This window comes from Meriones unguiculatus, chromosome 12 (assembly GCF_030254825.1).
Source record: "Meriones unguiculatus strain TT.TT164.6M chromosome 12, Bangor_MerUng_6.1, whole genome shotgun sequence".
NCBI classification, from domain to species: domain Eukaryota; kingdom Metazoa; phylum Chordata; class Mammalia; order Rodentia; family Muridae; genus Meriones; species Meriones unguiculatus.
In genome coordinates, this window is record NC_083360.1 from 2,588,832 (window position 1) to 3,165,547 (window position 576,716).

Genomic DNA, 576,716 nt, shown 5'->3' on the forward strand with positions numbered 1-576,716 from the left:
CTCACTGGAGGAAAAACTTCACTAGGTTTCAAGGCCTCGCCGTTCCCACTTTGTTATCTCTGCCTCCTACTTGCCTTTCAAGTTACCAGGTCTCAGATTACTGCTCCAGCTGCTAGTCCTTCAGTCTGCCTTCATGGACTCTAACCCTTTAGAACCATCAGCTCAAATAAACAATTCTATCAGTTGCCTTGGTAATGGTGTTTTACTACAACAATAGAAACTAAATAAATTCCAACTTGTGAAAGAGGCTTAGGGTATTTTGTTATAGAAAACAACTGAAAAAAATGTGGCAAACATGATTTAGTAAGTTCTATTGCCAAGATAGAAGTTGAACTTGGCAGTATCAAACAGGTGGTGCTTGTTTTCAAGACAAGAAAGAAGTAAGAACAAAGGAGTGATGAGTTCTTCCTCTTCCCTTTTGAAAGGGCTCCTGGCTGGGCCTAGGAAGCCGGTGTCCCTGCATTTAGAAATTAGAGACTTTAAAAGAAAGTAAGAGACTTTAAAAAGTCTATTGTATGGAGCTATGAGAGTAATACTGGATTGCAGTAAACACAAGATGTTGAAGATGCTAGAACCGTGATATGTTTGTCATGAAAATCCATGCAGTGGAACCAACCCAAAAGAGAGACATATGTTTCAGAGACCAAAGCTGGGCATGTTGAGCCATGTAAGTCTTTTGAAACTCGAGTCTCAGATGTCAGACACAGAAGATTATTACAGGATTTGGTAATTTCCCTGCTGGGGTTTAGCCATGCTTTGACCAGGTATTTTCTGATTATACTCTTGTTCCTCCAATTTAAAATGGTAATGTATATTCTTTGGTTTGTTGTTTTCAATCTAGGATTTGTTGATGGTAAAAGTAGCTTTTTTATGGGACAGTTCTAATTTCTTTTCCTTTTCTTTTTTCCTCATTTTGTTGATTTCAGCACAAAACTTCAGCAGAAGTATTCTGTTTCCCACAGGCCATGCTGGTACTAAGGGCCCCAGAAGACTTCTGCTTTACTGGAGGCCACATTATACTAGGAACCCCCAGACCAAGCAGGCTGCAAAACCATTACTGGAGACACTCTACTGGACCAGAAAATCCTCTGTTTACTAGAACCCCAGGTCACTCAAGCCAGAACCAGAGAAGAAACAGAAATTCACAAAGATAAACTCAGAAATCAGCACCTAAACGAGTAATAACCCCAAACCTAGTTGGCTTGAGGCCAGTATAAGAACACAATGAACAGTCAGGGCAATATGGCACCATCAGAGTCCAGCTAGCCGACTACATCAAGCCCTGGATATTCCAATACAGCTGAAGCACAAAAAATGACCTTAAATCCAACCTTATGAAGATGATAGAGGTCCTTAAAGAGAAAATAAATACATCCCTTGAGGAAATCCATGAAAACACAAACAAATAGGACGTGAACAAAAGTCTTTATGAGCTGAAAATGGAAATAGAAGCAATAAATAAAATAATAAAATAAAGAAAACACAAACTGAGAAAAACTTGGAGATGGAAAGCCTAGGTAAGCAAACAGAAATTATAGATACAAACATCACCAAGAGAATCTACTAAAATAGACATTCAACCAAAATTAATCAAAAGAGATTGACAAGAACCCTTCATACTTGTCAAAGGAAAACTTTACCAAGATGACAATTCATTTCTGAGCATGTATGCCTTTAATACAAGGGCATTCAAATTTGTAACAGAAACATTACTAAAACTCGAATCACACATCAAACCCCATACATTAATAGTAGGATAACACTCCAATCTCACCAATGGGCAGGTCATTCAAGCAGAAACTAAATGGGGAAACAATGCAACAGACATTATGACTCAAATAGACCTAATAGATACATACAGAACATTTCACCCAAATAAAAAAGAATATACCTTTCTCGCAGCACCTCATGGAACCTTCTCCAAAACTGACTGTACATACTTGCTCACAAAGAAAGTCTCAACAGACACCGGAAAATTGAAATAGCCTCCTGTATCTTATGAGACCATCATGAATTAAAGCTAGATTTCAACAACAACGGAAACAACAAAAAGCCTACAAACTCATGGAAACTGAGAATTTTTCTGTTGAATGACCATTTGGTTAAGGAAGAAATAAGGAAATAAATTAAAGGCTTCCTAGAATTCAATAAAAATGAATGCACAACAGACCCAAACTTATGAGACACAATGAAAGCAGTGCTAAGAATAAAGTTTGTAGCCCTAAGTGCTTTCCTAAAGAAGTTAGACAGAGCTCATTGTAGTCACTAAGCTCAGAACAAAAGGAAGCCAACCCACCTAAGAGGAGTAGATGCCAGAAAACGATGAAATAGCTGAAATCAATAAAATAGAAACAAAGAGAACAATATAAAAAATCAGCAAAACAAGAATTAGTTCCTTTAGCTAAAAAAAAAAAAAAAACAGATAGACAAACCTTTAGCCAAACTAACTAAAAGGCAGAGAGAGAATACCCAAATTAACAAACTCAGAAATGCAAAGTGAGACATAACAATAGATATGGAGGAAATAAAAAAAATCATTAGGTCTTACTTTAAATACCTGTATTCCACAAAACTGAAGAATCTAAAAGAAATAAACAATTTTCTTGATAGATACCACTTACCAAAGTTAAATCAAGATCAGATAAATACTTTAAATAAAACTATAACTCCTAAGGAAATAGACACAGTCAATAAAAGTCTCCCAACTAACCCAAAACAAAAACAAAACAAAAACAAAAACAAAAAACTCTGGGCCAGAAGTTATTACTGCAGAATTCTTCCAGAGTTTCAAAGAAGAGCTAATACCAATACTCGTCAAACTATTCCACAAAATAGAAACAGAAGGAACATTGCCAAATTCATTTAATGAGGCCATAGTTACCCTAATACTCAAACCACACAGACTCAACAAAAAAGAGAATTTCAGACTAATTTCCCTTATGAACATTGATGTAAAAATATTCAATAAACTATTCACAAACCAAATCCAAGAATGCATAAAAAAAGCTCATTCACTATGGTTAAGGAGGCTTCATTCCAGAAATGTAGGGATGGTTTAACATAAGAAAATCTGTCAATGTAATCCACCTTATAAACAAACTAAAAGAAAGAAAACACACACACACATACACAAATGATTATATCTTTACATGAAGAAAGCCTTTGACAAAATCTAAGACCCTTTCATGATAAAAGTCTTGGAGAGACCATGGATATAAAGTACCTAAACATAGTAAAGGCAATAGAAAGCAAGCCAATAGCCAGCATCCAATCAAATGCAAAGAAACTTAACACAATTCCATTCAACTCAGGGACAAGGCAAAGCTGTCCAGGCTCTCCATATCTATTTAATATTGTACTTGAAGTTCTAGCTAGAGCAGTTAGACAATTAAAGGAGATGGAGGGGATACAAAAGGGAAAGGAAGAGGTTAAAGTGTCACCATTGACAGATGATATGGTAGTGTACATAAGTGACCCCAGAATTCTACCAGAGAACTCCTACAGCTGATAAATACCTTCAGCAAAGTGGCTGGATACAAAATTAACTTTAAAAAAATCATTATTCATCCTTTACTCAAGCTATAAAAGGGCTGAGAGAGAAATTAAATAAACAACAGCCTTTACAAAATCTACAAATAATATAAAATATCTTGTTGCATCTGTAACCAAACAAGTGAAAAACCTGTTTGACAAAAACTTCCAGTCTTTGAAAAAAGAAATCAGAGAAGGTATCAGAAAATGGAAAAACTTCCTATGTTCATGGATCAGTAAGACTAACATAAAAATGGCCATCTTACAAAAGCAATCTGTAGATTCAACAAAATTCCAACACAATTCTTTACTCACCTTGAAAGAACAATGCTCACTTTCACATGAAAAAACAAAAACAAAACAATAACAACAACAACAAAAAAAAACAAACAACCCAGGATACAGAAAAAATTTATATACAATAAATGAGCTTCCAGAGGTAATTCCATCTCTGATTTCAAGCTGTACTACAGAGGAATAGATAAAATCCACATGAAGTTGCTATAAAAATGTACAGGTTGTCAATGAAAATGAATCAAAGACACAGAAGTCTATACACATTTGCTTTTTTGACATAGAGGCCAAAATCATACAATGCATAAAAGAAAGCATCTTCAACACATCATACTGGTCTGACTGAATGTCTGCACGAAGAAGAATGTAAATAAATCCAAATCTATGACCCTCAAAAACTTCAAGTCCAAGGGCTCAAAGACCTCAACATAAAAACAGATACACTAAACCCGATAGGAGAGAAAGTAGGAAATTGCCTTTAATGCATTGGTACAGAAGACAACTTCCTGAACATTACACCAACCACACAGAATGAAGAACAAAGATTAATAAATGGAACCTCACAAAATTAAAAGTCTTCTATGTGGCAATGTACATACATATCAAGAGGACAAAACAGAAGCTTATAGAATGAGAAAGATCCACGTCTAACAAAGGGCTGATATACAAAGAACTTTAAAATCTGTACATCAGCAAACCAGATAATCCAACTAAAAATGGAGTAGAGACCTAAACAGAGAATTCTCAGCATAGAAATGCCCAAGAACCATGTGAAGAAATGTTTACCATCCTCATCCATCAAAGAAATGCAAATCAAAACAACTCTGAGAATCCTACACCTGTCATAATGGCTAAGATCAAAAGCACAAATGACAGCTTCTTTTGGGGAAGATGTGGAGGAAGGGAGCACTCTTCATTGTTGGTGGGAATTGCAAACTTGTGCATCCACCTTGGAAATCAATATGGCAGTTTCCCAGAATGAATAGTTCTACCTCAAGACCCAGCTACACCATTTCTCAGCATATATCTGAAGGATGCTCCACGATACTGCAAGGACACTTGCTCAACCATGTTCAAAGCAGCTTTATTTGTAGTAGCCAAAAACTGGAAACAACCTAGATGTCCCTCAGCCAAAAAAATGGATAAAGAAAATATGCAATGAGTCTCAACATCTGCTTCAATATCCTGCTGGGTAGAATGATAGCCAAACTTTGGGCAGTGTTTAGGGAATCTTATAGAAGAAGGGGGAGATAGAAAGACCTGGAGGGGGCAAGAGCTCCAGAAGGAGAGCATCAGATCCAAAAAATCTCGGCCCAGGGAAGCCAGTAGATACTAATGAGTCAACCAAAGACCATGCATGGAGAGGACCTAGACCCTTTGCTCAAATGTAGCCCATGGGCAGCTCATTCTCCTTGGGGGTACCCTAGTAAGGGGAACAGGGACAGTCACAGGCATGAACTTGGTTGCTTGTTCTTTAATCAACTCCCTCTGGCAAGGTGGCCTTACTAGGCCACAGAGAAATAGGATGCAGACAGCCCTGTTGAGATCTGATAGGGTCAGATAGTAGGGGAGGAGAACCTCCCCTATCAGTGGACTGGAGGAGGGACATGGGAGAAGAGGGAGGGAGGGTGAGATTGGAAGGCTATGCGGAAGGGGGCTACAGCTGGGATACAAAGGGAATAAATTGAAATAAATAAACTAACTAGCTAACTAACTAAGAATTTTTTTATTTTATTATTATTTTTTTTATCAGTTACATTTTTTTAACTCTGTATCCCAGCCGTGTCCCGATCCCTCATTCCCTCCCATTCCCTCCCTCCCTCCCTCATCTCCACCGTGCCCCTTTCCAAGTCCACTGATAGGGGGGAACTCCTCCCCATTCATCTGATCCTGTTTTATCAGGTGTCTTCAGGACTGGCTGCAAAGCCCTCCTCTGTGGCCTAACAGGACTGCTCCTCCCTTCGGGGGTGGGGAGACCAAAGAGCCAGTCATTGAGTTCCTGTTAGAAATAGTCCTTGTTCCCCTCACTTTGGGAATCCAATTGGTTACTGAGCTACCACAGGCTACATCTGAGTGGAGGTTCTAGGTTATATCCATACATGGTCCTTGGTTGAATGTCAGTCTCAGAAAAGACCCTGTGCCCAGATATATTTGGTCCTTGTGGAGCTCCTATCCTTTCCCCAACAGACTAACTCCCCTTCTTTCTTATGATTCCCTGTACTCTGCCAAAGGTTTGCTCATGAGTCTTTGCTTTGAAAACACTGCTAGTTAGAGTCTTTCAGATGCACTCAGTAGACTCCTGTCATACGTTCAATGCACATCCCATCTGTATTTCTAAACGAGGATTGATCATCTTACCCCATGTCCGCTCAATTGATTATCTTTTTTAGGTGTATAGATTTCATTATGTTTATCATATCTTATAGGTCTATATAAGTGAGTATATCCCATGTTTGTCTTTCTCCTTCTGGGATATTTCACTCAGAATGATCTTTTCTAGATCCCACCATTTGCCTGCAAATTTCATGATTTCCTCCTTTTTGATTGCTGAGTAGTATTCCATTGTGTAAAAATACCACAATTTCTGTACCCATTCCTTCATTGATGGACATCTGGGTTGTTTCCAGGTTCTGGCTATTACAAATAAAGCTTCTATAAACATGGTTGAGCAAGTATCCCTTTTGTGTACTTGAACGAACTTTGGGTATATACCTAGAGAATTTTTAACAATAATAATAAATGTTAAACCTAAGAGGACTTTAAAGTTGTGCTAAATAAATTTCTTATTATGACTTTACCACGAGGCTCTGGGAGCCTGGGAATGGAATGGAATGGAATGGTTTGAATGAGATTTTCTTCATAGGCTCAGGCATTTGAGCACTTGGTCCCCAGTTAGGTAATATATTAACTACTTAAAATGCAACTTATAGACAGGAGAATTTATTTAGGTTTACAGTTATAGACGGATGAGTCCATAAAGGTGGGAAAGCAGCAAGCTTGGTATCAGGAACAGAAAGCTGAGAGATCACATTTTTACTCATAAGCAAGACATAGGGAGAACAATCCAGAAATGGCATGAGATTTTGCCATGCTTTCCACCATGATGGACTTATACTTCTGGAATCATAAGCCCAAATAATCCCTTCCTTCTTTAGAGGACCTTGGTCAAGGTGTTTTTACACAGCAACAAAAAGGTAACCAGCACAGTATTACAAATTCACGTTCTTATGAACTATATTTGGACTGAAAGTCCTGCCCTTTGGAGTCAAGTTACTCAAGCCTCACCAGTGATCTCAGACTCAAACTCTACCAGATACCCAAATGCCATTATGGGGAGAAAGTCATTTATCATGATTTGATCTGTAGAGAGTTAGAAATATTCTGAATTAACATTTGTTCGCAATGTCTCTCATTAGAGGCTGATTTGGGTTGTGGTTAACTCCGATTGATTAAATAGCATGGATTTCAACAAACTAGTTTTTGCCTCACTGATTTTCAATCAATTGATATTCATAACCCTACTTATTAGATGTAATGAGTCATAAATGGCTAATTTTTATTCTAAATAAAAAGGTTTTTTGTATATTTGATTTCATTATTCTCTTCGCTTTCCATCTGTTCCGTTTAACATTTCCATGAATTAAGAAATACTGTAAGTCTGAGAAGTAGTACATTTACTGAAATTGCAACAATTTCTACTACACTAGAAATCAGTAGTGTCTCTAGGGAATGACTTGGTGTTCTGAAGTTGTGCATTTTAACCACAGTTTTCAAAGAATTCTACTGCCATGTACCTTTTATCTTTTTAATATGTTCATGTGCCAACATGCTAACCTTCGACATAACCACACCACATTCTCGACATTTAATGATACCCAGGCTGGTGTCCTGTGGAGAGTCATTAGTATTTACTAAAGGTCCACACGACCTATTCCTGTAATATATAAAATAATTGCTTGAACATCTTTTGAATATATGTCTAGGAGTGGTATACTTGGATCTTGAGGAATCACTATTCCTAATTGTCTGAGAAAGTGCCAGATTGATTTCCAGAGTGGTTGTACAAGTTTACATTCCCATCAGCAATGGAGGAGGGTTCCCCTTTCTCCAGAACCTCTCCAGCAGGTGTTGTCACTTGAGCTTTTGATCTTGGCCATTTTATGGGTGTAAGGTGAAATTTCAGGGTCATTTGGTTTGCATCTCTCTGATGGCTAAGGACTTTGAGTGTTTCTTTAAGTGTTTCTCTGACCTTCTATATTCCTCTACAGAAAATTCCCTGTTTAGCTCCGTACCCCATTTTTAATTGGATTGCTTGCTTTGTTGCTTTTTAACTTCTTGAGTTCTTTATATATTCTGGATATCAGCCCTCTGTCAGATATAGGGTACACAACAAGGACATTTGCTCACCAGTGTTTGTAGCAGCTTTATTCGTAATAGCCAGAATCTGAAAATAGCCCAGATGTCCCTCAAAGGTGGAATGGATACAGAAATTGTGGTACTTTTATACAATGGAATACCACTCAGCAATTAAAAACAAGGAAATCATGAAATTTGCCGGCAAATGGTGGGACCTATAAAAGATCATCCTGAGTGAGGTATCCCAGAACCAGAAAGATACACATGGTATATACTCACTTATAAGTAGATACTAGATCTATAAGGTTGGATAAACATACTAAAACCTGTACACCTAAAGAAGATAAACAAGAAAGATGATCCAGGATAAGATAATCAGTCTTCACTTAGAAAGACAAATTGGATGGACATGGGAACTAGGAAAAAATAAGAAACAGGACAGGAGCCTACTGCAGAGAGCCCCTGAAAGACTACCTAGCAATGTATCAAAGCAGATGCTGAGACTCATAACCAAACCTTGGGCAGAGTGCAGGGAATCATGAAAGAAGAGGGAGTTAGTGTGACCTGGGGAGTACAGGAGCTCCACATGGACTAAATATATCTGGGCACAGGGGTCTTTTTTGAGACTTTCTCCAACCAACGACCATGCGTGGATATAACTAGAACCCCTGCTCGTATCTAGTCCATGGCAGCTTAGTTTCCAAGTGGAAATATTCCAGGGAGGAATAGCCTTGCTAGGCCACAGAGGAGGACATTGCAGCCCATCCTGTAGAGACCTGATAGTCTAGGGTCAGATGGAAGGGGAGGAGGACCTCCCCCATCAGTGGACTTAGAGAGGGGCAGGAGGAGATGAGGGAGGGAGGGTGGGATTGGGGGGAATGAGAGAGGGGACTGCAGCTGGGATACAGAGTGAATAAACTGTAACTAATATAAAAAATAAAAAGTTAATTAAAAAAAGAATTGCTAGTGTTGTAGGAAGAAACTTTTAAAATAGAAACAGTCAGGATCTATTTTTAAAAATACCCACTTTTCGTTTCATTTGTACATTTCTCACCAATGTGAGAATTAGGACATTGAACAATATTTTCCAAAGAAAAAAGATTATATTACATAGAGATGAACTTGTATTGCTGCCTTTAAGAATTTCAATCAAAAATAAAAGACAGAATATCGGGTTAGCTTTTCACTGATTCCACCATAAAACAAACATGATTTATAGAATATCTTGACAGAATAAAACAAACATATTGTACAAAAAACAGTTTGCCAAACAATTTCTCAGTTCTTACTTTTTTATTATTATCTTTTTTTTTTGTCAACTATTACATTTCAGAGTAAGAAAACAAGAAAAATGTATACCAACTAAGCCTTTTTGGCAGAAGATGTTAGTGAATAAAGAGGACACTTAGCTGTAAATTCAGCAGGCGGGTATTCAGTTTCCAGTTCAGGGTGAGACGGTAGTAATAGAAACAACTTCAATCAGCTCCAACATGCTTTCTTTATAGATGCTTGTCACACTTGGGGTAAAGGTTGGATTCTAGCCAGCTGTGTATTTTAGATTAATTTCAAAACGTGAACAGTTATCTCTGCTATGGTCTCCCTTCCCCTCTTTGTGTCTTGTTATTGGTGACAGGATAGAATATTTGCATTTTGTCGTGCAATCTCCTTCTACCACTAGTTGTTGAGGTTTTACCCCGGGTACTCTCATGACTGAAAATACCAGTTGCTGTATAATATCCCGTGTCCCAGCCTCAAAGTCTCATGGTCCCGTTGGCTTTTTGCCTAAGAAACGTTTCCCTCCTTGATGCTTGTTACTACCTGAAGCTATTACTGTGACTGGCCAATCACAATGGGATCTGTTTCAACCTGTTTGTGTTCTACAACAAAATATCACAAAATGGTTAATTTATAAAGAACATAAATTTAATTTTTACATTCTGGACTCTTCACAGTTCGAGAACATGTCGCCAGAAGATTTGGAGTCTAGTGAGAGCCTTGATCTCTCCTTCCAATGAAACAGATTGATGCTGTGTGTTTACATGTTGGAAAGGACAGATGTGGAGAGGGAAAGGTTGTTATGATAACACAAAGTGCAAGAACAGAAGACAAGAGGCCCTCTTTGAGCATTTTAAGAGCCATGATGCCTTTCATGGGGGCTCAACTGTTGTAACTTAACCAACTCCTAAGGGTCCTATGTTTAAATATTGTCCTTTAACCTCAACAGAAAACTTTTGTAAAACACACCCAGACCATAGCAGAAATTCTCTAAATGTATTATTTTTTATAAATGAATGGTGCAGAGATAATCACGAAAAAAAGAAAAATGCCAGACTTAGGAAGGTAAATACCACATTTTCTCTCATACGTGGAATAAGACAGGGAAGAGGGATATTTGGGAGAGAAGGAACTGGCTGGAAGAGGGAGGGCGAACAAAATAAAGTCATAAAGAGGAAAGAACAACATAAAAAGTACTCAGGAACTTTTTATGTTTTATTTTTTATTTCACTTAGTTTAAAATTCTTTGTAAATCATATAAAACTTGGTGTTTGGCACAGTTAACTTTAGGTAATACCCACACACAATGAAATTATAGTTACATTTAAGCAAAATAATATTGACACTATCTCTTCATTTTTGTACCATGTGTTGGAAACATCTCAAATCAACATTTGTTACTGTTATAAAATACAATACTGTCAGCAGGATTCTGCCTGTTAGATCTTTAGGTTCACTCACACTGTATCACTGCAACTATGTAGTCTTGTGTCTTTTTATTCTTTCTTCCCAACTTACCTCCCTCAACTGTTCTCAGTGTTTCTTATGTTTGAATTTAGTTTTTAGATTCTTCCTCTATGAGATTGTGCCATATTTTCTTATAAATCTAACTTGTTTTATGTGTTGTAACTCCTCTTAGCTTATCCATATTATTAAAAATAATAGAATATATTTCTTCTCTTTCTTGCTTTCATTCTTTTAGCCTTGAGGTTTGAATGCAGGGTCATGCATTGACTAAGGTACTGTGCCACTGAGCTACACTTCTACTCAGATCTCATTTTTAAAGCTGAAAATATCTATTGATTGTATGAATATACATATATGTATACAGAATGTAACATTAGAATCGTATCACAATTTGTTGATTCACTCACTTGTTGGTAGAATGTTGAATTGTTTCCATAACTTGTTATGTCTATATTATTTTAGTCATTCAAACAAGATCATAATATAAGGAGGAATAAGTAACACTAAGATTTTTTGTGGTTTTCCATGTCTATACATATGAACAAAACCAATAGAAAGTTGTTTTCTTCCATTCTTTCTACTGTAGATAAAACAGTAGTTCTATGGTTATCATAATTCAGATATCCTAATTTCAAAAAAAGTAGGAAACTCCCCATGATTATGTACTCGATAGAACTTATTAGTGCACAAGAAAGCTTAGTACAAACATAAAACAATTTACTTTTCTATTGACCAGACACTTTATAGAAGAGCTTATAAGGGCTTAGTGCTCCCGATGGATAAGGGGTCATTGGCGTCATGTCACATGGCTGCAGGTAGGTATGAGGACAGCAATAGCAAGCTGAGAGTTCATGTCCTAAGCCAGAAGGAGAGAGCTGAGAGAGAAAGCTGGGAATGGGATGAGCCTTTGAACTCTCAAAGCCCATCTCTAAGAAAACACTGATTGCACCAGGGCCACACCTCCTAAGCCTCCCCAAATAGCACTTGCAACTAGGAAGCAAGTATTCAAATGCCATAAACAACAAGGGGAACCCTAGGGAAGAGGCTGAAACCTCACTCAGAAGGGCAAACAGGATAGGCATCACAAGTAGGAGAAGAAAAGGAACAGGACAGGAGCCTTCCACAGAGGGTCTCTGAAAGACACTACCCATCAGGGTATCGAAGGAGATACTGAGACTCAAAGCCAAACTTTGGGCAGAGTGGAGGAAACGTTATGGAACATGAGGTAGATAGAAAGACCTGGAGGGGACAGGAACTCCACCAGGGGAACAAAACAGCCAAAAAAACTTGGCCCAGGAGTGCCGCAGAAACCCATACTCCAAACAAGGACCATGCATGGAGAGGACCTAGACCCCTGTTCAGATGAAGCTCATAGGCTACTCAGTTTCCAAGTGGGTTCCCTAGTAAAGGGTAGAGGGGCTGACTCTGATATGAACTCAGTCGCCAGCTCTTTGATCACCTCCCCCTGGGCGGTGCAGCCTTGCCAGGCCACAGAGGAAAATGATGCAGCCAGCCCTGATGAGACCTGAGAAGCTAGGGTCAGATAGAAAGGGATGAGGTCTTTCCCTATCAGTGGACTAGGGAACAAGCTTAGGGGAGAAGAGCAAAGATAGTTGGGACTAGGAGGAGATGAGGGAGGGGGCTACAGCCAAGATACAAAGTAAATAAGTTGCAATTAATTAATTAAAATAAAACAAAATAGCACAGTATCCCCCCTTTTTTACTTTGATTATGCTTGTATTTTTTCTATCCTCTGTCCCCCAAAACTTCTACCACTATTGTTCCTATTTAATTTGTAAAAGTTTCAAACAAAGAAGTAAGTGAGGATGGAGTAATAGGTATCCACAGAAAACTTAGCCAAAATCAAAGGTGTTAATGCTGTGAAGAAACCCAAGAAATAAACCCAACTAGGGGGAAAAGTAAAAGATAGATAACATGAAAAGAAATGGAGGAAATACTATAGGTTAAGATTTCAAGGGAGAAAAAAGAGATTGGGAGAAAAGAGAGTAGGGACTGTGCTAGCCAAATCTAAGCATACCCAAGGAAGTTGAAATCCATTAGTTTGTAAGATAGTAACTACTATTTTATTACAATAATAATAATAGCAACTATAGGTATACAAATAATTGATAGATGATAGATAGATAGATAGATAGATAGATAGCAATTGAACAGAAATATCTGCATTGGTGGAAAATGATAGTTCCAGAAGACATGGGATATTAAATGAAAACAGTGCCAGGCATGGGATACCTCCTTCGCAGTTATTGGTCAGAAAGATCTCAAAAGCACCCAAAATACCACATTATTTCCATTGCTCTCCATTGCCCACCCATAATAACGAGACGATTAAACTGCCTACTTATGAGGCTACCACGTATTTTTAATGTGGGGCCTGAGGGAACCAACATTGAACTGACTGTGATAACCTCATCCTGCTAACACAGTACCAGAAATGTTCTAATAACCCCTCTGGGGGAGAAAAGATATCAGCCAGGTCCAGATGCAGCGCGCTTCAATACTGACCTGCTGCCGAGGTGTCTCTATTGGTGCAGTAGTAGCATGGCGGTCATGAGGGTAGCCAATCACTTTCTGATTGACTCTGAGGCCTGCTCTACAGGAGGGGTATTGTAAATCCATTTCAAAGCTTATAACTAGGAAGATCTCATGGGCCCCAAGGGTGACGGTGATGTTCCATTATTTTGCTAAGTCATCATGTTATCAGACTGCAACCTACATATTTGGTTGTAGAAATTAATTTTTGCTGATTTAAACTTTGGTCAGAAAAGTTTCTTTTTGCCATGGTTTTTGCATGGCAATTAATGGCAACATTATAAATTGCTCAAAATGTCCTGGGTAAGTAATGCTTAGTGCTAGTGCATAGATCAGGATAAGTCATGTATATTAACTTTCTACCAAGCAAAGCTCAAGAAATGCCTTAGAAGAGGGGGCAGAAAGAACAGAGAGCTGGTAGATGGGGAGGAGAACTGTGAAATGTTGACATCTGGACATGACATGGCTGTTACACACATCAGCTTACAGCAGCAGTGGTTGGCTGCGTAACACCTGAACAACATTAAGTCAGTTAAAATTCCAGGCTTGATGGGAGAGAGCCCAGTGTCATCAGAGGAGCTACTGTAACTGATGGATGCCTGAAGACTCAGAGTCATCTCCCTTAGGAACATGGCTACTGGCAGGCTGTCACGACTCAGGGGATAGCACATACCTTTACACACATGACAAACACCTATAGGAGGTATAGGGGCACTAGGGGAAGTGGAGATTAGTGGTAGATGAATATGATCAATATTGAGTAAGTATGAAATATTCAAAATATAAAACATTATTTTTTAAAATGTAAAGACAATCTTCACGTATCTCTAGCCTTGGCAGGATATGAGTGGGAAAGATCTAGATATGTCAGCATCAAACACTGTCTAATTAGATAAAAGATGTGAAAAATGATCATTCCGACTTTGGCTTGTGAATTTTGAAAGTTAGCATTTACACTTTCACTGATTTGTGGAATAAATGGCAAAGAATAACCCTCATCCAGAAAGAATTAAATACAAAAGCTTCCAGCCTCTAAACATGTGAAAATTTTTTGCCTTGGCAGCACTTCAGAAGATGGTTTTTTTTTGGGGGGGGGGCTGCAAACAAGTGATAAAAGACTATAAATGCAGAAAGAAGTATGCACAGTTCAACGCTTGAGTCAGTCTACGATAATCCTGGGCCTTCAGGAAACAACTCTATCTTGGTTCTTCTCCTTCAACGTAAAAGGTGATGGAAAGACTTGGAGATTAAAGAGATGAAATACGAGATATTATTCACAAAAGGTGTGGCAGCTATTTTTGGTCCTTTTGCTTGCACTTCAGTCTACTTTCTTTATTTCTTCTAATTTCTGCATACTATGGCCATTTCCCCCTGTTTAGTTGCTACCTACCTCTTATAAAACTAAAGGGAATCGTGGGGTTCTTTTTGCCTGTCTTCTCAATTACCAATTGTTTTAGAATAATTCATTTTTTAAATTAATAAGTTGTCTTCAAAGAGTTGAAAATAGTTTAAAGCCATCTAATTAATATAGAAGATACCTGTTAGTATGAAGGTGGCCAAATATTGTAAATTAAATCATCAGTTGAAATGTGTATTGCTTCTTAAATTCACTTTTTCAATTCAAAGAACATTGAGATAAAAGGTTCCAGAATACTGAAATCAGTATGTCTTTAGCTTGGAACCGATACTATTGGGTAGCAGAAATGCAGTTGCACAGAAGAGACCTCTGTGTTACTATTATTTATGAGTGCGTTTGTGAATGCAGGCTGCAGTCCTGCAGCTGAAATAAAACCTCAAGCATTAGGACTATTTGATAATCATCATACTGCTGACTGAAGAGATCTGTACTGTGTGAATTTACATTTCCTCATTTTTCTAGGTGGTTAATGCCACCCACCTCAGCAGACTATTGTAAAAGTAGGTGACAGGAGAGGCATATTGAACTCTAAGGGATCCTTTTAATATAAAGTGAATGAGATTTATCTTATCAAAAAACTCAAACTGTATCCCAATGGCCTATGACACCAATGTACTCTAAGCTGTAACTTACTGTCCATGTGGCTTCTTTGTGTTCATTTATAACGTGCTCATAAAATATGAGTAAGTTAAATACTATCTTTTAGAAGGTCAACTCAATTAAACTTGATTGCAAGTGTATCAATAGTTTTGTGTCATGATATCATCTTAGGTTAATCTCAAAGATTGTATCAAGATAATAAATATATCAAGATATTCAAAAGAGAATCAATTTAACATTTGCTGTTTCATTTTCTTAGCCTACTGTTAATTTAAACAGGTTGCTAACCTAGAAAACCTGACTTTCCATAAGCTGAAAAGGCTTGTGTTGACAGTTGTAACTAAAAGTGTTACTTTGGACTTTCCTATGAAGTTTGCGAATTTTCCATCACATGTACTATGTTTTGTGAAGGAAAGTGATGAAGTGATTATCCTCATACATAAAGACTAACCGATTCACACTAAAATTCTGTTAGCTGATTGCAAGTAGGCAAAGTCAAACAGATGAGAAAGGCCAATGTGAAATAGGAAGACAGATTCCCTTTCCTAGCTAATGTCACATTTGAGAATCTGGCCTTGAGCTTATGTCTGAGCAAAGTAAAAGAAACAGACTGTCTGGACAGGAAGTGTGAAGCCAGAGATCTCTGTGAAACTGTGAACCGTTGTGCGTGGTAGTGCTGACAGCTGAGGAGTAAAACTGAACTGTGGTACACAAACTCACCAACAGAATCCATACAAGAGAGTGTATTTCTACTTTATCCCTTAGATAGTTGCAGATACTGTTGGTGACAGTATGTGATCATGGAGATGTCATTAGTAAAGTTGTTAAGGAAGCAGAAAACTAACTTTTCAACATAGTGTATTTGCCTGGTATAGAGATTAGAAATAGTGGAAGACATATTGCAAGAGTACACTTGTGATACAACCTACCACACACTCAGCCAGTGTGGTGGCAAGTGGATAAATGTAGGAAATTGGGTAGCTAAATCTTAAGGGATGGGTGATTAGCTGGGAAAATGACAGAGGAAGGCCTTAAGGCAAGGGTGAGAGATTGACCATGTCAACTTGGAAGTACAAGTAGATGAAGACCAAATCCAAGACATATACTTGGATATGTGATATAGCAGCAGTGGTTTGCAGCAGGAAACAGATTTCCCTCTCTCAACGGGACGTTAATTCCTATAGTTCTTCATCTAGGTGTAAGGTCTTCTGACTTTTTTTTCCCATTCACACTGGCATTCCATTTGGTATTGTAAATTTGTAGGTATTCTTTAGGCAAGACAGAAAAAAATAAAAAAGAATTATAAAAGAAAAGGGATATAGGAGCCTCAGATATCGCTCAGTGGTGGAAAACTTACTGCTCTTTCAGAAGACCTAGGTAAAGATAAAGATAGAGCAGAGATGGCGGGAATGTCCAACCAGTTCCTTGCCCAACCTGAGACCCATCCCATGAGAGAGAGCCAACCCCTGACACTAAAAACAACACTCTGCTTTGTTTGTAGACAGGAGCCTAGAATAGCTCTCTTCTGAAAGGCTCCAGTCAGTAAGACTGAAACAGACGTTGAGATTCACAGCCAAAGATTGGGTGGTGTGCAGGGAGCCTCATGGAAGAGTTGGGGGAAGGATATAAGGACCCAGAGAGGACAGGAGCTTCATAAGAAGACCAACAGAGCCAACTAACCTGGGCCCAGGCAGGCCTGCAGAGACTGGAGCACCAACCAATGACCATGCATGGAATGGACCTAGGCAGCCTATACTTATGTACCCAATGGGCAACATGGTCTCCTTGTGGTTTCCCTAGTAAGGGGAGAGAGGGCTGTTTCTGACATGGACTCTGTTCTGTGCTTTTCCATCACTTCCCGCTGGTGAGGCTGCCGTGACTGTAGAAGACAATGTGCTCAGTCCTGATGCTACTTGAAGTGCTGGGGTGGGTCAGTGGCAGGGGCTGGGGAGAGGGTTTCATGAGGGGGAGGGTGGGAGAGGGAAGATGAGGAAAGCAGAGTATGACCAGGAGGAGAAGAGGATGGAAACTACGATTTGGATATAATGTAAACAACTAAATAAGTAAAGTTAAAAGTTAAAAAGGAAGAATACAAAACTATTCTGTGGGCTTTCTTGTGGTGCCCTTGACCCCTTTGGCTCCTACAATCAATTTGAATGTCCTGTTCTGCAGGATTCCCCTAGCTAAGCCTAATGTTTGTCTATGGGTCTCTGCATCTGTGCCGATTAGTAGCAGGATAAAGACTTCCTGATAGCAGTTATGCTAGCCTCCTTCTATGAGTATAGCAGAGTATCATTGGGAATTATTTCATTGTAAAACCCACAGAATCAACTAAGCAGGGCTCATAGAGGCTCATAGAGACTGAACTGACAATCAAGAAACCTTTTTTAGCCTGACCTAGGCCCTCCGCATATACGTTGTGGTTTGTGGGAATCCTAACAGTGGGAACAGGGGGCTGTCTCTTACCCTTTTGCCTGCTTTTGGACCTTTCCCCTCCCACTGGGTTGCCTCATCCAACTTTAAAATGAGGGCATGTGCTGAGACTTACTGTAACTTGCTATGCCACGTTTGGTAGATATCTCTGGGAGGCCTGTTCTTTTCTGAAGGGAAACAAGCAGAACTGAATCTTGGGGGCAGGTAGGTTGGGGTAGTGATTGAGAGGACACAAAGTAGGGAAAACAGCAGTTGGAAAGTACTCTATGAAAGAAGAATACTTTAAAAAAAATCATAGGAAAAATAATACAAAACCCATTGCTTTTCTAGTTCACCTCTGTCATGGCTTTTCCATTTTGTTGTTTGTTTTGATTTGCTTTTGTTTTTTTTTGTGATGTGTAAAAAAAAATAAAGATGTAATTGAAGATGAAAGTGTAAAATCTAAAGCAAAGTCCTACAGCTTTAAAATGACTCCTGTGGTGGGCAGAATGAAAATGGCTCCCATATGTTCGTATGTTTAAATATTTGAGCCCGGTGGCTGGATCTGTTTGGGAAGGATTAGGAGGCCTGGTTGGAGGAGTCAGTTGGGCACTGACTTTGCGGTTTCGATAGCCCATGCCATTCCCAGTTAATTCTATCTGCCCTGTGCTTACAGGCCAAGCTGTGACCTCTCAGCTACTGCCCCTGCACCACACTGGTTCCAATTCCAGTCTTCTGAAGCTGTCAGCTCCAACAAACATTCTCTTTTAAATTCACCTTGGTCGCGAAGCCTTATCAAACCAGTAAGAAAGTAACTAAAAGAGATATTATAAATGCATATTATTCCTTTACTGCTTTGTTTTAAGTTGTCATAGCCTCCTTTAAAAAATATCAGTACATGCACTCAGGGTCAGCCGCTTTGGACCCAGAGAAGAGCATGTCTGATTGCATGCGGGTTGATGCCCCAGGTCCCGCCTCTGAGAAAAAGGTATCAGACGGGTCTGATGCTCTTTGGGTGGATGACACCTAAATGAACATCAGTACAAAGTCCTAATTTATTTCTAATATCAGAGATCAGACCTCTACTCTTGCCTGATGCGAAAAGGGGGAAACAAAACAAAAAGGGGGAACTGTAGAGAGCTGCGTAATGCCGCGCCTGAAAGATGGAGCTGGTTTCCGCCTTCCACCTTCCCGATGGTGAGTGCTCTCTGTCACAAACAACTCCACATTTGGCTAAGGCTGAGGATCTGGCTTGCTTCCATGTATGTGGACCTATCTGCATTGCCCACGTGGCATGCTGGGGGCTGGCTTTCCCCAGGGTCAGATGATTGTTCAAGGTTCCTGAATAAATTGCATTGAAAAAAAAATATCAGTACATCCGTTTTGTTTAATTAATTGAGAGAGGGTTTCACTTTGTTGTTTATAAAAATATCTCTCCCTTCCTCGGTCGTTCTCTCTGAGATTGGGTCTGTGCTGCTGCATTTGTCCGGCCACCTAGCCCATGAGCTTTCAGGGCTTTTCCTATCTTCACTCACCGTGTGAGTGCTCAGATTGCAGAAGTGCTCTCTTGCATCTGGCTTTATATGAGTTCTTGGGATTTGAACCAAGGTCTTTGTGCTCATGTGCAAGCACTTTACCCACTGAGCTTTTCCACAGCCCATAACTTCTGACTGTTTATATACTCCAGCTGTCCTGGAACTTCTGACCTTCTTGCCTCAGCCTTTTGAGTGCAATGATTATATAGCACCACATGCACCTAATTCATCCGTTTCCTCAAGCACAACAGAGAACTCAAAATAACATCTGGCAACATCATCAGATTCTGTTCCCCATAAACACATAATACTCTTCCTTTATCTGTTTACAGATAAATTAAGCTTGTCTCTATAAATTTGTAAATATTTATTTATAGACACATGAATACACTGTGGACATTTAGATCATTAATAACATCATTATCGAGAAAAGCAAAGAAATTTTTAAATTTAATTACTAGAAGGTTCTGGCTAAAGAATGAAAGCTCCGAGTATGTATGGTAACTTACATCTGTAATTTCAGCTCTTAGGGAGTCGAGAGAGAGAAGGATTATGAATTTGAGATAAGCTTAGACTGAAAGGTAAGACTACTTATAAAAGATAAATAACAAAATAAATAAGATATTGTTGGTCGGGAAAACATTGACACAGATGTCATTTTGCTATGAGAATCGTCTAGAACAGTTGTTCTCAACCTGTGGTCATGGCCTCCAGAGGTATCAGATATCAGATATCCTGCATGTCAGATATTTACATTGTGATTCATAACAGTGGCAAAATTACAGTTATAAAGTAGCAATAAAAATAATTTTATTGTTGGGGGTCACCGCCACATGAGGGACAATATTAAAGGGTCACAGCATTAGGAAGGTTGAAAACCATTGTTCTAGAATAAAGCACATCTAAACTGTAGACATTACCACATAACATTTCTGTCCACAATGTCATACTCAGTAACCTGTAGAAAAGCATCAAAAATGTCACAAAACATTTCCTAATATATTACAGATGATTATGATTTTATTGTAGGCTACACTCATAGGTATTATGAGATTCATGTGACAAGGGATGGGAAAGAAAAGCTCCACCAAAGACATATGTCAAAGGCAATATTTGTTGTTCTTGTAATTATTGGATAACAGAATCAGTGCAAACGTGGGAAGGCTTGAGCACAGACGTGGGTCCTCTGTCCCTGAGCATGCTAAGGAAAGACGTGTTTGTAGCCCCGGCCCTTGGCCAGCACCTGAGAAGACCCTTAAGCCTAGTTTTCTGTGGAAGAGCACTGGTGAGTCTGCAGCCTTGCAGTAAGCATTTGCTTTGGCTCAAGTTGAAAAGGCACAAAGACAAGGACACCGCATGTAACCACACATATACTTGGCCCTTAGTCGCTGCTATGGACTCTTTCGTGGGCTTTATACTGTGTCATGATATTCGTGAAGAGACTGGACGGACACATCTTGCTGTCACAGAACTGGGAGAAGACACCTATTAGCTTGCACATGTTTATATCTGGACAGCATTAGTGTATGTTTTCTCTATGTTAATTAATATGTATCATATGTATCAATCATTCGCACAAAGCAATTTTAAATTCCATGTGTTCTTCTACAAATTATGGATACCTTGTTTCGAGAGAGCCTGACTTGATAAAGATCAAGAGTTCACAGTCATCTCTCTAAAGAAGCCAAATAGAGTTATCAATGAAAGCAGGAGCCACGAGAGAAACAATGTGAATTAACAAGAACCACAACAAAGAACTCGGGATCAGACATGGTAAAATGATAGTATTGAAAGAAAAAAAACCATGAAGTAAACTAAACTAAAAACATTTAAATTTTTCTGACTACATGTGAGAAAGTACAATATGAAACTACATCAATGGACAAGATATGACCTTCACTCCACAAATCTTCCAAAGGCTGCTATGTAGTTATTTTCAACACAGAAATATTATATATTTGGCATTATTGTCACAGGTTAATTCAAAATACCTGGATATAAATGGACAAGTGTCCTTTTTCTTTTATGGCCACCTTATTTGGTTCAGCAGGGCGGTTATAACGCTTGTCCACACTTTAGTCTGCATGGAAACTCCTTCTGCTTTCACGAATACAACTGTGTGTTAGACTAAGTTTCCTAAATGGTAACTGTGTCCTAACGTAGATATTGAAAACATTAGTTACGGCACATTCAAAGGAACTTTACCTTAAGGATTAAGTTAAGGATTCTTAAATGGGAGTCATTCTCCATTATCATTGCAAGTCTGATGAAACTGAAATGACTTTGTAAGGGAAATTGAGAGGTGAAAAGGAGAAACAGGAAGCAATATAATGATGGGAGAAAAGATTGCTATAAAAAGCTGAGGAAGCTGGAAGAAACAAGACATTGAATATTTCCCAGGCATCGCCACAGACAGAACCAGTAACAACTTGAGTTTAGCTCCCTAAAATTTAATTCAGGATTCTGCCTTGCAGGACAATAATATATATGTATATATATATTGATGTCACTTAATCACTGAGCTCATGGTACCTTTTATAAGAGTCTCTGATATGAACTCATGGGCTGGCTCTTTGATCACCTCCCCCTGAGGGAGGAGAAGCCTTAGGAGCCACAGAGGAAGACAATGCAATGCAACCACTCCCAATGAGACCTGATAGGCTAAGGTCAGAGGGGAGGGGAGGAGGACTTTTGCTATCAGTGGACTGGGGGAGGGGCATGGGAGAAGATGAGAAAGGAAGGGTGGGGTAGGGAGGGGACTAGGGATGGGGCTACAGCCAAGATACAAAGTGAATAAACTGTAATTATTTAAAAAAATGAAATAAAGGAAAAAGAGTATTTGGTACTAACACATATTTGCAGCTCTGTGGATGGCTATTTCTAGATTGGAGCAATTGCAAACAACATTTCTATACAGTGCTTGTTAAACGAAAAGCATTTACTTTGAAAAGATGTAAGAGTAAAACTTCTTAAACACAAATTTAGAAAGAATGTATTCCAAACCAAATTACTATTTTATACTCTCATTAGTTGCTTCATGCTTTCTATGAATACGTGTGTGTGTGGGGGGGGGGGGTGTATAATTTTCCAAATTCTGGTACATCTTAGTAATCTTCATTTTTATTTTCATAGATGTCTAATATTATTTTATGTACTTCCCACATACAAAGTGACCATTCACCTGTTACTTTGAACTTTTTATTAGATTTACAGGTTGCTTTTGAAAGAGTAGGTATGTATTAACCATCTTCCACAAGATTTGGGGGGAATTCAGAGAACCTTGATGCGTCTATGTCTTAAGGCTGTTGGCCAAGGCTTGATCCTACCAGCCTCCACCTTCTCCATTCTTCTTCCTGCCCATGTCCTGACTCCCACTTGCTATTCTAGGATACAGGAGCCCCTGCCCATAGTGTAGCTGACTATATCTTGTTTCCATGCATTTAACGTGTCCTCCTACCCACAGGGCCCAGTTTCGACTTTATACTTAACTCACAAAACTGCTTCTTTGGAAAGTTTCCTTAAGCAACAATTTCCCTCTTTTTATTTTCTAGTATCTCTTCACACTATTTCCTAGTGTCTCTGTTATCACATTCACCATGTTGATTCTCTGTGTGTTTCTTTCTACCTTGAATACCTTAAAGTCAGTAAGTTTACCTGACAATATCAAGAAAATAGTAAACTTTTACTTGAAACTTGAATTTGTATTAAAAAAAAATCAGTTCACTTAAACAATTTTGTATTCATTCGATACTATGCAAAGTAAATTTCTAGAAACCAATGACTAGTGTAGTTAGTGTAGCCTAAAAAGGAGAAGAATGCAGTGTCTCAGATAATACAGAGAGAAGCCATAGAGATTTGACTGTGCTTTGAATTTGATACTCCTATATTTTGTTAAAGTTCTTTCATGTTTGTACTATATTCTTAAACCTAAATTCTTAAAACACACAATTGCCCCTGGGTTGCATAAACTCCTTAGATCAGTTTACATGATTTTTAGAAGTGGTACAAAGTAGTTGCTCAATAAATTCTTGTTAACTTGGACTGCTTTTCCCTCCTTGCAAATGCCAAAGTCAGATCACTGGCCAAGCTCTAGCCTGACAAATGTCATAGTCTGACATTAGCAGTTGGGCTAGCTCTAGTTTGTTCACCGCAAAGAAAGCCAATAGAACAGCTAAAGGCAAAAGAATGCCAGGAACTAACGTTCTAAAGAGCATGGAGCAAGTCCACCACCAGCTGCTAAACTTGCATTTGTGCCAAGGGAAGAAAAGGTCATTCTTCCATTGTGGTGAATGTCATGTTCTCTTTCACCAGAGAATGCAGGCTCTACACCATGCAATATAAGCAAACACATTTCCTCTTTGAAAAGAACGTCCAGCTAGGTTCAAGCACAAGGCCTCCTCGGAGAAGGTTGGCGCTCCACCCCTCTCTGCATCAAGACACAGCATCCTCATGCACTTACTCACTCACTGAATTATATGTATTGAGGGTTCTAAGGCAAATCGTCTACTGAGCACTTTGTCTGAGGAAATTGAAAGAAGTGTACGGCCTTTTGAGCATATGCTAGTAGCTGTTACACAACTAACTGCTGTCAATTTCTCCTCTAGTCACATAAGCTTAATCTATTTATTTTCAATACATTTATATTGAGATTTAGTGAATGAGAAAGGTTTGAAATAAGAAAGCTCTAGACCTATCATTTACGTTTCCAAATATAACCTCTTTATTTTCCCCTGCAAGTGTCAGAACTTGGTTCGGTTTTCACACATTTGCTGCACAGCGATTCTTCTTGCCTTGTGTTTTCTGCAGTTTTGACCCATTACCTCCTTCAGCCTCTCCTTTCATTCTTTCTTCACTTTGCTCTGAAAGACTCCTTTCTCTCTTTATCCTACAACCTCAGAACCACTGAGCCAGCTATATCTGGAATAAAGGCCTTTAAATACTCATTTATTAAATCTATTTTCGCTGTTTGTAAATGACCATGACTGGGTTAAAGAACTGAAGGTGGGTCAGCCAACAGAATCCTCCTGATGTATGTCAATTTCCAAATACTTCTTGTGACAGAATGTCAATGGAAGATAAGTAGATAGACAAATAAATAAACAAAGTCCTCATTTTTATCCAGTGGTATGGCCACCAGCAGGTAACCCATGCTCCAGGTAAAGAGCATCACACTCAAAAGCACATAGACAGGCCTAACTGGACTCTGTGGACTATGCAAAAAGAAGAGAAGAAGGACAAGAAGGCCGCTGGAGTTCTTATCAGTGCTGTGAGGGAGTGAGAAGGAGGAGTTAGCTTAGGTGTTATCAAGATACATTGCATACATGTATAAAATTAACAATGAACAAATACAGTATTTTAAAAAATTAAAAGGGAAGCACAAAAGTATAAAAGTAAAAATAATTAAAATCAGAATTAAATAAAAATTTTCCTCACTGTTGGCAGAGCATGAGTGTTTACATAGGAAGTGAGAGATGATTTTTTTCATAGTTCTCTTATTCGTAGTTGCAAGCATGCGAGAATTAATTCTTCTTGTGGATGTATTTGTTTTTATATTACCTTGGAGTCTTCGGTAGGGTAGAATATTAATATATATTATGTTAATTTTTTCTGGACGTATGTAAACTAACGCCTATTTGTTGTGAATATAGCATCAACTAGAACTAAGAAAGTATTCTGCTCAAGTCTAGCTTGGTGAACCAGCACGTTTACTAGGGTTGCTTATGGCAGTGTGCATGAGCGGTAACTTCCAGAATGGGTGACTCTGGCAACTACGGGAAAGTCACCAGAGCACAGACAACCCCCAAAAGCTATGTCAATATGTCTCTCTGTAGTACCTGAAGACAAGTCCACTGAAAATTCTCTTATCTGACTGAGGTGAAGCAGGACCCATGGGAGATGATCATTTTCATAACCTAGCTTTTTCTCAGAACATAACACCTTCTTAACACATACAGGGGCTGTAGTGTGCCATGTACATGGGGTACTTATGGGTTTATACTATGCATTTCCACAATTTTTTGTCATGTTCTACTTTTATTTGTTATCTATTCTTGAAGAAAGGTTAAAATTTCCTAACACAGGGAAATTTTTATTTCTAAATACCCATAGAGTCTCACCAACATGACTACCCAAACATGAGATGAACAAGGACAAGAGCAATACAGCTGTTATTGGAGAGAGACAATCTCAGGAGGCCACAGCCCTCCACGAAGAACTACAGGCAGCTAAGGAATGCAAGAAAAAATGGTCTTTTCCAGGGAAGAGCAGGCCAATTGGTTATCCAGATGATCAGCTCTACACATACATATAAAGTTAACATCATGCAGACTGAGTAGGTTGTATGTATATGTTTAGGAATATAAATGTACATATATGTGTATGTATACATTGTGTATGTATGTAAAATGATTACTTTTTAAAAAGGTCATGAGTTTGAAATATAGAAAGAAAGAAGGGTAGCCTATACTCCGGCCTCCCCCTCAGGCTTAATTGTGTATTAATTATATGTAATCCTGGGATCAAATACAAGTACCTCTGTGAAAACAGTTGAGTGATCAACTGTGGCACAGGAACAGACCATTTCCTTTTGCTCTGCTCTGACCTACGTCTGCTCTGGGACACAAAAGTCCTTTTCTGTGGGACTAGGATAGACACACAGAACAGGTTAGACGTTCGGATCCTCTCAACTTGTCTAAAATGGTGTTGAATACTTGTCCTACGGAACTGTCCAACCCTACAGAGATAGTCACCTCACTGCATTGATCCTTCCTATTACTTCAGCCTAAGACCCCATTTTGTCCTATTCTTTCCTGCCACTGAAGAATGGATGACCACTAATGAGTTCATGCTTCATGCCAGTTGTACAGAGACTGTTCTCCAGTGTTCTTCATGGTAGAAGAAAGATTTTTGTTTCTACACTCTTCGACAAACAGCTTAGACGCATGTTCATCCCTAAAGCAATACTATGGACAACAACTAGGACAAAAGGACATCTTTGAGCCAGGAGTCAGTCAGCATACAGACTTGAGGAATGAAAAAGAAGAAGAGATGAATCTTCTGGAATTCCTGAGTAGGAGAGACAAAGCATGAACATTCTGCATTACAGTTGCAACGGGATAAATGAAGAAGGTGAGATCAATTGCCGATGAACAAAGTTTTCTTAGTCTGAATCTGATATTTACAGTTTTTGCTGATTTTGTTTTTTGAAAATATCAAACAAAATATAAAGTATATTCTGAATACTGTAACCCCACCTTCTCTAATTTTCCTTTCCTTTTTCCTTTTACAAGTCTGTTTCTTATATTTTTTCTCTGTCTCCATCTCTATCTGTCATCTCATTCTCTTCCCCCATCCCTCTTTCTCCACAGAGTTTTACTAGGATTCTGTGTGTAACCATGGGTTTAGACTATCCAGTGGATCCAGAGGTCCTCAGTGGGTGCATAACTGAAGACAAAGTTTGTCCTTCCCTCAGAATTCATAAGTAGCCAAGAGCAAATCGTGGAGAATTAGAGCCCTGTATGTCCTGACCGACTGACTGTTCGGCTTATGTAGACCTACTGACATGTCATGCTCAGAAGACAGCATATTTTACAGCTTTTCTTTCTTTCTTCTGGTTCTAGAATTCATTCCATATCATTGTCTCCAATGATCCCTGACCCTTGAATTGGGTGCTCTAAATTTAGTTCATTTAGGGCTGAACTCTCAACAGCTAGCTGAGGGAGAATCAGCCAGCAACCTTAGAATATGTGTCTTCGTATGCAGTACTTTTCAAAGTAGGGAGAAGTTTCTCTTGCTTTTTAGGTTTGGTCAAGGAGTGGGCACATAAATGAAAGTTGGAAAAAGACAGAGAAAACTCTCAAGCCATTCCTGATATGTCTCATTGACAAACTTGCCTGTATCCCATTTCAAATAACAGTTGCAACTCCAAGAAACAAAGAGAAAACAGTTCCAGTATTTCATAGTGAGGAGTGAGTCTTCCAGGTGAGAAAATGTGGCATTTTAAGCTTGTGATCTCAAAGGTACTCACTCTCTCTCACTATTCACTCTCTCCCACCTCTTATTTCCCCAGTATCATTTGTCATGTTGTGCTTTATGTCCTCATTATTGCTGATCCCCTAACTTTGTTGTGTGTGTCATTTTCTCTGCTAGACTATATCTGTGCTCTTGTTATGTATTTTTTAAATAGACTGAGAGAACGTATTCAGTTAGTGCTTCCTGTTCAAGAATAATCTGAGCACTGAGGAACCCCATTTATGCATTTCTGTACCTATGGATCTTCTTTCTATCATGTCCTTGTGCCAGGATAGACTCCACCTTATCAAACTGTAGGACAAAATAAAATCTTCTTCCTTAAATTGTCCTTTTCAGGTGTTCTCCCATAAATGTGAAAAAATAACTAACAGAATATGAAATTATTAGGTAGCTTAGCAAACCAAAGTGTGGTGATTTCATTAGAATGGTCCTCATAGGCTGGTGATTTCATTAGAATGGTCCTCATAGGCTGGTGACTTCATTAGAATGGTCCTCATAGGCTGGTGACTTCGTTAGAATGGTCCTCATAGGCTGGTGACTTCATTAGAATGGTCCTCATAGGCTGGTGACTTCATTAGAATGGTCCTCATAGGCTGGTGACTTCATTAGAATGGTCCTCATAGGCTCACATATTTTAACACTTGGTCTTTAGTTGGCCAAATCATTTTAGGGAGTATTGGGAAGTGTGGCCTTGTTGGAAAAGTGTGTTACTGCGGGTGGGCTTTGAGACTCACCAATGCCAGACCTTCTCTCTCTCCCTCTCTCTCACTAGGATGCGAGCTCCTAACCACTACCCCAGCACATGCCTATCTGCCTGCCACCACACTTCCCACCACGATGGCCATGTACTCACCTCTGAACTGAGAGCAAGTCCCCAACTGAAAGCTTTCTTCCATACGTTGTTTTGGTTGTGGTGTCTGTTCACATCAATAGAAAGGGAACTAAGACAGAAACCTAAGATTATTGATCTTTGAACTTATTTTCCTCTGGAGACAGCTTATAGCCATCTTCACACCTATAAACTTTTCTTCAAGCCCAGTGTATGGAATGGTTCTAAGCTTTCTCTTCATGTACACTTTGTTGTGCTTGGCAGAGCTTTGTATCTCAGTGATCTGAAGTTCTAGCAGAAGTAAGTCTACAGCCCAGAAAGCTGTTACTATTTGGATGCCTCACTGCAAGACTCCTGTTGAGATGTAATTGTCTTTGTAGGTAAATTAAGGAAAGAAACTTAGATGGGAAAGTGTTTGGGAACACAGAGTCAGGGATGAGGAGAGGTATTTCATATGCATATAGAAGAGCAGGTATGTTCCATTTTGACAGTTTGAATGAGATGGCCTGCATAGGATCATATGTTTGAATACTTGCTCCCTGTCTGGTGGAACTGTGAGGAGGATTGGGAGGTGGACCATGTTGGGAGAAGTGTGTCGTTGGGGTGGGTTCTGAGGTTTCCAAAAGCTGGTGCCCTTCTCAGGTTTCTCCCTGTCTGCCTCATGATTATGAACCAAGATGTGAATTCTCAGCTGTTCCTAGAATTATTTACTTTTACATCATGAAATGTAAGCTTCTGAAATTGTACCTCCAATTATTCTTTTTCAGAAGTTGCCTTCATCATAATATTTTGCAAGACTAATAGAAAAGTAACTAAGATAGTTAACTAAATTTGCTTTGAGATTTTTACATACTTCTTTACACATTTTCATCAAATGACATTAAGTTTCTACCTTATTACAATATGTTTGTTTTCTCTTGCCTAATTTGCATAAATTAAAACTGTTTTCTTTAAACAACAACTGCCAGGGACTAGCCTCAGCCAATTGTGAGTCTCAGGATTGGGAGGAATGGATTAGAACGAGAAAAAAAAATCACTTCACGTCCAGCTGGAAGACATTTCTTAATTAGTGATTGACAGGGAGGGCCCAGCCCATTGTGGGCGGGGCCAGGCCTTGGCTTTAGTCAACCAGCCATGGGAAGCAAGCAGTAAACAGTAACGTCCATGGCCTCGGCATCAGCTTCTGCTTCTAGGTTCCTGCCCTGCTCAAGTTCCTATCCTGACTTCCTTCAGTGATGGACTATGTGATATAACGTCTTTTGTAACAGGAGCGATCTTTCAGAGGGGTCTTCCTCATAAAGTATACAAAGCTCCTGTGATCTCCTTATCCTATCCCAAGGAGCCATGTCCAAGTCACCAAGTCTTTATAGACAAGGAAGTTAGTGTGACTCCAGTAGTCTCACTAGGGTCTAATTCCTTTCTGGCTGCAGCAATCTGGGGGTTGAGTGTGGAACTCAAACAGTTCTTGGTATCATTTCATATCCATGAGCTGACTAAAGTTTTTCAGGAAATAATTAGCACAAAAGACCTCTACAGATGCAACTTCTTTTTCCACTTTATTATTATTATTACTATTTATAAAAATGTATTCACTTTGCACCCCAGCTGTAGCCCCCTCCCTCATCTCCTCCCGGTCCCAACCTCCCTCCCTTCTCTTCTACTATCTGACCGTAGCCTATCAGGTTTCATCAGGACTGGCTGCATCATCTTCCTCTGAGGCCTACTAAGACCACTTTGCCAGGGGCAGTTAATCAAGGAACAGGCAACCAAGTCCTTGTCAGTGGCTGCCCCTGCTCCTCTTACTAGGAAACCCCTATGGAGACTGAGCCACACATCTGAACAAGGGTTCTAGGTTGGACCATGCATGGTCCTTGGTTGGAGTATCAGTCTCAGAAAAGACCCTTGTGTCCAGATTTTTTGGTTCTCTTTCTCTCCTTGTGGAGCTCCTGTCTCCTCCAGGTCTTTCTATCTCCCCCTTCTTTCATAAGATTCCCTGCACTCTGCACAAAGTTTGGCGATGAGTCTCAGCATCTGCTTCGATGCCTTGCTGGGTCTTGTTCATATAATTCAGGTTTCACTGCCTTTACAGCCAAGAGGTATGCTTCCTCCATAGTGGTTGTTTCCGAGTTATTTCCTTATCTCCCAGTCCCCTTAGAAAACTTACCAGTTGCATTTACTGGGGTTGAGGAAAAAGGTGGAGTCACAGTAAAATACAAAGCACGTAGGCATATAAGAAAAGCAACGCCATTGAGGACTGATAATCCAGAGATGTTTTCTCCATGACAACAGTGTCATGACAACAGCAACCAGAACTGTGTCATGTAGCTGCCTGCACAACCGTGTCACACCTGACAAACAGCAACAAAAAGAAGTGAATAAGACCGAATAACTCTCTACCTGAGGGGCCGGTTAGTTGCTAAGAGGTAGGCTCCTGACTAAAATCAGACGAGCCTGATTCCTCCTTGTATTTTGCATACTTCCCCTTTTGCTTTCTTGTGATGCAGCATGGAGGCTTTGCCAGAAGCCGGAGCTTTTCTACCTTTTGAACCCTGAGCCTGACAGGTATCATAACAACAGTTCCTAATAGTCTATTGTGTTACAGTGGGGGAAAGCATACTGAAACACCAGACTGAACTATTCTAGTCCCTAGAAACTGAGATAGGAAGAGATATCCAAGGGTTAGAGTTGAGTCACCTTATCCCAGACTGTCAATTCTCAGCTATACAACCTTGCAAGTCAATCTAGCTATTCTGAGTGGCCTTTCAGCTGACCTACTTGCTCAAAAAATTATATGCTTGTTGATATAAGCCACAAAATTTAAGAATGACCATTATGAGCCCTCTTTTGCAGTAAAAGTGTTTCCTCATATACACAACAAGAATGACCACACATACCTTACAGGGTTGTATTGAGGACAAAAGGAATTTTTCCAAGGCTTAGAAAAATGTGTGCTATGCCAAAAATTCAAAGTATTTGTTGTACTTATTAGCTTTAAAATGAAAGTAACCGGCTAAGAGTTAATGGCTAATAAATGACAGTAAAAGGTTGAAATGCTATTGTGCTTTTAGTACATAACATAAATAACTCAAATACTGATAGCTGAACATCTGGTTTGTAATATTCACAGTGCTGACTATTTTGGAGAAATGCAATAAGTGATGAGATACACAGCATGTACTTTTAACTAAGAATATGAACGAATGAGAGACCAAAAGATTAAAAATCAGCGGCTATTATTAAAGTTTAAGGCCTGATCTAAGGCTAGCAGGGTGGAGTCAAGTCCAGTAATGCCCTGAGGGGAGGAACTAGTCTTACTGCATTCTTTCTCCACCCACTAGAGATACAGTTGCTAGGAAACTGGCCCATCCCCCTAGGGAGGGACACCAGTCATTAATGGTCTGGGGACCTTCTTATTGCCAATCAATTAAAAATTCAGCATTTTGACCAATAGATGCTTGCCAGGCAGGAATTGCCCCTGCTTTGGGCTTGCTAGCACGGACCAGAATCTTTAAATTATCCAACTAACCTGAGCACAGGGTTCTCAGCTCTCACCACTTTGGCAGTGGGGGGTGTGAGCCCAAGCTGCAGCTTGTAATGATTTGTAATAAAAAGATCCTGAGGAAAGACCCCTGTGCTCAGATTTTTTGGTTCTGTTGTTCTCCTTGTGGAGTTCCTGTCCTCTCCAGATCTTATTGTTTCCCACTTCTTTCATAAGATTCCCTGCACTCTGCCCAAAGGTTGCCCATAAGTCTCAGCATCTGCATTGATAGTCTACAGGGCAGAGCTTTTCAGAGGTCCTCTGTGTCAGGCTCCTGACTTGTTCCCTCTTTTCTCCTTCTTCTGATGTCTATCCTCTTTGCCTTTCTGGACAGGAACTGAGCATTTTAGCAAGAGTCCTCCCTCTTGATTAGTTTCTTTAGGTGTACAGATTTTCCAAAAACTATCCATGGAGATAATCTAAGACCCCTGCACAGATGTAGCCCATGGCAGTTCAGTATCCAAGTAGGTTCCATTGTAATAGGAACAGGGACTGTCTCCAATATGGACTGATTGGCCTGCTCTTTAATTACCTCCCCCTGAGGGGGAAGCAGCATTACCAGGCCACAGAAGACAATGCAGCCACTCCTGATGACACCTAATAGACTAGGATCAGAAGGAAGGAAAAAAAGACCTCCCCTATCAGTGGACTTGGGGAGGGGCGTGCAAGCAGAGGGTGGAGGAAGGGAGGTGTTGGGAGGGGAGGAGGGAGAGAACCACAGAGGGGATACAAAGTGAATAAAGTGTAATTAGTAAATAATTAAAAAATAAATAAAAAAACAAAAAATAAATAAAATAAAATAAAATGATGATTATGTGTTTTGCAATGGACTCAGCTCCTGGTGGTGGTCTTTTGGGGTATCGTAATTCGGGCACAACACTAATTCACTAAATAAGTATATTAATGGCATCTGATAGGTGCTCACTACTGAGAGTGAGGGAACTGAACACAAAATGAAAAAGAGCAGATTAAGGTGGGGGCAGGGAGTAAATACAGTCCCTCTGTCATTATTAGTGTGATCTTGGGTAAAAGTATTTCTGATCCTCAGTTTCCTTATTGCATAACTGGGACAAAGCTACCTCATTTTAATAGAATTTTGTGAGTGTTAAAAGGAATGTTTGCTGCGATAAAGCTGATACACATTACAGGATAAGAAAATAATGTTTTTTTCTTCTTCCTTTTTTCATGGGCCTTTCTTTCTTATAAAGTCATCCCTAGAGCTCTTCATGTTCTTAACGACAGCTAAGGAAATTAAATTTCCTTACAACACCATATAGGAGAAGAGGATTAATTAAAATGATACTTTGAGAGAATTACCTAAGTACTCTCAATTGTAATTATGGAATTCAAGCCTCAAGTAAATAAAAACAATTTAATCAGGATTAAATTGTGTGATTGGGATCAGAAGTGGCCCATCAAGCTCTTGGGGAGTCATTTGGACTTCACACTGTCGCTCACTGGGTATTGTTACTCATACTGCCTTCCTTTCTAAATGACCTGAAATGAAGGTTTTTACCCATGAACTCACTTCAGTACTTTTACATGCTTTTCCAATTCTGCCACAGACATGAATGGCTAACTAGCTCAATATTCATGCTGAGTGTTTCTCTGTTCTAAAGAATAGGGAGAAATTCATGATCCTTCTGTAGCCTTCTGTCTAGTTTTTGAAGGCCTTGGGTCACAGTCATGTCAAGAAAGATAGACAGGAAGTCTGCTGAAGGATTGCTAAAAATTGTTCAGTGTTGGAAAATGAGACATTACTTCCTTTTCATTACCTGACTTCAAGGCACATGTCTAGAGTTTGTGTGACAATCTTACAGTAAATTAAATGAATAGAAAGAGTGACTGAAGTACAATTCAGTTCCTTTATGAGATTGAAGTACAATGTTGGAGTTGTATTTCAGAGCTAATCCCAGGTATCATCCATCAGCCATTCAGGAAAGAGATCAGATCAACTGAAATGGAACAAAACATAGCCAGTTTATCACAGCTTACAAAATCTGAACATGTGCCGTGGAGTCACTGATAGGTCATGACAAATGTGTACTGTATCGTTTCATTTCTTAAGCAACTCATAAATGATCAGGTTTATTGCAAAAAAAAATTATTCACAGAAAAAGATCTGTTCCCAGAATCCTCAAGTGGTATAATGATATGAAAGGATGTCTTTAAGTACTTTAAAGGCAGAAAATATTTTCAAAGCATCTCCTTTAACTAACAATTAATAATAAAAATTAAAGACTTCAGATGAGCCCATCCTCAGGAAAGGATAATTAAGTTGGTGTTTGGAATACCATTACTCAATAAAACATCTAAATGTTTGCAAAGTTATAAAAAGAAATAAGAGAAAGGACGTATTTACTTCCAGTTTTATTTGGAAGGGAAGTACCATATGTGTTTGTTTGGTATAATAAAAAAATAAAAGAGTTAATCTAAAACTGCATTTGTTTAAACTTTAAATTGTATTACCATAGTGATAAAAAAAATATGGCACTCGTGCAGTAACAGACATGTTGACCAATGAAACAAAATTAAAAATTCAATATGACTATGGATCTAATATTTGGGAAACATACCAAAAATATACACTGGAGGTGGCGGGGGAAGCATCTTCAACACATGGTGCTTGGGAAACTGAATGTCCAGATGTAGGAGAATGAAATTTGATCCATATCTATCACCTTGCACAAAACTAACTCCAAATGATTCAAACCTAAATGTGAAAACAGAAACTACTAGGAGAAAACACAAGAAGAGACTTCTCTCTCTCGCCTCCATCTCTTAGCTCCAAACCTTCAGATGTGACTAGATAGCAGGGTGTAAGCACAGAAGCAAAGGAAGCAAGGGCATCAAGATGGTGGAGACAGTAGCCGGGGGAGCATCAGCTTTGAAAGGTGAAATGAAAACAGTGAGTGGAGGTGTTAGTGAAGGAAGGGAAGGAAATTAATGTGAAAGAAGGGAGAGTGAATTGTAAGATAACAGTAAGGATGACTGAAATTTTTAAGAAAGCGTATTATCTGTTTACACCATCTAAGACTACATTTGATAAATATCCATATGCGTGTAAATGTACATATATAGTCTCCATGACATTCCTCATCAGTGCTGAAAAGACTGCCCCAAAGCCCCATAGATTAGCTAACAAAAATTTCAACATTAGGCATGAGAAACTGTTTTGTTTGTTTGTTTGTTTGTTTTTGAGACGTTGGTTAGGGCTGTCTAAGAGAGTTGCAAAACTATTGCTATTGCCTTTGGTTGTCTCCCAAAAGTTGAAGGAAGATCTCCATTGCTAAAGAAAAAATGTACTTCAGATCCAGGGCCCCAGAGGATCTAAGGTCATTCAGACAAAAAAAAAAAAAAAATGACTCCTCTTTGAGGCTCAGATTTCATGGTTAACAGAAGGAGCCGTGGAACCTTCCAAGTAAAGAAGGCAACCAATGGTCCTACCCATGGATCAGGGACCACAGAAGACAGGTGTTGTGGGATATTAAAATTTATTACTGATTTATCTTTTAGTTAAACAGCAGTTATTCCTAAACCAGCTGTATATCCAAATCACCACAGAGACTAGGATTTACTTAATTTATATAGAGCACCATGCTGGGCAATATTTACTCCATCCTAAATCTCCAAGCTTGCATAGTTTCCTCCATTCAGATTTTCCACCTTATGCTTGCTTTTAGTCATCTCTGCAGGTGGTTCCAACTCCTCTCCTGACAATCTCTGATCTCTCCTCTCTGACTCCTCCCACTCACTTCCTTCTCCTCCCCTCTGGACCAGGAGATGTCCCACCCTATTCTCTCCATTGCTCAGCGTTGGCTGGTTGTTGTATTGACAATGCACAGAACAAATGGTGGCATGTATTCACAAACTTGAGACAGGAGATGCTTAGAATAAACATCACAATGCAATGTTTGGATTGAAACCAGATAGTGGGGTAGAGAAATTAGTATTTGAATGAACAATGGTAAATTGTATACATTCCACAAGAACATTATACAAATAGAGGGATATAATTATTGGAAGAGCCTGAGGAACAGAAAGTTTTCTTGAGAGATTTCATGTCCTAGTAGTATCAGAAGCTACATACATTAAGTCTTACCAACAAGGATGCTCAAGTGAGACCTGAATAAGGACTCATGTAACAAGTTAGAGAAAAGGTCATGAGGCTTCATCCCTAAATAGAGACCTACAGGCTACTAAGATATGCTGATTCTGGGGAGAACAACTACCCCACAGCTGAAAGCCCCTAAATTGTTTTGGTTATCCAATACCAAGTGCCCAGGCCTGAAATCATGCATTATATGAACTGAGCAGGTTGTATTTGGGTGTGTGTGTGTGTGTGTATGTGTAAAACAACAATTAAAGAAATAGAGGCCTTGAAGAGAGAGCAAGGGAGGTGCATGGAAAGGTTACAGGGAGGAAAGATATGAGAACAGTATAATTATATCTTGATCTCAATATACATACATACATACATACATACATACATACATATGTACATACATACATATGTAGCAAAGTAGCACCAGTTGGAAAGTGGTTAGATCGAGTCACACAATTATCAAAGTCAAACAAGCTTATCAAAGTCAGCCACCAATTTGTTCCTCTCTCCAGCTCAGCCACCTTCCTTATAAAGACAGGGCTTCACCCAGCTCAGATCCACTCCTCACTACAGTATCCACCACCCCCTTTCTTTGCCCCAACCACGGTTTCTGCTTCTTCAAGAACTAAAATAAGGGTATCAAAATAGCACAACTTTGGGGGAGATAGACCTAGACTTAATCCCAATTTCTAGTTCTTCCTTTGATGCTTGTCTTGAATATCTTTTAAAGACCACTTCTCTGGTCTTTAAATTTTTTCACTTGGTAAAAGAGAATGACCACGTCAAGTAAAACTGCTTATTTTAAGGACAAAGGGTGCTGCCTGCCACATGGGAACAACTCTGCAAGTCTTCATTTTGCTGTGCTTTCCATTTGAATTCTCAGTAACTGTGTGTGAATTCTATGTAGTGGACACTTACAAATGAAAGCGCAGATCATGTCAACTTTTTCTCAGCATTTGGTCACAGCAGTCCCCAAATTATCTCTTCCGTCTTCTTAATGTGCTCATTGACTGTGCCATAGGCATGTAGACCAGATTGCATTGGGTAACACTTTTAGGGAGACGTCCTTTGTCAAAAAATAAGCTGTTTTCCCCCAGCTATTTGCCATCCTATATTCATAATCCTATTATTTCAAACTATGCTTTGTGCAGGAAGTTAAATATTTTTGACAAGACGCTCTTGGATGTAGAAACATACCTCAGAATTTTAAACATGTCAAAGTCACTTCTCTGTGTGTTTCAAGCAGAGTGGGTTTTCCTACATGTTAAACAAGTACACCCAAAGTCATAGGAGGAAGCACAGGGTGAGAAATGGGTAATCTAATTTTCTTATACGTATATATCTGTGTCCCTACCATGGTTTCAGTAATAAGGTTTCAGCAAGAATTCAATGATGAAGAATAACTGTCACCTAGGAAACAAATTGTAAATTTCTCAAAGGACTACAATTTTAAATTTCGGACAGCTATGAAGAAAGAAAGAAAGAAAGAAAGAAAGAAAGAAAGAAAGAAAGAAGGAAGGAAGGAAGGAAGGAAGGAAGGAAGGAAGGAAGGAAAGAAAGAAAGAAAGAAAGAAAGAAAGAAAGAAAGAAAGAAAGAAAGAAAGAAAGAAAGAAAGAAAGAAAAAACACTCTCAATACTCTTTTTACTGACCTGGAAAAAATTAATCAGATGAAAGGATGTTTATTTCTCTTTTTATTCTGACAGCTGTACACAGAACCTTCTATTCAATGGTTTTTGTTGTTGTTGTTTTGTTTTTGTTGTTGTTGTTTTTGGTCAATACATAACTTCCAATGTGACTTGGGATAAAATTTTCACAGCTCAATGTGAAAATATTTTAAATATTTTAAAAATATGTTTTTCTAGATATATAATGATCTAGCTGAAGCTGTATACTTATTTCTTCAAAAGTGCTCAAAATAAAGCAGCTTTTTGATGAAATAAGTGAACATGTGTAGCTAATTCTATTCCCTACTCTTTTCCAGAACTCACAGAATCACATGCTTGTGGATAGAATTCCCACGTGAAGCCACCATTGTCACATATAAGGCCACTCACATAGCTAAACTAGGATAAGAAAACCATGAGGCTAAAATCTCTCAGTTCAGAGTAGAATTCCCTTATACTTCAGGAAAAGGCCCCGAAACATGTTTATTTAACAGTTTCCAGTTTTATCTATAACTTTTTATTTTTCAGACATATGGCATATGGCTTCTCCGCTTGGATTTTTGCTCCAGGCCTTGCAAATGTTTACAAATCTGTACAAAAAGTTTCCTCTCACAGAAAATAAATTTTTGAATTTATCCTTTGCTCATACAATACATCATGACTGCAGGCTCCGTCCTCCCAGCCCCTCAACCTCTCCTCTCTTGCAGATTCGCTGCTCCCTCCATCTCTTCAGAAAAGAGCAGGCCTTCAGTGCTATCCACTGAACTGAGCGTAACAAGATGCAGCAAAACTAGGCATATGCCCTCAGGTTAAGGCTAGACTATGTAACCCAGTAGGAGGAAAAGGTCCCGTGAGCAGGCAGAAGAGTCGGAGACACTCCCACTCCCACTGTTAGAAGTCCAACAAAGGCCTCACGCTAAAGAAGTACAGCATGACTGCACAGGCCTGACCCACGCTGGCTCAGAAATCGCTGCTTCTGCTTAGCTGATTGTCCTGGCTGTGTTCTCCTAGTGTCTTCCACCCCTCTGGCTCCTCCAACCCTTCCTCCCCTCCTTCTGCCAGGACGCTGGGACTCCGTGTGATGTTTCGCCGCGGGTCTCTGTATCTGACGGGCGAGGCACTGAACTACTAGTACAGCAGGTTATCATGAGGAATAGTTCATCGATTTTTTCTGTCGGTAGTATTTAGTTCTCCCCTAGGTCTGTGAGCCCCCAGCTTCCTGTGCCGGTCCCCGCCCACCCGGCCTACTCCCCAAATCCATTCTATTCCCCGTTCCTTCCCAGTGAGGTTCTTGCACACCCTCAAAGACCCCTCTCTTTTCCTAGCGTCTCTGAATCTTTGAAGAAGGTGTGATTAGTCTTAACATCCAATACTATCCGTTTATGAGTGAGTACATTCCATGTTTGTCTTTCCGGGTGTGGTTGTTTTGCTTTTTTTCATTCTCAGCCTTTAAGTTTCAGCTATAGAGAGCATAAAGGACCCGAGATTTCTGGCTCTGAAGATAAAACCCACTATGGGGAACACGTGCGGGCTTCCCAGTCCTGCCAACAAACGGAGAGTGTAGTATGCTTTCCTTCTAAATATTAGTATGCTATTTCCTCTACAGCAGGACTCTTACTGTGCTCCAGGAGAGAGCACTGAGAGAATTACATTACCACATATTTATAGGCCCTTGATGATTTTCTGTCTTCAGAATCTTCCTAGAAATTTGGCCCTTAGTTTTGTACTACAGAGACTATATTTATAATGATTTGAGAAGCACAGACAATGTAAATACACATTTCCTCATCAGAATTCAAGATTTGGGACTGAGGCAAGAGTACCACCCATGAAAGAGAAAGCACCTTTGAAGGGGACTCACCTCCTGCTGTTTATTTATGATGGGTTCAAGTTTGATTCCTAGCATCAACTGGCTTAGTTTGGTGCATGCACTTAACAAGCAATAAATAAACCAAGTGTAAAAAGAATAAGCTGCATTCAGTTCTTTAAAATTCTACCGTCAATCTACATGCAATTAATATTTTAGTGGTTGTACTTGCAAATATATACCTGTTGAAACACACAATATGAAATATATGCTTTGTTTTCTGTATATTACTCTATTTTATCATTTCATTAAAATGTTACATCTATCATTTCCTATACATATAAATATGTATTATTCTTCCTTATTGCTACGTGTTATTAATTATGTATCTTTACGTGTAGCCTGATGTGTTTTTATAGCTGAGTTAGGAAATACAATTTCATGATCAAAGAAATATTTTTAAAAAGTTACAATCATCAAGAAAAATAAAGAAGCCGATGGTTAAAGGAAAAACAAAAACATAGTCTCCAGATGGTTCAGGATACAGATGGGCTACACCAAGGAAACCCTGTAGATGAACTTGAAAATGCTGTATTCAATACGGTGTGTGATACAGACGTTCTTTGGATACCCTGAAGTCTTCTCGCACCTTCCTGGTGGCACTCGGCCCTTGCTTTTCTCTGTGTCTTTCTTACAGCATGGCTGACACATGGCCAGCTTTGCACATGCTGCTGACCGCCACTATTCTCTGCCCCGTGACAGAGTGAAATGTAAAGCACCTGAGCTTGCCGGGATGACATCTTCTGATTTAATTCGGTGGCCACGTGCAGTTCCGCCCCCAGGCCGTACCTTTCCGTCCAGTGAGTGTCCAACCTCTACACTCACTCGTCTCACTGTGCAGCCTACTGACCTGAATTGCTTGCTTCTGCCTGTTCCCTTCCTTGTCGGTTCCTGGACTACTCACAGCTTAACCAAGGATCATGGCTTCCCCTTCCACATTCTGGATTCTGTGAGTCTCTGTTAATATCACAAAAGTTTAACACCGTCATACTTAAATCACTTCCTGTTAGAGACAGTATCTATCTAAGGAATGACCACATAACACTTCTCTATGTATTCTTGTATTCATCCGGTATTGTATGATACACATACATTTTCCCATTTTTTAATCACAAAAGTTAACATGAAGTTAATAATCATATGGGCAGTGTAGTTAGCAATTTAAATTCATTATAAATTTTATGATAACTTTATAGATTAGGTATTGCTTACTTAATGATTGAAAAGGGATGATCTTAGAGGCTCATATATTGTTCAATATCATGTGGCTAATAAGTAATAGAGTAGTTTTATCCAAATCTTTTTGTTCTAAACCTCAGTCACAATAAAATGGTCCAGATAAGTGCATTGATTTTTCAGCAAGAAGAGCTTCTAACCACCTCCTGTAAGTGTTCTTCTTTCCATGTTCATACTGTACCAGGTAAACTAGGGTAGAGTCTGAGAACACCTGCTGAGTGTTAGAAGTGACATGGGCGCTGGGGTGTCAGGGTCACAGGCGGCGAGGCCTCTGAGAGCCTACGGTCTGGAGAGATGTAAGAGTTCAGAAAGATGTTACAAATGGCTGCAGTTTCCTGCGCACATGGCACACGTGTAAAATCATGTGTATCTACTTTGTGCTAGAAGGTTCAACAGTACCATTGGCTATCACATACACAAGTAATATCTGAGTATGTTATAAAATCCTCATTACATTTTGTTGCTATCGAATATATAAAAATAATTTTGTACAGTGGGAACAAAATACAGCAAAAACAATTGAAAGGAAAAGACTGCATATAATAATCTGAAAGAATATTTTAATCAAAATAAAATTATGCCTTTTTCAGCTTTCCTCCTCCAATTCATTCCATGTACTCTCCTTCCTGTTTTCTCTCAAAATTGTGGTTTCTGACCTTTTTAATTAAAAAAAGAAATTACCATTAGTATCCTGAGAGAATGAAGAAAAGTGCCACATCTTTTTAAATGAAATATAATTTTTGAAAAAGCAGAGGAGGGAGCAAGATAAAAAAGGTAGAGAAGAAAAAAATATCATGGTAGGGAAAAAGACTTAACAGGATATTGAAAAATAAAGTTGAAGAAAGCTGTCAGAAAGTAGAGCCAAGGCTGATGAGATAAAAAGAGAAGATAATGAGAGAACAAATCCAGAAAAATCTTTCATAGGGGTGCCAGAAATAAAAAACAGGGGAGAAGAAAAAAATACAGAGAACACGAAGTCATCAAAAGAGTTTCAGGATTATTTCCAAGAACCAGAGAACATGAAATTTTAGTTTCACGGAGACCATAAAACATCCATAAAAATGGAAGAAAAACAGATCCAACACAAAGTGCCTATAAAAATAAAAGAAAATGGTTCTCAAGAGAAAGTTTTATAAGCTGAAACAAAGAGGAAGAAGGAGGGAGGGAAAGGGAGAAAGAAAGAGAGAAAGAGAAGAGAGAGCCTACTCAGAGACCTTAATACTTTGTAATGACATTTTCAGTTACATAACACATTCAAGGCTGACTCCCATGGAGCCACTCTTGAGAAGAGGAATGGAAACCTTCGTGCTCACAGAATGGAAGAGAAGATACTGAAAAGTTGGAAGAAGGCACAGAGAAAAAGGAAAATTTCCGGATGATGATGGATGGAAGCGCCCATGGTGTCAATGGCAATCCAAGCTGCCATGGCAGATGAATAAAGAGAAATAAATAGTCTTCTGAAGTGATACATAAGTTGCACCAAATACAAAGAACAGTTGTTGTATCTGAGTATATTTAAAATGTCTTGGAAAGCCGCAGGGGAGATGTGCTTTAGGATATTGATCTTTAAAATGATTGGAGGTGATGAGTTTGGATGAAAACTTAAAACCACTTTTTGTGTGACTTTATAAATCATGGTACAAGAAATAATACAGAAAGAAATTAGATACTAAGGATGGCATAGGAACTGGAAAAAATGGCAAAAAGCATGAGATGGCACAATCTATAGAAGCTGTTTACCATAGTTGATCCTGAGAGAAGGTAAAAACTTTCAAAAATTAAATTAATTTTGAGGGATGAATAAAGGTAGACGAGACTGACAGAAAAGGGAAGAAATTCGAATAGATGAAAACAATCAGTTTTCCTTAAGAGATGATGCCATTGTCATGACAGATTATAAAAATAATGAAATTCCAGAACTAGCATCCCGATCATCTCATGATTGAAACCATTATCCATGTCTTCTGTCATTCACTCCAAACTGAGGAAGACTCCTGTAAGAGTCTGAATTAAGACAGCCATCCTCTCATTTCTTTCATCTTCTTTCCCTTAAATCCAAAAGAAAAGAGGATCAAGGGTTAAGAGAAATCTATAAAGTATTTATACATATTTATATTAACATTGTTTATATTTGTATTTATACATGTAAATGTGTAGCCATATAAGTGGCTGGAGAGATGGCTCGGAGTGTGCACCTGTTGACTTACAGAAGGCCCAGGTTCCATTCCCAGCACCGTCTCGGGCAGCTCAGAACCACCTGTCACCCTTCTTATGCCTTCTGGCTTCCACTAGCCCTGCACACATGTGACTCAAACAGGCATGTTTTTCATACATAAATAAAAACAAATATTTTTAACCCAAAAGGTCAATGATATTGGGGCTGGAGAGATGACACAGTGGCTAAGAATGCTTACTGCTTTTCCAGAGAGTCCAGTTCAGGTTTCAGACCCATTACAGGCAGCTCATAACTATCTGTAGCTAATCATAGAGGATCCAACGCCCTCTTCTGCCTTCCACAGTCAACTGTACTAGCTTGGCATACACACACACAAAAAGAAAGAAAGAAAGAAAGAAAGAAAGAAAGAAAGAAAGAAAGAAAGAAAAAAAAACTAAATCTTCAAAAGGTTAGCTACAAAGCAGAACAGATTTTTCTATGATAGAAATCACAGTAGGTACTAATTATATACCAATTACCCATTAAAAAGAAAGTTCATAAAACTGATATTTTCCAATCAAAGATAATATAAAACAATGTTCTATAATTAATAAGATAATGATTTTTAAGGGAGATGATGCATGATAAATTGTTCCATATAATAGCAAAATTTGTGCATAGACAATTTAATGAAAAGAACTATCTAAGGTCATGTTTCTTTTTATAGAGACAACACACAGTTTTGCTAGCCTAAGAATAGTGTACCTTTTATGCTAACCCAAATCAGGGTTAGAGAAGTATCTATGATTGCCAAAAATGCACTAAAATTTCATCAGTGTCATTAAAAAAAAAAAAAAGGACTTTGAGGAGGAGAAGAGAGAGAGGGATGTGGGGTTAGGAGAGGACAAGGGAGGGAGCTACAGGTGGGATACAAAGTGAACAAACTGTAATAAATAAATAAATAAATAACATTTTTTTTTCAATGCAGTTTATTCAGAAACCTTGAACAATCCTCGGACCCTGGGGAAAGGCAGCCCACAGCTTAAATAGCCTCTGGGTAGCCAACCCAGGCGTGCCACGTGGGCAATGCAGATAGGTCCACATACATGGAAGCAAGCCAGATCCTCAGCCTTAGCCAAATGTGGAATTGTTCATGACAGAGAGCACTCACCATCGGGAAGGTGGAAGGCGGAAACCAGCTCCATCTTTAAGGCATAGCATTCCGCAGCTCTCTACAGTTCCCCCTTTTTGTTTTAGATGCATCAGGCAAGAGTAGAGGTCTGATCTCTGATATTAGAAATAAATTGGGACTTTGTACCGATGTTCATTTAGGTGTCATCCACCCAAAGAGCATCAGACCCGTCTGATACCTTTTTCTCAGAGGCGGGACCTGGGGCATCAACCCGCATGCAACCAGACATGCTCTTCTCTGGGTCCAAAGCGGCTGACCCTGAGTGCAGTGCTTAGCCTCGCATCCTGAGCGTAACATTTTAGCTTTTTATGGTATCCAACCATGCTTGGGGAGAATGTCCTGCTTCAATGGCTGTAAAGGCCTGAATGATCAAGGCTGCATCACACTGTTGTGAGACTCTAATCTTGCATATATACCACAGGCAAACCAAGGAGACCAACACCAGAAGGCCTGCTAACGCTCCCATGCCCGCCCATTCCTTCAGATGATTCATGGCTGCAGCAATCCATGATGATAATCCTGTGGCTAGTCCTGCGTCCACTCTGGTAGAATTTACTGTGACAATGGCCACTCTCAGCTGCTCCATTGTAGTATCGAATTCTTAAAAAAAGAAAAGAAAATCAAACCAACCAAACCAACCAACCAAACCAGCCAACCAAACAAACAAACAAAATGGACTTTCTGCTAAGAAAAACAGTGCGGATTATGGGGAAGTACAATGGTTTATATACATGTAAGCCTTTATGCTGGACTTCTAAGGTTTTTAAGAAGAACAAATGCCAAAAGGAAGAAAAACTGAACGCAAGCCAACTTGCTTCTTTCAATACTGCTTCTGGAGTTAAAAGAAAGACAAGGAAGATACACCATGTTTTCAATGATAGCATTTCTTCAAATTTGGGAAGTACTAATGTGTCGTTTTTAAAAGAGAAAACATTGAAACAACAACCACCATGATATCATCCACACTTTCTGTTCCAAAGTAACACCGAAATTTAGTCAAGTGCAGAAAACTTTTTCTGAGTTCTAGAGTGCCCCCATGTGGAAATAAGTAAGCATTACTCTTTTACAGTATGAGTCCATTTGCTTTGTCTCATACCTGCTGCCTAGAGGCTCAAAGATTGTTTGTGGGGAATTTCTTTTTATTGTTGATTGATGCAGAAGGGCTCAATCCAAAGTAGGTGGTTGCTGCTCTCTCCTGGGAGACATGACAGGGGAATCTAATGTGATCCTGAAAGCAAGTCAGAAAACAACTTCCTGTCTCGACTCCCGCCTCTGCTCCTCCCTGATGTTTCCCTTCATGATTAGCAGCCTGTAAGATGAAACAAACTCTTTTTTCTGCCCCCCCAAAAAATTTATTTCATATTCTTAAAATTTATTCTTCTCTAATATATTATATCCCAACCACAATTTCTCTCCCCCTCCCTGCCCTCTCCCCTAGATCTACTCATCCTCCTTTTCCCTTCATTAAAGTGCAGACCGCCCAGGCATATCAAACACACAGCACTTCAAGTTACAATAAGACTAAGCACATATTCTCATATTAAGACTGTATGCGGCAATCCAATAAGGGGGGAGGGAGGTTCCAAGAGCAGGCAAAAGGGTCAAAGGTAGCCCCCAACTCTCACTGGTAAGAATCCCCCAAGAACACCAACCCAGCCACACAACCATAGCGTATATGGACAGAACCTAGCTCAAACTGTCTTCTCTCTTTCCAGTCACCATCCTTCCTGTTCCCATAGTCACCCAGTCTACCTGCAAAATCTTGTATTTCCCTTTCCAGGGGAGACCTACGCAGCCTCCTCCAACCTAGAGCCCTCCTTGTTACTTTGCCTCTGTGGGTGTGTGGATTATAGCGTGATTATCCTTTACTTAAAATTGAATATGTGTCGCGTTTTTCTGTCTGGGTTACCTCACTCAGGATGATGCTTGGTGCACAATGTCTGTTGTATTTTTCATTGTCAACTTCATACACACAGGCAGAGCATTCTGATTTTTCTCACTCCCTCTTTGTCAAACCCCTCCCACAAGGACCTTCCACACACTCATGTCTCTTTGCCTTGTGACCCACAATGATTAACCAGAGTCATGTATGCAACTATGGGCTTGGACAATCCGTTAATGAATGCTGTCTAGATCAACACAGTAAAAAAAAAATTACAGTTTTTTATTTGATTTTTAAATTTGATTTGGTAAACATTTTTGAATTTATCTTATTTTGTCTTATTTGATTAAACTATTAATAGATGCCTGCTAACGATGAGAATAAAGTGGACAATCACCGTCTGCATCACTGTCTTCTAATGCTCACCAGAATTTCTATCACAAAGCAGGTATCTTGGCTTCTTTCTGGTTGCTGTGCTAAAGTAGCCCGACAAAATCAACTTAAAAGACAGAGAGTTTATTGAAGCTCATAGTTCTAGGTTATAGTCCATCATTGTAGGGAAGGTCACGACATCAGGAGCTAGTCGCATTGCACCCAGAGGGAAGAAGCAAAGAGCAACAAATGATTGCTTGCTTGCTGCTCAGCTCTCCTTCCTTACTGATACACTTTGAATCCAAACCAGGGACTGCTACCATCAATACTGATTGGTCATGCTAATCGAGCACGCATTGGTAGGAGAGCTCACCTAAGACAGAAAACCTACTAACATTTCTCCTCAAGAAATAGAAAGAGGGGCTGGGAGAGAGAGAGAGAGCAAGAGAGGGAGTACTATGGAGAAGTAGGATTTTTGGTTTGGTGGAATAGGAAGTTTGGTATATTCTCTTTCCCCTTCCCAAATAGGTGAAGTTGCACAAAATGCCAGACTGATGAGAATCAGTGAATCAATGAGAATCAGTGAGAGCTGAAATACCTTTTTCATGGCGGTCAGTGCCTCGTGCTTAAGTATTCATTCGGGTATGGATTCATAGAAACAACCAACAGTAACACCGGACCAAACTAAAATTTCAAACTAGTGTTCCAATTTTTAAACTTCCCTAATCCTAACATATTTTCTCATGTTTTCATCCAATATTACTTTGGCACTTTTAACACATAAATATTTTGATGATTTTAAGTCACTAAATACAATAAGAAACTAAAATTCTTTTCAGTAATAAAAATTAGGATCAGCAAAGTAAAGCTTTTGACTGCTTCTCAGGAGTCTACTGTCACTGAAACAAATTAAACCAAAGACAATTTTATCCAGAATCTCACAACACTTATTAAAATTATTCATGAAGAAAAGAAAGAAGCTAAGGTATTTAATATTGAGAATTCAAAGTACATGTCTCATGAGAAATTATGTTCTAAATGTCTTATTTTATCAAAGTTATGAATACTTTAAGCATATGTGGTACAGATTGAGAATTGAGTGAGAAGAACTCAATAACAATATGAATAAAGTGAGCAATGACTGCATTATTATATTACAATAATATAAAAATGAATTCTTCCAATTTTACTTTTTCTGTTCTATAATTTGTTTCCTAGTTAATTTACAATTATCATACAAATAATGAAATAAAATTATATCCAGCAAACTAGGGCTATAATCCATGCTACTATTAAAGAATTTAACAAAAATGAATTTTATACATTTTCATATTAATATAAAAATCCTACATTTTAGATGTACATAGTATGATATTAGCTGTGGTATTTTCTAATTGTTTCCACAGAAATAAAATCAAGTTGACTCTAAGTGTGTTCTCTGCTTTACAAATATAGAGAACTTCATTACCTACTAAATTACATTCTTTTTTGCCTTTACAGAAAACAATATTTGTTGATAATTAGAGACACATTTAGAAAACTATTTTACATGTGCATTTTTAAACATGCACTCCGTAAAATACTAGCTGGCATAGTCGAGCTAGGAAGCCAGTCCTTGTCCTACTATGTATATCTGGAAATGCAGGTCTGAGGAAGTTCACGTGTAGAATACATGAAGTTATTGGTTATTGCAAAAACAACCAATAACAATGAAAGAAAGCCTTAGATATTTCATTGCCCATACTCCCTTTGTATTGGCTCTGTTCCTCAATCTGGTGGCCACATTTTCGTCTTAGTTCACCACATCAATAGATAAACACAAACATCAAGATGTCATGCCTCCTCCACCACCACTGCCAAGGCCGCTTCTTCATTTCACAAGGTTCTACTGACTTTAGAAAATAGTTAGAGTTGATTTTCTTCTTTCTCTTGAGAAACGATTTTCCATTTCCTTTCTTATAAGTCTTGTCAGTGCTGAGTGATTCTTTCCAGTTACTGGGTTTCAGGCCTCGGTAACTCACGGTACTTCCTCTTCTTAACTTCTTTCTCTCAGTCTCATTGTACTCTCCTTTCACTATCCCTGGAAAATTAGTTTTTAGTAGATAGGCTCTTCCTGACAGATGTATACTTGCCCAATGTAGGAAGAACCCATCCTATACTACATAACTTGGGTCTTGCTCATGGTTCCATTACTTCTCTTGTATCTGATGCATCTGTTTATACTTCAGCATCCATTAAAAGGCAGCTATGAACCTACAGAGATAAGGAGCAACACAACCAACATTTAGCAAAGGTCCTGAGATTTGTTTGGTTCAAAAAAATAATATATTTCGTGAAAGAGAAAAAAATGCAGGACTTTGGAAACAGAGAATCCCACAGGGGTTTCCACATAGGAACTAAGCAGGACTCAGTCTTTGTGGAAATTGGGTCTGTGGTCAGCTGTCGAACCAGTGAGGGCAGAGTAATGTGAGGGAGGATAGACACCGAGTCCTCGAAACTCAGGAGGATGCATGCGTGTATTCAACATCGATCATTTCCCTTCCGTATTTTCAGTACTTTAGTCATAGTACTTTTAAATGCTTTTGACTAGCTTACATACTAGCTTACATATTTTCATAATGCATTGGCTTAAATTGACTCACATTTTTGTTACACTTACTGTAATAAGCACTTTGTATCATTACTATATACAGAAAATTCTGTATTGTGCCCCAAGAACACAAATTACACTTAAGTATAATGGGAGTTTGTTTTTAGTTAATGGCACAGTGGTTAATTAGGATCAATCCTCCCACCAAGAACAGCTAGGAGAGCTAGACGCAGTATTTTTAAATGCAGTTTTTAGCACGTTGGAGACACTCCGACAAGGCTAGAGGAAGTTAAAGAGCTCCATCTTGGAGAAGACAGGAAACCAATGAGTTGGCTCTTACACCATCGTGCCCCACGCCCTTTCCCTGCAAAGCCCAGTTTGGATTACAGATGTCTAACTTAAAAAATAAGGAAAAGAAACAAATTTCAAGCCTGCCATTTTGTTTCTATTGCTGTGATGGCCGAAAGCAACTTGTGGAGAAAAGAGTTTATTTCAACTCACATGTCCAGATGGTTGTGCGTTAAGGAAAGCAAGGGAATGATGGAGGCCGCCCTGCAGGCAGGAATGGAGAGTCGGGGAAGACTGCTGCTTACCGCCTTGCTCTTTCTGGCTTGCTCGATTGGCTTTCTTACGCTTTCTGAGACAGTGCCCAGGGTAGGCACAGCCTATAATCATTTGGACCCTCTGAAATCAATCAGTGATCAAGAAAACGCCTCACAGACTTGTCTACAAGCAATCGGATAGAGGCAGTCGTTGGGTTAAGGCTTCCTCTACCGGGTGACTCCAGTTTGTGTCAAGTTAAAAAATAAATGAATAAAAACACTGGACTTGATAAAGATGGAATCTGGGGCAACGACACCCTTTTACAATAAAAGTTCTGGCTATAGGGAAGTTTCTTATTGATTTTGCATTTATCTTTATTCACAGTGAGGAAGTAAGACCTAGATTCAGTCCTCTGCACGGAGAGATGCAGTTTTCCAGCGTCATCCGATAAAGACGCTGTTTTTCCCCCTAATATATGTTTTCTATATCTTCATTAAAAATTGGGTGTTCATAACCACGTAGACTTATTTCTATACACTGTTTTGTTCTAACGGTCTATACAACTGTTTTGTGCTGATCACATCCATTTTGTTAGAATAGGTCAGTAGTGTGGTTTGCAGTGACGTATGACAGCTCCATGTTGCTTTTCCTGTTTTGGTTTGCTTCGCTATTTTCAGTCATTTGTAAATCTGTACGTTTTTTTTTTTTTTTCTAGTTGTGTGAAGAATGCAATTGAAATTTTGGTAGGAAATGTTACAAATATGCAGATTGCTTTCAAATTATAGCTATATTTACAAAACCAGTTTTGTTAATCTATAAACATGGGAAGATATTTCCATATCCCAGTGTCTTCTTTCTAATAGAACACGCAATTTTATCTCCTTGGTGAGGGTTATTTCTAGATATTTTGTTATTTTGTAGCTATTGAGGATGAGATTTTTTTTTAACAATTTTTTTTTCTCTACAAGTTTCTTACCATTATATGGGATGGCCATTGATATTTTCATGTTAATTATATATCCTGCTACTATGGCAACAGTGTTCATTGGGTGTGATATTTTTCTGATGGAAATTTTTAGGCTTTTATGTAAATGATCATGTTCTCTAAATAGGAATAATTTAACTCCTTGCTTTCCTAATTGTATCTCTTTCACTTCTTCCTCTTACCCTATTATTCTAGCTAATACTTCAAGTACTATATGGAGTAGGATCAGAATGATAAGCAAGTGTTTTCTAAAGAGCAATCTGACAATACAAGAAAATAAAATCGTAAGATTAAATGAAATTGAAAAGCTTCTGCACAGTAAAAGAAATAACCTAAAATGGCCACCTCCTGCAACCAAGTAAGACTTCCAATAGAGGGATGGAGACACCAATTCACCCACAAAAGCTTCTACCCAAAATTTGTCTTGCTTACAAGATGCACGGGAATAAAGCTGGAGCGGAAATTTAGGGAATGGCCACCCAATGACTAAGTCAACTTGAGATCCATCCTATGAGAGAGAACTAACCCCTGACACTATTAATAACTGTCTTCTGTGAGGCTCCACCCATCAACTGATAGAAACAAATGGGGAGATCCACAGCCAAACATTAGGCTGAGCTGAGGGAATCTTCTCGAAGAGGGGTGCAAAGGATTGAAGGAGCCAGAGAGGTCAAGGACACCACAAGAAAACATATAGAATGGCCACAGAGGAGGTCAATGCAGCCAGTTCTAATGAGACCTGATAAGCTAGGGTCAGAGGGAAGAGGAGGAGGACCTCCCCTATCAGTGGACTTTGAGAAAGGCATAGGAGGAGATGAGAGAGAGGAGGAGGGAGAGTGAAGTTGGGAGGGGAGGAGAAAGGGGGATACTGCAGGGATACAAAGTGAATAAACTGTAATTAATTAAAAATAAAAATGTAATTAAAAAAAACCTATAGAATCAACTAAACTGGGTCCATAGGGGCTCACAGAGACTGAACCATTAACAAAAGAGCATGTATGGACAGACCTAGGCCTCCTACACATATGTAACAGATGTGCAGCTAGGTCTTCATGTAGGGTTTCCTAACAAGTGGAGCAGGCAAAGCTGTTTTTACCTCTGTAGATCCCTTTCCTTTAACTGGCTTGTTGTAGTCCTACTACATCTTGATACAGAAAGATCAGTTGATAGACAGGTGAGGCCTCCCCTTCTCTGAGAAGAAATGTTGGAGGAATGGGGTGGGAGGAGAAGAGAGAGAGGGAGCTTGGGATGTAAAGTATATGAATTAATTAATGAAAAAAATAATCACAAGTGAAGAGATAGGCTACAGAAGAAAAACTAATGCTAACTACACCTCTCATAGTGAATTAGTACCTACCATGCAAAGAATTGCAAAATCTTAATAGCAAACATAACCATGTAATTCAATCAATAAATGGGTCATATATTAAATAGTTCATGAGAAGAAATAAGCAAGGTCAATGATTGTTCCCAAAATTTTTCAATAGTTTTAATTATCAGGGAAATGAAAATTGAAACTGCTTTGAATTTCATTTATTTAGTACTAAGTATTTAAAATCTGTTTTATGAAAGAATATGCTCACTGTTTTTGAAGAAAGTGTTAATGTTTTGAAAATTTTTTAAGATTTGTATTCTGTTGTTGCTCTTTAGTAAGTTAATGATTTCGTATAGATCTCCAATTATGTAAATGAAAGTATGTGTTTTGCTTTACTTTTATTCACTGAAGTTTTGCAAATAATAATCCTTATAACTTCAGATAGTTTGTCAAGCTATATGAATAAAAGAGACTATCCTGTTCACATCATTCCTATGTATATATAAACACAGTAAGGTCCCAGAGACTAGAAAACATTAGAGGTGATTGAAATGCTCCTGGCAGCATTCCAGAACTAAATGGTAAGACATTTTTGCTGAAGACACCACATAATCGAGTCATAAAGTATGGAGAAATTAATCTTGTGCTGATCAGGAAGCTCCACTCATACTGGCTAGGTTTCAATAGTGCTCAATGGTGTTAGGCAGGCTGCTGCAGGTGAAACATAGCCATTACTCTTACCCAGTCATGAACACTTTGAGCTTCAACAATGACCTGTGTGGCAAGACACATCTAATGGTGTAATAGTGGACATCACAGGAAATAACTAACAGATTTCTGATTGGATTTACATCTTACTCCACAAATAAAACCTCTATTTGGTACCATTATTAGGCCAGGAACTTAAGAGGAGACAGGCCCTAGAGGACATAGTATTAAAACCTAATCATATATTGTTATAATTATTGTATGTTAATATATCAAGGCATCTCTCAAGCCTCTAGAGAAGTAAATGGTGATACAACACAGAGAACCCTAATGGCCAAAGTAAATAGAATAAGAGATTACAGAATTCTTAGCTCTAATTGAGATGTTTAATCACATTCCTCCTTGCAAAGACTCAGGAATAATCATTAAGGGGGGGTGCACAGAGCGCAAAAGCCAGATGGGCCGGATGACTTCAAGGAAACAGTGTCTTATGGACACAGTAGACATAATCTCACAGTTGTACAAGCCTACGCCAGACCAAGTCTCGGCACAGAGAAGGAAACTGAGCATAAAATCCCATCCATAGATGAAGAGCTTCTGAGAGAGGGAAGGGAGGTTTCCTCTTATAGTATAATCCTTGATAAATCAACCACAAGCCCCAAAACAGTTGGGGCTGCACAGATTGGTCTTGATGGCAATGCAAAACAGAAGCAAAGTTAAGTAGGTATTGAAGGAAGACTGAGTCTGTGAAGAGCTGGGAGAGGAAGACTGAATATGATCAAAACATGTCATGTAAAATACTCAAAGAACAGATATAAATGATATTTATATATTATTGAATATATTTATATACAATATATAATATTTCTATATTATATAACATATTAAATAATATTAATATTTATATCATATAATAATATAATACTTTGCATATACTTATTATTCTATATTTATATGCAAATGTAATATATTTCTATATATAACAATTGCTTTTCTTCTTTTCTTTATGGGATTTTTAATTTTAATTTAATTTAATTTTTTTATTTATTTTATTTTATTATTATTATTTTTTCAATGCAGTTTATTCAGGAACCTTGAACAATCATCTGACCCTGGGGAAAGCCAGCTCACAGCTTAAATAGCCTCTGGGTAGCCAACCCCAGCATGCCACATGGGCAATGCAGATAGGTCCACATACAGGGAAGCAAGCCAGATCCTCAGCCTTAGCCAAATGTGGAGTTGTTTGTGACAGAGAGCACTCACCATCGGGAAGGTGGAAGGCGGAAACCAGCTCCATCTTTAGGGCGTGGCATTACGCAGCTCTCTACAGTTCCCCCTTTTTGTTTTAGATGCATCAGGCAAGAGTAGAGGGCTGATCTCTGATATTAGAAATAAATTGGAACTTTGTACCGATGTTCATTTAGGTGTCATCCACCCAAAGAGCATCAGACCCGTCTGATACCTTTTTCTCAGAGGCGGGACCTGGGGTATCAACCCGCATGCAATCAGACATGCTCTTCTCTGGGTCCAAAGCGGCTGACCCTGAGTGCAGTGCTTAGCCTCGCATCCTGAGCATAACATTTTAGCTTTTTATGGTATCCAACCATGCTTGGGGAGACTGTCCTGCTTCAATGGCTGTAAAGGCCTGAATGGTCATGGCTGCATTACGCTAATTTAATTTTTTAATATTTTTAAATTTTTTATTTTATTTTTATTAATTACAGTTTGTTCACTTTGCATCCCAGCTGTAACCCCCTCCTTCATTCCCTGCAAATCCCTCCCTCCCTGTCTCATTTTCTACCATGACCCTCTCTAAGTCCACTGATAGGGGAGGTCTTCCTCCCCTTCCATCAGACCCTAGCCTATCAGGTCTCATCAGAACTGGATTCATTGTCTTCCTCTGTAGACTGGTAACGCTGCTCTCCCATATGGGGGGAGGTGATCAAAGAGCCAGCCCATGAGTTCATGTCAGAGACACCGCTATTCCTATTACTAAGGAACTGTCTTGGACACTGAGCTGCCAAGGGCTACATCTGTGCAGGAGTTCTAGGTAGTGTTTATCTTTATTGCAGAAGTGTGTTTCTTAGATGCAGCAGAATGTTGGATCCTGTTTCAATAACCATTCTGTTAGTTTGTGTCTTTTTATTGGAGAATTAAGTTTGTTGATGTAGATAGACAATAGTGACCAGCAAATGTTTGCTCCTTTGATTGTGGAGTTGGTGGTGCTACTGTGTTTCAATGCTTGTTTTCTTTTAATTTTTTGTTGTGGAGTTATTTATATCCTATGTTTTCTTGGGCATAGTTTCATTGGATTGAAATTTTCCTTCTACTATCTTCTGTAAGGCTGGGTTGTTGTGTAGATATTGTTTAAGTTTAGTTTTGTCATTGAATATTTTGTTTTCTCCATCTATGTTGATTGAAAGCTTTGCTAGGTATAGTGGTCTGGGTTGGCATCTGTGGACCCTTCAAGTCTACATGACATCCGCCCAGGCCCTTCTGGCTTTCATAGTTTCTGATGAGAAGTCTGGTGTGATTCTGATAGGTCTACCTTCATATGATACTTAGCCTTTTTCCCTTGCTGCTTTTAATATCTTTTCATTGTTCTGCAGATTTAGTGTTTTGACTATGATGTGACATGAGGAGTTTCTTTTCTGGTCTAGTCTATTTGGTGTTCTGTAGGCCTCTTGTATGTTTATGAACATCTCTTTCTTTAAGTTGGGAAAATTTTTCTTCTATGATTTTCTTGAAAATATTTTCTGGACCTTGGAGCCTGGAATCTTTTTCATCTATTCTTACTATTCTTAGATTTCATCTTTTCATGGTGTCCTTGATTTCTTGGATGTTTTGTGTTTGAAAGTTTTCTGATTTTATCTTTTCTTTGAGAGAAGTATCAATTTCTGCAAGTGTATCTTCAGCACTGAGATTCTCTCTTCCATCTCTTGTATTCTGTTTGTGATGCTTACCTTTGTGGTTCCTGATCTTTTCTCTAAGTTCTCCAGCTCCAGTGCTTTCTCTGTGTTTTCTTTCTTTATTCTAATTCTGTTTTCATCTTGCACCATTTCCTTCATCTGTTTGAACATAGATTCCTGTCTTTCAATGATAGCCTCTGTTTTTTTGTTTGTTTCATCTCTATATGCCACTAATTGTGCCTCTACTTGTGCCTCTATTTGACTCTTGTTGCCTGTAGTTTTTTGAGAGATTTGTTTGTTTCCTCTCTATATACCTCTACTTGTACATCTACCTGTGCTTCTTTTTTTTTTTTTTTTTGGCTATATTTGCCTGTATTTTTTTGAGAGCTTTGTTCATTTCCTCTTTATTTGTCTCCATTTGTGTGGCTATTTCTTTGAGAGATTTGTTTGTTTCCTCTTTATGTGTCTCTCATAACTAGATAAGCATAGCTTTAAATCATTTTCCTGTGTTTCCAATGAATTAAAATATCCGTTGATTTCTGGTGTTGCTGGTGAAGCTGTGATATCCCGATTTTTGTTGGATGTGTTCTTATGGCGACCTCTAGCCATCTGCTTATCTTTAACCTTTGCTGTTCATGGAGTCTGTACTTCAGATTGGGTCGGTCTTTCTCTGGCGTCTGGAGTTTTCTTCAGGAAGATGAGCGAGGTCCACCAGTTTGAGAGTGTGTGTTGGTGTTTCAGCTGTAGCTAAGGGAGGAAGGTCACAAGCAAAGGTAAACAAGCAGGCATGCGTGTGTGTGGAAGTGTGCCTTGAAGGATAGTTTGCAAAAGTGTGTAGATGCCTGGAATGTGGGGGTTAGCCGCAGGGGGTGGGTGCAGGTGCTGGTGCTGTTTGTGGACACAATGTGCATGCACAGGTGCCCTGAATGCCTCAGTGGCCTACAGGCCTGTCCTACTGTCCTCCTGGTATTCATATCTGTCTGAGATCCAGGAATTGTTTGCCTGGACTCCACTGTTAGACCCACAGAACAGGGGCTTCAATGTTGAGAAGCCCCTGTGGGATTCTCAAGGATCCCAAGGATCCCTGTGTTGCCCACATTGTGTGTGTGGGTGGGAGGGATCTGATGTCTGGCTGCTAGTGTAGAGGGACCCTGGATCTAGGATCTTGCATGCATTCACTTGAAGGTGCACTCGGTCACTTGCAGGCCAGTTTTGGAGTTTCGGTTCCTGTGCCCCTCAGATAAGGTGCATGCTGGTCGCAGCCATATTGGATCTCCCACAACTGATTTTCAATACATGGAAATCATTAGTGAATAATTTATATTATACATTATTATTCTGGAAATAATTTTATCTAGCACCCAAAGAACAACTATACAATGTTGTCATACCATTTCTTTAAAAAATTCTGTTCTTGTGTGTATAAAATATAAGGACATTTATATTATATTTTTCTGTGCATAAAGATATAGCTATGTCAATGAAGGCTAAATAAAAGTGATAGGTTAAAATTTACATGTCCATATTTTATATACAAACAAGTGAATTTTTTAATTAGATTATTTATTTTACATCCAAGTCTCAGCTTTCTCTCCCTCTTCTTCCCTCAGTTTCCTACTGCCCCAGCCCCATGCCCACCAATCCTTCCCTTTGCCTCAGAAAAGGAGAGCCCTCTCATGGATATCAACTAGCCTTGCCATATTAAGTTGCAGTAAGACTAGATGTATCTTCTTCTGTTGTGAATAGACAACACAGCCCAGTCACAGAAAAGAGATCCAAAAGCAGGCAATATAGTTAGAGACAGCCCCGGCTTCCACTTTTGAAGTCCCACATGAAGACCCAGTTGCAAAACTGTTACATATGGGTAGAGGTCCTAGTCCATCCCATGTATGATCTCATGCTATCTGGTTACAGTTCAGTCTCTATGAGCCCCTATGGGCCCAGATTAGTTGATTCTGTAGTTTTTCTGGTGGTATCCTTGATCCTTCTGGCTCCTTTAATCCTTCCTCCCCATCTTCAACAAGGTTCTCCAAGCTCCACTTAATGTTTGGCTGTGGGACTCCGCATCTGTTTCCATCAGGTGCTGGTGAAGCCTCTTTGATGACAGTTACACTACTCTCCTGGCTGCAAGTACAGCAAAATATAGTTAATAGTCACAGAGGTGAGCTCCTTCTCGTGATATGGGTCTCAAGTTGAGCCAGTCATTGGTTAGCCGTTCTCTCAAATCCCTCTTTATCTTTTACTCCTGGACATCTTGCAGGCAAGACAAATTTTGGGTTGAAGATTTTGTGGGTGGATTGGCGTCCCCATACTTCCATTGGAAGTCTTGTCTGGTGATAGGAGATGGTTCCATATCCCCCACTGCTAGGAATCTTAGCTAGGATTTCCTCACAGATTTCTGGGAGTCTCCATTGTCCTAAGTCTCTAGCTTGTCCCAGAGATGCAACCCCCTCTCATCCAAAATATATAAAGAACTCAAGAAACTGAACATCAACAATCCAAACACCCTAATTAAAAGAGGGGTACAGACCTAAACTGAGAATTCTCAACAGAGGAATCTCTAATAGTCTAGAAACACTTGAAATGTTCAACACAAGAAATGGTCAACATCCTTAGCCATCAGGGAAATACGAATAAAAAGTAACTCTGAGATCTGATATTACACCTATCAGAATGGCTGAGATAAAAACTCGAGACCACTCATGCTGGTGAAGATGTGGAACAAGGAAAAGCTCCTCCATTGCCGGTGGAAGTGCCAGCTTACACCGCCACTGTGGAAATCAATCCGGTACTTTCTCAAAAAATTTAGGAATAGAGCTACCTCAGGACACAGCTATACAACTCCTGGGCATATACCCAAATGATACTCCACAAGGACAATACCCAACTATGTTCATAGCAGCTTTATTTGTAATAGTCAGAAACTAGCAACAACCTAGATGTCCTTTAACCAAAGAATGGATGAAAAAAATGTGCTACATTTACACAATTACTCAGCTATGAAAAGCAATGACATCATGAATTTTGCAGGCAAATAGGTGGAACTAGAAAAGACCATCCCGAGTGAGGTAGTCCAGACCCAGAGAGACACACATGGTATGTGCTCACTTATAAGTGGACACTAGACTTGTAGTACAGGACAAACATACTAAATATAAGGCTCCTAGGTAGAGCATTCCTGGAGCCTACTTTATCCCATGGGTACTCTCTCAAGAACGTTGTTCAGAAGTTATATATTGTCACATAACTTATATATAATGTTGTCAGAAGTTATATATCTGCAGAATATTAGTAGACACTTTGCAGAAAAGATAGCAAATAGAAAAATAACTACGGAGTTTGGAAGTGCAGTACTCTTTCTTTTTCTATTTTTTTTTCAGATAATTTCAGATTAATTGTAGGTCTTGTGCGAAAGCCTGAGAGATTTGTGTTATTAATACATATGGGCCTGTTCTGTGTTCTGTTGGAAGATGCTTTGTCACTTAAATCTAATTTAAAACTTAAGTATTGCTTTACAGAGTTACCAAAATTCCATTGTATCACACATGTAATAAAACCTTCCTAAAGAGGACTAGCAGCCTCTCTTCAGACCCATGATTATCTAATTTAAGCATACAACTGCTGGTTCCAGGAGTCAGGAGCTAAGGAAAATAAAGAATGTTTGTGAGGTCTAATAAAACATAGAAAGATTTCATGAATTGTCACACTTGTTCCTGTAAGAATCCAAGTTGGGCACAACTCTGTGAGTGAGTTGGTTCCTCCTAACCTCATGAGTGGTGGCTCACTCTTCCCATCAAACATGCTGCTACTGAGCTGCCTGGCCCTTCTCCACTCTCAGTGGGGATTAGGTCAAGATATTCCTTCTGGCCCGACCAAGAGGAAGCGAGATTACACTCTGTCCTGCTGTGCCCATTGGCCAAATTGGTTCTGGAGGTAGTAACCACTATACTTCGCTTAGTCCTACCTGGCTGTGTAGAGGACTTGTGGTCAACAACAATTACCAGTTACTTTACACGTATTAACCTTACAGGCCTCTAAATTTATAAACTGTTCTAAGATATATAAAGTTCAGATACTGAGATATACTTCATAGATACATATGTTATGACTTTAAAATAGTTTCTTAAAAGCATATTTAAGTATATTTAAATGATATTAACACAAACAGGTACTTTGTTAAGGTAATTACTTGTTAAGGTAATTACTTGTTAAGGTAATTTTCTCAGTAGCTCAAACTCTGAACAGAAACAGCAGAAAATATCAAGCATTTTCTCCTAACAAAAAATAAAATCTTGTCTTTTAATTATTAAATGTTATGAGGATAATGATATCTTTACTCAAGTTTAAAATGTCAAACGATGGGATGCAGCTATGAACAGAGACTGCCTTCCATCTTCCCCAGGTTGCCAACAGGCAAATGCTCTCCAGAGCACAGAAATTATCCTGTAGGTAACCATCAATATCTAGCCACTTCCTGTTTTAGGAGTCAAGATATGAACAGTCAACTCTTTCAACACCCTTTGCTTCTGAATTTCTGATTTCAGCAGTTTCTGAGAGCTTCTAATCTTTCTTCCCTCTCTAGGGTAATGTTCCTGCAGATGACAGCATACCACAGAACGTGCTTTGTAATCCCCTTATGGACATCATGCTTATTTCAGGACTAGGATGATAGCCTTTACCCCAATAAGCCAGGTTCAGGCATTCATCATTAATACAATCAAAACTACTACAAAGGAATAGCATAAAGCAGAAAGAGGAGATTTACTCAATGTGGCCACATTGGGAGGGGAGAAAGGTATCATGACCTGCATGCACATCTTCTTCTGTAATGATTTTTAATAAATCCATCTTTCACTTTGTATGTATATTCCCAACAGAGGTCTCACATTGATTTTCATTTCCATGGTACAAGGAACTGGAAGCGCTGTCTCGAGTTGATTTTGATGAATGTGAACACCTGGCGTCTGACGTCCTTGTGAGCTATAAGAGGTTTTTTCTCAGAATTAGATGCAGCAGATGCAGTGCGAGATATATTTCGAGGAATTAGTTTATGTCACCATAAGCATCAAGTGGGAAAGACCAAACTTTGTTGGCCAGGTTATCAGAAGGAACAGGCTAGAGCAATTTGGCTCTTGCCAAAGTCACTGTCTACTGGGTATATCTTTTTTTATCATAAGTTTTCTAACGCCTCTCAGCAGATTGAATTAGGCCCACTCACATCATCTAAACTATCTCTATTACTTGAATTAAACTGATTATGAGAGCAATGACATACACAAAATATCCTTAAAGCAGTATCTGCATCTGTATTTGTAGTCTAGTCTCGCTGCGCTGCCAGTAAAGAGTAGTCTATACATCATGCTTTAAAGATTGAGCAGATAACATGCGTACAGCTGAGATAAAGCCAGTAGATACAGTACAGGATACTACAGCACGTTTGTCTAGAATACAGTCTGATCCAGTTTCCTCTTCTAATGGCCTTCATTCATGTTTGGTTCAGTCACTACCTGTTTGAACTGGCAAAGACTGGAGTGTAGTAGACCTAACAGTTCTTGGGGAGAAGCTAGAACTGATAAAGTTTCCATTTCCCTAAAATGATAGGTTGCACTTTCTGAATATTTTCTTTGAAGTTCCAGGAGTTCTGTCTTCTTTTACACATTAATGTAATCAGCCTTAATCTTAAGATTTGGGTGAGTAAACACTGTACCACAACTGATTATATAAAGACATTATTAAAAAAATAAAGTGATGTTCTTTCTACCTTTATGCCTGGAACAGTACAGAGATAACCCAATTCTTCATAGCATGATATTACAACAGTCTTTGCAATAAAGGAGACTATTTCCACAGCAAATTCAATTGTGCTAAAGGCAAAAATGCGAAGTCCCTTTAACATATTTTTTATCAATTCATTTTGCACTATAATCTTGTTTGGTTTCTGTCATGTTCCAAATAGTTCAACAAAAAGATTTTAAACCACTTTCTCCATTCACAGTGATTCATTTTTCCAGGAAATCTCTCTTCTGTCTCTTTTCATTATAAAAGAAATGACTAGCTATTCAACCAGCAATTTTCAGTGTCCTTGGAAATAAACTAGGGTGACTTCTTTTCAACAAAGAACCATGGAAAACTGCATGTGCTCTGAAAACAAATTTATCTAAATTATTTTTAAAGGGGAAAAATGCCAGTCTTCTAGTTTAATTATATTGTATAGAAACCTGTCAAGAATATAATAGAAACAAACCATATTTAAATGAATAAGTAACTTTATCCAGCCCAGCAAGTAAGACAGAGGACACACTTATATTTGTTCAGTAATTATTAAAGAGGAAATGTTTTCCAACTACTCCCAACATTGTAGGTTATTTCTGTATTATATTTTTCTTTAATATTATTGTCAAGAATTAAATGGAAAACCTTCTCTGTGTAAAATTGGTTCCTAAAATTTACTGGCTTAAATGGACATTCATATTCTTGACCTCAGAGTTCTTGTTGGAGGAAACTGTGTGTATTCAATTGGAGTGTTTGTCTTCTGTTTTTGAAAGCCCTGGGTGGAGTTTCCTGCCTCTGAAGGATACGATGAGATAGTAGCTAGAGTCAGTAAGGGGACACTCAACTTGTCTTTGTCTTTTAACTGATGATGCTTAGGATGGGTGAGGTTTACCAAGATGTTTTATAATTCCTTACAATCTGGTTATCTAAGACATTTATACAATTTTTATGGTCTACAAATCTCTTTCTCACTTTATTTTACTATTTAAATGCTTAAGCATGATTCTGATACTGCTGTACCTGATTATATAGTGGTTGAAGATTTTAAAATTTAAATCCAATGCCCTAGAGCATTTAGCTACATTTCTGACTCTAAATCACATAGGACTTTATATGAAGGAATTTGTATCTCAAATTATATGTCATAGTGCTTCATTCCAAAAAGATAATAATTTACATGTTTGGGGCAGATAGCTTGCAGTTGGAAAGTGACAGAGAAAGGAACTGCCCACAGCCAAAACACACTTTTTAAGGCCATGACCCTGGAACCACCTTCTTCTAGCTAGACCTCACCTCCGCTAACTTAAAAACCAAAGAACTCTTCAGTGAGTCAGACGTTGTAAAAGTCATAAATATCACATGTCAAAGACCTCTCAATGGTATCTTACCTCCCGGACACTGCTGTACCCATAGGTACTAACCATTAAGCACACCTGCTTCTGGGAGATAATATGGATTCAAAAAAAGGTCGTCAGACACTTATTCCAATGCCTTGGTCTCAGGCAGCCCAGACTTTAGATTATGAGAAATAAATTTTTATTATTTTTAATGTACACAGTTTAAAATATTTATTCTTCATTCAATAATATCCAAAACAAATTAAGATATGAATAAAATGCCTTTTAAAACAGTATTGCCAATTCCATTTGTTCTGTAAAAAAAAATTCTTTTTTTCCCTCTGGTAGACCCAGAGGTTCACAAATGTAGATTTCCAATTGCCACCCAGTGCTTAAATGAAGAAAACACAAGGAGTTGCAAGGCTTTCAAAGAAAATAACAGTAGAAATACAACTAACGTTAGGATTTAAGCATCCCAGGGGGACAAATATGCATGTCCTTTTAATGACAATAGGATAGACTATAGGAGCCAAAGCAGCATCAAGAGACATTACAGGATTGAAGGAAACTGGAGATGGCTCAAACCTAGAGCTCGGGACTGCCCTCTTGTCTAAAGCAGGCGAGTCGGTCCAGAGTAAAAACGAGGTCGAGAGCTGTCCAAACCCTGAAAAGCCTGTCCTGAGGCCCGCAGGAGCAGGAAGGCGTCCTCTGGGCCTGCATGTCCCAGCCCACATCCTTGAGGTAGTCTTGTAGCCCGGTGCTCAGGCCACAGGTGAAGCTTCCTCTCTCCTCATAAGGACATGCGCAGCAAGCACATGGATTCCTTTTCATGCAAATGAAGTATCCCCAGGACCTTGGCCCCGGACAGTAATGTACACTCACCCGAAAACGTCTACCCACTCCCCTAGGTTTGTATAATTCTTGTTCCCTGCGAAAAAGCAGAGCTCATTCACTGAAACTGTCTCCAGAGAAGGCAGTTTCTTCTGCCCTCACCACACCGTCATACCCCCGCCTCGGGCTAAGCTGCTGGTCCAGCCCGGTCTCAGCCTGCCTGGACACATTGAGAGGAGAGGTAACCTGAGCAGCTCTGTTGCACCTGAAGATCATCAGGCCCAGCCCACATCCATGGTCCTCACAGCGATGGAACAGGAAACAAAGCAGGCTGAGATGCTCTCCAGTCAGGGGGAGGGATCGGCAGGAACTGGTAAGAAATACAGTTTCAGGGCTTCATGCCATGCACAGGTACCTGGGCTCAATTTGAGAGTGAGAGAAAGTGTTAGGGCAAAGAGGAAAGGGAGAAAGAAGAGGAAGAGAACAAAGAGGGAGGAGGGAAAGAAGAAGAGAAGAGAGGAAGGCAGAAAGAAGAAGGAAGGAAGATTTAGATCCAAATTTGTAGACAACCTCTAGCAGGTAGAGTGAATTCATACTTCATGCTAACTCCTTTTTTATTTTCCTTACTTTTTTTTCTTAACTTTCCCAAATTTATTCCATTGTTTTATGGTTTGTTTGGTTGGTTGTTTTTTTTTTTTTTGCCTTAGACATGTAGAACTCTGAAAATTTAAATCAATTTATGTATGTATAGAATATAAATAAATAGAAAACCGCTATGTTACATTTACAATATATTTTATGTAACATACTATTTATTATTATATATACTAATAAAATATCATATTTTATAAGACTACATCATTATAACCTCTATACCATTATGAAGACTTTTTATCTTACAACCAAAGCTAGATAGTTTATGGAAAATATATTTTATACTATAGCCTTGTAGTCTACATAATTTTTACTCAATAAACTAACTGTATCTAAAATGTCTATAATAAGATGTTGCTATATTTGTGTCAATATGTTAATTGAATGTATCTAAGTGTATGTGTGTTGTATGTATACATATATATGTGGTAAGAAATATAACAAATTTTATAAATTGCTACTGTGATGAGAATATGAATCTGCTGTTTGTATTGTTTGTTCTAATTGGGCTAACACATGTCTTAACTTTCATTAAACAGAAAGTCACTTTGGAAATGACACTATCCTCATTAACAGTAATTCAGAGAAGAAATAATATTTAATAAACTTAGCTCCCAGATATTTCTAGGAAATATAAGCCATTATCCTATGGAATTTGTGTATACAAATATGTATACTTGGTTAATAAATATTTATAATTTAATATTTCTGTAGATTAGTAGCAAATGAAAACTTGTAAATGTGACCTGGACATGAACTGTTAACTAATGGGCTTTAATGAGAAATTACAGAAAAGCAAGAGAAGGCTAAACTCACCTACATAGAATTAGTGATAGCAATGGCAATGCTTGCTAACCTGTTAGAGATTCACTTAACGTTAACAATACGTACAGTTACGTTTATATACACAAAGGGAGCATACACAAATATAACTGCTTGCTTTGTCCACTGACAGAACCAAAAAGGCCAGAGGGCATGAGATCATGCTCAGATCTTGGATGTTAATATAATTCCCCAATAAAATGATTACTGAAGAAAATTGTTTGATTACGATATTGGTTAATATGTAAGATGTGCCAAGAATATCTTAGTGTCTACAGTAAGAAGTATCCGGTGGAAAAAAGGCAAAGGAAGCAATTATATTATGTGACTGTGCTGAAGAGACACAGAAGCCAACTGATAACTATAAATAGACAAAGCTGAAATAATTTGGGCTACAAAATTAATAAACAGAATTGAATTACAACCCCAAATATCTTTCTGACATACATAAATAACACATAAAAGTCAAGATAACCTGCATTGCTATTTTACCTTCAGGAGGATGATCATGTGTCCCCACTGATAAGTATGGAACTGCTTTGTAAATGTTATGAGTTACACTGAATCTTTCTAGTGTTTATACTTTGAAGTCTTAGCTGCCAACACCTCAGACTGTGGCTTGATTTGAAAATAGGGTCTTTGCAAGTTTAATTAGTTAAGGTGAGGTCATAGAAAGGTGAGCCTCTAAGGAAATCTGACTGATATGCACAGAACATAGACACAAAAATAAGGATGTTGTCATGTAAACATGAATGCAAAAACAGAAATAATTCATGTACTAGTTAATGCATTCCTAAAATTGGCAGCAAATTACTAGAAGTCAGATGAATATTCTAGAGTAGGTCCTTCTTCATTAATCTCACAAGACACTGGCACCACTGACACTTTGGTCCTGAGATCTTCAAGTCCAAGTGTGCATCTGAAGGACTCTCCAAAGGCTCATGGAATGAACAGTCATTGTCAGCTTGGTGGGTTGGGACAAGATGAAACTTTAGGAGCTGAGGCCTGGTAGGAGAAAGCGAGGTCATCAGGATCTTTCTATTAAAGGCCATGTAGGCATTTGACTTCTCTTCCTCTCTCAATTCTGAGATGGTATAGGTAAATAAATGGCTTTGCTCCTTCCCAGGCTCCCCCTAACTTATGTGCTGATTCACAGGCCATGAGCCAATCTACCATGCACTGAACCTAAGAGAGAAAATAAACTTAGAAGTAACAATCTCCTTAGAAGTAACAATGTCAGCTGTTTTGTCACAAGGCTGGGAAGTTGAATAATATCCCAGAAAGATGAGACAATATTTTTTGTAAGTCACATATCATGTGGTACTCTCTTATATCAGCTTTAACTAATATTTCACTTCCAAAATTTCCGGTATAAAAAGAGACAAAACCAACCAAATAAACAAACAAATAAACCCATTAAAAACAAACCTTCACGGTGGAGAAACCTAGCATAATGGTGTGAATAAGAATTGCTCCAATAAACTCATGTATTTGAATGACTGGTCAACAGGGAGTGGCACTGCTTGGAAGAATTAGGAGGTGTGGCCTTCTTAGAGGAAGTTGTCAGTGGAGGTGGGCTGTCAAGAGTCAGAAGCCCAAGCCAGGCCCAGTGGCTCTCTCTTCCTGCAGATCCTGAGGTAGAACTCTCAGCTACTTTTCCAGCATCGTGTTTGTCTGCATGCTGCCATGCTTCCAATCATTACTACAATGGGCAAAACCTCTGAAACCATAAGCAAGCTCCAATTAAATGCTTTCATTTACAATAGTTGGCGTAGTCCTCGTGTCTCCTAGCAGCAATAGACTACTGAGTAAGACACCTTAAAAACACTCCTCCGCTAGGATATCAGGGCAATTGCAGCAGGAATGTATCCAACAGTAAGCATGTACTCCTGATATGATGGTGACAAAAGAGTTTAACTGCAGTCTTCTGTGGATATTTCCAACTCAGAGGAGAGGAGAGTCATATAAGATTCCTAAAGCTAATGGAATTATAGGCTCTCGAAGCTTATGACATCACAAGATTAATAAGACCCTTCCCTTCAGTAATGATTGCTGAAAAGAGGAGATACCCACACTGAACTGAGTGTAATTACACAGACAGCTCCGGGTTTACTGCTTTTGAGGCTGACCTCACAAAAGCCACAATACAGGTTTATTTGGGAGAAATAAACACCAGACAAATCTCAGTTGAAGAACATTGTAGAAAGAATCTGATCAGTTTTTCCCACTACTGTCAAGTAATAAAAATGAAGATTAGTCTGGGTGATTATTGGGGTCATAGGAAGGAGATATGGTAACAGAATATAAGATTATATTCTAACTAGGATATGGGAATAAAAATAAACCTTCAGTTAAAAGTAATTAACTCTCAGTAAAGCACAAGATCCAGCTAATAATATGTCAATATTGATTAATTAATATATCATACTAATTAACACATTAATAATGGGAAAACTAGGTGTGGTATACATAGAAATTCTGTTTTATCTTCTCAACATTTTTGTAAACCTAATCTATTTTGTAATGACAGACTTATCTTAAAATACATTTATAATGTGTTGAACTGTACATGAATAATATATTTTAAATGCATAAAAAACTATGTCAAATATAAGCATATTTTGTATGAAATATAATTTGCAAAAACTCCTACATACTTATAAAAGTTAATCTGTATGTTAAATAAAAAATAATATGATCATAAATAACATACATAAATCATGATGTTTGGTGAAGCAGAATGTGTAGTTTTATTTTTTTTGAAAAAATAATGATTAACTTTTCTAGAAACATAACAATCTTTGACATATTATCCTTAGACAATGAAGTAAACAATTTGTGCTTCATTAATTTTAATTGAGCAATATTTTATGTTCTTCAATAACGACTAAAACCATAATGCATCAAAATTTCACCACTATGTTTATTGTCATCTGTACTAAGTGCAAAATTAAAGTTTCCTGAGAGTCTAACACTGCATTATCATACCCACTTTGATATGTCAGACTAGCACCTCTTAAATCAATTGAAGCCAATGTAGACCACTTACAAAAACATTTGAAGCATTAAAATTCCAACGTGTCACGTCTGTCATGGGTGTCTGTGCCACAGGTTTATCAGTAGGTGTGATGACTATTCTTGGTTGTCAGCTTGATGGCATCTAAAATTAACTACAACTTTGATGGCACACCAGTGAGGAAGCTTTGCTTAGTGTGAAGTAGGAAGATCTACTTCTAATCTGCATCTGTGAGGTAGGAAGTTCTATCTTTAGTCCAGATCTTGTGAGCTGGGAGTACATTTTAATCTGGATCCTTTGAAAGCACTTTCAGCAGAAGGAGTGGCCCTCATTAAAGGTGAGATTTACCAGCTCAATGAATACAATGCACACCATTCCACCAATTATTAGCATTCTTGTTTTGTTGATGAGTCAACCAAGGTCCAATCAGTAAAAATTTTCAGTTTGAATGTCAAAGAAGAACTTAGTACAGAAAATAGGCCTTGTATAATAGCAGGATATGAGGCCAGACAATAGGCTCCATTAGAGGTGGAGTTTCAAGGCAGATCGGCCTAAGGAGAAGCCAGTATCCCCAGGGAGATGTGGTGAGCATTTTCTTTTTTATTTTTTTCTTTTCTATTTTTTTTATTAATTACACTTTCTTCATTTTGTATCCCCCCATAAGCCCCTCCCTCCTCCCCTCCCGATCCCACCCTCCCTCCCCTTTCTGCATGCATGCCCCTCCCCAAGTCCACTGATAGGGGAGGTTCTCCTCTCCTTTCTGATCTTAGTCTATCAGTTCACATCAAAAGTGGCTGCATTGTCCTCTACTGTGGCCTGGTAAGGCTGCTCCCCCCATAGGGGGAGGTGATCAAAGAGCAGGCCAATCAGATTATGTCAGAGGCAGTCCCTCTTCCCATTACTATGTAACCCACTTGGACTCTGAACTGCCCTGGGCTACATCTGTGCAGGGGTTCTGGGTTATCTCCATGAATAGTCCTTGTTTGGAGTATGAGTCTCTGGGAAGTTCCCTGTGTTCAAATTTCCTTGTTCTGTTGCTCTCCTTGTGGAGACCCTGTCCTCTCCAGCTCTTACTATTTCCCACTTCTTACATAAAATTCCATTCACTCTGCCCGAGAGTTGGCCATCAGGCTCAACATCTGCTTTGATAGTTTGTAGGGCAGAGCCTTTCAGAGGCCCTCTGTGGTAGGTTCCTAGGTTGATTCCCATTTTCCTCTTCTGGCTTTCAGAAGCCCTCAAGCATTTTCAATAGCTGGAGAAAGAAGTGAAACCTTGGTGACCCTCTCCCTGCCGTATAAGTCGGAGAAAACATTTCACAGAATAATGTGCCTAACAGCAACCCCTTAGGCATTATTTCTAGAGACTTTTTAAAAATCATTTTGTTCCTTTTAAGTTTCAGCTCCTGACCTTGATTACTATAGCCTTTTTGAAAAATTAAATTATTAATTACTGGAAGGTAATTGTACTGTTGTATATATACATGCATATATGTGTGTGTATATATATATATATGTACACACACACATATATGTACACACACACATATATGTACACACACACACATATATGTACACACACACACATATATGTACACACACACACATATAAGAATAAAATTGTGCCCTGTATGATATCCATAACAGATATTATGACATTCAATAATTTGTTAATTCCACTGATCACCCACTAATCCTTACCTCAAAATATTTCAGGAACATAGCATTGCTGTTGATTTTCTAATACTCTAGAGTTCTCAACAGCTTGAGTGTAGCCTTGGGAATCCGTCTTCTCTAAGATGCTCTTTTCTCAGCAGAATTTTTGGCTACAAAACTCTTCCCATGGATGTCCTTTCAAAGGTTTTCAGTGATTTCTTTTGGCATTTATTTCTGGCTTTGGGCACTGTACATATCAAAATGCTGCAATTTTCCAGAATTACTTTGTAACACTAAAAGTCATATGTCATGTTGTATCTTATTTTTTTTTCTTCTTAGCTTCTAGGAGTAGCAAATGTCATTGTTGTTTCGTGTAACCTTTGCGGCATCTTGCATATAAAGTGGGGGTATAAAATGTGTTCTTTTAAAGGCTGAGCCGTCTCTAAATTTTAGGGTGAATGTCAACATTCTCTTCTCATTTCTACGGAACATTTGTGGTGACACTGTTTGCCATATAGACCTAATAAACTGGACAAATGAAAATGCACAGGCCTCAGACCAAGCCTTTGAGAATTGGATTTTATTATTTAATCACATAAGAGGTTCTATTGAGTGTTGGAATTGAGTTTGTCTTTGCAGAGATTATATTGTTAAATATATTGACTTCTGTAGCTGGGAATAGGTGATAAGGGTAAATAAGAAGAAGAAAAAATGACTTCATATCAAATATAGAATCAAGTCCCCAAAATAAGATAAAAGGTTAGAAGCTGTAATATGTGTGTGTGTGTGTCCTATGTTCAGAGACCTCAAATTACTGAGTATGTCTAGCATGTGAGAAATGGAAGAGTTATCACTCACTTTCAGGTTTTTCTTTTCTACATAATAATTATATTATCTAGTAGATATATACCTAATGATTAGAATGCTATTACTGAATAATTACCTACGAGTTACATGTCATTGGAGAGTTGATGTCATTTTTAACTCTTTACTGACACATCAATAAAATGTAGATGATTGTGCATTTATCAAAACAATCATATGGTAAATGAGTACACATGTCAGAAATCATATTATTGCATTTACTATGCATTAGTTACTTCTCTGTTGCTGTGATGAAAGAGAATGATCAAGGTGACATAGAAAAGAGAGGATATTTGTGCTCATAGTTTAAGATGGTTAGAGTTCATGATGGCAGAGTGAATACATGACAGCATGAGCAAGAAGCTGGGGTTTCACATCTTAAACAGCAAGCACAAAACAAAGAGCAAAAGGATGGAGTGAGTCCTTTCTTTTTTAAGATTTATTTATTTTATTCTGTATATAATGTTCTGCTTGCATATACACCTGAATACCAAAAGAGGGCACCAGATTTCATTATAGATGGTTGTGAGCCACTATGTGGTTGCTGGGAATTGAACTCAGGACCTCTGGAAGAACAAGCAGTGCTCTTAACCTCTGAGCTATCTCTCCAGCCCCAAGTCCTTAATCAAAGCCAACTCCCAGTAACATACTTCCTCCAAAGGCCATAGCTCTTAAGCCTACTCAAGCAGCACAACCAACTGAGGACCAAGTATTCAAAACTCAAGTCTTGGGAACTCCTACAAGAGGCTTTATGTTTATTTGTTTGTTTGTTTGTTTGTTTTCTGATGAGACTACTTGAAGTGAAAAGGTCCACTTGTAAATATGGGCTATGAAAGAAGGAAACTTGGCCTTTGCCTGCTTGCCTTCACTCTTACGGGAATGTTCATCTATCCTGTTGTTGCTTCTGCTGCATTCCTTCACAGGGATTGGAGCCAACTTCTTTGGGCTTCCTGATAAGGAGGATTAAGTAATGCCTTTACAAGAACTGTAAACTGTCCACCATCCCATCCCACAACCCCCAGGCTTTCAGTACCAGTTCCCAACTACTGAGGCATCCAACCTCATGTCCTGAGTGACTACACAAGAAAAGGGGAAGGTGGGGAGAACGAGGGAAGAGAGGAGAGGATAGAAGGAGATAGAAAAGAGAGGAGGAGATTTTTCTAAGTTCTTTATACTCTTTGCTGCAACTTGTCTTCTTCCATAGTCTTTAATCCAGCTCCTAAACAGACATAAGACCTACTATTCCATAGAATCTCCTCTTCAAAATGATCATTTATGACCTGTGAGTTGCTACATCCATTTTTCAATAGATCTATCAGAACCTTGGTCACTGGTTGTGGCAATCTCATTTGAGAAATCATTTCATTGCTGGCTTCCGGCATACTCCCTCTGCGAGTGTTCCTTCTCTTTTCTTGGATGCTTTTTCATCTCCTGATGGTTCTTCCCCAGCATCTTCATCCCTCAATTTAAATATCTACCGCATCTCTTTTCCACTCTAGATAATGTTACAGAGTTTCATGAATTTAAATTTATACTACAGTATGATGTATCTCAAATCCACAACTCCGTCTGAGACGTTTACTCTAAATTTCAGACTTAAAATACAACTGTCTAATGTCACCATATGTTCTGAAATTAACATGCTAAAGTCATAGTTCCTATTTCCTGTTCTTTACCCTATCAACAACAACAAAAAACTCCATTTCTATAAGTAGAACCATTACTATTTCAATCACTCACTATTTCCACTTCTGTCACAGTATATTAAATTTATGGAGAAGTTTAATGTGTTCCACTATGAAAGCATATTCATAGATTAACTACTTACGGCCTTCAGTGCAACTAGCCATCCTCAAAAAAGAACTGCCATTTTCCCTCATGCTTTCTCTCTTTTAGATTTTAATCCTCCTACATCAGTGTTTATCATAAACCATCAAATAGAAAATCATCATGTCACACATCTCCAACTTCTCATTAACTCTCTTTCAAAGTTGAAATACTGGCCAACATGTTTTGTTTTGTTTAGTTTTTTCTATATTTCATGGCCCTCTCATTATTTTGTTATCATCTCCAAATACTTATTTCTTATTCAACCTTGAACCATTCATAGTGGACCCATCATTCTAACATTCTATCCTCCTGCTACCTAGATGATCCTTCAATTGGACTCATAAGGCTAGTTCACAGATTTTCTATGGATCATCACCAACCTACAAATAGAAATCACACTGAGCATTTCACAGAACAAGATTCAATGTGGAACTGGCTGTTGAAGGGTGTTATAGGAGATGTTGAAGGACGGTAATAGTCCTAGGAAGAAGAAGAAGAAGAAGAAGGAGAAGAAGAAGAAGAAGAAGAAGAAGAAGAAGAAGAAGAAGAAGAAGAAGAAGAGCAAAACAAAACAAAACAAAACAAAACAAAACAAAAAACGACCATGAAATAGTTAACACAGAAAGCAGCTACCACCTTACTGGGGAAAACAGAAAGGGCAAGGGCTGTCAGAGATCATAGCTCAGAGAACTGTAACTCACTCATCTAAGCCTGCTCTGTGCTCAGCTGGTGGTCTAACTTGGGGAGCCCAGAGGAAAAGCCCCACAGGACTCATTGTTATGCCTGGAAGTCTATGTTGTGAAACCAATAGTGTCTCAAAATCCACATATTGGAGCCCCCAGTGTGACTCTATTTCAAGATGGGACACTTGAAAAGGCAACTAAGGATAAATTAAATAAACCATGAGGGTGGGTCCATGATGCACTATGACTGATATGAAGAGTGTGGCTATTGCGTGCTGACACAGGACAGTCTGACAAAGATTCCTTGGTTTTCAACTCTGGCTTCCAGAATTGTAATTCAAACCATCAAGCTTTGTTTTCTGTCTTGATAGCCAGAGCTCTTTAGTAAGATCTCCACCCACCAGTGCCAATGACCTGGGAAATCAAAGGAGGAGTTTGTAGGCACAAAATTCAGAGGAAGAATCCCACTAATTCAGAAGTACCAACACAAGCTGAAAGCTAAGGTCATCTCTTCCAGAATTAAAGGCCCATCTCTAGAGGCAACAGAGACAAAGAGCACACAGGGGCAGGGCCTTCTTAACTCCATTTACTCCTGGTGAATTCTACTCAATGCAATTTAACAGAACAAGGGAAAATTGAAGGAAAAAAACTTGAACACAAAATCTCAGAAATTAATAGGCGAAATACTTCATCAGAACCCCCTGATTCCTGGGCTCCTTGAGAGAAAAGTGAGTCTAGAGTGTCAGGGAGTACCAAGCATAGGTACTTTTAGGATGTTCAGCTGATCCTGTGGGTCCTCTGTGGGAAACCTCTGACCTAAAACAAAGGCCTCATTTTGTAAAACTGTCAAACGACTGATGTTCTCTAACTCTGAAGTTCTCGATAAATATAAAAAAACAACGTAATACTTAACATTAGACATTACGACTCCCATCTGATCAACAGGGCTCATCGGTTCTTCCATGACTTGTTGATTCACCAACTGTGTGAGTCAAACCATAGACGAACCATGTGTTTTGCAATAGACTTGTTGAAATCACCAGTATTAGATAAAATGATGCACCGTGCTTTGTCCAGACATTCTGGGTGGCTACAGATGGGAATCACAACAACCCAGCGCTGAGCCTGGTGATGTCTAGCAAGATGTTTGCGGCCTGCAAAGCACCTATGAAAGCACTGATAGAACATGTGGATGACATAAAGATTGAGAGTGATAGCACTGGCGAGCAAAGGGAAAGATCTTTTATTATTTACATAAAGTGAACAAAGTATGTTTCAATACAGGAAACACCTATCTCAATATAGCATAAAGTACGTTATTCAGTAAGATGTGAGCAGCGCCAAGGAAGACTGAGATTGTGGTTTCCTATGCAATTGAGGAAGAATTTCATTTTGTTTAATAATAAGGTTTATTGGTGAATAATAGTGATTTTTCAGACTAAGGTGTTGAATTATAAATGTTTATGAATTCTTTTAAAAAGCATGCTAAACAATTTATCAAAAGGACAAGGCCAGTGTCAGTGACGTAGACTCTGAATGAACCTGTCCTCTGCATTTAGGAATAACACAATTCTAAACAATGGGTGCTAGAACTCAGTGGGAAAAGAATCAGAGAATGTTGTATTTAATAATGTGGTACGGACTTAGTCGTGTCTACTTGGTTGCCTCAGTGTTAGAATATAAACTACCCTCTGGTAAGCTCATGATTTTCTCAGGATGACAAAGCTAGTCTTTGGTGGAGAGATCCTGTGAGAGTTTCCCCTTGACTTTCACACGTTGCTGCATTGACGACAAAACGCAGAACAGAAACCATGTACTGGGCTTCTCATGACATCTGGTGGTTAAACGTGTGCAGGTACAAAAGCTCCTTTTCCCAAGTCCACTGGTATAAGGGCAAGTTCTCAAAAGGTTCCTTTTATGCAAATTGCCCCACAGACCCATTCTTTAAACAAGATTTCATTTTGCACAAGGAAGCAATAACAAATTCTAGAAGGAAAGAAAATCCATTTGAGGCATTTGAGCCTTCTCGTGTCCTGTATCTGGTTAGCCCTGGAGATGTGGAGTGTGCCTCCGAACCACTTTAACTAGGTACATCTTGAAAAGGGAGCGGCTTAGTTTTTGATTGATGGAAATCAAGAGCACATTTTAATAATATGGAAGTTATATGTGCTAGGGTAGCTTATTACATGTCCATAGTGAACTTAGAGGAGAACAGCATCAGCCAAAGGTATATCCTAGCATTTTCTTTCTTTTTTTTTTTCAATGCAGTTTATTCAGGAACCTTGAACAATCATCTGACCCTGGGGAAAGCCAGCCCACAGCTTAAATAGCCTCTGGGTAGCCAACCCAGGCGTGCCATGTGGGCAATGCAGATAGGTCCACATACATGGAAGTAAGCCAGATCCTCAGCCTTAGCCAAATGTGGAATTGTTCGTGACAGCGAGCACTCACCATCGGGAAGGTGGAAGGCGGAAACCAGCTCCATCTTTAAGGCATAGCATTCCGCAGCTCTCTACAGTTCCCCCTTTTTGTTTTAGACGCATCAGGCAAGAGTAGCATTTTCTTAAAGTTCAATTTAGAAGACTATGCCTTAATTTAGATAGCTGCCCTTCTTAACGTTAATTAGTTAAGCGTATCCATCTAAAGCGTTATTTGAACATGTTTCATGTTGAAAACTTGGTGTGCACCTCCTATCTAGAGCTGCCTTCTGCTGTACTGACTCCAACGTTCACCTGGATCACCTAGCTCATCACTTTTGTGCTGTTTTCATGTGAGGCAACGTAGGAAGCAGGTGGCTGGAGTATTGAGATACAGTGTTGGTCTTGTTTATGTCTATATTGCTCAATGCCGTGTCTCTCAAAGGAGCCATAAAGTGTCTTTCTGACTAAAGTTCCTAACTAGACTCAAGGCCTAGCACTTCCTTCTGCTATAGAAGTTCCTCTATCAAGGTCTAGAACTTCTTTTTCCTCTGGAAGAATTCTGTGCTAGTTTTTAAGGGTTTCTGCAATCATTCATTTGCTGTAAAGTTTTTCCTGATGTCTCCTAAAAAATGGCTTCAAACACTGAATCTCATTTAAACCTGTTTACTTGGCAAGACTTTCGCAAATATCATTCTAGAGATGAGACTGTTTACATAAGAGGAAAACCATAAAAGGAGAAGCATGGAAAGGAAAAACAGTAAAAGGCCAGAAAGCTAACAGGCTGGGGATGCCATGTGTTTTAAAGAAACAACGACATTTTCAAAGCAACACATTTAGATGTAGGAAGCCTGCAAAATATTTGTCTTTCTAGAAGATGTTGTGTGTTGTTTCTTTAAAATTAGGCTTTATGAAAGAATGATGATTACTATGCTTTATAATTAACGTTCGGACTCATCACTATCCAAATGTCTAGAACTTAAAATGAAATCACTACCTAATAAGTTTGCTATCAAATTAAAGAGGTGTCCGAATCTTTATTTTAAGATAGCAGATTAATATATGATTGAGACAATGATTTAATTGATTTATGGATCGCTATATCGATGAACGGATAATCATCAACATATTTTATTTAAATAATCTTTGTATCATTTAATCTTTCTTTGGTTATTTTTTAGAAATATAGTAATGTATACTAAAAGAAACACAGTAGTTTAGGGGAAGAGGTATTCTATCATTGAGAGGGCTTCTCCTAAATATGCTGTATAGAAATTCTCTAAATTAGATTTATATTTCTGTGAGGAGGAAAGCATTAATTTCATCTTAGAGTTTGTGATCAATCATGATTGGAGTCGGGGAGGGAACTCAAGGCAGGACTCTGGAGACAGAAATTGAAGCCACAGAGAAAAAAGCCATGTACTGGCTTGCTCTGGGGCTTTCATTCAGCTCCCTTTATTACATCTCCCAGGCAAGCTGCACAGGAGTGACACTACCTACAGTGGGCCCGAGGCTCCCCTTCCAGTCATCAACACAGAATACACCCCACAGGCTCCCCCTCAGGTCAGTGTGATGGAGCCACCTTCTCCATGAAGTTCCCTCTTCCCAGATGACCCCCGCTTGTGTTAAGGTGACAGAACAGTATAACCAGAACAGTAATAAAGAAATTAAACTCCTTCGTCAATGCAAAGATAAAAAACATTTGTATGTATTAAATACCGCAAATATTTTTATGAAACAACTGAATTTTGTTTGATTCAACCTTTTTGTTAAGATATCCAAACTCTCCATATTTCTATTTTCACATGATTTTATTGGAAAATACCACAATGTAACGGTTACTAGTATGTGCTGGAATATACTAAACTGTCCCCAGTGTGTGTAGGGAAATACCTCATTTATCTCATTTGCTAATTTTGTGGCATAAATTCTACCACTACACTCATTCACTGTGAGATTGCTCAAATTGTAACTGTTTTTTTTTTTTTTTTTATTGCATCTCTCTGATCCTGCTCCTATTTTGACATTGCTTTCTTTGTCCATAGGTGGAAAAGGGTCTCGGTGGCTGAGGGCTCGGTATTTAGAAGGAGTCGACCTGCCTAAACCAGGACGCTTTACCCAGCTCAAGGCCCCTCGCTTCAAACTTCTCTGCCAGATGCAATAATTTACTTACAAGTTTTGAACGCTGAAACATGGATTTTCTTTTAATGAGAATTGATAACAGAGGCAATACATGTAATTATAAAATATAAGATGTCAATACAAGTTAACTACAGTTTTCAGGCCGAAATTATCTTTTAAACGTTTCTATGTCTGATATTAAAAGAATAAACATTTCTTTATACAACTAAGCTAAGCAGTAAATCCCGATACAAATAGTGAGCAAATAGTTAGGAAGCTCAAAGCTCATACTTCTCTCCAAGGCACATGTGATTTATGTTCGCGATAATTATCCTGTAGTGTAACAGTAGGGTCACAGGCTTTCTGAAACCTGAAACACTGACGCAATCCACCTGCTGTGTTACTGCTGCTTCTCTGTTCCAGACAATTTTCTATGCTCTGTAATTGGAATTTTCTAGTAAGCATAGTATCATTTTTAATAAAGAAAAATGAGTTAAAATTAAACAGTGAAGTGGCTTTGGATGCAAGAAAAATTACCACCCAGATGTTAGGAACATATTCTGCTCAATAGGAACATGAATAAAGCATAAGAACGAGAAAGGAGCCGGGCAAGAGAAGGTTGCTCAGAAGGATTCTGACAGGCCATTTTATCTTGAACAAAGTCCAAACCACGGCCCTTATATATTAAACACAGGAGTCGGAGAGGTTACTTGATGTTCCTCTGAAGTTCTCTAAACAAATGAAAAATTCCAAATATTTGTCCCATCTCAAGTACTTCCTGTCCTTGGAACTTCAGCACTTCACTTATCACTACTTGATTAACAAGGCTTAGTCTTGATCAAGAAATAATTTATGAATGTAAACTGTGGATATGTAAGGAGCCCCTGGGAGCTATGAGCTTGCTTTCTACTCTTCCTGTCTCCTGAATTCACTTGCTGCAAGCATGTGAAGTAATTCATTAGTCACTTAAGTTCACGAAGCAATAGAGATGGATTCTCTGGGTAATCCACATTGAAGGTTCCTCAAGTATGCAGAGACACAGATATGATCCCTAAGGGCCTGTGCTTAAAGGATATGCAAAAAGAGAATGATGTACCTGGAAAATGCAAATAACCAGTATATATATATATATTCATTCTGAAAGTTCTATTACTCTAGAGAACTTTGACTAATACACTAGCTTTTTATTTTAAAAACATTAAAAAGGAGCTATACAAATCATAGCACTTTTGTGTAAATTAGATTTACACAAAAATTTCTTTCTTGTGTGGCTTAATTAAAAATGTATTTATCTTCTTTCTAAGAAATGTTCTAGCTTCTATTAGCAGGTGTTATAAAAGAAAACTACATTTAAACCTTAGGGCCAGCTTTTCTAGGGATGCCAAATGTCAAGAAACAAAAGACTGACCGAGGGAGTGAGGGAGTGTTAAGAGAAAAAAAAAAAACAAACAAAAAACTGAGCTGATTGCCAGATTGTCCAGTATTCTATTTAATGTCTGAATTTCTACCAGTATTCTGATCTCTGAGCTCTCACTAGAATAATTAAGCAATTTCTGCTTACAACATTCTAGAATTCTTTAGCCTGCCTCTCCAAAATCTTCCAAGTTTTTTCATAAAAGCAGTTATAAAAGCCATGGGATTCGGTTTTAAAAAGCATTGGCTCTACTCAGTACTACTGTTACTGATTTTTCCTATTGCTCTGAGGAAAAAACTAACAGAACAATGTAAGGGAGAAAGAGATTCATTTTAGTACAGTGTTTCAAAGGGTCCATACAGTCCATGTGACTTAGTCAGATACATGAAAAAGTATGATGGACAAAATATGATGGCAGTCAAAACAAGTGACAGAGAACACCCACTCACGTCTTACTCAGGGAGACGTGGAGAGAGCAATACAGGAAGCAGCCAGGGATAACATCCCTAAGGCCCCTTTGACATAGTTCCTCTGGCATGGTCCCAGCTCAGTTCTACAACCTCAACAAAACAGTGCCCCTGCTTGGGAATGAAACTTCTTAACGTTAGTGTATCAAGACCATAATATTGGGGCTTTCTAAAGTCACCTGTCTTCTTTCACCAAGAAATACATATCATTTGTGCCTCAGAATCATCGAATAGATTTGTAAGGGATTTGAATTGTCCTATAAAATGATCCTTAGTTGTTTCTTTTTCTCCCAGCTCTACACAGATTTACTCAGCGTTAGTAGAGATCAAAGGATTCACCCTCGTTGATCTCCATATAAGGCAATGTGTATGATCATAGAAAAAGTCTCTCTGACAATTTTTTTTATTATCAATACTTAGAATGTTATAGTGTCTCAAAGAAAATGTCACCTTTCCTCCACATCCCTGACATCTGATCTTCCCTTTTGTCAACATCTTAATTTGATGTTGTATATTTTATTATCACAAATGAACCGAGACTGAAATAATGATAATCTATAATTCCTTAGGATCCTACAGAGACTCCACATAATGCATTTAGTCCTCATGTGGCACTAGACTTTTTTTTTCTAAGATGACTTCCCAGTTTCTTTTTTTTGACCTTGTCAGATGTCAAATAGTGAAGAATTTTCTTACTGTATTTCATACAATACCTCTTAAATTGGGATTTGATTAATGTTTTCATACTACTATACATGGTTCTGGGTTTTTCAAATAAAATGTCAAATGAATAATCCTTCTCATGACATCATATGTACACATGATCAAGGTGACATTTGTTTTATAATTAATGTTTATTTTTCTCTTCAACATCACAGTTCTAGTGTTTCCTTCCCTTTTGGTTTCAATGTGGTCAACACACGCTGACCTGGCCTCAGCTTTGCTTTCTCTTCCCTCTGTTACCTCAAGTCCTCTGAGAAGCAAATGTTATTTTTTGTCTGTATTACTGTCCTTTGACTTCTGTTTGACTTCTTTCTATAGTTTCCATTTCCACCGAAATTCTCCATTTTCCCATCCATATTGCCCAACTTTTCCGTAGCAAGCCTTAACCATATCACCAAGCAAATGTTCTCTGATACTTCCAATGTCCTGATCATACCCAAGTGCAGCTTTGTGTATTGCTCTCCATGGTCTGCAAGATTCTTCCCAGACAAAGCCTTTGGCCCTTGCTATTAATGCGTACTGTGGCAGTAAGAGGCCAAGGTAAGGGTTCTCAAGTGACCTGACATCGCTGTATCCTGGGACTTCGTATGTGACCTCTGCCCTACTCGCAGCAGATAGCTTGTAATCTGGCTCAGATGTGCAGCTCCTTCCACAGTGCGGACGCATTTCCTCTCCCGGCATCAGATGTGCGTTGGTCTATGTTCAGTGTTGGTGAGGTTGGTTGCAGATGCGGCTTCCTGACGCTTCTTCATGTGAGCTCGTCTTTTGTTCCAGGCACCGCCAGTGAAGAACATGCCCTGTCTTGTCACACCTGCCTCGGGCCTTTGCTGGGAGCTTCCGGTGCAGTGCTGAGCTCATCTCCCAAAGGGTGCAAGCTGCCATTTTGTCTTCAGGTGCCACAAGTTTTATATCATCACACTTTACCCCCTTCCACTACTTACCAATTTTCTTTCAATATTGACCTTAACTCTTGCCACAGACTCGCCATTGAGCATTTTGTCTAATCTGTGACATTCCATGCATACTGTTGGGTATGGCTTGTATCTTTTCCCATATAAATAACTTCCCTTTTTCAAGTTCAGCTCAGTCTATAACCTAAGATTTGTATTATTCAAGAAGATTTATACTTTCCTTCCAGCTCTTCAGATGTAAGCAATGCTTTTCCCCAGTTTTTATCTCTAAGCAGAAGCTGAAAGTACCAGTTGTTCTTTAAATGGATGAATAATAACGATTTAATGAACTTTCTTTTCCACCTAGGATCACTGGGTTTACTGTGAACATTCTGAATACTGGACTTATTGGGGGTGGGGAATGAACTTGATTCCAGGAAACCTGGATTGGTACCCTGTTAGTTGAGGATATAGACTGTTACTCAAACACTCTGAACTTTCTTATCTACAAAAGGAAGATATTCTACCCCCTTATCTTTCCAAGACTCTCCATCATTTTTTTCCCAGTGATAGTTCATAATTATGTTAGCAAAGCATATATTTTCACAGGCTTTTAACTGTACATCTTCACTTAATGTAATGGAAGGTTGAAATTAAGACCCAGAGACATAGATTATTCTGGTAATAAATTGGGGCTTGATCAATTACACAAGATAATATTACTTAGGAAGGGGTGGTGGAAGCCCTGAAGAGTGCCAGGGCTTTGTGGGATGAAGAACACATTAATTCAACAATTTATCAAGGCTCTGGGCAAAGTGTAGAACCAGCTGCTAGCTGGGATAACACAGATTGAAAAGCACAGGCTTTCTCTAAATAGCACCCATAGAATTAGACTCCCAACGCTTTCAATACGAAGTGGAATTTTTATTTCACCGGAAATTGTTTGAGTTTGTTTCTTCTCTAAAGAATGTTTTTAAATGAAATAGAATATCATGCCTCTAAGCTACCCTAACTGAACACAGCATGCTTCTCCAGTTCTCAAATTGATAGCCTCTTTTTTTAAAATTATTGTAACGTATATAAATATATATGCATACAACACAAATTCATCCTGCCAAGTCTATTTTTGCTGCTTGTGTGTATATGTTTTCAAAGCTGATCCCTCTCCATTGGACAACAAATAAGGAAGTTTATCCCTGGGAAAGGCTAATTCTTGTACCAATTATTAGTTGCCTGCAGCTCTTTGTCTGTGGTTGGGACACCACAAAATGTTCTCATTTTGACCTTAACGTGTCCATTGATTCTGACCTTTGTTCCAATCTTTTTTATGTAGGTGTTTCTAGGAGAGACTGTTTTATAGCAGACTTCCTGGTCTTCTGGCTCTTACAATCTTTCTGCCCTTTCTTCTTCAATGTTCCCTGAGCCATGGATATAGGAGCTGTTATGTGCATGTATCCATTGGTGCTGGACTCCTGGCAATCCATTGATTTCTGCTTTATGAACAGTTGAGGTTTACCTGTGATAGAGACCATGTGTTGTAAAGAAAAGTTTATTTGAGGAGGGGTGGTTCTATGCTTATTTGTGAGTATGAGGGTAAAATTTAAAATGTAGTAAGAAATTATGCTTGTCTAGCAAACTCAGCAGTGATTCTTTTCTAAGGCCCATGAACACACTAACCATGGGAAGCTGATGAGAATCCCAATACAGGGCTTTATTTCCAGCCTGTTTGGTGGGCAAGAGCAGGGTGGCCAGAGCAGAAGGCTGTTGCCAAACTCCGAGCCTTTGTCGTTGTACGGCTGGTGTCGCAGTGACATTTGAGTTGTCATCTCTCAGCAGCTGCACTCAGACATGGGCCATTCAGTGTCTTCTGTCTCAGGAAAGGTTCCTCCACGGATGTCTTCATGTTCCAACATTCTCCCACTTCTCCTGCTGAGACAAAGCATACGAAGATAACAAGTCACGGCCACCAGCATAGTCTGATTTTAGAGGCAGCTTTGCTATACAGCATAAACATGAAGTCCAGTATATTCACAGAGTAGAAATTACACAGAATTTGTGGCAAGAGGTTGGGAAATCTTAGAAATAATTTTATAAATCTGCCTACCACAGAACTTTTCGGAATCGGGGAAAAACAAGCCTTGGAATCTGAGATAGAAGAAGTCAAAATATAATTTCTCAATTTAGTTGAAAAGGCTATTTAATAAATATTTATTAAACTATTAATGAGTGGATAAATGAAAACATAAGAAAGGAAACAGGCAACTGAAAAAAGTGAACATTTCAAAATGTATTTTATCATGAAAAAAGATAAATAATAGCACCAAATTGAAGGCTGCTAAAAGAATGAAATGAGGTTATACACTACAAGATTATACACTAGCACTCAATTAATTGAAATGTATTGTTAATATTTTATAGTAAAACATATGGGCCTAGAACTCCAACAGCAATCTGTTTCTAGCCATGAGGAAGTTTTGAGCCTTTGCTTGTTCCTTCTATTTGTCTTACTTCTAAAGCCCGCATGTTTACTCCATTTTTTAACATTTCTCAAAACCCAGAGCCTTAACAGCCAACATACAATTTTCTTTCTCATGCTTGATAAATGATTCCAACTGAGTCCATGGGGATAATGACAGGCTGCTACAACAAAAGGCGTTTTCATACATTTTCCTACATATTTCCTGTGTATTGTACATGGGTAGTGAGTCCTTTATACCCCTCAACACTGAGGCCAGTGAAACGTCCCCTACAGACACGCTACTGTGATCAAAGCAGGGAGGAAAGGAACAGAAGAGACCCATTTAGTAGTCCTAAAATTCTCACTCAACTGTGATCTTGCGTGTCATTGTACACTTTGAAACTCTTATCGAAGAAGGACATTAGTTGGCAGGACCGTGTTATCCTGCACAGCAGGAGCAGCAAGCAGGCTGACCCACCGGAGTGTCGAGGCAGCCCTCAGACCTCCACCTGTTGTATTTCTGTTATTACGTTCTGTCTTTTCAAGTGTATCTGCCACCATAGCACTGGTTTACAATCATGAGAGGCATTGTGAAAAGAACACTAGTGCTCAGCTTTGCTTAGAATTTATCTCAGGAAATATAAAATCACAGCTGAAAATAGTATAGTAAAAACCACACAATCAAATAAAACTAATGTTATAATAAGAAATGTATTTTATTTTACAGATGTTAGTCAGTTTCATCAATGCCAAACCATAATAACAGAATATGCTCAGAATATTTTAAAAATTACAGATTAACTCTTGATTCCTAAGAACCAAGTCAGTTAGTAAACGTTTATTGGACATTAAATGGAGTTTGGTGTATATTTATTTCTTAGTGCCATCTATTAAAACTAAGGTAGGACGGACCCACCGGAATCTGTGCATCTAGAGAGGCTGAGCAGGTGAGAGGACCCTGGCTAGAGTGTTTGATCCCCATCCTGAGGGGCGGGGAGGATGGACATCAGAGGAAGAAGAAAACAGGAAACAACCTAGGAACCTGCTACAGAGGGCCTCTGAAAGCCAGAAGAAGAAATCAGGAAACAACCTAGGAACCTACTACAGAGGGCCTCTGAAAGCCTCTGCCCTGCAGACTATCAAAGCAGATGCTGAGCCTGATGGCCAACGCTCGGGCAGAGTGAATGGAATTTTGTGTAGGAAGTGGGAAATAGTAAGAGCTGCAGAGGACAGGAACTCCACAAGGAGAGCAACAGAACAAGAAAATTTGAACACAGGCAACTTCCCAGAGACTCATACTCCAACCAAGGACAATTTATGGAGATAACCTAGAACCCCTGTACAGATGTAGCCCACGGCAGGTCGGTGTCCAGGTGGGTTACATAGTAATGGGAAGAGGGACTGCCTCTGACATAATCTGATTGGCCTACTCTTTGATCACCTCCCCCTGAGGGGGAGCAGCCTTACCAGGCCATAGTAGAGGACAGTGCAGCCACTTTTGATGAAAACTGATAGACTAAGATCAGGAAGGAGAGGAGAACCTCCCCTATCAGTGGACTTGGGGAGGGGCATGCATGCAGAAAGGGGAGGGAGGGTGGGATCAGGAGGGGAGGAGGGAGAGGCTTATGGGGGAAAACAAAATTAATAAAGTGTAATTAATAAAAAAATAAAAAAACTTCCTTTGTTATTCCCAGAAATTTCAAAAAGTTGCACACTGTTCCAATAACAAATATATATATATATTTTTGGTGGAAATTTATATTTTATTCAATATACCATTGTTATTGAATATTAAGATCTGGTTTGACTAATAATAGTCATAAATTTTGATAGTAAATATCTAATATTCTCTGAAAGATAAAGTGGAAATGTCATCACTCCTGCTATTGGTCTAATTTCTTTTTTTAATTTTTTTTATTTTATTTTATTCTTATCAGTTACATTTTATTAACTCTGTATCCCAGCCGTGTCCCGATCCCTCATTCTTTCCCAGTCCCTCCCTCCCTCCCTCATCTCCACCGTGCCCCTTTCCAAGTCCACTGATAGGGGGGGACCTCCTCCCCATTCATCTGATCCTGTTTTATCAGGTATCTTCAGGACTGGCTGCAAAGTCCTCCTCTCTGGCCTAACAGGACTGCTCCTCCCTTGGGGGGTGGGGAGGCCAAAGAGCCAGTCATTGAGTTCCTGTTAGAAATAGTCCTTGTTCCCCTCACTTTGGGAATCCAATTGGTTACTGAGCTACCACAGGCTACATCTGAGTGGAGGTTCTAGGTCATATCCATACATGGTCCTTGGTTGAATGTCAGTCTCAGAAAAGACCCTGTGCCCAGATATATTTGGTCCTTGTGGAGCTCCTATCCTTTCTGTATCAGACTAACTCCCCTTCTTTCTTATGATTTCCTGTACTCTGCCAAAGGTTTGGTCATGAGTCTTTGTTTTGAAAACACTGCTAGGTAGAGTCTTTCAGATGCGCTCAGTAGACTCCTGTCATACGTTCAATGCACATCCCATCTGTCTTTCTAAATGAGGATTGATCATCTTACCCCATGTCCGCTCAATTGATTATCTTTTTTAGGTGTATAGATTTCATTATGCTTATCATATCTTATAGGTCTATATAAGTGAGTATATCCCATGTTTGTCTTTCTCCTTCTGGGATATTTCACTCAGAATGATCCTTTCTGGATCCCACCATTTGCCTGCAAATTTCATGATTTCCTCCTTTTTGATTGCTGAGTAGTATTCCATTGTGTAAAAATACCACAATTTCTATACCCATTCCTCCGTTGATGGACATCTGGGTTGTTTCCAGGTTCTGGCTATTACAAATAAAGCTGCTATAAACATGATTGAGCAAGTATCTCTTTTGTGTACTTGAGAAAGCTTTGGGTATATACCTAGCAGTGGTATAGCTGGGTCTTGAAGAAGCACTATTCCTATTTGTCTTAGGAAGCGCCAGATAGCTTTCCAGAGTGGTTGTACCAGTTTACATTCCCACCAGCAGTGGAGGAGGGTTCCCCTTTCTCCACAACCTCTCCAGAATGTGTTGTCATTTGAGTTTTTCATCTTGGCCATTCTGATGGGTGTAAGGTCCAATAACAAATATTACACTGCATCATCATTTAAATCACTCTGGTTAAAGAAACACAAGGTCCATTATATCAAAATTTCTGTATATTTTGTTTTGTAATAGCAAGTTAAAAAGTTAAAAAAGTTAAAAAGTTACACTTTTAAGACTACCATTATTATTAGATCTGAATTTAACTAAAATTAATATTACACTTATACTGACTATATGTCATATTCTTTCTTTTATTCTAAAAGGACCAGGCGAGATTTTTTTTCAGTACTTAAACCGATTTCTTTCTAAGGTCTTGGGATTATCCTCAATTTTGTGTGAGACATGGGTTCCCCCTTGTGGTTGTATCACACACTTACATTGACTGTTCCAAATGAAAGTTTCCAGATGTGGTACGGAGGTTTGGGTCACTTCATTGCGGAGACCCTCGGTATCTGTACAAATGTTTCCAAATGAATTTAAGAAAAGTCTGAAAACATTGTGCCATATTTTAAATCTTTTAGTAAGCACACAAACATTGGAGCACAATTTTATTTTTGAAAAATGAAGCAACTGATGTTCATTCGCTTTAGCTACGTAAAAACCAGCTTCCTGGGAGGTCAGCCCCTCTGCCTGAGCACAGCCAGCTCTTCCTTTAACACTGCAGACCTGTTTCTCTCTAGTTCCAGGACAGGGTGAGGAGTTCTTTCCCTGCTCCGCCGCCTTATCTCTACCCGGGCTCCTCTCTGCTCTGCCTTGTGAACCGATCCATCTTCTCAAATGACCTCTCCAAAGGAAAAAGTCTTTGTAGTCAGCATAGACAGAGCTTTCCCTGTCTCGTTTTTTCTCTCCTATGAATCTTGGCCCAGTGCTGAGCACAAAAATTAAAAGTTGAGAGCGTGCTCTGGGCAGGAAGTAGGATACAGTGGACAATGCCCTTCAGCTTCTGTAGGCACAAACATGACCCGGGGGACTGGATCATTACTACACTTAGTCCAAAACTGACCTAGAGGACCAAGTTTTCATCTTAGGAGACTGACTTTAATACCCGTTTCACGTTTGTATGAGTCTATTTGACTGTAAAAGAAAGATTCTTAACCTGGCTGCATGTGAGGGACATTGGCACTGTGCTTCCTAGTGCCCACGCAAGACAGATCAAGTAAAGTGTATCAGAATTATCTCCCAGACAGGCTGATTTGATACACGGCGAGTTTAAAAACTACTATGTGCAACGCAAGAGGATCATACAGGTGGCATACACTGGGAAGGATCACCAGGGGATCACCAGGAATACAACAAAATTGGGGTCACTGATTTATTTCAGTTAAAGAGGTCATATATCAAAGGGGTGATTGTGTCCTGTCACACAAAATCAGAGTTATTTTAGTACATGGGAGTTAGTTTATTATTTCAGCGGGCACAAATCAAAACAGAGCTCATGTGCAGAGGTCAGCGTCAGGTCTGCTGTGCAGAATGGACCTCTCCGGTAACATTAAACCTGTGATGGATGCACAGAATTATATCCAGAGGCTCTTATCTGGACAAAAGCCGGCACCTTGACTGTAAACGGAGAATGCTTTTCTCTCTCAAAGCTGTTTCAATCCTCCAGGCAAGAAAGAGATTTCTTCCTGACTGATACAATTTCAAGTGACAAATTTTCCTTCTATTGGATGACTTTGGAGAACAACGTTTCTCAGTGTGTAAGGCAGCAGCAGTCACTTTATGGGGGACACTTTCTGGCTATGATGTGTGGGGAGTATTGGCTCCTGTTAAATTTGTGGCTGGCTTTATCTGTGCCTTGCTGAATGGTGGGGATGACTGCTACAGTCTGAGCCCACTTTTCTCCTTTCAAACATGATGTCTGCCTCACAAAGTTGTCCTGAGGAGAAAGATAGATCAAAGTCCAGATGACCTGTCATGTTCATGTTACTTTCTTACTTTCTTTTTTTTTTTTTCATGTTACTTTCTCATTCATTAATCCGGAAAGAATTGAGTGCTTGTTATATGTCATGCTCTTTGCAAAACTGAGACCCACTGATGGACAAAACTCAAGGGGTTGCTCTCAAGAACACTACAACTTGACAGGGAGAAAATAGACACCAATAGATATTTGTAATTGAATAGAGACGTTATAGCTGTGCTTACCGATGGAGTTCACTGGACGTTAATTCTATTCGGGAATTCAGGAAACTAAAAAATAGTTTCAAAATTTCAGGGTCTAGCAGTCTGGTGAAGAGTTAAGGCAGTAGCTCAGGGTTGAAAAAAAAACTTTGAAAACAAAATCTTCTAGTGTTTTATGTGTCGTGTCTGTTTGGTTGGTTTTGAGGCAGGGTCTCCCTACATTACTAGGGCGGCCTTTAAACTGACCTTGTGCTGTAGCGGCCTCCAGGTTGCTGGTATGCAGCACAGTGCTGCCATGGACAGCTGAAATAGAATCTTCCGACACTGAACTTAAGCTGTGCCTCTAAGTATCAACTCAAGTTGCGATTTCCTTTGTCTTATAGAAGTAACACAGAGAGAAACAATCACAGTTGAGCATGCACCACAGGAGACAGAGCTCTGTGTGAGAGGAATACATCAGTGAGCAAGAGACGAGAAATTGGCCTTTGTGTATGACCCGAAAGAACACAGTGGTAGCCGGAGAGCAAACCACTTAATGCATTAGGTAATAAACTGGGGACGGGGCTGCCAGTGAGCTCTGGACTTATGGGAGAAGATTGGAAGAGGCTGTGAGTCAAGGATCAAATGACTGAGGATGCTGTGACTTTCTGAGAGGTTAAATTACAGAAGCAATGCATGGCCAAGCTACTGGGAATCCCCCTGCCCACGTCAGCCTTGACATTGACCTCACTGCTATTTCCTTCTTCCCCCATACAGCTGCCCTTTTAACGTGAGGGAGTACGACTCTGTACCTTCAGTAAACCTCACGCTGCATGGTACAGCTCTGGACTCCTCACTGACAATAAATCTTTCTGAACAAAAAAGATCAGTTTTTTGATCAACTCTCTCACTGGTAGAGAGTTGAATTTGGAGCCTTCAGAATGTAAGTGTTTTAGATTTCCATTCCCTCCCCCCATTCATACTCCACATCCAACAAAGGTTGATTCAGTCACCTGCTTCGTACCACATTCAGCTTCTTACCCCTCTTCTGTCTTCTTGGGGAGAACTCTGGAAACAACTTACTAGCCATCGACTCCAGAGGCACTTTGAGCAATGCTGTGAGAGGGAGAGATGTTTAATGGCCTGATTAAATGGCCTGAAATTCATGAGCCAGGTCAGATTACACTTAAAAATAACATAACATCCTTATGAGAAGTGCTAGTTTAGAAAACTAGACCTCTGTCCATAAAAGTTAACTCTTTTGAAAAATGAATTGACGTTCTCAAAGCATGCATTGCTTGTTTAAGATCTTTCTATCTCTCTGAAACGTTTCAGCATTCTCTACTTCAGACACAACCCATTATTCAAGATGACTCTGATTAAGCATCATAGGTTTTGTTAGTTTGAATAGGTTAATTTAATAAAGGTTAATTTTGTCTAATTTGTCAAACAAGGTGCTTAATAATTGGCAGAATAATGTTGATAATAGGTTTTTACACTGGTGAACTTGGTGATGAATGTAAATGATAGATCATTCTTAACCTGTTTGGTGTAAAATACATAAAAATTAATTATGCAAGCCTACCATTCTACTCTTAGGTAAAAGAATGAATGAATTATGTATATATAAATATGCTGAAAGTATACAGAGAACTTTTATTATAACCCTGCATATGGCAATCTGAAAGTTGAATTTATTTCATTGTCGATCTACAACAGGACATATAAATAATGTGTTAAATGGTGATAGTGTAAACCTTTAATCCCAGCAATTAAGAGGCAGAGGCAGAAGGATTTCTGTGAGTTTGGGGCTAGCCTGGTCTACAAAGTGAGTTCTGGGGCATCCAGGGCTACACAAAGAAACCCTGACTCAAACAAACAAACAAACAAAGACTCTATCGATAAATTTTTATAATAAAATATTGAGCAATAATGCAAAAATGAGCAAACTATGGACATATGCAGTAACATGAGTGCATTTCAACAACATAAAGTTATAATAAAAACTCAATGCCTGCTACATTTCTCTATTTAAACATTTTCTAAAATTAACTATGATATGAGATGAACTTTCTTGTAAAACATTTAAAGGAATTGAAAAATGCATGTAATTAAATAAGACATTAACTTCTGATACTATAAATTTCATACAGTATACATCACTCCCATTCTGGTAAAATATAGGTGGACAGGTTTCTCAAGTGTGAGGTGATGGTACAGAGATGCATTGTCTGAGATTTCAACAAAAAAAAGATGGTGTGATAGATTAGGAAGAATTAAAGGGTCCTTGTCTTAATAGAAGAAAGAACGCATGGGAGAAGGAAAAGGAATAGTGCAGCTGTTCCTGAAAGGAACTGGTCTCAGCTCCAGTCCTTTTTTTAATATAAAAAATTAAAAATTTAATTAAAAAATAATAACAAAAACGGTATCTGTGGGTATATTTGACTACTGTAATCAAATTTAACCAGTTTCTTCAAAGGATGAAAACAGACTTGAATACAGAGTCCAACCAGAACATCACATAAATTTAAAGTACAGCTTATAGACAGGTCAATTACGGTTTTTATTTGTTTCTACTCCATGTATATCCTGCTAAATATTTGCCTTAACAAAATTAATTTCTTCAATAAATCTCTATTTCATATCAGGAGTTATATTTCACTTGGAATAATAATATATACTATCCTAGTCACAGATCTAGGTTAACTTTATTACATACATTTTTATAAAGGAATTAAACAATTTAAAATAACTATCCATTGATTTATTATATATTTACAATGTTTGCCAAGAATACAAGAGTAAGTATCATATCCATTATTTTTCCTAAAGAAAGCATTCTTGGTATTTAAATAGTTTTAAAAATCTATTTTAATAAGGAGACTTAGGCAGCGAGACTCCATCCAAATCAACAAAATCAGAAATGAAAAGGGGGACATAACTACAGACACTGAGGAAATCCAAGCAAACATTAGGACTTACTTCAAAAGTCTATACGGAACAAAATTTGAAAATTTAAATGAAATGGACAATTTTCTTGATCGATTCTAAAGCTAAATCAGGACCAGGTAAATCAATTAAATAGTCCTATATCCCCCAAAGAAATAGAAGCGGTCATCGAAAGTCTCCCATCCAAAAAAAGCCCAGGACCTGATGGCTTCAGCGCAGAATTCTACCAGACATTCAAAAAAGAGCTAACTCCAATTCTCTTCAAACTATTCCACAAAATAGAAACAGAAGGAACATTACCAAACTCAGCTCCAGTCCTAAAGAAAGGAGAAAAGCCAATTATAAAACCCGGGGGAGTGTGGCTTCTTGGAGAGTTTAGATGAGGGTCACAGCTTTAGAAGCAGGACCACAGGAAGGAAGAGAAGAGTATGGTATAACCCACTCTCCTCTCCCCCTCCAGTCTTACTTCAGTGAGTAGCTGAAGTGGTTTCATACTTTGGATTTATTTTAAGAATTTCAGCTTCCTAAAACTGACTTGTCATTGCTTATCACGGCCCCTTCTCCAGGGTAAGGGGGCACGCCATGCGTGCGCACAGCTTCACTCGGCAGCCGCGTCAAACCAGGCCTGCGGCTCTGTGAACACCTTATGCTCCCACTTGAACTTGAGCTCTTGGGCGAGGTCAGCGCGGCCCATCTTGCGGAGATGGCGAGCCAGGAGGCGGATTTTGTCCGTGGAAGTCGGGAGCGCTCGTTTCCAGAAGCAAAGCAGCTCGTGGATCTGCTCTATCAGATCGTCAGGGTGCTTGAGTCTGATGAGCTGCACCGAGCTGCGGCGCAGAGGGAGGCACGCGCCGAGGACCTCCACGCCTTCTTCGGACAGCTCCTCAGCCAGCCAGTGAAGCAAGTTATCCCAAAGCGCCTCTGTGGGGGCACGGTCAGGCAGGTAGGGACAGCAGGTTAGGACGCTTGCCTAGGCACGTGCCCGTTTAACTCCCTCACCCGCTCGCAGTGAAATGTACCTGCTCTCAGGCGTAGCCTCTGAGAAAGCAAGCTACGAGACCACTCCCACGGGCTGCTGAATCTCTGCCAGTGAACACCGAGGGTCCTGTGAGGATACCAGCTACTAGGAGGCTCCGCATTCCTAATGTCCCCAGGCTTGTTAAGGTGATTTTATGTCCCGCTCACATAGTGTGACTGAGTGGTACTAGGGTAAGGACGGCACTTGGAATCTGCCGGAGTCTGGACCACTGTTTGAACAGCACTATGTTACAGGACCTTTTAAAGGTACCAAAAAGGTATTTCTCTTTATTGGTACTAATGGGATGGATAAATACACCAGCTAGTCAGTTTCCTCGGGACTGCAACTACATATATATCCACCAAGGCCACGGTAGCCGGGGTGCATTTCTATAAAAGGTCTTTTACAATAATATTCCACTGACCTTTGCACCATTTAGATCTGCAAGCATCTTGACTATATGGTCAACATAGGCCCCACCAGGCCTGGGAACCCCCTGTCCATCTCTTGTACTTCTGACTTCATTTTCCTGTCCTTGCTGGTCTGGGTGTGTAACTCAGACTATCATTCTGAGTAAAGTCCCTTTGCCCTACTCTCTTCCGTCACAGCCACTGTTTTCCCGTTTTGCAATCACTCTCACCATCTGCTACTTTCATAAATTGCACTCTGAAGATTACTTAGGAGAATGGGCTGATACATTCTCTCTGGTTTCCAAACAGCATCAGGTAACACACTCATTTTTATGTCCATGGGCCTTCATGGGCCTTCCTTTCTCCATGGCCCTCATCCTTCTCCTGAAATCAGCACGCTGCTAACTCACTGTTAACTATTAGATAGGAATCACTCCTCACCTTTCTTTTCTTTTCTTTGCTATTTGTTTGTCTATTTCTTTCTTTTTTCTTTCCTTGCATAGTGGAAGATCAAGACCAGGGCCAGACCCATGGTCAGGAGTCACTCTACCATGCTGTAGACCATCACTCCATTTACAGCCTGGGAAAACCTTGTTCTTCTCAGTCAACCCGACTGGCTCCTGCTCTGTGGCCCACGTTTCTCAACATTACACTTTCCTCTACATCCTAGCCCGTGGGAGTGGTCTTGGGTTTATCTGCTCCTCCCTAGTATACACCTCGACCCTTGACTAATAGCTATCCTCCTTAAGCCACACAGCCCTGCAGAGTTCTGCCTGCCTCTGCATCAGGCCTGCTTCTTAGGCTCGCTTCTCTACATCCATGATGGTCTTAGAACCAACTTAAAACGTGTTTCCTCTTTAGCTTCATTGTTTCCGGTTTTTCAGTTTTAATCCTGGGCTTTCGAGAGTCATGAAAACTGTGTTAGTTTACAAGGAAGCATGCTACTTCCTATCACTCATGCTATCTGAAATATTGACAAGTCCACTTAGAAATCTTTTTTTTTTTTTACTAAATTCTGTTCAAAATTTTCTCTACCAAGGACCAAAGAATCCTTTCTTCTTCCATTAAGCCACAACGTCACCCATCCCCAGCCAGTGTTTGCTTTTCTACGTCACCCAAACCTGCTTTTGTGGTTCTGGTCAACTCTTCTTTTCCATTTAGAAGTCACTTGCTCGCAGTCTCTTCCCTCGGTTGGATTTTGTCTCCCGCCTTGCTGTCATGCGTGTGCCCCTTTCACATCTGCCCCTCGTCTCTGTACCTTGCTTTGTTTCTACTCTTTTTCAAGCATTCTCAGAGCTCCACTCACCTTGATTTTGATGCTATGTCAAACTATGGTGCTCACTTTCTTTTTGATTATTTTCTTTGCTTCTCCTTTAAAAAATACACTATTGCATCTTTGCTTTGGGGCTCTGTTTAACATTCTAGGTAAGCAATTACTCAACTCATCCTCGAGGCATTTTGGTTGCTACTTACAGAAACTGGTTCTTAGTCTGTATCTTCTATGATACCCGTGGATCATATCATTGTTTATTATTACTATTAGTAGTAATAGTAGTATTTCATGGTTTCACAGTTTTCTTCTTTTCTCTCCTCCCTTTGTTAACTATCTCCCCATGTGACTCAGTGGAGCCTTCCCATGTCAGTTCTTTCAAAATTTGTCTTTTTCTAAATGTAATACTTCTTTAATATCTGTGTGTGGTGTACACGTGAGAATATAATTGTACACGTGATATTATATATATATATATATACATATAAAATATATACATATATATGCCTGTCAGACGGTAATGTTTGTGATTGGGAATTAATTCTCTCCCACACTTTGGTCCAGGAATTGAACTCAGGTTATTAGGCTTGTATGGAAAACTCTTTTACCTGTTAAACCATCTTGCCAACCCATTTTTTTTATATATTTCTTATGTCTCTCCTCAATAAATTATGCATTCTTATACATGCTTACTTACCTCTGTTCTTATGTAACATACTTCATAGCTTCTATAATTTTATCTTTATCTTTGTTTTTTCTTGAATGTACTATAATACATCTGAAATATTCATCTCTTTCTGAGAGATGAACTTATCTCTATGGCTATAAAACACGTAACTGAGATGTCATATTTATATAAATTTAAAACATCACCTTTGGCCTTTCCTTCTTTCCAGCTGTTTGGCCTTTGATCTATTTGGTTGCCTCTTTGTATTTCAATGTGGTAGTTTGGTTGAGTAAGCTAAAACACCAGATATTATTTAAATTTCCCAAAGCCTATTTACAAATGTTGTGCTTAGCTGTCTCAACTTTACAGATCATAAACATCTCTTCTGCTTTCCAGCCTTGTTGACTACTATAACCATTCTTGCCATAGATTGGATGTTGACTATTGTCCCCCAAATGCCCATGTCTCCTGGCCTATAGTACTATTTGAGGATGGTAGAATTTTTAGAAGGTGGAGCCTTGTGAGAAAAAAAATAGGTCACTGGGTCTAATTTCTTGTGTGTGGAGCACTGTAATTTTGTGGTCTTCCCTTTCCCTCCGTCTTTTCCTGATGGGGTGAGCTGAACAGGACTACTGTGCCAAAGCCTCCCACCAGGGTGTACTCTACTGCCAGAAAGTCATAGCAAAACTGAGCCAAAATACGTTCTGAATATTTCCCACGTCTTTATGCTGTGTTCTGTGCACTCGTGCTCTGCCTGTGTGTATGCGTGCACACCATGTGCACACCATGCCCAGAGAGACCAAAAAGGGTCAGATTCCCGCCACTGGCGTTACCGGTGCTTGGGAACAACGCTGTGGGTGCTGGCAGCTAAACCAAGCTCCTTTTGAAGAGCAGCGTGCTCTCTTCGGCACTGGGCCATTTCTCCAGGTCCCTTTGCCCAGCTTTAACCTGATTTCTTCAGTTTGTCCGAGCACTGGAAGAGTGACCACTACAATGGTCTATCTTCTTGCCCCAAATTAGGATTCTCACTCATAGTCTTGCTCTTAATTTTGGCTCATTTTTGTTTTTGACACAACTAATAAGAGATTGAGGTTTGATCTGATCTTATTAGTCCTTTTTCACAAGTCTCTCAAAAGGCTCTTCCATCATTTAAGCTCCCTAATTTGGCATTTTAAACATTCAAATGTTTTATTTGTAGTTTCTTACTAGGGGAAGCAGTGTAAGATGCAGTGAACTATGGATGGGGCACCCCGCAGAATGTTCCTCCCAGAAGGTAGCCTTCTCAAAAGAATTAATGTATTGAAAGCATGCATATGGAGGGAATGCCCTGGATTCCACGTGAATCCCTGAGAGAAAGGCAAAGGCATGGGAGGAATATTCTTGGTTCTTTTCACATGACCAAAAAGATGAGTTTTAGCACCTTACCTTGTATTTGCTTAAACTAGCTGTAAACATCACCCCATGTTTTACTTGCTTTAATAATAAAAGTGAGACGTGCTTTGTTTGCATTATTCCTGTGCTCAGGCCTGGAGTGCCCTGTGCGCCCCCACTCAGATCCCTCCATCTTCCAGACTTAGCCCTGCTGTCCATGGGGCAGGTCAACAACCCAAGTCTAACCCCACGGATGATCATTCTTCCATCTGAAGCACTGGTGATTCCAGAACTTCTTAACACACATAAGGAACAACCCTGGGCAACTCTACAATCCGATGGTCATTGACAACAGCAGCTGTTATGCTCTTATCTGAACACCAACTTCTTTAAAAGTTAACGTTGATAAACTCTGAGATGAGATTTTGCTTACTTCAGTTTTGTAAACTACACCTGCTCTCTTTTTAAAAGTGCGCACTTGATAAAGTGTATGTATACGCACACACACATGTGTACTTTATACATAAAGTACACACAATACTGAAGTTTATTCCTGCTCTCTCTCCAGCACAGCTCAAGAGTGCCTGCATTTTCTGTGCTAATCCATAAGGACTGCTCATCAGGATTCTCTTCCATTTCTGGTGGACCTGATAAAGTATGCAGAATAAATTGATGCCTTTGAAGAGCACATGTTATAGAATTAATAGACTTAACATCATCAAATAACATATTTAAAAGCTAAAATATAAGTGTCAAATCCTATCTGAAATTTGTACCTTTGTTAGGTAGCTACAAACTGATTAATATGCAAACTAACTAAGTATGAATAACCACAAACAAATCTTTACCTGGTGGGTTCAGCTCGTAAAGTGCTCAGCATTACCCTATGGAACCTACTCTCTTATTTTAAAGGAATATACACCTCATTTTCACATCTACTGACACCTAAGTGACACTTAACTGACAATACTAAGATATCAACAACCGAAGGTCAGAGTTGGAGTTGAACAATTTTGCAATAGTGCAAAACTACAGTGTACTTACAAAACTGGCCAATCTGACCAGAATACTTTGAAAAGCTCATATGTCTATGAATTTCAGGGTAAGTTTAATTACAGGTACATTTGGAAATGCTGTTTGGGGTTATATGTACATGAATTCCCAAATAAGTCTATCGGTAGGCTTTCAAGCAATGGGAGTGTCACTCTCTCATTTTTTGTTTTAAGTATAAAAGGACCCAGACATTCATTAACTATACAACAATAAAAAGTAGTTTGACAAGGACAAAGCCAAGATTCCTTACCTAGAGGGTCTGTAGATACTCTTTTGGTACTCTTTGGACGGCTGATTACTTTTTCATGCTGTTCAGAGAAAGGAGAAGCAGAATGAATGGAGAAAATTGCCCACTGATGCACAAGCTGGAGTTCACCCAAACCTCGCTCTTATTTACAAGATATGAACGTGCACCTTGCAAATGCAGACTTTGCGTGTGTGAATGTTCTCAGCTGTTTCCCCTGAAAGGGCAAAGAAGAGCAGACCCCGGTTTTCAGGAAATTTACACTTAGTAATACACATTTACATATCTCCATATAAATTACATGATCTTGATTTGACATTAAAATCGATGATCTCTGAAGCCAGCTAACATAAAGAACCACACCAACTGTATACCAAACCCAGAACATTTCAGAGAACCCATGTGGGCCAGGCCCTGTGCCTCAGCATTCAACTGCGGACTTGGTACCCAGCAGAGCAATGGTTTGTGTGAATGAATGAATGTGTGAATGATGTATACAAAGGATGCAAAACACCAGTTATCATGCATATATTTTTAAACTAATATTATTCCCAGAACTAATCACATACTAAGTCATTACTTATTGAATCAACCTGAAGAAAATTTGTACACGGTTAATGTGGAAGAGTGAAAAATGGCGTAAAACATGAAGCAAATGTGTCATGGTTTGGACGACTGAGTAGAGTATGAGAAGCAGGTTCCTATGGAGCGTTTTCCACCTAATCTCTGTGATACAGATTTATTAAAGCCCATATCACAAAATCTTTATCACAGAAGTTCACTACAGTTTCATTTGTAGTGACACAAAACTACAATTGACCAAGATATTCTTAAATAAGTGAAAACTGGATCCAAATTATAGAATATTTATAATATTATAAATATAAAATTATAATATTATAATAAAATATAAAAGAAAACTAATTGAAGGACAAAAAGGGTAAAAATTGAAACGTAACAGCATCTAAACAAAAGTGTCATAGGCTCTTATTCTAAGTGCAAAATTTTTGTTTCAAAAAGTTTCATATTCTGATGTATCTTAGATCACATTCTTGAAATAACAAAATTTTTTAATGTGGAAAGTATTATTGGCGATTGCTGTTAGGTAAGGATCAAGGATACGTGACTGTAAAGAGGTCTTTGTTGTAATGAACCAGTCCTGTACTGTGATGGTATGGTGGGCATGCAATGCATCAAGCCGTTAACTAGCATAAAGCATAGAGACAAGGATTGGTGTCGCCTTCCTGGCTTTGACAGCACACGCCGTCACAGATGATACGACTTGAGGAGAATTGGATGAAGAAGGTAAAAGTCTCTACTGTTTTCCAACTTCCTGCAAATCTACCAAAATTTTCTTCTCTCTGTGTATGTGTGTGTGTGTGTGCGCACGCGCGTGCGTGCGCGCACTGGAGTTGAACCAATGACCACATGCATGTTTCAAATGACCTAGCACCAAGGTAAAAGTACACTGCCATCACCCCAATTATTTATTTATTTATTAACATTTTTAAACTTTGTATCCCAGCTATGGCCCCCTCCCTTGTCTCTTCCCAGTCCCACCCTCTCTCCCTCTTCCCACCCCCCATATCCCTCCCCTAGTCCACTTTTAGGGGAGGTCCTCCTCCCCTTCCATCTAATCCCAGCCTATAAGGTCTCATCAGGACTGGCTGCATTGTCTTCCTCTGTGGCCTGCTAAAGCTGCTCCCCCACACCCACACCCACCCACCAGAGGGAGGTAATCAAAAAGCCAGCCACTGAGTTCATGTCAGAGACAGCCCCTCTTCCTCTTACTAGGGAACCCACATGGACACTGAGCTGCCATGGGCTACATCTGAGCAGGCATTGTAGGTTATATCCATGCATGGTCCTTCATTGGAGTATTGGTCTCTGCAGGGACCCATGGGCCCAGATATTTTTGGTTCTATTGTTCTCCTTGTGGAGCTCCTGTCCCCTCCAGGTCTTATTATCTCCACCTTCTATCATAAGATTCCTTGCACTCTGCCCAAAGTTTGGTTATGAGTAAGCATCAGCTTTGATACACTGATCAGTAGAGTCTTTCAGAGGCTCTCTGTGGAGGGCTCCTGTCCTGTTCCCTGTTCATGTGTATTGTACTGTAGTACTTCAAGCTAAGTCAGTTTGGATGTTTTTTTTTTTGTTTTTTTTTTTTTTTGACTATTTTTTTTTTATTTTTTTTTATCAGTTACATTTTATTAACTCTGTATCCCAGCCATGTCCCGATCCCTCATTCCCTCCCAGTCCCTCCCTCCCTCCCTCATCTCCACCGTGCCCCTTTCCAAGTCCACTGATAGGGGGGACCTCCTCCCCATTCATCTGATCCTGTTTTATCAGGTATCTTCAGGACTGGCTGCAAAGCCCTCCTCTGTGGCCTAACAGGACTGCTCCTCCCTTCGGGGGTGGGGAGACCAAAGAGCCAGTCATTGAGTTCCTGTTAGAAATAGTCCCTGTTCCCCTCACTTTGGGAAACCAATTGGTTACTGAGCTACCACAGGCTACATCTGAGTGGAGGTTCTAGGTTATATCCATACATGGTCCTTGGTTGAATGTCAGTCTCAGAAAAGACCCTGTGCCCAGATATATTTGGTCCTTGTGGAGCTCCTATCCTTTCCCCATCAGACTAACTCCCCTTCTTTCTTATGATTCCCTGTACTCTGCCAAAGGTTTGGTCATGAGTCTTTGCTTTGAAAACACTGCTAGTTAGAGTCTTTCAGATGCGCTCAGTAGACTCCTGTCATATGTTCAATGCACATCCCATCTGTCTTTCTAAATGAGGATTGATCATCTTACCCCATGTCCACTCAATTGATTATCTTTTTTAGGTGTATAGATTTCATTATGTTTATCATATCTTATAGGTCTATATAAGTGAGTATATCCCATGTTTGTCTTTCTCCTTCTGGGATATTTCACTCAGAATGATCTTTTCTAGATCCCACCATTTGCCTGCAAATTTCATGATTTCCTCCTTTTTGATTGCTGAGTAGTATTCCATTGTATAAAAATACCACAATTTCTGTACCCATTCCAGCGTTGATGGACATCTGGGTTGTTTCCAGGTTCTGGCTATTACAAATAGAGCTGCTATAAACATGATTGAGCAAGTGTCCTTTTTGTGTACTTGAACAAACTTTGGGTATATACCTAGCAGTGGTATAGCTGGGTCTGGAGGAAGCACTATTCCTATTTGTCTTAGAAAGCGCCAGATATCTTTCCAGAGTGGTTGTACCAGTTTACATTCCCACCAGCAGTGGAGGAGGGTTCCCCTTTCTCCACAACCTCTCCAGCATGTGTTATCGCTTGAGTTTTTCATCTTGGCCATTCTGATGGGTGTAAGGTGATATCTCAGGGTCGTTTTGATTTGCATTTCCCTGATGGCTAATGAGGATGAGCATTTCTTTAAGTGTTTTTCTGCCATTCGATATTCCTCTGTCGAGAATTCTCTGCTTAGCTCTGTTCCCCATTTTTTAATTGGATTACTTGGTTTGCTGCTTTTCAGCTTCTTTAGTTCTTTGTATATACTGGATATTAGTCCTCTGTCAGATAAAGGGTTAGTGAAGATTCTTTCCCAATCTGTAGGCAGTCGTTTTGTTTTGATGACAGTGTCCTTTGCTTTACAGAAACTTTTCAGTTTCATGAGGTCCCATTTATTGATTGTTGCTCTTAGAGCCTGTGCTGTTGGTGTTCTGTTCAGGAAGTTGTCTCCTGTGCCAATGAGTTCTAGGCTGTTCCCCACTTTTTTTTCCAATTAATTTAGGGTATCTGGTTTTATGTTGAGGTCCTTGATCCACTTTGACTTTAGTTTCGTGCAGGGTGATAAATATGGATCTATTTTCATTTTTCTGCATGTAGACATCCAGTTGGTCCAGCACCATTTGTTGAAGATGCTGTCTTTTTTCCATTGAATGGAATTGGCTTCTTTGTCGAATATCGAGTATTCATAGGTGTGTGGATTTAGTTCTGGGTCTTCTATGTGGTTCCATTGATCCTCCTTTCTGTTTCTATGCCAATACCATGCAGTTTTTATTACTGTTGCCCTGTAGTACAGCTTGAGATCAGGAATGGAGATACCTCCAGATGATCTGTTGTTGTACAGGATCGTTTTGGAGATTCTGGGTTTTTTGTTTCTCCATATGAAGCTGAGAATCTTTTTTTCAAGGTCTGTAAAGAATTGAGTTGGTATTTTGATGGGAATTGCATTGAATCTGTAGATTGCTTTTGGCAGTATGGCCATTTTCACAATGTTAATCCTACCAATCCATGAGCACGGGAGATCTTTCCATCTTCTGATATCTTCTTCGATTTCTTTCTTCAGAGACTTGAAGTTTTTCTCAAACAGGTCTTTCACTTGCTTGGTTAGAGTCACACCAAGGTACTTTATGTTATCAGTGGCTATTGTGAAGGGTGTTGTTTCCCTAATTTCTTTCTCAGCCTTTTTGTCTTTGGTATATAGGAGGGCTTCTGATTTTTTTGAGTTGATTTTGTATCCTGCCACTTTGCTGAAAGTGTTTATCAGCTGAAGGAGTTCTCTGGTTGAATTTTTGGGGTCGCTCATGTATACTATCATATCATCTGCAAATAGTGACACTTTGACCTCTTCCTTTCCGATTTGTATCCCCTTGATCTCCTTTAGTTGTCTTATTGCTCTGGCTAGGACTTCAAGTTGAAGAGATATGGGGACAATGGACAGCCTTGTCTTGTCCCTGATTTCAGTGGGATTGATTTAAGTTTCCATTGAGTTTGATGTTAGCTATAGGCTTGCTATATATTGCCTTTACTATGTTTAGGTATGTGCCTTGTATCCCTGATCTCTCCAAGACTTTAAACATGAATGGGTGTTGGACTTTGTCAAATGCTTTTTCGGCGTCTAAGGAGATGATCATGTGGTTTTTCTCCTTCAGTTTGTTTATGTAGTGGATTACATTGATGGATTTCCGTATGTTGAACCACCCTTGCATGCCTGGGATGAAGCCTACTTGGTCATGGTGGATGATATCTTTGATGTGTTCTTGGATTCGGTTTGCAAGTATTTTATTAAGTATTTTTGCGTCAATGTTCATAAGAGAGATAGGCCTAAAGTTCTCTTTTTTTGTTGGGTCTTTGTGTGGTTTAGGTATTAAGGTGACTGTTGCTTCATAGAATGAGTTTGGTAGTGTTCCTTCTGTTTCTATTTTGTGGAATAGCTTGAGGAGAATTGGAGTTAGCACTTCTTTGAAGGTCTTGTAGAATTCTGTGCTGAAGCCATCTGGTCCAGGGCTTTTTTTGGAGGGGAGACTGTTAATAACTGCTTCGATTTCCTTGGGAGATATAGGGCTATTCAGACTTTCTACCTGATCTTGACTTAGTTTTGGTAGATGGAATCTTTCAAGAAAATTATCCATTTCATTTAGATTCTCAAATTTTGTGGCATATAGGCTTTTGTAGTATGACCTATTAATTGTTTGGATTTCCTCAATGTCTGTGGTTATGTCCCCATTTTCATTTCTGATTTTGCTGATCTGGATAGTTTCTCTCTGCTTTTTAGTTAGTTTGGCTAAGGGTTTGTCTATCTTGTTGATTTTCTCAAAGAACCAGCTTTTTGTTTCATTGATTCTTTGGATAGTTTTATTTGTTTCTAGTTGATTGATTTCAGCCCTTAGTTTGATTATTTCCAGCCGTCTGCTCCTCTTGGGTGTATCTGCTTCTTTTTTTTTTCTAGGGTTTTCAGTTGGGCCATTAAGTTGTTTGTATGTGATGTTACAAATTTCTTCTTGCAGGCACTTAGTGCTATAAATTTTCCTCTGAGCACTGCTTTCAATGTGTCCCATAAATTTGGGTATGTTGTGCCTTCCTTTTCATTGAATTCTAGGAAGTCTTTAATTTCTTTCTTTATTTCTTCCTTAACCCAGCTGTCATTGAGTAGTAAGTTGTTCAGTTTCCATGTGCGTGTCGGCTTTTTGTTGTTTCTGTTGTTGTTGAGGTCGAGCTTTAGTCCATGGTGGTCAGATAGTATACAAGGGATTATTTCAATCCTTTTGTATCTGTTGAGGCTTGCTTTGTGGCTCACTATATGGTCTATTTTGGAAAAGGTTCCATGCGGTGCTGAAAAGAAGGTGTACTCTTTTGAGTTTGGGTGAAATGATCTGTAGACGTCTATTAGGTCCATTTGATTTAGGGATTCTGTGAGTGCTTTTATTTCCCTATTTGGTGTCTGTCTAGTTGATCTGTCCCTTGGTGAGAGTGGAGTGTTGAAGTCTCCCACTATTAAGGTATTAGGATCAATGTATGATTTAAGCTTTAATAGTGTTTCATTTACGAATGTCGGTGCTCTTGTATTTGGGGCATAGATATTCAAGATTGTGATGTCCTCTTGGTGGATTTTTCCTTTGATGAGAATATAGTGGCCCTCCTTATCTTTTTTGATTAACTTGGGTTGAAAGTCTATTTTATTAGATATTAGGATGGCTACTCCAGCTTGTTTTCTGGAACCGTTTGCTTGAAAAACAGTTTTCCAGCCCTTTACTCTGAGGTAGTGTTTGTCTTTGTTGCATAGGTGTGTTTCTTGGATGCAACAGAATGTTGGATCCTGTTTCCTTAACCATTCTGTTAGCCTGTGTCTTTTTATTGGTGAGTTGAGTCCATTGATATTGATAGATAATAGTGACCAATGCATGTTAGTTCCTTTTGTAATGGAGTCAATGATCTAACCCTGTTTCATTGCTTGTTTTCTTTTCATTTTTGTTGGGACATTATCTGTATGCCCTGTTTTCTTGGGTGAATTTGTTTTCATTGGATTGGAGTTTTCCTTCTAGTATCTTCTGTAGGGATGGTTTGCTGTGTAGATATTGTATAAATTTAGTTTTGTCATGGAATATTTTGTTTTCTCCATCTATGTTGATTGAAAGCTTTGCAGGGTATAGTAGTCTGGGTTGACATTTGTGATCTCTTAGAGTCTCCATGATACTTGCCCATGCCCTTCTGGCTTTCATAGTTTCTGATGAGAAGTTCGGCGTGATTCTGATAGGTCTACCTTCATATGTTACTTGGCCTTTTTCCCTTGCTGCTTTTAATATCTTTTCTTTGTTCTGTAGATTTAGTGTTTTGACTATGATGTGACGTGATGTGTTTCTTTTCTGGTCTAGTCTATTTGGTGTTCTGTAGGCCTCTTGTATATTTATGGACATCTCTTTCTTTAAGTTGGGAAAATTTTCTTCTATGATTTTCTTGAAAATATTTTCTGGACCTTGGAGTCTGGAGTCTTCTTTTTCGTGAATTCCTATTATTCTTAGATTTTGTCTTTTCATAGCATCCTTGATTTCTTGGATATTTTGTGATTGGAACTTTTCTGATTTTACTTTTTCTTTGAGAGAAGTATCCATTTCTTCAAGTGTGTCTTCAGCTCCAGAGATTCTCTCTTCCATCTCTTGTATTCTGTTGGTGATGCTTACTTTTGTTGTTCCTGATCTTTTCTCCAAGTTCTCCAGCTCAAGGGTTTTCTCATTTTGTGTTTTCTTTATTGATTCTAATTCTGTTTTCATGCCTTGCACCATTTCTTTCATGTGTTTGAATTTGGATTCCTGTCTCTCTACGATGGCCTCTATTTCTTTTTTCATTTCCTTCTTATATGCCACTAATTTTTCCTCTACTTGTGTATCTATTTGTTTGGCTATGTTTGCCTGTGTTTCTTTAAGGATATTGTCTATTTCTTCTTTCTTTGCCTCCAATTGACTGGCCATCTCTTTGAAAGATTTGTTCATTTCCTCCTTATGAGCCTCAAACAATTGGGCAAGCCTGGCTTTAAAATCATTTTCCTGTGCTTCTGCTGAATTGGTGTATCCACCGATTTTGGGGTTTGCTGGTGAAGTCATGATGTCCTGATTTATGTTGGAAGTGTTCTTTCGCCTACCTCTGGCCATTGGCTTATCTGAAACCTTCCCTGTTTGTTTTTGGATTCTGCAGATCAGACTGGTGCTGTCTCTCTCTGGTGTCTGGAGAGTTCTTCAGGAAGCTGAACACTCTCAGCGTGTGCTGAGGATTAGCTGTACCTGTGGGAGGAAAGTACACAGGCGCAAACGAGGCAAATGCAAGCGTGTGTGTGTGTGTGCGCGCGCGCGTGTGTGTCTGTGTGTGTAAGTGTGCGTGGATGAGTTTCTCGAGGGACAGAGTGATGGCTAATGTTGAACCCTTGAGTGTGTGGGAGGGGCTCTGCACTGTATATGTCGCAGGCGCTAATGATGATCGCAGCGCAATTTCTGGCATTAACTGTCTTAGCTCCTCAATCAGGCCCACAGGGCAGGAAGTTCAATGTCCCTAGTGCCCCTCTGTTTCCCAAAGTGGGTATGTGGGTGGGAGGGGGGTTCGATGCCTGGCTTCTGATTTAGAAGGACCCAGGATCTGGGGAACTGCAGATTCTCAAGGGTGCACTCACTTACAGGCAGGTCTCTTGGCCGAGATCGTGATATCCAGGGCTCTCTGCTCTCTGTTTTGGCCCTGCTTCTTTGATGTGTTCCACCAGTTCTGTGCTGCTGTCACTGCCAGGTTCTGAGGTCTTGCTGCAGCTGGAGATTTCAGGGTGGTCACTTCAGCAGGGATGGGGTAACCAGGCTCTCTGTTCTCTGGTTTGGCCCTGGTTAGTCTTAAACTGGAGGGCTGTGGTGCCCAGCCAGTTCAATGCTGCTCTGCTGCCTCGTCCCGCTGTAACTGGAGACTGGGTTGCTAGTCCCAAAGCTTTCTGGGAAGTCCTGGGATCTCTTCGTTGTGCTCTCCAAGCTTGCGAGGCCCAGTGCCTGGTGTGTCCAGGTTGTATGACGTTTCTGCCTGGTTTCGGTGAGTATATAGCGTATTCTCTGTCACTGTGGGATTGGGCGGGCCGCACCGTCAGTGATGGCGATCCTGCGGAGCTAGTATGGTGTCTAGCAGATTCGTGCCCTGGGAGGATGGTGCAGCCGCTGCGCGAATCTGGGAGTCCGGGGCACGTACTGCTGGCTTTTGTCTGCCGCTAAAGTGCTTGGGGCTCCGTCTCAGCGGCTGTATACCCCAGGCAGTTAGGTCTGCGCTGAGAAAGATGAGTCAGCTGTGCCGCTGTGCTGACGAGGGAGGAGGTCTGGGGGAAGGGAGTGCCGCAAGAACAAAGGATCGTTTCTCTCCCTCCCCAAGCAAGTCTCCGGGTACAGGAGGCCAAAGTTTTCACCTCCTGCGATGTTCTCTGGTGTTCAGAAAGCCTCGCTGTGGTTTTCCTGGGTTGGGGGTCCTTCCATTCTCCAACTCAGAAGATCAGGTATCCCACTGCTCAGAAACTATGTGTGCTAGTCGCCATCTTGGCTCCGCCCCCCAGTTTGGATGTTTTAACTATGTGATAGATCGTTAAAACTGAAATATAAATGTCAACCTATTTATATTTTTTACTTAACTTATATCTCTGCATGTGTCTGTGTGCACCTGTGAGAATGTGCGCACACACACATGTGCACACACCCTTGAGGCTCTGGTGTCAGATGCCATTGAGCTGGAGTTACAGCGGTCTGTGAACAAACCTAGGTAGGTTATGGGATCTGAACTGCGCTCCCGTTGATTAAGCAGCACATATCCGTTAAATGCTGCGCCATCTTGTCAGCTCCATAAATGCTGCAACAACTCTGCCTCCCATCCAAGAGTGTTGCATGGACTGAAGCTGTGGCAAGACGCAGGCATTCAATTGCTTTCCTTCTTTATGCATCGGTGACTGTTATTCTGCTCCCAGTTGTTTTTGGGCACAGACTTCTCATAATCTTGATACATGACAACATTTCTGATGGTTAAATACAGAGATTTTTTTCCACACTTATGCCACTCAGCCTTCTAATTAAGGATTTTATTTGTTTAATTTTTGAAATTATAATGATTACATTTCTCCCATCCTTCTCCTCCCTCCAAATCCTCCTGTATACTTCTTCCCATTCTCCTTCAAATTTGATGACATTTTGTTTTAATAATAGGCATTATATGCATATATTTATACACATATTCTTGACTAAAACCATCTCTGTATTGTATATGTCAGGTGGTCAGTCCTGAAATCATAAGGGAGTTTTAATGCGACCCCCCTTTGCCTTGTTTTCCCTTGCCTATGCTTCCCATCCATTCCCTGCATGCTTTCTGCTGGTGCACAGTTCTCGTCTGTGAGCTACTTTGCCTGGAGCATTGCCTTTGAAGCTTTCTGGACTCCAGAATTTCCCTCAAGCCAAGAGAGCTTCTGCATGTTTTCATTCAATCTTCCTTTCTAATGGTCCCAGTGTCCGTAGAGGGCTCCCCTTCCTCCCTTGCCTATTTCCCTATTTTCTATTTTTTTTTTCCTACTCCAATAGTGCCATTCGGTCATCTCAGCCATCTGCTAAAGGGAGGCTTTTTATTGTCACTAGTCACCTTTTTGTATATTATCATAGTACATTTTGAATACAATTTCTTCACCACTTTCAGCTTTCAAAAAGAGAATAGCAAGACTTATGACAGCTTTTACCTCACTATAATCCTCTTAAGGACATCCACATAAAATATAAATAATTTGGACATATTCAGGTGTTACATATTTATACTGCTATTTATAAACCTCCTCTCATAAAAAGTTCTTTAAAAGAACCGAAGCCAAAAACAGCCACTTAGGCTTGAAGCAAGTATGAGTTTTACAGCTTCGATTGTCAGAATTCCAACCCTTGCTTGCTGACTATTCCTTCCGTAACTATAATCCTCTTACTGAATTCTTAAAGTTACTAAAGAATTTAATTGAGTTCACTTTTGTGAGTTGAGTTGCATCTCTGTGCAATTTTCAACAAACTGACATAGAGAAATCTACAAATTTCTCTCCCATTATGTCCCCTAGCACCTCCCACGTCTCCCTTGTAGGTCTTTTGACTCTCCAAGATTGAGACATGACCAGTCTTGACTTTTCTTGTTACGCTAATTATCTCTGTATGTTGGCAATCACAAACTGTTCTATTTATAGTAATATATGTATAGATAGATAGATAATAAGTAAATGGACAGATAGATACATACATACATATATACATGCATTGATAATAGTAATCTTACTATTTTATAGCCCTCAGAATTAATTTTTCCTAATTTGTTCACTGCTACAATGGAGATGAAACACTTATAAGCAATAGAGATGAAGACAGAGGGAGAGTGTAATGCATTTTAAATGACATGCTCAGGTCAGTTCTTGGCACATAATGTATGCTTAGCAGAAGTCACTTGTTTTTTTTTATATACAAGTTTTAGAAGAACTAGGTGTCATTTTTGCATATATAAAGCATTTCTGCAGCACTAACATTCTAATATAGAAATGAGTGTCTGAAGTTCCATCTGTAATTATGATGTAAGTAGAGGCCTGGGTAGGCAGAAACTTTTGCTCAGTCAATGTCACTGCTGCACAGTAGCACCAGAAATGGTACTCTACCCCATTTCTTACAGCAGCCTTGAGCTAAGCTATTGCACAGCATGATTGCTGACAGTACATTAGTCTGGAAAAAAATTTAACATTTCAATATCAGGACTCACACCTATTGTAATATGTTTTCAGAGAGATTTTGATGGTGCATACATAGCCAAGCCAACATCACTATAGAAAACATGGGAAAGAACAAAGGGAAAAACAATGCAGAGGAAGCAAAAGTCACTGCAGGCTGGCTTCAGGGTAATTAACTTAGTGACATCATGTTGTCATTGTACCGTCCCAGCCCAAACAATTGAATATGGGTCACAGTTGAGTACACAGCAAAGATGGTGGGGCTAAAAATCTGTAAAACTCAAGGGTCCCGGGTCTACCATAATAACTGGTAAAACTCAATAGGAAGCTTTAAAAACAGAATTCAGAGAAGCAAAATCATTATTTCACATAGATTTCAAGTGTTTATGTAGAAACAATAAAATAAAAGTAAATCTCTCAACCAAGAAAAAAATCTATTTTAAATTACACTTTGAGTGGTAAGTCAGTTTCAAAGGCATCTTTGGTTACATGGACAGAACTTGGTAAATGTAATAAATGATACATCTGTCGTATTTAGTGTCAGCAGCATCCCAGTACATGGGGTTTCTAGAGAAGAATCAGTATTTTAGAATATCATAATGGACATTCTCTGCTCTTCTGAGCCTCCTTAAGAATTGATGCTGTATAGAAAAATGACTAACTAGCACTTTCATACTACCAAAAAACAGTAAAAAGGGTCATAATGTTTTTAAGTTGTATCTTGGGGCACTTGATCATGAAGATGTTTTGGCTGGTACCTGTATAATATCTTGTGGTAACAATTCCTTCATATGGTTCAACCTCACACTCCTCCCATTTCAACCACCTTGCCACATACTTTTCTCATGATTAGGCTATTCATTTTGTTATTAACATACATGCAAGTTGATGTGACATGACTAGCAGAAGACCAGGAGAAATTATCTAATTAATGTCTGTCTGATTATGTTTAGCGTGGGTTTTCTATAAGAATCATTTAAAACACCATTAGGCAGCTGTGGTAGCCTTGAATGTGAATGACCTCCGTAGGCTTGTGTGTTTGCATAGTTGGTCCCCCGAGATGGCTGTTTGGGGGGATTAGGAGACATGGTCGACTTTCCGAAAGTGTCATTATGGCCAGGTAACGAAAAAGCTTCACAAGCTTTCCCCTCTCCAGTGTTCTCCCTCTGTCTCCTAATTGTGAAGGGAGATATGTTCCAGTTGCACGCCTCTGTGCCTTCATTCTGCCATCACAAACTTTAAACCTCTAAAATCGTAAGTCCACTGATGGGGGAGGACCTCCTCCCCTTTCATCTGGCCCTAGTTTATCAGGTATCTTCAGGACTGGCTGCAATTTCCTCCTCTGTGGCCTAGCAGGGCTGCTCCTCCCGTGTGTGTGTGTGGGGGGGAGGTCAAAGAGCCAGCCATTGAGTTCCTGTCAGAAATAGTCCCTGTTCCCCCTTCAGTAGACTTGGAAAGGGTCAGGGAGGAGATGAGAGAGGGAGGGTGGGATTGGGAGGGAATGAGGGAGTGGGATACAGCTGGGATACAGAGTAAATAAAATGTAACTAATAATAATAAAAAATAAAAATGGATGAAAAAAATTATAAGTCCAATTAAACTTTCTATACATTGCTCATAGCACTTTACCACAGCAATAGAAAATTAGGTAATACAGCCTCTTACTATACTCTATCTTGTGTGGAAGATTCTTTAATAATAGTTATCATTTGCATTATGTGTATTTATTGTAACTAATAATTATAAACTTCTTAGTTTTATAACACATGGATTACATTAATTTTTTAATAGTTTTACATTTTAGTCAAGCTAGAGAGAATATTAATAAAAGAAGTAATCTGTTATAAAACTAATACTAATATGAATTCTTCAATATTTATAGGTTCATCATATTGTCAATCAAATAAGAGCTATCTCAGTATTGTGTTATTCTATATTTTATGGCATTATTTCATTCCAAAGATAAAACAATAGATTGATTAATTATCAAGCCTATTTCGCAAATGTAAATGTATCAAGGGAACATGGCTAGGATATTGCAACACTAGACTTAAAACCTGAATCTATTTAAAACTCTAATTTAGGAGATAATAATGTTCCCTAATAGCAATATTGGCCAGTAATTTTGATTAGTAATCCTGTACTAGGAGTTGCTCTAAAAAGCCATATCCTGTAATCTGCAGTAAAATACAGTTTTGTATCTCATAAAGTAGTAATTATGTATATGTTACAAATGAAGAGAATAGATTAAAAAAAGAAAACAATTTTACCAAAATATCTGTTCAGAATGACAAACATACCACTCTAGCTAGTATCTATGAGAAATTCAGATCCCATACTTACAAATGTAAGATAAAGCCTGTATATAAAATGAATCCATTGTACAGCTTTTCACTTAGTTATTCCAGGGTCTCCTACACTGAATTCACCATTCATGCACACCAGCTTTGCTTCTCTGAACTTTGAAGCAGTTTTAGATGCAGGAAAAGAACCCAACTCAAGTCCACAGTATTCAGAGTTGTGACCTTAAGCAAAATATTCCCTCTTTTTCTCTTTCTTCACTTAGCAAGCAAGAATAATAACACCTGACTTTCCATGAGTCATTGAATTATATCATGTCCCTTTCAAGCATGAAATAATGTACCACAGAGTGCTCAAAATATTAACAGCAATTACTTATGGTTTTTTAAATTACTACTGTTGTCTTTATCAAAGGAAGTTTGCTTATATAAACAAAAAGAAACTCTAAAAATAAGTGCAATTAAAATCAAACAGCATTTCTAAATTCTGCTGCTAGCCAAGATTTCTGAACCTGAGAGTAATTTTCAGCTAAGAAGGGAGTTTTGCAAGTGTTACAGCCTGAGTTCTATTCACAAGATCAGAGAAAGGGACTAAAAAGAGAACTACTGCCTCACCATGTGAATCTGTTTTTTTTTAATTTAAAGATAATTCATGTTTTAACTGGAGAAATAAATGAAAACACTACCCGCAACTTTAAAAGTTAAGGATAAACATTGTGTCAATAAAAATATCCTTTTTATTTTCTGGGAATGATATCATTCAGTATCAGCATGTACGGACAGTGTTTGTGTTCTAGAGAAAAGGTTTCAATGGCATGGGAGCGATAAGTCATCAAGGGAACCAGAATCATCTAAATCAGAGAAAGCCAGATCCAGCCTGGTAAAGGGATGGCTGCGCTGTCTGCTCAGCAGATATAAGAGCTGTGTTACATTTTCTTTTCTGTTGCTCTCCTTGTGGAGTTCCTGTCCTCTCCAGCTCTTACTATTTCCCATTTCTTACATAAAATTCCATTCACTCTGCCTGACAGTTGGCCATCAGGCTCAGCATCTGCTTTGATAGTCTGCAGGGCAGAGAGAGGCTTTCAGAGGCCCTCTGTGGCAGGTTCCTAGGTTGTTTCCTGTTTTCTTCTTCTTCTAATGTCCATCCTCTTTGCCTTTCAGGATGGGAATTGAGCATTTTAGTTAGGGTCCTCTCTCTTGCTTAGGTTGTTTAGTGGGTTTGTCCTATGTTGTATGTCTATATGAGTGAGTATATACCGTGTGTGTTTTTTGCTTCTGGGACAACTCACTCAGGATGATCCTTTCCAGGTCCCACCATTTACCTGCAAATTTCATGATTTCCTTATTTTTCATTGCTGAGTAATATTCCATTGTATAGATGTACCACAATTTCTGCATCCATTCTTCAGTTGAGGGGAATCTGGGCTGTTCCAGCTTCTGGCCATTATAAATAGAGCTGCTACAAACATGGTTGAGCAAATGTCCTTATTGTGTACTTGAGCCTCTTTTGGATATATGCCTAGGAGTGGTATGGCTGGATCTTGAGGAAGCGCTATTCCTAGTTGTCTGAGAAAGCGCCAGATTGATTTCCCAGAGTGGTTGTACAAGTTTACATTCTTACCAGCAGTGGAGGAGGGTTCCCCTTTCTCCACAACCTCTCCAGCATGTGTTGTCACTTGAGTTTTTGATCTTGGCCATTCTGATGGGTGTAAGGTGAAATCTCAGGGTTTTTTGATTTGCATTTCCCTAATGGCTAATGAGGTTGAGCATTTCTTTAAATGCTTCTCTGCCATTCGATATTCCTCTACAGAGAGTTCACTATTTAGCTCTGTTCCCCACTTTTTAAGTGGATTACTTGGTTTGCTGCTTTTCAGCTTATTTAGTTCTTTATAGATACAGGGAACTTCCCAGAGACTCATACTCCAACCAAGGACTATTCATGGAGATAACCTAGAACCCCTGCACAGATGTAACCCATGGCAGTTCAGTGTCCAAGTGGGTTGCATAGTAATGGGAAGATGGACTGCCTCTGACATAATCTTATTGGCCTGCTCTTTGATAACCTCCCCCTGAGGGAGATGCAGCCTTACCAGGCCACAGAAGATGACAATGCAGCCACTCCTGATGTGATCTGATAGACTAAGATCAGAAAGAAGGAGAGGAGGACCTCCCCTATCAGTGGACTTGGGGAGAGGCATGCAAGCAGAAGGGGAGGTAGGGTGGGATCAGGAGGGAAGAAGGGAGGGGCTTATGGGAGGTACAAAATGAATACAGTGTAATTAATAGTAATAAAAAAATAAAAATAAATAAATAAATATACAAAGGCACTTCATAAAGAAAGAAATTTTATGAGTGAGCACCTAGTAAGGTCAAATAGAAAAAGGAAAAATAGAGAATGGGACCATGAAGTCCTACCCCTTTCTGTACATGGCCAAGGCAATGTACAGAAAATTACCAGTGCTGCTTTTAAATGTTTGGGGAGAGTTTTCTTCAGGGAAACAGGCTCTGAGAAGCTATCCAGGTTCCAGCTGATGGTTGAGTACCCATGTACGGAGAGGCAGCACTAAATGAACTCAAGTTTTAAAAGGGGAGAGAGAACATGAAGGTTTTAGCATGATATGGAAATTAAGCAAAGAATAAATACTATGATCTTGAGCCTGGCACCACATAATCTACAACCAACTTTCACTGGCATGTGAGATACTGTGATGCTTATTTCAGAATATAAGGGTATAAGGATGAAATAAAGGGAATTGAGGGGGTGGTGTGATGAAAAAAAAAAGAGCTGTGTCACAATCTGAATAGAACGGAAAATGTTACCAGCATGTTCATAGGCGACTAAGCCTTTTAAAACAAGATCATTGTGGAAGGCTGCTTCAGGAAGCTTTGCAAGAGCTGGGAATTTTCCGGTGAACAGATAAAGCAAGTCTTCCATTCAAGACGGCATCCCAAAGCTGAGGTTCAACAAAGGAGTCCATGCAAGCATCCCAGCTGCTCTGGATTTATCGAGACTTTCAGGGGCAACTCGCCATGTTGTAGAAGTGGAAGGCACAGGTACAATCCTGGCTTATCCAGGACTGGGCGGAGACGATGAAGGTAAAAGTACAAGGCTTGGCTGTCTACCTGGGCTCCTGTGAAGTTGTGTTACTCGGGCACAACATCTCACAGAACTCTTCTTGAATCCCAAATGGGAAGCAAAAGTGGTGCATCCTCCTTCTGCATGGTGCTTAAACACAGACTAAAACTGTACATATGTCATAGTTACTAGCTTGATGTTTTGGTGAGACTCTTAACAGTGGGTGCAGGTGTGTCCTTAAATCTTTTGACCATCCTTGGTCCTCTTTTGCTCCTATTGGGTTGCCTTGTCCAGCTTCAATATGAGGGCTTTGGCCTTGTCTTATTTTATCTTCTTTTGTCATGTTTGGTTGTTGTCTCCAGGAGGCCTGCTCTTTTCTGAAGGGAAGGGAGGGGAAGTGTATTTGGGTGAAAAGGGACATAAGGGTGAGAGCTGGGAAGAATGGAGGTAGGAGAAACTGTAGTCATGATGAATGAAAGATGACTCTATTTTCAATTAAAAAAATTAAAAGTAAAATTGTTCATTTCCTTCTCAGAGGGTAGGGGGTCCTCGTTCCACCATGGGATACAGGGGATACGCATGAGGCTTGGTCTCTTCCTCAAGAGCTAAGGACTGTTAATACTTGCTAGAGAAGCGTGTGTCATTTTCTCTAAATCAAAAGTCCCTGGAAGAAGCCAAAGGCTCTGATTATATCCTATCAAGACCCTGTCTTTTATAAGTCAAAAGAGAAAGAAAAAAAAGTGCATCTCTCATTAAATATAAAACATAAGCTGGTGCTCATTATGGAGGCAGCCATGGCATTGTCCTTGCTCCTTAGAAATATATTTGAAAGTCTTTATTTGTAGATTAAAGGATATGATACATTTTATTTTCTTTAAAAATATTCCTATAGGAAGAAATAATACTACTGAATCAGGGCATAAAATGATGGGAGAAATTCCCATGAAAGTTTATTCCATGTTCTCTGTATTTTTTATATTAATTATACTTTATTCTCTTTGTATCCCAGCTGTAGCCCCCTTCCTTATCCCCTCCCAGTTCCACCCTCTCTCCCTCATCTCCTCCCATACCCTTCCCCAAGTCCACTGATAGGGGAGGTCCTCCTCCCCTTCTCTCTGACCCTACCCTATCAGGTCTCATCAGAAGTATCTGCATTGTCTTCCTCTGTGGCCTGGTAAGGCTGCCCCATACCCCAAGGGGAGGTGATCAAAGAGCCAGCCACTGAGTTCATGTCAGAGATAGTCTCTGTTCCCATTACTATCGAACCTACTTGGATACTGAACTGCCATGGGCTACATCTGTTCAAAGGTTCTAGGTTATCTCCATGCTCCTTGGTTGGAGTATCAGTCTCAGAAAAGACCCCTGTGCCCATATTGCTTGGTTCTGTTGATCTCCTTGTGGAGCTCCTGTCCCCTTCAGGTTTTCCTATCTCCTGTTCTTTCATAAGATTCCCTGCACTCTGCCCAAAGTTTGGCTATGAGTCTCAGCATCTGCTTTGATACGCTGCTGATTAAAGTCTTTGAGAGGCCTCTGTGAGAGGCTCCTGTCCTGTTGCTGTTTTCTCCCTCTTCTGATGCCCACCCTATTTTATTTTCTGAGTAAGGATTGATCATCTTACCCAGAGTCCTCCTTCTTGCTTAGCTTCCTGAGGTATGCAGATTTTAGTATGTTTATCTTACATTATATTGTCTAATATCCACTTATAAGGGAGTATATGCCCTGTGTGTCTTTCTGCTTCTGGGATACCTCACTCAGGATGATCTTTTCTTTAGAATTCATATTATTCCCAAAACCTTTTTTGGTTGGCTTCAGTTTGAGATTATACTTATTACAGATTGTGTCAATCAGAAGACCCACCAAAGCACCTAAATATAAGAATAATCATTCTTATATTCTAAATGATCTAATCAATTACTTCATTTGTTTTATTTTGTCATACCAGGAATAGACTTTCTGACAGCTGTGAAATGAAAGTTGGCCTCGACAGCCACAAACATAGTCCTAAGCTTTGTACAGTCTAAGAAATCCTCCAAATAACAACGGCTTTCTAAGCATCAAAGGCTTTCCTTAATTGTTCACTGAAAAACAGGTGGGTTAAACTTTTCTCATTTGGTAAGCCATACTTTGATTGTTCATGATTGCTATTAATTTATATTAGTTGAATAAATGATTGCTAATACATTCATTTATTCAGCAATGAGTTCAGCAAAATGTTACTGAAAGCTTCTTAGAAGAGAATATTAAATTGACTGAGGTCCCAAGCCCCAATATACTTAGTCATGTAAGGTAAAATAGGGTATCATGGGTAGGTGTGCTGGCACTGGAATCAGACCAACCTGGTCTGGTGTACTCTTAAACTAGATGTACTATTTCTCCAGAGGGAAAAAAGAAACGTCTCTGTCTTCAGCAATGTTCCTTTTCAGAAAATCATTTAAAATGGGTAAATGACTTATAAAATTTATGTCAGAATATGTAAATCAGTATTATTATTTAAGCCTTATAAAGAAAATCTACAGCAGACCATCTGTGAGTATATATGCCAATAATACCTTTTGCGGTTTCTGTTAGCATCACCAAATTTCCTAATTTTTGTTTGGTAAACACGAAGTTTCTCTAAGGAAGTGAAAACAGAGCCAAGTAGAAGGTCATTTCTGATGCAGCAGTTTGTGCTAAGATTCTCTGGAGTGGCCATGACTACAACGAGCAAGAGCAATGGGACAAAAGATATCAGTTGGGGCAAGGTAACATGCAAAGTCTGTAGGGTAGAAGGACGGGAGTTACGATGGGTTTTCTATGCCAACGCGACCCATGGGTACACACTGCCCATTGAAAAGTCTTTATAAGAATGATGGAAGTTGTTGATTTTTGAGACATCCATGCTTTCTATGGAAGCTGGCTTGGAGTAGAACAGGGAACTCATCACAGGTCTAAAGGGAAGAAGGTGTCCATGGGCCAATATTAAGAAGAATAGAGATAAATGTAGTTCTGAATAACATTTCCAAAGTAAGTCAATAAAACACCGCAGCGATCATAATAAGTCACACCAGCTCCCAAAAGCCCCCTTTCACAACTTCCTCTATTTCCCTGTGCACTGCTGACTCTGAGCTCCACGCACAAGTCTGCTTGACTTCATCCCTCAACCTCTGCATCTTTGCTCCCTTCTTACAAATGTCACCATCTTATCCATGAATTACTTAATTAGCTCTCTGATTTACTGATGGTAATTCATCTCCAGAATATACTTCCATAGTATATCATAATGATACTACTGCATGTAAGGGAAAAAATAGTTTTTTCAATAGAGTCTCACAGTGTATGCAAGCACATTAAAGGGCAGTCCCAATGTCCATCAGGAGAAGCCAGTACAAAATGAGGTCAGTGGTGGTTTGGGAGGGTTTTGTTTTGTTTTTACTTTTTTATTTTTGTTTGTTTGTTTTGTCTCATAATGTTTTGTGCAGACTTTCTTTTTCCTATAGGTCTTCTGCTTATATATGTTTTCAGATTTGTTTTTATAGGTTTGTACTCATGAAAATCTGTGTCTATGTGTGTTTCTTGTGCTTTTTTCTGTTTTCTAACAAGAGTAAACCAGAAAGGAGTGAATTTAGGTGCATGTGGAGGTGGAGGTATCTGGTAGGAGTTGGGAGTATAACACAATAATCAGAATATATTGTATAAAAAAAGAATCTATTCTCAATTTAAAAAAGTAAAAGTGTTTGAAACTTATTTTATATACTGAATTTGAAATTTTCTTAAAAGCCACGTCACTGACCTTCATTCTCAGAATATTTTAACCCTATAATATATCTTTTATTGTATTAGAATATTATGATTGACTTATATTTTGTTCAACTTGTCTATCTAAAGAATGGAAATGCACGTGGCCTCAGGGGATGAGGATGTGCTCAGTCCTGATGTGACTTGATGTGCTGAGGAAGGTTGATATGGGAGGACCCCCTTCTCTCTTCCTCCTTCTTTGGAGGAAAAGGGAAAAGAGAAAGGGGAAGGAGGAGAATGGGGTGGGGGATTGAGGATAAAAGAGGGAGGGGACACCCTTGGGATGTAAAGCAAGTAAACTGAAATATATTTTTAAAAAATGAAATACAAATCATGGTGAGAGTCACAAAAAAGATAACTGGTTAAATTAATAAACATTGTTTCTACTTATTAAATGAAGTATCCAGTATCTGACTTAGCTATTCAGCCTTCTGAGCAGAGAAATCTTCTGTGGGGACAGAAGTTAAAGAAGAAGTGATGGAAAATAGGAACATGAAGGGAAGAAGGGAAAAAAGAAAAGAAGGAAGGAAAGGCTAAAGAGAAAGAAGGCTGAAAAGAAGAAGGAAGGAAAAATCTCTTCTGATTAAATAAGTAGCAAAGTATTTTCCAAAGTGGAATATAGAATTCTTTGCTGATTACATCAGCATTTTTCTTCTCTCCTTTGTTAGTGGCTCAGATACAACTGTGTCTACGTTTGAAGATCATGCTGATAGGTTACAGGCAAGCAGGACCATAACAGGATCCCTGTCAAGGGAAAGTCAACTTGAATCAGAATTAGGAAGCTAAAAAGGTAAAGTTTAGCTTACAGCTAAAAAAAATTTTAAGTAATATTTATTTTTATTACTATATTCTTATTACTTAAAACAATTTGTCATAATCTACTTTTCCTAAAGTCCCTCCAGATCCTCCCCTTTCTACCCACCCAACTTTAAGTTCTTTCTCAAAAAACAAAAAACAAAAAGAAACAGAAGCAAAAAAGCCAAAACCCAGTACAACAAAACTTCCTAAAACCAAGGAAACATAAAACCACATCCAAAAATAGAAACAAAAAATACCACCAAACTGTAACCAAAGAAACGCACATACACAAAAAAGTGTAGTCAAATTATATGTTGGTCACCTACTCCCGAGCATGAGGCTTGTCCTGGCCTGGGTGATGCACCCAGAGTCACTCTATTGGAGAAATCTGACTTTCCTTTCCCAGAAGGTGTATGCAAAAGTTCAGTTGTTAACTTTTACCCTAGTGGCTAGGTTTTCATTCATTTCATTTCTTCTACCTCAGAACCCTCTAATTTATTTAATTGAGATTGCTTTAGTGGTTTAGGTTCTTAGAAAACAATATATTTTAAGTCATTCTTAGCAGGGTAAGGAGAAGGCAACGAAAGTCTAAAAATAAGAGGAAGAAAGTGATACTGCTGATAAGCCAACTTCCTTCCTCTAACACGGTGGTGGAAGGGCAAATACCATTTTCTTTTTTAAATTAGAAGGGACATGACAGTATGTCATGAGTTAGTTCGCATGGGGCTTTTTGTTGGTTTCTTTGTTTGTCTTAAGGAAGCTCTGTCTCAGCAGAACTTGGGTCAGCGTTGCTTACGTAAGTCTGCCATTGGGAACCCCAGCCTCAGGTAGACTCAGCCGTAAGACTGGAGTCCTTACCATATTCAAAGCAAAACCACCAAATAGGTGAGAGAGGTACAAGCAGTCACAGCCCAAACTGACGACAAAACCAAATGTCATGTAGCCGGCCATCTGTGTGATTTCAGAACACATGTTCTGACACCAAACATTCTAACCACTTCCTTCCACTTAAAACTCTATTTTTTTTAAAGGTGCTTTCCTTCTTCCAGCATACACATGCATGTAACATCAACAGACTTTTCTTGAACATTTCTGAAAAGAGCTGTTTAAGGCACAACTTAAAATGAGTTGTTGGAAAATGACTGTCTTTTGAGGCCATTTATTTTCACAGGTGTTGCTGACATGTCCACTGTCAGAAGGGTGTCTTGGTTGCCTAGTGCCACTGAGACCCTCCTGATGATTCTTCCAAACTGCATCTGTACTTCTTAGCCACTATATGAACATGATCCATGACGATTTCCTTCAAGGCATTAGAGAGACCAAGTATTCAGTGTTTTCCTTACTTCATCTGCTGCTCTTCTGGGAACACAGGCAGAGAGGCTTCCTGTCACATGTGGCTGCTCCTCAGCCCAGACTGGCTCACTGCTGATCTTCAGTGACCATCCTGCTTCAGCACATATGCCACCAATGTCGTTTCTTCCCTCCTTGACCTTCCTCACTTCTTCCTCTCACCTTTGTCGTCTACATTATAAGCTGTATTTATTAACACACTCGTGAAATAAGCATCGATTTACCATCTAACCTGTGCCAAGCACTGTCCTGCATCCTTGTTAGTGAATAAAGAAGGAAGAGAACAAAGCTCCTCAAAGGGGAGGAGCTTACCTACACTCTTGCTGTGGGAAGGGGGGTGTTCTGGCAACATACCTAAAACAAGACTCCAGAGCTTTAGAACTTTAGAGCTTCGACACTTTTCTTTAACTTTAAACAAAGTTAAAGCAGGTTAAGGAGGCTCTAGAGTGTTAGGTTGAGAGGAAAGAAATATATTTCCTGTTAAACAGATTCAGATGAGGCTTTAGAGAGAAAATGAAATTTGACCACCACCCCCAAAAAGGAAGATGGAGGTATTGACATGTAGTTAGATATATTTAAATGAGGAGACACTGAGGAGTACTGTAGAAGCTGGAACAGGACAGCTATGGAGCTGAACAAGTGAAGGGTATGATGCAAGGACCTAGAATCAATGGGAGTGCAGGTCATGTAGGTATGTTGTTGTTTCTATGAGTGGTTGTGTGCTTTCTGAACTCAGGATCCTTCAGTCTCCATGGTAACAGTTATGGTTAAAATATTAACTGGTAACAGTAGAGAACAATGCAGCCACTCCTGATGAGAACTGATAGACTAAGATCAGAAGGAAGGAGAGGAGGACCTCTCCTATCAGTGGACTTGGGGAGGGGCATGCATGCAGAAAGGAGAGGGAGGGTGGGGTCGGGAGGGGAGAAGGGAAGGGCTTATGGGGGGATACAAAATGAATAAAGTGTAATTAATAAAAAAATTAAAAAAGTTAAAAAATAAATTAAAAAAAGTGGAACTAGAAGCAATAAAGAAAAAAAATTAATTGGGAGTTTCCAGAAATACATAATTCATAAATCTTACAGAACTTTGTTAAAGTCACCAATTGCTCCATTTTATTGTTAAATGTGGTTATTACTATTTTACTCTGCCTGATTTATAAACTAAACTTTATCAAAGCTATGTGTACATTAAAAAATCGATTCCCTTGTGTTTGAGTATTTTCTAGCACCCACTGGGAATCTTGGAACACATTTCCTGCACATGAATGGAGCCCATGCTCTGATGGAAAGCAAAGTCATTGGAGGGTTTGGAGGAGACATGATCTGAATGATGGTTTAGAGATATCTCTGCCCTCTAAATCACTGATTATCAATCTTCCCAATGGTGTGATGCTTTAACACTTCCTCATGTTGTGGTGACTCTCAGCCATAAGATTATTTTCATTGCCACTTCATAACCAGAATTTTGCTACTGCTATGAGTTATAATGTCCTTACCTGATATGGAGGATATGTGACCTCTGTGAAAGGGTGTTCAATCCCCAAAGATGTCATAACCCACGGGTTGAGAACTGATGCTCTAAATGAAAGCTGGACCACAGAGAGGCAAGGAGAAGGTTTACACTGTGATCAGTATTCTTCTTTGTTATCTTGGATGAATTTGTGATTGCTTGGGAAACACACCTCTGGTATCTACAAGGGTGTGTACATTGAGTTAGAGTGGGGAGTTGGAAGGGAAGACTCACTTTGATTGTGAGCTGCAAAATTCCGTGCAACAGGGGGTCCAGATTGATTTAAAAGGTAAAAGGGAGAAGGAAAGCTGAGACCCAGCATTTGTTTTTCTCTGATGCCCGAAACACTTCAGTGTAAGAAGACTCCAGTGCTGTACCAGTAAACCACTATTGTCAGCAAGCCTTCCTGTTGTGATGAGCTCTGGCCTCTAACTGTGAACCAGAACAAGTCCTTTTCCTTAACTTGCTTCGCACAATTTATTTGGCTACAATAATAAGAAAAGTAAACATTATACTATCAATATGGGAGCACTATTGTATGTTAGGCCCTTAGCATACAAAATGTGCTTCTTGAAGGAGTTAATGTATGAAAGATCAAAATATGGAGGTTGAAGATATGAGATACTCTCACAAGCAGGGAGTAAACAAGTAGAAGCTTTCTCGCTTTCTGAGGAGCCTTACAGGGTATTGACTGCTTTCATTGACTACTTGTGTGAACATGTGTGACCACACACACAGCACATAGTCACTGCTTGGTGACACACTATGAATGTGAGATGCCTATTTTTCAAATATCCTCAAAGTTTTGAACTCATGAGTGTAAAATACGTGCAGAACATATTTACCCTGTAACAATCACCTATCCCTCTAGACCTTCCCAATGTGCTAGGGTGGACTTGCTTGCTCTGAATGTGTGTATGTTTTAATCTAGGACCATGTAGAAGGAGAAAATGTTCAAATTATTTGTTCCAAATGGCACTGAACATTTCAGCTCCTTGTACTTATGGAAATTAAGCCACAGCTTTTATTCTGTTAAGTGTTTACTATTTGCCTGCTGTGGGTCCTTCTATTTACTGGAAAGTGACACTGTAATACTGCTAAGCTGAGTTAGGGGTTTTTATTAATTCTAAACTTTGTGGAAGAAGTCTGTTATCACAAGATGAAGGTCATGGTTTCAGTTCCTGTTTAGGGATAACACTGGTTATAAAAGAGAAGAAAACCTTTCTCCGCTACAGATTCTTCCTCAGCCCTGAGGAAGTTATTTTCAAAGACTTCGTGTATAAGTTATGGCCAAGAGTGTGAATCTGGAAAGCCCTACACAAACCCATCTGGGAGGAAAGGAAAGTACAGATGGCATATTGATAGTCAATTCGTCTATGAAAAGCAATGGATATTTAAGACTTTCTATCTTTAACACGATGATGTAGTTTCAAGATGATAAGTTTAAAGGCTAGATAATATTAAGACTTGTAGGAATGACCTAATTGATCTAATCATGCATAAACATTATCTGAATTTGTGTATCTATCAGATACTGCACGGCAAAATTGAGTAGAAAACCTTACAAGTTTGTATTGTAAATCATGTCTTTCCAACAGGAGAAACGAAGTCTTTGAAGAAAGATATCTTCTCCTGAATGAGGCCAAAAAAGAGGGGGGGAGGAGGAAGGAGAAAAGATAGGTGGGGGAGAAGGAAGGATGAAAGAAAGAAAGAGAGAGGGGGAAGGACAGAAGGAGGAAGAGAAAGAAGGAGGGAGAGAGGGAGATTCAAAAATATTCAGAAGGCAATTTCCAACAGGTTTATGTTCATTTAGAGAATATTAGTATGCTCTTTGGTTGGAACTATGTCTTTTCCAGCCAAGTGCTTTCCACCAACTTTATAGTACCTGGTCTTTATTCCTTCCTATGGAGTGGGCTTCCCGTGACATCACATAGCCTTTGGTTGATTATCTCCAAAACAGTGGGAGTATTGGCACTACTGAACCAGTAGACACCTTGCCTGGCGGGTAAACGTGTGGCTGAGTGAGGCCATTGATGAGTTTACTTTTAAAGCAACCTGAATAACACCTTCCAGCACTGTGAATGCTAGCTGACAGAGAGAGAGAGAGAGAGAGAGAGAGAGAGAGAGAGAGAGAGAGAGAGAGACCTTTCTGGGTCTTAGAGGTATTTTGCATCTGATGGGGTTTTGCTTAAAAGTCCATGGCTTCTTGGAGCAGAATTTGCCACTCATATAGGAAAGGTACTTCAATTTCAAACTTTTAAAAACTTAGCATCTAAATGTATAAAGCAATCAAACTAGATGTCTCTCACCTGAAGAACAGAAATTCTGGTACATTTACACAATGGAATACTACTCAGCAATTATAAACAAGGAAATCATGAAATTTTCAGGCAAATGGTGGGAACTAGAAAAGATCATCCTGAGTGAGGTAACTTAGAAGCAGAAAGACACATATGGTATATACTCACTAATAAGAGGATAATAGCCACGTAATATAGTATAAACATTCTAAAATCTATAGTCCTAAAGAAGCTAAACAACAAGGAGGAAGAGGCTGAAACCTCACTCAGAAGGGCAAACAGGATAGACATCTGAAGTAGAAGAAAAGGAACAGGACAGGAGCCTTCCACAGGGGGCCTCTGAAAGACTCAACACATCAGGGTATGGAAGGAGATACTGCAACTCACTTTGAGCAGAGTGTGGGAAACCTTATGAAAGAGGACCTGGAGGGGACAGGAACTGCACAAGGAGACCAAAAGAGCCAAAAAAAAAAAAAAAAACACAAATAAACCTGGATTCAGGGGGGTTCTTGCAGAGATCAACACTCCAAGGACCATGCATGGAGAGGACCTATAGATCCTCTGCTCTATTTCCAAGTGGGTTCCCTAGTAAGGGGGGCGGGTGTTGCAGCCTTGCAATACCACAGAGGAAGATGATGCAGCCAACCCTGATAAGAATTGATAGGCTAGAGTCAGATAGAAGTGGAGGAGGTCTTCCCCTATCAGCGGACTAGGGAAGGGGCAAAGGGGAAGAAAAGGGAGGGTGGGTGGGACTGTGAGGAGATGGAGGGGGTTGCAACTGGGAAACACAAAGAAGAAAGAAAGAAAGAAAGAAAGAAAGAAAGAAAGAAAGAAAGAAAGAAAGAAAGAGAAAGAAAGAGACAGAGAAAGAGAGAGGGAGAAAGAAAGAAAAAAGAAAGAAAAGGGAAAATAATTCAAAACCTGTGGTATACAATAAATGTTTCAAAGCCATTTCGCTGATTTTTCTAGGTATTTTGATCAGTTTTCATGGCTTGGGCAGTTGCATGCTATTGAACGCCCTGTTATTCATTGATTTATAAATCGGGGACTTGTGCACTAAACTATGTTTTACACATTAAGAAATTAAACAAAAAAATTAATGTATAAGGTGTTTATATGCTTTTACTTGTATTTTTAGTTTGGGGTTGCCCTCCAAATTCCATGATTTCCCAAATCCCATTTAAGTTTTTTCATGCCGAAGCTGTGCATACTTTGCTATTTCTTATTTATTTTATATTTATTGTTTCTCTGCCTTAGAGCTTTCTTCCCACTGCGCCTTTCTTGCTTCCTAGCAGATAATTATATTTATACCCATAACTAGTTCTGTTTTCAGCATGCAGCAGAGATGTGCCTTTTTGAAGAGAGTGGCAATTAATGCAGAGACTCATATTTGTTCAAAATGCTGAGAATAAATGACAGATGGGTACTTGGCCTTAAACGAGACATTTGCACACACACATGCACATCAGAAGGCTCAGAGCATTCTACAGAGGAAGGTAAAGTGTAATTGAAGAGACAGAGGATGGGGAAGGGCGTCATGAAATGCTGACAGAGGATGGGGAAGGGCGTCATGAAATGCTGCCGTCCAGACCTGACGTTGCAGTTGCAGGCATGAGGAGGGGCCATTTACACGAGCATGAGACTGGGCCCCTCAGCTTTCAACCATTGACACTGGGACACTCATGAGGCCTAATAACTACTAACTAACAGCTGCTGGAGGCGTGGCCACAAGGGGACTAAGTGGAAAGAAGGAGATTGGAGGAAAAAGAAGGTGGTAGCACAGGATAACAGGAAGTACGAAAATAAAAGCAATAAATGGTATATATGTTTAAAACGGTCAAAATTTAAAAAAAGAATTTACTCTTCACCTATTTAAGACACAAATGTCCAATATAAAGGACATAAACAAATATGCAATGTATCTGTATTAGAATTGCTGAGGGATTCAGTCAATAAAAAGTCAAAAAGAGCCCCTGGAAGGCCAAGAAAACAGCAAGGTTGAAAAGTATTTAAAATTTTCTGAGGAGAAACAATAAGCTAGGCCTCATAATGAAATATGGTAACCACAGCAACAAAGGAAGCACAGAGTCCGTGGCTGTTCATATCAGGGACGCCGAGCTTGGAAGAGACAGTGAAGTCAGGACAGCTTCCTGAGAGAGGTCACACTGGGGCAGAGATACAGGAGGTGGCCAACGGGAGCAGTCATATGTGTGAGAAGTGTGTGTCAGAGTCAAAGCAAGATAAGAGCTCAAGACAGGTTTACATTGATCATATAAACTTTCATGGAAGAAGTATACAGAAATTCCACAGAGGATAGCTAGATAAATTAGCTTGGCCAAGTAACCTAATTATTTTAGAATCATACAGGCCACAGAGGAAATATGAATAACTGGAAGTTGATTTTATGCCTTATGTTTGGTATTCAGTTTCGTTTTCTCTACATGAGATCTCCCTCTCATCGTCTGACACCGTGGAAATCAAGTCTGGACCCTTCCTGCTGGAAAGTCCGACTGAGCTCTGCTTTGCCTTGTGACCATTCCTTCGCTGCAGAACGGCAGCACAGCTTCTGGAAGAAATGTACGTGCAATTAAGCAGCCTCTAGAGCAGCCCTGAGGTGTTCTCTCTCCTCTACACTTTTAAATGCTCACTCAGATCAATTCCTCAGTGCGACAGGCAAAGACTTGCACAACTACGCTCTGAAATAAGCATCTGAGAAATTGTTTGATTCAGCCCACAGTTGTGACTCTCAGGGAAGCTAGTGAGGGCTGTCCCTAATGCCCCTCACATGCAGTCACACACATTTAGTCCCTGGTCTGAGTCTAGCTCTGTTCTCGTCATTTAGGACAGGACCTGGCACGGACGGACTAGGTCTAAACACAGCAAAACAAACCTAAAGAGGGTTCCAGGGTAAAAATTACTACTAGACAAGGGAATAAGGACAGCAAATAGCATGTGAGCAGACAGTTGAATGTTAATGAACCAACTGCAGAAGAGCATTCAAATTCTTCCTTTCTAGATACTCTGAAATAATTAATGTTTGAGGTTATGGCTATGCTAATTATCACAACTTGTTCACTACATGTATATATAATATTTAAGTATATTTATATACTATACATTGTATACATATATTTTAAAATATTTTTAAAGTGACTGGGGAAATTATAAACAAAAATGGAGACAAAGCTGCAGAGGCGTGAGTGGGAGTGCTCATTTAGAGGACTGTACTGTTCTGAACATATCACAGATTCTACCGTCCATTGTTTAACAGCATGTGCCTCTCTGTTCAACCCCCGGAGCCCCCTTCAAACCAGCATGAAAAAGGCTCACGTGGCTCCTGTGCACGAGGCTCCTCTGAGCTGGTGTCCGTGGCATGCTTTTTTTGTAACTCTTTATAATAGTTTGTCTGTACCCTTTTGACTTGTCCTACAACTTCTAGGGAGAATCTAGGTACCCACAACTTTATCCTGTTTTCTGGGCTGACAGAAGTTTTATCTGCTTAGGGAGTAATAGTGCAGAGGTTGCTGAAGGCCTGGGGAACAGACTTCCTGCATTGAAATCCTTCCTCCGCGATTAGCTCTAGCACCCTGGACCACGTGGCTGAACCTGCTCTGTCTCCACAACTGGTAACAGAAGAACAAAGGCGTCATGAGATTCTATGACTTAATGACACAAGGCCGCAAAAGCACTCAGAAGGATATTTGTATTTAGGAAATTATGGTACTGTCTTTATTGAAATGTGAGTTTCAGGGCTGGAGAGATGACTCAGTGGTTAAGAGAACTGTCTGCTCTTCCAAAGGTCATGAGTTCAATTCCCAGCAACCACAAGGTGGCTCACAACCATCTATAATGAGATCTGATTCCCTCTTCTGGCAGGTGTAAATGCAGATAGAACACTCATATACATAAAATAAATAAATTAAAAAATGTGAGTTTCTACTGAGATATTTCTGCCGTCCCAATCAAATGCATTTCATTTCCTTGCAGGAAACCAAGTTTTTTCTTTATGTCTAGTGTTTAAACTCCCACAACAGAAACAATTATGAAAACCTTTATTCTCTATAAAAGCTCTACCATTTTTAGCTTCCTGAGATGCTACATTCAACCTCTGAACGACTATTGATACACTAATCAATACCATCTAATCAGTTCCTAATTTTGAAAAACAGTTTCCTATAAACATTTTACATACCCCATTAGGTTTGTTCATTTAGGAAAGTACTTTCCCACAGACACAGAATTTGAAAAGCATATTATAATATAGCAGTTACTTAAAAACAAATAAAATCGATTTGCGTAACACATTATTTAATCCGATCTAATCAAAATATTAAAAATGAGCCACTCTATCTTTAGAAAAAATATGATTCATTAAGTTCTCTTAGCAACACAGGATGTCTCTTTTGTTTAAGGTTAACCATGTGAGGACAGTGGCCACCATGATTGACCTCACAGTTTCTGACCACACTTTGTTTCTGTAGTTTGATATTCATGGTAACACACAGTAAAACATATATTTTCCAGAAGTGCAATTGATATTTGTTACTTACGGACAGTATAAAGGCTGACTGTAATAGTTTACACCTGTAATCCTTGCCCTTGGGACTTTAAACAAGGAGACTTGGAATTTAAGGTCACCCTCAGCTACATAGTGAGTTTATTTATAGGCTGAGCTACATGACATCTAAAAATTATACAAAATTTGTATTTGCAACACATGTTGCTGAGATTCAAAACACAGAGGGTAAAAACATAAAAATAATTTAGCTTTCTGTAACACTAAGAATTGTCTTCTTGCAAGACAGTGGTAGTGTGATTTTTCATCATTATTTTCCACTAAAAATATAGGATAGGGGGAAGAGAGTGGGAGGGTAAGACCAGGAAGAGAGGAGGCAGAGGGCTATGATCCGGATGTAAAGTGAATAAATAAATAAACTTATAAAAATTCCATCCAGGAGGACATTTGAAAAAAGAGAATATAAGTTAGTTAAACTCATTCATGGACAGAAATTACTTATGCAATAATAAAATGGTTTTATGTGTTTGACTTTTCTGGAAAGTAATTTAATCTGATTTTCTACATGAGTCAGATTGTTAGATACGAATAACTTGTAAAATAAACATGCTGGAACTGATTAGTCTTACTGAAGCTATTTTGATGCTAATGCCATTTCAGAATGATCTGTCCTTCAAGTAAACTCTGATAGGCACTCAGAGTTTTCACAAATAATATCTCAGTTACTCAGCTGATGTTTCAGAAGATGAATGGCTTTGTTTCCATAATCATTAACAACAGGTGTGAGGAACCAATCAACTTTCACTGCTCTTGTTAGAAAAACTAACATCAGCCATAGCAGCAGCTCTGATTTGTGTTCTCCCACTCTAGACTTGCTGCTACCTGCCCCTTCTTTATCAAAGTTAATGTCTCTTAACCTTCTATATCTATTCACTTGCAGAACTCAGTTGTAATAGGGAATTACAAAGAAGCCATAAAAGTCTTTACATGGAAAGGGCAGTAACTTACCTTTGGCAATTTCAGTGGTAATTTGCAAACTGGCAACTGATAAAGATTTTCATGAAGAGATTGATCCATGTTATGGACAATCTTCTCTCTGGGAACTTTATAGACCACAATGGCGCCCTTATAATGAGGGCAGCTATAGTTCCCAAATTCATCCACCTCTTTGATGCGGAGTTCTAGTCTTGGTTTTCTTTGCAGATGAAAAATGAGTTTGTAGTCTTTCCCATAATCCTTCCCATTGCCTAAAAAGGAGATTCATGTGTCACCATAAAGATAACAAATTGGCCTTAATTTTACAATATCCAGTGGCCTTTCATGTATCAAATACAGTTAAAGTGTCTTGCCTGCTGTTAACCCATGTGAGGCTCTAACCTAACAGCAAGAGCAGGTTATTGCAGAGCAGAAGGAAGACTTCCTTATCTGTAATTGGACCAACTATATTCTGAAGGCTTTTATATCTAATAATTTTTGCCTTTCTTTTTCCTTTCCATGATTTTCTAGCTAGAAACTTATGGAAATATTTACACTTTCCAGTATTTAGAAAGTTAGCTTCATCTCCAAGGATTATCTTTCCCCTTTCTCTGTGTGCTTTGTATCATACTATACATTGCCACGACCTCACACTGAATATTTTAGTACTGCATTCTTGTGTGACATGTGGCTGTTCAAGTATAAATTAAAATTAAATTAAAGAACATTAAAAATTTCAACATCAGGTCCTCCTGGATGGCCAAGCAAATAAAGGTGCTTATCACTCTCTTGAATATTTGACTTTAATTCCCTCATCCCACATGGCAGGAGGAGAAAACAACCCCCTGCAAGTTGTCCTCTTTTCCCCACATTAGCTCTCACACACACAAACGTATGCTGAAAATAGACTTTAATAAGTCCGTGTCTTAGTCATTCTACCCATCTCACCATGCTCAATGGCTATCCCGTAAGTCTCTTGGTTCCCTTATTTTCTACTTGTGTGTTTCTTTGTTTTTGGTTTCTGGTTTTGTTTGGTTTGGTTGTTTGTTTGTTTGAGACAGGGTTTCTCTATGTAGCCCTGGGTGTCTTGGAATCGCTCTGTAGAACATGCGAGCCTAGACCTCACAGGGATCTGCCTGCTTCTGCCTCCCAGGTGCTAGGACTGCAGGCATGCACCACCACTTCCTGGGTAATGGCTTGCTTAGTAAAGAGCACAGAGATAAAGCACTCCCACAGTTACGGAAAAGGACAGCCCTCGTGCAGAGCGTCCAGGCGGAACAGCTGCATTTGTTGGAATCATTAGGAACACCTTGTGGTGCTCGTACACAAAGACACCGATAAGTCTTCTCCTTGGAAACAACAGAACTTTTGGGAACAGGGATTTTCACCTCTGCAGGTTTTAGGGACTCATATTGCAAGAGTAGAAGAGGTATCCTTGCTGCTCCCTTAGACGGGGCATGCCTGTACCACAGTAGCACATCTGTAGGAAGCTCTCATGAAGCAGTTAAGGTTGTACATCTGGGCTGTAAAAGTCTAGAGTCAAGTCTAGCGGCCACCATTTGTCTATATGCTAATAATTGTCCAGTGCTCTCACAACTAAGGAACTTTGAGGAACTTAAATTCCTCATCTCTAAAATAGGAGAAGTAACACTTGCCTTCAAGATTACCCTTAAAAATGACTTGCACAATATGAATAAAATAATTGTTCACAGACCTGGTACACATTAAATACTGAATTAGTGACTTTGTGATAGCAAATGAAGAGAGAACAAAAAAAGCAGGATTCCATTGTGCTGCGTCTGCACGCTAAGCAAAACAGTTAAACTTTTGCTGAAATGCCAAACTGAAGGAGTACTCTCTAGGAATCCACAAAGCTGATGACCCTTACTTATCTCTCACAGAATGAATGCCTTCTGTTTTGCCTGGAGGGAAAAATTCAGTAAAAGGAAGAAAAAAAAAACCATAAAAAATGTTGCTGTTTCCCTGCTGTGGCTGCTAAAAGGCATTTTGGCAAATTTCTAAACTACAGTTGAAAGCAGGAATCGACAAGTTCTCAGTTAAGGGCAAGAAAGAAGAGACCTTGGTGTAGTTGGCCATCTTGGTACAGCAAGTTGGATTTCTAAAAGCACGACTAAAGGATGGGATGGACCTGTCCTTAAAAATGTGTCACGCTATTAATGATGAATTATTTTGGGTGATTAAGATGCCATCCAAATTGTGAATTAAAATTTTCAGATCCCTTGAGTAATGCTTTGTTAAGGGCTCTGTTTCCCACACCAAGAACTATCAGAAAAAAGAAAGAAAGAAAGAAAGAAAGAAAGAAAGAAAGAAAGAAAAGCAAACAGTACTACTTTTATCAGAGTAGACTGTCACTGAAGAAGTTTCTTCTTTTATGCCTCAAAGACATTATTTTTCCTGAGAGAGTCACAGTTACTCACAGGAAGCGGGTAAATAGGCAGCACGCAAGGATTTGCAGGTGCTCCTACATTGGTAAAATTAGAGTTTAGAATTTGTAAACCTACCATTTCTAGTCAGCTGCTTTTAAAACTTAGTGATATCTGTAATGGGACCTTGAGGTCATGTCTGTAAATAAAATAGGAATCACTGAGGACTGACAGAGCTTAGAAACTGCTTGTTATGCCATTTTTTTTTAAGTTCGTTGCTAAAAGAGAGCTCCACGTTTCGAGGGTCATTATTCTCTGATAAAAAGGAACCAAAAGTTAAAAATCGTAAAAGAAATAACAGTGTTTTTCCTCTTTCTCTGACACATCTAAAGAAGAAGTAAAAATGACATTTCAAAGTCTGAGAAGGACAGCACTGGCTAGGTGACCTTTGGGGACTTTTTCCCCAGTCTCAGCATCTAAGACACAGAGTCCCTAGTAGATAACTGAGAAAACCACTATTTCACAAGTACTTTCCATGTTAAAAAATTATTTCTATTTTGTGAGTAACTGATGGTTTCTTACAGTAATACATGTTTTCTCAGAAATGTCTTTTATTGATATCATAGAAAGTACGCGTACACGAATAAGTGCGTTCACTAGAAAAGTCAGAAGAGGAAGCAAGAGTGCTAGCTACACAAGAAACCAAAATATCCTGAAACAGCGGGTCTGTGTGTTACTACGATTCTAACCTGCTAGCACAGCTTCTGCTCCCGAGGCCTGCCAAGTCCTTACAGAAATGGCTCATCGCCCTGTCTCTCCACTACCACCCGCACCTCGCCGGTTATTCCCAACAGAGCTGCATTCTCCCTTGAGCCGTGTTGCTCCTGTTTGGAACGCCCATCCCAAATGTAATCTCAGCCACAGTCTTTGTAATGGCCTGGGACTCATCAGTCTTCGTCGTCCCTTACCCCTCCTCCTGCCCGGTGACCCTGTTTTCTTAGTCTCTGATAATCCTCAGGCACACAATTTACACCGACGTGGAGCGCCTGTGCCTGGAAGGTGCTTCCTGAGATGGGCAGAGAATTATATAAATGTCACCTAATCAGCAGCTCTCCTGTGATTAGTATTTAAAATTGTAACTCTATCCTTTTTTTAATCATTTCCCTGTTCTTATTTTCTGCAGTGTGCTCTTTAGCCAGCATTACACTCACTCAGCCACTTATCATATCCAGTCTTCAGATAGCAGAGTGCATAAGAGTGGGTAAGTTTTACTGAACGAATAAAGGGATGATTAATTTAATATGGTACACATGGACACACACATCCCAGGACCAAAGGATATAGGACACTGAGAACATCTCTAAGGCATAGAGGCTTGGACAGAACATTTCTAGAAGTTAGGAGTGAGACAAAGGTGTCATTAGATAAAACCTTCTCAAAGACATTGCTAGCACTTTCTGAATTTTGTTGGCACTCGATGGGGTCTTCAGGGTCATTCAGCAAAATGTGTAAGTGTTGTAGTGGCATCTCTGTATATCTGTATATCTGTAGGTGGTATATCTGTAGGTGAGAGGATTTGGGATTTTTGAAAGACAGTGGTCTAAATTCAATAACTTATTAATGAATTTATTCAGCATTAACTCATTCAGTTATCACAATTACTACTACAATGCTAAAACCTTTGTTTTTTTAAATTTCTACTAATATTTCTCACAGAGCTCCTCCTATCTTTCCTGTGCCATCTAGATAAAGGCGGTTGTGTGGGTACCAAGACTAGCCACTTCCAAAGAGAGTCTTTATAGAGAAATGACTTAAGGGAGCAAATGAAAAGTTGTATCTGTGCCAAGGGACATACACAAACAAAAATAAAGTAAGGCCCTGAAACAAAGACCGCTGGACAAGGTCCAGTGAGGATTCTAATATGAACAAGAGTCTCCTGGAGTCAGACAGTAGAAAGAATTGGGCTTCTGGCCTGACTCGGTTTCTTTGAGCGAGGGAGAGATCATCTCTATCCCTCCTGGATAGTCCAGCACACATGTTGCCAGTGTTAGGCTGTGTTAATTTAGCATATGACCCTGGGCACTGGTCAAGGAACAGACCCACTGCCTGTGAGAACAGCAGCTCAGTCCTGTTTAGGATAATAGGTCAGCATCGCTGCCACTTTGCTATTACAGGAAAACCATTTGTATTATTAGTTTGGGTGGAGTATTTCCGAGTAGTGACTATCTCTCTTTAGAGAGCTTTCTTTGACTGTGCACTGTGGTTCTGCTTCAGAACTTAAGCATCTTTCCTACCCTTTTTTCCCCTACTCTTCCAATGACTGAGATGCTGTATGTAAGAGTGAAAGAGATACTTTAGGCTGGAAGATACTGGTTAATAATGGGTCTCAGGACTGACTTCAAACCTCGTTTCCTTTGTGAACCACAAAGACTGTATAAAGTCTTGGAGCCGTTTTCTGAATGAGACATAGTAGGCATCATGAAATTCAATGGAATGCATATTAGTCTACAAATATGCAGAGGGTGTTACAACACATCAAGTGCATAGCAAGGTTCCTGATTCAGAAACCCCATACAAATCCACCCTTTGGTTCTCCTTCACACTTTGCCACTATAGGTACACCTTGAGACTCTACTTTACTCAAGGAAGGAGTTGCAAATAGGAAGGAGTTGATGAAAACAATGCCCACATGGCAGTTCCTCCAAAGAACTTTAGTTCTCTTCTTTCACCTATGTCTTTACTCTTCTTCTGTTTTATTCTTCTCGCTTCCTCTTTCACTGTCTTGTATCTCCTTCACCTCCCCTAACCACTCACTTCTCCCTCCTCCCTAGCACTTCCCATTGCTATCATCTTGTCCATTCTCCTGAGTTTTACTGTATCTTCATTCATTCACTCTACAGTCATTGAAAGCTGAGTGCTGTTGGGGCCAGAGGATATTGAACAAGGAAGACATGACCATCGTCCATAAAATCCCATTCCAGTGAAGAGTGTCTCCTGAGAACATAAATAAAACTCAAACCTAGAGGTCAATAATTTCTCATTTTGATGTGATTTGATATGGGAACAAGAGAAAGACTGGATGAACGTATGAATGAGAAGACCGCAGAGTATGTTACCAAATCTACTATTCTTTAGCCTCTTTTGTACCCCAGACCATTTTCCAAATGTGGAATGTGAATGTGCTGAAAATATACCTTAAAATGTGCAAAGTAAAATGATGTGGTTTAAAATAAGGAGCTACATGTCGTATTTCTGATCATATCTCTCTTGAGTGTCCATTGACCCATGTTGGATTCTTTGCTGGTCACATTCAATAGTTTGGATCATTTTAGGTGCAATGGAGGGTAATATAGTTCTATCAGAAGAGTATCAGATGGATTCTCCTGGACTTGTAATGGGTTCACTTTCACATAAACATAACAAAATGAAAATATGTCAAAAACACATAGAACACACTTCACATACTTAATGCCATGATTTAGCTACCCAACATGGGGTACTAATTATTTCTTCTCGAGACTGGGTGGCCCACCAGGAGCTGCGGCAACACAGAAAGTATTAGTCCTGAAACAACTAAGCTGGAGAAAGATCAAAACTCAGAACACACAGTTTCTATCTGAATGTGCGCTGCTTTCGTAAACTATAAAGGCAGCATTTGTAAGTCAAATCATCATAAGGGCCACCTGTCACGTGACATGTTTCTCAACAGATTACGATTACTGTAAAACACATTCTTGCTGAGTGTAAGCAGGGTGTGTAAGCAGGATCTAAGGAGTTGTCACAAGGGAAAGTTTATGCTAACCTAAACTCAGGAGGCAGTCAGGGTGAAGACTAGTCCTAAGGGAATGCACTTAGAATTTGTCCATTAAACCCCACATGCCTCTGTGCAGAGAAAAGTGCCTAGAAAGACTAGAAGCATATAAATATTTCTACAAATTCTCTAAAGGGAAGTCTTTCTGAGTAACACAAATTTGGGGTTTTTGCATCTAAGGTTTTGTGGTTTATAGTCTGTAGAATATACAAGAATATTTCCTCATACTTACTTGAGCCAAATATGTTTCCAGTAAATCTTAAAAGAAGTTGTTCTCCTTCTTTTACTTGGAAATGTCTAGATGATTCTGGAAGTCCTCCAAACCCTTCCGAGCGCAAGTTCTTCAGAGCCGGATTTAACTCCTTAGAAGGCACCACTAAAATAACCACGCTGTGCGGATTGTCCTTCCGGTGTGACAGCACAATGCAGGCGGTGGTGCTGAGCGAGGCTTCCTCTAAAGACTTCACAAAAGAGACCAACTGGCTATTGTCCACTGAGGAAGACAGGTGGACTACAATGAACCTGTTCAAAAGGAGAGAGACAAGCCAGGAGGGAAATAAAGCACTGAAACACGTCAGACCCAAGAAAAACAGTTATTTTTCTTTACTTTCACTTAAAAGCAAAGCAAGGATTCTGATGATCGACTAACGACACTAAGGAAAGACTTTAGTGAAACCTGTCCATTAAGAAGCCTGTTCAGATCAGCTAAGCTCTTTGTTTCTATGTCTCTCGGTATGTTTGGCTGTGTGTTTTGCATGCGCATGTCTGACTGGGCGCATCCATCTGTATGTTTTGGCGAATGGGCACACGTATGTGCATGCATCTAGATCAATGTTAGATCTTAGCTACGTCTCTCCTTCCCTCTCCACCTTATTACTTGAGGCAGACTGGCAGTAGTGAGCTCAACTGGTCCCCTAGGCTATCTGGCCAATGAGTTCCAGAGGTCTGCCTGTCTCTGTTCTTCTCAATATTTTAGTTGCAGATGCAGGCTGTTATGCTAAGGTTTTTGAGTGCTGGGGTACATAACTGAGATCTTCCTGTTTGTAGGCCCTAGCTTTGTTCACTGGGACCTCTCCCTCTGTCTCAAGTTAGATTGTAAAACATGCTTTTGGTTATTGTTAGGTGGTTTGCTCTTGCTATGTAGCCCAGCCAGTCTTTCCTCAGCCAGTCACATCATAATATTACAAGTGTACACCAGCACATCCCCCTCTAAAACATATCCTTAAAGTAATCATCCTGTCTCAGGTGAGCTGTAAAGTACCCCAATGTTTTAATTACAGACGCATGTACGGCATAGCATTTCAATCAGCGACTACCTGCAAATACTTGGGTGGTCCTGTAAGAATACAACAGAATTGGGAAATCCTATCACTTAGTGACGCTACGGTCTTCGCGCCACAGTACAAGCACATTACCCGCACGTCTGTGGTGATGTTGGTTTGAGAAACCCATCACCCTGCCAAGGTATGAAGTTACGTACTTGATGATAGTAATGAACAGCTATGTTACTAGCTTTTGTTCTTACTATAATGTACTTTTGTCATTAGTTTAGAATGTACTCTGTTTACATAGTCATGACCTCCAGAAGGGGTCCAGAAGAAGACACTGCAATCACAGGAGATGACAGCTCCAGAAATGCTGTTGCTCCTGAAGACCTTCTAGTGGGACAAAGTATGGAGGTAGAAGGCAATATTTTGGTGATTCTGATGCTATGTGGACCTAGAAAAATGTGCATGGGTGTCTTGGGCTTTAACAACAATGACAAAATTCTTAAAAAAGAAAAAAAAAATGTAAGGGGAACAGTCTTACAAAGCCAAGCATTTTTTTTTTCTAATTGTTGCTACAATGACCCACAATTTGAATTTTTAGATGTATGAACAACTCAAACAATAGTAAGAAATATTTATGATTTTAAAAGCCACAATAACTGTAGTCTCACCAATGACGCCTGGTCTACAAAGCCTTCAGAAGCACACAGATTCAGTGTTCACTGACTCACCCAGAACCATGCTCGGTCTTACAAGTCCAGCTCGTTGTAAAAGAGCTACACGACCATGCTTTTACTGTAGCTTTACTATGCTGAGGTATGTTTTGCTAAACAATTTTTTGTTTGAATGCGTTGGCTCTAGTCTCATATGGTGCTCAGTACAGAAGCGCGCTGAAGAGTTTGGGTCTACATCCATCACATCTCGGGTGTCTGACGGGCTCTGCCCCCAGGGCCTATGTGGGTGTGCTGTGCTTTCTACGATGGTGCAGTTGCCAAGGTTTGCAATTTTCATGCTTCCATCATGAAAGTATGGCTCTAGAAAAGCATCCACTCAAAATAATCTGCTCACATAACACAAATATGAAGGACTGAAATACTCATGTCCACTTCTGCAATGGGACCTTTCCATGGTTCTTCTTTTGGTTTGAACTGATAAACCATATTCTCCAGCACTAATGCACAGAGTGTAACATTCCATGTCCCAGCAGGAGTATATAAGTTAAGGTGAGCTCACTAGGATGACCCTGTTTCAATATTACTGATGTTCTCCGAAAGAGAAATATTTAGCATAATAAGAAGTACACAGAGAACACTGTGTGAGGAGGCAGATGACTGTTTATAAGCCAAGTTCAGGCTTCCGGCAGGACTTCTTCCCTTGAAGTCCTCAAAGGGAATGAACCTTATCAACACTCTGATTGGACACACTGAGCCTCCAGAACTGTCAGATAATAAATTTGTGGCATTTTGTTACATCACACCTGGGAAACTGATACAGACTTAGATCCCAGAAGTAGACAAGTTAACCCTTGATTGTCCTCCAGAGAATAGAAGACCTAGTCCAGAGCAGCCTTTTCCCAGAGACAAGGACTGCCAGGTTGCACCATGAAAACCAACAGCTGTGGTATTCCATTGCTCCCCTGCAGCACCAGGCTGGAGAAAAATCAAGTCTAAACCCGTTTTCCTCCTGTCTTCCCTGGATCCCTTTGCTTCTTTCATCCCTGGCTGATCTTCCTGACCTGAGAGGCCCCATCCATCAGTCGCTTGCCCATCTCACACTGTGTTTCTGCAGAATTCAGCCTGGATAATAACAGAGGTAAAGTCATCATTACGAAATGAAACCTATCTTTAGACATGTGATTGTCTTTCTCTGTGAGTATTTACTTCTCATGTACCTTAAAACTGCCTGAAACACTCCTCTGATGGGCCGTCTAGAAAACATGGAAATGAGGGTGCTAAATGAAGGGACTGAATTCAGTTTATATCTGCATATTTATGAGGTGAGCATACTACGAGCAGTTAATTACTATAGTGCGGAATATAAGAACTGAGGGTGCTGTTTGGAAACTATTTTGGTGTTGAGAGAAACCTATACAAATAAAGCGATGTTGCAAGTAGTTTTGAAAGCCCTACCTAAGCTATCGTGAGCAAAACTGCAAACAGCATCCACGGCTAGTGGGGTGTGCACTTCCAAGTACGCCCTGAACGACAGCTTATGTTTCTACCTGAGCAATAAGAAGGTAATCTTGAGATTCCATTCCTACACATTAATGGCAGGCTGTAGGAGAGTGCCATTGGCCAATTCTCCCCTGTGGCCTCACCTCTCCAGGTGCTCGCTTAATTCAAATGATATCAAGCCGCTCTGGACAGTTCTCACCACAGTGTCATCAACAGCAAACCAACCACTGTCTCTGCTTCTGAGTCCTAGCAATTTCAAAGTTTCACAAGCGTTGTTAAGGGGTTTTCTGATGGATGCACTTTTGGTCCTATAAAATCATAACAGAAATAGGTAAACTTTACGTAACAAAAATCACATTTAACATATGAACTTCTCATGAAATGACTAACTTAATAACAATACATCCTATATATATTATGTATTATTACTTATCCCTATAATGGAGAGAAGGGGTGACTACAGCCTTTACTTTTAGAAGTATCTGCTCGGTATCATAGTATTGCCCATTTATAGCATGGGGTGGTCTGCTTGGTACTAAGAAAGAGCAAGGATAATACTCAAGGATCCTTGCAGAGTAAAAAATGTTAATGTAAAAGCATAGATTTAAGAATTGAGTACATTTCACTCCTGGCAAAAGAAGTTTAAGGTAACACTTAGAAAAATAATCTCATATTTAAACTCTGAGGACTCCATTGTCTCTTTCACATTGATTTTTTTCTCCCTTAATATTTAGATTTTCTTCTTAATAAGTGCCCCATTAATTAATTTCCATATTTCAGAGCTTTGCAATAAAAGGGAAGTGATGAGCCACAGTTTCTGAAATCCTACATAGACACATTACAAAGAAAGCAAACCATATTGGCTGCTTGCCAACTAGAGCTCATTCCACAGACCAGTTCTTCAGAACCAGCCAATATGGTTTTCTTTGCAAAGCTCTGGACTATGGAAATTAATTAATGGTGCACTTAGCCAGAAGAAAATCTAAATGTTAAGGGAAAAAGAAAAAATCAATATGAAAGGGGCAATGGACTCTTCAGGGATTGAATATGAGATCTTTCAGGAGATCTCCCCTTGGGTTCATTTAAGCAGCATCTGTTTGTCACTCCCAAGAGCAAAAAGCCTTTTACACCAAGCATCTGCGTGGGAAAACATCCTGCAGTTTTTTCCAGGGGACAGCAACAGTCTAGCTGCTACCAATCAGGATCTATTTTTGTCTCTGTCTGTCAGTCTGTCTATTTCTCTCTCTGTCCCTCTGTCTTTGTCTCTGTCTGTCTTTCTGTGTATGTGTCCCTCTCCATGAATTTGTGTAGTGTGAGTGTTATGCATGCATGTGTGTGTGTGTGTGTGTGTGTGTGTGTGTATAAGTGGAGTCATAAAAGTTATCTCAGTTTCACAGACTGATATGTCCTGTGATTTGAAAACAAAGAATTGGTATAAACCTAAAGTATTATTTAAAAACAAAAAACAAACAACACCCCGCCAAAAATTTTTTTACTGGGATTTCAGGGAGTCAGACAGAATAAAATAAGAAATTGGGGGAGGGGCGGAGCCAAGATGGCGACTAGCACACACAGTTTCTGAGCTGCGGGATACCTGATCTTCTGAGTTGGAGAATGGAAGGACCCCCAACCCAGGAAAACCACAGCGAGGCTTTCTGAACACCAGAGAACATCGCGGGAGGTGAAAACTTTGGCCTCCGGTCACCCGGAGACTTGCTTGGGGAAGGAGAGAAGCGATCCTTTGTTCTTGGGGCACTCCCTTCCCCCAGACCTCCTTCCTCCTCGGCACAGCAGCACAGCGGACTCATCTTTCTCAGCGCAGACCTAACTGCCTGGGGTATACAGCCGCTGAGACGGAGCCCCAAGCACTTTAGCGGCAGACAAAAGCCAGCAGTACGTGCCCCAGAGTCCCAGATTCACGCAGCAGCTGCACCATCCTCCCAGGGCTCGAATCTGCTAGACACCATACTAGCTCCGCAGGATCGCCATCACTGACGGTGCGGCCCGCCCAATCCCACAGTGACAGAGAATACGCTATATACTCACCGAAACCAGGCAGAAACGTCATACAACCTGGACACACCAGGCACTGGGCCTCCCAAGCTTGGAGAGCACAACGAAGAGATCCCAGGACTTCCCAGAAAGCATTGGGACTAGCAACCCAGTCTCCAGTTACAGCGGGACGTGGCGGCAGAGCAGCACTGAACTGGTGGGGCACCACAGCCCTCCAGTTTAAGACTAACCAGGACCAAACCAGAGAACAGAGAGCCTGGTTACCCCATCCCTGCTGAAGTGACCACCCTGAAATCTCCAGCTGCAGCAAGACCTCAGAACCTGGCAGTGACAGCAGCACAGAACTGGCGGAACACATCAAAGAAGAAGGGCCAAACCAGAGAGCAGAGAGCCCCGGATACCACGATCTCTGCCAAGAGACCTGCCTGTAAGTGAGTGCACCCTTGAGAATCTGCAGTTCCCCAGATCCTGGGTCCTTCTAAATCAGAAGCCAGGCATCGAACCCCCCTCCCACCCACATACCCACTTTGGGAAACAGAGGGGCACTAGGGACATTGAACTTCCTGCCCTGTGGGCCTGATTGAGGAGCTAAGACAGTTAATGCCAGAAATTGCGCTGCGATCATCATTAGCGCCTGCGACATATACAGTGCAGAGCCCCTCCCACACACTCAAGGGTTCAACATTAGCCATCACTCTGTCCCTCGAGAAACTCATCCACGCACACTTACACACACAGACACACGCGCGCGCGCACACACATGCTTGCATTTGCCCCGTTTGCGCCTGTGTACTTTCCTCCCACAGGTACAGCTAGTCCTCAGCACACGCTGAGAGTGCTCAGCTTCCTGAAGAACTCTCCAGACACCAGAGAGAGACAGCACCAGTCTGATCTGCAGAATCCAAAAACAAACAGGGAAGGTTTCAGATAAGCCAATAGCCAGAGGTAGGCGAAAGAACACTTCCAACATAAATCAGGACATCATGACTTCACCAGCAAACCCCAAAATCGATGGATACACCAATTCAGCAGAAGCACAGGAAAATGATTTTAAAGCCAGGCTTGCCCAATTATTTGAGGCTCATAAGGAGGAAATGAACAAGTCTTTCAAAGAGATGGCCAGTCAATTGGAGGCAAAGAAAGAAGAAATAGACAATATCCTTAAAGAAACACAAGCAAACATAGCCAAACAAATAGATACACAAGTAGAGGAAAAATTAGTGGCATATAAGAAGGAAATGAAAAAAGAAATAGAGGCCATCATAGAGAGACAGGAATCCAAATTCAAACACATGAAAGAAATGGTGCAAGGCATGAAAACAAAATTAGAATCAATAAAGAAAACACAAAATGAGAAAACCCTTGAGCTGGAGAACTTGGAGAAGAGATCAGGAACCACAAAAGTAAGCATCACCAACAGAATACAAGAGATGGAAGAGAGAATCTCTGGAGCTGAAGACACACTTGCAGAAATGGATACTTCTCTCAAAGAAAAAGTAAAATCAGAAAAGTTCCAATCACAAAATATCCAAGAAATCAAGGATGCTATGAAAAGACAAAATCTAAGAATAATAGGAATTCACGAAAAAGAAGACTCCAGACTCCAAGGTCCAGAAAATATTCTCAAGAAAATCATAGAAGAAAATTTTCCCAACTTAAAGAAAGAGATGTCCATAAATATACAAGAGGCCTACAGAACTCCAAATAGACTAGACCAGAAAAGAAACACATCACGTCACATCATAGTCAAAACACTAAATCTACAGAACAAAGAAAAGATATTAAAAGCAGCAAGGGAAAAAGGCCAAGTAACATATGAAGGTAGACCTATCAGAATCACACCGGACTTCTCATCAGAAACTATGAAAGCCAGAAGGGCCTGGGCAAGTATCATGGAGACTCTAAGAGATCACAAATGTCAACCCAGACTACTATACCTTGCAAAGCTTTCAATCAACATAGATGGAGAAAACAAAATATTCCATGACAAAACTAAATTTATACAATATCTACACAGCAAACCATCCCTACAGAAGATACTAGAAGGAAAACTCCAATCCAATGAAAACAAATTCACCCAAGAAAACAGGGCATACAGATAATGTCCCAACAAAAATGAAAAGAAAACAAGCAATGAAACAGGGTTAGATCATCGACTCCATTACAAAAGGAACTAACATGCATTGGTCACTATTATCTATCAATATCAATGGACTCAACTCACCAATAAAAAGCCACAGGCTAACAGAATGGTTAAGGAAACAGGATCCAACATTCTGTTGCATCCAAGAAACACACCTATGCAACAAAGACAAACACTACCTCAGAGTAAAGGGCTGGAAAACTGTTTTTCAAGCAAACGGTTCCAGAAAACAAGCTGGAGTAGCCATCCTAATATCTAATTAAAATAGACTTTCAACCCAAGTTAATCAAAAAAGATAAGAAGGGCCACTATATTCTCATCAAAGGAAAAATCCACCAAGAGGACATCACAATCTTGAATATCTATGCCCCAAATACAAGAGCACCGACATTCGTAAATGAAACACTATTAAAGCTTAAATCATACATTGATCCTAATACCTTAATAGTGGGAGAATTCAACACTCTACTCTCACCAAGGGACAGATCAACAAGACAGACACCAAATAGGGAAATAAAAGCACTCACAGAATCCCTAAATCAAATGGACCTAATAGACGTCTACAGATCATTTCACCCAAACTCAAAAGAGTACACCTTCTTTTCAGCACCGCATGGAACCCTTTCCAAAATAGACCATATAGTGGGCCACAAAGCAAGCCTCAACAGATACAAAAGGATTGAAATAATCCCTTGTATACTATCTGACCACCATGGACTAAAGCTCCACCTCAACAACAACAGAAACAACAAAAAGCCGACACGCACATGGAAACTGAATAACTTACTACTCAATGACAGCTGGGTTAAGGAAGAAATAAAGAAAGAAATTAAAGACTTCCTAGAATTCAATGAAAAGAAAGGCACAACATACCCAAATTTATGGGACACATTGAAAGCAGTGCTCAGAGGAAAATTTATAGCACTAAATGCCTGCAAGAAGAAATTTGTAACATCACATACAAACAACTTAATGGCCCAACTGAAAAAGCCTAGAAAAAAAAGAAGCAGATACACCCAAGAGGAGCAGACGGCTGGAAATAATCAAACTAAGGGCTGAAATCAACCAACTAGAAACAAATAAAACTATCCAAAGAATCAATGAAACAAAAAGCTGGTTCTTTGAGAAAATCAACAAGATAGACAAACCCTTAGCCAAACTAACTAAAAAGCAGAGAGAAACTATCCAGATCAGCAAAATCAGAAATGAAAATGGGGACATAACCACAGACATTGAGGAAATCCAAACAATTATTAGGTCATACTACAAAAGCCTATATGCCACAAAATTTGAGAATCTAAATGAAATGGATAATTTTCTTGAAAGATTCCATCTACCAAAACTAAGTCAAGATCAGGTAGAAAGACTGAATAGCCCTATATCTCCCAAGGAAATCGAAGCAGTCATTAACAGTCTCCCCTCCAAAAAAAGCCCTGGACCAGATGGCTTCAGCGCAGAATTCTACAAGACCTTCAAAGAAGTGCTAACTCCAATTCTCCTCAAGCTATTCCACAAAATAGAAACAGAAGGAACACTGCCAAACTCATTCTATGAAGCCACAGTCACCTTAATACCTAAACCACACAAAGACCCAACAAAAAAAGAGAACTTCAGGCCTATCTCTCTTATGAACATTGACGCAAAAATACTCAATAAAATACTTGCAAACCGAATCCAAGAACACATCAAAATATCATCCACCATGACCAAGTAGGCTTCATCCCAGGCATGCAAGGGTGGTTCAACATAAGGAAATCCATCAATGTAATCCACTACATAAACAAACTGAAGGACAAAAACCACATGATCATCTCCTTAGACACGGAAAAAGCGTTTGACAAAGTCCAACACCCATTCATGTTTAAAGTCTTGGAGAGATCAGGGATACAAGGCACATACCTAAACATAGTAAAGGCAATATATAGCAAGCCTATAGCTAACATCAAACTCAATGGAGAGAAACTTAAATCAATCCCTCTGAAATCAGGGACAAGACAAGGCTGTCCATTGTCCCCATATCTCTTCAACATAGTACTTGAAGTCCTAGCCAGAGCAATAAGACAACTAAAGGAGATCAAGGGGATACAAATCGGAAAGGAAGAGGTCAAAGTGTCACTATTTGCAGATGATATGATAGTATACATGAGCGACCCCAAAAATTCAACCAGAGAACTCCTTCAGCTGATAAACACCTTCAGCAAAGTGTCAGGATACAAAATCAACTCAAAAAAAATCAGAAGCCCTCCTATATACCAAAGACAAAAAGGCTGAGAAAGCAATTAGGGAAACAACACCCTTCACAATAGCCACTAATAACATAAAGTACCTTGGTGTGACTCTAACCAAGCAAGTGAAAGACCTGTTTGAGAAAAACTTCAAGTCCCTGAAGAAAGAAATCGAAGAAGATATCAGAAGATGGAAAGATCTCCCGTGCTCATGGATTGGTAGGATTAACATTGTGAAAATGGCCATACTGTCAAAAGCAATCTACAGATTCAATGCAATTCCCATCAAAATACCAACTCAATTCTTTACAGACCTTGAAAAAAAGATTCTCAGCTTCATATGGAGAAACAAAAAATCCAGAATCTCCAAAACGATCCTGTACGACAACAGATCATCTGGAGGTATCTCCATTCCTGATCTCAAGCTGTACTACAGGGCAACAGTAATAAAAACTGCATGGTATTGGCATAGAAACAGAAAGGAGGATCAATGGAACCGCATAGAAGACCCAGAAATAAATCCACACACCTATGAACACTCGATATTCGACAAAGAAGCCAATTCCATTCAATGGAAAAAAGACAGCATCTTCAACAAATGGTGCTGGACCAACTGGATGTCTACATGCAGAAAAATGAAAATAGATCCATATTTATCACCCTGCACAAAACTAAAGTCAAAGTGGATCAAGGACCTCAACATAAAACCAGATACCCTAAATCAATTGGAAAAAAAAGTGGGGAACAGCCTAGAACTCATTGGCACAGGAGACAACTTCCTGAACTGAACATCAACAGCACAGGCTCTAAGAGCAACAATCAATAAATGGGACCTCATGAAACTGAAAAGTTTCTGTAAAGCAAAGGATACCGTCATCAAAACAAAACGACTGCCTACAGATTGGGAAAGAATCTTCACTAACCCTTTATCTGACAGAGGACTAATATCAAGTATATACAAAGAACTAAAGAAGCTGAAAAGCAGCAATCCAAGTAATCCAATTAAAAAATGGGGAACAGAGCTAAACAGAGAATTCTCGACAGAGGAATATCGAATGGCAGAAAAACACTTAAAGAAATGCTCATCCTCATTAGCCATCAGGGAAATGCAAATCAAAACGACCCTGAGATATCACCTTACACCCATCAGAATGGCCAAGATGAAAAACTCAAGCGATAACACATGCTGGAGAGGTTGTGGAGAAAGGGGAACCCTCCTCCACTGCTGGTGGGAATGTAAACTGGTACAACCACTCTGGAAAGCTATCTGGCGCTTTCTAAGACAAATAGGAATAGTGCTTCCTCCAGACCCAGCTATACCACTGCTAGGCATATACCCTAAGTTTGTTCAAGTACACAAAAAGGACACTTGCTCAACCATGTTTATAGCAGCTCTATTTGTAATAGCCAGAACCTGGAAACAACCCAGATGTCCATCAACGGTGGAATGGGTACAGAAATTGTGGTATTTTTATACAATGGAATACTACTCAGCAACCAAAAAGAGGAAATCATGAAATTTGCAGGCAAATGGTGGGATCTAGAAAAGATCATTCTGAGTGAAATATCCCAGAAGGAGAAAGACAAACATGGGATATACTCACTTATATAGACCTATAAGATATGATAAACATAATGAAATCTATACACCTAAAAAAGATAATCAATTGAGCGGACATGGGGTAAGATGATCAATCCTCATTTAGAAAAACAGATGGGATGTGCATTGAATGTATGACAGGAGTCTACTGAGCGCATCTGAAAGAGTCTAACTAGCAGTGTTTTCAAAGCAAAGACTCATGACCAAACCTTTGGCAGAGTACAGGGAATCATAAGAAAGAAGGGGAGTTAGTCTGATGGGGAAAGGATAGGAGCTCCACAAGGACCAAATATATCTGGGCACAGGGTCTTTTCTGAGACTGACATTCAACCAAGGACCATGTATGGATATAACCTAGAACCTCCACTCAGATGTAGCCTGTGGTAGCTCAGTAACCAATTGGTTTCCCAAAGTGAGGGGAACAGGGACTATTTCTAACAGGAACTCAATGACTGGCTCTTTGGTCTCCCCACCCCCGAAGGGAGGAGCAGTCCTGTTAGGCCACAGAGGAGGGCTTTGCAGCCAGTCCTGAAGATACCTGATAAAACAGAATCAGATGAATGGGGAGGAGGTCCCCCCTATCAGTGGACTTGGAAAGGGGCACGGTGGAGATGAGGGAGGGAGGGAGGGACTGGGAGGGAATGAGGGATCAGGACACGGCTGGGATACAGAGTTAATAAAATGTAACTGATAAAAAAAATAAAAAAATGAAAAAAAAAAGAAATTGGGAAGTTAGCTTTTGTATGTTAAGATACAACCAAAGATGTGGTCATTTTTTTATTTTTAATTATACTTTATTTACTTTGTATACCCCCTCTAGTTCCCTCCCTCCTCCCCTCCCAACCCCTCCCTTCCTCCCCATACCTCCCTTCCTCCCCCTTCTCCACACACTCTCCTCCCCAAGTGATGTGGTCAATTTTTAATCCTTGAAGCTAAACATTAATTTACACAAGAGGATATGCTCAAACTGAGTCAGAACCTTGGTGACTTACCTAACACCAGCTTCACTAAATGCAATGCTGATCCTCTCCTAACCCCACCCACGGTAGTAACTACTTGCTTTGTTCTGCCAATGCTCTCAGTTTTCTGTGAGGTGTTGTGGAAGCCCATACTTCCCAAGTCAGGATAGACAATAACTTAATTCAGCCCAGTTATGCCTCTGGCATTCGTGGCCACTAAAAGAGTGGCTAAGCCTTGGTTCTTAGTGCACAGTGGGAACATGACTCTGTCACCATAGTTCAGTAGAACCATGGGATTCCTCCTTCCAGTTAACTAACTGGAAAGTAAAGAGAGATTCGTCACTTCAAAGTCATGAAGACTATTGCTAATGGACCTACCCTAGGTTTCTCTGCAGCCGTGATGTCAACCAGAAGGTGTTTGTTCTGTGCCTAAGTACAGGTATAGGAAATGAGAAGCAGCCCTTGGGAGCCACAGGGGGAGTTATGAAGACTTGCTAGGAAGCCTTCGGCTTTAAGAGTTTCATCACTTCTTAACACAGGCTGATCTGTACTGTGTATTCCTTCTGGGTCCTGTTATGAATTTCTGACAGATTTGGAGTCGTAATTCAGCTCTAGGCTTCCATTTATACAAATGAGAAAATATTTTTATTTTACTCTAAAATTTGGATTTATGAAGATGTAGTGGGTGTCACCTACTTTAGGTACAAACATGTCAGTGAACATAATGGCACAAGAAAGGACACAAAGGAGAGACTAAGCTTTATTCTCAGTTCAAGAAAATTAGAACAGTTAGACAGATGGATAGATAGATAGATAGATAGATAGATAGATAGATAGATAGATAGAATTGAAGCACTTTTTGCTTAAAGACTTTTTGTTTGCTTTTTTGTCGCCTTAGAAAGTGTCTTTAATTACCAAGATTAACGGCATGTGCCTATAATCGTAGCACTGGGGATACTGAGGCAGGAGGAAAGCTGAGAATGAGACCAGCATGGCTTAAGCAGGTACCAAAAGTATATATAACAAGAAGATGTCTCAAAACATGTGAAAAATAAAATCCTCAATTATCAAACAGAATGTGCAGTAATAGACACAACTTATCTTTAAGTCAAATAATCTCATGATTTGTCTATACCTTCTGGGATGAACAGATCTCTAACTAGACTATGCCCTACTTATGCACGATTAGCAAGCTTTGACAAAAGCTTTTCTTAGGTGTAGGGGAGGGAGGATGGAAGGAAGAGGGAGAGAGGGTGGGACCTGGAAGAGAGGAGAGAGGGAGCTATGATTGCAATGTGAATTGAATAGATAGATAGATAGATAGATAGATAGATAGATAGATAGATAGATAGATAGATAGATAGATGGATGGATGGATGGATGGATGGATGGATGGATGGATAGATAGATAGATAGATAGATAGATAGATAGATAATTTTTAAAATATTCACTTCTTCCCCCAAAGAGCATGAGATTCTTTGAAAATGATCACTAAAATAAACATGCTATTAGTGTCTAAGAAAAAAAAATGTGCTCAAGCAAAAACATCATCAACATTCTCGTAGCACATTTAAATTTCAGAACATTCCCTTTGTGGTATACATAATGCATAGGCCTTTAAGTGTGAATGTCATTAACATTTTAGGATTAACTTTTTCTGAGAAACCCAATTTAGTAATTCTTTATATTTCTTCTCTCAAAAAAACTTTAAACTAATTCTCATTATAAATTATGTACGAGAGCAGAGTGTGGTGGCTCAAGCCTATAATCCCAGGATTCTGAGAGGCAGAGACAGGTGGATCACTGTGAGTTAGAGGACAACCTGGTTTACGAAGTCCAGGACAGCCAAGTCTACACAGAGAAACCCTGTCTCAAACAAACAAACGAAGTATGTTGATAAAGCAGTTTTAAAACAGAAGTGTTTCCTCACTTCATTTTGTCAACTTGACACAAGAATTATTCAGGAAGAGACACCTCAGTTGCAAACCCGCTTCGTCATGCTGTCTGTAGGCATGCCTGCAGAGCATTTTTTGATTCGTGGTTGGTCTGAGACAGGCATGGTGAGTGGTGCCACACTTGCTGGTTCTGGGTTGGATAAAGAAAGCAGACAGAGCAGGCACCCTCCATGGTCTCTATTTCAGTCCCTGCTCAGACCCCGTTCCATGACGATAGACTGACATGTAAAAATGGAAGCCAGATACACCCTTTCCTCTCCAGGTTACGTTCAGTCAAAGCTGTCATCATAGAAATAGAAATCCTAAGACAGAAAGTAAGTGGACAAGGGGGGTATACATAATCCCGTGCTTAAGTGCATAGCTGACTGATGGATTTCAAGTATTCTGTTTTCTACGTAGCCTTTGGGATTTAGTTTCTAAATTGGTGACCATTTTCTGGGTCAAATTGTATACTCTTTGCTTAACATTTGTTACCAATATAATCACTTTGGGATATCAATTCAAACAACTGATACTGAAAGAAAAGTTTGTTATTGTTTTTTTTTTTTTATGTTGTTTTTGTGTTGTTTCCTGATTCACCTATCCTGTTCAAATTATCACGTCATAAACTTTGGGTCTTGTTTAATTTTCAATACCCACAGTCCCAGTTACATTCATCAGAGACTCCATTACCTAATCTGCTATGTGTTGTGGATGTGTGTCTGCTCCTGACAGCTGTCGTTCCTTTATGATCTATCAGCATTAGCATATCCTCCACACATGCCACTCTTCAAAAGTAATTGTTCAAAACATAAGAACACTCTTCATTGTTAAGCTTACGTGCAAGTCAGTTACTATGCCTTCAGGCTGTAGTCCCAGAGACACTGGGACCCAAACATGACTTAAGCACTATCACAATTTTTTTATATGAAAATATACACAATGCTAGAATTGCTCTGTATTTTATATATACCATGTCTTACTGAACAGCATAGGCCACACTTTCAAACTTCCTTTGTTGTGTTTTTTTCCCATCAGGTTTCAGAATGTCTAACTCAATAAAAAAAAGAAATATTTCCATTATGCTATAATTCATGAAAAGAAGGGTGATGGCTCCAATGAATTTTCACTCAGAAGGCTCTTGTTTCTTCACTGATTCCATATCTATCCATCCTCTAACACAATAAACTCCAGTACCAAGGAGCATAAAAATGAGATAACATTTGTTAATACTCTTTTGGGTAGAAGTAAGAGATAGTTAATAATAATGTATGTTTGTTAATGGAGCAAATAGACAAAGTGGAAAATCTATATATGGGAAATAAATATCATCTTTACCTAAGTATTTTTCTTTGCATCTTTATGTTCTTTTTCTATATTACTAGTACTTGCTAGTAGTAATATTTCTAAGCAACAGAAAACCCACTTTATGCCTTAAAATGTGAACAAACCATTAGCCTGCAAATTTCATGATTTCCTTGTTTTTAATTGCTGAGAAGTATTCCATTGTAGGATAAACATACTAAAATCTGTACACCTAATGAAGCTAAGCAAGAAGGAAGAGCCTGAGTAAGATGATCAGTCCTCACTCAGAAAGACAAACAGATGTAGATGGGAAAAGGGAGAAAACAGGGAACAGGACAGGAGCCTACCACAGAGGGCCTCTGAAAGCCTCTACCCAGCAGGATATCAAAGCAGATGCTGAGACTCATGCCCAAACTTTGGGCAGAATGCAGGGAATCTTATGAAAGAAAGGGGAGATAGAAAGATGGGGGGGGGGGCAGCAGCTCCACAAGGAGAGTAACAGAACCAAAAATCTGGGCCCAGGGGTCTTTTCTGAGACTGATACTCCAACCAAAGACCATTCATGGAGATAATCTAGAACCCCTGCACAGATGTAACTCATGGCAGCTCAGTATCCAAGTGGTTTCCCTAGTAATGGGAACAGGAAATGTCTCCGACATGAACTGATTGGCCTTCTCTTGGATCACCTGAAAGGGGAGCAGCCTTACCAGGCCACAGAGGAAGATGATGTAGCCAGTTCTGATGAGACCTGATAGGCTAGGGACAGAGGGAAGGGGAGGAGGACCTCCCTTATCAATGGACTAGGGAAAGGGCATGAGAGGAGATGAGAGAGGGAGGGTAGGGTTTGGAGGGAATGAGAGAGGGGGCTACAGCTGGGATACAAAGTGAATGAACTTAATTAATAAAAATTAAATTAAAAAAATAAAAAATAAATTAATTAGAAAAACAAATATATATATATAAACGTGAACAAACCAAGAAATTGAGGCAGCTATTTCAAGAGTTCAAAGCTCTTCTCATGTCAGACAGCCATGCTTTAGGAGGATAGAGTCAGCCCACTTGGGTTAAAATTTTCCTTATTGCAGTGACAGTGACAAATATGGAAATCTTCCATTGAGTATGCTTGGAGGGAAATGGCAGTCTCTACAAACTGTAGGTTAACTCCCCTCAGACAATCTGCCAAGGAGACAGGATGATAGCTCCACAGCCAGGCTCAAGTCTATCAGTAACCAATTGTTGCAACTTTGTCACCTTAATTCCCTCAATGCCACATAAATGGCATTCAGAAGAGTTTCCCTTGGTTAAAACAGACAAAACAAAAAGTACTTCTTGTCACTTCCTTTTTTTTTTTTTTTTCATGAGTAGAAAGATATACAGCTAGGGAGTATTCTAGAGGGGTTTCCTCTTGACTTTACAAAGCAAGCTTTTCAATTTGTCAGGAATTTGACACTCTTGAATACAGTAGTATATAATACATTTTAAGACTTTACAAAACACAAGCTTCAGGTTTAATGGGAAACATTTTATTTGCTACATAGTTCTCTGAACCTGTGTTACACTGAAGCTGTCTCATTATTCTGATAGCTTGGGGCCAGATAGTACTAGCACCTAAGGGCAATACACCCTGTGTGATGTTACTATCTATAACATTCCAATTACTTTCTTCAGCTGATTCTCTAAAAGATTATATATTTAATAATTTAAAAACCACAGGAATGTAAAAGAGTAAGTTGGGAATAAGTAATCTGAGATCCTTTCCTCCATAACACAAGACAGATGATGGTTACTACGATTTTTATTCATAATATTTTGGCTTGCATAAAGCAGAAGAATCTGGAAAGAATTCCCCAAACTTTTTGATAAAAATGTGTAAGGTCAGAGTTCAGCAGAAGGAGCAATCAGACTGGAATGAAGGGATTTCCGAGTGGACATACGCCCTTCCAGTAACCAAGAAGCAGGGGCTAGAGTGAGCGACAATCAAGTGAGCATACTAGGAGGCTGTCTTCAGGATCACAGGCATGCTGGAAAGTTAACCGGAAGGCTAGCACACTGAGACCGTTGAACGCAGTCCCTCAGACGTAGCATCTGATCTCAAGAGAGACAGAAACACATGCCATCTGAGGAAGTCAGCTCCAGTTCATGCCGAAAGAAATCTTATAGAACACGTGCAGGCATTAACGTTCCTAGATAAAGAAAGAGCCACAAGTGGCAGGTAATAGAAACATAGCTACAGACAGGAAAGACCAAGGATTTAGAATCAATAAAGGATGGAAATAACTATGTGTGAATTTTTTAAAAGGCAAAGACAGTGATACAAAAAATGAATAGACAGCAAGAGACTATCAAGAAAATTTTCATAGGAAATTTTCATAGGTGATGAATACAAAGAGAATTTAGAAGAAATATTAAAAACAATAATTCAAATACTGTCTTAAAGCATAGTTTTAGATGCCACAGTGTTTTAACACTGCGGTGTTCTGAACTGGAATGTGTGGAAACTACATGGCATCTTGCAGCAGACGTATTGTGATGGAGCTATCTAAGAGAAGGAAAGACTTGGGAAAGTAGGTTAGAAATCGGCTCAGCTGGTGACATTGAGGAGCAAAATTGTGACAAGTGGAAAGAGTCTCTTTCTATGTCCTCTATCATTTATCATACAGTGAAGACTGTTTGATTTCTCTTCTCAGCCACCAATCAAAGTGCTGCCCCAGGTTTCTTTAACTTCAAGAACAATAGGGAAGAGAATATAGCTATTAACCCAGATAAATGATAGCTGCTCGTTAGAGAGGAAGTGTGTAAATTCAGTTCATGACTGCATCACTCAGTGGTTAGCAGACTTGTGGAGGTTTGTAATGTCACTACACTCAAATCTTCACATTGATAGAATGATAATTCAGGCCACAGTGTACAAAGAAAGAGGACCTGCTACCGTGTTTTTCAAAAGAAGGCCTCTCGTGTTTAATGAACAGAAAGATCCCCCTTTGCTTCCTCTACTAGAAGAGAAAATTAATCTTAAATTAAGTGTTAGGAATTAAAATCAGGTGTAAGGTCCCGCAGTGTATTACATTTGTTTATTTTGGCTTTGAGTTGATGTGTAGTTTTGACTATATTTGTGAAGATGTTTGAGTATATAACTTGGTAGAAGAAATCCACTTACAGGTGAATATAAACTCAAATTTAATTTATTTTAAAAATCAAATTAGTCTTTTTCTTACATTAAATGAAGAAATTAAAATACTATGTTGCATTCTCATGATTAATCATATTATAAATTCTTGAGAAGATTAATATTATATCTATATTACTCGAAAGCACCGTTTTTCAAGCAGCACAGTTTGGGGCCCATTTCTATCCTGGGTCAACGTCATACTATTTTAACGGCTGATATTTAAACACAAGCCATCTGACTGCGGTTCAGCACAGAAGGTTCTTTTCCTCCCATTCAAGCACTGAGGACTAGCAGGGTCTGTGACTCACCTGTTGAATTGCAAGGGTGTTGGTATTCTCCTGTGCACGGTGGCACTCTCTGGTCTCCCATGATCTTTCTCAGACTCAGGGTTCTTTTTTTCAGGGAGAGGAGAACAAGGCAGGAATACAGTGACTGGCTTCTGAAAGGAATGAGTTGATGGGTGCTGGACGTGGATAAGGGGGCTCGTGGACAGTACTGAATATGAGGGATCTTGATGGGATTTTAAATGTAACAGCAGAGAAGGGTCAACTGGCTGTATCTAAACAAAGATGAAAAAATATGTCCATGTCCATTGATATGCACTCAAACACACATAAACACAAATACATTCAGAAGATACAAATATTACTACATCCCTATCAGAACAATTTCTGAAAATGTAGGGATGCATCTGTATATGATTCTCTGTAAATTCCTGCCTGTAAGTAAAATGGTCTCTATAAAATCATGTAACTGAGTAAAATCTCTTAAAACGCGGTTTCCTTCCCATACACACACTCACTCACACACACATGCACACATGCACACAAACATGTTGAAAAATAAGACTATATTTATATCAGTTCCTCTCACATAAGAATGGTTAATAACAAAATGTTCACATAATTAAAAATTTACAGAAAACATTTGTTAATGAAATATTATAATTAGTCTCTATTCCCAACCTCTCTCCTTGACTTTCTATTTGTGATAAGAACTGAAAGAAATAGAAAAGAGAGAATGGGAAAGACAACGATGGAAGGATAAGAAATATCATTGGAAAAATAAACCTTCTGGCATGTACGCTGACATAGTAATATACATTATTAAAACGATATTTGTGTATATTAAATCCTCATTCCAAGAAAGCTAATTTTTTTTTTTTTTTTTTTTAGTAAATAGAATCCAAAAGTCATGGCAATCAACATTTGAATTTACCATTAGCTTTTTATTTTTCCAACGCTTCATGTGGAAATCTGGATTTATATAAATGCCCCCAAATTTTTCAGTCATTGTCTTGTAGATATTCAACATATACTTGCAAGCAAATATAAACAAGTAATGAAAAAGACGATGTAGGAAATCCTTGCAAAGAAAAGCATCTATGTGTTTTTCAGAATGTGCTCAAAATGCTGACTAGATCATTCAACTCACTGGAGAAGATTCCAGGTACAAGACAGGAGTAGCTTTATGGCTACATGAAGACCTGCATCTCTGCACTTTAAGACCATGTGTGACCCACCAGACAGAAGGGTTAATCAACTTCCCTTTTTAATGTTTACCTTCAATTGTACAAGCACAGGTGAGCTGAAAACTCCCGCAGGGTAACTGAAGGATATCCGGGCATCCACGCTTGACTTCAGAGTGAGCCCCTTTTTTGTCACTGTGAAAGACTGTTTTTTCAAACAAGACACTACAGAAAACATTCCCAACTTGTAAACCTTCACTGCAGCACAAGTTCCCTGTGTGGGGTAACAGACACTGCAATGGAGCAAGCAGTCGCACTGCTCTGGAGAAGTACATTCACCATACATATTCTGCGGGCTATCAGAAACAAACAACGAAAAAGTGTGCATACCATCCGTAGCCACCCACAGCGTGGAGCACCACAGTCACAGAGCATGGATGGCTCCTTCCTGAAGCAAAGGTTCAGTAGACAGTTGAGATTTTCTAAAGCGTGGGCTTCCCAGCAGAGAAGTGAGAAATAAATTTTATTTTGTAACTTAACATGTAATCCTCACTCATGCATCATAGGTAGTCCTAGTATCTTCACAATTTTAATTGCTCCTGGGATCCTAGACAACTTTAGCTAAAATTATATTTTTTGGCTAGAATGAATTTTATATATAATTTTTTTCTAGAAGTTTCTCTGCTATTTTATGGAATTCCAAGGAATAGAATTTTATTAGTTGGGCATTTTGCTCTAACATTGTAGCGTATGTACTGTCAGAAAAACTCTTCCTTCAGACAGTTCACAACATCTTCAGATGCCACAATAAAGCCACTGTCTCTATTTCTTTCTGCAGCGGAAACATAATTGCAGAGCAATACACTGTTTCTTTCTTGAGCCTTTATATTCAAACAAATAATCATATATTCAGCCACATACTCAACAAGTTTTTATCTTGTAAAATGGGACCACGTCCATAAACGAAAGCAAAATGATCTATGGTGTACCATCACCATTGCTTCCAAGGAGGAGGTAGAGTAAGAAGCAGTTTGCTCTACACAGGCTTCCCTAAGTACCAGGTGGACTCCACCCAGCATGAGTGGCTAACAGCGCATGCACACACACAAGCATTTCAGGCTTATTCACAGTGGAAAATAAGCTATCATTTGAAAGCTGACTAAGGGAAACATTTCACAATATCACGGTTGGGAAAATTCTGAGCACAAAGATCCTTCTTCAGTGGCCAGAGGGAATGGAGTGAGAAGAAAAGGTCTCCTGGGAACAAGCCACAGTTGCTGGGCACTGAGGCCACACTTGGCAGATACTGGGGGAAACTAAAAAGGCTTTTGAGACTTAGAATACTTAAATGTCATAGAACCCGCATAAAACATGGGAATGCAGCCAGAACTCAAATGTTCTTGAGCTAAAATTAGAGATAAGTCTCATTAGCCTACAATGTAAAGAAAAGGACAGTTTTTTAGTGGACAATGACCCTCTTAATTTTCCTTGTGTCTTGATTATTCATTCACAAAACATCTTTCAAGCCTATCTGGGAAAGGCGCTTGCACTGTGAGCAGTTTCTAAAGTACTTGCTATAAAGGACACACAGACTTGCCAGGCTTCAGAAGCCTACTCTAGAGCAATGCTAATCAGAATTTCATATTTACAAGCAGCCAGTCTAAATCTAACAAATATTAGTTGCATGAATAGGGGTAAAAGGAATAGAGTTAGCTTTATTATCCAACTATATGAACTCACTTTGATTTGTAAACAAACCAAAAAGGCAGAATGTATTATGAAGATTTTAATATGTATTTAATATGTATCAAATAACAAATATTTGCATGTGAAAAGATGAACAGCTTAATTGGTTAAAAGTAAGTATAGTAGCCCACAGAAAACCCTTAACTTGAGTCCTCATCCGCTCGATAATCCTAAATTTTATTATTCTGTATTCTGTCTCAGCAACATTTGAATCTGTGAAATAGAGAGCTTGTATTATTATGACAATAAAGTCTGTTTCAAATAGTGATAACTCATTAACAACTCACTTATATAAAGGCTTTTTACCCACCTTCTTAAGTGGCTTGTCTATTTAATCTTTGCATTCTTATCAGGAAGACATTATTATGTTAATTTTTAAAAAAATTTTGTATCACAGAAGAGATTTTTTTTTTTAATTTTTTGAGTGGAGGCAGTTTAGACAATGATTCTCTGTGTAACACCTCTGGCTGTCCTGGAACTCTCTGTGTAGACCAGGCTGGCCTTCACGCACACAGAGATCAGCCTGCCTCAGCCTTCCAAGTGCTGGAATTAAAGGAATGTGACACCACACCCAACCAGAGAGATGTTTTGACCCACTCATTTTCACACTAAAGACAAATATGGGAGACAGATTTTTTTCCCTTCCTGTCCAAATCCTAACTATCAAAAGTGCAATCCTCAATGTTTAGACTAAATTCCATTGATAAAATTATGGAAACATGCAAATACACAGTTTTCATTTTATGTATTTTCCCAATCTATGAATAATAAAAAGTAAAACTGCAGCATGTGAAGATTCCAGAGCTTCAGTGTATGCAGCATTCCAATACATTATTTATCATGATGTTGGTCTAAACCATAAAGTTAATTATGTTATTATGTTGGTTGTTTTCCAGGAGTCCTAGGCCTGAGTCCTCTATTACTAACTTCAGCAAACAATTTTGAGTGTTTGAACTTTATAAATGTTTTTTTTAAATGTATCTGTTCTTGTACACAGAACAATTATTATTACAACATACTATTCTGAATTCTCGGAAGAAGAGACAAACAACAAATACGGTTGTACCCGGGTTTACTGACCGTGTAACTTCCCCTCATTCTTTCCAGCGTATGTGGGGTGAGGTAGCTGGACCGGAAGTTGGTGTCAGACATTTTCACCATGAGGTCTCTGTAATTTCCCTTGTAGCGTGCCTTGAATGGAATTGCAATGCATATTGGGAATGGGATTTTCATTTCCATATCTGAGCATTGAACAGTGATTACATTGCTGACCAATTCTTCACCATTGCTCACTATAAAGGAGCTCAGGTTGTTAATTATCTGGCAATCAATCTGCTGTAGGACATGCGATGGCGCTGTAATGTAACAAGAGACTTGAGGGTCAGTCCCATCGTGCAGCAAACCAAGGTACCTGCAGAAAAAAAAAAGGGGGGGAGGGGGGAGATTCAATATCCACCTCTTCTATCCACGTCCTTACAGCCAGATGCACAAAGGTACAACGTGAGGTATATTTCTTTGTTGTGAACCTTAGTTCTCACATTTATTAACTCCGTAATCAAAAAGTCTTTCAACCTCTGTGTTCCACAATTTCCTGTAATATGTAGTGAAAATAATACCTACATCACAGGAAAGCTTTGAGTTAAATATACAGTTCTACAGTTATTATAAGAAACTCTGCCTTCACATTGTAGGGAAGTTACCTATACTGTATTAAATATGTTAGCTAAGTACATAAGCTAGTTACAATCGTTTTGACTATCTTCATTATCAAAGTGATTGATTTATTTCTCACTTTTAATCAGCCTATTATAAAATTCAAAGATCAATGATGTTTATAAAATAAATTAAGTTTTGCTTAACTGTGAGGAGAGTGAGGCATTTAAGGTGAGGTCCTCTAGGATTGCAAGAATGGATTCTTTTTTCTGATGATTTAAAAGTGAAAAGTCAGGAAAAGGAAAGTTTAGCTAATCTTTGTTGAAAGGAAAAGCACACAAGCATGTGCTTGTGTTTCCCCTCCCCAGAGAGAGATAGACAGAGACAGAGAGAGACAAAGAGAGCAAGAGAAAGCCAGCAATTGACAGAGACAGAGAGAGAAGGAGAAAGAGAGAACAAAGAGACAGATTCTGCCAGTGCAGAAGATAATCAGACTCTATATGGTTAGGGGTAGAGTGGATTATATTTCTCCCTCAGAAATTGCTAGTTTGGGCTATTGCAGGGCAATGGAGAGCCTGACAACGAAGAAAAGCTAATTGCTTCCTTCCACAGATGCTCCAGAGCCACCCACCACCTCTCTTGGGAAACTTGAAAATTCTGAACAGTTCCTGCTGGGGAGAAAAAGGCCACTGAATCCTTGAGTTGGAGAGGAAGAAGAATGAGGAAATTGCCCATCTTAAATGTTCAAGTACAAAGTACATCAGTTTACCCAAAGCCCCTCATTCGCCTGTCTGCTTGCTTGCCTGCCAGGGATCTGGATGGCTCCTATTGCCTTAGGAGGAAGTGATGAAATGAGGCAAAAAATTGTCCAAGTCAACTAGTTAATAGCTGAATGGTTTCTGTGGGTTAGGTTTTAGATTATATCGTTTTCTTTAATTTGAGTAGCTTTCTTGTCAAGTACTACTATCTTTACTATTTCACAGAGAGGGAAACTGAGGCTGAGATTTGAACTTTCTACAGGCCTCATAGAAGTTCAGTTTTAGAACAGTTTACACCATGAATCTTTAATGTGGAAGAAAAAGATCTCAAAATATTGCCATGACTTCCTCAAATCTTCCCTGAGGAATGATCACTCCACCCATTACAATTTGAAAGTAATATTTTATCTATGATTATGGGAAGCTTGAATGAGAAATGATAGCTAAACCTTTTAATAGTGGACCCGAATAGACTGTATGTTCAATAATGATTTGATGCCTACACTAAAACCATTTACTTGGGGTTCTCCTTTGATGCTATTTATCTCTCAACAGGGAAGTAACGAAACAAAGGCAGTGTGGACAGTGAATGAGGGGGTCTATGCATAACACAGCATGATGTTTCTCAGTTATATGTTAAAGTTTTGGCTGTTTTCATTTACAATTTGGAGTATAATTTTATAAAGAAATGTAATAAAATGTTTGACTCGTAAAGATCACTTATTTAAGTATACAATCTTCAACTTAAAACGGTATCCAGCATGCTGATCTGATTAACTTTCTTGTTTATAAATACAGTAATAATTCAATAAAAGACAACGATTATTCAACAGGAAATTCAGTGAACCAGCTTCATATAACTTCAGGAATGCTCTCTTCTGTATCCTGGAAACCATCTCAATGCACCCGCCTCTATAAGGTGTGGTTCTGAAACTAAAAATAAAGTATAGAGGAGATTTGTGAACAGATATATTCTCCATAGTACTGATACAATATGATTAGTCTTAATAAACAGATCCCACTAATTTAGTCTCTTCCACCTTTGCGTATACAGCAGGACAGCTGCCCCAAAGGATGGGACTTTTAGAAAATTAACCTCAACAGTTTCTGAGCATGGTTTCCTTTATTATGTCTACTTGTATGTGGTGTGAAGGCTTCCTAGCCTGGGGGACTGCAAGGAAGAGTCATCTTCGTAAATGTGCAAGCCAAGCTGGTTCAATGCCGCAAAGAGGAAGTCACTAATCAGGCAACACCTAAAGGAGGTGTCGGAGGGAGTGGTGCATGTGGTGACTCACGGGCGGTTTGAGTAATTTCTGAATGGGAGGCTGTGAAGGGCCAATGTTTTTCTCAAATGAAATGGGAAACCACCCATTGACTACTTTAGAAGTTGTTTGTCAGGGGGTGGTAATTCTTTCAAACCATGGAGGTCTTCCAAGCATCGAGAGACTCATCGATAGAATTCATGAAATTCTCTTTGTTGTGGGTGCGTTACTTCCTTTTTTCATTTTTATAAAGTCCCATGGACAGTGTAAGTGAAAGCACTTGCTAAGGTACTTGCTAAAGACCGTCCTCTCCGTGATGCTTTCATAGGAATGACGTGTGCCTACGCAGCAGAGCATCAGCATGTCATGCAGATATGGATACTGGTGAAGAACAGCAGTGAGTAGGGGTGGGAGAGTGAGCGTAGCTGGTGATGACATCAGATAGTACACTAACATTTAGCTGAGTGTGCCCACTGGCGGAGAAGCCCCACACCAGGCCATTCTGTTATTGTCTCATTTGCTACCAAACACTCCAAAGAAGGAGATAACATTCTTACAAATGAATGACTGACACCAAAAATAAACACACAAATAAAAAGAAAGGAAAAAGAAAACTCGAGGCAAGTTACCCAGTGTAAAATTTTTTTACGAACTAGTCAATAAGAAGAGAGCAAATAAAAATTAATTTTGTCCCACTCCTCAAATATTTTCTCCACTATGTCACATTTGCTAAGGAAACGTTGCATTTACCTGGAAAAATATAGTTTGAAACTATCTAGACAAATCAAGAATTATTGCTACCTTTCAGAAGAGAGATAGTTCATAAAAATACATCAGTCTTTCTCCCTTCCTTATTTTGTGGGCTTTTAAAGAATCTGATAAAAATTCCTGAGAATTTTCTTTTCTTTCTTTTTTTATAATTTTTATTTTTTATATTAATCACAGGTTATTTACTTTGTATTCCAGCAATAGCCCCCTCCCTCATTCACTCCCAACCCCACCCTCCCTCCCTTATCTCCTCCCTGCCCTCTTCCAGGTTCACTGATGGGGGAGGTCCTCCTCCCCTTCCGTCTGACCCTGGTTTATCAGGTGTCTTCAGGACTGGCTGCCATGTCCTCCTCTGTGGCCTAGAAAGAGTTCAGTAGGTGTGAACAAGCACGTTTACCTTTAAAAATCCTGCAAAGCCTAAGTTCTGAAGACAAAGTTTAAAGACCGAACAATTATCTTAGAGATATGCATATGTATGTTGATGATATCACATATATTTATTATTTATATAATCATGTTAGCAAATTGTCTTTTAATGTTTAACATTCTGAAATCACTTTTTTCATTAAAATTTAATTTTGTTATTTATAAAAGTGTTTATGTACTGAACAATTGTTTTAACTATTACCATAACTAATTACTTTTCCTTTAAAGCACTACTTAATATTCATGTTTCCTAAAACTGTGAAGAACAAAATGATATTAGCAACAGCAACCATATACGTTTCTGTGGAGCAATTTTAAACTGAATTACTGATCTATGGTAACTTTTGGAGACCTAACGTGAAAATGTAAAACTTCATTGTATATTCCCTCATATGTTGAGATTTAAGCCCACAGGTGACTGTGTTAGGTGCTGGGGCCTTTGTGGAAGCTGATTAGGACATAACAGCACAGTCCTCACAAATGGGTTCGTGTTATTAATAAAGGGACAGGAAGCTGGTTTGCCCCGTATACCATCTGAGAATGCCGAAAGGATGTACCATTATGAACCATTATGAAGCTTTCAGTAAACAGTGATTCTCCTGTGCCTCGTTTGCTTTGCCTCCAGAACTGTGAGAAATCAGCTTCTCTCTCTCAGTCCAGTTTTTGGTAGTTTGTCACAGCAGCAGGATTATGACATTTAGTAACTACGGAGAATGCACAGATAAGTAGGCACAGACAGACACTTTCTCATGGTGTTTTTACTTACTCTTTTTCCATTATGTTATTCTTTTGTTTTAGACTCTCTGACTCATTATGAAGATTACTCCCGTCCTTACTGGAGACATCCCATGCTGATGGGGATGTGGTAATCTTTTCTCTGTGGCTTTCTGAGGTCTCTCGAGTTTCCCTGGCTGTTGTCTGGATTGCATCATGAATGTCTTCCTTGTTGCCATTTATGTTCTCAGCGGTCACGTGTTCTGTTTGTTTTTCATCTTCATCTTCTGCCTCATCTGGGGACACTGCGCTCTGCCACTCTTCTTGCCCTATTATGTTTCCGCTCAATGATGCATTGTTTTCTTTTGCCCCTAATTCAGAATTTATCTGTGTTTTATTTTCTTTTGACTGGCCCTTGTTTGTGTAATGACGCTCCTCTGCATTTTCAGGAGAAACAGTAGCTGTTTCCATGACATTTAGTTCCCTTCTTGGAGCAATGTCTGTTGCTTTGGTCTCTTGAATGGCTGACATTGTCTGCTGTGGAGTGTGGTCCTCATGCATGCTGAATAAATTACACATCTCCTTTTCTTCTTTCTTTAGAAGCATAGCAGTGTTCCCCAAATGTGCATTTATTTTCATGAGGCAATCTATGAAAGCAATAATTTCTGCACATGTACACACACAAAGAAGAAGTAAAAACTAAGTCAAATTATGCTTCTGCATAGATGAAGAAGGTATTTGCACAGTTTGCCCTCTTTAAACACTTTAAGTGTTAAAATGAAAGAAAGAAAACTCTACTTTTAACATAGTAGCCAATAAGTGAAAGTGATGCATTTTGCCCATGAGTATGCTTTAAACTTTATTGACCAATGTGACCATGCCTTCTTCCAAATAAGAATGGAGTCCACAAGTCCTCAATCATTTGGTATATTCTGCAGTTTGTTTGTTCTTTTTTTTTTTTTTTCTGTGCCTTAGGAGATACTATACTATGTCAGTTATCCATTTCTAATATCAGATATAAGATTATTTGAACACCCCAAGAGAGGTAAATAGCAAAAAGGCAACAGCTGTTATGATGACACAGACACTGTATTTTGGTGGAAAATGCAACCCCCCACACACACCCGATTAATGCGTGATCATTAAAATCTATCAAACTGCTCCTTCAAGGAGCAACTTTGACCATATCATTCTCTGACTGGTCATGCAGTGGCCAATCAATGACAAAAAACTGAGAAAGACTGCCCTGACTGCCCTGCCCTGCGGCTATAAGCGTCATCAACATCTGAGTTGATCCATTTCTCCCAGCATCCTGATTTCATCCCAAGCTCCTATCTGTGCTCTTTCTCAAGCTCCTTTCAGGATGAACCTTTCTCTATGCTCAGTTCCGAGCTAGGAGTCTGTATCCAGAGCCTCAGTGTCACCAAATCTTCCTTCACTGGTCTGGGCTTGCCTTTTCACTGCAGCTCTGACAATTTGCTCTTTGTCTTATGTCTGAGATCCCATGTTTATTTGGAATTCATCCTTTCTGGTAGCTGAGTACTTGCCTTGGCTTGTTATCTAGGACTGTTCAATCCCTCTCTGAGACTCACTGGTCCTGAGCTCCTGCTGGTGGTTCTGGGGTCGCACACCCTTGGGACAGGTTCTGGGGTCGCACACCCTTGGGACAGGTTCTGGGGTCACACACCCTTGGGACAGGTTCTGGGGTCGCACACCCTTGGGACAGGTTCTGGGGTCGCACACCCTTGGGACAGGTTCTGGGGTCGCACACCCTTGGGACAGGTTCTGGGGTCGCACACCCTTGGGACAGGTTCTGGGGTCGCACACCCTTGGGACAGGTTCTGGGGTCGCACACCCTTGGGACAGGTTCTGGGGTCGCACACCCTTGGGACAGGTTCTGGGGTCGCACACCCTTGGGACAGGTTCTGGGGTCGCACACCCTTGGGACAGGTTCTGGGGTCGCACACCCTTGGGACAGGTTCTGGGGTCGCACACCCTTGGGACAGGTTCTGGGGTCGCACACCCTTGGGACAGGTTCTGGGGTCGCACACCCTTGGGACAGGTTCTGGGGTCGCACACCCTTGGGACAGGTTCTGGGGTCGCACACCCTTGGGACAGGTTCTGGGGTCGCACACCCTTGGGACAGACTTCTTTGACGTTCACTCTTTGGGGTGCACAGCGCTGCCTGCTCTGGATTCCTGACTGATGAGGCCTGCACGTTCACCCTAACACTGTAAGTCTGGGAACTGGGTTTCATAAAACCACCTAGATTCTGAAAGCACTGCTGTTAAGATCATATTCTTTAGATACTTGCTGGACTTTTTAGCACACATACCTGGTCGTATTCCCAAGAATTTATGCCCTGCCTTCAGTGTGTTAGAGATCCAATTTCTTCTCCTAGCTCATCCAGTCTTTCCAGTGCTTTTGTAATTAATAGGACTAGGTTCAAATGACTCTAGAGTTAGAACACTCTCTTCCAACACAGAAAAACTGCTTGTTCTGCTTTAATTAGTCCTGTACTTTCCTACCTGCAAGGCTTTGATCATCCCCAGAGCAGACCAAGCACCCGAATTTCCAGTTGCTTGTCTCCAATTCATTGTTTAGGCATCAAGTGAAATGCCTCCTCTTTCCTAGCAGAGCTCTAAATTCCCTGTCTTCAGGTGTGACCCAGGCTACTGAGAACCCTGAAAGCCGTCTGTGCTCCAGTACTAGGGACATCTACCTTGTAAGAGATGTTGTCTCCCCGCTTTCCCTGTAATGATGCCAGTTTCTTAAAAAGAGATTCTGCATTCATTGTATTTCTGTACATATCCACTCTTAAACTCTGCCCAAATGAGTATTCCGCAAGAAAGTAAAGCCCAAGCAAACAAAACAAACTACTTGCCTTGTCTCCAGACACGCCGATTATCCTTGTCCAGTAGTATGTACAGCTGCTGGCAGGTGGCCTGCAGGGACCCTGCAGTGTGCTCCATCAACTGATAAAGGGCTTCACTGAGTCCTTGACCCAAAAAGATCACTGTGGATACCCAAGGGGCTTCCCCAGCCACTTCACAGAGATCATCACCCACGAGTGCCTGCTTTAACATTTGGTTGTGTCTCCAAATCTGCTTCAATATTTGCCCTAATTTACATGATCCTATGTCTTCTGTATCCATTTCTAAACTCCAATAATAATAATAATAATAATAATAATAATAATAATAATAATAATGTATCTGTGCCCTGCTAACAAAGCTTCAAGACTTAGCACATTAAAGCTTGGCAATAGTTATTTCTCCTAAAGTCGAGATGACCCGAGTCAGCTTGACGCTACCCTGCAACTCGAGTTTATTCAGCTTGCTGCTGACCAGCGAAAGGTTACTAGGCGACCAGGGGAAGGGCGTTCCCGAGCCCTGAGTGCTAATGTGTACATAGTAGATTAATCCCAGGGACAGTGTTAGCCTGCATAATGATGTGTCCAGGTAAGTTTACAGATTCAAAATGCTACAAACCCCCAAATGTTCTTTAAATTTTGCAGTAAGAAAATATGGATCCCAGGTAGAAGATGAACTTAATTGATGAAACTAGACTATTTTTTCAATTTTAATACAATACTACTAATAAAGATCCTGTGTACATACCTATAACTAATTATCAATGAAAAAATACAGTTTGCTTTAAAATAATTGGGGAGTACAGAAATAAGGCTTAGATAAATAAGATTGGCTATAAAAATAAGTTTTTGTTGGAACTGGATATAGTTACATGTTTGTTTGTTTGTTTCACTTACATACAAATAAAGTAAAAAGTAAGTACATACAAAGTAAAAAGTAAGAATTTAAAGTTAAAATAAAGAGTTAAAAGGGGTCCAGGGATGGTGGTTTCTGCGTCTTATGTCTCACAGCATTTGGGAGTTAGAGGCAGGTAGGTGATTGTTTCATGCACAAGACCAGTCAGAGCTGCAGAGTGAGAGCCAGTCACAAGCAACCACAGCAACAGTTCAAAGAAAAAGTCCGTCTGCTGGCGCGTAGCCCAATACCATTATGTAGTAAGTATGATTACTGCTTTCTTCCATGTAAGTGTACACGGAGAATGCGACAGGAACTTGCCCTCAGTTCTGCTGTTTGATAATTTCTCTCTGATTGAGTCTACTTCTTCGCTACAAAAAGAGGGCAAACCTGCAGAGTGGCTTCCGCTGGGCTCGCAGGAATATTTACACCACTATAATTAAAATTCAGACGCAGCGTGTTCTCACCGTGTTGCTTCCACAGTGGACACAGTTTACCTGGGATCATGGCAGTACAGAGCTTGACACAGGACGGCCCGAAGTACACCAAAGAGTAGACTATTCCTTCTCCTCCCACTTCCGCTTTGCTAAGAAGAGAGAACACGCTACAGAGGGAGAAGGAGCTGTACATTCACAAACAACTCCTACTCCCCAGAGAACCCGGAGGACATAAGAGCTTTCCCAAGGGAGCTAGAATGCTTCCCGCCCACCAGCGGCTTCATCACTTCATCTTCAGCACCGAGGTTCTTAGGGCTTCACTCAAGACGTGTAACCACTGGGGAAAACAATCCCAGGGAACGTAAAAGGTAGAGTGAAAGCACAAACCTGCAGCTTGCCCAGAGTTCTCTTGTTCATAGACTCCAAAGGACAAGGGAAAGAGTACAGGAGAGCAGAGGGCCTTTTCAGGTACCTAATAACTGCTGAAGACAGAGAAAATGCCTCTCCCCCTCAAGGATGAGCCCCTAATTGGCTATCCACTGCCAAATTGTCAACACTGAAATCATATACATACAGGCAACACTAAAGGGACTCAGCAAGTTGTATTTATATATTTATGTGTTTATGTGTGTAAACACACACATTCACACGAATGACAACAATAACTTGGGTTAAGTCCTGAAGTATATATATAATTTCCCAGATCATATACAAATGGCTTTTATTCAAGACTGATTCCGAAATCTTTCTCTAGTAGGTACTGTGAACCCTGATTTCTGGCCTTTCCTGCGTGGCAGATGCATGAGTAAATGATTACAATATAGCTTGGACTGTTGAGAGCTAGCACCAAATCATGAGAAGTAACTAATGGATACATTCAGGTTAGGAACCTAAGGATAAACTGTCTATAGATGACAGGAAAAACAATTTTATGTTAGAAATTATGTGATCAAAGGTATGGATATGAGAAGTCACATAGCAGGATGACCACGGAAAGGTGTGGCTTTAGGGAAAAGCACAGCTCATAAGTCAGGAGGAATGGGGAAGTTATATTTAATAACTGTGGCAAGATAAGTTGGTTGTGTGGATAGAACGGAGAGGTTACATATTTTGACCCAGTAACAAGAATGATAAAATCTGTGCTTCATGTCACATATGGTACTGATGTCAGAGTTTTAATTGTTGGGTCTACATTAAAGCAATTACAGCACAAGCAACAAAAGTAGATGTTTGGAAAGCAGATTGGATTTAGAATAGAGTATATAGATTTTGCTAAACCATCAGCTAGACTGAAAGAAATTAAAAGCATTGGATATACATCTATTCATGTATCAGTCACTGATAAAAATACCATTTTTGGCAATACAGTATAACGAAATCATTTCACCTATGCCTCTGCCTAGTTGGTAAATGCATTAAGAAAAGTAGGAGACACTTTAGGTTTGGTGGGATGGAATTCAATTGATTTTGCGTTTGTAGATTTCAAGTTAACAGAGAAATTATTGAGACTATATTAGAAACATAGCAGACAGGTCAGAATAATGCTGGGAAATGTTTAATCATTTGCTGTAAACAGGTGGTAAATAAATCTCTTGCAGTAGAAGACAATGAAGAACTTATTCAAGGCATATTTTAAATGTTGAATGAAACAATACTAAATGCAAGATCACTCGGTCTGTTTAGGGCTATTTCCTTTTAGATATATGGGAAACTCTTTTGGACAGGATAAGAAGAAACACCCAAAAGCCTTCCTCCTTAGTTGCAACACCATTTGCTCATTTCAAGTCTAAACTTGTTCTCTGTCTCGCTTCTAAAGAATAGGTAATGTTTGCAAACTAAACTCTAATGCAGGCCACACTGGACGCACTTGTTAAACAGGCATCTGAATGTTTCTACACTTTGTTTCCAATTAATTGATGTCACTGGCCACAGCAAAAACTGACATTTACAGCAGAGGGACCCAAATAAATCAACTGTAAAAGTTCAACTGGATGGTTTTTATACTGGTTTCGAGACTTTGTTGCTGATACTCACTAAGACTGCTTTTGCATTCCTACTAAGCAACCCGTACTTCACTCACATGAGATGAATTAACACACGGTCAAAAGACAATATAAAATATTAGATGATTAAAAAGATGACCGTTTTTGAAAGTATCCAATAGTATATAAAAACAGGTGATCAGGAGAGTTACTAGCATATTCTGTAAATAAATAAAACTGATACAGCTTAATAAATTGTTGATTTAAAGCAAGGAATCAGAACAATAAAGTTTTTAGTGTTTTAGTCTCCTATTTTCGTAGAAGTCTTGATGGCTACATAGTTTGGATGTCAGCAAAAGAACTTTAAAATAAAATTAAATGTAAATATTTTCAAGTGTATACCAGTGTTAAAATGTTTCAAAAGGTCACATCATGGGGGAAGGAGAGACCAGATGGAGGGCAGTGAAGGAGGAGCTTGAATGAGAACCAACTGTAATGATAGATGTTTATGAAAATATAAAGACGTCATCATGAATCCCATTATTGTATATGCTAAAATAAAGTAAGTAAATAAATCAAATAGTAACAGTGCAAGCCACCATTTCTGGTTTTAAAGATAGATTTGATGCTCCTCTTTTTTGTTTTTACTTCTGCTTCTTCCTAAAATCTCCAAAAAAGGAAAAAAGTATATGACTTTCACCATAAAAAAGAATAACTTATGATAGAAGAATGAAATCAACAAAGGCCAAGAAAGTTGAACGTAGCGAATGGTGTGGCGGTAGAGGAGAGCTGAAAGCCAACAACATCAGTGGTGAAGTGATGCGGCTGCTCACCAGAGATGTTTGCAGAGCCCCGCACTTAGAAAGGTCCACTCCTGAGCATGAGGACGAGCCTCACACAGTAAGTTAAATATTTTTGTGACTGGTTTGGAAGCAGGTAGATTCCTATGCCTCTGCCATTTGTTTCACATAGTCGGGTCAACTGCCTTTTCTCAACCTACCAAAGCTCGAGAGTCTTTTGATAAAGAAACATCAGTAGAAATGCTAATGGTCTTATTTTAGCAGTCTGAAGGGAGCTTCCATGCCAATCGGAGCTAAGTGAAAAATTAAAGTTTTCCTTTTCCTTTTCTGATATAAAAAAACAGATTTATGATATATTTTTATAAAATATATTCTGAGTATGGCTTCCCTACCCCCAACTCTGTCAACACCGATCCAAACCCTTTCATTAGAAAATGAACGGACATCTAAAGAAGTTTGAAATAATGAGAATCTTCTCTGTTGTTCTGCTCACCTCTGAGACTAAGGATGGGTGTTTATAACCTCCTTGACAAATGTAGAGCTATAAGAGATAAACAAATGGGGCAGAATCATTCCATTCCCCTCCCAAACTCCCAGCCCCTCAGAACCAGCTCAGACAGCACAGGATTATCCAAACAACAATGAGAGTAATCGTAAACCCTACCAATGAATGTTGAACTTGCAAACAGTGCATGTAGCGCCTCACTTTTAAATATTGGGAAATAGTCTGTGAGGTCAGGCATCTAGAAAAGCCTCTAACATAAAGCTAGGGACTAAAGTAAACAAACACCAATAAAGCATTTGAAAGAAATACAGGGAAGAGAAGAAAATACCAAACATAGATACTTAAATTCCTAGATTCTAGGATAAAACAAGAAAATGTACACCTCCTCTCATCAAGCCAAAAATGATTTTACTTACAAAAACTATAAATTTGCCAATTGAGAAGGAACTTAGAAACTAAAATATATTAACAGAAAAATTTTTAAGACCAGCTTATGGGCAGGAAGAAGCAACTAAGAAAACCTGCAGAGTTTTACAGTTGGGGTTAGGATGAAGGGAGGTTAGAAAAATTAAGATTTGCTGAAGTATTCTTACTATTACAGATTCTAGAAAGAGAAAACAGAACAAATATGAACACGTGTTTCCTAGTAATTATTGATAACCTCACATGTACTATAAAACTGATGAAGCCAGGGTAAACTTAACCTTTGAGGAGTCTACTGTGTAGGTTTACTGTGACTAATATTAATAAAAAGATCATTGTTTTAAAGGAAACATTTTAAGTATGTTATGGGTGCAAGAAGTGTATGTGTGACAACTACAGACAGTGAGCAACAGCATTTGTTACTCCAAGAAGAAGGCTTTTACTTTTGAGGTACATCTGTGAAAACACAAAAATTAAAGAATCTAAAGAGGGTTTTAAACGGTAAAAATGGCTCATAAGTTAAAGCGCTTGCCATGTGAGCATTAGAAGCGGAGGTAAGTCCCCCAGAATCCATGTACATGTGTGGGGGGGTGTCAGCATGCCTGTGAATTCAGAATTCAGAAAGCAAAGATGGAAACCTTCGGAGCAAGCTAAATAAGCAGCCTGCCTGAATCACCAGCCCAGAGTTTCCTGAGAGATTCTGCCTCAATGAACGAGGTGTAGAATGATCATGGGGTTAATCTTGGATCTCTGTGCTTGCAGAAACATGCACAGACACGCACACACCAACACACACTTTTGTTCATGAGCATACAAACATGCACTACACACAAATAAACATGCTTTTTAAAAAGGACTAACCCAGAACCCCTGCACAGATGTAGCCCACGACTGTTCAGCCTCCTAGTGGTTTCCATAGTAATGGGAACAGGGACTGTCTCTGACATGAACTGATTGGCCTGCTCTTTGATCACCTTTCCCTGAGGGGGAAGCAGCGTTACCAGGCCACAGAAGATGACAATGCAGCCACTCCTGATGAGACCTGATAGACTAGGATCAGAAGGAAGGAGAAGAGGACCTCCCCTATCTGTGGACTTGGGGAGGATCATGTGTGGAGAGTGGGGAAGAGAGGGATTGGAAGGGGAGGAGAGAGGGAACTACAGGGGGATACCAAGTAAATAAAGTGTAATTAATTTAAAAAAAAATAAAAGGACTCTTCAATGTGATTGCCTCTGGAGAGAAGGTCACAAAAAGTAAAGTAACTTCCAACTTCCTGAAATTGGTCTAGTATTGCCTTGGTGTTTGCCAGGAGCTGCCCCAGCCCACAGCTAGAAGTTGGCATGTTGAAAAATAACAATGATTATAAAACCTCAGTATAACGTAGTAAAAACAGAAAGTGAAGCTCACCATATGATCACGTGTAAACAGAGCTAAGGTGTGATAACTGTCTAAGCCATGAAGTAGCGCATGTACTCTTCTCTGTGCCAGCGGCTTACCAGATCTTCAGCCACATAAGAGTCTTCAGTCTGCACAGAGATTTGGTGAAGGCTGGGCATGCAGTTCAGTGCTTTCCCAGTACTTATCTAACATGCACAAAGCCTTGAGATACTGAAACATCCAGGAGAAGACAAGATTACCCCCAATTTTATATAGCATCCAGTTAAGATGGGACACAGGAGCTCCACAAGGAGAGTAGCAGAACCAAAAAAATCTGGGCACAGGGGTCTTTTCTGAGACTGATACTCCAAGCAAGGACCATTCCTGGAGATAACCTAGAACCCCTGCACAGATGTAGCCCATGGCAGCTCAGTATCCAAGTAGGTACCCTAGTAAGGGGAACAGAGACTGTCTCAGACATGAACTCAGTGACTGGGTCTTTGATTACCTCTCCCTGAGGATGGGAGGCAGCCTTACCAGGCCAAAGAGGAAGACAATGCAGCCAGTTCTAATGAGACCTAATAGGCTAGGGTCAGAGGGAAGGGGAGGAGGACCTCCCCTATCAGTGGACTGGGCAAGGGAGATGGGAGAAGTTGAGTGAGGGAAGGTGAGATTGAGAGGGAATGAGGGAAGGGACTACAGCTGGGATACGAAGTGAATAAACTGTAACTAATATAAAATATTAAAATTAAAATTAAAAAAGAGTGGGGCTTGTTCTCTAAGTCACCCAAAGCACAAATCAGTTCACCGGATGAGACACCTCGCAGCTCTCCATAGCAAGTTTTCCCTCACTGAAACATGGAACTGGTTCAGCAATCTCAGTTATGGTAGTCTTTAGCAGGAAGACACTGATAAATGTTTGGGAATTCGAGGTGAAAGGAGGATAATGTTGAGCGACCTACTGCTTTTCTTTAGAATTATTATACTCTATGACTCTTCTAAAACAATGTGGCTATCCTCACTTGTCACAATGTATAAGCAAATGTTACAGAAGTGTTGTCATCCCTACAGATCCCTTGCAATGATATTAAAGTTGACATAAAATATTGCATCTATAGAGTTAACATCAACTGATGACTTTACTAAAATTTATCATTTGAAAATGCTTAGAATCCAGTGTCAAGTGCTCAACAGAGAGCAGAAATCTAAAGCAGTAAAATTGCCTTGGCAAGACCTTCAGAGGCGAAGTGATCTCCAGCTGGCTGCAGCTCTGCATCAAGTCCTTGATCTGAACAGAGCTCCAGACACGGCCAAAGTCAACAATTGCGTGGTGACTCACACAGAGATGAAATGTCATAAACAGCCCACATATTCTTTTAAAATATTACCATACCTTTCATCCACCTCAAAAACAAAACAAAAAAATCTCTTTTAATGTCATGAATATTATCAAATATTTTGAATTTATTTAACAAATTTCAGAATCTTTTTACACAGTTTCTAAAATTATATTCTAAGGTGACTAACAACTTGATGTTAATTTTTAAAAGTAGTTAATACATTAAAAAACTCATTTTCACAAGTGTACATGCTGGAAGAAATGGTAATGGAACAGTTTAATGATAGGTTTCAAATATCTTTCGTTTTTGCCACTTTGCACACGCTCACAAGGCACAGGTGACCAGATTGGGAAAAATCACAGGAGATGTGTCAGCCGAGCTGTTTTTTCATGCCTTTGCATAGAAGCAAATCCTTCTATGGAGATATTTTGTGTTGAAATTTCATTCTTCTTGGGCAGTTTCCTACATCACAACAGAAAGCAAATGCTTTATTCTTTTCAACATGTCAAGAGCCGTCCTTGGCATGACAAGCAATTATATGTTCAATGATGTGACTGGCGCATCTTCTTTTCAAGCAGCATTAATGGCCTCCAAAGTGAATGCAGATTACAGCTTTGCAGCAACAGCTCTCTGATGAGTCATTGTTGTGTTTGTAATGATTCTGACCCTTTCTACACTCATGGCCTATCACATGAAACCAGTGAAATAACTTTCCAGTGAACTAAAAGCTAGATGATTTTCCTCTCTGCCAAAGTTTTCTGAAACAGATTTTTACAAGAGGGTGTGGCCAATACATTGTCACAACATACTTTGGTGTCTCAGTGTTTAGAGTGCTTGCTCAGCCTTCCTTGTAGCCTTAAGGTTGGTAGGGCACAATTGGAGGATGAAGCAACAGATCCAGGGAAAAAAATGGGTGAAAAAAAAAGAATATTTTACACAAAGGAGAGGAAGAAAATGTTTCGTATGTTTTAAATTGAGCACACTCCACTTATCCTAACAAATACCCTCAAGGTAGTGTTTGCCTCTGGTTTGGTCCTAGCTCTTATCTCAGCAAAAGTTCTCTTTTACCTGCTTCATGGCATATCCTACAGACCTTAATCCCACACATCTACAAAGACTCCTCCCTGGTAAGCTGAACTGTAGTCAGAAATCTGATTCCTTACATTGCAAAGCATAAACGTAACTTTTATTCCCACAACAACAACATCAAAAGCCTTTGCAACAATCTAAGCAAATGTGTAGTAACCATCACGAGCCTCCATCTTGAAGTAAGCGAGAAAGGACTGGGGTGTGGACTACCATGCTTGTCAGACATATTTGAACTTACTCAACTCCATTCGGATAAGCTGGGATCATATCAGCCCCCCATAATATTCATCATGTCCAGGAGAGTTACGCTGTACATACCTAAGTGCCTTTTGTTTTTTTTTTTTTTTTTAGAAATAAAATTCATTAAAGATGGGAAATCTTAGGCTGTCCGGAGCTCCAATTTATGATTTCTTAAACTGGTGTTAATCTGACATTTTTGGTAAATTAACCATTCTCTTATGCAGTCTGTATGCAATTATTGGCCATGTCCAAAGTCAGAAAAGAGCATGCTGTCGACCTTTGTTTGTATGTCTCTTTCCCTTTGTTCTCACTAGTATGTTCAGAACCACTGTGAAGATCTCAGTGAGGAGCAGTGTGGAGGAGGAGGAGTCACACTGACCTCCGGCAAGGCTTTTCTGACACAAACTTATCACTACTGCGTCCTTTCTGGCCCTGTTTCCTATTCACCTTTCCATTTCAACACACTTTCCATGTTGTTTCTTCCCCCACTGTCTAGCATCATCTGCCAAAATCACCTGCATAAACCCATTTGTATGAAATCTTGGCAGGTCTGAGATTCCTCAGGGCATTACTTGAATTTTTAAAGAATGACTCTGCAATGGCAGCTTGTGAGGCTTCTTTACTGTGCTTGTCTGGGTACCTGTCAGCCTGTGTGCTAAGTCTGCACAGTGACGTGCTAACGTGAGATGATGCTTTTCTTTCGTGTTAATTTTGAGCTCTGTCAGAAATAACATGATTACTTACCCACCCATCTCATATTTCAGAATTAGCTATAAAATTCCAAGGAAACTGCATTTAATTTAAATAATTTCTTTTTTAAATCCTCGGGATGAAAATGAGAACGAGAATGAATTAATTCTATTCTCTGGAAGAAATGACTTTTTGGGCACAGGCAATCCAGTTACTTTCTGATGATATGTTTGCATTTAACTGTAGACCCAGATAACAGCTCCGATCTAATCCCAGATTCCCATATTGAATTAAATCGGATCTGGGTTATTTGGGTCGCAGACTGAAGAATTGTCCTCTCTGTGTCATTCCTCTGTAAATAGTGGGAGTGCTTTAGATTATCTCTATAATGTGCATTTATTTTTGGAGCTCATTAAAGAGGTTAGTCAGTTTAAGTAGGTCTAGTCAGGAGATAGGAGCAGAAGCTGCAGTTTGAAATACTCTCTGTAGTATTATCTAACCACATAAGATAGGGTCGTTTTAAATTCCTATCTGCTATCTTCAAGAGACTCCTTGTTTGAAATTCAGGCCTTCAAATTAGGTCTACACTTCACATGGAAAAACATTTTTAATTTTTATTTTATTTTTATATTAATTACAGTTTATTTGCTTTGTATCCCAGCTGTAGCCCCCTCCCACATTCCCTCCGTATCCCACCCTCTTTCCCTCATCTTCTCCCATGCCCCTCCCCAAGTCCACTGATAAGGGTGGACCTTCTCCCCTTCTGTTTGACCCTAGCCTATCAGGTCTCATTTGGACTGGCTGCATTGTCTTCCTGGCAAGGCTGTTTCCCCCTCAGGGGGAGGTGATCAAAGGGCCAGCCACTGAGTTCATGTCAGAGACAGTCCCTGTTCCCCTTACTAGGGAAACCACTTGGACACTGAGCTGCCATGGACTACATCTGAGCAGGGGTTCTAGGTTATATCCTTGAATAGTCCTTAGTTGGATAATCAGTCTCAGAAAAGACCCCTGTGCCCAGATTTCTTGGTTCTGTTGCTCTCCTTATGGAGTTCCTGACCTCTCCAGGTCTTTCTCTCTTCCCCTTCTTTCATAAAATTCCCTGCACTTTGCCCAAAGTTTGGCTATGAGTCTCAACATCTGCTTTGTTACACTGCTGGGTAGAGTCTTTCAGAAGCCCTCTGTGATAGGCTCCTGTCCTGTTCCCTGTTTTCTCCCTCTTCCAATGTCCATCCTGTTTGTCTCTTTGTGTGAGGATTGATCATCTTACCTTTTTGTTTATTCTTATGCTATAACTTCTAAATGACAGCAAGTTTGTTTTAAAAGCAAACTCTCAAATGTGCTGTGAATTTTATAAGAGCTGTGTTGCCCAGATGTGATTGAGAGTACAGAAATTTACTTAAATCCTAGAGTCCAATCTGTTGTTTTCAGGTGTTTTTATTATTATTATTCCAATATCTAAAACCAACCCCAGAAAATTAGCGAACTTTTTGCGGATTACTGATTTATTGCATGTCAGTAATATTGGCCTAGTCTTTCAGGTCTACACAGTGGTACACAAGTTGGTGTCTGTGGACAGGAAGTGGCCTTCTTAAGTATTGGAGGACTTAATTACTCAAGTGCTTAATTTTTATCCTAAGAGGGACTGATGGTGCTAAGAAGTACATATATACATACATACACGCATACATATGTGCGTTTGTGTGCATGTGAGCATGAACGTGTGTGCGTATGCGTGTGTGCTCATGTGTGTGTGTATGCATGTGTGTGTGTGTATGTCTGTGTATGTGTGTGCAGGTGTGGGTGAGTCAGAGAGAGCATGAGTATTCTGCACTCTATTTTTTTATTTCAGTTCATTTACTTTACATCCCAAGGGTGACTCCTCCCTCCTCTCAGTCCCCTCTCCCCGTCTTCCCCCTTCCCCTCTCCCTTTCTCCTCAGAAAAGAAAGCTCCCCCTACCCCCATATCAACCCTCTCCAGCACATCAAGTCACATCAGAACTGAGCATATTCCTCACCCTGGAGGCCAAGCAAGTCAGCCCTGCCAGGGCGAGGTGAGCCGAAAGCAAGCATTAGAGTCCATGTCAGGAACGGTGCCCCGACCCCACCCCTCCACTCACTAGGCGACCCACATGAAGACCAAGCCACCCATCAGCCACATATGTGCAGGGGTCCTAAGTCCAGACCATGCATGCTCCTTAGTTGACGTCTCAGTAAGCTCCCATGGGCTGGGTTAGTTGTCTCTGTTGGCTTTCTTGTGAGGTTCCTCTCCCCTCCAGGTCTTTCCATCTTTCCCCAACACTTCTGCAGGACCCCCATGCTTGGCTGCGAGTCCCAGCATCTGGACCTGCTGCTGCGTGGAGCCTCCCAGAGGACAGTCACGTTAGGACTGTCAGAGCAGAGCATCATTAATAGTGTCAAGGGCTGGCTCTCTACCATGGGGTGGGTGGGTCTCAGGTTGACCCTTTATTTTTAATACTCTGAAGAAATGTTATGTTCACTCATGGGGAAAATTGTCTGCTCTGCTTGTATACTTTAAGAATCACAATTGAGTTCATTCATGTCTTCTGAATTTGAATGATACATCTTAACATTGTCCAAAGGAGTGATTTCTAAAGAATTGGTAATTACCAACCAATGAGTTGAAAAGTGCTATTGGATTTCAAAAGATACAGTTAACAAAATAAAAACTGAGGTCTTACGGGGGGTGGGGTGGGGACCCGATTTCCAAACTCGATGCACTTCCTATATTTTCACCTAAACAAGTTCTAAACGTATTACCTGGAAAGCAACTTTAACGTTCTTAAGGACACAGAGAGCGTGAAACACAAGGATGTAATATAAATGTAATGTAAAGCGTGTGCACTATAATGTCTGATGTCTTTCTAAGACTCGGTGGCCCATGGGCGAGATGCTCACAAATAGGAACACCTTAGGGGACTTTTAAATGGGAGTGGGAATCTTTATCACTGTCCAAAGAGCCATAGTGTGTTTCCATGGTCGAATACACGAACTTAAAGATATTACTTAATCCAACAGCTATGGCAATGCCCTTTTGTATTACACAAAGAAACAACACAGAGCCAGGCCAGTGAGCTCCGTGTGGCCGTGCGTGTCTTCAGTTTCCTGACACGATAGCCTCTTTGTTGTGACCACGGTGAGGACCAGGCTGCAAGTTTAGAGATCTGGGCCAATGACAGCTGTTATAAATCATTTGAGAACAACTAATCAGCCATCACCTGAGAGACACTAAGAGCACAATCGGCAGGACAAAATTACTGAGGATCAGCCACTCCAGGAACAGCCGCTGTTTAACTCCGAAGTTCTGCTGGCAAATGTTAAGGAAACGGCTTCGTGTACCTACACATTTACGGAAAACAGGACCTCTGAAGTGGAACTTTTTTTTCAGTCAGTTTAGACTATAGGTTTAATGATTGCTAGGCACTTTCCTGATTCTGTTGGTGCCTCAAAATAATGTGTTCTTGACCCTGAAGATCTTAACATTTGGAGAGACTAGAATTGCACTTCTTAAACAAAAGAAGAAACCAAATATTGGCATTCAGTTAAAGAAATTAGTCACATGTTAGCGTTTTGGATAAGAAAATACCTAGACTAGATTAGGCAAGGTCAGCAAAGGGAAGGGCACCCTGAGGGCCAGGGGCGACTGAGAACACCGGCAGGTGTTGAATGTCACAACCCGAGACAGCCTCACCTGCAGCTTCACCTGGTGGCAAAGTCCCGGACTTAAGGCAAGATCAGTGAGGCCACAGATGGAGCAACTACACCTGCTTCTGCTGTAGAAGGCCTCCAGTGAAACAGCCCAGAGCTGCAGGATGTATTAGGCATATCCCATTTCCATGGAAACCATGGTTGTGCCGCATTTCTAACTGAAGACATCAGCGTTCTCCAAGTCATCTGCTAAGTTCCTGTTTGTGAGGGTGTTTTTCTCCTTGGTCCTGGATCTCAGCTTGTTACATCATTCAGTGTGCTTGGTCAAGAAAAGGTTTAATGAACATGAGTTTGCACAAAATTCTAACCAACTACATTTTCCGTGGCATACAACATGCCAGACACCGAGAGGGTTCTGCTTACTCATGTCTGCTCCATCTGCACATTTTACTAGAATTTCTATTTTTACCATATGTTAAGTGACAATGCGACTTCTCTTCACATTTACTGTGTAGTGATTTGGGGCTATTCAAAACCAATATTATCAGACAATCACCTGCATAGCTTTTGAGACAAATGTTGAAACTTAAAGCATTGAAATGTCTTAGTAACCTCCAGCGAAGCATTGTGTTTGTTTCTGCTACATAAAATATCTTGTCCTTCACAGATGTTGAGGGGTATATCCCTTGGAAAACCTCACCATCAAGATATAACGTGCGGTATTGTACTTTGTAAATTCAGACACAATGGATTTCCCACAAGTAGAGAATTGCCTTCATAAGGTGTTACATGAAATATTAGTAACACATCAAACAGTTGTGCAATACGACAGAAAAAAGAAAACAATATTAGTGCACCCAAGTATGCCTGCATGTTTATATAACATTCTCACATGTACTCTAACTATTATGGCAAGTCATTCTACTTTGACGAGTGCTGGTAACTCCAATTTTTGATATGAAATTGAGCAAAAGAAATAACTAGGCAATTTTGTTCTTTTAACACATTTTACTAAGCATTAGTCTTTTGTTTAGTTTGACTTAATTATTAAGGCGCTGGCTGAAACCCCCTTCCTCACGCACACTCTGCCATACACATCACATATGCTGTTGGTATTAAGTTTAGCATAGAAAGAAGGGCTAGCTAGCCAGCTAACAATGCAAGCCTGAGTTAAATGGATCTCAAGTGTTATAAAGGCTGCCTGTGTAGTTACATTGTCTTTTAGAGTCCGTTTAGTACTATTGGCAAATGAGTAGTTCTTAACCTGTAGGGACATGTTTAAAGATAATCCCATATTTCACAATAAAGTTAATAGTGAATTCTTTCACATTGTAGTTGTTTTGTTTATCTTGACTGTTAGGAGGTTGCTTTTTATTGTTCTCAAGTTTAATGTTGGTTTTCTCCAGACACACCAACAAGCATGTTAAACTAATAATAGTGTTAAATTATTTTGATGATGAGAACTTGTAGATATTTTTGGTCACGTTCTCCTCTAATGAATTAGTTCTTTTGCTTGCTTAAGGATTTATTTTCTTTTTCTTTTTTATTTTTTTATTTTTTATTTAACTTTTATTAATTACGCTTTATTCATTTGTATCCACCCATAAGCCCCTCCCTCTTCCCCTCCCAATCCCACCCTCCCTCCCCTTTCTGCATGCATGCCCCTCCCCAAGTATACTGATAGGGGAGGTCCTCCTCTCCTTTCTGATCTTAGTCTATCAGTTCACATCAAAAGTGGCTGCATTGTCCTCTACTGTGACCTGGTAAGGCTGCTCCCCCCCCCAGGGGGAGGTGATCAAAGAGCAGGCCAATCAGATTATGTCAGAGCCAGTCCCTCTTCCCATTACTATGTAACCCACTTGGACACTGAACTGCCATGGGCTACATCTGTGCAGAGGTTCTAGGTTATCTTTATGAATAGTCCTTGGTTGGAGTATGAGTCTCTGGGAAGTTCCCTGTGTTCAAATTTTCTTGTTCTGTTGCTCTCCTTGTGGAGTTCCTGTCCTCTCCAGCTCTTGCTATTTCCCAGTTCTTACCTAAAATTCCATTCACTCTGCCTGACAGTTGGCCATTAGGCTCAGCATCTGCTTTGATAGTCTGCAGGGCAGAGGCTTTCGGAGGCCCTCTGTGGCAGGTTCCTAGGTTGTTTCCTGTTTTCTTCTTCTTCTGATGTCCATCCTCTTTGCCTTTCAGGATGGGGATTGGACATTTTAGTTAGGGTCCTCTCTCTTGCTTAGTTTCTTTAGATGTACCGATTTTAATGGGTTTATCCTATGTTGTATGTTTATATGAGTGAGTATATACCGTGTGTGTCTTTTTGCTTCTGGGACAACTCACTCAGGATGATCCTTTCCAAGTCCCACCATTTACCTGCAAATTTCATGATTTCCTTATTTTTCATTGCTGAGTAATATTCCATTGTGTAGATGTACCACAATTTCTGCATCCATTCTTCAGTTGAGGGGCATCTGCGTTGCTTCCAAGTTCTGGCTATTACAAATAAAGCTGCTACAAACATGGTTGAGCAAATGTCCTTTTTGTGTACTTGAGCCTCTTTTGGATATATGCCTAGGAGTGGTATGGCTGGATCTTGAGGAAGCACTATAATTTTGGGTTCTTGGAGCTCAAAAGCTTTGTTGTGCAAAATAATATTCTAATCTCTTTTGGAAGGAAATGCTTCAGTCCAGTGTATTTCCCAGGGATGTCTTTGTAAGTACATAAGACTTTGGAAACTCCCACACGGAAAGGTCATCTCCTATTGCCCTTCCTGGCTGTGTTCACCCAGGGAAATCAGGTGTTTAAATGAAAAGATTTTTTTTAAGCCTAAATTTGGAAGGAATCACACAGTTCTAAAACTAGAAACGATCCTGTCGGCCTCAGTAGCCAGACCCCTTGTTCAATAGCAGTGGTGCTGAAGAGAAAACCATCTGTCTTATCTCCTTGAGAACTGACCACAGACCTCATCTGCAGCCGGCCAGTTCCATGTCTCTGCTCTCGTCAGACAGGGGATATTCATTGTTTTTTGTTTTTGTGTGTTTTCTTTAAATCTGTGATATAAACTCACACAGTTTAACTGAAACTGTTGACTTATTTGCAGCTCCCTTGAGTTATTTCTGTTCATATGTTTGTTTCTTTATGGTGCTGAGAATAAAACTCCAGGCCTTATGGGTGTCAGCTAACAAGGTTGTACCAAGGAACTATAGTCTCAGACAAGAATTAGCTATTTGTAAAACATTTTTTAATGTATAATTGTGGTTTCCACAGAATAAAAATTATTATAATTCACACATGTGATTTACTTAAAAAGTTTAGAGCCTACCTATTGCCACATATTTATAAAAAGTCCAAAAACCTAAGTATACTTAAACACAACCAATTTGATTATTGCAAACAAAATGATAAAGATCTGAAATCATGCACAAAAAAAGGAAAAGATAATACTGGAATTGAAATAATAACATTTCCAGGCATGGAAATTAACCCTGAGTTTTTTTGATCACTAAGGGAAGGCAGGAGACATTAATTTTTTGATGGTGATAATTTTACCTTTTAGGTATTTATGTAAAAATATTAATATTTATAACAAGATCACCAAAAGAAGGTACAAAAAGGTATTACAACTTCATTTTCCTTGTACTGATTTAAATGAAAGCATTTGAATATTATAAATTATATTCCTTGGGGGGAGAATTTCAAAGCAACGGACTATTAATTGAGATATATTGTAGACAGTGTTAACTAATGCAGGAACTGGGCAGAACAAGTGAAGAATGAACAGTGACTGATTTAATACAGCCCTACTTAAATATTAAAAGGCCTACACCTGAAGCCAGACCAGATCGTGAGGTGAGGCAGAAGCATGTTTTTGACTAATTGGAATTTCTTGAACATTGTTAAAAGTTGACACCCTCCCCGACATTCTCCCAGTAATATTACTCCACAGATCCAGTGCAGTGGGGAAGCGTGAAGGGTTTTCACAGGGCTCCATCAGCGTGGGCTCAGCACGGCAGGATGTTCCTCTCTCAAGTATGGAACTCTAGCTAGACTGGCATGTGTGAGGGGGAGAAGGATGTGTGAACTGTAAGTGTAAACTGCATTTAAAAAAACCTTTAATTTAAATTCTGTGTAAAGAAGAAAGTCGACACTCAAGAATACATTGTTGGTAGTCTGAAGTAAACTTTTAATTAGTTTTATATTTATTAATTTCCACTTCAAACCTTTGTTTCTAGTCTTGGTTTCTGGTCCTTTTTGATTTTTCCATTTTAATGGGTTTTGTTTCTGAGATAAGATTTCAAGCAGCTCAGGCTGACTTCACTCTCTATGTAGCAGAGCCTGTCCTTGAACCCGTGATCCACTTGTCCTTACTGTTCTTATGCTAGAATTAGAGTTGCGCTCACTGCCTTTGTCCTATCTTACTTTCTTACGCAATGACAACTATCTTTGTGAATGTGTTTATCCGTACCCTCCAGGAAACAAACATCGATACCAGGTTAAACTTATTAGAATAACTACAAGTGGGAGAATGGGGAGCGCGTGGGAAGAGCCTCAGCCTGACCTTGGATAAAGGAAAGAGAAAGGTGGTGAAGGAACAAAGGGAGAGAATCATCCTCATTTCTTCCTGGGGAGGATTAGGCAGTCTTTACACCTCCTTTGAAGGTCCTAATGACAAACCAAAGTTAAGTTCCACCGAAATTCATCCGGAGGTTTTGGGCTGGCTTGCAGATATGGGTGACCCCAAAAGAGTCCCACTATTGTTCTATCCAGCATGGATGTGGCTCGTCCCTGACGGTATAGAACGAACCCTATTCTCGGTGACTCTTCCCGGCATATATCCTGCAGCACCTCCTGGAAACCGCGCGACAGCGTGTACTTAGGGCATGCTACTGTCTGGGAATGAACTCGGGTGAGAATCCAGTGACACTCCTTCATCAGGGAATATCAACATTCAAGAAGCCTAGCTGTGATCTTTCCAAATGGAAATAGCTGGTGCTCAGAGGAAGGCAGTCATTTGACTTGGAGGTTAGTGCTATACACTGGTAGGCCTTTTAGTCTTTAAAGAAATTTCCGCATGGCTATTTGGGCCTAGGAGCACACTTGCCTGAGTTTCAGAAGTATACCCAGACATTGGTGGGGGCCAAGTTGAAGAAACGGTTCTGACACAATTAAGGAAGTAGTGTCCAGAATTTAGGGACAGGGGCCATTGGTAAGTTTACTCTCAGCAGCAGAAACCTAAGAAGAAAGTCCTGGTACACTCAGCAATGTATAAACTATAGCCTTGATTTATCCCGAGGAGAATTAATCATAAGAATCTCACCCTTTAATATACGTATACACATATACAGACATCTGCACATAGACATCCACACGCATACGCACATACATCGTTTGAGTGCCCACAGTAAAAGCTTTACAAGGATTTTCTTATTTTTTTCTGTCACTCCCTCCATTATTATTGATATTTTTGAAATTACTTACTCTAACTTCTCACACAGTCTGTGACAGGCTTCTTAATTAGCCTTATGAAACTAAGAATGGTGGTCCTTTACCAGTGGTTAATAGAAAAGATGTCCAAAGGATTTGAAAGTTGGAAATTATATTAGTTATTTTTTGTTTGCCATGAAAAACATAGCTGACAAATGTGAAAGGGTTTATTTTGGGTTATGGTCCAAACGGAGCCCATCATGGCAAGGAAGAAATAGAAACTGTCAGGGAAAGCACAGCTTCAGGAACAAGAAGCTGGCTCATCACATTTTCATACACACACAGGAGACAACAAGAGAGAAAGCAGGAAGTTCAGAGGCAACCAAAAGTGGTGTACTTCCTGCATCAATGCTCTATCTTCTACAACCTCCCACACAGTACCGCCAACGGGAATCATGTATTCAAGTTCACGTAGCTGTGAGGGACATTTCTCATTCAAAGCACCCCAGAGGTGATACTGTAGATAGTCATACCTGACAGTTGATGGCAGGCAAGTGAAGTTATAGAAAGATGAAGCGTTAGTCAGTTGATTTCCACAGTAACTTCATTCTCCCTTCCTAGCATGTCAGGTTTTCTTCCATCAGTCTATTTGTTGTCATGGTCTATGGTAGTCCTCAGACTTACACCAGATACCTGCCTCTGCAGGGGGAACTGTATGACTTCCCCTTTATGGATCCAGTTTGGCACCTAGATTATTTTTTCTTCTCAAATTAACTCCTTTCTAACTTCTCTGCTCTTCCATGTCTCCTTTTGAAGCTGTCCTTTTCCACCTGTGATTCCTGTCTGTTCTGTTGTCTAAAGCATACAGTAACTCTTCTCTCCTGTTTAGTCCATGACTCAGTACACTGAGGATGTGGTGATGAAAAGATAATCCAAGCCAAACACAGGAACTGTCACCTTTTAGTTAGTTTTCAGAGATTAAAACCCTGGGCTTTTATTTATTTATTTATTTATCTATTTATTTATTTTTAATTAAACCAAGCACAAATAATTTGTATCAAATACCAAATATGAGAAGAAAATTTGGCCAGTGGTTATTGAAATTTCAGTCCCTCTTTTGATGTATAAAGTATCTTACTCATAGTTTCTTAACATGATTGTTCTGACATTTCATAGTTCATGATGCATACCAATGCATTGCTGTGAAGAAGATAAAGAATAAAAAGATCTTTAAATGGACTAGAACTCTGTTTTCCTGTACAAGAAACAAGAGATATCATTTTGTTCTTAGAAAATTTTATTAGGCAAGCAAAGTCCTTCTGGATTTTAAGTGGAGTTACTTCATATGTTGCTATATAAAACTGTGTATTGAAAACACTTGCTGGGAAAATGGAATGGCTATAGTTTGAATAATTATTTTTCTACGAGAGTAATTTTGTAACATATTTAAATCTTCTTTTTTCATGCTTTAAATTTTGAAAACTGATTAGGTAGAAAAATATTAGTAATGGCACATTGGTTAAAAAATATGCTGACAGTTACACGCATAGCTTTCCTGCAGCACTCACTGTATCGAGGTGTGAAGCCTCAGAGCCTTCCACTGTGCGCCCCAGTGTGGTATGCCTCAGCCATCCGCTGTCCCCTTGGGTCTGCAATAAGGACACCAAAGAGAGCATAGAGGAGAGAGGGCACAACACTCCTCTCCTGTCTGACCTGTACCACACGGAGATGTTTTCTTCTCATGCTTTGAAGATGCTGTGTGTGGGGGCAAGGTTGTTATCCTGTACTGCAGAGAAGTTACTCCGTAACCCCTAGTAATGGTAGTTATAATGCAGTGCTGTTAATCATCCCGAATACAGATGGTTAGCTTTAAACTGATTAACACTGTACTAAGTATTCCATAAACCATAAAGCAATTTGATTTTCAAGTTTGAAAAAAAAAAAAACCTAGATGTTTATTTAAGCCTGGTGTAAGCAGTGCTGAGAAGACAAATCTGAGTTAGCGTTCTGTAGCTGTAGGTAAGTTGTATCCATTGGGAGGTAAATGTCCCATCCCATTGTGTGCACAGGTTGGAAAGCCATGGACATACAAGCAAGCAGCAGGCAGGTAGGATGAGGCCTTCCGCCAGCCCCCAGGTGCTGTTCTGGAAATAGATGACAGCCTCTTACCTTTGGTTCTCACAGCCGTAGTGGTATCTGGTTATGCTCTTAGTCACGCCAGGTTTATTCAGCTTTCTCTCAGGGCCTCTAATACCTAGTTCACCATTTCTTACCTAAAATCGTCTCTGTCAAAGACCTCAAAAGGATAGTTTCCCTCTACACACTGTGTTTTAATACACTCAGCATTTTGTGATTTCTAGCATGTGAAAAAGGGTTTCAGATCTCTCCATACAACTTGTTTTCCCCTCCAAATACTTTGAGTGTTTCCTGTCAGCTGCCAAGACTCAAAAATTCACTAAACTTCTCTGTGTGTGGTTTCTTCCTGCTGGCCATGCAGGCACTGTTAGAACTTCCTGACACACACATCAAAGACGCTCCAGATGGGCCTGTTGCTTATTTTGCTGCTCTCACTTTGCTCCAAACGTACCCTCCATGATAGCATCTCTATGCCCTGGGCTGTTTTACTTGCTACACTTTGAAAATTACCTTTCTGTTGAGTTCCCAGCATCTTTTAGGCACACAGGGAACACATTTCTCCTTTGCAGTCTGTTTAATTGAAGGTCTTACTCTATCACCGGGAGCTGAGTCATGGGGATGACTTGAAGGCCAGTCTGTGATGGAGAGACCTTACTGTTTTATATTACTCACATTCTAGCACGAGAAGGGACCCCAGAATGACGGCCTCTACTTCTGTGAGATTATCAATTTGATTTCACTTTCATTTTTTTCTGAAGATTTCATTTGAATAAAAAAGTTTTATGACACAAAAACATTTTCAAAACCATTAGCATAGATTCCCCTCTACAAATGCATAGAATTTCTGTAAATATGCAGATAAATGTCTGCGTTTTACGGAGAGACCTTTGTTCTAATGTTTAAAATATTAGATGACCCGTAACTCAATTCCTTTCTCCAGGTGTTACCTTATTTAAAAAAATAGTTCCCCTTTTTATTAAAGAGTATTGCTGTTTACCTGTAAGCTACACAGAAATATAAAGCCTGCATTCCCTGAAATTGTACTAGTGGTTTCAAATAACTTATTAGAAAAGGTACATTCAGAGAAATTTCACAGGTCTAGAGCATGAGACAAGCTCTTAACTACAAAAATGATGTTTAATCCCCTGGATTTCATTAGACAAACAAGAATAAATTAAGAGACACATTGAACTCCCAAGATTCTAAGTCATTACACTCTACATTAATATGCATTAGTTCCAAGGAGCAAATGAAAATTATATATGAAAGGATTTGAAAGTTATAAAGTATTAAAGAGAATGAAATGCACATATTTGAAGTTCTCTTCTCAATAAAAGTGAATGCCTCGGAAAATATCTGAGAGGCAAAAGTGCAAGAAAGTAAATGACAGCGGAAACATTGGCACTGGCAGTGTAGGTGAGTGAAAGCCGTGTAGAAGCAAGATTCAGTTCATTTGCCTGTCTCCAAGTGGATGTTCACAATATCACCGCTTACAAATAAAATAAGCAAGATGTGAAAAGTATTACTCTTTAAGCACATTTTATTTGTAATAAATTCTGACAGTAATATATATATATGTTCCTTATTTCAAAAGTATAAATTTTCACAATATCCTTTTATGATAATTTATATATCCTTTGTTAATGTAACGTAAGTATGCACTGTTTTGATCATATCCACTCCCTCATACAGCCTTTAATTTCCCCTAGATTATCTAACCCCCTCAACTTGTCAACTCTCTTTGTTCTTAGTAATTCACTGAGGTCAGTTAGCACACGTGGATACGGACCGTCCACTGGACTGTGGGAACACACACCACTGAAGAAAAACGATTCTTACTCTCCAGCAGTGATCAGCTACCAATATCTCCTCAGCTGGGGGGGGGGTCTTACAAGATTCTCCCTGATCCTTGTTGGAATTCTGACTGAATTCATACTATTAGATGATTATAACAACGGCTGTTGTGAATTAATGAGTGAAATGCTCAAGTCATGTCCATAAGGCAGCGATTTCACAGCATTCCTCTTAATCCTACAGCTCTTGTGCTTTTTTGTTTTTTTCTTACTTTTCTGTACTGTTTCTCGAGGGAGTGGGGATAGATGCCCAATTTAGGATTAAGCAGTCAGCAGTCCCCAATTCTCAGCTTTTTGACTAGTTAGGAGTCTTTGCATTAACTACTTTCCACTGCAAAACAGAAGCTTCTCCAAGCAGGACTGAGAAAAGTAGACATATAGGGATAAAAGCATAAATTTAGATGGCAGTTTGGCAGCATCACTATTTGGCAAGACTATGATAGTAATCTTCTATCCTATGATAGTGCGTTCTGTCCTAGGGTGCATGAGTTCCCAGCCAGGGGCTTTTGAGCAGATTTCTAGGACCAATCTTGAATTCCTTCCTGTGGAGCAGGCCACATACCCCGTCAAAAGCTGTTTGTTACTCACCTCACAGGTGTGCCTCGTTTGCGCCAGATTGTACAACCTGCCTGGCCGGTCAGTTTTGTAGGATCCAGGGCCCAGTGCTGTGTAAGACCGTTCCCTTTCTCCCTCATCCAGCTGAACAGACTTCATGGTAATTAGAAAGCTACCAGCAGGAAGGAAGCTTCCCAATCAGTTCAAGGGTGATGTCTACTGTACCTTACATCCAATGTGACTGGTGTCTTCAAAAACAGAATCTTACTATCTAGCCATTTTGCTTAACTAAAAGCGATGTCAACAGATGTCCTGTTGGATGACTCTGGGCTCCCTTGACCAGTGAAGAATGGTGGACCATGCCTAACAATGATGTTTGTTCAACAAGCCATGTCTTCTAAAACCAGCATTTTAAAACCCGTGCAGGGCGCCTCCGTTCGAAGTTATTTCTCAATTTTAAGCAATATTAAACTTTATCTTTTGAATTTTTTCTATATGGCTTTTTTTTATATCTTAGTTTTAAGTAACCCACCTTTCAGCATCTCTTTTCCTCTCTCCCCTTGTTCCCATGCTCACTTAAACTGTTAATCTCTGGTTTGAAAGATCTGGATTTCCTATGGGTTCTTCACATTTGTATAATTTTTGTCAACCTTCCCTCCTGCCTCTTTTCCCCCGTCCTACATCCCCTATAGGCCCTGAATGTTCCCACTCTCTGTGTTTTACCTACACTCTACTCTCCTCCCTGCCTTAACGTACCACCACCAATGGCTCCTTTTTAGTTTGTGGCCTCCGTGCATACTCCACACTAAATACACAAAACAAAAGACTTGATCTGGGAAACACATATGATAGAAAAAAATGTGACTTTCTTTTTTAACCACTGAATGCAATTCCATTGTGGATAAGTAGCACCATTTTTCCTTATTCGTTCATTAGCTGGTAGTTATACAGGTTAATTTTATTTCCCTCAGTGTATGAACAAAGCATCGGTGAACATGGATGTACAAGTATTTAGTACAGAAACTTTTTGACGTGATGAATCTGCATGGGTTTAGGAATGAATTGCCCTAAGCCAGGTTCTTCTCACACATATGTTGTTCAAGTTGACAGGGCTACAACAAGTTCAGTGACAATTCTCTTACCTTTATAGATAGATAACACTGAATATATCTGAATGGGCCCAGCTTAGTGTAGATCTTTTGTGGTTAAATACAATTTATATGTTACGCTCAGGATGCGAGGCTAAGCACTGCACTCAGGGTCAGCCGCTTTCGACCCAGAGAAGAGCATGTCTGATTGCATCCGGGTTGATGCCCCAGGTCCTGCCTCTGAGAAAAAGGTATCGGACCGGTCTGATGCTCTTTGGGTGGATGACACCTAAATGAACATCGGTACAAAGTCCCAATTTATTTCTAATATCAGAGATCAGACCTCTACTCTTGCCTGATGCATCTAAAACAAAAAGGGGGAACTGTAGAGAGCTGCGGAATGCTATGCCTTAAAGATGGAGCTGGTTTCTGCCTTCCACCTTCCCGATGGTGAGTGCTCTCTGTCACGAACAATTCCACATTTGGCTAAGACTGAGGATCTGGCTTGCTTCCATGTATGTGGACCTATCTGCATTGCCCACGTGGCATACTGGGGTTGGCTACGCAGAGGCTATTTAAGCTGTGGGCTGGCTTTCCCCAGGGTCAGATGATTGTTCAAGGTTCCTGAATAAACTGCATTGAAAAAAAAATACAATTTATAATTTAATATCCCTTTAGTAATATCATGGATATCTGTGATCTTTATATGATCTTTAATACAGAGTTTCAAATCTCTCCCATCCTTAGAAAGAATGAACCTGTTTTGATAAAAAGTTCAGGCTGTTCCATCAAACTGGTATTGCTATAAAAATCTCTATATTAACTCCTCTGAATCTGAATTAAAATATTTGGTATAGATTTCTGCAACTAACCTGCAATTCATGAGTATGAAGCTAAAACTTCTAGTTGTTGCACATAGAAAACCTCTTGTGAGTATCAGAACCTGAGAAATGAACATAAAACACGAGGGCCCAGATTTAAGATCTCATTTTACAAAACATTTGAAGGTAGATGCAGCTGCTTGATGAAGTTCTAGTCTGAAGACTATGGTAAAAGTAAAAGGCCACTTCTTGGTTTGGCCTATGAACCCGTGGACTCTGCCATCTTTAATTTCCTTTTTACCAGTGAGGATGTAAATATGATGGTGGTGTGGATTTCCACACCAAATGTTTTAATTCAGATTCAGAGCAGTTAAGCTAGAGACTTAACAGCAATACCAGTTGGATGGAAGAGTATGAAGTTTGTATCAACACAAGTCCATTCTTTTTTAAAAAAAAAAACAACAAATATTTATTTATTCATTTCAATTTATTCACTTTGTATCCCAGCTTAGCTCCCTCACTCATCTCCTTCCAGTCTCACCCACCCTCCCTCTTCTCCTCCTATGCCCCTTCCTTAGTCCACTGATAGGGGAGGACCTCTTCCCCTTCTATCTGACACTAGCCTATCAGGTCTCATCGGAGACTGCCTGCATCATCTTTTTCTGTGGTCTGGCAAGGCTGCACCCATGGGGGGCGATGATCAAAGAGCCAACCACTGAGGTCATGTTAGAGTCAGCCCCTGTACCCTTACTAGGCAACCCACTTGGAAACTGAGCAACCTATGGGTTTCCTCTGAACAAGGGGTATAGGTCCTCTCCATACATGGTCCTTGGTGAAGTATTAGTCTCTGCAAGTCCCCCTGGGCCCAGGTTTTTTGGTTCTGTTATTCTCCTTGTGCAGTTCTTGTCCCCTCCAGGCCTTGCTATCTCCTTCCTCCTCCATAAGGTTTCCAGCATTCTGCCCAAAATTTGGCTATGAGTCTCAGTATCTCTTTCAATATCCTGGTGAACAATCTTTCAGAGGCCCCCTGTGAAATGATCCTGTCCTGTTCCTTGTATTCTCCTACTTCTGATGTCTAACCTGTTTGTCCTTCTCAATGAGGATTAAGCATCTTTCCTAGAATACTTCTTGTTGTTTAGCTTCTTTAGGACTAAAGATTTTAGTATGTTTATCCTATATTATATGGCTATTATCCACTTATAAGTGAGTATATACCATATGCGTCTTTCTGCTTACCTCACTCAGGATGATCTTTTCAGTTCATTCTTTTCTTTCTAAGGACGAGAGAGAATCAAGAGCAACCACATTTGTCCATGGTTGTACCCCATGTTGATAAAAACATTGCCTTTTTTTTGTTTGTTTGTTGGGCTGTTGTTACAAATTATCATAGATTGGGATTGGGGTTAGGTAAACAACAGAAATGTCATATAGTCTGGAGGTGGGAGTTGAAGCTCAGCATGGCAGCCAAGTTAAGATCTGGTGAGAAGGCGCCTCTCAATTACTCACACTTTCCCCATTTTCACTTCCCACATCCATCTTTTCAATGAGATATGACATTTGTTATTATCCATCTACAAATGGTTGAAGCTGAATTTCTCTCTATATAAAACGTTATAATCTTTATTACTTTTTGGATATAAGTAGTTTAGATGCAAATAGTTTTTATTCAAAATAAACCTTCACTTTATCTTTAGGGACTATCTACTTCCATTTCCATGAGGAGCTGGGTTGACGCATCCATGTGCAAGACTAAACACCATTTCCAGTTGCAAGTCTGTGAACCTTGAACAGATCTTTAAACTGCCTGCACATAGATAACATTTGAAAAATAAATTCTAGTCGGGCATGGTGGGCGATGTTTGTCATCTGTACTTGAGGGCAGGAGGATTGCAAGTTTGAGGCCAGCTTATTGAGCAATATCTTATCTTAAAAATATCTTATCTTATGTTAAAAATAATGGACATATAGATAGATAAATAGATAGATAGAGATAGATTATATATATAGATATAGATGATAGATAAATTCACATAATTTTCTATAAACTCCCCGTTGAAACAGTCTCAATAGTTTTGCTGCAAGAAAAATCTTCAATCATCTTCCTTGACTACCACCTCTTGGCTATGGGGTTCCATAATTATTCAGAGCCAGCCTTTCAGAAGTGATACTGCTATAGAGTCTCTCGAGCAAGTGCTGAAACAAACAAAACATGTTTATCTATTTTATTTGTGTGGGGGTTTTGCCTGCATGTAGGTATGCATGCCGGGTGCGTGGGGGGGGGGGGCAAAAGAGGGTGAGAGATCCCTTGGAACTGGAGATAAGCTGGTTGCGAGGCAGCATGTAGGGGTTTGAAATGAATCCTGGTCCTTTGCAAAGGCAATAAGTGTTTCTAACAGGGAGAATCAGCAGTTTTGAAAGTGTGATTCAGTGGCGTAAGTTTGGTGTCTTGATTAAATGAAACCAGGGAGTACTCAGTTAAATAGGATCAGATCAGGTTTGTTCTCTGCAGGACTCACTTGAGGACTTTGATAGGATGTGTGTCATTAATTCTTCAGGAGAGGGCATTAATTGATATGTTTTCCAGGGTTATTTAACCAAGTAGCCCCTCTCTTCTAAAGGCTCTCAGAGAGATCTGAAATGAGACTCTAGTTGAGAAATGCCACTTTTATGTTGCCAGCAGGGTCATGAGAAAGAGCTGTGGGAGCTTCTGTTGACATAGCCATCTTATTCACTTAAATCCTTAATAAAATGCTTTCATGATTCTGTCTCTCTTTCACCTTAAAGTTATCTCGATATTCTGCGTTAATAACAATCACTACCAGAGCTGTCCTCGAGCTGAGTCCTCTTTTCTCTGCTGTGGCCTGTGAGCCGAGAACATCCATGTGTTCAATGCTCTAACATGCTGTCTTGCTTACTTAGCAGGTATACATACTTTGAAGTTACGGTGATACTAATGTGGTTTGTGGATGACCTTCCCGGTAATGTGATTGCCTCATTCTACTTTCTTTCTCAGGAGTAATAATATTTCCAAAGCTCTCAGAAAGAGATATGTAAACTAGCATTCAAAATTGTAGCTTGACTCCTAGAGATCGTAGCTAAATAAAGCACGTTTTTATTCAACTATCAACAGAAGTTGCAGTCGGGACGTGTATGACGGTGTGCCTGAGGCAATATGTGAGAACGTGTGTAAAGTCCCGGCTAGAATTCTTCCAGAGGATACTTTGAAGACTTGCCTCTTGGTGTCTCATGCTGTTTAACAGGAAGATTAGAGCGGTGCACAGACCTGTACCCGGGACATGCCTCACTCAGTGGAACATTTCTTCAATACAGAGATGAAAGCTGCCGAGGTCTGTGCAGTGACTAGTTTAGGAGGGTGGGCTGCTGTGGCAATGGTAGTGAGCTAGCTTCTGTACCCACTGTGCTACCCAGATTCCCCTGCCACTGCACTGAACTCAGGCGACTTTGCACAAGCCGCGTACACTGCTCTACCTTTGGGGACCATCAGCTGGAAAATGAGGCTGAGAATATAGTACAAGCCCCAAAGCCGCGTGAAGATCAAAGAAGGAGCTTGTCTACCGGGTGGGACCGGGCAAGCTTTAGGAAATATGGCGCCCTATAAGAACACGTGCTACAGTCACGAAGGGAATCCATCTTGGCAGAATGCTTTACGGCTATTCTAATTCACATCTACCAAATAGTACACTCAGCTAAATATCTTATTTGTTACTCAATCATGGTATCTGTGGTGTCAATCGGAGGCTGAGTCTCAGCCCCACAGAAAGTAAGAGGGTCAGCACCAGCGTGTATGGAGAATTTTGCTCGCGCTGTGGAGAATGGAAGAGAAGTTTGGTGAAGCCACTGGAGACAGTGGGCTTATTAAAGAGAGAGTTCGTGGAAGGGCTTCAAAGGGTTGTATTCTCAGCATCCCCACACTAGAGCGGGAGGTAAAGGGTGTGTGGGAGAAGGGGTGGAGGCTTGAAAGTACCAGCGAATTACAATTAATCTCACAACCTAAAACAGCAGCTTGTTTGTCAGTCTCCTCCTCTGGCCTGACTCTTGAGGAGTAACAGCAGCTAGGAGTGGATCTGAGGGAAAGGAAATGTGTAGCCCTTCCTGCCCTACCCGTTAGCCCAGATCTGGCTTCAACCCTGAAACAGGCTTGTGGTAAAATGTGCTAAGAGAGGACCAATAAGGTTTACGCACAATTAACTGATGCTGCTCTCTCTGTTAGACCAGTCTAAATATTTCTATCACGTAGATGGCATTTTTTGCCATATAGATAAAATAGAAAGGCAGGGAGCACATATGTTCTTAGCAGGGGCCGGAGATAGTCCAAAATTAAATTGGGAATGGGAATGGATTAAATAACAATAAAGTGTGTACCCATCTGATGACATCTGAGGTGCACTGGTCCTTAGTGGCAAATGTCCTACGTACTGCGTGCTTCACGAGCACGAGCACATTAATTAAATTGGTGGTTTTTAAAACATATTGTTTAGTAAAAAGCTGTCTTTATCCAGAGCATAGAAAAGAGGAACTAGTGACAGTACTGTTTTATTTTCCTCTTTGAATCAATGGGAAAAAAAAATCTCTTTTGCTGATGCCCTAAAAGCTACATTGAAAAAAATCCAGGTGTTTACGGCTCAGGGAATGCAGGTGCAGAAGTTCCTTTGTGGGTAGAAGAAAAAGCAGCTCAATCAAGCCTGACTACCATGCTTTTCTTAAAAGGCTTGCAGAACCTACCGGGCAGACATTGTGTTTTGACTGCTAAACCAGACTGAAGCAACAGTAGTGGGGATGTGAGCACCGCCACAGGAAAAATAAATAAATAAAACCGTCACACCGGATGCTGCGGAGACCACGTGGAGCGGAGGAAGCGCAAGCCTGTGAGTTAGGTCTTTGAAGGGCTGCGGCTGCTGCTGGGCAGAACTGAGACGCTGCCAGACCCCACTCCACGGGAGTGGCACCACATGGTTTAGAGAGGACGACTGTCACCGCTCCAGATAGACATTCTTGCACGGGAATTTGGTTCCTCAAGGAAGAACACAGACAGGGCTGGTGTACGAGTGACAGCAACCGAAGCACTAAGCTGATGACAGAGACACTTTTCAGCCCACGTGCCAGTTTGTGGCACTCTTAGCTACAAAGAAATTAGCTGAGTCAGCATCTCGCTCCCAGATCAACCAAAACTTTCATGAATAGCTGGGACATTTTTATCCGTTTTTCTTTGCCTTTTAAACTACTTCTAGGGACTAGGTTTGAGGATAGCAGCTGAACTTATTTCTACACACACACACAAGGGCATCTGAGACTTAATAAAACACATAGATTCTTAAATATTCGAACTTTACTGCACAAACTGGAAGTGTACGCTTGCTGGAATCTATACAGGGGCATCACACACACACACACACACACATATTTAAAAAATATTTAAAGCTGAGTGCCACTGACTTGTTCATACATCCATCTTGTTGGTAAGGTACAACCTGGAAATTCACCAATGTCATTACATTTCTTCACAGATGAAGTAGCCACAGATTCATGTCCATGTTGTCACAATCACAATGTTTGCAATAGAACCTTGATGTGCTGAAATTCATCCAGCTCATATATTTTCTATTGGGGATTGAAAATGATATAAACCACCAAATAGGGTAACTACGATTTTTCCTCTTAAATCCCTGCAATAATTTCCTGTTTCTTTCTTATAAAATCCCACCCCTGTGCGTGGCCAGAAGACTCTACTTATTGTAACAACCTGCTCTTCCGACTTGTCCTATTCGCTATTTCACTGGAAGAGACCTTTTTTTTTTTTTCTCAGTTCCTCTAAGGTTTCTGCTTTTCACTTTCTCTAAGGTTTCCCAAATGTTCTTCTTTGCCTGAAAAACATCTTTGCCTCCCCCAAGCACACATAGCACAAATCTCACACCCACTTCCTCAATTCTCAATTTAAATGCCACTTGTTTAAAAAAGATGTTTTGGAGTTATAAATAAAAACTCTTCCTTTTCCTGACTATTTTCTAGCATAAAATATTGTTTGTTCCAATACCCTAAATGTGGTACTTGGTTTGAAATGAATGGACAGATTGATAGGACTCACACACATGATGACAAATACTACTTTCATTATTTTAGACAACACATCAGACTTGGGAAATTGTGGACAGATTGAGATTTCCCAGGGATTCTCAGCTAGGAAGAGCAGCACAGATTTCTTATTTCTGAATGGCAGCCCAATAAAGAGAAATCGGGGACTAAGGAGCAGGGTCCATGAGGCCAATGACTCCTTCCAAGTACACCAGGTAAGTTATTCCCTAGCACAAGGCAGATTGTGTGCTAAGGATGGGTGGGTGGGGGTAGGAAGGGCAAAATCTACTACCGCCTGAGTTACAAGACTGGGGGGCAGCAGATAAGCATTTTCTCCATTTCCAATTCAAATTTAATAATTTAAGCAATATACAATGAGCAGATCTTTTAGAGTTTGGAGATAAGTTATCATCAATTCCTGTTTTAAATATGATGATGCATACATGTGCTATAAACATCAACATATATGCGTAAACGTACTGGGAAGAAGTGCCATGTATTTATTTATAAATATGTATGCTATATACATAGTATATAGGCCATAGGTGAATATGAACAGTGCACATACTGACCACACACACACTCTCTCACACACATACACACCAGTATACATTTTAAATACTATTATTTGGTACTATCTTCCTCTGCAATCACATTTTAAGCTCTAAGAGTATATTAATTTTGTCTACTTTATTAAGTTCAGCATCTGGGGCTCATTACATCTCCCAAATACCTATTAAATAAGTTGAATGTTAAAAGTATTTACTGTGTGATTTGACTTAAGACTCAATAACAGCTGAAGTCGATGTTAGGACTATTTTCTTGCTGCTCATGATAAAGCAATCTTGCTATGGTTGGTATTATACCATCATCTGGCCTGTGTTTTCCTAAGATTTCTGTTTTAGAAATCCTCAAGCTTACCCCAAGGCAAACTTATCTGTCACTGATGACAATTTCAGGAAAACAAAAATTCACATATGCATGGCCGCCACTTCTGAGCATCAGCTCCAGGAGGAAAACAGCAAAAGAAACAGTGTCCTGACCAAACAACAGCAGCCATCTTCCCAAAGTCCACTTGCTTCTTGAGAAAGCAAAGTCATCAGGCTTTTTGATTCTTTAAGAGAAGTTTTAAAAAGTCTGTATTTTTAGTGTAATGCCTCTTTTGTGAACCAATTAAAATTTGCTGAACTCTGTGGCCCAATAAAACTGCAGACTTTCTGCTTCCACTCGATGCCCAGGCCACCATCTCGTGAGCTCAGTCTTCACTGAAGATGTCTTGAGGTGCACTCTCCTATCAGTTCTTCTCTTGCATTTCATTTACCACTCACATGGTAACATGAGAGCTTTCAAATGCCTTCTTGGCTGTGCAGTTTCTTGGTTCATAAGGAGTCTATTTCTGGCCGTGGATTTTGTGTTGCACCCTTATCCTTTGTTTTGCCAAAATCCCTACTTTATTTTATGCTTTCAAAGCCTTTATAAGGATACTATGTAGCAAAAAGAGGAAAGAACGGAGCCAAACATTATTTCCAAGCTCTCATACAGAAAAACAGATTTTAAAAAAATGTATCTTGTAAATTCAACTATGAAAACACAGAGAAAAGAACTGATACAACAAAATGATGTAAAAATTATCTGCCCAGTGAATGTATCTCATCCACAAATCCTTTGGGCAACAGTTCAGTTTTGTAAAATGTTTCTTAGCAATTATTTTTTTTCTTAAGAGAAGCTATATCAGAAAACATTAAAGTTAGATTCTATTTTTACCATTTAGAAATTAGAGCATGCTATCGATTTTAAAATGTGGTCTTTTTCCCCAATCTTCTACATATTTCTCAGAAAAAAAATTAGCATGTCCTAAACTGTGAGATGTTGTTTAATATTATTTAACCTTTTTATTATATATAGGAAGACAGGTTTTTAAGGTTTTTGAGACACAGATGTTTATCAGTATCTCACTGTTCTTTTTCCTCTTCTTTCAAGTGAAACCTTCTATAAACTGTCTGAAAATGTTAGCTGACATGCTCAGTATATGTAGAACTGTAGGTGTAAATAACCCACACGAAATGCTGACAGTATAAGCAGGAAGGCACTAGCAATTCCATTATGACTGTTGCCTGGCCAACAGCAATCCATTTTAATATGAAGTTCCTCTTAGGAAGAAGTCGAGCATAAAATATGCACATTAGTATGAGGCTCTGAGCTCCAGCGTCTAAATGAGTTTCTAAGTGGTAGTTTTTATAGGAGAACATACATTACCCATTTTCTTGATATTACTCCACAGTTCTCTCTAAAACATTTTAAAATATGTTGCTTCCACAATGCCGTCACAGTTTGGATGAGTTCTCAGAGCGTTTTCTTCAGCTGTCATGTCTACTGCAGTCCAGGCATGTGGACCACTTATGGGTTGTCACGGTGAGGACTTAAGTGATGCTTTCAAAGCATTTCTTCCAATAAGGAGTCAGGCTAAGGTGTCAAAGTCTTTCAGATTAACAAAGCAAACATTTTCCTAAAGCCCTCTGAGGGTACTTCAGGAGTTAGCAAACAGGAAGAAGAGGTGTGTCTCTGTAGTCGAAGTGCACAGCTGACCGAGAAGGATTTCCCACTCAGTTAAAACCACAGGGAGAACCCTGAGAGAACCTACCATTCAGCATCAGGAACAGCACTCCCTCCACCCCCACCCAGAAAAATCCTAGCCTCAGAAAATAAGTCTGTATGGTCAAACTATTTTTCTTTTTCAAATAAGCATACAAACCAATGGGTTTCACTGGGTGTTTTCACAATATTCTGCTTTTGCTGGTCATCCTCCATCGCCCTCCTTCTCTGCTCCGCCCCGTCTCCTTGCTTCCTTTCCTCTCAGAACTCCTCTTCAGAGTATATGTCACATTCATACTGTTCCCTTCTTTCTGTGTTTTTCTTTATAACCCCTCTTTAAAAGCCCCCTTTCCCCTATCCTGGTCTCTAGTTTCAGGATGTGTCATAACCACATACATATCTGCTCAAATATGATACAAAATCAAAATCTATGTTATACGTATGAAGTAGAGCACATTGCCTTTGGCTTTCTGAATTTAATATTCTTTTCTCAACATTTTTATTTTAATTTTTATTAATTATACTTTACTCACTTTGTATCCCCCTTCTAACCCCTCCCAATCCCACCCTCCCTCCCCCTTCTCCATCCATGCCCCTCCCCAACTCCACTGATAGGGGAGGTCCTCCTCTCCTTCCTTCTAATCCTAGACTATCAAGTCTCATCAGGACTGGGTGCATTGTCTTCCTCTGTGGCCTGGTAAGGATGCTCCCCCATCAGGGGGAGGTGATCGAAGAGCCAGCCACTGAGTTCATATCAGAGACAGTCCTGGTTCCCATTACTAGGGAACTCACTTGGACACTGAGCTGCCATGGGCTACATCTGTACAGGGGTTCTAGGTTATGTCCATCATGGTCCTTGGTTTTAGTATTAGTCTCAGAAAAGGTCCCTGTGCCCAGAATTTTGGTTCTGTTGCTCTCCTTGTGTAGCTCCTGTCCTCTTCAGGTCTTATTATTTTAAACTTCTTTCATAAGATTCCCTCCACTGTGCTCAAAGGTTGGCCATAAGTCTCAGCATCTCCTTTAATACCCTGCAGGATAGAGCCTTTCAAAGGCCTTCTGTGGCAGGCTCCTGTCCTGTTCCCTGTTTTCTCCCTCCTCCTATGCCCATCCTCTTTGCCTTTCTGAATGGGGATTGAGCATTTTAGCCAGAGTCCTCCCTCTTGATTAGTTTCTTTTTTTTTTTTTATTTCTACTGTATTTTCTTTTTTGTTTTTTTTGCATGTTTGTTTTTTAGTATTATTAATTACACTTTGTTCATTTTGTATCCCCCCATAAGCCCCTCCCTCCTCCCCTCCCGATCCCACCCTTCCTCCCCTTTCTGCATGCATGCTCCTCCCCAAGTCCACTGATTAGTTTCTTAGGTGTACAGATTTTAGTAGGTTTAGCTTATATTATATGTCTAATATCCACTTATGAGTATATACCCTTTGTGTCTTTCTGCTTCTGGGATACCTCACTCAGGATGATCTTTTCCAGTTCCCACCATTTACCTACAAATTTCATGCTTTATTTTTTATGCTGAGTAATATTCCATTGTGTAGATGTACCACAATTTCTGTATCCATTCCTCAGCTGAGGGGTATCTGGGTTGTTTCCAGGTTCTGGCTATTACTAATAAATCTGCTACAAACATGGTTGAGCAAATATCCTTATTGTGCATTTGAGCCTCTTTTGGATATATGTCTAGGAGTGGTATAGCTGGATCTTGAGGAAGCGCTATTCCTAATTGTCTGAGTAAGTGCCAGATTGCTTTCCAGAATGGTTGTACAAGTTTACATTCCCACCAGCAATGCAGGAAGGTTCCCCTTTCTCCACATCCTCTCCAGCATGTGTTGTCACTTGAGTTATTCATCTTAGCCATTCTGATGGTTGTAAGGTGAAATCTCAGGGTCATTTTGATTTGTATCTCTCTGATGGTTAAGTATGTTGAGCATTTCTTTAAGTTTAAGGATGTTAAGCATTTCTTTTTCAGCCATTTGATATTCCTCTATTGAGAATTCTCTCTTTAGCTCTGTACCTCATTTTTTAATTGGATTACTTGATTTGTTGTTGTTTAACTTCTTGAAATTCTTTATAGATACTGGATATTATCTCTCTGTCAGATATAGGGTTGGTGAAGATCCTACATCTGACACTTTATAATTTCCAGTTCTTCTCATTTTTCTGTCATGGTTTTACTTTTCTTTATGGCTGGTATTTTTAGAGAACTTTCTATGTCGTCATAGAATAGGCACAGGACTGAACCCGTATCACATGTTTTGGATCCTAGATCTCTCGTTTAAAGCTTGGACATTCTTAGCTGAGAGAACCTTCAGTCTCTATGGGGATTGTAGAGGAGATCGTGGCAGAACCTTATTCTCCGCATTTTGAGAGGACTAAAAAGTCTAATGAGTCTAAATGCCTAGTTCAAACACATAAATATCACAGCACCTCCTTGTTTCCTTCGGTTAATTAACTTTATTACTTCCAAGGACCAAGGTGGCAAGCACAGCCTGCAATATCTTCAGTCAGACTTCGCACACACTCAGAGGTTGATATGGTTTGAAAATACAACGTCGGTCAGAGATTCACTTGTTGACCAATTTGGCCCAGCTGATGGTTTTGGGAGGTGGTGGAGACTTTTGGCCATGGTCTTGATCAGAGAGGTAAAAAGCAAATCAGAACAATGTCTCGGTGTGTTTTACAGAATGGCCTTGAACTGTTGAGAGATACGGAGTAAAATAGCCTAAGTGCAGAGCAACAACACTGCACCATCTTTCCTCCACACAAAATCTAAAGAAGTTGTGACTAGTGATGATGCAGTGCCTGAAGAGTCTAAGAATCACCCTGACCAAAACCAACGCGAGAAAGAAAGGGCTTGTCTTCTGCCTCCTGATCACAGTCCATCATTGAAGGAAGCCAAGGCAGAGACTGGAGCAGAGGCCATGGAGGAATGTGCTTAGTGGCTTGCTCTCCATGGCTTGCTCTGCTCTATTTCTTATATAATCCAGGGCTATCTGCCCAGGGATGTCACCTCCTCACGTAGACTGGGCCTTCCCACATCAGTCTATAAAGAAAACAATCCACAGGGCCAACCAGAAGCCAGTCAGACTGAGACAACTGTAATTCATGGCCTCCTTCCCCAATGACTTCAGCTTATGTCAAATGGAAAACAGAAACAAACAGACAGACATGCAGACAAACAGACACACTCAACCAGCAGATATACCACTGAGAATGTGTGTGTGTGAGAGAGAGAGAGAGAGAGATCATAGAAGTGCAGTGCAGAACCGTGCTTACCAGAGAGGTAAGGGGGTAAGAAGGGTGTTGATATGCTAATCAAAGGACATAAAGTTTCAGTTAGATAAAATGAACAAATTGACTCATTGTACAATATATAAGTAAAGTTTATACCAGTTTGTAACAACAGAGCATCATGTGATGTAGTAATGAAAGAAGGGAGAACACAACATTATTTACATATGATTCTCCAGGTAAATTTTTACAGCAAATTGCATGGTTATTTATCTTAGTTCATAAACTATAAGTGGTACATAAAGTACAGTATTTGTAAATTGATATGTTATTTGCTTATTCACATCTACTTGCTTATTTAAATATTGTGAAGTATTTGCCTGTCTCATCTACAACCCTAACATTTTCTACCTGGGAAAATAATATTGGGCATTTTATACAAAATGAATGGTCACTTTAAATTTTATGGGTAAGCCATTCTGGCTATCAAAGATATTTTTAAAATATTGATAAGGAAGTGAAACTTGAACTTAGGTCTTGGAGAATCATGGGAGAAAAAAAATAGGACCAAGAGCACTGAGGGGTTACTAATTCCTAGGTCCTTAGATGTATAATCACAGTGCTCCGACGGACATTCTGTTAAAGGTACTCAAATGAACTGCCTCGGCCCATAGGGTGAGTTTGGCTCCATCCCGAGTGCAGCCTTTTGAGGCCCAGCACTTTCAAAGAGCTGCTGATGTCATCCCATGAGTTCCTACAGCTAAAGCTTTGGAGCAAAAACCGTCATGTAAGGAGTCAGTGAATGTTAGTGCTGCCCTAGGGTAAGAAACACAAGGGAGACTGAGAGAGAACGAGAGAGAAGAGAGGTGGAAGGAGGTTTCAGTCGTCACCTCTCTCATGCCGGCACATTACGGGTACTTAGGGAGGAGAGCAACAAAGGCAGATGTGTGGCTAAGCAGATCCGCTTGATCTGCTATCAAAAATCTAGGAGCTAGGGGTAGGGCAGGTCACCTTGGAGGAACTCCAACCTTGATGGAAAATCCTGGGAACAGGGAGCCACTCCAAGAACTTGGCAGTCGACGTATCCATATCTTAATGCTCATAGAAAGTCAATTTCTTTGTCTACTTTTTACCCTTAATGCCTCACTTAAATAATTTACGTTGCACCAATACAGCTTAGATGCGCTCAATTTACCTGCCATTTACCACTTAGCCACTTTCAACTTCAATTAAACCTGCATTTACAAAACTGGAAGAATTATTTCAACTCAGAGTTGTGGCGTACATATAAAATATGTATCAGGCATTTGGCTAGAGACTCGTGATTAACAAGCAATTAATAAAAGGTCGCTTTTATCATCTTTTCTGAGCCATCTTTTCCTTCCCTCCGTATATGAAGATCCATCAGGCCGAGATGGCACTCGTGAGCAGCTGATACGGTACGCGGTACGCGATGGAGTGGTATTTTATTGCCGTGGCTGCTGTTGAATCATTGGTGCACCTTGTACCACCTAAGTCCTTCCCCTGGGAGAGGACTGTTTCGCAGTTGTTACTGTTGTACCTTCAGTGTTATGTGTTCAAATTATCCAACTGAACAATTTTTGAAAACTCCAAATAAATAAATGACAAAATCAAGGAACTAAGAGATTGTAAGGAGCCACAAATCCTACTTATAATATAAAACCAAGCATGAAATGGAAATCGAAGACGAGTTAAAGCTCGCCCTCCCGAGACACCGTAACTGATGTAAGAACACAGCTTTCTAACCTTCTTGTTCAGAGAAGGACTTAAGAAGGCTAATGAACATGTGCTCAGTTTACCTGCCATCTACTAATGAGCCACTTTCAAGATCAATTAAACCCGCATTTACAAAACTGGAGGAATTATTTCAACTCAGAGTTGTGACGTACATATAAAATATGTGTCAGGCATTTGGCTGCCTCAGAGGGAAAACAAGAGTGTGAGAACTGTTAGGAAAGAAAGAAAAAGAAACCAAGAGGGTAGGACTAAGCTGAATCCAAAGAACCACATACAAAAAAAATTGTTATAAATGCCATGGAAAGTAAAAGTAAAAGCAAAACAAACAAAAACAATTCTGCAGGCTTTGGAAAAAAAAAAAAGGAAATTTGCCTAGAAAATGGGGCCTTCTGTGAAGCATTTAGCTTGCAAGGGAAGCTGTAGCTCAGGGCCCCCAGAAAGCCCTAGGAAGGATGGTGCTTGCGGACGGGCAGGAATCTGAGAACAGTTGATGGTGTGGACTCACAAACTCCTGGGCTCCTGGGAAGACTGTCTCCCTGTGAGCTTCACCCATTATCTTATTTTCATAATAAGGTCTTAGCTTCACTGTAATTGCTTCACTTTCGTCAACAGATACAGAGTAAAGATAAGTCCTTTCAAGTTTTAAGGGAGAGAGAGAGAGAAAGTCAGGTAGGTAATCTATTAAAAACAAAAACAAAAAACCGAAACACCAAACACTGAAAAGAAAAGGCTAGCGATTATCCTACTTGCTCTCAGGCAGTTTTCTGGGGCGGGATCCCCTCTTTTTCATCTTATCACGAAGATCAGACAAGGACTGGTTCAAAGCCAGAAAAGTCCTTCCAGACTGTAACAGCCCCCAGGGCCGGAGACCTGGTTACCCAGGGGGAAGCGTTTCTCTCCACACTGGTGTTTTGGTACTCCTCAGATTCACCCAGAAAAGGGGATCTTAGAATGTGGCCACAGCGGTGACGGGGAGAATTCTCAGGAAGGCTTGGTAGATGTGCCGACTCCCAGGACCTGGGAAAACCTGTGCCCTCCCTGAGTGAAGTTTGGGAAATGCTGAGGCCACGGGGAAAGTTCTCCGGTACTGAAACGCTTCTGCAATCAGGCGGCCAGGTTCCACCCCCAGCCACCAGCCCGACCCCGGGCAGCACGAACCGGGCCAGGGTCGCCGCGGGAGAGGGGCCGGGCCCTGCGCGGGTCCCCAGCGGGCGGACGCGCTCCAGGTGGCCCCGGCGGCAGGCGCGGCCAAGAGGCCGGTGACTCAGCCGCGCAGCAATGCTGCGGAACCGGGACGGCCCGCCCCGCCGCCCCCGCCGCTGAGCGCGCAGCCCCCGCGGGCCGCGGACCCGCCCCCGGGCCGGGAGGAAGCGCCGGGCGCGGCGCCGAGCACCTGGGCGGCGCGGCTTCCGGGGCTGCGCTCGCCGAGCCCGCGCCCGCCCGCCCAGGTGCGGCCGATCCACCGGGACCGGCCCGCGGGGACCCGCCGGCGCGGCGCTGCCGGGGCTGGGCGGCCGCGCTGCGCTCCCGGTGCCGGCGCGCTCCGCTCCGGGGCGCGCGTCGCTCGCACCGCGCTCCCCGCCGGTGGGCGTGGGGACGGACAGCCGAGCCGGCGAGCGATCCGCAGGCTGTGCTGGCCTCTGCGATCTGACCCGCCCGGTGACGATCCCGTCCGCCGCCGCGGCCGCGGCCCTCCCTCCGCCCCCGAGCAATCGCAGCCTGGGCGACTTCCAGGCACCCAGTTCTCTTCTCGGTAGAGGTAATGAATCGGGGCTCGGTGCTCCCCCGCGCGCTGCCGCTCACACATGTAAGAAGGCGGCCCTGTTAATTAACTTTAATTACAATCATTCGGCCTCCACCTGCCTGGACCCGGCGCTGCACCCCGGGACCTCTCCGGATTGCTCTTGCCAGGCAGCTCTTTTGCCTTTAGTGTGGGAAGCAGTTCTCGTGGGAGAATTGGTGTCCAGCTACTAATTCAAGTAAGTTTTTATTTTACTTCATGCTAAGTTTTTTTTTTTTTTTTTTTCAAACCAGTCTTGGATTCCTTTGTGGCGACCGGGGGTTTCTTGACTTGGAAGGTTCGTGAAATTATATTGTGAACGATAATCTTTGATGATTAGAGGAAAAAAAAAAACCACAAAAGAAGATGGACTAGGGGGGAAAACTGTCTCAGGCTCTTGTAAGTTAGTAGCCGGGTATCAGGTTTGTCCTTGAAGAATAGGGCACTTAGGATTCTTTTTTTAAGCGCTGAAACACGCTATTTTTGAAAGTACATTTAATCGGATGTCACTGTTATTACCAATAATAGCGTCGCGCTTACAAGGCCAGTATTGATCCTCCTTACTTAAGCACTGAGCACCAGGACGCGTGGAGCGCTGCCCGGAAGTGGAAGGTGGCTGTGGGTGCAGCAACTTTTTGAAGGAGAGGAGCATCTGTCAGTCTTCTTTACGACTTTTGTACACCCTCAAGAGAAATGTGGAGGGCAGGGGCGCTTGCCGTTCCACCATTTAACAGCGTTTAAAAGAGAGGGAAATAAAAGTGGGTCGTGCAAGTAGGCTACGTCCTAAAATGGAGACATCCCCCGGCTCCCCTCCGAGGAGAGAGGACTGCACATTCGAGGTGGTCCTCACGCCGGGAGGTGTTACACAGACCTGATGTGCCAGAGCCGCGGTGTTGCTTTTATCTTAATAAAGTGTACCCACAGGGTAAGTCAGACGGCTTGTTAAACTGACTTCCGTGGTCCGCTGTCTCCTTAGCCTGTCAGACGCATTTCTGGGTTGTCTGTGAAAGGAGACGCTGACAGTCCACCTAGAAACAAATTCTTGTTTTCCTGACATGTCAGGTGGCCGGTGGTGAGGGGCACTGGCTCTGTGAATGCTTTTCAGATTAAACTACTTGTAGTTACCATGGGTAAATAGCACGTGGGCTATCATGAACTGCAGGGTTTTTGTTGTTGGTTTGTTTCTTAATGTCAAAAACAGAAGTTTTAAAACTTTGCTTCTGAGAACTCTGGGCTATAGGAGTCCTAGAAGGAGACTTTGCCTTTTGTTTCATTACTTCCTAACACACTTCCTTGAAACTAACCAGCTCAGGGTGGTGAAAGTGAGCACACAGGTCAAAGTATGAAGACAGCCATTGCTTTAGCTGCTTCTCTTGTCACATGTCCACCCCTCTTCAGATGCGGTTATTGATTTTCTTCTTGGTCTTTGCCTTTGCATGTGCTCAGATTCTTTGTGAAACACTGTTACTTATCAGTGCTAGACACATTCTTCAACTTTTAGCTAAACACAGTGAACGTAAAAGTGAGGATGGGTATACAGCCTTGAATCATTTCTACGTTAGACTTTATTAGATTTAAAAAACATTGGTCAGAGCCTTGGTATGTGGCGGTATTTCCACCAAGCTAATGACATGAGCTTGATCCCAGGGCTCCATGGTATAAGGAGTCAAGTGACTTCAGCAAGTCGTCCTCTGACCTCTATGCAAATGCTGTGTTACCCCACCATACATGTGCAGGCACACACAATAAATAAATTTACAGAAAATATCACCCAAATCAAATATATAAGAGTAGTAAAGGCGTTTTGGCTTTTTTTTTTTTTTTTTTTTTTTTTTTTTTTTCCTGATTGAAGTGGTTTCCCGGTTGGTATAGACCTTTTCTTGAAGTTTTGACTCCGCATGAACAGACTTCTCTACCCAGGCTCAAGGCAGAAGACAGGTGTTCTGGCCTGGGCGAGGTTGGCATTTTGTTGAAAGCTGTCTGTGAGAGGTGGAGAGAATTCTTTTCTGATTTATGCTTAGGTGTATATCGGGGTAGGTAGCTAAGGGAATAAATGGCTTATCATTCCTGAAGGTTCTCAAAGCTCAAAAAAAGGAATACAAAACAAAAACAAAACCACAAAACAAACACTGACACCAGTGGTTATGCTGTGCAGCTAAGCATGAGGAGAGAAAGGCTCAGTCTGTCCAACAACAGGGAAGCTGGTCTGTCTTTCTGGCTTTAGGATGAGCTGGAAGATGGGTGGAGATGGTGAGAAGGGTTATGGAGGACTTCATTCTGAATAGGTGAAGACGCTTCGCTCTTCCAGTTCTGCAGCTGAGTCCAGCTGCTCTTCTGACATCACCACTTGTTGAACTCTGGGTCCACTGCACCTGCTCTGCCTCCTTGCTGTGGCCTGATCTTTATCTCCTCTCCTTGTACCTTCTTTGTGGCCTTTGCTCTACTTTCAGGGGCTGGTGTCTCCACCTGTGGCCCTTTTTTTTTTTTTTTCTTGAAACCCTATTCAGTGGCTCTTAAACCGGCAGCATTTGGAAAGCTCTGACTTTCTGAAGTCTTTAGATGCACTACTCAAGTTGATGGAGGACTTCAAGAGTCCCTGATCACTTCGAAAGGATGGTGTCCAATCTGTGAGATTTAAATAAAGCATTACATTGCAAACCTCATAAAATTGAAGGTCACAGATTTTAGCTTCTCTGTTGTTTCAGAGGAAGTGCTATTTTGCTTACATCATATTCTTCTGAGAATGTTGTTCTGTCTCGATGGTGCTTCTTCAGTTCTAGGGAGCAGTTTGTCTCAGGGCTGGTTGTTTGTACCCATGCCATTTCCTTTGCTTGTTTGTCATGTCTAAGCCTGCTCTTTTTTTAAACTACTAGAGGGAAGACATTGTATCTTCACTTTGTAGCACTGGACACTGTTCTCAAGAGAGATAAGTACTGTTATCTTGAAACAAAAATATTTCCCACTATTATCTTGGAGAGAGTAGCCCTTTCTTAAACATTTACTGAAGGAATAAATGTAAACAAAGAGGCATATAAGTTCAGAGACAGTTGAAGTACTTGTCTTTTCACAAGAACAAGAGACTTTAAGAATCACAGAATCAAGAGGAAGCTCTTGAATTCAGTTGGAAAAGAGGTCAGGGTGCTATTTATAAATGCAGAGAGGAAACATTCACAGTAGGCTATTTTGAAACATCTGGTTGTTGGTCTAAAAATGTGGCTCTTAAATCCAGAGAGATGGCGAATAGTTATTTGTACTGCAGCACTGAGATGTAGCGGCATGAAGAGTGTGTTTACATCGTGAGTCTCCATTTGAAGGTCTTTGTACTGAACCGTTGTTTCAGTTTTTGCCTGGATTAATCGACCATTAAGGCTGTGTGCACTTTATCACAAAGTGGAGCAGAATAAGGAAGAGTGTGTGCCTACGTGCTTCCCAGTTCAGGGTTTTGAAAGCGCTGGATTCAGCTACACATATGCTACAGGCTGTAGTTGGGGGCAGCAAAGGGCCTGTTCCCAGCGGAAGCAGATGCAGATAGGGAGCATGTGGGTGTTAGGGCAGTGATGGGGCCTCAGCTTGGCATTCTTTGTGGAAACTGTGGAAGGTAAAATCTTTCTTGGGTTGATCCCAGATCATGGCTATACTTGACATGACCTCTCCATTAGAATTTAAAAGAAATTTCAGCCCTCAACTCATTAACTTAAAATGTAGATGGGAACTTTGAGAGATGTCCTATGGCCAAGGAGATTATCTAGCACTTAACTATGATGCTATTATCTAAAACACACAAACATAGGCATTGGGTGTGGCACAGTGTAATAACTGCTCATACTGAGGCAAGGAATTGGCGTTCCTGGCCTTGACAGAGACACTAAATTCTAGATTGCATCCTTGTGTTTTTCTTTGCACAGTAAGTAAAAACAAAACAAAACAAAACAACAACAAAAAGACACACACACACACACACACACACACACAACTCTCAGATTCGAGATGAGATTCGTCTTGGTCCAAAAACCAAATGACTTTGCTTAGAATCTGGCTATTTTAAGATCAACTTTAACTTATTTTGTATCTGGCCGTTAGGGAGTAATTATTTGTTGTTTTCCAGAAACCGTTCAAAGGGCAGTGTGCATATTTAAACATCCCAATCCCCAAACAGCCTTGAGTGGTTTGCATTATCATCTTCCCTGCTTATCAGAAGACAATAGTGGGACTGTGGAGGGACACACACACACACACACACACACACACACACAGGGGGAGGGAGGGAGAAAGAAGATAAATGAAACAAATTAAAAACTGGAGAAGCCTGGATAAGAATTCTGGCATTCTGGGATCTAGTAGTGTGGGTGGATTTAGTGGAGGATTAAGGGCAGATGGAGTAGGGAAATCTCAAGCACTGACAGTCCCGAAGCTTCGAGATTGTACTATGGAAGGAGGGGAGTAAATGTACAAGGAGTTCATTCTGTTTCCTCTCTGCTTTATCAAATTGCCATCTCAACCACTTCGTCAGTGCACAGCTGAATAGAGTCACACATGTTTATCTGGAACAGATTTTCAGAACTTTTCCTCTTGCAAATCTGAATCGCTGTGGCCCCTTAGGCGGCTTCCCACCCCCCTGTTTCCCCTTGGTGCTCGCCAGTTCACGCGATGCCTATGGATTCGCTCCCTTAAGATAACTCTCACACGCGTATCTGTGTGGTGCTTTCCTCGCTCTGGCTGGCTTATTGCACTTACCAACAAGTCCTAGAAACTCCACGTTGTGGTTGAAGTTTCCTTCTCTGTGTGCATCCATACGCGTTACGCATCCAAGTGTGTACACGGCTGGTCTGTGTGGAGGAGCGTGTACTGTGGACCTCTGAGGGAAGAGCTCAGACCTTCTGCTAACCTAGGCTGATGTCAGGCTCCCCTGTCTTTTGTCTAGTGCTGAGATAGCAGGAAGGGCTGCCATGCCTACCTGGAGTTTACATGAGGACCAGAGACCAGAACTCAGCTCCTTATGCTTCCACAGCACATAAACAAACAAACAAACCCCAGCCCCTCCCATTGCGTGTGTAGACATTCTGATTATTCCCTGCATCTGCCCACATACACTGTGTTACCACTTTAGTTCTCATTGGAAGTTGAGTCGTTTTGTGAAAATCTGCTCCCTTGAGGTCCAGCTATATTCTTACTCTCACCCCAATCCTTGGCTATTTGATTTTAGTATTTTGCTAGGTAAATTATACCATAGTTACCCAGAGGCTTTCTTTCAGGAATGTTATGTGCAAAATAAATGTTGCTAAATTGTATATTACCGTTGCTATATAAAGTGATGTCAGGGATGTTTACCACTAACTAGTGATTGCCTGTTAAATCTCAGGCAATTAACATGTAAATGAACTGAGCCTTCTATATTTAACTATTTATATGGACACCCACACCCGTAATAAACCTATGAGCGATGTTAAACTTGGGCTTGCGAGGTATAGAATATAGTAATTCAACCAGCATTCTTTACTGTAGTGATTTTCACAGGTATGAAGGGGCAGTGAAATGATTTTATGGTTGGGGGTGGACCACAGCATGAAGAACTGTATTAAAAGAGTGACGCATTAGGAAGGTGGAGAACCACTGCTCCAGTGAATGTGAGTGCTCCTGCACAACAAACGAGAGAGGAAGAATATGACACCGTTACCGTTTTACCATTTGATTAGCTGAGCAGCTGTAAAGATGCATGGAGGCTAACAGTGGGACTCGCTTCCCAGGAGAACTGGGAGAATCACGGGAAACCCTACACAGATGATTCACAGCAATGTGCTGTTGTTAACTGCGTCAGTCCCAGTGAAAATGAAAGAGAGGGAATGTGTCTGGATAAATGGGGTTGGGCTGGTGATTTAAATTAAAAAACAAAACAAAACATTGGTGTGAGAAGATCAGAGTCTGTGGGTGACCTCTACGAGATCTGGCCAGGTGAGGGGCTTGTCTTCCCATTAGGAGGTTAACATTGCCACATAGTAAGTTAGGTAAGGAGATGGCGGTGAAGAGGGATGTCAAACTACCAAATTTTAGTCTTTGACGCAATATACAAGGCCATGACAGTGCGGGAGTTGGTGCAGACTTTCACCTCTCTGGTCGTCTTTACACTGTGACACTGAGTGAGATGATAGCACGTTTCTCAACGTCGCTCTCTCTTCTGCTCGAGTGTGGACATGGTGAGCATGTTGTCTTTATGGGTACTGGGAATTAATATCTCAGTGATAAACAGTGGCGTTTCTTTATGTGCAAATGACGCGATGCCTATCTCGTGTGAGGAGCGAACATCTCTGCTCTGTGGCCTGGACTAGTTGGTCACCAGGCTGTTGACATTACACCTCTCTATCTTCCAAGGAATAAGCTACGTGTCCTCTGAAAGTTCACCATCAGGCTGGGGGCAGAAACAATGCTCTTTCTCTTCAACCTCAGCGTATGGGGAACTGATATCTTCATTGTAGGGAGTGAGAATTGGTACCATGGTAGGGTGTATTGCATCACCTCTCTTGACTGTGCTACTCAGTCACTGAGACGAGAAGAAGCCGTTTCTAGTGTCCTTTGGCTCTAACCCCAGGAGACAGTACCAGTCTACTGGGAACTACTGTGCTGGAAGACAATCATCTTCCATTGTTATTAGACTCTGAGACGTGTATTGCAGGACCCTGAAGTTACATCATTCACATAGCGACTCACCTCCCTTTTGTAGCTGTTTTTGAAATCTTAATCGTGTGATCTTAGGATTATTAAGCCTATTTTTTTTCATGACAATTGCAGCTTCCAATTCATGTAAAGTTAAGATAAAAGTAAAGATAGGCTTCTTTAATGGATTAGACACATGATGAAATCCAGTTCTACGAATGCTTTTTTCCTCCCATAAGGGATAACAGCCGACAAGGTTGATTCCAAACTTGCCTGACTCGGCACTCAGCGCCCTTTATAGTTTAATGAAGGGGCTGAGGCAGAGACAAAGGTTTATCCTTATTTTCTTTCCTAGTTCAGAGATTCACCCAGCTACTCTGGGACAGGGTGGAAACAGGGGAGAAGTGAAGAGGGCTTCAGTGGCCTGGTTTTTCTTACATGGGGCAGGAGGAGAGGGGGTGGGTGCCCAGCCCACGCTTTGGAGTGACTCCATCTGACTCCTGCCATATTTGAATCCTAACCTAAAGATCTCTTAAAGTGAGGTGGGTTGGAGGGATTTGACTCTGTTCTATCTCTTCAACTTACTAGCTTACTAACTGAGAATGAATGTTTAAAATGATGAAGGCTCCCTACCTATCATCATGAATACATAGGAGGTGTTAGGTAGTGAAATAATGGACTGGGCACAGTTAAGGCATGAGTAAAGAGTGGTGAGTAGCAAGACATGCTTATCAGTGTAGCAGGTGGAGGAAGCCTTTCTGAGAAGGGATGTTTGCTGGAGTGAGATATGAGCACTGGGAATGTGAAATATACACTAGAGATGAAGAAGTGAGAGAGATAGAAGCAAAAGAGAGTTAGCATGTGGCTTGTGTTATAAAATTCACCATAATCTTTCATATCTTGGGAATCTGCTGTGTGCAGGGAGGAGTCCAAGAAAGAGTTAGGGATACTGGTTCAAGGATCTATTGTAGTAGTCTAAAGTAAATAATGTAGCAGCGTGGGTGATAGCAGCAGGGAAATGAGATGGAGCTGGATTCAGAGTAGAGCTCTGTGAGATGATAAAACTGTTTATAAAGTGACACATAGGCCAGGCTTGTATCACATGAGTTTAAGTGGTGTTCCCCTTCTGCTTGCTTCCTCGTTGAAGTACATCAGGTTAGTGAGATCTTGTGCAGTCGTGTTTGTAATGGCCAACGTTTGTTCCATCCTTCAACACATGCTGTGTGATGTTTATGAACAGATACTTTAACTGACATTTATTGGGAAGCTTCAGAAGGTTATTGTCATCTTGACAGAATGTATTATGGGATGGCAATAAAATAATAGTGAGAAGCCGTGACTTAGCATTTGTAAGCTGATGTTTTAAAGGCTTCAAATGTATTAACACATTCACTTTTCACAGCAGCCCTATGGGGGAAGTAAGGGAACTACTTATACCATTTTCCTGTTGAGGAGGCTGAAGTATAGGGACACTAAACCCCTAACTTCGGTGCACAAGGCTTGTAGGTGGTGACCTACTATGTGACCCAGGGCACTTTGATTCAGACTCTTTGCTTTTACACTGTAATAGCCAATGGAATGAGCAGAATATGACCAAGATTACGGGCTGAATGTGTTCATGCTCTCAGATCACATATGAAAACAGAACTCCTGGTCACAGTGTCGAAAGGTGTGAACCTTGGGAGTAGTTAGACCCAAAAACGATGGAGCAGCCGTGCATGAGATTAGTGAGGTTATAAGATGGGAAACACAAACTCATCCCATTTGCTCCTCTTCAAGATGTGAAACATGTGAGGGAGAAGCATGCCCTGCCCAGACACCAGATCTCCAGATGCCTTCCCCTTGGGTTGATTGTGCTTCTGGAACTGTGACCCATGCATCTTCATTGTTTGTCCATTATTCAGCTTAAGCTATTTTGTCATAACAACATAACTGGCACCAAACAACTCTATTGTCTTTGAGATCTAACTCAAATGTGATTTTCTTCCTTCTCCTCCTCCTCCTTCTTTCAACAGAATAAGAACAAATAAATACCTATTTCTATGTCGTTCAATCACTCTTTAGGGTATTAACAGATGAGGATAACCTCCAAACAGAGAATGAAACAGTCCTTTCTCCACATGCATCTGTATCTAGCATCCCAGGACATGAATTATGGGGCCTGTGGACAGAGGTTGGTGAGGATGGTAGAGATACTTTCAAAGCCAGAATAAAAAAGAAGTGTGTGTGTGTGTGTGTGTGTGTGTGAGAGAGAGAGAGAGAGAGTGTGCGTGTATGTGCGTGCGTGTGAGAGCATACATACACACGCACATGCACACTCACGCACACCTACACACACACGCACACATACACACACACGCACACGCAGTTTTGTTTTAATGCTGTGTTTCCCCTTTGTTTATCATATGCCTGTGTCCTTCTGGATGGCTTACTCAAGGACAGGAAGGTCAAATGCTGTGCTGGAAACGAATGAAAGCCTACCTAAACAGCCTGGTTCTTTTTCATAACACGAAGTAAGTGCTCCTCCCATGGACCCTAAACTCCTCTCTACACTTTAACTCTGTCTCTGTCCTTTCTCTAAGAATAGAAAGAATCAACGGTGCACAGTAGTGAACATAGATTGGAATTGAATGTGTAGCATGGCTGGGCGCTGCACAGCTTTTTGGTGGAATGCCGTCTGCCATTTGATCTGTACAAATGTTTGAGTACCTCCGAGTGTTCGCACTTTATAGGATGTGAATCTGAATCACCATGCTGGATGCGTTCTTGAGTTCAATCCTCGAGGGAGTGAAGGAGGCAAGACTTGAACATTGTTTGACCCAAGATTTGTGTGAAGCATATTAGGATTTTTAAGGTTTTCTAGTCAGGGGAAAGAGTGATAAGGTACAACTTGAGTGGTGGCTGCAGAGCAGGCTAGGGAACTGTAGGAGATTTGGAGCTCTATTTACCAAGTTTCAGTGCACAGCCTGGTTATGCGTGGTGGGTGTTAAGAGACATTTCTGGCCCTGTCTTCCATAGTTGTTACAGCCTAGCAGATTCCCACACAAGTCCGTGGAGAGTCACCGAGGCAGACCAGACCTTCTAAAAACCCCATGGCAAGCACAGAGGGCTGCTGCCGTCTCATTTTTAAGGGTGTTCCCATCCTTTGTGTCTCATTTCTTTCCTTGAAACAAAAGTCTCCCAGGATAAGACTAGACATGTGAACACCATTGGTTCCTCACCCCTTTAAGTAAGATAGTCAAAAAGTCAGGTGATTGAAAGACTGATTGAGTGTAAAAGTACAAAGAGTTGCAAAGCACAAGGGTGGAGAGCCTCTTCCAGGTGTCCAAAGTTATCCAGCTTTAGCTTGTTAAATAGCAGAGAGATGTGTCTATCCTCAACTTAGACACCCAGGAAGTAAATTGTATACTGTGAAAGGAAAGACTTGGCGTACGAAAACATAGACAAACACAAACCAGCAAATCTAGCAATATAAAACTTTCAACCACACCTCTCCCTGGTAGTCCATAATTCACATTCCAGGTGTTCATTACGGATACATATGGAGAAAAGGGCATGTCGTTCTAATTTAGGGGTCCAACTGTTACCTGCATAGAGGAGGTAATACCTGCCTCCTCAGAACTATTCGTGGTGAGCAGACAAGCAGATACAACATATGCTAGAGGAACAGAAATAACAAGCTTCCTGACTCAAAGGAGTAACAGTAATGAGGTAAAGTGAGTGAGGGATGCTGGTAGAGTGACTGAGGTGGTTTGAATTTTATGTAAAGCTCTTACCATAATTGACTTCCTACAGGAGATATTTACAATATCTGACTTCAGAGATATTCACAAGATCTGATGCTTGGCATATGTTTAATCTACACATCAGTAGACTATGCTGCTGCCGCCGCTATCATCATCATCATTATTGTTATGTTATTTTACTTTTAATTAAATGAAGGCTAGCAAGTGGCATGGCACTATAAGAAACTTCAACTTGACAATTTTGAGACTGATTTTTGATAACACTCTGATACAAGAGATGAAGGAAACAAGACTTATTCAGAAACAGTTTGGTGTTTCGTTTGTTTGTTTGTTTGTTTGTTTTGGCACAAGGTATGGTCCTGGAACAGCACAGACAGTAATAATGGAGGAGTATGAGTGAGACCAGTTGATATAACAGCGTACCACAGGCTGTCTGGCTTAAGCAACAGAAACACATTTTTCATCGTTCTAGAGGCCATGTCAAGTTGCTGGCTGGCGGATTATGATTCTGTTCTTGTGAGCACCCTCTTCTCGCTGTGTCCTCACTTGGGTGGGGTTGTTATGACCTGGACTGGGAAATAAGAGGCTCCTTGGCTTCTCTTACAAGGATCTAATCCCATTTTATCAGAACAGTATCAATCAAGTAATTAGCTCACAAAATCTCAGCTGAGCCTAAGGCCTTAGCATAGGAAGGAGGTGGAGGTCACAACTTAGTTATAGGGAGGAATAAAATCAGTAGTTTGTTTCTTGTATGTATTTGGTGAGACACGGATGGGCTTGGGGAATCCCTCTAGATGCCAGATTTGGTGACTGGAGAGCTGATGGACACCACTTAGAGAAAAATGTGAAATTTCCTTGGAGTATGCGTATGTTCTATCAAAGTTGTTTTTGTTCTAATAGGTTTTTGTGAAGGCTAATGACCCTGTGACATTTGGAGTTCAGTTTACCCCAAAGGACAGTGATTATGATCCTTTAACATTATTAACCAGTGCATTGTGCTTGTACTTTATAACGAGCTGAATTCTATATTCACTTATTTAATACACCATAGCAATTAGTTCCGGCCAGTGCCCTGGAAATGAAAAGGAACCATGCACAATCACCTACAAAGTAAAGTAAAGTAGTTGGCATTGGTAGTGCAAGCTAGCTCTGTGCCCTTTAAACCCCGCCCCCACACACATTTCCTGCTTTCCTTTCTTGCATGTTAACTTCTCTGCTTCTGTAGTAAGGCCTGATGACTATGGACGTTCTCTCCCAGAGCTCTTCCCTGTTTGATGGTGTCTGCTGATTTGTTCTTAATATTTAAGGGGATAGTTTATGAATATTTGTTCCCTCCTATATGCTGAGTCTATGGAGAACCATAGCAGATGTGATTTCCAGAGATATTGCAGAAAAGAAATTGCTTAGGGAATTTTACCTTATTTTTTTTTAATGTTATGTTAACTTTTATATGCTTATTTTCTTTTCCTTGAAGCATAAGATATAGAGATCTGCATATATCTAGAACTGTAATAAATTAGTTTTTTTAAAAACCTATGATGCTAGGGCTGGTGGCACCCATCTGTAATGACTAGCTACTGTAGCTTCAGAGAGTTGGACTTAGGACTAGTTCAAAGCCAGCATAGTCAACACAGTGAGATCCTTCAAGCTTTATTTAAAAGTAGAAAGGGCTGGGGGTGTAGCTTCATTACAGAGTGCTCATGTAGCATAGAGGAGGTCCTGGGCTCCAAGTTTACTACTAAAAAATGGAAAAAGAAGAAACATGTAAGGAAACAACAACAAAAAGCAAGAAGCTTTGTTTGGGAGAAAATTGAACCTGCTACTAGATTCTGCTATGAACACAGTGAGAGAAAACATTACCTTTAAACTTTGACATTTCACCCTCTTAGTACTGTTTTTCCTGTTAACTAAGATACTTAGAAATCACCTAATTATTATTCAGCTGGTCTTACCTTGAATGTTAATATTGACAACGCATACATAATGACAGCTGCTTTTTTGAAATGTAAGGAGCAATGGGGTCTGCCTGCTTTAAGGGTCAGAAACTGTAGTGGAAGTTGTTCATATTGAGCAACTATTATGCAAAATTACCAGGGGACAGGAGTCCCGCAAGGAGACCAACAAAGCTAAAAAATATCTGAGCCCAGGTGGTGCTGCAGAGACTGATGCACCAACCAAAGACCATGCATGGAGAGGACCTAGACCACCTGCTCAGATGTAGCCCATGGGCAGCTCAGTCTTCATGTGGGTACCGGAGTAAGGGGAGCTTGGGCTGCCTCTGTCATAAACTCAATTGCCTGCTTTTTGATCACTTGCCCCATGGCGATGTGGCCTTTCCAGGCCACAGAGGAAGAGGATCCAGGCAGTCCTGATGAGACTTGATCAAGGCAGATGGCAGAGGAGGAGAACTGCCCCTTTCAGTGCACTAAGAGAAGGGGATAAGGGGGAAGGGGGAAGGGAGGAAGGACAGGGAGGACAGGGAGGAGTTGAGGAAAGGGCTTCATTTGGAATATATGATGAATGAATAAGTTATAAAAATAAAAATAAAACAAGAAAAATTACCAGGAACTTAGACATCAAGAGTATAATCTGCCAGTGCCTTTGGGAGTGCTTGTTTAATACACCTACCAAGTGAATATTTAATATCAGTTCTAAAGTCTGTGTCTGACTGGTTGCTTACTATTTGACTAGAATGTATGACTTTGGAAGTTGACTGTAACACCTGTAGGTTTTTTTGTTTTTGTTTTTGTTTTTTTTCCAGAGAAGTAATACATTCAGATACTGTGTTGCCCTTTTATATAGACTGTTAACCAGGTCTTTATCCTGCCCAGCTGTGCTGCTCTATTTCTTGGAATGCTTATTAAGCTGTTTTGTTTGTTTGTTCGCTTGTTTTTGTTTTTTGTTTTGTTTTGTTTGGTGAACAGTATAAACTGTTCCATACTGCCTTGAGAACCAGAACCAGTCTTCGTTATTATTTTATTTGTGCTTTTATCAGTTAATGATATATTTGTGACATGTATATACTATATTTTTGAGACTCATTTTTTTTTCTTTAAAAATTTATTTTATCACAGTATTCGTGCCCTGAAACCAATTTCCAAGGCTGCCAAAGAGCCCAGTCTCAGCAGGTGCCAGCTGTTACCTTAGTCTCTGTTTTGTGAAATTAAGACCTGGCCTGGAAATGACACTTAGGGGAAAAGCGTTGGCTTGGCATGTCTCAAGATTTTGGTTTGGTTTCTATCACCACTAAAAGAAACTATATATATTGTTTATTTATATGTCTATGTTATTATATTTCATAATAATGAAAATATTCTAATTATTTTTCCCAGGCTTGAGTGCATGAACAGAAAATAACTTTGTTAAAAACTTCTGTCACAAGTGATAGAAGCAACGACCCATAAGAGTACATCCCTGTCTGTGCCTCATTGTGCTGCCTTTTAGCACTTGGGTAGTAATGAAGCGACCATTATGTCCTCAGTCAGTGAAGTAAATGTGGACATCAGAGATTTTCTAATGAGCATCAATTTGGAGCAGTACCTCTTACATTTCCGTGAATTTGGTTTTTACACTGTGAAGGACTGTGCATCGATAAATGATAGTGTGCTACACCAGATCGGAATATCGCCTACAGGACACCGTAGGAGGATACTTAAACAGTTACAAATGATCTTTTCAAAAATGCAAGACATCCCAATCTATGCAAATGTCCATAAAACAAAGAATGGTGGCTCCTCAAAAGAGCATCCCAGTGCGGCATCGTCCAGCAGCAACACCTGCACAGAATGTGCTGACTCCGTCAGCATCCCGAGACCTGGCCCGGCAGCCTTGGAGACCTTGGAGAGTTCCCTTAGTGATGGAAATCGCCAGTCTCCTAAGTCACATGATAAGCTCTCTCTTTCTTCACATGACCCATCCTTTCAAGACGAGCTACACCAGAATGTGGATTCTTCGCAAGATTCTTTATTTGGTAGTGTAAATGTTAAAATAGATTCTTTGATTACCAAGAAGGCTGTGGATTGCACAGCTGTGGCAGAACAAACGGAAAAAGACAACTTAATATCAGAAGATTCCAGCAACGCTCTTAGCACAAACCCTGAATGCCTTCCCGCTGTGGATTACCCAACATCGGAAACGCATTCTAGAAATGGAACTAATGGCTTATTAGAAAACTCCACACCGTCCCCGTTCTTCCAGTTTCAGGGAGAGATGGTTGTGAATGATCTGTACGTTCCATCCTCACCAGTCCACACACCCATGAGAAGCCGGAGCAAGCTGGTTTCCAGACCTTCTCGATCATTTCTGCTGAGACACCGGCCTGTACCAGAGATCCCAGGGTCAACAAAAGCAACTTCTGGGAGGTAAGGGTCGTGACAGAAACCTTGCATATTCAATAGGAGAGACTTTACTTATTTTTAGCAACAATATTTTCAGCATTCCTTTCTAAGACTGACCTCTGCATATTTCACTGTCCAACCAGCCTTTCCATTGCTTGTTTGTTGTTTTGTTTTTAAGACATTTTACCCCCAGCTTATTTGTACTGCATGTAGCTCCCAAGAGTCTATTTCTAGAACATACATAGCTATAGGAGACTGTTGGCTTCCCAGGTTTCACTGGGAGAACATGCATTTCTCATGATCCTCCTGGATAGTTCTTTCTTCAGCCTCTCTCCTATTGCGTTGTGGTCCGTTAGCACAGATCACAAGTTTGATCTGCCGACTGAATCTCTCCACCTCATTATTTATTCTTTGGCAGGGTATGTACTTTTAATGCCAGCCTATCGTTGCCTGGCACGGTGCTTGGCACCAATTAATAATTCAACACAAATCTGTTGAATTTGGAAGTGTTTGTGCTAGGCTGGAGGATATAGAAAAGGAAAAGCCTTTCAGTCTAATGCGGAAAAAAACAATTGTAAAAAGATGGTGGAAGTACAGTGTGAAGCCATGTCCATGGACCTCAGAACTCTGGAACCTCCAGGAGAGGGGCCGTCCAGATACTGGTGGGTTGCAGGTATTCTGAGGTAGCTAGACAGTGTCAGAGAGGCTTACAGCAGAGAGAACCTCCCACCATTTATCAGTTATACTTAAATGGTTGGGTTCTTCCCAGGGAAGGGTGGGGTGACCCACCCATGTTCCTGCTGGGAAGTGAGGTGTGATTCAGGCTTGATGGCTGCTGTAGGCTTTCTGCACACACCCCAGGCCGACAGCTCCAGAAGAGGCTTCTTCCCAGCCCAAATCCGGCTGCATGAGTTTTTGACCTGTCAGACCCTTGGCAATTGAAATTGTATTTGCAAGAGAAGAGGTAAGAAGACATCCTTGTGCAGTGTAGCACTTTACATCTTGGTTGAATTTAAGTATTTCACAGACCCTGATTAATTTCTCTCTCCTGTAATAGGCCCGAAACCAATAGCAAAGTCTGTTTTCTGAGAGTCAGCAGTAAAACTATCAGCTATAAAATGTGCGGGCCGTAGCCTGCTCTATAATTTTCAGTCTGTTGTCCATTCTTCACAGAGATCCTGGACATAGAGATGGCTCACTCTGTGTAACTCATTAGGTAGAATTCTTAGGTTCATTTCCTTAGGATCTCAGGGTCAGGGAATGAAGATTTCATTCCACAGAAGTGTCTATGCCATCAGACCCATGGAACCTGGTGCTAATAATGCCATTTAAGTGACATTATTATAAGTTTCTAGCTTGTTCTATAATGTCCAGAACCCAATCCCTTTTTTCCTTCTTTTTGCCATTCAGTGTTTATTTCTTTTTTTAGAAAGTCTAGGGGATACACCCAAAATAACTTGAGTTTAAAAATCACCGTAACTAAGTATCAGAGGGACATAACTACTGTAGAAGAAAGACAACAAACAGTACACCCCTTATGTCCAGTTATTGGAATATGTCGACTGAGAAGTGTGTCTTGAGATGATAAAGTAAGGTGTTCACATATGGATAGAAACCAGTCATGACCCTGGTATACTCAGTAGTCAACCAGGACCCTTAACATGTCCTTTATTGAAGTTATTGAATATTTCAATAATATAGCGCTTTTCCTTACAATTGCGTCATTCTTCCTCTCTCTTTCCCTTTTTAAAACTTTCCATAATCTCCTCCTTGCTCTCTTTCAAAATCATGGCCTCTTTTTCATTGACTGTTACATGTGCATATATGTATATGTGTTCCTAAGTACAACCTACTCAGCCTGTGTGTTACTTGTTCATACTGACTGTCTGGTATTGGAGAGCAGGTTGTGTGCTCCTCCCTGAGGCAGTCTGCCACTCACACCCTCAGCATGCCTCAGTTACCTGCATAGTTCTTGGTACAGGGCTCAGGCCTGTGGAGCCCCTCCACCCCCAGTCTGCTTTGTCATGTCTGTTGTTGTTACCCTTGCTCAGACCATGTTCAGCCCGTCAGATTAGTAAGACTTCATGGGTGTGGCTTCCGCAATTACCTGGAAGCACAGCCTCACATCAAACTCCCTGATCCTCTGCTCTTACAGTCTTTCTGACTCCTCTTCTTCAGTGTTGCGTAACCCTTAGGTATGGAGTTTATTTTGTAGATGTGTCCAGGGTTTGGGCTCCAGAGCTCTGTATTTCGATTGGCTATAGTTTTCTATAATAGTCTCTGTCTGTTGTGTTGAGAATTTTCTCTGATGAGGATGAGGACTGCACAGATCTGGGTTTAAGCACAAATACAGTAGTCGGCAGGGATTATGCCAGTATGGGACTTCTTAATACTGATTTTCCAAAAAGAACGTATAAGAATTTGACTCAAGTTTATATATCACTCATTATATAACCTTCTACCTTTCAAATGTTTGCTAAATTTGAACAGGTTTGGCATTAAATGGATGGAGGAATAGCAGGAGAAAGCATCACAAACAGTTTCAGGCACAGGAACCCTCATAGAGGAGAAAGGGATAAGACAGTGAGAATTCTTACAAATTAAATGGGGCAAAGGGCAAGCAGTTGATAGATAACTAACTCCATGTAAAGTGTAAGCAAAAGCTAAGGGTTCTTCATTCATGAAGTCTGGACCAATTACTCCGAGTCTAGTGGCATCTCCACGTCAGTCCTTGATGGTAAGGGTGCTGTTCCCTTCACTGGGAAATTTCATCTTCTGCTTTTAGGAAGTCATGCCCAGGTGAGAGCACTTCCTTCCCTCCCGACAGCTTTACAACATGGCCTTCAGTTAAAATTCTCCAAATGCCAGAGTGGTATCGTTTTGGCTCCTTTGGATAGAATGGATCTCTGCGTCATATGAAAGCCTCTTGATATTAAAAATTAGAAGTAGCCTAACATCGAGATTTGTTCTAAACTAATGTCCGTGTAGTGTTCACACTGTGGTTTCAGACTTGGTCATTGAAATCTCTGTTTTCTTCTCCTGTGGAGTAAAGAGAAATAGAGACACAATCAAGAGTGGGGAGCGCTGAGGTGAGGCCCATTTGGTGGTGTTTTCCTAGCATGCAAGAAGCGCTGGATTAGATGATCCTCAGCACGGAGTAAGCCAGATGCATGCCTGCTTTCTGGGCTGTTGGGATGTACTCAGCTCATAAAAGGAGCAACCAAATAAAAAGATTTCCCGAAGGCCACTGTTTTTCCTTGTGGTCCTCTGTATTATAGAGGCTCTCGTGCAGTTTCTCAGTGCTATAATATGACCTATCCACTACAGCTGTGGATTACAGAATGGCAGTTTCTCTTTGGCCAAATAATAATATTTATAAAAGATATTACATGCAAGTTTGGTGCCCGATAACAATATTTTTTCATCTCCTCCCTTTGTCCTCTCCTAACTTATCAGACACAGTTGACATTCTGGTTCAGTTTTTCTTTTCTTGCCTTGACTTGTTTCTGAATTCACACCTGTTCCTTTTCTCTGGAGGGTAGGTCTAGTGTGGGGGGAGCAGGGAATGCCTTGAGGCTTTCCTTCTTTTCTGTCTTGACTTGGAGTTGATGCTCAGAGCCTAGAGCAGACATCGTGGCTAGCCTCTTTTGGTTTCGCCTGGGAATTCTGGGAGTGTCCTCTGATCCCATGCAGGATTGTCCTGAGGAAAATAGAATATGTGTCTTAGAAACTGAAAGAAATGTGTTCTTTTTCTCTCCTTATGTTTAATGGTTTTTGTGCATAGTTCAGGAAACTGTTTGGTACTTGGCACAGCTGGCGGAAGCCCTTCTTTTGGATAAAGTATCTTTAGAGCATTTAAAGAAGGGGAAAAGGCAGATTTGGCAGTCATGGGAAAGAAAGGGGCGGTGTAGAGCTGAGAAGTGGTGGAGATCTATCTTTCCCAGAACAGATAAAATCCAGACTTGCCATTTCCGCAGCTTTTGAATGTCTAGCAGAGCATGGTGGTTCATGTGTATAAACCCAGCCCTCTGGAGGCAGAAGCTAGGAGGATTTTAGGTTCCAGATCAGGCTTGGCTACGTAGTGAGAGTCCATCTTAGATAAGGAAAACAACACAGACTTCTTCACTGCGTGGAAGATTATCTTATATACTTTAATAGCAAAATGCACAGAAAGCATAAAGGAGAGTAGTCACTGAATTGAGTAAAGAATTTTATAAACTCATTTGTATTTGAAGCAAAGTTAGAGTTTGTCGAGAAAAAGTTTTCATAAAGATTTACTTGATATGGGAAGAGTAAGAATCTGGCGGAAAGAAGGGATAGGCCGGAGCATGCACACACCCCGGAAGGAAAGTGTGCAGCCATTTTGAGAGGCAGAAATCCCGCTAATCCGTCATTGCAGAGCTTGGATAGCTCTCTTTGTGAGGTTTGGACTGATTTCGTGTATGTATGTGTGACTGTATGTGTATTGTTTCATTGGTGTTGAGGATAAGCCTAGTAGGGGCCACTGCATGCTAGACAAATGTTCTATCACAGAACCGTTTTATTTTTAACATTTTTATTTTGTGACAGGTGCTTACCAAGTTGCCCAGTCTGCTGTTAACTTTACTCTGTAGCCCAGGAGTCCTTGAGTTTAGTGTCATTCTGCCTCAACCTCCAGAGCAGCTGGGAACAAGGGAGACAAGGAATTGGGGAATCCTAGGAATGGGCCCAGACTTTCCCGGAACGGAGTTACTGCAATTCAGCCGTACTGTGCCAGCCTGCAGCCTCCTGTGCTTCGTGCTCCACCCACCCCTGCCCATCTCGATGCAGGGCACTCAGTTTCTACTCGGGGATTTTCATGTTAGGGAAATTGGAGAGGGCAGGACACCCATTTCCCATAAGTACTCCAGCTGACCCCGCTGTGCCTGGAAAAGCAGTCCGCCTGGCCTGGGGCCATCAGAGGTGCTGCCGGTGACCCTAACGTTAGGCTGTAGACATTGAGGTAGGATCTTTCCAGCATGGAGATGTTCAAGTCTGGAAAACACAAATTTAGAAGGTTAAAATGTAGGGATCAAATGCAAGTTTGTAGAGTAAGGGCTAGCAAGGGGTCCTAAGAATGGCGTAGGAATGTGATCGAGTGGGGAGAGTCACTCAGAGCATTCCAAGTGCTGTTTGTGCCCAGACAGTACTACCTTAAGGTAATGTAGACAGCTCTGGAGTGAGAAGAATCAGCATCGTATTTTGTGTTGAAGGAACATTTCACATTAGCAGAAGAATGGTAAGCAGTCGGAAATCAGCTTTTGTTCTTCCTAAATGCTTTCTCTAAAACAATGTATTCTTTCAAAATTATTTTAGTTTGTTTTATGTATAAAGAGAAGGGCAAACTTAGTAGAAAGGGGTTCTCTCCTTCCACCCTGTGGGGCCTGAGGCTCAAACTCGGGTCTTCAGGCTTGGCAGTTAGGAACGTTGCCTTCGGCGGACCCTAGCTGCCTTCCTTGTTAGCCCTACGGAAAATAAAATAAAATGAAACCCAACAAACACTGCAAGATCTGCACACTTCTGATTTGAGCATATAATTAAAATTTTAATAATGGGTTTATCGTTAGAGGGTAGGAATGTGTATCCATATGCGTAGGAATTTACATCAAATTTACATCAAAGGTCATTAACTCTCACTTTCTTGTAAACAAATAAAAAAAAGGACATATTAAATCTCAACTTGTGCTAGGAGATTTAAAATGTTTCCATGATAATGTGGTAGACTTGGTTGCTGCCGTCCTTTAATGACCACCTATTCTTAGTCTAAGCGCATTTCTGAGATGCTCACAGGTAGAGACAGACATGTGCATTAAAAATTTCCCATTAGATTGAGGTTGTTGTGGGTTGGTGATCTCCTCTGTCCACTAGGAGTCTTGTCTAGACAGAAGGTGTCCTCTTCAGTCTCCATGGCTCCTCCTACTAGGAGTCTTAGCTAGAGTCCCCCTCACATCCTCCTACAGGCCTGTTCTGATTTAGGTCAGCAGCTTGTCACAGAGATGCCCCCACTCACCATTTCTCTTTCTCTGCATTTCTTCTGCCCTCTTGCCCCTACTCTCTCCAGGTCTGATCCTCTCCCTCATTTCTCTCTGTGCTCCCTCTTCTACCTTGTTCCTGCTCTTCAACCACTACCTCTGTCTTTTCCATTTTCCTGTACAGGTCAGATTTACATGTCCTCCCTTGGGTCCTCCTTGTTGCTTCTCGTTTTTGGGGTCTGCGCATTGTGATATATCTATCGTGTCCTATACGGCTAAAATCTGCTTATAAGTGAGTGCCTGCCATGTGTGTCTTTCTTGGTGTGTGTTACCTCACTCAGGGTGTTCTTTTGTAGTTCAATACATTTGCCTACAAATTTCATGATTTTCTTGTTTTTAATGGCTGAGTAGTATTCTATTGTGTAAATGTGCCACAATTTCTGTGTCTATTTTTTTGTTGAGGTACACCTGGGTTGTTTTCAGTTTCTGGCAATTACAAGTAAATGTGGTTTATGAACGTGGTTACCCTACTTATAAGATCTGCATGGACAAAGATAGAACAGATAGAACAGAAATTGAGGAAATGCCCAGCCCTAAGACCCACGCCAGGGAAGAAAGCCAACCCCTGTCATTATTAAGGATACCCTGATGTGCTTGTAGACAGGAGCCCACCAGAGTTGTCCTCTTACAGGCTCCATCCAGCAATGGCTTGAAGCAGATACCGAGACTAACAAGCAAATATTGAACAAAGCATAGAGAGTCTACTTGAAAAGAGAGGGTAAGGATAAATGGGCCTAGAGGTGACAAGAGCTCAACAAGGCCATCAGAGCCCATCAACCAGGGCCCAGAGGAGCCTATGGAGCACCAACCAAAGATAGCGCATGGTCTGGACCTATACGTATCCTCTGGGCATCTTAGGCTCTGTGTGGCCCACTAGTTAGGGGCGTGGCGGATATCTCTGACACAGACTATGTTGCCTGCTTTTTCATTACTTCCCCCTGATGGGGCTGCCTTACCAGGCTACAGGGAAGGAAGATGGACTCAGTCCTCATGTGGATGGATGAGCAGAGGTGTCTGAGTAGATGGGCTCCCCTATTCTGATGGATAGGACAGGGGAGATGTGGGAGGAAGGGTGAGATTGGGAGGAGAGGAGAGAGGAGCCTATGACCGAGATGTAAATTGAATTAATTCATATAAAATTTTAAAAAAAAAATCACATTACTGGTCTATGCTATAGGTAGCTCACCCTTTGTTTTCTGAATGTAGGTCTACCTGTGTTAGATAGACATTATGAAACCTCAGGGCACTTTTAAATGGCTGCTTAAGGAATTTGGTTATTTCCCTTTTGCCTTCAAGTCTGTAATGATCATTCATTACCACTGCATTAACTGCAGTTTTAAAAACGTTCTTCAATGATTATCCATTCAGGGCACATGACTAACTATTTCTGGGGTTTGACTGCATTTCCTAAATACTAGATAATTGAAGTTTGTACAGGGAGCTATACAGTAATCTGTGTATCAGGTCTTTTCTGGGCAGTGTTAGTGATTAACAAAAATAGAAAAGGGACTAGAGAAATGGTTCTGGAGGTAAGAGCATTTGCTGTGCAGGCACTAGAACCTGAGTTTGAATTCCAACCCACGTAAAGTGTTACCAGGGCTTTATAGGCCTATAACCCCAGCTGAGATGGGTGGAACCAAGAGCGTGTTGGTCAGATGTTTAGCATATTAGCTGAAATGGGAGGCGGTGAAAGCCAGTGAAGCAGAGAGCAAAATGGAAAGCTACTTAATGCCATTCTTAAGTTCTTCTTCTTTTCTTTCTTTTTAATTTTCAGAGCAGAAAGTATTATTCATAAGTTGTAAAATACCGGGCATTTCAAAACTATATAAAATGTAAACTGTTAACACAAAAAGCCATGCAGACAAAACAAGCAAAACCTTGTCATGGGAGACCCAAACTCTAGGTGATTGAGGAGTCGCCCTGCCAGTTTGCTTGGCTCTTCCCAGTGTGTCTGAAGTCACCCGTTCCCTGTGTGTTCATGCTTCTCTGCATGGTTTTCAGCTTTTGCCACAGATGCACAGATTGGCCATACACGCCCTCTTCTTCTGTCTGAGGAAAGGCCCGCCCTGGGTAACACGGTCAGGCCTGAGACTCCCAGTACTCCTGCCATAGCTTCTGCACGTCTGGACATTACAGGCTGCTACCTCTACTGACTCATAGACATCTGAATATGTTATTCTAATGCAGCTTGGTATCTCAGCACTAAAATGAGGACCTTAACATGCTCGTACATATTTTATGCAATAACTGCTGTATAATACTATATTAAAACATTTATTCCTCTAGCTTATTGTTTTTTTAATTCACCATTTATTATTATTATTTACTAGTTATTTACTTTGTATCCTGATTGTAATCCCTCCCTCATCTCCTCCCAGTCCCACAATCTCTACCTCTCCTCCTGTCATCCCTCTCCCCTGGTCAACTGATAGTGGAAATCCTCTTTCCCTACTTTCTGACCCTAGCCTATCAGGTCCCATCAGGACTGCCAGGATCCTCTTCCTCTGTGGGCTGGCTAGGTCACCCAGCAGGGAGAAGTGATCAAGTTGTAGGCAACAGATTTCATGACAGAGACCATCTCTTCTCCCCTTACTATGGGATCCACATGGAGACTGAGCTGTTTATGGGCTACATCTGGGCAGGGGTCTATGTCCTCTGTATACATGGTCTCTAGTTGATGCACCAGTTTCTGCAGTCAGTTCTGGGACAGGATTTTTAGCATTGTTGGTCTACCTGTAGGGCTTCTGTCCCCTCCGAGTCCTTCTATACACAACTTTTTCATAAGACTCCCTGCACTCTCTCCAAAATTTGGCTGTGAGTCTCTGCATCTGCTTCGATCTCCTGCTGGGTGGAGTGTTTTAGAGGACATCTGTGGTAGGCTCCTATCATGTTCTGTCTATTCTACCACTTCCTGTGTCTATCCTGTTTTCCCTTCTGAATGAGAATGAAGCAGCTTCCCTCTTTGTTGTTTAGTTTCTTTAGGTCTGTAGATTTTAGTATGTTTATCCTATATTATATGGCTAATACCCAGTTATAAGTGAGCAGATACCATGAGTGTCTTTCTGCTTCTGGCTTACCTCACTCCGGATGATCTTTTCTATTGTTGAAATGTTTTTACTATTACAAATGATGAGAGTTCTTCACCAACACTACATCCGATAGGGCTAATAGCCAGAATAAACAAAGAACTCAAGAAATTAGACACTCAAGAATTTAACAAACCAAATAATACAATTAAAAAGTGGAGTACAGAGACATTTTTGTTTGTCAAAGCTGGTACCTAATAAATATAAGCCAAAGATTATAGGAAATGTGCATTGATCAGCTCCCTATAACATATGACTGTCTGGCTCACTAAAGTACAGTTTTCTGCATTAAGTATCCCAAATCCAGGCTGGAGTTTCTTGGCAAGAGAGGAAGAATGGCAACACAGAGAGAGGGAGGGAAGAAGGATATCTGGAAAAGCCATAGAGAAAGCATATCAACTTTTGTTTGCTTACTTTTATGTATACATACATATGTGTGTATAAATTTAATATATACACGTTTTCAAAATAAAGTTGTCACTTAGGATGAAAAAAAAAGTGGAGTACAGAGCTAAGCAGAGAATTCTCAACAAAGGAATATTGAATGGCAGAGAAACACTTAGAAATGCTCAACATCCTTAGTCATCAGGGAAATGCAAATCAAAACAACTCTGAAATTCCATCTTATGCTGATCAGAATGGCTAAGATAAAAAACTCAAGTGACAACACATGCTGGAGAGGATGTGGAGAAAGTGGAACCCTCCTCCATTGCTGGTAGGAGTGTAAACTTGTACAACTACTTTGAAAATCAATCTGGTGCTTTCTCAGATAATTGGGAATAGCGCTACCTCAAGATCCAGCTATATCACTCTTGGGCATATACCCAAAAGATGCCCCACCATTCAATAAGGACATTTGTTCATAGCAGCTGTATTTGTAATAGCCAGAATCTGGAAACGAGCTACATGTGGATTTGGAGTGGATACAGAAATTGTGGTGCTTTTACATAGTGGAGTACTACTCAGCTATTAGAAACAAGAAAATCATGAAGTTTGCAGGCACATGGATGGAACTAAAAAAGATCATCCTGAGTGAGGTAACCCAGAAACAGAAAGACAGTCATGGCATATACTCACTTATAATGGGATATTAGCTGTATAATATAGGATAAACATCTACAGACCTAAAGAAGCTAACACTGAGGAAGATCCTAGGGAGGGTGCTTAAATCTCATTCAGAATGACAAAAAGGATAGACACCAGAAGTGGTGGAAGAGAGGAAACAGGACGGGAGCCTACTATAGAGGGTCCTCTGCAAGGCTCCACCCAACAGGGGATTGAAGCAGATGCTGAGACTCACAGCCAAACTTTTGGCAGAGTTCAGGGAGCCTTATGGAAGAAGAAGGGTGTGAGGATAGAAGGAAATGGAGGGGACATCAGTCCTACAAGGAGACAAACGAAACTAAAAGATCTGAGCTCAGGGGGTCCTGCAGAGACTGATGCACCAACAGAGGAACATTCATGAAGAGGACCTAGATTCTCTGCTCAGATGTGGCCAGTTGGCAGCTCAGTCTACTTATGGGTCTGTGAGTGAGGGGAGCACAGGCTGCCTCTATCATGACCTTGGTTGACTGCTCTTTGATCACTTGCCCCTGGTGGTATGGCCTTGACAGGCTATGGAGGAAGAGGATCCAGACAATCCTGATGACACTTAACAAGCTTAACAGGGACCGTCTCTAACATGAACTCAGTGGCTGGCTCTTTGATCACCTCCCCCTGAGGGGGGAGATGCAGCCTTACCAGACCACAGAAGAGGACAATGCAACCACTCCTGATGAGACCTGATAGACTATGGTCAGATGGAAGGGGAGGAGGACCTCCCCTATCAGTGGACTTGGAGAGGGGGATGGAAGGAGATGAGGGAGGGAGGGTGGGATGGGAAGGGAATGAGGAAAGGGGCTACAGCTGGGATACAAAATGAATAAACTAATTGTTATATAAAAATAAAAATTTAACAAAAAACAAAACAAAACCCACTTTTGGGCAGATGGCAGTAGTGGAGAACTCCCTCGTTTAGTGGGTGAAAGGGTAGGAGGGAAGAGAGGGAACGTGAGACTGGGAGGAGTTGAAGGAGGGGGCTTCAATCAGGATGTAGAATGAATAAGTTGTGAAAAAGTTAAATTAAAAAAAAATGAAGATAGTTCCTTTAAAAGACTTTGCAAAGCAAATATACATCCTAGATTTACTGAAAGGACAAACCACTTTTCCCTTAATAGATATAAGGACAACTGACTCATTTTTTTCCCCTGAACTCTTACATAACCAAACACAATGGTGAATGGACTCATGAAGTAAGTATCTTTTAAAATTGCCTTTTTTTTTTCATTCTGACAAATAATTGAGGGCGGAGATGGGCAGTCAAGAGAGGGCCTGGCCCCTGGGACCAAGAACTTTCCCCTGAGATCTGACATAAACGAGTCCCACAGCTGACTGTACACATGCATGTATTTCCTTTCTTTATTGTATCTTTTCTATAAATTATAATACTATGTAGGGAAGAGGCTAACCTGCTAAGATAGAGCTTACTCCCCAGTTTTGGTTGAACTGTAAATACAGTCATCTTTTAATTTTATGTATTTATCAGTTTTCTTTTGAAATGAGCAGATAGCTGGGGGGGAGACAGGCAGAGCCAGGCTTGAGGCTGGGCCAGCAGCTCTGATAACTGAGTCACCCGTTGGTAATTGCAAAGCCAATAAGCCCATAGAAGTGAAAGGGCAAAAGAGGATTCAGTGAATATTGGGGATAACTCCCAATGTGCCCTCTCCCTGAGCCAGGAAAGCAAAAGGCTTTTGTTAGAGAGATCTCTTAGTTCTTAGCTTCCAGATGGAAAACATTTAGTTGAAAGACACAGTGAATAAAGCCAAAGTCTGCTTAGCAAGGCAAGAACTCCAGAGGATAGTGGGACTTTCCCAGAGAAGAGCTATGAGCCCAGTAGCATCTGTTTTGTGGATTTTACACATTTTTATGAACATCTATGAAGTGGCTGCAGTATTTGTGGGATAAGGTGACCATTTTTTTTCTGTCCAAGATTATGGTAGACCTGGTTTTTCTTGTAGGATGTTTCACCCTATGACCCTCTAGAGAAGCCCACCGAGGTGGTGAGGGTGATGGTGATGATGTTATGTAAAGGTGGGTTCTGAGGGTGCAGACCCAGCATTAGGACATATGCGCCGGGAGACGGCCTGGGATTTAGTGTCCTATGTCCTGTGAACAGCCTCCTGTTGGCCTCAAGGACGTTAACCATGAAGGGCTTTCCCTGACCATCAGGAGAGGAGGCAGCGCTAAGATAAGAGCTGCAGCTTTTGAGTTCCCTCCTATCATGCGTTACTCCTCTGTGAGACTGTGCATGTTGTGACGTTGAGCTTGAGAGAGTTGGTTAGGACATTCTCATGCTCCAAGAATAAGGCACTTTGTTATTTCTTTAAAACTGTGGGGTTGTGTCTTCCTGAAATACATTTTCAGTTTTTAAAATTAGCCTACAAAGCAATGTGCTTCCTCATGAAGTCTTCATATCTATCATACTTTGTTCTCCTCTCTTCCCTCCCCTAATGCCTTCTCCCTTGAACCTTCCCTATCGCCGGAAGAGTTGCCTTCACCTCTTTAGTTCTTCCTTCTGCTTCTTTTTATAAAAGATTTATTTTACTTTTAATTCTCTCTCTCTCTCTTTCTCTATCTCTCTCTGTGTGTGTGTGTGTGTGAGTGTATGGTGTGTGTTGGGCGTATGTCATGTGTGTTTGTTGGTTTGTGTGTTGGGTGTATATGTGTGTGAGTGCTGGTGTGCTCAGACACCAGAAGAGAATGCTGGATTTCAGGAGGTAGAGGCAGTTGTGACCCTCTTGTCTTGGTACTAGAAATGGAGGTCTTAGACCTCTGGAAATGCAGTAAGAGCTCTGAGCATTCCTCTGGGCCTCTTCTACTGTCATATCATATGTATTAAATTATTCGATTTTTCCTCTATGTAAAACAACCTGACTCACTTCATTATCTTACCTGCATGTATGTGTTTTCAGAAATGACCAGTTGGTGTTGGTTAACCAATCTGTGTGATCTTCCATGAAGAAGACTATTTCTCCTGCTCTCTGCATTGTTTAGTTGCCTGTAGCTCTTTGTATGGGCTTGGGGCTTCCTGAGTCTTCCTCCTTCATCATTAGCATGTTTACTGCTGCCTTCCTTGTTCAGGTCATCTTCAGACAGTCATGGCCTTGAAACTTGAAGGGTTTACTTTTCGTAGGAGATGCAGTCTCAGAGAAAGCTTCCTGTTCCTCTGGCTCTTATAGTCTTTACGTCCCCTCTTCTGCCATGATCCCTGAGTCTTATTTGCCAGAGTTGTTTTAGAGATGTATCATTTGGGACTGGATTCCACACTCTGTACTGTGATGAGTTGTGGTTGTTTGTGATGGTCTATTTCTGATGCTGAGAGTAGTTTCCTTGATGAGGGGAGAGAAGTCCAGATATCGGTGGGTGTAAGGACACATGTTTAGAATGTAGTTACGGGTTGTGCTGGTTGGTTCCGTAAGGTGAAGGTTGTAGATCCTTTTCCAGATCCATGACCTCCTTGCTTTGGGTAGTTGCTCAAGATTCCAGTATGAGACAAGATACCCTTCTTGTTGAGTTGGTCCTAAGTCCAATGAGAGAACTGGTGGCTCCTGCCAAGGTATGTGTGCCACTGCTGGGCCCTAAGATCAGTGCCACGTTGGTCACTGTTGCGGCTCATAGGTGCCCTAGCTGGGGAGGACTGTTGGTTAGTTCCTTCCTTTGAAAATGTACATAGCACTCCTTCTGGTACCAGGAAGCTAGTCCTCAGAATGGAGGCTTGCAGGTTAGTTCAGCCCAGATCCTCTGGGCCCTGCACAGAAGTGCATGGTGTCTTCAGCATAGGACTCACCTTCAGTCTGTGACAGTTCACTGAGAATAATAAGAATAATCTTTAATATTTTAGGAGTCTCTTGGACAACCATGACCAACAACTTTAAAGAGGGTTTCTCCTGCTTGGTGATATAATTTTTGTTAGTCTATGGCTCTTGGGGAAGCATTGGAAGCCCAGATGAGAAAGATTCATTTAAACTATATATATATTTATACACCAACTTAGGGGTTTTATAAGTAACTTTAGAAAATTTAGGTAATTAATAGTGTTATTATGACTTTTTCAGACATTCTTACTATTATTTTACCCTCCTCCCTCCTTCTTCTGTATTTATCTTTTGCTCCCAATTTAGAGCCCCCTTAGATTCCCTGTACCTGCCTCTCCCTCTTTTTATGTTAATGTTTTCTGTAGTTCCTCAGGGTTATCTGCTCACATCTGAGTATGTAAAGCTAGGAACCGCAGAGCACAGTGAGCCTGCAAGGCTTGCCTTGCCTTGCTCAGTAGAATGTGTTCTAGTCCCAACCATTTATCTGAAAAACTCAGGACTTCCTTCCTGTTTTCTGCTGATGGTAAGAATTGCTGTATATTTTAAACAAAAAGCTGGGGCATTCATGTTTTTATGTACTATTACAAGAAGAATTGAACTTTCAAGTTGTGTTTCCCAATTGTTCTTGGTTAGTGTGTGGAACTGCTAAAGTTATATTCACTCTTTCTCCTGCGACTGTGCCTTACTGGATTGCCTGAGAAGAACAGGTACCAGAACCCGCCTATTATCCCATACTCGGAAGCTCTGGAGTAGCATCATGACCACGAGCTTCAGGCCTGACAGGGCTAAAAAGTGAATGCAAGCCTGGCCTGAGCTATGGAATAAAGCCCTGCTTAAGCAGCAATGAAACCAAACATGCACAGGATTATTCCTTTCCCTTGGACATCTGCAGGCATTTAGTACTATTTTGCTCTCTTTTTTACGTAGGCTAAAACCACTGGACTGTTGGGAGCATAAATGATGGAAGTAGATATCCTTTCTTCAGGGGAAACATTTAGCCTTTAGTTTCTGCTTTTAGGATACCTTTCTCTCATAAAAGGCCTTCCTAGGTTAAACAGGCTTCCTTCCAGGTGGTGACAATTTTCATTATATATGGATATGTTTTGATAATTAAATTTTGTCAGTATATTGTTAATTTTTATGACATTGTTTTACTTGTAAAATAAATATTTATTTCTTAGATGTAAATTTTATTTGATGGCAGACTTGACATTGTGACTTTTGTGATTGGCAGACTTGACATTAATATTTTGTATTTAGGTCATGGCAATATTTATGTATTTGCTTTTAATTGGTTATCATTTATATTTTATTAACAAGATAAGTTGAGGGATAGATATTTATCATCCATTTTTCAGTACATTTTTTTAGGATTGATATTAATTTTTAATTGTATGTTCAAATTACTTTTGGAGGTTTTGTGGGAGTATTACTCATTACTGCGTTACACTTTTTTGGTAGAAATAGAGCTACTAAAATTTTATTTAATCTTTTCAGATGCAATTATTTGAATATATGCATAATGTCTAGTTCACCAATGCTTTGGACATAAGCTTTTTCATATTAATATATCTCTGCAATGTTCTCAGCTTTTGTAGAGAGGTCCCTTCTTTTCAGTTTTGATACTGTTCATTTTTATCTTCTATTTCTGCTGTCATTGCTATTTTCATGCTTATAGTCTCATATTCTCTTGTATACATATCATATCTGGCTCTCAAAGTTGTAAGGGATTTGAAGAAGAAGCATTTTTGTACTATGTTCTTAGAACATATTTTTGATAAAATGTGATAAAGTTAATGTCAAAATAACTTTATAAATACATCTATTCAATTAGGTTGTTTCTGACGTATGATAACAGTTTTGAAGATGAGTACATATGAATACTTGAAAGTATATATATATTTAAATTTTGCGTGTTGCGGGGAGGGGATTTAAATGACTTATAATGTCTGATGAAATCTCTCTCTTGAATGTTAAATGTTAAATACAAAAACAGATTGGTGGAATATGTCCTTTATAATTGAAGCCAGATCAACATTTGCATATTGGTGTTTCTTCTTAAGTTCTACATCTTAGAAGGATGCACATATCTCCATGCATCCTGTATCCAAGACAGTACAATGACCTGACTTTTCTTTTCTTTAAGCTATTTCCGTGACAGAAGAAGTGTTGCTACCTCAGCTGGAAAGTCTTCGACACTGATAAGTGAGTCTCTGCGTTAGTTTATCCCTGAGTGGTAATACAAGGGCATGGGGACTCCTAAAAATTTGCACATGCTTCAAGCAAATGATATTTTAAACACATCCCTCATTTATCATTAGCCAGAGGTATTCAACTAAATGCTTGTGGTAGTCCGAGCTAGAGAATAAGTGTGCATGAAAAATTACTTTGCTAGGGTGAAGAGTTTGACCCCCTTGTTTTGGTAAGCTGATCATTGGTTGGACCTTTCTCTTTGGTATTCCCAAATCTGCTTACACAGACTCCAGAACATTTTTCTTGACTATAAAGTGGCAAATGAATAGTTACTCTACGTTTTGAAAAAAAAAAAAAGTTTTTCTAGGAGAAATGCAAATGCTAAAGATGCTTTCCTGTAGATCAGAACAGTTCAAAGATAGAGGCTTTTCTCTTGAAATTACTCCTCTGCAGTAGTGTTAGTAGTGGAGAGGGTTTATGTCACAGGAGTTCTGAAGTTTTAGGTGATTCCCAGCCATTACATCAGTGGACTCTGCACAGTTGTTTGTTGAGCGTTAAAGTGTAGATCCTCCCTCTTAAAATCTTACTGGTTTTCTGAATTAGCCTGAAGTGCATCCTGGCGGTTCCTGAGGTACACAGGCAGTGTTCGTGGTTACCTTCCTGAGGACCTCGGAGGCTGCTAGGGCGATATGTGACTGGTTCTGACTTCAGAGTTAGTGACCTTAAGGTCAAGTGAGTGATAGGTATTATGAAGACTGGGAAGATTTGATTTAGGAGGTAGGAGTCAGCCGTTTCATTCTGGACTCATGTAGAATAATCTTTAAGTTGTGATATTGCTATAAAATAATTAAATAATGCTTTTATCTTTATTTTTGCACTATTCCACATTATTCATCTTTTCCATTCTCATTCTGTAATTCCTCCAAAAGATTCAAATGAGGATAATTCAACTTCCATCTTTCCTTATGGAGAGACATTTCTCTTCCAGAAACTAGAAAGTTCCAAGGTTAGTCTCATTCATTTTCTTTTATGTTTCCATAAGCAGTTATTTGTTCTATAGCTTCTCCATGCTTTTTTGTTTTCGTATAGGCCATTAAAATGATGCTGTACAACAAGATTTCCAGTAAAACCTTAGCTTGGTTAAATTATGATAATCTGTATCTTTAGCTATGAATCGTGTAGACACATTTTTACTTTGATCTCAGTAATACAGAACAGTGCACTGAAGAATTAAAAATCACTGTAGTGTGAATTTCCTTAGACTTTCTTTGGCCTCATATTTGGAGACAGTCTTCTCCAGCGCGGAAGTTTACGTCTGTGCATTTTATTTAGGTTAAGGCTTTAGCTTTGTTTGCGTTACTTCCCCTAATTCACTAGTCCATTCCTTTGACTTGATAAAAAAGAGAGAGAGAGAGAGAGAGAGAGAGAGATGGGAGAAAAATGCGTATTAGAAACAGCTAAGGAAGTAACAAATAGCAAAATACATGTGTGGCATGTACAAGGCCTTGGGTCTGGTCCTCCCCCTCCATAAGATAAAGCAGAAACAACTAAAACCCACAACTAAACAGCCATAGAGGGGAGTGAAAGCATGTGTGCTATGTTGTTAGCTAACATTGCTTATTCATAGTTAATGTAATGAATTAATTTAAATTTAATACTGAGGACATCAGAAATTGTTTGATTTTTTCCTTTAAAGTGTTTTTAACAGAAAAAAAATGATCTAAGATTAAGTTTGTTTAATAAAAATAAACTCAAATATCATAGGTCTTTGTGAAATATGGTTACACCATAAATAATTACCTAAATCAATAAGCAAAACAGTGAATGTGTTTTTATTTGTTTGTTTTTGTTTTTTTAAACAGAAGCGATCTGTAAAGAATGAGTTTTGGCCTCATGAGGACACTGTGAAAGAGGATGCAGCCACGACAAGTAACCCCATCTTAACCAAGTCAAGGTACGCTTCTCTGTGTCTGCCAATGAATAAAAGCCTTTAAAATGTAGACCTTTTACTTATTTACCCTAGTCATTTACCTGGGCAAGTCCGAGGTTTTTCTTTCCTTCCTGAATGTTTTCTGGACAGTATTCATTTTAGTTCCCGAGTTGTCACGGAAGTGGAGTACCGACTTTTGTTCTAGAAGTTGAGTGGTATTCTGTAGCAGGTTATTTTTGTCCCCTGTTAACTGTATCTGTTCATTCTTACCGAATTTGGTAAGTGTGCTGTGACTATGTTCACTTTTCCCCCCTAGAAAATCGATTTGATATTTATTAAACTTAGTTTCCAGGTGTGGTTGGACACTGTAAAAAAATCATAAAGCCAGAATAAGGTTAGAAAGATTTATATGAATTGAAATGGGATATCTGTGTCTTCAAGTATTTTAGCTGCCGTGATTTTGCTTAAAAATGCACATTAAATGCATATTTGAATTTAAAGTTTCTGTAACCTAAGTACCACCAAATATATAATCTATGTTTTGCAGATATTTTCGCCATTAGGTTATTGCTCTTGAGTTGGGCTGTATGCTAGTGCAAAGGAGAAGGACACTGAGCTTAGCACTTCGGAAACGTAACGTGTCCTTTGCATTAGACATTCGCCACTGGGAAGATTGCAGGGCTACTCATCTGTTTTGGTGACATGTGAGACAAAGACCCAAAGTTATATTTTTTATTTCTTTCTATTATAGTAGAACTTACTATGCTGAATTATTATCCATATCCATATTATTTTATACCTTCATATCCCAAAACTAATACTGTTGTGGATTTACTTGAGTGGAAAATAAATAATGCATCCTCATAAGTGATAATTACGATAGGAAATGAAAAAGAGCTATGTTACATGCGTCTCTAAGTTTCAGCTTTTAGAACACTGTACTCAGAGAGATGTATATGACCTGCATTCCATCTCATTGATTGGTAAAAACTTCTTTGTAATGGTGTTTAATAAAATGAGTAAACTTATTGTTTCATTCTTGAAATATATAGGAATCTGCCTAGCTGTTATGAGTGCATTCTAGGGAACATTACATTCAGCCCAGCTTTCAGCTTGTGAAATATGCTAACCTTTGCTTGGTTGTTGGCTGGCAATGTGCTTTTCCTCATTAGCACTGTAACACAGTACTGAGCTCTCAGCCTTGTTTTCTGCTGTCTTATGGTAAGGTGGACCCTGGAGCCCTTCAAATATGCTGGACAGGTAGGCCAGTATGAAATAAGGTCGTTAAGTAGTTCACTGTGTTGCCTGGAGACTAGAAATTGAGGAGGACATTAATTGTGTGCTCTTTATGATGTTTAAAGCTTGATGAAAAAAATTTTATTCATTGTTACTTGCACTTAACCTTTGTGAGGGCAGAATATGATTAAGTTACACATAGGGCTTTTTAAAGTGTCCACATAGGATGATAGAATGTTTCTACTGGAATTTTTTTTCTGGAGAAGATGTGTCATGCACACAATGCATCTGGACACAAGTAGTTTGTTTTCACCTGTGCGTGGGTCTGCATGGATTATAGAGACCAGAGGTCAAGGTTAGATGTCTTCCTCAGCTGTTCTACAGCTTAGCTTTGCACTGTTAGAGACGGCGATTGTCTAGACTGGCTGGCAGTAAGCCCCTGGGTTCCTTCAGTCACCGCCTCTCCAGTCCTGAGATGATGGACACACATCATCTTTATTCCTGGTTTTATATGGCTTAAGTGGCTTCTATATGGGTTAAATGGATCTAAACTCAGATTTTCATAGTTGGGTGGCAAGTCCCTGAGAAAGGTTTTAAAATTACAAGCTGGGTTAATTATGCAGTGAAGACCTTTTAGCCTCAACTTTTGTGGCTGGTTGGTTTATAAGTTTTAAAGATCTGACAAATTAAATTAACCATATCATTTTGAATTTGATTACCATTCTTTTCTATTTAGCATATATGATAACAGGAAGGAAGAAGTGAGTGAAGACAAAGTAGAAGACATTTGGATACTCCGAGAGGATAAAAATAACCTTCCCAAGGACTCAGCTTCTGAGTCAGAGTACTCAACAGTGGAGGAATGCTTCCAGAGCCTAAGAAGAAAAAATTCGAAAGCGTCTAAGTCTAGGACTCAAAAAGCCTTCTACCTGGACCCTTTTAATAGACACAGTTATCCTTTAAGCTCCACAAGTGGAAATACTGATTCATCAGCCATCTCAAATGCCATCTCTCCCTATGCCTGCTTCTATGGATCTTCTGCAGCAAAGGTTAAATCTGGATGGCTGGATAAACTCTCACCTCAAGGGTAAGGATTGATACATTTTACTTACTAAGTGTCTATTTGGGTAAATTCAAGCTTATGCATACTAAATCTGCCAGTTCATTTATTTATTTATTTTGTACCCACACCCAACTCCCAAGATACTTTTTTTTCTGAAAGGGATTTTCAGTACATTTGAATGCTGTACCCTAGGCGCATAGGTATAAGAACTGCAGTCCTGCAGCAAGGTTTGGAATTAAATTAATTCTTGTTGGAATTAAAACTTCCAGTTACACGTTCACTTCCGCCTTCTGAGTGTTAGTTTCTAACTTGACAATAACACAACCTTTCTGGTGTCCCACTCCATCAAAGCAGAGCCCGGCAGGCTGGGTTTTCAGGCAGCCCACACGGGCGGACACGCTCAGAGCAGTGTTCTGTTTGCGGGCACAGTGCCTGCTGTACTTAGGGAGGAGAGCATCATCAGTTAAGATTAAGCTCTTTGCTGCTATTGATCTATTATCCTGTTTTCTTTTTTGATGTGAGCAAACTCTGAGTCAGGGTTTTTTATTTTATGTGAAGCATTTTGATATCTATTTTATATTTTCAACACATGTTACTAATACAGCTTTTCTTTGACATTTTTATATTTTGATCATAAAGTTTTAATTTTTATGCTTCTCAGAAAGTCAGAGCCCTTAACTATGGTTTTGAAACAGATTTGTCATTTCAGGTATTTACATATAAAATTCTTTCTATTTTCCAATATACAGTACAATGAAATCTTTGGGGATAAATAACATTTTAATTAGAAAGTTTTTCTGCTCTCCAACGTTCTGATTTAAAAGTATTATTTGTATTGTTCTTTAAGAATTAATACATTTTTGGGGGAAATAGTCTCATGTTTAAGGAGCTAATGTGAGTCCTGGTGATGTGCTGTTTTTCTCTTCTATTCCCCTGTGACATTTCTGCAAAGCCTTGGTTTAATCCAAAATAATTTTAGGCCAAAGATTTATTAGAAGCAGATCTGATTCATAGTAAGAGTTTGAATAATATTTCTTAAAAATTAAAGCCAAACGTCATTTGAGTATTGGTTGTATAATTGCCAGCTATGGAACATGTGTCCTTAGAGAAGCAGGTTTTGAATAGAACGCCACGGTGCTCTCACCGATATTTATGTCCTTCCTTTCCTTTGACACTGTGATGACAAACTAGATTCCTTTGTGTAATTTTTTTTCTTTTTCTTGTCGGTCATCAGCATTATTGGTAAATGCATATTTAGATAACAAAACCAGGGCCCATACTCATGTATAAAAATGTATGTAATTTTTATACATGAGTAGAAAGAAGAAAAATAAGCTCGAATCTTTTCTAGCGTTTCCTGTCTGCAAAGTGTAAGTGGTCAGGGAGGGGCAGGTGTGATTGTGAAATGCCGGAGGATGAGTGGGAGGATTCCTGGTGTGTGGTGCTGCGTAGCCACGCTTCCTGCGTAGACTGCAGCAGTCTGTTGCACTTGGTGGACCTGATGTGCTTAAGCCCTGGGCACATGGAGAAAGCCTGACCCGTTTTGGCCACCTCTCGGATAATTAGAACATTTTCCATTTTCTTTCATCAAAACATTGATTTTTCCATTCCTAGAGAACCTGCCTAAGGGGAGAGACTATGATTTTAAATTTATAGTTTTCAACCTTGGGGAAAATCATTGTGGTTTTTGTGTTTTTTTTTTTTTTTTTCCTTGCTGAAACATTTTCTTCTGGGTAACAATATGAACAGAGCTAAGAAAGTAAACTTTTTTTTTTTCAGGCAATGCTTTAAAGACTCTTTTACGTGATGATATTTCTTTGACTTAAAAGATAGGTGGTAGACTCAAGGCGGAGCTAGAATTTGAAACCCTTCTCCTGGCCAGACTTCCGTGGGCATCTTGAGTTTGGTTAATGGTGCCTGGTAATCCAATAAGACGACCCTCCTTGTTCCTTATGCAGAGCTTTGACCCATGGCCAGCTGACGCAGGTTCAGGTTGTAGCAGCTGAGATGACATTCTGAATTCTGTAGCAGCAGCAAACTTTCCAAAAGGGCCAAATGGTAAATGTTTTAAAGCCCTACAGCTTGTATGCTCTCCGTTGTTAACAGTTCAACCCAGGTGCCATGGCGTGAATACAGATATCATTAAGATGTGATATCAGTACGTGAGGCTGTATTTCCAATAAAGCTTTATTTGCAAATTCATTCGGTCAGCTAGATTTCCTTCATGACATTTGAAGCATAGACCAGATAGATGGCTCATATCTAATACGACCATTGTACTTCACCGTAGTATATTCCAGATAGAAAAGAAGAATAAAAGTAGACTAGCAAAGTAAGCTACTTTCTAGTCTACTAGATATAGAAACATTAAAAAGTAGGAGTCTTCTTTGGGGGGGCCTCTGTGATAACTCTTTTCTCCCCAAAATGTTCTTGCAAAAAGCATCATAAGCACATCCCTCACCCACGTTCTTGCTTTGATGTCATGGTGTTTGACAACGGTATTTCTCCCCTAATGACCTGGCCTGGTTCTGAAGGGTTCATATACTGTGATCTCTTAATTCCACCTCACCTCCTTAGCAAACGTGTTTTCCCTTGCTTTGGCTTGCCACATTTCCGTCTTAGTGATCTTCTAACATACATAATTACCTAATTCCCACCACACACATGCTTAGACTCAATTTGTTGTTGAGTGAGCCTCTGAAAAGCTTAGTGTTAAACACTATTTTATTTTAATGTTTCTAGGACAGAAAAGTTTTAAGTCTCCAGGGATCTTGTAACTCAAGTAGATGAATTTAATGCCGTTATTGTATGAGACTATACAGGTGGCCTGAAAAGCAGTGGCTGTATATCAGCAGAGCAGAGGCCTTTGGTGCCTTTGTAATTGTTTTACCTTAAAGCCATGTATATGAGTGATAAAAACACAGAATTAAGAAGATACTAGTTAATACTTTTAACTAGTAGGGTTTGTTAGTGTCCTCATTCATTAGTGACCTTACATGATTGAATACATGTTTTCTTTCGGAGTGGAAACAGCAGTTCTGCAATCATGGTGTGAAAACCATCGGCAGCCTTATGAAGAAAATAGTTTATTGTCACCGTATAACAAGAGAAAGAACGAAACATCGCCAGCTGAATTTAAATTGCAGACAGTTGGGCGGGTATGGCAGTGTACATCTGTAGTCCTGGGAGGAGGCGGAGGAGAGTGGATAAATCCAAGTTGGAGGTCGGCTTTGTCTGTACAACAAGCTTTGGGTTTGAGTGGCCTAAATATAGTAGAGCGTAAGACTGTTGGTTTTGGAAATTCTGTAGCACATAAAGTGGGTTTGGGGATATATCTCAGTGGTAGAGTGTCTGCCTAACATACACAAAATCTTGGCTTCCCTCCCCCAACACAATAGGGAAAGAAGAAAAATAAACATGGGAGAAGCTTTCAAAACATAAATCCAAGAAAAAACAAAAAACAAAAAAAAGGCTATTGATGTTGCCCCTGGTTTTCTCCAGAACTTGAAGGCAAGTCCTTCTTGCTGAAGAGAGCACATACTTCAGACACAGGACTTGAAAGGATAGAGCCTGCATTGACTTGGAAGCTTCCTTTCTGAGGATTCGCCCTCATAGTATCTGAAGGTGCTTTGCAAGCTTTCAAGGAGGAAAAAAAAAAGTTCTACTCTGCTGTAAAGCCTGTGAACCATGTCAGTGACTGGCATGGCAAGATATCCCCAAGGGTACAATAATGCCATTTGTAATTTGGAGCTTGGCGCTGGTAACCAACGGCTGGCCAGTTGGACTTCCTGCCTGCTCAGTGAAAGGAAATTCTTCCCTTTACCCTATACCCAGCCAGCTGCCCGTGGTCGGAGGTCATGCACCCTGGAGGAGAACCTGCTAATGCTACATTTCTAGACCACTGTAATGCCTAACTGCATTCTAAAAGGGCAGCCTTATACCCCAGGTAATGCATCTCAGCCCTTATCGGAGAACCTTGATTTTAAGCATAAGGAGATGAGTACAGGAAGCCACGACTGGGTATAAGGAAGTGGGCCGATGTTAGGGTGCCAGCTAGCTCCACTGGATGCTTCTGTTAATGTAGCACTATGTGTGCGGCTCAGAGAACATTGGAAGAAAGGCGCTAGAAAGACTGTAACAGCAGCAAACCAGGATATCTGTTGTTGGCATCTTCCATATATGACAGGTGGGCTGCACCCAGGCATTTACAACGGTGTGGCTGTGATTTAGTCTTATAGATAAGACTAGCACACTGACCACGCCGTGGAAGAAGAGCTGCGTACTGCTGATGGCTGCTGAGAGAGGGGGAAGTCAATCCTGTCTACAGATAATCCCCTGATAGATTATCCAGTCTTAAATGCCATCCCTACACACATACATGCACACACACACACACACACACACACACACACACACACACGCACACATACACAGGCACACACTCATGTTCAATAATAATTAAAAAGAAAACAGACCACGAGTTTGAGAGGGAGAGGAGGAGGCAAAAGAAAACAAAACAAAACAAAAAACAAAACTTATTTGTCAATATTTGGTTAAAAATGTCTGATTGGACTGTGAGGACCAATTGCTCCCCACCAGTAATTAGTAACCCCAGTGTTCGTATATCAGTACAGGCACAGGTAGAAAAGACTGCATGCATTTTATTGTGGCATTTCCCCATATTTGATTTAGGGTAGGAATCCTGGGACTTGTAAAAGGACAGAGAAAGAGAACATGATTGAATGAACTGTGCCATTTTTGCATGCTGAAACCAATAATCCTGATATACTTTCTAACTTTTTACACACATTCGTTTATGAGTGTTTGTGTGTGTAGTGTAACAATTTGAGCATTATTTATAAAAACAAAGTTTAAGTATTAGGGAATTCACATTTCACTTGACAGGATCATTTAAGATTTTGTTTTTCTCTCTGTTGTGACTGTGTTTTGATAACTTTTTCTAACCGTGGGACTGCCTGATAAGGAAGCCAGAGCCTGGGGTGGTGGAGATAGAGATCTGAGGAGAGCACAGTGAGCAGATAGAAAGTAACATTGCTTGCAGTGAGTGGAGGGATGTGCACAGGAGCAAGATGCCGCCCTGGCCTTGAGGCAGGTGACGTCAGGAAGTACTGGAGTGTGGGACCAAGCAGGAGTAAGAGCAAACAGTGGTCGCTGACACCATTGCTTTATGGTAGGTGGGTAAAAAATGCTCCTGGCTCCAGTGGGGAGAGGCTGTCAGGGAAACTGATCTTCCAGTTCAGCAGGGAGAGCGCGGAAATGAGAACATCAGCAGTCAGATACTACGCAGAGGTCAGACCAAACAAGGTTTGGGGCAGGCCTGGTCGGCCTGTGACTGCTTGGCAAGTTAGAATTCGTGCTGTGAATGATCTCTTCAGCCACCAAGACTGCTTTAGTAGGTGTTCTCCGCCCTGGTACAGGAATGTGGGCATCTTAGGTGTCCCTCTAGTGCCTTCCATGGCAAGGCTGGCTGTGGAAGATGGGGATCTGGCACATTTATTTTTTGATCGAAATGTTAAGTAGCAATTACTTGGCTGAACTGGAGGTTGAATAAAAAAATCCTTGATTAAAGTTAACTTTGTTATACTGGTGAAATAGCTGTGCATTTTGCAAATCACATATCACCTGTAAAGGCAAGAAAACAAAACATTTTATTTCCAGTGTGAGGGGAAAAGAATATTAGTTTTGGTTTCCATTAAAGTGAACCAACTAATTCAGTCAGTCTGGCTGCAGAAAAATACGTAGGGTCATAGGAGTCAGGCAGGCTAAATTAGAACTGCCAAGACTTGGTTCCTTTAGAGCGTCGCTCAAACCTGCATCGCACTCAGCACCTGCGTCTCCCACACACTGGGATAAGGTCAAGATCAAGATCAGCTCTGTGGGGTCCTTGGAGCTGATTCCTAATTGGTCCTCCATGAACCTCAGTCTTTGGGCCCTTGAGAACACTTTGATTGCGGATGACCTTTGGCCCTGTTACTGTGAGGGAGTCCTAGTCATTTTCTTAGTGGCAGACTTAAAGAATTCATCAGTTCACCTTGAACTCTGAGGGCCCGGCACCTTAGACTGCACAAAAAGTGCATTATGTAAGTCAGAAAACTTTCCAAACAAGCAAAGGCACAGGCAGAAATGCTCGGCAGCTCTCTTCCTCTAAGCGGTTTGTTCACAAGCCACCTTCAGCTTGTTCCTTCATTTGTGTATGTGAGTAACTGTATGTATTGAATCGTCTTGGCACTGAAAAAAAAAAGTCTTCTGACTTTCATGAACGCAGGCCTTTGCCCATGCTCAATATGTGCTGATTTACAGTTACAACTGTAGCTATGGTTTGAACTGACGTACACAGTCAGGAAGGTTGAATTTGATGATAATATTCTATTTCCACACATGTGTACGTTCCGCAATGCCCCGATCAGGTTAAATATATCTGTCCTCTCAAACGTTGCTCAGCAAATTTCAGTACTTTGTTTTGATATTTTCTCTCCTCTGGTGCGAATGTTAACAGCACTGTGTTCTCATATGCTTGGGCTTTGCAGTATTAAGAGTCAATTTTTGGTGTGCTACTGAGGAAGATCTGTTTATTTTACCATGGTCATCTTCTCTAGCATAGACACACTTGCTACCATTCCTTGAAAAATAGTTACCTAAAAATTGTATCTGCAATTTTGTTGCATATTCTTGACTGTCAAAGATATTCATCTTTGAGTTTTGTAGTATAGTATCAGTAATTTTTATTTTATATAAAACTGCTATTATTTATTTGAAACTGGGTCTCATGTTTTCCAGGTTGTACTTGAACTTTCTTTGTAGCCAAAGATGACCTTAAATCTGTCTTTACCTCAAGTGTATGTTTTCTTTTTAAATTTTTATTATTAGTTACATTTTATTAACTCTGTATCCCAGCTGTATCCTGCTCCCTCATTCCCTCCCAATCCCACCCTCCCTCCTTCCCTCATCTCCTCCCTGCCCCTTTCCAAGTCCACTGATTGGGGAAGACCGCCTCCCCTTTCATCTGACCCTGTTTAATCAGGTATCTTCAGGACTGGCTGCAAAGTCCTTCTCTGTGGCCTAGCAGGACTGCTCCTCCCTTGGGGGGTGGGGAGGTCAAAGAGCCTGACCTTGAGTTCCTGTTAGAAATAGTCCCTGTTCCCCTCACTATGGGAATCCAATTGGTTACTGAGCTACCACGGGCTTCATCCGAGCAGAGGTTCTAGGTTATATCCATACATGGTCCTTGGTGGAATGTCAGTCTCAAAAAAGACCCTGTGCCCAGATATATATGGTCCTTGGACCTTCTGTCCTTTCCACGTTGTACTAACTCCCCCTTCTTTCATATGGTTGCCTGCACTCTGCCTATAAGGTATGATAAACAAAATGAAATCTACACACCTAAAGAAGATAAACGAGAAAGAGGACCCGGAGTAAGATGATCAAGCCTCACTTAGAAAGACAAATGGGATGTGCATTGGATGTAGGAGAAAACAGGGAACAGGACAGGAGCCTACCACAGAGGGCCTCTCAAAGACTCTCCCGGCAGGGTATTGAAGCAGATGCTGAGACTCATAATCAAGTTTATGTTTTAAACTGCCTGTGAACACACCCTCCATTCACAGTCTCATGCCCTCTCCTACCCAGCCACTTCTTAAGTTAGGATGATGGCCCTGCTTTCAGCCACTAAAGATACTGTGCTTCGTAGGGAATGCTTCAAACCACAGAAAGAACAGAACTGTAGGCATTCTGTATATCTTCCCTATAAATCCATTGGGTCTTCTAGAACCCGAATCACAGACAGTCATTAGCCTCCTTGTAGGTGCTGGGACTCAAACCTGCATCCTTTGTCAGTCCACACAGTGCTCTTAACCCCCAAGCAATAGCCTCAGTGCCATTGCATCTGCTGCGGTTTTATAAGGACGACTCTGGAAAATAATGTGGATTTTTAATATAGATGTTCAGATACTCATCCCATGACTACTAATCTCTGAAAATTCAAGGATCGTGGGGCTGGAAAAATCCCAGTTGGTGTTGTGTTTACTACACAAACCTAAGGACTTGACTTCAGTCCCGATCACCACATAAAAAGCTGCAGCAGTGCTGTGTGTCCGTGTCCCAGGGAAAACAGGGGGGAGCACTCCTGAGGCACTGTAGCCATTCAGTGTAGTCAAATCAATGGTCTGAGCTTCAGTGAGAGACTGTTTCTAAAAGTAAGACGGAGTGACACTTAGGAAGACCCCTGACTTTGACCTCTGGTCTACACAGGTGCAAACACGTGACTATGTACACATATGTGTACATACACATAAAACTCATTCTTCATAGGAAGTCAAGACATTTGTGTCAACATGGCTATACCTGGAAGATGCTGTGCGAAGTGAAATGGCCAACACATGGAGATATTATTTAGATGGGGAGTCAGAAATAGTTCCTGTAGAAGCTGAGGGTAGAGCAGTGGTTACTAGCAGGAAAGGTGGGAGAGGTTCGGTCAGGGCTCCTCAGCTGAAGTGAGGTCTGGTGTTCCGTGTCTCAGCAGTGGGAGTTAAGTCAGCAGTGATGTGTTATATAGTCTATATATTATAAAGAGTGATTTTGTGGCCTCCTCATAGAATTATGAATGTCTGAAATGATAGATATGCTAAATTACCTTGAGTTAGTCATAACAAAACATGCATGTGAATGAAAACATCAAATTTGTAACTTATATATATATACAAATAATAACATACTAATAAAACATAGTTAAAAAAGAGAATTTGGGCTTTCACCTTGACTTCTAAAACTCCTGAGTTCTTGGAATGTTTTTGCTAAGTACTTTTTTCCCCCTCCAGTCTAACTTAAAATATAAGACATAGAAACTGAGTCTGAAGTGAAGTCTGTGTGTTTATCTTGTTGCTCAAAGCATCTGGTAAGACAGTCTTAGAAACTAATGCTTGGGTTTGCTTAAATGTGAGGAAACGTACTTTGGAAAACTGCTGACATTTGTAGAAATACTGGAGAATCATTTTGTATGTACTTCTGTCAGAATTACTTCATTCTTAATACTGTATCATTTGGTAGTTTCATACTTTAGAGAGGAATTAGGGACATGAATAGAAGACTAAGATGAGTAATTAGGTAAATAAAAATGTAGATGTCTGGAGAGTGTCATGTTCTAGACAGACCGAGTCTGGTTAGTGTCAGGGCAGTGATTATAGAAAGGAAATCACTTTTTTTTAGGATTATGTAAAGAATGCAGGCAACCTCAGCAGCATGTGATGTCTTTTCTCCTTTTGAGATTTTTTAGAATGAATGAAAAATACATTCTGCGTATAAATACCGCGACTGGTAAAGGCTGCATATTTGACAAGATGGCTTCGGATGGTTCCTGTCGTGGATCTTAAAAGCAGTGCCTTCTCCACTTTCAGTTAGTGTGATTGCCCAGCATGCTATCTAGATCCAAACTCTTGAAGCTTAAAGATGTAATCTTCAAAAAGAAATCAAAACAAAGCTGGATGTGGCAGCTCATGCCCTTTGTCCCAGATCCTGGGAGTCAGGGGAAGGTGGGCCTCCATGAGTTCAAGGGCAGCTTGATCTATATAGTGAGTTCCAGAAAAGTGAGGTGTTGTTCAAAATCAAAACAAAACAAAATAACAAAACCTGTCTCAAGACCACCAGCACCATCAACAAAAAATCCCAAAGCCTATTGGCCCCTAAGAGTAAATTTAATAAACAAGAATGCCTCTGTGTGACTCCTTCATACACAGAGATTTAATTGCATGGATTTACACAGTTATGAAAGAAAGCTTTCCATGTTACCCATCTTGAGACAAATCCTGACAACAGGCGTTGAAGCTGTTTTTATGAAAGCAATTGAAACTTCAAAACACCTGCCGTACCAGAGCTCAAGGGAAGACTTTATAGAAAACTGTTCGGTGATACTTCACAAGCCTTATAAATTATTCCGAAAAAGCTTCTTAAAGAAATGTTTCCCTTCAGAATGCTAAAAAAATGAAAGAAGCTAAAACCCTGGCTAATATAACTCCTCTCTGTGTTACCTTCGTTCCTGAAGGGATTCTGAAACAGTCTGTGAAACTGAGCTTACATATAACCCACGTGAAGGTCAAACGCTAACGCTGAGTACTAACTAGTGGCGTGGCTTGGGCTGTGTGGCTCTAAGATACTCTGGGTGCCTGTTGAGAGTGCAGTCCTCAGGAAGAGAGAGTCTGTGCTGGCAGTGTGCTGGGAGGACTTACCTAACTACCCTGTGGCTCCCTGCCTGGGTCTGTGTGGTAAGGATGACATTACTTTCCTCCTTGGGTTGTTGGAGATTAGATGTGTTAATGTTTACAGGTGGCTTGGCACCGCGCCTGGAACTAAGCGTTATGTGCATTACTGAGTGGACTTTTACATTTCTTTTCTGTACCGCACTATTAGGTCCATTTAACTTGCATGAAATTGTACCAGGGACACTGGCTAACGTGGTACTGCTTTTCATGATTCCCTTTGATTGATTTCAGAATTTCAGGATGCAAATTAAGTTGTCGATCGCACAGTTTTGCTTGGGTGTGTGTGTGTATGTGTGTGTGTGTGGGGGGGGGGTGTTACACATGGGTAGTAGGCACACAAGCACACTTGGGGGCATTCACGTGGAGGCCAGAGACTGACTTTCAGAATCTCCCTTGATCACACTCTGACCCTTATATTGAGGAAGGGTTTCTCAAATGAACCCAGAGATCAGTGATTTAGCTAATCTGGCCATCCATCTTTGCTCTAGGAATCTTCCTGTCTCTACTTCCCAAAGGCTGGGATTACAGACAGGCTTCCACACCTGTGTGCCATGTGTGTGGGTACTGTGAACCTGACCCTGTATTCATGCTTGAATGCCAGACACTTTATCCACTGAGCCATCTCTCTAGCCTCTGTTAAATGAAGTTCAAAAGATAGATGTTACCACACAGGGAAACAAAGTACTTAAATTAAGAAATGAACAAACAGAGAGGTCTGTCTAACTAGGTTGTTCTTCAGCTGATAATTCTCCTGCCTCAGCATCCTAAGTGCTGACATGCCCTTTACCATGCACTGACATGCCCAGCCAAAATTAAATTAAATTTAAGATCTAAAAATTTTTATGGGAATTTAGAAGCAAGATCCTTCTCCAGGTCTTTCTTATTGTTCTTATTTGAGTTTGTAAGATTTATATTAAGTTCATGTTTGCTGTGAATTAGCGTAAAACTTCAAAAGATGCTGTAATTCTGTCTTATTATATTGTTAGAATTTAGTATTGATGTTCACATGCAGAAAAAAGCTCATTGGATGTTGACACATATAATCTGCAAAATAGATTATTCAGTGTTAATTTTAGATACATCCTATTGATTGTTTTAATTTAAAATGAAAACATCTATAAACATATCACATAACCACAATTATTTCTCCTTGCCTCTTAAAAGTATAATTGATAATTAACACATGCTATTTTAGCAGGATAAATAAGGCATAATATGTTTTAACAGGACAAGTTGCTCCATGTACACACTGTGAGCCAATCACCAAAAAGAGTTACTTACAGGACTCACCTGGAACAGTATTTTTGTGTGATGAAACCACTTAAGACTTATTCATTTAAAAAAACACATCATCAGCTATAATCACCAATTTGTATGGTAGGCACGGAGAATTCACCCTTCTTAAAATTGCGAGGTTGTCTGGTTAGGTGTGGAAACAAAAAGTTGAATTCATGGAAACAGGAAGTCGAATGGTGGTTATCACAGGCTGAAGAGAGGGGTGTGGCGAGATGTTGCTTAAAGAAGATATTTAATTCTAAGACTGTGCTTGTAATTACTTCAAATTAATTGTGAGTTTTTAAAGCTTACTGTAGGCTCTCAGTTTTTCCTTTCACGACAGGGTAGTTTTATCAAGATTTTTTTTTCATATAATCAAACTGATCACTAATATTAAAAAACACAAATATGGAAGTTAGGGAATCATGTTTCTGTACTTGTTTCTGCTTATAAAATGTAAATCTAAGTATACCCTTTAACAGCGCTGTACCCATTTACTCAGTAAACATGTGATGAGTTTGTCTTGGGTCCTCAGAAATTCAGTAATCTCTGGATTTACATAGACAAATGGAACATAAATGGTTTTCTATTTAAGGATCTCAAGTTTCATATGGGAGATGGATGATGCAAACATGTGTTTAAAGTTTTTGCTGAATGTCATTATTAGGAAACTGAGCAGGAGAACAAGCTGGGCTAGAGGAGCCCCTCTGTGGTGGGGCAGGTCCACGTTTGGATTGCGTGGCTTTCAAGCTGAGCACGAGGCTAGGAAGAGCGATCCGTGTGAGGGACCAGGTGGAAATCTCTACTCCTTGAATATGTCTTACAGAAAGGTCAAGAGGCAGGGAAGGTTCTAGGGATAGACAGAGGCAGTGTGACTCAGAAGGGACTGTCCACAGAGTAAGAACCCAAAGTCTTACTGCGTGACAGACGTGACGTTTTCGTAATAAGATGGCAAAATGCCTCATTTGTGCTCTAGAGGGGAGGTTCTTTTGGCTATATATCATAAGCTTCTCATTCTTTTATAGGCTGGGACTTAACTATAATTCTACATATTCTTAGGGAGATTTACCATTCTTTAAAAAAATAAACTTGTTTTAAAATTGGTGAGCACACGAAATAGTTACCTGCAGTTGAGAGTATTGTAGATCCTGGGAGACTCTTTCACACATTAAGGCTGTTACAAAACTAAAGTTTTCTTCGTCTTGTCTCAAAACTAAGCCCTTAACCTAGTGGGCCCTAAGCTTTCCATCTCCTAACAACGACCCTGCCGCCCTCCACTGTTTTCTCCATTGTGTTATATGTGATGCCTCTGGCACCTCACACAGGAAGGCAAGACTGGCATGAAGCACAGTGGAGGTCAGCTGTGAATACAGTCCAACGCAGAACCCTAAGCTGACTTTCAAATTAGGAAAGTTCTGCTGTTTTATTTCTCAACTCTTTGTAACCCAAGAGCATTGTTCTTGAGCTTGGATTTTATAGACAACAACATACACAGTCTTACAAACAGCTGGGCATGCCTTGATTTTGACAGAGTTCTGTGAGAGCTTATGAATTCGGGCAGGGAAGTGGCTTAGGCTGTGAAGAGCTTGCCTTTACAGTGCTAAGTGCTCATCAGCTCCCATGTTAAAAGGCGGACATGGCCACTCACATCTGTGAGCCCAGATCTGGGGGAGCAAACAGGCAGATCCCAGGCCTCTGTGGTCCACAGTCTATCACAAATGGCAGAATTGAGGCTCAGGAATAGACCCAGTCTGAAAACATGAGGTGCAGAGCAGTAGAAAACCCTTGAGATTGACCTCTGGCTTCTACGTGCGTGGACACATGTGTATGTATGCACACACACACATGCACACTCATGAGCAAACATACTACACACCTCCACAAGGGAGAAAAACAAAGAGTGGAAGCTTATGAAATGACTGAAAAAGCCATGAGTGGAAGCTGCGACTAAAGATCTCAGTTAAGGTATATTAACATATTTTCCTGTGCCTTTTCACGTGCTGTTCTTGCAGGCTGTGAACTTAACTCAGAGTTCTCAGGAATTTAACTGCCCTTCTGCAACTATTATTTTTAAGAAGGTGGTTGTATACAAGCCAGGGGTTGACTTTTTTCTCTCTTCCTCCAGGTTTTAAAAGGACTGTGCCTAGTCATATTGCTTGTTCATTCAACCATTTCGTGTATGTGTGTGGGAAGGTGGTTATTTGGGATTTAGTGTTCATACTTGATCATAAGTAGAGAATGAAACAGTTTTGGACTTTGTTCCTGTAAAGGAGGAAGGTGGGTGTGGGAGGTTGGCATTAAGGAAGTGAACAAACACATAGAGAGATTGCTGTGGGGAAAACAGAGGTCACCATAGGAAAGCTGGCTGTCTGTGTACTAGGTCATCAGGAAAGGAATAATCATGCAGGTGTTTCAGGGATAACACTTAAAGTTAGCAATGGGGGAAAGGAGGATGGAGAAGGGCTGTAAGGCCTCTAGTCTCTCTGTAGATACTGATTTTTATATTTTCAAATGGAAAATTGCGTGTTCGCCTGAACTGGTTTGTTGATTTTCAGCGTCAGGTGTGCGGGGCCATCACAGAGGTTCTCGAGTGCCCTGATTACTGTTGGAACTCTGAAGGAAGACGCTCAGTTGTTTCCCTTGTAGGAATGGGAGAGAGGAAGAAACAAAATGGCTTCAGAGAGGTTGGGCTATGTGAGAATGAAGGGATGTGGGTCTACTGGCTTTTGCCTTTTCTTCCAACTGCTAGCAATGTGGGCGCCGTGGATTGTTAGAAGTGAAAAGTCTGCAGAGTGTCGCTGTGAGAAAAGCTGGGACAATCCAGGAGAGGCCAGGAAGGAGTGGATGTGGGGAGATCAGAGGAAGGAGGCTGGTAGTCAGTGTGGTTGTATGAGGTTCTTATCAATCACTGATGCAGAGTTTGTATGTGAAACTGTTGTATGCACTGGTGAACTTCAATTTTTTTTCCTGTTTGATCATTGAGGTTGGCTGGCTCTCCAGGTGCACACATTTGTTAATGATTAATATAAGAATCTTTCTATATTTTATACAAGTCACAGACCTTTGGCTGGAAAGCAGTGAGAAAAAAAAACTCTCCCAGGGTCGGAAAGTTCTTTTTCTATCTTTCACTCTTCAGAAAGCCACAGGAAATTATACTAACTCCTTAAATGGAGAGAGAGATTTTTCATGTTGACCTATTTCACATTTTGAAAAAGGAAGTTAGTGTTGATATCTGCTAAAAGCAGAGGCTCTCCCGATGGCACCAGTCCAGGCCAATAGTGTATGGAGAAGAAGGTACTCAAAATCTATGGACTTTGTGTGTGTGTGTGTGTGCAGGTGTGTGTGCGCGCGCATGCACACACACACACACTCACACACACACGTGGGCAGGGGCTTGTGGCGAGAGGGACAGAATCAAAACGGAAACCAACTTTGTGTACAAAAAGCTGCTTCAGCCATCCCATGTAAAGCCAGAAAAAACCTCTCTTTTAAAGTCCAAACCTCAAAATGGGATTTATTTTATTTTACCTTTGATTTTTGTCTCAGAATTTTAAACCGCATTTGCCTTTTACACAATCCTATTTCAACTGTATGCTGTTTAAAGAGATTGTAAAGGACTGTCTGGTTTGGTAGGGATTTTCATAAAATCAATTATTTATATGTATGAATTGAATTAACAAGGTCATATTAGCTTAGCAACATAGTTTCCATTCACCCAAGATCAAAGCAGAATAAGATACACGCATAAGCATAAGGAAGGATGAGAGCATCATGTCTTATGTTCAGCGAGGGATTGTCCTCTCGATGGAGTGTGGGTTCAGTGGTGCTGCGTGGGTCCTCCTTTTGTTTTGCAGTGACCCTCACAGCTGCTCGTGAAAGCAACGTTGACACTGTTTTTCCTTATCTAACCAGAAACTTGTTCCGCACATTTTCTCTGTGTCCTGTGGCTAGAAATCCAGACCTGAGCATTGTTACAGCCTCTTGTTACCTCTCTTGTCTACAGCACAATAGAATGTGCTCAACATAGGGACGTTAAGACGCGTTTAAAATTCACACTCACAGTAATGGAATGTAAAATAATGGTTTCGTATATTTTACAGAAAACGCATGTTTCAGAAGAGATGGGTGAAATTTGATGGCCTTAGCATTTCTTACTACAATAATGAAAGAGTAAGTACAGTCTTCAAACATTATTTTGCGTACACTTCGTGCACTTAAGGAAACTTAACTGAACAGCTTGGCAATTTTTAGAATAGAAAATAGATTATCAATAGGAAAAGAACTGGAATATGACACCAGCACTTGTCACAATTTAACTTCATAGAAACGTACAATTAATATTTTAGCTTAAGCATCTAATAGTTTTTTGCAGAGCATCTTTTATAAACCGTAGGAGATGCTATAAGCTCTGCAAAGATGAATACAGAATTGCCTTCATCCAGAAAAGGCACCAAGGGATATATACAAACCACATTATAAGTAGAAAATTGAAAAGCAAAGAGGGTTTGTCTCATTCTCTCGGAGTGAGAAGGGTTTGTATGAGATTCTATTTGCTATGAGTTTGGAGGAAAATAAGTTTGTACATGAGGAAATGGGAGAAAATAAGAATTATTTACAGAAAGACTATGCAGGAAGCCTGGGAAAGTGTTGGCCAAATCGCAAAGCATGTTCTCTGGGTGCTCAGGGAGTGAGTCCTGGGAGGGGGTGCTGTCCGTGCGGCTGGTCCACTGGAAGTCTTGTCTCCTGGTGACAGTGGCAGAGAGACGTTCCCTGGGGAGGGGGGTGCTGATGCATGGCAGAATTCTAGGAATGTCTTCCTAAGCTTTGAGAATGCCCTTCATAAAAGATACGGGTGAAATATTTGTGAGAATCATTATTATTTCTGAAAATGGTTTAAAAAAAGTGACTTGTGTCTCCATTTATGTTTGCCAGTATGTGCTTGTGTCTGTGTGCATGCATAGTGAAATAGAGCCAATTCTGTATTTTATACAGTTCCATGGTACATGGCCAGCCCTCGTGTCCTAGCTTGTGCACTGGTGTGGACTGAGCCAGCTGATTCAGAAATACATAAAGGTTCCATCTTGACTGAACATCTACATAGTTTTTTCCTTTTTTTCTCTAAATGATACAATGTATTTACATAGAATTTCCATATAAGGTATTATAAGTAATCAGGAAGTGTTTGGGCATGCTGGAGGATATTTGTAGGTTATATGGAGGCACGAGAGCGTTATAATTAAGGGCTTGAGCTTTTGTGGGTGCTGGTATCTGAGGAGTTTCTGGAATCTGGCCCTCTGAGATGCTGAGGGATAGTGTTATCAGTTGTTAAACTTGGAAATGACATGGAAACCACTACATCACCTTTTTTTACTTCTGCTTGGCCATTTTCTTAGTGACTAGGTGGAAATGACAAATGTATCATGGTTTGAGTACTTAAAATGAGACCCTTTTCATTCTCATTATATACTTAAAGTTTTAATTTTATGACAAATCCACATTCTTCTATTCATATATTCAAATTCAGCATTGTCTTATCATTAGTTTATGCTGCATAATATTTGTGATGTTTTTGGCTTGAAGAGAGATGTGCTATTACTGCTGCAAGTGTGTATATGTTTACATATACATGTTTATATATGCTTATAGACAGAAGCTTCATAGCTGCACAGACACTTGCTATCATGGTGAGAACAGTAGACAGCTTCAGGTTGTTTGGTTTCATTTTTGCAGTGACCTAGATAGTTACAGGTTGGTTTAAATGAACATCCTCATGGGTGCATAGTGGTAGAAGGAGTGTTTTCAGTCATTACTTGCTATGTCAGCTATTTCTAGTTTGTTTATATGTTTGACCATCATGAGGTTTCACATGTGTCCATGATGTACACAGTAAACTCAGTGTCCTTCAACCTGAGAACATCATTTTTATTACCATTTTTCTCTTTTTTAAATTTTTCATAAAATATATGAGTTTCGGGTTTTTTTTTTTTGTCACTTTCCCACCTTCCTCCCCACCTAACTTTATGTTCCTTCTCTCTTAAAAAAAAAAGTTAAAGTGAACAAAAAGCCAAGTAGACTAGAACAGCATCAAAATGAAACAAAAACCCTCAAAAAAATTAGCTTCGCTCTTAAAGATTAGACTCATAACCAGAATGAACTGGGGGAAACTAATTGTCAGTTTCCTTCAGCATCTGGTCTTCTTGGTTTCATTGAAGTGCAGAGGAAATGTGTTCAGGAGTGGGAGGCCTCCTTGCCTGGTAGTTTTGCTCTACTCCTGGTTAAGAAGGAATTTCTACTTTGTGTTCAAGTGGACTATTTTTCTCCCCATCATCTCAGAGTGCATCATTCCTGCAGTGTAGGGAGCCTCTTTTCATTGCATTTCAAATATTCATGCAACAAAAATTTTCATTAAAAGTTTATGTTCATGTGATTTCCTAGAAATTATTTAACTGGGTGCCATTATTTAAAAATATTACAGTTATATATCTCTTCAGTCATTTCATTCACTTGCCTCCAGATGGTTGATTTCATCTTGTCAAAACATTCCACCATTGAGAAGTTGTTTCTTTTTTCTTCTTGTAATTAATTTGTATATTCAATTCGCATCTAGGTCATAGGCCCTTCTCTCCTCTCCTCCCATACCCACCATCCCTCCTTCATGCTCCTCCCCTGTCCCCACCACACCCCAGCTCATCTGTTCACATGCGGGCTGAGTTGTCTTCTTCACCTGTGTTCTGGTAGGGAAGTCCCATCAAGGGGGGAGGGGTGATCAGAAAGCAGGCAACATAGTCCATGTCAGAGACATAACTCGTGGCCCATGCGAGGCAAGGGCTGCACATGGCTTCATATGTTTAGAGACCGTAGGTCCAGCCATTAAAATCAACAAAATCATAAAATTTACATGCAAGCCATGGGGCTAGAAAAGACCGTCCTGACCCAGTCCCAGGAAGACACACAGTGGTATGTACTCACATATAAGTGGATTTTAGCCAGACAGTACAGGGAGTTGTTTCTTAAAAGAGGAAGTTGGTCCTGGGGCCCCTCTAAAAAGACATGCGCTTACCACTGGCAGCTAGAGCAGTTTATCAGGTGTGTGAGTGGAGCCTCTGAGTCATGAATGTCTCTCCATGTGCCCTAAGTGTGTGGTTGGGTATTGCGAGGAGGTGTGTTCCAGTTCGCTGGTTTTCTTCTGTGTTCCTCAGTGTTGTCCAGTGATGCCATAAAGACTTCTTCTAAAATAAGTAAAATTAAAATTAAAAATATCTTAAAAGAAATTTATTTTCAGTAAGAGTAAAAGATATAAATCTCTCCTCAAAAGTTAAATTAGATTGTTTATTGGGGAGCAGCCTTGCTAGGTCACAGAGGAGGATAATGCAGCCGCTCCTGATGAGACCTGATAGGCTGGGGTCAGATGGAAGGGGAGGAGGACCTCCCCATCAGTGGACTTGGTGATGGGAGGAGATGAGGGAGGGAGGGTGAGATTGGGAGGCAATGAAGGAGGGGCTACAGCTGGGATACAGAGTGAATAAACTAATTAATGTAAAAAATTAAAATTAAAAAAAGAAAAAATGAAAAACAAAACACTTCTTCATTTTATTACTGAAACAGTGTCATCCCCGCGTCCTTGATATGTGATCTCCTGCTAGAGATCTAACTCACTCCTGTTGCCACTCATCTGTGGGCAGAATTGCCCTGTGGTTGTTCCATGTCCGAAAGTAGCAGATAAATGACAGATTTGGCCTAGATATCCGTGTGGTAAAACCTTGAGGGACACTTTAAGTTTTTTTTAAGAAAAATTTCACACTTCAGAAAACAGGCATTTTTTTGAGCCTGTTATCCATGGAGGATTTTATTCTTTTTACTCTGTATTTCTTTATATTGTTGTTACAAGAAAAATATAAAATCAACCCTATGGTGCTGAAAAAGAAAATCTCAAGTTTTACCTGAGATCTCATAAGATAACCTCTGGCTTTGAGAGGCTGAGCTGACACAGTGTTTAGTTTGCAGAGTATATTTTGATCACTTCTTTGTTTAACACATTTCTCTACCGCAAGTCATTACCTGCTGAACATAATTTCACTGTTATTTATAGGCATATAGCTTTTTTTAATGAACTTCCTGCTAATCTCTTCTTGTATTTTTTTCTCCATTTAAATTTTTTTTCAGTCCTATTTGGATTTTCTTCACTGACAAATGGGTTAGAAGTAGCACAGAAAAAAATGTTAATTATCTCATTAGGGAGTTTTTTTCTAAGCTGTTATAATTCTTAGTAAACTAAAGTTTTGGAAAAGGCTACTAAGGTAACAGTGTGTAAATGTTTTTAGACATTTAAATGTTCCCACTGTCTTGTATCAGCCATGGCACATATATAACAAACGTACCCATTAGCTATCTTAAGATGCTGTGCTCCCTTTACCTCTGTATTTTCCTGACATTGTAAAGACATTCTCTCTCTTTCTCCTACAGTGTCTAAAGCATTTAGTGGTCTACATGGACCTCATATTTCCATTTTAACTTACTTTGATTTCCAGACTTTCTTTTGGCAAGCCAATCATGTTACATGTTTCTTTGTAATGACCTCTGTGGTTACATGCTTTGCACCATTTCCTTTCCATAGGTTCACTGTTTGCATGTTCTTTCTCTTCTGTTTGGACGTCTTTAGCCATTGAAACTGTTGTTAGCCATTGAAACTATTGTTAGCCATTGAAACTGTCATTAGTCATTGAAACTGTAGTTAGCCATTGAAACTGTTGTTAGCTATTGAAACCTACCTGAGGACCTCTAGGGTGGCTCACCAATTAAAGACAATTGCACCCAAATCTGTGGACCTGAGTTCAGTTCCTGGGTTCCACACAATAGAAAGAATCAACTCCAGCAAATTTTGCTCTGACCATCACATACATCGACATACACATACACAGAAATAATAAACACAGAAATAAATTTATATTTTTAAACCATGTATAAACTTCAGCCATCTTGGTTTTCTTCTCCATAAACTGCTTTATTTTTTCCAGCTGGATGACAGTTGGACTATTATGTGTCAGGAAGCCTATGAGGAAAACAAATTGAAACAAGGGAGGCCATTCAGAAGAGTGTTACACGGACAGGCCAAACATGGCAAAACAAACAAACAAACCAAAAAAACAAAACAAAGCAAAAACAACAAACAAAACATACAGAATACCTGTACATTTAATTGAATAACATCAGCAGTAAAAAATGAATCCTCTAAAATACTCCTTTCCTGTCCATACACACACACACACACACACACACACACACACACACACACACACACACCTTGCAAGAACAGTTTTGTGCTTTGAAGAAACTGAGGCCAGAAGACTTTTGTTCTGTTTTCTTGGCGCGTTCTCACAAGCACTCAGAGTTCTCCCCACTTGACTCTGTTCCTAGACCATGCTCTCACAGTGAGGATGAAAGTTGTGGAGAAAACTGTGAGAAGTTTAAACTTGCTCAGTAGTGTGTTTATGTGGAACCATGAAGGGTCATGATAAATATGGAGACCATTCAGAGATGAGGAGTAGCGGTGGGAGCAGATTGCCAGGGTGTGTGTGGTGAGAATCTACTCTTTGTGGGAAGGATCCACTCACGTCAAGGACTGGTCCACCCCATTTCAGAGTGGAGCACTGGAAAAGATGTATTTAATTTCCCTTTATTTGTTATTACCTGTGTACGGGTTTCTTGCATGTGTACACATCTCTGCACCAGATGCATGCAGTGCCCAATATATTTTCAACCAATAATGAATTAATTTTTAATGTTGGAGGGACTTAGGCAAAATTACACATACTACTGATGACCCAAATATGGGAGTCTAATTTAGAGAAATGTATAGATGATGAAGGGATGGAGGGAGGGAGGGAGGGAGGGATGGCAGGTCAAGTGAAAAAGAATGATTTTAAATCTGTGCACATAAAGTTGGAAGCTGAAATTTAAGACGGTATTTTCCTTCATACAAAAAAAGGATAGAAACAAGAAAGGAAAGCAAGAAGGAAAAAAACTCACTTATTTTGTGAGTGCTTTTTCTGTCATCCATCTCCCTGTGTGAGGTTGTCCATACGCTCCTAAATCATCAGTAAATGACATGCTCATTGTTGGCTACATGAGAGGATAGAGGAAAGGAAACCTGTGGGTTGTATGTATTTACAATGCTATTAAAGTTTCAGTATGATTTGGTAGACACATCAGTTCAGGGATGCCATGTTAAAGAGTGAAGGAGAGTTGTTAATGTAACTGAAGAAGGTACCAGGTCCATCTGGTGCATGTCGAGGACCATCCTTCCTGACGGCTGTTCCTCATCTGCCTGCGAGGGCAGAGGGTAGTGAGAGGAGTGCTCCCTGCACAGAATTATTCAGTATATTCTTCTTCTAAACTGTTTTTTTGCTTATACGTTTCTGCTCCTAACTGTAGTCTCTCTGGTGTGTTAGTTTAGAACAGTGCCTCTCAACCTTCCTGATGCTGTGACCCTTCAATACAGTTACTCATGTTGTGGTGACCCCCAACCATACAGTTATTTTCATTACTACCTCATAACTGTAAGTTTGCTACCATTATGAATCATAATGTATATATTTTTGGAGGTTTGCCAAAGGTGTCACAACCCACAGTTTGAGATCTGCTGGCTTGGACATTGTGATTATGTGACAGAATGCTTGACATAAGTTGGGAAGAAACTTATTTGGGGTCTTGGTTTCAAAGTATTCGGTGCCATCGATTCTGAGCCTATGCAGAACAACATGGTGGCAGGAATACAAAGCAGAACCCACTCCGTGGTGGCCAGCAAGCAGAGATCAAGAGGCTGGCGTAACCTTCAAAATACCCTCGTGATGACACCCATAATTCCCTACTTCTCTACTTCTTAAACTTCTACCACCTTCTAAAATACTGCTAACAGCTGGCTCCCACATGTTTGATATATGACCTTGAAGAAGACTTTCATATTCAGATCATAAAACGTAGCGACTGCCATGGGAGAGAATGAAGAATAAAAACATTAAGAATCTGTGGAAACTGCATACTCCTCTGATATACGGACATTTTAGATCTGAGAATGGTTTCACAGTGTCATCTTTCTTGACAACCCTGCATTCTTTATTATTTACTTTTTGGGGGTGGTCTATTTCTCATTTTTTGTTTCTCATTTTTTGTTTGTTTTTATGTTTTTATTCAGTCTGTCTGCCCAGAATTCTGTCTGCCAACCTAGCAATTTTATGAAAGTTAATTTTTTTTTTAAAAAAATCAGGATCAAATTTCACCACGTTTATAAAACACTTCTCAAACCTTTAAAAGGAATTGAGGGTTTACATCTTTTGACTTATGTATCCCAAACTTTGAATTCACTTCTGAACGTAAATTACCTGGTTTCTGACAGTGTGAGTCTTAAATTTCTTTTGAACACAGGACACAATAAATATTTCATTCTCAATAAACATTGAAATCACTGATGGTTATTCTACCCAATGGTTTGGGAGTTCTAAGAAAAATAAAGATTGAGAGAAAGCGGTCAGAGTCTTGCTGACCTCGGAAGCAGGAGTACATCTGGGCGATTGCTGCTTCTGGTAGCAGGAGCACTTTTCTTCATTTGTTGTTGTCCAGTGACATTGTCTCACTGTAGGGCAGGCTAGCCTCAAACTTGTACAGTCCTTCCATTTCAGCCTCCCAAATTTGGATATTAAAGGCATAAACTACCGTGCCTGTCTTTTTAAAAGTAACCCAGTATGAGATCAAAGTTTTCATGGTCAGAGCACTGAAGATGTGGCTAATTAAGGAAATCCAATCCGAGAGGCTCCTGAGGTCTGCCTCCTTCTCTGGTGCAGCCGTGTTTCCAGATCGTCCTGTGACAGTTCCCGTTGTGACCAGCAGATGCCTGCAGACACCATCGAATCACTGGGACCAGAGCGATTTAGAGAATGTGATTCTATGTTTAGGAAGCGTATATTGCTGATCTATTATGGTTATGTGTATTTGCTGCTTTGCCTTTTAAATCCAGATGACTAGAAGATTTAAAAGGTCATTTCTCTTAAAAGCACAGGACATTTCATAGTTCATATTTGCTTGTCATTTTAAATTTTTACATAGAAATCATGAAAGAAAAACAGTTGTGAATGCAGAGCCATTCTTAGATTATAATGTATCCAGAATTTCATGCTCATCTGTCCTCGTCCTTTCCTCTAACTGATACAGGAGATGTATTCAAAAGGAATAATTCCCCTCACTGCAATCTCCACAGTTCGAGCTCAAGGAGACAACAAATTCGAAATTGTTACAACACAAAGAACTTTCGTTTTCAGAGTAGAAAAAGAAGGTAAGATTGTTTTCCATGCCTTCCCCTTGCTTCTCTTCCCTCCTCCATCTCTCTTCTAAGACTCTGGCTGTGTTACCCAGGCTGGCATAGAACTCAGTATTTAGTTCACACTGGCCTTGTACTCTGCGCCCGCTGGCCTTATTTCCCCAAGCGCTGAGAATTCAGGCACACACCACCTGTGTCTAAGATCATTTTGTTATCACTATCAAGAGCCCTTCATTATTCACAAATCAGGTTAATAAAACAGATAAAGAAAAATATAAAGACTCTTTTAACTCTATTATACTCAAATAATTTATATTTTAAAAGGGGTGGGGTTTTTTGGAATACATAATATAAAAGCCTAAATAAATTGAGTTACTCCTTGGGTGGTTACTGTTACATACTAACATCATTTAGTCAGGAGGTATTAAGTAGGGGTATTTGTTTAAACTGTAGCTATATAACAGTGAAAATGAACAACAAAAAAATTCTCCTCATAGAGAGCATTTTAGTGTGAGATTTTAGATAATGCAAACTGGATATTTAATACAAAAACAAAAATGTCCTGATTATAAACAAGTTATTTTAGGGAGGCTTACATAGGAAGTTCTTAGCCAAATGAACCAGCACAGTAATCTTTGGGTTATAGGTTTTTTACACACTGTATTCCCTGCATTATTTTCATGGGAATCCTGTACTATGGGGTTCCTGATGCAGAGGTGACATGTAGGGCAGAGAGGTGGTTCAGCAGAGAGAAATGCTGGCTGCTGAGAAAGATGACTTGAGTTTATCCCTGGGAACCATATTGTGGAAGGAAAGAATTGCTTTCTGCCAGCTGTCTTCAGACTTCCACATGTACATGACACCAACTCCTAAGTGCATGTGAGCACACATGCACACACACACACACACACGCACACACACACATGAATACAACAGTAGAAATGTGACATTTGCTTTGCATTGTGTCTAAAGGGGTGCAGAGAGTCTTTCTGAATTTGGTTAGTACAGGAGGGAGAAGTAATGGGAAATGAAGGTTCTGCCTTGTGCATTTGCTTGAGTCTCATGATGTGCCATGACTATAAACCTCCCTATTTCACATAATACAGGTAAGGCTATATCCTTGACTACATAGTAAGAGATTTGCCTTATTTTAGGAACTATCTTGGTGTACCTTTATAACTGACCCAATTGCTGTCTTCATGTGCTCTAGTTCAATAATAATTGTACGAGGAGCTTGCCTAATACTGTATAGATTCCAGACAGAGTTGAGCATCACACAGCCTGGCAATGCACCTTGCGTGGTTATTGTCCCGTTCTTCCCATGCGAGCGTCTGGCAGCGACGGAGACTACTGAGATACTATTGCTTGAGCAGCAGCGTTGCCCTTAGGCTCCTCCAATCCCAGAACATGTGTTAGCATACGGAACAAAGAAAGCATTCAGTAAACATATATTTCTAGAGCGCTGCCTGCCAGGGAGCAGTGCTTTTCAGACCTTGATGATTTTTGAGCTCCAACTAGAAGCTTATGTTGCTGCTGAAAACAAAAGTACCACACCAGCCCCCACAACAGCATAAAAAATATCAAATAGCAGCGCTTGTAGGGCACGTGGGATAACAGTTCCGTGTAGATGTTGTGTGTGGATAACTGAAGACATTTCATCTCTCTCTGTGTGATTTTTAAATATATGTACTTTAATTTTAAATGCATTTTTAACTGAAGTATAATCACAGTGCTTCCTCACTTCTATTTCCTCCACCCAGGTACTCCCAAGCACCTGCCCAAACTCCTCTCATATTTCCGTGTTCCACCCTGAAGCTCAGGATATGCTTCTCTCCCCCGATGATTACTGTCACACACACACATGAACACACATGCATTCACAATTATATAAATACAGCCCGCTAGGTCAGTTTTTGTTGGTTCTGTGCGTATGGTTTTAGAGGGGACCAATTTGTATTGGATAGCCAGTTAGGACGCTCACCCCTGGAAGAGGCTAACTTTTTCTCTCTCTTGGTGGTCATCAGTTGCCTGTAGTCCTTGTCCGGGATATGGACCTGTTAGAATTGTATCCCTCCTCGGTAACATGTCTGTTGGTATTGCTGTTGTTCAGATCTTGTTTGTTTTTTTTCTTTTATATATTAATTACATTTTATTCGCTTTGTATCCCAGCTACAACCCCATCCCTCATCTCCTCCCAATCCTACCCTCTCTCCCTCATCTCCCATGCTCCTCCCCAAGTTCACTGATAGGGGAGGATCTCCTCCCCTTCCATCCTAGCTTTTCAGAGCTCATCAGGACTGGCTGCAATGTCCTCTATGGCCTGGAAGGACTCCTTCAGCCACTTCTTGGAGAGACAGTGTCACATCAGCAGACTTCCTGCCATTCTGGCTCTTAAATTTTTTCCTACGCCCTCTTCTACCTTGTTACCTAAACCATAGATTCAGGTTCTGTGTTTCTGTCCATCTGAGCACATTGCAGATTTTGTTATTCAACTCTAAGCATCAGACAGTCCCCCAAGGCAGTTCTGATTCTGATACCTGAGAGGGTTTTAATTAAACAGTTTATTAGACCTGGCATAAGAAATACACCCCAGTTGTTTGGAGAAGCAGTATTGTAAGTACAACATGGTCAGAAACAAATTATTAAATGTTTTCTAACTCTTTATTTTTTACTCTCTTTATTCTTGTTAATGGTGACTCTCTGCCCTGTTGGGTACCTTTACTATTATGGAAGTCTCTTAAAGATGGTTTAGGACTGTGCTAGGATTCCAAAGTTCTTTAAAAATATTATATTACAAATAACGTATTTTGAAAACATGAAACAAAGAAATGCAGAAGTGTGTATCTACTTTTCACCACAGCTGTGGTTGGACTTCCCAGTAATCTTAATAATATGCTGCTGGTCCTAGGGAAGTAGCTCAGAGATAAAGTAGTTGCTGTGCAAAGGTGAGAACCGAGTTCCATCCACCGTCTACAGCAAGGCAGGGCAGAAGCAAATGTCTGTAATTCCAGTGCTGCTGTGGCAGAATGGGAAACAGATAAAGGAGAATCAGAACCTTCACAGGCCAGCTACTCTGTCAGCAAACAAGAGCCTCTCACAAATAAGGTAGAAAGCAAATGCTAACACCCAGCATGACCTCCACAATGACACCATGGCAGGCATTCTTGTGTACACACACACACACACACACACACACACTAAAGGTGTCTACTAAGACATTTGCCCAGGTTCAAACTCTCTCTCTTTAAACTGTTCTGCAGTTTGAATGGCCAGTCTGAAACAGTCGGGCTGCTGCTTTTGCTGTGTGATGTTTTCTCTTCTGAATTAATCAGAACTAAGGATTTTATTTAAAACAAAAAAGTATTACAGGGGCACAGATTTGGTGTTGAAGAACTCATGGGTTAAGGTGACTGGATGTAAGCGTGCTGTAACGTGCACTGCCACCTGTGTCCTCCTGTGTCCTCCTGTGTTCTCCTGTGTCATCCTCCTGTGTCCTCCTGTGTCCTCCTCCTGTGTCCTCCTGTGTCCTCCTCCTGTGTCATCCTCCTGTGTCCTCCTGTGTCCTCCTGTGTTCTCCTGTGTCGTCCTCCTGTGTCCTCCTCCTGTGTCGTCCTCCTGTGTCCTCCTCCTGTGTCATCCTCCTGTGTCCTCCTCCTGTGTCCTCCTGTGTCCTCCTGTGTTCTCCTGTGTCATCCTCCTGTGTCCTCCTGTGTCCTCCTGTGTTCTCCTGTGTCGTCCTCCTGTGTCCTCCTCCTGTGTCGTCCTCCTGTGTCCTCCTCCTGTGTCATCCTCCTGTGTCCTCCTCCTGTGTCCTCCTGTGTCCTCCTCCTGTGTCCTCCTCCTGTGTCCTCCTCCTGTGTCCTCCTGTGTCATCCTCCTGTGTCTTCCTCCTGTGTCCTCCTCCTGTGTCATCCTCCTGTGTCATCCTCCTGTGTCCTCCTCCTGCGTCCTCCTGTGTCTTCCTCCTGTGTCCTCCTGTGTCCTCCTATGTCCTCCTCCTGTGTCCTCCTGTGTCGTCCTCCTGTGTCCTCCTGTGTCCTCCTCCTGTGTCCTCCTCCTGTGTCCTCCTGTGTCATCCTCCTGTGTCGTCTTCCTGTGTCCTCCTCCTGTGTCCTCCTCCTGTGTCCTCCTGTGTCCTCCTCCTGTGTCCTCCTCCTGTGTCATCCTCCTGTGTCCTCCTCCTGTGTCCTCCTGTGTCGTCCTCCTGTGTCATCCTCCTGTGTACTCCTGTGTCATCCTCCTGTGTCCTCCTGTGTCCTCCTCCTGTGTCCTCCTGTGTCATCCTCCTGTCTCCTCCTGTGTCCTCCTCCTGTGTCATCCTCCTGTGTCATCCTCCTGTGTCCTCCTGTGTCATCCTCCTGTCTCCTCCTGTGTCGTCCTCCTGTGTCATCCTCCTGTCTCCTCCTGTGTCATCCTCCTGTGTCCTCCTGTGTCATCCTCCTGTCTCCTCCTGTGTCGTCCTCCTGTGTCATCCTCCTGTGTCCTCCTGTGCCATCCTCCTGTCTCCTCCTGTGTCCTCCTGTGTCATCCTCCTGTGTCCTCCTGTGTCATCCTCCTGTCTCCTCCTGTGTCCTCCTCCTGTGTCATCCTCCTGTGTCATCCTCCTGTGTCATCCTCCTGTGTCCTCCTCCTGTGTCATCCTCCTGTGTCATCCTGTGTCATCCTCCTGTGTCCTCCTGTGTCCTCCTGCGTCATCCTCCTGTGTCCTCCTGTGTCCTCCTCCTGTGTCCTCCTCCTGTGTCCTCCTCCTGTGTCCTCCTCCTGTGTCCTCCTCCTGTGTCCTCCTCCTGTGTCATCCTCCTGTGTCCTCCTGTGTCCTCCTCCTGTGTCCTCCTCCTGTGTCCTCCTCCTGTGTCCTCCTGTGTCCTCCTCCTGTGTCCTCCTCCTGTGTCCTCCTCCTGTGTCATCCTCCTGTGTCCTCCTGTGTCCTCCTCCTGTGTCCTCCTGTGTCCTCCTGTGTCCTCCTGTGTCGTTCACCTGTATCCTCCCCCTGTGTCCTCCTCCTGTGTCCTCCTCCTGTGTCCTCCTCCTGTGTCCTCCCCCTGTGTCCTCCATCTGTATCCTCCCCCTGTGTCCTCCTGTGTCCTCCTGTATCCTCCCCCTGTGTCCTCCATCTGTATCCTCTTCCTGTGACCTCCTCCTGTGTCCCAGAATCACATCTTCAGCTTCTCACTTGACATCTCAGCTTCTTCAGTGGCATCTGAGATGTCAGATGTCCAAGTTCCTGTTTCTACCTTCTCCACCAAACCTTCACTTTTACCCTTCCTTGTCACCAGAAACAGAAGAGCACGTGTGCTCATGCCATGAGACTTACTAAGTCTTTTTCTTCTTGTATTGTATATCATCTAATCTGTTACTGAATCCTGTCACTCTGACTTTGAAATTGAGACTAGATGAAACCAGGTCCTAATCCCTGCCGTGTCACCACTTAGTGCAAAGAAATTACTTCTCTCTGGGTTAATGACCTCAATGATTCACTGCAATCATTTTGTCACTCCTATTGTCAGAACAACCATTCCATAGGGAACTCTGATCATATATAATCATTTCTAAGGTCCCGTTGTCTTTCTTTCCTGCCAAGAGCAAAGGACGATGTGTATGATGTCCCAGATGTCTAGACTCTTGGTCTGGTCTTGGTCTTCTTTCATTTCTTTCTTCCCTACCTTCCCTCATTTGCTGCATTTCAACCACAGGGGCTTCTTGTATCTGAATCTGTAAGTCTTGGTTGCCCTGGGCTGTGGCATGTTCTGGTCTCCATCTTACAGTGTTTTTCTCCCTTTTGCTTGTTCCATTGCGTCATTTCTTTAGGCTTTGCATGACCAGTCCCTTTCCTCTGAAGCTTTGTCTTCCTTTCAGAGGAGCATAACCTCTGGGGGAGAGTGGCCCTGGTCAGCCTCTGTAGCATTCTGCTCCTGGTATTCAGAACAAGCCCTGGCACATAGGCAGTAGTATGTGCTCGGGCATCAATTTCACAACACTTCTGGCTGGCAGCACTCTGGCTTCCATGTTCATGGCTGTTATATGGAAGGGTCTTTACTTAGATCAGATGGAAAGCAAACCTCCTGGCTGGGTGTGATGGATGCTTGAAATTCTAGCACTCAGGAGGCAGAGGCAGGTGACTTCCACAGGTCAGAGGTCAGCCTAGGCTACAGAGTAAAAGATCTCCTTAAAGAGAAAAAGGAGAAGAAACAAAACAAAAACAAGCCAAACAGGAAAGGTTGAGTTACAGAATAGGTAAGTTCAGTGTTACAGCTTGTGATTATGTTGGTGTTTGTGGTTGTTTGCTTGTCCCTGTGTGACATTCATGGTGTCCCTTGTAACTAATGAGTTACCTATGCTGAATTTTGTACTCATAGAATATGATCTTTTTGCTGACATTTTGAACTTTTCTGATTCTTTGATGTTTCTAGAAACTACAAAAACTAATTTAATATTGATTAAAGAGATTGTTATTTTATATTGTCTACATTATAGCCAAAGCAATTATTCTTTTCTTTTTCTCACTTTTTTTTTTCTGAATTCGGATTGCCATCCATGGAAAAAAGCCAAACAGAGAATATATTAGAAGCAGTGGCGCTTAGTAGAGTGCTAGCGTTAAGATACCGTCAGCTGTTTAATTTTGGAAGTAGTCAACCTGGTACTGTGTCATCTTAGCCGCCAGGGAGAAGTTCTTTCCCCAGTACTCAGGGGCATACATCAATCATGTGTCCAGAACTAAGTGCTATATGTGCTGCAGTCTTTCCATATACACATACATGTGATGAAGTTTAATTCTGAAATTAAACACAGTAAAAGATGACTGCCAATAGATTATGATAAAGCAGAGCAGTTATGGCAAAATATTTTAGTAAAAGTTACATGAATGGACTGGAGAGATGGCTGAGTGGTTTGCAGCCCTGACTGCCCTTTCAAAGGACATAGGCTCGATTTCCATCACCCACATGGCAGCCCACGACTGTCTGTAACTCCAGTTCCAGAGCTTCTGACATTCTCACACAGACAAACAGACATGCAGTCAAAACACCAATTGAACATGAAGTAAAACTAAATCATATGAAAATCTTGTATCATGTGATTGCTCTATCCAAATATATCTGAAAATATGTTTAGTTTTCTCGCTGGAAGCACTAGACAGATCTCCTTGTGCATCTTCTACGTTGCCCAGGATCGCTGTAATCATGCGTCAACACCTACGTAGCAGCGCAAAATCTTAGGTAGTGCAGGCACTGCAGGGCCGTGATAACTGAGGTGGCTACTTCGTGCCCAGCAGAAGAATGTACAATACAGAATGTCTCATATACACCGCAGTAGGAGATGACCTGAAGCAGGGCACAGTGTGCTGGTACAAGATTTTAGCATCCTCCTGAGAACAGCATCTAAGTTAAAACGTATAAATTGTTTATTTCTAGAATTTCTAGAATATATATTAAAAAATATACTTTTTTCCCCCTAGATCATGGTTTTCTAGCTGAGCTATAATAGCACCTAGCTTATCCAAAGCCATTTATCAAATGGAAAATTTTTCTTTGATTTGGAAATTATCAAAGCATGTTTCCCTCATCTTTGGATGCATGTATTACACAATCAAGGACAAATGACTCTTATAGTCTCTGTTATTCTGTTTTAATTATCTGTTCATCTTTTCTCTGTGTTTGTGAGCTGAATGTTCCTGTTATTTCTTAATTTATAAAATTTGTTGACCATTCCATATTCCATCGATAAAATTATACATATATATATTGCATTCTTTTTATTCTCACTCTCCACTTGTTATTTTCCTCCCTTCCCTTACCACCGTTTCCTCCTCAATGTTCCCTTTTCACATCCATCCCTTCTTAGTGCTGTTTTATGACCAATTTTACCCAGGGTCATCTCTGTGTCCATGTGTACAGGGTTATCCACTGAAGCCCAATGGCCTAACAGTTTGGTGAACAGAATCCAAGGTTTTAAAAATTCAGCAGTCAGAGGTGGGGCCCTGTGAGGCCATTCACAGTCTGTGATTGGCCAGTCTTCCTCAGGCCCAGTGCAGGTGACTGCACTGCAGTCATGTTTGTAATCCCTGTCCTGTGCTGAAGATGGCATTTCGGGTGCCGCCCCCCCCCTCTTGAATTCCTTCTTGACGCTTTTCTGAAACGTTCTCTGAGCCTTATCAAATTGAGGACTGCTGCATATTAAGGAATGCATGTGTGGTACTGCAAACCTGGTCATAGCCCCCCCCCCCCCACGTCTACTATAGAGTTAAGTTGCCTTGGCACCAAACTGTAGTCTCAATATTTGTGTTTATATCCATAGAAGCTACTTTTATCATTAGAGAAATGTGTCTTTCCAGTGAACTGTACTGAATGTGGAGCCAGTGAATGCACAAGGAATTTGGAATACATGACTATGGGTTCTCAGCCCCAAACTGGGCAGTCATTGCTTATTTCCTATTTATGGCCCATTACTATTGGAAGCCTCAGGAGCTAAATAATACTAGAGATTGATCCATTTATGGCAGTACTGCTCCCATATATATGCTTAAAAGATCCAGTTGCCTATTTCCTATTAACTATTGAGAAACTGAGATATATGCTAACTGCGATCTAAAAGCCACAAAGATGTGGTGTACTTCATTACATTATATTTGCATTTGAAACTTTTATGAACATTCAGCAAAGCAACAGTTCTTTGCATTACTTGGCAGAAATATCTCATCTGAAGCCAACTTTCACAAGTAACAAACGCAGGTGGAAACTCTTACCAAAAATGTAGCACATTTTTCTAGTACAGGCTGGACCTGTTGCTGAGGATGTCACCCTGTGGAGAAGTTGTTGCTTGTTGTCATTGACTCAAGATTACAGAATGATGTTTAACAGCTCTGGGGGCGTTTGAAGTGTACCTTATCCAGATATGTGAGAAAACACCCGTTTGTGGGGTTTACATAATGCCTGGAAAACAAGCTTTGCTTTGATCATTGATTTAGAAGTTGAACAGGAATGGTGATTGTTTAGAATTAAGACTGACTGTGAAGTAATTCTGCATTCTTAAGTAAATGTGAAAGTATCTCAGATGAAGACTTACTGTAATCCACAGTGAAGTTCCTGTGGGCAGGAATATCATAGACTCTGGCCTATATCCCAAGGTTTGTCCCTGTATTCTTTCTGTGAAAACTTTGCTACCTGAGACTCAGTCTGTTTTATTTTGCTCTGATAATCCCTCCCCTGTTTAGTTCCGGAGCCATTCGTATTCTTGTAAAGTTTTCTATTTGTTTATGCATTTCTTCTCTTTGTAAGTTTGGCATTCACCCACGTCTGGATCCTTTCTTCCAGTGTTGTCTCTGCTCACATGCTGTTAGTTTGCCGAGATATGCCAGTGTCCTGAAAATGGGTGGGGTCTGTGAACTGGATTGACCTGCCATTTTTCATGGCCAGTTCATGACACCAAACTTTCTCTTATTCTGCACTACTTCTACTTGGATTAACATTCGTAAGTTAGCTCTGCCTCACAGGCATTAACACACTTTCATTTTGTCCGAGTAAGCGCCAGATTGACTTCCAAAGTAGTTGTACCAGTTTACATTCCCACCAGCAGTGGAGGAGGGTTCCCCTTTCTCCACAACCTCTCCAGCATGTGTTGTCACTTGAGTTATTCATCTTAGCCATTCTGCTGGGTGTAAGGAGAAATCTCAGGGTCATTTTGATTTGTATCTCCCTGATGGCTAAGGATGTTGAACATCTCTTTAAGTGTTTCTCTGCAGAGAATTCTCTGTTTAGCTCCGTACTCCATTTTTTTTTAATTGGATTACTTGATTTATTACTTTTTAACTTCTGTAGTTCTTTATATATTTTGGATATCAGCCCTCTGTCAGATAAAGGGTTGGTGAAGATCCTTTCCCAATCTGTACATAGTCGTTTTGTTCTGACGACAGTGTCATTTGCTTTACAGAAGCTTTTCAGTTTTATGAGGTCCCATTTATTGATTGTTGATCTTAGAGTCTGTGCTGTTGGTGTTCTGTTCAGGAAGTTGTCTCCTGTGCCAATGAGTTCTAGGCTCTTCCCCACTTTTTCTTCTAACCGATTTAGAGTATCTGGTTTTATGTTGATGTCTTTGATTGACTTGGACTTTAGTTTTGTGCAGGGTGATAAATATGGATCTATTTTCATTTTTCTGCATATAGACATCTAGTTGGACCAGAACCATTTGTTGAAGATGCTCTTTTTTCCATTGAATGGTTTTGGCTTCTTTGTCAAAAATCAAGTATTCATAGGTGTGTGGATTTATTTCTGGGTCTTCTATTCGGTTACATTGATCCTCCTTTCTGTTTTTATGCCAATTGCATAGGATGGGAATTGCGTTGAATCTGTTGAATAGTCTTACATTTAATTTTTATTTTACTTTAGCTCTGTTGTCTTATTCCTGAACTCCTTGCTCACAGGTTGTCCTACCATCACAAACAAGCATCTCAATTTTGTCCCCTCTCCTCCATGCTAATTATCACGAAGTGGTTTTCTGCTGCTTCTGTAATTCAGAGTAATCAGTGGATGTTGTGTGTCCATATTTTTCATAATTTCCTTGTAAGTTTGAAAGTATCAACATTCTCCTCTTTAATTCTTAAGCGTTTGAACTGATGTTGGCTCCTGCTGCTTTTGTTCTTGTGTTGTGCTTACACAGCATCCTGCTCTGCCCTTCTCATATTGTTCTTCATTCTTAAGATCTATCACACATCTCCTCTTTTTATGGTGCCAAGTGCAGTTGTGTAGGAGTTGAACTAATTTTTGTTACAATTTTAGCACTACCTTTCTCAATGACCTTCAGCAAATCACTTCCCTCAGCTGAATGGACTCATTTATTATTTGATACCATTTGTATGACATTTATTCCAGTGTGTACTCCATTATCTGTTCAAATCTAGCTTGACTTATTGTCTTGGTTGCTCCTTGGAGACTATGTTATATTTCTGTGCCCCAGTGTGGTGTATGGTACATGGTTGAAGGTCACTTAGCTTTTATGGAAGGAATGTGAATATTGTGTTTTACTTTGCCAACTGAGTTACAAAGCATTATTTTAAGTTATAAAGAATTATTTCTGAGTATTTCTCGATTTAACTCACCAATTTGGTAGTGATGCTACTTTCTTCTGTACTCATCATTCTAATGGAGCTCTGATCAAGTACCCAGACAGACAACCAAAGAAAGGAAGGCCTTGTCTCAGGGTTTTAGAGAGGTCAGTACCTAGCAGCTTGGTCTCAAATATTTGGAAAGGTCTGGCTAGAGGTGTATGTAGAATAAAAGGTTCCTCACTCACAGAGAACAAGCAGAGAAAAAGAAAAGCATTTGTTGGAGTTTGTGTTCTTCAAAAGAAGTCCTCTTTGTGGAACTACTTTTTCTAACCCTGACCTTCCACTCGCTTTCCATAATCTCCCCAAGTATCATTAACAACTGGGGTTCACAGTTCAAAACAGGACCCAAATGGAAATATTTTATTATAAAATTGTGGCAAAGAAAATTCTCCTGAATCATCTAAAATTGTTTCTTAGGACTGAATAAGGTCAGAGGTCTCCTGGAGTTCTTTCTAAAGTGCAGTCTTCCTTGGGACTAGAATGGAGCCTGCAATTGGCATTTCTTGTGTGATCCTAGAAGAAGCTCATGTGCTGGGCCCAGTGCATCTACATAGTCTTCCTGTTTTGTTAAGTTTTGACTCTTGCCTCTACGGACAGTAGAATTTAGGCTGCAGTTGTGGTAAAGACTTTGTATGTTACTTGTTTCAAAGTAAGAGGATCTCAAGTTGATGTTCTATGGCATGTGTCTTACGTATTTTCTCCTCTAATTTCAGAAGACAGAAATGATTGGATCAGCATATTGTTAAGTGCACTGAAGTCACCATCCCTTACCGAACAGTTGCAAGCAGCTGTGGCACCTGAGAAATGTGGATATCTTGAATTGAGAGGATATAAAGCCAAAATTTTTACTGTATTAAGGGGAAACAGTGTGTGGCTTTGCAAAAATGAGCAGGTAAGCTTTGTAACATTAATTGTGAATCACTACTCTTTGATTATAGCAATTGTACTTAGCTTTTGAGAACTACGTGTATTTTTATTTATAGTCTTGCTTTTGTTTAAAATACTAACAGAAACAAAGAAAATCTGGTTAAATACTTTTGTTTCAAAAGATATCTCTTTCAGACAGGCTGCATGCCACCTTTCTGGTAGGCTGAGGAAGTAGAATGTATGCCTTAGTGTAAGAAACATATTGCTGTTAGAGAATAAAGAGTTTACAGAGGTTGTTGGATGAGGCTAATCTCGTATCTTTATAACAGAAAATTAGAAAAAAATAACAAGTAATCGGGTGTATTTCCTGTTGCTGATAGAACACCATTGCCAAGGCAACCTGTGGAAGAAGAACTTGGTATTGGCTAAGGTTCTAGAATAAATACAAGTCTACCCTGGCCGAGCAGCAGGGCAGTGAGAATGGGAAGCTGAGGTCACACATCTGGAGCCACAGCCGTGGGCACAAGTCAGAGAGAGTGGATGGGAATGACTAGGGTTAAAGCTCTCAGGCCCACCCCAGCAGCACCTTCTTTTAGCATGACATGCCTCTCATACCTCCCAAGTCAGTGTTACTGACCGAAGACCAAACATTCAAAAATCCGAGCCTATGGTGGACATTGAAACCACTCCACCAGGTTTTATTATCCTTGTTTTGTCTTTAAACAGATATTCTATTTGCCATGTAACTCCTTTGGTAACAGAGGCCCATTATAGAGAGGTGGGTATAGTGATATGTAGGTAGATATATTTACAACCATATCAAAACACATATCTACCTGTTTATACATCATTCGTATATACTATGTATAACAGTTAAAGCTCATATACATACATGTATATATATATTAAATTAACTGTTAGATTATTGAATTTGGTTAAATCACTGAAGAGAGAGTTTAAATGTTTTAGGAGACTTGCCGATAAAGTATTTATGTCTATGGGCTTTATACTTGATTTTGTAGTGCAGACTTCCTTTTCTCTACTAGTCTTTTGTATGTAAAAATAATTCTTTCTCATTAGATATTTAATTCTATTTGAGAATAAAATAGTGAAGTTTGAGTATCTAATCTAAGATGAATTTATTCTATAATGGATTATGGTAAGGTATAAATATTTTGACTCTTTTTCTATCAAAAATAGTGTTATCAACTCAAAACAAGCAGTAGCAAAAACTAAAATAAAATAAAAGGACAGCTCTCTAGCTAAGGCATCTTGCACTTCTGTGTGAATGTATTCATTATTATTTGTCTTTTTGATACGTTAGCCAATTAACTGTGGAAGACATCACTTAGTAACATCTGCAAACTAATAATGTGAATATTTAATATAGTCCGAAAAGAATAGCGACTTTCTGCTTAACAATATATGTGAACTGGATGCGAACATTGTTTCTGAAGCCTCTGAAGTTAGGTGATTAAAACTTTTCTCATTGGAATTCAGGGTAAAGACTAATAATTTGCATGTGTCTCTGCTGAAGTTACTCTGCCAAACTGAGGAATTCATTTTTTACTTGCACAGACCCAGTATAATTCCTAATATTCGTCTCATTGCTCACATTAGCTTGTGTTATTTTCTAGAAATAATATGTATTTCAGGTTTTGTTAACATTTTGAGAGAAAGAAAGTTTTACATGAAATCACTGCTTTAGTGACAGTTTCTGAATGCAAAGTCTAAAATGCTTGTCTCTGGGCGGGTGCCGAGTACTCTGCTCATCAATTTATAAATACTCCTTAATCTTTCCTAGGATCATCTGTGTATTAAAGATGAGCAGTGTGAGGTTTACAGAATTTGTATGGGGCTAATGGTTTCATCATGCCAAGTCTAGTTTAGGGAATCATATGAAAGAAGGGGAGTTTGATGTGGAAAGGATAGGAGCTCCACAAGGACCAAACATATCTGGGCACAGGGTCTTTTCTGAGATGGACACTCAACCAAAGTCCATGAGAGGATAAAACCTAGAACCTCTGCTCGGATGTGACCCGTGATAGCTCAGTAATCAATTGGTTTCCCATAGTAAGGGGAACAAGGACTATTTCTAACATGAACTCAATGACTGGCTCTTTGACCTCCCCACCTCCCAAGGGAGGAGCAGTACTGTTAGGCCACAGAGGAGGACTTTGCAGCCAGTCCGGAAAATACCTGACAAAAGCGAGTCATATGAAAGGGGAGGAGGTCCTCCCCTATTAGTGGACTTGGAAAGGGGCAGGGAGGAGATGAGGGAGGGAGGGTGGGATTGGGGAGGGAATGAGGGATACAGCTGGGATACAGAATTAACAAAATGTAACTAATGAGAAAAATAAAATTATGGAAAAAAAATAAAACTAGAGATTTTTTTTTTTTAACTATAAACTTGGCTTCTTACTAAAGGATTGGTTTAAATAGTTTTTGAGTCTCCACCTGTAAGAAACAAGCAGGAATAATGTGTGACTAGTTACATTTATGTAGGAATTTCAGGTCACGCGGTCAGTTACTGTTGGTCAGGCTGTGCACTCTCACGGGGCTCATTTAGCAGTTTTATCTGCAAGGGGGAAATGACAGAGAGCCCAGGGCAGGTGGTGAGCTCGGTACTTTTGTTGCCTGCTTGTTTGTTTTGCTTTTTCTGGACAGGTTTCCTGTAGCAGGTAACCTTGAACTCAAGGTCCTCCTGCCTCTTCCTTCCTCTTGTTGAGATTAAAGACTGTAGGGAGGTTCAAAACACAGGCATCAAGGGAGGTTGACAGAAATACTTCCACTTACACAAGTAATGAATAAATTATTTAAAAACTCAAAATAGTAAATCTGAAATAGCACCATCTTTATATATTTTTAAAGTAAACATTTCAATAGATGTGTAAGTTTTTTCTTACGCATTGAGGTACTTAAACATATTTGTGTGTGTGTGTGTGTGTGTGTGTGTGTGTGTGTGTGTAGTGTTTGCATCATTTTACATAGAATCCCGACTGGCGGACAAGTTGAGCAAACCACATGTGTTTTGGCTCCCACAGATTTTATTCTAGTTTTTTTATGTGTATTTGCCCCAAGAAAAGCTATCTGCTGTTGTTCTCATATGGGGAAGTCCCTGACAGGAAGACTGTCCTGTCCTGCTGAGATAGTACAGTCTTTCTCCTCAACACACACAGCTTCACCCAAAGTGAGGACATTGGCCAGCTTTAGGGAAGCACTGGGTGATGGTGATATTTTAATGTAAACTCTCTCTCTCTCTCTCTCTCTCTCTCACACACACACACACACACACACACACACAGACACACACACTCATTTACACCAGTATTTTTCAAAAGTTATGAAACAAATATATTCATTTAAAAGTATGAGATGCTTATATTTGGACTTTTGTATCTTAATTGTGTTGATGTATGTAATAGCTATATAACAAAACATAACTTTTATTGTTTGTAATCAGTGAATTAATTGCACATGTAATTTCCTATGTCTTAAAAAGAGACTGACCTTTACCACTGTAACCCAGCAATTATAGTCAGCTTTCTTTCCTTTAATGGATTCATAGTTTTATTAATTTGATGATTATTCCTGTGAGAGTGAACAGACAGTGGATGGAGGGCAGGGCTGGCCATTACAGAGAAATTGCATTCACTTAACCACGTGGATTAAGACAGTAAGGGCGCAGCTTGCTCTGTGATGACTATCTCAGGTCATGCTTTTCTTCCAGTTAACTAGCCTCATCGTGAAGGCAGGCAGATCACTCTCTCCAAAGCTGACATTACATTGTTAAGATTTCAGATTTCTTTTTTTTTTTTTCAATGCAGTTTATTCAGAAACCTTGAACAATCCTTGGACCCTGGGGAAAGCCAGCCCACAGCTTAAATAGCCTCTGGGTAGCCAACCCCAGCGTGCCACGTGGGCAATGCAGATAGGTCCACATACATGGAAGCAAGCCAGATCCTCGGCCTTAGCCAAATGTGGAGTTGTTCATGACAGAGAGCACTCACCATCGGGAAGGTGGAAGGCAGAAACCGGCTCCATCTTTAAGGCATAGCATTCTGCAGCTCTCTACAGTTCCCCCTTTTTGTTTTAGACGCATCAGGCAAGAGTAGAGGTCTGATCTCTGATATTAGAAATAAATTGGGACTTTGTACCGATGTTCGTTTAGGTGTCATCCACCCAAAGAGCATCAGACCCGTCTGATACCTTTTTCTCAGAGGCGGGACCTGGGGCATCAACCCGCATGCAACCAGACATGCTCTTCTCTGGGTCCAAAGCGGCTGACCCTGAGTGCAGTGCTTAGCCTCGCATCCTGATCATAACATTTTAGCTTTTTATGGTATCCAACCATGCTTGGGGAGAATGTCCTGCTTCAATGGCTGTAAAGGCCTGAATGATCAAGGCTGCATCACACTGTTGTGAGACTCTAATCTTGCATATATACCACAGGCAAACCAAGGAGACCAACACCAGAAGGCCTGCTAACGCTCCCATGCCCGCCCATTCCTTCAGATGATTCATGGCTGCAGCAATCCATGATGATAATCCTGTAGCTAGTCCTGCGTCCACTCCGGTAGAATTTACTGTGACGATGGCCACTCTCAGCTGCTCCATCGTAGTATCGAATTCTCCAGTCCAATTACCTAAAATATAGCTCGACAATTGTTTAGACAGATTTGCAGCACAGGAAAAATTCTCATGTTATATGCTAGTGACTCAAAGTCCAGCATATTTTCATTGACAGCCAAGTTGAGCGATTTGCCATAGGGTATCAATTTGCTCCTGCACGAGGTCAATCCTCTGATTGAACACCATCAAGCTTCCTTTTAGTTGAGCATTAATTCCTTTATGTACAACTAAGGCATGAGCTACATTGGCTAAATGATTGTTCAGGGTCTGAGCAGTCTGCATAGTATGACTCATGGCTAATGCCCCGGTGGTAGCTCCAACAGCCGCCAATGAGATGGTAGTAACAATGGTGGCTGTAGTTCCAAGATCCCTTTTCTGTCTGAAGAGAGTCATAGCGTGAGGGGCATCAACGGGCACAGGCACGCAGTGAGGCATGCGAGTACAGAAGAGGAAAATTTGAACACAGGGAACTTCCCAGAGACTCATACTCCAACCAAGGACTATTCATGGAGATAACCCAGAACCCCTGCACAGATGTAGCCCAGGGCAGTTCAGAGTCCAATTGGGTTACATAGTAACGTGAAGAGGGACTGCCTCTGACATAACCTGATTGACCTGCTCTTTGATCACCTCCCCCTGGGGGGGAGCAGCCTTACCAGGCCATAGTAGAGGACAATGCAGCCACTTTTGATGTGAACTGACAGACTAAGATCAGAAAGGAGAGGAGAACCTCCCCTATTAGTGGACTTGGGGAGTGGCATGCAAGCAGAGGGAGGAGGGAGGGTGGGATTGGGAGGGGAGGAGGGAGGGGCTTATGGGGGGATGCAGAATGAATAAAGTGTAATTGATGAAAAATTTTTAAAAAAAGGGAAAAAATAATTTAAGAACCTTAAATGACTTTCAAAAGTGGAGGAAAACATGGAGTTAGTCAATTGGCATGGAGCACGTCTCGCCCCTGGGGGCAATGGTCTCCTGAACCTACTCAGACCTCGGACACCACCCCTGCTAGTTCTAGAACTGACGCAGGATGTTCCAACGAGGGGGTTAAGGCTTCTCATAATATTTCCTATAAGCCCACACCTGTTTGTCTATATCCCCCATTTTTATTCATTATTAGCCAGATAGAGCCAAGTAATTGTGGTGATGATACTTGCTTTTTTGCCCAATGCTGGAATGCTAAGATTTCAGATTTCTGATCCTATTCCAGATTCGTTGACAGAACCTTTGGGATGTGTGGTAGATATATGTTTGTGAAAGTACCACATTTGGTTCAGTGGTACGTGAGTCCGAAACCACTCTATGAAGTGCTGTGCAGGCTTTTTCTTCCTCCTCTTCCTCCCTTCTTCTTCCTTCTTCTTTTTCTTTCTTCTTCCTCCTCCTCCTTTCTTCTTGTTCCTCCTCCTCCTCCTCCTTCTCCTCTTCCTTCTTCTTCTTCTTCTTCTTCTTCTTCTTCTTCTTCTTCTTCTTCTTCTTCTTCTTCTTTCTTCTTCTTCTTTCTTCTTCCTTCTTCTTCCTCTTCCTCCTCCTCCTTCTTCTTCTTCCAAAGTGATAGGCATCCAGCTAAAGGGAGGATGAAAGTCCTGGAGTTGGAAAGTGTACGAAACTTCCCTTCAGCAAGGCTAACAGCAGTGGGTCTTACATTCACTCCTGGGAGATAGACACATTTTTTTTTTTACTATTAATCTATTTAGAAGAATAACCTTTTCCGAGTTGAACATTTTTGCAACATTCATGCATGATCTGACACATATTTTATAAGAATTATGAAAATCATTGTTGTTGTCTGGTTTTAGATTCAGATGTATTGTTCGTGAGTCACTACACAGAATCCTGAAAGTGTCCAACTTGTGCTTTGTTATTTTTACACACGGACTGAAATGTCAGTGATGCACACTAGATTTAAAATGGTCAGCCTGCCTTGAAATTTTGCTTTACTGCATTCTTTTCCTTTAAATGTAGAGTCTTATTATCAGAGTGACTTCTTCCAAAGGTTTAAAAAACAAAACAAAACAAAGCTCCAATTGCATCATTAGAATTTAGGAAAAGGGAAAGCCATGAGAGAGTGTTCATATTTTTGATACCATGAGTTTTTTTGTTTTTGTTTTTGTTTTTTTTTTAATTCGGTATGGCCAGACTCTACTCTTTTTGGAATATGGCTGTGTATCTGTCCAGAGCCTTTCCTCTAGTCTCCAAAGATGCTCTCTCAGTGTCAGACTACCTACAGATACATCTTTAGTAACTTCTTTTATTGTGGCTGCTTTCTGAATATGTCTTTAGTACTAAGACAAGAACATGCATTCACTCACTTAAATCCACCAGGAACTCACTTTTGCTACCAACACTTTTATGGTTTTAAAAATTCCCTCTGTTTTTTTTTCTATGTTTTTATTTATTTTTTTATTAATTGCAGTTTATTCACTTTGTATCCCAGCTATAGCCCCCTCCCTCATCTCCACCCAATGCCACCCTCCCTCCCTCATCTCCCATGCCCCTCCCTAAGTCTACTGATAGGGGAGGTCATCCTCCCCTTCCTTCTGACCCTAGGCTATCAGGTCTCATCAGGACTGGCTGCATTGTCTTCCTCTGTGGCCTGGCAAAGCTATTCTCCCATCAGAGGGAGGTGATTAAAGAGCCAAGCCACTGATGTCAGAGATACTTGTCCTGAGCATCAGTATTCTAGTTTTTGTGTCAGGAGATGGGACATGAAGACAGGAGAACCCCCAGAAACCTACGAGCGAGTAGATGCTACAAAGACACTCTGTCTCAAACAACGTGGGACTAGAGGACTGACACCTGAGGCTGTCATTTCACCTCCACAACGTCACCGTGGCATGAGCAGGCCTGCACTCATGGTCACACATACATACAGATAGACAACACGTTACAAACACAGACTTCCTCTGACACTTTTCATGAAGGGCCATTTCATTTAAAATGCTATCTATTGTGGTGGAAAGATTGCTCAGCAGTTAAGAGCACGAACTGCTCTTCCAGAGGACCTGAGTTTGAGTCCCTGTGCTCCTTTAGAGAAAATGAGATGGATCCATTTTGGTAGCTCAAAACTACCTGTAATTACAGCTCCAGGGAGATTCAATGCCCTCTCTGGCCTGCATTCTTGTGACATATTCTCTCTTTCTTTCTCTCTCTTTCTCTCTCTCTCACTTTGTCCTTCCCTGTGTCCCTCCTTCCCTCCCTCCCTCATCTTTCTCACACACATACATAAAATAAATCTTTAAAAAAATCACTGATGTTTAATCCTTCAATTTTTAAAGATTTTCTTATTTTGTGTGTGTATTTAAATTTGCATAATTAAAATAATCAGGTGAAGAAGCCAGAAGAGTATGTTGTCTCTCCTGGAACTGGAGTTATAGGTAGTAATATTTTTGTTTGGTTGGAATTTGAGCACATGGATGTTAAGCAAATGTAAGAAAAGTAGCCTTGTCTTTTATTTGTTATGTTTCCCTGATAGTCTCCCATCTCTTCCTGATGAGTTTTTAAAATATCATGCTAATATTAGGCAGTTCATTACAACCAGATGTCTTCCTTGGTGGGACTGGGCATCCGTTTGATGCTGATTGTGGCACTGGAGCTTTAAGTGCATAAACTAGTTTGATTAAATATCCTCTAATCAGAGTATAACGAGAGGCTTTTTCTCCTCCATCCCTCCTGATGTAAAGTTCCCTTATGCTTAGACATGGGATGTGATACTAATAAAATTCAAATAGGCCCCCGAAGGCCTGGTTTGTGTGGCACAGGATGAAGCCACAGGGTGTAAGTGGTGACCTCACATTCTCTCGGTCCTAGTCTGACCAGGCATCTGGTGTTTCCCACAAGTCTGGTGCCAATGTGGTACAAGGCCACATCTGCTTTCCACGAATGTCTAGGCGCCGAGTTCTTAAATTCCTGGCAGGAAAACCGAGCATTCGCTATTTCTAAAAATAGGGTTAAGATTTCAGCAGATTTGGGGTTAACAGACTTTAAGTTCTCTCTTTGGGGATCAGCATTTTATTTTACTTTTGCACTGTATGGTTATATCAATTCAGAATGACTCTCGTTGGAATAAATTTGTTTAAATGACTCATTTCTGTATCTTGGTCAATATTTGTCATAAATTATTCCTGAATATTTAGTACAGAGTCACTCTGTGATTGTAGATGAAATGGAATATTTTATGAATAACAAATTCTGCCTGTATATGAAAGAGTTGTCTGGACGTATTAAGCTCTTAGCTGACATTATCTCATTTAATTCTTATGACTATACTTGAAGGTAGAATTAATCTATTTACAGATGATGTGACTGAGGTCTAGATAGGCCATGGACCTTGCTGATGTTCGTCTAGCCAGATTTCTTCCCCGAGTCTGTTCATGCCAGGTCATTTACACAGTTGCAGTATCTGGATCTGCTGAGCAACACCTGGGATCCTTGTTGTTAGTGGTGATCTCCTGCCTTCTGAAAGTACGTGCTGGACAAGGAAATTAAATAGAGAACATTGCTTGCCCTACAAGCCCTTCTTAGCTTCTTAAACTAAAGGCTTTGATTTAGCGTTCTGTTCTTTTTTTTTCCCATGGTGTTAATTCTCAGGATGGGAAAGAGAGATGGACACAGAAAACTGTGACAAACACCGAGGAATGGGATGTAGTCTGAACATGTTACCAAAGTATTCTTAATAAGCAATGCCATTGCTTCCCATTCGGTAGCTCTCGAGAGCACCGACATTGATTTTGTTACTTTGCTCTCTAGTTTACAGCCAGTTGATGCTAGTGAGCTGTGTGCACCTCTAATTACTTGGAGCCATATGGCCATGGCAGGCAGTTGATAGACGGTTACAGTTCTTCATGATAAGAAAACACCCTCTTTCCCTTGCTGGGGAGACCCTCACTTTACCAGGAAATGCAGCTTTACATGTAGAGATTTTATGGCTCGTGTATAGAGACGAGGACCCATCCATCCCGGTGCTATGATGAGACTCATCCATTCCCACAACAGGTTGTCATTGCCACCATCTGCTAGTCTGGTGGTCAAAGCTTTAGGAGTCTTTGCTCTTAGTTTTGTGCAGTATGTGCAGGTCAGACACCTCTCACTGTGGAGTGGAGATACCCATCTCTTGTCAAGAGCCTCATTGTGGAGAATTGTTAGAAGGCCGGCCGTTTGGTGAAGGCACATTGCTTCTGTAGAGTCTGTCCCTCTATTAAGGTTAGACAGGTACCTCATTTTGCTCTTCTGATCTTACTTTCTCATTTATAAAGCAGACTTGAGTTGCCAGGCACAACATTTGGGAGTTGAGCCAGCAGTTGTGTTATTCAGCAGGGGTTTTTCATGGATAATTGGGATTTGGCATTTTCCATTAACAAAGTAAAGTCAGTCCTGTGCTGATATGTGAAAACGTGTTAAAACTTGGCTGATTAGAATAGTTTGATGTGCCTTCTCATTTGGTATGCTGGTTGTCATCCTAGTCTATACCAAATGGAAATATATCACTCCCCTCCATTTTAATTATTTAACAGGAATCAGTGTTTTATTGTGCTTTTGCTTTTATTTTATTTTTTGAGATTATAATACAATTTTATAATCGTTATTCTCAAATCATGCCTTTCTACCGTAACAGTATGTGCCATTTATTATTCTATGAAAAAATGTAATATTCTATTGACTTTTTTAAATAAATAATTTTTCTGATTTTACCTAAACCTCCTTCACATTGAAAACTAATAAATAGGAGCTGGGGAGATGGCTCAGCATATAGGAGTACTTTCTGTCAAGCATGTAGACCTGAGTCAGGATTCTAGGACTAGGACTCGTATTATAGCCAGGCATGTCCTTATATACATGTAACTCTAGCCAGGCATGTCTACATGTGTACATGTAACTCTGGCCAGGCATGTCCACACGTGTGCATGTAACTCTGCCAGGCAGGTCCACACGTGTGCATGTAGCTCCAGAACTGTGAAGAATGGTAACAGGAAAACTGCTAGCGCATGATTGCTGCCAGCTTCTCCCCTGGTTCAGTGAGATATCCTGTCTCTCACCAAGGCAGAGAGTTACAGATGAGGTCGCCTGGTATCCTCCTCTGGTCTCCGTCCATGCTGAAGGTCATGCGTACCCCAGACCACAAACATGCACACAAACATGCAGAGTAAATAAATGATAATGTCAATAATAAATGCCTTTCTACGGTATGTGACCAGTCTCCCTGGGCACATGCAAACACACACGTGGAGGTTCAATTCTACACTTGTTTTTTTGTAGTTTCATCAAATAAGAGTTCATTAATTTAAGCCCAAAGGCCTACAGCAAAACTAAGAGACAGTGACTTCTTGTGGCTGAACCCGGGTGGGGAAGAGGAGCCACAAAGCTTGCAGGAGCAGGAGTCTTCACACTCATTTGCACACAGACTTTTCAAGGACTGCCGAACTCTCATGTGACCTCTGTGTTTCCAGATGACATTGCTAGACAGTATGGGAAGGAAGGCGGTGAGAGGTTTTCCACTTAGCAGAGGTATCAGCATTTCCTGACATGTGCTGTTTTACATCGCAGGTCAACAGTGGGACATACAGCCTCATGTGTAACAGAAATGCTCACACGGGGCTTACCACACTGTACTCTCCCTCGCCACACACCAGTTACAACAGCAGGTGGCATTTGAATTGTCTTCACTCTTACCAGTTTTTCTAAATTATCTTTGCTGAGGGTCCTTATTAAAAAATGGAGCATTATGTTTTTATTTCCATCAGTATGGATGTGTTTGTTTGTTTGTTTGTTTTTCGTCACACATTAGGAGCTCTGGAAACATTTAATCTGAATCTGTTCACCGAGAGCATTCTTTTTTTGAGGTTGTAATTTAGCAAAATATTTATTGTTAAGTTAGCAAGCTCCTGGGACTAGGCAGAATATTGCAAACACTGATGCTTTTAGAATGTGGTCTCCCAGTTTTTAATTTTCAGCAGGGCATAGTAAACTCTGTGGTTTCCAATGTTGAGTAAAGGGTTGTTTTCATACCCTGCTGGCACTGGAGGAGGTTTTTAGAAGTCTGATTGGAATATTGGGAATGGAAATTTGTCCAATTGATAAAACTGCTTTTGCATTTGAATGAAGAGCAGCACGTTCCCTTAGCAGGGACAGTGTAACAGGATTAAGGAAAAAAAAACAACAGCTACATATTTAGTTCCTTTCCATCACATAAGACGAAATATGCTTCATTTATAACCATCTTTTTGAGCCTCTGTTTGCCCACTTTTTCATATTAAGGGTATTTATGATAATTTCATAATGCCCTTTGGCTCTCCTATGAAATGAATATTGGGCACATGACAAAGCTGCTTTGTTAGTTTCCTCTGTTGATTGGATATAGGTGACTATAGTTCAAAGCAGAGCACAGGTGTCTGCAGCACAGGTTCTCAACCTGTGGGTTGCAGCCCCTTGGGGTTTTAGTGACCCTTTCACAGAGTCACTTATGAGATATCCTGCACATCAGATATTTACATCACAATTCAAACAGTAGCAAAATTACAATTATGAAGTAGCCATAGAAATACTTTTATGTGAAGTTGGTCATTACCACAACATGAGGAACTGTACGAAAGGGTTGTAGCATGAGGAAGGTTGAAAACCGCTGGTCTTTGGCCTTGTCAACTTACCTTTCATTGTGAAAGACATCAGCTTTCAGTGTAGCCTGGGCTGGTTCCATGTTATCGCACTGGACAGTTCCACCTACTGTGAGGACTGCTCTTTCCCTTTTCTAGGTGAGCCTGTACACACACACGTAGTAACATTTCTAGGAGTTTCCGGATAAGAAAGACACTGTGGTTGTGATTTTTGAAGTTGTTCTGATTTTTGCTCCATCCTAGGATTTTAAGAGTGGGCTTGGTATTACTGTAATTCCCATGAATGTTGCAAATGTAAAGCAAGTAGATCGAGCTGCGAAACCGTCTTTTGAGTTAATCACGCCATACAGGAGTTTCAGGTAAGCTGTTTGTAAACGTGTGTGTGTGTGTGTGTGTTTACGAGTACCGAGGGGCCTGGGCAGTTCATTCTGTAATGCTGGTCACGGGGTTACACTTTATTGGATTATTAGAATCGTGTAGGAAATCACTGTAAGTGGCCTGAATAGCTGCAACAGGCAGATACTTTCTTCATGTGTCTTGGGTTGCTTCTTTTTAGTACTTTGTTTATAGGCTGAGAATGGTGACTATGTTAATTCTCTCACATTTTACAAGGAATAAAAGAAGTCTGGTATTGTTTTCAGCTTCTCCTTTAGCCTAGTGGAGTGGATCCCACTTTAAGATGGGCTCTTAGTTACAGTTGCTGTGTGTGATTTTTTCCAGTGCCTCAGCTCAGAATCAGGCTGGCTCTAATGGATCACATGAAGTCATTGATTCAGATATTTAACGTCTTGATGTATGCATGAAATGTGTTCTATCTGAGTAATTGCAGCATGATGACAATAAACAATAGCTAATGTACATGACATTTTAATCACATGTAGTGATTCCATAGATTCAGTGTATGTTATAGACAGGGGCCAATTTGCTGAGTACAACTACATTGTTATACTTGTCCCAAATGACACTCATCAGGTTGTTTGTAAGTCAGAGGCAATTGCTTTAGACCTTTGAGTGACTTTTAATTATTTCTTATACTTATGAGTATCGCATACATTTTGTTTCTCAAATATGTAGATGGGTCCAATCTTGATTAAAATTATCAAATAAAGAATAAAGAACTTTAATTTCACACTTGCAGATATGGAGCTTGGGTTGTAGCTCAGTGGCACTGCACTTGCCTAACATACCAAGGCCTGTTTCCCCCCTCACTAAATGCACATCACACACACACGCACAGGTATACACACACACACACACACACACACACACACAAACACACACACACACAGAAATAGGTTCCAGTCTCAGCTGAATTCAAATGCTGGCTATAACTAACCTCTAGGAGAACTTAAAGCCAATAAGAACTTTGTGAATATTGGAGTAATGATGGAATCATAGAGTTCTTCAGAAAACATGATTTCCTCAAGCCACCCATTTTCTGGACTGTTGGGAATAGTCAGCCGCCAATTATTTTCCACCAATTATTTTCATAATGTGTCAGTTAATTACAGTTTATAGAACCAAAATTTTAAAGTGACAGATATTTTACAGTGGCTTTTGTTTTGAGTCATGGTGACATATTTAGATATTATCTATAGTAAACAATCAATAAATCTTTCTTTAAGGGTAGCATTTCTCTTTAATATTTTATCATTCAGTGAGATAACCCAACAATACCAAGAAATCAGACGGTGAGAGCTGGCTAAAATTGAGTTAGAAATCCTTTAAAATAGTAACCATTTAAAACATTTCTTGTTTCTCAATCTCTTAGTGCCATCTGGCCAGTCTTCTAATTTAAAGAATTCCATTTTTAAATCTGACAAAAATCACAATTTCTGGTGGGTGTTTTTTTTTTTTTTTATAATTTTACTTTTAGAATATGATGTCATACTTGCCTGGCAAAATATTCCAGCAGTCCTGAAACCATGCCAGTCTCTTTTTTGGTTATTATATAATCATTGCTTAAGAAACACAGCTCTCATTTGTTTTGATCTACCAAGGCAATTCCTGTATATTTTGATCAGATATAATAAGCGCATTAATTTTGGTTGAAGTTATGTGAACAAGGCCATAAGCATTATGGAAAATCAAAAGAAAAAGAAAATGATTTGTTAAATTAGATAATTTTTAATAGAAAAAGACAATCCAATACTGCCCAGCAGGCACAATTTTACTTGCTATTTAATTTGTGGCTGAAATGAATATGCAAACTGAACATCCTGCTTAATTGGCCTGTACAAGAGAGATCAATAATGCAGAAATGTTAATTGTTTCAGCTTCACAGCAGAGTCTGAGAAAGAGAAACAGGAGTGGATTGAAGCTGTGCAGCAGTCAATAGCAGAAACTCTCTCTGATTATGAAGTAGCTGAGAAGATTTGGTTCAATGAGTCCAACAGGAGCTGTGCAGACTGTAAAGCCCCCGACCCTGACTGGGCGTCCATCAATCTCTGTGTTGTCATCTGCAAGAAGTGTGCAGGTAATTAGTGATGAGCTGTGCTCGTCTCTGCTTCGTGGCAGATTGGCACTGGCTCATCTTTGTTATCAAACATAGTGTGTCCTAGGTAATGATTGTGAAAAGTGAAAGCAGGCAAACCTTATTAAATGTAAGTCCATTTAGAAACGTCTTGCAATTCTATCTTCAATTCTATGTGGATCTGATATAAAAATTTATTTTTAAGTATATAATAATATTTTGAGTTTACTGGTCCGTGTTTTTAAAATAACATGTTTAAATGTTTTCTTTTTTTTTTTTAAGTTTGGAATGCATCCAGAAGAGGTTTGGATATTTGCATGAATACTTTCAGTTATGGTCTAATCATTGCTTTAAGGTGGATTCTTTACATTGAATACCTTCTAGACACTATGCTTGTATGCCGGACCTGACATCTTCTATAGTATGAATTTGAAGTGAAGTATTTCACAGTTGAATTTATGCTTATGTGAAAAAGCTAGTGCTGCAAATGCCGTTCTTCTTGTGACCCTATGCCTGGCTCTCTGGCATCTTCAGTTCATCTGTGAGCCCTAATCTATATCCCGGAGTGTGGATAGAAATGGACCCTGGTTCACTGCAATGTCTTGTGAGGTTTAGGGAGGACTTGGAGAAATGTAGTCAGTTTCTATCTTCCAGCCGCTCCCCCCACCCTTCCTTGCCTCCTTGCCTTCTACAGATACCCCCAACTCAAACTCTCTCTCTCTCTTTCACTCATACACACACACATACACACACACACACACACACACGCCTGCACGGGTTTCACCTGGAATACCAGTTCTGATGCAGTTCTGCACAGGTAGGAAGCTGTATGACAAAGTTCTTTTAACAGATACAGAAATCGCTATTGCAAGGATGATCAGAGCAAAATTGAAGTTGGCTACCAGGCTGGGGACCATACAGGACAGGAGCTTCTGACTGCGCTTAAGCAGGGACAGTAGAGCTGCAGCAGCAGTCTAGAACCTAGGCATTTTCTGGACTTCTGTTGTGTTCCATTTCTAATGGCACTAAAGTAGCTTTTCTCACCACTAAATTAATGTTTCAGTGCCAGAAAAAAATCAGCCCTGCCATGATCCTCTGTTTAGCGTTGCCTCCCTTCTGCTTCCCTCTCCGATCTCACTGGGAGAGGGCTTTGTTTGCTCCTCGCTCCTCCTCTTGTGCTGCATTTATTTCTTTTCTCCTCAGGATCGGTTAATCACTTACCTAGTCTCTTGAGTATTTAAATTAGTGTTGGTTTCCTCATGTAAGCTTGCATCAGACTGTTTTGTTAACACTGAGCTTTAGTCCCTTCTTTGCATCACTGTCTGTTCATTTTCTCCTTTCGCGGTCAAGGTGCTCTCCTGACTCTGCTGGGCACAGGTTTTCTTCCTTTCTTTAACTTCGTTTTCCTTCATCCCTTTGTAATCTTCTTGTCCAACCAGTACAAGTGTTTACACTGCATTTGCCAGTGTATTTGGCCTTTCAGTCTCCATTTGTTCTGTGCTTATTTGTCTACTCTGTGATACTTGCGATCTGTGGCTAGTAAGTCTCTCTTTGGTGACAGTCCTCCTCAACTCCAGTAATCTCTGCTGCCTTGCTGTCTTTGTGGTTGTCATCCATGCTTAGGTAAACTCACCACTTCATGCTGCTGAAGTCCATGTGCGTCTTTGGCTCTGTTTTCAATTCTCATTTTGTCTCTCGACTGGGACCTAGCACTCACTTTTTAAAGATGATTTCCACTGCCTGTGAGAACTCGGATTAGTTTTTCCAGAGATTCTCAAAAACTCACGTGCCATTGCTGCCTCCAGCCCAGTGTATATCCCTGCACGTTTTCGACTTGGTTCTACATTGGGGAGACATTGCATTGCTGCCACGTACTCAGGCCTGGAATAATAGGGACCCTCGGCCCACGGCTTTCCGGAAAGCCCATGGCATCTCACTGCAGTTTCTATTTCTGTCCAGTCCTCTTGCCTCCAATTAAAGCTCAGATATTTTTATCAGTATTGTTATTTTGCCTGCATATATGTTCATGAATGTGTATATGCCTGGTGCCTGTGGAGGCCAGGAAAGGCCGTAGGGTTCTTTGAAACTAGATCTGCAGATGGCTGTGAGGCACTCGGTGGGTTCTGGAAATTGAACCCTGGTCCTCTAGAAGAGCAGCCAGTTTTCTTAAGTGCAGAGCTGACTCTCTGGTTCCCTGGGCTTATCTGTTCTTGCATAGGATGCTTTAGCCTCTCTGTCTGCAACTCACAGGTGTCTAATGCTGCCTTCCGGCCATAATTAAAAGTTTGTAGAATGCGAACTCCTGCTATGGGACTTTGTGCCCTAAAGTATTTTCATCTTTTCAATAAAGGAAGAAAAAGCCTCTGATTTAGTATAGTACACAATGAAGAGTCATTGCTGTTCCTAAACGAAGTGTCTCAAACTCAATAAAAGTTCTTATATAGATGGTTTTCATTTCAGCTTGGTTTTGACATATACTTGTGTATCAGTTGATTTATAGTGCACACCTGATAATGATATAATTCTCTCATCCCCTTCTTAAGAGGAAAGCAGTAGGACAGAAAATCCACGTCAGATTGTTATGCTCGTTTTTGTTAATTGTCAGTACTAGATTGTCTGGTATTGATTGCAGTGTTTACATGCATGAGATTTAACTGACCATAAAGTTTGACTTGTTTGTAGAACACCTCTAGCAGGTACGAAGGCCTAGGTTCATTCCCATACTGTCAAGAGGTGAAAAAACAGGTTTGGTGATCGAAAGGTGATCAAACAGGCACACACACATACACACACATACACACCACACCACCCATGAACACACATACAATATTCTTTCCAAAGTATAGTTTTATGGCGGTACATGATTGTAAAAAACCTAATTTTTTAAACAGTACATATTAACCCACTTTAGTTAGTTATGCCTTTTTTGCATAATCACCAGAAATATTCTTAATAGTTCTGGTATTTAGGAGAGTAGTTACTGGGACTCTGCAAATTGATGTTATACATGTATACGTATGAATAAATAGTGTGTGTGCATGTGTGTATTTAAGCAGGTACACACGTGTGTAGTGTGTATGACACATTTGTGTGTTCATCTGGAGTTTGAAGGACAGCCTTTCCGTGGTATTCCTCCAGTGCCGGCTGCATTAACCACTTACTTAGTTTGTCAGCCAGTTATTTCCGTGAGACAGTCCTCTCACTAACCTAGGCATTATGTGGCGGGGTAGGTTGGCTGGACACCAGGTCCAAGGGACCCTCTGCCTCCCCAGCGCTGGGGTGACAGACACATACCACCAGGCTGTTTCTGTGTGGTTTTCAGAGATGGAGTCCAGGGCTTTATGTGCAATGAAAATACCTTACTGACTGAACTATCTCTCCATCCCTCACCTACACAGGAATGTTTGGGGAGTGGTGAGGGAAGGGATTGCTGGGAAATGAATGTAAGGTCTTATACATATGGACAAGCCCTTCAGCTATAGTCCTAGCCCTCCTGTACATGTTTTTTAAATAAGGTAATATAAATTCACAGTCAAATTAAAATTGAAATATGCTTGTGTCGTTGTTCAGGACAGCATAGATCTCTGGGACCGAAAGACTCTAAAGTTAGAAGTCTGAAAATGGATGCCAGTATTTGGAGCAATGAGCTCATTGAGGTAAGACCTGTCCACTGGGCAGAGTGAACACAAGCTGGATGAGGTGGGCAGTGGCCGTCAGTTACTCTTGTAAACACATTCTTAGATGAAGTTCTCACTGTGCTATGAAAATGGCATATAGCTTCCCAAATTAGTTTTTTTTTTAAATAAACACTACAAAGAACTTTAATGATACTTAGAGATGTAAGCTCTGACAACTCTGATGAAAGTGAGAACCTGGTTTCTTATTTTAACCCGAATGGGAAAGTATTAGAAAGGGGAATGAAAAGAAAAAGCTGACAAAATAAGAAGAAGAAGAAGAAGGAGCTGAGGTAAGGTTGGTCATTCACCCACCAGGTCTACTCCCTGTCTCTTGTCTCCATTTCCTCCTTTTCTAGTTTTTCTCATTGAGACATACCATCTGCACACCTGTTTTAATGAGTGTGTTTGTTTCAGTGTGAGTTTGAAGAGTAAGGCTACTTTCCTTGCATTTGGTTTCCCAGCTGATGCCTCGAGAGTTCAGGCTTTCAAGCTTTCTTCTACATTTTATATTGAATTAGTTTAGTTTAGAATGTTAATCAATTTTGAAGCTTTAAGAACATATAATGAAATTACACATTTTTTTTCCTTTTCCATTTCAGCTATTTATTGTCATTGGAAACAAGAGAGCAAATGACTTTTGGGCTGGTAACCTTCAAAAGGATGAAGAGTTACAGATGGATGCACCAGTTGAAAAGAGAAAAAACTTTATTACCCAGAAATACAAAGAAGGAAAATTCAGAAAGACTCTTTTAGCATCTCTGACCAAAAAGGAGTTAAATAAGGTGAATGAAATATAGCACTAAGTGTGGATTGAAATGCTGTTTACTGATGTGCATCAGCGTAGATTGTTCAGTGGACCCTTCACTGTGGCATTTGAAATGTTTTAAACTTCTTAGCACTAGCTGTTATGTAATATTATCACAAGTGTTTTACAGCATCTATGGTGGATTGGAAGGGTCAGAAACAGAACATCATAGAACTGAGACCTTGAGGCTTTGACTTAAAACTTTACCCCATGCATAGTGGACCTTGGTACCTACTGCCTGATTCAAGTTATACCTTCTATTAGTATTGGAAAAAGGAAAGGTACACTTCCTGAGCACATTGTTGGACAAGCATTTCTGTGAGGAGCCGGACTCCCATTCACCTCCTGTAAATGCTGTATGTTCTGTCACTGGGCAGGCTCTGTGTGCTGCGGTAGTGAAGCCGGATGTGCTGGAGACGATGGCCCTGCTCTTCAGTGGAGCTGATGTCATGTGTGCCACAGGAGACCCTGTGCACAGTACCCCTTACCTGCTGGCCAAGAAGGCTGGGCAGACGCTGCAGATGGAATTCCTCTACCATAACAGGTTCTCAGGTTTGTCCATCACCTGTACCGCTCTCTTCAGATATAGCCCTGGAAAAAAAAAGTACAAATACAATAATTTTAGACCATGAAAAATGCAAAATTACTAAAGTACTGCTTTACAGTAAAAAAGATGTAGGATTCATATCTTTTATAGTCCTTTAATCTTATAAATGGAAGATTAAAATACTTAATCCTACATAATCATTTCTTCCAAAATTGAATCTGGTTTTCATATTTGAATAATAAGTATGGCTTGGGTGCTTCTTTGAAAACTTTATGCAAAGTGAAATCTCTATTTATTTGGTCATAAATCAGGACCTAGTTTTCTTCTAGTTCAAAACTTTGTCACAGTTCCTAAACAAAGGGGAACCTTATGATATTTTGTATTCATGTGTGAAATCGCTTTGACTTTCCAGATTTCCCTCGGCATGATGCTCATTCTGAGGGTGGGTCGAGTCAGGAGGCCTCCCAGTCCACCTTTCTCTGTGACTTCCTGTACCAGGCTCCTACCTCTGCTTCAAGAGTCTCTACAGAGAAACGGCTCCTTGAAGGTATCCTTTCTGCTATTTGTAGATTGTGTTTCTGGATAAAACGGCAGAGTGCAGGGAATCTTAGGAAAGAAGTGGGAAATAGTAAGACTTGGAGACGACAGGAGCTCCACAAGGACAGCCACAGATCCAAAAAGTCTGGGCACAGCGGTCTTTTCTGAAACTGATACTCCAGCCAAGGACCACTCATGGATATAGCCTGGAACCCCTGCACAGAGCAGTTCAGTATCCAAGTAGATTCCATAGTAATGGGAACAGGGACTATCTCTGACAGGAGCTGATTGGCCTGCTCTTTGATCACCTCCCCCTGAGGGGGAGCAGCCTTACTAGGCCACAGAAGAGGACAGTGCTCCTGCTGAGACCTGATAGACTAGGATCTGAGGGAAGGGGAGGAGGACCTCCCCTATCAGTGGACTGGGAGAGGGACACCTGTGGGCAAGAGGGAGGGAAGGATTGGGAGGGGAGGAAGGAGGGAGGTACAGGGCTACAAAGTGAATAAACTGTAATTAATAAAAATAACCCAACTTATGTTTATCTGTAGGGATTATTTTACTGTAAATTCTTTGTAGGATGCTTCAGACCGGAATTATTTCAGATTTCACTTTTTTTTTGTTTGTTTGTTTGTATTTGGTAATATTTTCATAGCCTTTAGCAATTAAATGTTCCTAATCCAAAACAATCTCAAATCTAAAATTCTAAATTTGGGGAACTTGAATCTAAACTGATTTTTTTTTTCAGATGTTTGTAACACCTTTAATTTCAGATATATTGATAAAGTATGTTTAAGCTTTATTTTATTAAATTTGCATAATACCACAAACAAAGTTAAGGTTAAACTGCATCATTAGATTTTTCTGGAAAAAAAAAATTATCGTGTCAGGCCCTGCTTTAAGGACTTTGTGCTCAGTAATTGGTGGCCACATAAAGAGACTAGACCAAAATAATGTTATGTAGTTTTCAAAGGAAGAAGGAAGGAGCCGTTCAGTATTTCAATTCCGTGTTGTAGCCATTTCATCCTGATAGCAATCTGAAGGGAGAGTAGAAAGGAATATCAATCTGCTTTAAACTTACATTGGTTTTTTTCCAATAATGCATTGATTCTCATTGTTATCTTTTCCTTGGCCTAAAGTGTAATAACTGACAAGCTTTTCAAAAGGTTTGCAGGAACAACCCATCAATCAATCATAACAATTACTAAACTTTTGCATAATACCAAAAACAAAGTACTTGCCAAAAATTTTTCTGATTTCTAGACTATTATAGAGCTCCTTTCAGTCTTTAATTTAGTACAACTATCAAGTCAAGAATTTGAAATAGAAAATTTTATGTTTTTCAATATAACAAACTATTGCCTGAACTAATAGTAGGCTTATCAGATCTCTTTAAGTCTTTGATTGTACGTGTGGTTTGATCATAAGCCAGTGATTCATTAGAGTTTGAATTATCAGTAGTCAACTAAGATTAAAAAATTAAATGAATAAAATCCTAGAAATGAATAAATTTATCTATATATTAATGTATTTCATAGTTGTATTATTAGATATTGTTCATTTTCTATAACAATTAATTTTTTATTTGAACTTCATATGCACATTAGAAAATAGGATATTCGGGTTTAAGTATTTCCTGAGTTTCAGGCAGTGAGAGTCTTGTCATTCATATCCCCACTACCAAGGAGAAATGGGGAAACTTCCCAATTAAAGGATACAGTTGCTGGCATAAAGTGTATTTTGTTAGGAAAGAGCTGCCCCAAGTAGCACAAGCTAAACTCAGAAGAATCGTGTTTCTGGGCCTGATTCTTAGCCCTCTCAAGATCCAGCAATACTGCTACTGTTGCTGAATGCCAGCTTTATAGGGAAAAAATGAATTGGAAAGATGTAGAGATTAAAATGTGCCTGTCACCTTTGCCTCTGAAAGGCAAGCACCGGACAGTTCCACTCCATCAGCCCTTGTCAGCACAGGACTGGAAACAAAATGATTAAAAACAAAGGGAGTCTAGGAATGAAATGCACGCATTCTCCAGAGTCTCGGAGTTTTCTCATTGTCTGTTCAGCTTTTGCCCATCTCAGGTCCATGGAGCTCTTGCTTATGAAGACAGATCTGTATTTTGCTTTTTCTTTTCTCGGTTTAGTGTTCATGAAAAGAAAGATTGATAGCCCTTGTTAAACCTCTCCACGGAGCTGAATAATAGCATCCTGGTCTTGTTTTCCATTCCCCTCCTCAGCCCAGTGTTTCCCCTAGCATCGGGCTTTGAGTAGTCCGTGCAGGCTTTGCTTTCTAAAAAGGAAGGGGTTAGCTGGAGGGTCCTCTGTTCATTCTGTTCATAATCAATTTCATACACTAACAAGGATTTTTTTTTCTAGGAAAAGCCTAAGTTGTTTATTTTAAAGATATGTTTTCAAGACCAAAGCATATTTTTTTTAAATGAAACAATTACTTATACATATTCCTATCACAAGCAGAAGCTGAGTATCGTCACTTTAGGAACTTTAAAAGATGACTTCATGGTTTTGGAAAATAATAGTGTTTCCATACCTCCTTCAGATTTATTGTGTGCACACAGAGTAGAATATGGGAACTCTCTGCTTCGATACACTGAAAGTGGTAGTTATATGGTGTAACTGGAATAAGCATGTAGGTATTTTGCTCAGGGGTTAAAGGGAACCTTCCAAAAGGAACCTGTTTGGATTCTTCCTCCCTCATATAATAACTATTCATGTGACTTGCAGAAGGTTGGTTAGCTTCTCTCTACCTATGAAAAGTGTTCGGGTCGGTGGTTAGGCACAGACATGCCTTTCTGCAGGTCAGTGGATCCATGCATGTAATTAGAACACGCATGGCATGTGGACATGGGAAGGCTGATGGAAATGGGGCTTCCGAGGGCTCACGGTGAGCACAGTGCCTTCGGGATCCCTGTAAGCCTCTGGTTCAGGTGCATTGACCTCCATGCGTCATTTGACAAGCCCAGTTCTAAATTAGAACACCGTATCATGCCGTGGGCTGCTGAGGTAGATTGCCTGTGGAATTATGCACAGGGTTTAGATAATTATGACATGAAGGTTTGTCTTCCTTGCCCCAAACATCACATCTGAAGAGAACTTAAAAACCCCTTCTTTCCACTCACATACCAACTCCTGTCTGTTAATCAAGCCACGTCCTCAGAGTTACCTGTTATACGGTCTTTCTTTCATCTTGGTGTACATCTTACAAAATCTGCTCTAATGGTATGGTTTCTGTAGCAGAGAGGGGCTCCCTGGGATAGACAGAATTTCACTATCTTTCATTGCTTCCCAAATCAACAGGGATGACAAGCTTTTCCCCTCAATGCCTAGCTTGTCTGACCTCTGGTCCATTTCTAAAGCAAGTGATGTAATACAGATGATCAAGCTACAGGACATGTTTTCTTCAAGCCCTCCTTTCTAATGTAAATAGAACTACCTTGTAATGGCAAATGAGCTGCAGGCCATCCACAAGAAACTAGTATCACCATGTACCAATAAAACTTTGTTTTTCCAGATGATGATGGTCTGTTTCGGCCTCTGTCCTTCATGTGCTGACCCCTGTATTAAAAGAACTTTAAAACTCCTAAAGAGGACACTATGGACATTGCAGTTTCTTCTTTTACATCCTTCTGAATCAATAGATTTGGTTTTATTTTTTGTTCTACTTTTGTTCTGCTCATTATACTCTGTGCAGACTTCAGTCTTTATGATTTCAGAGTTGTTTTTCATTTTTTTCACTTTATGAGTTTGTGTGCTTTTCTGGTCAGCAATGTCATATTCATTTTTGTCTGGAACATTCTTTATAGTTAGATGATAATTTTTTGAAAGCAAAAGTATGTATCAACTTTGTCTTATGAGGTAGTTTCATGTCCCTTATCTAAAATAGGGAATTTTGTCCATTTCTTTAGTTGAATGCAGTCATGATTTATTTTGAAAGGTTTATATATAACTCCATTTTCTATTTGCTTTGTTTTAAATTCTTAGAGACCAATAAAAAATGGTGTGTTTTGGAAGGTGGCTTCTTGAGTTACTATGAAAATGACAAGTGTACCACACCTAATGGCACCATTAACATCAGTGAAGTTATCTGCCTGGCTGTCCATAAAGAAGACTTCTATTTGAATACTGGGTAGGTCTACCCTATTTGGGAGATGAAAGGGATTAGTATTCACTGTAACAGGTGATGAGGATTTAGTTATCTTTCATGTTCTTCCATTGTTTCCTATTAAAAGGTTCTATGGTGTCATTAATCCAGTTTATTTTATTTGAAACCTCCGCAGGAAATTTTCTAAAACGTAGTTAATAGTATTACATTCCATTGTTGATCACTGAAGTGCTTTTGTTTCTATGATTAATTTAAATAGTGGGCTAAAAGCAAAAATGATATATATGTTTAAAGGGCATCATATATAAAACATGAAAAAGAAGGTTCTGTGATTATTGGCTCATATTAAAATAAACAAAATATCAAGTTCATTAGGTAAGCAGTCTCCCATTGAGCTACATCCACAGCCCTCAAACATATTAAATAGCATATTCAAAGAAAAATCTCAAGATACATTTGGGTACTTGCGTGGTCTGAAAATGTGGAAACAGTAAGAATCATTTATGTAATGTCTTTTACTTATTTAAAAACTAGAATGAGCCTCGGAGGGGATGAGCCTCGGAGGTTGTTTTAGAAACAACCTGAGAGATGCTGATGTGAATGTATCTTACTCTGTTTTATAGTACAGTTAATGAAAATGCATAAACATTAAAATCAAAGGTAGTCTCAGGAACAGAGATTTTAGTGATTTTTTGGAGAGAAGAGATTTGCAATGATGTTATTTATATTAAATAATGTAAACTCCATTTTCATTTTTACATCTAACCAGTATGTTCTACTACTTTAAAGTCATAATGGAAGGTGCTATTTTTTGATTAAATATTTATTGATGTTATATAAACTAATTATTAATTTGATTTTCCTTTGATTTTTTTAAACTTTCAAGGTGAATGATTCTTTTTTAATTTTTATTAGTTACAGTTTATTCACTTTACATCCCAGCTATAGCCCCCTCCTCTATCCCCTCCCAATACCACCTTCCCTCCCTCTTCTTCTCCTATGCTCCTCTCTGAGTCCACTGATAGGGGAGATCCTTTTCCCCTTCCATCTGACCCTAGTCTATCAGGTCTCATAAGGACTGGCTTCATTGTCTTTCTCTGTGGACTGGTAAGGCTGCTCCCCCATCAGGTGGAGGTGATGAAAGAGCCAGCCCCTGACAGATTTGCAGCACAAGAAAAATTCTCATGTTATATGCTAGTGACTCAAAGTCCAGCATATTTTCATTGACAGCCAAGTTGAGTGATTTGCCATAGGGTATCAATTTGCTCCTGCACGAGGTCAATCCTCTGATTGAACACCATCAAGCTTCCTTTTAGTTGAGCATTAATTCCTTTATGTACAACTAAGGCATGAGCTACATTGGCTAAATGATTGTTCAGGGTCTGAGCAGTCTGCATAGTATGACTCATGGCTAATGCCCCGGTGGTAGCTCCAACAGCCGCCAATGAGATGGCAGTAACAGTGGCGGCTGTAGTTCCAAGATCCCTTTTCTGTCTGAAGAGAGTCATAGCGTGAGGGGCATCAACGGGAACAGGCACCCAGTGAGGCATGCGAGTAACCAGGGCATACCTAAATTCACTAGCATTCCAGCATCGGGAAAAAAAGCAAGTATCATTACCACTATTACTTGGCTCTATCTGGCTAATAATGAATAAAAATGGGGGATATAAACAAACAGGTGTGGGCTTATAGGAAATATTATGAGAAGCCTTAACCCCCTCGTTGGAACATCCTGCATCAGTTCTAGAACTAGCAGTGGTGGTGTCCGAGGTCTGAGTAGGTTCAGGAGACCATAGCCCCCAGGGGCGAGAACAATTGTCGAGCTATATTTTAGGTAATTGGACTGGAGAATTCGATACTACGATGGAGCAGCTGAGAGTGGCCATTGTCACATTAAATTCTACCAGAGTAGACGCAGGACTAGCCACAGGATTATCATCATGGATTGCTGCAGCCATGAATCATCTGAAGGAATGGGCGGGCATGGGAGCGTTAGCAGGCCTTCTGGTGTTGGTCTCCTTGGTTTGCCTGTGGTATATATACAAGATTAGAGTCTCACAACAGTGTGATGCAGCCATGATCATTCAGGCCTTTACAGCCATTGAAGCAGGACATTCTCCCCAAGCATGGTTGGCTACCATAAAAAGCTAAAATGTTACGCTCAGGATGCGAGGCTAAGCACTGCACTCAGGGTCAGCCGCTTTGGACCCAGAGAAGAGCATGTCTGGTTGCATGTGGGTTGATGCCCCAGGTCCCACCTCTGAGAAAAAGGTATCAGACGGGTCTGATGCTCTTTGGGTGGATGACACCTAAATGAACATCGGTACAAAGTCCCAATTTATTTCTAATATCAGAGATCAGACCTCTACTCTTGCCTGATGCGTCTAAAACAAAAAGGGGGAACTGTAGAGAGCTGCGGAATGCTGTGCCTTAAAGATGGAGCTGGTTTCCGCCTTCCACCTTCCCGATGGTGAGTGCTCTCTGTCATGAACAATTCCACATTTGGCTAAGGCTGAGGATCTGGCTTGCTTCCATGTATGTGGACCTATCTGCATTGCCCACGTGGCACGCCTGGGTTGGCTACCCAGAGGCTATTTAAGCTGTGGGCTGGCTTTCCCCAGGGTCCGAGGATTGTTCAAGGTTCCTGAATAAACTGCATTGAAAAAAAAATTAAAAGTAAAAATGTTACTATCAAAAAAAAAAAAATAGGACTTCCTTAAATAAAAAAAAAAAAAAAAAGAGCCAGCCCCTGAGTTCATGTCAGAGACAGCTCCTATTCCCATTACTCAGCTCTTGTACACTGAGCTGCCATGGGCTACAACTGTGCAGGGGTTTTAGATTATCTCTATACATGGTCCTTGGTTGGAGTATCAGTCTCACAGAAGACCCATGTGCCCATATTTTTTGGTTCTGTTGCTCTCCTTGTGGAGCTCCTGTCTCCTCCAGGTCTTTCTGTCTCCCCATTATTTCATAAGATTTCCTGCACTCTGCCCAAAGTTTGGTTATGAGTCTCAGCATCTGCTTTGATACCCTGCTAGGTAAAGTCTTTCAGAGGTCCTCTATGGTAGGCTCCTGTCCTGTTCCCTGTTTTCTCCCTCTTCTGATTTCCTTCCACTTTGTGCCATTTTGCATGAAAATTGAGCATCTTACCCAGGGTCCTCCTTATTGATTAGCTTCTTTCTGTGTACAGATTTTAGTATCATTATCCTACATTATATGTCTAATATCCACTTATAAGTGAGTGTTATTCTTAGTGGTAGGTCTTTTGATTTTGGTTGCTGCAGGCCGATCTTTGTCTTTGAGATCTACTTACCTTTGGAACGTGTCTTTTTGTTTGGAGCTGAAACATCTCAGATTCAAAGAAAATGGACAGAAACTATAGCCAAGGTATTTAAATTTTATATTCTCTTAAGTCCAGGGAAGATATTTAACTTGTGTTCTGTAGTTGACTTTCAAAGGTTCATAAACATTTTAGTTATAATTTTAGGAAAAAAGTTTTTCAAGTTTTCAAAGTTGGCCATTACGAAAGGATAAAAGCAGACTTTCTACGGCCTGAAACAGACAAGAAATTTATGTAGAACTTTTTCAAAAATGGTTTTTACAAGCTAATTCCGTATTTATGATTATTGAGGTAGTCTTCATATTTTAAGGTCATTTTTTACTCCATGCCTTCTTACGGATATGTTACTTACCCTAATGTACACGAGGAAAGGATCAGACCCAGAGCTCACATGGGAGCCTGACCTTTCCAAAGATTTCACAAACTAAGAAGGAAAATTTCTTGCTTTCTGTGCATACTAAGAATAGAAAGCATATGGTGCTGGTGTTGAAAGACATACATTAACCATTTGCTTTAAATCTCATAGTTTTTAACTAATTTTTTGAGTTTGGTATTTACTTAGGAGTCTTTGGGAGGGTAGGATTGGGAGGGAAAGATTGAAGGGGCTACGGCTAGGATACAAGTGAATGACCTGTGATTAAAAACAAACAAACAAACAAATAAATAGATAAACAGATAAATAATTAGATGAATAAATAAATAAAAAGGAGTCTTTAAAATAGGTAAACAAAGGTGACTTTTCTAGTTTTCCTCTATCTGTAGATAGGGAAGGGCTTTCCTATTTTCACTGTCTTTCTTACTCTTCTGTATTTGTTTTAACAGCATTTTGTTCCCTTTGTTGCTGAAAACTTAACAGAAGCTGACTATGATTTGATTGGTCAACTCTTCTACAAAGACTGCCATGCCCTGGACCAGTGGAGAAAAGGCTGGTTTGCTATGGACAAGTCTAGTTTGTACTTTTGCCTTCAAACTCAAGAAGCTCAGGAAGACAGGATGCACCTTCGAAGACTGCAGGAGCTAAGTAAGGGGATCCCTGCCCCTCTTGGACAGCGCTCACCATTGCATGCGGTGATGCCGGCTTCACCGGGAGTTTGGAGGCTTCTCCCCAGACGTGTGTCTAGGTTATATTAAGTGTGTATCTGTGCATATTTGAACACTAAAGAGAAACATTCTTTTGTCTCTGCAGCAGTCAGCACGATGGTTCAAAATGGGGAAAAATTAGATGTGTTACTCTTGGTAGAGAAAGGGAGGTAAGTGCTTTTTTTGTCATTTCCCCCCATTTCTCAGTACTTAGGGAGCAGTATATTTTGGTTAAATTCTCAAGGGAGAAACCAGTAGTTTAAAATTTGAGAAAATCTTATTTATATAAACTGTGTTAGGCTTTCATCTAGACAGTTTACAGCAAAAAAAAAAAAAAAAAAAAAAGAAAGAAAGAAAAGAAAAAAGAAAAACAATTTTTTCATATGTCTTATAGTAAGGTATCATGATTGATGTTAACTCTGTAGACCTGGGGCATTGTTATTTAGGTATATGATAGGAGTTTGATGGCTGTAGTGGTATTTTTAGCGTCTACAAATGGCCTACACTACAAGTGGCCTTTGTATATGTCTATTTAATAACTATGACTTGACTTCTTGAAGATGTATAGTTTTAAATGAACTGTTAATTAAGCATCTACTAGGCATCAGGAAAGAATGGCTTGACCTGTTGAGGATAGAGTGATGCAAAAATAGACAAGCTCTCTACCCTCATATGGCATGTGTCCCAAAGTCTGTACTTTAGTGGAAGAAATTATAAAAATCAACAACAGAACCCCCAAACACACACACGCAAAAGAAGACATATGCTTTATCCTTGCCAATCGGTTATTAATCCTGTGAAGAAAAATAACCAAATTAATGAAAAAGAGTGAATAAGAATCGTGTTCTGTGCCAGTGAGGGTAAGAGCACCAAGGAATGGATGTGTGCATAAAGTGAAGAGGCCTGTGATCTAGAACATGAGACACTGTGTCCAGACACGCAGGCACTGATCGTTGAAGATCCCCTTAGAAGGCTGAGCTTGGTGTGCTAAAGGTGTGCTGTTTCACCGAGGCAGCGAGGCTGAGCGAGTGAGAGAATCCCTGGTAATACAGGGGCCTTGCAGGAATAGTATATGAAGAATATATATGTATACACACATACACACATTATTCTAAGCATGATGGTAAGTGACTCAAACTCCAAAATGGAGTGATCCCATTTATATTTTTATTTATTTATTATTTTTTTATTCAGTTTGCATCATGGTTGTAGCCTCATCGCTCCTCCCCTCACAGTCCCACCCTGTCTCTCTCCCTCCTCACTTCCCCCTCCCCCATGCCTATTCTTCAGAAAAGGGAGCTCCCTTTCCCATCCACCCCAGCTCATCCAGTTGCACCAGGACTGAGCTTGTCCTCTTTCCCTGTGGCCTGGCAAGGCCACCCCGCCAGGGGAAGTGATCAAAAGCTGCTGCGCAAGTTCTTGCCCGATGCAGCCCCACTTCTCTTACTAGAGGACCCACATGAGGCCTATGCTGCCCATCTGCTCCCTCTTTGAAGGGTGCCTAGGTCCATTTATGCATGGTGATTGGCCAATGCTTCAGTCTCAGCAAATCCTTCTGTCTCAGCAAATCCTTCTGGGCCCTGGTTAGTTGGCCCTGTTTAACTCTTCTTGTGGAGCTCCTGTCACCTCCAGATCCTGTTGTCTTTCCTCCCACTTTTCCACAAGACTCCCTAAGCATTGCCCGATGTTTGTCTAGAAGTCTTAGCATCTGTTTTGAGGCACTGCTGGGTAGAGTCTCTCAAAGGACAACTCTGACAGACTCCTGTCTGCAAGCTTAGCAGAGTATCGTTCATAGTGTCAGAGGTTGGCTCTCTCCCATCGGGTGGGTCTTTGGTTTGGGCCAGGCATTGTTTGGCCATTCCCTCAGTCTCTGCTCTTTCTGATATTTTTAAAGAAATCTTCCACTCTGACTCCTGATGAATGACTCTGGGGATAGGAGTAATGTTCAGTTAGAGTTTTGTCGCAGAGTTAAGCAAGCGATTGTTTACCTGAGAATCTAAGTGTTGGTGAGTGGTTAGATGGATCAAGAAAGAATATGACGTGCGCATAGTAGATTGGTGTTCTACTCAAGGATGGCTCCAGAGTTTTGACTGCAACAATGACTTGAATTACGGTGCTGTTTTTGAGATGGCAGTACATACAGAGTAGAGACTGCCGTAGTTGATTAGGAACTCATCTGAGGATGTAGTGACATGGAGGTGTCAGACAGACAGCAAGATGAAAAGTAACAAATAATGGAAGAATTAGAGTAAATGAAATATGGTGATGCATGCATGATAACTCCATTTTCCTTGACCCCTCTTGATGAGTTGCCATTTTAAACCACAGACCTTTTAAAAGTGAGTGCATTTAACATAGCTCAGAGATGTCTGGAGGATGATGAAATTAGAGAGTAGGATATTTTACATAGCAATGCAATATGTGAACAGTTTCATTTAGGATGCTCTGTACCAGTATAAATATGAGAAAAGACCAGAAGAGAGAGGGGTTAAAGACAGAAGGGGCAAGCATGGGGCAGTTATCCCCAGCTGAGACCCTATGAGGAGTGGTGATGAGTGAGGTGGGACACTGAGCCCATTCACCCTGGTAGTAGGATGTTCCTGTGTGAACGGGACATAAAGGTATTCTGGGCTTTTATCCTGGGTGTCTGCATGACAAGTGTGCACTTGTTCAGCTCTCTCATGGCTGGCTTGTTAATTATTGCCGTAACTATTGAAAAGCTGTTTTAATGCTATGCCAAAATAAGAGAATTTCATCACTTTATGTACGTTTTCATCTCCTTTGGTCTGCTATACCTTTGGTAAATAATGACTGTAAGCTAAGTTAAAGTTCACTTGCCTGATAAAATTGTTACTTTGGAAATAAAACAACTTCCAGTTACTCGTGTTGATTTTATGTGGAGATAATGTGACTACGCCAGGGTCAGTAAAACCAGCCAGCTACAAGTTCTAACCTTCAGGGTTTGTTGTTGTTATTAACAGTTTTAGTCAGAGAAATTAATCATTAAATAAAGCTTAATGAATTATTTCATATATTCCCTGTTCCTTCCTACCTTTGGTTACAAGGTGTATAAATTCTCTAATGTTTCTTAGTGGCACGGGGGGAAAATTATTTCCTCAACTGAAAAACTTCATAAATCGATAATCACCCACTACATATATTCCCTACTTAAATATATATTTTTGTCTTCCTGATAATTTTCTCTGTATGCATAGCATGAGTGTGTTTAGAGAGAAGAATATTGCAATAATATTTTCCACACACAGAACAAGTTTGCTCTAAAAGGCTCTAAGCAGAAGGTATACCAGATGGCCTCCCTTTAATGTGTATTCTTTGTGTTCTTTAAAAATTACTATTTTGGAAAATAAAGCTTTCGTGATCACACTTAAGGGTTTCTGCTGTGCTGGCTGGTGCTGTTACTGGGACATAAAATCTATGTCCTCTGCGGTGCCTTGTTGGAAGTTCTTTGTGTGTAAAGGTAATCGTGGTTTGATTAGACTTTGTAAGTTAGTGAATATACAGACTAAGAAGGCATAGGCATTTTCCTAGACAGTTGATCCTACCTCCACTTGACTGAAATACTCAGTGGATTACAACACCTTTTCCTCAAGGTTAGAAACCGTCTGGGCTCTCTAACCCACACTTTCTGTTCATGTCTTTCACATAAGCCACCTTCTTCACTGCCTCTTGTTCCAGCACTGCATGCATGCTTGTCAAATATACCTGTCACTGAGCCTTTGCTGAACGGCCTTCGGTTATATTAAACAAAGGAAGTATCTCAGCTGTGTTATTAGAAACGGGACTGACGGTGACATGTTTCCTGAGTTTTTGTTTCCAGTCCCCTGGCTGACTGGGAAAGCACATTGCACTTGGTGACTCCCAAGGCTGACTGCATTTTGGTTTTAATTGCAAACCCCAGACATAATGAATCTAACACTGGGGAAAAAAACACCATGTCAATATGTTCCACAAATTTGAAACTAAGTACTTTGCTCAGTTTGGGAGATTAGTACCCTAAATTCAAGATCCTTATTTTCTATTAAATTATTCTGTATGTTCTTCCTTTCCCAGTTGGAATTGTGCTTTATGGGAGAGGTTATGTTAGTGATCCTCCTGAGGCTAAATTATCTTAAAGTGGTTTCTAAATTGTGCATGTAATTGCAAATTAAACAGTAGCCCATTGCCCAAAATACCAGCTTGACTGCTTTTGCAAAATTTGTGATTTAATTCTTAGTAATGACTTCATCTGAATTTTGCACAAAAAAGCAAACAAACAAAAACAGAGATTCTTTTTCCTTCATCACACCTACAGATTTATTTTACTTAGAAAACGATTGCTCTGTTGTAAATTTAAATGCTTCATAGTAAAGAAAATTTAAATGGAGTATGGTATTATAAAAGATGGGTCTTGAGCATAAATTGTATTTGTTTCAACAGTTTGCTTTTATTTAGAAGCATCTCCATATACCAGCATGTAACGTTATGGAGAAAATATGGGTGTAATGGTTCAAGGCTGTACTCCCAATACTTGAAAAGCTGAGGCAGGAGGACTGTGGTGAATTTAAGGCCATCCTGGGCTACAGAGTGAGATTCTGTCTCAAAAAGCATAAATAAGTTATGAAGTCTATTAATAAATGAATGGTTGAAGAGAAAAGTGTAGAAAATAATGAGACTCTCTCTTTCCAGGGTGTAAGTGGGCAGGATGATCTCTCCTCCAAAGAAAAAGTACGTTGTACTAGAACTTGAATTCCAAGAGAGTACCATGGGGGAACTGAGATTCCAAGGCTTTGAAGAGTCAGATGCTGTGGGATTAGAGAACTTGTGTGAAATAGGAACATATGTGCTCCAAGTAGGATTTAACCTCAAGAACTTGAAGACAAAATCTGGTCCAGGACTTTGAAAAGATAGGAAAATGGCATATTGCATTTCCAGTTAAATTAATTTGTAAGAATTTCAGGACCTTTTCAAGAATGCAGAAAGCATCCTTAAAGAACATTTTAAAAGTTATTGTTAAATGTGAGGATGTGAATTCATTCTGCAGTCAGTGAAATATCAACAAAGCTTTGAGCAGACTTGTAACATTTTTTTTCTCATATTGCACATACAAGCATTTGTCTGATAGTGTGAGAGATGAGAGTGGAAAACGAGCTTTATTATCCTTAAGGAATCAGGTGGCTTGAGGCTGTTTACTGAGCTCTAGGCTTCAGCATAGGCAATCTATTTATAATAATCTTTCCTGCTTTATTATTCTTGATGTTGCCACCTCTACATCTGCATATTCTCTTAATAATTAGCAGTTTCGTTTTTCTTACTGAAATTCTATCTCTGTGTCCCAATTTCTTATCTAACTCAGGAGGGAAAAAAGTCTCTAAACTAAAATGAAGATGTGAGGGTCACACTGCTAAATGCAGTGTGCCAGACACCTGTTCTGTCATCATGGAATCACTCACATGGCCTGCACATGCTGTTCCTCTTTAAATAACTAGAAAAGTGGACAGAATAGAGAGAGCAACTGTTTTCAGATTTTGTAACAGTTGGTGTTTCTGGAAAATGATTGCAGAAAGAAAAGAATCAACTGAGGTGAGACTTTAGGTAGTCCTGGCTTTCTCAGACACTTATAGAACAAAGAAGGGGAAACCCAGACACAATGTGGCACATTTCCAAGATGGGAGTCCCACAAGCCTGGGTTCAGGTGAGTTTCAAAGCAGAAAGATAAATGTGAAGTTCTGAAGTCTTTGTAGGAGGGGTTTGTTGTTTTGTTTTGCTGCTCTTGTTGGGTTTGTTTATCTATGAAAGTGTGCATTTATTTTTGTATCCTTTCCTCAGGACCTGCTTGCAGGAGGAATGTCCAAGAGGTCAGGCAGAAACACCTCCAGGAGTATGACTAATCAAATAACCTTTGGGGCATATATAGTAGTGGAGCATGTTCCAATTCTTATCTGCCCTGGTTAGAACATGTGGTTACATATGCTGGACATTTAGTAAGGACCCATACAAGACAGTGTCCGAGTGTGAGGCCTAATTCAGCCTTAGACCTTAATGGATGTTTTGTTTTTACTTTAAGCCTAAAATAGATCCTCAAAAATCCAGTAGCTTAACAAATACTTTAGTTCTCTGGGTTGAACAGGATGTGATGGGAAGGCATCCCAATCTCACTCAGAGTGTTCATGCTGTTTAATGTTCAGGTCAAATCATGAGTGGTGTTTTAAAAAGTAATAACCAGTTCATAGATCTATCAAAAAAATAAAAGCTAGTATAATTAGCAAATACTGCAAAATTAATGTTTACACATTATAAATATATCCTGAGATGTCAGAGAACACATATACTATTATAAATGTTTAGTTGAGGGAAAATTGTAGCACAGTCCAGTCTGGAACTTATTCTTTTCATCCTCAGCTTCCTAAGTGTTGAGATTGCAGTATACGCTAGATGTATACACAGATGGGGCAAATGTAACTTCTAGAACTCAAAAAACACAGTATTTGAAAAGATATATTAAGTACAAATGTGGGTTCTTGGGCTGAGAATCTGTCTCAGTGATATAGCAATCGCTAACATGCCGGCAAGCCACGTGCTTGATCCACATACTGAAAAGGAAAAAAACATATAAATAAAGTCAAGAAAGTCATTTTTTTGCTTTCTCTAAGTAGAAGAAAGAACAGCAAATAAACATTACTATTGGCAATGGTGAGAAGAAACTTTACTGTGGGTCATTTTATTCTTTAAAATAAGATGGAATTTTATGGACAATTTTATACTAATTTTATACTTAAAATACAATTAAATAGTTCAGATAACATGAACTAGGCAATCATGTTCAGTATGAAAAACAAACTTGATAAAGTATAAATAATGGAATGACAATTGAAATACAGTTGCAAATCTTGGAACTATAGGTAAAAATAAAATCTGTAATACTTTTTTTCAAATTTACAATCTTAAATGTGGGCTTGATGATTCACCTCTGTTGTCTTTACATTTTGGGGCCAAAACAGGAAGATTATAAATTAGAGGCGAGCCTAGATTATATATTACATTCTACCCAATCCTTGTCTTGAACCTTTTCTATAGCTGGCAATTTAGAAATTTTGTTACTTAAACAAGCTTATTAAGGAAAAAGAAAAAAATATCAGTAAGGCAGTGGTGGTTCCTATCCTTATTCCCAGAACTTGGGAGTCAGAGGCAGGCAGTTCTCATGAGTTTGAGGCCAGCCTGGTCTACAGAGTAAGTTCTAGGACAGCCGGGGATACACAGAGAAACCGTTTCTGTGTCAAAAAACTGAAGGAATAAATGTTTGGTGAATGGAAAACTTAAGATTCTAAAACAGCAGTAAGAGGGTTGGTTAGGTATGATATATAAAATCAACACTCATTTTGGAGAGTAATTTAGCTCAATTATGTTTGTGTATGTATGTTTGGTGTACATATGTATTTGTGTGTATGCGAGCACACGTGTGTGCATGACACATGCATGGGTTTTCTGGTGTGTGTGGAGGACAGAACCTTGGATGTCTTTCTTTCTCCCTCTCCACTTTATTTGCTGAGGCAGGTTCTGAGGCTTAGCCTGGAACTGCAAGATTTGACTAGCCTATCGAACCAGTTTGCCGAGTGATCCTACACAGCTACTTCTTCAGTGTTAGGTGGGCCACCACCCTAACTGTCTTCTCATGGGTGCTAAACTTGCCACACCTGTGTGGCAAACACTGTGTTCACTGAGCCACTTCCCAAGGACAGATTAGTTTTTTAAATAAAGTAAATGTATACTTATTCTATATTCTAGTGAGTTAGCTTCAGCATGTTTACTCAAAAGAGATCACAACATATAGTCATAACAGCACAAAGGTTCAAATCACCGCAGGTTCTAAAATTAAAAAGTGAGAAGAGACTAGGTGTTCTCTAATGAGTGTATGTTCAAAGTGTGATGGACAGTTATACATAGAATACTAATTAATTAAATACTATTAATTAATTCTGAATATATCTGTATTAACAACATAACTGAACCTTAAGAATAGTTTGCTGAATAAATGAAAAAAGATGCAAAAGAGTAACAGCATTGCCTTTCATTTGTAGGAAATGATAGAACTAGTAGGATAATACATAGTGACAGAGAACTGACCAGATTTTCCTTAATGATGGATATAAGAAAGGATTCACTGCAAAGAATTATGCAGGAGTTTTTAAATGATGGAAATGTTTTATGTATTGGTCTTGGTAGCAGTCACATGGGAATAAGCATCCGTAAACCTGTTTTGAGCACACAATTAAAGTGAGTGCGTTATAAACTAATGAGCCAATGTCACTCACAGTAAAATGCCTCATCTTTTCCCATTAGAAACAAAAAGCCTGCAGTGGTGATTATCATATTCTTCCTTGAGCTTGTTTAAGAAGTAGGAAGGAAATCTCGGTGAGCATTACCAAAGATGTCTTAGAGCCATACCGACGGCAGATACAGAACACTCTCCAAGATAGGATACATGCTTCTCTCCGCTTCCTGTCTGCCCATCTCTGTGTCTCCCACTTGAAGGCAGGACATTTTCTCTGGAGAACCAGCCACCTTTGAACTCACAAGTCTGTCTGCTTCTGTTTCCTGAAAACTGGGATTAAAGGCTTACACAAGCACACCCAGTTTTGATTCTCCTTTCATAGGGAGAAATAGATCCCACTGTGTTCCAATAGACCAAGCTCCAGGTCCCTTCCAGTAAGGCCTTTGATCCAGCTTCTTCAAGAAACTATGTTTCCTGATCTTGTCATAAGACTAGGAAGCTACATTAATGTCACACCTACAACAAGCATGTACTAGAATTGAAGACCGAGAGTTTAGATTTTCGTTGCTCAAGTACAGGATCATGAACTAGGTTGTGGCTGGCAGTATTAGAAGTGAGTTATTGGCAGTTGGTGGTTGCTTCAGAAGAGTCAGTTCTCTTCAGAGACAGGGACCCTGACAGGCTGGCCATCTCCAGTAGATGGCCCTGTAGCCATGCTCGTATGGGCAGCCCTGAGTAGACTGGGTGAGTTTGAATAAAAGCACATATAGTTGGGAGGAAAAAGTGAGGGGAGGGGCAAGGGCAGGAGGGGGGTAGGTGGGAAATTGTGGGAGAGGACAAAGAGATGATTAGATTAAAGCAGATTATGTGATTTTGTGGAATTTTTAAAATTAAAAACCCAGAGGCTATTTAAGCTGTGGGCTGGCTTTCCCTAGGGTCCGAGGATTGTTCAAGGTTCCTGAATAAACTGCATTGAAAAAAAAAAAAAAAGTTAGATTCCCAGCCCTTCCTATCCTTGGGCCTCAGAAAAATATCTTCTGTGTTTTATTGTGCTTTTCATAAATGAAGAGCTTGGCAGGCAAGCTCTTTCTGGCTCAAAGCTCAGTGCAAAATGCAGGTGACAGGCTTCAGAAGTCTGTCCATGTGACTGGCCTTCAGGGATGAGTACATACTTTGATTTATATCATTTGTTTTTATAGCTTTTTAGAACAGAGATGTACAAGAAGAAAGAGACAAAATATTTATGAGTGTTTTAATTTATGTCAGTTTGATGTTCTGGAAAATATGATAGAATTTATATATGGATATAATGATATATTCTCTGTTCTATATATGCGTTATCCAGATGTATAGGATAATATATTCCAAGTCAGTTGACCTTTCCCAAATTAGGCATATCTAAGCCTATGTTTATGTTCAGATGCTCTAGCAAATGTGCTTACTGCTATGCACACACATGCATGATGGAAGGACAGAAACAGATTTTTCTTTTTTGCCTTCACTTCAGATTATATGCTTGTGACAGCGTTTTGTGCTTGGAAATCTTTGTATTTGTCAAACGTCTGTATTGCATGTTAAATTTCTTGGTACGTATCAATGTCACTTCAGAATATTTATGCACTTTATGAAATGCTGTATTTGTCTGGTTGCTTACACTTCATCCATGTCTTCAGTGTTTGAAGACATCTGACATTGCTGTTTGTATATCTGTACATGTACATGTGTAGATAGGTATGTTGTCTATATGTATATACACATCTATACATGTAGATCTATTTTGTTAGACTGGTTTATGCATAATGTCCCGGCATTATATGTTGTTTTTAATGATTGGTGAGCATATTTCTGCTGAGGAGCTGGGTTTTCACTTTTTGTAAATGCTTAGGCTAGTCTCTGTTTAAATCATATTTATGGTATATGGTATTAGCTTCTCAACTTTATTTATTTACAGATAAGTTTGTTTTCTATGCAGTCTGATTTACTGAGTGTCTGTCACAAGAGATTTTAGGTTCCTTTCAGTTGACAAGGCTCAACTGACTCTAAACACTAATTCATTTCTATATTGCAATTTTAAGAGAATTTTATGTATTTGTCCTGGGACTTAGCTTCTAGACTTTATTGAGCTGCCTTAATTAATAATAACAAATTAAACGTTTTTATATGACTGATTTATTTTTGGAAAATTGCCAATGATAATATATAAATCTGCTGTAGCTAGAGTTCATCAAAAGTAAGTTTTTCCTATATTGAATACAGAAGTGAATGTTTACTTGAAATTCTTTCAAAATATGAAACGATGTTTACTAACTGTGGAAAATACAAGGTTGGTCATCATTAGCACAGAAAATGTCTCAGGATATTTGGTGTGTTTAGAGTTTAAAAAGCATCAGAATGGAAGGCTGTTGAATGGATAGAATTAACTGTTAGCCATCCCTTGGGCTGCTGTAGACGATATGTTCTAAGATTCACTGTGTGACAAGTTGACACAGGAGGTAACTTGTCATTACTTGTTTTACCCCTCACTAGTTCACAGGCAGGCAGCTAACCTTCTAGTGTGGGGATTTCCTCTGACTAGAAGGAAGTTCAGAGTTTGAGGTACAGTTAGTGACGGGGTTATACTGGTCTTAAAGGACGACTACTACATTTTGGGTTTGTATCACTTGCTACTGGAATACACATCCATTGGGTTTTCCAGGGTTTTACGTTAGATTGTCAACTAAATTATGAAGTAAAAATCTATTTAAATAAAAATCAGAAAAAGTTACTATATTTATCTATATACATATTATAAATTTATTATATATATTTTTTCTGAGTTAAGAAAAACAGGATTTTAACTAGGAGCACATATGCAAGGGCTTGCTGTTTCTGAAAATAATGTGCTTTGATATTTCATGTAGACACACACTCAGAGGTAGGACGCTTTGGATGATATAAAATAAATGGAAAAGCTACAGCATTGCAGAACTATTGGACCATTTGTCAGAATTCTTCAAAGAGAAAATTATAAAATCTGTGGGTCTGGGCAGTTGTGGTAGAGTGGAAAATAAAAGCAATAGATGAAGGTGTCAGAAAGCAAGAGCCAAAGATTAAAAGCGCAAATGTTAGTAAAAAGTTCTAGCAACTTCAGCATTGTATTAGAGTGCTGTTGTTGGCTTTGTCTTCCAGGAAGAGCACTGCAAGGAGAGAAATAAAAAAATAAAAATAAATAAATAAAAAAGGAAAGGATAGTAGATTTTCTTTCTTTTTTTTTTTAAGTCACTGTCAGTGTTGTTCAGAAATGTGAAAGATTTCATTCCTCCTCACTGACTCCCTCAAGACTTCATCAGTTTGTTCTTCTGTTACTGTTGCTGAATCCGAAGTATCCAGCTCATATCTGAAAAACAAGACTGAGTAGTGCTCTGAGCAGTGGTTCTCAACCTTCGTAACACTGTGACCCATTAATATAGTTTCTCAGGTTGTGGTGGACCCCAGTCCTAAAATTATTCTTATTGCTACTTCACAACTGCAGTTTTGCTACTGTTGTGAATTGTAATGTAAATATCTGATTCACAGACGTTTGATCTGTGATCCTGTGAAGAAGGGTCAGGGTTACAGCCCACTGCTTTTTGGTAACAACTGCTTTTGGGTAAATGTACTTGGGGTATATTAGTATTTAATGTTTTAAATTTTGTTGTGAAGATAACATTTTTCCAAGTGTTATATGGAATGTTTACTGGTTTATGAAAACATATACCAGCTGATATGCGAAACAGGCCTTGGGCAGAGACCAAAGTACCTTTCTTGCTTGTCAGCGCAAAGGTCGGCATCTGACCAGTCAGTCGCACAGCAGATGGTAGAAGGAGAGGAAAAAGCGACTGTTGATTAAGGGGGACCGTGGTGCATAGTGGGGGTTACCAGAGAGCACCTGGGAGGCCCACCTGGGTTTAGTCATTCCACAGGAGTGGGCTTCCATGTGGCCAAAGATGAGATGTTACAAGGTTGCAGTGGAAAACTCAGGCCAAGTCAGAAAGACCCTTCATTTAGAAAACCAAAGTATTAAAAATGTGACCATTACCCAGAGCTAGTGTCATTAGCCTCATCTTGTTGAAGTAATACTCTGGTAACAGTGAGGAATAGAACCCTGAAAGAGGACATCAAAAAATAATTCTGTCAGGGGTTTTGATGACCTCAAAAGAAAAGAGGAAACTTCTGAAGTATCATAGAAGACCAATGGACAAAGTGAGTGTTTCAGATTATAGAAATCAAAAAACTATGAAACTTGTATGGAAGTGATTGGGAGGAAATATGAAGTAGAGTAATGAATTGAAGAGTCATTTTGGAGTAGGGTAAGTTGAGACTGAGTTCCCAGGACAGTTGGTTATGACAACAGTGAAAAGTTGCAGAGTCCCGCCCCAGTGTTGAAGGGCTCCAAATGCAGTGCTTCTTGGCAGCACGCTTTTGGGCATAAATAGAATATCTGCTGGGTGCTCAGTTGTGTGCTGTTACCATCAGTTCCCCGAGAAGCTGTAACAGGAAGCATAGTGCAGCTAAGTCTCAAGTTTGGAATACCTGTTTACAGTCCCGCCTTGTATTTAGTTCCGACTTCCTAGAGCCTCATCTTGCTATGTAATTGCTGCCAGCTGGGAACGCCCTGTTTACCATTAGCTTATCTTGAATTTGTGATCCTCCTGCCCGCCCCCTTCCTCTCCCAAGGGCTGGGGCTACAGACATGAGCCTCCAGATCTAGCTTTACAATTGCCCTTGATTTTAGCAAGGTCGCTCACTGAGGCCCGTTGTAGCCTGGAGATCGATCTGGAGTTAGGAGTCACTAGGGTGTGTGGGGATGATGAAAGCATTACCCTAATGACAGGACAGTGGACCATTCCTAGTCTATAGAGTCACTGAGGAAGTGAGATTGGGGGTAGATGTGACTGACCTCAATGAATGGAAATCTGAAAAGAAAAGGCAAGTCACATTTGTTTTGTTTCTTCCCGTTTCTTAAACACAATGAAATCAACAATTATAAAATATTTTTTCTTAGCCAGGGACATTTTTGAAGGCACTGATGATGTTTGCCACAGTTATTTAAAGATGGAACAGGAGAGCTAAGGAATTGGAAGAGAAAGACTGTAGAGCTTCCTCTGTGCTATGTGACCTTAACAGAGACCAGAGGGACAGAGAGAAACCCAGTGGGGTGGAAAGTAAAGGAAAAGTTTCTTGTTTTGTTTTCTTTTTTTTTTATGTATGAGATATGATCACATATATGTAGATTTTAGGGTAATCTATGTTGAAAATAATTTTAGGAAAAGAAAAATTATAATTTGAAGTGCTTTTTGAACTTCACAGAACGCTGTACATCCATGGGCATACCAAGTTGGATTTCACAGTCTGGCACACTGCAATTGAAAAAGCAGCAGGTACAGATGGTAACGCATTGCAAGATCAGCAGCTCTGCAAAAACGACGTCCCCATCATTGTGAACAGCTGCATAGCATTTGTTACACAGTATGGTAAGTCTTACAGAGGGTTTGTTCAACTCCTAGAATGCGGGGTATCATTCTTACAGCTTCTAAGTGGTACCTCCATTGGAACGAATTAGTGCCTTTCCCTTTGTAAGTACACCAGTGAAAACTGAAATCTCGGTCACTGCTCAGCTGTCCCCATTCCTTCTCCAGCAACACTCATGACACTGGTAAAACTTCCCCACCATTACCTTGCTTCATCCTGTCCATGAAAATGCTATGTAACCCGTTAAATAAAATAGTAAAAAATGTACATAAAATGGTATTTATTATCATTTATTACAGCTAATTCAGTTTGTATCCCAGCTGTGGCCCCTTTCTCAGCCCCTCCAAATCCCACCTCTGCTCCCTCTTCTACCCCTATGCCCCTGATAGGAGAGTCCACTAAGAGGGGAGGTCCTCCTCTCCTTCTGTTTGACCCTAGCTTATAAGGTCTCATCAGGACTGGCAGCATTATCTTCCTCTTTGGCCTGGCAAGGCTGTACCCACCTAGGGGTAGGTGGTTAGAAAGCCTGTCACTGAGTTCATGCCAGAGAAAGCCCCTGGTCGCCTGATTATGGAGCCCACTAGAGTGTATCGGCTACATCTGAGCCTGGGTTTTATGTCCTCTCCATGCATTGTCCTTGGTTGGGGTATCAGTCTCTGCAGGGGTCCCAAGGCTCAGGGTTTTTTTTTTTTTTTTTTTTTTTTTTGGCTCTGTTGGTCATCTTTTGGAGCTCCTTTCCCCTCCAGGTCTTTCTGTCTCCCCCTTCTTTCATAAGACTCCTGTACATGAAATTTGCAGGCAGATGGTGGGAACTAGAAAAGGTCATCTTGAGTGAGGTAATCCAGAATGCAGAAAGACACACTTGGGTATAAACTCACTTATAAGTGGATACAAGACAGACGTATAATATAGGATAAACATACTAAAATCTATAGTCCTGAAGAAAGCTAAACAACAAGGAGGACACTAGGGAAGATGCTCAATCCTCATTAGAAGGACAAATATGATAGACATTAGAAGCAGGAGAAGAGAGGGAGGAGGACAGAAGGTGACCTGAAAGGTGTACTGGGGAAGTATTAAAGCAGAGGCTGAGACTCACAGACAGACTTGGGCCAGCGTTTAAGGACTATTTTTAATGTTAAAAGTTCTAGAACAAAGCAAAGAGTAGCTGACCACGCATAAGTATGGTTTGTAGAAATGGTGAGCATGGGATAATATACAAAATCATGTACTTTCCGTTAGCAAGCACAACGTACCTGTGTGTTTAGTTCATTCATAAGGCCATTGGGCAGAAGTGCATATCACATAATTTTATGTGATTGGGTTGGTTTTCAAAATTTACCTGGAAAATAACCTTTATCTTCATATGTATTTTCAAATTATTGGGAATTTTCAATTACCTTTTAGTTCCATACATCAGTCATATTTCTAAAAGATAGAAAGTATTTAAATTATATGGTTCTGGGTTCACATCTAGAACCTTATGCACATTAGGCTAGTGCTCTACTGCTTGCATGTATATATACATAAACGTGTGTGTATATTTATATATGTATATAATTTATATATGTATGTGTATATACTTATACTCAGACTTGCATTTTGAATATAATGTATTTCCATCTTTCAAATGATGGAAAATCCCATTTATGTAAGAAAAAATGTGGAAAGGAATAAAACAATAGATCTAGTAATTCTGAAGTATTAACTTTTTAATTATCTTAATATTATAGGTGTTTGGAATGTTTTAAGTTGAAAAGGGGACATAAGTAGTGAGAAAGACATAGTAAAATATTGTGTTGTTAAGAAACAAGCAGACAGAGTGAACAGTTCACTGGGATCTCATATTCTACATATGAAGCTGACGAAATGATAGATGATGTTGTGTAGAAATAAGCACTCTGATAGAACATCGTTTTCAGAGGTTAAATTGGCAGTATGTGCACTTACTCTTTTGGTAAGAGTGTCGTGTTAAGTATTTTGCGTCAATTGTAGTCCAAGTATGCGTTTTTCATTATCTATTGTCTGTGCTGCATGCATACTGAGACCTTTCACATAATCATATATGCAGGCCTTGCTATAGGGATTTCTCTGCCACCGTGGTGCATGTACCTGTTTCTTATCACCTGTAGTCCTGTTTGAGTACTGGAAATGGTTGTCTCCATGTTCTGTGCTCATCCACGTTAGCGTGGCTGCATTTCACAGGGTTACGTGAGAGTGCATACGGCGTTAGCAAGGGCATAAACTCACAGGGAACGTTCACATCATGTTAGTTTCATAGTGGCCTCGCATCTTTTTAAGCTGACAAATAACTGCAATAACCTGGGTAGTTCCGGTGTAACCAATTGAATGTTTCTTTGGGAAGATCAGAAGTTTCCCTGTGGTGTTTCTTTGAATTTAAGATTATTAAGAAGTAGATTGTTTCAAATGTATCTCATATATGTGTGTGTGTTGTTTATTTATCACACTCTCAGCTTCTCCTCCCTTCTCTCCTCCTAGTCCCTTCATCTCCCATCCCCTAACCTCCATCCACCTTTTTCCCGTCTATCCCCAGAAAAGGGGAGGCCTTACATGGCCATTAACCAACTCCCGTATATGAAGTCACTGCAAGACTAGGCTCATCCTCTTCCACTGTGACTACACAGGGCAGCCCAGTTAGGGGAGAGGGATCCAAAGGCCACAGTCAGGGAGAACTCCCGCTTAGGAGTCCCACATGAAGACCTAGCTGCACATCTGCTACATGTGTGCAGAGGACCCACATCTGCCCAGTGCATTCTCTGGCTGGTGGTTCAGTCTCTGTGGGTCCCCATGGACACAGATTATTTGACGGTAGGTGTCCTTACCCCTCTGTCTCCCTCAGTCCTTTCTTCCCCTCTTCCACAGTCTCTCCAAGCTCCACTCAGTGTTTGGCTGTGGGTCTCTACATCAGCTTCCAACAGTTACTGGGTGGAGACACACTGACGACATTTATGCGGCCCCTGTCTGCCAGGTGTGGATGGCCAGGTCAGGCGCCGCATCCCCCACTGCTAGGAGTTTTCTCTAGGATGACCCGCGCAGATTCCCAGGAGTTTCCATCCCTAGCTCATCCCAGGGATGGTCCCCCGTCCAGTTGTCTGTCAGTTCTCTCGCCTTCTGTCTCCCCACCCCATCCTCCCTGTTCCTGTCCACACACCATGCCCCACCCAGTCCCCTTCTTCCATTCTCCCCACTCCCCAAGTCCTTGGCCCATGTCTAATCCATTTCTCCTGCTCAGTGAGATTGCACCGTGGCCCCTTGGTCCCTCCTTGTTATTTGGCTTCTTTGAGTCTGTGATTGAAGCCTGGTTAGCCTATACTTCATGAATAGTATCCACTTATAAGTTGATCCAGCCATACCACTCCTAGACATATATCCAAAAGATGTTCAAATACACAACAAGGACATTTGTTAGCATGTTTGTAGCAGATTTATTCGTAATAGCCAGAACCTGGAAACAACCCAAATGTGCCTCAATGGAGGAATGGATACAGAAATTGAGGTACATTTTCACAATGGAATACTACTCAGCAATTAAAACCCAGGAAATCATGAATTTTTCAGGCAAATGCTAACAAATAGAAAAGATCATCTTGAGTGAGGTAACCCTGAAGCAGAAAGACACAATTGGTATATACTCACTTATAAGTGGTTATTAGACATGTAATAAACAATAAACATACTAAAATCTGTACACCTAAAGAAGCTAAGCAAGAAGGAGGACCCTGGGTAAGATGCTTAATCCTCATTCAGAAAGACAAACAAGATAGACATCAGAAGAGGGAGAAAACAGGAAACAGGACAGGATCCTACCACAGAAGGCCTCTGAAAGACTCTACCCAGCAGGGTATCGAAGCAGATGTTGGTACTCATAGTCAAACTTTGGGCAGAATGCAGGGAATCTTATGAAAGAAGGGGGAGATAGAAAGACCTAAAGGGAACAGGAGCTCCACAAGGAGAGCAACAGCACCAAAAAATCTTGGCACAGGGGTCTTTTCTGAGACTGATACTCCAACCAAGGACCATGCATGGAGATAACCTAGAACCCTTGCAATGTTGTAGCCCATGGCAGCTCAGTATCCAAGAGAGTTCCCTAATAATGGGAACAGGGACTGTCTCTGACATGAGCTCAGTGGCTAGCTCTTTGATCACCTCCCCCTGAAGGGGGAGCAGCCTTATCAGGCCACAGAAGAAGACAATGCAACCAGTCCTGATGAGACTTGATAGTCTAGGGTCAGATGGAAGGGGAGGAGGACCTTCCCTGACAGTGGACTTGGGGAGGGGCTTGAGAACAGAAAAGGGAGGGAGGGTGGGATTTGGAGGAGTCGAGGGAGGGGGCTACAGTGGGGATACAAAGTGAATAAATTGCAATAAATAAAAAGTAAAATTAAAAAAAAAGAAAAATAAAAACACTGGTCATATTCATCCTATCTGGGACAATAACATAGAATGATTTTTCTTTTCCTGCAAAGATTTCCATTGGGCCAAAACGGGTCTGCACTGTGGCTCAGTTTCTTTCTATGTTGATCCTACCTGTCCCTATCTCTCATGAAGATTTATCTCCAACAAATATCTAATAAAAATACTGCATGAAAAATATAAAAAAGTAGTAAAAATGGTCATCTTACCAAAAGCAATCTACTGATTCAATGCAATACCCATCGAAATTCCAATAACTTATATGTAAGAACTTTATAATTAATGGAAAGTATATTAACTTCTGAATTAAAGTAAAAAAAAGCCAATAAAAATTATATTTTTAGCAGAATATGGGATAAAACCTTTATGTTCTACTCACTAACATAAAGATTTGATAGAAACTTAGAGTACTGCAGAGAACTCAAATATATGCCTCAATATCCATAGTAGCAATTACTTTAAATATTATAGATTTGGATTAACATATAAAGGGCAATTCTTTGAGCTCTTCATGTTAACTGTTTGAACTTTACCAAGTTCAAAATGTATCATGGATTTAATCTTTTAATTAAATATAATAGTTAATTCTTGAAGGAATTGTTTTCAATTTTTATAAAGTATATTCAATACTTTTAAACATGTGTGTGTGTGTGTGTACACGCCACATCGTGTGTGTAGGGTGTGTGTAGGCCAGAGGTTAGTTTGCAAGATTCAGCTCTCTTGTGCCTTGTGGTTCCTTGGGATCCAATCTAAGGTTGCAACCTGGGGAGCAAGAAGGTTTGCTCACTGTGACTTCTTGCCAGCTCTGTTTTCACAATTTCATGCAGTCTGCTAAAGTTGTTCAATTACTAGATATTAGAAAAACCCTCCGTGAGGAATCCTGTCTCCCAGGCACGTAGTTGAAATTACTTTGTAAGAAGTCATTCACCAAATGCCTTTTCAGTTCTCCTATGTACTGTTCCTGACAGTTGTAGAAAGAAAAAAAGACTTAATTCATGGCTCGTTGGCTTTGAGGGGCTTATAACTTTATGGTAGGGAAGCAAGCACATGGGCAAGGAGTTAGATCTTAGCCAGTAAGATTCTGTGATGAGAAGATGAAAAAGTACATACTAAAATTTTATATTGTCATTGCCAAGTAGGTAAGCTTGTTTTCTGAGAACATGGGGAAATCTCTCTCAAGGTAAAATTACCTTTCAAATGATAACATGAAGAACTGGATGTTGGCTGAGTATGGTTTGTTCATCAATTTCACATTTAAAATGGAGGGTGCAAGGCCTTTAGCCTAATGTCTGATGATAACTGTGTGCATCATACCTCAGAAGAACCTTTCTGCTCCTAGGATATCAAAGGAGATTATGACAAGGACGCTTCTTATATGACTTTCTAAATTCTTATCACAGGGTTAGGATGCAAATACATTTATCAAAAGAATGGCGATCCCTTGCGTATAAGTGAACTCCTGGAGAGTTTCAGAAAGGATGCAAGGAGTGTTAAGCTGCGAGCTGGAAAACATCAACTTGAAGATGTGACGGGCGTGCTGAAGCAGTTCTTGTCTGACATTGGGGATGCGCTTCTCACGAAGGAGCTCTATCCTTACTGGGTCTCCGCGTTAGGTAATGCCCTTGGGTCAGCACCTCACGCCTGCCTTCTAACTTTTCTTTTAAATCTCTGATCATCTGGAAAGTACTGGAAAGCTCTTCTTTCTCTTGGCATTTACCTCAACTCTTACTAATATAACTGACAAAAAATTATTAGTTTTCTAGGGATTCCACTTAATAAGGTAAAGTTGTGTTACCTCACATGGACTCTAGGACATAAACCTATTTATAGGTCAATGCTTTATTAAAGTCTCTATTGGGTTATGTTACTTTTATTAAACATTGTTTTACATACAGTAACTAAAACCAGCTCCTTTGCTGAAGCATTCCAACAATAAACATCTTAATTTTTTTTTATTTTTTTTACATTTTAATAGTACATTTGAAATTTTTACGTTTCATTATTTTATTGCTTTTATTCCACACTTATAAGAAGTATATTTTTTATTTTTTAGTAAACTACTTACATTTCTCATATGTCTAAAGTGGTCTCATAATTTCTTTTTTCAATCTTTGTATTTCCAGTTTTTAACTTTTAGATTTTTATATATTGTAATAATAATTATGACTTTTATATGTCATAATTACTATCATCATAATAAATATATTTCTTATATAATAATCTGTTTTGAAAAGTGGAAATTCGGCTAGGCTATCATGTATAATTTAAACTAAACTAATATTTTTGACGGTATTAATTTTGAAATTATATTACAAAATAATTGCAGTTTTAAAAAGTTTTCCTAAAATCCTTTAATAATATTACAAGAGAGAATAAAATTGTCACAAAAAACTGTAGTGTTTCGTAATTCAGAAGTTCATCTATGGCTTGCTTCCAAATATTTCTCTAATCAAGAGGATTAACTGTAATCCCAAGGAGAGATGTCAGTATAATTTCCCAGGTTGTAAACTATTTCGTTAGATAATATGTCTCCATGACAGTTCTCATTTTAAAGATAGTTTTAGTAGGAGTAACTGTGAAATTATAATAGATATAATTTTTGAAAAAATAAATTTTGTCTTCATGTAAAATTATTCATCAAAAACTAGACAGCCAATAAGTGTTTGCTAAAAATGTGAGTGAAGACAAATCTTCCCTGTAGTCAGCTGTGCTAAGCCTGTTCCAGAAAGTAGTTTTTGTCTTTGACCTGGGGATGAGTTATTTGAGAATTTTTTTCCTGGAGACACCTCTTTAAAGATCTTTTGTTTATAGAGCCAATATGTCTCAGGCATTCCTGAATGCATACTGTTGGACCTCACCCTAAACTATGATTTTGGGTGACCTTATAGGAGAACTTCTAGTGTCTGTCTCAATCGAAGCTAAGAATTCTTGTAGTAAATTAGGTATGATAGTGTACCATTAACTCTTGGACTGAGAAAGAAGAAGCAGGCAGGTCTCTGTGAGTTTGAAGCCAGCCTGGTCTATAAAGACAGTTCCAGGACAGCCAGGGCTGTTACACATAAAAACCCTGTCTTGAACATCCCCCAAAAGAAGATAAAAACTTGATTTTTCCAGGCAGTGGTGGCACATGCCTTTCAATCCAGCATACTGGAGGCAGAGGCAGGTGGATCTCTGATTTCAAGGCCAGATTGGTCTAGAGAGTGAAATCCAGAACAGCAGTGACTACACTGAGAAACCCTGTCTCAAAACAAAACAAACAAAATAGCAACAAATTCTTTTAGTGGCATGCCAGTTATTTATAGACTAAATGAATGTTCTAAGAACACTGTTGAATTATCTGAATTCTTTTTTATGCTTAATTATTCGTTTTATTTTCGTGATTTTTATCTACTTATGCAATAAAACTATTGGCCCAAAATTGTTCAATTAAAATATTGTATTTTACATGTTCAGTCCAGGCGAAAACAGTATAAAAATTGTAGTTTTAAGCACATTTTTAATGTGCATTTTATCTTGATTTCAATGTCAGGATCATCAAGATCGTCTGACACTTCCTTAGCATTCTGTCACTTCATAATCCATGAAGGCTGGCATTGTCTGCCTGGACTCAGTACTGCCCAAGGATTACAGTCTCAAGGTTTCCCTACTACTGTGTTGACAAATGATTTAGACAAGGTGTTTGGATCAAATTCTTTTCTCTTCCCTAAATCCTTCCAGGTCCTCCCACCTCTCTACCCACCCAACATTTTGTATTCTCTCTTTGGTTCTCTCTCTCTCTCTCTCTCAAAAAAGAAAAAAGCAAAACCCACAACATAACTGATACACAAAGGAACTTGTAGAGCCTGTCATAGCATGAGTAAGACATGCACAGGTGTAAGCTATGGTATATTTACACAATGAAATACTACTCAGCTATTAAAAACAAGGAAATCATGAAAACTACGGGCAAATGGATGGAACTAGAAAGCATCATCCTGAGTGAGGTAACCCAGAAGCAGAAAGACAGGCATGGTGTACACGCACTTATAAGCAGGTATTTGCCGGATAATATAGGACAACCATCTACAGACCTAGAGAAGCTAAACAACAAGGAGGACCCTAGGGAGGATGCTGATTCAGAATGGCAAACAGGGTAGATACCAGAAGAGGTGGAAGAGAGGGAACAGGATGGGACTACTATAGAGGGTTCTCTGAAAGGCTCCACCCAGCAGGGGGGTGAAGCAGGTGCTGAGAGACTCAGCCAAACCTTGGGCAGAGTTCAGCATATCTTATGGAAGAAGGGTAGGCTAGAAGGACACAAAGAGGACTGGAGCCCCACGATGAGACCAGCAAAGCTGAAAACTCTGAGCCCATGGGGTCCTGCAGAAATTGATGCACCAGCCAAGGACCGGGCGTGGAGAGGACCTAGACACCTGTGACTCCCTGTGGGTTTCCGAGTAAGGGAAGCAGGGGCCGGCTGTGTCGTAAACACGGTTGACCGCTCTTTGGTCACCTCTGCTGCTGAGACTCACAGCCAAACACTGGTCAGTGCCCAGGCAGTCTTGGAGAATAGTTAAGGACCCAGAAGTGACAGGAGCTGCAAAAGCAAAACAACAGCAAAACAACTAACTAGGGCCCGGAGGGGTTTGCTGAGACTGAGGCATCAACTGAGGACCGTGCATGAACTGCACTTAGACCGCCTACAAAGATGTAGCAGACGGGCAGCTGAGGCTTCAAGTGAGTCTTCTAGCAAGGGAAGTGGGGACTGCATGGGACACAACTTGCTATCTTTTTGGTCACTTTCCCCTGGTGTGACTACCTTGCCAGGCCACAAAAGAAGATATATTTGGGCCTGATGGGACTTACTTGAGCTGGGGTGGATGGGAAAGGAAGCTTCCCTTTTCTGAGAAAAAAAAAAAAAAAGTGAGGAGGGAGAGAAGATGAGACTGGGATGGGAGGAAGGAAGGGGCTACAAAGATGTAAAGAGAAAAAAATAAGCAGATGAGAAAAATAAAGCTGCTAAAGAAAGGAAAAAGAAAGGGATTCTTTGGAATGTCCCTGGCTTTTCCTGAGGAATGCCCAGGTAGGGCTAAATAGCAAATGAAAACTTGTAGCCTCCCAGTCACTGCGGGGTGAACCTGAACAGACGCAAAGTCAGCAGTAGTTGCTGCGCTGGGGGATGGCTGGTTCCAGTGTCAGCTTGTGGACTGGACCGCGCTGCCAGTCCACTTCACCCGAACTCTACAGTGTGCAGAGAGCCCAGTTCTCAGCTACAGCACAGGTTTGTCCTCTGGAGTTGAGAGAAGGCATTGCCATTTGTCTTTTGATGGACCAATTAAATTATTTTCATGACAGAGGCCAAAGGCCCATTATCTTCTAAATCTGAATCATGGTATCAAGACCTGCACATCAGCTTTTCCACATTGCTCTTTTACGTCTGAGATTTGAAGGCAGCCAGGCTGGCAATAGGCCCTTTATGTAAATCAAAGGAACATGAAGGCAGCCAGGCTGGCAATAGGCCCTTTATGTAAATAAAAGGAACAGTACAGTTCATAGATCTAGGGTGTCTCATAACTTTGGAAGGATATTTAGGATTTCATAAGCAAAGGGCGTCAGAATCTCATTTTCAAATACAGATGATAAAGCCCTTCTGTAGCCAGATGTAGTATACCTTTTGGCTCATCTTTTCAGTGTGTACTAACATTTGGAGAATTTGTTGAATGTTTTCCTGTTAAGATGTAGAAGTCCATAAAATGGGCTATATAGAAAATCCTTTTGCCCTCCCATGTTGAAAGTGCTGAATTTTAAATTACAAATTATAAGGACTAGATGATATGACCGTGTAGGCTTGTGTAAACAGGTTTGATTTTTCAGAATAACAGTCAATTGTGTTAAAAGTTTGAGTAGTTTCCTCTTGAAACTTGACTCTATCACTTATATACGTGTAACTGTTGAATAATATTGAAAGATAAATTTACAGTATGAATGATTAGTTTAAATGCAGAGAATTCTCTCCCTAGATATACAAGATGAAAAGGGAAGAACTGAAAAATACAGAGCGTTTATACGCACTCTTCCGGTGGTCAACAGGGTTACACTGGCAGCTATAATTGAACATCTTTACAGGTAGGTGGACTCCTGAAATTTCTGGGCATGTTTAAACATGACCACTGTAAATAATGGAGTTATTTTTAAATTTAAAGTTGTGTGGGTGACCTCCCACGTCTCACCGTAAACCCTTCACATCTTAAGAACTGTTGCTTTACCCTACATTTTTGTAATTAAGTATACTTAACAGTTGAATATGTTAGGGGTGTTTTTAAATAAATAAGAAATGCTTGCATGCAGCAGCACACTGCATTCAGTTAATAATCAGGAGATTAAAATCTTTTGAGTATGAAATTGGAAAAGGAATGATTTTCTTATTATACACTATAAATACAGCAACTGTTACACAGGCTTGTTTTTTTTCCTATAATATATGGGGACAGATGTTTAAATAGGAAATTTTATAGTGTGATGCATAGAACCATAGAGGAGAGACTAAGTGACTGGATTCTGAAGACCCTTGTTCTGTAGTAGGGAGATGTCTCGGGATACAGTGTTTTAATTTGTGAATTTTATAAACTTGTGGTATAGATGTTTATTAATAAAAGTAGCTGATTTAAAAATGCCTTAAAGATGGAGCTGGTTTCTGCCTTCCACCTTCCCGATGGTGAGTGCTCTCTGTCACAAACAACTCCACATTTGGCTAAGGCTGAGGATCTGGCTTGCTTCCATGTATGTGGACCTATCTGCATTGCCCACGTGGCACGCTGGGGTTGGCTACCCAGAGGCTATTTAAGCTGTGGGTTGGCTTTCCCCAGGGTCAGAAGATTGTTCAAGGTTCCTGAATAAACTGCATTGAGAAGAAAAAAAAATGACTTAGAAATATTCCACAATGTTCCTCTCTGGCAGCCAAACACAATAATTATTACTATAAAAATGTTTTTGTTTTTTTTTTAGCATTTTGTTTACCTTCATTTTTGTTTTGTCTTTGGGATTTTTTCTTTTTGGTGGTCAGGATTGTAAATGTTAAGCATGACTCCATACTGAAGTATAGCCCCATCCTATAAAACATATATCCACATTGCTTCATACAGATACATATATGGTATCCTAGGAAAAATTAATATATAATTTTAGAATTATAAAATGAAGGCGTCAATACGTGCTGAGGTCCGAGGAATGTCTGCAGTTCTGGGAAAGAGACTTATGAACTGGATTTATTACAAAGATGTATACAAGGTGTCACAGCTGCTCAGGAAGTTTTAAAGAATTTCTTGAGCCCAGGAGTTCAGGAACATCATGAAGGAGCTTGTCTAAAGGAGCAAGGAAGCAAGAGACTGAAGAAAAACCCAGTCCATGGGTGGAGTTGTCTCCTGAGATGTATGAGTCCCGGGTGACGAGAACATTTGTAGCTGCCCGGCAGGAGGCTGTGAAAGCCTTTGTGGTCATGTGTGGGCATTTGGATTATGAGAAATGACTACATCTGGCTTATCATTGTACCTCTTGTAAAGGAAACACTTGGGAAGAGGTAGGCGGACCTAATTAGCAAACACTTCCTTGGACTCTGATGAGAAGGCCGGAGTAAGACTACCGGAAGCCTCCTTATGAAATACTGGGGAATAGCAATATCTGGGTAGAAAAAAGAAAAAAATTCTGCACTGTAAGGTTTTTGTTGTTTCTTTTTTGTTTGTTTGTTTGTTTGTTCGTTTGTTTTCTGGAAATGAAGGTTCTCAGAGAAACTAAAAGTATTGAGAGCTAAGGAGGTCCATGGAGGGGTGGTTTTACTGAGTCAGTCTCAAGAAATTCAGGAATTGGGTGATGCCATCAACAGTGTGAGTCACCGTGGAGGCCATTAGAGTAATACAGCTTTTAATTCTTTTAATTCGTTGCCTCACCTGGATGACAGCTCACTTCTGCCGTCGGTGACAGCCACTTAATTCCACTCAGCTTGTGCTCATTGTGCACGACGGTGCGATGAAAGCAAGAGTCCCTGGCTGAGATCCGAGCAACAGGCAGACACACGGATAATTTCTTTAGATGTTTACAGTCTAGTGAGCTACGAGCGCAGCAGTGGTTTGGAGGGGCGCTTGCCATTGTTGCTTTCTCATAAATCGTGTAAAGTAATTGCAGCTTCTGTATCTAACCTCTGCTTTGTAACGTTGCCCTTTATTATGACATTGTCAAATATTTTACTATCATGCTTACTCCCTGTTGCAAAGCATCTTTTAGAGTCTATACTCAGGAGCACCTGTCAGGAAAAGTTTGTTGTCTCTTGGTGTGTGTGTGTGTGTGTGTGTGTGTGTGTGTGTGTGTTTCCACTATAATTAAGTCAAGAGTCAAGCAACGGCTCTATATTCAATTAGTGAAACTCAATGAGATCTCAACAGCGATCGTAAACAGGCATTTGAACTTGTATTTCTCTGTGGACATTTTTGTACTTGTACCCAGCCTCCTCATGGGGATGACTTGTTTTGAAGCAGCACGTTTAACTCATATGGGTGAATACATCAGGTGCTCTTTACAGTACCCGAAGGTGATAGCTTATTGATAAGGAGAATTAATTTACTTGTCAATATCTGTTCATTTTACAAGGGCATTCTTGGGGTTGCAGAGGTAGCTCAGCAGATAAGATCACTTATGATCATGCAGAGCACTGAGGTCCATTCTGTTGTCAGCACCCAATATGGCATCAAACTATAATCTGTAACTCCATATCCTGGAGAGTCAGCTCCTCTTCTGTTCTATGTGGACATTAGGCACACATAATGGTGTACATACATACTTGCAGGCAAAACACCCATAAAATTAAATAAAACACATTAATAAATGATAAAATACAGGTATTGTTAATGTAAGCTAAGTGTGACTTCATTTTTTAATTATACATTTGCTTTTTTTGAGATGTACTGATATCCTGTTTTGAGTAACTTGATTAAAACCTGTTATGAAAGGACTTAAGTCCTGTAAAACCACTGAACTTTGATTTGTTAAGGGAAAGTAGTTGTCTCATCGAGTCCGGTTTAATGTAGCAGCCGCTCTGATGAGATTGGCCGGATAATGACAGGTCAGCGACTAGGAAAGTGCCATTGGCTTTGCTGAAAGCGTGTGTGCATCGAGCTGAGGGTGCACTTTGTAGAGAGTGTAGCCTTGCGTGTAACCTGAAATCCCGCATGAGCGGTCAGACGAGCTCTGTCAAGGACTGTATCATTTTTACTTACTGCCCTCCCTCTTCTATGTGGGATGTAGCCACATGCACTGTTTCAAACCAGGACTTCTGCACTGGGCATAGGTTGTTCACTGGCTGCCATGTTTATATATTCTCCGAGTATCAGGTATTGCTTCTTTTAACAGTAGCTTTTCTTCTGTTCTTAACTAGACTATAAGTCTGTCTTTAAATCTCCACTTAAATTTTATTTTGGAGAGCTTCATACTCTGTGTATGTGTTGAAAATTATAACAGTATTTTAGTTTATATTTCTATGAAATTCTGGAATACAAGCATGTCATAATGAGAAATACTTTCCCTTAACAGGGTTCAGAAATGCTCAGAAATCAATCAGATGAATGCCCATAACTTGGCGTTGGTCTTTTCATCCTGTTTATTTCAAACCAAGGGACAGACTAGTGAAGAAGTCAATGTAATTGAAGATCTAATCAATAATTATGTGGAAATATTTGAGGTAAGAATTTTATGTCCTCCACTTGTTTCAGTGAATAATAAGCCTTGCACCTTGCAAAATGCAGTGATTATTTCAGAATGTTATCCAGGTCCATGTGGATATTTAAAAATAGGGACTTTAAAAGATAGTTAAATTTGAAGTTTTTAGATATAATTGCCGTTTAAAACAGTAACCATTTATTTAAATGAAGCAGCAGCTTTTAAATATTCTCACCATCTGTTGTCTGTTGGACAGCCTGCTATTTACAGGATCGTGTGTGTTTTCTCCTCTCTGTGTACATGCATTCAGTATGTCTACCAAGAGGTGTGACTTTATGAATTTAACAAAATCACCGATCAACAACAGCCTGTTAAATGCTGCAATTGAAATTACTCTTGAGGTTTTTTGTTTTTGTTTTTGTTTTTTCACTGTGCTTGAATTGGAGGAGAATTATGAAGCATTGTCTTATGGCTTTTACTGAATCCTCACTTGTGTTTATTTTTCAGTTTGCAGTTCTCTGAAGTGAGTATGTTTTATTAGTATACTATTAGAATAGGAGTGTTTCATAGTTTAAAGACAATAAAATATGGAAAATAAGGCTAGGCTTTGGTGGTTCTGGGAAAAAAGTCCCTTCCATCACGTAAACGACTTTCACACCACCTCTTTGGTCTAGGCCATTCAAAGCTTGCTTAGGTGATAGTTACTTGGTTTCTGTGGGTACAGATGTGTGAAATCAGATGAGTTGGCATTGCAGTTTAATAATCTTGAGATTTTTTTTTTTCGTTATAATTAATCACAGGATTCCTTAGTACAGGAAAATAAATGATTTAATCAACATAACAGTTTGTACTTTAATTTCTAGGAGAGTCCATACCAGAACTGCCTTTTCATTGCTCTTTGGTCTCTTCCTCATTTCTTCCTGTATTCCTGGGTTTGCTTGTTTGTTTGTTTGTTTTGTTTTTGATCAACAGCAGCTTCTTTGAAATGATCTAATGCTGAGATAAAAATAAATGTGGCTTTACATGCTCTCTTTATTATGTTAACATAGCTAAATGGTTACCTTCATGGTTTGGTTGAACTTACATTTTTATTAAATGTTTAGTAAGCCCTTAGGGAATATTTGGGTTTGAGTGACCTGTCTTGTTTCTCACCTGCAAGCACTTTCAGAAATTGTCCATGGGAACTTGTGCTTGTAAAGCTCAATGGTTTTCTGCGAGTAAACTCTGCAATCTGAAGGGATATCATCAAAGTATGTTCTGAGCCCTACTAGGCTCTGTCCAGCTGGCTTCTTGCTGCCCTCCTTGGGGGCTCCTGTGATCAAGATGATGCTAACTGTAGCCATCCTGGTCTGTTTGCAGTTTGTTGTTATTTACATTTCTGAGGATTGAGGTGAGAAAGAGCATCCTTGCTCTGTGTACACTACATTATTAGAATATTCCAAATTATATTTTGAACAGGTTAAAGAAGACCAAGTCAGACAAATGGACATAGAAAATAGCTTTATAACCAAGTGGAAGGACACCCAAGTGAGTAGTAACAGTTAGTCTCCAAGGACCTAAAAACAAAACGTCTGTAAATACATGTGTTGTGTGTGTTCAGATCTCTATTCAGAGCAAAGTGAAAGAGACTGATGAAGGAGTGGGGCAATGGAAACTTGATGCATATGTGCAGAACATGTTAATATAACATGTTAATACTAAGTAAGCAATGGTTAATATTTATTGAAAACAAAACACTGTTGGCTATGCCAGTGGTTTTCAAAGGAAGCATTTAAAGCCAAAGAAATACCAGAATAAATTGCAAAATCACGTAGCATAATGATTTTATCCCTTATCAATAGAGAATTATAAATGATTTCTTAAATGCTTCCACTCTGCATGCTCTCCGATGAGTGTAATGAGACCGTTTCTAAGGTGATCTGTGTAACACATACTAACTTTTATCTAAAGTCTGTTTTTTTAAAGCCCATCTTGCTTTCCTGGAAACATTACTTTGGCTTTCTATGTTTAGGATGCACCATGCTTTCCAGGGTTTGTTACTTTGTTTGATGAATTTACTGGAACAACTTAAGGTTGATCATTAATCATCTTCTGGTAACCGGGAATGATAATGGATTCCGGGCTTCACTGTAAATAATAGAAATGGGTCAAATGTACTCTGTTCACAATTACACTCAGATAATGAGGCAAATTCCTGCTTATTAGTGAGACCCAAAGTTTGCTTCAGTCCTGAAATGTCTGCTTCCAATTAAGGGAATCATTACAGCTCTCCTTCTACATGAAGCAGATGAACGCATGCTTAGATTCCCCTCAGACTAATACTGTGATATTAATTACTTAACAAATGAGTCCCTCCATTTTGACCAAAAGTAATTAATGCAGCTTTCAGAGGAGTTAGCTTTAACTAAACTAAAAATAATCTGCCTTATTATCAGTGCTTATAATTCTCAGTTGATATGGATGTTATTCAGTCCTGAAATGAATGATTGTGAGCCCGAGAGGAATCTTTGGCAGTCTAATCTATGTCATTATGGCCTGAGTACAGGCTTGTATTTTACAACAAGGATATGAGTCTAGGACATTAGACTCACATGTAAAACAATTACATGTTATATAATATTTGAGAAAGGCAGTAAGAGTAATGGAGGAACTTGAGTTCTTTCTGCTTGAGTCTTGCTTCAGTCCGTTTAAAGCTTGGTTTTGCAATGTTATCTTTACGCTGTTTTAATTCTTAGCTTGCTTTATTGCTTGGGTCACCCTGTGTGTTCTCCACATACATTTGCCTTTTATGCTTTCTGAAATGTTTTGTTCTTGATGTGAGGTTTAGACAAACAGTGAAAAGCAAAAAAGCTGGCTCTATCGTTCTCCTTAGAAATTGTATATAGAATCAAAACTGAGAAAAAAACATTAAAAAAAAACTTTTCTGTGTGTATAGTGACAAAATAAGAGGACTTCTTCAAAGTACATTTTAAATATTTCTCATTAGATTTACTCATTAAATTTTTAAATAGGGGAAATGTAACTTGAGAGTGATTATATCTCAAAATATTTTAAAATATTAGTGGTAGATAGATGTTTTAAGTAGTTAGAGTAGTTGTCTAATATAGATGGGGGGGCTAATATTCAGAATATATAAAGAACTAAAGAAGTTAAAAAATAACAAATCAAACAATCCAATTAAAAATGGGGTACAGAGCCAAACAGAGAATTCTCTGTAGAGGAATATTGAATGGCAGAGAAACACTTAAAGAAATGCTCAACGTCCTTAGCCATCAGGGAAATGCAAATCAAAATGACACTGAGATTTCACCTTACACCCATCAGAATAGCTAAAATCAAAAACTCAAATGACAATATATGCTGGAGAGGATGTGGAGAAAGGGGAACCCTCCTCCATTGCTGGTGGGAATGTAAACTTGTACAACCACTTTGGAAATCCATCTGGCGCTTTCTCAAACAATTAGGAATAGTGCTTCCTCAAGATCCAGCTATACCACTCCTAGGCATATATCCAAAAGATGCTCAAGTACACAACAAGCACATTTATTCAATTATGTTTGTAGCAGCTTTATTTGTAATAGCCAGAGTCTGGAAACAACCCAGGTGTCCCTCAGTGGAGGAATGGGTACAGAAATTGTGGTACATTTACACAATGGAATACCACTCAGCAATATAAACAAGGAAATCATAAAATATGCAGGCAAATGGTGGGATCTAGAAAAGATCATCCTGAGTGAGGTATCCCAGAAGTGGAAAGACACACACAGTATATACTCACTTATAAGTGGATATTAGCCATATAATATAGGATAAACATAGTAAAGTCTGTACACCTAAGGAAGCTAAGCAAGAAGGAGGATCATGGGTAAGATGATCAATCCTTACTCAGAAAGGGAAATGGGACGGAAATTGGAAGAGGGAGAAAACAGGAAACAGGACAGGAGCCTACCGCAGAGGGCCTCTGAAAGACTCTACCTAGCAGGGTATCAAAGCAGATAATCTGATTCTTTAGCCTCCATTTTATTTTCTTGCTCTATACTGTGCTGTCTTGTTCGTTTCCTTTCTACTTTTCAGTTTTTAACTTAAACTTTGGCATGTAATGGCTCAAATAAGCATTCCTAAATGCTTTAGGAAGGATAATTCAAACTAATTCTTATCTTGTTTGCCTACCTTATTCTGTTATTTTACTCTTACTGTCCTTGCTAAGTTACCTTCCCTGTTTATAACTTTAATTCAGCTCTGATGTGACTTACCTCTCCCAATTTCAGTATTTGAATGTGGCAGCTGCATGAAAATTTAACAAGGCTTATTTTGTCTTTCAAGATTATGTACAGATGGATTAAGAGCCTTATGTATTCTGTGGTTCTTAAACTCTCATTGACAATGGAGCCTTCTTCCATTCTAGAGTCATTGCATCAGTGTTTGAAGACACTAAGGCCTTGAGCATGGCATGAAAAAACAATCATACTGGGATTGCTTTTGCTATCAGTACCATTTGCTTAGAGTCTAAACTTTGGACCCTCTCTGTGTTGTACTTACCTGTGCTGTCTTCACACCTGCCTTTTCTAGGTGTCCCAGGCTGGGGACCTGCTCATTGAAGTGTATGTGGAAAGGAAGGAACCTGACTGTAGTATTATAATTCGGGTGAGTGCTGCTGTTGGAATCCTACGAGCCGGTGTTCGCTGACATGTTTTTCTAGCCTGTTTTATGGTTTAAGCTCTCCTCAGTTCAAACAGTGACTGAGAGAAATGTCGACTTCCCCTTGACGTATCTTCTAGGAATCTAGTAGTTCAGTTGTCTGGAAGAGAACATCGTCTTATATTAGTTAAGATTGCTCTATAGATCCAAGAAAGTGAACTGAGGGCCAAGATTGCTTCTCCTCTTCATGAAATTGTAACATGAAGCAAGTTATTTGCCCCACTTTTGCCTCCACTTTCTTACCTAAAAAATGACTTTCTAATCAAAATGTATGTAAACACATAGCAAATTATTTTCCAAACATCTGTTTCATAAGTCGCTATTATTACTAATAGTAGTAATGGTGACACCCCATCTCGTTTCTCACACTCCAACATTTAAACTTAAATATTAGGTAACTTTTTCTTTGAGGTGAGTTACAAATAGGTATTTTTCATATTATTGTATTTAATAATTGGTCTTCTGTAAGAATAGCAGCAGTGCTATTTCATAATCTTGCTTGGTAAGATGATTTTTCTGTGTAAGGAGTACACATTTTTCTGTGTAACAGAAATTCGCTTTATTGCCTGTTTTAAACTCTTTATGATGTTAAATATATTGTGACTGTTTGCTTAGGCAATCCCAGTTATTATGCATTGTGACTGTATGCCATTAGCTGCCTTGCTTAGGATGTGGAGCTGGAACATAGTCATGGCTTCTATGATCAGCTCTTACGGGAGGCATTTTCTATTAATTCGTCACATCATATGTGTTATTCTGAATGTGTGGCTGTGGTCCCAATGGATCCGAGAAGGTTTTACAATTCAAGTTACAGATGGAATCACTCAACAAAAGTCTAGTGTTGATGCTAGAAGATATAGAATACATGATGTAACTTTGTATGTAAACATATAAGTATATACTTATATATTTTAAAGTATATTTTATAGACTACATATGCATATACGTATTCTTTTAAAGCTTGTTTTAATTTTGTCTTTCTAATGAATTTGTACTAATTATTACAGTTTGGCAAAGTTCTCATATTTTCTCGCTATATTTAAATAAGAGACTGTCTGACTTCAGATGATCTTGAAAAGCCAAACAGCAGTAATACACTCTTCAGCAGTAGTCAGTGCCATGTGCATATAGCTTTAAGACTGAAGAACCATGATGTTGACTTTGATTTCATCCCCTGGAGGCAGGGCATAGACCAAGTTTGAGGAAAGGGAAACCGATGATTAAAGACATTAACGGCCCAGCACAAACCTGGATCATCATAACCCCAAACAGATATTCATTGCACCGCTGTTGGCATTCCTCAAGTGAATGCTTTCCCGAGTGTGGGGTTCAAGGCACTGCCTGTTACCTATTTCACATATTTCATTTCTCACTTGCTTGTAGCTCTTTTGAGCAGTGCTATATCTTTGTTTTTTTAAGAGAATCTTTCCAGGTCAGGAGAAAAGGCTCAGCAGTGAGCACTGGCTGCCCTTCTTTAAGACCCAAGTTTGATTCCCAGAAACCACATGGTGGCTCACACCATCTGTAAATCCAGTTCTAGGGAATCTGAATCTTTCTTCTTGTCTCAGTTGATATCAGGCATGGATGTGGTGCACAAACATACATGGAGGGGAAACATGCAAACACATGATAAAATTAAGTAAAAAATATTACAGCAATGCAGATTTGAGGCATCACAGAGTCACTCACCTGTGTTCCCACTGCTTCGTGTTTTCATGTTCTCCGTGCTGTCACTGGATACTGGGATCCTTTGTAGGCTTACAATTCTTCAAGCTTCTCTAAATAGGAAAGGATTACGTTAGGCCCTGAATTTCATGAAGACAAAATGAGTGAGTTACCTATAATGATGCTCGGGTGCACACGTGCACACACGCACACACACACACACACACACACACACACGCATGCACAAACACACGCACAAACACACACACATACACACACAGTACTATATGAGCAAATGTAAGGAATATTTAAGTTAGGCTATTCCTTCGCTAAAATCATGCAAACCTAAGTTACAGCTGTGATGTTCTAATTGTTAATATGCCTGTTGTTTAACACTATCAGTGAATTCTAGCTAAAGAAAAACCTCTTGTGTTTTAATAATATGCAATCAAAATTGTCAGGTTCTAAGCTAAAAAGAAACTGATGGAAACCCCAGAGTCCCTGAAAAGGTGGCATGTTTAGACAATGGCCACTGGCTTTGAGACACTTGTGGGTCGGAGCCCCAGAGTGGCACTGCAGAACAACTGAATCTGGAAACAGTAGCTTGAATGTGCTCTGTGTGTTGGAATGCCACCATCTGTCACTTGGCGTGGCAGGGAACACCACGGACACCGAAACCCTGGGGCTTCTTGGCAGGACAGATACTATCTAATCATCTTCCTGTTATTTAGAGTTCAGGTTGAGCAAACCAAGTAACTCTAAACTCTTGATTAGAAAGAGACAAGTGGAAAGTTTTGCTGTGAGAAAATTATCAGACTTGTCTGGGGAGGATTTGGGGTTAGATTGTTTTTTGTTGTTGTTTTTATTTGTTTTATTTATTTATTCATTCACTTTACATCCCAATTGTAGCCTCCTCCTCTCCTTTCCTCTCCTCCTGGCTCCACTCCATCCCTCTTCCCTCTTTTCTCCTCCCCTACTCCTCGGGAAAGGGGAGCCCCCTCCCCAGTCCACAAAACCAGTACAGTAGCATCACTGCCTGCATCCTCTTCCCATGTGGCCTGGCGAGGCAACGCTGCCAGGGGGAAGTGATCAAAAAGCAGGTTACAGAGTCCATGTCGGAGACAGAGCTCACTCCCCTTACTATGGAACCTGCATGGAGCCCAAGCTGCCCATCAGCTACATCTGTGTAGGGGGCCTATATCTGTCTAGTCCATGCATGGTCCTAGGATGGTGCTTCAGCCTTAGCATACCCTGGGCTCTGGTTAGTCTCTGTTGGTTTTCTTGTGGACTTCCTATCGCGATCCCTCCCTTCTATCTTCTTCCCCTTTATTTGAGCCTAGGTGCATCTCTTATGAGTGACCTAATTGCTTACTAAGAAAAATAGTTCTCCCAAAAGTGTCTATATTACAGTATCTCTTTACTTTGACATTACAGTGTATTTTGTGGAGAAAAATCTCATTGTGATGTTTTCTTTGTGCTTGAAGCATCATGAGATAGGGAACCTTATTGCCCTTGCCTTGCCTACTTCTGTATCAGACACTGAAAATGTATTCCTTCTCTTCCAGATCTCTCCTATGATGGAAGCTGAAGAGTTAACCAATGATATATTAGCAATAAAAAATATTGTTCCTACAAAAGGTGATATTTGGGCCACATTTGAAGTCATTGAAAATGAAGAGCTAGGTGAGTGGCTTTCATGCTAGAGAGTCTTAAATTCCTTATACAATGAAAGACATTTTGTGACAAGCCTTTACTAACATTTGCTATTTTCCTAAAGATCCTCATCTCATTATGAATTCCGTTGTATCTCTGTGCCCATCTTGACATATGTTATCACCACTTGAGGTTGGCTTCCTATGATGTTGCTCATCAGAATAATTAATTCTTTCATTAGCTATATAAATGTAGTATAAAGTGTTAGGTGTCTCTGTTGCTGCCTCATCAAATAATGTTTTTATCATAAGGACAAACAGTTTGACTTATACCAATATCCTTAATGTCTCCTTCCCATCACCTATGCCTATGTGCTCTTATTAGGTAGGAACAGAGGATGCATATTTAAAAGATTATGGCCCACAAATCAATAATTTTAGATATAGCATAAATTTTTCTTTTGGCAGCTTGATTTTCTTCTATCATCAACGAATCACCTTGTCATCTTTTCCCCCAAAGAAACTGAAGAATAAAGAGACCTTTTAAAACACCTTGACTACTCTGCTTGGCAAGTGCTGAATAAACTTAACATTCTAACAACAACGTTTGGTTTTAAAGACCTCCAGGAAAAAAAATAAGATGCAGAATTTCACTGTACCTTGACCATCTGTCTAGCTGATACCTACTAAGGTCTTGGGACCCTTTCAAGTATAGCTGTCAAACTGCCAAAAGGAAAACCTTGCCACCCACAAGCTCAGGCTAAAATTAAAATTCAATGTTAAACTACCCCAGGGTGCATTATTTGGAATATTAAAGTCGGCACTAGAATGGAAGGGATTAATATGCACTCCTTCATCACTCATCTTGGTATTTTTACTCATTTGCTTTTTTACATGCATTAATTCTTTAAAAATTAATGGGACACAATATGATATTGTCAGTATGTCTTATCAAACTACTGAATCCCTAGTGCTTGGGTGTCAGTGCTCAGTATCTCCTTGCAGTGCCCCTGGACAGACCTGCTCTGACAAGTGACTCTGTGACCCCCCACCTGGGAAACTCAGCAGACCTGCTTTCAGCTTCACTCTCCCTGGTGTTCTGTGCCATCGATTGTTAGTGACCTTTCTTTTCTGCTGTGGTGAGCTCCAGGCTATTCTCAGCACTGCGTCTACGTTCTTGATGAGACAGTCCTTCTATCAAATATATACTTTCTCTTCTGTCCATTGTTAAGTATTGTGTCTGTCCTTATGATTTTCCTTTTGTTATCTTCTCTGTTTTTAATGTATTATTTGGAATATCATAAATTCTTTGTGTTTGATTAGCACTGGGGGATGGTATTTCTCTTGTATACCTTTGTGTGTACCCACTGCAGACCCCACCTGCTCCTGCTCCTTTAAATTCTAGACCCAGAATGTCTCTGCCATGACCTGGACTGGTGTTCATACTACCTGGCTTAATAACAGTTTTTGGTAGAAGTTGGAAATATATCTTCTGTTCAGTTTGGTTTTGCCTCAAATTTCCAAAACAATACAACATAAATAATAGCTGTAAAGTTAAATTTTTACTAAATAAAGCAGAGTATAGATAGATAGATATTAATAGGTTCTAGATTATTTTGATTTTTTTCTTGAAGAAATGGGTTTGATTTTCACCCTCATCATATTTGTGGGTAAAAGATATCTATTGACAATATTGCCAAAATCTTGTTCCATCTTTAAAATCGTCTTTTCATTGCTTTCTCTATCCCTAATTAGTCCATCGTCTTGGCGTTGAGCAAAATTTCAAGACATGGATAAAATATGGACACGTTCTCTGCCAAGATGAAACACTAATAGTCTGTTGTAGTTGTCAACAGGGTCCTTGTTTCTGTACTGAGCTCACAGTCCTAACCTTTATCATCTGCATGTATCTGCAGTCTAGTCTTCTGTGGTAGAGACCAGAAAGTCTATTCATTTCTGCTTATTCCAAGCTAGATTGCTATTATGCTTCTTCAAACATTTCCAAACACCTCCCAAAGATCCATTTCACAGACCTCTGACCCATATGCCTGTGATCCATGCCCTCTGTTGGTCTTCTCTTCCTCAGCTTCCTGTCATTGTAACAAATATCTGTGATGAACCATCTAAGAAGAGAAGAGAGTTCTTCTGTCTTACCACTCAAATGATTCCGTGTGTGTGTGGTTGACCTTTGGTCCTGTGCTGGGGCAAAACGTTTTGGTGGGGTGAGAAGCGCAAGGAGGGCTTCTTATCATTTGATAGTGAGGAAGCAAAGAAACAAAGTCAGGGTCCCCATCTTGCCTTCAGGGGCATGCACAAGTGACCCAGCATCCTTCCCTTACAGAACACTTGACATGGGTTCCACCACATCCTAAGAGCACCATGAGCCTTGACCAAATCTTCTCCAACAAATGGCCTCTGGAGAACATTCAGAATTCAAGCTGCAGTAAAGATGGGCGTTGACGTACTTTTTTGAAAAACACTTATTTATGTTTCTTATATCTTCTCCCTACTCTACCCAAGTCCATTCCAACACCTCAACACCAGGTAGGAGAGAGAAAGGGTTAATGGGAGAGGGGGCACAGTTCTTTCTTAGCTGCTTCCTGCCTGTCAGGTTCATTGGGTTCCTTGGAGCCAGTTCCTTCCTCATTTCAGGAGATCTCCATCTTCTTGTCTCATAACAGCATCCAATAGCAGCAAGGAGAAAGCAGGAACAGCCTTCTTCTTTCTCCTCCCTCCACTCTCTGTGCTGTGACATTTATCCTCTCTACATAGTGCTCAGATTCAAATGGTCTGCAGCTGGCAAAGAGCCTCTCTCTGAGCCTGCATGAGGCTAATAGTCTGCTGCTGTGGACTATTTGAATCAGTCCCATATTCCACACCTGGGACCAAAACAAAACATCTTTATATCCACAACAGAGGTGTTATCTTTTTTTTTTCTTTCTTTCTTCATTAGCTTTTACTCTGTTCTAATACATGCTGTGGTTTTAGTACTTAACCCTCAAACTGATCTTACTTGCTCTCTGTGTCCTCTACCTCTCAAAAAATTTGTCTGCTTGAGGAACCTCATTTAAGGAGACTTCACTGGGGATTTTGGTTTCATGAAACATGCAATTCCTATGCAGCAATATGATAGCAAAATATTTCCTTTTCCCTTGTAGATACCATGCAATGGACGAGCTATACTTTTTATTGATATTTTTTATATTAATAAAATCTTCTCATCTATATGTAAAAATGTTACATATACCAGTTAAAAATACCAGATGGAATGAAGAAGGACTTTTGCTCTCCTGGGATTTTCACTAAGAATTAGGAGCGGAAATGCCATACTCATTTTTGGACGCCTGTGTCACCAGGGGCAGATATTTAAGGTTGGCTGTTGTTAGTGCTGGTGAACACTCCAGAGCTTTCCTATTGATCTGGGAAGATGGGACTCATCCTTTGCACACAGTTTTAAACAGTTATGGCATAGTGTTTTAGGAAGCTGTAGAACGTTCTTTTAACCTATTCTATACATAGTTAATTTTTATCAATATTCACAAAGTAGACAGTATTAAGTGCTGTCTCTAGAGACTACCCTGCTTCCACAGGATACATGTTCTATAATACATAATTTGACATGACACAGGCTTCAAGTATCAGCACCAACAAACATTTATAAGAATTTATACTCTAACATTGTTTGATAACTCAACCCATTCTTCATGCTTCTCACCCCTTCAATTTGAGATGTTTGACATTTTACAATTGTAGTATTTCACAGACTGTGTTAATGCTTATCTCTTAATTTTCAAGTCTATTCTTTATCTAGGAAATTGGGTCTGCAAGGTTTTCATCCTCCTTAATCATTTCATGTCGTGATCCTGATCAGAAAAAAAAAATACACTTAAATTTTGTGACAAGAATTAATTATCTCTTCATTAACAAGCCTCTGTATCTGCTGTAACACATTTCAGTACAGTCAGCTCAGCTCCATCAGCATGAACGCTGCTTATGAGTGTAATAGAGACCCTCTCTAGTACAAGTCTTCTGACAATTGGAATCTCCTTTTCTGTACCATAACACTTTTCCTAGTCTAGTACCAGTGTCACACCTGCCTTGCCTCACCCACTGCTCATTCATCATTTTCTTTGCTTGTAATGTTAAAACTATTGTTGTTATTTCTTTACCATCCTCCCCCAAAGGATAAGAAAGTGAAAGGAAGAAGACAAACTGTTTTGTTTGTTTGTTTGTTTTCTTTTCCCTCACATTGGCTTCTTTGGGAAACAAATAATATATCTTTCTTCTCCTTTTCCTCCCAAAAATTATATATGAAAAACCATCATAGGGACACTTACATAATTAATCATGATACACCTAAGAATTGAATTTAAAATATCAGGGCTTAAAGGCCAGTAGGGTTAGGAACCAAGTCTCTGGTTCTTATATTAACTTTTCATAATACTAGGAAAAAGTTAGAAGTTCTGTGAAATTTTTTTCATGTAAAGTAGGAAGCTTAATGGGTAATGATGAACATCATCGTAAGGATATGAGTGATGAGCGATAGACAGACAGATGCAGTATCTGACACAGCGGTTATTCTGGAAAAGACAGCTCACAGGATCAGTACCCACAGCCTGCATGTGATTCAGACATCAAGTGTGGAAAGGGTACTACTTACTGTGATTAGTTTCATATTTGGATGTGTATAATTCCAACTATATAAGGATTTGTGAGTTCATCTCTTTAATCATTAATTGAATTATGACTTAGAAAATTACTTATTAATTTTGATCTTTACATTTTTTTAGGAAGTAGTTGAAAGAAGTAAAAATAATATAACTCAGTCCTCTCTTTCTCACCCTTTGTCTGGTTTTACAAAGACAGATTTTTTTAATCTTAACAAATATATTCTACTAACCTATGGGCTGTGCAATAAACTCATGATAGACTTCAGACCTGGGATAGTTCCTAAGACTCTGCTGTGTAGTCAGTACTGTAGTGTATGCATGAGCATCCTTATGATGCATGGTGACTAGCCATTGTGATAACAAGAAAGTCTGCTCTAGTGGGCACAGAAGGAAGAATTGCATTTCTGTGTAATGGATAGGAAGACAAAATGTTAACCTCCCTTTTGATGACCTGGGCTTATGGATGGCTTCTGTCTTCTTAAATAATATAGTCATAGCTAGCAGGAGGTGACGTATTTGTTGCATAGTCCTCGTGATTCTGTCATCAGGTTTAAGTAGGGTAAGTCACAGAGGAGTGCCTCTGACAGGACTTTCCTTGTTAGTTGCTAGCATTTGTATTCTAACTACAAACATATTCCAGGGTGGTGAGTGCTGTACATTTGGGGACCGAAACAACTGGCTATTACACAGCTTCGGAGCTTAAAGGAGAAGTGACATCTTAACATTACAACTTCTGGTCTACCTGCTTCTGTATTCACTTCTAGTCCACTATGAAAAACTTTGCATATCCCCAGAATATGCTTTTTTGTATATATCTTTATCAATGCGTTGACATATTTTAATCCTTAAAGAGACTTTTCCTATGAATTATTTCTTTGTTGTTGAAAATGTTTTATAAAGCGATAGAGAGAGAGAGACAGACAGACTAAGAGTCTGCAAAGAGATTAGTTTAAGACATCATTTAATTGCTCATTTGTGGCTTCTTATATAGAGTGGATGTATAATGTCACACAAGGTTCATATATTTCTGCTAATAGTTAAATGTACATTGTGTACTAGCATTTATTATTGTCAGGTCTTCTCTGCAACCATATTTTATGATTTGATATTTATTCATGATAAAAGTACTACCTGTAAATTATTCACTGTTATTGACTAGAAATTATAAGATTGTAATCTTATTGAAATAAAGAAAGGATTGATTTGTATCTATTAATATTGGAAAAGATTAATCTACTAGGCCTTTTATAGTTATTTAGATGCATATGCTAATAGGAATTTTATCTAAATTAAAAACAGACTAGGACACATGGTCATTGTAGTTAATGATATTGTACTTCTTAATTTTAAAAGCTATTTGCATAGATTAACTTATATAGTAAGTTAGCTGAGTGTGTCGCCCGTGGGTCTCCTGTTTGCAATTCTAGCACTATTACAGTTTAGTGAAAATGATAACACAGTTGCACGCGTATGTTTGCACGGGCTGTTTTAAAACCTGTCATTATTAAATGCATTTCTACATTTGTTGCAGTAACTTGGATTTCTGTTTGCAGAGCGTCCTCTTCACTACACAGAGAATGTGTTGGAACAGGTGCTTCAGTGGAGTTCATTAGCTGAACCTGGTTCTGCTTATCTCGTGGTGAAGAGGTTCTTGACCATTGACACAATTAAACACTGCAGAGGTAGGTATGCCCCTGTCACTTTGCAGAGGTGTCTAAAGGTTCAAGTGGCTGGAGAGTGGTTATTAAAGGCACAAGTGGTGTCTGGAAATGAAGAGGAAGGAATAGCCAAATGCAGAATCTGATCCATAGTGTTGTACAGTTCAGTGTGTAGCACTGTGGTGGCGGCTGGCCCGTCTGATGCGCCATGTTGGTGTTCTGGAGAGAGTGCCTGTGTTCCCAGGGGTAGTTTATGCTTATGCATGTTCCATTCCAGATTTTATAGCATGGCGAGTCGTCTTTAATAATGTTGACATTTCTGCTCATGAGAATCTCACGCTCTCTGGCCTCTGAGACTGCATGTGTGGTATAAGCCTCGCTATTATTTTGATAACATTAGAAATCAAATAATCACAAATGCAAGGATACCTCGTTTAACTTGAAAGAACGGAAACACGCTACAAAGTTCAACAAGAAGTCAGCTAGCACAAAAATCCATGGACAATGATCTCTCAACATGGATGAGATTAAAAGCTTGATTTTGAAACTTTTCCTCTCTTGCGTTGTCATCCATTGACAACTTCACACAGCCTTTCAGCTGGGCTTATTCTCAGCAGTCCTCAGAACTAAGCATTCATGTCTGCTAATATAAAATCTTCTGTTACTTTGATAAGTAATGTCAATAATAGTCATTATTACTTATTATTCATTTACAATTAACTAAGCACTAGAGACACCAGAGTTCATTTACAGTTTTGAAAATATTTTATTTACTATTTAAACATGAATAGTAATATGTTTGGCTCAAGTCCATCTACTATTTCCTCCCCTTTAGTCTCTCCTCTTACTCGTTTACCACTTATGGTGGTTTGAGTAAGAATATGTTTGAATGCTTGGTCCCAGCTGGTGAACTGTTTGGAAAGGATTCAGATGATTGGCCTTGTTGCAGAGGTGTGTCACTGAGAGTAGGCTTTGAGGTTTCAAAATTCCAGGGCCAAGTGTCTTAGAGGATTTCATTGCTGTGAAGAGACACCATGACCAAGGCAACTCTTACAAAGGCAAACATTTCATTGGGGCTGGCTTATGGTTTTGGAGGTTCACTCCATCATCATCATGGCAGGAAGCATGGCAGCATGCAGGCAGACATGGTTCTGGAGGAGCCTAGAATTCTGCATCTTGAGCCACAGGAAGCCAGGAGGAGACTGTGATTCCACACTGGGCAGAGCCTAAGCATAGGGCACTTCAAAGCCCACCCCCACATTGATGCTTTTTCCGATAAGGCCACACCTCCTAATAGTGCCACTCCCTGCTGGACAAACATTCATACACTTGAGTCTATGAGTTCTATCTCTATTCAAAATACCACACCACTTCTCTTTCTCTCTGCCTGCTGCCTACATTTGAAAATGTTACTCTCAAGTACTTTGTCCAGCAACGTCCCTGTCATTATAATGTAATGGACTAACAAACCTTCTGAAGCCATAAACAAGCACCCTCATTTCTCTCCCCCTCTCTTATTCCTTCCATCCACTCATCTCTCCCTCTTCCCCCCACCCTCTGTCTATTAATACCGCTTAGTGCTGCTCGTATATATGTAGACGTGGGAGCATCTGCTACCTCATAGGCAGCCTGAAGAAAACCGACTCTCTCTCAACAGCCATGAATTGCCAATAGCTCCTTAGACAGAGGTGGGGCTTCATGAACTCCTCCCTTATCCACACATGAATTTTTGTCTGGTTTGATCTTGTGCAAGTCTGAGCATGCAGTCTTAACCATGAGTCTCTGTGTGCAAATTCATTGTCATGTCCAGGAAATACTGTTTTGCTTACAGCCTTTCGGTTCCATGCTGCTACTGATCCCTGAGCCTGGAAAGGAGGGAGTGTGGGATAGGAGTCTCATTTGGAACTACACGCTCCACAATGTCTTACTCTCTGCACAGTGACCTGTTGACAATCTCTATTAATTGGCATCTACTGCAAAAAGAAGCTCCTTTGATGAGACTTCAGAGCTGCACTGATCTATGCACATAAAGACAAGAACTTAAGTGTAATTTATTCCTGTGTCCAATTAACATCATAATAGTACTAGGTTCTTACCTTGGGCCTTTCAAAGAAGTCTGGGTCAATTTTCATTTTACAAGTGGAAATTAGAGAAAGTAACTTGTCCCACATTCCGCAGTTAGTAAATACTATTTTTTGACAACAAATTGATCTACTGTTTAAGAGTCTTAAAAATTGAAACTAGAAGGGTTGGTGGTGGGAAAAATCTTGTAGATGAGCTTAGTTTGATTGCAGACTTTTTTAAAATTAATTTTTATGTTTTAATATTAATCACAGGTTATTTACTTTGTATCCCAGCTGTAGCCCCCTTCCTCATTCCCTCCCAACCCCACCCTCCCTCATCTCCTCTCTGTTCCTTTCTAAGTCCACTGCTAGGGGAGGTCCTCATCTCCTTCCATCTGATTCTAGTTTTTCAGGTATCTTCAAGACTGGCTGCAGTGATTGCAGACTCTTAAATCCTCATCAGTCATTGAGTTCTTAATTTCACCAATGTTTAATACAATAGTTTCTCATTTTATAGCACCGTCTTTTTGCTTTATTCTATTGCAAATTATTCTTTTATCAAATGCATTCTTTATTTTCATTCCTCTAAATAAACTTAGCTTTCTGCAACATTCATCTTCCTTTAAATCTCTTTGCTGCATGCATGTTTCTTTGAGCTCTCGTTGTTCTCATACCTGATCGTATGGATGCAGCAAGCATCCATGTCACAGATCTCAACCCCTGAACTTCAGGATGTCTTTAGGTCTACAAGAGAGTCGCAATATGAGGGAATGTGAGGAGATTGTGCTATTTAGTTTCTGGATTCTTCTAATGAGGCTAAAAAGGACAGAGCAGGTCTGTATAATTTATTTTCTAGATTAAATGACACTGGTGTCAACCTAGACCATCTCTGGAGTATCTTTTAGCTGTTTGTCTGTTATTCTTCATAAAAGTAAAGAAAATATGTTAGGGAACGCTTAAGCTAGCTTTGTAGATCTAGCATTAAATACCTCCAGGAATTCGTAAGGCCATGGATTTTATTCCAGTTCTGCTGCCCTCAAATTTAAGTATCAAAGAAAAATTACTTTTCTTTATGAACTATCTATTTTTTATATCGTGACAGATATCTGATCACTTCCTCTTTTAAATAGAAATAAAGTTTTTCTTACATTCACTGTTATCCTTTCAGTGATAATATTCTTCCAATGTTGTCTAATTATCTGTATTTCTGGTTGTTTAAAGTTTACATGTAATATCTTAGCTGTTGATTGATTACCGTTATTTCGACCATGTGGTTATAAGACTACAAGGATTTAAAAGTTAGGATAGGAAGCAAGGTTTTGTGTGCACAATGGGATGGAGTTTCCCAAGCAGGAATACCCTTCCATGATTGTTCAAATGTACAGAAAATCAGGACGGTACAGATTTAGTTGACTGAGAGAAATGTGAGAAACTTTTCGTGTGTGACCTGCTTTTGTAGCAGGTAGCAAAGGGTACCACCACAGCGCCCCAGTGCTTCATTGTATCTTCTTGATAGGCTTGAGTCAGTGCTGTGTCTATGTCTCTGTAAACATCCCTCTTTAATCATTGCAGAACTCTAGCAGAGGAAAGAAAGCATTTCTAAGGTGGCATTAAATGATTTTTTAATTTTTGTAATGTTTTTGATCTGATTCTTCCCCTTCCCTAAGTCCTTCCGGTCCTCTCTCGTTTCCTACCCACCGAACTATATGTTCTTTCCCAAAAAGCAAACAAAAAACCAATACAAACACCAGAAAAGAAAATAAAACACCCCCCCCCCCAGAAAAAAACCCTCCAAACTGTAACCAAATAAAAGAACACACAGGCAGACACACACACACAAACACAAAACAAACAAAAAGCTGTGGACTCTGTTACATATTGGCCAATTACTTCTGAATGTAAGGCCTGCCCAGGAGTGGTTGGTATACTCAGTATCATTACATTTGAGAAAATAGATTTTCCCTCTGCCAGAGGATATAAATGACAGTTCAGTAGTTAACCTGTAGCCCAGTAGCTATGTTTTCATTAATTAATTCATTATTTTTTTCAGACAATTGGGTGAAGCATTCTTTCAAAATACAATGTTAGCCCATTATTTCCTGCATTCATGTTTCAAGTGTGGAAAAAGAAATCCTACTTCTAAATTGCGATTGCCCTTAATTCATGTGCAAGTATATTTGTAGCTGTGCATTTAATCTTTCAGGAATTAATATATATCCCACAAGTGAATGAGCTGCTAGAGAAATACCATAAGTAAATGTTTTGATTGAAGGACTTTCTGTTAGTAGCTGTCAGCTGGTCCCCAAATAGGAATAACAAACTGCTTAAAACATTTTACTCTCTATTCCATGAATTTTCCCATTAATGTTTTAAAAGAGTTTCATTGATACTTGGATTGTTAAAGCAAAATAACCTCTTTTGTTCCAGTTATGTTTACATGCATTACAAATTGGAATTGGCTTTTTAAATTTGCTATAGAATTTTTAACAAGTCAGTTTCTTAAATAACAATTTACACTAATGAATATGTCTTTAAGTAACCTTGACTTTCTTATATTTTGTGATAGATTTGGGATATCTTAGGTATTCAGTCTCCTCCGACTCTGTGTTGCCAAATGTCTCTTAAACCAGAGTGACTTCCTATCCTAGAATTATTATGCCATTTGTGATATTCACTGCAGCCTACAATTTGAATATAAAGAAAAATAATGTAAGCAAAGACAGTGTGGTTTCACTGACAATTTATTGGAAGAAGTCTTTCATTTAACAAGGAAATCATTCTTAAAAGCACTAAGAAGAGACATTAAAGATCTTTTTCTCATTCTTAAGATTTTAAAAATGCTTAGTGATCAAGTAGATATCAGTTCTTTGAGCACAAGATTAAGTAGATATAACCACATTTTCTTTCCCTGAGTAACAGATATCTGCTGTTTCAGCATCTTAATGAAACAAGTTGTCACAGACCATGTTCAGCAAGTGTGAGACCCTGGCTTCAATCTCTAGCAAGTTTCAGGAGTTTCACTAAAATGTCATTTGCTAAGTGTCTCTTCTTCCCTAAGTATCTGGTCTTAGATATCATTGTCACTGTCTGCCTGTTTAGTATTTGTCATTCGTTTGTAGATGTGTGTGTTTGCCTTGAATTTTATTGATTTTTGTGATTTTTTTTCTCATTTTCTGGAGTAAGCATATGAATCTGCTTGAAATCTTTCACTTCCCAACTTTAGAACTTTATTGTACAATGTTTGCTCTATTTTAAAGATTTTAGTTTCCTAAGTTGTCCTACTTTGCCCAAGATATTTAGAATGCAGTCATCAAGCTATGATCAAATGGAAGGAGAGGAGGACCTCCTCTATCAGTGGACTTGGAAAGGGGCAGGGATGATATGAGGGAGGGAGGATGGGATTGGGAGGGAATGAGGGAAGGGTCTATGGCTAGGATACAAAGTAAATAACCTGTGATTAATATAAATAATAAAAATTATTTAAATAATAAGTAGGAATAGATTTTAGAATCGTACAGCATTTTATTACTGCTCATTCATTTAAGATAATGAGATAATGTGGTTTACTTTTATGCAAGTACATGGAGTAAATATTTCTTGTCACTACGTAAAAGTCAACCTGTGTTTGTTCAAGAGCAGCATTTCATTCCTGAGAATCATTTAGTATCATGGGCATTATTGTTATGAGTTAATTAACTTGAAAAGAAAGATAATAATAGCCCTCTGGTTTAATTTCTCCCTTAAGGATTAAAAGTTGAAACATTTGAGATAAAGAGAGAAACTTTATTTAAGCCTCTATGTATATACTTCATCATAGCTATTATTCGAAGAATGTCTTTTCTTCCACTTTATTCATTCTAAGTTTCTGCTTCTCCATCACAAGTTTAAATTCAGCCTTATGTAAGCTTCCAGAATAAAAAAATTATATTGTTGAATCAATATAAATTTTATATTGTTGAATTTGTATATTTTAATACAAATTATTTTTAAATTACTCCTATAAAATTTCACTCATAAGAATCAAATCTTAATTATATGAATAGAAAAGAAATGCTTTAAACAATGTAAAATGTAGCTCAAATGCAAATCTATGTGTATTTATAGATTTATATTGTTGTATTTGACAGATGCCTTTAGATTCAATCCGTGTTAGAATTCAGCAGTCCAAACGTAGCAGCTTTTGGCCAAGTCATGCTAGAACACTTTAGACCTTTACTGTTAATAGGCTTAAGAAAATCACAGCAAAAATGGAACTATAAGTTATAATCTAGTTTAAATTATTAGTATTCCACTCTCCAAAGAGTCTTCCTAAATTCACATATATATACAAGTTTAGAGTTTCAACCTAAACCACTTCCAGGGAAAATACTACCTTGAAAGTGTTTGATAACGGTCCTTGGTAGTCACTGTCGACTGTGGATATACAGATATTTTCCAATAGACAAATTCTGTAGGAAGAAAACAAATTGGTAAGCTTTATTAGCTTTTTTGTTTTGTGCAGGACTCTACAGTAGGAAATTTAAAGAACTGTTAAGCATCATCTTTACCCAGAGAGAAGAAAAAAATCTCAATGTCCAAAATATATTTTGTATAAGACTACAAATACAAAGTGCAGTGAATGACTGTTGTGAGCCAAAACGTTAATGTGGTGCTTTCAAGAGCAAAGATGAGTCCCACCACATCACTGTTGACGTCCCTCTCAAGTGGGTTATCTTCCAGTCAGGGAAATGTCATTCTTCATTCACTCTTGTTTCCATACAGAAAATAGACTTCTATGTTAGAGACTAACATAACTAAAATCTAGTTGTATGATTTTTTTTTTTAACTTCTCAGATAACCATGGTAAGCCACAACTTTCACATTTATGGGTTTGATAACATTACATTTATTTTTTAAGCTGATTGAGACTCATAGGAGGTGCAATATAATAATAACACTTATGGAAAGAAACTCAAATCAATCCCACTGAAATCAGGGACAAGGCAAGGCTGCCTGCTCTTTCCATATCTCTTCAACATTGTATGTGAAGTCCTTGCTAGAGCAATAAGGCAACTGAAGGAGATCAAGGGGATACAAATTGGAAAGGAAGAAGTCAAAGTATCACTATTTGCAGATGATATGATAATATACATGAGTGACCCCAAAAATTCAACCAGAGAACCCCTTCAGCTGATAAACACTTTCAGCAAATTGGCTGGATACAAAATTAACTCACTTTCAGAATTCTAAAGGAGTATTTATACCTTCATGTTTATTGAGTGTGTTGAAAGCTATGCCCTGATTTCATATTAAAAAATACATCACTTGACATGCTAGATATATTTTGGAAACAATTTACTATGATTCTGTGTAATGAGAAGCACAGCATAGAAAAACTTTTTTTTCTTTCTGCAGTTATCACTGATAGTGTAGATTGAGGAAATCTCTTTGGTACAAATAGCCTAGCCAGTCATATCCCAGTATTCTTTTATTCATAATTTAGCTGTTTATAATCTAATTATAGAATGATACCATTTCCAAACAAGTAACAGGTAGGAGAATAGATTCTAGGCATGAAAGCAAGTGTCTGTAGTTTTAAGTCTTTAAGACTTGTGCAGAGAATTATAGGTTTGAGAACTCCCTGGAACAGTTGAGACCATGTGTCAAAAAAAATTCAAACCAGGGTGATATTTAGTATTGTAAAAATAGTTTGTTTTCTGTAATATCAAAATATTTTTATAAAGTAGGCTTAATTTTAAAATTATCCAGTATAGAATTAAGGGAGAAAAAAAAAGCCCTTTTTCTCATTTCTGGTGCTAAATAAATCCACACTGGTTAATGAAAAATGAAGGGGACGGAGTGAGAAATACGAACATATTTCATCATTTGGGTACTATTCCAGGTCAGCTGTCCCGTACTTATATAACTATGTTTAAAATGCACTTAGAAGGAATGTTAACACGATAAATGGAATAGATCACTAAGTCCAATTTCTCTACATCTTAACAATTAGACGTGTACTGTACAACTGATATGCAACAAAGGGAAATGAGTAATTTTGAAGTTGGAAGGTGTTTTGGATATTAGCCTGCAAATGTTGGCTCTTTGACTTGGCCATGACTCACATTCCACTGGGGATCACTCATAGGTTCTGCCGGTTGTGTCTTTCAGGGAAGCTTCAGCAAAGGATTTGTTTGTTTGTTTGTTTGTTTGTTTTAAATTATGTCCAGACTCGAGGAAACAGTCTTTGTCAAACAAGAACAGAGACATATGTAGACCATTAGTAAACTGATTGCTCAAAAATGGATAACCCAGTAAAACTGGGACTATACCAACGTGTTTCTTACCTCCCTGTTGTAAGGAATAGGTCTGTGTGTCACATATAGGATCATATGTATGAGACTGTGTGTCCTAGACCTGCATAATAGTGGGCTACATTCTTTCCATCCTTCCCTTTCTCCACCTACATTTGAGAATTAAATTCCTGTATGTAACATTTCATTTAGTCCTCCTACTGAGTTTCAGAGTTAGGCACTAGTAGTTACTAGGCTTTATCTATGGAGAGACTAGAGTATGAAGACCTGCTAGTAAGTGGAGGAGCAAGCATTAGAATAAAGACTTCTACTCCAGCCTACCTCCTTATCTGTCTTTAACTTTTACAGCCCTGAAATCAACAGTAAATCTGACACTAGGTTTTTTAGGCTCAGATACAATCTATAAATTATCATAATTACTTTCTCTCTCCTTACTAATCCTACCCCTCCATACAGAGACTATTTTATTAGTGTTAGGGAGTACCATTTGGGAGTTAGTATTTTTATATAAAAACATAAATCAAAGGATTTGTAAATCTGTGTTTGAGAGAAAGAAGACCCATTTTCATGATATGTCTGTTTGCCATGAGTATATTATCTACTGTTTTATTTTTATTTTTTTATGTGCACGAATTTGTTTTTGTTTTTGCAACAGTGAGCATTGAACTCTGCCTTCAGGGAAGAAGCTGTGCTCTGGCTTTTCCACCTTTGCTCCCTAATAGTTTTCCTAACTGATAGAATTAGAGAAAAGCATTTGGTTTTGTTTGTTTGTTTGTTTGTTTGTTTGTTTGTATCTCAAGAGGTCACTAAACGAGTTTCACTAAGCTGCAGGTAGCCACGCATGAATGGCAGGAAAGCTATTAGGGTGTTGGAATTTGATTAGAGGAAAACAGATATTAAATGAAGTAGCGCCTGCTTGTGTGTGCTCTGCATCACTCTCTGGGAGATTTAGTGCTTTAGAGAGTGCTTTCACTCCTCGACCTGTTCCCCTAACAAAGGTGAGTTCGATGATTTCCCCAAGCTGATCGCCTAGCAATTTCCTCCATTAGAGTAATTCTCTGAAATAGCTACTCTTTCCCAATTGAAAGTAGATTTGCACATGATACCATTTCTCACTTTTTCATGCTCTCTATACTTAGAAATTTACATAGCATCATGCTTTGTATATATAGATATATCCTGGACCACATTATATGTAAAACCCTACTTCTGATTAGGTAAATAGAACCCAATGAAAACTGAATGAGTGTCCACTGGGGGTTGTGGCTGCCCTGATCACTGATGTCATTCCAGACTGTAGTGCTCTGAAGTGATTGAGGGATATAAAGCGTCATTGTGCTAGGAAGGAATATAGGGATGATAGACTGCTAGAGAGCCACACTAAAAAGACTTTGAACACGTGGATTTACTGTTTTATTAGTAATTTTATTTAATATCATGTGTCCAAAATATGATCTTTCAACATCTAACCAATGTTTAGAAATATGATCTTGAGGCTACCGCAGTGGCTTGGGAAGTAAAGGCTCTTACCACCAAGGCTGACGGTCTGAGTTGATCTCTAGAACTGACTCTACAAGTTTCCCCTGACCTCCATCTACATCCATGACCCCACAATCAATAAATATGTCTGACATTTCAGAAAGGAATAATGGCATTTTACCTATTTTGATCTGGAGAGATGGCTCAATGGTTAAGAACACTTACTACTCTCTGATTCATTTCCTAGCACCACAGTGGGCAGTTGGTAGCCATCTGTAACTGTAGCTCCACTTTAATGCCCACTGCTGGCCTCCACGGACACCCACACTAATACTGCACACATTCAAGCAGACACATGCTCACGCAGGCTCACACAGGCATGCACACACACACGTAAATAAAAATAAATCTTTAAGATTGCAAAATACAGATGGTTTATACTGTGTTCCCAATCAGTGAAAATGAACCCAATTTTCCAGAAGTTGTGTTCTGTTTTACAGAGAAAAGCATCAAAGAAGGTGCCTTGAAGCTCAAAGAGGAACCATCTAAAATACTGTCTGGGAATAAGTTTCAAGACCGATACGTTGTTTTACGAGATGGACATCTCTTTATTTACAAGGATCCAAAGGTAACTGGATAGGCGGGATTGGGGCATGGGAATTACTATTTTGTGTGGATATTCTTATCTTCCTCTGACACTAGTCACCATCCTCTTTCTCAGAATCAGGCTTGCATTTAGCCAGTGACTACCTGCAGTATCTACCCCAATCATTCAGTAACTTCGCCTAGAATTTCCTGTGGCCTCTCTATGAACCTCAGGTTTTGATGTTGTTGTTTGAAAGAAAATTGCTTCATCACCAAAGAGACTTTCAGCGTGTTAACATAAACTATCATATACATCAGCCTCGTAGCCAATAGAGAGCATGTCATGTTTAAAGGCAAAAAAAAAAAAAAAAGAAGCTTTTTGTGAGGTAATTGAGATTTAGTGAAGAGTGGTGTTAAAAAGACAAAACCCAAAATCTGTAACAAAAGCTAACATCTTCCTTATACATTTGAACAAATCGTATTTACTGGCTTCTATAGATTATTCCCCGGAAGTGTTGAGTTTTATTAAAGAATGTGAAGTAGCAATAAGAACCAGAGCTTTAGAAAGTGGGGAGTTAGGTAACTGATGCAGCTATAAAATGCTGAATTTGGCATAAGAAATGCTCACCTCTGCTGAGTGTTATGAATAAGTAACTGAACATCTCTGCTCCTCTTAAGAATATGATGATTTTAGTGTGAGTTTTATAAACTGAATATATTCATATTTAAATAGAATATGTGTAAGAAGTTCTTTTGAAATGTGAAATATTTGTGAACTTATGTTATTATCAAAATCTACTTATACAGACACCCCTAAGAATAGGATAGGTAAGTTGCAGAATGAATAAATATATTAAAAATAACTATATCTGAAAAAACAAATGACTCATCTAGGATATTGCAAGCCATTCTAAATCAACAAGAGAGTCATCTCAGAAAACACTTGATCAAAGGATTGAGCAGATGCTGCATGAAGGAAGCTATAGAAAGGACTCATGAGCCACAAACCAAATGTGTCCACCATCATTAGTTATCATAAAGTTAATGCTAAAATATCGGTATACAATTTTACAGACTGTTTGTTTTCATGAAAATCATGAGCGGCAACTCCAGCTTGGACTGGAGTGTTTATGAACAGTTGGAGGAAGGGAAATATCCTAATATTATGTAGGACTCTTTCATAGAGTTATTCATACATCTGCCAGTAATAACCCCTGAGCACTTGCAAAGGTTATAAATGAAGCTGTTGGTTGGCAGCTTCATTCACAGAAGTGCCCATAACTAGGAGAATAATGTCTGCATATATTGAAGACTACTGATAAGATTTCTAGTGCATGTCACGACATGGGTGAACAGAAGAAGCACAGCAGTCAGTAGCCAACCATGTGTCACCATTCTGTTCAATCTATAGTTAAAGTACTTTTCAAGGGTTTGCTTGACCGGGGGAGAAAAACAGACATAGAGTTCCCAGGTCACAGACAGAGCAGTGTCTGGGGAGAAGATTCTCTGCCTCCCAGTTCCACCTGACACACCCAAAAGTGTCACACCATTGCTGTTTGGTGTTGCGATTCTGTTCTCTCTACAGAGGAAAACTAATTTTTTTTTGAAATAAGGCACTTTCCTACATGATTCGAGTTATATGAATGGATTTTAAGGTTCATGAAACTTAGATTTATATCTGTGAAAATCAAAGCTAGCCTTTACACTTGATTGTTTTAACACTGTACAGCATAGCCCGGTTAACCTTTTCTTGTTCTCGGGTACTTGCTCATTAATCTTCTATACTTGTAATGTGTTGGTGCAGGGTTGTGTTTTCAGTTGTATGTCACACTAGGGGCTTTAAAAATCAAGTTGCATATTTTAGTCCAGTCAAGTCCCCTACTCTTTTTACTGTACAGCAATGGAAGTCTGTAAAAACAACTCTTTTCAGGAGTGGAAAGAACTGCAGTGTGGCCACAGTATCCCCAAATAACAATAGTATGACTCTTGTATGAGAGCAGAATGTGTGGCATTGGCGAGCTTCACGCCATCTTTCTAAAAGCTCCTTGGAATCGGGACTTTTGCTATTCAATTTTTCATGTGTCATGAAAAGCCACAAAGACTTTACATAATTGGCCAGAGACCATATATAACCAATAAGCAATAAAGACAAAATCCATTTCCAGATGTCAGGTTTCAAAGGGTGTGTGAAAGGACTGCCTCAGGACAATACATTAATATCACTTTAGCCTCATATTTTGGCTGACAATTTATTTGAAGATAGTAGGACCATTTCATCCATATAGTACCAAGAATGTTTAAATGTGGCTATACAGGGCTTATTAGCAATGACCTCCTACAGAGGACCAAGGTTTGATTGCCAGCACCCAGACTGCATTCACAATCATCTCTTTCTCCAGTCCCAGGGCATTGTATGCCTTCATCTGTGGTAGGTGGGTGCTGGGCACTCACATGGGAGACAGACAGACACGTAGGCATGTCTGCACTGTCTCATGAGCACCCAAGATTTCAGATCATTGGGACCACAGTTGAAGAATTACAGTCCAGTTACTAAATACAAAGATTCAGCTCTGGGACAGTTTTACTGACATATGTGCCCTGTCTACATTTAGAAAATTATTTCCTGAGGAGGAAGTAGAAACTATAAACTGAGAAATATATTTAAAGCAACTGTTAATTAGAAATAATTTATGAATGTTCATTAACAACAAATTAGAGTAATACACAAGGGAAGATAGATTTTGTTTTCACAGGTTTTCCCTGCACAGAAAATGTTAATTAAAATATGTTCAGACCTGATTTACATAAAAGGTGAGAGGTTTAAAAGAATATTACCATTACACTCTTAATGGTGTGAAAATAGCAAATGAGTGTGAGGGTGGGAGAGGTATTCTTAACAGTTGCATGAACTAATAAGCAAACTCCTTTTAGCCCCAGGAATAATTTGAAGTTCACTTACTTAATTGACTTAGTTAATAACTTTACTTTGAAATTTAGTAACTCAAGCAACACGTTGTAAATTTCATAAAAGTATAGTTTGTTGAACTTTTGAAGACATTCACTAGAAATAAGACATACCAGAGAAGGGGGAGAGGTATTTTGCCAACTCAGATTTACTTTTCTGGAACTTTCCACTGGGACCTTTGCAGTTCCCTGTAATGGATGCTCAGTTTGAACATGGAAACATATGAGAGACTTATCTTCCTAGCTGCTGAGTTGCCAGTTATGACTTTAGTGTGGTGTAAAGTGATAACCTTCAGTGGCAGGAGGGCCGTGAGGAATTTCTTTATGCTCTGTAACACCTACAAGAAAGACTTTGAAGATACAAGCAGTCTTGGACCTACCAATGTCCTGGATAGGTTCTTTTTTTTTTTTTAATTTTTTTTATCAGTTACATTTTATTAACTCTGTATCCCAGCCGTGTCCCGATCCCTCATTCCCTCCCAGTCCCTCCCTCCCTCCCTCATCTCCACCGTGCCCCTTTCCAAGTCCACTGATAGGGGGGACCTCCTCCCCTTCATCTGATCCTGTTTTATCAGGTATCTTCAGGACTGGCTGCAAAGCCCTCCTCTGTGGCCTAACAGGACTGCTCCTCCCTTCGGGGGTGGGGAGACCAAAGAGCCAGTCATTGAGTTCCTGTTAGAAATAGTCCCTGTTCCCCTCACTTTGGGAAACCAATTGGTTACTGAGCTACCACAGGCTACATCTGAGTGGAGGTTCTAGGTTATATCCATACATGGTCCTTGGTTGAATGTCAGTCTCAGAAAAGACCCTGTGCCCAGATATATTTGGTCCTTGTGGAGCTCCTATCCTTTCCCCATCAGACTAACTCCCCTTCTTTCTTATGATTCCCTCTACTCTGCCAAAGGTTTGGTCATGAGTCTTTGCTTTGAAAACACTGGTTCTAAGGCATGCAAATGGCCGCCTTCACCGACTATTGGCCTTGCTGCCTTTCATTCTGCTCTGTAGCCAAGTCTGGTGCTGTGTGGCAGGGATTAACCTCCTGCACTGTTGAGGGGGATGTTGTCCTCAGTTGTAACATCCTCTGACGTAAGTGACAGCCACCTTACAGCATGTAGGCTGAATCAAATTACTAATCTGATTAGATTAGTAATTTTATTCCAATATTACAATATTACAATATTACATCTTCCTGGGCAGAGCCTACAGAGAGGTACCTCATGGCCATACCTCCTGATCACACAAAAGACATTCCTTTTTAAATGTTTGCTCCTTAAAATTCAAGAAGTTAGCGAGTCATAAGGTCAATATCAAAATCATTTTTCAGTTGTTCTTAGAAGAGAAAATGTCCTTAACAATAAATAGAAGCAAATCTGAAGGAAAGTATAGACCTTCACTGATAAAAATTGATTTAACCTTACTGATATTGGTTTCTAACTGTATTATAATTCTCAGTTATTTTTTAGAACTCTATGAAAATAATAGTTTACCTCAAAGTCAAATAGATAAAATAAAAAAGTCATGAAATATTTTTCCAACCATTAAGAATATGCAGTACCACAAGGAGAGGAACAGAATCAAAATATCTGGGCACAGGGGTCTTTTCTGAGACTAACACTCCAACCAAGGACCATTCATGGATATAGCCTAGAACCCCTGCACAGATGTAGCCCATGGCAGCTCAGTATCCAAGTGGGTTCCCTAGTAATGGGAACAGGGACTGTCTCTGACATGAACTCAGTGGCTGGCTCTTTGACCACCTCCCCCTGACGGGGGAGCAGCCTTGCCAGGCCACAGAGGAGGACAATGCAGACAGTCCTGATGAAACCTTATAGGATGGGAGTCTGATGAAGGGGAGGAGGACCTCCCCTCTCAGTGGATGGGGGGGGGTGCATAGGAGGAGAAGAGGGAGTAGGATGGGGTTGGGAGGGGATGAGGGAGAGGTGTACAGCTGGGATGCAAAGTGAATAAATTGTAATAAATGAAAAGAATATGTAATACATCAGAAAATCTTTAGGTAATACAACGGAATATAAAAGTGAACATGGAAGAATGATTCTATGGAGTCCAGTAAAAGAATCGTTAATCCAGACTTAATTTTTAAAACTATATCATAAGAATTATTAGCTATAGATATTTGTTAAATAAATTGGAGCAAACTAGTTGTCAAGAAAAATATTTAAATTTTCACTTATATTAAAACTTAGAATATTTCAGGATAATAAAATAATTAAATATTTTAAAGTAGCAGCCATCAAAATTCACAAGACCGTGAAAACAGGTTTCTGTCAACTGTATGGGAATATCTTGAATTAGCCGAAAGTTAAGAATGCGTGAGCCTGGTATTGTGGTACATTTCTGTAATTCTAGCCCTTGAGAAATGGGAGCAGAGGGATCAAGGCCATGCTCTGCACATAGTGAGTTTAGAGTTTGAGGCCACATGAGCACTTTCTCAAAAAATAGTTTTTGACTTTATAACAGAACAAAATTAAGTCAAATTTCAATTCAACTTTAAATTCAATTCAATTTCAACTTCAATTCAATTCAAATTCTATTCAAAAGACACCAGATTTCCACATTAATATATTAAATGCTAATATAAATACATAAGACATGGATATACGTTGTTGGAGATGGAAGCTTCTGTTTCCTTTAGTCATCCCTGCCTCTGGCTCTTATCATTCCCACTCCTCTTCTGCAAGCAACTTTTAACATGTATTGGCTACTTACTTAAGCACAGATACATATATATTCAAAGGGGTTGGGGAACATGTAAATGATCCAGAATAAGCACAAATGCCTTTTATAATGTTTTTAAACAAGTTCTCCCTGACAATTTTCCTCGGTGTAACTACTTGTAGTTTAATCTGTGTCCTTGCATGCACATGGACTGTTTTCCCTCGCTGTAAAAATCCATAATGTGTAAAATTCTCTTTCATTCCGTGATAAAATCTGACCTAAACCAATCCGACAGCTAGACCCTATATTCTATGTTATACATTATTCTATTCTATATTATACATTTTCTACTTCAATTTATTTATTTGCTCATGTTATAATCAAGGAAGTCTTTATTTGCCAAAACTTGTAGTATAATCATACACATGGGACAAAAAAAAAGAATTCTGAATGCAGTTATTACTATTCTACAATGTTAAGGAAATTAAAAATCTACTTAATTACAGGTTAAATTTTCTTCCCTTACAGAGCAGCAAACATGACAAAATGTTTCCTCTCAGTTTGATGAAGTTTTATCTTGGTGTGAAAAAGAAAATGAAGCCCCCAACCAGGTAAGTCTCAAAGGAAAGGGTTGTCTAGGGGGAGAAGGAAGGGGAAGAATTGTCTGTTGAAGGGCTTAGCACTAAGTGGTATTGTGTAAAACCTGTAAATCTTGAAGTCCTTCATCTGTGCCTGTGGTCCTGGGGTAGATTGAGTGGCTTTATGAGTATATGAGAGGGATAATATTCCCATGGAGCGAAGGTCAAGATCCTTAGTAACTGCTCTCTGCCCTGGATGTCTTGAGACATCCTTGAGAGACTTCAACAAATTCTAGGATGTGGTTCCTTGGCCTCCCATTCCTTGACAGTGTCTGGTTTCCAAGGTCACTAAATAAACACAAGAAATCAAACCTGCTCTTCAACTTTCTGATGCCTGGTGTATTTTGATCCTGGCTTTGCCAATTGCTTTTTATTTGCTGAGACAAATTTGGATGAATATCTCTAAGAACATGGACCCTCTTAAACATTATGTGTCTTTTTAATACTTGGTGAACCCAGCATTTTATTTATATCATAATTGGTTATCACACTCACTCTGATTAGATTAGTAATTTTATTACAATATTCCAGAAAACTCTTTAATGACCTGTGACTCTCAGATTCCATTAATGAAAATTTTCTTATTTTTGCTTCTGTATTTAATTTTAAGCTGAAGATGTATACACACGTAACACATGCACACATATATACGCCTGATTTTAGCCATTTCATAGATATTATTCATTAGTATCTTCATCCGTTATGTGTTGCTATTTAAAATACCTGTGACCGGCTATTTATGATAGCACAAGGTTTATTAGTATATCAAAGAAAAACACTAGTGATTAATTTTCACAGGCTCAAACATGTGGTGCCTTTATTGGGTGGGTTCCGTTAGGGGCCTTTTCTAGCTGTGTCACGTCATGACGTAGGAGCATGGTAGGACTGTGTTTAACTTTTTTGTGTTTCTCTGTGTGATACAGTTGGGGATTGACCGCATATTCGGAAAAACATCACTGGTAAGTTAGTAACGGTAGCCTTTTTATTTTATATAATATTTACAGTTTTGAGGAAATAATGACATCATGTCATAGGCAGAACTATAGGCAAGAAAAAGGAAATAAACTTGAATTAAGTTTGGTTAATTATAATCTTACATCCTTGCCAATGTCTCTTTCCAGAAACTATATCTGATTTCTTCCATAGATAGTAGATGCCTGTGGCATCCAGCTTTTAGGAAATGAATCAGCAAAATTAAGGGTTTTTTGTTTATTTATTTTTTAATATACCTAAGTTGACACTTGAAAAAAACAACACATATCCTGTTTTCAAACATGTTTTCCATTGACTCCCTTCTCCTGCCTGTCTCCCAGAATGCTCTGAAAGCCTGGTCCTCACTGGCCTCCTGTCCAGCCAGTCCCCAAGTTATATTAGGTTAGATATTTCCTCGTCCCTTCTTCACCCCAACCCTTGGGGCCTGTGCTTCTTGATCTGCCTGGTTTATGGAGAGTCTCTCTGCCTCTTACTTAAACTCCTGACTGCTTTTGTTTTCTACTCCGTTCTCAAGCACCACGGTCTTTTCTCCAGTGACCACTTTCTCTCCTGCTTAAAACCCCTTCTGTGAATTCGGTACAGAAAATCTTGTGGGATTTTGGCCTTCATCAGCCTCATTTCTTCCTAGTTTTTCTTTTGTACTTAAGGGGAGAATAGGCATCAGACTTTGGTTTGCTGCTTCTTGTACCTGTGAGTTACACATGATTCACCTTTAATCATATGGGCTGCTCCCTTCCTCCCAGCTTCCATCCACTTCCTGATGAACCAGCAAAATCAGGTGTCATTCCTTCAAACCATAGCCTTGGTAGATACCCTCTCCTACAATCATTATTAATTACTTTACATTTATTTTTTGTATACATAAGATAGTTTCACATTTGCCTGGAGATGAAAAATGACAGTGTCTTAGCAAGACTAATGAAAAACAAAACAAGTTTTAGAAATGCCATTTTCCTGTTTTTTTTTTCTCCATGTAAATTGTGTTTTTACTTATTATTTATAAGTTCAGGAATATAATATAATATAGTTCTGAGTATAATTTTATTGGCATGTCCATTATTTCATCCTAACAGCAGGTACAAAATCTGCCCCTTCAGAAAGCAGCTTCTTCTCAAGCCCTCTGGACTTGTAGTACCTACATCTGCTGGGTTTTTCATCGGATGCTCTTGGTCTCTCTTACTGTGCATTTGTTTGCATAGCCAGCTTCACTAACGTACTGCACAAGGCTTGAGAGCACAAGCTGCTTTATTTAGGGTTTTAGTAAAATATTATTGAGGGAATGCCAAGAGACACATAGTGATATTTGTCTGACGAGACCATGTCTAAGCCTTAAAAAAAAATAAAATAAAAAACTGCTGCTTCATGAATGCACACATATGTTCCACTCAGAGTGTCTGGAGGAAAGATGTTTTATGGCCATGTGCCTGAAGATACCAAATGACACTGACTTTGCTTTTCCAGAATATTGCTGATCTTGTGCAGCAAGGCAATTTGATGTTTGCTTCCCAGAAGACTGAAACCGCTCCTACTGACTTAGTCTGAGTTTGATTTCAGACTAAAACCAGAAGTTTGGAAGAGTTCAGACATAATTATTTTTTGTTTGTTTGTTTGCTTTTCAATACAGGGTTTCTCTGTGCAGCCCTGACTGTCCTGGACTCCCTTGTAGACCAGGCTGGCCTCGAACTCACAGATATCTGCCTGCCTCAGCCTCCCCGAGTGCTGGGATTACAGGCATGCACCACTGCACCCCCAGAGATAATTCTGACTATTCAGTTATTAACCACAGTATGGAAGAGCAGTTGTCTAAGTATTTATTATATAAACCTTGATTTTTAGGCACCTGTGTTGTGACAGCTTGCAATCGCAGATGGTGTGGATGGCCTGCATCTTCATTGCCCAGGTATGATATCTCTTACGGCCATCTGATCTACTCTAAGTTTCGTTTGAAGGAAATGCTGGTGCTTGTTATTTTCACTGAAGTTTTGTTTTTAATGCACGCAGTTGACACACTTTGACTTGCATGAGTTTTTGCATATACAAACATCTAAATTTTCCGTTGGCCTTTGAGGCTATTGTGACTGTCCAGCCTTCTTGTTCCTGCTCCCCACCCAGGATGGATGTGCTGGTTCAGGTGGTAGCCTGGACTGAGTGCTCACTGCTCTGCAGTGGAAGGAAGCTCTTCATACATAAACACACACTTTGCCTTTTCCTCCCATCCTTCCTCCTCTGTCACTGCAGAAGCGAGGATGGGAAACGGCATTTCTTGGATACCTATTGTAAGGTAAATACTTCCTAAGCACCAGGTTTTGTGTCCCTATGATGCACAGCAGAACTGGGTTTGCACAGAACTGTTCATTAAAATTGGGCACTGCTCTCAGTGCACCAAGACCCGCACTCAGCTTCACACTCCGCTTGAAGGAGAGCTGTGACAGAGGGCTACCGTTTCCAGTCGATCGAACTGCTTCCTTTCTCTGCCCTTTCCAGCTGGCTCAGAAGTACTACTTCTCACAGAGCATGGGAATTCATGGCTAATGAATAAGTTGTCACTATTACTGTTCAGATCATTTCATGTCTCTTACAATGAAAAAGTTAACTCACTTCCAAGTCTAGTTCTTACTGCTTTTGAAAAGTATTTCTCTATGATTTAATTTATTACATTTTCCAGGGATTAATAAAGATTCTACCTTGTCACCTATTTACTGCTTTGTTATGCATTTTTAGGGGGGAAAAAGGATGTATTCTTTTTTATATATTAATATAATTTTTATTTATAAATAATTTTATACATTCACTTGTATCCCAGCTGTGGCCCTCTCCTTTTTTCCCTCCCATTCCTCCCCTCCCTCCCTCATCTCCTCCCTGCCCCCTTCCCAGTCCACTGAGAGGGGGTGTCCTCCTCTCCTTCCATCTGGCCCTAGCTTATCAGGTATCTTCAGGATGGTTGCAATGTTCTTAGCTGTGGCCTAGCAAGGCTGCTCCTCCCTCAGTGGGGAGGGGAAGGTCATGAGTTCATGTCAGAAACAATTCCTGTCCCCCTTACTAGGGAACCCGCTTGGATCCTGAGCTACCATGGGCTATGTCTCAACAGGGGTTGTATGTTATATCCATGCATGGTCCTTGGTTGGATAAACAGTCTCATAGAAGACCCCTGTGCTCAGATATATTTGGACCTTGTGGGATATATTCTTAATTTTTGCATCTTTTCTTAATTTTGAAAAGTCAGCTATTCATACTATACTTAAAAACCAAAACTCTAAATGTGAAGTTATTTTGTTTAAAGTTGGAAGCATACAGTCAAAAGCTGTTACATTATCTGTTTACAGCACAATTAAACTGATGTTTTTGTTTTCATAATTGGAGTCAGTAGACCTTGGTGTTGACAGTCAAGGAATGAATAGTCCTTCTCCATTGTAGCACCAATTAAAAACATATGTGTAACTACTTGTTTCCTTCGTGCCTTTTCTGCTAAAATGTAAATTCAGTAAGAATGACTCTTTCTTTTTTGGCTCATGTGTGTATCTGCCTCATGAAGCCTATTGTGCTTTCCAAAATATGTACATAGTTTTTCCAGAATATGAAAACGGTAACTAAAATAAGCACTTGGATGAGATCTGAAACGGAAAGTGTGGTGAAATGAAGCCAATGTAATGAATTTGGAGAGGAGGTCCTATAAATGAGATACAGGAGGGCACAGGTTGAGAGTAGTTATCAGGGAGTGGATTTCTGAAAAAGTAAGAGGTGAACTGAGATCTCTGTAAAATGAAGAGTTGGGTGTTCTGGGCATTGGAAGTGTCATCCCATACTTGGGACTGACAGCTCCAAGACTGGAGGTGTCACCACAGGCCCTTCATTTCACAAGTGTCCTAAAGCTCTCACAGAGGCAAAATAGGGGAGCTTAAAACAAGGATATAACTGCATTATTTTTAGTTGGAAAAACCATTTTGAGACAGCTGTAGAGAGTCAGAGCTGGAAGTGGAAGAGCAGCTGTGTGGAGGAGGTGTCTGCGAGGCTGGTGTGGAGACTGTGCAGAACATCAGGACTGAGGAATGTTTGATATAAAATAAAAGTGTGTGTGTGTTTTTTTTTTAATTCATGAAGAATTTAGTTTGAAAGAAGTAGTGGAAATCTAAGAAGAACCCTAATTTATTTATTTTTGTTATATACCTATACATTTATTAACAAATTTTACAGTTAACAATGCAAATTTATTTTAGATTTTTTTGATATTTTTTAATTCTTTATTAATTACACTTTATTCACTTTGTATTCCCCCCTGTGGTTCCCTCCCTCCTCCCATCCCAATCCCTCCCTTCCTCCACCCTCTGCATGCATGACCCTCCCCAAGTCGACTGATAGGGGAGGTCTTCTTTTCCTTCCTTCTGATCCTAGTCAATTAGGTCTCATCAGGAGTGGCTGTGTTGTCTTCTTCTGTGGCCTGGTAATGCTGCTTCCCCCTCAGCGGGAGGTAATTAAAGAGCAGGACAATCAGTTCATGTCAGAGACAGTCCATGTTCCTATTACAATGGAACCCACTTGGATACTGAACTGCCATGGGCTACATCTGTGTAGAGGTCTTAGGTTATCTCCATGCATAGTCCTTGGTTGGAGTATCAGTCTCAGGAAAGACCCCTGTGCTCAGATTTTTTGGTTCTGTTGCTCTCCTTGTGAAGTTCCTGTCCTCTCCAGATCTTACTATTTCCCACTTCTCTCCTAAGAATAATTTATTTATTTTTATTAATTACAATTTATTTGCTTTGTATCCCAGCCGTAGCCCCCTCCCTCATCTCCTCCCATGCCCCTCCCCTAGTCTTCCTCCCCTCCCTCTGACCCTAGCCTATAAGGTCTCTCAGGCCTGGCTGCCATGTCCTCCTCTGTGGCCTGACTCGGCTGAAGAACCCTAATTTTATGTTTGTTTGGAACAAGGCTTTTATTTCTTCCTGTTGAAGTAGGCTTCATTTTTTTTTTCATTTTCAGTTGAATTTCTTTCTGAAGCATATATGTAAAGCAAAATTTTTTTTGTTTTCTGAGATGTCATGCTTTGTATTAAAAAATAAATACTGTGTAAAAGATACCATGCTTACACATTGGCATGTTCCTGCTCTGTGTACACAGTAAGCTCTCACTACCCTGTTTTCACTGAGTACATCACAGTGAGTCAGAATAGCTCAGTCTTTAAGTACAAAATGAGTAAGTTGTAATTTTATTATCCTTTGCAGTCTGAATATTTCATTGTTTCCATTTTCAATAATTTCAGAAATTTTGCCACATTTGGAGTAATGATTTTATAATAGGTTCATATTTTTAAGTAAGTGCAATTTTAACACTTCATATAAAACTTGAGGGTGGCAAAACACTCTCATAGAAGACCCCTGTGCCCTGATATATTTGGTCCTCGAACCCCTGCTCGGATGTAGCCCATGGTAGCTCAGTATCCAAGTGGGTATCCTAGTAAAGGGAACAAGGACTATTTCTGACATGAACTTAATGGCTGGCTGTTTGACCTCCCCCCCACCCGAGGTAGGAGCAGCCTTTCTGGGCCACAGAGGAGGACTTTACAGCCAGTCCTGAAGATACCTGATAAGGTAGGGTCAGATGGAAGGGAAGGAGGACCTCCCCTATCAGTGGACTTGGAAAGGGGCGGGGAGTAGATGAGAGAGGGAAGGTGAGATTGGGAGGGAATGAGGGAGGGGGCTACGGCTGGGATACAAGTAAATAACCTGTGATTAGTATTAAAAAAATAAAAATTATTTAAAAAAAAACTTGAGTGTAACCCAGGAATAGATGTGCCTCTTGCTGATAACCTGGTTTTCAGTTTTCTTCTTTCTTTAATTCAAAATTAAGAACCCCAAGTTTTAGAACATAGATAATTGCTGATTATATAGAGTATTATCTGAGATGTAGAAGGAAGCCAAGTTTCATTTGGACCAAGTGGAAGTTGAGACACCTGTGAGTTTTGAAGGGAACATGCTGAGCTGCAAAGCAGGTTAAAAATCCAGGTGAAAGTGTGAGGCTGCAGCGTGTGTGAGGACAGTGGGCATTTGGGCGCTGTGGACGTGGATGGTATGCTAAAACCAACCAACAGAGACAGAGAGAAACGGAAACTGTCCATTAAACCCTAGGTTGTTCCACATTTGGGAGGTCAAGCAGACTTGAAGGAAACAGATAGAAGATTTGGGGAGGAATGACAGAGAAAACACAGGTAGAGATAACGAGGTTGTGAACAGTGTCCTTAGTTAGAGATGTCAGGCCCACAGAGATTTGATGGTTTCAATCGGTTTGACTTTACGATTAGATAGTATGCATTTTTTTCTCGTGTGGTAACAGAGAGTCATGCTGGCCAAGGCCAGTCATGGAAGTACTGTTGTTCATAATTGTTCAAAGTCATATACATCACAGAGGGTTGTACATTTTTTTCCTCAGATGATAGGTTATAGAGCAGTTATATCTTGGCCTGCTGGGCAATTAAAGATATAATGGAGAAAGGCTACTTACAACCAGAACAATTGTTGACTACAAAGAAAAGAAAAACTTGGTTACATGGCTGTGGATGTAGGGGAATTAGTATATCTTACAATGAAAAGTTCTATATCCAAGAGATTAATGATCATTTTATGATTAAATCAGTGAGTTTAGCACTTGTGAGGCAGTAAAAGTTGCTTAAAGTGTCAGGGTGGAGGAGAAAGTGAAAAATAGTATGTAAATAGTGAGGAGACCAGTTGTCCTGTGGCAATGTTTGCTAATCACTATAAGTTTAAGGAAAACTTTAAAGTGAAATGAATCTAATACACAACAATCCTATGTATCTTTAATCCATCAATTCACGGACAGCACAGAAAAGAGGACATTATAATCAGGTCCAGGCCTTTGTAGAAGCAAATGTAACAGAAGGAAAAGTGTATTTCTTGAGGATAATTATAAGGAAGAGAATTTATTAATTCACCATGAAATGAAGTTTTCTCTTGGCATGACTATGATGGAATGGTGAGCTAGAATTCACAGTCAGTAATTTGAGGATAAATGTTCCACTCTCTCTGTTATAGAATGATTTTCACTATAAATGTTTGTGTAAAAGGGTAACATTTCTTTTAAATTCAATTAGAAGAAAAAGTAACATTTTTCAAAGGGTCATAAAATAAGGCTAATTTTTTAGATAGCCATGCCTTAGGTCAATTTGTAGTATATAAAATCAAGTTATTTTCACATTTAAAATCACCTTTGATATAGGCAGGAAATAAATGTTTAGTTACTTTTATTACAGAGGCTAGAAAATATAGACAAGTGCATTATTTTTGTTTTACAAAGAAACTTACCATTTTCCTCCAATATTTTCTACCATTTGGCTTGATAAGTAGTACGGAAGGCCTGTGTTTGAAACTCAGAAATTGAGCTGAGACCACAAAGCTCGGTTCACTTAAGTGTTTCACATCCTGGAGCCATGTGTCTGCCAGAGTCAATGTCGAAGTAATTACAAACGGCATCCTCACAGAAAGTAGATTATTTGGTGTGGATATGTGAGGGAGCCAGTGACTAATGTGCTGTAGCACGTAATGAAATCACATACCAATGGCACGAAACTCTGTTTCCACAGCATGAGAATGATATATGGCCGCCAGCTGGAAAGGAACGAAAACGTTCAATAACCAAAAATCCCAAGATTGGAGGTTTACCTCTGATTCCCATCCAACATGAGAGAAATGCAACCCAGGCCCGGAAGAATATTGAGGTTGGTTATGAGTCTGTTGTCTTTATTATAACCTCCGCTATTTATTTTATTATGACTTAACATGGCTGAGAGTATATAGATTACCTCATTGGCTTCAGAAGCTGAGCAGCAATCACTTTGCGAAACTCAGTAACATCCATAACACACTAAGAGAACCGTGTCAGTAACCCCCTGCCACTTTTTCTTGTACCAGTGGCCACTCGTGACGGATACATGACCCCACTGCTGTCTCTAAAGTAAGCAATCGTGCGTGTTTATCTAGACACCCGCTGGAAAGCCAGGCTCACGTCAGTGTCACAGGAGAAGTTTCACTTTCCTTGACTGTCTGTGGAGCACAAGGCGCCCAGATCATGACACAGATACCCAAATCTAGTGCCACAAGTCACAGCCCGGATTGTAAACCTGGGGCGTTATAAAGGAGCCACAGAGAACCTCCGAATATCAGTACAAATGATTCAACATCCCTCAGGAAATCAGTTTTGTTTTCTGTGCCGTCTTGTGGCATGGAAGAACATAGCATATTTCTTGACATGAAGTACGGTGTCTTGGAAGAAACATGCTGCTTCCTCTCCAAACTCACTTTGGAATGAACCTTGGCATCGAACCTTAGCTGGATTTCTCAAAATTAAGACAAAACAGCAAACAGCCAAACAACCTATGTAAAAAGAGATATAGACTATATTCTTTGGAAGTTGATGATTTAATTTGGACAAACTGTTAGAATCATTCTTTCTAAAGGTAAATAACTTTTGACAACCTTAATGCGCGGTAGTGGGCTCATCTTGTACATGTTTTTCTTATGCCACGCTGTACTTGAATCTTGGCCTACTTGATCTTGCCTAATTGATGTAATAAGAGGGAAAAAATAAGTCTCTAAGGAATTATGATTGCACCTCTGTCCATGCTGTACCTGCAGCCTTTGACTGTAATCCACTCTGCAGGGTTTAACCGATCAAGAATCTTATATTTCTAACAGTTTCATTTCACGTCCTTGGGCCCATGGAGCCACTGTGCAGTGGGTATTTGCCTTCTGTGATGCAGCCTCCTCTCCTTACACTGCCCTGGGACCAATAGATGATCAGAGAAGAGATGAAACCATTATCAGCAATATATAAACAAATCTTTAACTTACTCTCTAATCCCCAAACCACAATTTAAAGTTAGATTTTTAGCATGACTATGCTAAAATAAATTAAGTTGACTAGGAAGTCAGAGCAAGTGTTATATGGGGAAACTTGTGGTTAAACAAGGGAGAAACGTACAGCAGGAAAACAAGTTTAACAGATTTCTCTACAATCATACCACTTCTCAGTTCCTTTATGGACTGTGACCCTGAAGTCAGGAGATAACACTCTGAGACAACACACAAATCCAGATGGGCAAAGGTTAACATGGAAACTGCCATTTAGACCTGCTGGGAGAGGAAAAGTCATTTTCTCCAGTGAAATTACCTTGGGTAAACCATCCTCTCCAGATCTCATGGTTAGGGGCAGTTGACCAACAAAATAATGGACTCCACAGTTTGGGGGGGATTTTGTTGGTTGGTTTGGAGGGGATTGTTTTGGTTTTGGTGTTTGTGTGTAGGCTTTTATTTTAATACAGTTTGGTGCTTTATTGTTTTTTGGGGGGTGATGTATTGCGTTTTCTAGGTTTGGGGCATGTTGTTATATTGTGGTTTTGGTTTGCTTTTTGAAAAAGATTTTAAAACTGGATGTGTAAGGAGGAGGAGATCTGGGTGAACTTAAGGGAGGGGAAGAATATTATTAAGATATATTTAAATTTAAAAATTGTTTTACATTATAAAAGTTTTAAAAGAGTGTTAGGAAAAAATCAGTTATGCAGGCTGCTTATAGCAAAGTAAAATTAGAGCCTGCATCATAGAGATACAATGAACTATAGAAGGGGAAGCATCAACTGTTTACGTAATGTATTTTCTAGGTATCAATTGTCTCATATATTGTTTAATGTGTAATATTCTATTGTCCTGTCCTTTAAGGCTGCCAGAGCAGAGCTTGAAAGGCTGCGGCTGGGGGAGAAGCCTGATCGAGACTTCACAGACTCCAGCCTGAAAGACAGAGCCTCCATCATAGCCCACTGCTTGGAGCACAAAGATGATAGACTTCGAAATCGTGCCAGAAAGCATCGCAGTTTGAACTGCTTAGAGGACACAGAGGCAGAAGTTCCACACGGCCCACCAAAGGGCTCTAAAGGTCCAAAGACACTAAAGAAGACAGAGGACAGGAACAGCAAGGCGACTTTAGACCCGGACCATAAGCTGCCATCGAGAGTCATTGAGGAACTTAGTGTGGTTCTTCAGAGGTCAAGAACCCTTCCTAAAGAGTTACCGGATGAACAGACATTACAGAAAGAGATCAAATAAATCATTGCACACTTATTTTTTTAACATTGTGTACATGTGCAAAACAAAGATCAAACTGTACTTCTTGAGTTTCTGTATCTAGATAAATTTGTCTGTATTTAAGCAATTTGTTTATCTGTACCTAAGCATTTAAAGAACATTTTAAAATATGTATATATGTGGTTAAGTATAAGAGATCAAGTTTATTTTGGTCTGAAAAATTGTAAAGTTCAATTGTATTAACCTTAATAAGCCTTTGGGTTACTGTAAGTGGCCAGGTCTTTGAAAATAGATGTGTAAGTGAGATAATTTATGAACAGAAACTTGTACTGTACTGTGTAAAATGCTGCATGTACATGGAGCCTGTTGAAATTGTATATTTTGCACTTTGAGAAGGCTTGTATAGAAGTTGCCTTGTCTTTTTAGGTTTACATGGGGTCCATTTTACGGAAAAGAAAGGGAAGTCAGTTCAGAAGGGGAAAGGTACTGCAGTGGCTGCCTAACAAACATCGGGAGGAAAGGCAATAATTTAAAAACACTCTGCCGCCCACAGAGCTAGCCTAACATTCATTCCAATTCCACAAGAAACAAAGCTTGTTAAGAAGACACTGCTCTTTAAGAAAAAAAAAACATTGTCTTGGGTGCTTCAACAATAATGTCCAGCCAGCCGTGTCAGCAGTGGCACTGGCCGCTGTCATTCTTGGTGCCGGTGGAAGAGCCCCAGGACATGTTCACTGCACCAGAGCTGTCTGTCAGTGTCTGCTCCGAGGAGCTTACATTCCACTGAAGAGTGTGCGTGGGCCCGGCCGGATGTCAATTGCACTGTTGTTGCATGCAGGCAATGCTTTAGGGTTCCAGACTGTGTTTTTGGTACGAACAAAATTCATCACCACAAGGTCTTCTGCTGTTTTGGTTTTGCTTCTTTTGTGTGTGTGTGTGTGTGTGTGTGTGTGTGTGTGTGTGTGTGTGTGTGTGTGACAGTGCTTACTTTTGCATTGTCAATGTCAACTGGAAGTGTGTGATTTGTGGCCACTTTGAATGCAGAGATGGCTACTTACACAGCACATTTTTGGGCAGACAGTACACATTCCTCTTTTTTTTTTTTTTCCCTACCTGTGGAAATGAGAAAACCCTGTATTTTTGTTGCCACAAAATGATTGGGTACAAATTTGACAACTTTTATAAGTCAGACTACCTTAGCTTATAATAGTTCATTTCAAGGATGGCGTTTTTGATAACTTTCTTCCAAATTAAATTTGGTTGGTGACTCTTACAACTGGAAGTTATATGGGTGATCTTTGTCCTCTCTGCGTTGGGATTTTTTTTCTGCTTAAGACATGTCTGGTCTATGCTCTTAGAGTCTGTTTCACTCCTTCCCTCACAGCAAAACAGTATGCTATGCTATGAACTAATAGGTCTGTCTTCACTCAGATATGCTAACTACTTGTATTTGTTGAAGACAGCAGGATTACCAGGAGTATGGAGTATTTATTCTTTAAGTCCAGATAAATTGTAACTGAAATCATAAGTAAAACTGCAGGGCAGTTTTATGAGTTGTTGGCACTACTGAGGAAGCTTCCTTCAAAGCAAGATATCCTGTTGTTTGGAAAGAAAAGATTAATTTTAGAAAACGTATTTCTAATAAGTAATGATATTTATATTTTTATGAAATAAAGAGACAGGGAAATGATGGTTTGGCCTTGTTGGGAAGGTATCTGGCACTTTGATCTATCTTACTGGAATTTCTTCTGAAAGTTGAGTTTAAAAACCAATCACTTCTGTTTCTCTTTCATTCATGAACAATTGTCTCCATTTTTCATATGTAACATAAGGGCTAATGGTTACATCTCACATATTTTGAGTAAAAATTAAAATAGTTTTACAAGTCCACTGGAATATTACTCTTGTCTTTATTCATTACTCTCAGACGCTTAAGTTTATTTTGGTGCAATAAATGAATCAAGTGCCTTATTTATTTTTCTTTTCATTCCAATAGTTTATTTAATCACTTCATAGGCAGATCACAGCCCCCTCCTTACTCCCTTCCCAGTCCCAAACTCAAAGGAGAGGCCCACCATGGCTCCTAACCCACCCTGGCTCATCAAGTCACAGTTGGACTAAGCACATCCTCTCCCACTGAGGTCAGACAAGGCAGCCCAGCAAGGGGAAAGGGACCCAAAGACAGGCAGCAGAGTCCAATTGTTGGGGCCCCATATGATGACTTGTGCTGCACATCTGCTACATATGTGTTAGGGTCCCTAGGTCTAGCCATGTGTGCTCTTTGGTTGGTGGTTCAGTCTCTGTGAGCCCCCAGAGGGCCAGGTTAGTTATTCTGTAAGTCTTTTTGTTGGTGTCTTTGACTCATCAGGCTTCCTCAGTCCTTCCTCCCAGTCTTCCACAATAAATACTTCCTGAGCTTCTCCTGTTTAGCTGTGGATCTCTGCATCTGTTTCCATCAGCTGCTGGATTAAGCCTCTCAAAAGAAAGTTAAGCTAGTTGTCTGCAAGCATAACAATATCATTAGCAGTGTCAGGGGTTGGCTCTCTCCCATGGGATGGGTCTCAAGCTGGGCGAGTCTTTGGTTGGCCATTCCCTCAATCTCTGCTCCCCCTACACTTGTAGGCCAGACAAATTTTGAACCAAAGGTTTTATGAGTAGGTTGCTGTCTCCCTCTCTCCGCTGGAAGTCCCACCTGGCTATAGGAGGTGGCTACTTCAGGCTCCACATCCCATACTGCTGTGAGTCTCAGCTTGCGTCACCCTCACAGACTTCCAGAAGCCTACCATGTCCCAGAGATGGCCCCCTACCAATTTCCATCCTCTTTCCCAACCCCTCCCTGCACCTGATCCCCACTCCTGTTCCCTTCCACACCCCTCTCCCTCCTAGCTTCCTGCCTCCAACCACTTCAGATGTCTAGTTCACTGCCCCTTTTGAGTGAGATTCTAGCATCCTCCCTTGGACCCTCTTTGTTACTTGGCGTCTTTAGGTCTCTGGATTGTAGCCTGGTATCTTGTAATTTATGGCTAATATCCACTTATGAGTGAGTACATACCATGTGTGTCTTTTTGGTCCTGAGTACCTCACTCGGAGATATTTTCTAGTGCCATCCATTTCCCTGCAGATTGCAAGATGTCTTTGTTTTTAAAAGCTGTGTAGTATTCCATTGTGTAAGTGTCCCTCATTTTTGTTTGTTTGTTTGTTCCTTCTTCGGTTGAGGGACATCAAGTTGTTCCCAGGTTCTGGCTATTGCTAATAAAGCTGCTGTGAACATGGTTGAGCGAGTGTGCCTGTGGAGCATCTTTCGGATTTATGCCCAAGAGTGGTATAGCTGGGTCCTGAGGTAGACCTATTCCAAGATTGCAGAGAAAGCACCAGATTGAGTTCCAAAGTGCTTGTACAAGGTTATAAAAAAGATTACACCCCCACCAGCAATAGAGGTGTGTTCCCCTTGCTCCATATCCTTGCCAGCACATGATGTCACTTGAGTGTTTAATCTTTGTCATTCTGATGGGTGTAAGATGGAATCTCAGTCATTTTGATTTGCGTTTCCCTGCTGACTAAAGACATTGAAGATTTCTTTTTTTTTCTTTTTATTTTTTCTTATCAGTTACATTTTATTAACTCTGTATCCCAGCCATGTCCCGATCCCTCATTCCCTCCCAGCCCCTCCCTCCCTCCCTCCCTCAGCTCCTCCCTGCCCCTTTCCAAGTCCACTGATAGGGGGTGACCTCCTCCCCATTCATCTGATCCTGTTTTATCAGGTATCTTCAGGACTGGCTGCAAAGTCCTCCTCCGGACATTGAAGATTTCTTTAAGCGCTTTTTAGTCATTAGTGATTCCTCAGTTGAGAATTATCTGCTTATCTCTGAACCCCATTTTTAATTGGGTTATTTCATTTGTTGGTGTTTAATTTCTTGAGTTCTTTATATATTTTGAGTATTAGCCCTCTGTGTTATGAAGGGTTGGTGAAGATCTTCTCCCATTCACTTTTTAAAAATTGATATGATACATACTTCTAACTGTTCTTTCATTTTAAAGACAGATCAAAATAAATGTTATTTTATTGTAAAGTCTGAATATGTGGAGATATTGCCTTAAAGGACTGAGAGCTCTCATTCTCATTTCTGTTCCCCTAATGTCAGTTATCAGCCATGTTCTGTAACTACTTGATGTCTAGACATTACCTGATGGTTCATGAAAATGGCACTGAGATATGCAAGCAGAGACAGCAATGGCATAGTTCTGAATTGCGTACAGATGGGCTGCTGATTTACACTGCGCATGAGACAAATCTTAATTCTAAAGTACTAAAAAATTGCATATTACAGAAGGGGGTGCTTTAAAAACTGGGGGCTGCTATTTAACATCTCATTTACATGTACAGAGATGAGGAAGGCTCTCACCAGCTTATCAAGCTTATCAAAACGTCCGCCAAGACACATCACTCAACAGGAGTGAGACTTAGGTGGAAACTTTGCCATCATGTGTAGCTATATTTATCTCTAATTGGAAACCACACACTAATGAGTCCTGCAGATTACTAAAGTGCATCTTTTTAAAGCATGCAGTTATTTTGGTTTAGCAAATTTTAAAGTGTTCAAAACTACAGTGTCCTTACCTTCTCTACCACAGCTGCATATATAGAAAGTCAAACTTTAATGATTCACACCTTCCCCAAGTTAAGATTTTAAAATTATGTTATTAAAGTATCTTTGTTTAAGCCACAATCATAGCTACCCTGTGTAGTCACTTTGTGATTACTATTGTTTACTAGTAAAATTAGGCTTACACAGACATGCGTGATGGGTCAAACATATGAGGCTAATAAGTAAATAGTAAGAATAGAATGAGGATCAGTCAGTGTTAGTTGTTGATGCTTTTCTGGTTCCAGTTTATCTAAGCTAGCTTGCAAGCTGCTTCTACCAGTTTTCTTTTTCTTTTATGCTAAGTTGCATCCAGTTGAGTTGTTCCAACAGCTCACATTTAACTTTAACCTTCAAAATCTCAAAAAGTGACTTACTTTGATGTAGCTCCTTTCAGGAGGTGTTTAAGCAGGAGCCCATGAGAGTGAGCTCTGCTCTGCTCTGACAAGTACCCCAGGAAGCAGGTAGGGCATGCAGAGTCAAGTTCAGGCCCACCAGAGCACCATTGGGTCTCCCTCCCTTACCTGCTCCATCGGCAACTCCAATATATCTCAAATTCTTCATTCCCTGTCTTTCCATCCCCCCTCTTATTGTTTCTCTTTTCTTTTTTTTTTTTTTTTCAATGCAGTTTATTCAGGAACATTGAACAATCCTCGGACCCTGGGGAAAGCAGCCCACAGTTTAAATAGCCTCTGGGTAGCCAACCCAGGCGTGCCACGTGAGCAATGCAGATAGGTCCACATACATGGAAGCAAGCCAGATCCTCGGCCTTAGCTAAATGTGGAGTTGTTCATGACAGAGAGCACTCACCATCAGGAAGGTGGAAGGCGGAAACCAGCTCCATCTTTAAGGCACAGCATTCCGCAGCTCTCTACAGTTCCCCCTTTTTGTTTTAGACGCATCAGGCAAGAGTAGAGGTCTGATCTCTGATATTAGAAATAAATTGGGACTTTGTACCGATGTTCATTTAGGTGTCATCCACCCAAAGAGCATCAGACCCGTCCGATATCAGAGACTTAGAAGAAAAAGATCATGAGTGACAGACTGACTGTATTATTTCAGGGTGACACAAGAGTAGCATTAAAGTTTCGGAAGGTTCAAACATTAGCAGAGGAAAAAAAATGCAAGATTTGTAGGAAGCTGTCATAAAGGAGGAAATAATATTTTATCTCCAGGGCACCTACTTAAAGAAATAAAAATGCTTAAAAGCAAAATATATGTTATATTTATATATGTATGCGCATACATATATTTGAAGAAAATAAACAGTAAATACAGATGAAAGTGAGAAAAACAATAAGGTGTAGGTAAAAGGTCCAATATGTCACTAATCCCTTCAGCGCAACATAAACACCTCAATGCCTACGTTCTGCTCTCTGTTTAATGTAAGAACTTGAATATACACATGCTGTAGAGACACTAATTTTCAACAAAGTTGGAGTCTCCAAACTCCCATAAGGCAACCCTCTTTATGGCAGGAAGCTTTGTTTCAAATAAACATATATATATTTAAATGAGAGAGAGATCATTCCTCCGGGAATATATATGAAGCTATTCTACTTCCAGTACAACTAACTAAACATATATGTATTTAAATGAGAGAGAGATCATTCCTCCGGGAATATATATAAAGCTATTCTACTTCCAGTACAACTAACTAAACATATATGTATTTAAATGAGAGAGAGATCATTCCTCCGGGAATATATATGAAGCTATTCTACTTCCAGTACAACTAACTAAACATATATGTATTTAAATGAGAGAGAGATCATTCCTCCGGGAATATATATAAAGCTATTCTACTTCCAGTACAACTAACTAAACATATATGTATTTAAATGAGAGAGAGATCATTCCTCCGGGAATATATATAAAGCTATTCTACTTCCAGTACAACTAACTAAACATATATGTATTTAAATGAGAGAGAGATCATTCCTCCGGGAATATATATAAAGCTATTCTACTTCCAGTACAACTAACTAAACATATATGTATTTAAATGAGAGAGAGATCATTCCTCCGGGAATATATATAAAGCTATTCTACTTCCAGTACAACTAACTAAACATATATGTATTTAAATGAGAGAGAGATCATTCCTCCGGGAATATATATAAAGCTATTCTACTTCCAGTACAACTAACTAAACATATATGTATTTAAATGAGAGAGAGATCATTCCTCCGGGAATATATATAAAGCTATTCTACTTCCAGTACAACTAACTAAACATATATGTATTTAAATGAGAGAGAGATCATTCCTCCGGGAATATATATGAAGCTATTCTACTTCCAGTACAACTAACTAAACATATATGTATTTAAATGAGAGAGAGATCATTCCTCCGGGAATATATATGAAGCTATTCTACTTCCAGTACAACTAACTAAACATATATGTATTTAAATGAGAGAGAGATCATTCCTCCGGGAATATATATGAAGCTATTCTACTTCCAGTACAACTAACTAAACATATATGTATTTAAATGAGAGAGAGATCATTCCTCCGGGAATATATATGAAGCTATTCTACTTCCAGTACAACTAACTAAACATATATGTATTTAAATGAGAGAGAGATCATTCCTCCGGGAATATATATAAAGCTATTCTACTTCCAGTACAACTAACTAAACATATATGTATTTAAATGAGAGAGAGATCATTCCTCCGGGAATATATATAAAGCTATTCTACTTCCAGTACAACTAACTAAACATATATGTATTTAAATGAGAGAGAGATCATTCCTCCGGGAATATATATGAAGCTATTCTACTTCCAGTACAACTAACTAAACATATATGTATTTAAATGAGAGAGAGATCATTCCTCCGGGAATATATATGAAGCTATTCTACTTCCAGCACAACTAACTAAACATATATGTATTTAAATGAGAGAGAGATCATTCCTCCGGGAATATATATGAAGCTATTCTACTTCCAGTACAACTAACTAAACATATATGTATTTAAATGAGAGAGAGATCATTCCTCCGGGAATATATATGAAGCTATTCTACTTCCAGTACAACTAACTAAACATATATGTATTTAAATGAGAGAGAGATCATTCCTCCGGGAATATATATGAAGCTATTCTACTTCCAGTACAACTAACTAAACATATATGTATTTAAATGAGAGAGAGATCATTCCTCCGGGAATATATATGAAGCTATTCTACTTCCAGTACAACTAACTAAACATATATGTATTTAAATGAGAGAGAGATCATTCCTCCGGGAATATATATGAAGCTATTCTACTTCCAGTACAACTAACTAAACATATATGTATTTAAATGAGAGAGAGATCATTCCTCCGGGAATATATATGAAGCTATTCTACTTCCAGTACAACTAACTAAACATATATGTATTTAAATGAGAGAGAGATCATTCCTCCGGGAATATATATAAAGCTATTCTACTTCCAGTACAACTAACTAAACATATATGTATTTAAATGAGAGAGAGATCATTCCTCCGGGAATATATATAAAGCTATTCTACTTCCAGTACAACTAACTAAACATATATGTATTTAAATGAGAGAGAGATCATTCCTCCGGGAATATATATAAAGCTATTCTACTTCCAGTACAACTAACTAAACATATATGTATTTAAATGAGAGAGAGATCATTCCTCCGGGAATATATATAAAGCTATTCTACTTCCAGTACAACTAACTAAACATATATGTATTTAAATGAGAGAGAGATCATTCCTCCGGGAATATATATAAAGCTATTCTACTTCCAGTACAACTAACTAAACATATATGTATTTAAATGAGAGAGAGATCATTCCTCCGGGAATATATATAAAGCTATTCTACTTCCAGTACAACTAACTAAACATATATGTATTTAAATGAGAGAGAGATCATTCCTCCGGGAATATATATGAAGCTATTCTACTTCCAGTACAACTAACTAAACATATATGTATTTAAATGAGAGAGAGATCATTCCTCCGGGAATATATATAAAGCTATTCTACTTCCAGTACAACTAACTAAACATATATGTATTTAAATGAGAGAGAGATCATTCCTCCGGGAATATATATAAAGCTATTCTACTTCCAGTACAACTAACTAAACATATATGTATTTAAATGAGAGAGAGATCATTCCTCCGGGAATATATATGAAGCTATTCTACTTCCAGTACAACTAACTAAACATATATGTATTTAAATGAGAGAGAGATCATTCCTCCGGGAATATATATGAAGCTATTCTACTTCCAGTACAACTAACTAAACATATATGTATTTAAATGAGAGAGAGATCATTCCTCCGGGAATATATATGAAGCTATTCTACTTCCAGTACAACTAACTAAACATATATGTATTTAAATGAGAGAGAGATCATTCCTCCGGGAATATATATGAAGCTATTCTACTTCCAGTACAACTAACTAAACATATATGTATTTAAATGAGAGAGAGATCATTCCTCCGGGAATATATATAAAGCTATTCTACTTCCAGTACAACTAACTAAACATATATGTATTTAAATGAGAGAGAGATCATTCCTCCGGGAATATATATAAAGCTATTCTACTTCCAGTACAACTAACTAAACATATATGTATTTAAATGAGAGAGAGATCATTCCTCCGGGAATATATATGAAGCTATTCTACTTCCAGTACAACTAACTAAACATATATGTATTTAAATGAGAGAGAGATCATTCCTCCGGGAATATATATGAAGCTATTCTACTTCCAGTACAACTAACTAAACATATATGTATTTAAATGAGAGAGAGATCATTCCTCCGGGAATATATATAAAGCTATTCTACTTCCAGTACAACTAACTAAACATATATGTATTTAAATGAGAGAGAGATCATTCCTCCGGGAATATATATGAAGCTATTCTACTTCCAGTACAACTAACTAAACATATATGTATTTAAATGAGAGAGAGATCATTCCTCCGGGAATATATATAAAGCTATTCTACTTCCAGTACAACTAACTAAACATATATGTATTTAAATGAGAGAGAGATCATTCCTCCGGGAATATATATGAAGCTATTCTACTTCCAGTACAACTAACTAAACATATATGTATTTAAATGAGAGAGAGATCATTCCTCCGGGAATATATATGAAGCTATTCTACTTCCAGTACAACTAACTAAACATATATGTATTTAAATGAGAGAGAGATCATTCCTCCGGGAATATATATAAAGCTATTCTACTTCCAGTACAACTAACTAAACATATATGTATTTAAATGAGAGAGAGATCATTCCTCCGGGAATATATATGAAGCTATTCTACTTCCAGTACAACTAACTAAACATATATGTATTTAAATGAGAGAGAGATCATTCCTCCGGGAATATATATAAAGCTATTCTACTTCCAGTACAACTAACTAAACATATATGTATTTAAATGAGAGAGAGATCATTCCTCCGGGAATATATATGAAGCTATTCTACTTCCAGTACAACTAACTAAACATATATGTATTTAAATGAGAGAGAGATCATTCCTCCGGGAATATATATGAAGCTATTCTACTTCCAGTACAACTAACTAAACATATATGTATTTAAATGAGAGAGAGATCATTCCTCCGGGAATATATATGAAGCTATTCTACTTCCAGTACAACTAACTAAACATATATGTATTTAAATGAGAGAGAGATCATTCCTCCGGGAATATATATGAAGCTATTCTACTTCCAGTACAACTAACTAAACATATATGTATTTAAATGAGAGAGAGATCATTCCTCCGGGAATATATATGAAGCTATTCTACTTCCAGTACAACTAACTAAACATATATGTATTTAAATGAGAGAGAGATCATTCCTCCGGGAATATATATGAAGCTATTCTACTTCCAGTACAACTAACTAAACATATATGTATTTAAATGAGAGAGAGATCATTCCTCCGGGAATATATATGAAGCTATTCTACTTCCAGTACAACTAACTAAACATATATGTATTTAAATGAGAGAGAGATCATTCCTCCGGGAATATATATGAAGCTATTCTACTTCCAGTACAACTAACTAAACATATATGTATTTAAATGAGAGAGAGATCATTCCTCCGGGAATATATATGAAGCTATTCTACTTCCAGTACAACTAACTAAACATATATGTATTTAAATGAGAGAGAGATCATTCCTCCGGGAATATATATGAAGCTATTCTACTTCCAGTACAACTAACTAAACATATATGTATTTAAATGAGAGAGAGATCATTCCTCCGGGAATATATATAAAGCTATTCTACTTCCAGTACAACTAACTAAACATATATGTATTTAAATGAGAGAGAGATCATTCCTCCGGGAATATATATAAAGCTATTCTACTTCCAGTACAACTAACTAAACATATATGTATTTAAATGAGAGAGAGATCATTCCTCCGGGAATATATATAAAGCTATTCTACTTCCAGTACAACTAACTAAACATATATGTATTTAAATGAGAGAGAGATCATTCCTCCGGGAATATATATGAAGCTATTCTACTTCCAGTACAACTAACTAAACATATATGTATTTAAATGAGAGAGAGATCATTCCTCCGGGAATATATATGAAGCTATTCTACTTCCAGTACAACTAACTAAACATATATGTATTTAAATGAGAGAGAGATCATTCCTCCGGGAATATATATGAAGCTATTCTACTTCCAGTACAACTAACTATGAGCTCTGTAATGCAGACCCACGTTCACAATTGTGGGGAGGCTGCTACGCTGGACAGGTGGAGGTGCTGAAAAGCATAACTCAAATTTACAAATATGCCCCAAGTCACGCACCTTCACACACATTCTACAAATGATTGCACAGATGAACGACTTTTCTATACATAAATATACTGTTACTGGACCTAACAGAAATAATCAGTCTTCTTGAATAAGTTTGAATCAATTTTCTTTCTTAATGATTCGTTTCCAAGCTGCTCACTCTATTTCTGTATTAAAAATATTGAGCAGCCTTGAGAGCAATACCTCTTCTCTAATAAACAAACGTAGGCTCCGCTCCCAAGGAATGTTATGCTAATTTTGAAAATTTCCTCTTTCTCTAAAATAAAGTTATAACATTACAGATAGACAATTGGTTAATTACTCATTTCCCAATATGGAGAAATAAAGAATATTAAACATCTAAATAATATTTTAGAACACATAAGAAGTTACAAGTTGAATGTGATAATTTTATTAGTAGAGATGTGATGTTTCTGTAAGTATGATTTTGAAAAATGTGTTGCTATATTTCATATCTAACCACAAAATTATGCATAACAAAGTGTGCACGTCTGCCAGGCAAATAAATTATCCCATATTTTTAAGTCATTACATATCATCTATACTAGATCTTTACTGGAATAACCAAGTTTCAATCAGTGGTATATTCTGTGTCCATGTCTATAAAAGGCTTCAGTAGCATTAAAAACATTTTTAAATCATTCAACCAATATAATTCAAACACTAGAAATGCTTCAATATGTTTTAGTACTATAGACTGTTCAAATGACTATTAAAACTAGGAGTTGTTACATAAGTTAAAGATACCTACAATCACTTCATTAAACGGTAACAAATTTCTGTCAGTGCATATTTCAAATTACTTCTGCAATGCAATTCCTGTAACCAGTCACTTTTAATGTGTTATAGGTTACCTACAGACATTCAGATTGGGTTTTTGCTTTACTTTAGGATAATGTGCATTATAAATATTATTTCTGTAGCCTAATAGATATGAGCAGCTGCCAATTTTACACTTAGTGGGTTACTGCTTCCATAGTGGTCTGTGACTGTAGAATGATACTTTTTTTTAATGTTATATATATTCTTGTGTTCTTCATGTAACTTTTTCTTTGTCTGCTTTTTCCTATTATTAATATTTAAGTGGAAGGCTGGCAAAGTCTCTCTTATTTTTTCAATATAGCTATTGTTTTTTTCCTGGATTCCAGATCTGGTACCTTTCCATTAAGATTGGTATTTACTCTTCAGCTTGATTTTTGGAGATGTGTAGTCTTATAAATTGTATGTGTCCTTTACAAAATTGATTAAAATTTAAATGCCTTTAATAAGCAACACTAGAAACACCTATGTTTCTTTTAAGAGTACTGGTTGCCTTTCTATTTACCAATATGCTCATAGGAAAAATTATGAATAAAGTTAGAATATTTATGGTTGAGAACTTATTGGGCACTAACTGACCAACAAACAGCAATGTTGTGGAGTCATAAAGTACATTGTTATTTACTTAGTTCAAATTTTACTTTTTATTTTTTGCTTTTTTCATGTTTCTCCATTTAATGTCAATAAAGTTAGTGTAGTTTGGATATTTTTAGAAATTAATTTTTCCCACTTTCATAAAAGAACATATCACATTCTGATTATTCTCACCATCTCCTCTAAGTTTTATATATGAAACTGACTTAGCTATTAAGTGAGAAACTGTAACATAACAAGGAAAGAAATGTTTCTAAGCAGTGCTCGTCTTTAGAGAATCACTAGGTCCACACTAACGATAGAGACCACCAATTAGTAAAGCCACAGGTAAGGAACTGAGTAACTTTAGGAGAAACTTTCACACTTCCCCCAAGACACCCTGCATATACCTCCCTGATGATGTGAGACAGTAACTGGCTGTTTATACACTTAGGTATAAGTCCTCTAGTTATTGAGAAACATTAAAAAATTTGCAGGGAGGTGAATAAAGCTAGGAAATTTCATCCTGACTGAGGTAACCCAGACCCCAAAAGACAAATGTGGTGTGAATTTACTTATCTGTGATGTTAGCTGCTCAGTGTTCTATAAGCAGACCACAGTCCATAGAGCTACAGAGGTTAGATGTAAAGGACTAGCAGGGAGACAGGGATTTCCCTAGGAAGAGAAAATAGAGTAGTTATAGATGAAGTGAGTGAGGAACTGGAGTGGATTGATCAAATGAGGAGTGAGAGGGATGGGGGGAGAAAGGGAGAAATACAGAAAGGGACAGCCAAAACTAAGGGTCGTGTGAGGGGTCAGAAGCATCTTTAGATATATACATATATGAAATCTAAATAGAATCACCAAATAATGGAGCAGATGTATCTACAACTAAATATCCCTTGGAACCAAATGAAAACTTCACTGCTGGGCATGGGTTACATCTAATTGGGTTGTTTGCCAAAGGAGCCCCACGGAAATCCTCCAACAACCCAGGCTTTCTCCAGGCTATTAGTTGCTCCCCACAAACTTTTGGTTACATCTTATATATCTAAAGACAATACCTAATCAACTCACTGAACAGAGAGAAATTGCACTGGTGCCTCCATAGAGCCTTAACCCCTATAGACTTGTGTTCATGGTACTAAAGGGTACTCTTCATGCCACCAGAGGAGAAAGATAATAATAATTCAGCAACAAATCTTTGATATATGGTGGTGACCTGCCTGCAAGATACGCTGGTGCTATAAATGGCACAAAAGTTGTGAGACTAGCCAACCACTATCTTTTTAAGTTGAGGCCATTCCATGCGATGGAATTTGACACTGCCCAGATAGCTAAGAACCTGAGACTAGATAGGCCATATGCCCAGGGGAAACCAAACACGACTGCTCTGTTAAAGAAAGCAAGCTCAACACTTTGCTGTACTCATAGATAAGTGTCTTGCTGAGCCCTCATTAGAGAAGTTTATTCCTGTAGGAGATGGGAACAAACACAGACACCCACAACTGGACAGAGGCCAGAGGGTGTAGGCATAATGCTATCATGCACTCTGTAAAAATTCAAATGCTGATTTCTCTGCCCCCAAATCTGGCTGCAACCCTTGCTCTGAGAAACCCCTGCTGATCTCTCTGCCCCCAAATCTGGCTGCAACCCTTGCTCTGAGAAACCCCTGCTGATCTCTCTGCCCCCAAATCTGGTTGCAACCCTTGCTCTGAGAAACCCCTGCTGATCTCTCTGCCCCCAAATCTGGCTGCAACCCTTGCTCTGAGAAACCCCTGCTGATCTCTCTGCCCCCAAATCTGGCTGCAACCCTTGCTCTGAGAAACCCCTGCTGATCTCTCTGCCCCCAAATCTGGCTGCAACCCTTGCTCTGAGAAACCCCTGCTGATCTCTCTGCCCCCAAATCTGGCTGCAACCCTTGCTCTGAGAAAGCCCTGCTGATCTCTCTGCCCCCAAATCTGGCTGCAACCCTTGCTCTGAGAAAGCCCTGCTGATCTCTCTGCCCCCAAATCTGGCTGCAACCCTTGCTCTGAGAAAGCCCTGCTGATCTCTCTGCCCCCAAATCTGGCTGCAACCCTTGCTCTGAGAAAGCCCTGCTGATCTCTCTGCCCCCAAATCTGGCTGCAACCCTTGCTCTGAGAAAGCCCTGCTGATCTCTCTGCCCCCAAATCTGGCTGCAACCCTTGCTCTGAGAAAGCCCTGCTGATCTCTCTGCCCCCAAATCTGGCTGCAACCCTTGCTCTGAGAAAGCCCTGCTGATCTCTCTGCCCCCAAATCTGGCTGCAACCCTTGCTCTGAGAAAGCCCTGCTGATCTCTCTGCCCCCAAATCTGGCTGCAACCCTTGCTCTGAGAAACCCCTGCCTCAATGTTGTGCAGCATCATTCCCCGTTGCTCCCCTGTCAATAAGGGCTTGACAGTCAACAGCTAAGCAGAATAGGTCTGGACTTCCTGCCAGCAACAGGAGAAAGAGAAAGAAAGCAAGTGAGGATTCAGCCATGAGAAGAGGTTCAGAAAATATCAGGAGAGGACAGCTGGAACAGAGAAGGCCATAAAAGCAAGTATCTCAGGGATTTATGCTGGGAGGAAGCCAGATTAGTTTAGAGGGCTAAAATAAATACATACTACTCAGTTCTTGTTCCAAAGGTTGCCTAATAAAGACAGTAGTCCAGACTCAACTATTTGGGTTGTAACTGGGTTAGGAGAGAAACTGCAATAGAAATTTAAAAACTAACAAGTGAGTAGTCTTGGAACACTAGATCCTAAATGGGATGTCTCCATCAGTGTGCACCACCCCCAGCACTCTGGCCTCAGAGAACTGTGCAGAAGAGAAGGTGGAAATGTTCTAGAGAGACAATGATGATGGAAGCCACCAAGGAAACAAGGTCTTCTAGACACAACAGAGTCGATGAGCACATGGACTCAGAGACTGTGGCTGCATGCATGGGGTTCCAGCACTGAGAAAATAGACACAAGTTACTATCCCTAACCTGGAAGCTATCTCCAATTAATATCCAAGGAGAAATTAATTTCTCCAAAGAAATCTCACTGGGTAAATAAACCGCGCTTATCCAGCAGTAAATGGCCAAAAATAAACAAACCTAATGGTACTTTTGAAGTTTATTAATTTTGTTATCGTCATTTTTGGGTTTCATAATGCTTTGTTTTTAACTTACAGGTCTTTTGCTTAAATATCACGATTTCTAGGTTTTGTCTTTGTGGTATTTTGGTGTTTGAATGTGTCTCCTTCTGCATCTATATGTGTTTCTCAGGCTTTTTCTTTGGTTCTTTTTTGTTGCTGTTCATTTGTTTGTTTTTGTCTTATTCAGGCTTGCTTTTATTTTACTTTATTTTTTTTTGTACCTGTTTGTTTTCTATGAGAGCAAGGAAGAATGTGAATTTGGGTGGGAAAGAAAGATCTGGGACAAGCTGGAGAAAGGAAAACCTTAATCAAAATATATTGTATGAAGAAAAAAATGTCTATATTCAATAAAAAAGAAATATCAATGCCAGAGATGTGTCTCAGTTGATACAGTGCTTGCCTCAAATGTATGTGAGGGCCTGGATCCAATGCCCTGGAACCACAAATTCCAGGTGTACTGACTCATTTCTATATCTCAACACTCAAGAAGCAGAGGCAGATTAAGATATTCCTCAGCCACACAATGTGCCCAAAGCCCTCTCTCTCCATCTGCCTCCCTTCCTCTCTCTCTCTCTTTTTCTATCTCATGTGGGGTGTGTGTGTGTGTGTGTGTGTGTGTGTGTGTGTGTAAGAATAAGATGATTTGAGTTTCCTTAAACTATTCCTTTGTGGATTCAGCAGATACAACTTGGGGATGTAAAATGACTCAGCCTATTTCAAGTGCTTAAGCCAATCCTTGTTCTAACATGTTTGAAGATGAAGCTATTCAAGCTGTAACATACAGCTTTCTGCTAGTGCTGGGTCCTATGCACTTAGGACATGTTAATTTCCGTCTCTGCTCTATTGTTCTTTCATTGATACTTTATTCTGAGTGACACATCTTTTGTTGTTTGTATAGTCACTCTATAGGTGACATTGATCTACTATGATATTTCATAATTGGGTCTAAATTATCAACAATTCAAGGTAATGAACTTGGTTATTATTCATTCAAATTGTAAATAAGATATCTACATGAAGAAACAATTGGAAGTTTCATAATCCAGTGCCCAAGGAAATAGACCTCCCTTTAAATGATGATGGAAGCCAACAAGGAAATTGGACTAGAGGAGAGGGGCATGGGAGGAGAAGAGGAAGGAAGGCTAGGATTGGGAAGAGATGAGGAAGGGGGCCACAGCTGGGGTACAAATTGAGTAAATTGTAATAAATGATAATAAAATATTTTTTAGGTTTACAAAAAAAGAAAAGGGAAAAGAAAAAAGAAAGCAGGCTTAACCAGCCCTGGGGAGCAAGGCCATTAACAGCATCCTCCATGGTGTTTGTATCAGCTCCTCCCTCCAAGTTCCTGACTCGATCAACTGCTCTAACTTCTGTGATGGAATGTGATGTGGAAGTGTAAGTAAAATAATACCTTTCCTCCCTAAGCTGTTTATGGTTAGGATGTATGACAGCATTAGAAACCCTAACTAAGACAGAAATTGGCACTGGGAGTGTGTTATTGCTGTGACAGAACATGCCATGTTTTGTGAGGATTGTGAAAATACTTGAGGCTTTTGCAGGCTGGAAAATGCACAGAATGGCAAGAGATCAGCGATCTGTTCTGTGGGATCTTGGAAGATAACGCTGAGATCAGTACAAGCAATGTAGGTCGCGTTTGGAAGCACCAGAAAGAGCCCTTTGCTTTCTGCCTGGTTGCCCTCACTCTCACTGACAAGTTCATCCATGTTGCTGTGGAGCCATTACCCTACTACTTTGGCATTCCAGCATAGACAGAAGACCAGCTGAGACATCCATCTGCCTGGACTGAACAAGAACTGGGTTCTTGCCCCATCTGCCAGGAAACAGCTACTCTTGGACTAGCCAGGCCACAGTCTGTAAGACACTCTAATAAATCCATCTTAATGTATGTATATTCATCCTATCAGTTCTAATTCTATAGAAAAACCTGACTAATAAAGATTGTGGTACAATATACAATATATTACAGACTGCAAAAGTCCCATTTTCCAAATAGGTTCCCTAATAAGGGGAGCAGGGGCTGTCTCTGACATTAATTCAGAGGCAGCCTGACCAGGCCACAGAGGAAGACATTGCAGCCAGTCCTGATAAGACCTGATAAACTAGGGACAGATAGAAGGGGAGGAGGATCTCCCCTATCAGTGGACAGGGGAAGGGGCATGGAAGGAGAAGAGGGAGGGAGGGAGGGCAGGATTGGGGGGGGGGGGGACGAAGGTGTGGCTACAGCTGGGATACAAAGTGATTGTAATAAATAAAAAATGTACTAAAAAAAAGAAAAATAAAAAAATTCCAGCATCTCAAAACTGCAGTATCTTTAACTCTTTCAAGGCCTCTCTAAAATATCCAAAGTCTTTTAATTGTGGATTCCTGTAAAATAAAAAGTAATTAATGACATTTTTATTCCAAGAGGGGAAAACTGGGACACAGTTACAATCAAAACAAAGAAAAAGCAAATTCGAACAGTGTTAAGTAACTCAGTGTCCAATATCTAGGATTCATCCAAAACAGCCAGTCCTGAAGATACCTGATAAAACAGGGTCAGATGGAAGGGGAGGACGTCCTCCCCAATCAGTGGACTTGGAAAGGGGCAGGGAGGACATGAGGGAGGGAGGGAGGGTTTGGAAGGAAATGAGAGAGGGGGATATAGCTGGGACACAGAGTTAATAAAATTTAAAAAAAAAAAAGAGCATGGGTAATTATCCCAGTTTAAAAAAAAAAAAAGATTCTTCTAGACTCTGCCAAACAGCTTGGACAGCCGCCACAACAAACATGGCTTGTCTTCCAGGGTCACGCCGGATCTGCCCCACAGATGCCACTGCCGCTCATCACGTGGTTCCAGAATCTCCAACGTGATCAGGTTTCTACTGCATCTTGTCTGAACCTTCAGCCATCGTTTTTCTCTTGGGCTCCCTTCATTGACCCCAAAACGTGGTGACAAGGCTCAGCCTCTACCCACGATCCATTGAGCCTTGTGTTTTCACTGATACTGAGTCTGCATCTTCACCAATGGCCTGGCTGGGCCCCTCACAGCGATGGGCTGCGGTGTGGAAATAGAAGCGACATAAGCCTTTTCCTCCCCAACTATTTATGGTTCTAGGGTTTTAGCTCAGTAATAGAAACCCTAATAAAAACAAGGGAAGTACCTGGAAGGATAGTGACGTAGCTTTCTGGCGTGGCTAGTAGCACCTTATCAAATTTTATGCCACACAGACAGGAATGTCATAATTCATAACGTACACCAAGATATGTGTGTTCCATCTTGTGCAAATTTCATTTTAATAGCACTGCATTCTGGAAGGGAAGTGTGGGGAAGGCCTGGGAGGAGAGGAGAAACTGCAGTCAGGATATAATGTTAATTAATAATAATTAAAATTTTAAGAAGAACTTCATTCTAGAGAACTGGGGCATGGTTAGGATATTTGCATCGCACCTGAGCTGGGTGAAAACAAGGTAAACTCATGGGTAAAGAGACAGGACAGGAGAGAGTGTGGTGGAGCTACCACAGTAAAATGACAGTGCTAGAAAATGTGTAATGAATTTTGACTAAAAGTTTCATTCAGCTTGGCTGTATCTTGAATTGTTTGTGTAATAAAAATGGGGGAAAGAATGAAGCAGTAAGGACATATTAATTTATTCTATTTTATGTCAATAGTTGTTTTCAGCACTAAATCACATTATGTAATTTAAAGATGCCCTTTCATATGTACTCACTGTTCATAACAGGGCAAGTTGCTTATTACATGTGTTTCTTTTAGAATTCAATTAACATTGATTTGTCCACTGTTGCAAATTGCATTAACGGTAATAACTTTGAATAAATTAGTGTTTGCTCTTTATGAATAAGTTCAATAACTCGCTGCCTTCATTTTTATTTTCTTTTTGATGTGTTCTAATTAAAAGCTATTAATGTCTGTGTTTCCTGGCAATATTGTTTCTATATTCATATTCAAATTACTACAGTACTGATATGAATATTTTTCCTAATAAATGTCACATTTATTGTTTGTTATTTCTGTTTAACAGTTTAATGACTGTGTTTGGATGAATAACACATAACTTCCAAAAATGTTTTAATTATACTTCATATGTGTAACATGACTTGTTTTCAGTATTTTTATGGAAAATATCAGAGTACAGGTTCAGAAACTGCTCAAATTCAACAAAAATATTAGAATAAAATATACACTATCTGCACATATTCAATTTATAAATATTTAACATAGATTGATAAAACCATAATCTAATGGTCTGTATTAATCATATTTTACACAGACCATTGACTTTCCTGAAAAAAAAAATAGTGGTAGCTTTGCAATGGTACAGAAGTAACAACTATGCTATATTTTATTTTATATTATACTGTATTATGTTAAAATAAATATATTATTGATTAAGATTTAGAGATGTTTTAGGGTTTTAACTCTTAGAATATGAAACTACTTATTTTAGGTTTATGCTTCTAAATCCATATCATATTGATTTTAATTTACTCTCAAAAACGTAAATTTAAATAAATTCTAAATAAATTTAAAATTCATTTAAAAGACGCTTGAAAAATTATACAAGACAAGATAAAGATAGCAGAAAATTAAGGAAGAGGAGAAGAAAGAGAAAAAGAAAGACATAGAGAAAAATTAATCTGAAGGGTGTGCCCCAAGAAAAAAAGCAAATTACACAATGGAGTTTACTCCTGATCACAGAAGTTTAAAACCTTGAGCCTTGTCATCTCTTCAAAACAATGATGTTCTGAAATGATACTGTTAAAATGCTCACCTAAAACCAGACTCATCAAAATTACTTGAAATTATATTCATTAGCCTTAATGACAAGCGTAGCCCTAAAGAAATTTCTTGTCTCATGGTGTTGAAAATAAATTCTTCATGGTCAATGATAAACTTTAAAGGCATAGGGGAAATGAAGGCATATCTTCCATGTGAAATTAGGGCCTGAATCATATAGATAATAGGCCAATTTGTAAAATTTTGATGAAATAAAAAATGCTTAGAAAGTTATTTTTGAGTTACAGCCAGGAAACTAAAAAATAATTGTGCCAAGGCTTGCTCTCCCTTCAGCTGTGTGAGATAACTGGTTTCTCAGGCAGGCAGAGCTGGTTAGCAGGAGGCGACATACCCATCTTGACGAGACGGCCTTGCCGAGTTCCCATTTGTGATGTTTCCGTCTTCCACAGCAGGGTTATTGTGATATTTTGAACAGGTTCTTCAACAAAGCCCAGCATTTTCTTGAGACCTGTTTAGTTACAGCCGCTCTCACAGCCACTGGTTTTACAGAAAAGAGGGGGGAGCTCTAGTATAACAGCTCACTCAGAGCAAAGGTTTCTCTAGATTTGCTTCGTCTACGAAAGTCTTTCCTTCATGGGAGATATCAATGGCTTTACTGAAGAGTTTAACGTTGATTATATGCCTTTCCTGAGACTGAAAGACCAACACCACCAGTTGAGAGTCAGGAGATGAAGGTCTTGAGATGCTGGGTGCGGGCCTTTACCTGAATCGTGACTGTGGTCAGTAGGAGAACAGCAATTGTTCTGTTTAGAGTGCAAAGCCAATGGTTGGGTAAGTACATCGTACTGGTTGCAAGTTTATATGAAGAAGCTTTAAATACATCAAGTGTTCTTAGTATAAATAACTATAAGAGATCCTTCCTACGTCGATACGAGGTTTTCTTCCATAGCAGCTAGCAAATTTTCTATAAAGTCATTTGTAAAATATGCAATGAATACATTAAATTACTGCGCAAATGGTTCATAGATTCCAACACAAGCCCAATGTACTGTAATTTTCCTTCCACTAGGATTGTTTGGGGATGGCCATGCAACATCTGCGGGGAACAGCATATGAATTATTCACTGATGGGACTCCACAAGGCAAGGCCTTGGAAACTCCTTCCCACTTGGCAAGGACCTGTGGTGAAATTTGGTGGCCTCTATGCTTATTACTTATGTCATGTGTGCTATAAGCTTTCCTTGCTTTCTTATGCTGTTTATACTCACAGCCTTCTCACCTGAGAAGGCTTGTGACTGTATAAATAAATATGACTTGAGCTACTGGAGTGAGGTGGGGAGGCACTTGCTTGAACTGACAGGTGGTCAATGTCTCCATTCTCTCACTGATGCCACCTGTCTGTCCTCAGTGTCAGAACTCTGCTGGAGCACTGGTCGCTGACAATTGTTCTAATAAGGGATAATTCATTTTAACAAGAACAAAATAGACATGAAATACTTGAAATCAGAGTACTTGTTCATATATTTATATGCTCACCTGCTTATTTTATGACTCTTCTAGGAATTCATACGCATTTCTTAAGTTATTCTATCCAGTATAAAAACGTTAAATAACCAGGTGATGGTGGCACATGCCTTTAAACCCTGCACTTAGGAGGCAGAGGCAGGTGGATCTCTGAAATTGAGGCCAGTCTAGTCTGAAGAGCAAGTTCCAGGACAGCTGGAGTTGCACAGAGAAACCCTGCCTCAAAAAAACAAAGAAAAAAAAAACTTAAACATAACGCTTTTTTGCTTATTAGTCCATACATGTATCTCACATGTTTCTTCATCTTCAAATATAATATTTGAAGGACATTCATTGTAACATATCTACCAACATTTTAACTCAAATAAGATAGTTTCTATTCCAGTAAACTCAAAAGTCCAAGTGTGACAGCCTAATGGGCTTTCTGAGAGTATTGAGGCACAGGCTAGACAGTTTCAGTGAATGACTATGAATAACATGGATAAATGAAATGGGAGGAAAATGAAATTTTCTTAGTGTTCTTTACATTTTCCATATTAACAATAAGAAGTGGGTCACAATTATGACAATTTCATTGATATATGGAGATTCAAACTTTGGGACATGTCATCATAGTGGGGTTACATACTTATTAGTGTAGTTAGATTGCAAGATCGGACACGGATTTTCAGCGCATGGCAACCCACAGAACATTGTGATCAAAAGGATTCACTGAAGGCCAAGTGTCCAGGAATTCATACATGAATGACCAGTGCACTATAAGCCAAGATAAGTCAACATAAGTAGGTGTGTACTTAGTCATACTGGGAATGTATGTTAGCAAACAAAACTGTTCCATTTAATTTAAAGAATTCTTACCAAGCAGCTAAAAACAGAAAAAAATATAAGAAGTGATAATAAGACATTTCAAAGCATTTAAAAGGCAAAAGTGAACTTAAAGCAATTACAAAAACCTAATCTTTTAAGAAAATGAATGCAAGAGAATGAAGTATATTGGAGTAGTCCCATAATTGTGTTAAATCCCTTAAGGTTAATGTCCAGTACATTAAACACATTCTAATTGAACTGTTGAGAAACAAATTAAAATTTTAATGATCTTTCTCCCTTTGGAAGTAGATGTACTTCCCTATTATCAATGCTACTAGAACACCAAATATCATAGTCTAATCATCATTTAATTACCCACTTTTAGTGCAACCAGCTATACTTATTTAATATGCATGTAAGCAGGCCTTTTAAGTATTTTATTTCATATGCTACATGCTGAAAATATGAGCACAGTTACTTGGAATTAACCAAAATCTTATGAATGTTTTTTAATTGATATGGGCAACATATATGTTCTAATCTACATTGACAGGTTTTCATGTTCCAATTTTTTTCTCCTCTGTACCCTAATCACTACCTCTACCCTGTTGGTCATTTATACCATTAAAAGAAAAACAAAGGGGTACATACAGAGCTAAAAAGAAAATTCTCAATAGAGGAATATCAAATAGCAGAGAAACAGTTAAAGAAAAGCTCAACATCCTTAGTCATCAAGGAAATACAAATAAAAAAGACTCTGAGATTTTACCTTTCACCCATCAGAGTGGGCTAAGATCAAACATTCAAGTGACAATACATGCTGGAGAGGATGTGGAGAAAGAGGAACCCTCCTCCATTGATGGTGGGAATGTAAACTGGTACAACCACTTTGGAAATCAATCTGGCACTTTCTCAGACAATTAGGAATAGTGTTCCTCATGACCCAGCTATATCACTCCTAGGCATATATCCAAAATATGCTCAAGCACACAACAAAGACATTTGCTCAACCATGTTTGTAGCAGCTTTATTCGTAATAGCCAGAATCTGGAAACAATGGAGGAATGGTTACAGAAATTGTGGTACATTTTACACAATGGAATACTACTCAGCAATTAAAGACAAGGAAATCATGAAACTTTCAGACAAATGGTGGGAATTAGAAAAGATCATCCGGAATGAGGTATCCCAGAAGCAGAAAGACACACATGGTATATATTCACTTATAGGTAGATATTAGACATATAATATAGGACAAACACACTAAAATCTGTATACCTGAAGAAGCTAAACAAGAAAGAGGACCCTGGGAAAGATGATCAATCCTCACTTAGATAGGCAAATAAGACAGACACCAGAAGAGGAAGAAAACAGACAACAGGACAGGAGCCTACCACAGAGGGTATCAAAACATATGCTGAGACTCATAGGCAAACTTTGGGCAGAGTGCAGAGAATCTTATGAAAGAAAGGGGAGATAGAAAGACCTGGAGGAGTCAGTAGTTCCACAAGGACAGCAACAGAACAAGGAAATCTAGGCACAGGGTTGCTTTCTGACATTGTTACTCCAACCCAAGACTATGCATGGAGATAACCTAGAACCTCTGCACAGATGTAGCCCATGGCACCTCATGTCTAAGTAGGTACTCTAGTAATGGGAACAGGGACTGTCTCTGACATGAACTCAGTGGCTGGCTCTTAGATCACCTCCCTCTGAGAGGGGAGAAGCCTTACCAAGCTGCTTACAGAGGAAAACAATGCAGCCAGTCCTGATGAGACCTGATAGGTGAGGGTCAGAGGGAAGGGGAAGAGGACCTTCCCTATCAGTGGATTTAGAGAGGAGCATGGGAGGAGATGAGGGAGAAAGGGTGGGATTGGAGGGAATGAGGGAGGGGGCAACAGCTGGGATACAAAGTGAATAATCTGTAATTAGTAAAAAAATAAAAATTATATAGCAAAAAAAAGAAAAGATAAACAAAGTAAATAGAATAAAACCTAATATATGAGAATAATGTTTTTAAATTGAAAATGTTAAATCACCAGATTTAACTATAAAACATTTTTTCTTTATACTGGAGTAATCATGAAAATATAGCATAATATAATAAAATAATATAATATAATAAATATTTTCTTTCTTTCTTCACAAATAAAACCTCTCTGTCTATGATGTATAAGGTTTTTGAAATGGCTTTCTCTAATACCTTATGTAAACCGAGGAAGTCTACTACCTCCTTCATGTTTTAGTTTTCTCTCCTGGCTTTCATCTTCTAGCAGGATGCCTCTTACACAGACTTTACCTGTTAAACTAATGAATTAATGAGTTTTAGAATGTAATGTTCCTCCTCTGGTCAGGTACGTCCTTATCTGTGTTTGGACTCCTTGCTCATCATGAAGAAGATTCATCTTATGATTCTGTTAGTTTTCTTCATGCCACAAGCTGCCAAGTCAAAGCATGCGTGCAAAGAAGCTCTTCAATCCAAAGGCCCCAGGCATAGCTTCGTTGTACATTGGCTTAAGGACAGGGAACAAATGGTCATCATGAAGCATGGGAATGAACAGAAGTAGAGTGTAGTAAGTGTCCAGCTTGGAAACATGAGACAGATTTTTTTTCAGGCTCAGCTTTTAGGCCAGGGATGATTGCCAAAAGTTCAGGCCAAGCAGGCACACAAGCAGCAGCAGAGAAGGACTATGCAGATGACTATTTCATCAGCAGCCCAAGTGAAAATGAAATGCCAGGCAGGGGGTTGCCAATTCTGTGGGCATCGACCTGGTGTTAAAAATAAGCCTGCAAGGCAGGCAGATGTGTTACCCAGGTGACTGGGACAGATGTGGATTTCCACAAACTCCAGAGGACAGAAACTCTATAGCCCTAATTTACTTATTCTTGTCGTTACTATCAGTCTATTTTTAAGTGTGTGATGAAGACCTGGCAGGTACAGGACACTTCCAAGGGGAGGCAGGACTGTATGTGTAGGTGAGCTTTTTGTAACAGAGAGGGAAAACTTCAGATTTTTTTCCTTTCTTATTTCTCTGTCCTTGACAAATGTCTTGTATCCCTCTTTTACATCTTTATTTGATATTTCCTTTTCTGTATCTCCACTGATAAAAGACAGAGTGATAATTATTTAAATAACATGACTGTTTGTCAAAGGCATTTAGGCATAGTAATTTTCCCCTTTAATGAGGAAGGAGTGATATCAAGGAATTTTTACATTTAGTTGGCATAAATGTTCCCAGAAAATTAAAATAAATGCAAAAGATGACATTTTACAAGATTGCTTTCCATTCTTAACATAATGAACAATTCAGTCACTGTTGAATAGCCCAATCTACTTTATTTCTTTGAACAAATCCATTGTAAGAGCCAACACATCCCTGTACTTCCAAAGCAGAATGTAATTATCATCACAATTAGCTTTTAAAATGATACACATTTTCCTTATAGTGTTGCTTCTCATCTTCACCTTCCTCTCCAATTTGTATTCATCTCTTGAAAATGGCTACATTAAAAAAGATTCCTGCTTCTGTTTCTCTTTCTATTGTTCTGTCAAGAAAATCTGTAGAGACCTTACAATACACAGAGCTGTTGCCTGAGTGAGTCATGGAAGGTACAATTTAGCCAATATGTAAGGTCAAGCCATATTGTCATTTTTTTAAAAAAGATTCTGAAGAAATTTTAGAAATGTAGGTGTTATTTTACACCAAGGGAGAATGTTCAGAGGAACTCTTCTTTGAATATTTGTAGAAAACATGAGACTTTTAAAGTACTTCTTTGACTTCCGTTAATCCTTGCTCCTTCACAGTCTTCAGAGATAAATGCTTATAACTATAATGGGATATATCTTTGAAAAGATAGGAAGAAAACAGGGGGTTGGAGAGATGAGACCATTTGTCTTAGCTCTAAAGATTTGTAGGCAGGGAGGTTCCCCTCTGAGATCTCAGTGGCTCCTTATGGAATACCAGGTCAGTCAAAAGGTTAATGTAATCCACTTGAATCCTATTCTCCAAGTGTCTAAAATCTATCATGCTGTCCTTAAATGATGAAGAGAAAGAAGGAAGAACATTCACTGCAAGCAAGGAGCCTATGAATGGGAACACATTGTCATTGGCCACACAAATTCATGGAGTGGTCAGGGGCTTCCATCTTATAGGCTGGAAAACAGATTAGTACGATTATTCTCTAAAAGTGTAACTGTAGCAGCTACCTCTTCTTTAGAGCACACTATTTGTGAATCTAAACAGAATGGTTTGTAAGATTAAGAAACTGAGAATCATAGAAAAGAAAGTGGGAAAAACAAGCAAAGTTTATTAGGCAAACAATGGGAGTCTTTCTTTCCTCTGAACATTTCTGGGGGAAAAGCACATGCATTTGCAGAGAGATGCAACCTGCTTATTTCTTATGGCATATATATATATATATATATATATATATATATATATATATATATCCATTCTAATTGACAATGAATCTGTTTATTAAAATCCATATGGAATTAAATATTGAAATGCTGAACTAATTCTCCTTTTCTGAATTCTACGCCAACCATTCAATTTTATGAGGTTAATTTTAATTTTCTAGAATAAGCTTTCCTTCAGGGAAATCAAACCAGGTGGAGAGCATGTAGGGCTAATCTTCTCTTTCAAGCTTAGTTAGTCTGATTACACACCTCACATACAGGTCTCTATTGCTGCCAAAGCCAAGCCACAAAACTGGAAAAATTAAAGATTTACATTAGTAAAATCAACAAAAGTTTGAAAGCTGCTATCCTGTGTACCCAGCACAAAGATGGTTATCACTGACAGAGCACATCCTTTGTATTGATGAGCGTAGAAAAATAAATTCAACCTGTAACTGAAATGACAGGTAGCACTCAGATGAGTGTTAACTGTGTGTGAAAATCTTAGTGTGTATTCAGGAAAAGTGGTCTGCATGCTGAATGATCAAACCAGCTTTAATGGAACGTAGGAGTGAACCCAGAGACAAGAAGTAGAAACAAATAAAGACATAAGATCTGACTGTATGAGTCAAATAGTTATAATACAGAATAGGATAGAGATCAGTTTAATATGGGTATTAGCTTAAAATAAAAGCCAAAGCGTAAAAGTTATAAATAGAGGAATTTGTGAATCATTATTAATCCTTGATAAAGATTGTTTCCTTGTGGTCTGTACAAGCACAAATTGATTCTCTAGATTTTCACCATTTCAGCCAAGTTATGTTTCAACTTGTTAAGGATAGTGAAAATATTTTTTATTATCATTTATGACAATTTATTCAATTTGCATTATGGCTGTGGCCCCCTTCCTTGTCTCCTTCCAATCCCACCTTTCCTCACTCTTCTTCCCCTGTGCCCCTCCCCTTGTCACTGATGGGGAGGTCCTCCTCCCCTTCTATCAGGTCTCATCAGGACTTGCTACATTGTCTTCCTCTGTGAACTGGGAAGGCTCCACCTGCCCTCACCGGGATATGGTCAGAGAGCATGCTACTGAGTGCATGCCAGAGAAAGCCCCTGCTCCCCTTACTGGGGTACCTACTTGGAGACTGAGTCTATGGACTACATCTGAGCAGGGGTTTTGAGTCCTCTCCATGCATTGTCCTTGGTTGGGGTATCATTCTCTTCAGGGTCCCCAGCGATCAGTTATTTTGGCTCTGTTGGTCTCCTTTTGGGGTTCCTGTCCCCTCCAGGTCTTTCTATCTCCCTCTTCTTTCATAAAATTCCATGCATTCTGCCCAAGTTTGGCTATGAATATGAGCCTCTGCTTTGAGACCTGGATCAGTAGAGCCTTTCTGTCACATTTGTCCTTTTAAATGAGGACTGAGCATCTTCCCTAAGATCTTCCTTGTTGTTTAGCTTCTTAAGGAGTAGAGATTTTAGTAGATTTATCCCATATGTCTAATAACCACTTATGAGTGAGTATATACTATTTGTGTCTTTCTATTTCTGAGTTACGTCACTCACGATCTTTTCTAGTTCCCACCATTTGCCCGCAAATTTTGTGATTTCCTTACTTTTAATAGCTGAGTAGTATTTCATTGTGTAAATAGACCACAATTTCTGTATCCATTCCTCAGCTGAGGGACATCTAGGTTGTTTCCAGATTCTGGCTATTATGAATAAAGCTGCTGCGAACATGGTTGAGCAAATGCCCCTGTTGTATACTTCAGCATATTTTGGATATATGCCTAGGAGTGGTATAGCTGGGTCTTGAGGAAGTGCTATTACTAAATTTTTGAGAAAGTAACAGATTGATTTCCAAAGTAGTTGTACAAGTTTATTTTTATATCAAGCAATGGAGGAGGGTTCCCATTTCTCCACATCCTCTCCAGCATGTATTGTCACTTGAGTTTTTGATCTTAGCCATTCTGAGAGGATTAAGGTGAAATCTCAGGGTCATTTTGATTTGTATCTCCCTGATGAGTAAGGACATTGAACACTTCTCTTTTTTTAATATTTATTTTTTATTTAATCACAGGTTATTTACTTTGTATCCCAGCCATAGCTCCCTTCCTCATTCCCTCCCAATCACTCTCTCCCTCCCTCATCTCCTCCCTGCCTCTTTCCAAGTCCACTGATAGGGGAGGTCCTTCTCCCCATCCATCTGACCCTAGCTTATTAGGTTTCTTCAGGACTGGCTGCAATGTCCTCCTCTGTGGCCTAGCAAGGCTGCTCCTCCCTTGGGGGCAGGGCGAGGTCAAAGAGCCAGCCATTGAGTTCATGTCAGAAATAGTTCCTCTTTCCCTTACTAGGGTACCCACTTGGATACTGATCTACCATGGGCTACATCGGAACAGGGGTTCTAGGTTATATCCATGCATGGTCCTTGGTTGGAGAAACAGTCTCAGAAAAGACCCTTGTGCCCAGATATACTTGGTCCTTGTGGAGCTCCTGTCCTCTCCAGGTCTTACTAACTCCTCCTTCTTTCATCTGCCATTTGAGATTCCTGTATTGAGAATTCTCTGTTTAGCTTTGTACCCCAGTTTTTAATTGGATTGCTTGGTTTGCTGGTGTTTAACTTCTTTTTTTTTTTTTGAATGAAATGGTTTTTTTATTTTATTTTATTTTTTTTTATCAGTTACATTTTATTAACTCTGTATCCCAGTCATGTCCCGATCCCTCATTCCCTCCCAGTCCCTCCCTCCCTCCCTCATCTCCACCGTGCCCCTTTCCAAGTCCACTGATAGGGGGGACCTCCTCCCCATTCATCTGATCCTGTTTTATCAGGTATCTTCAGGACTGGCTGCAAAGCCCTCCTCTGTGGCCTAACAGGACTGCTCCTCCCTTTGGGGGTGGGGAGACCAAAGAGCCAGTCATTGAGTTCCTGTTAGAAATAGTCCTTGTTCCACTCACTTTGGGAAACCAATTGGTTACTGAGCTACCACAGGCTACATCTGAGTGGAGGTTCTAGGTTTTATCCATACATGGTCCTTGGTTGAATGTCAGTCTCAGAAAAGACCCTGTGCCCAGATATATTTGGTCCTTGTGGAGCTCCTATCCTTTCCCCATCAGACTAACTCCCCTTCTTTCTTATGATTCCCTGTACTCTGCCAAAGGTTTGGTTATGAGTCTTTGCTTTGAAAACACTGCTAGTTAGAGTCTTTCAGATGCGCTCAGTAGACTCCTGTCATACGTTCAATGCACATCCCATCTGTCTTTCTAAACGAGGATTGATCATCTTACCCCATGTCCACTCAATTGATTATCTTTTTTTAGGTGTATAGAAGCTGAAAAGCAGCAATCCAAGTAATCCAATTAAAAAATGGGGAACAGAGCTAAACAGAGAATTCTCGACAGAGGAATATCGAATGGCAGAAAAACACTTAAAGAAATGCTCATCCTCATTAGCCATCAGGGAAATGCAAATCAAAATGACCCTGAGATATCACCTTACACCCATCAGAATGGCCAAGATGAAAAACTCAAGCGATAACACATGCTGGAGAGGTTGTGGAGAAAGGGGAACCCTCCTCCACTGCTGGTGGGAATGTAAACTGGTACAACCACTCTGGAAAGCTATCTGGCACTTTCTAAGACAAATAGGAATAGTGCTTCCTCCAGACCCAGCTATACCACTGCTAGGTATATACCCAAAGTTTGTTCAAGTACACAAAAAGGACACTTGCTCATGTTTATAGCAGCTCTATTTGTAATAGCCAGAACCTGGAAACAACCCAGATGTCCATCAACGGTGGAATGGGTACAGAAATTGTGGTATTTTTATACAATGGAATACTACTCAGCAATCAAAAAGGAGGAAATCATGAAATTTGCAGGCAAATGGTGGGATCTAGAAAAGATCATTCTGAGTGAAATATCCCAGAAGGAGAAAGACAAACATGGGATATACTCACTTATATAGACCTATAAGACATGATAAACATAATGAAATCTATACACCTAAAAAAAGGTGTTTAACTTCTTAATTTCTTTATATGTTTTGGATATTAGCCCTCTATCAGATATAGGGTTGGTGAAGATCCTTTGCCAATCTGGGGCTGTTGTATTGTTCTGACGACAGTGTCCTTTGCTTTCCAGAAGCTTTTCAGTTTCATGAGGTCCTGTTTTTCAAAACAATACTATGGGAAAAAGATTGCAAATTCAACAAATTGTGCTGATCTAACTGGAAGTTTACATATAGAAAAATGCAAATAGATTCATTCATATTTATCACCCTGTACAAAACTAAAGTATAAGTGGATCAAAGACCTCAACATAAAACCAGACACAATAAATCTGTTAAAAGAAAAAGTTAGGAAGAACCTTGAACTCATTGGCACAGGAGACAACTTCCTGAACTGAAAGGTATTTTTAGGATATTTGGATACCTAAAATAAAGAATTTTCTTCTCACTTTAAAATTGTGTTTCATATAATCTCACAATTGCTCAATTTTACACTTATAAATATAGCTGATATATTAAATTTTAAATAATTAGATTATTTAATATATTATACATGAAATTAGTTTCATGCATATTTTATATGAATTGATGTATTTGGATAGGCTGCAACCATAACATAAAAATCACTAGATACCAGGGAATGAATCTGTGGGAAATATAACCATTCTACACTGAAAATAATGAACTCTAGTAAAATTAGTGAGGAGTGAAATAAGAAAAGAATATGTTAGTTTCATAGATTAAAAAAGTTAAAATAATATTCCCTGTACTCTGCCCAAAGTTTGGCTGCAGAGTAGAGCCTTTCAGGTGCCCTCTGTGGTAGACTCCTGTCTTGTTCCCTGTTTTCTCCCTCTTCAGATGTCCATCCTATTTGCCTTTCTGAATGGGGATTGAGCATCTTAGCCAGAGTCCTCCTTCCTGATTAGCTTCCTTAAGTGTACAGATTTTCTCTACCCTGTAGGGTATTGAGGAAGATGCTGAGACTCATAGCCAAACTTTGAGCAGAGTGCAGGGAATTTTTTTTATGCTTTTTAAAAAAAATTCTTTGATCCACTTGGACTTCAGTTTTGTGCAGGGTGACAAGTATGGATCTATTTTCATTTTTCTACATGTAGACATCCAGTTAGACCAGCACCATTTGTTGAAGATGCTATCTTTTTTCCATTGTATGGTTTTGGCATCTTTGTCAAAGATCAGGTGTCCATAAGTGTGTGGGTTTATTTCTGGGTCCTCTGTTCGGTTCCATTGATCCACCATTCTGTTTCTATGCCAGTACCATGCAGTTTTTAAAACTGTTGCTCTATAGTACAACTTAAGATCAGGGATGGAGATACCTCCAGAAGATCTTTTATTGTAGAGGATTGGTTTAGCAATTCTGGGTTTCTTGTTATTCCATATGAAGTTGAGAATTTTTCTTACCAGGTCTTTAAAGAATTGTGTTGGTAATTTGATGGGCATTGCATTGAATCTGTAGATTGCTTTTGGTAAGATGGCCATTTTTACTATGTTAATCCTACCAAGCCATGAGCATGGGAGATCTTTCGATCTTCTCATATCTTCTTCTAATTCTTTCTTCAGAGATTTGAAATTTTTTTCATACAAGTCTTTGACTTCCTTGGTTAGGGTTACTCCGAGGTACCTTATGTCATTTGTGGCTATTGTGAAGGGTGTTGTTTCCTTAATTTCTTTCTCAGCCCTTTTGTCTTTTGTATACAGGAGGGCTACTGATTTTTTTGAGTTAATTTTGTATCCGGCCACTTTGCTGAAGGTGTTTATCAGCTGTAGGAGTTCCCTGGTAGAGTTTTTGGGGTCACTCATGTATACTATCATATCATCTGCAAATAGTGATAATTTGACTTCTTCCTTTCCAATTTGTATCCCCTTGATCTCCTTCAGCTGTCTTATTGCTCTAGCAAGGACTTCCAGCACTATGTTGAAGAGATATGGAGAGAGTGGGCAGCCTTGTCTTGTCCCTGATTTCAGTGGGATTGCTTTAAGTTTCTCTCCGTTCAGTTTGATGTTGGCTATAGGCTTGCTGTATATCGCCTTTACTATGTTTAGATATGCGCCTTGTATCCCTGATCTCTCCAATACTTTGAACATGAATGGATGTTGGATTTTGTCGAAGGCTTTTTCAGCATCTAGGGAGATTATCATGTGGTTTTTTTTCTTTCAGTTTGTTAATATGGTGGATCACATTGATGGATTTCCGTATATTGAACCACCCCTGCATACCTGGGATGAAGCCTACTTGGTCATAGTGGATAATATCTTTGATGTGTTCTTGGATTCGGTTTGCAAGTATTTTATTAATTAGCCATGAGTCATACTAGGCAGACTGCTCAGACCCTGAATAATCATTTAGCCAATGTAGCTCATGCCTTAGTTGTACATAAAGGAATTAATGCTCAACTAAAAGGAAGCTTGATGGTGGTCAATCAGAGGATTGACCTCTTGCAGGAGCAAATTGATACCCTATGGCAAATCGCTCAACTTGGCTGTCAATGAAAGTATGCTGGACTTTGTGTCACTAGCATACAACATGAGAATTTTTCCTGTGCTGCAAATCTGTCTAAACAATTGTCGAGCTATATTTTAGGTAATTGGACTGGAGAATTCGATACTACGATGGAGCAGCTGAGAGTGGCCATTGTCACAGTAAATTCTACCAGAGTGGACGCAGGACTAGCCACAGGATTATCACCATGGATTGCTGCAGCCATGAATCATCTGAAGGAATGGGCGGGCATGGGAGCGTTAGCAGGCCTTCTGGTGTTGGTCTTCTTGGTTTGCCTGTGGTATATATGCAAGATTAGAGTCTCACAACAGTGTGATGCAGCCATGATTATTCAGGCCTTTACAGCCATTGAAGCAGGACATTCTCCCCAAGCATTGTTGGATACCATAAAAAGCTAAAATGATACGCTAAGGATGTGAGGCTAAGCACTGCACTCAGGGTCAGCCACTTTCGACCCAGAGAAGAGCATGTCTGATTGCATGCGGGTTGATGCCCCAGGTCCCGCCTCTGAGAAAAAGGTATCAGACGGGTCTGATGCTCTTTGGGTGGATGACACCTAAATGAACATCAGTACAAAGTCCCAATTTATTTCTAATATCAGAGATCAGACCTCTCCTCTTGCCTGATGCGTCTAAAACAAAAAGGGGGAACTGTAGAGAGCTGCGGAATGCTGTGCCTTAAAGATGGAGCTGGTTTCTGCCTTCCACCTTCCCGATGGTGAGTGCTCTCTGTCACGAACAATTCCACATTTGGCTAAGGCTGAGGATCTGGCTTGCTTCCATGTATGTGGACCTATCTGCATTGCCCACGTGGCACGCCTGGGTTGGCTACCCAGAGGCTATTTAAGCTGTGGGCTGGCTTTCCCCAGGGTCCGAGGATTGTTCAAGGTTCCTGAATAAACTGCATTGAAAAAAAAATTCTTTATTAATTACACTTTATTCACTTTGTATCTCCCCTGTGGTTCTCTCCCTCCTCCTGTCCCATTCCCTCCCTTCCTCCACCCTCTGAATGTATGCCCCTCCCCAAGTCCACTGATAGGGGAGGTCTTCTTTTCCTTCCTTCTGATCCTAGTCAATTATTGAGTAGGAGCAGGGAATCTTATGAAAAAAGTGGGAGATAGTAGACCTGGAAAGGACAGGAGCTCCACAAGGACAACAACAGATCCAAAAAGTCTGGGCACAGGGGTCTTTTCTGAAACTGATACTCCAGCCATGGACCACTCATGGAGATAACCTAGAACCCCTGAATGGAGGTAACCTGCGGCAGTTCAGTGTCCAAGTGGGTTACATAGTAATGGGAAGAGGGACTGCCTCTGGCATGAACTGATTATCCTGCTCTTTGATCACCTCCCCCTTAGAGGGGAGCAGCCTTAGCAGGCCACAGAAGAAGACAATGCAACCACTCCTGATGAGACCTGATAGACTAGGATTAGAGAGAAGGGGAGTAGGACCTCCCTTATCAGTGGACTGGGAGAGGGACATGGGTGGGGAGAAGGGAGGGTAGGATGAGGAAGGGGGAAGGGAGGGAGGTACAGGGGGGATACAAAGTGAATAAACTGTTAATTAATAAAAATAATTAATAATTTTTAAATCCATAATAGCATACCTGTGTGGGTTAAGTCAGGCTATTAAAAGTTTCCCTAGTGTGGGAAAAAAAGTCAAAATAGTTAATATACAAGTACAAGTCTTCCTTAAAATTACTGTTACCTGAACTACAGATTAACTCTTCTTATCTGAAAGTTACTTATGAACAAATATCTAAGTGTGTGTTGAGGGGGGTCAAGTTCATTCTTGAATATTTGGAAACTTAGAAAGCAAAATTTAATGGTTCAATTTTAAGGATAACCCTAAAGATAAAGGACTTATAAAGACAGTATGACTAAGATAATCTTTGTTACAACCTGAGAAGTGTAAGAAGCCAGTGGAGTGTAAATTTCAAAAACAGACTTACAAGCATTTGCCACCCGATTTGTTATAAAGTCAATATTATGTTGTCATTAGCAAAGGATGCTGATGGTTTGTGTCAATCTGTCCACCCATCCCGATAATTTCACTGAATCTCTGTAAATATTAGTGAGTGGCCAAACAACAGGAAAGATTTAGAACACTATTATCATACATTAAAGGAAAAGGCCTGGGAATTTAAAATTTATGCTAGAAAAAAAGAAAGGTGAGTTGAACTCAGTATGTATATAATGGAAACCTCTCAAAGTACCATGCCATGATTCATGAAGCAGAGGCTGGCGTTACTATGTGACAAGGCCAAACACATTTTATGTGACCTGATAAATAATTAAATAATGTGTTCATGATTATTGCCATGGTAATGGTAAATTGTAGAGTGTTTATTTGCTATGGTATTTGTGGAAGGGAGAATGTGGGGAAAGTCTGATTTCAACTGTTAGAGGTTGCCTTGTGAGGTAATAACATTTTCAGTGAAGTCCTGAATTCTGAGTCCAATTAACCACGAAGAAGTATGCTTAGGATGTGTTTAGGACATAGGAAATGACGGGTGAAGAGGCATACATCAAGACCTGGCATTGGCTTTGGATCTTCAGGAGCAAACATGGTGGCTAGAAGCACGATGGGCGTGGGTTAGAGACTCAGTGCCTCATGACTCCAAGTGTTACACTTCTTCTTTCTCTTCTTCTTCCTCTTTTTTCTTCTCCTCCCCCTCCCCTCCCTCCTGTTCTTCTTTTCATCTTTAAAAATTAGAAGTGACCTGAGGTGTAACTTGGTTGGTAGTATGCTTGGCTATCGTATGCAAAACTCTGTCTAATCCTGAAGAATGACTAATCAGGCATGGTAACCTCAGCATTCAGAAGTCAGAAACATGAAGATAAGAATTTTACGTCATCCATGGAAACATGGTAAGTTTGAGTCAGACCGGGATAGAGACCATGTATAAAAACAAAACCAAGCAACAAACACAACCACATTTACTAACACTTTAAAGAGTTTGTTTAAATATTTTAATTAATGTTTCAGATCTTATTTTTTTTTAAGATTTTGAAATATTTGCATATACATAATGCGCTATCTTGGGGATGGGATCTAAGTCTGGACCTGAAGCTCAGTTTTGTTCCATAGAGACATTAAACATGTAACATAAAAACAATTTTATAGCCATTGTGCACCTGTGTGTTCAATGCCACCCACCGCATGAGGTCACGCGAGAATTTTCTGTACATGGCGTCATCAGTGTTCATAGGGTTTGAATGTTTGAAGTTTTTGAGGCCGTTGGAGTTTACCATTAGGAAAGCACCAACTGTGCCTGCTTTGTGCATCGTTTCTTTCGTTGCAAAATAAGTTCATCTGCATAAAGGATATGGAAAACTATCTAACAAAATGTAAATGACAAATAAGTGATGCATTATTTTCCGTAGACCACTGTCAGATGGAGATTTAGAAAAAGTGGGCAATGTCAGTTCTCTGAAGGCTTATACAGCTATGGTGAAATTCCTGAACATGATGTTTTAGTCACTTGGAGAGCATGAAAATGTTCAAGCAAAATTGTGACATAATCTGGCCTGCCTTCTAGAAAATTGTTATGACAGCATTAGAGAAACATGAAAAATTGTAAAATAAGAGTTGACTCCCAGTCGCTGTCTCCTCTCCTGTGGCTCACCTGAGAAGACAATTTCAGTTTTTACTGTGAGCAATAGTCAGTGCAGAGCAGATAAGTTTTAGCTCAAGAAGGCTCTTCTGACCATGGCATCTCTCCAGAACTGTACTCTGGTGAAGGCCCAGGAATAATTTACAACATAGACAGGGCTGAGGCCCGTACCATGATTGGGCCTATACTCTAGACTGACACCTTTTATCATATCCTTTCCAAACAAACTCCGGTCTTGTGAAGCCACAGCTCGTCTCCCGCAGAAGGCTTTAACATTGAGGGCTCAGGATACTTATGATGATGCCTTATCCTTTCTGAGAGCTGCCAGGGCTTCTCTGGATGCAGGCTTGTCAGACTCATGGTCATTCACAGCAGATGTAATGACAACCAATCACCAATGTTTATTGAGCCCCTACTGTGCTGGGGCAGGACTAAGGCTGTGGTCACGGGCACACAAAGGGGAAGGAGAGCTGTGCCCTCCTCTCGTGTAGTGCCTGGGACTCCTGTCAACAGCGGCAGCTTTCCCAGGCACTAAGGATTACAGTACCACAAGACATGTGACAGTTTCCAGACTGTCTGAGAGACAAGGGTCCCTCAGCCACTGAACAATTCTAACAGAAGCTTTTGAAATTACCTTTACAAATCAAGCAATCTCTCAAATTTTCGTGAATGATCAGTTATCGCTAGATTGCAATTACGTTTATTTACTCATTGAAGTCAGTGTCAAGCTAACGCTAAACTACTTAAGAAATAGCTTCTCAAGCATTGTATTCATTTAGGAATCAATGCTTATTTAATATATTATTTTCTCCAGAAGTTTGAAATATTTTGCTGGTCTCCTCAAGGAATGCCATCTTGAATTCTTACAGAGAAAAGAATTATAACAACACACATAAAATAAAAGTACAGCTTGAAATTTTGTTTTATTTTATTAATAAAACCCTGCTTTCATCATTTAAGATATGTTTATAGAAAAAATAAATGTTCTAAACATTTAAAGCCTTCATCGTAAGTAGAAATATAATTATCTTTATTACAATTTTCCCTATGTATCTGAAAACCATTTCACGTATCATTTTCTCAGTGTCAGTTTCTAAATAATACTACTGAGCTGTTGTGGGTGGTTACCTTCTGCATTTTGACTTTTATTTTTTCTGAAAATACAATTCTCCATAGACATTTTGTAAGTATGTTTATAAAGATATATAAAGAATATGAAGAACTCTGCTAGAAATCTCAACCCCAACCAAGAAAAAAAAAGATTAAATAAGGTGTCCAATTTCCTGGCTTCTCAGAAAGAAAAACATTTTGGAGATTCAGTTTGTGTGACAACAAGATGCACTTAACAAAACAAAAAATAATCAGATCCATGCCAGTGACAGGAGGTGATTCAGTGAGCTGGCTGGCAGGAAAGGTTGCCTAACAGGTTTCATATTCCTAATTGGGTGTCTAGCTTGCTAAGTAGCAGCTGGTCTTTAATTAGTTGAAATATTATTACCACTAAGAGTTGCTTTAAAAAGAAAAAGAACAAAATAATTAAAATGTTAGAATCCATATGGTGAGAGCTTATCCTCACTTGTCAATAGCTGTTTTTCTAATAAGTTTTAAAATATTCCTATACCACTTACATTTAAAAATATAACATTACAAATGTAAAAAAAAATAATCTCAAAATATTCCCAGAAAGCAATAAGGAAAAACAAGAATCTACTTGCCATTTAATAATTCTTTTTGATTACGAAATGATCTCCTATACCCGCTCCAGACTGAATATGTGATTGCTAAGTCTTCCAACAGACCTCATCATTGAAGGGCTTACTGAATTCTCTGACTTCATTTGTCATAAATACAATGACACTACTGAAAATGTCAGTTACCTTACAGATGAAAAGAAAATAGTCTTTGCTACTCCTTTTAAAGAGTAGCAAGTTTTGTCTATAATTGCAGGAAACCCATTTTTGCCACTATTCAATAATTATAATTCAACTAAGTTTAAGATAAAGTTTTATAAACTTTTGAATCATATTATTGTGCTAAACAACTCTATACTTGAAAGAGGCTATGAAATTCTAAATAGGTAGATAAGATAGATAGATAGATGGATAGATAGATAGATAGATAGATAGATAGAGATAAACAGAAGATAGACGATAGATAGATTGATAGTATATAAATAGATAATAAATAGGTTACAGTAAACAAATGATAGAGGAATATACGTATCCATATAGACATATAGATAAATGGACATATAAGACATTGCTCTTACCTCCCGCATGAAAAAGGTAGTGCTTAATAGACTCAAGATTATGCTCAGAAAACTGACTTCTTCGTTCTATGTTTGGATTTGGGAGTGGTAGAAGGTGTCGGCGTTTTTGTGCTAACAAATGGATGACAACTAAAAGCTCATGGATTTACTAATTTTACGTTCTTCAACTCCTTTTTGGTCAACACTTTCTTTTATTAGATAATAACAATAAAATACGACTCATGAATTCTTTTGTGAATGCCGCAAAGCAACAAGTATCACTCCTTCGGTGTGTAACTCATTTAGCTTTTTTGTACCTTTTTCAGTAGATGCTCAGTAATGTAATTTGTCTCGGAAAAATCAAGTATTGGATAGACCTTATGTCCTTATAGCATTGTATCCTTAACGGGTGCTTTATTCTCTATTTTCTATCTCCACAGATTACGTGACTTCTTCAGGACAGCATGCCTTCTCTCCTAAAAAATTAGAAACATCTTTTATGTAAGTGTCCATATGATGTATATTCATGTGTATGAAGGTGTGACTGTGTGCTATTGGTCATGCATGTACATGTTTTTAGTGTGGGTGGAAGGCCTACTCACTGGGTGCTTTGCGCCTAGCCTTTTGGAATCCGGGACTGCTGAGCCCACCTACTGATTTAGCAGTGAGACTTCGGAGAATGTCTGCCTGTCTCCATTTCCTAAGCACTGAGATTCCAGCATGTGTAGCAAGATATTTGATTCCACTAGGAAGGCTGAAATTGTGAACTTTAAACCCTGTTTCTTGTTTGATGTGGTTGAGCCTTATGACACTCCTTCAGTTCAAGAATTTTCTGTTTATTGTAAACAGGTGGTTATGGTGTGGTTCACCCTGCCCTAGTACACACCTTTAATCCAAGAGCTTTTTGTACACAGGATTTAATAAAGTTAACCCTAGGTCAAGAGGTGGAGCACGAAAACAGCTGACAGGGATTAAGAGATTAAGAGTAGGAGGGACTATGAGTTGAGGGGTGTTTAAGGGAAAGTAGGGAAGAGGAAAGAGCTTTTATCTCAAGCTTTGGATTTAGTTTAGGCTTCATCTCCTCAGCTCCCTGGATATTTGGGCTTTGAGCTAGCAAGCCATGAGCCGTGGCCTTTTTTTTTTTTTTTTTTTTTTTTTTTTTTTTTTGCCTTTTGCCTTTTGCCTTTTGCCTTTTGCTCTGGGCTGTCAACTAAGGTAGTGAGCCTTTTGTCTTTTGTTTGTTTGTTCGTTTTCTTTCTGTTTTTTTCCTCCAGACCTCAGCTGAGAAGGAAGGTCAGCTGGGTGCTTTCTCTGCCTCTCTGAGCTAACAGGTTTTCTCCCCAGCATCTGGCTCCTGAGTCGTTACTGGTAAAATAGAATGGTTGGGATTCTCCTTCTTTTGAACAACATGCATGTGCCATCATGCATGGCTTTTTACATAGATTCTAAAGATTGAACCCAGGTGTGACTAGACCAACTCAGCCCTTACCCGTTAAACTTTAACTGCTTAATTTAAATATTGGTTCTGAAAATTTATTTTAGGCTAATAAAATAAACACCCTCTAATTAATTTCTACATATGCTCTTGTCATGCTGTGTTGCTTACTTCTGAACACTGAGGTCTCTGCTGGGGAACTCTCTACGTCATTATGTTTTGCACATTGTAACAGTTACTGTGACTATCCAGTAAATAGAAAATTATCCTGAACAAGCAATATCAGTTGAGAAAAACACTAACACGGGTAAGATGCAAATCAGATACCATGTATCCATAACAAACTTCAGTCAGCATCTCTCTTTCACCTGGGTGGAAACAATGCTGAGCTTGCCTGTGGTCTGCCTCATTGACAGCTGCCTTTGTACAGACATTTTCAACACCCGAGGAGCTACCTGAGCATCAGTCCCCCGCTGTGTAACACCAACAAGGTATTGATAATCACTTGATGGGATTTTGTTTTCGAAAGACCCAGCAGGTGATAGGACATGATAAAAATCTTCCTTGTTATGCATTGTTAAAAAACTCAGTGGTGGGCTCTTTGACCATCCCCCCTCCCCCCTCACAGGGGGGCAGCCTTGCAAGGCCACAGAGGAAGACAGTGAAGCCAGTCCTGATGAGACCTGATAGGGTAGGGCCAGTTGGAAGGGGAAGGAGGACCTTCCCTATCAGTGGACTTGGAGAGTAGCATGGGAGGAGATGAGGGAGGGAAGGAAAGATATGGATATGAGGGAGGGAAGGGAATGAGGGAGCGGGTTACAGCTGGGATACAAAAATTAATAAACTGTAATTAATATAAAAATGAAAATGTAATTAAAAACATATCTGTAATTACCACTGCTACCCAAATAAATGGTTCTGCTCACTCATTTCATCACACGGAAGGGTACTCCAACGTCATTTTATTTGTTTCTCAGAATTTTATGACTGATGAAAATCTTTTTGGCCTGACCATGGATGGGCTTACTAGGACATTTAGAGTTTTATTGCCTAGCTCAGTGAGTGACACTGTGTTTGAGCTGGTAAAAGATGAAATACAAATAATAAAGGGGAGGGCTATGGAAACCATCCTGGATGAACCGGGGAGTATGGGAACCCAAAGCACTGTGCTAGATACAGCTTGAAACAATTGTAGAAAAGAGTTCTGACCTAGATGCTGGTCTCTCTGCGTCCTCTGAAGACGATGCTTTCTGCGGCTTTCCTGAGAAATGACGTATTCCTGCAGTACATCTTGCGATGTTTAATAAGCGGCCGTGTGAGTCTCATATTTTTTAATTATTTTGTCTTTACTTTCTTGTGAGTATGTTTATTATTTTGAGTCCACCTTCAGGTCCATTTTATACACTTGTGTCTTTTGTTTCATGTTGTGCTCCTTTCACTATAACCAGAACAATCTGTGGACTGTGGGTTTGGAAATATCCATTAGAGTCTGGCAGGTTCATGATTTGGTCCAGTACTGAAATCAGTCCGTCAGTTGCCAATAGTTCAGCATGAGAATTGACTCCCATCATCCTGTCTGATCCACGATAGGCCGTTGACAGGCCCTGTCTTGCACAGGTTCAAAAGAAACAATTGCTGTTGATTTGGGATTATGTTTTCAAAGGGTGTGCCATGCCTTTGACAGAACATTTTATACCCTTTCTGTGTAGTTTCAGTTCCCTGGTTCTGGATAGCTCTCTGCAGTGTTCCTCAAGCATTAGGAGTGATTTTATAATTGTTTTGTTGAGGACTTAGCACTCACTAGTCTCTGAGCATCCACGAATCTTCGAATCTTCGCATTTACTACTTTTCACTGCAAAAAGAAACTCATTTAGTTAAGAATAAGTGTGGTTTTTATTTATGGGTGTAAAAATAAAGAGTTAACGGTTTGGTGTCATGTCAATTTAGCTAAACCACAGTAGTGACGGCCCTGCTAGGTTCTGTAAGCTTCCAGCCACAGGGTTTGACCAGGTTCACAGACCCAGGTGTGGATTCGATCAGACTTCAATTCCAAACATAGAGTAGTTTCCTCCATAACAGTCATGCCACTGTCGTACCCAAGGCCGCCCACTCTTGGCCTGGGAGATTAGCACGGAAGTTTCTAGGGTTCCACCTGGTTGAGGTTTTTGTTTTATCTCCCTCAGCAGCCTGTCTAGTACCTTTTGCCATCATAAAGCTAGTAGTGGAGAGATAGCTTCCTTCAAGTTCCAACTTTCATTCTCTGTGACTTGAAGGCAAGATGTGCGATGCCTGCAGAAATAAGAACCTTATCTAATTCATGTTGATAACCAAAAAGAAAATGGCAATAGGCTCTGTTGTTTGGAGGGCCTGTGGGGTTTCCCTTACCAAAAACTGACAAGTACTCAGGCACTGTGAATTTTGTTTGAAAAGCAACAGATTCTAGAAGTCCCATTATTCATCCATGTAGAATATCATCCTCCTATTTTTGAAACTTATATATTTTAGTGGGTTTATGAAATAATGGGTTTTCATGTAGCTTTCTAATATATCCTTCACTTTGGCTTACTTCTTCTTTTCCCCTTCACTTTCATCCCTTCTCTTCTCATCTCGCTTGAAATGCTCTATCACCAATATTCCTTTTTTCTACTTTTATTTAGCTATGTTCTGCTATATGCCCATCCCAAGATATCCCCCAGCAACGGCTCCTTTCTAGTGTCCTAGATTCTATAGGTGCTCCAAAGAAAACAAATAAAACCGAAGCTTTGAAAGTAGGCTTCACATTAGTGAGAGAATGTGCAGTGTTTGGCTCTCTGGGCCTGTGATATGTGTGTGTGTTATATGTTTGTGTCTGTCTGGCTGCAACTTAATAGAGATTTAACCTAGAACCCCTGCACAGATGTAGCCTACACTAGTAAGGGGAACAGGAACTCAATGGCTGGCTCTTTGATCACCTCCCCCAGAGCGGTGAGCAGCTTCACCAGGCCACAGAGGAAGAAAATGCAGCCAGTCCTCATGAGACCTGATAGGCTAGGGTCAGAAAGAAGGGGAGGAGGACCGCCTCCCCCCATTAGTGGATTGGGGGAGAGGCATGAGAGGAGATGAGGGAGGAGACTACAGCTGGGATACAAAGTGAATGAATTGTAATAAATAAATAAATTGTAAAAAAAGATAAATTCCCAACAAGGAGAGCAACAGAACCAGAAGATTTGAACACAGGGTCTTCCCAGAGAACCATGCTCCACCCAAGTACCAGGCATGGAGATAACCTAGAACCCGTGCGCAGATGTAATCCATGGCAGTTTAGTGTCTAAGTGGGTTACATAGTAATGGCAAGACACAATCTGATTGGCCTGCTCTTTGATCACCTCCCCCTGAGGGGGGAGCAGTCTTACCAGGCCACAGAAGATGACAATGCAGCCACTCCTGATGTGATCTGATAGACTAAGATCAGAAGGAAGGAGAGGAGGACCTCCCCTATCAGTGGACTTGGGGAGGGGCATATGTGAAGAAGGGGGAGGGAGGGTGGGATTGGGAGGGGAGGAGGGAGGGGCTTATGGGGGGATACAAAGTGAATAAAGTGTAAAAATAATAATAATAATAAAACAACAAAAAAAATACTTCCAAGCATTCAAATAAAAACAATATTTTTTATTTGAAAAAAAAAGGCAAAAAAAAAAGATAAATTAATTGTGGATAGACAGTTAAAAAAAAACTGATTGACATCCTTAGCCTTCCTCCAAATGCAAAGTAAAACTACTTTGAAACTCCATCTCACCAAGTCGGATTTGTTGTTATTAAAATAACAATGTAAAATAGATGCTTGCATGATTGTGGAAAAAGAGGAATCCTTACTCATTGTTAGTGAAGGTGTAAACTTGTACATCAATGTGGAGGTTTTCCAGAAAGCTGTACATAGGCTGGCTTACGGCTCAGCTGTATCACTAATGGGAATATAACCAAAGGACTCTGTATCTTACTACTTATCATACAGTTTGTTATTCCTTAGGTGCAGCAGGCATGTTTCCCCTGAGATCATCACACATATTGTTCTACCTGGAACACTAATTTTGTTACACTTTTTTTGTTTCTTAAACATACGTTTAAATGTAAGCACATAAGTTAGACTTTTCAAAAACTCTTTTCTGTAAGGAACTACACTTGCTAACTCCCTTTCTCTTCCCTATCCTGGTTTCACTTTCTCTGTATTGGTTAATCACAATCTCACACATCTCATGTGATTTTCTCTCATTAATAGTATACAAAATGCATTTAATTAAGAAAATACCTTTGTTTTGCTCATTCATGTCTCATAAAACCCAAGAAAAGTGCTTGGCAAAGAAGAGGTTCCTGAGGTATTTGTTAAATATGTAAATCAATAATTTATCCTATTTAAGATGCACCACTGATTTCATAAGAACTGGATATCAAGTTGTCATTTTAACTTCAACACTGCATTAAATAGATATTCGAGAATAAATTTTATAAAAATTATACATTTTTCCCTTCTAAGTTTCCAACTGTCTCATTCTGTCCTGGGCTTCAGGCATTTCAGACTTATGTGATTCTGAATAGCACATGGTAAAACAAATGAGCATGGCATTGACACAGCCTGACCTTTAAATGACAATGAGAGCGAAAGGGCAGAATGAATGTGCCCTTGTCAGACTCTTATGAGAATAGAAATTTCTAGCAGCCCCAGAGAAGGTCAAAAAAAGTGTACCATAAATGGAATGAAGAGCCAACTGAAAGTTCTTTTATTGAATGAGGGTGACAGGCAGAGGTCTCTCAAAGAATACATAATGAGGATTATCCAAGTCATTCAAACTGAACGATGACCAAGAGGTTATATGATTTACATCACATTTTTAAGCAAGGCACCATCATTAAGGAGAAATAATATATTTTAAAGGCAACAATGATCATGTTATAAAAATTCAAAACACTATCAAATGGCAGGAGTGCAGTCAAAATTCTTTGTTGTATAGTCTCCTTTATTCTGATTCCCTTTTTCAAAAATATCAAGTTAATACTAATTAGATTTTATACATTCGCAGAGATACCATCTGGCTAATAGTTCATTTAACTTTTTGTAATGGTGAAGGATTCCAAGTCAGTAAGAACTACAGTGGAACTGTGGAGGAAATGTATATATTTAATGAATATGATTAATACCTGAACAAAATTTCTTAGATGTATTTGGTTTGAATATGAAATGTCCTCCGTGGCCCATGTGTTTGAACACTTGGTCCCCAAATGGTGGCCCTGTTTTGTTGAGTGTTGTACCTTTGGGAGCTAGAACCCAACTGAAGGAAGCGGGTCACAGCATGGGACCTGAGGTCTCATGGTTTGGCACAACTGCCTGCCTTCTCTCCTTCCTTCCTGTGGATGTTACAGTTCAGCACAGGCACTTGCCACATCCTGCCTTCTCTACCATGATGGAGTCCTCCTTAATGGGTAAACGAGGATAATCCTCGACTCCCTGTATTGTTTCTGGTCAGATGTTGATCACAGCAAAATAATGTAATTAACACCATATATGCTGTGTTTCAAAAGGCTGCATGGAGAACTGTAGATAGTCTGTTTCCTCACGTCCTATTGCAATTTGGATTTTCGTTTGAGATTAAGAATTTGAAAATAAATACGTATGGATACATAAAGGTACCCTCACTTTTAATTGCAGAACAGTTTCCTATTTATATATTACTATGGCTTATAATATATGCTTATAATTATTGCAGATTAGTTTCTAATTTTTCTGTATTCAGTAAATAAATACTGCCATTTGAATCCTTACCTGCTCATTTCTTGGCAAATATGTAGAAATTCCCCTTAAATGACACATAGAAAAGAAATCACTTGCTCGAAAAATATATGTATGTATGACAAATATTGCCATACTCTTCTAAAATCAATCAAATTTCTTATGTCATAAAATAGGTTGTAACTATTTGCGCATATCATGAGTGGTGATTAAGAGCATAAACTTTGAAGCATCTTCTTTCAAGAGATGGACTATTTTTCCTACTCACAAAATTATAACCTACTTTATAGTTTAATTTTGAGCATTAGAATTTGGTGCAATTATATTGTGTCAGTTTCAAAATCTGTACAAATAATTTTCGGTTAAAATAATTTTCTGTCTCTTAGAATCTATTACTGGTAGGTAATTAAAATAATATGTTTTGAGGGAAGAAAGAGGAAAGAGAAATGATGTGATAATATAATCTCAAAAATTAAAAAAAAACAACTGATAATATCATCTATGGAGAAAGTAACATTAGACTTTAAATGTTTCTAATAAATAATACAAAATATAGGTACTGACACTCTTCAAGTCTAATATGTAAAAACATTTTGTTGCGTTAAAAGGCTTTATACTCATAAAACTATAGGATAGCTTTATTCTATTTTTGATTTTTAAATGAGATATTACATAAATTTTGGTAAAGTAAGACATTACTACAGTGTGTTACTGATTTATCCAGGTTGTTAAGTATACTGTGAGATTGTCAAAGCACTCTGTGACCACCACAAGACACTTCTAGGGTCATTACCAGGGAAAAAAATCCCCCCAAATCTGTGAGCGTCCATAACATGAGGTATTTGCCGCCTGTTCTGTTATGCAGCTTTGGAATCTCGGGGAACAGCATGAGGAAGCAGAGGATGCACGGGAGGGCATCCGTTGACATGGTCTCTGGTCTCTGGGCCTGGGTATTTTGAGAAAACATGAATTGGAGAGAACTTGGTATTTACTACCTGTTCTCCTACTGTACCTTTTATCAGATTATGTCAGCCTAATCAAGGTAGAGAGAAAAAACTAGGCAGAAAGAATGTCTGGCATCTTTATATCCAAACATATATATTTATATAGAAGACATTACTTTAATGTCACACACACACACACACACACACACACACACATGTATGTATATAAAGATGCCAGACAAACTTAAATGCATATAGGTAAAGCAAGATTTACTAAACACCAATAAAAGATGAAAATGGTCAGCTTTACAAAGACAGCAATGCAGACAGCTAGGCAAATGGTCTATTTGAGGCAAGCTTAGCTGTGGAGAAGTGGCAGGTTTTCAAAGGAAACAAGTATTGTAGCAGTCTAAGGCACATTTTCACCCGCTAAAAATGAAATTCCATGAGATCATAAGATTAATAACGTTTCACTTCTCAATCTGCAGAAATTTCTTGAATAAAAACTGTAATAGCAGTCGGGCGTGGTGGCACAAAACTTTAGCCCCGAACTCATGGAGGCAGAGGCAGGCAGATCACTGTGAGTTCAAGGGAGTCCAGGACAGCCAAGCCTACAGAGAGAAACCCTGTCTCTGAAAACAAAACAAAACAAGACAAACAAACAGGTAAACAAAGACAGTAATAGCATTTACTAAGAACAACATTAAATAAAATTTAATGTAAAATTTAAACCATAGTAATCTTAATCCTCAATTCTAAAATTGACAATTTATGCATGCTACATAAATTATTTAATAATAATAAGTATCTCAAAATTTTACTCTGGACATACTTCATATAGAATCACTCTGTCATCCTTTGGATATTTAAGAATGACTGAAACATCTAATACATAATTTCTACAAATCATAGATAATGTAGTATATTTGTGTAATTTATAAATTCTGTGGCATATTGAATTTCATTAGTTTAGTTTGTTTAGGGACATTCTAAACCTGATGCCCACGTCTTTTTACTTGGCAAGAAGAAATTCCTTATGTTTAATATGGTCCCAATTCCACTAATGCATCACAGTTATAATTTATGAAACTCTGAGATATGTCACTCAGTCTTAACAGTTTATATGATAAGGGATGGTTCAAAGTATGTTGCAGTAATACCCATTCACGTAGTTCCCAACATAAGACAAACAGTCACTGTGGGTTAGAAAATCCTGTCTTCTTCCTAATTATACTGCATTCCTTGCCTTCCCAAGATGAGTCCTGGTAGATTTAGATTCCATCAAGAGGAGGCTTGTGTTTAATTGTGTTCCACGTTAAGTCAGACTGGAAAACTCAATACGAAAACCAGATTTTGAGACAGAGGTTGCTTGCTGAGAGAATTCGCAGAGCCATGTTGTTCTAGCAGGCATCTAATTCTAATGCAATTTTATTTTCTATAGTCATATAATGGGACATATTTTAGAAATCTTGAGCTCGTATCAAACTTTTGCATAACTCATAATGAACCAAAAGTCTGATGAACACAGATATCGCTATAGGATATAAAGAATCTTTAATGTGGGCTGAATATAGGTGTATGAGCAAGTTAATGTCTTAGTAACAAAACAAATCTCAGTGGCAAATAAAAACATATATTTATTTTTACTTTAATGTGTCCATCAGGGTTGCTAAGTGGCTGTGATGGCTGCTCTTCTTTGTCAAAGTGGCTACATCTGGAATTAGCTAAAATCAGGGCTTCTGTATACACGTGTAAGGGATTTTTCTAAATTAAATTATTTGAAGTACGAAGACCCACCCTTAATCTAGATCTTTTGAGGTGGGAATATCTACCTTTTTTTCTGGGCCACATCTTCTGGGCAGTGCCATAAGTGAAAAACATGGAAAAAGGAAGGTTTTGCTCTTTTATTATTATTATTATTATTATCATTAATTATAATTTATTCAATTTGTATCCCAGCTGTGGCCCCCTCCCTCTTCTCCTTTTAATCCTACTCTCCCTCCCTCTTCTTCCCCTATGCTCCTCCCCTAGTCTACTGACAGGGAGGTCTTCACCCCCTTCTATCTTACTAGCCTATCAGGTCTCATCAGGATTGGTTGCATTGTCTTCCTCTGTAGCCTGGGAAGGCTGCACCTCCCATGGGGGAGGGGTGCCTGCCCTTACTCTCCCTGGTAAATATAATCCTTAACTTCTAAAGCCCACTTCCTCTGGACCCAGCATATTCTGAAGACTAACTGAACTTCCAGTCTTATGGACTGAACAACTACTGGATTCTTAGGGTTTTATTGGTAGGCAGCCATTGCTGGATTGTCTGGACTAGAGTGTAAGGCAATCTAATACATATCATATAGTGTATATTTTATATCATTTATGATAAAGAATACATATTCATTATATATATATATATATATACACACATATATTCATTCTATCAGTTTGTTCGTCTAGAGAATCCTCTAGGGCAGTGTTTCTCAACATTCCTAATGCTTCGACATTTTAATAAAGTTCCTCATGTTGTGGTGAGCCCAATCCATAAAATTATTATTGTTCCTGCTTTATAACTGCCATTTTGCCAATGTTATGAATTGTGATATAAGTATCTGGTATGCAGGATATCTGATACTTGACTCCTATGAAAGGATCTTCATCTCCTAAATGGGTCGTGATTCACAGGTTAAGAACCATTGCTCTAGAGCCTCCTGAGTAACCTTAGTCCTGAATAACCCTCACTCTGAGTCGTATCTCATATACACTTCCTATCTGGAGTCTGTTATAGTCAAGCTGCTTGGCAGAAATTGTGAAATGGTTCTGGCCTTACACACACACACACACACACACACACACACACACACACACACACACAAGCCATACTGTGTACCCTTGAAAGCAGCAAGCTGTAAAAATTTCGGGAACAGAATTGATTATTTTTAAAAGCTTAAAGGCAAGCTATTAGTCTATATATATGAGTGAGTTTACTTAAAATATAAATGCAATCATTACATCATCCAAATTGGAAAAGCCTGAAGACTCCCAAGAACAACGAGAGAGAGTCAAGATAGCAGCAGGGTGAGAGAAATATGTCTTTGAAACTTGCTGCCTCACTTCCAAGCACAATGAAGCTTCCGTATGATTCTGTGTCATTTTAGTTATTGAATTAAGCCTGGACAGGCAAATAAGGCCCTGGGAAAATCTATATAACATGGACTTCCAAATACTTGGAGGGTCCTTTACAGTTGTGTGAAATTGGGCAAGACCCTTGTGGAAGGAATTGTAAGTAGCAGCAAGGTGAGAGCACTGTAACATGAGCATTGTGATGATTTTTCTATGCAACTCCGTGATTTGTTTCTATGTCATGATTTCAACCATCTGCAACAAGATCATCCTCTTTAAGGCGATTATTCCCATTAATTCTGGACTGTCATTATTATGTCTTCAATTAGGTAATAGTAATATTGTATCCGTACGTTCTTATATACAAACGTTACTTTTTCTCATTTCAGTACTGCTTTACTCTTTTGTTCACTAATAGAACAGAATATTTCTGAGCACTAACACAATTTCATTTTTATTGAGAGTCGCTTGCAAGTTGAAATTGACCTTTTATCAGAATACTGAAATATCTATGTAGACAGGTACTGTGCTAGCCTTGGGCTGCTCAAAGAAATTAACCTTAGACTTGATAGCTTTAAACAACAGAAATTCTATCACGCTTCTGGAGGCCAGAGGCCCTAAATCAAGATTGGCAAGACTTTGCTCTCTCCAAGGAACCAAGGAGACATTTTTTATCGCTCTTCTCATTTTCTAATGGCTCAAGGGATTGGCTTGTGGGGGTGACAAAAATTGCTGATTTCTGCCCTCATTCTGTGGGAATATTTGTTTTGCCTCTCCTGTCTTTGCCTCTAAGGAGAACAATTAAAGGACCAACTATATAATCTGGGATGCTCTTGTCTCAAGTTACACAAAGTAAGTAATTCTAAAATTATATTCTCAAAATCTTTCTCCTGGAGTCAAGTCACATATAACTATATTCAACATGGACTATGCACTTGGAGCCAAAATCAAAGCCGCCGTTGATCCCAACTTTCTACATTGTATGTTAAAATTGTTCCTTTACATTTAGTCAGTTTGTTCAATTTCTGTTGATATAACACGAATTTTATGTTTATATTTTTCTGTCATTTAAAAATTTTGTGACCAAAATTTAATAATAAGCTTTATGATATACATGTAAAAATCAGTGTAGTTTGTCTGTACACTTACTATATTTTATTATTGTATAATAGTCAAGGCCACTTTCTTTTCTACTAGCTAAAGAGTTCTGTTTTCTTTTTGCAAGTAACGATTCATATGAGTGCCTGTTCTCCTCCATACAGGTCAGCTTTTCTCAAGCATGTAAAAACAATTCCAAATTATATTTTTCCTTTTTTTTTTTTTTTTTTGCAACTATACACATGCTAAGAAATGCTCCATAGTACTCCATTTTATATAGAGGAAGCTTCACTTTGAATTCTGTTCAGAATTTGCACCAGGAGTTGTGACTTCCATTGTTAGTCTCAGTATTTACTAACCTTACGACTTTGGGCATCTTTCTTTTTCTTTCTTGACAAGAATTCTCTTTATAGCCCTGGCTGGCCTAGGCCGTGTTATGTAGACGTGACTGGCCCAAATACACAGAGATCCATCTGCCTCTGCCTCTTGACTTCCAGGACTAACTGTGTGCAACACGATTCTTCGCCAATATCTTAAAATTTTACCTGTAAAATTTTATAACACTATCAAGACAAGAGTAAGGGCCCCTTATGTCTTCAGGGAAGTTCGGGCGTGCTAGCAGGTTCTCACTAAGATTTCCTCAGAATGAGCATCAGTTTCCTGAGAAGCAAGACAGCACACACTTCCTTTCTTTTCAAAAGCTTAAACTCTAAACAATGTGTTTTTCTGTTATTTAGATTCAGAGTTCTTTTGCAATGAACCTGAATCCCTGTGTAAGATAAGCATCTGACTTCCCTGTCAGATTGATGGGCACAGGTAATACCTTTAGATCATCTCCATGCTTGTGTTTCAGATGGTTAACCCTTCTGTAAGTTAACATTAGTCCTAATGGCCAGCAGGAGTGTTATATATATATATTTAATATTTCTTTTATTTATGTGTTTTATCTATGAAAGCTCTATTTGCACATATGCCTGCACAAGAGAAAAGAGCATCAGATCCCATTACAGATAGCTGTGAGCCATCCTGTGGTTGCTCGGAATTGGACTTAGGACCTCTGGAAGAACAGCCTTTGCCCTTAACTGCTGAACATCTCTCCAGTGTTGTATTTCTAAACTTTATACTTCTTGCCACATCTGATTTCTCAAATATCATCAAAGTGACTCGGCAAGCAGGTGAAAGTGTTACCTGTCCTAGGGAAGTCTGTTCTGCCAGTGTTGGTTGTTTTGTTCCTTTGCTGGTTTTTTGTTTTTTAAAATGTCCTTGTTTAACAGGAGAAAAGAATCCTGGAAGACTGAGTGTCCCCATTGTAACATACAAGCTTCTTTTCCCCTTGGAGATTCTTAGGAAACATTATTATGTTGCTGTTGTTTAAAGTTATTTTGATTTTCCTGGGTAGTTAGCTTGGTATCTATTTTAATGGAGATTTCAAATATAGATTGTCTGCAATTTCTATGCAGTCCATATTATGTTCAAACTGTGGCAAATGTGTATAACTCTATAGTGTATACTTTGATTTGCTTTAGTTTTTAGTCAATTTTTGTATCTTTTCTTGTATTTATACTTGTCTTATATATTTTCATTTTATTAAATTTATTTTATTTTATATGTTACTGTACTTTTTTAAAAATTCAAATTTTTTAGAGAGCAAAGTCATTTAGTAATTAATAAATATGTCTTATTTATAGGCAAGTATAAAGTCAGTTTTGTAAGTGTTGTATATTCATTAAAGACCATTGTACAAGATAGAAAAATAGTTAATGATTCAAATAAAAGTATTAAGCTGACAGGGGAGAGAGAGTTGTATTGGGAAACAATGCAATTCTAATTTATAAAGTTATATTATAAAACATAAACATACCAATTTTTGGTTATCAGTTTAAATGTGTGATAAAAATGTTGAAGGAAACATTAAACTGTTTTGAAGTGTAGAGAGAAAAAGAAAACATATTAATGACATTGGTATTTTATTTTGATTATTTTTTTTCTTCCAGGCTACATATACTTTAACCATATAGCTGAGCATGTTTTTTTTTTCTATAGTTTTCCTAGGAAAAATTCTAAATGTCAAAAGATAAAAATAGATAAGATAAATCAAACACCATCTCTTAGAAATTGCTCTTCTTTATGAAGTACATTTCTTTAATTACATTTTATGGTACAGGATTTTGGGTTAATATCAGGTGTAAGGTTAAAATTTCCATATTAATAGAGAGATTTTTATGGAAAAATTTGAGGCTATACAATTATATGGCATCTTCTTACCCATTTTGACAAAATGCTAAATTAAGAAATGCAAAGGTATATACCCTATTGACACAAAATGTATTTAAAGAGATACATAGCCTTTCTTTCTACATTAAAGGAAAGTATTAATTAAAAAATATGACAAGTATAATGAGAGAAAGAGGTGGTTTCTTGTGGTGACATATTTTTGTCAAAAGAAACTATCTCTCTTGTAGATCTTGACCTTTGAACTATTCAAAATGACAAACATTTGTTACCTGTGTTCAGCCGACAAGGAGGCTGCATAGTATAACAGACCAGTAGAAAAACTAGATTAATTCCGTTAGAAAGATATTTGCATTTTGCTGTTTCCAACATATCTTCTCGAGATTGATGAATAGGAAATGAGCTAAGAAAGCCCCTCCGAAGCCGCTATTGCTGAACATGGTAGAAAAATTGCTCGGGCTGAAAGATGGATCAAGTTCCTGTCAGGTAAAGCCAAGGAAAATTCTCTTGTGTTATCAACTAATCTTACCTGAGAGGGAATATTATACAAGATGCATAGCCTTTCTTTCTTTTTCTCCCGGAATCCAGGTCCCAGCACACTGCAGCAATCTAATGAGGTTTAGGCACCTTCATTTTATTAATTTACCACTTGAGCCACGAGTCTAAACACATGTTATCTGACCTACCTGAACACTGAATTTCTTCTGCAAAATATTTTCTCCATTTAAAATTAGTTAATTTTATAATGACACTAAAGCCCAATTAATAGAAATTACTTGGTTTGCTCTTCTCTCTTTTGAAAAATTCTTTACTAAATCTCTACTAGTAAGGAGAAAATAATCAATGCAAATTCAACGAATACACCTCTTCTAATTAATTAATTAATTAATTAGCTTTACATCCAGATCACAGCTTTCCCTCCCTCTTCTGCTCCCAGTTGCTTCCTCTTTCTTCCCTTCTCCCTATCCTACAGTCTTACTTTTCTCCTCAGAAAAGGGAAAGCCTCCCATGGATATCAACCAACCTTGGCATATCAAGTTGCTATAGGACTAAGCAGGTCATCTCTTCTTCTGGCTTTACAAGGCATCCCAGTTAGGGGAAAGGGATCCAAATGCAGGCAACAGAGTCAGAGACAGCCCCTTTTCTGCTGTTAGGAGTTCCCCATGAAGACCAAGCTGCACAAGGGTTGCATATGTGTAGGGGGCCAAGCTGTGTCCCACGCATGTTCTCTCTGTAGGTCCCTAAAGGCCCAGGTTAGTTGACTCTGTAGGTTTTCTTGTGGTGTCCTTAACCTCTCTGGCTCCTTCAGTCCTTCCTCATAGAGATATGAATGGCTGTGCTTGGCTTGCCTGTTTCTTTTGACAAAGTTCAGCCCATGTGGAATGGAGCTTTTCATATTTAAGGTGTGACTTCTCACCTTAATTTTAGTTAATTTAACCTAGCTAATTCTTCACAGATATTCCAGAGACATGGTTCCAAACAAGAGCTAACTCTAGCTCTTGTAAATTTGACAACCAATATTTTTAAGTAGTGTTTTAATATAATATTTTCAGTTTCTTTTTTTAAATATTTAAATATTTATTTATTTATTTATTTATTATGTATACAATGTTCTGCCTGCATGTAGTCCTGCATGCCAGAAGAGGGCATCAGGTCTCATGACTGATGGCTGTAAGCCACCATGCAGGTGCTGGGAATTGAACTCAGGACTTCTAGAAGAGCAGCCAGTGCTCTTAACCTCTGAGCCATCTCTCCATCCCCATGTTTTCAGTTTTTTTAAAGTGTATTTACTTTTCCTCTCATATTAACTGTCACATTTTCCTACTGCTCTTATGAAAATCTTAGCCCTTCATACTTAAAATATTTCACCCTCAACTTTTGCCCCACTTCTTACTCTGTCCTTTAGGCAGATAACAAGCTATATTTTGTTATTCTTTGAAATGTTTATTCATGTATACAAAGTATTTTGACCACATCTACCTCTACCTTCTCCTGCCAACATCCAGCAACTCTCCTCAAAACATCCCTTTTTCAACTTCATTTCCTCTTTTATTTTAAAACACACCTGCTTCAATTAGTATTGCCAATATGTATGTGGATGTGCAGTCATTACCTGGGCACTGGCAGCCACCAATGGCTACACCCCAGACCCAAAGTGACTCTCAAATCAACTTCCAGTAGAAGAAGGTAGTATTTAGTACAGAAACTCTTAACTGTTCAGAGCGCTGAGAAAAAGTGCTGAGAGTGCTCAGCCATGCTCAGCTCAGTACAACACACCCTCACATCTCTGAAAAGAGCAGAGAAAATAATTTAAGAGCTAGAGAACAGCTATGAAGTGCTATCCTCTAGATATGGCATGTCTGTTTCACACATGAACTCACAGTGGCTGTGGTTACCTGCATAGGACTTGCACAAGATCAAGCCAGCTAAAAACTCCAGCAAAAGTCCAGAAGGGTCTCCTGACAACTCAGCTCTATCCAAAAGCTTCACATTTTGAATTCATGCCATTTTGTCTTTTCTCTAGCATTTCCAGTCCTCCTTACCATTCCACCCTGTCTTCATTGAGTTATCAAATCTTCAACCTCAACTTCTTAAGTCTTAGTGTATGACTGACTGCTACGTACTACTACCTCTCCTAGACCCCAAGCCTCAGCTACTTAGTTAATCATTGCCTGAATCCCCCACTTGTCTCTTGTGTTCTAATCTTATTGAGAACTCCTTACCTTTGCAAGTTTACATTTGATGCCTGATCTTTTCAATGTGCATGAGAACTATGGCTGTGACCACATTGGTTTGTTGCAGGCTTCCTACTGTGTTAACATGTACATTGTCAATGCAGCATTTATCTCTCTCACTGAGTGCTCTGCACATTTTTCGAACTCACTAAATTCATTTTGATGAATTAATATAACCTCTAAATTATATCAAAGAGAAAGCAATCCTGATATTATATGCTTTGTATGTTAGGACTTTTATATGTCTCTTATTAGTAATGTTTCATTTCTAATTCTCTAATATATATATATGAGAATTATTGGTTGAAACATTATTTGTTAAGTTTTAAGAGACTTGAAGCAAGATTTACCATTCCTTGATGAAAACCTTGGCTACATTTACTAATTTTAGAAGTTTTCAGTTCTATTAGTGTTAAAAATTATGAGGCTGGTTAACTGATATTCTCTGCAAGAAGTTTATTAGGAGGGAGGGGGAGCAGGACATGGAGAGAGAGAGAGAGAAAAGGGAAGGGGTACCGAGAGAAAGAGAGAGAGAGAGAGTAAGAGAGGAGAGTAAGAGAAGAGAGTGTAAGAGTGAAAGAGAGAGACCACGTGTTGGGGCCGTCCCTTTAATGGGCAAGGTAACCATGCCTTCCATGTGTGGCCACCTGGCTGGCGACACATGATGATATCATAAGTTGCTGAGTAACCCAGGAGCAGGTTGTGTTCCAAAATACTAGCAATTAGTTTTTTCTTTTCCTTTCTGTGGTAGCTATTTCTTTGATGAGATGTTTTTATTTCACTTTATAAAGTGGTTAATGTTGTTTACATGTTGTAAGTAGAAATATCTCAGTAGAGAAGATGAAATGTAGTTTTTTAACTTTCTTGTAGTAAATTCATCTAAGTTTACTTTGCTGTGGTTGATCTGGAGCTAGTATTAATTCCTTGTCCTCTGAGATCTTATGAACACATTCTCATATCCCCCAAGTGATGCTGCATAAACTTGCCTCCCAAATTATCCTTGATGGGTCAATACAATTGCCTATACCTAGGCTGATCAGAAGAGAGGTGGGTGGATTTAAGGTGCACAGGCTTAGGAGTAGAGAAGGATGGGGAGAAAGAGGGAGAAAGGAGGAGGACAGAGGAGCAGTCTCTGTTTGTTAGTGTGAACAGGAAGCACGTGGCCGAGAGGCGCTTGCTCTGAGGAATGGCATGATGGAGACAAGCAGCCCAAATGGAGCATGTGCAAGTTCTTATGGGAATTTTGGATGGGATATGTGGCTGGAAGATAACAAGGTGGCTTAGGGGGTTTGATATCTGCCCACCCCCCACTGCTTTAGGGTTATTAAAAGTCTAGCAGGTATCTGTGTCTTTTATTTCCATAATAGTGAATTAAATAATAACCACTGCATTTAAAAATCATATGAATCAATAGTAAATAATAATCATTTTAACAACAATACATTACCCTGTCATCTGTTTGAGCATAGGCTTCCTATGTCAAAAACAAGGCTTGATCATTCTTAACATGATTTTCAGGACCATGCTTTCCCCTGGGTCCTCAGGGCAGTCAGCGTGGATGTCTATCTGCATTATAAACTTCCCTCCGTTCAGTGACACCCTCAGGAGCACATAAAGACAATGTCCTAGTGTCTTCATTAGCTTTCAAACACCTCAAATGGTTGTACAGATAAAGAAACATCTGACCACTTTTCATTCACAGTTACTCCAGGGAATATCTGCTTTCATTAAACCTATTAACTAGAACTTGCCATGGGAAATATGATTAGATGAAGCTTTGGATACTCCGAACACCCTCTGGCCAAAGGCTTACTGCTCTCTGGCTTTCTACTTGCTGGTTGAGCCTAATGCCCTTGATTTCCCTTTGGCTTTTGTCAATACCTCTCTTTCTTCCATCCTCTTTTCTTACAAACTGTTTTTTTTTTTAATTTATTGTTTATAATTTATTCACTTTAGATCTCTATTGTAGCCTCCTTGTTTTCTCCTCATCCCATCTTCCCTCTCTCTTCTTATCTTCCTCACCTAGTCCTCAGAAAGGGGGAGCCCTCCTCTTCTATCATCTGACCCCAGCCTATCAAGTTTCATGAGGACTGCCTGGATCCTCTTTCTCTATGGTCTGGCAAGGCTGCCCCACCAGGGGAAAGTGATCAAAGAAAAGGCAACAGAGTCCATGTCAGAGACAGCCCCCGCTTACCTTGTTTGGAGTTCCACATAAAGACTGAGCTACCTCTTGAGTAGGGGGTCTAAGTCCTCTTGATGCATGGTCCCTGGATGGTGCATTAGTCTCTGCAGACTCCCCTGGTCCCAGATTCCTTGGCTCTGTTGGTCTCCATGTGGAGCTCCTGTCCTCTCTGGTTCCTTCTATACCCCTGACTCTTTCATAAGAATTCCTGTGTTCTGCCCAAAGTTTGTCTGGGAGTCTCAGCATCTGCTTCAATCCCCTACTGGGTGGAGTCTTTCAGAATACATAACAGATTTATTCATAATAGCCAGAATCTGGAAACAACCCAGTGTCCCTCAACAGAGCAATAGATAAAGAAACTGTGGTACATTTATACAATGGAATACTATTCAGCTATTAAAAACAAAGAAATCATGAAATTTGCAGGCAAATAGATGGAACTGGAGAAGATCATCCTGAGTGAGTTAGCCCAAACCAGAAAGACACACATGGTAAATACTCACTTCTAAGCGGATATTAGCCATATAATACAGGATAACCATACTAAAATCCACAGACCTACAGAAGCTAAATAATAAGGAGGACTCTACAGAGGATGCTTAATTCTTTCAGAAGGGTAAATGGAACAGATACCGGAAGTGGTTGAAGAGAGGGAACAGGACAGATGCCTACAAACTGTTTTTGTTAACGTAATAAGTTTTTATTGTTTTCCCCCAGGGTGTCTGATCCAAACACTGTCCTTAAATTTTATTCTTTTTTTTTCATGCCACACAAAACACATCTATTTTGTGTTTTCTACATTCCTGAAACCCTTAGGTTTTTTTTTTTTTTTTTTTTAATGCAGTTTATTCAGGAACCTTGAACAATCATCTGACCCTGGGGAAAGCCAGCCCACAGCTTAAATAGCCTCTGGGTAGCCAACCCAGGCGTGCCACGGGGGCAATGCAGATAGGTCCACACACATGGAAGCAAGCCAGATCCTCAGCCTTAGCCAAATGTGGAATTGTTCATGACAGAGAGCACTCACCATCGGGAAGGTGGAAGGCGGAAACCAGCTCCATCTTTAAGGCACAGCATTCCGCAGCTCTCTACAGTTCCCCCTTTTTGTTTTAGACGCATCAGGCAAGAGGAGAGGTCTGATCTCTGATATTAGAAATAAATTGGGACTTTGTACTGATGTTCATTTAGGTGTCATCCACCCAAAGAGCATCAGACCCGTCCGATACCTTTTTCTCAGAGGCGGGACCTGGGGCATCAACCCGCATGCAATCAGACATGCTCTTCTCTGGGTCCAAAGCGGCTGACCCTGAGTGCAGTGCTTAGCCTCGCATCCTGAGCGTAACATTTTAGCTTTTTATGGTAGCCAACCATGCTTGGGGAGACTGTCCTGCTTCAATGGCTGTAAAGGCCTGAATGGTCATGGCTGCATTATGCTGTTGTGAGACTCTAATCTTGCATATATACCACAGGCAAACCAAGAAGACCAACACCAGAAGGCCTGCTAATGCTCCCATGCCTGTCCATTCCTTCAGATGATTCATGGCTGCAGCAATCCATGATGATAATCCTGTGGCTAGTCCTGCGTCCACTCTGGTAGAATTTACTGTGACAATGGCCACTCTCAGCTGCTCCATCGTAGTATCGAATTCTCCAGTCCAATTACCTAAAATATAGCTCGACAATTGTTTAGACAGATTTGCAGCACAGGAAAAATTCTCATGTTATATGCTAGTGACTCAAAGTCCAGCATATTTTCATTGACAGCCAAGTTGAGCGATTTGCCATAGGGTATCAATTTGCTCCTGCACGAGGTCAATCCTCTGATTGAACACCATCAAGCTTCCTTTTAGTTGAGCATTAATTCCTTTATGTACAACTAAGGCATGAGCTACATTGGCTAAATGATTATTCTTATTAATAATCTCTGGGTTGGTTGATAACGTTTGCTAACAAAATACTTGAGGATAGAAACTTCAGGAAGATAGGGATTATTTTAACTCTACATCTGAGGGGATATCAAGAGCATGAAAGAGTTGGCCAATTGTGTCCACCTGTAAGAAACAGAGGCTCTACTTGGCTTTTTCCTTTTATTCAGTCTGGGCCCCAGACCATGAAATAGCTCCACTCTCATTTAGGGAAGGGGGGAGCCTTTCCATATCAGTTTAGAGCTCTCTAAAAATATTTCTCACATACATGACCAGACATGTCTCTTTCAAGTGATTCTAAATATAGTCACGGTGACAATACAGAGAAAGCCTCATGAGTTTTTGGAATATAGCCACTTTATCATAAATAGCCTGAATATGACACAGAGAAAATCTACAACAGCGTGTTCCAATAGAAACAAATTCCTCAGCACAAGACTATCCGGTCACTGCCCAAACCCATTGAGAACTGGCCACCTAAGGAACAAAAGTACCCAGCAGCAAAAGCCTATTGTGAATACCAACTAAATTATCTCAAACTGTTAGAGAAGAGACATCACTTACAGCTACTCTCCGGAGAGAGAGCCCAGAACAACAGCAGCGACAGAAAGATTTAAAAAATGGAACAAAGGCCAAAACATCGCTTACAATGTATTTAAATTATGGTGGGTTAATCATTTTTTCTTATAACTTTGATGGCAGTATATACGAGAAGTTGTCTATGTATCATCTATACCAACGATATTGAACGCTAGGAGTCTGGGCATGAGTGCTAGTTTGGAGATGTTGATGACATGCTTACCCAGCAACAATACACCGTGATCCTACTAAGTGATACCCACTAGATTTAAACTCAGTGAGAAGGCAGGTACCACACTGAATAAAGTACTATTCAAATGAAGTCTAATTGGAAAATTAAGCTTGTAATCAGAAAACAATAAGTCAAATTTCTTAATGGAAAGATTATTGTAATGAAAATGCAAACCTCATAAAAAGAAAATCTAACCGAACAACGGAAAATCAGAGAACACCAGCTTTAATTTTTTTTTGTATCTAAAAATTCATGTTATTATCTAAAACTGTTATGATTCTCTTCACTCTTCTTGACATTTTCATCCATGAGATAGTTAGCATCAGGCTAATAGGCATCACTTAGTATCATAGAGAGGATGGCCTAATGAATATGAGAGAGCTCTTAAAGAGGGGTGGTCTGATTTTAGTTGAATATTAGTGAAGTCACGTGTGTCATGCTGGCAGTTGCTTTGCCCACAATGGCTTGAATCTGAAAACCCCCCACAAGCTCATATGCAAAATGGTTCTCCCCAAGCAGGGAGACTGTTGTGGGGAACAGTTGAAGGTTTGGAGGGTGGACGCAGCTGGAAGATAAGTGCCACTGGGGCAGGATCTTGAATGTTTGAGGCTGAGGATGGTTTATGCTTCAGTTTGTTCCTTCTGGGCCACTGTTTTTAAAAGAGTCTCTGCCCTATGCTTCTGCTACCATGAGTTACACAAGGCTTTCTTTGCCGTGATTGAGCAGAAACTTCAGAAACCATGAGACAAAGTGAACGCTCATTTCCTCAAGTTGTTTATTTCAGGCACTCTGTCAAAGCCAGTGGAAGTCAGAACTCATATCCAGGTTTCCCATCTTTTCTATTTCTTTATAGAAGAAGCTTAGAGCATCTCTTCAGGAATTTCTTTTTTATCAAAATCTAAGAATTGGAGATGTTTTAATATTTATCTGTTTCTTCCTTTCTCTTAAATGTTTGATTTACAAAAATGAGGTACACTAATTCCAACAGAATCTATGCAGTAACGCTAAGGTAAGCCACGAGGTGAAAGCTAGAGCAGCATGCCAGGGGCCTTGTGGAGTCACTGTTTGTTCCATTGAAGTAGCTCGCGAGGATGTTGATGTCCTTGTTGGAAGCTTTGGTGAGAGTAACGATCACCAATCTAACTTCGCTCTGGCTGTACTTGCTTATTACCTGTGACCTCTTTCCTATTAATGTCCTTCTAATTATTTTTCTTAACATAGCAACTTCTTCCCTGACCATGAGAAAACGCTTGGACTCCTACAAACAAGCATTTCAGTTTGTAAGCAACTGAAGCAGTTTGATTTTAAGAACTCTATAAAACAAAACAAAAAGCAACAACAACAAAAAAACAGTGGCTCATTATTTTTTCTACAGTGTGCACCATATATATATATATATATATGTATGTATGTATATATGTATGTATGTATATATGTATGTATGTATATATGTATGTATGTATATATGTATGTATATATGTATGTATATATGTATGTATGTATGTATATATGTATGTATATATGTATGTATGTATGTATATATGTATGTATATATGTATGTATATATGTATGTATACATATATATGCACCCCTTTCATCAGTGTTCTATATTTCATAGCATTAGATACTTAAAACGTAGAAAATAAAACACTAGTTTCCACGGAGTTGATAACACATCTTTCGCCCCAGTGTTGTGCTAATAAAATTAAATGTAACCAGATTCAGCATGTCATAAATGTGAAAAGTGATTTTTCTTATGGAAATTAGATGCCTAACATTTGACAGTGAATAAATTCAGCATTAGGTTGATAATATGGTTTTTTGTTTGTTTATTATTGTTTTAGCATTATAGCAAAAACAGAGTTTATAAAAAGTAGAGGTAATATTAAGTGAGAAAAACATAAAAATTATTTTGTTTTGTTCCACAGTGAGTAAGCAAATTAGGCAATCTTCTCCTGGCTGTGCATTTGTCTTTAATATGAGAGATAGCACAACAGTCATACCATTCTTTTCTTTCTGTAAGCTTTGACTGATATCTCAGACATATATAACAAATAATGGGATAGTATCAGTCTCCACATTCTTGTTAGACTATTGTGCTTGGCATGTTTTGTTAGGCTAAGACTGAATAGCTTCTAAGTGTTTTGGCCTAATATTTTATAATTTACAGTTATTATCTGTTTAAATATATCCTAAACCTTTAAACAAAGCAGAGGTTCCCATAATGTACTTATTCAAGAACTAATTTCAGTTTTATTGATCTGTCACAGTCACATTGCATCTGTAATGGTTTAAATGATAAGCAATTCTGTACAATATATCATTATGTGTAATGGTGATGAGATTATCATTTTTCCATATACAAAGTTAAATATTTTGAAAAACCTATGAATCAATATTTTATGTAAGCATCTAGGAAAGTGTGTCAGTGGCCTAGATAAGGAAGTAGTGAAAATGAGATCCCTGATACATTAGAAAATTGAGTTGATGGTTCATGAAGAACGACAGACTGATGGTCTGATGATGAATCTGTTGATTCATTCCTGAGCAGATGAAGCCTATATACTATTTTTTTATTTTTATAATTTTTTTATTTTATGTATATCAGTGTGAAGGTGTCAGATCCCTTGTAATGGAGACAGTTGTGAGCTGCCATGTGGGTGCTGGGAATTGAACCAGGGTCCTTTGGGAGAGCAGACAGTGCTCTTACCCACTGAGCCATCTTTCCAGCCCCAGCCTATATTCTACATGTGATCCTTTTATTTTGTTCTTCAGGCTTTAGTACCAAGTAAAGTGTAACTGTGGTTTGATAATGCCAAGGAGCCGGTCATAAAGTGATATTAACTTGAAGCAACTACAAGAGAAATTGTAAAACATAAATTTCACATTCAAATCACATGGACAGGATACTATTTATGTTATATGTCAGAAATGCAGTGTGCTGCCAAAATTTTAATCTTTTTCTAGCTAAAAATAGAAAACAGTTGATAGCATTTGTTGATTTCTTCAGAAAAGGAATAAAATGGTTTTCATGTGATGTTTGATAACAAAGAACGCAAATGACAAAGCAGATGATAAGGAATGAAATTCTATGTACACGAGTGACAGTGCACAGAGGAAGTCATTATATACAAGATGCAAGGCATCTGCAGAGACATAGGGAAGTTCCGGACTACTTAGAAAAACAGCAAAAACTGACAACCGAATATAGCAAGAGTTAAGGTAGAAGTATTTTCCAAAAATTAAATTTTTTTATTAATTATGTTATTAATTTTGTATCCCAGCTGCAGCCCTCTTCCTAGTCCTCTCCCACTCTCACCCTCCCTCCCTCTTCTCTTCCCATGCTTCTCCCCTAATCCAATGATAGGGACACTCTCTTCCCCTTCCCTCTGACCCTAGCAAATTCCATGATTTGTTTTTTTATTTTATTTTATTTTTTTATTATTAGTTACATTTTATTCACTTTGTATCCCAGCTGTATCCCACTCCCTCATTTCGTCCCAAACCCACCCTCCCTCCCTGGTCTTCTCCCTGCCCCTTTCCAAGTCCACTGATAGGGGAGGACCTCCTCCCCTTTCATCCGATCCTGTTTTATCAGGTATCTACAGGACTGGCTGCAAAGTCCTCTTCTGTGGCCTAGCAGGACTGCTCCTCCTTTGGGGGGTGGGGAGGTCAAAGAGCCTGCCATGGAAAGACACACATGATATATACTCACTCATAAAGTCCTATAAGATATGATAAACATAATGAAATCTATACACCTAAAGAAGATAAGCAAGAAAGAGAACCAGGGGTAAGATGATCAATCCTCACTTAGAAAGACAAATGGGAAATAACTACAGACACTGAGGAAATCCAAACAATCATTAGGACTTACTTCAAAAGTCTATATGCCACAAAATTTGAAAATCTAAATGAAATGGACAATTTTCTTGATCGATTTGACTGACCAAAGCTGAATCAGGACCAGGTAAATCAACTAAATAGTCTTATATCCCCCAAAGAAATAGAAGTGGTCATCAAAAGTCTCCCATCCAAAAAAAGCCCAGGACCAGATGGCTTCAGTGCAGAATTCTACCAGACCTTCAAAGAAGAGCTAACACCAATTCTCTTCAAACTATTCCACAAAATAGAAACAGAAGGAATATTACCAAATTCATTCTATGAAGCCACAGACACCTTGGTACCTAAACCTCACAAAGACTCAACAAAGAAAGAGAATTTCCGGCCAATCTCCCATATGAACATTGATGCAAAAATACTTAATAAAATACTTGCAAACCGAATCCAAGAACACATCAATGATATTATCCACTATGACCAAGTAGGCTTCATCCCAGGTATGCAGGGGTGGTTCAATATACGGAAATCTATCAATGTGATCCACCATATTAACAAACTGAAAGAAAAAAACCACATGATAATCTCCCTAGATGCTGAAAAAGCATTTGACAAAATCCAACATCCATTCATGTTCAAAGTATTGGAGAGATCAGGGATACAAGGCACATATCTAAACATAGTAAAGGCGATATACAGCAAGCCTATAGCCAACATCAAACTGAATGGAGAGAAACTTAAAGCAATCCCACTGACATCAGGGACAAGACAAGGCTGCCCACTCTCTCCATATCTCTTCAACATAGTGCTGGAAGTCCTTGCTAGAGCAATAAGAAAGTTGAAGGAGATCAAGGGGATACAAATTGGAAAGGAAGAAGTCAAATTATCACTATTTGCAGATGATATGATAGTATACGTGAGTGACCCCAAAAACTCTACCAGGGAACTCCTACAGCTGATAAACACCTTCAGCAAAGTGGCTGGATACAAAATTAACTCAAAAAATCAGTAGCCCTCCTGTATACAAAAGACAAAAGGGCTGAGAAAGAAAAGGGAAACAACACCCTTCACAATAGCCACAAATGACATAAGGTACCTTGGAGTAACCCTAACCAAGGGAGTCAAAGACTTGTATGAAAAAAATTTCAAATCTCTGAAGAAAGAATTAGAAGAAGATATGAGAAGATGGAAAGATCTCCCATGCTCATGGCTTGGAAAGATTAACATAGTAAAAATGGCCATCTTACCAAAAGCAATCTACAGATTCAATACAATGCCCATCAAATTACCAACACAATTCTTTACAGACCTGGAAAGAAAAATTCTCAACTTCATATGGAATAACAAGAAACCCAGAATTGCTAAAACAATCCTCTACAATAAAAGATCTTCTGGAGGTATCTCCATCCCTGATCTTAAGTTGTACTATAGAGCAACAGTTTTAAAAACTGCATGGTACTGGCATAGAAACAGAATGGTGGATCAATGGAACCGAACAGAGGACCCAGAAATAAACCCACACACTTATGGACACCTGATCTTTGACAAAGATGCCAAAACCATACAATGGAAAAAAGATAGCATCTTCAACAAATGGTGCTGGTCTAACTGGATGTCTACATGTAGAAAAATGAAAATATGTCCATACTTGTCACCCTGCACAAAACTGAAGTCCAAGTGGATCAAAGACCTCAACATAAAATCAGACACATTAAATCGGCTTGAAAAAAAAGTGGGAAATACCCTAGAACTCATTGGTACAGGGGAAAACTTCCTGAACAGAACACCAACAGCACAGGCTCTAAGAGCAACAATCAATAAATGGGACCTCATGAAACTGAAGAGCTTCTGCAAAGCAAAGGACACCGTCATCAAAACAAAGCGACCGCCTACAGATTGGGAAAGAATCTTCACCAACCCTTTATCTGACAGAGGACTCATATCCAGTATATATAAAGAACTAAAGAAGCTGAAAAGCAGCAAACCAAGTAATCCACTTAAAAAATGGGGAACAGAGCTAAACAGAGAATTCTCTGTAGAGGAATACCGAATGGCAGAGAAGCACTTAAAGAAATGCTCAACCTCACTAGCCATTAGGGAAATGCAAATCAAAACAACCCTGAGATTTCACCTTACACCCATGAGAATGGCCAAGATCAAACACTCAAGTGACAACACATGCTGGAGAGGTTGTGGAGAAAGGGGAACCCTTCTCCACTGCTGGTGGGAATGTAAACTTGTACAACCACTCTGGAAATCAATCTGGCGCTTTCTCAGACAACTAGGAATAGCGCTTCCTCAAGATCGAGCCATACCACTGCTGGACATATATCCAAAAGAGGCTCAAGTACACAAAAAAGACATTTGCTCAACCATGTTTGTAGCAGCTTTATTTGTAATAGCCAGAAGCTGGAAACAACCCAGATGCCCCTCAACTGAAGAATGGATGCAGAAATTGTGGTACATCTACACAATGGATTATTACTCAGCAATGAAAAATAAGGAAATCATGAAATTTGCAAGTAAATGGTGGGATCTGGAAAGTATCATCCTGAGTGAGTTGTCCCAGAAGCAAAAAGACACACATGGTATATACTCATATAGACATACAACATAGGACAAACCCACTAAAACCTGTGCATCTAAAGAAACTAAGCAAGAGAGAGGACCCTAACTAAAATTTCCAATCCCCATCCGGAAAGGCAAAGAGGATGGACATCAGAAGAAGAAGAAAACAGGAAACAACCTAGGAACCTACCACAGAGGGCCTTTGAAAGCCTCTGCCCTTCAGACTATCAAAGTAGATGCTGAGCCTGATGAGCAACTGTTGGGCAGAGTGAATGGAATTTTAGGTAAGAACTGGGAAATAGTAAGAGCTGGAGAGGACAGGGTCTCCACAAGGAGAGCAACAGAACAAGAAAATTTGAACACAGGGAACTTCCCAGAGACTCATACTCCAACCAAGGACTATTCATGGAGATAACCCAGAACCCATGCACAGATGTAGCCCAGGGCAGTTCAGAGTCCAATTGGGTTACATAGTAATGTGAAGAGGGACTGCCTCTGACATAATCTGATTGGCCTGCTCTTTGATCACCTCCCCCTGGCGGGGAGCAGCCTTACCAGGCCATAGTAGAGGACAATGCAGCCACTTTTGATGAGAACTGATAGAATAAGATCAGAAAGGAGAGGAGAACCTCCCCTATCAGTGGACTTGGGGAGTGGCATGCAAGCAGAGGGAGGAGGGAGGGTGGGATTGGGAGGGGAGGAGGGAGGGGTTTATGGGGGGATGCAGAATGAATAAAGTGTAATTGAGGAAAAATTTTTAAAAAAAGGGAAAAAAATAATTTAAAAACCTTAAATGACTTTCAAAAGTGGAGGAAAACATGGAGTTAGTCAATTTACATGGAGCACGTCTCGTCCCCGGGGGCAATGGTCTCCTGAACCTACTCAGACCTCGGACACCACCACTGCTAGTTCTAGAACTGATGCAGGATGTTCCAACGAGGGGTTAAGGCTTCTCATAATATTTCCTATAAGCCCACACCTGTTTGTCTATATCCCCCATTTTTATTCATTATTAGCCAGATAGAGCCAAGTCATTGTGGTAATGATACTTGCTTTTTTTCCCAATGCTGGAATGCTAGTAAATTTAGGTATGCCCTCGTTACTCGCATGCCTCGCTGGGTGCCTGTGCCCATTGATGCCCCTCACGCTATGACTCTCTTCAGACAGAAAAGGGATCTTGGAACTACAGCCACCATTTTTACTGCCATCTCATTGGCGGCTGTTGGAGCTACCACCGGGGCATTAGCCATGAGTCATACTGGGCAGACTGCTCAGACCCTGAATAATCATTTAGCCAATGTAGCTCATGCCTTAGTTGTACAAAAAGGAATTAATGCTCAACTAAAAGGAAGCTTGATGGTGTTCAATCAGAGGATTGACCTCGTGCAGGAGCAAATTGATACACTATGGCAAATCGCTTGGCCGTCAATGAAAATATGCTGGACTTTGAGTCTCTAGCATATAACATGAGAATTTTTCCTGTGCTGCAAATCTGTCTAAACAATTGTCGAGCTATATTTTAGGTAATTGCACTGGAGAATTCGATACTACGATGGAGCAGCTGAGAGTGGCCATTGTCACAGTAAATTTTACCAGAGTGGACGCAGGACTAGCCACAGGATTATCATCATGGATTGCTGCAGCCATGAATCATCTGAAGGAATGGGCGGGCATGGGAGTGTTAGCAGGCCTTCTGGTGTTGGTCTCCTTGGTTTGCCTGTGGTATATATGCAAGATTAGAGTCTCACAACAGCGTAATGCAGCCATGACCATTCAGGCCTTTACAGCCATTGAAGCAGGACAGTCTCCCCAAGCATGGTTGGCTACCATAAAAAGCTAAAATGTTACGCTCAGGATGCGAGGCTAAGCACTGCACTCAGGGTCAGCCGCTTTGGACCCAGAGAAGAGCATGTCTGATTGCATGCGGGTTGATGCCCCAGGTCCCGCCTCTTTTCTCAGGTCCCTGAGAAAAAGGTATCGGACGGGTCTGATGCTCTTTGGGTGGATGACACCTAAATGAACATCAGTACAAAGTCCCAATTTATTTCTAATATCAGAGATCAGACCTCTCCTCTTGCCTGATGCGTCTAAAACAAAAAGGGGGAACTGTAGAGAGTTGCGTAATGCCGCGCCTTAAAGATGGAGCTGGCTTCTGCCTTCCACCTTCCCGATGGTGAGTGCTCTCTGTCATGAACAATTCCACATTTGGCTAAGGCTGAGGATCTGGCTTGCTTCCATGTGTGTGGACCTATCTGCATTGCCCACGTGGCACGCTGGGGTTGGCTACCCAGAGGCTATTTAAGCTGTGGGCTGGCTTTCCCCAGGGTCAGATGATTGTTCAAGGTTCCTGAATAAACTGCATTGAAAAAAAAAAAAAAGACAAATGGGAGGTGCATTGGATGTAGGAGAAAACAAGTAACAGGACAGGAGCCTACCACAGAGGGTAGAAAGAAAGACTCTACTTAGTGTATCAAAGCAGATACTAAGACTCATAACCAAACCTTGGGCAGAGTGCAGGGAATCATATGAAAAAAGGGGAGTTAGTATGATATGGAAAGGATAGGAGCTCTACAAGGACCAAATATATCCGGGCACAGAGTCTTTTATGAGACTGACACTCCACCAAGGACCATATATGGATATAACCTAGAACCTTTGCTTGGATGAAGCCCATGGTAGCTATAACCTAGAACCTTTGCTCGGATGAAGCCCATGGTAGCTCAGTAACCAGTTGGTTTCCCATAGTAACGGGACTATTTCTGATTTCCTTGTTTTTAATTGCTGAGTAGTATTTCATTGTGTTAATGTATCCATTTCTCATTTGAGGGACATCTGGGTTGTTTCAAGATTCTGGCTATTATGAATAAAGCTGCTATGAATATGTTTGAGCAAATGCACTTGTTGTGTACTTGAGCATCTTTTGGATATATGCCTAGGAGTGGTTTTGCTGGATCTTGAGGAAGCACTATTCCTAATTGTCTGAGAAAGCACCAGATTGGTTTCCAAAGTGGTTGTACATGTTTTCATTCCCACCAGCAGTGGAGGAGGGTTCCCCTTTTTCCACATCCTCTCCATCATGTATTGTCACTTGAGTTTTTGATCTTAGCCATTCTGATGGGTGTAAGGTGGAATCTCAGGGTCATTTTGATTTGCCTTTCCCTGAAGACTAAGGCATTCGATATTTCTCTATTGAGAATTCTCTGTTTAGCTCTGTTCCCCATTTTTAAATTGGATTACTTGGTTTGTTGCTGTTTAACTTCTTGAGGTCATTATATATTTTAGATATTAGCCCTCTGTCAGATATCGGGTTGGTGAAGATCCTTTCCCAGTCGGTAGGCTGTCGTTTTGTTCTGATGATAGTGTCCTTTGCTTTACAGAAGCTTTTCAGTTTCATGAGGTCCCATTTATTAATTGTTGCTCTGAGCCTGTGCTGTTGGTGTTCTGTTCAGGAAGTTGTCTCCTGTGCCAATGAGTTCAAGGCTCTTCCCCACTTTTTCTTCTAACAGATTAAGTGTATCTGGTTATTTTCAAATTTTTAATTTCATTTTTTTTTTAAGAATTGAGAATTTAGGTCTTCTATCGCTGTAGAATATATTGTGATTTGAATGTGACTGCTCCCCATAAGCTCAGGTATTTAAGGTTTGTGAGAAAGTTTCTAGTATTTGTTCAACCGAGATTGTCCTGAAATCAGGCTCTATTCACATATCAGAAAGAGATAAGCCTGTCTTACAACCTGCCACTTAGCCTCTCCCCATATCAGAAGGAGGCGTGGTGCTGTCACAGCCATCATTTTTTTTTAAATTTAATCACTTTACATTTTGATCATAGTCCCCTCCTGGTCCAACCCACCGTCCCTCTTCTACCCTATGCCCTTCCCATAGTCCTCAGAAAGGCAGAGCCCTCCTTTTTTACCAACTGCCACAGATTATCAGGTCTCCTTAGGACTGCCTGAAACCTCTTCCTCTTTGGCCTGTCAAGGCTGCCTAGTAAGGGGACCAGGGGCTGTTGATGACATGGACTCTGATGCATGCTTCTAGTTCATCACCATCTTCAGTCCTGGTCTGCCGTTAGATGTGCTTCAGAAATAACTCTGGAGATACCATTGCAGGATTAATCTTCCATCTACCCAAGTGATCACGTGTGGAGTCTGCTGTCTCTGTTTAAATTGTTAATAGTGTAACCTGGGGCCAGGACCTGAGGGGATTTAAGGTGACAGGGTGTGTGGAATGCACAAGCATAAGGCACATGTAAGTTAGCAAAACCTACTCAGGGTGTGTCAGGGTGTGACAGATGCATGCTATTATTAAAGAGCTTTTACTTTATTAATTTCTAAGTGTGCAGTGTGATTTCTCACTGGGAAGTTATATTATTTCTTAGCAATATATCTTTATGTGAGTCTACTATTTCTCATATGCAATTCACTTTTTTTTTTTCTTTGAGACAGGGTTTTTTTCTGTGCAAGGTTGTCCTGGTCTTATTCCTTTCTTGTTGTTATGCTGAATGGTGTACCCCATTTCTTGAGCCACCTCAAACCCCCACCTCCTCTTACCTTCTTCTGAGCATTTCTTTTTTTTTTAATTCTTTATTAATTACACTTTATTCACTATGTATTCCCCCTGTGGTTCTCTCCCTCCTCCCATCCAAATTCCTTTCTTCCTCCACCCTCTGCATGCATGCCCCTCCCCAAGTCCACTGATAGGGGAGGTTTTATTTTCCTTCCTTCTGATCCTAGTCAATTAGGTCTCATCAGGAGTGGCTACCTTGTCCTCTTCTGTGGCCTGGTAAGGCTGCTTTCCCCTCAGAGGGAGGTAATTAAAGAGCAGGACAATCAGTTCATGTCAGAGACAGTCCTTGTTCCCATTACTATGGAAACCACTTGGATACTGAATTGCCATGGGCTACACCTGTGCAGAGGTCTTAGGTTATCTCCATGCATGGTCCTTAGTTGGAGTATCAGTCTCAGGAAAGACTCTGTGCTCAGATTTCTTTTGGTTCTGTTGCTCTCCTTGTGGAGTTCCTGTCCTCTCTAGATCTTACTGTTTCCTCTTTCTTTCATAAGATTCCCTGCACTCTGCCCAAAGGTTGCCCATAGGTCTCAGCATCTGCATTGATAGTCTGCAGGGCAGAGCTTTTCAGAGGTCCTCTGTGTCAGGCTCCTGACTTGTTCCCTCTTGAGCATTCCTTCTGCTACCTCAAAGGTACTGTTGAGGGCCAGTGAGCTGGCTCTGTGGATAAGAATGATAAGCCTGAAGACCTGAGTTCATTCCTGGAACCCACATAGAGAAAGGATAAACTGACCCCTCAGTCCAACCTCTGACGTCCTCATGCTCCTCATCACATGCGTATTGTCTCCATAAAAAATAAACAAGTGAATAAAGTAATAATAAAACCTATCATCGAGTCTCCTGTAATATATTTAAACGTTTTAATGTTATTATTTCCCTTTCTCACTGAAGAACCTTCATGAGGATGACTATGACTTAACAGAGAATACAAAAAATTTGTTCACACTAAGAAAACAATTTGCTTTTGTTAAAGACTAGATTTTTCTAGTATTAAATGTGTTGTGAATACAGGGCCTTGCACACCACAGGTAAGTCTCTGCCACTGTACCATATACTTGGCCCGGAAACCTGGTTTTTGTAAAAAGCATCTTAAATTATGCGTATAGAACTTGTATCAAGTTAAACAAAAGAATCTGAACTTATGAAACAACATGTTTCTATGTACCACCTTTACTTTGGTTTCCAGTCCACATTTTCATAAGATATATATATGTATATGTATATGTATGTATATAGTAGGTTATATATATAATTGTTTTGAAAATAGTTGGGTGTAGCAATTTCTGACTTTGATATAATGATAGAATGATAAAGAATAATTCAACATTAATAGACCTTTAAGTTGTTTTACCTTACTACAACTAAATCATGATACATACTTATTTCTGCCTAATATGTTAATATGACTTAGAAAAATTATGTGTCTTCTGTGATATTATTTTATCTTAAACATATGAAGATAAGGTTCATGCTATTTTAAATAGAATCACATAATACATACAAGTATACAATGAAATTTACTTATGGCTATTATCATAGGATTATTTACTTTAATCGTAGATTACTTTTATAACATTTAATAAAAATATAGGTATTTTATGCCAGCTATTTTAAGGATTATTTCCTGTTCTTACAAATATGCTATATAATGTTATGTAGGGTAGGAGGTATAGTAGTTGAAATATTACTTTTAAAAGGTTGATGTTATATAACTTTCGATTTGATTTGTCTCCTAATATCTAACGCTAACATATTCTGAAATTCCCACTGTTTCCAGTGGCACATAAAGCAAGGTAAATGTGATATTCAGCCATGCAAATAACCAATTGAATAATTTACAGTGGATTGTAACAATGACAAATATCCATATATTTAATACTTTCTTTGACATTTTCAGATATTGAAGATAGAAATTTTATACAAGTGCTTGCTTACTCTATGCCAAATCAAATTTCTTTTAGCTAAGAAAAAAGTCAGCTTTTCATATTTGTTTCTTACTATCTTTATCTCATGTTTATTCTTTAAAGTCATTTGAAATGAAGGAATCCAAATTAAATGTCTGTCAGCTGCTAACTCTCCAATGAATGTTGCACAATTGGCATAAATCCAAAAAGAATATTTTTGCTGTTCTTTTCCTCTAGGTCATATGATAGATTGTTAGTAGAATAAAACATAAACTCTTATCAGTTTGCTTTTCTGTTTTTAACCAGTAGTATCAGTATGACCTTGGAAATGAACAACATTCTAGAATGCTGTCATGTTCAGCTGCCAAATACAGGAGAGACATTGAGTTTTCAAGTTGTGATAGTATCTTCTAGACTCATATGTAAGTTTCTGTGACAATCTGTTCTCTGTGTGTGCATATGTCTCTATGTGCATGTCTTTCGATGCATATGTCTATTTTTATCTGAATAAAATGTTAAAGTAAAATCCTAGATTCCAGTGCAAAGCAGTTTACTTGAGTTTTATCTCATCATCTTTCTCTCTCTATAGGCACTGACTCTAATTTTATGATAAACTATTAAGTGGGAAAGGAAGATTTTAACTTTAAACTTTTTAAAATTCTTACACTAACTGCTGTGATTTTTTTTCCATGTCATCATTGGATAACACAGAGAACCTGAAGGAAGGATTCTTGGTCCCAATTTTATTGATGTGGAAACTGTGTTTTAGAGAGATTAACCAACTTTGACCAAAGTCATATGGTCACATGCAGTAAAAAAAAAAAAAAAAGTGAGTGAATAAATGAGCAAAAGCAAAAGATACAACATCCATAAAAAAATTAACAAGATGAAGACAGAAACACAAGAAAACAAGTCCAAATTGGAGTAGCATTACCATATTTTTAATAAAAATCGAATTATTTGGAAATTTAGTTACATCAAAAGGAAAGTGTCCCTGTGACCTGCAGTTTCTCCAATGATTAGGGAAAATCAACCAGTTTTATTGTCACACAATAAAGGAATGGAATAGGACTTCAAAGTAAGAACAAAATGAGGCTGCTGTGTTCAACTTCCTTTCCAGAGCTGAGCCTTAAGAACACCACTATTTCCTGCTGTTCAATAACCTCGCCCTGCTTGCACTCTGTTTTTAACTACAAACCATTTGAGCTAGGGACATTTGTCACTGAGTTCTTCATGTGTGTAAGGAAATGAAGCATGGAGAGTACTGGAAAAGCACTAGTGGTTACCTTGCCAATGAGAACGGATCTGGGGTGAGAGATTTTGTAGCATCTTTCTAGAATTCTGTTGAGCAACCCAACTGCTGTTAGTCTAGTTAGTGTGCCTGCTGGAGTGTTAAACAGGCCTGGTCCAGATTAAGAAGTGCTGTAAGTATACTGGGTGGTGGTGATGTATGCCCTTTAATCCCGGGACTCCGGAGGTAGATCTCTGTGAGTTAGAGGCCAACCTGATCTACAGGAAAACCAGACACACACATACACACACACACCCTGTTTCACAACACCAAAAAGCCTTATAAGTAGAAATATAAACTAAATTTTGAAGACTTAGTATGAATAAAGGATGTTTAAACCTTGATAAAATATTGAAACAGTAACATTTAGGATAAGTTGGGTTAAATGAGATTTAGTATTAATGCCACATGTGCCTTTTTAAGTTTTTCTTTAGAAATTGGTCTATCTGCTCTTGGGCACATACACTTTAACTGGCAGAAAATACTGTCTTCCTTTCTCTATCTGTAACAGAATGGATTCGTCTTTGTTTCTGTTGTTGCTTTAGTTGAATAAATGCCCATATGCTCTGGGTAGAAGTGAGAGAATCACACATTCAGTTACGCAAATGCAAATCAACTGGGCCCTCCTGGAATTAGTTCTAGTTTAATAGTGGAATGGTGGAATAGTGTAGCAAATGCTTCTTTACTGAAATTCATAGTTGGTGACCAGATTATGAGGTAATATTTAATTAATTAATTAATTAATTAATTTACAGGGAGCTCAGGACATTCTGGAAAGAGGGGAACAAATTATTCAACTTTAGGATTCCATCAGTCTAAGAGAGTTAAGCGTAAGAAAAACTAAATGACCTTGGGGGAAAAAAAAAAAAACAACAGAAAACTTAGACTCATGAAAATAACGAAGTTGCTTTTTTGTTTGTTTGTTTTGTTTTGTGTTGTTTTGCTGTGATTGCTTTGGCACAGATGGCATAAAGTTTCTGGAACTAGGGACTGTGAGGGCTACGCACAGCCTTGAAAGTTCCCAAAGACAATGGATGAAAAAGTGAATATGTATTGGACGGGCGTTACTCTAGAAACAAGCACTCATGCTGAGTGTGCTCCTTGTCACCTGTGGCAGGCAGCAGGCAGTTTGAACGTCTGTGCTTTACTTTTAGACTCAGCCTACAAAGCTTCGGTTATGTTTGTACAAGTCCCAGCTAGTGTTTTTAATCATATCTTTCTTATCTTGTTTGGTGTGAATATTCCTCACCCTAATCAATGAAGGGGTTGCCGTTAACACATCACACCAGATGAATGGGTCCTACAGCAGTTTATCAGTCACCTGTACTGATAGTCACATATACAGATTGGAGTCCTTTGAGGAAAAGTCCCCTACAGTGTGGAGGACATGTGAAATTCTACGTGGGAACAAATAACTGCACAAAACAAGTTCCAGAGTCACAGGAGAGTATGATGTCTGACATTCCTTCGGGTGGATGTCACTGTATTTGATTAATATCTTGTCTGGAAAGGAAGTGAAACCTGGTGAGTTGAAAGTTGCTTGAATGAAATTGGTCCACAACACATGTTAGAAACCAGCCTTTCTTGCTGGAATAACTTTTTTTTAATTTTATTGATTCTGTGTGAATTTCACGGCATGCATGCTAATCCCACTCATTTCCCAGTCATTCTCTGTCTGTCCTCCACCCTTGTAATGTACTCCCCAATGGAAAAACAGTCAAACCAAATAACAAGGACAACAACAAAATCGTGCCCTGGAATCTGGTGTACGTCATGGTGTATAACACTGAAGATCCTTTTGCCCAAACAGCTTTACTTACAAAGGTTCATAGCAATTAGTCAGCAGTCTGGTCCCGGGCCTCTGGGTTCTTCTATAAATACTGGATCCTCACTGAGTCTCCTCTCAAATATCTCCTGTTTCCCTGAGTCATGGAGTTCCTACAGCTTTGGCTCTGCAGGCCTGGCCCCCCCAGAAGCTCCAGCAGCAGCTGGGGTGCTGCTGAGGTAGATCACCTCAGAGATCTTGATCAGGGCCTTGCTAATCACTGAGCTAGTTAGCCCACCAGCTCTCCCTCACCTACTCCATCAGGGCCAGCTCTCCCGCACTGCCCAGGTGAGGGACAGGGCTAGCTCTTCAGTGCCACACAGGAGGGCCTCCCCGGGAGGATTCTTATCTGTCCATGGAGGAACTCTCAGTTAGGCTTAGGGGACCCATCGGGACTCAGAGGGGTCAGAACAGTACCTGAGATATTAGTTTCGACTCTACAGTGACAAAGTTGATGAAAATTATTGGAAACTTTGTGAGGTATGAGCATATTTTATATTTGAAAATACTTAGAAGAGACATGATTTCTACACTGTGGTATTTTCATGGAATGAGCATTCCAAGCATTCAGATTCCACCATGTGCCATACTGTACTTTTTTGTGAAGAAACACGGAGAAGTGTCATTTTGGATTATTTTCCTTGGTATTGTAAGCTAAAAATGGAATTTAAAAAATCTTATTTCAAATGATAATCGTTTCAGATATGTGATCAATTAATGTTTTTGGGCTGGATTTCCACTTAGTCATATAGTACTAGGCCCGATATACACAATACCTTAAATTGCTTTTGGAATCTAGAAAATATTTATATTTATCTGTAAATTTTATTTTCCTGAATTACCTATGGACTATTTGGTTGTAAAATCAAAATTGTACTCAAGTTTATACACAATTGATAGTTTTATTGGACAAAAAGAAAGGCATTTTAAAATCAATTTGGTGTAATGATCCAAGTGAGAAAAGAGCCAGAAACAAAAAGTGCAGACTTTTTTTTTTTGGTGATTTTTTAAATATTTTTTTTATTAATTACACTTTATTTACTTTGCATCCCCCTGTAGTTCCTTCCCTCCTCCCCCTTCCAATTCCTCCCTTCCTCCCCCTTCTCCACACATGCCCCTCCCCAAGTCCACTGGTAGGGAAGGTCTTCTTTTCCTTCCTTCTAATCCTAGTCAATTAGGTCACATCAGGAGTGGCTGTGTTGTCTTCTTCTGTGGCCTGGTAATGCTGCTTCCCCCTCAGCGGGAGGTAATTAAAGAGCAGGACAATCAGTTCATGTCAGAGACAGTCCCTGTTCCTATTACAATGGAACCCACTTGGATACTGAACTGCCATGGGCTACATCTGTGTAGAGGTCTTAGGTTATCTCCATGCATAGTCCTTGGTTGGAGTATCAGTCTCAGGAAAGACCCCTGTGCTTAGATTTTTTGGTTCTGTTGCTCTCTTTGTGGAGTTCCTGTCCTCTCCAGATCTTACTGTTTCCCACTTCTTTCCTAAGATTCCTTGTACTTTGCCCAAAGGTTGCCCATAAGTCTCAGCATCTGCTTTGATAGTCTGCAGGGCAGATCCTTTCAGAGGCCCTCTGTGGCAGGCTCCTAACTTGTTCCCAGTTTTCTCCTTCTTCTGATGTCCATCCTCTTTTCCTTTCTGGATGGGGATTGAGCATTTTAGCCATGGTCCTCCCTCTTGATTAGTTTCTTTAGGTGTACAGGTTTTAGTAGGTTTATCCTATATTATATGTCGATATGAGTGAATATATACTACATGAGTCTTTCTGCTTCTGGGATAACTCACTCAGGATGATCTAGCAGCTTTATTTGTAATAGCCAGAAGCTGGAAACAACCAAGATGCCCTTTAACTGAGGAATGGATACAGAAAGTATGGTACATCTACACAATGGAATACTACTCAGCAATAAAAAACAAGGAAATCATGAAAGTGCAGACTTCTTATAAGGAGGAAGTTTTACGGAGTGGTCATGGTGTGAAAAAGAAAGATTAGGGAAGACATGCATTCCCCCCAACCCCGTTTCCTTTCTTAACAACAGAAATTAATTACTTAAGTATTTGAATTGGAAATTGACTATGCTAGTTCATATGATGGTCCATGCAAGAAAGAACTGTGTTTATCTATGTTGGGGGTGGGGCCGAAGGTGATTGTGTGTACTTATATATGTAGGGTATGTGTAATTATTTATATGCATGTACCAGTGTATTTGTGTGTATGTAGAAGATGGAGGTTGATATCATCAACAATGAGGCTCTCCTGTCATCTTCCACCTTTCTTCTTCTTCTTCTTCTTCTTCTTTACAGTTCTTCTTCTTCTTCTTCTTCTTCTTCTTCTTCTTCTTCTTCTTCTTCTTCTTCTTCTTCTTCTTCTTCTTCTTTTTCTTCTTCTTCTTCTTCTTTAGAGTTCTTCTTCTTCTTCTTCTTTAGAGTTCTTCTTCTTCTTCTTCTTCTTCTTCTTCTTCTTCTTCTTCTTCTTCTTCTTCTTCTTCTTTACAGTTCTTCTTCTTCTTTACAGTTCATTCACTTTGTCTCCTTCCCCATCTCCTCCTGGTCTCACCCTCTCTCCCTCCCTCCCTCTTTCTCTCCTCCCCTCTCCCTTAGTCCACAGATAAGGGAATTCCTCCTTCCCTACTTCCTGACCCTAGCTTATCAGGTCCTATCAGGAATGGCTGGATCCTTTTCCTCTGTGGGCTGACTAGGTCTCCCCAGCAGGGAGGAGTGATCAAGGAGCAGGCAGCTGAGAGACTGTTGCATCTCCCCTTACTAAGGAAGCCACATGGAGACTGAGCAGTTTATGGACTACATCTGAGCAGGGGTTCTATGTCCTCTCTATGCATGGTCTTTGGTTGATGCAGCAGTTTCTGTAGTACCCCCTGGGCCCAGCTTTTTTTGGTTTTGTTGGTTTCCTTGTAGGGTTCTTTCAGGACTTGAAGTTTCTTTTGAACAGGTCTTTCACTTGCTTGGTTAGAGTCACACCAAAGTACTTTGTGTTATTAGTGGCTATTCTGAAGGCTGTGGTTTCCCTAATTTCTTTCTCAGCCCTTTCATATTCAGGAGGGCTTCTGATTTTTTTTAGTTAATTTTGTATGCAGCTGAAGGTGTTTGTCAGCTGAAGGAGTTCTCTGGCTGAATTTTTGTAGTCACTCATGTATACTATCATATCATCTGCTAATAGTGATACTTTGACCTGGGAGTTTCATTTTTCAAGGGATAACTTTAAGGTCTCATACACATCTTTCATTTATTTCAATGTTTGTTATTTTGTAGTCTTTAGGTATTGCCGTCAGAGGGCTGGCAAACTTTTTTTTTTTATCTTTGAGGTTCTTGTCTGAATGAGAGAAGTAACAGTAAGAGACAGTACATACATATTTATATAAAATTAACCTAAAATACTTTTATTGTCAGTGTGAATGAAGAGTCTGTTATGCAGGTATGCAACTACATCCCACAGATATCTGTGTCTTCAACATGTTTAATAGGGAGAAACAATGATGCATTTATGTATTCATTCCACTGCGCTTGGATGTTTCATGTAACTTGCGTTTTCAAAAGTTCAGTTATTCTGACATTATTATAAACCATCAATCAATGTGGATTTAGAAAAACTTGAAAATATAAACATATAAAGAAAAAGAGAACGGAAGATCAGTAACGTGGAATAAGGATAACTTGAAATGTAGCTTAGTTACATCTCATCTTTGCACGGTATAATGCAGTTAAAAGTACTGCAACACGCAGTCTCTCCTGGGAGCACCGCCTCCTCTGATCCCAGGTTCACTCAGCTGTCTGTAGTTCTTTGAGTTGCCTTGAGGCCTCGTGGGCTTTTCCCCACCAACTTTGATATGTTTGTTTGTATTCTCTTTGTCATCTCTGACACTTGGTTAGTCATGTTAGTGAGGATATAGATATATCCTCTCTCTCTATATGTTATACGCACACACACACACACAATTACATATGTGCATGCAGTAACAATTGATGCTAAAAGGCCTTGAATTTGAAGGAGAGTGAGTGGGGTGGACTGTCTGGAAGGATTTGGAGGGAGGAAAGGGAAGAGACTAATATTGTAATTAAATTACAATCTCAAAAATAACAACCAACCAACCAAATGAACAAACATAAAAGCAAGCAGTCAATATCTGCTCACAAAATGCTGTGAGCAGTGTATGAAGCACAGTAATAATTATAAGGTTACAGTAAAGAGCAAGAAGTGCATCTACACAACAGCTAGGCTGTGATTCTGTTGGTTTTCCTGCAGAGTTATTTTTACTGCTTCTCACAGGTTAAAAACACCACAACAAAAATTAAAAACAGTGGGTCGCTCTGACTTCAGGCTTCCTGAATGCTAGTCCTGGAGGTTTTCTCTAGATTTCAGTGCTACCAGAGAACTGAAGATGCGGTGTTTGCACACATTATCGTTAACCAATGTTCACCTCTGGACCAATGATGCTAAGTAAGAGAGAATCAATATTCACTTACTTTACTAGTATACATCGATGTGAGAATTCTAAGAACAAACCAGCAGAAAACTTGAGTTCCTCTACTGATATGTCTAAATATGTCCATCGCACAAATGTGTCTAAAGTGATTGTATTGGAAATGAAACACTTGGAAGATAACTTGTACCTAAGAATACGACCTTAACGAACAAGATGAGTTTTTTAAGAGTCATGCATGAGTGAGCTCCTTTGCCCTTCCTGTACGGCTAGAAAGCTCCATCTATGAACTGTGAAATAGATTTTCATCAGTCGAAGAATTTGTCATTGTCATGATACTGGATTTTCCAGCATCCAGAACTTCAAAAAAAATTCTGTTATGGCACCCTAAACTGACTTACGCCTTCAAGGGATGGCTTACCCATACTTCATCACTGCCAATCAAACATGACCTTTAACTATCTCCTTTGGTCTAATTTGATAAAAATAATAATGCAATAGAAAGAGACAACAGCTGGGAACTCCATGCTGGGATGTTTTCAGTCATTAAAGCTCAAACGCAGGTCTATAATTGTTTCTAGCACTATGCAATGGCTTCCAAAGAGTAAATTTATGTATTTAAGCCCTGAAAAATTTCTCCTGTCCTATCAAATCACAGACGTGTATTGCTTAACTGCAGGAGCACATTTGGAGAAATGCACTGCTAAGCAATTTCCTTGCGGCACGAGCGTCATGGAGTACAGTTATACAGGTCTCGAGGGAATCAATTACTTCTCTAACATATATGTGGACTATATGGCACTTATGTGCACACACATATCATGAGGATGACATATAGTGTATATAGCATGGACTATTGCTACTGTGTCTATGGCCATGATAAACAAAACAAATCATCCTTCTTATTGCTTAGCTTCTTTAGGTGTAGAGATTTTAGTATGCTTATCCTTTATTTTTTTATCTCTATTTATTTATTTATTTTTTATTAATTACATTTTATTCATTTTGTATCCCCTATAAGCCCCTCCCTCCTCCCCTCCCGGTCCTATCCTCCCTCCCCCTTCTTCATGCATGCCCCTCCCCAAGTCCACTGATAGGGGAGGTCCTCCTCTCCTTCCTTCTGATCTTAGTCTATCAGATCTCATCAGGAGTGGCTGCATTGCTTATCCTTTATTATAAGACAATGCAGCCAGTACTGATGAGACCTGAACAAAATTTCCTAAATAGAAGTATCCAGTAGATTAGCAATAAAGTATATAATAGGCCAAATGCCCCAATAATAATTTTTATCACTATCGAGTATTATGTTTTAAATGCGTAGTTGTATGTAGCAGCCATGTCTGTTTGTTTATACTTTACAAGTGAGCAGTGCATTTCAATGCATATTATGTTACAACGGCTAACATATATGTATATAACTATATGTGTACACATGTGTGTGCCACGTTGAGGTGGGCATCTTTCAACTCCACTGTGATCCAGTGTGCTCATTGTGGCATGCATGCTCTGCTCTTGTCCGCCATCATTAGGCTGAGTGGGACTGCATTTGAAAATGCAGTTCATAATCTAAAGGCATTTCTATAGTAAGATACCCTAGGACTTTTAAAAAATGAGAAAAAGAGTCATAGCGTGAGGGGCATCAATGGGTACAGGCACCCAGTGAGGCATGCGAGTAATCAGGGCATACCTAAATTTACTAGCATTCCAGCATTGGGAAAAAAAGCAAGTATCATTACCACAATTACTTGGCTCTATCTGGCTAATAATGAATAAAAATGGGGGATATAGACAAACAGGTGTGGGCTTATAGGAAATATTATGAGAAGCCTTAACCCCTCGTTGGAACATCCTGCGTCAGTTCTAGAACTAGCAGTGGTGGTGTCCGAGGTCTGAGTAGGTTCAGGAGACCATTGCCCCCAGGGGCGAGACGTGCTCCATGCCAATTGACTAACTCCATGTTTTCCTCCACTTTTGAAAGTCATTTAAGGTTCTTAAATTATTTTTTTTCCCTTTTTTCTTAAATTTTTCATCAATTACACTTTATTCATTCTGCATCCCCCCATAAGCCCCTCCCTCCCCTCCCAATCCCACCCTCCCTCCTCCCTCTGCTTGCATGCCACTCCCCAAGTCCACTAATAGGGGAGGTTCCCCTCTCCTTTCTGATCTTAGTCTGTCAGTTCACATCAAAAGTGGCTGTATTGTCCTCTACTGTGGCCTGGTAAGGCTGCTCCCCCCCCAGAGGGAGGTGATCAAAGAGCAGGCTAATCAGATTATGTCAGAGGCAGTCCCTCTTCACATTACTATGTAACCCAATTGGACTCTGAACTGCCCTGGGCTACATCTGTGCAGGGGTTCTAGGTTATCTCCATGAATAGTCCTTGGTTGGAGTATGAGTCTCTGGGAAGTTCCCTATGTTCAAATTTTCTTGTTCTGTTGCTCTCCTTGTGGAGACCCTGTCCTCTCCAGCTCTTACTATTTCCCAGTTCTTACCTAAACTACAGCCGCCATTGTTACTACCATCTCATTGACGGCTGTTGGAGCTACCACCAGGGCATTAGCCATGAGTCATACTGGGCAGACTGCTCAGACCCTGAATAATCATTTAGCCAATGTAGCTCATGCCTTAGTTGTACATAAAGGAATTAATGCTCAACTAAAAGGAAGCTTGATGGTGTTCAATCAGAGGATTGACCTCGTGCAGGAGCAAATTGATACCCTATGGCAAATCGCTCAACCTGGCTGTCAATGAAAGTATGCTGGACTTTGTGTCACTAGCATACAACATGAGAATTTTTCCTGTGCTGCAAATCTGTCTAAACAATTGTCGAGCTATATTTTAGGTAATTGGACTGGAGAATTCGATACTACGATGGAGCAGCTGAGAGTGGCCATTGTCACAGTAAATTCTACCGGAGTGGACGCAGGACTAGCCACAGGATTATCAACATGGATTGCTGCAGCCATGAATCATCTGAAGGAATGGGCAGGCATGGGAGTGTTAGCAGGCCTTCTGGTGTTGGTCTCCTTGATTTGCCTGTGGTATATATGCAAGATTAGAGTCTCACAACAGCGTAATGCAGCCATGATCATTCAGGCCTTTACAGCCATTGAAGCAGGACAGTCTCCCCAAGCATGGTTGGCTACCATAAAAAGCCAAAATGTTATGCTCAGGATGCGAGGCTAAGCACTGCACTCAGGGTCAGCCGCTTTGGACCCAGAGAAGAGCATGTCTGATTGCATGCGGGTTGATGCCCCAGGTCCCGCCTCTGAGAAAAAGGTATCGGACGGGTCTGATGCTCTTTGGGTGGGTGACACCTAAATGAACATCTGTACAAAGTCCCAATTTATTTCTAATATCAGAGATCAGACCTCTACTCTTGCCTGATGCGTCTAAAACGAAAAGGGGGAACTGTAGAGAGCTGCGGAATGCTATGCCTTAAAGATGGAGCTGGTTTCCGCCTTCCACCTTCCCGATGGTGAGTGCTCTCTGTCATGAACAATTCCACATTTGGCTAAGGCTGAGGATCTGGCTTGCTTCCATGTGTGTGGACCTATCTGCATTGCCCCCGTGGCACGCCTGGGTTGGCTACCCAGAAGCTATTTAAGCTGTGGGCTGGCTTTCCCCGGGGTCCGAGGATTGTTCAATGTTCCTGAATAAACTGCATTGAAAAAAAATGAGAAAAAGCACTGTATTAAAGTAATACGATTTTTAAGCACATGTAAATACATGCGTTTTTCATACATATGATTATCTAGCTCAGCATGTAACCCAGGTATGATCACAATGACAAATAAAAGCTAAAATCCTTGTCTAGATTTCTTCCTACTGAAATATCACAAATAGTATGAGAACATACATTTATGGTCTATGAACCTCTTTAAATTTTCATCTTCCAATTTCTTTGAGCTTTATTCTTCCAGAGTGCTGTCATCAATTGTTACCAAATGTGAACCTCACACTTTGTTCCCCTGCCTAAGCAGACACTGGCTGTACTGTTTTTACCAAGAGCTAAGTGGTTGTTGCAGAAGTTGAGGCAATTCAAAGAAGTGAGACAAGTATAAAGTGGGAAAGATAAGCAGAAAACACTGCATAGTTCTTTTCAGTCATTATTCTAATCTCAAAAAACTAGGTATTTTGCTTTTACACCATGGCAATGTATGTGGGTATTCACAAATTCAACTTGGCTATCAAAAGCCACTTTCAAACCTTTGCTTTGTGATAGTTGGGCAACACCTACGTTGTTGGATGTATAGACGCCCATATCCTATAGCAATGCATACCTAGCCACTCAGCAAATCACCTGTACCAGCTTACACTCCCACCAGCAGCGGAGGAGGCTCTCCTTTCTCCACAACCTCTCCAGCATGTGTTGTCACTTGAGTTTTTCATCTTGGCCATTCTGATGGGTGTAAGGTGATATCTCAGGGTCGTTTTGATTTGCATTTCCCTGATGGCTAGTGAGGATGAGCATTTCTTTAAGTGTTTTTCTGCCATTCGATATTCCTCTGTCGAGAATTCTCTGTTTAGCTCTGTTCCCCATTTTTTAATTGGATTACTTGGTTTGCTGCTTTTCAGCTTCTTTAGTTCTTTGTATATACTGGATATTAGTCCTCTGTCAGATAAAGGGTTAGTGAAGATTCTTTCCCAATCTGTAGGCGGTCGCTTTGTTTTGATGATGGTATCCTTTGCTTTACAGAAGCTTTTCAGTTTCATGAGGTCCCATTTATTGATTGTTGCTCTTAGAGCCTGTGCTGTTGGTGTTCTGTTCAGGAAGTTGTCTCCTGTGCCAATGAGTTCTAGGCTGTTCTCGACTTTTTTTTTTCCAATTGATTTAGAGTATCTGGTTGAATTATAAAATTTATATGGGACAAAAGGACAACGAACAAATTTTGCAAAAGAAGTATTTAGTAAATGCTGGTGTTTCTAACTGATATATAGATATATGCTCATTTAAATTTAGGTAGTTTTCACATGATTTTAAAGCATTCTTTTAACTTAAAATGTACTATTTTGATCATCTATTAAGGTCATGTTTAAATAACAGTGACAGGTGATTTCCAACAGTACTGAGTAAATTTAAAGTTTTGAGTTACTTTATTGTCAATAAATAAGATCTATTGAAAGAAGCAAATAAGCAAACCTTTAGGTGATTATAAAAAAATTACCTGTATCTTCTTAGATTTTCACTTTTCCTGTGCATATCTTTCTCCTCCTAAAACAAAGTTTTCTACACCATCCTTTTCTACTGGGGCTGTAAAATCTGCTAGTGTCTCTTGGAGATCCCTAGCTGTACAGAATTGCAATAATCTCATTTACATAATCTATTTTGGCTTCCTTCCTTTTTCTGTCTCAGTTCTTCAGGTCATCTGAAGTCATCTCTCATATCCACTCCTTCCTCTTTTAAAAACTAACAAGTAAGTAAGCAAGCAGACAAACATGCAAACTCAGAATATGCTTATGGGGAATCTGAAAAAGATGCCCTTTTTAATGTTTTAAAATTAACCAAACAGACAAATATATGCAAAATCATAGTATAGTTATTATTAATTTATTTTTGATATTTCACTTTGTTAATTAAAACTTGTTTTATACAAATCATCGTCTTCCACGTGACACAGAATACGGAAGAGCAAATATTAGGAAGCATTGCATTCAGAGATAAGGATGCTAGGCATAAGCTGACCCAGAGCTTTCTCAGAATAAGATGTTTGCTCTACTCATAATTAAATGTAATTACATTAGCATCAGAATTCAGGTGGAAGACAATATTTTGGGAGCTGATTTGTATTCTTTTGTACAACTAATGCAAATGTGTACACTAATTGTGTGATATAGTTGATTACAGCCTTGATTGCAAAGGATACCTTTACATAGGAATCCTGTCAGGAGTCTCACAGACATGGGTTGGGAAGAGCTAGTTTACATAACTCTGATTTCTAGGAAGCATAATGGAAGCATGCATTATTGGAGTTCATGCCCTTCAGAACGAATTCGTACTTTTTCAGTTCTATAATTACCTGACTTTTCTTATTTCTTGCTTGCTTTTATTCTTCCTCCACCTCATTCTATGTCTTTTCATATTCTCCCCTGCTGTTTTTAACAAAATTTCAATCTTTCAAACTTACCTGTAAAGACTCTGGCGCCAGTGCTAGGGTGAAAACCTGCTCAGGGAAGCAGAGAAAGCACCGGGCTCACCTTCTTTCCTCCTTAGCCCACGTCCCCTCTCCAACGCCATTTCAAAAAACCTTCAAACTAAATGTCCCTCCCTCCACTTCCTGTAGTCTCTCTATCCATCCTCCCGACTTCCTCTTCCTCTCCCTGTTTTTTCTTATAAATCTTATGTTCACTTTCTGTCAACTGGTTGCTAGTTCTGCCTCTTGACCTATGGTTGACTTTACTTAATCCTGTTTACAATATTCAATCAGAAACCTCTTGGATTAAAGGTGTGTGCTAAGGCTGAGTCACACACACCACAACTATTTTTTTTTTCCCAATAAATAATACAATCTTGGCATTCACAATGGGATCAATATCCTGTAACACACCCCTTCTCTCACTTCTGACTCTTCTGTGCTTTGTAATAGTGCCAAAGTACTTCCTTTCACTCCTTCCTTCTGTCTTCCCTCCCTGCTTCTTTCCCTTGTTCTTACTATCTTCTTTCTCCTCTTCCTTATTCTTGATGATGTTTTGCAGTTTTATTTTTTCATATCCAACACTCAGTTACGATGCTGAAAGGCAGTTAGGTATTAGTTTGCATTGATTAAAATGCAGATAAACTTGATATGTATGCTAGGTGTCATAATGGGCATGGCTTGTTTTCTTCACTTTAGATATGGTAAGAAGAATTAAATGTATCATTAACTACAAGAAAATCAAATAAGCAGAAAACAATGAAACAGCCAAGTATAGATAAACACTGCACATTTTAAAATATTACAATTTCAGAAAGAATGGGAGAGATTCTATAAATACTGAAAAGCCAAATGGGAATCTAAGCCAAGAAAGGGTAAAAACTGTAGGACTGAAGGCAGTAGGAGGAGTGCGAAAATACTCTGTAGGTTGTGAACATCTATTCCCAAAACAACACTTCCAAAATTTTGATTAGTACATTATTTAGTGAAAAGTTATTACTTAGAAATGAGTCACTACTTACATTTAATCAATACAGTTGAGGAAAGGGATTAAGAAGGAAATTTTATTTGCTCTTCTGAATGAGAATTAAGCATCCCTTCTAGGGTCCTCCTTTTTATTTAGCTTCTTTAGGTTTGTGGATTTTAGTACAGTTAATATATATATATATATATATATATATATATATATATATTTTAGTATAGTTATTATATATCTAATATCTGCTTCTAAGTGAGTATATAATGTGCATATCTTTCTGGGTCTAGTTTACCCGACTCAGGATGAATCTTAATGGTGCTTTCTCCAGCACTTAATTTCCTGCCACAGAAAAAAAGAAAGAAATAGAATATTCATTACTTATATCAAATACTACAACTGTTAATACTTTGAATAATTATTTTTGTGTGTCTCTACAGCTTTTTAAAATGTAAGAACACAGTTATTCTTTCATTTATCTACTTACTCATCTACTTTTGTCCATTTTAGTAATAGGGACTAATGAGTTATTTATAGGCATACATATATGACTATATGATATAGGATAATATCTTATGTATTCATTAAATATATCCTTGGTTTGGTAATCTCATAAAGTATCACAGGAGAGATTATATTTTGGTGTTGTACTGTAGTGGTTGGAATGCCTTAAGTTTTTAGATGTCAACCACTTTTTCTTTTTTCTTTTTTTTCTCTCTCTCTTTTAGTAATAGGTACTGTCTTTAGGAAATAACAATACCAAGCAGATCATAATTAATTCTGTAAGTGGGGCATGTGGCCAAACCATGTCCTGTCAGAATAGTTCTAGAAGTAGGAGTATGGGGAAAAAGAATGTCAACCTAACAAAGATGGATAAAGAATTATCTGAGACTTCTTGGACCTTCTGCAGAAAAGGACCATCATCAACTAGAATAAGTAGCTATATGGCCACCTTGTTTACATAAAGAGATACTTAAACTAAATAAAGGAATTAGGTAAATAATGTAAAGCTGGCAATAATTTTGATGATATCTCTTACTCTCTGGCTCAATCAATGCCTAACCTATGTACAACTACCAATTTCACATGAGTCAGTGAAGTCATTAAGAGTGAAATAGTTAGGTTTCCATTTTCTTCAAAGGAAACATCTAAGTATGAAGGACTTAGGTATATGTCATGGAAATCTACATATTCCTATGTTTGCATTATTAGATTTATCTGTTTTATGTAATTAAAAACACAATGATGCATTTTGTCAATGTATATTTGTCTGTTCATATTAAGGAGAAACACAGCATCCTACATAATAAATATGGAGTGAACCGCTATAAATTTCTAAGGCCACACATGTCTGAATGCTGCCAGGAAAATGTGAGAGTTTCAGAGGCATCGACAATAATCTTTGGGAGGCACCTCAGATCTGATGGGCTGCAGTATAAGTACCTTTATTGTTAAACGTTATCCAGGTTGGCAATCAACATCACAATGGCCATCCCTTTCCTTTAGGGCAACAACCTATATGTGAATAATTAGTAGCTTGGCACTTCGTGGTTATAGCTTAGATGCGCAAGTCCAGCTTAAGTCAAAAGGTTGTGAGGAATAGTCTGTTCTTGAAGAGAAATTGTAGGATAAAAAACAAATTTAACATCTCCTGTGTATGCATCTTGGGGAATATGTATTCTTCAAAGTACAGGGTTTCCAGCTCATGCATGAGCATCTCAGTCTAAGTTACACAAGAGCCCATCTGCCAGTCAATGTAAGGATCCATTTTATTCTGGCCACTCTGAATTGGCTCCTTTCTCTGCCTCAACTCATGAAATGAACCCCAAAGAAGGACAAAGGGGACCTGAGTCACATGGTCACTCGAGGTGACTTTCATTCTGCTGAGTATATTCTTTTTTTTAGTCTCTCTTTTTTTTTTAAAGTTATTTATTTTATATGAGTGTTCTATCTGCATTTACACCTGCTAGAAGAGGGAATCAGTTCACATTATAGATGGTTCTGAGCCACCATGTGGTTGCTGGGAATTGAACTCATGACCTTTGGAAGAGCAGACAGTGCTCTTAACCACTGAGCCATCTCACCAGCCCCTAGTCTCTCTTTTAATAATTCATATTTTATTGCTAAAGAGAAGTGGAGATCAGTGATCATCAGGTAGAGCAGAGAGCTCAGAGGAACCTTTTGTGAAACATGCTCTAGTTCTAGCTCCTGGTTCTTTGTTATCTCCTAAATGATCATGTTTTGCTAGAGCAATGGTTCTCAACCTTTCTACTATTGCTACCATTTAATATACTTCCCCCTTTGTGATGACCCAGATCATAAAGTTATTTTTATATACTCGGTAGAATGGAGTATATCACTTCTGAGTACCCTTTCCTTTGAGTAGGAGCTCTCCCTTTATTCTTTCTATTGGACTATAATAAACACAACTTGTTCCTGAAACTCCTCCTTTGTAGCCAGATCAGCTACAAGAACCCAACAGCCTCTGTCTGTGTAGTTTTGGTAGCCATAGAGTTTCTAAGACCCTAGATGCCAGATTTAAGGAATTCAAGGCTAAAAAAGGCTCAGTCACTCTCAAAGATACCCAGATATTCTACTATAAGTACTATTCACATTTTTATTAAAATTCTTTTTAGAAGACACAAAGAATGTGGACAACTAGAGTCCCATGACCTTCCAGGAGCCTACTTTGTCATCGGCCTCCAGCTTGACAAACAGATGCTCCCCAGTTTTCCATCTTGCCCCAGCCCTCTCACCTCCAACCCCCATTCTCCCCACTTCTGATGCCCATTTTTGTTTCCCTCTTAATTCCATCTTCTTCCCAGTTCCCTCTCCTCATCCACTTCTGCTTTCTATTTTATTTCACCTTCTGAGTGACATTCAGGCACCCTACATTGGGCCCTCCTTGTTACTTAGCTTTTTCGTGTCTGTGGATTGTAGTGTGGTTATCCTGAACTATAGGTCTAATATCAGTTTATAAATGTGTGCACATGATGTGTGTCTTTCTGGGTCTAGGCTAGCACACACAGGATGATCTGCCCTAGTTTCATCCATTTGCCTGCAAATTTCATTATGTCCTTCTTTTAAATAGATGAGTAAAGTATTCCACTGTGTAAATGTACCAGTTTCCTTAGCAATTCTTCATTTGAGGGGCCACTAGGAAGTTTCCAGATTCTGGCTATTACAAATAAAGCTTCTATGAACATAGTTGAGCAAATGTCCTTGTTAAATGTTAGATCATCTTTTAGGTATATGTCCAGGAGTGGTATAGCTGAGTATTGAGGTAAGACTATTCCCAATTTTCTGAAAAAGTGCCAGATTGATTTCCAGAGAGGTTGTACAAGTTTTCACTCCCACCAGCAAGGAAGGAGGGTTCCCTTTTCTCCACATCCTCACCAGCATGTGTTGCTCAAGCTACTGACAGGAGGAGACCTGAAGTCTGAAGTGACCCCCTTCTAGCCTGGCAGGACTAGTGGAAGGAGGGGAGCAATAACCCACCTACAAAGCCTGTGATCCCAAAATTACCCTGCCTACAAGAAGTGCAGGGATAAAGAGGGAACAAAGATTGAGGGAAAGTCCAACTACCTGAGACCCATTCCACAGCAGAGAGCCAGCCCCTGACACTATTAATGATGATCTGCGATGCTTGCAGACAGGAGCCTAACCTGATGGTCATCGGGGAGTCTCCAGCCAGCAGCAGATAGGCAGATGCTGAGACTTGCAGCTAAGCATGGGGGCAGAGTTTCAGGTGTCCTGTGGAAGTGTGCAGGGAAAGATGGAAAGACCTGAAAAGGACAGGAACCTCACAAAAAGACCAACAGAGACAACTAAGCCAGACACATGGGGGCTTACAGAGACTGAGACATCAACTCAGGAACATGCATGGTCTGGACCTAGGCCCCTTGCACATATGTGGGCGATGGGTGGCTTGGTCTTCATGTGGGACCAAGAGTGTGAAGACTGGAGAGTGGAGGTGGGGTGGCTGTTTCTAACATAGGCTTTATTGCCTGCTTTTGGATCACTTCTTCCTGGCAGGGCTACCTTGCCTGGCCTCAGGGGATGAGGATATGCTCAGTCCTGATGTGACCTAATGGGATGGGGAGGGTTGATCTAGGGGGACTCCTCTTTTCTGTGGAGAAAGTGAGAGGTGAAGGGGGACTTGGAAGAGAGGAGAGAGGGTGCACCCTTTGGTTGTTAAGTAAATAAACTGAAATAAAATAGAACAATAAAAACAACAACAATAAACAACAAACTAAATGCATGGTCAAGACCAAGAGTATCTATTAAAAGCTATTTTCCAACATGAAAAAAATAAAAGAGTCTGGACAATGCATCATAGCACAGTATGAGACCCCCCTCTGGAAACATTATTATACTAAATCATAAAAATGTCCATGGTTGGACAGTCTATATTTTTTACATCCTTATACAATCTTGTTTTGTATAGACAGTGAAGCCTGTAAGGAAGGGCACAGAACATCTTCAGAAGTCTTTCCCTCTCCTATCTCATAAACAAAATATTCTAAATAGTGAACTTCTTCTGCAGGGTGAAGTGGAAATAGAAATAAGACATTTCTAGGAGAAGGAAATGCTTTTTGCATTATTGCTTTGTGAGCTAATGTTGATTTCATGCCTGTGAGTTTAAACACTGTCTTGGGACCTGTTGGGTTTCTTTGTAAATTTCATCAATACGTATTGCCATTGCCAAAAATTCTTTTCTTGTTATTACATTAATAATAGTTAAAAATCTCTCTTATTTGTGTTACTTGTATTTCCCTTAGCCCCAGGTTCCAGTTGAATGGTCTGTTATGCCTCCATAACTCATGCTATTTAGAGCATGATTGGGAAATTCTGGAGAGATACCAACATATCAGACATCTCTAGGTACTCTAGGTATCACATATGATTTGGTTTTCAGTACATACATAGAGTGATCAACAGCAGCAACTGGGTCAGTACACTAACAACATTGAATTCAGGAAATTGAACAGCTTTACAGCTCTGGTCATGAAGTTCCATCACCAAACTTGCTCCCTATGGACCTGCTAAGCCAAGCACACATTTGGGTGTATTTGCTTTATATCTCTCTTTTCCTGTGTTTATCTTGCCTTTCTCTTCCTTCTCATGTTACTTTAATGTGTTAACACTGTTCTGTTCATTTGGAATTGCATGTGTGAACTCTGCTTTCATTTCAGTGGTATTGCTAGCTAGTGTAGAAATCAGCATACTTGAGCATTATCCAGACTGAACGTCTTCCTCATGATGAGACTTCACATTCTATTTTCCTGATGACATAATAAATATGCAATAAAAAATACTGGTAAGTTAAAAAACAAGAGGGAATACCACAATTCTCCCTTGCAGTTTGAAACTCAGTGAGGGAAAAGGAGAGTGTGTCACAAATATAGCATCTTAAAATTTAAATACTGCAGGGAAAAATAGCCACAGATTAGATATAAGAAAGAAAACAGCCACAGCAAGGCTCTTGTTGACATCCATAAAGGGAGAAGTACCTCCTCCTGGCAAAATGGTTCTATTTTTATAGATTTCTGTTTTATTCTTTAACTCTTTTTAATTTTCTCTCTTACATATTTGTGACCAAAAGAATAAGACTTACTGAACCTTGGTGGAGACATAGTAAGGTAATAAGATTACTATCTAGAAAGAGGCTTTCTGATGAAAAGCAAAGACAGACCATTGTCACCTCATTTAAGAGTTCCTCCAAATAAGCTAGTATAACACTTGATAAGAAAAATGTTCCTCGGGAAAGCAGTCTGTTGTAGGCAGTTTTAGCAGTAACAAAATCCTTTCTGATTGAATGAAGTTCATTCTGCAGGAGAGATTATATGTCTGATACTGTAAACATGGTTAAATGCCTAACGCTGTGGAGACCACAGGGCCTGGAGAGGAACATATTGTTGGTGTTTTGCTAAATGGAATATGGTCACACTTCCTCCTGATTATTTCTATTTATACCTGCAAAATAGCGTTGTCCTCAGTCTTGGTCAGAAAAAATTACTTTTGCATTGGGTATTGGATACTGCAGAGACTCATGATTGGCAAAAGTGCTGAGAATAAGTGACTGTTGAGTACTCAGCCCTGTATGAAATGTCTGTGTCACCCCTTCAAGGCCCAGGGTATATTACAGAAGAGGAGCCAGAAGCAATGCAAGAGGCAGAGGATGTGGAGGAATCACCTTAAACTGTCATCATTTCTTTATTCTGACTATATTTAAAATAGACTTTTCTAACTAGTTTATTTTTTATACTTCTTGTGCAGCATGAGATTTTACAACCGTTTAATCCATTCTTGGCCAAGTGCTTTCTAACTTCTATACGACTTTGGAAATTGTTAGATCTTCCATTTTAAGTCCCTGCTACATATATAGATGTATATACATCTATAACTATTTGTTACCATATTGCTGACAAGCTGGTAAATGAGAACATTGCCTTCAACTTAATGAAAATGTAACGCCAGTATTTCCTTCCATTTTAGGATTGCTTGTATTTTTAAAGACTCAGAGTGATTTAATATAAATAGTAAGACTTTGACTTTATTTGAGAAAGTGTTATTGCTGTGACAACAAATGGAGACAACCTTAAATGTCTCCCTAACTTATGATCACCACATGTTTCAGTGATGCACAAAGATTCTAAAAGGACACATTTCATCGTGGAGGGCATCTGTGAGCCTTCATCACTTTGGTCAAAGTAAATGTTTCTCTTCATCCTAAACTGGCTTTCTAAATATTTGCTATGTGATTTTTTTTGCACCCCACATCTTTCTACTAACTAAGGCATAGTTTTTTTTCTCTGAAACCCATGATTTCAGATCATCATTCTCAGTTTCAAAAAGAATAAAAGCCAAAACCTACCATCGATAAAAGTCTGTGAACCCTGTGGTGATTCTGAATCACTCTCTTGAAATATAAGCAATACCAGAATACAGACGTTTTAGTCTGATTTAGGGTTTCTTTGTTCAGCTGTGAAAGGGCAATTTAAAAAAAAAAGGGAGGGGGAAATAAATTCATGACTCTCATACAGATACAAAATGAGCAGATGTCAAGGATTTATTTGACTCATTAATGAATAAAGGAACCAGTGAGATATGAGAACTGGTTTGTAAGAACTTGAACAGCCACACATTTCTATTCAGATAAGGAATGCTACAATAAATTTACAGATGGATGCAAACTGTAAAAACCTGTGTATCCACAGAACCATCATCAGTTTGTCACTCAACCAGATATAATTTGCATTTACATGGATAAAAGTTACTCACATCAGTGTTATGTGCTGCAAGTTAATTTTTATGTGTGTAGAGTATGAAAATACCTAGTCTGAGACAAAGCGAAAGATAAGCCATGTGAATAAGAGAGGATCCATTCCATATCAACGTCATTTGCGAATCACAGTTAAGGATGAGCAGCTCAGACCTGTCTAGGTAACACCTTATACCTTTGCTTGGGATATTGGATCCGTCATACCCTACAAACTTACCGTTTTTCCAAAATCTTGAGTTAAATCACTGTCATATGCACAGAAACTCATCTACCAGCTCCACAGTATGCATTTTTTTTTTTTTTTTTTTTTTTTTTTTGTAATTGAGCCTCGTTGTGTTCTTTACTGGAACCTATCCAAGGAAGGACTCTTTAAGGCCGCTAACTCTGCTTCGCTCCACCTAGTCTGGTCCCAAGCTAACATGAGGCAACTAAATAATACTAAATGAAGAAGTAAATATCCCAAGAGGAAATGGTTTAAGGTCACTTTGCTAACTTAAAATATCACTGCTTTCTTAGAAAACATTACTTATTAAATACAAGGACTGTGAAGGGATATAGTGATATAGTATGCTTACTCACATAACAATGTTTCAATTTATTTTTTGTTTTCATAACAATTTTACTTAGAAAACTTTTAGTTAGAGACAGCTGTGCACACTTTCACATTTCTTCTGGGGTTCAAAGTGCTCTTTGTCCTTCTTTGGAGTATTTGGTATTTATGTTCCTAGAAGCAGCTCTGGTAATGAGAGAATATGTTTTGTGGACTCTTGGTGCTGCCAGTAACATTTTCAAACTAAAAATTAATTTTTAAACAGTAGGCTTTTGTGACGGTGACACTGTTATTAAAAATATCTTTTTGGTACAATATTCAGCTTCCTTCAGTTATACTTGATGCTTTTATTTGTAAAAAGCTATATTTTATGCTACATTGTAACTTTTTGCTAAAATTAATATTTAATCCAAAGAATATTGGAAAATAAAATAGAAACACATTAACATTACATAAGCCTGGAGTTATCACAGCTTTAAACCTTTATTCAGAAGTTATATAAGGCACAGGTTTTTCTTCCTGGCCTGGTAGCAGAAGAACAGTACAGGAGAGAGATGTCCACAGCACAAATAGGGCAGGGCTTTCTGCAATAGTTGGTGCCATTGGCAAATTAGTACCCATAATACAAATACACACAAACCTAAACAAATAAGGCAGAGTACCTTAGAAACAGCAGCCACATTTTTTTCATACCTATTCGCTCTGGCTGCAGCTAAACTTCTTCCATGTGAATCAAAAAGAGTGAGCCTTCCAGTCGCCCACCACAGCAATCTCATTTCCCCACCGACATCATCTTCTCATTCACGATGGTCTCCCGCACTGCCACCTTTTCCAGAGTTCTCTCTTTCTTCTAACTGTCTTTTGTGTTTTAAGGATGTATGGATTTACAGGGGAGGACATCAGAATTGTTTCTGTGAATCACTTTAAAATTATTCGTCGTTTTCTTTCTATTTTGCCTTCTTAAAGCAATAGTACAGGCACTTAGCTGTGAATGGAAAGTGATGTTAATAATAACATGAATCTGCCAGGGCTCCTGGTGACACTTTCTTTGAATTTGACTTTCAGGTTTCAAATGGATTCATTACATATTGGACTGTGCTTGTGCGGGTGGGAGAGTAGCTCCAATCTAAACCTGCTACTTCCAGAAAAGAATTACTGGCTAGTTCAGTTCAAGTAAGTTCATTAACCATCTTTTGACAGTCTATTATGTATCAGACCTCCTTTTAATTATAGAGGTGCAAAATGAATGACAGGTTCAGCCTAGAGGAAGAGATAAACACAGATATAATTTATTGTTCAAGGACACAAGATACTGCAGAGTCACTTAAAACCCATGTCAGGAAATCCTTCTGGAGTATGTGACCCCTGGGCTGAGTGCTGCCCAGTAAATTATCCACTGGGTCAAAAGATGAAAAGGGTTTTCTAGGTACACTGGTGTGTGTGTGTGTGTGTGTGTGTGTGTGTGTGTGTGTAAAAGAGAGATACAGAGAGAGACAAAAGCAGACACAGAGAGAGACAGAGACAGAGAACATGTGATCTATTTATATATTAGGTGCAATTCTTAATTATAAAAGATGATTCTATTTTGAACACAAGGCTTCACATCCCATTGGGTTTCTTCCTTTTATGCGATTTTCACACTCCTAGGAAGATGAATGCCTTAAAAAGTAATTATTTGACAACATTTTAGTTCAGAATTATTTTTTGTTTGTTTGTTTGTTTGTTTTTGTTTGTGTGTGCATTTCCCCTCTCCCCCAAACCACCTAATAATCTATACAGGTGATTAATAAAATTAATTAAATTACATTCAAAGTTATTGTTCTCACTTTGGTCATTGCTTCCTTCTTGCTCCATTCATCCTTTGTACTTCTCATCCATTTTTGTGACCTGGCAACTTACTGTGGTGATAAGGCTGGGATCCCTACTCTCTGCATATGTGTCATTTGAGCAAGATGCATACGTCTTCATGTTTTCTTCAGCGCAATGACTGACCTCCTACTCATACCTTGGGGTTTGCCTAACTACTTTTGAAAGGGTAGTTTAGTGATTTTGAGGACACAGTTTTGAAAGATGAATTTTTTGTGAGCAATGCTCTTGATTAGACATTTTTTATATGTTATTTTTGCTTTTCTTTGAGCCCTGTTAATATATTATCGGTGTATGATATTTTTCTGACCTACATGGTTTCTGTTGAGAAATTTATTGTTGATCTAGATCTCTTATATGTGATTGACATTTTCTCATAATCTTCTTTGGATTGTCTCTTTGTCTTTAAATTTTGACAGTTTGAATATAATGTGCCTTTGTGAGGGCCTCTTTGGGGCTTTGTGCTTCCTGGATCTGGGAATACATCTTCCTTTCAGGACTTGGAAAGTTTTCAGCTGCCTGTTCATCGTATATAGTTCTGTGCTTTATCCATCTCCTTTCCCTCTGGACTCTCATAATGTGAGTATTTGTTAGCTTAATGGTGTCATTTATGTCCCTAAAGCCTTCTGCACTTTTTTTTTTCATTTTTTTCCCCTCTGACTTGGCTAATTCAAAATGTCTGTCTACAAGTTCAGAAATTCTTCCATGTTATGTAGTTTGATGCTGTAGCTCTCATATACAATTTTATTTTCATTCCTTGAATTCAACAGGAAATCTTTTTTCAGTGCTATCTTAGACAATTTTTAATTCAAATAGTGGATTACCTTCTTGATTTTCACCATCTGACTTTCACTATTTTGTATCTCGCTGAACTTCCTTCAGAACATCCTTTTGAACTACTTTTTAGGTATTTCATAATTTTTTTTTCTTTCAGGGCCGTTACTGAAGAATCACTGAATTTTTATAGAGATCTGTCTCCTTGTTGTTTTTGTATTCCTCTCTTCCCTATATTTGTATCTATAAATATGGTTCAAATCAACCTTTTCCTTTTTTGTGAGGTTATTTTCCATACACAGAAGTATTTTTCTTTGGATGACGTGTTTGGGATAGGTAGATACCAGCTTTGATTCCAGGTTGTCTCATTTGTACGGTAGCTATGACTTCCTTGTCATTAATACCTGAATCCTCATCACTGGGCTGGGCTGCAGGTGTCTGTGACTGAGAGTCACAGTATGGTGATTGTATAAGTATAGTGGGCCATCACACATCTGAATTTGGATATGTTGGTGCTGTAGCTTGGCAAGCTGTGTGGCTGGCTCGCTAGGATGGTGATACTGTCTTTTGGAAGATGGTTAGGGCAGAGTAGAACACACATCAGCATTAAGGTTAACTAAGTTTGCTTTGGTATACGTGGGCATTGTGTGCAGGCTATGGAAGGATCAATGCTAGAATGCTGTTTCAATTGTACTAGTGTGCACAAGGGAGATGAGACAAGACTGGACAGGTAGTGGACTCTGTTGGTACAGTTCTGTCACTTGGCTGTCTGTCATTAAACTTGGAAATACACTGGGACTATTTTAACAAGACCAAATGCTGGCATGAAACTTAAAAACTGCAACATTCATAGCATAAAGTAATTTAGCTACTTTGGAGGACAATTTGGCAGGTTTATACAAAGTTGAAAATACTTACTTTACCACATAATCTAGCAGGTGTGCTCCTTGGCACCTACCTGATTTTAAAATTATAGATAAACACAACCTGAGATTATAATTGCCAAAACTGAGAAACAACTAGAGTGTCCCTTTTGTTACTTGAAAGGATAAGATTTGAAACATTATGATAATGGACTATTGTTAATCCTTAACAAGAAATGAAGTGTTAAGCCATGAAAAGACTTGGGAAAACTTTAAGTGAATACTGCTAAATGAAGTCAACCAACCTTGCAAGGCCAAACAGTGCATCTCCAACAGCTCACTGTGAAGCTAGCAGTGGTTATTATTCTGTGAGGTAAAAGAAGAAAATGTTATTGTGTATTCCATCCTTCAAAGGCAATAAGATCAGTGTTGTCTAGGGCTTGAGAAGCAATGGAAGAAATGAGTGAAATGCGTGGTTTGATGGGCGGAAGACGATTGTGTATGGTGCTCTAACACGTGGCATTATACAACTGTCAAAACTCTTGAAATGCACAGTAACAAGCAGGAAACCCTAAAATGAATTAGGTATTCTAATGGCCTATTTGTACAGACATACCACTTTAAAATGAGTCAGTGATTAAGCCCTTTAGTGTGTAGTCATTCTCTCTCTTTCTCTTAGGTGAGTTTTGCTAACTCCTGAGTCACTTCTATGTCATTTGGTTTGCTTCCCTTACTTTTATCTTGAATTGCTTTTCTTTATCTGGTTTCTTGAAATGCAAGTTTAGATAACAGATCTAGAACTCATCCCTTCTAAAATGCAGGCTTTAATGAATCCTGCAAGCTTTGCTAAGATGTATTTCTTTTAAAAATATTTACTCCCAAATAGTTTTGAATTCTTCTGTCAGGATTTCTTCCAGCTGCTTTTCTGTAGTTGAGGTCAGTACAGTCTAACAACAAACTTTATGTGCTTTTGCTCCGTTAAGTTTGGTAAAGATGTTGCCCCATTGGCCAGAAGGTGGCCTTCATTGATGAATGTTTTGTGTTTTTATGAGACTAGCATGGACTGTCATAGACGGTGTCCTATAAATGTTTTCAGGGTCAAGGTGCTCTGTAAATGTTGTACTGTTGATTTTATTTCCTCAGATGAGGTGATGATGAGGTCTGTACACAAGCTTTGTGAATACATGGCTTGGGCTGAGCCCAGAGCATTTCTATCTAACTATCTTTAGGTCTAGGGGTAGTAGCTTCTAACCTCCATATAGTCTAATCTTCTGCAAGCCCAAACCTTGAAGGCTTTAGCTTTTAGCCTTCTTCTGCTAAGGTATTCCCAGAATGTTTTCAACCTCTGAGACTACTGAATAAGTTCACCCTTTCCAATTCTTTCAGAACTCTGGCTGGCTGGTTCAACTCAGTTGTTCTGGCTCAAACTCCTCTCCAAGATGACTGATTCAAACTACCTTCTCTTGATTCTCACTGAATTGCTCTGCTTGGAAAACCTGGTGAACTCCATGAACTGAACAGGACTGACTTCACTGACCGTAGCAACTGAAGGAAACTAAGCGGAACTGAACAAAGTCAACCGAATCCAACTGAAGTCTACTGAACTGCACCAGACTGTGCTGTCCTCCTGAACTCTACTGCACTTTCTTCATGAGTTCCCTCTTCTGTGCTCTACTCCACTCCAATGATTGCATTAACCGGACTCAACTCCACTGTAATCTCTCCTTTACTCAACTCTACCCTCTGTACCGTCTGTTTGTCTCTCTCTTTCTGCCTGCTTTCATGTAGCCTGTCTCTTGTGACAGTTTGGTGTATCCCATCTCTGACTGTCTGTCAAATATTTCTTTGATTCATCACTTTGTCTGCCCCTCAATTAGAAATCATTGTTTGGGATTGAAGGTGGACACTAAAGGCCTGTCTCTTCCAGCCAAAGGGATTAAATGTGTTTAGTACAACCAGAGAAACAAAAGGTGTGTGTTCCAGCTGGATCACACAGACCTAGGTCATTAGATTTGATTCCCTTGCCAGAACAGCCAGATTTCTGTATTAAAATTTCTTTGCAGTGGTCAGTGGGGCAGTGGCACTGTGTCTCCACTGTCTGCACACTTGATCTCAATTGTCAGAGGAGGGATGTTGACATGTCTATCTGTTAATGGTGTCTCTGTCTATTCTCCCTGCAGCTCTTAGTTTTTACTTCACACATTTTGATGTTCTATTGTTAGATGCATGGGATTTAAAGGCCCTTTGGGGAAACTGACATCTTTACTGTTAGCAAAGTCCTTCTTCCTTGAAGTTTCTTTTCTTTAATCTCTTTATCTGAAATTTCTTGAGGCACTTTAGCTTTCTTTTGATTAACACTGTATATCTGTCACCTTGTTTTATTATTTTCATCTGAATCTTCACATTCAATGTGGATTTACTGAAGAGTATATGCATTTATTTTTTGTTGATTTCCCACCCCCTGCAGTATTAAAGACTGGATCTAGGGTCTTGTGCAGGCTAGGGAGAGGCTTTACTGTTCATCAGTGTATTGATCCATGCTTTTGTTTTTACTCTGTATTTTGGGGAGAAGGGTTTCTAATCTGTCCAAGGGGGACTGAACTTCTATAGCTTAAGCAGGTTGCTGTTGTAACATAGCCACCTCTCCCTCCAGAGCAGCTGAGATGATACCCTGTACCAATCAGCCCACTTACAGTTTATGTATTTGTGTGTGTGCTGTGTGTAATTGTAAATGTGTGTGCACGTCCATGTAAAGATCCATATGCACACATGTGCACGCGTGTGTGTGGATGCTGGAAGTCAACATAAGGTGTCCCTATTGCTTTCCGCCTTCCTTTTATTGAGGCAGTGGGTAATCCTGACTGTGACACTCCTCAATTTAGCTATGCCTGTTTGCCCATTCACCTGGAGATGTCTGGGCTTTCTTACCTCTGAGGTTACAGGAGTGGGGTGTCACGCCTGACTTTTATGTGGTTTCTGCAAATTTGAACTAATGTCCTCACGTTGGTATAGCAGGTGTTTACTGACTGAATCACCTCCCCCAGGTCTTTCTTTATTTTTCTTTTTTAAAATCACATGATGTTATCTGTTTTAAAATTCATCTGTCTAGGGCATTCTAATTTATGATAATTAGTTATGCTTTAGTTTAATATCTGTGAATTTTATAAATACTTATTATCAATTGCTTTTTTTCTTTTCTTTGCTCTATTTTTCTGCTTTGGGCTCAGAAAACAATGTCCCAAGTGTGACACTTTGACATGCTGAGCTCTTTGATGAAAGGAAGCTAGGAAGCTTTAGAAGTTGCTTTGGGATTCAAAGTCTTTCCGAATTTCCCTGTTATTCCCCCTGAGCACAGGGAAGGGCTGACTCTGAAACACCCTAATCTGACTAAGGGAACTCCAGGTGAAAGAAATGTGTCTTAAAATCCCTCCCATAGAGATCTCATTAAACAATCAAGGAAGATTCAACACAAGGCTGAAAAGAGCTTGAATGTGTTCCCCATGCAAGGACTGAGCTTTCCTTTATGCCAGTGAGACCACATGCCTGGGAGAATGTTTGCATCCTAAGACATTGTTTGTGTGTAGTGATGTTCTTTCCTTCTTGTTCCCTTAACCTGCAGCTGTCTCCCCAGAGCTGACAGAAACACTCTCAGGCTACTGTCTACATTGAGACCTTGTTAATTTCATCCATAAATAATCACTGACTCCCCAATAATCATGTCCCTGTATTTGACCATTTCTCTTCGTCCTTATAAGTAAGGTATATAAGTTTCTGAATCTCAGTGAGCTATTGAGTAATTATTCTCCTGGGATACTCCAATACTCTGAGCAGGATATAAAAGAATAGATATGCCTCTATCTCCTGAGATCTATTTCAGTTAATTTTAGTGAATCATCAAAGGACAAGAAGAAAATTTCCTTTGACTTTCCCAGTGACTTCATAGTCAATGTTTAAGTCCCCTTGAAATACTGCTGTGTCAATTCCTTCATAGCGGGGATGTGCCTGAAATCTGACATTCTATGTCTTCCCTTCTGTGCTAAAGTTGCAATTACTATTATTTGAAAAGGAAGTATATGTGCATATTCTACGTAAATATATTTTGTATTTGCTCACAGGGGAACATGTTGTATGGGTGCATGAAGAATTCAGAGAGCAAACGAATGTTGAGGACAAATGGAACTGGGACAAAAGGCTTGAGATACAAGCTTCTGTCTCTTCTCCAGCCCTGGCCTTCTTATTCCCATTACTTTCTCTTCTACCCAGCAGAAAATAGTTTATTTTTTTTACAATTATAATTTTTTTTATTTGTATCCTGGCTGTGGCTTCCCCCCTCATCTCCTCTCAATCCCACCCTCCATCCCTCTTCTTCCCCATGACCCTCCCCTAGTCCACTCCTTCCTTTCTGCTTCATCCTAGCCTATCAGGTCTCATCAGGACTGTCTGCATTGTCTTCCTCTGTGGCCTGGCAAGGCTGCTCCCTCCAGGGGAGGTGATCGGAGAGCCTGAGTTCATGCCAGAGAAAGCCCCTGCTAGCAGAAAATATTTTTAATGTAACTTCAATAAATTAATAATTTACATATATCTTCAATACATTAAATATAATTAAGAATATGAAAACTAAGGGAAAAGTGATCCCTGGAAGAAACACACATCTCCTTTCTTCTATATAAAAATATTCAATAAGAATGTGGAAATTCCTCAAAGAATGCAATACTCTATTGTCAATAGATTTTGTGCTTATATCTGAGTTCATACTTGAAAATACATGCATATAGGAGGTGTGGGCATGTGAGAGGAAAGATTGAGGACATGTTTTTGTGTGTGATAAATTAGATATTAGGAAATATCTACATTTAATCTTAGTCACTGTTTTTTCGTTTAATGAATCCAACCTTGACTTAAGCTGTGGAAGAGACTGTTGTTCAGACGATCTTCCCATCACTATGATAAAACACCTGAAATAAACATCTTACAGGTTATAACTGATAACTTTTGACTCACAGGTTTTGAGATTTAGATCATGGTCTAAATAGTCAGTGTCATCACAGTTCTGGAAGAGATTAACAACCTCAAGGTGGCTGCAAAGCAAAGGGAAAGGCAGAAGGAGGCAAAGATACCCATTCTTTAAAATACCCACAGTGACGCAGCTTCTTCTAAACCTCCATATTCAAATAGCTCCTAATTAGCCCCAGACTGTGGGCCAGTTTAGTACGCGGCCCCTTGAAGAACAAAGTCGAAAATGAGACATAGACTCTGAATAATTTTCTCCCTATTTCAGTCCATACAGAACCTTTAATGACTACAACTTTGTAGACTTCTGGTAACCCCAAATGTAAGTGGCATAGACTTTGACTCTGCATATCTTTTATTTGGGAGTTCTCAATAATAAAGTTTTAATTAAGAAATCCAAGTGAACTTTATATGAAGATTGAAGGGCTTCAAGTCCAGTGATCCCACTTTATTACCTTGTTGTTTCTAATTGATCCTCTTACCATTGTATGAATTAGCTATAAATTGCAACCTCTCTCTCTCTCTCTGATTGTCTGTTTGTCTCTGTGCTCTCATGTATGTCAGTGTAAGCATGAATTGTGGAGGTCAGAGGACAAGGTCTGGAGTTGGTCTTCACTTTCTCCATTGTTTGAGAATCTGCCCTTCACTACTGTGTACTAGGAGAGGATACTAGTTGGTCTGATAGCGTCTGGGGACCCTCCAGTCTCTGCATCTCATCTCCCCACAAAAGTTCTGGGATTACAGACACAAGCTACCACCGTCAGCTCTATGTGACTACAGGGAATCAAAACTCAGGTCCTCAGCAAGAACTTTATGCATTGAGCCCTCTCACAAGTCCCGATCCAATAAATTCTTAAAGCTTTACTTTACTGATACAGTATCTAAAATAATCATTAACATTAAAAAAGAAGTATTCTTTTAAAATTTTGATATAAAGAAGGCTACTGATCTTTTTTGAGTTAGTTTTGTATCCAGCCACTTTGCTGAAGGTGTTTAGCTGTAGGAGTTCCCTGGTAGAATTTTTGGGCTCACTCATGTTTATTATCATATCATTTGCAAATAGTGATACGTTGACTTCTTCCTTTCCGATTTGAAGCCCCTTGATCTCTTTTAATTGCCTTATTGCTCTAGCTAGGACTTTAAGATCTATGTTGAAGAGATATGGAGAGAGTGGGCAGCCTTGCCTTGTCCCTGATTTCAGTGGGATTGATTTTAGTTTCTCTCTGTTTAGTTTGATGTTCGGTATGGGGCTTGCTGTTTATTGTCTTCACTGTGTTTAGGTAAGTGCCTTGTATCCTTGATCTCTCCGGGATTTTATCAGATGGCTTTTAAGCATCTAAAGATATCATGTGTTTTTTTTTTTTTTATTTCAGTTTGTTTATATGGTGGATTATATTGATGGATTTCCATATATTGAACCACCCCTGCATGCCTGGAATGAAGCCTACTTGGTCTAGTGGATAATATCTTTGATGTGCTCTTGGATTTGGTTTACGAGAATTTTGTTGAGTATTTTTGCATCAAAGTTCATAAGGGAGATTGGCCTGAAGTTCTATTTCTTTGTTGGGTCTTTGTGAGGTGATCAGAGAGCCAGTCAAGGAGTTCATGTCAGAGACAGTTCCTGTCCCACTTACTAAGGAACCCACTGGGAAACTGAGCAGCTAATGGGCTTCCTTTGAACAGGGAATCTAGGTCCTCTCCATGCATGGTCCTTGGTTGGAGCTACACCAAGGTACTTTATGCCTGTGTCTTTCTGTCTGTAACTGAATAGAGATTTAACCTAGAACTCTTGTACAGATGTAGCCCATGGCAGCTCAGTCTCCAAGTGGAATCGCTAGTAAGGGGACAGAGGCTGTCTCTGACATGAACTCAGTGGCCTGCTCTCTGATCACCTCCCCCTGAGTTGGGGGGCAGCCTTACCAGGCTGCAGAGGAAGATGATTCAGCCAGTCCTGATGAGACATGATAGGCTAGGGTCAGATGGAAGGGGGGGAGGAGGACCTCCCCTATCTGTGGACTTGGGGAGGGGTGTGGGAGGAGAAGAAAGAAGGAGGGTGGGATTGGGAGGGGATGAGGGAGGACACTACAGCTGGGATACAAAGTGAATAAAGTGTAATAAATTTAAAAAATGAATTAAAAACATAAAAAATAAAGGAACGTCAATTAGACATAAAAATTTGATATAAGAATTAGAATAAATCAAGGTTATTAATTTTTACTGTATGAAACTTATACATATTATTTATAGTTCATTGGAATTAAGTCACAAAAAAACAGTACTATAAGTATCGTAGGAAGAGCGTTACAGCACAGTAGGGAGACATTGTTAATACTGGAGCTGATGGTCAGCCTTCTGCTTCCAGAAGCAGTTCTCTTTTTATAGTAAGTGCTTCCAAGTTATTCCTGTAAAAAATTTCGCCCAATACATGTACCTTACCAGGTTGATAGAGAACATGTTTGTGTGTGTACTCACACGTAACTTAATTTAGGACACTTAGGCGTGATAAAGGTCTTGGTGTACTTGTAGTTCATTGCTTGTATTTACTTACTGTCTTCTTACATAACTCACTGCTAATGAATACCTGAAATAAGTAACTTTCACAAGCAATACTACAGTAAATACAATCCATTCCAATTAAATTTAACAAGGGAAGCCATTCTGGTTCTGCAATCCATTCTCTGAGCTTTCCTGTTTGGCTCACCATGCCAGGCTCATTACATCATCAATACCGATGTGAGTGAAAGCACAAAGTGAATGCTATAATTTGTTTGTTCCCACTACAATGATTTTTCTTTGTGAAGTATAGATCTTAAAGTAGAAGGAGAGGAGACTGTTTTATCTTTTTCTCAAAAACATTTTCTATTTTTTTTCACTTCCACTTTCATAAAACTTTGCATTACTATTGCCATCACAATAAGCACCTATATACCACTAATATTAAGCTTCTATATTCATAGCATCTGTGATATTATTATAATATTAACTGAATATTAACTGATGAAATGAATATTCATCAGCATTATTATTCATTGAAAGATCATGCCAGGACAAAAGGGTTGCATTTATGACATGAAGTATTGAACAAAACAGAAGTCACCTATATGACTTCCAGATACATACCTATAGTCCCTGCTATTCATCATGCAAATTGCAATCAGAAAGCTAAACCCCCGAGTCGTCATCAATATTTCTCAATGCATGTCTTGTGGAGGAACACCATATTTCTCAACTCCAAGATGGCAGGTGTCTTTGGGGATAAATGGTATCTTGAATATGCTCACTATTAACGTTCCCTTCCACAACACAGAGTGTGTTTGCTATCAGCTATATTGATGGGTTGTCCTCAGATTGTGTGAGGCTAGGGTGGTGGAATGATTGAGATCTGTAGGCGAAGAGACAGCTGCCGTCCCTGGAGGTGTCAGGAGTCTGCAGCGCTTGCGAGGTCTGCTGCTGCCATTTATATTTCTTTCCCCTGGAACTCTTCCTTCGTAACAGATTTTGAACTAAAAATAAAGAGATTTTTTTTATACTTTGTTAGAAGTTTAATTTTTGAAAGAAATCTTACCACCTCCTTTGAGAAAACTTCTAATGAATTTTACACACTTTCTTTTTTTATACCAATCTGGCTACGTTTTTCTCTTAAAGGAAGAGCATTGAGGTCAACACTGCCTATTATTGTCATAACAACTTTGTTTTCTTTCTATCAACTCTATAAAATTTGGGTTGTTGTAGTTGATGCTTGTAAGTGTGTACTATGAATATATTTTTAAGTTGTATGTAAGTAGTTAAAGTTCATGCTAGCCACTCAACGGGTATATATGTTTCTCCATCTGTGTAAAATAGGAACACTTGATTCTTTTATTTTGAGCAAAGCACTTGAGCTTTAAATAAGAATTACTTATATTTATTTTGCCAGACATAATATTTACACAAACACAAACAAGCTTTTACTATAAGTGTGAAACAGCATTCCTGTTTCTGAAATCTCTGTACGATTTACACTGAAGAAGCCTTTTCAAGGGCTTGGATTATAAAATGTTCTTTAATATAAGATAGACTCATGTTATAACTAAATCTGAGGCTTTACCTGCTTTTATAAAAACAATTAATTTGAAAATGTTGGATTTATAATGATGTATATTAATAATATTCAGTTTTAATAGAATCAAACTATAATATTTGGCTTGTATTTCAAATGTTCAATAGTTAAAACATACTACTATCAAGCAGAGGAATTAAGCAAAGCATATATTTTTTTGGTTTAACTAGGGAAATTATTAAAAAAAATTTCAACACTTATTCATTATGTATTCCTATTGAAAGCCCCTCCCTCAATGCCTACAGTCTCACACTTCCTTTCTCTTCCCCTCTTCCACTTCCCCTAGTCCACTAAAGGTGGAGTTTTCCATTCTTGTCATCACTCATAGCTTGTTAAGTCTCATCAGGACTGCCTGGACCCTTTTCCTCTATGGCCTGGTAAGGCCGCATCATTAGGGGCAAGTGATCAAAGAGCAGTCAACTGAGTTCATGATAGAGGAAGCCCCTTCTCCCTTCCTTCAGAGATCCACATGGAGACTAAGCTGCCAATCAGCCACATCTCAGTAACGGGTCTAGGTCCTCTCCATGCATGGTCCTCCTTTGGTGCAACAGTCTCTGCAGGACTCCCTGGGCTCAGACCTTTTAGTTTTGTTGGTATCCTAGCAGGGCTCCTGTCCCCTCCATGCCGCTCTAATTCCACCCCTCTCTTCCTCCATAAGATTCCCTGAGCTCTGTCCAAAGTTTGGCCCTGAGTTTCAGCATTTGTTTTGATCCCCTGTTGGTGAATCCTTTCAGAGGACCCCCTATAGTAGATTCCCATCCTGTTTCCTCCTTTCTACTGTTTCTGGTATCTATTTTGTTTGCTATTCAATTTCATGATTTTCTAGTTTTTAACAGCGGAGTAGTATTCCATTGTGTAGATGTACCACACTTTCTGTGTCCATTCCTCTGTTGAGGGACATCTAGGTTGTTTCTAGATTCTGGCTATTACAAATAAAGCTGCTATGGACACAGTTGAGCAAATGCCCTTATTAAATTGTGGGGCATCTTATGAGTAAATGCCCAGGAGTGGTATAGCTGGATCTTGAAGTAGTGCTAGTCCCAATTTTCTGAGAAAGCACCAGATTGAGAACACCAACAGCTCAGGCTCTGAGATTTATAATTTATAATCAAAGGGATCTTGTGAAACTGAAAAGCTTCTGTAAAGCAAAGCACACTGTCAGCAGAACAAAATGACAGCCTACAGCCTGGGAAAAGCTCTTCACCAACTCCATATCTGACACAGTGCTAATATCCAGAATACATAAAGAACTCAGGAAATTAGACACCAACAAACCACATACTGGAGAGGATGTGGAGAAAGGGAAACCCTCCTCCATTGTTGGTGGGAATGTAAACCTGTACAACCACTTTGGAAATAAATAATTTCTTTAGAAGAGCATGGATCCTGGTAGGTCTAACATATGCCAGTGATGACCTCACACCCAGGAATATATGAGCAGCATGAATTAGCATCAATGGATTATTAAAAAGTGTTTAAAATGATACAATGTTGGAATACAGTGGGAATGTGGGCAGGGATTTCTGAGGGGTAGTGTGTGGATATGACCAAAATACATCCTATGAAATTCTCAAAGGGTTACTGTGAATATTTCTTAAACATAAATGCACTCTCTTTAACAGTCTTTGAAAAGACTATCTTTGGACTTGGAAGGTATTTCCTGGGCAAAATGATTTGGAAGAAGAAGGTTATATTACCACTAAAGGAAGGAAAGGATATTGAAAGTTCTTTGACCAACTTCTACCAAATTAGAAAACACTGTGCTCTGCCTGGTTGTATTATCATCAAACAAGGGTTTATACAAATCTGGGAGAGTGTTTGGAAGTATGTGAGAGATGACCTAATTCTTACTCAGTTAAAACCCAATTTTCAGTGAATTTACTAGACAAAAATATCACACTCCCAAGATCAGAGCTTTTTTTTTTTTTAATTTATAGAGTAATTTTCATTCTTTTTATCATTTATTTGAGGTAAACTGCTTACACCATCTGTTTTTCTTCTTTACCTTTTGCTTAGTTGTTCTCAGACAAGAATTGAGAAGCACATTATTCCTCATTCTTCAAAGCCCTTATTCCATAAACTTATCTCCTTTCTCCCTTATTTATTCATATTCCTTAATTTGTCTGTTCTTGAATCTTTTTTCTTAATTCATTTTAATCTAAAATTGATAGTTATTTTTTATTTTTTACACTTTATTCATTTTATATCCTGATTATAGCCCCCTCCCTCATCTCCTCCTTGTCCCACCCTCCTTTGCTCTTCACTCCTTTCCCCTTCTCTTAGTCCACTGAAAGGTGAAGTTCTCCTCCCTTGCCATCTGACCCTAGCTTATCAAGTGTCACTAGGACTGCCTAGATCCCTTCCTCTGGGCCTGACAAGGCCACATCACCAGGGGGAAGTGAGTTCATGACAAAGGCAGCCCCTGCTCTTCTTTCTTGGGAACCCACATGCAGACTGAGCTGTCTATGGGCTATATATAAGCAGGGGGTCTAGGTTCTCTCTATACATGGTCCTTGGTTGAAGTATCTGTCTCTGCAGGGCCTCCTGGTCCCAGATTTTCAGCTTTGTTAGTCTCCTTGTGGAGCTTCTGTCTCCTTCCTTTCCTTTAGAGGACCTTTTAGAGAGTTGACTCCTATGGTGGGCTCTTGTCCTGTTCCCTCTCTGCTGGAGGCCATCCTGTTTGTCACTCTGAATGAGATTTAGCATCCTCCCTAGGATCCTTCTTGTTGTTTAGCTTTGATAGTTATTTTTGAGGATTTCACACATGAGAACTATATTTTCATCACTTCTCTTTTTCCCTTTCCCTCTAACTCTTAAGTTTTTTTTCCTCTCAAATTCACGACCCCCTTTTCTTTATTATTGTTACATATACATTTGCACATGTGTGTATATTGCAGTCTCTTTAGTTTTCCTCTTACGTTCATGTATTCAGAGTTTATTAGTTGGTATTGGACAACTTATCACTGACTAATCCCTGGAGAAAACTGATTTTCTCTCTCTAGACAGATACCACACACTTTGAACACAACTTGGAGTAATTGAGCAAGCTAGAACTGACCTAGAAACTTGGAAGTTGCCAATGGAAAAAGAAGCATTAAATTCACCTACTTGGCTGTAAAGCCTGCGAGCTACAACAATGACCAGCATGGAAAGCAATCCCCAAGAATATGATAATGTTCTTATATCTAGGATATATGTGCGTGTGCACTTACAGCTAGGAAAAATCCACAGAGGCCTAATTTAAGTTCAGGGTTACTCACTAGGCAATTCATGCCTGGTGAATTAACATGGCCAATTCCGCATGGTGGAGAGGTCACAGATGCTAGAGGAGAACCCAATACCACCATTTTCCTAAACTGACATAATTGCCAAGTATATTCTAAATTCTTACTCTTCTCCCAACACATAGTTCTCAGGAACAGGTAGCTCTCACTCTGCATAAAGAAACAGTAGATGGAGACTATTGCAGAAATTTACCACTGGCCAAAATGCAGATAATAAGTGACTGTGGGTAACTTGCCCAAGCTGGTGCATGCATAACACAACACCTACAATCCAAGGCTTGGGGTATATCTGGGAAGAGGCGGGGAAAGATCCCGAGAGCCAGAGGACCTGGACACCTGCTGAAGATAGTGTCTTTCAGGCACGATAGGCAGTCTTTACCCATGAAATCTTAACAATATGCTCATCAAAAACAAAACAAACAAACAAAAACCTGACCTGTGTGATGACAATACCAGTCTGCCTGCCAGTGTGGATTCCTTCCACGGTGGTCTGACATCTTATTGTTGCACTGTCTTTGTTGTTCTTAATGAAATCAGAGTTGCACGTCATTATTATCATTATCATTAAATGTGCCTTAAAATTGTGAATGTTTTGTATTTGACTCATGCTGTTTTGGGTGATTTCTTTCTATTTCAAATCCAGTGAAAGGATACATTCTTCCGGATTCTTTCACTGCCTTAGGACATAGGACTTCTCTCTGTGGGGAATGAAAACTCCCATATGGTAATAGACTAGTTATGCCCCGGATGAGAAATACTAAGTAGCACAAGCTTAAGTTTTTAGGAATAAATTTTTAAATCTGATATCCACTTTGACTGTGGAACATATGATTTAACCATTAATAACATGTGGCATCTTTGTTTTTAGCAGTTAAAACATGAGTGTATTTTATATGATTACTTTAAACTGGAAAACATCATAATTTGCTCTACATGCTATTTAAGTCACCATCAATAAAATTCATTGAGACATTCATTCTGGAGATGTGCTTTATAGCAAACTTGAGCAATTGACAGCTTCAGTATTTACTATTTATTGCCAGATGACATCTCCTTCTGAAATAACACGTGCTGCCTTACTCTTTACGAGAGATAATCTTAATTCCTCCATATCAAAAAACTTAAACAATAGCCTTTTAAGTATCCCTTAAGACACACAAGAAATAGTTAAGCCTGCCTGGCAGGCACATTTAACCTTGAAAGCCCAACTGAGCTCAGCTGGGTGTCAATGGAATGATTCAAAGCAGGGCATGAAAAACTGAAAAGGAATGAAGACTTACTTAAAAATAACATGCTTGTGAACACGTAGGCACTGCTGGGAATGGAGAATCCTTTTTATCAGTTCTTTTTCCTTGTTTCCCTAAGAAAAGGCACCTGAGGTACCTGTCGAGCAGTGATTATTTTGCTCATCTGGAAAAACTTACACTTATTTCTGCCTTCAAAACGATCAGTGATACTTATTGTTAGTGGCAGAAGACTGACCATGTAAAGATAGCTGACAATATATTTACCTTTAGTTTCTCATTTAATATGAGATAGAGATTACACAGTAAAAAATATTTATTAGGATTATATGTCTTTTCTCTTTGGGTACTTGAAATTTCTTTCCAATTGTGTCTTTTCTAATACTTTTGTTCTTCCTCTGATCAATGTTGGAAAATTGTTGGCATTGGAGGCTTAATCTAGGTAGGGTCTTCAGAACTGGGGCATCTGAGAAGTACAAATTACCCTATCATATTATCAAGACAGAGTTCTCCCCCATCATTGAATTCTATTGTGTGGCCAGAAAAACAGAGAAACAGAGGAAGACGTATAAACAAAAAGGGATGAACACAGAGAGAAAAGAGAGAGGGGGAGAGAGACAGACAGACATAGACAGAAACAGAGAGAGAGGAGAGGGTGGAGGAGAAAGAGAAAGGAAGGGAGAGAGAAGCAGAGAGAGAGAGAAAAGGGGCAAAGGAACAAATCATTGTTTCCTCTTGTCATATAGTTTTCCATGCTACTTGGAATTGTGTCATGAATAAAGTCATAATTAGACTTGTAAGCCCAAATTGTAAGCCCAATAAACCCTTTTTAAATTGCATAGTATTTTTTATTGTGTTGCTATCTACAAAAGGTATACTTAGACACTTACTGTGTTTCTGTCTAGAAAGTTACTTAACCGTGTTTTCTCTTTCATCACGTTGATTTTTGAGGATTCCAGGCAGTTATTTCATAGACTGATTTTTAATCTGTGTGCATCTGATATAGCCTTGTGGTTTTATTCAGGTTATGCATTTCGGGCTGAAAAGCAATGAAAATGATGAGTTGTTTTTTTGTTTTTTTCCGGGAAATCAGATCTGACAGGTACATTATACAATACCTAGTTTTGCTTGCATTGGTTTCTGTTTCACTTTATATATATAAATGTACACACACACACACACATACACACACACTTTACCATCCCAAGCCCTTGTTGAATTTTATAGAGTAAAGATGAGAGGGAAGAGGGAAGGCAGGGACAATGGAGGTTATGCACATGGTGAAAAGGATTTTCATGGCAGAAGGTATTTTTAACTTGAACCTAAATATCTGTAGCTCAAAACTTAAACTGTACAGAAATAAGAATTATGAAATGCACAAAGATCAAAAGAGCTAAGTGGCACTATGTCTATACCTTACGGTTGTTAAAGCTTATTGGAACTGACAGACGTGGAATGCTTGAGAAAGCAAAAACTGTAGGGAATGAAAGACTCTGTAATTGGAATCAAATTTCAGAAGAAAGGTGGCAGCCTTTGTTAACTTATTTTGAACCATTTGAATTATTGAACTTTATATGCCTGTTTTTTGCTGTTCCTTTAGCACAATACCAGGGGCAGCCTAACCATGGAGCTAAGAGGTTTCTTTCATTCCCAGCTAGGCCTGCTGTTGCTGTCTGCTCAGTTCTGCTGAGAGTATCATGGCACATGGAAGGAGGAGAGAAAGAGATCTCATTACCCAGAGATGCTGGCACACAGCAGTCTAAGGACACACAATGGCCTAGTGATTCCCCATGAGGCCCTGTCTCTTTCTCCATGGCATGTCCCTTGACCAAGCTTTCAACACCTAAACCTTAGGAAGGACAAAGCCCACCTAAACCACAGCATGAACAAGCACTAGGAAACAGAATTTAGAGCATGACCAAGGCTTCATCTGATTTTAATAATGGCAAATCTGTGACAACCCCAATGTTCTAAAATATATGTTAGAACTTGGGAAGCGATTCTCTTACTGAAAACGTCTTCCAAAAATTATTCTTGCTTTTAATGGTTTCAATGTTTGCACATCAATGACTCTGGAGTGAACAGAGTGACATCATCATTGACATCATCATGCTTTTCTGTGATGGTCAGGTATTAGATTAGAATAAAAAAATTAAAAAAAATCAATACTTTCACTATATTGGCTATTATACAGGTGACTTTACAGACATTTACAAACACCCAAACAGTCTACCCTAAGTTGTCTTCTCTGTAGTTTAAAGAAGTTGAATCACCAGGAGTACAAGCTACAATATATGACTTAGGGAAGCCTTGTGCAAAAGTAATACCTCTATTTGTTTCTGCCAATACTCCTGATGAAGAAGTTGCTATAATAAATTGGAAGAATAAGAGCCATTTTCCTAAAGTAACATTGTCATTTTGAATGATAAAAAAAAAAAAAAAGATTGTCATTTCGGCTACCTGATACCTTAACTGTGGCATTGTGACAGAAACAGACATAGGTGTTCCTGGAGGGGAAAAACTTACTAACCTGTTAAGCTACAAACTGAAAATAGAGCAATTACTCCTGAAAGACATTCTTTGTTTAAACTTCAGTTCTGAGAAAAGTTTTCCTTTTTAATGTGTTATAGCTTTCCAGGCTAATATATTTTAAAGAGATCACTCCCTAAAACGTTGAATGATATTTGTGTCAGTTCTGAAAACTGCCTGCCATTTGGGCAAGCTCTTATCAGGCAAGTGGTGAGACTTTCAGCACTTGAGTCTGTAGAAATATGGTTTACCAAGAGCTCACAGTGATTCCTTTGGCAAGCATATTTTTTCATAATGGATTTTTCAGTTAGATCAAACAAACAAACAAACAAACAAACAAACCCAGCAATACCTCTTATAGCCTTACTTTATCTTCTACAGATGGGTCCTAACTGGAAACCTCAAGTTCTGAGAGTCAAAGGGTAAGCAGGAAATATGGAGACAAAAAGCTCAAACAGTGTAAATAACCATGAGCTGTGCTGGTGTAACTCTGAACTAGAGCCGTCAACATGAGAACTGCACGTCTCATCCCCGTGTCTTAGTACTCTTGCATTATCCTCAGATTCAGAATCCTACTTTTGTTTAAATTCCCTGACTTGAACTAAGATAGCGGGGTACATGAGCTGTAATTATCAACAGACATAAATTTAACACTTCAAATCAATCAGAATAAATCTTGATTACTAAGTTCGTTTTTATTGTAGTTGTAACAAATATCACAAAATATAGCCTGGCTACAGAATCAATTTTGCTATGAATTTGGATGTTACATGACCAAGATCACAGTGCGGGCAGGGCCTTACCTCTCTATACCAGCTAAGAAAAGGTTTGACCCAGACTTGCCTTTGTGGATTCCAATCTGTGGCATTCTCTGGCTTTTGCTGTGCTACTCCTATGTCTGCTTTTATCCCCACGTGTTCCTCATACATTCTTCTCTTTGTTTAAATTTCCTATCTTATAAGAACATGCATGCCATTAGGTTACAAGACCCCCTACTCTATTACGACATCATCCTCATTTAACAACTTATTTCTGCATTTAGTATATCGCCAAATGAGGTCGTATTCTGAAGTCCTGGGGTAAAGGACTTCAATATGTGATTTCGGGTAATGTAGTTCAACTTATAACAATTATGTCCTAGAAAATGATGGCATACTTGTCTACCTACTTGCTTTGCCATGGCTTGTCTCCAAGGTGAAGTCATATCTCTGCTGGTCAATTTTGCTGTCCCAGTTTTCCTATTTTGTGTCTTTAGCTATCATTATTAGTCCCCTTCAGTGAGGTTGTCAGAACATACTCCAAAGAAATAAAAGCAAAATAGGCAGCGCCAATGAAAACTTTCTTATTTCCTTTGCTTCTCCCTGTTTCAAAGATCACACTGTAGTGAATCTCCTCCATTTCCTTGTCTCATGTGTACTAGTCTCATTTCTATTATTATAAATATGTCATAATTACTGCATAAACAGCATCTTATTACGAGTTTGGGGCATGTCTTACACGGAGATGACAAGTTTTCCATTTATGTATAGCCTTCACTTTCCTAAAAATCCATTAATCAAGTAAAAATATTCCTGCTGATGGGAACAATTCAATGACCATATTGATCATAGGAAATAGGTCTACTTTATTTTAAAATATTTTAAACCTACGATAGATTTTATTTAAACCTTGTGATTTAGAGCAAGAAATTCTGCAGACTATTTTTTTCTTAATGGCTTCTAGTTGTCAATTGCTCATTTGGTGTAAAATGGCTTAGAAATAATTATAGCCCTTACTGTCTGTATGGACCAATATTTTACCTCACATCTGAATTTGAAATCAATATATTGTTAGTGCTTTGCAATGTAGTGGTTTGTAGGGGCCTAACTGGGAAGTTTAAGTTTAAAATTTATTGATGACAACAGTGAAATGAGTTTCCCATCTATTAATGTGGCCCAATAACTACATTTATTTTTAAGTTCTTAAATTTATGGCTGATAATTTATTACCAATTTAAAGCTGTAAAATAGTTAAAGTACTTTAAGAAATACATTAGTCTAAAATGAATGGCTTTGTTTTTCTTCCAAATGACTGTACTACATTTGACCAGTTTGTGATGATAAGGAATACTCCTACCTTGATAGCAAATCAACAAGTCCATGGACTCCCCAGCATTAGGCAAGCTCTTATACATTTCTGGCATGCCAAGTAACCCTTGAGACCAATGCTAGCTGTTTTCATTTCTGCAACAGCTTTTATCTAAGGAAACTGAAAACGATAAGGATTTCATTGACTTTACAAAAAATGTGGAATGGCAGCTCCTAGAGAGAAGATATAAGAATTCACAGATTTTTCTCTGATAGCTGATAATTATTTCACACTTCATTTGTAAGTTAAAGGTTCAATATGATTTTCTTTGGTTAAAAGATAAATGACATCCTCATTAATACCTGGAGATGCTTTCATGTGGGTCCTATATATATCAAACTGTATGTTGTGAAATGCTTTCCTCAATCAGAACTTTAAGTGGAGCAGATATATTTGTCTATAAAGAATGACAGTTAGGCCAGTAAAATGGTTCAATGTATAAAAGAGCTTATAGCCTTTGTGATGACATTTGTTCCATCTCGGGAATCCGCATAGTGAAAGGAAAGGACTGACAACATCAAGTTACCTTCTGACTTCTAGATGTGTGAAATGATACCTTTGAATCTCAAACACAAAAAGCCATGGAAAAACCAGCCTATTAAGGTTTTTTTTTTTTATTAATATAAAACATTCATATGTGAATGTATAAAGCTTCTTACTGAAGTCATGGTTGACAAATAAAAATTCTAGAGCCAAGTGTGAGATACCTCTCCCTGAGTTGTTGGTCATGAGTGTCCTGCAACCCGCAAAACAATATAGAATATTGACATTTCTCTTGTTTACCCATCACAACTTGATGTTAGGTCCTCATTGCTGAAGATCCTACACAAAGTGGCCACAGGCCATGAAGAAATCAAGTTACTACTCATTATGAAGTGTCCTTCTTTCTGACTGCCTTTTGTACCCATCAGGAAGGTGCTAGGTAGGCTTTTTTTGTGAAAAAAGTCACTGACAGTCTTACCCTACTGAGTCTGTGAGCTGGAGAGCGATCAGAGGTGTAAGGAATGCTCAAAGGTACAACAGTGGTACAAATGCTGAGGAATACCTTTGTGCTTGGCTTTTAGGTAAGAACGTGTGTTTTGGGCACTCATGATAACCCCTATGATAAAGCTCCTTCTATATTCTGCTAAATGGATGAGACACTAAATAATCTTTCCTGTTGGTAGATTAGTGCAGCTCTCAGGTCTCATTAGAGACGTTTCTCAGTGGGACATCCATTTTACCCCCAACTCGTGGATCAGCGGCCACCACAGAAAAGAAGATAGAAGAATTGTAAGAATTCAGCTTTGGAAAAGTTCTTAGTGGAACATTCTCTTCTTGGTATGACAGTACTGCTGTACTCAAGAAGTAATAGAAACTGTGGCTGTCTGCACAAGAGCGGCATGCGATCAAAGGAGCCACCGTTTAACTGTGGATGGGGGAAGGGTTCATGAACTCTAACCTAGATGCCTGATGGCTTTTAGAGGACAGAATCCATTTTTTTTTTGAGAATTCTGACTTTCATTAATTATTGAGCGTTTATGTTTGAACAACAGAGACAAAATACAGAATAATAATCCTTGACTTAGTGTATACATTCAATTCATTTTCTCCTAGCAATCAAACAGGGACAGTGATGTTTTCCCTCTATCCCTTTTGTTTTGCATACTTTTCTTTTATCATTCTCCATTTCTTTTCCGTACAGGTAAAATCATGTTGATAAAAATCTAAAGAATTATAATATATATGTATAATATATAATATATAACAGAATATATAAAAGTAAGCTGGCAGTTTTGGTTTGTAAAGCAGTTTACATTTATTTTTGTTCATGATACAACTTCTTAACATTTCAATATCATCACCCAACATCATACCATTACACAATATGATTTTCAAGGATGTAAAATACTCCTGCTCTCTCAATGTTACACTAAGACCAGTCAGGCCTTGGATCCTGTTCAAAGCTGGCAAAATCTCTTGTATAATTAGTTGAAGGTAGGTGATCCACAAGTAGAGAGGGGGAAGATATTTTAAAGTTAGTGAGAAATTTGAAAGAGAATAAAGTTTATTTCTTCCCCAGGCATGAGAACCTGTGGCAGTATACTCTATCTGGTTGTGGGATGTGCTCACAGGTCTCCTGTGAAGGATAACAGGTTAGAATACTTTTCTTTATTATTATTTTTTCTTTTATTATTATTTTTATTAATTACAGTTTATTCACTTTGTATCCCAGCTGTAGCCCCTCACTTGTCTCCTCCCGGTCCCACACACCCTGGCTCTTCTCCCCCTATATCCCTCCCCTAGTCCTCTTCCCTGACCTTAGCCTATCAGGTTTCATCAGGACTGGCTGCATTGTCTTCCTCTGTGGCGTGGTAAGGCTGCATCCCCCAGAGGGAGGTTATCAAAGAGCTGGCCACTAAGTTCTTGTCAGAGACAGCCCCTGATCCCCTTACGAGGGAACCCACTTACAGATTGAGCTTTCATGGAGAGAATCCATTTTTTAAGCGTTACCTCTGGTAGGCTAACTATGGTCAAGTGATGGCTCCACATGGCAGCATATGGCAATATATGGCAGTATATGGGAGCATAATTTGGACTTGATGGTTATGCTTTTCTTTATTAAACAAAGGGAACATGAAATTGGAGATTCCAAGGAATGCAGGTGGAGTTAGAGGAGGGAGGTGTGGCATGAAGAGGATCAGATACATTGTATGACATTCTCTAATATTTAATAAAAATTATAATTTATAATTCTTAAGAATAACATCTTTCCAGTATATGCTATTTCAGTTAATTTTTCCCAGGAATTGGGAAGGTACATATCAGTTGTGGAGAGCCGGGGTTTGGTTGCCATGGCGCTGGCTTCCGCCCTCAAAACTGGTAAACCGTTATGACCGTTGGGCAACTGTCGTCAGGAGCCCAGCCTGGGGCATCATATGGGGTGATGAGCAACAGCCAATCAGGGACTGACACATCCTAGGCGGAGGACAGTTTCCTATATAAGGGATGGGTATCTGCTATTTGGGGTCTCCGTTTCTACTCGTTGTAAGCTTATGCTCTCCCTCTCAAGATGCATTAAAGCTCTGCAGAAGGATCCTGTGTGTGCTGTGTCGTTCTTGCTGGCGAGACGATAGCGCGAGCCACATCTCTTCCTTTTTTATTTTGTTTGAACAGTAAGCTTCCTACTGTCAATACAGCATTATGCCAGAAAGCCAACGTCTGAGCCTGGTGGAAGGCAATGCTTCAGCCGTTGCCTGTCATTGGAGCAACCTCCTCACTGTGAGGCTGTCCTGTCTTAGGTCAGTGAAGACTTATTTGCACTCTTCTGTCACTGACTTTCCAGATCGTTTGGCAAGAGAAAAATTGTGATTTACACCCATCCCCGTGCAATGGGAAACAGATCCCCAGGGAGTGCAAGGGCTGTAAATCCAGATTGTGGCATGTGCTTGCAAAGACAGAGGCAACCTTGTCAAACATTAATTTTTCAGCATGGATAAGCAAATATCGGGGGAGGTGCCTTGCTCCAGAGCGGCTAGCACCTGTACGATCACCACCTTGTCACATTTTTGTTGGGTTTTGAGTTTGCAGAACAACCAGAGGACAAATATTAAACCACAGCACAGGGCAGCGCCAAACATCCCAACGCCCACCCATTCCTTAAAATAAGAAAAGGCAGAAGAAACCCAGGATAATAAGCCATCTGTGAGTGATAAATCTACTCGAGTAGAATTAATAGTCGCCACCGCCGCCCTTAGCTCTTCAAGTAGTTGCAGGTATATTCGTTGAAAGATCATCTTCAGCTGCCGCGAGCTTTCGCGTGAGGTGCTCCGGTACCCAGAATGGATTGTTTTCTTCCTGTGGGAAAACACAGACAGCTCCCCTGGATCTTATAAGAATAGGATCCGGGCCTTTCATTAACCAGTCAAGACATCCTTCCATTTGACCATTTTCTTAGGCCTATCAGGCTCTACAGGGCGCGGCTTGCAGCCTGATTATTATCAGTAGTCTGATTGTTGATGGGTGGGAGGAGTCTCCCCTGGACATCTCTCACCAAGCAGCATTGACTAGCTTTATGATATCCTTTACCACAATGGTTGCAGAGGGTCGGTGTTTCCCCCTTCCTATTTGAATTTTTGCAATCTTTTTTAAAATGTCCAGGTTTGCCACAGTTATAGCAAGTCCTCTGGTTGGTCTTACCAGCAGGACGTTTTTGAGATTGGAGGATAGCAGCCGCTAGGCCCGCATTGGTAAGCGGTCCTCCGAGGTCTCTGCACACTCTGAGCCAATCTTGTAATCCCTTGTTCTTTCTGGGGGCTATGGCTGCCCTACATTCTTGAGTAGCTTGTTCAAATATCAGCTGTTCAATAAAAGGTTCAACTTGTTCTCTATCTCCAAAAATGCACCCTGCGCGGCCTCCATCATTCTGGCCACAAAATCTGAAAATGACTCTTGAGGTCCTTGTACAATCTTTGTAAGCTGCCTATTGGCCTCTCCCTTACGAGATAGCGCCTTCCAGGCCGTTTGAGAAATTTGAACATAAGCTCCCCAATGATAATTTGTTTGGTCCGCGGTAAAGCGTCCTTGGCCTGTCAACAGATCAAAGGTCCAATCTCTCTGTTCAGGGGTAAGAGCATAGGCATTTGCTGAGCCTGTGTTTGGGCAGCCTCAAACCAGAGGCTCTCCATTCCATGTACTGACCCATATTTGGGAGGGCGGCCTTTGCCACCATTGGCCAATCAACAGGAGTTAAAGCATTATTGGCAAGTCTATCTAATTGCACCAAAGTAAAATTTGCATTAACTCCATATTTGCGGACTGATTCAGCCAATTCTTTTAATTGATTGTAATCTACGGGCGCATGCACTCGTCCTCCATTTTCTGTTTCGAAAACAGGAAAGGTCATTTGAATCTTTTTTCTAACCTTATCTGGCACAAAAGAAAAATTTGGAGATCGTGCCTCGTAAGGCGGAGGTGCAGTAGGCACTGTTCGAGGAGGGGAGGTGCGAGGGAGTTTTTTATTTATCCCTCGCTCATCTGGATATTATCTCTCCTCCTCATATTTGGCCGCTTCTTCATCTAGTTCAGCCTCCTCCTCTGAATCAAGAGTCTCTGCGTCAGAGGTACCGGGGCTGGAGCTCTCAGAACTGTCGAGGTTCAGTGCTTTTAGCTCCTTTACAGGATAGAGTCCATGTGGTCTTTCCTCTAGAGGATTAAACGGGGGGCTGGACTCTTTAGGGGGTTGCACTCCTTTTTTTTTTGGAGGGTCCTTAGCTTTTTTGATTTTATGGGTATCCTTTTTCTTGCGCGCACCCAACCTCTCACTGCGTTCGGTTTCTGACATGCTGTCCTGAACTTCCTCGAGGGCGACCTGTCCTTCATCAACCACCCTTTTGCAATTATCATCTTCTAAGCAGTTCTTAACAAGTTTCCAGATTGCCTTGGTGCCCAATCTCAAGTCATTGTTCGCTAGGTGGCGATCAAGATCTTTGCCTAACTTATTCCATGATGCAACTGTGAGGGACCCTGAACATGTGTACCAGGGAGCCACCCGATCCACCTCTTTTACAAAGTTCTTAAGGGTTCCGTGTGCTATCTTAATGTCCCGTTGTTTTAAGACTGTGTGGTTACAACCGATTGCGTGGATCCCATGGCGGTTGCAGCTTATTTACGTCTGCCGTATGGCCACCGAGTAAAACGAAAGTAAAATTACCGCGCCGGCAGCTTATCTACGTCGGTCTTATAGGCTGCGTTCTACCCACTCTGAGAGGCTTCTCTGCTGCTCCTTTATCTACAGGAGACTTATAACAGGGTTTTAGGAGGTCTTGCCGCTCATGTACCTCGGTCTTATAGACACCCTCCAAATTTAACAATAGCCACCGCGAAAACAAATGAACAAGAGAAGTGCAACCATATCAGTAAATATCACAGCAAGGATCGGCCCAAAAATTTCAGAGACATGCATACCTCTCCGAACTTACCTTTCCCTGCAGTTCTGAATCCTCCTTGAAATCAAGGGGTCTCCGAAGGTGCTTACGATGTTGTGGTCAATATTCCCGGGTTTCGGCACCAGATGTGGCTCGCGCTATCGTCTCGCCAGCAAGAACGACACAGCACACACAGGATCCTTCTGCAGTAAAGCTTTAATGCATCTTGAGAGGGAGAGCATAAGCTTACAACGAGTAGAAACGGAGACCCCAAATGGCAGATACCCATCCCTTATATAGGAAACTGTCCTCTGCCTAGGATGTGTCAGTCCCTGATTGGGTATTGCTCATCACCCCATATGATGCCCCGGGCTGGGCTCCTGACGACAGTTGCCCAACGGTCATAACGGTTTACCAGTTTTGAGGGCGGAAGCCAGCGCCATGGCAACCAAACCCTGGCTCTCCACGATCAGTGAACTATTTATTTATTAATGTATGTGTGTATGTGTTTATTTATTTATTTTATAAAAGTAGAAGTCTATTTACTTCAGAAGAATATATTGTGGAGGAACCAAGATTCAAAACTAGTATGTCTCCTGGCTGTAATGTTAGCAGTTCTGGCACTGATGAAAAGCATGCCGTTTAAAGTAGCCAGAACAAGGCAGGTCATGGCATGAAGCAACGAAGGCGGCTTGCTAGCATTCACAGCACCCATCCCCATTGACCTTTGTATCAACGTGCTAATTCTCCTGGCTGACTACCTTGCAGGGATTAATTCTTTAGACAATCTATTTCCTAATAGGACTTTGATTTTCCCCTCTTACTTGAGATACCCTTGGTCTCTATTAGAATGAGAAAAATCCCGTAAGATTGTATGTTTTTAATACTGTATTCAGAATCCCACGTGGTCCTGCTCACAAACAAAATGAGAAGGAAAACGTGAAACTTACAAAAAACATCAGGCACATGTGCCGTAAGCACCCGATGTGAGTTTAAATTGTACACTCAAGGTGTACAAATTCTGCGGTAATGATCTGGGGCACACTCTTCAATAATTCTGAACACTGATTTGCCTACTTCCACGTGCAGTGACCTTGAGAAATACAGAAACTTAAAAAAGTTTACTTATTCACTTTACATCCTGATGGCAGCCCCCTACTCTCCTCCCAGCTTCCCCCTATTTTCTTCATCAGGGAAGCAGGAGGTCCACCATGGGTAACAGCCTGCCCTGGCACATAGAGTCACTGCAGCACTCCCCCACTGAGGCCAGACAAGGCAGCCCAGTTAGGAGAAGGGCTCTTCAGGGAGGCATCAGAGTCACAGAGGGCCCTGGCTCCAGTTCTTGGGGGGTCCACATAGAGATCAAACAAACTTCACATCTGCTGTGTGTCCAGGGGTCCTACCACCAGCCCACGCATGCTCTTTGGGTGATGGTTCAGTTTCTGTGAGCTCTCATGGCCCCAGGTTATTTGACTCTGTGGGTCTTCTTGCGAAGTCCTTGAACCGTCCTTGAACTTTCACGGGACTGCCGGAGCTCTCTCTAGTGTCTGGCTGTGGGTCTCTGCATCTGTTTCCATCACCGGATGGGTGAAGCCTCTCCGAGGCGTTATGCTAGGTTCCTGTCTGTGAGCATAGCAGAGCAATATTGACACCGAAAGCTAAACCACCATATTCTTATACAGAGGACGTTGGGGCATGCTGTCCGTGGTGCTGAACACGTCAGGCCGGCCTTCTGACCTTCGGCCCTCACAAGGCTGTCCCTTTAACAGATACTCTTTTCCTTCTGTCCGTTTGTAATTGAGACACATTTACAAACAACAAGAAATCCATAACTTTGGGTTCTGATGACAAAATTTCCTCATTGTAAATTTTTCATGTCACCATAGCCTTTTATTTATTTATTTTTGGCAGAAGGGATGCTTCTTTTTATGTATTCACCCAAGTTCTCACAGCCTGAAACTTGGAACAAGCTTCCTTCCTCAATAAAAACAAATAATGCTTCGTGAAGAATCACTCTCATTTATGTTTCTGACTATACCACGTCAGCCAAATGCTGTCATTCCCACTTTAGAACTTAGGGGTATTAAGTAATATGACTTTAATAACATAACTTCGTTGTGCTCAAGATTAGTTGTTATCTGAGCCAATATGACTGTAGACACTGGGATATATTATTTAATTTTTATTTGTTTATCTATCTGCTTATTTATGTGTGCATGTGGTATACACAGGTGCACATGCTCTGTGCAGGCAGAAACAAGAGGAAGATGTAGGATGTCATTTTCTATAATTTGCCACTTTATTATCTTGAGACAGTGTTTTTAACTGATTTTAGAGACAGATGGGAGGCAGCCAGCCCCAGACATCCTTCATGTTACTATTTCTCACAGTGCTGGAGTTGTACAAACTTGTGTAGCCTGCTTTCTTTCTTTCTTTTCTTTTCTTTTTTTTTTTTTTTTTTTTTGAGTTCAGGTTCTCACACTTGCACATGAACCATTGTTACCCACAGGGCCATCTCCCAAGGGGGATCCTATTTGTGCACTTAATTACCAGACTGAATTATTTCTGAAGAAATGCCTTTGGCAAGATCTTGTAAAAATTATGAGTTATAGGAGAGGAAAGATGAAAGCTCACTAGGACTTAGTGCTATTTTCTATTTTCATATCTGAAGCTCATAAATAAGAGATAAATGAATGTATTAGAACAAGCAGAGAGCATGTTCTATCAGAGTGTACTTCAACATAAAAGAGAGAAGGAAGATTTAACGTAGTTTGTTTTGTTGTTCAGGTCTAAGTAAAAGAAAATTAGGTCCACGGAAGCCACCATGAAACGGCAACTAACCATCAAATGAAGGAACTTTATAGAACCCCATGTAATTATCAGGAAAAAAATATTAAAATGATAGCTATGCGAAGGTGCAAATGTATTAGGCAGAGATTTAAGAGACAGAAAGTAACACACAAAGAGACAATCAGATTTTGTAATGTGCCATTCAGATATTTCGATAGTTGATCGTCAATGAGTATGCTTTGCTTCTAGGGTCCCACAAACTATTCCTTGAACAGTCACCTGAAACAAGCAGCTATTCCCCGAACAGTCACTACAGAGGGCATGCTCACTGACACAAGTTATCCTCCTCCACTGTTCCACGACAGCGCTGCACCACGGGACACAGTTTTTCCATGGTGAAGATGATGGGACTAGGTCTAATGTAAATCAGCTTGCCTCAGAAACTCACAACGCCACACTCTCAGTTATCAGTATTTTAAAACTATCAATTTTTGATCCATTTTAGTTTATGCAAACTACTTCCCAGGATATGCCCTGACTATATTCATGACCTTAATTTAAATGTGAGATGGCCTCTGTCAGAGAAAGTAAGAATGGGATTTCAAAACACCAGAGTCACTGCCTCAAATTAATTTAGATTTCTCTGATTTGTCCACCTTTCTCTTGTCTCATTTGCCAGGGAGATCTGAGCATGATGCCAACAAGTTTACATAATATGTATATATATATTATTCCTTGGAAACTGTAGCACTTGTCTTTATTCTGCTATCTAAAATGTAAAATTTTTATTAGTACAACTTTGGCAGAATAAAAAACGCTGTACATTGTTTTGTGGCTGATGACTATAATTTAGAGATGTACTTTGACAAGTCAGCTTCATCAATCTTTTTATTTTTTTAAATTAATTTATTTATTCACTTTACTTCCCAATCATCCCTCCTTCCATTCTCTCCTCCAGGTCCCACCGTCCCCCCTCTTTGGCCCTCTCCTCTCCCCTACTCCTCAGAACAGAGGAGCTCACCAACAACAACTCACCCCAGCACATCAAGTCCTATCATGACTGAGTGCATCCTCTTTCCATGTGGCCTGGTAAGGCAACCCATTCCAGGGGGAAGGGATCAAAGGCAGGCAATAGAGTCCATGTCAGAGACAGCCTCCTCTCTCCTTACTAAGGGACCTGGAGCCTGAGCTGCTAGATCCAGTCCATGCACAGTCCTTGGTAGGTGCTCAAGTCTCCTCAAACCTCTCTTGGCCCTGGTTGGTTGGCACTGTTAGTCTTCTTATGGAATTCCTGTTACCTCCTTGTTCTTGTATCCTTTCTCCTACTCTTTCCAAGACTTCCTATGCTGTGCCCAATGTTTGGCTGTGAGTCTCAGCATCTGCTTCCATCAGCTGCTGGGTGGAGCCTCTCAGAGGACAGCCATGCTAGGCTCCTGTCTGCAAGCACAGTCGAGTACCATTGCTAGTGCAGGGATAAAGATAGAGCAGAGATTGAGTGTGTTCAAGAAATCCCTGGCCCAAACTGAGAGCCACCCCGTGGGAGAGAGCCAACCCCTACCACTGGTAACAATACAGATTGGAGCCTGGCGTAGCTGTCTTCTGAGAGGCTCCGCCTTAAACAATATCTTGACTTCAAATTTTCCTCTAATGAATACTTGCTTTCTTCATGAAAAATTTCCAGAGCTCTATGCTTCTTAATTTTAACCTTGCAACCAACAACGCACAAGATGATTCTCATTCATATAATTTCCGTTACACACTATCTTATTTATATTAATTATTTTACAGGCGGGAATACAAGAGTAGTTTAATTTTTTATGATCAAGCTGGAGTTTTAAGCAACTCATTTTTGTTGTTGTTTGTTTTCTGACACCAAGACAAGAGTGGATAGAAGTGTAGAAAATAGAATTCGTATTATTGGATAAATGTAAATGGCCACTAGGTGGCAATGTTGATTCATCCACTCTTGTGGTTTGAAGAAAATTTTATCTTTTTGAAAGTAGTTTTTTCCTTATTATTATTTTTTAATATAATGAAAATTCCTGCATAGGAAAAAGCTGATTTGGGCAATTCTGAACTTGAAAAATGGGCCCTTCTTGCCACTGGAAGTGTTATAAATAAGTCCGTACCAAATAGGTTAGCTCTTTCGGCACACAAACAAGGAGGGTGATGACACATAGAACTTCCATCTGTAGTCAGTAGGTTTAGGACGAGCTGGGTTTTTCCTCCCGGTTTCAGTTTTCAAAACCCCCTCCCCTGTTCAGTGTTTGGGGACTCTGGCATACATAACTTACATCACTCAGATACCTTCTACCTGTGATTGGTTTCCTTAGTAATCAGGCACTCTGGCATTCCTAGGGAATACAAATTTCTGTCAGCCTTCGTGTCTGTGTGAAGACAAACATTACAGTAAGAACCCTGGTGTTCTGAATAGTCATGGCGGGCATTCAACAGTGTGACGCCTTGACCAGCCAGGTCAAAGCGTGGAGCAACACAGCCTTGAGGGATGAGCTAACGTCTTCTAGCAAACAGCAGATTTGCTTTTGTTTACTATGAAGTCATTGATCACCATCTTCCATGCTCAGTATTTGTCCCTTTCTGCTGCAGAAACTTACCATGGGGCTTTGCCCGGTCCTATTCAGGGTTAGGAACATGAGAGATTTACAAAAATGAACACAATTATTTAGCTATTTTTTTGCTATGAGTAAAACAAACTAAGAAAAAACAAACAAACAAACAAAAAAACCACCCCAAAACCAACCCTTTTTGGTCTCTGATTTAATCATTTTCCCCAGACAATATTCCTTAGATATACAGGATTTAACCTCATATTCTGTTGTCTGGTGTCAGCCATAAGGCAGAGTAGATTTTATTTCAGAAGAACTGCACTTTCTAATCTGACACAATAAGACTCTGCAAATTCTCTGAGTGGTAAGCTATTCATTTTTAGTTTACCCTTCCAATACTGGTGAATTAGATTGCAACATGTTTACTATAGTTTATAATAACAGGTCTTTAAAAATTGCTTCACCTAAAATTATTAATGTGTGCATTCCCCAAGAATTATTCCTGCCTGCCTTGGATCTAGCTCTGTGAAAAATGTATCTGTTTCTCTCATCCAAGCCATTTCTCAACTTGTTTTACTAATTTATTCCCTGTATTTTTTTCTTCCCTGTATTGATCATGAATTCTCTTCCTGTTATGATTGCTCTCTATTTATTTTATGCCATGTATTCACTGGCATTTATAACATAGTTTACATGTGCAAGCATATTATCCAGTATCCCAGAAGTGACTGATTTTTTTTTTATCAAGAACACCTATTTCATCCACTTTCTTGTGACTGAATCTCAAAACCAGTATCCTAGAATGTCTTATTCTGAAATTATAGGTGTTGTGCACATGTGTCTTAGTGATTTTTTTTCCAAAAGCACCCAATGGAATAGCCTGCAAGAATTAGATTACTAATCATTACCATAATTCTGAGCCTTAGCCTTCCAATATCATCTAGCTTTTGTGTTTTATAGTTTCATTACTCTGTTAAATTATGTTGAGTAAGAAAACAGAAAACACCAGACAAACAACTCTCATTCCTTGCTTGCCTTTTTGACTTAGATGCTTGTCACAGGAGATACTCAGTTTATTTCATTTTTCTGCTGTATATAAAGAAGAATAAAAAATATGGACATCATAGAATTTTTTTGGTTATATAAATGTCATGACAATTTGATGACATATAGTAGATATCATTTAAGTGTTAACTATTTTGCTACAAGTTGCCATAGAAGCTAACTGTATAATACACTCAGGTGTAGCTAGAATAAATAAGTGAAGAAAGAAAGAAAATTATAATTCATTCAGTATACAACAGCAGAAACAACAGCAAAACAAACAAACAAAAAAGGTCAAGCTTCAAGTAACAGCTTCTTTATGAGTAGGTTTGATAGCACAGATGAAATAATGAAGGATGCCATGTCCAGAGATCTGAGAAACTCAAGGAGATTGTAGAGGGAGAGCAGAAAGACATTCCAAATGCTAAATGCAATTGATGAAGGCTGCTGCTCCCAGCCTCTGCTTCTCATAAATGCAGGGAAGATTGTGTTGCCACATAAAGGAATCTTTAGTCAGTGGATCTAGAAGGGAAAATAGCACAGTGGTTTTTAGTACTCTTAAACTCACACTGTACATTAAATGCCTAAGAGAAGTGATATAGAAACAGGTAGATACACAGACTCAAGGTACTGGTGATGTTAGAGATAATACAAATAGGAATCACTATCAAGAAAAAAAATGTAAGTAGGGAAAAGTTAGGTTTGGGATATGTTTATATATCGATACATATTTGTTCAAATATCAATTACAGTAAAGGAGCTCCATGGGACGTCAAAGAAGAGACAACCTCGCAGAGATTTAGCTGAAATTCTTGCCTGGTTTAATGATGTTTAGTGTTTACAGATAGCGAGGAGAAGAATAAATCATAGACTCTGATGTAAGTTAAGACTAGAATTATTTATAACGGAGAATCTTCCTTTTGAATGAAATATACTAACAAGTACATTGATTACATAATAAGTAATTGTTTTAGATCTTAACTTACTTTGATATTGATTCCTAAGTACTTTGTAATCAACTTTTCCAATAAGCTCTGCCATTATTTATTTTAGAAGGAATGGGGTCTGATATTTATTCCTCATTTCTTATTTGCCTTGGATTTAAAAATGGGCTATTATTGGATTGCAAAGAATAAATAACCCAAATATATTTTCAGTTCACACTAAAGCATATCCTTCCCAGATATTGGTATTTTTAGTTCGTTTCACTTACTATTTTTAATTTTGTAATTTTCCTTTCTAGGTTTTTTAAATTTCATTTTAAGATATGGTTTTCTTGGTACATAGCACTTGAGTACATGAGTTACTGTAACTTGAGTAAGTTGAGCTAGCACTCATTCGCATAATTTGAACTGTTGGGAAACAAGCAGAAATTCAACACACACACAGCTACACACACACACACACACACACACACACACACACACATACACACAGTCAATAAAGACACATTTTAAAATGGAACTTAGTGACACCGGCCTGCAATCTAAGTTAACTGGTATAGGAAAGCAGGAGGATCATGTATTTGAGAACTATCTAGACTGCAGAATGGGCTCAAGGCCAGCCTGAATAACTCGGTGAGACCCTACATTGCAATGAAAGGGAAAGACAGAAGACGGTATAACTCACTAGTAAATGTGAGTCTAGCATATTCAAGGCCCAAAGTTCAACCTTTAGCTACACAAGGACAGACACATACAAATATACATACTTACATACACACATGCACAGCTTTTGATAAAAGTGAAAATATCTCGATTACATATGAAAAGTCAAATAAATGGAAGCGACAGTCATGAAAGAGGAAGTTTTGATATAAGTAGCTACTACAGAGAGGAAAAAGTGACTACTTAAAAATCCATTTGGGGGATACAGTTCTTTAGTTCAACTCTCATTTTCCGTCCTGTTTAGATTGCTAACGCAGATTGGAATCTCCAAGAACAACGTTAGGAAAATAATGAGTAATCTTGAAAATTCCCCGAAGAACTCCTCTCATCTGATACCTCCAGCTCTCAGGCGGCTCAGCACAGCCGTTCACTCTGACTTCTCACTTGCTTTCTGTGATTTCAAAAACAGCATCTCCTCTCTGTTAAAAATGTTTTCTCTGCTCTCTTGCAAAAATGCTCAAGATTACACTTCTCCCACCAATGTTTTCATCTTGATTTCCCTCTAATTTGTCAGCAATGGCAGGACAGTAAAAAGTGCCATGCTCTAGCAATGAGCAACAGGAAGGGAGTGAGTTCTGAATTCCTGCAAATGTCTACTTTAAGCCTCCTCTCCTGTCCTGTAAACCACAGCCCCTGCTCATCTTCCTCAAGGTTGAAGGATCTAAAGAGCAAGTAAATGCTATAGAGCTTCACCCACAGAATACTATGAATACTAATTATATAAAACATCCACAACATCCAAGATTTGTGTAAAAGAGATTTGGAGATAGAATATCTTTTCAATTTATGATGATTTTAATGTTATAATCACTTTTTCTTGGTTTATGCATTTCGACTATATTTGGCTGAAAATGAGAATGAAGTCACAATTGCTATGAAGAATTCTCTATGTTAGTGGCAAACTTGAATGACAGTTTTTTGTTTTCTGAGGTCTTTCTTAGATATAGGACCGTATGTCCAACCTGACAAGATGTTTGATTCAATAATTCCATGGGTAGTCAGAGAATATGCTTGTTATCACCTCCTGGTGATTTTAATATAGGGCATCTGGAACTCCATATTGATAAAAAAGCTGTTCTAATCTTGGTCTACGGAAATCCCTGGAAGTGATGCCCTTCAAATCTGTGTATTTCTAATTCAATGATGTTCTCTTTCTTGCCCACTCAGTGATTCAAGGAGATCAGTGGACTTCTTTGAGCTTTTGTCCCTGTATTAATTCCCAGGGTTGCACAACTGACTAACTTCTACAAATTGTTGGGCGTGATGCAACAGGCATTCATTCTCTCACAGTTCCAGAGACTATAATTCTTTTTTTTTATATTACTAAAATGAATTTTATTTATTTTTTTATTAATTACACTTTATTCACTTTGTATCCCCCCTGTAGCTCCCTCCCTCCTCCCCTCCCAATCCCTCCCTTCCTCTACCCTCAGCATGCATACCCCTCCCCAAGTCCACTGATAGGGGAGGTCTTCTTTTCCTTCCTTCTGATCCTAGTCTATTAGGTCTCATCAGGAGTGGCTGCATTGTCTTCCTCTGTGGCCTGGTAAGGCTGCTCCTCCCTCAAGGGGAGGTGATCAAAGAGAGGCTAAAATTCTAAAGTCAAGGTGTCACTAGGGCCATTATCTTTTTGAAGTTTAGAGATGAATTCTCTTTTAAGGTTGTTAAGGTCCTGGGCAACACTTAGCAACTGTCTTCTTCTTATGGATCCCTTTCTATTTCTTCAACTTTGTAAATGCATACCAATTATTGGATTCAGGGATTATCCTAATCCAATATTGTCTCAATTTATCTGAGCCAACCTGCAAATATCCTATATCCCAGAATAAGTATATTGAGTAATATAACAATTAAAAAGGATACTTCTTATTTTATCTTTATGACAATTAGATCATTGAATGAATAATTAATATTCATCAATCACTGAATTGGTAATTAATTCAATTGATAATTTTATTAATAAGCAAATTCTTGGACTTGGTGACATTTGGAAACACTACTTACTAATTGATGGTAGATAATTAGTAAATATCGTTTTCTTCTTTTTACTTAAGTATGGCTTAGCCTTTGTGCATCAAACAAAAGTGTGCAAATCTTGAATAAAGGCTTATGGTTCTCCTTGGGAGTCTTTGAACAGTACAGAATCTAGCTTTCTCACTGTGGCTTACTGTTAATTAAGCTGAGGTGAGGACAAAGAAACTATGTTTTTAAAGGTCACCCAGGTTGTATTGCTTTGCATACAGGCCCAGAAACAAATTTCTCTGACTAAGAATTTATTGCCTCATTTGTGGAACTGTAACTCTACCAGATCTTAATTGTAAACAAAATTCAGATAGTGCAGAGATTTGTACTTCTTAAAATACACATGTATGTCCTGACCAATGGTGCCTAAAATTCAACCAAAATTGAGAGATACATAAAAATCTTTCACAGTTGTACTTGGGAGAAAATAATTTACCTATTTGTATTTTCAATGTTTAAATCCAAAAAAGTCTTTCTTTTTCTTACTTACAGTTTCATATGCAAACAAATATGAGTTCAAGAAAATTGCAGCAATAGGCAAATACTTTGGTTTCTATCCTTCCAAGGCATTTTCTTCTGCATACGATGGGCATTTCTAATTATGATAATGAAATTTTTTTTTCACCTGTTCCACAATTATTCTGGTGAAATAACTTTATTAATGTTTAATATCTTCCTCAGAGTTTGTAATTTGTCTACCATCTGGAAATGCCTCCTTTGTGTTTTGAATCTTCTACATATTCTTTCTTACTGAGTGACACTGATTTTCTTGCAGCCGGGTAAGTCTGTTGGTGTCAGAAATCCTCAGCATTACAGACAGTGGGAACCATACTGACAGCAATATTACAGGGTATGTGATTCATTTCATCAGTTACAACACTCTTCCACTTCTGGGTACTATTTCCTTTTGTGAGCATCAGTTGTCACTCTTTGTTGGAAGGAATGTAAATGACTGTGTAAAAGAACAAATTAGTCTCCTGTAAATCATATATTCACTTAGAACTTCAACAGGGACATTCCTTTGTTTACTTTGTTGTCCCCCTTGTGCTTTATTTGGCAGCTGGATCTGCTGCATTAGTACACAAAGTGGGTATCTTTTCTTGGAGCAAGACACTGCCGATTTCATGTAGACTGGACTCACTTTTTTAATGATCAACTTTAGGACATAAACTAACTTTCCCTGAGCTGCCAACAGCAGCTAGACAGCACATGAAATTACGAGTTACTCAGAGAAAATAATGTCTAACATAGTATTACCTTTAATTTCAGAGAAATTGTCACCTAGTATCTAATGATATCACACACTGAGTACTGCCTCCCTCAAAACTGAGGTCTTTGGAGGCATGGGCACAATGAAAGTGTTTCTGTGTAGCTGGAAATTTTATTCTGGACAGAAAAATTAAGAAAAACGAATAAACTGGTGTTCTTCAACTTTTCTAATATAAAATTGTTGGTTTGCATTAGATTATGACCCCAACTATTTTCTTGAAATAGTCACGCTATTGAATATTGTACTTTCTGCCTTTCACATCTTTGCTGTACATTCAACTCCTCAAATTCAAATTGGGTCTTAGGTAGTTTTCTTGTTGTTGTGATAAAACAATTTGACAAAAATGTCTTACAGGGGAAAGGGTTCATTCAGCTCCAGTTACAGGGTACATATTCTCTTGGAAGGAAAGTTATATATAGAAGGAGGTTCTTGAAGGATCCAGAGACATTGTATTCACAGTCAGGAGCAGAGATCAAGAAATTAATTGATGTGTTGCTAGTGGTCAGCTTACTCTTTCATTCATTCCAGGGCTCAGCCCGTGAAATGGTATGGTCAACATTCAAGGTGGGTTTTCTCCCCTCAATTATCCCAATTAAGAGCATCCATCATAAGACAACCTAGTCTACGCAATTCTTTTTGAGACTTTCTTCCCATCATTTTCATGACGTAGAGTTGAGAAGAAGAGACCACAGCGTGCCAAGTCACCAACTGAAACTGTCTCATACTATGACTCTTACATATTGGGTTGTGATTTTTTTCATTTCTTTGTCCTCTGCCCTTAACCATTTTTTTTTCAGATATGACTCATAATGTACATATACCTGATTTCTGTGAACTACAAAGAGAAAAAAATTGTCAGAAATAGGGAAGAATGAACCTACCAAGAACGCTTTTTATGAAGGTGCCAGTAACAGTCTGTAAGCTTTTAACATGGAAGTCTTGAGTCTGATGTATTTCAGGAAGACCATGGTGGTTCATTGAATCCAAACTTCTGAAATAATGAATGTAAACCACATATAATTGCTTCTCTTTTTATGATACAGTATTGAGAAAAAGACGCTAACAGTCATGTCAATTCCTTGAGGCAGAATTAAAATTTACCTATGGAACATGAATGAAAATCAAGTTATACTCTGGAAGCTGATAGGTCAGCACTGGAGCAGGAGGACAGATTAGAAGTGGATATATGAAATTGTTAGTATCTAAGATGCTTTTGTAGGTTATAAACCCATGAAAGTGTATATTCTTTCTTGAGGAGAAGCACAAACACACAAAAATTATTCTTTGGGGTTTTATATTTGATATTTTCCTTGTTTTGGAATTGGGACGGATCACCCTTCCCATTCAATTCTTAGTTATCACAGTGAAGGGCATTGGAGACACTTAAATAATTCTATTTTGTTCTTGACTGTAACTTGAATGCCTGGTAATATAATCTTGATTGACGAACATCTTATGAGAAAACAACAAAACTATCCAGTACACAACAGTAATCTCCTTTTTCAAAAACTTATTTATATTTATTTGTGTGTTTATATGCTTATACATGTGCATTTGTGTGTACTTGTATGCTTGAGCATGTGTGTGTGCATGTGGGTGTGTATACTCGGGTCATAGCAAAGTACATTAGACAATTTTTTTTTTAAATTGGTGTTTCTATTTTTTGATTAGTTTCAGGACAATGTTTTCCAGTTTTGGATTGAAAATGTTTTGTTTGTTTGTTTTTTTAGTGTATTTTTTAAAATACTTTTAATTTTTTATATTAATCACAGGTTATTTACTTTGTATCCCAGCTGTAACCTCCTCCTTCATTCCCTCCCAATCCCACCCTCTCTCCTTCATCTCCTCCTGCCCCTTTCCAAGTCCACTAATAGGGAGGACTTTCCCCCTTCCATCTGACCCTGGTTTATCAGGTATCTTCAGGACTGGCTGCCATGTCCTTCTCTGTGGCCTAGCAAAGCTGCTCCTCCCTTGGGGGGGGAGGTCAAAGAGACAGCCATTGAGTTCATGTTAGAAGTAGTCCTTGTTCCCCTTACTAGGGAAACCCACTTGGATACTGAGCTACCATGGGCTACATCTGAGCAGGGGTTGTAGGTTATATCCATACATGGTCCTTGGTTGGAGAAACACTCTCATAGAAGACCCCTGAACCCAGATATATTTGGTCCTTGTAGAGCTCCTGTCCTCTCCAGGTCATACTAACTCTGTTTGCTTGTTTTTAATGAATGTTTACAAACATGGATTATATCTTCACTGTTTCCAGTCAAACATTCAGAGTTTGAGTTTAAGGAAAGATGAGTAGCTTGCTTTGTGTTTATTCATTCCGTCTTACATGTCTGACACTCAGCTTTTCTATTACCTCTCTACTAAGAATGAAACCTTACAATTACAATAAAAATACCAGAAATTCTCTCTTGTCTCTCCTACTGCCCAGTCCTCATGCATTCAGAATTCCCATTGTATTTAGATACAAACTATTTTTTTTAGCATTAACAGAAGAAGAAATATTTGATAAGACATTTATAGTAGAGAGAATGGTGTATTCCTTATTTCACAGTATTAGAGACAAAATAAAATGATACAGTGACACATGAAATTTTAGGTTATACAGTAGAATATTATTTAAGACAATAACATTAGAGTCATCTTTAAAAGGAAAAGTACTGTGGCAAAGATACATGGTGGGGTTATTTGTATTTATATACAATTTGTTCTATATAAACTTTATCAACATATTTTATTACCAAATTTTAGGTATTAAGATATTGGGAACTTAATCATACAATGGGGTTCAGGGTAGGAATCCCATGATTGAATAGTGGGATTTTAGCATTAGAATATCTGGCAGATGCTTACCACCTCCCCCAACACCACAGACATCCAGACACAGAAACACACAGATAGATACAAAGACACACACAGAAACACACAGACATAGAGATACACAGACACACAGATGCACACACACCTTTGTCCTTTGCTATCTGATCAAGCAAAGAGGATGGACATCAGAAGAAGAAGAAAACAGAAAACAAGTTAGGAGCCTCCCACAGAGGGCCTCTGAGAGTCTCTGCCCTGCAGACTATCAAAGCAGATATTGAGACTTATGGCCAAACTTTGGGCAGAATGCAGGGACTCTTATGAAAGAAGTGGGAAATAATAGTTAGATCTGGAGAGGGTAGGAGGTCCACAAGGAGAGCAACAGAACCAGAAAATTTGAGCACAGGGGTCTTTCCGAGACTGATACCCCAAACAAGTACCATGCATGGATATAACCTAGAACCCCTGCACAGATGTAGCCCATGGCAGTTCAGTGACCTAGTGGGTTCATTAGTAATGGGAACAGGGACTGCTTCTGACATGAACTGATTGGCCTGCTCTTTGATCACCCACCCCTGAGGGGGGAGCAGCTTTACCTGGCCACAGAGGAAGACAATGCAGCCACTCCTGGTGAGACCTAACAGACTAGGATCATAAGGAATCATAAGAAACCTTCCTCTACCAGTGGATGTGGGGAGGGGAGTGTGTGGAGAATGGGAAGGAAAGGAGGGGTCAGGAGGGAAGAAGGGAGGGTACTAGAGGGGGGATACAAAGTAAATAAAGTATAATTAAAAAATAGAAAAAAGAAAAATAAATAAAAAATAAAATAAAATGCATTCTTTATTTAAAAAAAAAAAAGAAATTTGTAGGTAAGAAAGCTTTCTGTCAACAGACGTAGGACCTCAACTTTGTACCTGTACTATAATTTAAACCAAAACTCTTCTTTATAGTCCATGGAGTGTACAACACCGTGTTCTTAGCAACAGAATTTGGGCTAACATAGAAAGTGAGAAGAGTCTACTGTGGTCAGTGATTTAAACTCTGAGATTCTTTAGGTGATTATGGGAAAGGGATCTCAATGGAGAGTTGAACAGGGATAGAAGGACCATATCTTTGGGAGTTTCTAGAATTATTTTACCTTATATTTTTTAATTTTTAAATAATTTTATACATTCACTTGTATCCCAGCTGTAGCCCTCTCCCTCTTTCCCTCCCAATCCTCTCCTCCCTCCCTCATCTCCTCCCTGCCCCCTTCCCAGTCCACTGAGAGGGGGTGTCCTCCTCTCCTTCCATCTGGCCCTAGCTTATCAGGTATCTTCAGGATGGTTGCAATGTCATTATCTGTGGCCTAGCAAGGCTGCTCCTCCCTCAGGGGAGAGGGGAAGCTCATGAGTTCATGTCAGAAACAATTCCTGTCCCCCTTACTAGGAACCCACTTGGATACTGAGCTACCATGGGCTATGTCTGAGCAGGGGTTGTAGGTTATATCCATGCATGGTCCTTGGTTGTATAAATAGAAGACCCCTGCGCTCAGATATATTTGGACCTTGTGGGGCTCCCTGTCCCTTCTAGGATATACTAATTTCTCCTTCCTTCATATGATTCCCTACACTCTGCTGAAGGTTTGGTTATGGGTCTCAGCCTCTGCTTTGATACACTGCTAGGTAGAGTCTTTCAGGTGCCTTCTGTGGTAAGCTACTTACTTGTTTTCTCCTATTTCCAATGTCCATCCCCGAATTATTTTACCTTAACATGAATTTTTTTTCATTCTACTTTGCAAAATTCAGAAAGCATGGCACTACCATACATATAAATTATCAGGTAAAAATGTGAATGAAGTAAAATCATATGACCACTAGAAATGGAAATGTTGTATTTACTTAAAAAATCGAAGGCTACACTTCTACATTTTCTGGCTCTACTTCTTCACAAATGACATTGCAAGAAAAAAAAATCAAGTCATGCCTCTATCTCTTACTTCTAGTCTTTGACTCTTGCTTTCTTCAGCTCCTTGCTGAAGAAAAACCATTGAGAGTAAATGTAAAAAAGAATAATTTCTCAACAATTGTCATGTACAGCTTGTCCTTTCCCTTTAATTTTTCATAATCATTTTCATAATTTTTCATAATCATATCAGTCATTTTTTCAAATGACTGATAATTGAAATAAACTTCAAAGTAAAGTTTGTATTTAGAAATGCAGAATTGCCTGTTACACAATATACAGCCTTGAGATGAGAAGGGCAGTGTTTATAATTGTGGGTGAAGAATTCCATCTGTGTTGTTTCTGTATAAAATTATTAAGGAGTTATGGAAATTGTGATAGTCCAAAAATGCTGTAAAGTATAAATTTTGTTTGTCTAAGGCAATATGAGAGTTGACTTGGCATTGCTAGCTTTGCAGCTTGAAACATTCTCCTCAGAGACCTCTCAGGTACAGCCAGAACCTTGATGTACACCGTTTTCAGGACAGGCCAATGTCAAGGCAAGTTTGATTCTCAGACAGACTTAAGTGCTGTCATTAACAGGAAAATGAACTTATGTGATTTAACCTTGGTTCATATTTGATTTTGTGTCTTTAAAGATTACATTATTCAAAAGAAATCCTTTATAACTCTGTTTAAAAAAATTAGTAAAGTTTAAGAGTCACACAAAAATAATGAGGTGATGTACTTTCCCTCTTCTGTGTAGAATATTATTGATAACTCAGTCTGCATGGGGCTTATGAAATACCCTATACAGGCTTTGTGATGAAAAAGTGCTGATAAAAAATAGAAATCAAAGCTAGGGTTTAAGATAATTTTTGTCCTTAATCATGGTTCGTTAGCTTTTATAGTACTCTAAGTTAAGATCACCCTCAGACAAGGGAGTATGACTTTTGTGGAGGTGCTCTTTTGTTGGGGTTTGGTCAGCGATAGTAAAAGTTTTAATTTTCAAGCAGAAAGAGAAACATCAATCAGACATAGAGTGATAAGGTTATCTTATAATAATAATAATGTAATTAAATTAGCTGGTTTTAGAAATTAGAATCGCACTTCTTAAGACAAGAAATATACAATGGAAAAAAATGAGAAGAAAAAGTGAAAATCAGAGCAGTAGGAAAGAATGGCAGCTTGGTCTGCCTTGCTGGTTCTGGAAAGGCTGATAATATGGGCCTGGTTCGGAAGGCAGAGTAGGGACAGTGGGTAGAAGGCTAGCTAGGAGAGGACTTGGAACTACATTGACATTCCTTGCTTTCTTTTCCAGTATTGTTTACTTTTTCAATACTATTCAGTGCTTTTAAGTATGTATTGATTAATACAAATATAATAGAAATGGAAGTGAAAGAATGGAAGAAGATAAAAATAAAGACAGCTATGTATTTATATAGAAGAGAAAAACATTGTGGTACGTTTTGAGTGCTTATTAATGCTATAACATATCCTACTTTTAGCTGATAATTTTGCTATAGCTTCCATTTAATAAACCCCAAATTACCATTCAGTTTTCATAATATAAAATGTGATTCTTAAAAATCATGGTTTATAATGTATTCAGTTACAGCCTCACACACTTCACAATATGAAACACTCGAACTTTATAAGAAACCAGAGCTCGAATTCTAGTAGAGAATATGGTTTCAAAGAGATTGGAAGAAACAGTGAATTATTTTGGGTCATTCCAATGAAAAATTCAGAATTAGAAATGAGGCATGAAAAGCCTGAAATTCTCTGAATATTTCTGAGATCAGCTTTTATTCTGTTCTGACCTTGTGGAAAGTTCCTTGAGCTTTCTCATCTTTTTGCTCTTCAAAATGGAACTTTTTGTTTCAGAATTGTTTCAAAGAGGAGCTATATAGTTTACTGCCTCAAATAGCTTTTGGAATGAGGCAGAATATGAATTATTAAATAAATAGCATCTAATGCCTATAGCCTGAAATAAAAAGTATTAAGGGCCTAAGATAAAACCTTTCTGCTCTGATTCTAATCCCTGAGAAGAAATTTTCCTGTCTGTGATTCCAATCTATCATTGACCCTTAGCAGTACAAGAATATTTCATTGGTATGAAAACTTTATGACCAAGGACTCATAATAAAGCGGGGTCAGGGTGGGTGCATAAGCAACACTATGGGAAAACATTAGAAAAGTTTTTCTCCTCTTATGGTGCTGATTAAATTATTACTTGAATTTTATTGGGGCAGTTTCTAGTGTTCACTGAGAATTTTAGGCTATGTGAGTTGGCACTTGAAAATAGGTGAACTACTTTTCCTACTCTTTTTTTTTTTTTTTTTTTCAATGCAGTTTATTCAGGAACCTTGAACAATCATCTGACCCTGGGGAAAGCCAGCCCACAGCTTAAATAGCCTCTGGGTAGCCAACCCCAGCATGCCACGTGGGCAATGCAGATAGGTCCACATACATGGAAGCAAGCCAGATCCTCATCCTTAGCCAAATGTGGAGTTGTTTGTGACAGAGAGCACTCACCATCGAGAAGGTGGAAGGCGGAAACCAGCTCCATCTTTAAGGCGCGGCATTACACAGCTCTCTACAGTTCCCCCTTTTTGTTTTAGACGCATCAGGCAAGAGTAGAGGTCTGATCTCTGATATTAGAAATAAATTGGGACTTTGTACTGATGTTCATTTAGGTGTCATCCACCCAAAGAGCATCAGACCCATCCGATATCTTGAAACTAAACACACGACACTTTCATATTAAATCTGGAAAGAAAAAATCTGTGTTGTGAATAGTATTATTTACTAGTTAATGTAGAGATAATCAACCTAAAATTCTAAATCACTCAGTAATTGTACCATTTGTAGTTTTAACATAGATCTTGCATATACCCATATTTTATGTAAATACATTTAACATATTAACATATTTGCTTATATTTTGTAGAAATGTAATACAATACAATATAATATGACCCAATAAGATCAATAACACAAGTGACAGCTAATTCTGACAGAAATGTGGAGTAAAGGGAACACTCCTTCCTTGCTGGTGGGAGTACAAACATGTACATCCATAAGGAAAATCGTAACAGTAATTCCTCAGACAGTGAATCCACCTCAAGGTGGAGCTATGCTACTCTTGGGCATATATCTTGTTTTCCATTTTATTTATTTTTATATTAATTACAGTTTATTTACTTTGTATCCCAGGATACTTTGTATCCTGTAGCCCCCTTCCTCATTCCTTCTCAATTCTTCCCTGCTTCCCTCTTTCTTCTCCTCCCATGCCCCTTTCCAAGTCCACTGATAGGGGAGGTCCTCCTCCCCTTTCCTCTGACCCTAGCCTATCAGGTCTCATCAGGACTGGCTGCATTGTCTTTCTCTGTGGCCTAGTAAGGTTGCTATCCCCTGAGGGGGAGGTGTTCAAAGAGCCAGCCAATGAGTTTATGTCAGAGATAGTCCCTGTTCCCATTACTAGGGAATCCACTTGGAGACTGAGCTGCCATTGGCTATGTCTGTGCAGTGGTTCTAGGTTATCTCCATGCATGGTCCTTGGTTGGAGAATCAGTCTCAGAAAAGATCCCACATATCTAAGGAACGCTTCATCTTACACAAGAGCACTTGCTCTACTATGGTCATTTCAGCTTTAATCACAATTACAGGAAACTGGAAACAAACCAGATACCCCTAAACAAAGGAATGGATAAGGAAAATGTGGTACATTTACATAGTAGAGTATCACTCAGTTACTAAGGATAACCAAGCTATAATCCATAGACCCAAAGTAGTTAGGCAAAGAGAGGAGAAATCTAAAGGGGACAAATAGATCTCCCCGAGAGAGAGAAATGGATTAGATTTTATAGGAGCAGGTTAATCAGGTTGGGGAGATATGGGGATGGAGGGAGAGAGGTGGAATTGGGGGGCGTTTGGTGGGTGATGTGGAAACCTATTGCAGTGGAAACTTCCTGGAACATATGAAGGTGATCCTAATGAAGACACCCAATAATAAAGGATACTGAGTCTCACGTGGCCATCCCTTGCTGCCTGGTGAGGATTCCATTGATGTGACTGGGTTGCATTTAATTGAGTTTTTGTCCAAGAGAGATCCTATGGAAATCCTCAAACAACCCAGTTTGTTGCTAAGACAATGGGTTGCACTTGACAAAGTGACAGTAAGGCTGAACCTAGTCCACTCATGGCGAAGTCAATGTGGTGCCTGCCTACACAGAGCCTTCAGTCCTATGTTCTGGCTTTGATGTGTGAGAGTTCCCGCAGGCTAATGAAAGGAAGACATGAATACGAACCCCGCCACACAACACTTTATCTACAATTTATCACACCTGCAAAATATGCTAGGGGCTGTTGTTGGTTGTGTTTTTATGCTGCAGTCTGGGTTTGGAGAAGATGATAATTCTAGGTTGTGAATATCTGGTCTTGTCTTTGTTGGGTAGATGTTTAGTTCCTTGAATTCTGTTCATTTTTCTGGGTTTCAGTAAAGTTGGATGGCTGTGTGTTACCTGGTAGGGAGTTCAATTTTCCTGGATCCTGACAGATATTGCCACTGAGGGTACATGAGGAAGTGCTTTCCAGTGCATTTGGAGGTGACAGTTATGAATGGAGATGGCTAGCAGGAGAGAGGCTGAGTGGGCTGACTGAATGGAGGGAAGCATGGTTTCCACCGGATCTGCTTAGTCCCTGCAGAGTGGAGGCACAGTAAGGAGAGGACACACATGTGGTCCGCCACAGAGGTGGGAATGAGCCTGGGAGGTGGGACATGGAAGAGAGGAGGGCTAGTGAAGACTCTGCACCCACCTATCTGCTTCTCTGTCAGGCCTGGCCGATGGGTTCTCATAGAGAGCTTGCTGGAGTTGGGGGTTGCAATTACAGGATGAGTGGGGAGGAAGTTTGGAGCAGAAGATCTCTGTGGTCCATTGGAGGTGAGGCAGAACGGAGAGAAAGGCTGGGGGTGTCAAAGGTGCATGGGATTTGGTATTTACATTCAATTCATAAGACATGATTATTCTTATTGGATGTCTGATCATAATTGTAAAACCCAATCAGGTCAGTGTATCCTGAATCTGGATATGGCCTTCTACCTTGCTTTTGTGCTTTCCCAGGTGTAATCTATAGTACGTGCCAAGCAATTATGTTTAAATTGGTCTGTACTGAGAAAGTTCTGAAAAAGGGCTGCTCTGTTAATATTTAGTATATGCTTAGTAATGTTTATTTACATGTTTTTCTGAGCTCCTAGCTTATCAGGTCTCATCAGGACTGTCTTCCTCTGTTGGCTGGTAAGGCTGCTCCCTCCTCAAGGGAAGTTGATCAAAGAGCCAGTCACTGAGTTCATATCAGAGATAGGCCCTGTTCCCATTACTAGGGCACCCAATTGGAGACTGAGCTTCCATGGGCTACATCTGTGCAGGGGTTCTAGGTTGTCTCCATGTACGGTGCATGGTTGGAGTATCAGTCTCAGAAAAGACCCCTGTGCCCAGATTTTTTGGTTCTGTTGCTCTCCTTGTGAAGTTCCTGTCACTTCTAGGTCTTTCATCTTCTCCTTCTTTCATAAGATTCCCTGCACTCTGCCCAAAGTTTGGCTATGAATTTCAGCATCTGCTTCAGTACTCTGCTGGATACAGTCTTTCAGAGGCCCTCTGAGGTAGGCTCCTGTCCTGTTCCCTTTTTTCTCCCTCTTCTGATGTCCATTCTGTTTGCCTTTCTGAATAAGGATTGAGCATCTTACCCAGGGTCTTCCTTCTTCCTTAACTTCTTTAGGTGGACAGACTTTAGTAGGTTTATCCTTGTGTCTAGTATCCATTTATATGTGTACATTTACCAGGTGTGTCTTTCTGCTTCTGGGATACCTCAATCAGGATGATCTTTTCTAATTCCCTCTATTTGCCTTAACGTTTCATGATTTCCTTGTTTTTATTTGCTGAGTAGCTCCAACAACCTTCCTTGGATCATTGCTTTCTTTGTGCATGAAAGTGCACTGAAACAGAATTAATTTGTCGATAGCGTTCAATTGCAGTTTGCCCCATTCTGTCAGGTTACAGGTCCAACAGACAGGTCTGCACCAGTCTGTCAGGGTCAAAACTAAAGGGTTAGATTGAAGGAATGAGGAGAGAGGTGAAAATCTCCAGTTAGCTTACCTGTGTTCCTGTCTGGAATCTAAATTTTATTTTTGAGAACATAACATATTCATATAACTTCTACCCTCCATTTTCCTCCTGCTAGTCCTCACCTACTCTCTTTCAAAATCATGGCCTCCTTTTTCATTAATTCTTCTTACATACATGCATACATACATATATATATATGTATATATATATATATATACATATATTTCTAAATATAACCTGCTCAGTCTGTATAATGCTATTCATATGTAAGTATTCATGGCTGACTATTTCCTATTGGCTAGCAAACTGGTGTGCTCTTTGAAGAAGACTATTCTTCCCACTCTTACCATTCTTTATTTGTCTATAGTTCTTGATGTATGGTTTAGGCCTCATGGGCTTTTCCTTGTGTTGACTTTGTCCTGTCTATTAGTGGCATCCTTGTTCAGTTCATGTTTAAGTAGTCATATTGGTAAGATACAATCTCACAGCAAATTCACTGATCCTGCCACTCCTGCAATCTTCCTGCCCCCTTTTCCACAGTGAACTTCAAACATAGGACTAAAGCATTCACAGAGACCCCTGAACTACAACTAACAAGAGTTCCTTCTCCCAGAGCACTAATTTTCCATGGTACCTTCTGTTTCCTTTGTCTCATTAATAACAACCCCAAGTTTCTTTTGCTAAAAAGAGTCATTTAGAAATATATTTATTTGGTACATTCTAAATCTCCATACATATCAATCACCCAGTCTCAAATTATCAATATTTTGTTAGATTTATTTCATTGACCACACCCCCTCACTTTCTTAAGTTATGTGAAATAGAATCTGGATGCCATGCCATTCTCCTAAAAATTATTGCATATGAACTTAACAGTTAAGAATCTTAAAAAGCAAAAATAAAACAAGACAGTGCATTCTCTTAGTAACCCAAATTCCATAATACTATTAATATCCATCCACTTTATGTTAAATCAAGTATCTGAAAGCTTTTTCGTTCAAGTAAATATGCTAATATCAGAATCCAAATGCTGTTCTATTGCTATTCTGGTTGCATTTATTATTATTATTGATTTGTTGGAAACATTGGAACATTTATCTTTATCTTAAATTTGGTTTATTGCAACCAATGATATCATTAATCTTATATTACTATCACTGACAAAGCCTGTGTGTCTGTAGTTAGTGCTATAGATGTATTAGTTTTAAGTTCAATTTGGGAGGGTCAAGAATATTTCACACAGCATCTTATTTAAGGGTCACATGATATGATACAAAGTCTCACATTTCCTGGTGTTTCAGTTGTTGAGTAGATGCAGACAGAGGCAAGTAATCTCTTTTTCATGAATGTCTGTGTCTAATTTCCTTCAATGATTTTAGTAGATCATAATTTTCAACCTCCATTATTTCATTAGACACTACAAGATGGTAATTATATAATTCGATCAATCCTTTTGCATTTATTAGCTGGATGCTTCAGAGAACAATTTTCACACATCAACCGTCTTTTTTTTATCTTGAAAAGAAGTTTGTTTGGGAATGACAGTATAAATGATTGGTTTGTTTCCTTTATTATTAAGTCTTCAAGACAATGAGTTTCTGTCTTAGGAACTTTCAATGCAGATCCATATGTTCATTTTAAGGGCATATGAAATTTTCAATTCATGCTTTTTGTATGTTTTCTGTATTTTTATAATTGTAAAATTCCCTTGCTATTTAACTAAAAAGTTAGTTTTTATTTAAATTTGAATAAAATTTTGTTGATTTAGGATTTCAGATTATTTTGTATGTGTGAAATTTTTTTCTAATTAATTTTTCCATCATACAATATAGACCGACCACAACCTTTCCTCCCTCCTGCACCCCAGCTCTCCTCTCCCCCAGATCCACTCATCCCTTGTTTCCTTTCAGAAAAGAACTGGCCTCCCAGTGTCATCAACTGGACATGACATAACATGATACAATAAGAATCCACTAAACCCCTCATATCAAGACTGGATGGGCTCTCAGTAGGAGAAGGGTTCCAAGATCAGGCAAAAGTGTAGAAGTTACCTCCACAACCACTGTGGGGAATCCTACTGGATCAGCAAGTTAAACAACCACAGTACTTAATAGAAGAGGTAGGGGAGATGTGTGTGTGTGTGTGTGTGCAAGTGTGTGTGTCTGTAATCCTTTACAAATTTAAATATTTCCTTCTTCTGCCTTACTTGTACACTGCCTCATCCTCCAGCATTTTGCGTTTTTCAAGACCTTTTTTGCATTGTTTTTCTCAAGCTATAGGTGAAATATTCAATTGTACTTTTGTTGCTGTCATGACAGGTACTTTGAACTTCTTTGACATGTGATTTGGCCTGTGTTATAAGTCTGCAGAAGTTGTCTGCTGTTTTTTGTTTTCCTTTTTTATATTAGTTGAGAGTATTAATCTTCATACAATTGTGTTTTGATCATATTCAGATCAACTCTTCCCAGATTCACCTTCTTTGAAGAAAGAATTCTTAATGCTGGATTGTTGTAACCTCTTTCCCATGAAATTCTTGATCCCATATTTTTCCAAGATAACAAAATAATCTATCAGTCAATGCTTTGGTCTAAAGTATCTATATATTCTTATTGTAATGGAAGATTAAAAATGAAGTGCTCATCTTTTATTAAAATTATTTAGTGTGATTTGTGTGACAACATAAAAAGTAAATTCACTTAAAAAAGGACAAACTCTGTTAGCTGTTCAAAGATTCTAACACAAATTGATAGAAACAACTGAAAATGTAAAACACAGAGAATAACAGCTCCCCCCCAATGTAGGCATATGTACAGAAAACTTAACTTCTCTTCCAATGAATCCTGATCAATAGTTGAAAAGCACATCTTGAAATATTAATGTTACAGCTGTCAGAATGAAATACAATTCACCTTTATCAAGGAAATCTGAATGTCAGTTTTCAAATGACACACATTTAAAGATAAAAGAAGATGTGTCTCAACAGAAGTCATATTCCTAAAGTAACAGTCCTGAGGGAACTCTGGATACAGTTCTTTTCCTCTCTTACCTCTTGTCACTTAATTTTTATGGGACTTTATAGTAGATCTTCAACTGCAGTAGATCTTCAACTGCTGATCCCAGTTGGTGACTTTAGTCAGTGACAATCAGGTTATACTGATTATCTTGTAAGATTGAGAGTGTAGAACTACGCTTTTCCTTCAGTTTCATCCCTTCCTACCTCCAGTCACTTCCTCCCAGGAATCAGAATTATTCTCCTGAGTCTGTCTGCAGACTCATATACTTTTCGCTCACTGCCACATTGTCAAAGTGCAGATCTTGTGATGACTTGGCACACTTCCTATCTATGTGTGTGTGTGTGTGTGTGTGTGTAAGAGAGCACAATACTACAGCTTTGGGCTCTGTGTTCTGTAGTTTAGTGTAATATTCTGTCCACTGCAGATGAACTTGTTTCCTCATGTTTTCCAGAAGAAAGAAAGTGCTTTGTATTTACGTGTACATATATACATATATATTCTAGATATACATACATACATACATAATACATACACATACATGCATAACACATATACATACACACATAATACATACATATATAATACATATACATACATACATACATAATACATACATACATAATACATATACATACATACATAATACATACATACATAATACATATACATACATACATAATACATACATACATAATACATATACATACATACATAATACATATACATACATTCATAATACATATACATACATACATAATACATATACATACATAATACATATATATACATATCTATATATATAATCTTTTCTTTTGCTCAGTGTATTTCCTCAACAAGCCACCATGGAATCACACCTAGCAGAAAAATATGTACTTGTAAAAAATTCTAGTCTGTTTGATAGATCATAAGAACATGAACTTTCAGTGAAAATTTATGTCATTGGACATTTAACAGACCTTCTTTTTGATACAGTATTAAAATAACCTAATAATAGTATGTATAATTGAAACAAGATAATCACATTGTTTTAAAAAACATTCGCTTGTTTACTTTTAATTACTGTTAGACATTCTTTTAAATACTGTTAGGTATGCTAGTTTATTTTAAGTGACATTAATTTTTTTATTCTTTTTTAAATTTTTTTCTTTATTAATTATACTTTATTCACTTTGTATCCCCCCTGTGGTTCCCTCCCTCCTCCCATCCCAATCCCTCCCTTCCTCCACCCTCTGCATGCATGCCCCTCCCCAAGTGCACTGATAGGGGCGATCTTCTTTTCCTTCATTCTGATCCTAGTCAATTAGGTCTCATCAGGAATGACTGCATTGTCTTCTTCTGTGACATTAAATTTTTATATTAGAGAAGTTAGAAAATTTTATTTTTTTAAAGTTAGAAACAGTATGAATGTGGTTTTAAAATTGAAAATTTATTTCTAAAGTTAACTTCTGTCAGTATTATTTTCATATAACATTCACTTGCCTAGGGAATTTATAGAAATCCAGTTTAATATCACTGTTGATGTCACGGAACAACAACATCAGTATACAACAAAAACAGTACATTCACACTTGTTAGAAACACCTCCTGTAAGGGGAGTAAGACCTGCCTGTGATAGAAATTCTGTTGATTCCTGGTTCCGTTGGAAAACATGCCTAAATATAAGGAAACTGCCAAAAGTTGGTGTTAGATAATTAGTGCTGTAAGGATTCTACTTTTATGGTAGTAAATGCTTTTCATATTTGCCATATTAAATTAGCACAATTCTTGGTGGTGAATGTAGGAAAGCAATTTTATTCTCAGCACAATCGCTATGAGAAGAGGAGTGGAAAGACCTATAATTTTCTTTAAAGTGTTTACAGAAGCTGAAGATTCTTAGAAGAAATAGAAACAAATGGAAAGACGTGTTTTCTATGTTGGATAGACACAAAAGCACAGCTTTCATCTCAAAGTGTTCATAAGGAAATGTTGTGAGTTGTTGCAGGGGAAGGAATTAGAAATCTCTAAAAAAATCTGGGTACAGGGGTCTTTTCTGAGACTGATACCCCAACCAAGGACCATGCATGGATATAACCTAGAACCCCTGCACAGATGTAGCCCATGACAGCTCAGTATGTAATGGGAACAGGGACTGTCTCTGACATGAACTCAGAGTGGCTGGCTCTTAGATCACCTCCCCCTGAGGGAGGAGCAGCCTTACCAGGCCACAGAGGAGGACAAGGCAGCCAGTCCTATGAGACCTGATAGGCTAGGGAAAGAAGGAAGGGGAGGAGGACCTTCCCTATCAGTGGACTTGGAGAGTGGGATTGGGAGGGAATGAGGAAGGAGGCTACAGCTGGGATACAAAGTGAATAAACTGTAATCAGTAAACAATAAATAAATAAATAAATAAATAAATAAATAAATAAAAATTAAAAAAAGAAAAGGAGAATGTCTTTTATATTTGTATTTTTTTTAATAATTTCTAGATTCTGCCACACAGCTCTCTACATTTCCATGCTTTCTTCAGGGAGTGGCTTTAAGGCCCTAGAATCTCCCATCATTTCAAAGTCAGAAGAATGTCAAGTGAATGCAGAAAAGCAATATTTTGGGACAAGGAGAATGTCAGTAAGGCATGTTGATTACTAATTTGACCTGCTTTTAAGAAAAAAAAAATCACTGACAAAAACAAATACCAGATGGCCATGAGAAGAAGAAGGAGAAGAAGAAAAGTCTACTAGATATCCTTGTTTTTCCATACATCTCGATGCCTGCCTGCTTAATCAGACAACACCAATGCTCCAAGGTATGGCAGGGGGAAGGTTTTGTTGTAGACATGAAAGAGTGTCCAGGCAGGAGCATCTGGGAGAATCCAGACAAGAGAGAGAAAGCAGTAGACTGAAGTTGCCTCTAGGTCTGAACATGGCCATGAGAGGGGGAAGGGTGGGGGAGAGCAAGAAAGCAAGAGAAAGAGGTTTCCACCTTAGAGGGTTAAGGGTGAGGGACCAAGGGAGCACACAGTGTAAATACTAGGGTTTTAAGGGAAATGAGAAGCTGGGGAAGAGGAATGGGTGACAAGGGCTGAGCAGAGCCAGGATGCTCTAGCTTGGACTCTGTTAACAGGAACTTCCTGAGAGAACCTGAAGGCTGTATGCACTTTGGTATGCTAACAGACAGCACATCCAGCCATCTGTCCCTTCTTACAGTGATTAGGAAATGGCCCCTTGGCAGAGGGCAGCAGGCTCCAGAACATGTGGGAGTGGACTTTCCTCTGGACCTGACATTGACAGGAGCAGGAATCAAAACTCATCCAGGGTTTCAGATATTGGCCAGCTCAATATGCCATGCTTTACTAAATTTTTAGATTTCTTAATATCAATTTCAAATTGTTTTCACATTGATTGGTGTTAACTGAAGTTCCCAGGAGGAAAAAAAATTTAACTCTGAGTAAATTGAACACTCTGCAAGGCTGATTACCTGATTAGGATTGCAATGATTGTAAAGTCCTCAAATTGTGGCAAATCCAGAGCGAAATTATCTTTGGTTATCTAAGCTGCTAACTAGCCATTTATTTTCCACTTGTATGTAAAACCTAACATCCTGTGACTATAAGTAGATCTCCTTGGAAAGTAAGATCACACCCCTAGCTTCCTCCAAGTAAAAAGCTATGTCTACCATGAGAGAGCATCTGAGAACTTTGGCTGGGTTTCCTAGCTCCCCGTAATCCGCCTGCTTGGTGTTTCCACCAACGTATTAGAAAGGCAGTTTGATTTATGATTTTCTTTGTTTTGTTGCTACAAAACCTTCATTAAACTGTTATCATGCTGTAACATGGAACTTAGGATAACCTAAATCTGTGTTCCTGAGTCATAGTCACTCATATTTGGCTCCAGAACAAACTATGTCATATTCTCTTTGAAGTGAGGACTGTATGTTTTATGTTGTCACTTCTTTCAAGTTTACTCACTAGAGGCAACACTTCAAATTATTTGACATTTTTGTGCTTTGATATATCAGGATAAAATAAAAGAAACCTCTTTTTTAAAATTCTACTTTTTTTGTGGGGTGGGGTGGGAAGGGGTGGGAGGAAGGGAGAAGGCAGAGGCCTGCGAGGCCTGCGTTTAACTGGTCCCATTCTGCATGTTTCTTCTTCCTCTTCTCTTTCCCCTTTTATCTCTTTTCTCTCTCTGTGTAGGCTTTCTGTTAAAACAGGATTAGATGTCAAGACACAGTCCACTGTTTTAATTTATTGTCTTTGTTTTCTCATGTTGTTAAATTCTATTTATCACACTGACATTCACATCCCTGGCATAAATAAGCTGCTCATGGGTTAACTCTAATTTAGTTACAATTTAGTGACATTTCAAGTAACAACTGTATTTTTTTTCATTGCAGTGATTTTATACATAATTTATATCTTGTTTCTTAGCCTAACAAATGTGTTTTCTGGAGATAAGAGGTCTGTTTTCACTATGTTTGCTCTCTATGCAGTGAAACTTTTTGTAAAGGCTTGAAATATCACATATGACGTATTAATACTTTCCCTTTTAATTGTGTATTTAGACTCAATTTTGCATGTTGAAATGCCTGTCTTTGTTTTGTTAGTTGGGATTTGACTTTCAGTAATTTATTATCCTAACTTATAATTATTCTTCATCTCTACAAACATTCATATTCTTCTAAATTGACAGTTTCAAATATGTGGAAAGCTAAAGTCCTAATGATATGAAATAAAATTAAATACAGCTTTAAGTTGATTTTGTGCAGTTTTAGAAACTTGTACCGTAAATTCTCATGTTTGGGACGTAAGTACTCTACAGCCATTTATTAGTCAAAATCAGGGAGAGAACTGAAGAAAAGTCTTCTCTAAATTCAGTAGACGACCTTGGAGAGTAGAACAGGCTTAGGTAAAATTTCCCATGCGGCAATGAAACCTAGTAACAATTTTCAGCCTGTTTTTATCATAGTTTAGACTTGATATAAAATAATGCTTTTACAAAATAAAAAAAACCATAAGCTAATGTAATTTCAGTACTTACTTAGTATTCTAATAAGTGACTGTGTCCTTGAAGTATTTCAATTTACAATTGCTTACACTTCAAATAATTCTTAACTATTAATGTTTATTATAATTATTAAACAAGCTCCTATATACTGAACTTTTCAGAGGTTATGTACTTGAACATGGCTCACTTAAATGCAGTATGTTGAGTACAATAACTATGGGAAGCATATGAACTTAACCCTGTTACAGACGAGAAACCAGCACTTAGAAGGGCTTGGGAGTGTCTGACTGGTTATGTACAGCATTTAGTACTGAACCTGAACACAAAGCCGGTTTTATAAAAAGCTCTTTTCTCTATATGTTTTGATCATATTTATTCCTCATTGTTCTACCCCTGCTCCCATATCCACCCATTATGTTCCGTTTCCTTTCATGTATCTTCTCTTCTTTTTTCTCTTCTCTGTTCTGTCTCCTCCTCCTCCTCTTCTTCTATCCTTCAAGCCCCATTTGTGTTTTCCAAATGCTCTTTGAGGTATACCCTTCTGCTAGAACATGTCCAGTCAACCAGAAACTGTGTGTATTCTTGAAGAACACTGACTCTCCTTCTCCCAGCATCTATCCAATGCCAATAGTTCCTTGGCTAGCTGGGGACTTTGCTATAGTGACAGCATATACCAGACCCCTGCACATTTATGCCAGACGAAAAGCACTGTTCTTACTATTTTTATTAAAGTTAACTCGACATTTGTTTTACTCAGTCACATGACTCCAATTACAGTATAAACTCATAGACAATGAACTGGTATTATATGTTACTTCCCACCTTTTCTCTCATGTCCTTAAGAAATCAGTTTGTATGTTGTAAGACCTCCTTGCATGGACTATGGCCCTGAAACACAGTGCCTGGCCCCAGTCCCAACCTCACCCCATTCTTCCCTCTTTCCCCCCTCTCCTTCTTTCCAGCGAACCCTCCCTGGCACCTCAAGTCACAGCAGGTCTAAGCACACCCCCTCCCACTGAGGCCCAGCTAGGGGAAAGGTTATCCCAAGGCAGGCAACATAGTCAGAGACAGCCCCTATTCCCATTGATAGGGGATCCTCATGATGACCAAGCTGCACATCCGCTATGTACGTGTAGGGGTCTAGGTCCAGCACACACATACTCTTTGCTTGGTGGTTCAATCTCTGTGAGGTTAGTTTACTAACTAGCTTGGTCTTCTTGTGGTGTCCTTGATCTCTCCAGCTCCCTCATTCCTTCCTTCCACTCTTTCATAAAACTCCCTGAGGTCGACCTATTGTTTGGGTGTGGGTCTCTGAATCTCTTTCCATCATCTACTGGATGAAGCCTGTCAGAAGACAGTTATGCTAGTCTCCTGTCTGCAAGCATGGCAGAGTGTCATTAACAGTGTCAGGGGCTGGCTCTGCCATGGGGTGGGTCTCAAGTTGGGACAGTAATTGTTTGGCCATTCCCTCCACCTCTGCTCATACATCTTCATTCAGGTTTTCATAACATGATCAGAATGAAGTCATAATCCTTGAATAGAAATAGCCCTGCATAGATTCTTTGTTCTCCTCTGAAATAGCATGAGCCAGAAATCCACTGTTGACATTTTTTCTCAACATTTCTGTTTTCCAAGCTCCCTCTGAAATAGCTTCCTTGACTTGGCCAAAATTCTAGCCTTTGCCACCAAAATCAATGCCCCAGTGTCAACTGGAAGGAGCCAAATACCGATTTATTTCTTTGCTTACCATCCATTTGTTTTCAAAAAAAGGCTTGGATGTTAGGTTCCTACCTGCTGCTGGGCATGGCTGTCAAAGCCCTCCCTCTACCCTGAACTTTCCAGGGCAGGGGCTTCCCCTTCTCCTCACCATGTAACCTGGACATTTTTGTGCTCTTGCTTTTTTTTTTTTCCTCTCTTTCCATCCTTTCCTAAATTTGTTATTTTTAATTAAAGAAAAGGTGTTAGGCTAGGTTGCCTAGCAACCTCTAATGTCATCATCTGCTGCCACCAGGTACAAGCCAGGTACACTCTAGATGTAAAGGACTGGCCTTTCCCTGTTCCCTCTCTCTCTGACTTCCTTTCCTGGGGCGTTCCACCCATCCCCCATTTCCCTTCTCCTACGATGTCCCAAGTTTCATTTCCCACTATTTGAAAGTTTGGCAAGCCCTTTAGTGTAGGCATGCAAAGGTTAATATGTACACTTTCTCAATGCTGAGGAGAGAATGTTCATTTCCAAAACTGTTTTCTATTGGATTTGGTCTGGGCAAAAATCAGGGATTGTAAAAGCCAGCCCAAGTATTAATTCATGATTCAAAACCAACAGCACAGTAACTGACCTTCACCTGGCTGTAGAAGGGGAAACAAAGAGTGCATAATTCAGCAGAGGGCTGACACGCTCGTCTCGGCAATCTTAGCACCACAGGAGCAGAGGCAAGAAAGCACAGAGTTCTATACCTTCTTGGGCTGCATGGAAAACCCCCACTTAAAAATCTAACTGATCACCTGAATAAACAGAGAGAAATTAAACCTGAACTGGATACACATTTGTGATATTTTCTTAGGACAATCAAAAACTTTCAAATTAGAGACAAATTAATTGAAACAGAAGAGATACGTAGTGGATTTATTAAAAGAATGCAGTGGGAGCAAATACACTATTTGATTTTATTTACAACATATGAAACTATTAAAATTTAAAGAGAAGGTATTTAAGGTCAGAAAAAATATTTTTAAATCCTCTTATACCAACTTTTTTACACAGAAGAAACAGGACTGTTTCTGTGTTTATGACACTTCTGAACAGCAATGGTGTGGGATTTCAACAAAGATGTTTCCAGGCTTTTAAAGTTGCAGGCTGGGTGTATTACAGTAAAATTCAATTTCTAGCATTAATACAGACCTCACTGATTTGCTATTCAGTGCAGCAAGATTGCCTCGTCTGTTTCAAACAATAAACACAATAGCAACTGCTAAATAAGTTATAGTTTTGTTTGACTTGACTTCAAATATGCATTTCCCAGGCCCATCTCAGATTTGGTGATGTTGTGTGATGGTTTATGGGGAAATAATAACAAGCATCAATTCACCACAGCTAGGGGATCTGTGACAGTCCAAACTAATGACCCAATCATGATCAAACTTGGTGGACTTGGAGCTTTTATTTTGTTTTGTTTTTGTTTTCATTGTTTTTACTATATAACAGAACTATGAGTGAGGGACTACTTAATGGATCATGGATTTCTGAAAGGTAGTTGCATCACTAAAAAGCCCGCCTCAGCATGGAGTGGTGACTCAGGAAAACTGCATCTCTTGAATAGAGCCTAAGTCAGTATCTTCATCTAAGCAGTTGTTACTGTTTACATACATGACAATGGGATGGTGCCTATGAATCTTGTAAATTTCAGGAACCTCTTGAGACTTTTCAGGTTTTGGCTTACCGATGCTTGTCAATTTTGTTTTGTCTTCTTACCTCCTGAGTCTTAAGGAAATTTCCTCCAGAATATAAATATATGCGAACACTGCTGTACAGCAGGTTATTTATAATGACACTCTTAGAACTGAAGGAGACATTCTTCTCAGTGTCCACATGGAAGGGATGTACAGAAGGTAGAAATGAATAGGAAACAGTACATTGATCAATTCCAGAACAGTGGTTGAGTGCGGCACCTTCTGCGCCTCCTCGGTGGATCTTGCTGTGATATACCTGTAGTATCATTTACCCGTCAAAAACCCGGAGGCAGGAACCAAACAACTTTTTTATTTTTTGCCACAGAAAATTTGAAAAAAGAATAATAGCAATAGCAGTGATTATTTGAATGAAAATTTCATGACAAAGCATTTATTTGGGGAAAACACCGTAGTTTTGAAACTACCACACACACATCTTGGTAGCAAGATACAAAGAAATCAAGCTAGGGATGAACTGGAATCTTCCTCACTGCTGGCCAGCTTTCATTTCAAGAGGTACAATGCAGAATTCTGGGAAAGAAATGAGATCAATGTGAATCTTGTAAATTTCAGGATCCTCTTGAGACTTTTGAGCTTATCTTATCTAACAAAGAACCTTATGAATTACAATACCAACCATCCATGTAGGATGTGCTGTTAGGAATAGTGGCATGACTATTACCACTATCAGATTTGCTTCTGATATGTTTTGATTTATATCCTCAGGATAGAACATACACCTGGAACCCCAAATGTCTTTAAAAACTCATGACTGAGGCCTTAGGCCATATGAGGAAACTTGTAGTATTGTTCATCTAAATTGGCACAATGCCAAGCTGAGTTCCAAGTACTTACGCATGGTCATGTACAAAGGTGACTTTTAGTCTTAATCCTAGAAGTGTGTCTTTGCGAAGAATGGGGTTGGATGAAGAAATACATGGCGGCTCCTCCAAGTGCTGGCAGGAGTGATTGGTCAAGTGCTCAGTCATGAAAAGGACATTCACAGTCCGTCCTCTAGGCCACAGGGGACATTATGAAGGAAGGGACAGAAAATGTAAGAGGGAGATGACAGAGACTATAAAATCCTCTTGTCTGGAAAAGGCTCATTTAATACAATCATGATCTCATAGCCCCAGCATCTGCTTGCAAAGGACTTACACAATAGTGGCCTTGCCAATAGTCAATCATGGCTGGAGGGCGGCCCACAGAACATTCCTCTTCTCTGCTAAAACATTGTTTACTGATAGATTTGAAAGGGAAAGGCAGACTTTGTCTTCTATTGTTCTGATGAGAACCATGCTCTGATGGATAATTCCAAATAAATGGTCACACAGAGGGTCCTGGTTAATACAATGTGTCACAAAACAAAAGATGTGAGGAGAAAACAGGGGTATCAGTGAGCTGAGAGAAGGCAGGGCTCACAAAAATCAAACAAGTAAGGTTAAAATCACCACAGAACACATTTAAATTAAACACAGTAAAAGTATGTAAGATGTATTGATTAATAGCTCAAACTAATGCTCTGATATTTGGGATTAGAATGAAAATAGCAGAATTCAAGGTGGACACATTATTTTCAGATACACACTCAAAGCAATTTTCTATCTGGTGAAAGATTTGAAGTACTAGATCAAAAGGTCATAGAGTTCCAGTTAAATTCAGTGAGAATAGACACTCCAAGAAGGAGTAGATAAGACAAGTTGCCTTCAAAGGATGTAATTAATTTTGTGTAAGTGTTTTTTCCTCCTGATAACTGAAGGTCAGAAATCAATAGAGCAACATCAGCAGCTTTTAAGGAAAAAAAAATGCCCCAAATTTCTGTACATAGAAATCCAACATCTCTATGTATAGCAAGAGAAAGGTTCCTTTGACACCCAAGAACATGAAATTCATATAACCTAAGCAGTCATACTTAAAACTTACTTAAATATCTACCCATCTAGTGACAGCATGCATTAAAATATATTTCCATAATGGGAAAAATGAATCAAATGTGATGAGAACTAGAAGCAGAAAAAGTTATATAAAATAATTACTATGAATAAAATAAAACTTCACAAATGGACCCATTTAAGAGGTGATAGGAAGATGAATATTTTATCTTGTAAGAGGAGGGACTACACCAAAGTATCAATGAGAATTTAGTAAAACAGCCCATGTTTTTCAGTTAATAATTCAAGCAGAGAACTTAGCATTAATTAGTTGACATGACTGGTTAAGGCAGGAAAACATGCGGTTCTTAGGTGAAGCACACATTAAATTTACTAGGACAAGGGATTGAACATATGCATCAACTTAGCATTAATTAGTTGATGTGATTGGTTAAGCCAGGAAAACATGCGGTTCTTAGGTGAAGCACACAGTAAATTTACTAGGACAAGGGATTGAATGCATGCATCAACAATATTCATTTTTAGACTTTGAAAGCTGAATGTTGATATGGCCCCAGAATTAGGATTTTTGGAAAACTTCAGAACAGTGTATTTTGTGCTTGTATGTAAATATTTATGTGTACTTTTGTACAGCTGCTTATTGTTCTTGGAGATGGTGAATCAATCTAAAAATGCTTTTCCTACTGTTGAGTATTTCCTTACTTTTTCTTTAGGCAACAGTGAGGACACGGGAAAAGCAAGCTTCATTGTTACCTAATATACTCCACTATTCCCAAGAGATTGAAATTACTAGAGGGCAAAGAACATGTAGAGTCTTCAAGGCAAATCTAAAAAACACCCCTCATTTTGTCTGTTTTCTGGCTACAGTATTGCCAAGAGATGAGAAGCTGGTCTTCAAGACTTTCAATGAGGTCAACAAAGCAACAAGAACAATACATGTATGGAAGTCACCACTGATTCCACATGAATTGAGACAAAATATCTAATTTGTGTTTATAATTCTCAGTCTTCTCTTTTGCAGGGACAATCAAGACTATCCCCTGCAGACATGCACATATACCAACTTGATCTATAAAAGTTATCATTGAGAGCCCTTTTTCCAAGTGACTATAGGTTGCATCACTTTGAAAATCATGCTAACCAGCAGAATATGAGATCGCGGTGATGGGAGAACAAGATTCTCTAGGTTAGAACCAGTGAAAACGAGAAGATAACTAGTGAGAAGACTCGGAAGTGAAACGGATGCACACATACATCCAAGACACGTGTCCCCTCATCAGAGGTGTAACGTTGGGAGCTGGAGAGATGGCTCAGGGCTTGTGACTGCACTGCTGTTACAGTGGACCCGAGTTCTGTTCTCACCACGGCCCGCATTGGGTGGTGACTACACCTGACTCCAGCTCCTGGGACATCTGCACCAATGTGTCCTTTCCACAAACAAACACAATTAAAGTAATAAAAAATAATCTTCAGAAAAGAAAATATGTAAGAGTATGGGCAGGTCCTTTTGTACATTTTTGATATTGTCGTTTCTTTACACTGAGAAGAATTTGAATAGCCTTTAGCTTTGTGAAGATTATCACACTAGAAGACATATTCTAAACTTACCAATTTAATTACAGAAATTAAATGAATGCTCTAGCTGAAAAGTACACAATGCCACAAATAAACAAAAGAACTGTAATGGAAAATAAATGTAATAAAACTATATTCTGTTTCACCCAAACCTCAAACTACAATTGATTTCTTCCCCTACACTGAACAAAAGGATTAACTCAGAACAGTTAATGAAGTAAACATTTCTCTTTTCACACTGTGGGGCATTTTTATAGAGATTCTTTCTTCTTTCTGTAAAATAACTTTAGAGCTATGTTCAGTTTCTACACTTAGACTAAGTAAATTTACTTCTAGGACTTTGCTCTTGGAAGAATGCAGAGATAAACATCATGATTTATAAATAAGGACATTCATTGTCGTATTGTTTGGAATAATAAAACACTGGTGAAAAGTTTAAGTGCACAGAATGAATAAATTATGTCCTAGCCATATGTGTGGCCACCATTTTGATATTCAACAACATCTCCCCTAAAATCTTGGTGTAATATTAAGTTAAAAATGATAAGCTGAAATGTGTATATAATTGTTCCTTTCTAACATCTTACTAGTTGCGAGGTGGTATGTGAGCTATCTTTCTAAAGATTAAAATCTTTCTTCCTGCGTATATACAAACACACACTCTAAAGGTAACCTATAAAATTATATAGACATATATATGGGAACACGTATCGTAAAATACCAACTTATCAAATACAAAAATATTTTCACAGGGTCTACATTTAATACACATGAATACACTTAATATATGATTTGATTATATGCACTTTCTCACTTTTAATTATGATAAACTTTAGATGCTATGTTTTCTGAAGTGTGCACAGTCCCCAAACCCCCTTCTATATTAAATGAAATGATTGCCGATTACTACTGTCCATCATAAAATGTTCCTTTTAAATTTGAAAGTAAATTTAGAATAATAGTTATAAACAGTAGAAACAGCGACAGCACCAGTAATTCATTATTATTTAAAATGTACTTGTTCAGGAGTTACATTGTTTAATGATTGGGTTTTTTTTTTAACCAAAGGGGTATTTTAATTAGAAGTAAATATAATTAGATATACTGTAGGTAACTATCCTAGAGGACTACTCCTTTCTCATCCCTCTGTCCATATATCTACCTACCTCTCTCTGTTAAGAAAAATTTCTGAAAACTTCCAGATTGTATGACAGGTGCATCCTGTCTGTTCATCCTTCTGGATTGGTTGATTAAAAAATTCCAGCACAGCATTTGAGAAGATGCTCTTAGATAACTCTATTTGCTTCGAAAAAGTGTCTCTAAAGTAATCTATTATAAACGGTGCAATCTTACAAAAGCCATAGCTGGTTGCCTAGCAACATACTTGGTTATGTCATACAATGAAAGCAATACGATAAAACAGTATTTTCAGGTATTAATTCTTAAAAAAAACATTTCTAACTAAAAGAATACATTTTACAGATGGGAATTTTTGATCTAAGGAACTTAAACAAAATAAGAGTATAGAAAATGTACTAATTGAAAGTCATTTTCTTAATGACACAATATTAACATTTAAGACCCACTGTATGGCAGAGCTGTCTGTGCCAGATCCCCAGGCTCTACCTGGTGTTTCTGAGACACTCAGTCCATTAAGAGCCTGCACTAAGAGGATGAAATTGCACGTCTTCTGAGGGTACTTAGTGCTGTTATGACATTCACTGAGCACACAGGGTGCCTTAAATAAAAAAAGGAAATACCTTAGTTTGTAGAAGTTCTTTATTTTTTGAAATGTCAAAACTATTAGAGCAAGAAAAAATATATTAAAAAGCCAAATCTATCTCTAAGTATGAAAATTAGAACTATTGTATCTGAATTTTATTTTAAATTTTTTAATGTCTGTTCTAATTTTGTTTTTCCTACTTTATCAGGGATAACTGGAGAAAACCCCACAACACTTATACTCCTTGGCTTTAAACACTTCCCTGATCATGATGAACATGAAAGATTGATTAAATCTGTTTTGTTTTTACTTCTTTTAAAAACCTGTTTTCACTTTCTCTGTTTTTTACATGCTTAAGCTTTTTCTTAATTTTCCTGTTGATCACTTGGAATTATGGATGGGGTTATGCTGGGAAATGGAAGAGGAGTTCATAAAATACGGGAGAATATCTCATAAAAATTCTCCTGTAATTGAATATGTTGCCTTTCCTAATACTTCTGCAAGCCTAGAATTTAAACCCACACTACTCTAAGAAACTTTTATTTTTATCTGGTTTCCATTCCTTTGACACTTAATAGTTATTGACTTACTGCTGTTCATTACACCTTCATATCCCAAGATGCTGCTATTATCAGCAAGGTGTGAAGATGACAGGCAGGGCAAATGACTGCACATCAGTCATTTTAATGTTTCAGTCATTGACAAGCAGCTTTTAGTTTAGTGTTATAGCTGCTAGTAGGAGAACCTGAGTTTTATTAAAGGGCCTACTATCCCTTCCTATCTTAAGAGTTGGACTGGAGAAAATGTTATGTATCCAAAGACAGCCATTATAAGAGGCCTACACGTTTTTATAAGTGAATTCATCCAGGCTGGAAGGGAAACCAGCCGTTTGAAGATTCACCTTTCTGAGAAGCCTGTGCCTTTAGAGTCACATTGTAATAACAGTACCGAGGATGTTGACATCAGAAACGTAAGTAAACCAGTGAAATGAGGAAAGCACACTTTTGAGCTTGATTTTAAAATATTTTTAAAGTGAACATAAAACAGTTGGGTTGTTGTGCCCAGTGTATGAGACCTCCCCCCCCCCCCCCCCCCGCAAAGACCGCCAGGAATCGACTCTGTTGCAAACACGAGGGTTTACTTGATACAAGCTCAAGCTCCGGACACAAGTTCCCCATGAAAACAGAGAGGTATGCGGCCCTGAGGTCTGGGGGAACAGGGTTTTTAAAGACCAAAACCGCAAGCGGGGAATTTCCAAGCCTTTGTCTATTTTAGGCACCAAGGCCATAACGGTCCTGGCCCTTCCATCTGGAGGGCGGAATGGTTAGCACATCTTGTATTTGTTTTCTTAGTAGCAGGCCTATGTGACCTTGGTCACCAGCTAGGGGCTATCTGGGTGGGTTGCCAGGCAACGGTATCTGTCAATGGCAAGCCTGTTACTTTTTTGCAGCAGGGCGGGGCTGTCTCTACTTGTCTGCTTGTTTGTTTACTTTGTCTGAACTTGTACCCAAGACCACAGTCATGTTGCCCCAGGAATTAAATTTCAAATTTTGGACCTATCTCTAGTCAAAGACAAAAATGTTTAGATTAAAACATGATGGAAGCGATTTTCTTAACTTTAATTTATTGCATTTTAATAATGTTTACTTCAATAATGATGCTGTAAGGCTTAGATTTTTCAACAAACCTACACTATTTAGGACTCTTAAGTTTCTGCCTCCCATACAGCCCACTGACCACAGGCAGGGGAGAAAGAAGGTCGCTAGGAAAAGGGGTTTGTAGACCTTTTCGGAAGAAGTTTCTTGGGGTGAGTCCACTCTTCATTGTCTGGATACCAGTGGTCCAGTGCGAAGGCCAACACCAAACAGCAACATTAATCAGCAGATCTGAATGAGTCCACAAACGCTGCAAGAGCGGTTGGATTGCCAGGAGACGTCCTCTGGAAAGTTTCTCAGCAAAGCGGTGTCAGCCCCAAAAGGGTTGTCACACTGTCTGTCCGTGGGCTTCTGCATATCTCTTCTCACAGTCCATCCACAGGTGTTATCAGCTAGCTAAAATCACTTCCCTAGAATGAGACATCTCGGAAAAACATCTTGTGCCCTCTCACAAGACAGCCTTTAAGAAAACATCACATGATACAACTGGGGGTTCCAAGAAACCAGAAACTTCCATTTCACATACTGTATTTTTGGGTATTGTTGTTAGTTTTGTTTTGTTTTTGTTTTTGTTTTTTTTTTTTTTCAAGACAGGGTTAATCTGGCTGTCCTGGAATCACTTTGTAGAAGAGGCTGGCCTCGAACTCACAGAGATCTGCCTGCCTCTGTCTCTCAGAGTGCTGGGATCACAGGTGTGTGCCATGGTGCTAGATTCCACATACTGCTCTTAGGGATTATATGCTTAGGTATTGTACATAGCGGTTCTCCTACACAGCCACTCATAATTCTTGGTATCCAAGGAGCCTGGAGAAGTAAGAGGAATTATCACACAAAAATGAAGAGTTAATAAGGCTTGGAATGAAGAGAATCTGTCCCCTGCTGGATGGCATCTCCTAAGTGGAGCATAAACAAGAAATCTATAACAAACAAATTGCAGCAGAAGATAATCACATGGTAATGGCATCCAAAGTAAGTATGTATCCATACCTTGTATGTTTATGTTGCTTGCTTGCTTTGTCTTTTTTGACAGGATTTCTAATCCAGGCTGTTTTCTAATTGATTATGTAGCTGAGGATGACTTTGAACTTCTGACTATCCTCTTTTCACTACCTGAGTGCTGAATTAAATTGTAAACCACCTGCTTGGTTTATGTAGTGCTGGGGATCACATAAATGGCCACTAAGTCATAGCCTCAACCCCTATCTTCCATCCTTTCTTTCTACCGTTCTGTTATAATCAGGAGTTCTCACAGCTTCATCATTAAAGCAATAACTAGGTCACTGATCTTCAAGTTGGCACTTCTATTGGACTCCAGAACCTGTGTCCTGGACTTAATGTTTCTATCTGAGGTCTGATCACAGAAAGAACATATAGTCATTTGTTCATTACTTTACTTCTTGCTTAGATAAAATACTTTGGCAAAAACAATTTACAGGAGAAAGGATTTCTTTTTACCTTGCTGTTGTAGAACATTCCACCATGGTCAAGGCATCACCAACATAAAGCAGCTGGTCATATTACAAAGTCAGCAAAAGAGAAGGATAAATGCTTACCAGTGCTCAGTTCAATTTTTCCGTTTACAGTCTGCGATTTCAGTCTGAATGGTGGCACCCAAGGGGACAGGACTTCTCTATCAACTAATGTAATCAGGAAAATCTACCACAGGTGTGCCCAGGCCTATTTCCTGGGTGATTTTAGAATCTGTCAACTTGACAATTACCATCAACCATCAGAGTTTCTCAGTGACAACAATTATAAGGTGTCTGGTTCTCTCTTGAAATGTTTCTTTTGCTCATTATAACACTTTTCAGTTTTTCATATTTTAAAGTACCTCCTAATGGCTGTCATGGCTATTCATTCTCTTCCAGCATGTAATAATCAGCCAAGACACTAGTTTTCATACAGAACTATGATGTGTGTTGTTCTGTCACATAACTTTATTTTTTTAACCACTTGTCCCAGAGAAGCAATAGCTTTTCTCATTCTTTAGTTGGTGGTAGAACTATAAGTAGATCTATGTGTCCACCCTGATAGACATCACATGAGTTCTGTTCTTACCTTTCAGTCTCAGATCTTTCTGGCTTTGACCAAACCCTGCTGTTTGTGAAGACTTTATCATAAGAATCTCCATGACTCAAATCACCAAATTACCATTATTTATCAGAAGACCAACCATTTGAAATGAGATCTTCCTTGAAAATGGAAACACAATCGATCCTAAAAACTCTGTCTCTATTCATAATATCAGCATTCTATTATATGCTACATTTCTTAATTATCCACACTAGGTGGTTGTCTGTGGCCTCTGTGTGCAAAAGAGGCTAAAGCTTTGACCTTTTTGTTTGGATGGTTTACGTTTACAGGACTTGAGGGTAGAAATCATTTCAACATCTTTCCTAGAAGTTCCTCAGCATAGCTCAGGATCTCGAAAGCTAAAGTAACAACTTTAGAGCAAAAGTTTCTGTCTCTTGAACTTACAAAAATTTCTGGTTTAAGAACTGGGACACATTTGGAAATTAATCAAGAACTTTGTAAGTCTTATAGGATCTTTGCTTGTAAGATCTCAGGAGATTTGGTCCCTGATAATGTATGATTTCTTAATGTATAGAAGACAGAGATCCAAATGGTCCCAAGAAAGAACAGAATCAAAAGAACAAATGCCACCCGAAAGAACAATGAGTTCAATAGTTTGAATGTCCCCATCAATACCCACATTACATTCAGTTTCTCAGATATTGAGAAGTAGGATGTTAGGCAGAATCAGGTATGAACTATAACTGAGAATGATTTTAGTTGTGGAAGTACCTTGATATGAGAACAAGTGTTCTCATGTGTTCTCTTGCTAATGCCATCACTTGTGTGCACACGTGTACTTCCACAATACTGTAATGAAGTCCTTCATTATATGTGAACTCTTTTCCTTATAGTTTCTACTTTCTAATACTATGAGATCAATAATCTTTTATTGTTTATAATTCATGTAGTCTGAGCTAGTCTTCTCTAGTTCCAGAAAATGAACTTTGGCAGTAGTATAGACCTTCTGGAACACAGAAGTTGCTGATGTGAAATAATCCCTATTTAAGGAATTGGAAGAAGAAATGATTATGTAGACACAGTAGATTTTTTTTCTTAAAGCATCAAAATATTGCATATATACTAGATTAAAGAGCTATGTAAGTTCTAAAGTCTTGCATTGAGAGGAAGTTGAGAAGTGGCCACACAGGAAGCCTCATTTTTAGCAGATATCTGACAGATTTGAGTAAATGTAATGATGTTAATAGCTGACTCAGTGAAAACTCTAACGTAATTTGTGCTATAATTGGCTATATTATTATCCACCACAAATTCACGTGTTTGAGGTTTGTTTCCTAATGTAGTGGCATGAATAGTAAAGGGTGCTTCAATAGGCAAGGCCTAGTGTTCATGAGACGTTGGGAAGTCTGCTGTCACACAAGACCGAGGTAGCTCTCCTGGACACTGAGCTCTCAGGAGGCAGTTCTCAAAGTGAGCCGGATTCCTGAGTTCTTCTCTGACTGCCTGTTTTGAGATATGACTTCTCCCTTCAGCATGAGCTCCCACAATAACGACCTCATCGCCTATGAACTGGGAGGAAGTGGGCACTTTAAATAGTCCAGATTTTCTAGTCCACCTTGTTGGAGAGGATGTGTAATAACCAAAAGAATAAGATCAATTTATGACTAACAGTAAAACAGGACTTTATGCTGAAAAATTAACAGAAATGACACTGAGTGTACACGTGCTATCCATCTGTTTCTTACGTAGAATTGTGATATATCCATGCTTATATAGTAATATTTCCTCAAGCTTCCTTTCTTGCTTTCTAAAAGCACTTTATAGACCTTAGAGGTTTTGTTTTGTTTTTTTCTGACTCCTCTGCATTCAGTAGTTTGTCATAGAGTAGTTTGTCAGGCTTTGAACTCTATCCATCATTTACCCACATCCTCCCAGATGACTCACAATGCATGAAGTGTTTGCTCTGAACTTTACAATAACTTCAGTGTTATTACTCATCTTGTCTAGTAATTGATGTCAGAAATAGAACTTCACAGAATATGAAATACCAGCAAGACAATTATACTATTTGGAGCTAGTGGGAGTTCTGGAGCTTCATAAATTTGGGAGAAATATTTATATCAGAATCATCAAGGGAACAATGTCAGAATTTTCTCCTACCCAAAGGGAAAATGATTTAAACATAGTTTAAAAAAGACAGTAGTTGAAATTAATTTTGACATATATTCCCTGATACAGTCATTACTTTTCACTTATGTTTAATAATACTATTACTACATAAAGTTCACAATATGTTTGTAAAGACTTAATTCATTCAGTAGATATTTATGCACAAGAAAATGTGCAAGACATTTTCTCATGGGTGGAAATATAAGAATGAAGTGGATATGCTGTTGTTTTGCTCTTATCAGGACTCTGAAGCAGAGTTGAAAAGGACAAGTGTTGAGTGCAATAGTGTTATTTCATTGACAAAGATAGGCTAGGGACATGGCTCAGTGAGTAAAGGTGCTTGCAAACAAGCTGCATGACCTGAAGTTGACCCCTGTGGCCCATTGCGTAGAAAGAAAATGGACTTCTGCTACTCATTCTTTGAGCATGTTTTGGCATATATGAACATGAACACATACCTATACACACTAAATACATGTAATAAAGTTTAAACATAATGATGAATTAAGGGGTACATAGTCCTTGTATAATATGATTATGAAATGCATCTTTCAGAAGCTTTTTTATATATTTGTATGAAATTGAATAACAAGTCATGTTGTATAATGGGAAAGGCATTTGGGGAAGAAAAAACCAGTCAGGGTGAAATCACTCATGTACTATGATGAAGCATGCTGCAGGAATAGTTAGAATGTTAGTAGAGGAACTAGTTGCAATGTACAGAATGGCCAATGTAAGAAGATGTGTCAAAATGAGGTTAGATACAGAGAGTTTATTTTGGAATTGGACTTTCAATCTGCATCCAATAGAAAGCCATGAGTGAATTTTACTAGGGGAGATCCTTATCTGATGTGTTTTTTTTTTTCATTTATTTATTTAATCTCTTCACAGCCTGATCACAGCCTCCCTCCCTCCTCTTCTCCTACTGTCTTCACCCTTATGCCCCTCCCTACCATTCCCTGCTCTCCTTTTTCTTAGAGAAGGGAAGGTCCCACCTTGGCACCTCTATCCAGAAAGACTGACAAGGCAGCCCAAAGATGAAAGGGATCCAGTGGCAGGTAACAGAGTCAGAGACAGTCCCTCTCCACATTTTAGGGTATTCACAAGGTGCACATCTGTTACAGACCCTGGTTCCGTCCATGCATGTTCTTTGGTTGGTGGTTTAGTCTCTGTGGCTTCCTTGGGCCTGGGTTAGTTGACTCTGTTGGTCTTCTCACAAAACTCCCCTAGTTTGGCCTATTGTTTGACTGTGGCTCTCTGACTCTGTTTCTATCAGCTGCTGGATGAAACCTCTCAGACAACAGTTTGCTAGGTTCCTGTCTGCAATCATGGCAGAGTATCATTAACAGTGACAGGAGTGGGCTTTCTCCCATAGAGAGGGTCTCAAATTGGGCCAGTCATTGCTTTTCCATTCCTCAATCTCTGATCCATGTTAATCCCTGCACTTCTTGTAGGCAACACAAATTTCCGGTGGCAGGTTTTATGGGTGGTTTGATGTTCCCCTTCCTCCACTAGATGTCCCACTAAGCTACTGGAGGTGTACACTTCAGGCTTCTCAACCCTGCTTCTAGTAGTCTCGGCTAGGGTCACCCCTATAGACACCCAGGAATAGATCTCCCTCAGGACCCAGCTATACCACTCCTGAGCATATACCCAAAAGATGCTCCACCAAACCAACAAGAAACCTGCTTAACAATATTCGTAGAAATTTTATTCAAAGTAGCCAGAAACTTGAAACAACCTAGATGCCCCTCAGGTAGATAAAGAAAACGTGGTACATTTACACAATGGGATTCGGTAGTTGTAACTCAGTTATTAAAAACAAAGACATCATGTGATTCACAGGAAAATGGGACTCAGAAAAGATCACCCTGAGTGAGGTAGCCCAGACCCTCCGCTTCCGTACTGTGGCAATGAGTCCTTCATTACATGTGGCTTCTTTTTTCAGTTTCCAGTCTCTGTGAGCTTAATAACATTCTAATGCTTGCAATTTATATGTTCTTTGATATTTTCCTCTAGTTCTAGAAACTGAACTGAGACGGTAGTAGAAACATCTTGGAACACAGTATGTCTATATAGATAGCTGCATATGTAAAATAACCTCCATTTACTTAAGCACAATAAGAAATTAGAAGAGGAAATGATCATATGGACACATTATAATTTTTAATTAAAGTATCAACTGCTTCCTAAATTAAAAAGCTGTAAAGTACAGAACCTCACACTTGAGAGAAAGTTGAGAAGAGGTCACACTGGAAGCCTCATTTTGTAGCAGATCTCTGGCTGATTACATTGAATAAATGTAATGAAGCTAATTGTTAACTCAGTTAAAACTCTACCCCACATAATTTGTTCTGTAATTAGGTGTATTTTGAACTTTAGACTCTCCTGTTTCCAGCTCCTGGGTGCTGCATTAAAGGTAGTATGTTGTCTACCTCTGATCCAGAATCTATTAGTGGCTAATTATTCAACAGTGAATAATCAGTGCCCCATAAACACCTGCCTTGTCCATAGACTATAGTTAATTTTTGATAGACCAGCTTTGTACAAGTCCAGTGCAGGTAGCTGCAGATACTGTGACACTGCTTGCAATTTATGTGTTATACAAGAAATATCCCAATTCATGGTCCTTCTCTCTAACTTCTGTTTCCGATCCTTATTCTGCAATGTTCTCTATGATTTAGGGGGGCTGTTATAAATGTTTAGGGATGAGTACTCGATCATTGTTTAGTCTAATCCTCTTAAGCCATGGGTCTTTGCATTCACCTCTGCTCATTCCAAAGAGCAGCTTCAATAATTAAGGATTCAAGTAGAATCTATGTGTATAAATATAAGTGCTCACACAGTAATTGCTCTCATGTCAGTTTAGCTCAACAACTGTAGTGAAGTTCCTGCTAGGCTCTATCATTTTCCTAACCATGAATTTTTGTTTTTACCAGGCATGCGCTCCTTCCTGTGGATATCACCTCAAAATTGATTTGGGAGTGGTTGGTCATCCAAAAATAGTTCTGCCACAATTGTCCCAGTAGGCACATCACGCCAGGCCGTTTGGCATTGATAGGTTATAGGCATCATAGCTGTTTAACACTATGGGTGTCTTTTCTTCGCCAGGAAGCTGCGTAGCACCTTCTGGCACTGTGAAGACTGAATGGCAAGGAGGAACTTGCAGCTGAGTTTGTATTGCCTTTCTCTAAACCTTTCTAGCTAGGAGCGCTGTGTTTTCAGTAACAGGATATTAATTATCTGGTCCTGCTTAGCCATCAGGAGGAATCACAATAGAAGCTATTGTTTTGAGGACATCTGGGAGCTCCCTAACTAACAACTCAGAAGAGCGTATCACACACCCTACATACGGTTCTGTTTGGTAAACAATGGATTGTAGGAGCAGCATTATCAATTCATGTAGACTATTTCCATACTCTTTTTTTAACGTACAAAACAATGGCTTACAAAGTAGCAGATCTCTGCATTAGTTATATTTCTATTGCTATGAAAAACAACAACAACAACAACAACAACAACAAAAAAAAAAAACACAACCAAAAGCAACTAAGAGGCAAGTTTATTTTTCCTTAAGGTTTCAGAGGGCAAGAATACGTAACAGTGGGGAAGTCATGGCAGAAGTAGCAAAAAAAATAAAAAAAATAAAAAATAAATAAATAAATAAAAAAGAGATTTCCTTCAAACTACACATAGGAAGCAAAGTTTCCAAACAGGATGAAGAAGAAAGTTACAAATAAGCAAAGCATTCCCCAAGTGACATAATTCCTCAGCAAGGCTCTACCTCCTAAAGGTTCCATAACCTCCCCAAACAGTTTCACTAACTTGTGACCATCCATCAATTTGCTACATATTCTGTATGGCTTTTTAACAGACCCTTTTATTTATTCCTACATCTTGAGCACTTTGTTTTTCATATTTTCTCATCCCCATTCCTTCTTGAACTTTCTCACTACTAGGATTTCTTTCTCTACGTTCGTAGGTTCTACTAGCTCTTCATTCCTTAAGGCAACTTAAGTTTTCTGTCTTCTCCAGCTGTTCTTGTAAAAGTAACTTTTACTTAACCTGATGTAATTGTTGTCTTAGAGGACAACTCTCTTACTGTTGAATAACTGGCCCTTTCCTTTTCCTGTTTTTATTTTATTTTATTTTATTTTATTTTATTTTATTTTATTTTATTTTATTTTCTGAACCCCCGCTAGCTGGTTCTACTCAACCATGAGGCTAAAACTCCTCTCAAAGCTGATGGGTTAAATTTGGCTTCTCTCAGCTGAATTGTTCTGCTTGGCCTCAAATTAACTCTAGCAATCTATTTTAATCTTTTGGCTCCTTCTCATTCTCTGGCTTCCAGTGCCTGTACAGGAACTCACAAAGGCACTCAACTGCACGGCACAGCACTCACTCACCTGAATTGCATCAAACTCAATTCCACTCAGATAAAATGGCTAAACTGGTCTGAACTGCCATGACCTGAACTGCCCTGCACTGCCTCTCAGCCGACTCCCCTCGACTGCCAACTTTCTGACCTCAACTCAACTCCCGAACTGACTCAACTAAAGTCCCTGTGCACTCTTTTTTATATACATTATTGTTATTAGTAGTAGTTACATTTTATTAACTCTGTATCCCAGCTGTATCTGCTCCCTCTTTCCCTCCCAAACCCTCCCTCCCTCCCTCATCTCCTCCCTGCCCCTTTCCAAGTCCACTGATTGGGGAGGACCTCCTCCTCTTTCATCTGATCCTGTTTAATCAGGTATCTTCAGGACTGGCTGCAAAGTCCTCCTCTGTGGCCTAGCAGAACTACTCCTCCCTTGGGGGGTGGGGAGTCAAAGAGCCAGCCATTGAGTTCTTGTCAGAAATAGTCCCTGTTCCCATTACTATGGGAAACCAATTGGTTACTGAGCTACCACCGGCTACATCCAAGCAGAGGTTCTAGATTATATCCATACATGGTCCTTGGTGGAGTGTCAGTCTCAGAAAAAACCCCTGTGCCCAGATATATTTGGTCCTTGTGGAGCTCCTATTCTTTCCACGTCATACTAACTCCCTCTTCTTTCATATGATTCCCTGTACTCTGCCAAAGGTTTGGTCGTGAGTCTTAGTATCTGCTTTGATACACTGCTAGGAAGAGACTTTCAGAGGCCCTCTGCGGTAGGCTCCTGTCCTGTTACTTATTTTCTCCTAAGTCCAATGCACATCCCATTTGTCTTTCTAAGTGAGGGTTGATCATCTTACCCCAGGTCCTCTTTCTTGTTTATCTTCTTTAGGTATATAGATTTCACCATGCCTATCATATCTTATAGGACTATATGAGTGTCTTTCTCCTTCTGGGATACCTCAATCAGAATGATCTTTTCTAGATCCCACCATTTGCCTGCAAATTTCATGATTTCCTTGTTTTTGATTGCTGAGTTCCATTATGTAAAAATATCAGAATTTCTGTCTCCATTCCTCCGTTGAGGGACATCTGGGGTTGTTTCCAGGTTCTGGCTATTACAAATAAAGCTGCTACAAACATGATTGAGCAAATGCCTTTGTTGTGTACCTGAGCAAATTTTGGGTATATGCCTAGGAGTGGTATAGCTGGATCTTGAGGAAGCACAATTCCTAATTGTCTGAGAAAGCGCCAGATTGACTTCCAAAGTGGTTGTACCAGTTTACATTCCCACCAGCAATGGAGGAGGGTTCCCCTTTCTCCACAACCTCTCCAGCATGTGTTGTCACTAGAGTTATTCATCTTAGCCATTTTGATGGGTGTAAGGTGAAATCTCAGGGTCGTTTTGATTTGCATCTCCCTGATGGCTAAGGATGTTGAGCATCTCTTTAAGTGTTTCTCTGCCATTCTATATTCCTCTACAGAGAATTCTCTGTTCAGCTCCATACCCCATTTTTTAATTTGATTACTTGATTTATTGCTTTTTAACTTCTTTAGTTCTTTATATATGCTGGATATCAGCTCTCTGTCAGATGTTGGGTTGGTGAAGATCCTTTCCCAGTTTGTAGGCTGTCGCTTTGTTCTGAGGACAGTGTCTTTTGCTTTACAGAAGCTTTTCAGTTTCATGAGGTCCCATTTTTGCTCTTAGAACCTGTACTGTTGAACTTCTGTTCAAGAAGTTGTCTCCTGTGCCAATGAGTTCTAGGCTGTTCCCCACTTTTTCTTCTAACCGATTTAGAGTATCTGGTTTTATGTTGAGGTCTTTGATCCACTTGGACTTTAGTTTTGTGCAGGGTGATAAATATAGATCTATTTTAATTTTTCTGTATGTAGACATCCAGTTGGACCAGCACCATTCGTTGAAGATGCTGTCTTTTTTCCAATGAATGGTTTTGGCTTATTTATCAAAAATCAAGTATTCATATGTGTGTGGGTTCATTTCTGAGTCTTCTATCTGGTTCTACTGATCTGCCTTTCTGTTTCTATGCTAGTACCATGCAGTTTTTATTACTATTATTCTGTAGTATAGCTTGAGATCTGGGATGGAGATACCTCCAGATAATCTCTTGTTGTATAGGATAGTTTTGGAGATTCTGGGATTTTTGTTTCTCCATATGAAGCTGAGAATCTTTCTTTTAAGATCTGTAAAGAATGGCCGAACTGAAAGCCCTAGAAAAAAAAAGAAGCAAATACTCCCAAGAGGATCAGATGGCTGGAAATAATCAAACTCAGGGCTGAAATCAATCAATTAGAAACAAATGAAACTATTCAAAGAATCAATGAAACCAAGAGCTGGTTCTTTGATAGACAAACCTGTAGCCAAACTAACTAAAAGGCAGAGAGAAACTATCTAAATCAGCAAAATCAGAAATGAAAAGGGGACATAACTACAGACAATGAGGATATCCAAACAATCATGAGGTCGTACTACAAAAGCCTATATGCCACAAAATTCGAAAATCTAAAAGAAATTGACAATTTTCTAGATAAAGTCTATCTTTCTAAGTCAAGATCAGATAGAAAGATTGAATAGTCCTACATCCCCCCAGGAAATAGAAGCAGTCATCAACAGTCTCCCTTCCAAAAAAAGCCCTGGGCCAGATGGATTCAGTGCAGAATTCTATGAGACCTTCAAAGAAGTGCTAACTCCAATTCTCTCCAAAGTATTCCACAAAATAGAAACAGAAGGAACATTACCAAACTCATTCTATGAAGCCACAGTCATCTTGATACCTAAACCACACAAAGATCCAACAATAAAAGAGAACTTCAGACTTATCTCTCTTATGAACATTGATGCAAAAATACTCAATAAAATACTTGCAAATCAAATCCAAGAACATATCAAAGATATCATCCACCATGACCAAGTAGGCTTCATCCCAGGCATGCAAGGGTGGTTCAACATAAGGAAATCCGTCAATGTAATCCACCACATAAACAAACTGAAAGAGAAAAACCACAGGATCATCTCCTTAGGTACATTTGACAAAATCCAACACCCATTCATGTTTAAAGTCTTGGAGAGATCAGGGATACAAGGCACATACCTAAAGATAGTAAAGGCAATATACAGCAAGCCTATAACCAACATCAAACTCAATGGAGAGAAACTTAAATCAATCCCACTGAAATCAGGGACAAGACAAGGCTGCCCATTGTCTCCATATCTCTTCAACATAGTACTTGAAGTCCTAGCCAGAGCAATAAGACAACTAAAGGAGATCAAGGGGATACAAATCGGAAAGGAAGAGGTCAAAGTGTCACTATTTGCAGATGATATGATAGTATACATGAGCGACCCCAAAAATTCAACCAGGGAACTCCTTCAGCTGATAAACACCTTCAGCAAAGTGGCAGGATACAAAGTCAACTCAAAAAAATCAGAAGCCCTCCTGTATACCAATGACAAAAGGGCTGAGAAAGAAATCGGGGAAACAACACCCTTCACAATAGACACTAATAACATAAAGTACCTTGGTGTGACTCTAACCAAGCAAGTGAAAGACCTGTTTGAGAAAAACTTCAAGTCTCTGAAGAAAGAAATCGAAGAAGATATCAGAAGATGGAAAGATCTCCCGTGCTCATGGATTGGTAGGATTAACATAGTAAAAATGGCCATCCTGTCAAGAGCAATCTACAGATTCAACGCAATTCCCATCAAAATACCAACTCTGTGAGCTCTTAAACAGTCTTTTTTTCCTGTGCTGTTCTCCTGGAGAGTCAGGTTTACCCCTATTCTGTCAAATCTTTCTCAGATTTATCACTTTGTCTAACCATTAATTACCCATTACTTTCAAACATGGTTGCTTCTTTTACAAATTAACCCTACCTACATTGTTTGGGATTAAAGGTGTGTACTGAGGACATATCTGTATTCTCATTATATCATACTGTAATCCAGGGTGAGTCTTGCATTCCAGTCAGATCACATAGACCTAGAAGGTCTTTGGATGTGATCTCTTGAAGAACAGCCATATTGCTAGATTAAAATTCCTCTACAGTTCTAATTAAAATATAAAACAAATTAAAAGCTATGTTAAAATATATTTAGTAAGGCTCAGCACATTTTGTTTCTAATTCTATCAATTAACTTGTAAGTCCCATTTTTATAGATTAATAGACTTCTTTTGAGTATATGTACTGAATTTTCATTTTCTATTCATAAGTTGATGGTATAGATGATGTTAATGAGGCTTGGCTTTTCTTCTCATGTTTGTCCCAACCAATCCTGGTTAAAATCAAGGTTAATATTTTTTGTTACCACAAAAATGCTTTCTCTGCTTGTTAAAAAATTAAATTGGAAAGCTTATACTAAATTAGAATTAACGCTTTTCAGATTTCAAGTGCATAAATTATACCCTTTCATCTTAAACAATGAAAAATATGAGTGGAGGCATTTGATATTTCTTTTCTTTTTTCTTCAAATATTCTCAGGAGAAAACTGAATCTTTGATAATAAAAACAAAGAAGCAAATAAACTTGGAGAAGATTGAAGACTGAGAGAATATCAAAAGTTCTACTGTGAGGAGTATAGTATTTTATGATGAAAATAAATTTTCAGATGGAAGTAAAGTGAAAAAGAAACTGTGGAGACTTTGAGAGAAGGAATTAGAACAACGTGGAGAATATGTTCATGTTTGTGGCTTATACATTAAAGCAGTTGTATAATGGCATAAAACAGGTGTCAGTGGGAACTGAGAATTTGGGCACATTGTACTATGAATTCAAGGAAATTGGCTTTGAGGTCCATGATTTTGGAATTGATTGGACATGAGGAAGAGGGAGTAGATTCTTTTCTCTATTTGAAATGTCTTCCTCATTCAGCCATTTTCTCTTATTTACTTTACCCCATGGCTTGTTTTCATATTTACGTGACATTTGTTATTACTTACCTTGAGTGGTTTCTCAGGTGACAGTCCTAACTGCACACAAGGATGATGATGTTCCTGCTTTTGGAGATGAGCTTTTCCCATGTTATTTCGTTATTACAGTCCTGGCTAGGTAGACTATATGCTGTTGCGATCTGGGACTGCTCGTCTGCTTACAGTCTCTTCTAATGGTTGGTTCAGGACTCAGACTCATTACATTCTGGCTCATAAATAAATGGAAAGTTGCAAACACATTTTGATATGGTTTGGATAAGATGATGTTGTGACAGGCTGTCAGTGTGATCAGTTGGCAGGGCAGTGTGGGCACTGAGTCAGGAGGTGGGGAAGGAGCTTACGTTCACTTAGTTTGGTCCAGTTTGACATTCTAGTCATATAAGGGGATCAGTTCTAAACGTGGATCCATGTTACATGTCATTTTAAAGTGTTTAGAATTCAGTCATTGGAGAAGAAGCTATTTAAAACTACTGAAGAGGACTGAACCAACAGAACGGTATGAGAAAAGCTAGAAGAGGAATTTGCACATTAGCAGAACTAGCAAAGACTGTAGCAACTATAAGGAGTACCCACCATCTCCGGAGAAGGAGCTGGAGGATAGAAAGCATGGACTTTGCAGCTTCACAACTTCTGGTCTGTAACTTAACAGCAAGACAATGTTAATGCTTAGTCAGTGTTCAACTTCTGGAAAATTACTTTTGTTCATATTTATGTGATTCTGTGCACTATAAAGTTGGAGATAGGAAATAGCAGAGCCCTTAGTGACCAATCATTTAAATGGGTGTCTGAACCAAAAGAAAAGCCTAGGACTCAGACTACGAAATGTTACCTTGGAATATTTTTGCATACATTATGTTGAAGTGGTTTCAGGCTAGTTTGTGTAACTCACTGGTGCAACACAACACAATTTGTTAGGTTGAAACCACCGGGCCTTTTCTTTCCACTGAGAACCTATGAACAACAAAGTGGTGATTTAGATAGTATGTTTGTTAAATTAATGGAGATAATCCTTTTTGTTTTATTTGTGTTAAAGTACTAAAAGCTGTATTTCACTTTCCCTTTAAAATAACTAAAAATATATCTCTGATATTGGTCAAATAAAATTGAATTTCTCATACAGCGTTTTAAATGTTAATCAGAGACAAAGCCAGTTCAGACCAGCAAGGGCTTTGCTTTAGAAACTAACATTTACATTGCACTTTCCATTTGAAAAGCCATTTAGAGACATAAATTAATCTTTACAACACTGCTGAGAAGTAGTTAATGGCAGGAAGGATGATCATTACTCCCATATTACAGACGAGCAAGGCTTAGTGACCAAATTAAAATTATTATTCATGTGTCCAATCATTTACGACTATGCCCATCTGATATTTCATGCCTCAACGTTTTAATGCATAATCACCTCTTGGACGGATATGTGTGTTGCTCCCAGGGCTTTATGAGGAAAAATGCTGCAGTAATAAGCATGCACAGAGTGTGGTCAGCACAGGAAGGGTACCCTTACCTGCCACTGCCACACAGTGGGTGACAAAACATACATCACTGGCGTCCCTTGTCGCTTCCCTCTGCAGACATCATATTCAATTAAGCACAGAGCTCTCTGTCAGCAGACTTGACATGATCACCCAGGGAATGTCACAGCCTCCCCTGAAATCAATACTCAGGTTATGATAGACTGGCAGCTTAACAGATGAGTGAATGTCCCTTGATTTTTTTTTTTTTACCTATTTTTTGTTACAGAATAGAGAAATATGACTTTAGTGTGAACAAATAAACTTCTGTAAGTGTGAGGGATTTGGCTGTGTAATGTGAATTGGAAGCACATTATAGGGCATTGCAGGACACATTAGTAACTTTCTGAGTGAAGAGAGAGAACTGAAGTTCTGCCCCAACTGTTCAATAAGGTTGACTTGAGATAGGAAACGACATGCTTATATGTAGGCAATTACTCTGGAAAGTAATTTCTGGGAGTCTTCAGTCCTATGTACACCCTGAAGATCTCGAAGTTTCTAATGTATTTGATAAATGTTTCTTCCTTGATCTTCAAAATGATTCAGAGCCAACTCCAGAAATGGAAAAAGAAAACATTTTAAAAGTTTAGTGAGAAAGAGTAGGGTTTAGTAAAGAAAAGAGTTATCAGAAAAAACACATTGCCCAACTTCAGAAGTTTGGACAAATGCCATTCTTTGGCAAAACCTTTCTTTTGTGCAGAAACTATCTTTACTGAAAGAATTGTGTTCATCTAATTCTCCTGTTCCTAAACATTCTGTTCTCTGAATTTCCTGTAAAGTTTGAATCTTCTTGGGGATCTTACATGAACTACCTCTCTCGGCTACAGCACTTGTGAATGCAATGAAATGGTAAAAGTAAAGATGTGCAGGACCTAGCTAACAGCCTGAGACGGGAGGTAACTGGGAAAAGCTATCTGAACACAGAACATGGCCAGGAACTTTACAGTAATGTCACAAGGAATTTAGGAATGTGGCTTTGTTTGTTTTGATTTATATTTTGATGGAGTCTTGAAGAGAAGAGATTTTTTTTGTGTGTGTGCAAAAAGGTTTCTTACTCTAATTACCTTCTATACAAACAAAATAAGTGGGGCAATAATAGTTTGTATAACTGAATAGAAATATAGCAACAAATAATTGTGAATGACGGGGGTTCCTGATGTGTAGCCTGTTAATCCACAAACTCTCTTTTGTTTTTCTTATTTTCTGTTCAATTATTGTCCCATGAAATTTCTGTTTTTCTTTTTTAAAAAAATTTGAGTAAGTTTCAACTACACATAGAAAACTAGAAGAAAATGGATAATAAAGGTGATGACTACATTTTTAGAAAAAGCTTTAGTCTTTCCTCTCTGTATTTTAAAAAGTTTCTTCTTTTCTTTCATTGAGTCAATAAACGTTGTGAACATACACTGTGCCAGGCATAAGAAGAAATGCTTTCAGTGTTTTGCACTTTCATTCATTATAAGCTTAACTTTCTTTCCTACCTCACAGTTGGTATTTGCATATTTGCTATGCATCTGTCTGTCTGTCTATACCTATGTATGCACATCTATAAAATATAAAACTATATATAATATATATGACATGGGTCCTGACGCAGACGAGTCATGTGACACAGAATTAAAAGGATACATTTGAGTTGTTCTGAACCTGTTCTATTTATATTAGGTTCATCTCCCTGGCAGTTGTATTTCTAAATGTTATTGTTATTATCTATTCTCATTTTATTTTAGTGGCTTTTCCTTCATGGATTTCAAATATAGGACACTTGGAAGGTAAGTCAGAGCTTATGACTTTATGCTCCTGGGAAATGGGTGGTCTGGACAACCCAGTAATATTTCCACCCCCGGATGAGGTCACTGCCTCGGTCCTCAGACCCTTTTTCACTATGCTCATGCCCAATCTGTGCATTTAGAACTTCCAGTCTTATGCCAATGTCAGCGGTTAATCCAATAGTGAGTTTCTCTTGTTCCTTTCAAAGCAGCAGGAAACCCATTAACTTCCTCCATGAAAGTATTGATTTGGAATCTTTGTGATGCATACTGTTGCTTCTAGAATCCTTACGCTCACCCAGTAAATCCCAGAAGCAAAATTTCTTACCTTTCTAGGAACATGGCAAACCACAATATCACCCAGTGCTGTGATTATAATTATGGGTAAAAAATTCATGGCTTTAACTCAGATATATTTGAAGATAAACACAAACATAACCGTGGCTTAGTATTAGCACAATACCTGTCTCCCGAGGACCTCCAAACATCTGTGTTGGAATGAAAGAAGCAAACACTCAACCAAGCCCTAGATTCTCCATCTCTGCACGTGTATTCTGAGATCACACACCAGGGTGTATGCAAGCAAATAATGAGAGAATGTTGTGATCAGCACAACTCATTACCCAAATCCTGTGCGTATTCCTGTTGGCAGTTTTAGCGCTGATGCAAGCCTTATGAGCTCTTTGTCCTGAGCAAACAAACAAACTCAGATCAGAGTTATAGATGATAATATTTTCATCTCTTGGCATGTAAATGAAACTTTTCAGTTTACAGTTACTAGAATCTGAAATACTGCAAGACAGGAATAAATCTTATTTATTTACTTATTTTTAATTAATTTATTTTTTATTAACCTTACATCTTGGTTGTAGCCATCTCCCTCCTCCCTTCTGGGTCCCATTATCTCTTCCCCTTCCTTATCCCCTCCACCTCCCCTCATTAAGGGAAGCCCCCTTTCCCATCCACCTCATCTCATCAAGTTGAATCTGGACTGAGCTCTTCTCCTATGGCCTGGCAAGACTGTTCGAAAGTCACCAAAAAGCTAGCAAGTGAGTCCTTGTCTGATGCAGTCCTCATTTCCCTTATTACATGACCCGTATGAGCAGTTGCCCATCTGCTACATTATTGTAGGAGACCTAGGTCTAGTTCCTGCATGGTTCTTGGTTGATGTTTCAGTCTCAGCAAGTCCCTCTGGGCCCTGGTTAGTTGGCTCTGTTGGTTTTCTTGTAGAGTTCCTGTCACTTCCATGTCTTTTTCTCTTTCCTCCTACTTTTTAACAAGACTTCCTACCCATCACCCAATGCTTGGCCATGAGTGTCAGCATCTGTTTTGAGGCACTGCTGGGTAGAACATTTCACAGGCCAATTCTGTCAGGCTCCTGTCTGCAAGCTTAGCAGAGTATTGTTCGTAGTATCAGGGGTTGGCACTCTCCCATGGGGTGGGTCTTTGGTTGGGTCAGGCATTGGTTAAGCATTCCTTCAAACTCGGCTCTATCATCATCTTGGCACATGTTATAGGCAGGGTAAATTTGAGGTTTGGAAGGAGAGACAGAATAGAGAGAGTAAGTAGTTGAAGAGAGAGAACAAGTTAGGATAGGAGTCGTAGAGAGATAAGAAGGTGGAGATAAGACCTGGGGAGAGAGTGGGAGAGAGGATGGAAAGCCCTCAAAAAAAAAAAAAAAGAGAGAAACTGAGGGTGGGGGTATCTCTGTGAAAAGCTGGAGACCTAAGTCAGGGTAGGTTCCTGGGAAGATATGAGGGGGATGCAAGCAGAGACTCCTAGTAGCAGAGGCCATTGAGACTGAAAAGGACACCCTCTAACTAGACTAGTTTCCCAGTAGTGGGAGGGGAACAATGACCCACCCACAAAAACATCAGTCTTATTCATAATGGAATCTACTTTGTAATTTTTCCTTGTTTTACATAAGGGCTGCGAGTATAGCCCTACCAGCAATGTCGCCCTTAATACATATTATTTCACATTATTTGTATTATAAAAAGCCTTGGACGTTGGTGATCCAGAAACATGTGCTGACCAGGTGGTAAGAAGAAGGAACTATTCATCAAACCAAACTCTTGAGACTCAGTGAATAAGTCTGAAAAACAAAACAAAAAAACACCAAAACACCGTTTGCCATGAGAAAAAGCATTTAACAACATATTTATTATTTGCTACATACTATGTTAAGGACTGGGTATAATGAAGAGTAAAATAAGCAGGATTTCTTCCTGATACATGCAAAGACCCCATGGGAAAGACAACTTTAATTATATGATTAAAAATTACTTCTCTAATAAGTGCTAAGAAATGAGAGTTATTAATTACTAGTCAGTTAGGCAAAGAGGAAGGAAAAGAATAATTTATGCCTAGGAATGAGTCATTTTACAGTTCTTGTGGTGAAAGGGGTTAGTGTAGGATAGCGGCTTCTGTGGAGAGTCAAACAGAAACATAACTCAAAATGGGGATGAACAAATGGAACCAAGCTAGGCCTGCTATTGCGCTATATGAGAAATAGGAAGCCTCAAAGAAACAGCTCATCGGTGTGGCTGCAGAGTCTAAGGAACTGATTCTAATGTGTGGAGTGTGGATAAAGGTAAACACATTTTTACTAAAATATGTCTTCATTCATAAAGGTCTGGGGCCTTTGTAACAGTAGCAACCTGTCTGTTGATCTTTAAGACTTAATAATTGTTTGAATGATAAGATTGTTCTTGTCATTATATTCAGATTGGGTCTCAGGGAACAAATAAGCCTGACAGAATACACTGATCATAATACATGTGGCAATATTCTGCCATGAAATACTGAGACTAGAGGGAAAGGTCAGAGAGAGAGAGAGAGAGAGAGAGAGAGAGAGAGAGAGAGAGAGAGAAAGAGAGAGAGAGAGATTCGGTCTTCTTTTCTTTCTTTTTTTTTTAGAAGTAGCTACTGAAATATATCATTGTCACATGGATTCAGTTGCTGTTGCAGGTGCCCTCAGCTTGCTCTAGAAGACTTTTGCTTTCTTCACAGCAGCATGTATCACGAGCCTGCCTGGAGATTCCAAGCCACTGACTCTGCAGATGATGTAATGGAATTTGGGAGGTCACCAAAGAGCACATCTTCCCACAGGTACAGCATGCACATTTGAAGTTGCCTCTTTTCATTTCCTCATTTCCTTTTCCTTTCTCTATAAGCACTAATACCCATTCTCTCATTTGTCTGGTTTCTACACTCACCCATTTAGATTGTAGTCTAACTCCGAATAAAGCCCTTTTCATTGCTACAGTTTTGCTCATTAATGATATCTGTCCTGAGTAGAGCAGGCTGGCAGTAATAAGGCTGCTCGTGCCGACCAAGAATCCTTTTATTTTATTGTAGGACTTGGTAATCCTGACAGCAGTTAGCAGGCAGAAAAGGCCAGGGAATGCTGCAGTTATACAAGCCCAACAGCCTCTCCTCAGAGTAGAAGGTAGTGGCTACATAGGGCTACTTGGAAAACTGTGAAGCATCTTAATAGTCTAAAGCCATTGCCTCGCAAGGCCCAGTACTACTAACTCTAAAAGCTAAGAGCTGCTGATATTAAAAGCTGCCAATATTAAGAAAGCTCTATTTTGCCTTTGGTACCTTCTATGTTAAGTGAGCAAAAAAATCTTCAGCTGATTGAGAGCAATGCCAGTTTGAGGTGGAGTGAAAACTAGAGATTGAGTTCAATTATATGGACAATTTAATCATCCATTTATACCTAAGTAATGAAGTTCTAACTAAAAGTCTGAACCCCAAAACTAAGGTCAAATTCCTGCATTGTCAAAATCAGAGTCAAATATTAATACCAAATAGGTTTTCCATTCTGAAAAGACTCTTAAGATTCCATCTCTCGAAATGCTTCCTTTTTATATTTTTCATTGTGGTTTCCCTGTAATAAATGTAAATGTGAGAAGCAAGTTTCTGTGAGTCAATGAAACTTTATAGTGTATTACTGAACTTGAGAGTGTTAAATGTCAAATAGGCAGATCCATATTACCCAGCCAGTTAGGAAAACATAATTTTGCTAATTGTGTGAAAATTTTTCTGAATGAAATTTATATTTAAGTAGTTGGATTTGGAACTGATAGTCTTCCACAATGTAAATGGGATTTATGAATCAATGGAAAGACTTAACAGAACCAATACTAACGTCCTCAGAAAAGGAGGTAATTCTGCCAGCAGAGTGAATGTCACATGGGACCAAGATACTCTTCCTCCTTAGCCTCCTGAGACACTTTTCAAATTTTGGATCTGTCAGTGTTTTACAATTTTCTGTTTCTGTCTTTCAGGTGTGTGTGTGTGTGTGTGTGTGTGTGTGTGTGTGTGTGAGAGAGAGAGAGAGAGAGAGAGAGAGAGAGAGAGAGAGTGTGTATGTATGTGTGTGTGTGAGTGCCTATGTGTGTTTGTAAGTATTCTATTGATTTTGTTTTCCTGTAGAACCTTGACAAACAGATTAGACTTGGTAGTGAACATGTATAAACTACTCTTTCTAACTGTACAGTAAGAACTTTAAGGTTTTTAGTGGGTATAAAATCTCATGGGTAGCTTTAGCAGGCTTTGACAAGAAACCCTAACTTTGCCATGAGGATGACAGTGAGATAAAAGAAACTCCTATACTCCTCAAGAAGACATAGCTTTGAAATAAAGGGGGAGAAGCATAAGTATTTAGGAAATACTTCTTGGGAAGAATCGAGAGGGACAGAGGAAGGAAGGGAAGAAGGAAAACATGTAACATTGAGAAGATGAGGGTGGTGCAAATGTTCTCAAGAGCACGCTGGGTTGAAAGGGTGAAATAAGTTGCACAAGCTGAAGTATGGGATTTTTTTATACTTGCCATAAAAGGATTCTTGGTGGAATGTAATCCCTTCGAAGGATAATGAATTTGGCATCAAAATTTCATGGGAAGGCCACTCTGGCCCACAGCAGGGCTTCTTGATGTGCCTTTATTACCTCCACACCTTCATTATCAGTTTAGAACACAAACTTGGCTGATTCAGGATTTGCAAATATTTACAGAGCTCACACTCAATAACTAGTTGCAAAATGGTGACTAGAAAAGATGATCCTGATGAGGTACCCCAGAAGCAGAAAGACACACATGGTATATACTCACTTATAAGTGGATACTAGACATATAATAAATATAGGATAAACATACTAAATTCTGTACACCTAAAATAGCTAAGCAAGAAGGAGGACCTTGGGTAAGATGATCTATCTTCACTCAGAAAAGCAAATGGGATGGACATAGACAACAGACAGGAGCCTACCATAGAGGGCCTCTGAAAGACTTTATCCAGCAGTGTATCAAAGTAAAGGCTGGGACTCATAACCAAATTTTGGGCAGAGCACAGGGAATCTTATGAAAGAAGGTGGAGATAAAAAGACCTGGAGGGAACAGAAGCTCCACAAAGAGAGAAACAGAACCTAAAACTTTGGGCTCAGGGATGCTTTCTGAGACTGATACTCCAACCAAGGACCATACATAGAAATAACCTAGAACCCCTACACAGATGTAGCCCATGGCAGCTCAGTCTCCAAGTGGGTTACATAGTGAAGGGAACAAAGACTGTCTCTGACATGAACTCCATGGCTGGCTCTTTGATCACCTCTCCCTGAGGTGAGAGCAGCCTTACCAGGCCACAGAGGAAGACAATGCAGTCAGTTCTGATAACTGATAGACTAGGGTCAGAGAGAAGGGGAGGAGGACCTAAGCTATCAGTGGACTGGGGGAGGGGCATGGATGGGGAAGAGGGAGGGTGGAATAGGGAGGGGATGAGAGATAGGCTACAGTTGTGATAAAAAGTGAATAAAGTGTAATTAATAAAAAATAAAGAAATTTAAAAACAAACAAAAAAGAACACATTAAAAAGATTATCTGCCATCATTTTGTTGGCTTTATTCCAGAGATACAGAGATGCTCTAACATGTATAAATCAGTAAATGTAATACACCACACAAAATGACTAAAATGCACATGGTCATCTTATTAGACGCAGAAAAGATCTTTCAAAAAACCCAACATCCCTTCATGATAAGAGTCCAGGAAAGACCTAGGTTACAAAGGACATACTAGACCATAAAAAAGGAGATTTACAAGCCAATAGCCAATGCCACCCTAAACTGAGGGAAGAAATCTTAGCCAACCATCTATATTCCTGAGTAAAGAACACATTAAGAGCTCACACTTCGGGCATGCAGCATAGTTTGTGTCAGTGTTTGGATTTGGGAGATTCTAACTGGAAAACTCATAATTCCAACACTCCCTAAGGAATGAACTAATTTAGTATCATTTGTGTGAATTGTATGTCAGTTGGCATCTTCCTTTGAGGACTTGCAGTAAACTAAATGATTTCTGCTCTTTCCATAAATCATGAGTATTGTAGCTATGACTTTCATGGGTCTGGAAAAGACCAGCCACATTCACGGTGGCTCTTCTTTACACATGTGAAATTCTCTTAGTGGATCAAATCATTTTACGATAAAACCAGGTTTTTTTCTAATTCAGCTATCAATAGACAGGAAGCTATTCCTTCCCTGATTGGATATTTTCACACGCCTTTCAGATAAAAGAGAGACATCAAGACAGATGCACTTCTATATGATGAGGTAGAAAGGTGGCTCACCTGGAAAAGAGCTTGCCCAGCAAGCATGAAGAGCAACGTTCACGTTCTACCTCCTCTCCGATGCTGGTCCCATCAGTATTTACCTACATCTCCAACACTGTCTAGTGACAGTTGTAGGTATATTACATAGGCTCATCAGCCTGTCAGACGAATTGAGGAGCCTTGTTTCTAGTTAAAGGCCCTGTCTGGAAGAAGTAAAGATGGGGAGAGATCAGGGATATGTCTCTGGCCTCTGCATAGACATGTACATATGCACATATGTGCCCTAATGCACGGGTGAACACACCTACTCAAACAAGTACATATAGCACATATGCATCACACATGCTCACATGTAGATACAAACACATGCACACACTAGCAAAAATTAAAATATAGAAATATGTAACACAGTGTGAAAGACAGAATAATTATTGCCAATAATATAGAAACGTTTTGGAGATGAATGTCAAGCAACCGAGTTCTAATCTTCCTTTTTATGTCTCCTAATAATGTTCCTTACTGTCTAGAGAATGATCTATGTTAGGGTATCTTTTCTGTTTCAAATGAGTGAGTATAGGCAGCATGTAACAAAAGTAAAGGAAACATAGCAAGTAGCGGGTAGAAACAGGAGATATATAGCAAGACATTATCAAATGTGGCATTTACAACATCTAGCAATGGTTATTGCAGAAACTTGTTGGAAAGATAGAATAAAGGTAACATCATTAAATCAGTGGGGGCACATATAAACTTGGCAGAGAAAAAGACGTCATGCTTCAGGTTGTATTGAGAGGCTCTTTTAATATGCTACTAGTCTCCTGTTTCTATGAAACCTATTTTTGCATTTTATTAAAATTATTATTATTTATTACAATTTATTCACCCTGTATCCCGGTTGTGACCACCTTCCTCATCTCCTCCCAGTCCCACCAGCCCTCCCTCTTCTCCCTCTTTGCCCTTCCCCTAGTCCACTAATAAGGGAAGACCTCCTCCTCTTCTATCTGACCCTAGCTTATCAGGTCTCATCAGGACTGGTTGCATCATCTTCCTCTGTGGCCTGGCAAGGCTGCACCCACCAGGGAGAAGTGAACAGAGAGCCAGCCACTGAGTTATGAGATATGGTTATATCCATACATGATCCTTGGTTGGAGAAACAGTCTCATAAAAGACCCCTGTGCCCTGATATAGTCCCTGAAAAAGTCCCTGATCCCCTTATTAGGTACTCCACTTGGAGAAAGAGTCTATGGGCTACATCTGAGCAGGGGTTCTGTTATCTCCATGCATGGTCCTTGGTTGGGGTATCAGTGTCTGCAGGGCCCCTGGGACCCAGATTTTTCTTTGTTTGTTTGTTGTTTTGGCTCTGTTGGTCTCCTTTTGGAGCTCTTGTCCCCTCCAGGTCTTTCTTTCATTCCCTTCTTTCATAAAATTCCAATTTTGTTAAACCATGGTATAAACAGCAGCCATGTCTGTTGTCAAGGATACAATTCCCTTTCAATATCCTTAGCTGTTTTTTTTTTTTTTTTTTTTTTCATTTCCCATAGCAGACTACAGTACACAACATGATCCAGTGTGGATTTGATGAATTCGTGACATGACCACACTTGGCTCTAAAAGAGAGGAGCTCTTTCTTGCTCCCAGAATCTGCTCTCAGCAGGCTTAATCGACACCTGGAAACTTAGCAATGTAATGTATAATAAAGCAGTTAAGGCTAGAACTATAAAAAAAATCTGTAAAATAGTCTCTAGACCTAATCCATGAGGCATGCTCCAGGTAAATCTTACTGCCTCCCCAAAAGATTGACAACAGACAATATAGGAATCTTCCCCTAATTTTATCTTGGAGAGAGGAAAGAACAGTCTGGAACACAAATCCAACTCAAATCATGCTAAATGTATGCTTTTGTTAATTTCTATCTATCTATCTATCTATCTATCTATCTATCTATCTATCTATCTATCTATCTATCTATCCATCCATTTGGTTTTATGAGACAGTGTTTTTCTGTGTAACCCTACCTGTCCTGGACTCTAGACCAGGATCCTTTGTACTCACAGTGATCCACTCTGCCTACTGAATGCTGGGATTAAAGGTGTGTGCCACCATGCCTGGTCATATGTTTTATTTTTAATCACCTAGATAATTGTAGAAATGTTATGACACTTGAGAAGTATCTCAAAAGTAGACCCTCCAGCTAAAGACGACAGTTGTTTAATGCAAAATTTGAATATATAGGATCTTTAAAATATGCCCAAATTCAGTGATAAAAATTGCTCATGCTCTAGTCTTTTGAAATTGTTTACCACTTGAAGATTACATAGGCTTTATTCTTTAATGGTTGCTTTCAAGAGCTCATAAGCTCATGTCGTGAATGGATTTCCTGGACTTTTAAACCCTCTCCATCATGTATGCCACTGATGTGGTACACAAACTTTGAGGCTTATTGTAGAAACAGAAGTTGTAGAGCTTTGGTTGTTTACTATTAAGAATCAACAGATATTTAAACCTATCTTTATTGTTTTCAATGTAGATATCTGATAAGAAGTTAATAGAACAACTTAAATGCTTCTTCAAATTAAAAAATGTTTTCTGTCAGTAATAGTCTCTGTTCCCCTTACTAGAGAACCCACTTGGATACTAAGCTACCATGGGCTACATCCGAGCAGGGGTTCTAGGTTATATCCATTCATGGTCCTTGGTTGGAGAAACAGTCTCATAAAAGACCCCTGTGCCCTGACACATTTGGTCCTTGTGGAGCTCCTGTCCTCTCCAGGTTTTATTAACTCCCCCTTCTTTCATATGATTCCCTGTGCTCTGTTGAAGGTTTGGTTATGAGTCTTAAAATCTGCTTTGATACTCTGCTAGGTAGAGACTTTCAGAGGCCCTCTGTGGTAGGCTCCTGTCCTGTTACTTGTTTTCTCCTACATCCAATGTTCATCTCATTTGTCTTTCTAAGTGAGGATTGATCATCTTATCCTGGGTCCTCTCTAATGGCTGGCTCTTGAACTCCTCCCTCCCCCCCCCCCAGGGAGGAGCAACCTTGCTAGGCCACAGAAGAGGACATTGCAGCCAGTCCTGTAGAGTCTTGATAAGCTAGGGTCAGATGGAAGGGGAGGAGGTCCTCCCCTATCAGTGGACTTGGAAAGGGGCAGGGAGGAGATGAGGGAGGAATGGTAGGATTGGGAGGAAGTGAGGGAGGGGGCTATGGCTGGAATACAAAGTAAATAACCTGTGATTAATATAAAAAAATAAAAATCATTATAAAAAATGTTTCCTATGTATCTCCTTCCAAACCCTGGTGGGTACAGTCTTTCAGACGTCCTCTGTGGAAAGCTCCTCTCCTATTCCTCATATTCTACTCCCAATGTCTATCCTGTTTGCCCTTCTGAATGAGGATTAAGCATCTTCCCTAGGATCCTCCTTGCTGTTTAGCTTCTTTAGGACTACAGATTTTAGTATGTTTATCTTATATTATATGGCTAATATACACATATGTGTGTGTATATATCATACATGTCTTTCTGCTTCTGGGATACCTCACTCAGGATGATCTTTTCTAGTTTCCACCATTTGCCTGCAAATTTCATGAATTCCTTCTTTTTAATTGCTGAGTAGTATTCCATTGGGTAAATGTACCATATTTTCTGTGTCCATTCCTCCGTTGAGGGACATATAGGTTGTTTCCAGATTCTGATTATTAAGAATAGATCTGCTACAAACATGGTTGAACATCTGTTCTAACTGAATCGTGGGGCATTTTTTGGGTCTATGCCTAGTAGTGGTATAGTTGGGCAGAGTGCTGGAATCCTTATGGAAGAAGAGGGAAATAGAAAGACCTGGTGGAGTGAGGAGTTCCAGAAGGAGACCAACAGAGTCAAATACTTGGACCGGGGGAGGGGGCATCAGAGACCAATACTCTATCTAAGGACCATGCATGAAGAGGACCTAGACTCCCTGTTCAAAGGAAGCCCATAGGCTGCTCAGTTTCCAAGTGAGTTCCCTAGTAAGGGGACAGGTCCTGTCTCTGACATAAACTCAGTGGCTGGCTCTTTGAACACCTCTCCCTGGTGGGTGCAGCCTTGCCAGGCCACAGAGAAAGACAGCCTTGATGAGACCTGATAAGGTAGGGTCAGATAGAAGGGGATGTGGTCCTCTCCTATCAGGGACTAGGAAAAAGGCATAAGGAGAGAAGAAAGAGGGAGTGTGGGATTGGGAGGAGACAAGGGAGGGGGCTGCAGCAGGGATGCAAAGTGAAGAAATTGTAATAAATAAATATCTAAATAAAATTAAACAATGTTTCCTATGAAAATCAAGCATCACTTGTAATTTCAACAGAGACTTACTATGGGGTATCATCTTGCGGACTATGATAGGAAGGCACATTTTCCTTGCATCAGTATTGTGGCCATGTAATAGCTCAAAACTGTTTGGGGCTCTGCAGAAGTGGAGGTGAATTAACTGAGGACATTTTCAGAACTTAATTGAGACATTTTGAATTTGCTTAATATTTTAAAATACAAAGTATACCCACATAATTATTTTAAGTCAATTATTAAGTCAATTATTTAAATTATTCTACACTTAGCTTTCACACAGTATAAAAATGGTAAAATGATGTTTGTGTGTATGTGAAATGAAAGATTTAAATTTGACAACCAAGAAGTTGTAAAATTTGAGAGATATGTGTGAAAATAATGGTAGCTATTAGTATAGGATTTTTATAATACAGGAATCTGTCTAGTTCTTTTAGTGTGAAGTATGGTCTTTGTTCAAGTGGACAGCCAACTAATATTAGGAGATCGACTCATAACACAGAAATAAACCCAAACTGTCTAGGTTAGCCAGTATCCTAAAACTGGCATACAGCTTTAGTGTGTTAGTATTCACCAAGCAAAGTAGGGACACCCTCAAGTTCACGATGTGATGGTATTAGCAACCAAAACCTCTTTGAGTCATTCTGTGGAGTAATTGTAAAGTTAACGATCTAACAGGTCAGAGCACAGGGCTTGAAACTGTAGGAAACTCTCTTGAAGGTTACACTGCAAGTAACAAGGAAATAAAGACTAAATTTGACCATTTTTGACATCTTTTTCTGAACAATTTTCACGCTATCACCAACATTGATATTTCTATAAAAAATAATTCTTGAGCTAAATCTCTAGTGTGTTATAAAAATATGCCATGCTTCCTCATATCTCAAGCTTGCCTGTGTGTCACCATAATTATGACAAAATTGTCAATAAAATTTTGAAATCACACCGTGACTGATCATAAGTAAGGAAAGGCTTAGTGATTGCTGAAGCCATTATTTATGAAGGAAAGACTAGAGCTTGTTTAGTTGAAGTTGAGATTATGATAAAAGGGTCAAACTTTCCCAGAGTTAGAGACGTAGATTGAGAGGAATGCAGATGCTGTCATGTTTTAGAGAGCAGATTCATATTTTGATCTTGAGGTACTGGAAACAAAGGAGTACTTCCCTCTCATGAACATCTTATCATAGTTTGCTCTTTTTGTCCCATTATCACAGAGGAGGACGTCTTCTCCAAGACAGTGCATCTGACCCAGGCTAGGAGTAATCAGAGCGAGATGATAATGATATACTCACTTTGTCTTATCAGTCATAAGATTAGTGGTAGTTATATGACCCATATCTAGCCAATAAAAACAGATCTCATAGGAAAAATGACCAAACTCAGCAGAAAGGAAATAACTATGAAGAGAAAGATCTGTGATTTCCTAACTCATCCTTTGGACTTTGAATTTCTCTGCATGATGATGTATTTGAAAATGTAGGTCTTTTGTGATCATGACAAATAACATGGATTGCTGAGGAGAAGTGAAACTCACGCAGTGATAGTACCAAGAAACGAAACGGGCTGAAATTCTCTAACTCAGCCTTTCCGCCTTATGCATGGTTTAAGCCATTTAAGCTGGCAGCCTGTTGTTTATGCTCCAATGTGTCCCACTGAACCTTGACTCTCATTGCTCTCCCTGTGCCCTCAGGATATTTCCCTGACCTTCTGTCTTGCTCTGGGTCCTGAATGGCTGACCATTACAGACTACATCACAAGGAACTCTTTGCCCTCTGGTTTCTGGCTGGCATCAGTTGAAAGAACACTCCTGAATACTGGAGAATGTTTTCTCTACAACCGTGTATCTGAATATGGTTACGTCCACAATTGTCTCTAAATGATGCTAACTTTGGTCTGATAGCGTTCACAGCTCATAGACAATTTTCAGTCTAATTTAATGACTCTCTTTCACTTTCTACACTGGGGAATAGAATCATTATTTTGCAGTTGCTATTCATTGGGTGTCTCAATATATTCTTTTGTGTTACTCATCTTTGTATTTGCTTTTTAAAATAGTTTCTCCTTAAATCATTCTCAGTTGAGAATGCTGTCTGGTTTTCATTGGACTGCTGACTTTTCTGTGTACTTACTAAGAGTTCAATTTCAAAAATTTTAACAAGTGTATCAAAATAAAGGTATTTCATTCCCTTTAAATTTTAGGGTAATGTTAGGCTCATACAATTTTTTTATAATAAAGTTGGGAGTGGCAACCTGAGTATCACTGAGATGCCCTAATGCTTAGAATATCATAAATTATGCAGTTAAACAACAGTTTTGTGGTATCTTCAGACTGGAAACATGAGGTCAACATATTGCCAAGACCCATTCCTTGAAGATATGTGTCATGATTTTCTTCTGGCTTCTGGAGGATTACTGGAAACATACAGTGACATGTGACTTCACACACTCCACTCTCTGTACTTATTACCCAATACGTCTACTTCTAGAATGCATGTTGTAAGTCACTAAAGTTCAAGAGAGGATGGTATCCAAGGTGATTATGAAACTTAAAATCTTATATGAGCATCAAGGTCAGTACTTTACACTGTTACTCTATCTTAGAACAAATAGAATTCTACGCTACTACTTTCTCATCTTTTTAAGAAAAATACCTAAAATAATATTTTTTTTTTGAGTAAAGATTTATTTTGGCTCATTGTTTTAGAGAATTCAGTGTACACCCTTTGCCTTTAGGCCTATCGTCAGGCATTATAACATGGAGGAAGTACATTCTGGAGGGGCTGTTCATGGTTGTTTGCAGGAAACAGAGTGAATCAAAAGATACAGACTTAAAAAAAAGAAAGTCAATAAGAAAATACCTCCCTACACACACACACACACACACACACAGAGAGAGAGAGAGAGAGAGAGAGAGAGAGAGAGAGAGACATAGGATCCTTTTACTGTTGGACAGCTACTCCTGAGCATGGGGCTGGCCCTGGGTGTGGTTGATATACCCAATGATTCCCCATTGGATAAACTGATTTTTACTTTTCCAGCAGTTATCAATTTCAGATAGCTTATTGGGTGGAGATGATGCTTTGAGTCTCCCTGTCCCTCTCAGTGCTGGGATTCTGTGTGATTTGAGCCTGTTCAGGTCTTGTGCATTCTGTCTCAGTCTGTGTGAGTTCACCTGTACCACAGCCCGTTATATCTTGAAGCCACTATTTGTTTGAGAGGAAGGATTAAATAAAGACATTTAATTTAGGGCTGGATTCTCCAAAATATATCACTCTCTGCACAGTAGCCAATGGAGGAATCTTGAGTGCCTGAGATGCACTTAAGGAAATGCTTAATATCCTTAGTCATCAGAGAAATGCAAATGAAAACAACTCTAAGATTCCATCTTACACCAGTCACAATGGCTAAAAAATCTCAAGTGACAACATGTGCTGGAGAAGATGTGGAGAAAAGGGAACCCTCCTCCATTGCTGGTGTAGTGCAAACTTTTACAGTCTCTCTGGAAATTATTAATATGGAACTTTTTAAAAGAAAATTAGAAATAGTTATACCTCAAGACCCAGCTATACCACTCCTGGGCATATACCCAAAAGATGTGAAACCATATAACAAGGACATTTGTTCAACTATGTTCATAGTAGCTTTATTCATAATAGCCAGGATCTGGAAACATCCCAGTTGTCCCTCAATTGAAGAATGGATAAAGAAACCATGGTGAATTTATACAATGAAATACTACTTAGCTATTAAAAACAAACAAAAAAGTAAAGTAATGAAATTTGAAGATAAATGGATGGAAATAGACAAGATCATCCTAAGTGAGGTAACCCAGACCCAGGAAGATGCACATGGTTTGTACTCAGTTATAAGCAGATATTTGGCCTATAGTACAGTATAACCATACTACAATTCACAGCCCAAAGAAGCTAAGTAACAAGGAGGGACCGAGAAAGGATGCCAGAATGCCACTTGGTAGGGGAAATAGAAGAGACAGCAGAAGTGGATGAGGAGAGGAAACTGGGCAGGAGATGGAATGGGGAGGAAAACAAAGGTGGAAATCAGATGTGGGGAGAACGGGGATAGGAGGTGAGGGGGCTCGGAACAAGAAGGGAAACTGCACTGAAAGGGGACATCTCTTTGTCAAGCTGGAGGCCTGCGACAGGGTAGACTCCTGGGAAGATGTGGCTGTGACACTAGCTGAGACTCATAACAAGGCCAGGCATGAAGGCTGGGACTTAGCCAGGCGGGACTAGTGGAAGGAGAACAGCAACGTAATGACAAAACCTGTGATCCCAAAGTTACCCTGCCTACAAGAAGTGCAAGATAAAGAGGGAACAAAGACTGAGGGAAAGTCTAACTAATAATTGGCCCAAACTTGAGACCTACCCCACAGTAGAGAGCCAGCCCTGACACTCTACAGAATAATGATGCTCTGCTGTGCTTGCAGACAGGAGCCTAGCTTGATGGTTATCTGGGAGGCTCCAGCCACCAGCAGATGGAGACAGAAGCTGGAACTTGCAGCCAAGTGGGGCAGAGGTCAGAGGGAATTATGAAAGTGTTGGGGAAAAGATAGAAGGACCTGGAGGGACAGGAACCTCACAAGACCAACAGAGACAACTAACCGAGTCCCATGGGAGCTTTCAGAGACTGAGACATCAACTAAGGAACATGCATGGTCTGAACCTAGGCCCCCTGCACATATGTGGCTGATGGGCATTTTGGTCTAATGGAGGGGGAAGGCTCTTTCTAACATGGACTCTATTTTCTGCTTTCAGATCACTTCCCCCTGGCAGGGTTGCCTGTCCTTGCCTTGGGGGATGAAGATATGATCAGTCCTGATGTGACTTGATTTGCTAAGGAGGGTTGATATGTGGAGAAGTGGGGATGGCTCTCCTTTTACTGGGGGAAATAGGGAGGGAAAGGGAGAAAAAAGGGAAGAGAGAAAAAGTGGAGGCTTACATTTTCCACCAAACCTACTTTATTTATGGTTCTTAAATACCTTTACCTTCTTTCCAACCCATTGACCTTAAATAGATTAGTAGGAAAAAGGGCTGTAGCCCGATGTTATATACTTCCTGCTGATTAGCATCAATGGGTCTTTAGGGAATTACCAAACTCAGTTGTCAGAATACCAGTAGTCCAGTCCAAAGGCCAACACCAAGCTGCAAAATGCATCAGTATGACCAGTCAGCAAGAGCTTCAAGACTCAGCTGGGTTGCCCTGAGAAGGTCTCTGGAAGGTTTCTCTCCATGAAGTCAGCATGAAGATAAGCACAGTGTTGTTGAGCCAATAAGCCAACCCTCATTGTATGTGGGCCTCTACATATCTGCTCTCCTCAAAGTCCACTTACAGATGTTTTCATGGCCAAAGTCAAACCCCTGGAATGAGTGAGCTCACAGTAAAACATTATGTGACCTCTCAGAAGCTGGCCCCTCTCAATTCATTATGTGCCCAGCTTGCAGCAAATCATCACAGGACAAAACTAAGTCTTCAAAGAAAGCAGAAACTTTCACTTAAGGGGAGGGTTGGGAGAGGAGGATATAAAGTAAAACAAAACAAACAAAAAAACGGAAAACCATTGTGCCACTGGTGCCCAGGACATCCTTCAGGCAGGTCTCTGCTTTAAGTCACATTAATTGTTGCAAGTAGAAATGGTGATAATTTTTCTCCTTTGAAAGCGTGAATATTAATTTATAACATCATGAATGCTTGTCAGTAGGAATGAAGCTTCCAGTTGGAGACCATCTTGATTTTTCTCTATTCAACAGCATAAGTACCTCCAGCAACAGGACCTTAACACTGAGTTCTGGAGGATAACCAATAACCTTGGAAACAGCCTGTAAATGCTGGAGGGGCTCAATAGGGCTCCTTTGGCCAATGACTAGACAGGTGTGATGCATTTCTGGCACTGGTGGCATGACTTGTCTAGTCAGCACATTTTGCCACCATTAATTGTGATTTCGTTTAAATTTCTTATACACACACACACACACACGCATGCACACACGCACACACACACACAGAAACAGGTTTGTACCAGATGATGTCCCAGTACTAAGACAAGTAGTAGATATAAGAACCCGTCCCTGACTCAGAAATTATCTCCAATTGATATGCACCTGCAGATGAACAAACTAGCTCTGTTCAGCACAGTCTCACCAGATGGATACAACACACACACACACACACACACACACACACACACACGTGTGTGTGTATAAGAATATATTCTTTTCTAAACACAGGTTAGAAAAACTTCAGTTTGAGGTTTACCTATGGCTCTAGCCACTGTTCATATTCTTCTAGACATTTACAAAAGTTAGTAAACAATGTCATTATTATAAAATACACTTAATTAAAATGTTTATCTTTCCCAACTCTAACTCAGCATGCTTCCTTTAAATGATTTTCAATAAAAAAAACAAACAAAC

At 39.5% G+C, this 576,716-nt stretch overlaps 2 protein-coding genes, 1 long non-coding RNA gene and 1 pseudogene across 6 annotated transcripts; 2 read left to right on the forward strand and 2 right to left on the reverse strand.

Annotated features, from left to right (window-relative positions):
- Positions 1–91,985: 91,985 nt before the first annotated feature.
- Dthd1 (death domain containing 1) lies at positions 91,986–166,633 on the reverse strand. The gene is made up of 10 exons (XM_021658058.2): positions 166,221–166,633; positions 163,389–164,001; positions 158,836–159,166; positions 156,104–156,283; positions 154,850–155,100; positions 139,336–139,500; positions 135,983–136,272; positions 129,589–129,827; positions 97,461–97,518; positions 91,986–92,342 (listed from the first exon to the last, which is right to left on the reverse strand). The coding sequence occupies exons 1-10, from the start codon at positions 166,489–166,491 to the stop codon at positions 92,020–92,022; spliced, it is 2,721 nt and encodes a 906-aa protein (XP_021513733.2). The 5' UTR covers positions 166,492–166,633; the 3' UTR covers positions 91,986–92,019.
- Positions 164,851–165,552, forward strand: LOC132646680 (uncharacterized). The gene is made up of 3 exons (XR_009584929.1): positions 164,851–164,950; positions 165,007–165,034; positions 165,483–165,552. It is a non-coding gene; the product is annotated as an uncharacterized LOC132646680 (long non-coding RNA).
- Positions 166,634–170,404: 3,771 nt separating the features above from the next.
- Arap2 (ArfGAP with RhoGAP domain, ankyrin repeat and PH domain 2) lies at positions 170,405–378,693 on the forward strand. Of its 4 annotated transcripts, none has more exons than XM_060365295.1 (33): positions 170,405–170,422; positions 220,707–221,735; positions 237,907–237,965; positions 238,883–238,959; positions 239,816–239,907; positions 241,856–242,206; positions 257,829–257,898; positions 265,933–266,053; positions 277,850–278,028; positions 290,483–290,598; positions 292,516–292,715; positions 296,283–296,368; positions 296,989–297,171; positions 297,572–297,746; positions 298,154–298,288; positions 302,272–302,416; positions 305,677–305,779; positions 306,555–306,753; positions 306,919–306,982; positions 320,410–320,573; positions 326,406–326,618; positions 331,005–331,110; positions 334,564–334,711; positions 336,148–336,216; positions 339,259–339,333; positions 342,618–342,735; positions 348,928–349,056; positions 359,368–359,495; positions 365,621–365,703; positions 366,654–366,689; positions 368,560–368,623; positions 374,312–374,446; positions 376,443–378,693. In XM_060365295.1, the coding sequence occupies exons 2-33, from the start codon at positions 220,846–220,848 to the stop codon at positions 376,824–376,826; spliced, it is 5,097 nt and encodes a 1,698-aa protein (XP_060221278.1). In that variant the 5' UTR covers positions 170,405–170,422; positions 220,707–220,845; the 3' UTR covers positions 376,827–378,693. The 4 variants fall into 4 exon arrangements, with proteins under 4 accessions (XP_060221278.1, XP_021513729.1, XP_021513731.1 ...); XM_021658054.2 differs by lacking the exon at positions 170,405–170,422 and adding an exon at positions 206,671–207,179; XM_060365296.1 differs by lacking the exon at positions 170,405–170,422 and adding an exon at positions 207,890–207,905.
- Positions 378,694–500,078: 121,385 nt separating this feature from the next.
- LOC132646777 (igE-binding protein-like) lies at positions 500,079–502,440 on the reverse strand (annotated as a pseudogene).
- Between the last annotated feature and the right edge of the window lie 74,276 nt (positions 502,441–576,716).

Coding starts and splice junctions, on each gene's coding strand:
- Arap2 (XM_060365295.1), top strand. CDS start 220,846: ATGTCCTCAGTCAGTGAAGTAAATGTGGACATCAGAGATTTTCTAATG. Junction 266,054..277,849: donor TTTCAGAGTAGAAAAAGAAG/GTAAGATTGTTT, acceptor CTCTAATTTCAG/AAGACAGAAATGATTGGATC. Junction 368,624..374,311: donor CCTGCATCTTCATTGCCCAG/GTATGATATCTC, acceptor CTGTTTCCACAG/CATGAGAATGATATATGGCC.
- Dthd1 (XM_021658058.2), bottom strand. CDS start 166,491: ATGGATACAGAAGACATAGGATCATGTAAATTAGGGCAAATATTGAAG. Junction 164,002..166,220: donor TCGGCGTGTCTGGAGACAAG/GCAAGTAGTTTG, acceptor GTACATGTGCAG/AAATTATTGCTTTCATAGAT. Junction 155,101..156,103: donor CTGTGCTTGTACAATTGAAG/GTAAACATTAAA, acceptor ATCTTTGTTTAG/ATACAGCCAGTTGACCCTTC.